The sequence below is a fragment of the Acinonyx jubatus genome, chromosome B4 (genome assembly GCF_027475565.1).
Source record: "Acinonyx jubatus isolate Ajub_Pintada_27869175 chromosome B4, VMU_Ajub_asm_v1.0, whole genome shotgun sequence".
Taxonomy (NCBI): domain Eukaryota; kingdom Metazoa; phylum Chordata; class Mammalia; order Carnivora; family Felidae; genus Acinonyx; species Acinonyx jubatus.
In genome coordinates, this window is record NC_069387.1 from 2,116,149 (window position 1) to 2,692,864 (window position 576,716).

General features: G+C 44.6%; 1 long non-coding RNA gene and 2 other non-coding genes across 3 annotated transcripts; 2 read left to right on the forward strand and 1 right to left on the reverse strand.

Annotated features, from left to right (window-relative positions):
- Positions 1-246,048: 246,048 nt before the first annotated feature.
- LOC128311032 (uncharacterized) lies at positions 246,049-248,219 on the reverse strand. The gene is made up of 2 exons (XR_008288950.1): positions 247,918-248,219; positions 246,049-246,130 (listed from the first exon to the last, which is right to left on the reverse strand). It is a non-coding gene; the product is annotated as an uncharacterized LOC128311032 (long non-coding RNA).
- A 43,326-nt stretch (positions 248,220-291,545) lies between these two features.
- TRNAR-UCG (transfer RNA arginine (anticodon UCG)) lies at positions 291,546-291,630 on the forward strand. The gene has a single exon. It is a non-coding gene; the product is annotated as a tRNA-Arg (tRNA).
- Positions 291,631-513,714: 222,084 nt separating this feature from the next.
- TRNAR-UCG (transfer RNA arginine (anticodon UCG)) lies at positions 513,715-513,799 on the forward strand. Its single transcript has one exon. It is a non-coding gene; the product is annotated as a tRNA-Arg (tRNA).
- The last annotated feature ends 62,917 nt before the right edge of the window (positions 513,800-576,716 follow it).

Genomic DNA, 576,716 nt, shown 5'->3' on the forward strand with positions numbered 1-576,716 from the left:
ATAGCCTCCAGATGTTTGTTTTATACTCTCTTGAAAAAAACAAAAACAAGAGTGTTTCTCGTAGAAGCCCTTCCAGGTCCCTTGAGCCTGCCCTGGCAATTTTCCAAAGTTCACTTGAAGCACTTGCTTTTTCCTAATTGCGATACACCTTCAAAACCTCCTTCCTGTGTAACCCTGCTCTCACCTTTCTGTTTTGTTGTTTCTTCTTTCTCGAGGGTCATTTTTAGGAGATGTGGGATACATTGACGTAAACTGACAAATTTCCATGCGGGAAATAGAGAAGAGAATGATTAGGGAGGAATGATTGTGGCAAAGGCCATTTAGAGGGATTGAGATGGCTTTCTTAGCACTCAGGACAACTGAATGAATTGTCTTCTGCGACAAAAATACAATATAAAGAAAGATTATGCACATTAAGGGGGGATATATGGATAAATTGTGCAAAATGATGAGCTGTGTTTTAAAACTCAATTTTGGTCTTTAGTTTTTAATTCCCAAATTTCTTCAGTAAAAGATGGCCAAGACATAAGTATAGGCAGTGTTTATTAGGTTTTAAATGTGTTTTCTCTTGTATTTTTGCAGAAGAAAGAAATCAGTATGCACAAGATGAAGGGACAATCACGTATAACTGTCAAATTCTCATTTTCCATATTCCTGAAAAGTAACTTTCTGTCACATGAGTTACATACACAAATACACTCCTGGCAGGAAGTCTGACCGGGAGGAGTTTTTGATGACAGGATTTACAAAAGAAATGATGACATATTGAGGGTGAATGATTATAATAATGAATAATTATGTAATTTTAAATTAAAATGATAGGGGGAAAAAACTGGCTGCCCCCTTCAGAATAATATATTTGTTTCCGTAAAGGTCTTACTTGGCATTTATTGTTTTGTTGATCATAAAACTAATTAATCTGCTTGTTTACTTAAGAAAAAAAATTGGACACAACACACCCTATATTAGAAGATTTCATTAAACAGATTGTAAATCTTTACTCCTGAGCTGCCAAACACTAGATTTTTTTTTTCAGGAACCAGAAGTGTATGTAGGGAGGGGTTTTTGCTTTGTCACTTAAATACCACCAAGAGAATACTTTTCTCTGGGCTTGGGGGAGAATGCAGACCACGGAGGCCACACGGAGGCCCCCCTCGGATGCACCACGGGAGTTGGTAGCGTGTCACAGACTGAGAACCCTGTGTTTTCGCGGTCACAGTCACGGTGAAGGGCACTAAACGTGCTGCCATGAGGTGGGTGGGGCAGGGAGAGACCCTCGACCTCCAGAAATGAGTCTTCTCCCAGCATCTGGTCCTATAACTTCATTCACAGGTCAGTTAACATCTGTTCAGGGTCACCGAGATCTCCCAGATGTTGACACATTGTCGCTAATACCCTTTATGCTCTTGTTGGAAAGACTTTAAATATTGAGAAGCTGACAAGCACTCAAATTTTAAAATTTCATCACTGGACACTAATAATTTTATTATTGGAGTGACAGATTCATTTTGCTCTTTTTTGGAAAAAAAAATGCAAAATAGCCAAGCCTGAGTAACTATAGCTCTGTAGGGGTTGAAGTCAAATGGAGCTCGGTGAAAAAAATCTCTGCCCGTCTGGCCCCAGATTCAAGTACACACTGCTTTTCTCAAGACCATCACACTCTGGCACGCAGCAAGTCTTTATGCAAACGTCCCATTTCATGCCACAGAATATTTGGAAAGACGTGTATTAGGGCTGGCATTTAACAAAATAAGTAATTTTACTGCTCTTACAAGAACAACCTTAACTGATACTGTCATTCTTTAAACGTGGGTGCACTGCACTGAGTGATGCTATCATAAAGCATCTGATCTGCTAAGGCACCAAGAGTTCACCTGCCAGTTTCTTTTTGGACTGGAGATACAAGAGTCAATAATTCTACGATGGGGCGGATGATATAATTGTCATGACAATAGTTTTGGTGTCTCAGAACCCCTCAGAGAGTTGTCAGGAAACCCCAGACCACACTTTGAGAAACCTGGTTCAAATATTTACATTCAAAAAGAAGAAAGATCTAATGAAACCCAATAAGATTACCTTCCACATAACGGTGCTATAAAATGAAGATTAAGCCCAAAGTTAGTAGGAGAGAGAACATAATAACAAAATTGGAAAACATTGAAACAGGAAACATAAAATCAAGGAAACGTAAACTCAAATGTTGAACAAACTTCATAAAATGAGAAACTTTCAGTTACATTGAAAAGATTAAGAAAACTCAAATTGCCATGATCACGAATGGAAGAGGAATCCTCAATAAAGACATTAAAGACTTGGAAAAAGACTGAGGGAATATTTAAGACAGTTTTCTTTCTATAAATTTGACAGTTGAGATACAGCAGGCTCTCTCGCATGATATAAATTAATAAAAGTGGATGATAAATACAAAACTTGATCAGCCCCAAGTCAATTACAAAAACTGAATTCATCATTAAAATTTTCCCACAAGTAAAATCTCAACATCGATTTCCTGCTAAATTGTATGTACATTAAAAAAAAAAAAAAAACCCTTTCAGAAAAAAAGCGGAAGGGATACTTCCTGATTCATTTTTTGAGCTTGGTGCTATCCTGACTCCATAGGACAAAGACAACACACGAAGAATAAACATCCCCTGTGAGTCCAAACAGCATTCCCCCTCACAAAACCTTCATTGATAGAATCCAGTCACACATGAATAGAAAGGTGTATTATAACCAAGTGGGAGAAATACTAGAAATGTAAAATTGCTTTGACATTTTAAAATCAATCAATATAATTCACTCTATTAAGAGAACAAATACAAATCATTTAATCATCTCAACAGAAGCAATTTTATAAGATTCAACAGTCATTCTTCTTTAAAAATGGGGAAAGGTAGAGAATGTCCTCAGCATGATAAAAGTCTTATATGAAAACCCCACAGTTTACAGAGTGAAAGATTACATGCTTTCCCATTAAGATCGGGACCCAGACAGTCCTATCTACTAGTTACGTCTGCTCGATATCGCTCTGGATGGGCCAGCCTATGACGTGCAGAGAAAGAGAAGTCCTATAGATTGGACATGAAAAATAAAGATTTCTTTATTTACAAGTTATATGATTATTGGCCACAGAAAATTAAAAGTAACAAAAAGTTGCCAAAATAACAAGTGAATTTACTGTGACACAATACCCAACATACGCAAACCAATTATTTATAAATATTATCAAAACCATTTGGAAAATATATTTTTATGTCTGCTTGCAATAGTATCTATGCACATAAAATACGTCACAATTAATTCAAAATATGTATAAGACCTATGTTCTGATAATTACAAAACCTTGCTGAATTTTTTTTAATTTAAAAATTGGAAAGACAGACCATGTTCATGGATTAACGGCCTCAGTACTGCCTAGGTATCAGTTCTTCCTAAACTGATCTATAAATCCAATGTAATATCAAAATATCTCAGAATCCTTTGATAGAAACTGAGAAGCCTATTATAAAATCCATATGAATCTGCAAAAAACCTAGAATAACCAATACAATTTTGAAAGATATGAACACAATTGAAAGAATTACAATTCCTAATTTCAAGAGGCACTACAAAACTCTATTAAGATTGTAAAGAACATAAATTTAGGTCTTCAGATGAATCGAGTAGAATAAAGTCCAGAAATAAACCCAAACATACAGAGTCAATTGATTTCTTACAAAGATATGGGAGTAACCTAGTGGGGAAAAATGTTTTGACAAATTGTGTAGAAACTGGATAGCGAAATGAAAAATAAAGTGAGCCCAACCTGTGGTTTGTATTATACAGATGCATGATTCATTTTTAAAATGTTATATATTGAGCATCAAAATAAAAACTGTTCTCTGAAGGATAATATCAACTAACTGAAAAGGCAAACCACGTATAGGGAGATCATGTCTGCAAAGATATGTATCTGATAAAGGATTTTTGTTCAGAATGCACACAACACATGGATGATTCGCAAAAATGATATACAGAAGCCCAATAAGCAGGAAAAGATACTCAACATCTTTAACCCTGTTAGCACAGATCAAAATGTCGGTGGGATGCCGCTGCATACGGTGGGGTTGACACACATTGCCAGAGGGAAGGTGAAAAGATCAGACACCTTGGAACACAGTGTGGTGGTTTCTTACGATATTCCATACGTATTTGACGTATGAACCAGCAATTGGACTTCTAGACACTTGCCCAATAAAAATGAAAACATTGGTCTACTTAGACACTCTTTATTAATGTTTATGGAAGCTTTATCATAATAGCCAAAAATGTAAACAACCCAAATATCCAGCAGTGTAGTAGGGGTTAAAAACAAATGAAATCTAGTCAGGTCACGGAAGACCATTTAGCAATAAAAAAGAATGAGTTACACATCACATAGTTACATGGAGTTCTAGAAGAAACTATTCTAATTTACAGTGACAAATCTCATCAGTAAATTGTCTGAGGCCTTGGGTAGGGATGATTGGCTGCACAAAATCACAAGGGAATGTTTGGGCTGGGCCCAAGGCAAATGGTCTGTACCTTGATTGTGGCCATGGTATCCTGAGTATATTTGTCAAAACTCATCATTTGTTAAAACAGGTGCCTTTTGTTGGAGGTAAGTTACGCATCAAAACATTTATTTATAGGAGATTGAAAATTTATAAGGTGCTGTGGCAACTGATTGCCAGGAAAAAAAAAATTTATGACATTCCAGTTGGATTAAAGGCAAAAGAAGTAGTTCAAGAATGTTCTTACAAGGACATGTAAGGGACAAGATGGACAATCTCAGGGTGCGGAACTTTCAGACCAAGACTGGAGACACAGAAGAAATACCAGAAAAGGTGGACATATTCATAGAAAAACTGTAACCTGTTGGGTTAGCAAAATGTATCCTCAACAAAGCAGAAACGTGATAGATTTGGGAGCAATCTTTATGAAATGAAGTCAAGCCTGTAGTTAACAATATGTCTTGTTTACCTAAAGCTTAGAAGAGTAGAATTTGTGTTGTGTTCTTACCACACACACACACCCTGAGAGGACAGGAGACACTTCTGGAAGTGATGGATATGTTTATTACCTTGATTGTGCTGATGGCTTCACAAATGTGTGCGTATGTACAAATGCATCAAACCGTACACGTTAAATATGTGTCGTTTGGCATATCAGTTATACCTTAGTTAACCAAATGTGAAATTTAAAAGTAAATTTGACACCTACAAAAAAATCACCAAGCAAGTCCAAATAAATGGCTGTCGAATGTGTGAAAACATGTTCAAGTTCATTGGTAGGGAATTAAATGCTCTTAAATTTTTAGTAATTTTTTTGTCCATCTGGCCCAAGTTAAAACAATTCCCATTGTTGGTTGGGGTCACTGAGATGTGCACTTCAGGCAACAAAGGTAGAAGTTGGAACAAGCGCATGTGGACGTTCTAACAGATCTATAGAAAATGCACACGCCTTTGACCTGACAGTCCCACTCTGCTGCAATCATGCCTGCATGACTCGTCAGTGACCATGTGTGATTAGCACACTCCATTCAGCTCTGAACCTAGTCATCAATGAGGATCAGCCATGAGGTCTCAGTGGTGGCAGCTGTCACCTCCAGCAAGGGGAGGTCCTTGTCACCAGCTTTGTGGAAAGTAGCAGACGTCGTCATCATAGAAGCAGCCCAGCTTTTTAGTCACGTTTACTTTGTTCCTAAATTCCACTTCCCCACTGCCCCGCACTCACTAACCTGCTAGAGCAAATTCCCATCAACAGCGGTGGGTTGAACACATTACGGAGCTTTCATAGGATAAAATAGTTTGCAGTCACTGAAAGGAATGGATTAGACCTATTAAAATTTCCTAGAATTCCTCCTTCAGGACAGCGTTAAGAAAGCAGATGCAGAGGGGCTCAGTCGGTTAAGCGTCCGACTTCAGTTCAGGTCACGATCTCAACGGTCCGTGAGTTTGAGCCCCGCGTCGGGCTCTGTGCTGACAGCTCAGAGCCTGGAGCCTGTTTCAGATTCTGTGTCTCCCTCTCTCTCTGACCCTCCCCCATTCGTGCTCTGTCTCAAAAATGTTTAAAAAAAAAAAAGATGCAGAAAAGTGTATAAAATAGGAAAGTTCATAAAACAAAAACCGCGGATGTATGCGTGTGTTTATCTGTATTGTTACAAGACTTTACATAATTGTATGAACATAAAGACAATATTGGGAAATACAAATGCTTGGTTATTAGCGTGAGTTATCTCAGGGTAATGTGTGGGCAAGAAGCAGAGGGGAAGCCCAACCAGAAAAGAAAAATGAAAAATACATAGTTGATATGACTTTGTTTATATAATTAGAAACGTGCATATGTGTCAATTTGTTTATAAAATAAAATATGGTAAAAGAATATTACAAACCTGAGGAATGAGGGAGGTGGGGGAGGCGATCACTTGTTCTGTGCCCATTCCTGCAGACGAACACGGCACCTGGGACCCGAGAGGTGCTCAGCCACCTACAGCAGTCTTTCCTCCTCATGTTCTCTCTAGCCTGTGCCTGGGGGATAGAGAATAATACACAGGTGAGAGGAAAATACAACCAGATTTGACAATAGACACATCCATCTGAGATTTAGATGGATTCATAGGCAGATCCTAAGAAAGAACTACAAATAATTTTTGTCAAACACTCAACCCAAAGATGACGTTTATTGGCCCTGTGCATCGGTTACATGGAAGTGAGCTTCTGGGACCCAAGGCGCAAGGACACTCTGATGAGGAAGCTGGTGGCGCCACTCCAGATACAACAGGTCCCGGTGGATCACCACCCACCCACGCTCACTGCTGCCTTTTCCATTTGCTTTAGTCATTGCCATTCTTGGGGCTCAGGGTGGGGAATGGGGAGAGAAGTCCAGGCTGGTGTTTCCTCCCAAGTGTGGTGGACATGGGGACCATCATTCTAGCTCATGGTCCGTGGTGGGAAACTCAACTCCATGGCTGTTGGGAGCCCCCGGTGAGGCTCCATAACGAGGGCTCGCTGCTTGGATGCCGAGAGGATGGGGGTTTTGGCAGCAGCTGGCAGCTTCCGCCACCCTCTCTCCTTCTATCTGTTCAAACTTCCAGCCAACCCCATGGAAGAAGTAGGTCTCGAACCCTAAAAGCAGCAGGATGCCACCCATACATACGAACCCACAGATGTAGTTGAAAATGTGCTGATCTGCTACGCCAGGTGAGGAAACGGGAATAAATCCTCACCATTGTGTACCAGGGTTGAGTGAATGGGGCAACATGAGAAGGTCATGGTTATGTCACAAACTCTAGTGAAAACCAGCCTGTAGAAATCACAAGGCGTCCTTGCAGCTGGGTGATGAAATGCAGGCAAGAGGACAAAGCCTGGAGAGCAATGAGGAAAATGCAGTAATTGTGGATTTGGTGCAGTGGCTAGGTTTTCGGCATTTGCTTAAAAGTTGTCCTGTCCTGGGGCGCCTGGGTGGCTCAGTCAGTTGAGCATCCGACTTCGGCTCAGATCATAATCTCATGGTTTGTGAGTTCGAGCCCCGCATCAGGCTCTGTGCTAACAGTTCGGAGCCTGGAGCTTCCTTCAGATTCTGTGTCTCCCTCTCTTTCTGCCCCTCCTCTGATGTCTCTCAACAATAAATAAACATTAAAAAAAATTAAAAAGTTGTCCTAGTCTTCCTTCCTCCCCCCTCCCTCCCTCCCTTCCTTGCACATGTGTGTAGGGGAGGGTCCCTCCCAGCAGGAGAAGGCATGCTAGCTTCCCCTAACTTCCGGAGTCTTCCCAATCTCAGACGCTAAATCAACTGAACTTTCCACAGTGCACATTTGAATTTGTAAAGAGGTTCCACCCACAAATTTCATGTTGTCACCAATGAAGTAAATATATATTTTCTCTGTACTGTAAGCTGAAGAAATTAGCTACTAAAATTCCCTACATTTAATTCAGCAGCGGTACGTGGTTTCTGAAACCCTCCACAGGAAAAAAGGAAGCAATTCAGAGCAAGTGCTATATGGACTTGGGTTCCAGGCTAACCATGGTGTCTGGTGACCTCATCGTTTGCTGTTTTCTCCCCACACCTTTGGATTATCAGGGAAATGGACTGGTTTGAGTTAAAAATAAGTAAAAAAAAAATGTGAAAGGCTTTACTCATGTGTCAGTTGTTTCTTCAAACTGCGTGCTGCCTTGTGGAAACAAGAGATCGTGTATGACATTTTTCTGTGTTGATTCTTCTGTAAAGCCCACCTGGGCTTATAACAGTATTGTGAGCGCCACTCCAGAGGGCAAGATCATTTGTAAGGACATGTGTCTGGGTTTTAATAAGTGATACGCCTTTTTCGTCAATAGATTAAAAATCTTCCAGTATGCACTTTTACTTTGTAAAATAGGGTGACAAAACTAACTGCATTATTTGGGTTAGTCTTTAAAATGTACTGGGAAGGTGTGCACACGTTGGATATATCTGAAATCCCAAAGCTCTTAAATATTTTTATTATACATTCAATACTATTTATTTTACTTTTCTGTGTGTGCCCTCCAACTGAATAGTTTCTACACTTACAGAGGGCGGGTTGCCTTTCTCAGCCTCTTTATCTTTGTAACATGGACGTGGAAATCGTTAGGGGCTCGGAGGCTCCTGAGGTTTACCAAACAGGTGAGGCCTTGAAGACTGGGCCTCAGTTATTCCGGAGAAGAGGTGTGTAGCAGCACAGCACCCCTGTGGTCATCCTGGCACTGAGGAGGAAACAATTTAAATTAGGAAATAATTTGGATGAGTAAAGTAACATCATGTTATGAGGTTCTTGAAGAGCAGAATGTGGAATTCAATTCTATTCTCAAATTCTTTTTTTAATTTTTTAATGTTTGAGAGAGCTCACACAAGCGGGGGGTGGGGGAAGGTGGGAAGAGAGGGAGAGCGCAAGAATCCCAAGTAGGCTCCATGCCGTCAGCATAGAGCCCAGCACGGGGCTCAAACACGCAAACTTTTAGATCATGAGTTGAGCCCACCTCAAGAGTCGTACGCTTAACTGCCTGACCACCTGGTCGCCCCTATTCTCAAATTCTTGATGTGCCCTTTGCACCTTCATAAGCAGTATTCAGAAAGTTTCCTCAAAGTGCACGTAACACTGAGCAGAAAGGATTGTAGAAGGTAAGTTGAGATTATTAGCTATATGAGTTAATGCAGCTCTGTAATGTGTAAGGCTGAACTTTCTCCATTGTTTAACAAAGTACAAAAACTGGGAAGAGAGTGGGTAAGTGGCCTGAACCTAAAAACTGCCCCATGAATCTTCACATCCTCTCAGTAACTAACTGCACGCCACACATGACTCGTTAGATGCACCAAACTGATAGGCTTGCGGGCAGTCTGTTTAAGATGTGTTTATTTTAAATGTGAAGTAATTGGCTTTTAGTGTTCAGTATTTTGCACTGTAGATATTTCCATTTGTGTGCCCAATTCCTTAGGGCACTTAGCTACTCTAAGTCACAAAATGTGTGTGTGTGTGTTTTAAAATAGCTTACATCCAATTTATAAACATCAACACAACCCATTAGAGATGATGTTATTTCAAGTTGATTTTCTCTCTTTGCAGTACTTTTCCATCTCTAATTATGCATCTGTTTTGGTTTCTCTAAAGAACTGTTTTGCTCTGAGCTAATTTTATTAGTCAAATTTTATCTGTAGGGGTCTACTTTTTGCACTCCCTCACCTCATCACTCCCTGGGACTTACTACTAGTGCCAGCATCTTGGAATAAACATCAGTTGTGGACCAGACCAGGCGGTAGCTTTGTCTCTCTCTCCCCTTCCCCCCTCCTTCCTGCATCCTCTCTTTCTCATTTATTTCATTTTTCTCATCTTATTTTTCCATGCCACTGACAACATCACCATAGTGACAAAAAAGACACATGTTCTCTGGAAACTCGTGCTGCCTGATTAGCATCCGGGACAGAGGCGAGATGCCATGTGATTCCAGGAGATTCTGAGACCTGGTTTATAGCACTTTCCAAAATGAGGCATATTTCAAGATAAAACAACAACATCGTTAATATGTTTTAATTCATGGATGAAAAGGAGGCTCATGAAGAAAAAGAAAATCTGAACAAACCAGTAATGAGTAAGGGGATTGAGTCAGTCATCCACAGTCTCCCAACAGAGAAAAGCCCAGGACCAGATGGTTTCCCTGGTGAATTCTAACAAACATATAAAGAAGAATTAATACCAACGCATCTCAAACTCTTTCAAAAGATAAAGGAGGGACAATCCCAAACCCATCATAGAAGGCTAGCATTACCCTGATACCAATGCCAGACGAGGACACAAGAAAACCAGCAGCCAATAGTCCTGCTGAACATAAATGCAAAAGTCCTAGCACAATACTAGCAAACTGAATCCCACAGCACAGTAGAAGGATCACACACCAAGATCAAGTGGGATTCATCCCTAGCAGGCAAGGATGATTCAATATCTGCATGTCAATAACTATGATACACTTCATTTACAGAACAGAGAAGAAAAATCATACCTATGATACAGAAAAAAAAAATACAAGAAAATTACTCCAAGCTGAAGGAGTCATCCATGAATGTGGAAATTGAGAACGCTGAACATTAGAAACATCTGCTTTTCCAGATTCATGGGGTAGTTTTTAGGTTCACGGATGGAGGTGGGGGAAACCTTATCCAGTGGGGTATTGTCATGGCCTCAAATCCTCACCCTTACCAGGGTCCGTGGTATTTTCCATTTGACTTTGCAGTTCCTCCCGCTAAAGGGGTTGAATGTATTTTCCTTCTTAATTTTCATCATGGCTATGTGAGTTGCTATGGCTGGTCAAGCCCTGGTGAGTGTGAGGCATGTCTTATGACTTGAAGAACACCTGTGCGATTGCACTTGCTACTGTGTGCCCCTCCAGGTGCATTAAGGCACCTGTCCGGCGGGGGTTTGGGGTTGGGTAGAGAGTCACCAGGAGGATAGAGCAGAGCCATGTAGCCAAGCAGAGGCTACAGGACCTTTCCCTCAACGTTCAAAACCATGAGGATAATGATTGCCCTTTTAATCACTGAAGTTCTGGATAGATTTGCTACAGAACGTTTTTGTAGTAATAGCAAACAAAAATCCCTGGGCTCCATCATTATGAGTTTAAAGAACACTAAGTTTGAAGTGCCCTAAAAGCATCTAGGGGTGGAAAATATCCTTACCAGTGAAAAGGGATAAGGTGTTCACAATAATAATAAATTCTGGACTAGGGAGGACTTTGACCCTCAAATGTACAAGAGCAAATAGTTTCTTCTAGAAGTTTCTCTCAAGCAAACCTATCAAGTTCAAAAGATGCACTCGTATTCAGTCATGTAAGGGCTCAGAATATGAGCTCACAAGCTGCCCTTCTGAAAAATAAAAAAAATAACAAAAAATTTGACTTGATCCTGCTAGGTGGAAAAAGAAAACCAATAAAAAAAAAGTGACCTAGAAAAAGTTGTAGAAATAACAAGAATCCAATGAAAGGCAACTTTGGTATGAGGGAGTGTGTGGGCCTGAAAGGCAATTGATCTAAATAAGAAAAAAAGTGTCAATGTTCTCTAAAAAGAATAAGTTCAAAAATAATAATGAAATACAGTCCAAGCAACAGTGATGATAAGTAAGAACTGCAAAGATAATGGGAATAAACATAAAAGGCATGTCATTAGGGGACCATACAGAGCTCCAGAAACAAACAAAGAACAGGTCATTATGTCTTATAAAACAAAAACAAAAGCAAGATGAATCAGGATTTTGAACAACTTGTGGGAACTTAAGTGGCATCGATTTCATGAAGGAAATCAGACCTCACCAAGCAGCTGCATATCAAACAGGATTCACCTGAAGAGTCAATGTAGTCACTATTGTCTACTGCTTCTTGGAGTTGATCTCGGGTCTTGACAACATGAAAAACATTTTCCTTCTAGATAAATCTCAGCTCCTTTCACTTGCGGTCACCTGCTCACCAGTGCCCACGTTCCTGTTCCTCCAAGCACACCGCAGCAGAGCCCGCGTGCTGTTCTGCCACCAAGCCTGGCTGTGATCTCCTGTGTCCACTCAGTGCTTGTCGTGTGAGCGTCAAACCCTTCCCATGACTTGGCTGGTTTGTTCCAGGCTCTCATTGTCACCTTCATCCCCACTGTCCCTGGCATCCAGCCATGCATCATCACATTCGTTACTCAAACACCTCATGCCTCCTACTACCTCAGGACATTTGGACATGTTCATTCCCCTGCTCCCACACCCTACTTTTCTAAACCCTTATTTTTCTCTTTTTAATGGTTTGTTGAGATCTGCTTGACCAAAAAAAAAAATGTATATATTTAAGGTATGCCATGTGATATTTTGCTATCTGTATACACTGGAAAATGATCACCATAATCAAGTTAGGTAACACATCCATCAGCTTCCATGGTTCTCCATGTGTGTAGGTGTGTGTGAGTATGTGTGGTGAGAACACTTAAGATCCACTATCTTAGCCCATTTCACGTGCACAGCACTGTGTTATTAACCCTGGTCTCCATTCTCTGCAGTACCTCCCCGGCACCTATCCATCCTCTACCTGAAACTTCGCACCCTTTGACCAGCATCTCCCCCCAGCGCCTGGCACCACCATACTGCTCTCTGGTTCTGTGACTTTGACATGTTTAGACTCCACATATAAGTGAGGCCATGCCATATCTCTCCTGTGTCTGAACACAATGCCCTCTACGTCCATTCATGTTATTGCAAATGGCAAGATTTTGCAACTGAACAGTATTCGTGTGTGTGTGTGAGAGAGAGACTTTTCCTTCTCTGCACATTTCCACGTGCCCATGGGCACTCAGGTTGTCCCATGTCTTGGCTACTGTGACTAGTTCTGTGATGAGCATGGGGGGGGGGGGCAGTGGGGGCAGTGTGTCTTTGAGATCCTGATTCCATTCCTTTGTGCAGACACCCAGAAGTGGGATTGCCGGCCCTATGACTGTGCTCCTTCTAATGTTGTGAGGACCCTCCACACTGTTCCTCACAGGTGTGGCACCACCAATTGCTTTTCCAGACAATTGCTTGTACATGTGTCCCTGTCCTGCTTTCTTTTGTGGAATTCTTAACCGTTTACAATCTGACACTTCCTATGTCATCGGGATGAAGGTCTGTCTTCCCCGCTAAACTTTTCTGACATAACAGTACATGCCACTTATCGAGGCTTATTATGTGCCAATTACTGCTGTTAGAGTAAGAGGGTATCTGCTGTGACAACGTAAAAACAGTTATAGCAGACAACTTTTGTTACATAGAGAATGTGGAAGGAAGGCCAAGGATAATAAAGTTCTTGTATTGCACAGTAGAGAGTCAATAGGTACAATCAAAATGTCATAAAAGAAGTGATAGATGCTCACAGTATCATACAAGAGATCAAATAGAAATGCTGACAAAATAATAAAATGATTGAAATTGGTGGGAAAGGGAATTTAATTGATTCCTTTTCTATCATAGGTGATGTACAATTGCTATGCCAAGGAGTATTGATATTATTTCCAGAAGGGAAGGTAACAACTTCAAAAATAATTTTAAAATGTGAAGTGATTGCTTTTGGGGTATACTGAAGAAACACATTTCCTTTGTGGTGAAAACTTTATTAATAATAGTTCTGAATACTGTAAAGATAATACTGTTCTCATGCTGTTAAGTTATAGCTCAATTTAAGAAATGTTTCTCAAACTTACATTCTTTATAAAAATGGTATTTTAATTGAAAGGTATGCTTATATTTTATTGGAATTAATGTGTGAACTGGGGAAGAATTTTTATTTTTAAATTTTGTGTCCTACCCTCAAGGAAGACATAACATTTTTCATTCATTTCTCTTCAGTAAGGTTGTACAACTGTCTTCATACAGGTATTTCCTATAAATCAGGAAGCATATTCCTTAGGTACTTTATCATCCTATTACTAGTGTGGTCATAGGGTTTTTTTGTTTATTTATTTTTTTATTTTAGAGAGCGTGCACTCACTCATGTGAGTAGAGGAGGAGCAGAGAGAGAATCCCAAGCAGGCTCCGCAAATGTCAGCACAGAGCCCCAACGTGGGGCTCAAACCCATGAACCGTGGGATCATGACCTGAGCTGAAATCAAGAGGCGGACACTTAACTGAGCCACCCAGGTGCCCCTGGGGTTATAGTTTTAATATATATTTTAACAAGACGTTTCTTATATTTTGTTTGCATGTGTAAAGAGTTATTTCTTAACTTTTTTAAACCTCAGTTTCTTATGAGGAAACAGCAGTTTGCATATGTTTACCTTCATTATGGACAGCTTGTTGAATTATATCATTACGGGTAACGTATTTCTGGTTGATTCCTTTGGATCTTTTAGAAAAGCGAAAGTAACTAAGATCAGGATGCTTTTGATGGAAGGACATGTAGCAAATTTCCATGTATTGATTGCCTAAGACATATCTGGGGAGCAGGTGTTCTGCGTCTGGCAAAGTTAGGGACGTGTGGATAAGACACAGGACCGGAGCCGAAGGGGCATGCGTGCTAACAGAACTTGAAATCCGTAATTCTGATGCAGCGTGACTGATGCCACAAAGCGGTTTGCAAAGGCTCGTGTGGCACCAATCGAGAATCGTGTCACCTCCTCTGAGAGCACAAGGAAGTGTCACTTAGGACGTGAATACCACGTTTGGAGGTAGTGGGTGGCAGGGCCTGGGGTGCAGGAGAAGCTTCCTTTTATAAACTAGGCATTAAAAATAAATTTAGGAGGATGCTAGCACTGTGGCACAGCTCACAGCCGCAGACACACATCCTTCCACAGAAATTTCGGAAAACAGGCAGAAACTGTCAGAAATAACTTTTTTTAGAACGCTGAAAAAAAGGCCCAGACTTACAGCAACCTGCTGAATCCAGAATCGAGCAACACAGGGCTTGAGGAGTAGAAACTTGGAAGCTGGGGAGCGCGGACTGCGGGCATGGGGCTCCCGCGTGTGTCCCCCCAGCCACAGGTGTGCCCTTGTGTGCGTCAGTGCAGGGAGAAGCTACCGCCCTCACGCACGACTGTCGCTGTCATTAGTGTCGCAATTACATCGCCGCCGTGATGTTCAACCCTTGTTCTGGTACCAGCTTCTGGTTACCCGTGCACGGTTCCATGCCAGCTGCTCTACGACACTATTTTACTTAATCTCTGTAATCCCGGGCTTTGGCATGAGATGCTCCTTTTACTTTTAAAAATCATGGCTTTGAAATGCTTTTCGTGAAACGACTGGTGTACTTTCCGGAAGCCCAAGGCAGATTTCTGGCCTGGAAATTACAATCCGTTCGGCAGGTGTCTCTGGCCCTTGGAGGTCTGGAGAGCATCGCTTGAATCCCTCTTTGGTTTCCTGGCCCCAGAGGCGGGGAATCTGCGCCTTAGGCGAGGATGGGGTCCTCACAGCAAATGGAGGCCGTCGGGGTCGGTTTTATCAGGCACTTACTTTCTAGCTGCACGTGGAGAAGATTGGAGAACCAAAAACTTGTGAGGTCAGCTACCTTCAGGTGGCAAAAATGCTTTCTGTGTAAGTGAGGAAATGATCCGACGTCTACATGGCTCAGCACGCGTATCTTTTTTGTCTCGAAGCTGCTGAGCTTTCTTTTCCCATGTTGTCAGAGAAAGACGGGTCTGTCGTCACCCTTGCAGAGACACAGACGAACACTCAGACACAGTGCTGTTGTCACAACTACGCGGTAAGGAATAATTCATGGAGGCTTAGGACCCGTTGTGAAGAAATAACAGAAAATAAATTATTTTCCAAATACTAATATTAGATCTACTTTCCTGCAAGCATTCTTCGGTCCTTCGGTTTTACATTAACTCGATTAAAATGTCACAGAAGTGACAGTCCAAAATCTTGAGAAAAAATTAATACGTGTTAAGTGCAGGAAGAGTGTTAAGTCATTTCTTGGCATTTCGGAAGCTTTAAATCATCAGGGATTCTTATTCTTGAAAAAGCTGTTTGTTTAAACTGTTTTCCAAATCGCCTGTATAGAAATCAGAAGAATGTGGGTATTTCATTTTCAAAGAAAACATGAAGGACTTAATCCTCATGGTGTGTGTGTGTGTCCATGCGTGTGCCTGTATGACCCTGTGCATACCCACGTGTGTGCGTGCGTGTGTGTGTTGCAACAAGAACATTTTTTGAACTTCTGAGTGTTTAGCTACCACATGAGCAAAGATCAGGGAAACTTTTTAACTTGTAAGAACTTTTAAATTAGTTAATAACCAGTACGATGTCATCAATAAGATCCTGTGAACCTGGCATTTTGTAGGTAACAAGCGTATGAGTGGATTAAGCCTTAAGTCTATCAGACTCTCTGAATGATTAATTGAAGATTAAACAGATTTGGGAAAATATTGCTTTTTAGGTTAAAACGTAACATAAGATTGACTTGGCAATATACTTTCATTAGAGCAGAGAATCTGTACATGCTTAATTGCATTTACACGAGATCAGTTTGCTTCTTTCTCATTTCAACTCTTCAAATGTCACAGAAACATGGCAAGAAACAGAAGTTGCATTTATAAAGCAAATTACAAGGTCAGTAGACCAGGCCAAGAAACAGCCAAGTCTTGGCACTGACAGTATGGAAGGGGGTAAGGGAATGTCATTAGCATCAAATATCTAAAGAGGGCGGTGCATGGGTGAGACCTGATTCTCCTTTCCATACAGCGCGAAGAATTCTTCTTTTGGAAAGTGGTTTTCAATTAAATGTAGTGAAATCAAATGTTTCCCCATAATAAACTGGCAGACTGGTAAAACAATAAAAGATTTTTGGTTGCTTTCATAAGACTAACTCAATTACAAAAATAATTTTTGCCCCTAATAACCTAAAAGGAAATTCCGGTTATTTAATGATCGATGAAAATTTAATATTGACCAGATTTAATAGCCCCATTATTGGATACCCAACTCTCACTTTAATTTTTTTTTTCAACGTTTATTTATTTTCGGGACAGAGAGAGACAGAGCATGAACGGGCGAGGGGCAGAGAGAGAGGGAGACACAGAATCGGAAACAGGCTCCAGGCTCTGAGCCATCAGCCCAGAGCCCGACGCGGGGCTCAAACTCACGGACCGCGAGATCGTGACCTGAGCTGAAGTCGGACGCTTAACCGACTGTGCCACCCAGGCGCCCCCCAACTCTCACTTTAAAACAAGAGGTATGAATAGGTTTGAATTGATATATAGGCATGATAAAGGAAAAAAAAGTATATATATGTATATTGGATATAAGCACATGGATATGACAGGCTCATGAGTATTTCCCATCAGCCACCTTGATACAATCATTTTATTATTAATCTTTATTTTATGTTGTTTTTTTCCTGTGCTTCTAATAAACATAGCAAGCAATCTAATTGTAATTTATAGTATTAATATCTATAAATATAAGCTGCTTCAGTCCCACAGTCCCTTATCTCTAATTCCCAAATCCAACATCTTTGAAAACTGGAAGTTTTGTCTTAATTCATTGGGAACACTCATGGACTGAGCTAAATGAGGCTGTTTATGAACGTCTTTCTGTACCCACTGAGTGCCAGTATCTGCGTATTTCCCTGCAGAGATATTAATGTGTTTGATTCCAAGCCTTACAAGATAGTTGTTTCAGCACCATATCGTCTTTCTAAAACACCCAAAATTCTGAGCTTCAGAAGTCATCTGGCCCCCAGGGTTTCACAGAAGGAATTGTGGGTATAAATCAGGTTCTCCATCAGTACAAATATCCCTGTTTAATAAGGAACAAAGCAAATGGTTATCCCCAAATTATTTTGAAAAAGAAACAATCATCATCAAATGGAAAGGAGAAATAGAGAAATCCACTATTTCACTCGAACACTTTAACACTCCTGTCTCAGGAATCCAAGTAATAGCAGATGAAAAATCAGCAAGGATTAAGAGAATCTGAACAAAAAAATTATTGGCTTGACCTAATTTACATGTATACAACACTCAGCCCCTCCCCACTAGAATGTACATTATTTTAATGGGCACACAGAACATTCACCAAAGTATCTTATCATGAGTCACAGAGAACAACCCAGAGTGACTATGAAATGTTTGAAATCATTCAAAGTATTTTCTCTGACAAGAAAAATGAAGAAATCAAAAGGTATCTGAGAAGCCCACAGATATTTGGAAATTTAGAAATATAATTCTAAAAAAATAAATAAAATATATAAATAAATAAATTCTAGATAGCCAATGGGTCAAAGAGAAAGAAAGAAAATTAAAAAAATATTTTGTGTTCGGTAAAAATGAAAACACACATCACAAACAAGTCTAAGATGTCTGTTTCATCACTCTTAGTGGTGTGCCTAAAGTTTTAAGTAGTGCAATAAGGCAAGAAAAAGGTAAGAAATTTAAATAGTCTGGAGAAGAGGTAAACTGTTTCTATTTTCAAACAACATAATTGACTACATAGTACTTACCAAAGAATCTGCAAACTCTCATAGAACTAGTAAGTTTATGAAGTTACTGGTTACAAGGTCAATATATGGAAACCAATATCTTTTCTATATACAAACAGTGAGAAATTAGAAAAAAATTAAAATGCAAATACAGTACCATTTACAATAGCACCAAAACCCCTGAAGCTTAGATAATAATCCCACAAAGTATGTACATCACTCCTATGTCGAGAGCTGACTGGGCACATGGATAGATGCCATGTTTATGGGTTGGAAGACTCAATATTGTTAAGATATTAATTCTCCCTAGATTGATTTATTGGTTCACAGCAATACCAGTCAGAATTCCAGCATGATTGACGAGTAGATGCTGAGAGTCTGGTTCTAAAATGTATATGGAAAAAAAGGTCAAAGACGTTGGAATAGTCATAAGAACTTTGAAAAACAGTAACAAATGTGTAGATCATTCATACCTTGTTTCAAGACTTACTATTAAGCCACGGTCATCAAGAGAATGTGATATTGATGAAGGCAGAGACACAAAGATGAATTTCAAATATGGCTACATGTGTGTTTACATATGTATTCAATTGATTTACAACAAAGACGCATACACAATTTAATCAAGAAAGGATATCCCTGTCAATAAATGGTGTGGGACAACGACAACAAAACAGCCATCTGCCAAACAAGTGAGCTTTAACACATACTTTCCACAGTATTAAATCCCAAAATACTAAAAACTCTTTAAAGCTTTGAAAAGAGAACCTAAGACAAAATTTTTATGACCTTGGATTTTGGCAAAAATTTCTATAACACAAAAAGCATGACCCATATCTGGAAAACTTTAATAAGTAAATGGTGGAAATCAATGGTAAGAGTTGATTTGAAATAGTGGGTTATTTATCCATTTAATAGATATTTGTTGAGTATTTCCTATGACACACGAGTTCATCAAAATTAAAGACTTTTGTTCTTCAAAGATACAGCGAACCATATGAAAACACACACTACGCCACTCGCCCAGCTACAAATTGGGAGTGTTTGCAGAATGCATATCTGAGGAAGGACCTGTGTGGACAGTACACAAAACTCTCTCAGTATACACCTGTAAGAAATGGATGACCCAGTAAAACAAAGGCAAACAATTCAGACACTGCATCAGAGAAGAGAATCACGTGGCAAATAAGCACTGGAAAAGCTGCTTATCTTTGTCAGCCTTTAGGGAAATGCAAATGAAGCCTCAATACAATACCACTGTATGCCTGGGCAGAGGACAAACAACACAGCACATGCCTGACAATTTTGAGTGCAAATGACCCAAGGATGTGCAACAGTTGGATCTCTCCCACGTTGCTTGTGGGGATGCTGAGGAGCAAGCGGAAGTGGAAAACGGTCAGAAGTTCTGTCCAAGTTACACAGACACTTCCACGACTCAGCAGCCCACTCCTCATAAACTTTACTGTTAGTCTGAAATAGTGCATCCTCAAAAGCAGCTTCTCTGACCACCCAACACCTGTTAGCTCTTAGTGTCCATTGCTCTTGATTTTGTTGTGTGTGTGTGTGTGTATGTGTGTGCCTGCGGGCGTGTAGTTGGTCACTGGGTTGGTTAGTTGGAATTTGTTTGCTCTCAGGGTCGAAGGCTGAGTCTTCACCGCCAACCCATCAAATGAGGCAGGAACTGGTGATCAAAGAAGAGGTTGGACAAATGCCCCCGCAAAAAACACGATCGTTCAGCTTTTCCGTAGTCAACAGAGTGCTTTCGGGTTTTTTGTAATATATTCCCACCAAATGCACAGAAAGAAGGGAGTGGCATACACAATGAGCAGTTGCTGATCGACTGTGCTTAAGATTTCTCCCCGTTTGCTGTGCTAATGTCTCCACCCATCCTGGCCTTGTAACTCAGCTTTCTTAGAAATGGCGGTGCCTATTCCTGGGTGAAGCCAGTTGTGTGCAAACACGGCTTTCTTGCTCTCAGGGAGGTCTTCCAGGCCTCAGTGACCATGTTAGACACTGGATTCAGAGATGATGGAAATATTTTGCCCTTGAAATGAATAAGGCAGGATTTTACTCGCTAAACTCGCGTTCTTTTTCAGATCCCACTCTGGCAAGGATGTAGGTTTTGAAGACCATTTGGTCTCCAGGGCTGTGCTGTGTTGGGAACCACATCAGTAGCTTGTATTGGCTCTGGAGGGTATCAGTGGTCCCACCCTTCCTGGGGAGTAGTGAATGTCCTGTGCTTTTGTGACTTGTTTCCCTTGGTTCAGGACGCAAATGTGCCGTTCAGCAAATTATTCCTGGTGCAGCCGCTGGATGGCAACAGACAGGAAAAATAATATGGTTTCCCAAGGTCCCTAATCAAAAATCCAAGAGGAGCCTTCTTATCAAGAATATTTGGCTAACTACTTTGAACACATTTGTTGACTTTAGAGTGCTTTATCACACAACTGAAATCCTATCATCACACCTCATCACAGATTCTATAAAAACCCTGCAAGTCTTTTCCTTACAATCTGTGAATAATTATTTGGCGATCTGAATCTCAACATATGTAGTCAATTGAGCAGTCATCTGGGAAGTCAGGCAGTGCTGGAAAAAAATATGCACAATTCTAACGTGAATATTCTATCCCAGTGCCTGAAAGAATTTCAGCTGTAAAAGCTCTTAACTCCTCCAATTGACCCCTCTTTTTTTGGTATCAGATGGATGATTCTATGTGCGAACATCAATACATTTAACAAAGACAAGAAAATCTAGCAATGGAGGGCTACATGCTGGATTGCAGTCGGCTGTAGCAGAGAGAAAGTGACGAGAGAGGGTTTACAGGGAGGGGACCCAGACCCTGAGCCCTGACCGCAGACTCTCAGGTAATAGCAGGGTGTCTGATAACCCACAGCAATCACAGTCCCTGAAGCCACAGGGCGCACTGATGACACTGCTCATTCTAGAAATTTAAAGAAGTTTTTTTTTAATGTTTTTTTTAACGTTTATTCATCTTTGAGAGACAGAGAGAGAGAGAGAGAGAGAGACAGCAGGAGCGGGGGAGGGGCAGAGAGAGGGAGACACAGAATCTGAAGCAGGCTCCAGGCTCTGAGCCATCAGCACGGAGCCCGACGCGGGGCTCGAACTCACAAACTGCGAGATCATGACCTGAGCTGAAGTCGGACACTCAACTGACTGAGCCACCCAGGCACCCCATAAATTTAAAGAAGTTTTATCTTCATAATCATGAATTGGTCAACTTAGATTTTCTAGAGTTGGGAAGGAATTGGAACACACCTTCAAGGAATCCGTGTGCAATCACCTGGAAGAAAGTGAGGTGGTGGAGAATAGTCAGCTGGGCTCAGGGAGGGACGGATGTGCCGAAGCAGTTTAATTTCCCTCCGTAGCAAAGGGGCAGGTCTGCACAGGAGAGACAGTACATGTAATCTGTCTGTGCCCAAGAGAGACTTTTCACTGTGCGTGTGGTAACCCGCCCGGAGAACAGGACACCGTGTCTGGTGGAGGGGGTTTAGGGGGGTGGGTAATTACCTAGGAGGTCAGGAGGCACCAGGGAGGGCACAGCCCACGGGTGACTCTCTGAGACCTCAGTCAGGTGCGTGAAACACTCTGTGAAGCTCCCAAGCACGCGAGCAGACTCAAGTGGGTTAAGTTGTTGACTTAACTTTAAGTTATGGAAAAAGTAGCCATAAAAAGATGAAAAAGAATTTCCTTTCCAGTTTATAAGAAGATACTGGATTATCAACGTAAGTGTAGAGTTCCAAGTTCTGATCAATATATGCAAAATAAATTAATAAAACATTAATAAAGGGGTATGCAATGTCATCGGTGTGGTTTTATGTCATTTTACTGGCATTTCTGGTCATTTGTCTCAGTGCACATTGAATTAGGATCATTTCTGCAAAAACATTGCCGTCCTAAATAATACCATGAGAGATTTACCTACAGACCTTCCAAATGCTTCAATCTGTGATCAGAGAAGGATGTAAAGACTTCAGTAAAGTCCCTGAACCACATTGTCATCTTCACTGTGTCGTGGAACTTATAACAGCTGCATCATCTCTGCCTCAAGCCATGCTTCTATCCAAGTACTCAGAAATCTGGTCAAATAAGTAACGAGGCCATTTGAAAGGGTACAGAAAATCCACACAAGGTGACACTGAAAACTGAATCGTCTATAATAATTGAAGAAATTAAGATAAAAGTCCACCGGTGGCAGGGGTTTGTATTTGCTAAATGATAATGCCTGAAGACAGCAAGGTGAAGGGGCCTGAATTGGCCATGGAGTATCCACACATCTCACTCCGTGCAATCCTTTATACAGCAATAGCTGATGTTATGGTAGCTATAGGGTAGTACATGATGGATGGATGCATTCATCCCTCCCCTGGGGACTTACCTTCTGGAAATGATGTCACAGAAGTTAAAGGATGTCTTTTTATACTTAGAAAGGCAGTAAACGAGGTGGGGTCTAACGTACGTTTGGAAGGGTAATGGTTGAGTCAATTCCATCACATCAGTGGAAAATTTCACAAGCACAAAATTAAATCTTATAAGACCAAACTAAAATGATAATAATAACTATAATAAGTGGGTGCACATCAGACCGTGGGGTGCTGTGGAATAATGGAAGCAACTCTAGACATTAGAAGGTGACGGGTTTGTCCGAAGACTGACAGAAAAGCAGAGTCGTTTTGCTAACTTACAAGGCAAAATGCGGTGGTCTTTCTGGGCAGGGAGTCCACCTGAATGCCCCATCCTTGGAGGAAATTGCTGCGGGAAGTCAAAATGCTGGACAATTTCTTCCTCGGATGGGATCAGGACACAGGGAGTTAACCGTGTGGTTTGAGGTTTCAACAGAAGAGATTGGGTTAGGCTGAGACGCTTCCCCACAGCAGTTAGAATGTGCCACATAAACCCATCATTTCAGAGCCAGAAGGAACCCAAGGATTGGAAGAATGGACACAGTTCATATCTCTTAATTCTTATTGACACATTCTTTCTGTTGATATGCTAATCCTCTTAATCAGATTATGCTCAGTTGGGTTCTGTGAGGGCTTGCTTTCTTCTTAAGGTGACTTTGTGTATGGCCCCCGGGCTAGTTCAGGATACTGTGGGATTTCTAAGCAGGATGTGAGTTTGTGTGTCTCTTGCTTCTCTGGCATGGTTTATAGTGTCGACATTTGGAGGCGAACACATGTGCTTGAATCTCGGCTTTACCACATACCGTGCTTCAGACATGCCTCGCTGATGAGACCATGCGTTTGTTTGCAAGAGCTCTGCAAACTGTAGAGGGCCGTAAGGAGTACGTTGTTGTAAGCCCTGAGTTTATGCCATCTGAGAAGGCATGGAGGTTCAATCCATGACCAGAAATGAAGTGTTCCTCGCCCCAGATGGTGGGCAGCAGGGCCCGAGGAAAGGGTGAAACAGGTCATCACCGTCCCCATTGAGCCGTGCCTTAAGTGAAGTCCCCGACACGGGAATCCGATTTCCCCTCCTCTGTGTTTTCCTCCGCCCGAGCCACAGCTTAATATTGCAAATGTGTCCCCTCACTCACTAAGTGTTATTGAACAGACATTGCCTTAGTTTTAAGAGTGAGTGTTTCATTTTATTCTGTCCTGTCTCCCTTGAAGAAGAAATCTGCAGGGTACCTCTGACGATGGATCGTGCTACACAGCAGATGCCTTCACGTCACCCGAAAAACTGGCCCAAGTAGCTACGGGCTGTGTGTCCAGAGGAGGAAGGCACTTCTTTTACAGATATTAGGAAAGATATCTTCAGTCAGCAATGAATTTAAAAGCACACGTTGCTATTTTTAGTGGTATGATTGGGAAATCCTATATGACCAGCTAAGATGCAGTGGGAGGGGGCGGGGGGCACCCCGGCTCTTCGCTGGTATGGTTGAATCATGAGCCCCAAAGACAGAAGGTCCTGTGAAGATGAAGGTCCTTACGTGGTGACGGGGACTCTGCAGACGTGACGACAGATCGCCACTTGGAGAGATTCGCTGGCACCCTGGGGGTCATCAAGGAGACTCTACCCAGAAAGAGAAGGTGGGATGATTCTGTGAGATGCTGCTTGCAGACTTGGAGACCGAGGAAGGGCCCTGGGGCCAGGGGATGTTCGGAAAAGGGGGCGCACAGATATTCCCTGGAGCCTCGGGAGGGAGCGTGCCCTGCCTGCCCAGAGACACTCACTTCAGACTCCTGGCCTCTGAGCTGAAGGAGGAAACGTCTGTGTGGTTTCAGCAGCCTGTTGTGGTAGAGTGTAACAGTGGCCCTAGGAAAGTGGCCCCCCCGTCCACACTGGCTGCTCACCCCATGGGGAGCACACTGGCTTCTTCCCGCTCAGGCTGTTTCTCCCAAAACAGGTGGCTGCCCGCCCGGGGGCCCTCCTTTCCCTCCTCGTGTTGTGGGGTGCTGCTCTGGCTTGTCATGGATTTCCCCCAAGCCCCAGCCCTGCTACCCACTGACCCTCCCTGGGCCCAGGCTTCTCTGTCTGTCCTGCCTCATGGCTTAGGTCAGAATTATTCAATAGATGAACAGAAGGGAAGAGGGAACATCTTTTAGAGTCAATTTCTAACTTCTTTTTTTGTAGTTCAGTAACATGTTCATTTGTATGACTGATCAAGAAAGGTCATCACAGGGGTGCCTGGGTGGCTCAGTCGGTTGGGTGTCTGATTCTTGATTCTGGCTCAGGTCATGATCTCATGCTTTGTGGGATCGAGCCCCACATCGGGCTCTGCACTGACAGCATGGATCCTGCTTGAGATTCTCTCTCTCTCTCTCTCTCTCTCTCTCTCTCAGCCCCTTCCCCTCCCCACATATGCTCACCTTCTCTCTCTCTGAAGAAATACAAATTTAAAATTTTTAAAAATCATAAATTTAACATCAAAACAGTAACTTTCTAAAATTATAAAGTATCTGTATATTTTTCTAATCTGAAAAGGACTTGCCGGGAGAATCATGAATTTCTGGTGGCCTTTACTTCCTTAGGTCCCTTTAGGACGTGCCATGGTCTCAATGTGTCCCCTCAAAATTTCTTTTTTTTTTTTAATTTATTTTAGAGAGAGACGGAGACACAGAATCGGAAGCAGGTTCCAGGAACCGTGAGATCGTGACCTGAGCCAAGCTGAACTCTGACACTTAACTGACTGAGCCACCCAGGTGCCCCTCCCCTCAAAATCTCCATGTTGAAAGGGAATCCCCAAGGTGATGGTATTAGGAGGCGAGACCCCCTGCCCACCCCAAGGGGTTAGTGTCCTCACATAAGAGAGCCCAGGGAGCCCCCCCCCCACCCCTCCCACCATGTGAGGACACAGCCAGAAAACTTAGCGAGCCAGGAAGCAGGTTCTGACTGGACACCAAATCTGCTGGACCCTGGACCCTGGGCCCCCAGCCTTCAGAGCTGGGAGAAACAAATGACTGTTGTGTGTAAGCCCCCAGATTCTGGCATTTGTCACAGAAGCCTAAATGGACTAGGATGAGGTATTTCCTGAGGCTGAGCACCAAACGTCAAAGATTTATTTATTCGACCAAATGTGGAGCCAAAATACCTACCTGGGCCTGTCGTAGGTGTGTGCACACAGGGCATCATGCATTTAGGTCAGGATTCTACAACATGCCTTAGAGCTTCCCTTGAAAGAGAAGGGGCAGTGGGAGGAGAAGGAAAAGAATGAGAAACAAGACGGGCCACGGAGAACTTCTGCTCGCCCCGGTGGTGACAAACCCATCTGTAACACGGAGGTTTCTTCCTTCCCAAGTGTGTCTAGAATTTAATATGCAACATGGCACAGAGCTGGTCCTGCGTCTCAGAGACAGATATTTAATTTGGAAATAATGAGCAAGTTCTCCCACATCCTGCCAATATTTCATTCCAGGGGAAGGGTTTTCTCCGGAGGTCCTCTTGGCCGCAAATGAGCGAGAAAATGAAACATGCAAGTCAGGCTTGCCCAGCAAATAAAGGAAGGCAATCACCTCTGTGGGCGGATGGAGCCGTGCCCGGGATGAAGACGGGTGCCCGGGATGGCCCAGGGGATGCTAAATTACCCATCAGCTTGTACAGCCCCATCGATAGACCCCAGAAAGCCTCACATGAAGACGGATGGATTAAACCAGCATTTGTACTAATTCCTTGCATTTGATCTCTTCTCGTGACTTACGTGACAAGCACATAATTGGGGATGTATTTTCCTGTCTCTGATATTAACACATGAAAATAATTTGAAATGCTGCCGCCGTAGCTTTCAAGTATTGACCATTGCCTTCAACCGCGAGCCGCTGTCTTTGGGAACGTCGTGTCACGAACGGCTGACGACAAACTAGAACAGCATTCCCAACACTGTGTATCAGCTTGCCTGGAATATTTAATGACCACAGGATCTTTTGCAGAAATGTATAATAAGATAATATAAATTTTCTGAATGTCCTGTAACATTGTTCTTCTGCAAAGTGTATCTGGCTGGGCCACGCCCATGTTCTGGTTTAATGGGGGGGGGGGGGGACTCACACATTTTGGAAAACAGTTTTTCAAATTAATTTGATGAAGTCTTAAAGAGGCACTCTGTCCTCCAGCTTCTCAAAACACCTCCCCCTTTATTTCTCTCAAATTGTATTTTGATTTTGGCATAGTGTTTTTCAACAAAATATCCCAGGAAGCTTCATGTAGAATGATACGCTTTTATCTGTATGTTCATTCGAGCATGAATTAGAAAGTCCCTAACACTATCTCATTTTTCAGGCCCAAAATACATTGGTAAGAGGTGGGTCAGACACTGCAGAGAATAAGCTTGCAGCAGAGGGTCGTGGGTAAAAACACTCCGTGGAGAGTAGGACTGATCCTTTAACTCTTTGGTTCGCAATGGCGCAGCTATGTGACCTTGGGAGGGTTACTTAACTTGTCTGTGCCTCACTTCTAGCATGAGACTAAGAGTCTCATTATTCATTTTCATCCCACTTTGTTTTATTCTTACTATTCATTAAGAGTAATGCAAAATCTATGTAGTATTGGATGTATTGACCTTGAAGATTTTGCAATGTAATTAAGCAATCAGAAATACTAAAAATTACTAAAAATTTCGAAAGAGTTGCCAAAAATAATGTTTGGTTGAGTCTGACAATGTTTGGTTGAGTGGACAGCAAACCCAGCACAGAGAGCTTATTGTAGAGAATACTCTGTTTTTATTTTTACCTATTTCTGTATTATTTTCTCAGTTCTCCATCCACCACATCGGCCACACGTGCCCCAGTATTTAAAGTCGCCACAGGCAGCGATTTGGAAGGAGCCTCGGAAGGCAGTCCTACCCCTTTGTGCTAAAGAAGGACAAGGCAGTGATGCCACAAGGACCACGGGCAGACTTCACGACGCATCACAGAGCTTCGTCAGGGCCACGTGGTGCCGACTTTGTACTCTCCGAGCAGTGACCACACTCCAGTCCAGATCAGAACCGGTCTGTCCCCTCCATGAGGGTAGATCACTGCAGAGACATGCCCGTGAAGGCAGGAGGAAATGTGAATCCTAAGTCACCCGGGGCTGGTGCCACGGTTCATCACTGCTTCCCCCAGAACCCTCAGCAAATGACTGTCTCCTGAGCCCCGCCGCACCTGACTGCACATGGGAGATAATCAGGCCTATCCTGCGGCTCTCGAGGGGGCTCCCACGGAGGGATTCGATGTGCTGGGCGTGTGGCTGCCGTGGGCCCACTGGGGAGCAGTCCCTCCAACCATGTGAAAGATGACTGTGCAGGAAAGTGCTCTTGATGACGAATAATAGTAATACACAGGCATCCGATACCACCATGAGATTAAAGGACCTCTCCTAATGCGTACAGACGTTGGGGGAGTGGGTCTGTAGAAGACCACACTGGGAGACGGTGTCCACCATAATTCACCCCACAGTGAACCCCAGAAACACTCTCACGGGGTTTCTAAATACTTGCAAAAATATTTCAACTTGTTTTATTTTATCTATTTGCAGGGCAGGGTGTGTGTGTGTGTGTGTATCAGTTTATGCTTCTCCAAAATCAATGCAACTTTTAAAATTAACGTCTGAGGGGCGCCTGGGTGACTCAGTGTGTTGAGCGTCAGACTTGGGCTCAGGTCACAGTTTGTGGGTTCGAGCCTGAGTCGGGCTCTGTGCTGACAGCTCAGAGCCTGGAGCCTGTTTCAGATTCTGTGTCTTCCCCTCTCTCTTTGCCCCTCCCCCACTGCTCGCTTTTTCTCTTTCTCTACAATCAATAAACATAAAAAACTTAAAATTAACATCTGAAACAAACAAAAGTACATGATAAAAAATTGTAAGATTTTGGTGAAGTATCCCTCCCGCTGAGGCACCAGGAAGGAGCATATTTACTCCATGACGTGTTGTTGATTAAACTGTGCCCATTTTGGAGCAGAGAACTATTTCACCAGGCCCTAAAATCCAGCCATGTCTTTATGTCCCCCCGGGGCGTACTTTCTATAATATTAACCCGCCGATCAGTACTTAGATTGAAATTTTTGATATGAGAGTTGGCCGTTTACCAGACTAGCACCAAATGAACTCGGACTGCAGGCTATAATGCCTTTTAAATGAAATTGCAGTGTAAGCCACAAAATTTGTAGCATTCATGGTGATGAGGAGAAAATAAATTGTTAGCTTGTGCAAAAACTGGCAATTTGACACAATGCAAATATTTTTTGAATGCCTTCAGCCCCTGCCTATAATATTTCTAACCTATTTCCTTATAGTGAGTGTAAACAGGAAACCTAATGAGGCTGATATAGGAGCCGTGGACTGATGGGCAATCACCAGCAAGACGCTCACACTTAATGCCAATTAAGGATAATGACCATTTATCCACAGTAGAAAGAGAAAAGCATCTTCTCGGAATGTCAAGAAATCTGACAAGCTCTTTCAAATTGAAAAATCAGGGGCACAAATCGCGCTGAAAGCTGCAGCTCTCAGGTCCTTGGTTCAGCTTTTGGACAATTATCCGGGGAGAGCTTGATGACAATTATTATTTACTCTTGGTTCAAAAGTCCTCCATGCGAGGGTGATGGTTCCAGGCCTGACACCTGATCTCCTGGGACAGTGAGCACCTTCCCCAGTCCCAGAAGGAGGGTAAATTGTAAAATTAAGAAAATACCATTTGGGTCCAACATTGATGATGCAGCCAAGACAGAAAAAAAGGGAAACAGGTTTATGTGGTGACTTAGCATCTATAATTAGGGAGATTAAGACATAAAAATGTAACCCTAAAAAATACCCCAATCCACAATGCTTTGCCTGGAACCAGATTCTTTGCACAAGGCTATGTCTGCTTCTTGGCCTTTGCATTTCAGATTCACAATAAACAAGTATTTCAATGACTTCACATTGTTAAGGATAATGGTCACTGAATTTGTGTGTGTTATGTTTTTAGATTTTTTAAATTCACTTTATTTTTTAGAGCAGTTTTAGGTTCACAACAAAATGGAATGGCAAGTACAGAGAGTTTCTAAATACCCCTTGTTCCCACACATGCCCAGCCTCCCTGTTATCAACACCCTGCACCAGAGTGGAATATATGTTACAACTGATGAACCTACATTAACACATCATTACCATCCCACATCCATACTTGACATTAGGGCAGCCTTCCAGTATGTTCGGACAAATGTATAATGGCACCACCATTATAGTGTCACACAGAGCCCTTCACAGCCCTGGAAATCCCATATGCTGTACTCATTCATCACTTTTCCCTCCAACTCCTGGCAATCACTGATAATTTCCTGTGTCCATAGTTTTGCCTTTTCCAGAATGTCGTAGAGTTGGAATCATATAGTGTGTAGACTTTTCAGACTGGCTTCTTTCGCTTACTAACATGCATTTAAGTTTTTTCTGTGTTTGGGGCTCCTGGGTGGCTCAATCGGTTAAGTGTCCGACATCGGCTCAGGTCATGATCTTGTGGTTCTTGAGTTCAGGCCCCATGTCAGGCTCTGTGCTGACAGCTCAGAGCCTGGAGCCTGCTTTGGATTCTGTGTGTGTGTCACTCTCTCTGCCCCTCCCCTGTCTCTCAAAACTAAGTAAACATTAAAAAAAAAAAAAAGTTAAGTTTCTGCTTGAGAGATCATTTCTTGTTAGCGCTGAGTAAATTTCTATTGTCTGGAATGACCACAGTTTATTCACCCACCAAAGGACACCCTGTTTACTTCCAAGTTTTGGAAATCATGAATGAAATTGCTGTAAACATCTGTGTGCAGGTTTTTGTGTGGACGTAGTTTCAACTTCTTTAAGTATATACCAAGGACATTATGGCTGGATTTTATGGTAAGAGTACGTTTAGTTGTAAGAAACCACAACCCATCTTGCGAAGTGCCTGTACCGGTGTGGATTCCCACCAGCAGTGAACGAGAGTCTCTGTTGTTTCATATCCTCGTGAACATTTGGCATTTTCGGCATACTGGATGTTGACCTTTCTAATAGCTGTGTAGTAGAATCTCACTGTGGTTTTAATTTGCTTTTCCTTGATGACATATGACATGGAACATTTTTTCCTATACTTTCAATACCTTCTTTGGTGAGGTGTCTGTTCAGATCAGTTGCCCATTTTTAAATCAGGTTTTCATTTTCTTATTGCTGGATTTTAAGAGTTCTTTGTCTATTTTACCAAATGTGTCTTTTCCAACAATTTTGTCCCAGTCTGTGGCTCGTCTCTTCATGTTCTTGGCAGTCTTTTGCAGAGCAGTAGATTTTAATTTTATCTATTCTCTCATGGATCGTGCCTTTCATTATATCAAAAAAGTCATGCCCAAACCCAAAGTCATCCAGCTGTTCTCCCACATCATCTCCTAGGACGTTGCATCTATGATCCATTTTGACTTCATTTTGTGGAGGGTGTGAGGTCTGCGTCTACATCAATTTTTTGCCCGTGGAAGTCCAGGTGTTTCAGCACCATTTGTGGAAAAGACTATCTTTGCTCCATGGCTTTTGCTCCTTTGTCAAAACTTAGTTTACTCTATTTGTGGATCTGCACTGTTCCATAGATCTATTTGTCTATTTTTTAACCATGACCACACTGTCTTGATGGCAGTTTTCTAGTAAGTCTTGACATTGAGACATGGCAGTCTCCAACTTAGCTCCTCCTCTTTGGTGTTGGCTCCTCTGGGCTATTTGCCTTTACCTGTAAACTTTAGAGTTAGTTTGTTGACATCCACATGATAACCCACTGAGATCTTGATTGGGGATTGTGTGAAATCTACAGTCAAGTGAGAAGAACTAACATCTTGACAAAATTGAGTCTTCCCATCCACAGACGTGGAATATCTCTCCATTTATTTAGTTGTTTGATTTCATTCATCAGAGTAGTTGTCCTCATATAAGTATTTTGTTAGATTTATACCTAAGTATTTTATTTCTGGAGTGCTAATGTAAGTGGTATTGTATTTTTTATTTTAAATTCCATTTCTTCATTGTTGTATATAAGAAAGTGATTGACATTTGTATGTGAACCTTGTGTTCTGCTTCCTTGCTACATCTCATTAGTTCCCGGAATTTTTTTAAATGTTAGTATTTATTTTTGAGAGAGAGAGAGAGAGAGGTTTCCTTGCTATAACATCTCATTAGTTCCAGGAATTATTTTTTAATGTTTATATTTATTTTTGAGAGAGAGAGAGCACACAAGAGCATGCACACAAGCAGGGAAAAGACAGAGGGAGACAGAGGATCTGAAGGGGATTCTGTGCTGACAGCACAGAGCCCAACACGGGGCTCAAACTCATGAACTGTGAGATCATGGCCTGAGTCAAAGTCGGATGCTTAACCGACTGAGCCACCCAGGTGCCCCAAGCATTTTTTTTTTTTTTTCACTTTGGTCAATTTCTTCAGATCTTCCTAACTTTCTGCAAATGTATTTCATCAGCCTATGATACTCTTTAGAATAACAATGATATTTGAATAAAAGGATTATGGACTTTTCACCAACAGATGAAATGCCTGTTCCAAGTAAGTTAATGTCACTCCATCAAGTGTATTAGAATAGGTGCTGTCCTGGCTCCTTCGATGCTGAAAGACACGGCGATGGACCTTTTTGTGTCTCTGCCAGCCGTTCTTTGTAAAGCAGAGTAATCATTCCCTCTGTGTGTTCGGGTGGTCATGCACTCAGTGTGTGGCACGCTAACATTGTGGCATCATGGCACACCTGGAGATCTCCCCCAGGGTGGGAATTAAGCCAACTGACACTATGACTTCTGTCTTCATGTTCCCATTGTGAAATAGTTCTCTCAAGGTGCCTTCTCATACCTTGCACTAAAAAAAAAAAAAAAAAAAAAAAAAAGGAAAATTAAGCTTAACCACAAAAAGCTTCACCACAAACTAGACTTTAACATCCATGACATGATCAGATTCATGGGTGTAGGATTCGTGATGTCACACGGGGCCCCTCATCCAGAACAGTCTGACCTTAGTCTATGTTCTGCTGGCACTGTCTAAAAATTGTTAATATGCTGTGAGCAAGGGCCCCTGCATTTCCCTCTTGCACTGGGGGTCAGAAATTATGTAACTGGTCCTGCATAAAATCAATTGTTGGTAAAGCACTTGGGTTTGCTGCAGAGATCCTTTAAAAACTTTTCAAAAAGTCTCAGATTTTTCATGAATTATTTTGCTTAACCTGGGGCTTTATTCTGGGTTATTCAAAATTCCTAGAGAAATGAAGCAAATATAACATACAAATTCCCTGAAATGCAAGTAGAAATCTTTTTTATTAAAGTAAGAATATAGACTCTGCTTTAAATGATCACTTGATAATTAACCAAAATTGTTTTACTTTTAAATTTTGTTACTGCATTTTCAAGAAAATTTAAAGGTTGTTTTTTTTTTTTAATGTTTACTGGTTCATTTTGAGAGAGAGAGAGAGAAAGAAAGTAGGAAAGGTGCAGGGTGAGAGAGAGAGAGAGAGAGAGAGAGAGAGAATCCCAAGCAGGCTCCAAGCTGTCAGTGCACAGCCCGATGCAGGGTTTGAACCCATAGACTGTGAGATCATGACCTGAGCTGAAACCTACAGTCAGATGCTTAACTGACTGAGCCACCCAGGTACCCCAAAAGTGTAAAGTGGTTTCAAAACATATACAGACATTGGGATGAAGGGAAATAGAATAAAGGAAGAAAGTGAGTTTGTGGAAATTCGCGCCATAAAATCCTATAGAATTACTACATCAGGCCTGTAAGAGGTCGGAGGACTTCCTCACAGCCACGGTGTGGAAAGAAATGCATCAGTTTTGTATTTCTTTTTTTTTTTTTTAATTTTTTTTTTTAACGTTTATTTTATTTTTGAGACAGAGAGAGACAGAGCATGAACAGGGGAGGGGCAGAGAGAGAGAGGGAGACACAGAATCGGAAGCAGGCTCCAGGCTCTGAGCCATCAGCCCAGAGCCTGACGCGGGGCTCGAACTCACAGACCGCGAGATCGTGACCTGAGCCGAAGTCGGACGCTTAACCGACTGAGCCTCCCAGGCGCCCCACGTTTTGTATTTCAAAATGGCTCGGGTCCATGTAAGTCCCTGGAAAGTAAAATACATGAAGCCACAAGAAGGATATTCTCTGAAGAAGAGAGCTTTCATCGTTTTGTCTAGGACGAGGCCCCCAGTCCTATGGCAGTTTCTGCTACCACCCGCATCTGATGAGGACACGTTGAAACAACGAGTGTCCATGAGACAAGAGGGACACATTTCTCGGAGGAGGAAAAAGGTCCCAGCTGTCCCTGGCACTCCACCGTGAGACACAATTCTCCTTTGTGGTCACGTCGTGGACACAACTTCATGAAACGAAATCCCAACAGTAAAATATAGTGGTTACACCGGTGTGGTCGTTGCACGAAGAGTTCTGCGTGTAAGGTTCATGATAGACTACAAGACCAAAATAGAATTCGGTGAAAGGGATTTTTATGAGCCCAAATGGCATCATCTATATTTTTCTAATCTTTGAGGACCTGGGAAAGGCATGAAGTGTCTCCCCAGAGAAGGGAGATTCAATACACCCAAAATTTATAGAGCGTTTCTGGGCACCATGGTTCTGGCTTAAAGCAGATACCTGAATCTGATTATTGTCTGGTAATGTGTGCTCCAAATGACTAGCCCCTGATCCAGACAAATAGATTCCTAGTGCTTTAAGAAATTCCCCATAAATGGCATTTCCTACAACCTAGATTCTAGTAAGTTCAGTACAGTGTGGAGATGAATATCACGTTTTTCTACCAAGATTGTCATGTGTGGATAACCCAGGCTTTTGATTAAGAAAACTGTCTGACATTGGGGCACCTGGGTGGCCCAGTCGGTTGAGCGTCTGACTTCGGCTCAGGTGATGGTCTCGCGGTCTGTGAGTTCGAGCCCCGCGTCGGGCTGTGTGCTGACAGCTCAGAGCCTGGATGGAGCCTGCTTCAGATTCTGTGTCCCCCTCTCTCTGTGCCCTCTGCCACTCATGCTCTGTCTCTCTCTGTCTCAGAAATAAACATTAAAAAATTTTTTTAAACTGACACTGACAATTTTATTTCACGTACTTTTCCTCAACAAAACTGTAAGTTCTAAATAGTAAAGTTCTTTGAAGTCAAGGTTTTTTTATATTCAATATATATGCACACCATCTATATAAATATATACACAAATATATATATAACGTGAATATACGTATTCATCAATGTAATGGCTCTGAATTTAGTAGTGATTGGAGTAAAAATAGTGGTATCTCTCTAATAAAAGAAGAAACATATCCTACCTTATGATAATGCTATAACCACTATTTTTCAGAACAGTTTGTGTGATTGGCTCAAATCCACAGATTGGAAGCCTGTCTCCCCAGTCCTGGTCCTAACTCTGTATGCAAGTGCTACGAGATTACCCTCAAACAGATGCTAAGACCTTCACAACAGGACTCATTCTAACTGCTGGTCAGCATGTCTTTTCCTTCCTACAGTTCAGTATTCTTCCTCATCCAAGGTATCATAAACGTAAATATGTAAATAAAATGTAAAAATGTAAGTACGAAATGTAAATATGTAAGATATTTGTAAATACGTAAAATGAGTGGGTTATTTTAACCGGCAGCCTTTGTTTTTTAAAATTAGTATTTTCTAACATGCTAATTTTCATGTCACGACTGAAAAGATAATGATTCTTTGTGGGAACTTCCAGTAAAGAATTATATTTTCTACTTTACGCCTGGTGTAAAAAGTTTAACATGGATTACATTTATAATGTCTTCAATTTCTGAAATGATATGAAGCCATTTTACCAGGTCAGAAAATTGATTTGGCCCTCCACTTTTCCTTAGCCTCAATCATGAAAAATAGGGATTCTGATATATTCAATTCTCATCCCTACCAGCGTTATTCTGCTTGACTGCGGTGAAAATATCTTATTCTAGCAGAATACTGTGGGTTTTGCCAGTGGGTTCCAATAAGTCAAGGCATTCATGGCAATGGGTAAGTCACTCTAAGTGTGGCAATGGGATTTAAGTCACTCTAAGTGTGACGAAATCCCACAGCCTGGTTCATGCTATCGTTGGGTAACTGTCATCTTTGTCCAGGAGGGAGGAGGAGGGATTCGTCCATGAGGTAGTAATAAATAAATGTTTGTTACGAATGGGACACATTCAGTAATGACTTGAGGGTTTCAGTTTGTTCTTAATACTCCACAGCGTCCAGATTACATTGATGACAGATACAAATCAACAAACTTGGAATTCAGATGTCAAAGTGGCGTTAGACTCCTGCTTTGTTCATTTCTGAGTTTGGATACAAATATATGTTACTTAAGAAAGCAATCTTTACATAAAAAGAACCCTGGATTTGGAGTCAGAATATCTATGTTCAAGACCCACCTCTGACACTGTCTTTTCATCGACAGCTGATTTAGACTCCTGACCTTCTTTCTTATTAGTAATGGAGATAATAATTTCAGCCTTAAAGAATGAGGGCCAACCCATTCTCTTTTTTTCTTGAAAATTTTTTAATGTTTTATTTATTGTAGAGAGAGAGAGAGAGACAGAGACAGAGTGCAAGTGGGGGAGGGACAGAGAGAGAAGGAGACACAGAATCCCAAGCAGGGTCCAGACTCTGGGCTGTCAGCACAGAGCCCGACGTGGGGCTCGAACCCATGAACATCATGAGATCATAACCTGAGCTGAAGTCGGACATTTAACGACTGAGCCACCCAGGTGCCTCACAAATGAGAGCATTGTTAACCACACAAAGGAAGGTTATTTTTATTATTAGCAGCAAGAATCCCAAAAGAGAGGGAACTATTTCTCACTTCACATCTCTATAGATAAAAGAAACAAGAGATCTTTCACTAAAGTTGCAAATGAAGGTCCAAGTTTGATCTGACTTATATCAGCTTATCAGATTGACTTATCAATTTTTGTTGTTGTTGTTCTCGGAGTACAGTCGATGTACAATGTTACATTAGTTCCAGGTGTAAAATGTAGTGATCTGACAATTCTATACATTATGCTATGCTCACCACAATAAATGTACTTACCATCTGCCACCATACTAAATTCCATCATATTTCTACAAATCACTATAGAAAATTAAGAAAGAGTATGTAATACCAAGTAAATCTGTAGATGCAAAATAGGCTCAGTCATAATTGCTGCATGTTTGTCGTGAACATTGACAAGCTTATTCTAAAATTTATGTGGAAATGGAACATGCTGTAATTTACTATGCTAACCTTAAAAAAGAACAAAGCTGGAAAATATAAACAAATGGGTGTTAAGATTTATTTTAAAGCTACAATAATCAAATCTGTATGATATTGTATAAGTTCTGACCATTTGACCAGTAGTCAGTGACAAAATGTAACTTTCAGAAGCAGACCTATAATCATGTGATTTATGACAAAGCTGTCATTATAAGAAAATGGATACAATACAGGCTTTTTAAAAACAAACAAACAAAAAAAGATACATGTGAGAAAAAAAATCCTGAGGATTTGTTCAATATCAATATCAATGTTCAATATCAAATGGCTTGTTTCTCTAAATGAGAATAGTAATCCAATGTTTTGGGAATAATAAAAAAGTACATTTCAATTCTTACATATAACCTCAAGTTAGACTTCTATGCAAGATTTCATCAGTTTTCAAATATAAACTTAGCGCCCATTGTCTCAAAAATTCAGAAATAGGAGTTATTTGCAATGGGCAGAAGGATGTCTAGGTTGTATCTCCCACTCCTACTCGGTTTTACTGGCCCTCTCCTTCCTAAGGAATTTTCATCTTGTGAATGTTATGCTTATCTTGAGAGCAAGCTGTATATTCTAGAGAATGGTGGCAGTTAGGAGTAACTTATCAGATTGTGTATCACAGATTCAGCTGTCTGTTACAGAAGACCCCAAGCACCACGATTATATTTCTCATGTAGAGAAGTCAGGAAGACCAGCCATGGATAAATGACAGTCCGGTGACATCCTGAACATCCTTCCCAGAGCTCCAGCTTTGTTATGCCCGGTGGTGGCCCACAGTCCTTGTGAGCCACGACAACTGAATAGATCTCCAGCGACTGCCTTCACTTCCAGGCAGCGGGACGTTAGAGGGGCAGAGAAGGCTGTGCCCTGCACCTCTTGCTTAAAGGACACTCTCTGGACATGTCAACACGCGCTACGGGCATGGGGGGCTCAGAAGGCAGGTGAAGAGGCAGCTGCCACGGAAGAATAGAAGGATCTGGTGGAGAGTGGCATCTAGGAAATCAGGGGACAGAATGACGGTAAAGACATGCTTGCACATCAAGATTAGACTCCGAGTTGGCACTGGACTTGGCTCATTAGTGACCCTGGGAAGAGCAGCTTTGTGGCCGTGGTGTGGGCAAAACCCAGGGTCAGCGGACTCAGTAGAGAATGGGAGCAGAGAGACTGGAGGTTAGCTGCGAGCGGAACTCTTTCAAAAGTTTTTCTGTAAGAGAAGAAGTGAAACTGAGCGGTAGCTGCAGGGGAAGTGGAGTCAAGGGTCTTCTTGTCTGTCTGTTTCCCCTGTGGGAGGAAGAGGAGTGTGCCTATGCACTGATGGGAGGGCCAGCGTCATGGGTGTGTGGGGGCCCCACTCAGGCTCATGCTCTGCTGACGCCATCTTGCGTTCTCAACAACCCATCTTTGAACTTGGTTTAGGAAGTGAAGTCCAGTACATGATGAGCATTCTTGGGGCGAAGCAGACAGGTGCTCTGCCCTTCCCTGGCCTTCCCATCCACATTCAGCGCCCAGAATGTCCCAGGGGCACCAACAGTGCCTGGGACTCTGCAAGACCATGGGGAGAACGGGCATGTGTGTTCCATGTAGGACGAAATAGGGTTGCTGTCATCCCCAAGGTCACGCTTTCCTTCAGGACAAAGATGCCTCTGGATCAGAAGGAAGGTGATGGCATTCTCAAACACCAACAACCCAGGAACCATTCCTTCCTTTCCTGCTCCTGTTAGCTTGCCCATCAGCCACCCACACAAGCTGCCAATGACGCCCATGACGGAGCTGGAGGAGGGGGCAGCTCCTCTGGCTGGTCTTTCCTTCCTCTCTTACTCGTCAGTGAGACCGACGTAGAGAAGGTGTTGGTACCAAGTGCATGCCAGAAAGTGAAATGAGAACAGTGAGGTTCCTCCATGCAATGTTCCCACCATACTGCTAAGAATGGAAATGTGATGCACACACACGCCATGAAACAGTTTTGTAACCACGTGGTGCATAATCTGAGAGAAGGTGTGACATGTGGGGCCCATCTGTAGGTGCCAAAATCAGTAGGAGATTGAAAATCATTCTCGATTTCCTGGCAGATAGCAGTGTAAATGAATTTGAGAGAGAACCCTGAGCACTGAACTACGTCCCTGACAACACTGTTGGACAACATAGCAGGTGCACGTTAATGAAATGATGATTCTGAAACACACGTGTTTTATGAACTGTTAAACCAGTGACCGTCTCCTCGAGCCTTTTTCATAAATGATGTCTCTTTTATCAGTGGTTACACGTAAGAGCTCCTAAGAGAACTTTGACAAAGGTCCCACAGGAGAAGCCACACAAGGAGGAGGGGCCTGGTGAATCTGTTTTTTTTTTTTCCTTTGGCAGAAGCAGTGCTTTTATCAGAACATGAACGAGATAGAACCAGAGCTATGAAAACAGTCAATACGTCCTGAGTGGTCAGTGCCTCTTGACCAACATGACCCTGGGCTTCGTTATGATTCCCAACCCGGGACAGAGATGTATACAGACAGCCATCACCCACGGCTGCACCCGTAAGGGTATCCAGCCCAGAACGTTCCACGTCCCAGAACCCCTTACCGCCATCCTACAGGAGGCTCTGTCCGAATTTTCTCACTGAGAACCTCTTGAATTCCTACAGGGCCCTTTCCTGGAGCTGCAGCTGGGTAAGGGACCATGACTCTGCTCAGACCACAGATGTGTTTTTGGCTGTGTCTCATTTGTAAACTTCGAAACTAATGCCTGGGGGTGCCTGGATGGCTCAGTCGGTGAGGCATCCGACTCTTGACCTGGGCTCAGGTCATGATCTCACGATTGGTGAGTTCAAGCCCCAGGTCAGGCTCTGCACTGACAGTGCTGAGCCTGCTTGGGATTTTCTTTCTCTCCCTCTCTCCCTGCCCCTCCCCTGCTCACAATCTCTTTCTCAAAATAGAAAAAATAAACTTAAAAGAAAAAAAAAAAACCTAATGCTTAAAATCTGAATCTGAAATGACATAAAATGGGTAAAAGCTCAACTCGAGCTCGTGTCATAAATAAAATGGAATTTTAATTTGATGCCTTCTTGCTTTCCTTTTCATTAGTAAATTGGATAAACAAAACAAAGTCCAATTTCACCTCTCTTAAAACTTACCAAAGTTGCATCGAGAGGAGGAAAAATAGAGATTTGAGTTTATTATTTTATTTATTTATTATTTATTTATTTTGGTATGCCTTGCAAGTTGGCTTGTGTATCAGGTAGAAATTTTCCAAGATTCATTGTTTGAAGTCAGTTTTTACTTGTGAACTCGTTGTTTCTTTAGTGCCTCACCTGTGTTAGTCCCAAGTACCTGCAAACTACTGGTGTTAATACCTGACCCTGAATCACTTTTATCTGAGTTTTGCCGACTGCAATTGCAGTATCCCTCCTGTGCATCATGTCCCCTTGTAGCAACGAGTGATTGTTCACACTGTTTGGAAAATACAATCGCAGCAAACCTTTCTCAGACCGTCTCTTGGAAGCGCTGGCTCGACATCGTCAATTTCACTGTCGCCTTCGAAACACGTTTGCCCCCAGGTGCTTCTCCTGGTCCTGATTCTTAATTGTTGTTATTTTGCGGTGTAAAATATTGATGACATCGGTCAAAAAGATTGACAGTGGCGTGAATTGTTATTAACCAGACTGTTAGTTGCAGCTTACATTTCAATACCACTAAGATGAAGCAGAAACCCTGGGGGAGTCTCTTTCTCATTCTCCTCCAAATAGACAGAAATTAACCCTTTTGTAACTTCCTTTGCAATTTTCCTTGAGTTTCCTTTTCCTTTGAGCAATTAAAGCACCACTTATTGATTTCTACCATGAAACATAAAAGAACTCATTATTTGTCAAGTTGGAGGTTGGAACGCGTCCAGCAAGCTGGAAATAACCAACAAGGATTCAACAGTCCTTCAAGGACCAAGGGCAGGAACAAAGTACCACCTGGAGAGAGTAAACCTCTAGGATTGTTAAGGTCGACCTTGAGAAGAAACAAAGGCAGAGGAGGAGAAAGAAGGATCCCATCAGAGCAAAGAGGGAAGTGACTCCCTCCCCACACACACAGACACACACTTCGGGCAGGAAAATTAATCATGTAGGCTAAACCTTTGGGGAATCCATTTATTTGTGTCTGTGCAGCCGATGAAATCTGACTACTAAAGCTTCTTCTGAATGATCTTGTCATCGATGGCTGATAAAAAAAGCGTATCCATATGGCACAGATTAGTATGGATTACTTTCACTTCTGTGCGATTATTATTGTCAACGCTGCTTATTATCAATACAATGGACCGAAGAGCAGTTATGGAGTGACAGAGCAATAACCTCACCACCTAACCCTTTCTGCTTCCTTCCCAGACCCAACCTCGGTCACAGAAAATACACGAGACACGACCTTCCTGAAGGAATGCATCTCCAGGCATGTCAATCCACATCAATATTCATGTCACGGCGGTTGTTAGAGCAGTGTGAGGGGCCCACTTCTCACCGACTGTGGAATTAGTGAATTTTGGTACAGTTATAGCTGTGGGTAGGAGACATGTGGCATGGCTACCATATGATCTATGAAAGCGAAACCACCCCAAAATGTGTTCAAAAGGCAGACTGCGGACAGAATCGCAGGGCTCCTGAGGAGGCACTGAGCAGGTGAGACCGGGGGGGATCTCTCATGTCCAACAAGTTCCTCAGATGACCATGATGGAGAAAGCCCATCCTGACTTTGAGACCTCCGCCCCATTTCTAGCCCTTTTCTAAACAATTAACTGGGTCTCATCTTCTAAATCTGTTCTGTAAGGAAAAACAGAATATCAAAGAATACAGAGGGTGCATACTGAAACCCACACTTCCGTCCCGTTTCCCCACTACTGACCTAGCTGCCGGAGCAGTCTCCTTTATTTTTCACGCATGGGTTACCATCTTACGAGGTCTTGGTGATTATTTAATTCAGTTCTACTTATAGATTTCTTTCTCTGGTTGATGACAAGGTAGTTTACCTACACCACTGTCTTGTCCCCTTTCTCTTCCATGCCTCATGACTTAACTACATAATTACCCTCAGTTCATATTGAATCTGCTCATAATTTATAATTTATTCCTACACCTCCACATCTTATCTCACAAACATCACACAATAGCTCTGATTCCTAACTTAGTAAGATGACAGTATTATCAACTTTTCCCTCCTTCTTGCTTTCAACTGTCTGCCATTTTTTTTTACTTTCACAGAATTACTTTCATTTGTATTATTTTTTATGACAAATAACAGATTGCATGTTTTGTCTGTAGATAAATATCAAATGAAAACATCAATGGACAGCCTTTATATCATTAGCACAGCCTAAGTTTTGGTTGATATTTGAGCTTCCAGCCCCGGGAGAGAGGCTTCAAGCACACTTTTCTCTCTTGAGCAGGACTGATGGCTCAAACCCACTGTTCAGTTTGCTCCATATTTGAACCATAACTCTTTAGAAAGATTATTGGATTAGGGGTCTGGTCCATGTCTTCTTACCTATGTCCCATTGAGTGAATAACCATATACCAATTACCTTCTTCACTTAATATGTTTCTAGTCAATGTGTAAAATAAATAAATGAATAAATAAATAAACAAAACAGTGATGCCGTATTCATTCTGTCACTATGATTCTAGTCTACATTTTCACCTGAATTCTGTTGGCTTTGTCTCCTACCTTGGATGACATATTTCATATATGGTTGGCCTGTGACCTTTACTAATGCACTATTTAAGCTTTTCTTGACTTTTACAAGTCACATTCTGTGTACTACCATAGCCTCATTTTTGCTTTTGAGACTTCAACTATACTAGACTTGGGGGAAGTTCCCTAATATAGTTTACATTTCCTTCTGGAAGCTTCTGCTTAGGTCACCAACTGTGTCATGGACCTCCCATGTGTGCAGCACCCACCTGGTCCCTCGTGTTTGCTGGTATTTGACTGAACATGAAGCTCAGGCTGCCTGCTGTGTCATTAGCAACAACATCCTTTGTCTCTGATCCAGGAGTTTCATGTCTGCTATGGTCTGTGTCCTCCAAGTTTATATGTTGAAACCTAACCCCCAAAAGTGTGTTAGAAGGTGAAGCCTCTTGGAGGTGCTTAGGCCATAGGGTAGGGCTCTCATTAGTGGAACTGGTGCCTTTATAAGAGATCCCAGACAGCCCCCTTGCCCCTCTACATATCCCATCACTGGCTGGAACTCTGAGGTCAGGGGGCCACTATAGTCGAGGTCCCGTGAGAGCACTGTTCCAGTTGCTGATGACCAGCCTCCAGCTGGATGAGAAGTAGACACCCATTGTTTACAAGTCACCCAGACTCTGGTATTTCGTTGTAGCCGCCCAGACAAATGAAGGTAATGCCGTGCTGTTGATATTTATGAAATTGGTGTGGGCCGATGTGCTAGACAGCACTCAGGGTACAATCGGTCTCTCATGTCGCTGACTTCACTTAAATGCCTTCCAAATGTCCCATCCAGCAGCACATCAAATCACAGAGAGTCAGGCTGGCAATGGAATTGTGTTTTTGTTGTTTTCATTTATCCTAATCAAAATTCAGGAGCCTCTCCTCTACAGAATTCCATATTGAAAATACTCCATAGAACTCAAGTGCATTTTCATACCGTCTCCTGGGCAGGCCATTGCTGCTGGGAGTGTAACACCAGACTTCTTTTCCTGACGTCCCCGTTGTCTGCTTGGTGATGGCTTTGATGTGTTCCTCATGGGTGCTTCTGGCATCTCCTCTTTTATACATGGCCTTACAGAAAGAATCATAGGATGATATGTCCTGGCGTGTTAGTCCATGAGCAGATCCGATCCTTAGAAAGGCCTCGGCCCTCTGACATACTCAAGGCCCTTGTGCTGGGAAGTCTGGGACCATGGAATATTTCCCTGAATAAGAAATAAGAAGTTAAGACCGCATGTTGTGATAGCCATAAGGTGGGCAGACGCCGGGGGGAAGGCAGGGACTGGTGCTGGGAAGTAACTGGTGTGTTTCCTGGGTGATTTGGGATAAACGAAAGGATCCAGATCTCTTGTGACTTGGCAGGACCCGGACCCTGTCCTCATAAGGAACTCTCAGAGAGGCACAGGTAGGCGGTCCCCCATACCTCATGTTTAATATCACTGTTCTTTACCTTGACTTATGGAGATGTATTCTTTTGCTAAGCAAAGCAAACACTGGGCATCACTTAGGTGCAGTCTGAATGTTTCCTTTCTGATGACCTCTCGGGCCGTGTGTGGGTCTTTTCCTAGTTGTCCTCCTGATGTTCCTGTGCCGCCTGGACCCACATCTTCTCATGGTGCTTCTGTTTTGTTTGTGAACATCAGTGCCGGTCTCCATTTTGAAATACAGTAAAACCCTGGATTGTGAGTAACTTGTTCTGCGAGTGTTCCGCAAGACGAGCAAACATATTTACTAAATTTTAGCTTGATAAACGAGCAGTGTCTTGCAATACGAGTACGTGATGCCGAATGTCACATGATCACAACTGAGCCAATAGTTTCTCTCTGTCTCTCTGTCTCTCTCTCTCTCTCTCTCTCTCTCTGCGGGATTGTGGGTGATCGTCTCCCATGCTCAGATGCTCCGTCTCAGGCCACAGTGTTTGGCAGAAATCAGTGATTTTTCAGAATGTTGGAAAGTTCCCACAACTGGCACTAGTGTATTTTTGTCACTTCCAAACACTTCTGGACCGTTCTTTGCTTTTCCATCCACGAGTGAGCTTAGGAACGCTTTGCTTCATTCTAGGTCAGGCTGCCTGCAGATGTAGACCCTTTCCTCTGCTGCCTTATTGCCAGTTACATTAAATACAGTCTATGACAAGAGTTTATTAATACTGTACTGTAGACAACATCCGTGTGAGCATATAAAATGGACCCCATGCAGAAAAAGGTTGAAAAGAAAGGTGGTGAGAAGGAGATGATTATGGTAGGAGTTAAGAAGGAAAGAAATCATGGACAAGTACGAACGAGGTATGCGAGTGGCCAAAATTGCAAGATTTTATAAGAACTCTACGTCTGCATCTCATCTGACAAGGAGGAGGAGAAAAAGAGGAATTCCTCACTTCAAATGAGATTAGGAAGATGTTTAAAATGTGGGAAACCATGCAAAATTTTGTAGAAAATCACTACCCGGATAAGGCTGTAGCAGTGCAAGTGACGAATCTGTTTCATGACAATGCAATGTCACTTTTCTGCTAAATCCTCAAAAGCAGGCAAAAGTAAGTGTCACTGGATAGGTTCCTTGTTAAAATTGCAGGAAAAGAAAAAGATTCCATGGAGCCAATAGATAGCAGTGATTCTGTTAGTGATAGCGAAAGTCATCCTACACAATAACCCTCCTCTCTCTTGTCTCTCGCACACCAGCCACGAAGGTTTTCGAAGGTAAGTGCAGGTTAATTTGTTTATTTTTCTTTATATTTTGTATTTTCTTTATTATTTTGCGTTCTATTACAGTATTGTCATCGTTTTTATATGAATATTTTTGGCTTGTGGAACAAATCACCTGCGTTTCCATTGTTTCTTATGGGGAAATACGCTTTGATATACAAGCGCTTTGAATTATAAGCAAGTTTCCAGAACGAATGTTGCTCACAAACCAAGGTTTCACTGCATGTGATTTTTATTGAATGTGCTTTAAGCATACAGCCGGGGACCATTCAGTCATCACAGAGTTTGTGAAGGGAACGAGGCAATTTCTGGAGCTGGGGTTCCCTGTGGCGCTGGAGTCCGTCAGAAGCACAACGCTTGGAGGGTGTCCTCTCACCGCTCCCACAGCTGTTGGGGTAAATATAAAGAATATAATCACATGCCAGGAAGAATCACCGAGTCATTTACTTAAACAGCAGTCACAATTGTGCTTTCCCCATTTCCTGTGTCTCTAGTAATTTCCCCTCCTGCACTACATTCATGACATTTAATCAATACATGCAAATCACTCCAGGGATCTCTTCTACCCTGAATTCATTAATCTACTTGGGCGAAAGACAAGCATACATGAAGGTCTCTTGGTTGAGGTCATGAGGGGGATGCGTAGTTTAAAGTGCCACCAACAAAAGTCCTTCAGACACTGTAATGCACCGAGCTAAGTGGCCCTTTTGACTTGCATTTTCCACTGAAGCACTTACCAGTTAGTTATATTTTGCGTAAACATGGTATTTTCTTTATCGTTTGGTAAGTATAATTATGGTTATCATTGTTATTATTTCTTTTGCTTAGATTCTACATAGCAGTTTCTGAGGCCAAGATGTTCTATTCCTCGTGGAATAAAGGGTGGAAAAATCATGCAGTAGAATTTCACCTGTACAGTTATCAACAGGAATTTGGTTTATGGTGGCCCAATAAGAAACCAATGAGTTCAGCTGTTCTGTTATGATATATCATAAAATATCCCTTAATTCTTAGACTTTTGTTAAGAGCTGATTTATCAGAGGTCTGAAATCGATACAAATTAAGTTTAATATAATGCAATGCAGGCCGATGAGACTACGATTGCGTGAAACTGACATAAATCAAATAACTTTTTATGAGATGAGCTTGCCGCAGTGCTTTGGAACTCTTGTTACTCATGGTAGAGAAGGAGACATTTTATGACTTTGCAGTTCTTTTTATTCCTTTGTTGCTTAGTCCATCTGTTGGACTATTTGTAAATTGTGTAAGCTCATCGGCATTCATAGGAGTTTCATCGATAAATGAGTTTAAAAGGAGGGTGTTCACAGGTGCAGCCGCGGCATGCACATCAGCCTCTTCATGGCACACATCCAGGGTGATCAGATGTTAGCACCTCACATACGTACAAGGTTACGCCACACACTGACTGATTCACGGATACCGGATCTCTAATAAAGGAGCATCGATGACGGCTTATCCAAAGAAATGGAGCTCTACCAACATGCACTAGCTAACGCCTCTCTAGTGAGGGCCTGCTAAGAGCTTACTGCATGGAAGAGTCGTATTTCACCCAAACATGCATTTGTCCGCAGCTGGAGGAAAAAGGATGATATGCGTGTGCCAACATACCTGTGAGGTAAGCGAAGTAAAGAGGGTGAACGGTGGATTCTCACATCATACACTGCTGTATATTGTGCAGATCTACACAAAGGGCACAGTCCAAACTCACACATATTTGTCTTCCTTTCTGTCTTAAAAATAACGAGGAGGATGGGGAAAGAGGAATCCGGGAGACTCATCAGTGCGTGTCTTTGACATCCAGTTTGTTGGCTTTGGGACCATTCAAATATTAGCGATCTCTTCAAACACAGCACACAAGTGAGCTCCATAGCAGATCCTGTTGGTGACCTGCTCTGACCCCTGTTAGCAGCCTGCGACCTTGAACCCTCGGCGGAGCGAGTGGAGCCCGCTCGTGGCTTGCAGCGGCACCCTCTTCCAGAAAGTCACCCTCACCCCGGCCTGAGCTGCCTCCCCAGAAGTGCCCGGGAGAGTCCAATCAGGGGCATCCCAGGGCCCGTAGTGAGCTGATATGAAGGTGTATCTGCCTCTGGGAGGACAGTGTTGGTCTGTCACCCTGGGGCTCCCTGTGGGCTCAGACAGAGAGAGGCTAGACTGCCGTCTAACCAGCATGGGATCATTTCCCTCCTCTACTCACTCCTGTTTCCCTCAGTCCACACGGCTGCCTCCCGAGAGAACCCCCTCGTGGAGGACGTACACAAGCATCTCCACTGCAAACTACCTCTCAGGGACCTGTCCTCAGCCTTCAGCCGAACTGTGTGGAGCTGAATCAGAGGCAGAGTGCGGTAAAACAGGCATAAAAGGATGCATGGGGACGGTGGGATGCCATCCCGGTTGCAAATTCACCCCTTGTGTGGATGATCACCTGGGAGAAGCTAAGTCAGGCGTGTGTGGGTCGAAGCGTGTCACCAGTACCTCCTTTCTGATGACGGATAAATGATGACTTTGAGTGAGTCTTTGTAAGGTCCATGTGTTTGTATTTACCTTTACTATGCTGCTCAGTTACATAAACAATAATTTCGTCCCGTGAAGGATCGTTATCCAGCCGGGAGAACTTTACTGAAAGATAAAAATGCTTTAGGATTAACTCAAATTAAGGAATTTCACCGAGGAGATGACACAGTCAACCGTCAACAATGATCATCCCAAGGGTATTCAAGGGAGTTCAAGGTCAACGGTTCCATTGCTTGTGGTTGTATCAGGGCCAGCGGGAGCCCATGCTGCGATTGTGAAACCCACAGAAGAGGCCTAAACCAGAAAGTATGGAAGGTACCGCCCTAGGATGTGGCCACAGGGCCAGAAAACAGCAGCCACTATGCACTCGGGAAGATCATCTCTGCAGGGAAAAGCCCAATCTTGCTGCTTAGTTTCAGGGCTGCTGACTCCTGTCCTTTGCACTCCTGTTTTTGAAAGAGACATACTATGGTTTCTGATTCTCTTCCGTCTCGGTAAATCTGACGCAAAGCTTCCTTGATGGATACGGTCATAAGCTCAGCCAGCAGAAGCCGCAGAGAAAGTAGTTGCCGGGTCTTGAACTCTTGTACCAGAGGGGAGAGGAGAGCGAGGGGCGCTGGCACGGTCCCGGACAAGCAGAGCCCACCCACAGGCAGAGCGCACCCCTCCGCAGGTGGACAAAGCACGCAGGGGCTCTGGGGACTAGAAATCACGGGGAGAATGGAGTACACGCGGCCACACCCACTTGGCATTTGAGTGCAGACGTGCGTGGAGTGTCCAACACACTGGTCTTCAGGTTTAGCGGTTTATTGATATGTGTTCTTGAGTCCAATTTGATTGCATTTAGAAGCATGGGATTGCCTGTTCTTCTGATGACACGGCGACAGCTTTTTAAAAACGTACTTAACGTTTTCCCTCTGCGCTGAGTGCTTCGCACATTCAAATCAAGCACCGGCCTGGACTGCCTGTTTCCCATGCAGAATGCTTATCGACTTAATCTTCTTTTGGTTCAGATGCTCATGCTGGGTGTCATTCTGAAGACAGAGCCCTCCATCCCCGACGCCCTGGAACTGCCCGCAGGGCGACGCCGCGGACACTTAGCGAGCACCTCACTGTACAGGCGACGTTTCAGGGCCGTCAGGAAGATTCATGTCTACAGATATCTCTAAACAGGTGGCACCGTGACGGAATCCTCTCGATGAGGGATGTGTTTGTCATGCTGTCTGTGGCTCGCAAGAATGAACAGAGGTTTTAAGAACGAAAGAAATATGCTTTTCTTCTGGTGGGAGAACCCAAATAAGCCACATGAATAAACATAAATAGAATGTGACAAAATAAATAGAACATGATAAAATAAATCACGATAGCTGAGGTAGGAATACGGTGCTCTGGACTAGGACAGGAGGTTAAGGAAAGCAAGGGGTTTACGAAGGAAACTTCGACGGCCGTATGGTGTAGGTAGTCTAAGGAGCTGGTGATGTGGAATCAAAAGACTTGACTTTGAATCCTGTGACCCTGGAGTAATAAACTAACCTCTTCAAATGTGAAATGGGATAGTGTCAATCTTGCCTAATACTTCCCTCCTTCCTCTGGGATTAAGTGAGTTCTCAGCCTCTTCTGCTCTGTGTGTTCATCCAGGGTGACTCTGCCATCAGCCACTTAACGACTGACTGGGCAGGCGCGTCACAGTATAAGTGTTGTCATTTGGAGACAACAGTATAAGTGTTGTCATTTGTTGTCCCTTTCTGCCGGACCTGGTCAAAACTCCAGCTTTAGTCCTTGTACCCCTCCTAGAGCCCCTGAGACTTTGCAACATTTATTACATTATAAGCCAGATTTTTAAAAAAATGTGTTAGTATCACAAGAACATAGACATTTCCGGGAAAAACATTTCCTGCATTTCTTTTATAGTCGTGAAAATCAGCAAGGCACTGTAATGGCCAGAACACTCCGCTTCCAAGAGACACAGTTTCCGTGAAAACCAAGGTGTCTCATACCATAATTTTGGTCCGGTCTGTGGGAGAAAAAGCTCGGTTTCGAACACGACAGCAATCTCTGTATGATAATTGCTGAATTAACTTCTCCCCAAATAGAATTCATAGAAATAAAGCTGCCCATGGGACAGATGCAGGATGAGATTAGAATATAAAATTCTCTGGATTGTTGGAGGATATGACAAAATGAGTGTATTTGTTTTACGAAGTAAAGATGTAGTAAGTCTTTGTGCCTTAATCAGATAGATCTATAGCTGTAATGCTGAAGAGACTTTGTTCACTTTAAACAAAGGAATTATGTAAAGTTAGCCACATTGTGACATAAAAGACACAGCCCTCCAGACTGCCCTGTCGGCCAGCGGTCTTGACCGCGACTGCAGACGTGCAGTTTCCCACAACTACCCTCAGGCCCAAAGATTTAAATCTTCACAAAACGTGTAAAAAATCCACCGCCCCCAAACGTATCAGTTTGTCTTGTCTACAATTCCTGTTAGGGAATCCCTGTTGTAATTTTAAACATGAGCTTCAATGATCCAGCATAAAGTATGAAATCAGGGATTTTCCAATCTCAAATTATCTCCTGGACTTTTTGTAATTTGCCTGGAGTTTCTACTGAAAAATGAATATCACATTAGTGTCATGATTGTAGATTTTGACTTTTTTTTTCCAAAAAGTGTAAGCCACAAAATTGAAGGATCTGATTGGTTGGTTTATAATTAATCCAGGTTTAAGTTTCTGTGTTGGTCCGTCCACTCAGAGAGGGGTGTCAAAAGCCTATAGCAATACACATCTTACCGATTTTGGAGAAAAGGTGTTTAGGGTCAACTCTGTGGCTACCGCATTTTAAATAGGTAATTAGTCTGACGTCGGGGCCAAAGCCAATCAGTGGCACGTTTTGTCAATACACTTCTACGTATTTCCCATATGTTAACAGCTGCTGGGTACGCATCTAAGACAGTTACAAGACTATTAGTAGGGTTATAAATTGCCGCATGGATCTCTAAATACTTTATCAGCACAGCTGGCAATGGGGAAGAATCACATTTCCTTTTGCTTAATCCATGGCAACATCCACTGTAGGCCTGTTTCCGTTAAAGGCTGTGTTTGGCTGTGAGAGGCAAAGAGTAAATTAAGCAAGTCTGGCTACAATTTTACATTATAACACCAAGAAATCTGCAAATACATTGGTGTTTATATCGTCCTATCAACTCATGCTCGTGACATCTTTTATCATCTCTTGCCATGCTCCGACAACGACGGCTAAGGCGCCGGCCCTCGCAGCTTAGCCAGAGGAGGGGAGACGCATGAAATGAAAGGCAAGGCAGCATCTGTGTCCAGAAAGCAACGTGTCCTCAGAAATTCTAGAAAATTCTACTCATGTCTCTTTGTCTGGAAGTGGGTTAAATGATCATCAGTAGCCTCAGAAGAATGTAGGAGACAAAATTTTAGCTAGCCACCTCGCCGCCACGGACAAAATCGGGATCCTCTTAAGTCAGGAGCAGAGGGTAGGTTGCCAGGGAGCAGCTGAGGGGTGGTCTGCGGTTCACACAGCACGGGACCGGAGCCCGGACTGCTGCTTGTATTTAGGCCTGGCTGTGAATCTCGGTCTGAAAGAAGAGGAAATGGGGCCTGGCCTCTGTTTCCTTCAGCGAGTCCTTGTCTTATTCCACACCCCCATCTTTGACTTTAAGAACACCTATTCATTTTTCAAGGCAAAGTTAATACACCATCACCTTCAATAAATTTCCCTTTAACCACCGTTGCAAAAATAATTTATTTTTATGTACCTCTGTACCAGTTTACGTTTTTATTAGGACAATTATTTGTATAATAAACTACTGAACACTTACTTTTCCCCAGACAATGTTGTGGACTCCGGAAAGCATACAAAGATGAATGAGATCTTTGAACAAATAATTAAGTGACTCTATCCTGGAAAATCAGGGATGCTCCGTTAGAGGAGTGTGTGTGTGTGTGTGTGTGTGTGTGTGTGTGTGTGTGTTAGGACTACCTCTGACATAGGTAGGGTGCTTGAAGTGGCTGAAGAATGGCCCTCGCAGAGGTGGTAGGATGTGAGGACGCTGTTACAGCAGATGGCGTGTTACCCTGAAGCAGGTACAGTCGGTGGAGGTTGACAGTCAGTAGGAAGGCAAGATGAGGTTTGTGTTCGAGGAGCATAATTCATGCAGCTGATTTGAAGGGGGCACTAATTCCAGCGAGATCAGCTCAGAGGCCCTAGCAATGTCCTCAGTAGGAATGAGTTCACTAACATCGTGATGGACATATTCAGGAGAAGACACATTCAAGACGGACACGGAATCGTATTCTGCCCTGCATTGGCGGTGTCTGTGTGCACATCTGTCTTCCTACTAGTTTATAATGGGCCAGCGGCAGAAAAAGTGTTTTATTTTCGCACTCTGCAACATACAGTAGACACAGACCATGCAACCATTTGGTCACATTTACTCTGAATTTATTCCTTTCTATTGAATTACATGAGCAACTTAAGTCAGAACCGCAGGTACACACACATACTCCATCGGTGCTTAAACTGTGACGTGCTTGAGGACTGCTAGTCAGTGACTTGAGGGTGGTCAGGGATTCAGATGCAGTTCACATCACATAAAAACTGTCTAAATTAAATGTAACAGCAGAACAGTCTGGCTTTACTCCAGTTCTCTCTCCAGATGGTTTGTCCCTGTGCAGGTACAGATACAAAAATGAAAAGTGATTATCCTGCTAGACTGGTGTCTGTCTGCCAAGTGGAATTATTTCCAAATTTCTTTGAGATTCATGAAGAACATGAGCATTCAGAGATGAAAACTTTGTTTAAAAGATTGCGCGTGAGACTTGGTTGAAAAGAACTCTCGGCCAAGATTAAAGGGAAAAAACCTTCACTTTCCTTTTGATTCTCTCCCTCAGTGGCCCTTGCAGGTCAACAGTCAAAATGGCTCTCAGCCATGAGATGTCCTTCCAAAAACTGTCATGTATACTTTTTGCTCAGAATAAAATAGTTTCTATTAAACTAAAAAAAAAAGAAAAAAAATTGAATGTTCACTTGTAGCCACTGGTGAAAGAAATAGAAAAAGAAGAAAGAAGGTTTTTGTCTTAGCCAAGGCCTGGATTCCCATTAATATTGACTATGTCATGGGGAAATGTTTGGTTCCATAGGCCGCTAACCAACTCATGCTACAAGGTTAATATGTTTGTTTAATTTAGTGTTTTCAGGCTCATTAGACAGTGTTTAGACATTACATATGATAATTATTAATCACATATCAATGGAGGAAAGAACCGTATTCTACCAAATGTCTCCAAATTAGTATTCATCTTAGTTCCTATTAATTTTGCAAATGGAAAAACGTACTATATGTGTATATGATGCTATTCATCGAAATCAGTATCTACCTAGGGTTTTAGGGTTTTTAAAAATAATTTTTCCAAACAGCTTGGAAAGAAAAGCACTTATATTTATTTAATTATCGAGTTGTAGCTAGAAATTACAAGTAAGAACTGGATACAGTGTGAAAGTATCGATTTTGTGCTTTCTTTTATCCGGAACGATAGACTATCATAAAAACTCAATGCAGCCTTGCTTTTCCAGCCTGCATTTAAAGATTCACAGACTTTAAAGGATATTCATCATCTGTCTTCTTGAGCACTTACGTTCCAATCTATAGCAGCATAATCTCCTTAGGAGTTCGGACTCACAATTTTCTCTTAGAACTTTTACTGAAACAGGCTTGCTTTATCGTCAAGCTTGAATCTTAAACAGTTTCTCTTTCAAATACTAACCATGGGTTATTAATTTAAACGTTCCCTTTGTGGTTCCATCAATGAGGGCTTGTAGGTATGATTTTTAATTACATCATTAGGTTGTTAATGCTTTTATTTGAGAAATACAATGAAGTAAAATAACCTAGGCTTCACCTCTTAGATTTAACGTAAGACGTCAGTAGGGAAGATAACATTTTCATTACTCAAATTTATTTTTCTTTTAAAACAAATCTGTAAAAGAAAAAAAGTAAGGATATTTAAGGCATAATATTTTAGTAAAATAAGAGTATATTCAAGGGTTAGACCAATAGATTTGTATCTCAGATTATGTACTCCTTAGGTAATCATTTTAATAAACCATTTTTTTCCTAAATTTTACTTTTCTCCTTCTTTATTTTGAAATAATACCAAAATGGGCATCTTTTGAATGGGGCAATTAAAAATACATGTACGCATTGTAGGTATTTTTATATATAAACCCAGTATTGTATAGGGTGCATAGATGTTAATAAAAATTAGCACTCTAGGGGCACCTGGGTGGCTCAGTCAGTTAAGTGTCCAACTTTGGCTCAGGTCATGATCTCGCAGTTTGTGAGTTCAAGCCCCACATCGGGCTCTGTGTTGACAGCTCGGAGCCTGAAGCCTGCTTCGGATTCTGTGTCTCCCTCTCTCTCTGCCCCTCCCCTACTCGTGCTCTGTCTCTCTCTGTCTCAAAAATAAATAAAAACATTTAAAAAATTAAAAAAAAAAAGAAACTAGAAAACGGGGGCACGTGGGTGGCTCAGTGGTTGAGGATCCGACTTTGGCTCAGGTTATGATCTTGCAGTTCATGAGTTCAAGCCCCACGTCGGGCTCTGTGCTGACAGCTTGGAGCCTGGAGCCTGCTTCGGATTCTGTGTCTGTCTCTCTCTCTCTCTCTTCCCCCTCTGCTCATGCTCTCTCTCTCTCACAAATAAGCAAATATTAAAATTTTTTTTTAATTAGCATTCTCATATATAGAGTCCAGAGAAGATAAACATAATGCATTTGCAATATAAATATAACTAGATTAATGTTGGTTATGTATTCAGCGGAAAGGAAGAAACTTATCAAACTTTTGTCTCATGATAGATGTAACACTCAACTTTTTTTTCTAAAGGAAATAGCACTTTCTATCTCAGGTCATGTTTTCTGCATTTTATCATATGCTATATGATCATCTTAAGTTAGAATTATATCTTCAATGTTCTACCATCAAAAAATGCATGAATGGGAGTCTACCAACTAAAATGAGGTAGCAGGGACCCTTTCCCCTGAAATTAGTACAAAACAAATAGACAAAATGTATGCGGCAACAGGATTCAAGTTATCGGCCATCAGGCATTGAGGGAGCAGTGGCCCGAGAGACGGGAAGGAAGGAGGCGAGTACGTGCTTCCCCAGTCTTGGCGCTTCGTGAGGGTTTACAGGCCACATGCAGGGAGGGGGGACAGGAGTTGGGGGGAGACCAAGGCTGATAGGGTCTACAGAGCGGGGCGCTGGAGAAAAGGAGGGTCACAGAGCAGGAGCCATGAATGCAGTCTCTCCTCTGCATCTTCACCCGGGGGTGGATCCGTATGTGGGCCAGGAGGCAGACCCCTGGGGAAAGAACTGCTTGAAAGGATTTCGAGGAACAACAGCCTGCAATCACATTCCACCGGCAAGACTGGAAAGTCTTCTGTCTCGAGGAGGACTGAGTACAGTTGCATAAGTAGTGGGGACAATCAGCCCTAGAGGTAACACTGCTCTGGTCCCACTTAGCAAAGCTTAACAACAGAACCCGATAGGGTCAAACAGTTTCTAATCACTTAACTGCATCCCAGAACAAAACTGTAGAATATTTGTGGGAACACCCCACAAGGTAAAAAAAATTCACAAAGTCCCGCAAGCAATTAAAATTTACCAGGCACGGGGGCACCGCGGGGCGGGGGGGGGGGGGGGGGTGGTCAATCATTTGAGCGTCCAACTTCAGCTCGAGTCATGATCTCACCATTTGTGAGTCCAAGCCCCACGTCGGGCTCTGCGCTGACAACTTTGGATCTTCTGTCCCATCTCTCTCTGCCCCTCTCCTGCTCGGGCTCTCTCTCTCTCAAATATATATGAATATTTTTAAAAAATTTACCAGGCATGAGCAAAGGCAGGGGAATATAACCCATACTGAAAAGAATAACCAATCACTGGAAACCAACCCAGAGATGGCACCAATCATAGAATTACTAACTAAAGACATTGGAAGTCATTTGTGTACCTGTATTTCATACCTGCAAGTACCCGGGAAAGGTTGAGCATGTGGAGACATGGGAAATAGACAATGACCCAGATGGAATATCTAGAGGTGAAAACTAACATCGGAGGTAAGAAATATCCTGGATGATTAGTACAGAAGAGAGGGTTGAGGGACTTAAAGACATGATGATAGGAACCCGGGGATTAGGTACTCCACTGTGTCCCCAAGGAAAGTCTCTATACCTGTTAGGACGTTCACCCACGACACTGCATAAGTGTTGGTTCCCACCCACTCTCCTGGATGGAGGCTGTGTCTGGTTTTGTCCACGGTTTTGTGGTGCCTAAAACAGTGCCTGGAAGATGAGGGGAAGAAGGAATAAATTAATGGGCAAACCAGCAATAACACCAATGAACAAATGCCCATTTTGAAGACACGCTAAATGTGTTCCATAGTAATGTTATAGACCCTCTTCTGTAATGTGTTCTGTCCCTCACTCTGCCTTTACCTGTCCCACTGCCTGAGGCTCATATCACTGCCTCTTGGCCCATTCTCCTTTGTGATGGTCCACATAGATCGTACCTCTGTTCCGGTTCAGGGCTTTCAATTCAGTTGCCAACCCTACACTAATGGGCAAGACAAATTCACACTCTAAAGCCCAATTCCATCAACTCTGAGGCAGGCTTGCCTAGAGTCTCGAGATCACATTTTACGTATACTCTTCTTGGAATCTAATTTTATTTTTGCCAGAATAAAAGCATATCTTTCTTTAAAAAAAAAATCCCTTTGTGGAAATGATTGTGGTTGATGACCACGTCTTTTCATAACCTTATGAGACTTCATTTCATATTCTTAATATATGTTTTCCCCAGAGTATATTTGAGTCCATTCATTATCGATGTGCTGTTATTTTTTAAGAGTAAGGTCACTGCTTATGTAAATTATTCGTACATCTAATGTTTCTAGAGGCCCTGGAGACATGAAACAACATTTGAAATATTATGATTAAATATATTTTAAAAGATGGCGTTCCAATAAGTCTTTGTCAGAGTGAACGCTGACATCATTTCTCCCAGCAGCGTGAGGGTATCTCCAGGGTCTTTTTCTCTGAAACCCTTCGGGTAGAACCCACCCCACCCAGCGCTCATGGTCTGAAGAATGCAGAGAGAGCCTCCCAATCACTTGTCTTCTCAGCCTCAACTTCCTACAAAACTTACTGCAATACTGAGAGTCATGAACCTTCCCCTCACACCAATAACACAATTCACTGCCAGTGTGACATTTAAAGATCATTTCTCTCTCAAATATCTAAAGGAATCAAGGTCATTAGGTGATGGCAATTCTTGTAATGTATTGTAAGTCTTATTGAAATTCATTACTGTTAATACCGAGAGATACTTCTCTTTGTCTATTTCCATTCTTATTTCTATCTCGATTACCGCATGCTGCCACAAAATCTATACTCCCAGAACGCTATGTCCCCAGCAGCATTCTCTGACCCAAGAAGAAAGAAGATCTTGCCCTGTTCTTACTGTATTTCCCCTAGAGATCTGGAAGTTGATACAGTACCAGCCCTGGGTTTCTAATGAGATAATATTGAAGACACAGCCTAGAACACAGTGATGACGGTTGAAGTTCACACACTGGACAGTCTCTCCTGAGAGATAGATGTGGAACTGACAGACCTTTATGGAATCCGTGTTCCAGAGCAAAAGGGGAGCAGTTCAATTCTGTCTCCAGCCCCTGAACAAAGGAAGGAAAAAGAATGTTTGTGGTTAGTAATAGCTTCCCGTGATTAAAAAATAAAGTCTCCACATTCTATCTCTGTTGAAATCTCCAAATGCAAAAAAACATATATGCAAACTAGATTATGAGTTAGTGAACTCTCTGAAGTGCCAACATACACATCACTTTTTTCTTTTTCTTTTTCTTTTTTTTTTTGTCTTCATCTTTTTTAAAGAGCAATTTTAGGTTCATAGTAAAATTGAGTGGAAAGTACAGAGATTTCTCATTCTCCCTTGACCCCTACACGTGTATCACCTCTCATTATCAATATCCTCCCATCCTCAGAGTGGCTCATTCAAAAAACTAATTTTGGCATAACACCTTTACTGTCCAAAGGGCAAGGAAATAACCCAGTGTGCAGAAAATGATTGACAAGATAAACCCATGGTAAAATTTTGAAGTTACGTGAGGAAACGAGCCACCAGGATTAAATCCACCATATGAAAAAAAGAAATTTAATAAAAGCTTAAATATCTGAAATAGGAAACTGACATAAGAGAGATAATTGATTTAAATTAATATAATGAATTAAAATAAGAAATAATGAGCTAACTTGGATATTATGAAAAAGGATTTATACAACAACCAAATCGAATGTTTAGTGAAAAAAACATAATCATTGACGCAGAGAAGTTAAATAGCAAATTCATCAGTTAAGGAGGAAATTAATTAATTAGAATTTAGTGCTGAGGAAATTTTCCACAATACAAAAGCAGAAAGAGAGAGAGAGTCCTTCAGTAGGTGGATGCATACGTAAAGCATTGTCCAAACGGTGGAATATTATCCAGTGCTGAAAAGAAATCATCTATCAAGCCCTGAAAAGACATTGAGGAACCTTAAATGCGTATCACAAAGTGAACAAAGCCAATCTGGAAAGGCTCCGTACGGTAAGGTGCCAACTGCATGGAGTTCTGGAGAAGGTACAGCTATGGACAGTCTAGGGACAACTTTTGCTGTAAACGACCAAGGGTTAGAAGTATGGCCAACTTGTCCTCGGAAACCATGGGAGCAAGTAGACAGTGGAGCAAGACGTTAAAAAAAAGAAAACCATCAACCGAGAATTCCCATATTTGACAAAATCATCCAGTAAAAGTGAAGGAGAAATAAACACTTTCCAAGACAAACTCAATATAAGGGCGTTATTGCCACAGATCTGTTCTTGTAAGAATTGTTAAAAACAGTTATTCAGGCAGAAGCAAAACCATACAGGTCAGAAATTCAGATCTACGTGAAAAAAGAAAGAGCATCAAAGAGAGAGTTAGTGAGAATAAAATTAAACACTGTGCTTTCCTATTTGTTATTGGTATAAAAGGCAATGGTATAAGTAAGCAAACCTGATTATAGCATATGGATAAGTGAAGTGAGTGAGACCCTGTCTCAGAGGGTGGGAGGAATGGACCGAGGATTCCGTGTCTTTCATTGGCATACTAATCCACCAACTCAGTGATCACCTTAAATGTGAATGGTTTAAATATACCAATGACGGAGACGATAGGAGTGGATAAAAAACGGCAATAACAACAACAAGGCTTATGTATCTACAGGAGAAGCATCAAAAATATGAAGTTTGTTTGTTTTGTTTCATTTTTAACGGTGCCTGCACAAGAGGGCATCCCTATGAAGAAAAAGGTGACCTTGGACCCAGATCTTACAATTTCAAAGAAATTAACTCAAAATGGAGCTTAGCTCTCAATGGATGAGGAACAACTATAAAACTGCTAGAAAAACACGCAGGGGGGAATTAGGTGGCATTGTGTTGGTTATGTGTTTTTATTTTTTACTTATTCTATTTATTTATTTATTCATTTATTTAATTTATTATTATTATTTAGATAGAGAAAGAGGACGAACAGGGGGTGAGGGGCAGAGGGACAGAGAGTATCACAAGCAGACTCCAAGCTCAGCGCAAAGCCCGATGTGGGGCTCGATCCCATGACCCTGAGATCACGACCTGTGCCAAAATCGAGACTCGGATGCTCGACCAACCGAACCCCCCAGGCACCCTTGGTTATGTGCTTTCGGATACGATATCAGAAGGGCGATTTTGTCAGTACAAACAGAGCAGACAGACTTGACTAAAATTAAAAACAATTGCTCATGAAAGACACTTTAAGAGAATAAAAAGATAAGCCAAGATTGGGAAACACATCTGCAAAACACATATATATCTGCTACAGTACTTGTTTACAAGTGTACCCAAACAAATTTTAAATCACTAATGAGAAACCAATTCAGTAAAAGAAAAAAAAAATGGACAAAAGATCTGATCAGACACTCACTAGAGACAACACGATAATGCAAATAAGCACACGAGAAGATGTCCGACCTCACTGGCCATGAGACAATAGCAAGTGACCATGAGATATTGCCACACACCTTCCAGAGGAAGCTGGGGTGCGGTGGAACAAGAGGAAGTCCATGCTTGGCAGCTGGGACGGCAGGGTGACACTGTTCCTCCCGCGACAGGCTCACCGGTTTCTTAAATCAATCTGCTGATTGAGTTCCTAGGCATTTACCCAACGGCCAAAGACTTTGTTCACACGTAAACTTATTTTCAGAAACTTCATTCAGTACCTCCACAAAGTGGAAGCAAATCGAGATGTTCTAAAATAGGTGAATGAGTAATGAAATTGTAATACATCCATACAGTGGGTGTTATTCAACAGCAAAAAGAAACAAGGTATCAAACCATAATGAGACACAAATGACTCCTCTATTACTAAGTGACAGAAGCCAGTCCGATAAGACAACAAACCCTATGATTTCAATTATGACATTTTGGAAAAGCAAAACTATGGATATTATAAGAATATTGAAAAAAAAGATTTAAAAAGGCAAAAAAGGCTTGCCAGGGTTTTGGGGAAAGGGGACAGTTGAACAGGTGAAGAGAGTGGACGTTTTAAGGCACAAAAGCAATTCTGTATGATACCGTAATGGTGGATACGTGACATTATGCGTGTTTCAAAATCCGTAGACCCTATCAGCACCCAGAATGAACCTTAATGTCCACTAAAGAGAGAAAAAAAAATTTAGGAGTTTGGGGGAATCCCAGAATGGAATCCAGAATGCGACAAAAACATTCAAACTGAATGACAATGAATATAAAAGACCCTCTCTTAAGAGGGACCAGGAACATTTGCTGCCCCAAGCAACTTTTGGGGTGCTGCCCCAAGCAACTTTTAATACCTAAAACAAAAAAAGGGCACCTGAACGCTGTACTCTAGTTGTTAAGGAGCCTTCACGTAAGGCTGTGTGTTAAGTGCTCTCACATCACTGTGCATGTACATTGGAAATGAAGAATTCTGTGCCTAGATGGTGGATGGTGGGAGCCACGTTCCTCATTGCTGGGGAGGCAGGTGACAGATGAGCAGGGAGGAGGGTAGAATGATCCAGGCGGTGACGGATTCCTGGTGGAGGCGTCACATGAACTCACATACAGCTTAATATAGACACAGAGGGTTACATACAGAGATATTCATAGGCATGTGCATAAACACAATTTAGCACACATAGATGTATTTCCTTGTTCTGTCAGCAGACAGAGCCCAAAACTACAACAGTCCAGTAACAATAAGCCCTCCCAGCACCCACCAAAGGCCAAACAAATAATAATAATGATCACAATAACACGGTACGTCAAAGGGACTCAGGAGTCAACTGAAGGAGTTGCCCATGGCCAACTGTATACATCCATGAGTCCACACGGTTATAAATTAATTGTTAACCGAATAAACACATGGGGTTAAATAGATATCCCATTCAGATTAATTTTGAATACTTTGTGTGGAAATTCCACCCTCGGGATGAATTATTACTGCCTACTCAGTAAGTGTAGGAAAGGGGAAAATAGAGTAACTTTACAGTGGAGACCCCTGGCAGGAAACCACCGCAGCCAGGGGATCAGTGTCACCAGCCACGACAGATGAGTGTGACCGTATATACTCTGATATGATTTGGTGAGAATGGCGCTTACTTGTGTGGCTTTGCGCCCAGGAACTCCTTACCCTGTTCTAATCACAAGAAAACATCCCGGAAACCACAAATGAGGAACATTCTACGAAATACCAGTCCTGTTTGAAACTGTCAAGGTCATCAAAAACAAGGAGAGTCTGAGAAATTGTCCCAGCCAAAAGGAGCTGAAGGAGATGTGGAGACTAAATGTAATGTGGTGTCCTACATGGGACCCCAGAGCAGAAAAAAGGATTCTAGGTAAAAGCTAAGGAAATCTGAATAGATCAGAGGCTTTAGATAATCACAGTATACCAACAGCGGTCCATTCTTTGTAACAAACATACTGTACTCACATAGGACGGTATTAACAGAAGAAATAAAGTGTTTCGTAGGTAAGAATGCTCTGTATTATGTTTGCATTTTTTCTGTAACATTAAAAATCTTCTAATTTAAAATGCTTATTTCAAAACGTTTTGTAATTAAAAAAAATCCTACAGAATAAAATATTCTTTCTAATATATTAGATTTCTTTCCTTTAAAAAAAATTTTTTTTAATGTTCATTTTTATTTTTGAGACAGAGAGAGACAGAGCATGAATGGGGGAGGGTCAGAGAGAGAGGGAGACACAGAATCTGAAGCAGGCTCCAGGCTCTGAGCTGTCAGCACAGAGCCCGATATGGGGCTCGAGCTCACAGACGTTGAGATCATGACCTGAGCCGAAGTCGGCCACTTAACCGACTGAGCCACCCAGGCGCCCCTAGATTTCTTTCCTAATAACTTAGAGTATAAAACACATGTTTTGATTCAGTGGTAAGATATTTCTTCTGCCTTATAAAATAATTTACACCATTTGCTACATTCCAAAAGTCCTTATTTAAGAATGTAAAGTAAATCTTGTAATATCTAAACATTGTAAGTGCCCCAAAGTTTGGAAACTATAACAGATCTATGAATAACTTGCTCCTTAATTGGCTGATTAGCATTTCTGTTGGCACTTAATATCTATTTTACATGTGATCATACAATAACTCTATCCTTAGAGAAATGAATCCCGCAAGTTGGTTGCCAGAATCCCGCAATCCGAGAAAGCTTTACAACCGGGAGCCGTCAGTTGATATTTTGGGTCTGCCCTTTCCAATGACATCATTCTTGGATAAAAATCTTAAAATGTTTCTATTTTCGTTTCCCTTTCTGTACACTGGAAATTGTCATGCTTGCACAAGTTGACTTGACATTTATTTGAAGCAATACACAACAGCTGTGTATTCGGATGTTCAATGTTACAACTACATTTGGGAGAGGCAGCCGATCCGGCCCTGCTCTGTGCTTGTATGCTCACCCTTTGAGCGTCCCTGGTTTTGGTCGTAATAGTGTGAAAAGTGCAGCGATGGAAAAGTCAGAAGGGCGGATCAGTTACACGTCAAAGCACAGACACTGCTAGCTGGAGAAAAGCATGTGTCCAGAAGGCGGGATGTGGGTAGAAACATGGGTAGAGCATGAAGGAACATCAACGGGAACCAGGAGCCATGGTGACAGAGGGAGACGGAAAAGCGTGGAAGGACCTGCCTTTCACGGACACGCGTGGACGAGGGGGGCAGGGTCCCGACGGTCTTTGCTGTTACAGGAAGAGCACCTCACAGACCTAAGGTCTTTCTTCTAGCAACACAGCTTATAGCACCTTCTGGAAGCGGCCATTTCTTTCTCCTTTTGTGCCACAGGAAATGCCAGGTAAGAGCAAGAACCATCTGAGAAACCGGTTGTGGAGTTCAGGGCGGGACGGGTCACCTCCAGAAGGGATGAGCCCCACAGATCCTTAGACTGCAGTGGCACACAGGAGCCTCATGCACAATTTCCAGGCGGCTGGCCCTGCTGAATGGCGTTACAAGCCGGGGATCATGTGACTGTCTGCCCAATTAGCCCCCATCACCTGCTCCGTGCACGAGACGGGAAGACCTCAGCTGTCCTGTCACTTTCAGTGAACGAATAGGAAGGAGGCACCAGGCACACCAGACAGGCGTCTCGACTGCAACGACACGGTTTCTCAGGGAGCTGTGCTCCTCACGGAGGCCCTGGCTGCTGTGCAAATGAGGGTCCTCAACGCAGGGGGCCCCTGCTGACTCAGCCACGTCCCTGCCTCATGCAGAGTGGGCACCTGCCAATTCACCGGCCTCGTTTAACACACGTCACAAAGTGCGTTGTCCAGAGAGCTTTGGTGGTCATTTTTCTACATGGAAAAAAGAAAAAAGAAAAAAAAGGAAAAAAAATGTTCCCCCCTCTAGCAGATTTGATCGAACGCCTCCAAAGGAAATAGTAACTAGCTTTTGGCGAGTGGGAAGACCAAAGCGTCCCTGTTTCTTTAGATGAAGTCAGCGTGTTCGTGCACACGGATGTGTTTACAGAGCTTGGCCTGGGTCGTTTCTGAACGTGCCCGAGCCCACATGAGCTGAGGAGTCGGTCCCGGGATTGTGAACCATTTCAGTTCTTGGTCATACAAATAGAGAGTGTCACTCACTATGTGAAGGCTTCCCGGCATGTTGTCTGTGTTCCTATCCTGATATTTGCCAGTTTCATTTTTTTTTTTTTTGCCTTATGATCGTGTCACATGTATGTAAGGATGTTGTTAATTAGAATGTATATAAGGTTAAAAAGACCTTAGTATCCTTGTTGCGTCTCGAATGTCGAACACAGTGCTTTCCAAACAGCCAACGGCCAATGAATATTCTTTTATAGGATGAGTAAAATAACTGTAGCCAAATATAGCCATTCCATGGGTTTTTGATGGATGTTTCTTGAACTTACCAGACAGTAAATACTCAAAGCTGTAACTTCTTCAGTCAACGTTAGTAAAGGATGAAGTCGGGAGAGTACATTCGTCTCAAAGCCCTTCCTCAGTGGCGCCTCGGTGAACACACCTGTACCGGACCCGTTACACACGTTTTTCTCCTGGCTGGTCTACAACCACACTTAAACGAATGTCGGAGCACTGGTTCAAGTTCACTCAATATGACTAGGCCAGGAAAAAGAACATGCTCTGACATTTGTTCTCCTTCTGACACTGAGCTCCTGTAGCCACACGCTATTTCATTACTTGCTTTCCAGTTGAAAAAAGCCAGACTCACAGACGCTGCAGGGTACGTCAGTGTAGAGGCTGAACTTGGGTGTCAGTGTTGATGCTGTTTCCTCACTTCAGGCCATCAGCATTGTTAAGACGCATTTTTGATAAGTGAAACCTGTCATATTTTTAATACCACATGGCGATACTGGGTTATCCAAGGGGTGATCTGGAGGGAGCTGCATGGAGTTTACGTTTTAGGCTATTATCCCAGGAGAGAAGTTAGAAAGCAGGAAATATGAAAAGGACACTCCAAAGAATCATAACTGATGTGACCCCAATCACTGATGCTTGATGGAGAGGGAGAAGGAGACACATTCCATTTTTTCTGTGACTCGTTCTGGGAGACAGCGACAGTGACTGGTAGGGATGGGTGTGTGGCAGGTAATGGATGGGGCAGGACTGGAGAGGAGGGGCTGCCCCAGCCGCCGCCCGGACTCTTTCCATCTGTCTGTCTCCTTGGGGATGGACTTTCCAGATGATAAACTCGCAACGGTGTGTTTCTCCTTCCTTTCTACTCAGTGTGTGTGTGTGTGTATGTGTGTGTGTGCACGTGCGCGTGTGCCTGGTAAACAGGGATGAATAAAAAGGGATAAACAGGGTCCTTAAAATTTTGGTTATTTAACCCAGAATATAGAGTTAATTTTCTTAGTCTAGATAATTTAAACAGGGACAACTCTAAAAGGAGGTATCTCTAAAAGCTGCTTAAATAGCACTTTGTTCAGGAGGAACCTGGGTGGCTCAGTTGGTTAAGAATCCAACTTCGGCTCAGGTCATGATCTCGCGGTTTGTGGGTTCAAGCCCCGCGTCGGGCTCTGTGCTGACAGCTCAGAGCCTGGAGCCTGCTAAGGATTCTGTGTCTCCCCATCTCTCGGCCCCTCCTCTGCTCATGCCCTGTCTCTCAAAAAAATAAACATTAAAAATTTTTTAAAAAGCACTTAGTTCAAATAAAATTTACTCCAAATCTCTCATGCACATTCTCTTAAAATTAATTTTACTGAAGTATGTTTTCCAAACAATGCATTACATGCATTTAAGAGTCTAACTTGATGTGTTTTAGTAAATACATACACTTGTTATGCATCTACTCTAATTCGTATTTTTACTTCATTAAAGTTGTGCACAGGCTGAATTGTGTCCCCCCAAAGTCACATGTGGAAGTCCTAATCCCAGGATTTCAGAAGTGACTGTATTTGGAGACAGGGTCTTTGAAGAGGCAGTTAAGGCAGAATTGAGGTCACTGGGTGGATCCTAATCCAATCTGACTGGTGTCCTCATGAGAATAGGAGATCAGGACTCACACACACACACACACACACACACACACACACACACAGGGCTGACCACGTGAGGACACGGGACAGGTCAGCATCTACAGGTCCAGGAGAGAGGCCCCAGCCCTGTCCAGCTGGGATCTCCACCTCCCCACCTCCAGGATATGAGACAGTGAATTCTTCTGTTTAAGGTGGGGTCTGTGGCTCTATTACTGCCGTCCCAGGGAGCAAGCAGCAGAGGCATTAAAGAGGCAAAGGGGGCGGTGGGGTTCCCGCGGGGCACCCAGCACATCTGAGCCTGTCTCCTCTCAGACAAGGACGCTTTATACTGAGTATTTGTTTCTGCAATGTATCCCCATCGACCATTTCATTTTTCCATTCTTCTCACAGAAAAGGTGGTTTACCTCATACTCCTCCCTCCCCGCTCACGTCTCCATCATTCGAATCCATGGAAACAGGGCGGCGGCTGAAATTCACACTCACTGCAACTGATGTGGTCCTTGTGACTGGTTTTCACCACTCACCTGGCAGTATGTTGCGATTACATCTCCTTCCTTTCCCTTTTAATTTGTTTTTAATGTTTATTTATATTTGAGAGAGAAACAGTGCATGAGCAGGGGAGGGGCAGAGAGAGAGGGAGACACAGAATCCGAAGCAAGCTCCAGGCTCCGAGCTGTCAGCACAGAGCCCGACATGGGGCTTGAACTCACCAACTGCGAGATCATGACCTGAACCAAAGCTGGAGGCTTAACCGACTGAGCCACCCAGGAGCCCCCATCTTGTTCCTTTTTCTGTGGTTACAAATCTTTTGTTTTTCCTGGAGTTCACAGAATTTCCTTCCCTTTTTCCCCTCTGCCTGTTTCCAGCATCCCTTCCCAGCTCTCCACTGAGAAGTCACTCCAAGCGTGGCCAAACACAAAAGCCTCTGTCTCTGGGGCTCCTTCCTGCTGCAATGCACCCTTCCGGGGGCTTCAGAGACCCTTCCAGCCCTAACTGGTCCATCTCCGGACTCGGATGTCCTCCGTGTGGAGCACTGTTTCCTGGACTTGTCTTTCTTCTTGTGACTCACCTCCACGTTTACCATAACGTGGTTCCTAGTCATAACAAGAGAAAGGATCCGTGGGAGATACATTTTCTGAGAACTCCCACGTCTTAAAATACCCTTCTTCTACCTGCACAACTGATTGATGTTTTGGCTGGGTAGAAACTCTGAATGGGAAAAGCACCCCCTTTTACATTTTGAAGGCATTACTCTGTTATCTCCCAGCTTCCAGGACCACTGTGGGAAGTCTGAGGCTGTTCTGGTTTGTGATATTTGAACAATCGTATTCTTCTCTGTTTGAAGGTTTTCAAGCATTCTCCTAATTTCAGATTAGGTCTTTATTCGTTCATCCTAATAGATTATGGGGTGTGCAACATCAGCTTGGGAAATGAAGTATTTTAGTGTTAAGAAATGTTCTCTGATGTCAATAATAATTGGAAACTTGCCTAGACTCTTTCTTGGATCTGTCTTTCTGGAATTCCTGTAAATTGGATACTGGGTCCCCTGGATTGATCTCTACATGTCTTAAATTTTCCTTCCTAGTAACTATCATTTCAACAGTTCTTAATACTACTGAGAAAAGTCCTCATTTACATTTTTCGATGTGCCCATAGATATTCAACAGTAGTTACAGCTGACTTTCTAAGAGCTCTGCATTGTCTTATTGGAGAGTTTCTTTTATAACATTTCTTTTTTGTTGTGGGATTCAATTCCTCCTCTTGCTTCTCTAGGGATTTTTGATGTGCTTTCTGAAAAGTTCTTTGTCATATTGGCTTTCTACATTTTATATATTTTGAAGCTATACCATTAGCTGCAAAGACAATCTGAATTGTTATGTCAACCTTTCATCATAACGTGTCTGGTAACACTTCCTGACTTCAATTCCAGTTTGTCTGATAATCTTATAGGCACATCAACTGGTCTCGTACTGGCGGGCGCCTGTCCCAACTTCTTCCTGTCCTCTTTCAGCCATCCGTATGCCTTGATGCATATGGCTTCCGTGTAGACCATGTAGGTATTTTTGACAACCCCACCCCCCACAATCATTATCTTGTCTGTTCAAAGCTGACATAAACCACACCTGCAGAAAAAGGTGTCCAGATGGCTCACCATTCCGGTGCCGTGGTCTTCAGAGTCACGACCCCCTGTGGCCCATGGTTCCCTCCCGGCCCCAGTCTGCTCTGGCCGGGCCTCCTTGCTGACATCCTGCGTAGAGACAAGGTCCCTCAAGATCACAGCCAGAGGCGAGGCATGTGGTGGGAGGAAGCGACAGACACCATCTCGCAGGGAACACGGTGCTTCTGCTGTGCCCCTTGTGTCCTTCAGGGCCACATTCACAGCTCAGAGGCCTGTGCTCACGCTGACCTCCACCCTGCAACTGGTCCCCTGGGGGCCAGTGTCCCATTTGCCAATTCAGTGCTTTCAGCTTCGTGACTCAATTTCATCAAAGACCTCACTGGTTCCAGCCCAGGGACGCCCTCCACATCAGACCCGTGGCCTCCAAGGCCCACCAAGGAGTCCCACCACCTGGAAGCAGGAGGGGCCCAGGAGCAGCCTCCCAGGCTTGATTCAAACAGAATCACCACCTTTTAACTGGAAGCTTCCATTTATTTAAATTTAGCAAATGTGCTCATGCGTTTGGATTTATAGCAACCATTTCACGTCCGTGTTCTATTTCTTCCATGTTTTCTATGTTCCCGTTACTCTTTTCTCCCCTTGTCCTGGATTATTTATTTATTTTTTTTACTATTCCATTTTCCCGCTCTGTTGTCCAGTTAGATGGACACCCTTGTGTGTTCATTCTTTTAAATAATGACCCCAGATGTCCCCACACGCATCCCTGACTTACAGAAGGATGATATGGATTAGAACCTTTGGCACATCCCGGCATTACGAGGCCCTATTAAAAGTCTCTGACCCTCATACATTTTTTGTCTGTGAAAATTTCGCAACACTATTGTATTAACAGTGCAAATCTAGAGAGTGAGGTAGAGAGAAGCCGATGGGCCAGAGTAGGTTCTGGACAAATGGTAAGTCTTCCCTCTTGCCCCCTCCCCCCCTTGCATAGTGCCACTTGTTCTGGGGCTCAAAAATTCAGGAAGTGTGATTGCCTTGATGATCGTTCCATTTCTTCCATGGCATTCTTCTACGTACAGTCTTGTGGTGGTGATTTCCATCAGGCTATGCCTTCTTCTGGATTTTTGCATTCATGTAAATACAGTCATTTAATGATATACTCAATATACAGCCATAGCACTAAAGAATATAGTAAAGCTACATTTTTGGAATAAACATCTTCTTTTCTGAATTGCTTTGCGTCTGGGAGAAATGACCTCACAGACCCATTACCCGTGAGAGCAGAGGTATTACATGGGAAGGCCTCCACTCTTTCCCTGTATTCAGGCACTTTCAGCTCCTTAAAGGTTTTCTTGCATTGGTGAACATATTAAAAAAAAAAACTTAAATTCAAAGGAACAGTTATTTAAGTTTTAATACTGAATAATATTTATTTAGATTTATCACCATAATCTTTTCTCGGAAGAAAGAGTTAGCAAAGCCAAAACCAAGGCACAACATATATTGTGTTGTTTCTGCAACTATTCTAATGTTGCATAATTAGCTTCTGCATTATTAAATATCATTCTTCAAAGTAGCCAGTTTTATTCACTTCTGATCTTAGGTAATAGAGATAGTTGGGCATTTGGCCCCAAACCCTCTCATTTTGCAGGTAAGGCATCTGAGTCCAGGGAGATGAAGTGACTTTCCAATGGTGTATAAATAGCTACTTTCATGGTTCAGAAGGGACTTCTTTTCTCCCGCTTTTGTTCGTAGTGAGCCCAAGTCAGAGAAATCACACAGACCACACGTGTCGCACTTCTTGCACGAATCAAAAAGCTGATCTCTGGGGTACACTGAGACGAGTTCATTTCGCTTGTATGCAGAAGACGGCATTCATGCCCACGGCAGATTCTACAGGTTTGCCATTGGGCACATTTTGTCGCAAAACTGCTAACCCAGGTTAACTTTCTTCCTGTCCCTCTGGCTGGACCTGCGTTTATCTCAAAAAATGCCAGCCATTGTTTATCTTTTTTTTTTTCAAGATAAGATGTATTAAACATAAAGTTTTAGACTCTAACACAGTATTCAATTCAAATTTCCTTTTGCTATATTATAACCTCAGCTGTCAGAAGTATTCAATCTCTGGTAGCTGAAAAGTTCACAGGATCCTAAGTGAATTGAGAGCAAGTTTGCTCCCTATGTATATTAAGACTTGCTTTCTAGCTCTAAGCATGTTTGGATTTCCTGAACTTTTATTCATTTTTCATAAAAACCTTTTGGGAATGGAGTAGACAAATGGGTGACCCTGGCTCCAATCAGATGAGGGTGTTGGGGAGTCCTGCCTTAAACAAGAAGATCTTGGGTACCCGGTCTGTCTGCCTCCACCTGCCCCTGACTGTGGCACCTTCTCCCTTAACCTCTGTTCATCCGTCCTTTATTTGACCTTGTTACTCGCAGTTACTCAGCCATTTGGGGGGAAAAGATATGTTTTCTTTCTTCTTTCTTGCCATTGCTCCTTTCTTTCTCTGATCAGCGAGATGTATATACATTTCCTAAATTTCATGGTCATCAGCTAGGCTATGCGGCAGGGAAGTCTCTGCAAAAACTATGTTTATTCACTAAAAACAGATTGCATTAATAAATAACAATGTGAACTTTCTAGGTATGTAAGGGGAAGAGGGAAGAAGAACAAAATTAACATCAGCCTGAAATTCTGACTTATGAAATTTCAAAATAAAAGACATCCATTTATTCCTCAAAATAATGTCTAATTAAGAATACTTGAAGTTTAAAATTGCTTATCTTGGTTTAACAAAATTTAACACAAGGATAATATATATCTACACAAATAAGAGCTACTTGGTAGATTGAGGTAAAAAAGACAAAGAACAGACCAAAAGAGAAAAAAGAAAAGAAAAATGAAAGAAAAGCTTTATTTCTTAAGCTTCTAGTAGTTCAGATTCTTAGGCCACTGATCTGCTGTTGAGTAGAAAGGACTTTATGGCCATGTTTCCTCTTAAATAAACATAAAATGCAAATCTTTATTTCTAATATTTTTTTGAAGAGAACTTATGAAATGCAAAACTTAATTGATCATAGTGCATTTGGTGGTAAAGACATTTCAACAATTAAAGGTTTAAAACCTGTGGTAATTATTTTATAAGCAGTGTCCTTCATAATTTTCCCAGGGATAAAGTGTATCATTTAGAAACAAGAGTTTACATAAGCCACACACCTAAATAAACAAGTTTTCATTACATTTTCTAAATATAATTTTGAGTGATTTAATTTGATGCATATTTCATCTTTTGGAGATTCATCGATTAAACCTTATTTGGTGATTTTTTTAAGGTTAATTGATCATGCCTGGAATTTATACTCCCAGGAATATCTGTATACAAAGTAAAACTGTAGTTCTAATTAAAATCAAAACAAATGTGTCACTTAGCCAAAAAGGTAGTCAACTGTAGGCAAAAAAAAAAAAAAAAAAAAAAAAGTTAAAATTGAATAAAAAAAGAGACAGTCACCCAATCCAAACCCTGAAAAACTGAAGTAGAAAGTCCTGAATATGGGCTTTACGTTACAAATGGGCATTTAAGACCATAGCAAAAGGAATACAATGATAACATATTTCCACTGTGATGGAACGAAAAATGTCTTAGCATTAAATTTACAAACTCTTTCAGAATTAAGTATGGGGACATTACTGAAATGCAATGGTTCAAAAAGGATCTGGTTTTCATCACATCATCCAATTTTTTTCTTTCATTACTAGTATTCTCTGCTAAACTTTAATATCAATCTAACCTTAATCCATATTCAAGAAATGACCATTTTTTCAAAGGCAGCAAAAAGTATCTCTTGAGGTTACCTCTCTTCAGCTATTTCTAGATTAGAAAAGAAACCACTTATATTAAGCATAGAAGTGCACCTGGCTGTTGGAGTCTTCTATTTGCATAGAAGAAGAAACAAAGTAATGGCAGCTTAAATAATGGGCTCTATGTCACAAGACTGGTAAGGGGCTGGGATTCGCACATGGGCAATATCTCTTCATCATTTTTGCGCCTGTCCGCCATATTATTGCTATTTCTCAAGTGAATGCATGTGGCTTTTCAGTAGTAATTTGGAATTTTTCATGGGATAAGCTGACATTATTCAACTTAATAGTGCCCACTTGTTTGCTTTAAGTTTCAGATGGAGGCTAGCTAGCTGTGTCTGGCTTTACTCCATCTTCCAATATCAATACTCATGAAAAGTCCAAGAGAAACAAAATTAGAGCACAAAAAGCCGCCCCTTAGAAATGGTGGGGAGTGTTTCTCGTGTCCCTGAATTCCACCATAATGGGTACACAAAGGTCTGATACCACCTGGCAGGGACAAGGAGGAAAGGAATGGCCCTTGCTTTATGGCGTATTTCCCATTTGGAGGCAGTTGGCTTTCATCACTCAGGAGTGTGCCAGCTGGCTCTCTATTTCACAGGGTTTTTGTTGCTGTTGTTGTTGTTGTTGTTGTTGTTTTTCCAGGGCAGTCTGTGTCTTTCATTTCCCACCCGTGCCTCATATTACATCAAACGATGCCGACTTTTGTGCCAAGTGACCGACGAGAACCGTGAGCCCCACTGGTGTTGGTTTCCACACTGGCCTCCGCACAGGGAAGGCAGGGAAAGACAGAAGAAAGAGGCAGCTGTTTCAGATTGGTGGGTGCTAAGAGTAATAAGCCAGTGAACTTGGGAGGCTGTCTTGGGTGGCTCCAAGACGAGCAGATCCCCATGCCCACCGCCAGAATCTTAAAAGTTTCTATGGAGGCTGTAACTGGGCTCAGGCAGGTATTCAGTCCAGATAGTCTCAGCAGCCCCTTACTTTCTCAAGGCTGTGAGTTTTGGGCAGAGCATACATTCCAAGGACGGGGAGGCGGTGAGGAGGCTACAATTACCCAGAGCCACCTCATGGGTCAACTGGCCTTCACGTCCCCTTGATGACCTCCTCCACCAACTGGGGAGTCTGGTCATTCTGCTTCTACAGATGTAAACCAATAATAACAGGGGCTTCTAAATGTACATCTGTGAGAACAGGATCCTTTGCATTAGGAGAATGATCTCTTGTGCCCTGTGTGAAACAGAGGAAGAAATACCGATGGCTTCAGCATAGGAAGGTGTTGTTTGCCCTCCCCTTAGAAAGGTGGCCAGACGCTTGGAAAGGGAGAAGGTCTTCCTACCACTGATCTTGAATGAATGGTGCCAGACTCGCTCGTGGCTGAAGACGTCCACCAGCCCTGTGGTGCATGGAGAGAGGATAGTTCTACCAGAAGCGAAGCAGCACAGAGAACCAGGCTGAATCAACATACACTGTTTATGAAGAAAAAGATAAGAAGACCGAAGGTACAAAAGCAGATTTAAAATTGATGTTAGAAGCAGTAACGTATGTCAGTGGTGCTGGAAATTGATAGTCTCGTGGTGGCATAGGTTTGCCGTGAAGATATTCAAGCTAAAACCCCAACAACCCTCCACGGCAAGGCCGGCCCCTGTGAGTTTGGAAGTCGTTGGGAATTAAAACCACAGTGGTAATCAAAGAGACGCAAATTAAGAAAACTGACAGTCCATTTCTTATTAATCAGATCTGCAAGAAAGAATACGAGACATAGAGTTAGCACAAAGGACCAGGGAAAAGGAGCTCTTTACCGTCACCGGCGGTAACGTGCCTCTGCGAAATTACTTTGGAGAGCATCGTGCAGCAATATTAAATTGGACGCTATAGGAAATCCGCTTGAATGTTTCTAGAAAATTCTAAGTTCCTGGAGAACATTTTACATGGGCATAATAGAATTGAGAAATGGCGCTTTAGATTTGTTTGTAATAGGAATGATCGGAAACGAGATCCATATCCTTCGGGAGAATAGAAGGAACTGTGTGATTTTTATGTCAACGGTAGTCATTTGAATTAACTAACTGAGTGTATTCATCCCTCTACACAGGGATACATTATACATTTCACATGTGAAATGTTGAGGAAAAGCATGACATTGCAGAAATACTGTACAGTAGGATTCCCTTTGTACAAGGAGTGTGTCTGCAACAGGCGTATCACATGTCCCTTACGGTTACAGACACAGGCAGCCCAGGCACAGAAGCATGTTCCGGACGCCTTATCCGGATCAGCATGAAGGTTATCTCCAAGGAGGGAGGAAATGGAGAATTACACAAAGGGCTGGGCTCCACCTGGAAGGGCTTTGTATCCTTCTTTACAATTAAAACAGATATGTAGAAGTAGACTCACAGTTCTTTCATTATCAGGACTGGCCATACAGACAGCTGTTCAGCAACTTTCCATTTCAAAGCTTTATAACACATTTAAACATATGGCGCTCCTGGTTTGCAGATGATATTTTCATTCATGACTTTCCCCTTACTTAAGTAGGTGGCATTCCAGGGCCATTCACTGGGAAACAAAGTAAGTGCAAAAATCAGGCTCCTTACAGCTCATTTGAAGCATCTATTGACTGATCTGGAGACACTTTTCAGTCTTCCTTTTTCAAGTTCTGAAATTTTTGAGTGAGTTCTATGATATTAGCCAGTACTGTAAGTTTTCCTTCAGAGATAGGCTGATACGGGTAATGCCTGCAGGCAAGGGCCCATCCAGTTTCAGCTTTATTGGCGGTTCCCCTTCTCCCCAAGAGAGCATGAGTGCCCCGTGTGGAGTGTTTGTGGAACCTGACTTCGTTCAATACTCTCCCAGTTGTGCTGCAAATTTGAAAACACGCTAGGGCTACTCATTCACTACATATTGATGATTGATTTATTCATCGTCAGACGACAAACTTTCTCATGTAGAATGACACATAGATTCCCAGAGAAACGTGGCCCTTAAAAGTGAAGTCCACTTACTCTGTGGCATTTTCATGATCTTCCCGCCTTGGCCGATTCGACTTAAATATGTGCCTTTTATATCAACCTAGAGACTTCTGTCACTAAAGATTTTTATTTAGGATTAAAGCCCAGAAGAGAGCTTCATCATCTAGCATGAACTATCTGCTTGCCATGGACTCAGGCTGGAACGCTTCCCATTCTGCTAATTATACAGGTCAGACGAATTACACTAAAACACTGCACAGTTTGAAATTAGTCTCTGCATATGTTCTGTTCTCCTGTTTCTAATATCAAGTGACAAAGTGGCCTGAAATAATTTGCACACATCTTTTTTCATTCTAAACACTGTCTAGTATAATATCTATTTCATAAGGTTAGCAGGCCATCTTTGGAAAGTTTGATGAAAGGAAGCAATCATCCCTCCTTCCCTCTGGATGTGATCGCCAACGAAATGAAGAGAGAAGCAATCCAGGAATGAACTGGGGCATTCCATGAATCCAAAGGAAAACCAGGGGATGTGGTTTCCTGGAGGCCGGGGAGGGAAGCATTCACAAAGGAAGTGAATCACCAACTATGCAAAGCATTACTGATGAGCAGGAAGGGTAAGAGTGGAGATTGGACCCTTAGTTCCCTAAAAGTGTAGGCCGTTGGATGCTTTAACAAAGCTCGAGTTTTTGAAGTGTGGGGCACCGATCTCACCAGAATGGCTTTGTAACAACTGGAGGGAAATACTCGGACTAGGAGTTTGGTGAGCACAGCGATGTGGCGGTGACCAAGAAGCAGTGGGGCTGAAAGAAGGTTGTATCATCATTGATGTTTTTGTCTTTCCTTTGCTTTCTCTCTCTCTCCCTCTCTTTCTGTTGGCTGAAAAATGTTTTAAACAAAAAATTGTGATTCTAGATTTGGGGAGGGGGGGAAGATATATCTATAACTCAGAAGTTTTCAAGCTTCAGAAATTTTGTGATCAGTGCAAAATTGAAAGTGAGGCACAAGATAGTAGAAAAATGCATGTAAAAGAGCTGTAACATAAATTTGTGATCATTCAGGATTCAACTCCAGGGAAATAGCTAATATTGTAGGTTTAAATGTATTTGAACTCTCTGTAATCAAATGATACACGTGTGCACAGAAGTTATTTCATTCTTCTTTCCAATGTAAGTATTATGATTTAAAATAAAATTGAAATAAATCACCTGAAATATAAGATTGCTTTTCACGGTCTTTAGAAAATGGCCCATTTTTAAAGCTTTTCTCTGCTAATGTGCATTAATTAAATCTCTCACAGAGATTGGAATGGAGCAGGCAGTGGGTGCTTAAACGGCTCTGTTTGAAAATATATAAATAAATCTGAATTGCGATTTTTTTAAATGTGTACCAAGCTTAGAGATGTAAGGGCCTCCAACATCAAACCAAATCAAACTGTGATCTGAGGACTCACTCAATGGCTAGTGTTGGAGATAACCCCTTACCCCCCAGGGAGGTTTACGTTGCAATAAACAGATATGGCATGAGTTCTGGGGCTCTGGGTGCAGCTCTGATTTGCAAGCGCCTGTTAGAAAGTACAGTGGGAACAACATTCCAGTCTGTCCACCACCATGAAACGCTACCAGGAAGCTGCCAAGAATGGAAACCAAACGCACCTGTGATCCCTCATCTGAATATTTGGAAAGAGGCAGCGAGGTGAAAATGAGAATTTGTTACACACCACCTGAAATTCCCATCAACTAACATCTCATCTCACAATTTTTTGAAGTAAAAAGCCAGTTTTGTTAATTCTGTTTAGTCGGTGCTCAATCCGTACTCCCTAAATTGAACTGTGTTGCATTTATTTATTTTTTAATTTCATTTTATTTATTTAAAGAGAGAGAGAAAGAAAGCGCAAGTAGGGGAGGCGCAGAGAGAAGAGAGAGAGAGAGAGAGAGAAAGAGAACCCCAAGCACACTCGGTGCTGTCAGTGCAGAGCCTGATGTGGGGCCTGATCCCATGAACTGTGAGATCACGACCTGAACCGAAATCAAGAATCAAACGCTCAACCAACTGAGCCACCCAGGTGCCCCTTGAACTCTGTTTTAAGAATTAAAATGAGTGATGCCATCCATATTTTATAAAATAATAGAAGCAAGGTGTACTATCAAGAAAGAAAAATTGGGACCGAGGCAAAAAATACCATGTGAGGGGAGTCAAAGTTTAGTCTTCATGATAATAACAAATATTTCTGTTAGATATAAATCCAGTTTGAATGAGAATTGATATTTCAGTCCACCTGATTCGTACAAATTTATCTGGGACTGAGATAATGTCATTCTTTGGGAAAAGTTAACGTTACTCTTTGGAAAGGGTTTATTCTAAAACAATTATGTGTGTCATAAACTTGCTTTGGGGTGTAGATCCACAATGTGTCTTAAACTCCCAGGCAAGTGGGGATTAACAGTTTAGGCGAAGGGACACATTGACCTTGTAGTCTGGTTTAGATAAATAAGAACACGCTTCTACTCATGTAGACACAGCTCTACATTCTTCTCAGCCTTGCCAGTCCATTGAAACCAAGGCCTCAAGATTTCTCCATCACTCAGATCTTCTTAATTTCTGTGCTTTATGAAGAAAGTGCTATTACTTGAGACAGGAAATGGGTCAGGAATCCATCACTACATTTAGGAACTGGACTAATTCCTCCAGCACATCATATACCTACAGATTGGAAAACAGACCCTAAGACAGGTTTGCACACAGAACAGTGTTACCTACTGAGTTCTGTGGGGGAAGATGAGGAGGAGAGGGAAGGCTGAGCTGTGAATCAGTCTTAAGAGCAGCCTCAGCCCATCCAACAGAGGATCTGGAGACGAGATAAACCCATAAACCCAGTTTTCCAAGTTGAAGGGAGAGACTAACGCTCTTTCTCATGACCGGTCTCAGACCACCATGACCGAAGGGGTCTGAACCATGCTGGGAAGGCAGTTCTGGGGCACAGGCTGTCCCTGGAAATGGGCAGCAGCTGAGGGAGGTCTTCTGGATGCATTCTAAGCAGTGGGGGTAATGACGCTCTGTTCCTTAAGGGGGCTCTTCAGGGCACATAGCCATCGTCCACCATGGGCACAAGCCACAGGCTCTGTGTGGATTCTTGGAGACGTTCCTGAGGGTTCGGGTGGGTCTCTTCTCCTGGGGAAGTATGGGAGAGGGAGGTCGATGGGAAGAACTGTGGCCCCTGAATGTCATGGCTCTGAGGGTTACAACTCTGCTCCTTCTCGACTCTCCATTCTGGATGCCCCTCGCCCTTGGTTACCCACCTCTGTGACCTCATGCTTTCAGATGCCTACGAGGTGCTGTGTGGGTTTCTGCAGAGGCCATCCTGGTGAAGTAAATGGAGATATCTTGGCATCCACCACACATGTAGCTTTTAAGTTTTTAGTGGTGGCAGTAATTTTCTACTCTCTCCCTCCAGGATATAATCCTGGTTTTTTTGTTTGTTTTTTGTTTTTTGTTTTGTTTTTTTTTTTTGATTGAAGTAAAGTTGACATGCAATGTTACATTGGTTTCAGGTGTATGACCTAGTGATTGGACAAGTCGCTAAATTCGTTACACTATGCTGACTGCGAGTATAACCACCGTCTCATAACACTATTTTTGATGCAATATTTTGACCGGGAGAAGAAAGTTCTAGAGGCTCCCACTTGGTCTTCCTACATTTACTATCCATCACCCCACAAGTCAAAGCACAGGTGTGGAAGTTGTTTCAAGCACATTTGGGAGCCAGGGAAATGACCACCAGGTGGATATGACCCAGTGGGGACCAATGCAAGCTGGACATGAGTCAGTGCTCCATTTGCTAAATGTCCTTGAGGTGCCCCCACTCTATAATGTTCTAAAGGTACCACGGGTGACAAGAATTTGCATAAAACAGTGCTCAAAATGTTTGGCTGTCCTGCTCCCCAGGGCGCCATCTCCCAGGCAAAGACACCGAAAGGATTTGATGACATTGTCACAGTGCTCATTTTGCAGTTGCAAAAGCTTAACCTCTCCTTCAGGCAGTGGGTTCTGTGCCTGAAAACTGGGGTTCACTTGGAAAATGGCAAAGGACTATGCCTTTTATTAAGGTGACTGCCCTCAGCATCCCGATCGCCCCTCCTTTAATTATATTGATTGTACAGACTGAGGAGGGTGCCACCAGGGACACTGTATGTTATTAGCAATCTTCTTAATGGGGCACCTGTGTGCCTCAGCCAGTTAACCGCCTGACTCTTAATTTTGGTTCAGGTCCTGATCTCACGATCCGTGAGTTTAAGCCCTATGTCTGTGTCGGGCTCCGTGCTGACAGCCCGCTTGGGATGCTCTCTCTCTCTCCCTCTCCATCTGCCATTTCCCCCACCAAAAGTAAGTAGGTAAATTAATAAATAAGTTTAAAAAAGACAAAAGAAACAATCTTCATAACCTTCTGTGGGTGGAAACTCCCTGGTTGCCATTCCAACCTTGCTGGTCATTGTAACTGCTCGATTTGGCTTGTGACGGTGAAGCACCACCGATCACGGGCCGTCCCTACTGCTCCGTGTAAGCCAGCAGTGTGACCGGATCACCCACCATGGGCCCTGGCCTGCGGGAGAGACCCTCCCGGGACGCTTTCATTGGTGGGTCCTCACTGCCCCGCTCCACGGTGCGACCTCCAGGCCTGCACTGTGTTTTCTGCCCGCGGCCTCTCCGCTCAGCCAGGCCCACTCTGCCCACCTCTGCGTGGGATGCAGCGGAGACACCCCGGCTCCAGGGTCTCTCGGGTCCCTGCCGGGACGCTCTGTCCTCTCTCTGGGTACGAGTGTCCCAGTACATAAACTCTGACGTGCTCCCCTCCGGGCTCAGTGCCGCGTGCGCTTTTCTGGAAGCTACCGGTGAAGTCAACCGGGGCTGGCCGCCCCTTCTCATCACGGTCCGAAGGACTCGGTGGAGCCCCGGCCAAGCCAGCTTCTGGGGAGGGGACGGCCCTGCACACACACCATCCTGGGCCGGAGGAAGGGGCCCCGACTTTGCTCCCGCCCACAAGAGGCTTGGTCTCGCCGACCCTCCTCGCCTGGGAGACGGCGGTGGAGCCTGGCACCGGATGGCCGTGTGCCCGCCTCACTCCCCGCTGCAGGTAATGAAGAGCCCATCGTTCCCCAAAACGAATCTGGGCCGCACTTCCCCGGGTCCACCCAAGTGCAGGCCGCGCCGCTAATTAACCACCTCGCCGCTCTTCGCTGATTTCCTAGGGGTCCCAGCCTTCCTTAATCTCTTCTCTTTATTAAATGATTCAAGAGCCCTTAATTGCCATCCGTCTTCATTAGGGCACGAAAATCCCTTCCTCAACACGGCTTCACAGCTTCCCTCCAAACAACAGCCACAGAGCTTCTTGAGAAAGCCCCATCCCCCCTGCTCTGGCCATTACCTTCTGAAACAAGCCAGAAACTCCTCTCCCCAAGGCCAGCAAACACACAGGAGCCAGTTCCAATGACCCTTAGACGTTTTCTGGACAAGGGGGCGGGGAGCACTTTCCCGGCCACCGGGATGACCTTCAGGGACGGCCCCACCCCCAGCCCACTCACAGGTGTGCCCGCTGGCCCCGGGCAGATGTGCGCAGGATGAAGCCGTGCACGGGGTGGTGAGCACTGGCGGGCAACCGTCTCAAAGAGACGTAAGGACCCGCTCGGGTAAAATACTCAGACACACACGGAGCCTCCTGGAACATAAGGAAGTCCCCTCGATGCGGTGTCGTGAATCAAGAGTGATGTGGCTTCCTTTTCTAATGAGCCTGCCGTGAGCTAGTTCAGAAGTAAGTTTCCCACTTGCCCCGGCCCCCCTTAGGACAGACGTCACTGTGTGTGGGTCCTTGTGAACAGGAACAGTTAACACTACAGGGGCTTCTGGCTGTACTCTGACTGCAGGATCATTAACCCTCTCCCCTTTACACAAAGAAATGGCGAATGTGCACCTGGGTGGCTCGGTTGGTTGAGTGTCCTACTTGGGCTCAGGTCATGATCTCGCGGTTTGTGGGTTCGAGCCCCACGTCGGGCTCTGTGCTGACAGCTCAGAGCCTGGAGCTGCTTCGGATTCTGTGTCTCCCTCTCTCTCTGCCTCTCCCCTGCTCGTGCTCTCTCTCTGTCTCAAAAATAAATAAAAACATTTAAAAAAAAAAAAGAAACTAGAAAACGGGGGCACCTGGGTGGCTCAGTCGGTAGGTTGAGCACCTGACTTCGGCTCAGGTCATGACCTCATGGTTCGTGAGTTCCAGCCCCGCGTCAGGCTCCGTGCTGACAGCTCAAAGCCTGGAGCCTGCTTCGGATTCTGTGTCTCCCCCTCACTCTTCCCCTCCTCTGCTCTCTCTCTCTCTCTCTCTCAAATAAATAAACATTAAAAAATTAAAAAAAAAAAATTACACGACGTCCCTTTCCCCTGTTTTCTAGCTGGAAATAGCAAGTGTTTGGTAGACAAACAACAAGTCTCAGCCTGGCCCCATTGGAAGTTACTGATGGTTGTTTGATTAGTGCCGTTCTCACCCATGAAAAGGGCTGTGTCAAGACACCTCCTCCTGGGGGGCTATTAGTCTCTGATCTCAGATACGCTGGGTCGGGGCTGGGGGAGACAAGAAAGTGGTAAGCACTGGCATTAGAGCCATTTATCACCTACTGCTGTGTGTAGAATAAAGGCTCCTCTTTCCAGATAGTCTATTATCTGCGGCCTGCTGGCTTCATGCTGTCATATGTTTTTTTCAGTAGTCAATAAATTGCTGAAGGCCACATTTGGAGAGTAAGTACTGTTGTACATCTAACTTTATGTATTGTTCTTTTATTTACAGCTGTGTTTGTTCATTTTCTAGAAGAATCTAGTATAGACCAGAAGGTATTTTTTTTACCTACCGGGTCATTTCATTGATGATAGTTGACCAAATTTATTTGTATAATAAATAAACCAGCAGCCCACCTATATTTCTACAATCTTGTCCCTGCCTCGAAGTATTTCAGCAAGTACACACACATTTTCATTTGGCAAAGGCTTGCTTACTTATTGCTTTCGCTTACTCTCATCTCTGGTTTAATCCAGGCGTTTCTTCCACCAATATGTGTGCCATATGGGACCCTATAAACCGTGCATTAATTGGTGTTAAAAGCACTGCTTTCTTTGAACACCAAACCTTTGCCTGAATAACTGGGAATTAGTTCCTAAGCTCTATTTGATAAAATCAGGTCGGGAAAACAGGGTTCAGAATCATTCAGGAGTGTTTATAGGTAAGGAATTTTCAACAACCTTTGTTCTGCCCACCCAGGCATTCACCCACTAATTTATTAGGGACAAGATCAATAGCCTGCACTAGATTGCTGTGCTTAACTTGAATCGAATTTATGCCATGTTTACAGCTGTTTTCTCTGATAGCATCCTTGGAGGGGATGAGCTGTTAATCTAATGTGTTTTTGCCACCATTTTGCATGTGTTGATTGCTTCAATGACTTCCTGGAGATTCTTTATATTAAGCCCAAACTCATGGCCAGAAATCAATCAGAACAGCGCTTTATTTCTCTCCAAGGAATATAGAAAACTTATCAGAAACAAAATAGTGCCTCTTAACTGTGGTTAGCCGTGGGCAATGAATGTCCACCAGGCTCAAGTGAGAAACTGTGGACAGTATTATTCCCTCTAGCACCACCACAGATATCGCATTAGTGTTCAGGGCTGTGTAACAGATTACCACAAATGTAGTTGCCCAGAACAACATGCATTTACTATCCTACGGTTTCTCTGGGTCAGGAGTCCTGACACAGCTCAACTGAGTCCTCCACGAGACCACGGTCAAGGTGTCAGTCACGACGGGGTTCTCATCTAAGCTCGACCAGGAAAGGGTCCCCTTCCAAGTTTACTCTGTCTTTTCGGCAGAATTTATGTCCTTGGGACTATAGGACTCATGGCTGCTTTCTTCTTCAAAGCCAGAAAGATAAGGCTTTTTAGATGGAGTCCCATCTAAAAACAGAGCGCCTGGGTGGCTCAGTCGGTTGAGCGTCTTCCTTCGGCTCAGATCGTGATCTTGTGGTTCATGAGTTCTAGCCCCGCATTGGGCTCCATGCTGACAGCTCAGAGCCTGGAGCCTGCTTCAGATTCTGGGTCTCCCTCTCCCTCTGCCCCTCCCCTGCTCACACTCTGTCTCTCTCTCTCTCTCAAAAATAAATAAAAATTAAAAATTAACAATCATAAAATAGTGTCATCACGGCCATGACATCCCATCACCTTTGTCATATTCTATTGGCTGAAAGCAAGTTTCACGTTGCTTCCGGACTCAAGGAGGCGAGATTCTATGAGGTTGTAAACACGAAGAGGTGGGCATCGTGGGTGCCATATTGAAGTCTGCCTGCCACAGCCCACTTTCCACCCGCAGTGATTCACGTCCTTCTCACATGCAAGTATGTTGGCCTCCTCAGCAGTTTATCCCATTACAGTATTCACTCAAAATTCAAAATCTCATCATCAAAACCAGGTCTCAGGGCAGATGAGGCTTCTGGCTGTAATCTGTCAAGTACAGCTCTTGGGGCACACAGTCTCTGTCCTTTGAATGTGACACTGGAGCTAAAGTTATCTTCCCATCCCACCCATTCCTCGGGGGGGGGGGGGCAGGTGTAAGATAGCAGCTCAGCTCAAAATGGGAGCCAAAGGAAAGTGGAAAGGAGTCCCCGGCCCATAGTAGCACTGAAATCCAGCCAGGCCCGTGTTGGGATGATGCCTCCATTAGATTCCAGGACGAGATTTCGGGAATGTGTCTCCATGGCTCCTCCCTCTGAGTCTGATATCTACACCTACATCTTCCTCCTGTTTACACTATCCTGCATCAGGACCACCAGAATGAGTCCATCAACAGACAAATATTTTTATTAAGTAACAGAATAACACCAGAATACACTATCTCTTAATATTCTACTTCTGAGGTTCTTTATTAGAACTGATATTAAAGAAGTTACGCTCTGCAAAACTGATGATAAATAGTATGAGGCAAATTATAAAGATCCCAGTTATTCTAGAAAATTTATGTACATTGAAATATTCCTCTGAATTATCATTTTCTAGGCAACTTTAGACAATTTCAAATCATGTTCTCCAGAACGTTAGGAGCCAAACACCGATAAACAATAAAATGGATGCTCCCTGAATAAACTATTTTAGATTTGCACCTTTGAAAAAAGATATTAGGCCTTTCTGTACCAAAAAGATGTTGAGAACAAAGGAATTATTTTTTCTTCAAAATAATGTGGAACATTGTTTTTTAAAGGAGAAGGGATTTTTCTTCCTAATAATGTGGCTGGAGGACAGACATTTCCTCAAAGAGAGAGTGGATGCTGCTCTCGAACGAAAGAAAACGAGAACCGGAGAGACGTGGGTACTTTGCGGCGTGGACATGACGAGGTCTGGGGGCTACCAGACCCTTACAGACACGTGTGGGAGATGTACCCTTGACACAGGCCGCAGGGCAGGGCTGCCCTCAGCGGAGAGCAGAAGCCAGATCCCAGCTCGCACGCAGCGGGGAGGGAAAAGGGTCTAGAGCCGGCCTCGATGAAGATGTTCCCAGGGCATTTTTACGGGAGTTTTCAGGGAGTTGGGTCAGGATTGGATTCATCTCCTTTGGAAAATCTTGCTACTCTTGATGTTAGGCTTTCTGTATAAACTTAAGGGACAACTTGTCACGTTCACACCAACACGTGTGCAGACCAGGACATAGGCACACACAAACTCGACTGAGCTGAATTCACAGTGGAATTGTAAGAAGTCTACATGTCAGTTTGGGGAAAAGACAACTTTAGGAAGTTATCGTTTTGTACCCAGCATGTAGTATATAAGTACCTATATTTAGGCTTCACTGTTTTTAGCCAGATTTCATAATTTTCGATGCACAGTCTGGCATGTTTTTCAAATTTATGCCTGGAAGTTTTATATTTTTGTATAGCTATTGCAAATAGTAGTTTACTTAAAATCATCGGGTGAATTGCATCGGGGGAATCATCGGGGGGTTCTGCTACTGCACACAGGTGTAAGGAACCAGCCTCTAACATGCCAGCAGGATGGGCCCACATAAAAACGAGTGTTCCGATTGCATTTGAAAGTTCGAAAGACCTTCCTATGGTGGCCACCATGTCCGCGTTAATACCGCCGTCATCCGCGTGGTGACAGCTTTCCCGTAACATAGAACATGACTCTCCACATTGTCAGAGGTCACAGCTCACCCTTTTAACTTGGTTTACTCCGGTCCGTCCCAGTGACCTCGCAGGCAGGCTGTAGTGAAACAGGTCAAAGGACTGAGGAAACCGGAAGCTCCCGGACACAGGGGGGACTCTGTAGATACCTTGCCACTCAAAAGTATTTACGAAAAGCATTTCCATGAAATCCATTTCACGCCGTGGAAGAGATGAGATGGGTAGAAAACCTAAGAGCAAGTTGTCCCTTACAGCCAAGAAAAAGGTGTTTTGTCTTGATTCTGCTTTGCTCTCAAAGATGCTCTGTGGCCACGAGGCTCGTTTTCTTTCAGCTGCCTCCTGCTATTAATCTCTTGGCATCTTCTCACACACTCCTGTCAGCTCCAGAGATGAAGTGTTCCCAAAGCATGGCAGTGAATTTCAAAAGTCCCAGTTCGGGAGAGAGCCTTTCTGGCCGGGCCAGCGGGGCGGGCGCCAGCTAATTAGGGCTGCTGCTTGTTCAGCAGGTGAGGGGGGCGGAAGCAGCCGCAGGAAGAGCCTTCGCAGTGATAGTCCCTAATCAAGAATCTTTACGGCCCAACAGAGGAATGGAAATCTACACTCTCCTATTCCTCCCGGTCCTGCTCCACTGTAAAATCTGAAAGTTTTTAACATTATTTATGGTTTTTGGAAACGCATAAAACAGGAAGCTCCGGGGGTGGGGTGGTCAGTACTTTCCTTGTTTGGGTGATACTGATTGGCACCGGGTTACTGTTTCCAGTGTGTAAGATACTTTCATCGTGGAGTGTTTCATGTGTGTGTGTTTATAGGATTTTCATTTAATATGTGTTCAACATGGTAGGTAGAGAGGTTACGTAACTTAGGCGAGGTGAGGTAGCCGGGAAGTGACAAAATTGGGATTCAGTCATGTTCCAAATTCCTTACTTTTTATACTAAGTGCAGTTTCTCAGATTTATTAGCAACCTACATTTTCACTGCAATCCCCTCAGTAATGGACACAGAAAACTAAACGTGGGTTTGTTTGCTAAGTACTCACTTGCCACTTTGAGAAGACAGTTGTGTCCTCCCAATGGTAAATATGATGATGTACGTATCTGTCTTCCTTACTCGTGCAGCGTAATGCAAATCCCTTACATAAAGACCGTCTCCAGCACCATTATTTATGCATTTAAAATTGCATTGTAGCCCAGAAACGTTGGGGCTTGCCAGCACGTTGATATGATCTGAAGGATTAATCTGATTTTCAAAGCAGTTTCTGTTGCATTTTCAGATTGCTGGAAATCCACACTGCCTTTCCAAAGTCTGCTTCTTTCCCATGTGTAGCGGAGACCAGGAACACGGGGTGCCAGGTAATTTAGGGGGTTAGCAAACCGTGAATTTTCAGCTTGAGCTACTGTAGGCAGTTGGCTCTACCCTTGTGAAGCTTCAGCCTACCTGACTAATACAAATCTTGTAGGTCATCAGATACAAGGGGAAAAAAACCTATTTTTAAAAATTTCCAACTGGCCCAAAGGGCAGTAAGTTTCACCTTTTGTGTTTATGCAGGAATTTGGAATATACTGTCTTCATGATGAGCTGTCCTGTCCCAGACAAAGGCACTCAAGGGAAGAGGCAGCACGGCGTAACCACAGTAGCAATCTGGAAGTGTTTCGGTTGAGAGAAAGAGAGAGAGGCACAGTCAAAGACCAGAAAAGGATGTCTGTGTGCCAGTGTCTGTGCCTTTGCCACAAAAAAGATTTCACAAAAGCAGAGTTCAAGGGTGCCATTGTATATTAGAAATAATAATAGTAGTAATAACAATAATAATTGTCTTCTCACCAAAGCCAACCTGTTTTACAGTTCATCAAACAGAATAAAATTATTGACTCTTTCTGTAAATAAAGAACCACGATCTCATTGTCTGCAAATTTAACAGAAAAATTTTTGAGGATTTGTTTTCATTGAAAAAATTAAGCTGTAGAACTTCCTTCTTTTTTTTTGCAAATGAAATGTTCAGAAACTCACAGGTGAACAGTATTCATATAAAAAAGGAAAAGGTGGTTACAGAGCGTGAAGAATCTCATCACGCTAGCTGTAATTAACTGAAGATCGCTGATTTCAGAATTCAAGACAACAGCACATCAGTGTCACGGTATATTTTTATATTATTATTTATTTTCAAATCACATCAGTCACAGGAAGCTCCAAGAATAATACCAAGAACTCCCAGACCCCTTTGCTTGGATCCCACAATTGTCACTATGTTCACCTACCCCGTCCGCTTGATCGTTGTTCTTCCTATACATCTGTATTATTTTTGTGAATCACGAAGAGTAAGTTGCAGACTTCTACAATGAGCTACATCAGGAAATTAACATTACTGTAACACTATTTTCTAATTACAGACCTTAATTACATTTTGCCAATTTCCTCAATAATTGTCTTCATAGAAAAAAAGCATCAGTGATCCGTCCCAGAGCACACATCGCATTCGGTGTCCATGACACTTTCATCCCCCTTAATCTATCTTCGCTGCACACTCTGCTGTCTTCTGTTGTAAGCGTGACATTTTACAAGAGCACAGGCTAGTTATTTGGGAGAACACCCTTCAATTTGTATTTGTTTCAAGCAGCCTCATGATTAGAACGAGGTCACGTATTTTGGACAAAAGTGATACTGTGTTATTCTCAGGGCATCAAAACATCAAACACGTCCGTTTGTAAGTAAAATGGATCTAAAATTATTTTGCCTGAAAGCAATTAATGGCGACTTACAAATCTGCCATTGACTTATTCGCTAATGGTAATAGTGGGAATCAGGGCTGTAATGATCACAAATTTAGCATTTACAATGTACCAGACCCTATACACTGTAGAACGCTGTTCTGCCATCTTACTCTTGGGTGAATAAAAAGCAAAAAACAAACAAAAAAAAAAAAGAAAGAAAGAAAGAAAAGAAAAATGGTTAAGGAATTAGGTGAGATTCACAGAAGAATGGTCCGCAGCCCTAACTTAGTGATGCCCAGCTAGCCACTTGTGAAAGTATCAAAAACAAAACAAAACAAAACCATCAGGTCACATCATATTCGACATTCAGAAAAGTGACGGAAATCAAACACAAAGACAGTGAAGCAACATCCAGCTTTAAAAAAGAAGGACGTTTTGCCAAAGAAGCCAGCATGGATGGCCCTCTGGAGCATTACGCAAAGTGAGATAACCCAGTACAGAAAGACAAGGGCTGCATGACTCCACCTGGACAAGGTGTGTAAAATAGTCGCATTCATGCAGTCAAAGGCTGGAATGGTGTTTGCAGAGTGGGGGAGTTGTTAACAGGTGTAAAGTTTAGGTTAAGTTACAATAAAGGAAGGGTGGGCACAAGACATGCACAGACACCTCGCGGTAGACGACACACAGATTGGCAAACACGCTTAGGAGAAGACGGCCCGTGTCGTGAGCCACTAGGCAACCGCACATTAAAACCACGAGAGAGTGCTGCCCACTTATTAGAATGACTTCAATTTGAACACTGACAACACCAAGCCTTGGTGACCGTGGGGAACGACAGGGACTCTCACTCGCTGCCCGTGGGAATGGGCGATGGTACAGCCACTCTGGAGGACATAGTCTCAGTGTACAATTCTTCAGCGCTCCTTACTGTTTACCAGACTGACCTGAAAATGTATGTCTCCACAAAAGCTGCTCTTGGGTATTTTCTGACACTTTCTTCATGACCACCAAAAACTGGAAATAATCAAGATGCCTTTCAATAGGTGACTGGATAAACAAATTGTGACATGTGTATACATCGAGATGTGATTCAGTGATAAAAATAAATGAGTTATGAAGCCACAGAAAGATGGAAGGGAAACTTAAATGCATATTGCTGCGTGCAAGAAGCCAGCCTGGAAAAGCTACGTGGTGCATGATACCAAGTACATGACGTTAGAGAATAGGTAAAAATACAAACACGGCAAAATGGCCAGTGATAGCAGTCATGTGGTGGAAAGGAAGGTGAAGGGGAGGCAGGAAAACAATTTTGTGTAACACTACAGTTGTGGGTGCATGGCGTTACACATTTATCAGACTCCTAGAACTTTATAGCACAGAAAGGGAATCTTAGCGTACACAGACTAAGAAAAATCTGGAGGTTGGGGAGCTCCAGGAGTGAATACGCACTATGACAAGAAAATATAATTGTCATGCAGATGCACACATCACCCTCCCTGAGGGGTGATGGCAGGCAGCACAGGGAAGGTCACCTGGAGATGAGCCTTTATGAGGAAAGCAAAAGGAAACACACAGAAAGATGACATTCTGCCTAAGGCAGCACGGATCCCGGGGGGACGGACAAAGGCCGTCCCATAAAAACAAAGAAAACCTGAGCAAACTCTGAGCCTTCGTTAATAATATCACTATTTAATATAGAAGATGAACCTGGAGGTTCTTGCAGTGGCTGAAAGTGAAAAAGTGAGAAAAGAAACAAACTGGAATTAAAAAAGCAGTGATCGTGAAATCTCTAATGACCGCGGACCAAGCTCCCAAAGGCTGATTGTGGAATAACGGGAAGCACCAAGTTCATAAAGTAGCATTGGATTCCTTTGCAGAACACAAAATAAATAGCCTCGTGCCCATACTGATGCCAGTAAATAATTGAATAAGTAAATGGCCGTGATGAAACAGACGTTCCATGCAGAAGAACCCTAAAGCTTTTATATAGATAATCCAAATCTCCTGGAGCTGGAACATAACTCCTGGCTCGCTGAGTGTGGTCTGACCTTGTTGCCTTCCCGCCCTACTGGCTGTCTGGAAGGGGGTGGGGGCGTAACTTTACAACAGAGGAAGCTTCCAGACGTGCGGCCTCAGCCAGGGGAGCAAGGACGATGTCAACAGTGATGGCCAGTGTTGACAGTGTAGACCTTGATGTGACATGATGAAAATGGCAGTTCGCCTCCATTCTTTTGTGCCCCAAGGCCCGTAACTTTAGTCTCATCAGGAGAAAATGTGAGATCCACCCCAACAGGTACACATTCTGTACGGAATCTTAGTACTTCTCAGTATTTGGCAGGTCACAGCCAAGAGAAGCCTCAGAAGACACGGAGGCTAAATGTATTGTGGCTCCTGGATGGGATCGTGGAGCCCAAATAGGACAGGAGGGAAATCAGGGAAATCAGAATAGAATATGGACTGGAGTTGGTAATAACATTCAATATTGTTTCATTAATCATGGCAAGCGTGCCCTGCCGATGCAAGACGTTACTAACGGGAAAATGGGTATGGCTTGTAGGGTGAATCTTTACTATCACTGCAATTTTTCTGTACATCTAAAGCAATTCCAGGAAGGGTATATTTAAAAATTTGGGGATCCTGGGTGCTCAGTCGGTTGGGGATCCTGGGTGCTCAGTCGGTTGAGCATCCGACTTCGGCTCAGGTCATGATCTCACGGTTCGTGGGTTGAGCCTGACGTCGGGCTCTGTGCTGGCAGATCAGAGCCTGGAGCCTGCTTCAGATTCTGTGTCTCCCTCTCTCTCTCTGCCCCTCCCCCGCTCATGCTCTGTCTCTCTCTCTCTCTCTCTCTCTCTCTCTCTCCTTCAAAAAATAAATAAAAAAACATTTAAAAAAATCAAAAAATGAAAAATAAAAATCTACGTTTTCCAAAAAAGAACGTAGGGCAGTGGGTGGTGAATAAAAAAAAAAATTTTAAGTGAGTAATTTAATAACTTTTCAAAGCACAGCCAAGTTCCACACAAAAGGCTGGGAAAAGGAGAGGCTGTGTACAAGCAGGTCAAAGTTACCATGCGATTAAGAGGATTAGCCCCTTCGCAGAGTCTCAGAGGCATAACTGGAGAAAGAAATACCCTGCTGCTGGTTCCCTGATGCCAACGGCTTGCTTCAGAAGAACAGAAACCCCGGCATGAGAAACTCATGTATCGCTGGTCAAGAGAGTAAATGGGATGGTGTTTCAGACATTTACCCATCTCTGAACTAATTCGGTAACTGATCGTAACGCAATCAGAAGTCAATGATTAAGACGGACAAGTCACATTCTTGCGGGGTTAGGGAAGACGTGGAAAGAAGCAGCAATGGTCGAAAGGTGCAATCGCCTCTTCTGTCGGTCGCAGGGAAGCCAGATTCCCATTTTCTCATCTCCTTCTCCTGCTCAGTGTCTCTTCCACCTATAAAGTGCACCTGCCCGTCTCCAGACCCGGCTTGTCCACACAAACCACCAGCCAGCCGTGGCTGCTTAGGCGCACCTGCTCCTATTAAAATGCATTTCCTGTGTGGTGGCTTGACTGCCCCCACCCCTTAAAGCATCTCTCACGCCGGTCTCTTGTCTAAAGAGCTTATCCAAATAATCCTTGTTGACCCAATCGGCCTCTACCTGGCAAGTGCTTACGGTGTCATCTACTTAACTGTTTTGGTGCTTTATTTAATCTTATTTTCTAATTACCCCAACTGTGTCTCCCATTTCATTGCAATTAATTAGAATTACAAGGTTCTTGGACAGTGCTGGGCACGTACACCAGACCCAATTTGCTCCATTGACATGAACTGACAAAAAGAAGGCAGGACATTTTCAGATTACATCTTTTCATCCCTGGGTATTCAAAATCTGGTCAAAATTCCAAAAATGCTAGATTCAGCTTTAAATTTACAAAAACTTGCCTTTCATGAGATCATCCTCAGCAAGTCTGGCGGAAACTTTGGTGGGCTGAGGTCACTGGTCGCAAGTAATTAAGTTCAGAAACTCTGTTACAGTTTCTGGGCATAGTAGCTGCATGTAATTTTCTAACAAAATGCCTCACGGCTGTTGACGAGAATGTCCCACTGGCGTCCAGGGCTGAGTGTGGCCGGTGTCCAGGCACCTGCCTTCGGCACACCACAGCATCTTGCCCCTTCCAACAGAGCCCCGGCCCCGTCCAGCCCTGGGCCACATCCTCCACGCGTCCCCACCCCACCGCTGCAGGATGTTCCATGCTGTAGGTGACAAATACTCGACATCATGCCCCCTTGTTAGACTAACTTCCTCCCTTAATGACTTTGCTTATTTATTTTTCTTCACATCCTGCTTGCTCATTACTCATTTTCAATTATGAGTCAGATTTCTTCTGGAGTTTAATTACTCTTCTGGTTGAAGATGATAAATTAATTTGCTTATTAACTCTGTAACACCTTTGAAGTTCAGTGAATCCGGTGCCACTTACTACTTTATTTTTCTGTGGTGGAGGGCTGGTGTTTTGCATGGATTACAGCCAGGAGTGAGACAGAGGAGTACTGTAAACAGAACACCACAGCAAGTGGTCTGGATGGCGTCGCTCTCCCCTGAGGCTTTTCTGGAGCGGTGCTTCGGAGGCTGTGCTAATTCCAGCGTGCCCGTCCGAAGCCACTGAAGTGTGACAATGCCGTGTCTTCTGATCATTTTTTCCAGGTTATTAGCTATTTCCTTGGGGAAAACGTGGTACAAGTTTGGCCACGTGATACAGCTCACGCGTCCTTCCTCATTGCTACTTCTGCCCACTCTCACTCTCCGTATCTACGTGACCTTAGAGAAGACAGAGCACGGATGCTGCCACCAGCATTTTGTGAAATTAAGGCTTTTTCCAAGAGCAGTTTTAGTTTCATAGAAGAAGTGGCTGCAGGTACAGACAATTGCCATATTACCCTTCCCCACAGACTCCCCCGTTACTGTCCTCTCTTATTGGTGTGGCTCATTTGTTCCAACTGCTGAGCCAATACTGGCCCATTATTAGTAAAATTAGATCATTGACCAAGAAGCAAAAACACCGCAATGGAGAAAAGACAGTCTTTTTGACAAATGGTGCTGGAACAAGTGTGCGTCACCATGTCAAAACAAACAAACAAACAAAAAAACCAAAACGGAATTCAGATGCAGGTGCAGACCTTACACCCTTTGCCTCAATTAACTCCAAATGGATCACAGACCTGAATGCGAAACACAAAAGCATAGCATCCTTTAGGGATAATATAGGAGGAAATCTAGAGAACCATGGGTATGATGATACAATCCATGAGAAAAAGAATTGCTAAACTGACCTTCATTCTCACACGAGACACCGTGAAGGGAAGCAGAAGACAAGCCACAGGCTTCTAGAAACAGTTTGCAAGGACATAACTGACAATAAAGAGTTCTTAAAACTGAACAGTAAGAAAACGAGTAACCCGGTTAAATTACGAGCAAAAGATCTCAACAGAAAACTTGCCAAGGAAGGTGTACAGTTGACAAGTATGGAAAGATGCTCCACATTCCAGGGCATCAGGGAAATGCCAACAATGAGACACCTCTACACAACTATTAGGATGCCCCAAATCCAGGGCACTGACAACTCCAAATGCTGATGAGGCCGTGGGGCAGCAGGGATGTCATCCATTGCTGATGGGAATGCAAGATGGCCGACCCACTGTGGAAGACAGTCGTCAGGTTACTCACAAAAGTCTTAAATGAACTCTTACAAAACTCTTTTGTCTTTTGCCTTTTATAAGACAAAAGTCTTATAAAACTCTTGCTGTATAAGGCAGCAATCATGCTCCTTAATATATACCCAAAGAAGTTGAAAACATGTCCACACAAAAAGCCACACATGGATGTCTACAGTAGCTTTATACATAATTGCCCAAACTTGGAAACCACCAAGATGTCCTTCCGTAGATGAATGGATAAACTGTGGTCCTTTCAGACAATGGAATATTATTCAGTGCTAAAGAGAAATGAGCTATCAAGCCATGAAAAAACATGGGGGAAACTTAAATGCATATCACTAAGTGAAAGAAATCAATCTGGAAATGATTTCAGTATGAGTTCCGATGAAAACAATTTAATTATAACAATTTAATTACAACACATCGTAGTATAGATGATATTACATGATGCTATTTACATGGAAGTATTTGAGAGTGTACATAATATGTAAATATTCTCTGTTTTATTATATAATCCCCTCCCATTTGTACGGACATTTAAAAACACTAGAAGAAATGATGAACTTTACTATGAAAGCTTTTGGAGGTTTTGCTCAGGTTGGTCTAAGAAGAAAATACTGATCAGTAAGCACTTAACAAATTCAAACGGAGTTTTGAAAATTGTGTTTTGGGGGACTACATAGTAAATGATAATTCAGTAATGGCTACGGATGGAAGCTAAAAAAACATACGCAGAAGACCTGAATACATCCACTGGTTTCAGATTCTCTCACTGCAGGGACCACTGGGGTTCAGCAATTACTGGTAAGACAAAATACTGTTCTGTGGTTCTGACTTCACCTAGTTAATGTTTATTTATCTGCTCCTTCCTCCTTTCCCCCACTTTCTTTCCTTTGTTTATTCTTTGAGTAAATTAATATTTATTTGATATCTTTGGGTTGAAACAGTGAGGAGTGTTCAGCTTGAATAAATAGCTTTCTAGGAACATAAATTTCACTTGGTAAGAGGCTGGATACAGTGATTGTCCAGTCTCCATATCCATAACATTATGCCAACATAGGAAATATCAGCGTATTTGTTAGTTGTTTTCTGCGTTTGTGGCTCTGTGCCAGGTGGTTAGGTTGGAGGGATGGGAGGATGAATACTCATTTGGGGTAACTTTATAATGCAAACAAAATGAAACGTGCCTGGTATGCATAACATGATTTTTCCAGGCGGAAGCTGTTTGGGGATGGCCCCAGCAAGTGTTCCAAAGGTATTGATCAAGTTTTTAGGAAATTAAGAAACGTTACCTGTGACATCTTCCATCATTCTAGAACACCTTACTCTTGAGTCCTTTAATAAGGATTTTAATGACCCATTTTATACGTCTCTCCCTTCTATATCCTTCTTTGGGGCAAAAACATAGCCTAGAAATCCATTATAATTGCAATTAGTGATTTCTTTTCCAATATGTTTATGTGCCCACTGGGAGTACTTGAAAATATTTATATTATTGAATTATTTTCCTGGAATATTATTTCTTTAAATTTTATTGACACATCCTGAAGTCTCAGAGTCTACTGAGAGTAGACTAACCCACACGGATCGTACTTAGGTAAAATTATAAAGCTCAAAGGTGTGATTTGAGGAATCTCTGAAATTCGCATTGAAACCACAGACTAGCACTGATGAATGCACTTTAGAAAAAACACTCACTTCCTCTACCTACATCTTGGGATTCCAGCAAATTACCGTCTGTAATGAACTGCAGGTACTTTTTGATGAGCGCAGGGATGAGCATTTGGCTGTTTATCATTTTTCCTCCACCAATGTGACATCTCTGCTGATTACTTATATTATGGCTAATTTGCAGCTTATCATCAGTCCTGGTTTCTTAATAAACGTCTCATTAAGTGACGGGAGCTGTCACTTTGCCTCCATGTTCTCACTTCCCAGTGTAACTTGCAAACATTTTGGAAACAAAAACAAAACTACTGCATGTCGCATGTGCCATTCGCAATCACGTCCTAAAGCTTCGGAGGGGGCATGTTAAGTAAATGCCCTTCACAAGTCATTACTGCCAAGTGGACAAGCATAATTAGTCACCATATTGTTGCTCTGTTTTCATGGTCTCAGCTTTGAGTACATGACGGAACTGGGCAAATTAAGGACGTGAGCAAACAAGTCTATAGTAAGAGAGACGGTCTTGTCTCGGAGGAATGGTTACGTTGAGCACGGTAAGGATGATGCCTTATTTGCTGCATTAACACATGAAGTTAAGCAAAAGATAGACAGAGGTCCGCAAAATATGTGACCACGGAGGTAAACTCTCAAACAGAGCTAGAAAGTGTGCAGGGCAAACCACCTCAGAATCTTGAAGAATAGTGAGCATAAAGAAAGAACCGCGTCCTCTCTGCTGGAGGAGAAGTGATGGTTGGTAAAGTTCCTTGTCATCAGCCTGCACGGGCGGTAAGGAACGAAGACCAGTTTGTAAGGATACAGGTGAGAGATCACTTGATCTCTTCCAAAACACCGACTTGAGGAAAGAGGGCATTAAGTTGCAGAACGGGCTTTTTGCTGGCGTGTGACTTTGCACCAAAACTGTGATGTTGTCACCAGTCTATGTGACAACTTCTAAGGTAGGCTTCCTGGAAATCAAGTTAAACAAGTAATAAAAAGAATCGCAATGCATTTTAACTTTTTCCCTCACAACTACAAAAGCTCAGTGGGTCAGGGCCACGTGTTGTCCTTATGTGGGAAAAGGGGGAGGGGCTTTTGTCCCTGTGTTATAGGAGACAGAGACACCCTTTGCCACGAGACATCGGGTTGGAAACAATCATTGGCTACACTGTTATTAGGTAGGAAATGTTCCTTGACTTTCGGATGGTATCTGACAAGTGGTTCAATTGTTTTGGATGTAGTTTATTTCACAGGGAACACGATCTCCTCTAAATAAGTCTTTTTATCTGAGTGTAAATTACATATGGGTAAATGTACAGATCGTAAGTAGGTAGCTTGATAAATACTTACAAATTGAATGCGCCTGCAGAAACATACCCCAGACAGAGGTACGGAGCAGGCCAGTGTTCTAGAAGAATCCCTTGTGTCTCCATTCAGTTACCAACTCTGTCAAGAATTGCCAGTCTCCTAATGTCTAACTTCATACATTATTATTTTTGCTTCAACCCTTTCACGGATGGAAACATACAGTATTCCTTTTTTTAGGTGTTTAACTGTTTTCAACACTTGTTAGATTCATACCAGATTTTCTGATTACATAATTTTTTGTTCTCAATACTAATATGACATCCCGGCATGAATACAGCCTGACTCATTTGTCCTTTCTGCTCATGGGTACTCAGGTAGTTTCCAGTTTGGAGCTCTTGGGTGTAATGATGTCAGAAGCACTCGTATAAACGTCTTTGGCCCGGATATCAGGCATGTAAGTGAAGTTCTATTAGACACTGTCCAACAGATTCCAGGCTGGTTAATCCAAATGACAATCCCTCCTGCAGTGAACGAGGGTTCCACCTGTCCCATACTCTGTCCTTAGCACTTCATTCTACTGTAGCCTTTCCAGTGTGTATATGGAAATATCTTATCATGGTTACAATTTACATTTCTCTGGGTGAGTGGTGTAACTGAGTACCTTTTCATATATTTATAGGCCATTTTAATATTCTTTTTATGAACTGTGTATTCAAGTCATTATCCATTTTTTCCGTTGGCTTGTCTTTATGTATTCGGCATATAAGGCATTTGTTAAATTATATAACCTTTTCATTATGACTCAAATATGCAGATACTTTGGCACTTACCTTGGGTTTCCATTGATGATTTCCACAGCCTGGTCATTTCAGGCACTTGAGACTCTGTCTTTCTAAATAGAGAACGTGAGACCAATTAATGGAGCTCAGAATTTTAAAACTTAGACATTTTCCTTGTCTTGGACAAAGAATTATACTAATGTTTCTCCTAAGCTACTAAGGATAGAATTCATATATATGGAATTTAAATATAAACCATTCTCTTTAAAGGATTTCAGGAAAGTGTATGATGTAAAGCTTTATGTCAGTATTTTGATATTACTAATCTATAGTTTCAAGATTTCAACCATATTATTTAAAATTCAAGTTTTCAATATGGTTATTGCATCTCACTGTTTTTTAAAAAATATAAAGACATCTTGCAAAACGCTCACTTAGCATTGCTTTGGAATTTACTAATACCCTGTAATTTGATTAGAGACACTGGAATTGGAAGTATTTTCTTTTCAATTGTTACCTTTCTTTAAAAATACGTGTTTTTGATGCCAACCATTGATATTAAATGGTATGAAAGTTAATACACTTTTTAAAAAAGAATTACCATTTTCAGCCTTGTCATAGTATAAATCTCCTGTCACAAAAATAAAATGACTTGTGTGATGGCTCACTGTATTGTACCTAAAACAAAAACATACCGATTTCCAGAGGCATAAAAGGAGGGATTAGAGAGCTGGATGAGAGCATCTAACATAGCTAGGTCATTCATTGACTTCTTACCGTGATTTTCACCATAACCGTCTTGGGTAGACTATTTTATTTATTGTGGATATTAGGAAACCCATAACCAGTGGTGTGAGAGAGCTGCTTCTCATAGGTAATTCTCTGGTCTCATCCTCCCCAAGTTCAAGGGTTGAAGGTCTAACTCCCATGAGGATTGTATTTAGAGACAGTGCTTTTCAGAAGGTAATAAAAGTTACACGAGGTGTGAAGGGTGGGGTCCTGATCTGGTAGGACTGGTGGCCTTACAGGAAAAAGAAGGGCACCTGGGCCCCCTCTCCACCATGTGAAGGCACAGAGAGAAGATGGCATCTGTGAACCAGGAGGAGGGTCCTCCCTGGAACCTGGCCATGCAGGCACCCTGGTCTCAGACCTCCAGCATCCTGAACTATGAGAAATAAATGTCTGTAAGTTCGTGCTCTATAGTATTTTGTTACGGCTGCAAAGCCAGGTAATACAGGTAAGAGTCTACTGTGTGCAGTCTAAAAGTCTCTCTGAAATAGATTTAATCCCTGTTTGAAATTGCACGGAATCTAGGGATCAATTTCAAAATATCTTACGAACATTAATTTTTTATTCTTTCTATCCATGAACATTGATCAACTTCTCCAATGAGTACTTTTTAACAACTTTTGATAAAGACGAGCATAGTTATCTACCAGTCTTTTTCCCATATTTGTATTTTTAAATTCCCTATATTTCTGCTGCTATAGTAAATGGTAAATTTTAAAGTGTTTTAATTTTTATTTATTGATGCTACAGAGAAACTCTATTAATTTTGAATATTCAACTTCTATACAAGAATGATACTATTATTTCTGGTAATGTGTCTATAAAGTCTTTGGGTTGTCAATACAATTGTATCCCCCTTTTCCAATCTTTGCGTGTCTTGTGTCTCACTTTAACTGAACTAGATAACCCTTTAATAAATAAAGAGTAAAATGGGTGATGGTAAGCCCTCTCATCCTACCCACGAGGTTCTGCCGTGCAGAGAACCATGGTACCGCCCCCAAAAGGGGAACCAAACCTCCCTTGATCTCTAATGCCGCTGGGGAGTTTCCAATCTTCTGTCACCAACTTGACTAACCGTCTTGGACAGCGTTTTGGGACAAACTATAAGAATGGTTAATTCCCTTAAATTCCCCTGGAGATGACCACATTTAATATACGTCTCAGCAAGTTTCCATTATCCTATCACGTGAACATTTATCGGTTTCTGATAGGGAATCTTTGCTTCAGTGAGGACGATAAGTCACTTTCACAAAACAGTAGCAGTTTAAGGGTGGAAGGACTCTTCAAAGGGATTAGCAGAAACATTGCAAAGATTTTCCCCATAGTTCTCCAAGTGCCCTAACCTTTGCTGGGTCAGTATCTGACCTTACTCAGGTAGGGGTTTTGTTTGTTTGTTTGTTTTTTCTATTATAACTTACCATTTCGTCTCTGCTGAAGTGTGTTACTTCAATACAATACAAGACAGTTTTAGAGTTTCAAAATCTATTATCTACAATTTTTAGGCCATAGATATTTTGCCATGCAGAACTGTCAGAATTTTAGAAAGATAATAGTATGTATTGACCTGATTTCAGGTAAAGCATAGAGTAGCATCATATGACCGAACACATACCGGGAATGAGATACATGAATATTACAGAAAGTAAGATTAAAGAAAAAAAAATGATTATAAATCATTTGAACCCCAACCTACAAAAAGTGAGAACTTCTGGCTTTTAGAAATAGTTAGACTTTGGAAATTCAGAAAAGTGGTCATTAACATGAGTGACATTTTAAAATTATAGATAAGAGAATGAAAGTTTCAGAAAGGCCCACTTCACCTTCTACATATCAGCCAAGGGCTTTCCAGTGCAGAATAACAGCTAGTTTGTCTATCTGTTACCCCAGCAGATCACTGAAGTCAATTCAAACAAACCTGAGATGTGGGATCTGTGACATGTGTTGGGAACGGTGTGTTCCAATCTGGAAAGTCCCATGCACCTCCCCTGGGAAAGTGTATATACAGCATTAATTGCACCGGAGATAGAGTTTGCAAAGCTAGTTACCCAGGGTCACACAGCCCAATAAAAGGCAGAAATGTAAAATGCCTAGCCTATTTGATGTTCGAGTACATACCTGTTTCCTACTCCTGAAAATTAATATCAGCATTGGGTACAACAGGGAATTAATCCTTCCCAGCATGTTAAGAAACACAACAACAACAACAACAAAAAGCCAAAGTACCTGTTGAATAGAGAATACATTCTGTGTTGTTTCCAGCTACGGGCAGATAAGAACTCTGAGAAACAGAAATATAAATCCCTGAAGTCAGACCCTTCCTGTCTCCACCCTGCACGTTCATGGCTGTGTGATACCAATTGGCATTTAAGTTTGTATTTGGGTGTTCACCTACATGTTCTGTGCAATTATCAGCTAGAATCAAAACTCCGTGAGGGCTCATAGGTACTTTATATTTTTTTACGCTAGTCCCAAGACACTCTAGCAGAGTTGTGTAAAAAGTCTAATATTTCTGCATAGATTTCACCACCGGATACCACTGGATTCTGATGACTAAGTGACCACTCTCGGGATTTAGAGAAATATCATTTCCGCTCTCACACTGCCTATTTTAAATCATTTCCAAACCTGTAAATTTAAATTCTCCCATCCTTTTCTCGACCAGATCCTTCTTGTTGAGTAATAGAGCCCTTTGACCCTGAAGACATGATTTTTCTCCTCGATGCTTCTCCTCTGTCCCATCGGAAAGGACTTGGAAGGTGTCGAGCGGAGTGGCTGTTCCTGGGAAGAGGCCAGCCCGCCTGGCACCGAGGGGTGGAGGGCGTCAGTGCCCAACAAAGCCTGCAGCCTGAGTGAGGAAGGGGCTGAGCACAGAGGCAGATTTGGCAAGAGAGCTGAGCACTGAAAACTAAATTACAGGTGAGCACGTCCCAGCTTTCCCGGGGTTCACCGTGTGCGTGCAAATCCACGTCCATGAGCTGTGTTTACACAGTGAATGCCAGAGCTGAAGTTAAGACCTCTTGAAATTACATAGTGAACCCCAGCGCTGTAGGGGATCCAGCAGGAAGAGATACCGTCGTGAGCTGAAATATGCCCCCCAAAACTAGCTATGTTGGAGTCCTCACCCTCAGTACTTTGGAACGTGACCTTGTGTGGAACTGGGATCTTTACAGAGATAGCAAGCTAAGACAAGATCGGGAAGGCGGATCCCAATCCACTGTGCCTGACGCCCTTATGAAGAAGGAAATGTGGACACAGAGACCGAAACAAAGGGGGGGGGGGATGTTGCATGAAGGTGGGTTACACGACAGCCAGCAAGACCAAGGACCGTAGCCACCGCCAGATGCCGGTGGAGGGACCTGGAACAGCCTTGGTTGAAGAAACCAACCCCGGTGATGCCTTGGTCTTAAACCTCCAGCTTCCAGAGCTGTGGGACCATACATTTCCATTGTTTCAATTCACCCACCTTGTGGTACTTGGTGGCAGGAGTCCCAGCCGACTAATACACACACATTTCCCACGGATGGTCACCAGGGTGCGTTCTCCACCGTGGTGCCTTGTCTTCTTCCCATCTCTCACTTCTCCATTCAAAGAGCAGTAGACCTCTACCCCAAGGGCCCGGGTTGTGGAATCCTTGCCATCAGAACACGGCTGTGTGACCAGGAGATGCCGGCAACTTCTGTGGGATTCAAAGGCGACCCAGGAATAACTTACACACAGAAGCACAAGGCCATGATCTGTTGATGTGAGGACTTCTGCCATCGTAAGAAATAGCGGTGTGAGAAGGTCAGTGGGATGAGCAAACTCCCAACAAGCACTGGTCATAAGGCTTCCAGCCCTCTCCCACAGGCCCGTGAGAAGGTGCTCAACTTCGCTCATCATCAGGGGGATGCGAGTCTAAACCACAGCGAGGTGTCGCCGACCACCCGTCAGAAAGGCTAGTATCGACAAGACAGGGGATGAAAGCATGGTGAGGCTGTGGAAGAAAGGGGACCTCGGGCACCGTCGGCAGCAAAGTGAAATGGTGCTGCCACGGCCGGAAACAGTATGGAGGTTCCTCAAAAAATGAGAATAGAGCTACCACGTGATCCATCAGTCCTGCCTCTGGGCATACACCCAAAAGCATCAAAATCAGGATCTCAAAGACGTACCTGCAGTTCCCTGTTCACTGTAACATTACTCACAACAGCCAAGATATGGAAATAGAAGCGTCCATCGAGAGCTGAATGAGTAAAGACGAAGCGGTAAGCAGATACTATGGAGTATGTAAGAAGTAAGAAATCCTGCCATTTGCAACAACATGGATGAACCACGAGAGATCAAGGCTAAGGGAGAGTCGGAAAAGTAAATGCTAAACGGTTTCACTTACATGTGGACTCGAAAAAACTGCAATTCTTGTGGGGCGCCTGGGTGGCTCAGTCGGTGAAGCGTCCGACTTCGGCTCAGGTCATGATCTCATGGTTCGTGGGTTTGACTCCCGCGTCGGGCTCTGTGCTGACAGCCTGGAACCTGCTTCAGATCCTGGGTCTTCCTCTCTCTCTGCCCCTCTCCCTCTCATGCTCTCTCGGTCTCTCTAGAATAAATAACATTAAAAGTTTTTTTAAAAAGTAAATAAAAAGCTGAATTCTTGGAAACAGAGTATAGTGGTTGCCAGGGAGTTGGGGGTAGGGAATGGGGAGATGCTTGTCAAAGGGTCCACGCTTCCAGTTATAAGATGACTGAGATCTGGGGACGTCATACACAGCATGGCGACAATAGTTAACGGTGCTGCGCTGTATTGTTGACATTTTCTGAGAAAGTAGGCCCTGAGCATTCTGGGCACACACACCAAAAATGGAAGTATGTGGGGCTTTGGATGTGCTAATTAGCTTGATTGTGGTGACCATTTCACGGCGTATATGCGTGTCAAACAGCACATGGCATACCTTAAATAAAGACAAATTCTATTTGGCAATTATACCTCGTATAACTGAGAAAAACAAAACGAAACAATTTGCCAATGACCACAAGGCAGGAAGGCCTCGCACGGCAGTCACAGGCCCATCCACACCCAGCACGTTGCCTGCTTCCAGTATATTCAACTCTTAACTGCTACAGATGTTCCTGGACATCCTGTCCCGTCCCTGAAGGTCTAGCCTGTGGAGAGGGACCAGCCCGGTCCCGCCCGCCCGCCTGGAACCTGCCATTCACATTCTGACCCTGCCCAAACAACGGGTGCGTCTGCCACAAAGTTCTGAAATCACAAAACTCTCTCTTCAGACAAAAATGGGCACCTGAACGTTGATTTCCAATCACCACAAATACTCAGACAATCTGGCAAGTTTCTTTTCTCCACTAGACAGCAGCAGTAGGACCTACGCCTTTCCGTCGGACCCTCTGCTGTGAATCTGACCTGCTAGCCGAACAGAGACGGGAAGCCCCCTGCAATCCCTGGATGACAAGCTCGCTCAGGACTGGACAGATGAGGCCGGGACGCTGGAAAAATCGCTCACCTGAAGGGGCTGCAGACACTTTGGAAGAAACAACCAAGAGGAGAGTCCACGCGGGGAACGCTCTCTGCGAACCAAACGGCAGATGCGCAGACCATCCGCTCATGCGTCCGACTTCATAATCCTCTGAAATAAACGCGAATTTATAACAATCCCCTACAATCTTTAAAACACTGGAATCTTTGTCCATAAGCCATGAGTTCCGTGGGATAACCAACTATGAAAAAAAAGAATGATTTCCAGCACCCGGTTGCTCTGTGCTAAGGGAGAAACGGCAAATCTCCCCTTGTGTTGAAATGTTTTACAAGTATATTTTTATGGATGGAATTTTTGTCATACAGTATCATCAAGATTCTGCCACATTTCAGTGTTGTTGATCTGAAACACAAGTGGATTTTGGTATCATTTATTCCGGGCTACACACTGTGTAATTATTCAAATGCTTCATTTTCATTTGGACTTTCCTATTTGTTTTAAACGTTATTACTTGCTCCAGTGCGTTTTCATTTTAGTGAACACCCTGATAAATATTTCTATCAATTGCAGATGTGGTTTTTGCATAAGTAACCAGGATGCTGGTACCGTGGCTTAATACAATAATACACCACAGGTCCCTCCGCAGCAATTAGAAAGTGGGCCGCTTTTCTGTGATCATAAAGGCCTCGTGGAACGGTGTAAGGTGTGCTTATAATCAGTAATTTTAATGCTTCACGTCTTTCTAAAAAGCCTTCGGCACAAAGCCACGGCGGATCCCGGGTAAAATGGTGAAATACGCCACGTTTGCTTTCCGTGTTTTCACCCTTGCATCTCCGCTTATGGCTGATTTTCCCAGCCTGGGCTGGGTCCCCTGATTGGGCCGATCTTGTAGACACGCCTCCTTTTTCACACCCTCCGTCCTTGCCACCTGCATTTGAACCAGAGCACACAACGTGTTCCTTTCCGTTGACGGTCGCGTGTTTGGCTTGCTTCTGTTACGGGTTGACAAAATACTTAAAAAAAAAAAAAATTAAGTTTATTCATTTTTAAGAGAGAAAGCATGCCAGTGAGGGAGACAGAGAGAGAGAATCCCAAGCAGGCTCCAAGCTGTCAGCGCAGAGCCCGACCTGGGGCTCGATCTCACAAACCCCTGAGATGGTGACCTGAGCCGAAATCATGAGCCGAAGTCGGATGCTTAACCGACTGCGCCCCCCAGGCGCCCCGGTTGACACAATACTGTTAAGAGGATGTGGTTCACGTTGCACACAAACGGGGTTGAAGGGTCAGCAGGCAGATCACAGTAAATCAATATGAGTTCCCAGCCTCTCAATAGCTTGCTTAACTGCCCCATTATCCTTGCAACTTCACTAGGAATACAGTTTGTTCGCCGCCCCGCCCGGCTGATTATTCATTGTGTTTTCACCAGTGGAAAAAAAAAAACAAAAAAGAGAAGTGTTCTTTCTCATGTTAAATAAAACCAAATTTATCCACGGAAAAGAGGGAGAATAATCTGCTAGATTCCTTGAACAGGATCAGAGTGACGCAAGGGAATGTCCTGCAAGTCACGGAGCCTAAGTGGCCGCCCTGGAGCCGGCGGGCTGGCGTGCTAAACACAAAACTTCCGGGGAGGTCGACAGGCTTCCCTCACCGCCCCTGTGTGCCGCTTTCGGAACACGATCTGTGACCACTGCCACACCCAGCAATAACCAAAAGCAGGAAGAACATCCCCTTGTTTTTGATTCTCATTTATGCTAGGGATTTGCGGCCCCAACCCGAACTTTCACATACACTTTGCTAATATTGCAAAAGATGAAGTAACAAGCTAGCATCAATTATATTTTATTGCCAATGTTCCAATAATCACCACATTTAGATAATGACTGCCGGCTAAAGTGCTTCCCATGGAAAGGTCACGGGAATTGACAACAATTAAATATGTTTAAGATTTAAATCTGGTAAGAATAAAATGCAAATTGAAATGCAGAAAAATCTACCGATGTTTAGGGCTTGCTCTGTGCCCGGCAGTACGCGATGGCCACACATTATCACATGCAATTCTCAACAAAAACCCTGACATTGGCTTTTTCTTTGCAGCTGGGGAAACTGAAGTGTGAAAATGTCAGTGACCTTGCCCGAGGTCACATAGTTAGTGCAAAGCAGTTCAGGATTTGAACCTGGAAATTCAGGCTCTAGAGATTGTGCTCTGGGCGTTATAGACACAGCCCCAGAGCTAAAATAATTGGATATTTTAACCCCAAGGAATCCTGGAAAAAATAATATATACTCGTTCCTCTTCAAGAAAAAAAATAAAATACCGCTTAACATAAACACAGGAAAGTTCCATAAATCAAGGCCCACAGCTAGATGAGCTATCACACAGTGTGAACGCCATGCAGGTCAATAAATCGTGTATCAGACACCCCAGTTTTCTCTCCCAATCATCACATCGACCTATTCCAAAATGCACTAATTTAGCCTGTTTTAAAATCACACCACGTACATTTTTTGCTGGTGGTTTCTTACACTCAGCATGAATATGTCGTTTCATTCTTCCACATTCATATAGCATGATCTGCTCCTTTTCAGTTCAACCAAATATTCCGTTTTTCCCCCTATGTTTATTCCGCTTGGGAAGGATTTTAGGTTGTTTAGGGCTGTTGCGAAGAAAGATCATGTTGCTATGCACATATGCATGCATTTTAGCGCTGGCGTGTGTCGACGCGCCTCCTCTAAGGATTCACGTAGATGTGGGAACGGAGCACCTAAGTTAGCCTTCGGCTTTCCGGGGCCTGTGATGGGGGCATTCCCAGCAGCGTTTCCCCCAGGCAGTAACTGGCCGTTTTTTTTCCCTCAGTGACATCTTTGACGCAGAGAAGGGCGTCACTTACATGTAATCGGTAGTTTTCATCTTTTCCCTTAAGGCTAAATGTTTGGCATTGTAGACAATAAACCTTTCTGTACTACTAGGTCTTGAATGCATTCTCTTTCCTATTCGCCTGCAGGCCACGTCTAGAGCCACGCCCATTCGTAAACACGTGTCAGGCCACATTCTCCCTCGGAACGTGTGGGCGGAGACCTTAGGGACTGTGAAGCCGTATTTATTCAGTATCGACATTTACAGGAAAAGCTTAATGCTTATCTTTCACATTTTCTTCACATGGAATTATTTTGGGAGTATGTTGTAAGGTGGTGGTGAAGATTTTTTTTTTTTCCTTCTTTTTCTCTGTGGGTACCTATCCAATTAGCCAAGCACAAATTACTGAAAAGAACCCAGGTTTCTGCTATTGTACTGGGTCTAGGCGTTGTCTTACATCAAATGTTAGGGTTTTATTTCTTTGTTTGTTTAGTTGGCTATTTAGTTATGTTTGGCATTACACATTCTGTCCCAATGGTCTAGCTGGTTACCCTCATGCTAACGAACGTGCCTTCAAAGTGTCCTGATACCTGGTAATTTAAATCCCCCAACATATTTTTTCTTAAATTTTTTCTTTGATATATTGGCCGTGTACATTTCCACATGTATGTTAAGTACATCTATCAATGACCATACTGGAAAAAAAAGGTCTTAGATATTGGTTGAGATTTCACTAAATATGTGCATAATTTTGTTAAATGCCACTTTCAAATCTTAAGTCTTTCAGAACATGTGCATTGAGGTATTATACTTTTATTCAAAGTATGTCTTCATCGGTCTTAACAGTTTTACTTTCTGTAGACTCTTGCACACTTTTTATTAGTTTTACTCATCAGCCCTTATAGCTCCGGATGCCGTTGAAAATGGTAGTTGGTTAAAATTTTACCTTCCAAAAATTTTTTTAAATTGTTTCATGCTGGCACTTATAAAATAAAATTCCTCATGTATATATATATATATATATATATATATATACACACACACACACACACACACACACATATATATGTATATACACACACACACACCTATATATATATATATATATATATATATATATATATATACAGTTTATATTCAGTATTACTACTAAATTTGTGTAACTCTAACTGCTTATTTTGAGACAAACTTGGATTTTCTCCAAAAACAAACATGACATCTGTGATTAATGTTGGTTTTCTTTAATCCTTTATAATCTATATTTGTTTGCTATCTTCTCCGTGCCTTGTTACACAGACTAGGGCCTCTAGAACAATGATTTTTTGAATTGGTGAATCAATTCAATCCATCTTTGTCCTGTTGCTAATCCTAGAGGGAATTTGCTCAACTTTCACTGTGAACTGTTATGGTAGCAGGTTGTTTTTTTTGTTTGTTTGTTTGTTTGTTTGTTTGTTTTAATAATCTATCACAGGAAGCTTTCCTTTTGTTATCTGATTTGCTAATAGATTTTATCACAAATTAGTGTTTTGCTTCCTCAATTTTTTTTTTCTTTTTGCACTATTTGGATGAAAGCTTGAGTTTGTTTCTTCCATAAATGGAGCAATTGCATTAGGTTTAATTAATTGTGCTTTTTATAGCTTCTCGAGGTCAGTGCTGACATGTCTGTTTACAAGCTCGTCTTTTTTTTTTTTTGAAAGGGGGCTTTCAAGATATACAGTGCTTGGGGTTTGGGTCAATATATTATGTTTCTTTTCTTTTCTTTTTATAATTTTTTTAAATGTTTTTATTTATTTTTGAGACAGAGAGAGACAGAGCATGAGTGGGGGAGGGGCAGAGAGAGAGGGAGACACAGAATCCGAAGCAGGCTCCAGGCTCCGAGCTGTCAGCACAGAGCCCAATGCGGGGCTCGAACTCATCAACCACGAGATCATGACCTGAGCTGAAGTCAGATGCTCAACTGACTGAGCCACCCAGGTGCCCCTACGTTTCTTTTATTTTCGAGAGGCAGAGAGAGACATAGCGTGAGTGGGGGAGAGACAGAGAGAGAGAGAGAGAGAGAGAGGGAGACACAGAATCTAAAGCAGGCTCTAGGCTCGGAGCTGTCAGCACAGAGCCCGATGTGGAGGTCGAATCCATGAACCATGAGATCATGACCTAAGCTGAAGTTGGACGCTCAACCGACTGAGCCCCCCAGGCGTCCCTACAGGCACATCTTTTTAATAAATGTACTTAAAGATTTCATTTTCTCTAAAGCTCAGGTTTAGCCGCATTGATGCCCTATATATATTTTTTAGGTTCCGCTTAGTTCAAAATAGATTTTGATGTTGTGATTTATACACACACTGGTATACAGTGACTTACACTTTGATCCCTAAGTTCTCTGGAAAATGTAATGTTTAATGTTTAAATACATGTGGGATTTAAAATGTTTTTATTATCACTACATAGTTTAATTCCACTGCCTCTAGAAACTATCGTCTGCATGAATTGAGTCATTTGATATTGGTTGAGACATAATATGTGCCCCAGCCTATGGTCAGTTTTGATACATATTTCTTATGTCTTTGGGAAAACTGTGTACTCGGGAGTTGTTAGGTGAGTGTTTTCTGTGTTCAGTGAGATCATGTTAGTACATCAAGCTGTTCAAATATTTTATACCCATTCTGAATTTTGTCTCTGTGCGCTATGAGCCCTTTATGTACCACTACACTTGGAGATTGGTCTATTGCAGACAAATTTTAATTGTGAGAGTAAAACTATTCTTAAAGAGGCAAAACTTTTACTCAGGAAATTAAAATTTTACCTTAGAATATTCTTCTCTATATCTCTCATACCTTGCCTTTCCTTAAGGAAGTCAATTGTCTCATTTTAGTATAGTTACCTGTTTTTATTTGTTTGGAGAGTGATGGCATGGCATAACCTTTCCCATTGTAATCATTTTCAACTTTTTGTTTCTGGAGATAATGCTGTGTCTCTCAAAAGCAGTTGTGTTTTGTGTTACACCCAACTTCCAGTCTCTGTATTAATTCTAACAGTTATTCTAGTTGGCTCTCCTCTTTGACTGTGATTTCACTTCATCTTTTTTAATTGAATTATCCTAATGTTTTCTACTTTTATTTTCTACTCCCTTAGCTTGTGATTTATCTGGTCTTCTAGAAACTTCACTAACTAAAAGCCAGTGTGAAGGCTAGCAAAAATAATCTGTGAAGTTTTGTATATATTTAGGTTTTCTATATAGTTTCAATCCCACAGGGCATTATTTTACTATTTTGTGCAATCAGTATTTGTTTAGGTTTTCCTATTTAATTACTCTTTCTATTGATAATTGTCACCTTCCTTCCATCCTGATCAGTTTCTTCCTACTGGAAGATTATCTTCAAATGTCGTTTTAATGTGTTTCTGTTCATAAACAGTTGTGTTACTTTTTGCTTGCCCCCAAACAGCTTTCTTTTGCCTCTGTTTTTAAAGAATGTATTTTCTTATGATAGAATTATATGTTGGCATAATTTTTGTCAACATGTTGAAAATGTCGTCCTATTGTTTTCTGGCTTTTATTGTTGCTGTTGAGATGTCAGATGTCTCTTGCATTATTGCTCTTTTGAAGTTAATGACTTTTTTTTTAGCCTGAATATTTGTAAGACTTTTTCTGTGTTTGCTTTACAGAAATTAAAAAAAATTTTTAATACTTATTTATTTTTTGAGAGACAGAGAGAGACAGAGCATGAGCAGGGGAGGTGCAGAGAAAGAGGGAGGCACAGAATCTGAAGCAGGCTTCCAGGCTCTGAGCTGTCAGCACAGAGCCCGACGCGGGGCTCGAACTCACAAACTGTGAAATCATTACCTGAGCCGAAGTCGGCCGCTTAACTGACTGAGGCACCCACGCACCCCTGCTATATGGAAGTTTTAGGAGGATAAACTTGGGTGGTCTCCTTTTTATTCCCTTGTTTAGAGTTAGTAGAGATTTTTGAATCCGTGGCTTGGCGTCTTGAATCAGTGTTATAGACTATTATGATCAAACAAGTTAGATTAAATGTCCTCTTTCATTTTCTTATTTTCTGGCTTCTCTCTGTGTGCTTCAGGTTTAAAAATGTTTGTCAGATCTATTTCCAGCTGTCTTTAATATCCTATTAAAATTCACCAATCGTTATAATTACTGTTACTCTGTTTTTTAGCTCTGGATTTTTTTTTAAATTTTTTTTTCAACGTTTATTTATTTTTTTTGGGACAGAGAGAGACAGAGTATGAACAGGGGAGGGGCAGAGAGAGAGGGAGACAGAATCGGAAACAGGCTCCAGGCTCTGAGCCATCAGCCCAGAGCCTGACGCGGGGCTCGAACTCCCGGACCGCGAGATCGTGACCTGGCTGAAGTCGGACACTTAACCGACAGCGCCACCCAGGCGCCCCAGCTCTGGATTTTTTTAGTGTGATTCTTCTTTGTCATTTTCAATTCTGGAGAAATTATCCATAAATAATTTTTTTATTTTAATTTATTTTTAATTGTGGTGTAATATACAAACCATGAAAGTTACAATTTCAATACCTTTGCAGTGGACGATTCAGCGGCATGAAGCTTGTTCACATTGCTTCTCAACCACCTCTGCCATCTACCTCCAGAGTCTGTCATCATCCCAAACTGGAACCCCCTAATGCTTTCAAAGCAACTCCCCTCCCCCCACCCCGGGCACCCAGCATCCACTTTCTATGTCTATGAATTTGACTGCTCTAAATACTGCCTGTAAGTAGAAGCACACAGTACTTGTTCTTTTGTGGCTGGCTTGTTTCACTTAGCAAACTCTTCAGGGTTCATCTCCATGGTAGCTTGTATCACAATTTCCCCCCTTTTCAGGATGAAATCATATTCCGTTGTGGGTATAAACTGCCTTCTGTTCACCCATTGGTGGCCACTAGGGTTTCTTCCACCTTCTGGCTCTTGAGAATAACGCCGCTAAGAGCGTGGGTGCGAGATCATCTCTTCTTGCCCCTGCTTTCGCGTGGAATTGCTGGCTTATAAGGTCATCCTGTTTTTAATATTTTGGGGAACGGCATACTACTTCCCATCGTGGCAGCACCAACTTCACATTCCCACCAGCCGTGGGTTCCAACTTCTCCACGTCCTCATCGACACTTATTTCTTTTTGTCTTTGTTTTCTGTGTTCGTTTGCTTGTTTGAAAGCAGCCATGGTCATGGGTGGGCGGTGGTCTCCCATCGCGGTTTTCATTTCCATTTCTCTAACGGTTAGTGGCGTCGAGCGTCTTTTCATGTGCTTATTGACCACTTCTGTATCTTCCTCAGAGAAATGTCTAGGGAAGTGGATTTTTTGTGGATTTTTAAATTGTGTCATTGGTTCTTTTGTCTTGAGTCTTAGTTTTGAGCATATTAATCTTAGTCATCCTAAAATTCACATCTGACAATCCTCTTAGGTTGATCTTCTATTGGTCCTACTCGATATGTGATTGCCTGAATGTTTTGTCCGCCCAGATCTGGTTTTGTGAAGCCCTGGTCTTAATGTGACTGTATTTGGACAGATGGCTGTTATTAATCTAGGCTAAATAAGGTCATAAGGGTGGGGCCCTGACCCAATAGGATTTGTGTCCTTTTAAGACCCCAAAGAGCTTACACACACTCTGTCTCTCTCTCTCTCCCTCTCTCCCTCCTGCTCTCTCCCTCTCCCCATGCTGTGAGGGCATAGTTAGAAGATGGCCTTCTACAAGCCAGGAAGATGGCTCTCACCAGAAACTGAATCATCTAGAACCTTACTCTTGGACATCCATCCTCCAGAACTGGGACAAATATATTTCTGTTGTTGAAGTCCCAGTCTGTGTGTATTTTGGGATGGCAGTGAGAGCTGACTGAGACACAACTATCCATGATTTATCTTCCTTCTCTCCCAAGTCTTACATAGAACGGTGCTGCGTATCTGTGTCTTCGTGATTGCATATCAGGTATTGTTTATGAATAAATATAGTTGTGGTTTGAGATGGTAGATGAGATTGTCTTCCCTCAGAGGTGATGTGTTTATTTTTCATTCCTAAAGGCAATTGTGCGGTGGCCTCTAAATGTCCCACAGGATCTTATTCCAAATAGATGTGGAGATGGTCCGATGCTGTATTTCAGTGTCTGTGGGATGATCCTGTTCTGTTCCACTCTACTCACATGGCGTGCCCTGCCAGACATTCAACCCAACTCCTAGAATATTCACCAGGAGCTGAAAGCTGTGCCTGGCTGTATTAACAAGTCTGATTTCATTTCTGAAATTTGACTGTTGGCCCTTCCAGCCCCTCCACTCCTGTTCTTCTGTGTTCTATATCTGTGCACGTTAATGCCCTGGTACCCCTCTTCTGACACTGGGCGAACGTTCAAACCACACGTGACCCAGACAATGAGCACAGGCACCTTCACTCCATCCCTCTCCCAACCCATGCTTCAATCTAACCAGCCCTCCTTCAAGCTGTATTCACATCTGCTGGGGGAGCCTTCCTCCAAAACCTCATTATGAGAGTAACAAACCTTCTTGGAGTGTGTGTGGCTCATAGGTCTCAACACGCAAGCAAGTTTTTGGTAGAAAGTCCATTCTGTAGGATGATGATGATGATGATGATGATGGTGATAATTTTAATATTTATATGTTTATTTACAGAGATTGAGAGAGAGAGAGAGAGAGAGACTATGAGCAGGGAGAAGTGGAGAGAGAGGGAGAGAGAATCCCCAGCAGGCTCCACACTCAACGTGGAACCTGATGCAGGGCTCTATCCCACAACCGTGAGATCATGACCTGAGCCAATATCAAGAGTCAAACACTCAACTGACTGAGCCACCCAGGTGCCCAGATTATCATTTTCTTAACATTCTTAAATTCAGGGGATAAAAATCAGTGCATTCCAATGGCGTCACGATCAAAAAGAATCATAAAGTTTGCAGATATGATCCATGTCTGAATCCAAGTAAGTATGGCAGATTGCGTTGTTCACAATTATTTACTTCATTTCCTTGTGAGGCTATTATACTCCCTGCCCCGTTGAGTCTCGAAGCAGCATGGCTTGTGCTCTGGGTAATGAAATGTTGGTAGAAGTAATGTGTGTCATTTTCAAGGAAAAGCTTTTTGAGCCAATTTGAGATTCACCATGTTTCTCTTTTTCTCTTTGCTGTAAGACTGGCAGTGTTACTTCTGGGGACTGTTCCCTCAGAGAGGGTCACAAAATGAGGTTGTTATGAGCGGAGTCATAACTGACTCACATGAACATTAGTGTGAGGAATAAAACACATGGTTTTGTGAGCCACTGAGATTCTGAAGTCACTTCTTACTCTGTGCCTTTCCTGAGTAATATAATAATGGCAGTAACACTTGAAAATAAAGAAACATTTCAGGACATGTTTAAACATCATAAAATGCTGACTTCCTGTGTGGGAACGTTCCCGGCAAGGTGAAGCCACCTTGGTGCCTCATCGATGCTGAGTTTGGATGTGAGGCGACAGCAGCTTCCCTCAACCGCTTGTGCAGGTTGGAGCTTGCTCTCTGGTGACCAGCCACGAGGAGAACACATCTCTGAGCCACAACCCGATCCGCCTGGGACCTTCCCAGAAAAGAAAGGACTGGAATCAAATGCACAGCTGGGAGCCACGGCCAGCAGACGTGGGGCCCACAGCCTCCAGCTGAACCCAGCGTAGAGCGGCCAAAAACGTCCGTCGACTCACAGATCTGTGAAAACAAGAAACAGGTCCTCGTGGTTGTAAGCCATGTAGCAGAGGCTGTTGGCTCCCTGCCCAGCGTGCAACAGTTCCCTGTGGAGCTTCTTCCCAGGTGGGATCTGGCCTTTGTGCCCACACATGGGGCGAATCAGCTCTGTCTCCCTGGGGCACCAAAAAGAGACCGATTTTTATATAATTTACATACACCCACACATTCACACATATGAACAGATCAGTCTTTCGGTGATAGTTAAAGCATTACATCAAATGAAATCACAACAGGTGGAAATATCACCCACAGAAGAAACAGCCAACACCCCTTTGGGCAGGGGTGTGATGAATGCACAGACTCAGTAGGGACATTAGCGATCAACCGCCAATCAGCGGAGTGTGGGGGCACAGACCCTGGGAAGACGGAGTTTGCGAGGAGTGGGCACAGCGATGCTTGACCAAGTACAAAGGTCTGTGATGTGAGGACTGAAGGTCATATATCGTAAAACAATGAGAACAATAGTCACGATACTTTCGGAGAAATGCGCTGCAACGGGTGAAAACAGAAGCCTGATACCCATGAATTTTGCCGCAAACACAGAGTAGAGACCACAGAAAAGGCTGACTGTTCCAAGAACCACCCCTAAGAGCCCAAACCACGTGGCAATGCATCTGAGTCTCCACCCATGACGGGCACCGTCGGATGAAGCATTATCCACAGAAATATCAAGGTAACTGCGTCGACAAATAACAAATTTTCCAGTAGCCACATCCAAAAATAAAAAGAAACAGGTGGAATTTTAACAATATATTTCATTTAGCCCACTATTTCAAAAATACATTACAGCATGTAATTGATGGAAAATAGTGGTTTTTTTTTTTGTTTGTTCTGTTTTTTATCCCATGTCTCAACTCCCTGGCGTGCATTTCCACCTCCATGCGCCTCGGTGCAGACTGGCCATCACACGCAGTGCACATGCACCCTGTAGCGGGCAGCACAGATACAGTGGGTTCCCGGTGCAGGTAAATGAGGACTCGATGAGAAACAAAGTCAGACTACTCATAAATTCTGCTACCACGGAGAGAAAAATCTTTATCAATTTGCTTCTGGGCTGACTGGCAGAATTAATCTAGAAAGCCTCTCAGGAGTGAGTTGACTGTTTGGATGGTAGATAATGGCTAATTGACTATCGTGTTTCAGGAAGGAGATACTGTAATTTATTACCTCTGGAAGAATGATGTCTGAGTTATCCAAGAAAACATAATATCAGTGGCACATTGTGCATTTTATTTCAGAATAGATGGAAATTGTCATTGATAGACACAGAGCCTTTAAAGGCACTGCATAAATGCCATGTTTTCCATATTTAATAAATGAGTGTCAGGTCCCTGTGCTCTGAATTATTCAGTGCAGCTCATGGGGGCTTACTTGCGCTCTAAATTGTTGTGACTATATTGTAAAATGAATTTTAAAAGCCCTGTAGATAAGGCTTTGAAACATATCCAAGCATTTCCAGAGTAAATCTATGACCATGCATTACATTGACTGATGACCCTCAAATTTAGGTGGCAGTGGCTTTAATGTTGCCCCAAATCCAAAAAATACTTTATAAGCAGAAAAATAAAGTGTTCTAAGTAAGAAACATAACATGGGGTGGATCTCGGAAACAACATTGGGTTGCTAATGGCACACACAGTGTGATGGAGCCCTCGGAACCAAACAAGCTATTTGAGGGTGGTCGGGGGGGATAACGCTCTCCTCTCTGGAAAACCCGTCACGTTGCTCTGTGCGTACCTTCAGGAAACCCTTCTGTGTAAATTTTCTTCTAGAGTTCCAAGCAATAAAAGCCTAGGTCATGCTCATCTAGGATTGTCGGATTTGTCAAATAAAAATGGATGGGCATGCATGGGATATACTTCTACTTTAAAAACCTATTCATTGTTTATCTGAAACGCGAAAGTAACCAGGTGTCTCATATTTTATCTGGCATAGTGTTTCTGCCCATCAGTGTCCCAACATCAAAGCGTTCCTCTGGTAGATCATGAGGTTTCACACTACTACAGCTCATCCAAATCTTCTACCTTTGCAACTGCAACCCGGGCCATATGTGTAAACTCAGGTCCTTCCCAGCTTCTGGGTCAAGGCCATGAGTGGAGTAAATGCTCTATGCTATGCCCGGCCTGCATCCACTGGCACCTGGAAGGCCATTACCTTGCAGAAAGGACAAGTCAGACCCTAGATTCTATTTCAAGATGGCTCAGCCTGATGCCACGTAATCTTGGAGCCTCAGCAGTCTGCTCCTCCCTGTCTTGGGGGACCTGCTCTGTGAACGAGAGCTTCACCTCTGCTGTTCCATTCTGTATGGTCACTCCTCCTATGACCTAGTCTCCCTCCCAGCCCTGCAACCGTGGCTCAGAACCCACACGCTTGCTTCGCTCTTACTACGCCCACCCTCCAGTAGCCGGTGAATCCACTTTTCTCCAGCACGCCTGCCATGAACTAATTTTTAACGAGACCACAGGACATTTTTAGAAGACTTCACTCTGTGTGAAAACTCACCACCTCAGGTGGAACGTAACGTGTTACATGGTCTTAGTAGTAAACTCTTCAGAGCAGAGACTTTGAAGGGCCGCCATGCTACTTACCGCTCTTTTCTGCCCCTGGGGGGTGTGCCCAGCAGTGGGGGACCACTTTTCCATGTTGTCGGGTAAGGTTTCCTCATTTCCTTTACATATTTTAATGCAATCAGTACAGTTCACATCTGCAGAGCAATCAAATTACCAAGTCAACATAACCCAATGAAATGCTGAAGAGCCAAATAATCAAATTCAGGTTATTATTAATTGCTATAGTTTCTGCACCTGGATTCAGAGAAGAAGAGGAGAGAGGGAGAAGGAGAAATAGAAGATACTAAGAGAAAATAGATACCCACTAGCGTCTAAATAGTTATGATCATGTTCTCTGAGGTTGTTCAAACTTTTTTCTTTTCATGCTTCCACTGAATTCTTTAATCTCGGGGAAAAAATGAGCATTTTGTTATTGTTTTGTACTGAGTCCATAATTATGGGCATAGCTTAGCATAAGCACAATGTATATAAAGTCCATAAGGAGTAAAGGAGCAGGTAACTGGCGAGAAGGAAGCAATTTCTTTTTAGTAAACTATTAGAACAGTGTTTCCTGTGTTTGTGATCTCTTATAGCATAGAATGATTTTTCAGCTTCCCATTTATTTAATTCCTATGATGTTACCAACAACAACAAAAAGTTCTGTGGCTAAATGAATGGATGCTATGTCAAGAATGACTTTACTATAAATATGCTATACTTCTGACAAAATATACCTTCTTTGTAAGTGAGGAAAGAATCCCATTGAGGTAGAGTAGGAAGAGTTAGAAATTCTTGATTCAACCCCATTGGTCTCTTCCACATTATGTAACTCTGTGTATCAATTTTGAATTGCATTTTCTTCATTCAAAAAATATGGGGTTCCTAATATTGATCCTGTTTTATTTACTATTATCAAATCTGATGATACATTTAAAGTGTTAGTAAACCGTAAGACAGTGAGCAAGTAGGTTGTCAATGTGGTGCAATTAATTTTAAAAAGTGACAGTAAGGGGTCGACTGGGTGGCTCAGTAGGCTGAGCATCCAACTCTTTTTTTTCTTTCTTTTTTTTTTTTAAATTTCTTTTTTCAACGTTCATTTATTTTTTGGGGGGGACAGAGAGAGACAGAGCATGAATGGGGGAGGGGCAGAGAGAGGGAGACACAGAATCAGAAACAGGCTCCAGGCTCTGAGCCATCAGCCCAGAGCCCGACGCGGGGCTCGAACTCAGGGACCGCGAGATCGCGACCTGGCTGAAGTCGGACGCTTAACCGACTGCGCCACCCAGGCGCCCCATGAGCATCCAACTCTTGATTTCAGCTCAGGTCGTGAGCTCACAATCGTGGATAAAGCCCTATGCTGGGCTTAACACTGAGCATGGAGCCTGCCTGAGATTCTCTCTCTCTCTTTCTCTCTCCCTCTCTCTCTTCCTCTGTCTCTCTCTCTCCCTCTCTCTCTCCCCCTCTGCCCCTCTCCCTGATCACTCTCTCTCTCTCTTTAAAATCAAATTGGGGCGTCTGAGTGGCTCAGTCAGTTAAGCGTCCAACTTCAGCTCAGGTCATGATCTCACAGTCTGTGATTTCAAGCCCCGCGTTGGGCTCTCTGCTGACAGCTCAGAGCCTGGAACCTGCTTAGGATTCTGTGTGTCCCTCTCTCTCTGCCCCTCCCTTGCTCATGCTCTGTCTCTCTCTGTCTCAAAAATAAATAAAAACATTAAAAAGAAAAAAGAAAAGAAAATTACAAAAAAGAAAGTCCTGGGCCTATTTGGGAAATCTGAATAAAATGCAGACTTTAGTAAGTAATAATGTATTAACATTGGCTCATGACTTGTGACAAATACACATACTAATTTAAGATGTTAGTAACGGGAAATTGGCTGTGGCCTATGGCACTTCTCTGCGATATCATCTCAACTTTCCTGTACATCTATACATATTCTAAAATTAAAGGGTTAATTAAAAAATTAAAAACAAAAAGTTAAGAAAACAGAAAAAAAAAAACAAAGAAACAAAGGAAATGAGGGCACAGAGTTCCACTGGGGGATGAACATGTATACACCACGCAGGGCACCATGCGTCCCATCCGCCATTTTTACAGAATGGGAGGGCTCTGCTTGTATCCGAGTACACACATGCCAGCCGCTCCAGCCCAAACCCAACAAGAGGAATAGCTTTGTCCTTTAGAGCAGTATGACCATGGCATCTGAAATCCCAAGAACTGACACCTCACTGAGCTCGTGCGAATTGTGCATGATGACCTTGGGAAATACGCTGGCTGTAGCACACCTGAGCAGCACTCTGTCTCACTGACACGCCTCTTACCAGACACAGGCCTCAAGCAACACTTGGGTTATATTGCTAGCGGACAGCTAAGCTAGAAATGAAAATGCCTTCTCTAAACAGTATTTTATACGGCCTGTTAAGTTATAGCTTCCTTTTGGAATCTTTCTTCTTTTGCAGGCAGATGGATGAATAAGGCAGCTTCCAAGTCCTGAATCAGACAACTTTTAGATTCAGGCCGTCATCATTTTGGTCTTGGAAAATTTTACCAATGAATTGTGAAATATGAGTCTCCGCCTTACATCCAAATCATGCCAAGGTACAGGCAGAACTCAGAACCTCCTGAATCGTGTTTTGCATTAATCATGCTCACCTTGGGGACAAAAACTCAGCACTTTCTCTTTTTTTAATTGAACTCAATGGATAATTAGAGTCATCTCTTTGAGCATATACGGACGTCCACATCATTAGAGAGACCATGCCTAGACTTGGAAAAACAGCTTTCCATCGTTTGGGAAAAGCAATACCAAATCATCTCTCCACCCATCCCTCTCTCCCTCCCTCCCTCACCCCTCTTCCTCCCTTCTTTCTGTAGATACTGCCCCACAAATCACCCACCTTGTCTCACCACTCCCTATATCACCTGCGAATCTCCTGGCCTTGCTTCTCCCTTTCTCCCCTCACAAGAGAGCTCCTAATTAGGTACAAAAGCCACAGATGTTTGAGGCCAGCCTTTTGAATGTTATGGAATCGACTTCTCATTTCCCATTACTTCCTAGAAGCCATGATTAGCCTTGTCACTAAAGTGAAGCCATAGCCAAGCTGTTAGAATATACCTGTTAGAATATACTGATGCACACGTTGGAGGCATTTACTACTCGTCGGGCTATGTCTACTCTGTTTCTTTACACTGTCCTCATCAAGTCAATAGCAGGGCCCCCGTTCAGAGCAGAGCGGGACTTCCGCTGTGTTCGTAACAACTCTAAAAGCAAACGATCAGACCTTATTTTATGCCATAAAGTCTTTCATTTTTAACTTTTTATTACTTCGAACATACCCAGAAACAGCAGGAAGAGTATAATGAACCCCCATGTGTGAATCATCCAGGGCCTACATTTCTCAACATTCCCCAATCTTGTCTCAGAGATTGGGCCTCATGCTTCCTTTTCATTGTCCCTCCCTCCCTCCCTCCCTTCCTTCCTCCCTTCCTTCCTCCCTTCCTTCCTCCCTTCCTTCCTTCTTTCCTTCTTGTCTGGTCTTTTTTCCCTGCTGCTGGAGTATTTAAAACACGATTTTGACAATATGTCATTTAGCCCCCAGATGGTTTATTCCATTTTTCTAATTGGAAAGGAGACATATATATGCCAGGAGGTAGGACAACCATATCATCATCACACCTAAGAGGATTTTAAAAAGGAATCCTCAAAGTCATATAATAACTTGTCCATATTTGCATGTTTTACTTGTCTTAAATAATTGTGGGTTGTTTTGCTGTTGTTGTTCTGTTTGTTTGTTTGTTTTGGCAAACACTTGGTTTCTATGAGTCAGGATCCACACAAGATCTGAAAATGGGGTTCCGCAATCCTAAACTGCATGGAGCGCTCTGTTTTCTCCTTATCGGTATGTGGGACTCAAACACAAGAAGCAAAAACACCATGAGAGGCTGTCTTTGCCTCTTCCTCCCTCAAGTTCGGGAAGACTGTGCTTGATGAGCAGTGAAGCAGTGTGATTTATGACGAGATATTTTCACTCTACAGTAACCTGTTGCTGAGACTGTGGTTTTCTGTTTTCCCAGTTCCAAAGCAATAGGTTCTGAGTATCCTTTACGTCATTAAGGTGAGTGAGGAGAAACCATGTGCTTGAAGACAGAAGAGTTAAGAAAGGAACCGACATCTATGGAAAATTCCGTGCCATTTTAGTTTTGGGGGAAAAAAGTCATAGATTTTGTGAGAAAGCTTTTTGTCATAGGAGAAAACCGAAAAGGATGTGAAGGCACTTCCCTGGGGTAGACAGTGCTTCATCTTAGTGAAAAACTTGGGAGAATGAAAGAAAAATAGTTTAAGCTCTCAGACCTGCCAGTCTGAAATGTTATTCACCTTCTTTGAACTTCACTAGCCATATGGAAGACAGAAGCAGTAAATGTCCTTGCCCTCCAGAGAATTCGTTACCTTCAAGTGACATAGCTCATACACACAGCTGGCCAGATCATAAAGCATCACCATCCTGAGGCCACAGTCGCTGTGGTCTATGCTGTCTACGACCATCAAGGTTAGTTTTCAAACTTAGAAACACCAGAAGAGTAAAGGTCAAGTCTTTGTGATGCAGGTCTCAAGTTTTCAGTCATGACCAGCACGTTTGGAGCTTCTTGGTGCTGGAGGGATCACGATGAACACATTTAGATCTCTTGCAGGGATAACTGGCTCAGAAACCACCTGCCTTGGTTCCTTCCTTTGGTTTCAGAGCATGATGAGAACGCTTAGAGCCAAGGTTCTGGACTTCTCCTTGGCAGGGCTCTGTATAAGCAATGTTTCAGGTAGGTGGGAGTAGCCTAGGCTCTGGAATGAGAGCTTTCAAGTCCTGTGGAGCAGAGTGAGGGTGGGATGGGCTTGGAAGAAGTGGAGGCTTGGCTGGGCCGGTTGCTGTGTGGAATGAGAACTCCATGCCTGGTGGATCATGGTTGACCATGGGTCCTAGAGGTCCCTGAACAGAAGCTTTTTCTTCTGTTCCTGAGAAGCCCCCCAAGGCTCCTTGTCTACTCTCCATCTGCTCAAAGACCAGACTCCAGAGTATGCCTCATGTCTAGACTGCCATCTGCACTCTACGGAGCCTGTAGTTGAGTGGATCAGTGGGCTGGCAGAAAGGGGCAGGAATCCCAACCTGGTCCATGGATTCAGTGCAACCCCAATCAAATCTTGGAAAGCTATTTTATAGATACAGACAAATTTAATAATAATGATAATGACATTATTAACAATCACAACAACTATTATTATGATCCAATCTTAGAAGGATTTCATCACATCCCACTTTTGGGTTTTGTGTTTACACATACAATTGACATCCATCTTGAAAACGTTTAAAGTATAAATGCATTTTTTGGGGGGAGTCATGTCAGACTTTTAAAAAAAAATGTATTTAGGTCATACTATCCATATTATACTTTGGAAACTAAATGTTCCAGGGCTCAGCTTCATGTAAGTGAGATTGTCATTGATGTCAATGTTCAATGTCCCTGAACTCCAGCTGTGTAATTCCAAGAACTCAGATTCCATTCAGAATATCATCAGTAATCCCTGGGGGGTTCTGTGGTGTCGTGATAACTCAGTTCTGCCCCACCTGCTCCAACCCTCTGTGAAAACCCGTGCCCAAGTCAGGGCCATTTTACTATAACCCTAAGACTGTCCTGCGCTCTCTGGGTCTCCCCATAGATGGTCCTCCTCCACTGCTGCTCCTTGGGGAAACATTCTGTCCTCCTTTAGAAAAGAAAGCCCCTCCTCCTGGGTGGCTCAGTTGGTTAAGCGTCCAACGTTAAGCTCAGGTCATGATCTCACAGTTCATGGGTTCAAGCCCCATGTCAGGCTCTGTGCTGACAGCTCAGAGCCTGGAGCTTGTCTCAGATTCTGTGTCTTCCTCTTTCTCTGCCCCTCCTCCACTCACGCTCTCTCTCTCTCTCTCTCTCTCTCTCTCAAAAAATAAACATTAAAATTTTTTTTAAAAAAGAAAAGAAAAGAAAGCCTCTGAGTATGAGCTTACAGAGGGACCACCAGCCTTTGGCTTAGCTAACAAACATCTAAATTTTGTATTCTTGTTTGAAATCAATCGGTAATACGATATAGGAAGACCGTAATAGACAGAAACATCTGTGTTTAATTATTACTAAGTCAATAAAAATAAATATTAATGTCTTTAGCTACAACATTTATGGCTCTCAAATAAATGTATTTCATGTATTATAATATTAAATGGGATGATACTTTTATCCTTTCAGTATCTGGAGATGGTTTATGTTCAGCTTTATGAGATTGCATTAGATAATCTATCACTGACACAAGCATGTCTGGGTATTAAGCACCTCAGATCTGCAAACGTCACATCCTTGCAATGATGGGAAAATATGGTGTAATGTGGTATACACATTCTTTGTTGCATTAAAACCTTTAAAACCTGCAGGTGAGTGTTTATATCATACCACTGACATGATTTAGAGAGCACTTTCATTCATAAACTCCATGGGAGGCGGCTTATTCTCTGTTTATGTCCCAATAGTAGATGATACCAGATTTGAAATGTTAAAAGACTAGGGGAGTGGATGCTTGATTACCGTCTTCTATGATAATATATGATCTACATGGTCAAACAGCCTGCAAATCTCAAGAATGGTATTTATGACCTAACGTCAGCCATTTTCAGAATTTCCCGAGTATGGTTCATCTTTTACTGTTTGTCCTGGCGTATTTTAATTGTCTCTCTGCTCTTTAATCCCAGCTAATTAGGGGACCTGACTCCCTTGTCCTAATGGACTTAAGCCAAACTTGTAACCACAGTGGGCACAGTATTCCCTTAACTACAGGTTACGGGCTAACCGGGAGCTCCTCCCACAGCATTTTTCCTGGAGAGGTTTCACAGTGCACTGGTTCACTTCCTTCCCAGGGTAGCAGATTTAACCACTTCTTTAGGTGCCCCTGCCTTGAAATTCGGGAGGACCAAGCCAGCCCCCTCCATGTGGAAGGTCCTCCCAAAGAAAAGAGGTAAGCGGGAGACATCTAAAGCATCTGGTCTCTCTTTGAAAGTCGGTTTCACACTAGTGCCTTTATCTCACACATCGTTCCACAGTGCACCTGGAACAATGGAATGATTTATTTTTTAGAGAACATTCTGGCACCTAGGTTATTTTGCCAAGAATCAGTTATCTTCATTCCAACATTTATTGACAGAGAGAAAGAGGGAGGGATCCACACCGGTTTGATATTCTTAAATTACAATCAACAAGGTTCTGGCTTTGATAAATGATTCCTTCCCTGAAAAAAGAAAATTCAATATACCTAATATTAATCTCATCTTTTTATCTCCCAACCAAGCTTTTCACCAAGTTTCCCTCGTCTCCATCACCATGCTCCTAGTCATCAGGTAATTCGTGACCTCGTGTTCTTGGATGCCCCAGGATCGTGGTGAACACTTTTCTAGCAATGCTTTCTCTGCAGTCTGAGGCACATCTACCTTTTCTTTCTACCTTCACTCCTCTCGAGGTAATCACCAACCTGTAACTGTGTTTTTGCCATAATTCCTTAACATGAATGTGGACCTATTTTGAATGTTTTGAAAAGAAACTTTTTGACAACCCTAAAGAATATTTACATTAAATATCTACTGACTATCTTCCAGAGAAATCTGTTGATTAGAACTGTAATGCCTAAGTAATTAAAAAATAAGTAATGAGCGATTGTTCAAAATAACAGTGACTCTCATGTGACACACAGCTACATTTGTGTGGCTGGCACAAACTCACTGTGATCCACGGATTTTCCAGCCACAAACATATGTAAAATTTCTAAAAATTAATCTGTGGGGGCGTCTGGGTGGCCCAGTCGGTTAAGCGTCTGACTTCAGCTCAGGTCATGATCTCACTATTGATGGGTCCGAGCCCCGCGTCGGGCTCTGTGCTGACAGCTTGGAGCTTGGAGCTGCTTCGGATTCTGTGTCTCCCTCTCTCTCTGCCCCTCCCCTGCTCGGGCTCTGTCTCCCCTTTCTCTCAAGACTGAATAAACATTAAAAAAAATTTAAAACATACCCTACGAATGCTGTTATATTGTCATTTATTCGTGTTCAGATCGTCTGTGTTATATAGGGTCCAGTTTACCTATAGAAATTATTGAAGTGTGACATCTAAAATGCTTTAACCACTTATTGGAGCGAGTAAGAAAAAAGTGGAAAAGGAATCTACAGTCAAGTTTAAGTTACTTTCTAAACGCAAGAAAACACAGCCAATGAAAACGTCCGAAAAGACCGTGTCACTTCCCTGTACATAGTAGGTGACAGATGGGCCACGTGAAATGTATAAGAGCTAGCATTCTCCAAGTGCTAACCCGCGCCATGGATAACAGCGTCAGAGAAAGAAAATACTATCAGCTCCCCACACTCTCTCTCCACACTCATTTGTAGAATCATTTTGGAACCGATGATTTTCGTTCTCAACCCTGGGCCCGCTCGGGGACCCATTCGAAGGCTCCACGTTCTCCGTCATCCCTCCCGGTCCCGCCAGCTGGCCCAGCCCAGCGCTCTTGGCCTTTCCTCCAAGTCCCCGCGGTGCTCAGAGTCCCCAGACGGGACGCTCCTTGGCACCTGTGACTGAGACACACCGGTCTCCAGGGCTCCTTCCTTCTGTTGTGCCCGAGACACAAAATCCCCGGAGTCAGAGGATCCACGCTCCTGTTAGTGTGCACACAACAATGACACCGTTGCCTTCGACACATGATTCCATGTCATTCAAAAGTAAGAGCGTAAGAGGCTGGTGGGTCCCCGCCCCACCGACTCCCAGGCAGCAGGACCCTCCTTCTGCCCCAAGACCAAAGTTCGAGGGCGTAGCTTTGCAGAAGCTGTTTTGCCAAAGTAACCCTCAGTGCTTCTCCTTACCGTGTGCTTGGGAACCACGGTCCCCACGTCCAGCTCGTCTGGGAGCCTGGCTTCCCGTCCCTAGGGCATTCATGCCTTCCCCATCCCAGATCTTCAACCCAGTACTACTTGTGTTCATCCCTGGAATATCATCTTAGACGTCCTATATCAGGGCAGTCCTTTCTGAACCTCCCAGAACGAACTGGGGTTCTGTTCATGTGCTCTCCTTTCGCCCTCTAACTGGAGTGAACTGCACCCAGGACAGTCTGCCACGGTGGCTGTGGGAGTCCTCTCACTAGTCCCTGCTTCCAGGGCCAAGGTCCGTGGCCTGTGGGCTCAGCACTTCCCGTCTTGTTTACTATTACACCCCTTGTGATTAGCACATGTTCAATACAGAGCTGCTGAATGAGCGGAGAATGAAGACTTGGCTGTGGGGAGCCATGGGGAGGAGAAAGACAGACAGTGGACATATCCGTGTTCCCGGTGCTGTTGGGGGGATGGGGCCTGGGTTCTGTGCCGGAAGATGCTCAGACGGAGTGCAGAGGACGACAGAGACCTGGTGGAGAACAAGGAATCGTGCTGGGAATGCAGGTGCCATTTCGACTGACACCACGCCTTCTGCCGTCCTGTGGGTGCCCCTTCGATGTCTTAAAGACAGTAAGAGGTGCTGACAGCGAAGGAGAGGAAAGGACTTCAGAAAAGTGCATCAAACCATGTGGGCAGGAAGGTCCACAGTACATCAACAGAGCGTGTGTTTAGTATTTAGTGCTTAGTGTTGAGTATTTAGTGCTTAGTATGGGCCAGATGAAAATTGACGGCTTCATTAAGGAGAGCACGAGATATTCATGCAATTATGTCCTTAGTAGGATGGTGGAATTTGGGGAATTTGGGATATGTTTTAAAGATAGAGGATTATATATTATATATTATATATTATATATTTACAGATAGAGAGGATGGTATATGAACAAAGGAAAAGCAGTGAATATCACTTCTAAATTTGGGGGCCTTAACAGTAAAAGGATGGACGCCATGTGCATTAAAACCATGAGAGCTGTTCCTCTGATGGGAACGTTATGCAGACACAATGAGTTCGCCCAAAGTGCCTGTCTGATACATGCTTCAAACTGAACGTTTGTGTGCGATGTTCCTGTATTGACGCCTCACGCCCAAGACGATGGTGTCAGGATAAGGGACCCTTGGACGTTGATGAGGTCCTAAGGGGGAGCCCTGTGGTGGGCTTAGTGCCCTTATAAAATAGGCCCCAGGGAGACCCCGCACCCCTCCCATCATGTGAGGACACAGCCAGAAGATGCCATCCAGGAACCAAGAACACGAAACCTGCTCGTGCCTTGATCTTGCACGTCCAGCCTCCAGAATTGTGAGAAACGAGTGCCGGTTGTTTATAATCCCCCCAGCCTGTGGTGTGTGTTCAGCAGCCCAGACGGACTAATGCTGTTCAAGTGGGAATGTCAAGAACATAGTTGGAAACACACATCTGGAGCTCACGTGAGACATTTCAGGAGTGGTGAGCACAGAGGCCATACGTGAAACCACTAGACGAGACTGAGGAATAAACGGTGAGACCAGCAGAGGTACAAAGACTGGGTGGGGCTCTCCAGGGTGTGGGGGAGAGAAGAGAAGGAACCAGGGATGAGCTTGGGAGACAGAAGGAGAGGCTGGTGTGTGTCATCCTTGACGCCCACACAAAAGCTGCTTCGAGAGGGGGTGGTGGGTGACATCCGATGCTAGGTGGGTCATCTGTGACATGGGACTAGCATTGCCATCAGGTTGAGCATCCAATGGCTACCCAATGGCCACGAAGGCTATCCAACCTTGCGGCATGGTGAGAAGACTACCGCTGAATTAGGCTGCACTGGAGCCAGCCAATATCCATGTGCAGACTTCAAGGAGGGTTATCATACATTCAGCAGAGAAAAAGAACTGGCCAGTGAACACAAATCTTTGTCAACGAAAGAAAGCAGATTTTGCTAACACTCTCAAGGGACTATTCGTCAATGGAGTGGAGGACAGGGAAGGCCTGCTGGAGCCCTACCGTGAGCGGATGAGAAGGGAAAGAGCCCATGACACGACACAGAGAAGGCCTGCCTTGGGGGACACACCCGCCTCGCTCACCGCAGGGAAGACATCACGTGGGCACAGAGGGAGTGAGGGGTCTGGAAACGGAGACAATTCTCTTCAGTTATTTTTAGAAAAGAGAATGAGAAAGCATCGCTGGAAGTTTCTGACAGAAGGAAAAGCCATGGACACCTCAGCGAGCACAGAGGTCAGCCCACACCTCCTGAAAAGAGCCAGACAGTAAACATGCTCGTTGTGTAGGCTTTTCAGGTGCAGGAAGGCAGCCAGCAGTATATGGATACAAGAGGAGGGCAGTGCCAGTGTGCGGGTTAACCCTGGGGCCATAGTTTGCGACCCGAAGTAGGGGAGGAAAACGGGGTGGGGGGGGCGGACTTGTGTGTGTTGGGAAGCTCGGGGCGCCAGTGTGAACCCGGCAGCGAGGTTGAGGGTATTTCTCCCGATGAGTGAGAATAGCATAGAAGAGGCAGAGTTGTGGCACGGAGTGGGTCCCTGGCTCGTTACTTTCCCCAGCCGCTCTGAACAATGGTGAACCCTGTCCTTGCTCCTGCAGAGAGTGTCCGTCCAACTGCACCCCTCACCCGCCACGCTGTCCCGCCCGCTAGTTTCAAGGCCAGGTAAAACCATGGCAACAGTCTACAAGATAACATACATTGGTCAAATGTTTTCTAGGAAATCTTCCAAGGGGATTTCAGGATAGGGGTATTCTGTACATGAGCGTAAAGCGTTGTCACGGGCACGACATGTTTCATTTAGAAACAGCCCTTTATAAACCATGTAGTTGGTCCAACCGGTAAAGCGATGTGCCAGTGTGAAAGTCGTGAGTAACTAGCCGGATGGACTCGAAGCCACCTACTGCGTGATGAGTTTCAACGAGTCTTTTCAATGTATTTCAAAAAATACATGCTTATCAATTGTGTACTTGGAGGCTTCATAGAGATGGGGTTTTGGAGTGAAGGGGGTTCGGAGCTGATGGCCAGGAAAGAATTCTTGAGACGTCTTTGGAGCAAAAAAGTGATTTTATTAAAGCACGGGCCGCAAGAGCTGCCCTGGGATTACAAGGAGTGACCGCTTGTACACTGTGGAGTTGGGGGGGTAAGGGTCAAAGGGAGGCCTCCGGAGGGACTGTGATGTGCCAAAGAGGGCTCCCGAGGTACCTGAGGCCTTGCTATTGTCAAGCTGATGGTTTTCCCTCTAGCAAGACATCAGCATCAGGACCCTAGGGGCTTCCTGGAGAGTGTTCTCTGGATTTGCCTCAAGTATCTGTCAATGGGCTGCAGGTCATAAGGACATGTAATGTCACCTGCCATTTCCTTCTGCATTTGTTCCCACATCACTATGGAGGGGAGGGTGATATTAGGGGCTCCAGGAAACGGAGTCCAAAGGTTTCTAGAGATCAGGCTATGGATAAATTTGCCTTTTTCTTAGAATTTACTAAGATATTTATAAACTGGTGGAGACTCCCGTCCTGCCTGACTGTGATCTCCATCAGTTAACCATTGTTTTCTTTCCTCTCCTTTGTCCTTGGGCAGCAGGAGAGCCTGAGGAATGTCACGCGTCCCACCTGGGGGGAGGGGGGTATTTGTGAGGTGTCAGCTTGCCTGTTCTCCCTTATCAATAAGGTGTCTGCATCCTTCTGTGTGGCGAATCCAGAGCTAAGTCAATCACACCGCTTCCTAAGTAAGGAAATGCCTTGGCTCTCCTTAAATTCTGCAGTCTAAACTACACTCAAATCCTGTGAATAAAAGCTCAGTGACAACTTTGCATCTTTGTTCCTCAGTGTGGGATGCAAGAGCGAAGGCTGGGCAAGTGATCTTGAATAGAAATGCAGACCCAAGGGTCCTTTGCTGTCCCCGGCCTCCCACCCCACCCGGATGGAGGTCAGGCTCTACAGGCACAAGCCCGACCTGGGGTCCACACCAGCCCCCAGAAGCACTGCTCTGCAGACCTCCTCTGGGTTTCTGAGGTGGAAAAGGACAATTACTATGAAAACGTTGTAATCATTTGGTTTCATTTCATAATTTTCGGGGAAGTCATTACAGTCCCTTGAATTGTTTGGTCATGCTGGCTAATAATTTCAGTTCTGGCCTCTAAATGTCATTCAGAAGATCTGCTAAGAAAATCAAAACGAAGAATATTAAATTATGGGGACTTGTTCCATTCGTTGATTCTCTCCCAACCCTGAGAGCTTTATTTTTAGATGAATAATTGCATCCTTTGTACTGAGAACAAATTAATAACCGCTTGCATTTAACAATTCCAATTTCACCATCGAAAAGGCTCATGTACCCAGTCAGAATGGAATATTGCAGTGACAATTAGTTAAAATTTAGCTTGCCTTGTGGAAAAAAAAAATCTGTATTCCAAGGGCAGCTGCTGTTAAATGGGGACATTTAGGTTACTAGGCAAATATTAAATTAGATGAGTTTGCAGCAGCCATAAACATGTTATTCCAGAGCCCCTACAAGAAGATAATAGAAGTAATAACAAATAGGCTTTGAAATCACATTTTAATTAGTCAGACAAACTGTTTTACACAGAAACCCTGACACAGCACAGCGATGGGGCCAGGAAGCTAGTTAAACATATAGATACGAGCCAGTCTATTTGGAAATAAAAATGTACCACTTAATAAGCAGTTTTACTCAAAATAATGACTTCTATAAATCATTATAAACTAGAGAATTATTGAATTGAGAACATGCCTTGCCTGACTTTATTGTTATCCAATGTTATCTTTGGATACCATGACAAAGTTTCAGTTATTAGATGCATGTTTTAAAGTAATATGGAATTTTATTAATATTACAAAATTATTAGAATATTTATTTCATAATATGTGTTAATTCATATCTGGAAGATAAAATCTTCCAGAGTGCTTCGTTCTATCCCCACCACCTTGTTTCTGCTGATTTTGTCACTTGGGGGATTCCAGGACCGGTCACAGGCCAACAAGTCAGGGGCCACCAGGTCACCTGAGAAAACAGGACGCACCAGTCACCAGTCTCAGGGGCCCGCCCAGTGACCTCAAAGCCCTGGTTTATAGGCTCTGCTTCTCCTGGCTTCGGAGATGACGTGCTCCAAGCTGGTGGAAGGAGGTGCGAGAGTGTGAGAAGAGTCCAGAAAAGCTAATGTTATGTCAACATAGTTCACAGAACTTCAAGAAGTTAGACCAATATGGACAGCAAGTTTCAACAGAGGCTGGCACGGTGTCCCAGAACGTGTCAGCTGCGAACAGTAAAGCTGTTTGTGTGGAAAAGACCCAGCCCAGACACAGGACAGTCTCACCATCACCCAAGTGCACGATGTGGTAGAAACTAGAGCTGAAGAAGTTTCTTTTGGGCAAAATTTAAACTTCGTCGATGGCTTCACTTAATGTGGGGATGATCTGTCCCCAAACACTATCCCATGATACAAGCTGAGTCTGCCATCACTGCATTTCAGGCCAATTGAATTACTCTGTCTACCTGAGCATCACATGTGACACAAACTGCCTTGGTTTTCAGATTTGAAAAGCCTTATGGAGAAAATATGCGCGTGCAAGAAATGAGCCTGAGAAATATTCCGGGGGAAGCTCCTATGGAGTACCAACAGTTACTGTTGCCTTCCATTCAAAGCCACGGTGCTTCTCTCCCAGAACAGGACGCGGCCAACCAGGTTTATTCCAGGAATACGTGCTCGATTCACCATCACAAAAGGTGTACTGCAATTTATTTCTTTCACTGATCAAATTACCAAAACACATTTTCATCTCAACATATGCAGCAACACAAGTTCAATTAAGCTCAGTACCCATTCCAAGTTAAAAAAATTTTTTTTGAATGCTTATTTATTTTTGACAGCGAGAGACAGAGTGTTGAGTGGGGGAGAGGCAGAGAGAGAGGGAGACACAGAAGCAAAAGCAGGCTCCAGGCTCTGAGCTGTCAGCACAGAGCCTGACATGGGGCTCGAACTCATGAGCCATGAAATCATGACCTGAGCCAAAGTTGGACGCTCAACTGACTGAGCTACCCAGGCAGCCCTCTGTTCCAAGTTTTAAAAGTCTATTTTGAAACAAGTAATAGAATGAATTCTTCTCAGTTTGATAAAAGATATGTCCCCAAAAAGAAAATCTCAGCAAAAATCATACTCAGAGGTGAAACCCTAAAACTGGGGTGTTTAAACACCAGAAATATGACGAGAACACCAGCCATCACCACTTTGTTCACATTATACTACAATTCCTTGTAATGCCCTAATTCTAAAAAAAAATAAATCATGGGTGAAATACTGAACACTGTAAAGATATTATCTCTAAAGTGTTCTACAATTCAACAAAATATCAACTGACTTGATTTTAGTTTTCCTGAGGGTATTGATAATTAGATTCATAAATTTATATGGAAAAGTAATCACTCAGATGTCATGAGGACACTCCTGAACTAGAATAGTAATTTAAATTTTAACAGACAATAGGAGCATCTGGGTGGCTCAGTTGGTTAAGTGTCCAACTTTGGCTCGGTTCATGATCTCACCATTCTTGAGGTCGAGCCCCATGTCGGGCTCTCCGCTCTCAATGCAGAGCCCTCTTTGGATCCTCATTCTCCCTCTCTCTCTGCCCTTACCCCACCTGTGCTCTCTTTCTCTCAAAAATAAATAAAAACATAAAAAAATAATAAAATAAAATAAAATTTAGCAGACAGGACATTGTAGATTGCTAGGGAATGAAGAACCATATGATGGAAGCAGGAACAATTGGTTTTCCATTTGGAAAGATCGGTCAAAAATTATGATTACAATATATTAAAAACCTAAATGTAAATGGTAGAATTTTGGAAACTGTTACAGAAAAAGATAGGCCTGCATCTTTGAGAATTTGGAGTCATGCCTTAGGTAGGATAAAAAGGTTACATGCTTTCACAAAAATCCCCAAATCTCAATGGCTCAACCCATCACTTGCTTACTCCTTCCTCACATGACACCTACCACTGGTCCAGGGAACTCTCCAAAGACAGATGTCCTCAGGCCACATAACCATGCAAACCTGATAGATCAAGTCCAATTTATGTATTTGGCAAAAGCAAGAACAACAAACTCTGTACAGAGAAACATTCCATATTTGCCATGTATATACCTTTGTCGTTAAATCCCATCTTGTGGAGATTTACCCTATTTTCTTCCAAGAGTTACGTAGTTTTCACTCTCACCTTGAGCTCTTTGATTTATGGCGAGCTACTTTTTGTCCACGCTGTGAGTAAAGGGTCTCGTGTCATTATCTCTCATGTGGGTGTCCACTTTCCCCACCACGATTGATTGAAAAGACTGCCTTTTTCGCCAGCGGGTGGTCCTCACACTGTTCAGAAATTATGTGACCGTACACACAAGGGTTTATTCTGGGCACCTTACAATGTTTTCACAACCCACAACTTTGGGGCCTTGGGGAGGTCCAAGTTAGAAAAAACAGAGGCACGTACCTTTCTTCAGTCCTTCTGGAGTCCAGCCAGGTTGGAACAGACATGATTTGGAAGTAAGGTCTGCTGGACTTTCCTAGAGACTGACCCGGGTCCCACCCGAGGACGCCGATAGCTATGTGCGGAACAGCCGCTGAGAGGGCAGGAGGCGGGAGGCACAAGAAGACCTGAATGCTCGCTACCATTTTTAATTTGACTCTCTCTCGACTCAGAATTTGTAAAACTTTGTTCTCTGGGATTCTGACAACCTTGGTTCCGACAGTTTCTGCTTGTTTTTTTTTTGCATGTTTCTTTAGGGGGCAGACACTCGGAGCTTATCTACTCGGATAGGTTGTGGCTGTCGCTTCTTTAGAATGCTTTATATATTTTATTTTTGCATTTTATTTTATTTTTTGCTTTATATATTTAAAAAAAAGTATTCTGAACCACACCTGGATGAATAAATGCCAGAGAAGAACAAACATATTAGCAGGAAACCGGGGCCTTTGCTACTCCCATAACATACATTAAACTGTTTAAGCAACCTTTAGGGACCAGTCTGCAAAGCTGAGTGGAAAATTAGCAAATAGCCAGGAGAGTTTGCAAGGTAGTGCATGACAGAGGTAACATCTCCAATTACTGTGGAAAGGGGCAGATTAGTCAACAACTGTGAGGTAATGGGCTAAGCAGCTGTAAAAAAAAAAACAGACTATGATTTATACACAAATTAAATTACTGCTGTCAGTTCTTATCATCTAATAAACGTGGTTATATAATATCAAGTTCTGTAGAAGAAATGTCTAAGGCACTCCCTAAAGAAAAACAACAAAAGAAACCACACAGTCAATTATTAGAATATCAAAAGGTAAGTGACAAACTGGAAAAACTATTTCTGGAATCTTTTAGAAAATTATTCAACATAGCCCTTGAACTTAATACTATAAGTAAATATATATTAAGAAAAAGTCTTAATATTTTACTAGAGTAATATTTACATAGAATCAATGACATAATATGTATGAAGGTCCATATTGAAATCATAATTAAAAAATTTTTAATGTTTATTTATTTTTGAGAGAGAGACAGAGCATGAGCAGGGGAGGGGCAGAGAGAGAGGGAGACACAGAATCTGAAACAGGCTCCAGGCAACGAGCTGTCAGCACAGAGCCCAATGTGGGACTCCAACTCGTGAACCGGGAGATCATGACCTGAGCCGAAGTCAGACGCTTAACCAACTGAGCCACCCAGCTGCCTGAAACCATTGTAAAATGTTTTTATTATACTAATTTTTCAATATGTGATAAACTCTTTAAAACATTTTAACTACTTTTGAAGCTAAACTTTCAAATGTGTTCTGAACATTCCATCTCAAGAATTCACACTATTTTAAAACAAAGAAGACCTTTTCCTTTTTATACATTTGGGGTATTTTTAATTCTCGTTGATTTTAAAAGCACCGTGATAGATATCTCACATATGCAACTTTGTACACATGTCTGACAATTCCTGTGGGAAAAATTTCCACGTTTTTAAGTCAATTGTCTCATCGAATTTTGAACTTCTCACTAAATTGATTTACAAGGCATTTGTATCTATTTGTACTCCCTTGAGTGCTTTATCAAAAATAATATATGCTTTTCTTCTTTTTGAGTTCTTCATTTAGATATTTAATCAACTCTGTTGGGTGTTCCTTTATTTATTTGTGTGGTTTACACATTAAGTTTACAACACATTGTAACATGTTACAAATATGTTCTGTACTTCTCTTTGGCGTTTTTTTTCATGATCCTATCTTCCTTTATTTTTCAAGTGTTCTACAGTTATCACCGTTATAAAGTCAGGAGAGAGTTAAAGAATCAATTGATAAAATGTATTATAAAGTAAGTATTTAGAAAACACAAACGAAGGAAAGCAAATGGTTGACACGTGGAGGGTGTGGGGACTTGGGGATTTGCAGCTCACGGCCCAACAGCAGTCTCCAAAGAAGCAGAGTCCTGGCCACCAAGAAGCGTGAGCTCAACCAGGCAAGTTTTTCCAGCCTGAGCAGATAAATGGAATCATTCACACACACACATCGGCGTCTTCGCTTCACTTCCACAGTTTTCTGCTGTTTGAGTCTCAGACGGAAAACTGATGGGGGCCACGTTTGCCTGGAGGAGGTTTTCGTGGGGACACGGCAGGTGGTGTAGGCAAATGGCTCCCCCAGACTGTACTGGACGTTGACGCCTGGTGCAGTTTTTAGGCAGAATCTGAGACAGAAACCTTCTCTCCAGTGTCTCTCCTGTGGAACAGAACACAGAGGCATTGGGGGGACAACACTCCTCCTGTCCTGTGTTTCTCCCACTGTCCCCTCTGCCTGGCCGATGTCCTCCAGCCTGTCCCACAACAAGCTCATCCTTCTACTAACTCTCACCTCCTTTACATCTCGATCCAACACCCATGACGTCGAGGGCGCGTCTCCCTATCCCAGACGATGCCAGGCCACCGCCAAATGCTGCCCTGTCCTGCACATCTCGGAAGCACCTGCACACTTCAAGCTCTTAATTAATTGTTGATCGTTTCTCTTCGCTGCTTGATTTAAAGCTTCCATGAGCTTGAGGACCTCACATCTTCGCCGCATCCTTTTAAGACCAGAAATTCTAACAGGCTTACACTTGCCATGCCGGCCAGCTTGCTTGTCCTCCAACATGCAGCCTGGCGCCTGCCTCGGACCTTTGTCCCAACGATTGTTGGTGAGGAGCCCTTCCTTCAGATACCTGCTTCACCCACGCCCACACTTCATCAAGTCTGTGTGCAAAAGTAATGTGTACAAGTGTCAATTCACCGTGCTGCACGCCTAAAATGACTCCCACCTTGTGTGTCAGCTGTAGCTCAGTGAACAAAGCAAGATCACAGATCCAGACCGCATCCAGAGAACAGAAGAGGCAGGGGTGGGCAGGGAGGAAACGAGCAAACTTTCTAGAAAATAAATTGAGTAAACCTTGGAAATAGATGGAAATTTGCGCTCTTTTTCTCTGCGGAAAGAGTCTTCATTGACTTAATACGCTTTATAACCTCATAATAATTTGAATTTCTGTTTGTGTTAACTGCCTTGCCTTGCAACCTTGTTAGAATTTTTATTTGGGTTTTATTTGTTTGGGTGAGGAGTCTGATTAACTTTTCTTGAATTGATAAAACTGTCGTTTATACATTTATTGTGTGGAGAATTATTTTTGGAATATTAACACACAATGTATTTTTAATAAAACTTTATCTTTTGGGTTACAACAAATCATTTCTTTATTTGGCCTGAGGATTTTCACCTGAAATCCTTACTCTTAGCAAATTAAACAAAAAATCATTAGGTTTGATAAAATGCAGGGTTGTGCTTCAACGTCTATGTGGATTTTATGAAAATCAGCCCTTGGATGAAGTGAGCCTTTGCCAGATGGGGCTGCATATTGAATTAGAAAAAAAGAAAGAGGGGCGCCTGGGTGGCTCAGTCGGTTAAGTGTCCGACTTCAGTTCAGGTCATGATCTCATGGTTCGAGAGTTCGAGCTCCGCATTGGACTCTGTGCTGACAGCTCAGAGCCTGGAGCCTGCTTGGGATTCTGTGTCTCCCTCCCTCTCTGCCACTTTGCCCCCCCCACTCAAGCGCTCCCCCCCATCTCTCACACAAATAAATAAATATTTAAAAAAATGGAAAAAAAAGAAAGAAAAATTTAGTTGCATGATATTCTTAAGGGTATGAATGCTCCACTGCTTCCTGCATACATTTTCATTGTTTCCATGAATTTCTACTTTCATTATTCTAAGCCATACATCCATCTTGTCAACTAGTAACGTTATCCGGAGACATCATCATCCAGCTGTCCTGGCGTCGAGTAAGGTCTCGGAGAACATCTAGTCCAATCCTCTTTGCAGATGAGGAGAGCAAGCTTTAGAGCATGACAGACTTCGCCAAGGTCATGCCACTCACACACACGGGGGTAGGATCAAGCCTCTGGGCCTTTTTACGTCCCACAGATGATGAACAATGCAAACACATTGTCCGGGGGCTTGTTGAATATAACAAAAAACAAAAAGTAAATACATCTCTTATAGACACAAATAAATATTGCTAGCTTATGAACTTAGCATGTAGAAATTTTTATCTGCACGAAATATACAGACGCTGATAAAATTCAGCAAATGGGACTGGGTGACCCTCAAATACCCACCTGTTCCCACACTGTAGGCATCGGTCTCACTTTGCTCTCTGATGGTTTTAAAGGAACAGGAGGGTGGCAAAATGGTCAAAGTATCACGTGATCAGTAGCTATGATGCTTTATCTCTTTAGTGTTTCATTATCTTACAAACTTCTATTTATTTATTTATTTATTTATTTATTTATTTATTTTTGTAAGTTGGATGTGAACCAAATGAAATGGTGCCCGGAATATGGACCGTGGACCACCTTTCCTGCTGTCCCTATACAACACTAAACCCTGGACCAAAAGCCAGGGAGCCGTTCCAATCAATACATTTTTTAATGCTGTCACTAATGAACGTAGCCTCATTAGTGATCTAAAATTTAGGCAATCTTGCTAAGATTTCTCTACCATAAGGGAGAATGAGAGATTGGGTGGAAGGCAGTACATTTGATAGGGATAAAAAGCTATGTTCCTTAGAATAAATAAGAACTCTATAAATATTCATTGATGCTCCTCTTAGTCGTGATAGGAATTCATAACAATTGCAAAGAATAAAATAAAAAGAGTAATTAAAGATGATTAGAATTCTCAAACTCATACACTCAGATGAAATGAAATATTTCTTCAGAAATCTTCAAATGACAATTTTCTGAATTAATTTTAAGTTTGCATAACCCAGAATGATCTGAACCTATCCTACTGATTACTCATGCTGAGAGAATATAATTATGATGATTCTAATATTGTTCAAAATAATTACTGCAGTTCAGCAAGTTCAACGTAAACTTGCACTAATATGAGACTATTTGGAGATAATGTAAAGATAATCATGAACAAAATCTGGAAGGAATATGCAAGTCTTAAACCTGATAACCAAGCTGAAATGTCAGATAATGCTTCTGTAATAAACTTGGCATTGTGTCTTGATTGTGTGATTTTATCATCTTTCCTTGAAATGGGTGCCTGATTTAACTTTGAATTACATATATATTTGTAAATTTTATTTATTTATTTGGAGAGAAAGAGAGAGAGAGCTGGGGAGGGACAGAGAGAGGGGAAGAGAGAGTCCCAAGCAGGCACTGCACTGTCAGCACAGAGTCTGATGTGGGGCTCAAATTCACAAACCGTGAGATCATGATCCAAGCCGAAATCAAAAGCCAGACACTTAACCACTAAGCCACCCAGGACCAGGATCCCCTAACTCAGGGACTTGACCCAGGACTAACTGGGTCAAGTTACCTTGACCCCTAACTCAACCCGGGTCTTGAGTTGACCCCTAACTCAACCCAGGACTTGAAAGCATGATATGTTTTGAAAGCAAAAGGAATCCATATTAGAGCTATCAGACTAACTCTAGCTTAAAATTTGAGAGTATCCACATGCAGTGAATTCTTCCTTAAGGTTGATTACTGTACATTCCAGGTTGAAAATAATGTTAAAAGTAGAGAAAAGCAAATCAACTGATAATTCAAAAATTATTTATTCATTCATTCATCTTTGTTGAGTGTATCACCTGTTGAGCTCCCATTATATTCCAGTTCCTGGTAGCCATGTTTCCCACATTTACCTGGTCATAACGTTCATCTGGAATAGTGGCAGCAATCTCCCAGTTTACAATTGTTTTCTCTCTGCCATCTTTACAATGTGGCTTTTGTCCTCATGCACATTGTCTCCAAATTTTAAGATGCCATTCCATCCACAATATATTTATATTGAAGACAGGAGAAAGGAAGGAAGGAAGGAAGGAAGAGGGAGGAAGAGAGGGAGGGAGGGAGGGAGGGAAGGAAGAAAGAAAGAGGGAGGGAGGGAGAGAGGGAGGGAGGGAGGGAAGGAAGAAAGAAAGAGGGAGGGAGGGAGAGAGGGAGGGAGGGAAGGAAGAAAGAAAGAAAGAAAGAAAGAAAGAAAGAAAGAAAGAAAAGAAAGAGGGAGGGAGAGAGGGAGGGAGGGAAGGAAGAAAGAAAGAGGGAGGGAGGGAGGGAAGGAAGAAAGAAAGAGGGAGGGAGGGAGGGAAGGAAGGAAGGAAGGCAGGAAGAAAGAAAGAAAGAAAGAAAGAAAGAAAGAAAGAAAGAAAGAAAGAAAGCTGATGTCTATGCCAGACTAGCAAAAGCTTCAGCCCAATCCATAGAGTTTTGGGATCACTGTGTCTGGTTGGCCAGCACTGTGGCCCAGGGCCACTTTCCGCCGTAAATGAATCAGGATAATGTGCATTTTGTCTAGACATACTGCTTCCTTAAACAAAATTAAGGTTGGTTATCCATGAAAAAGGAAAGAATGTACAGTGAGTAGGTGACCTACAGTGTCTGCTGAGTAATCGATGAGCGAGGCACAGTGTTGTAAGGAAATAATAGGCTCAAATGAAATCAGCTTGTAAGAACTATTTCTTCTTACCTGATAATGAGACCAAGTGTGAAACAGCCCTTTCTCCCTTCTGTATATTCTTCAGAATGTTTGCTGAAGTCTTTCTTCTTCAACAGTGCCTCTCATTCTTATTTCTAATTGAAATGTGTCTGTTCCTAAAAGCTATGTGACTGTCCGCAATCACATTTCTATAAAGGAATCTCAAAAACATAATTACAGTTATCCACAGTGTCTATTTGCAGGAATGGTGATGTAATCTCCATACCCAGCAGTGTGGGTTGGCTCCATAACTCAGGAACCACACGCAGCCATGAACATGTAGATCTATCTGAGAATAAACCGTGATGAATTAGAAAGCTACTCACAGCAGTGTTCGTTAACAATGGCAGGTCTTTAATAAGATGCTCAGGGCTGTGGGGTGCTTGAGTGGCTCAGCTGGCTAAGCATCCGACTCTTGGTTTCGGCTCAGGTCATGATCTCACAGTTCTTGAGTTCGAGCCCCACATTGGGATCTGTGCTGACAGTGCAGAGCCTGCTTGGGATTCCCTCTCTTTCTCTCTCTCTGTCCCTCCCCCACCAAAATAAATAAATAAACTTAAAAATATGTGGCAGTATAGACAAAGTAAGTATGTTTACTGATCTGTGTTCATGGTAATGTGTTTTTCGGCTGATGGTGTTAGAGACTAATTTTACCTCCTTGTTTGGCTGGTTCATTACTTTAATTAGATTAAATCTGGTAAGGATTATTTGGTAAAATTTGGGGAAGGAGATGAAATGAGGCTATTGGGAAATGCCACTGTGTGTCAAGGTTTCAGTGTATGAGGAGCATCAAAATGGAGAGGGGAGAGGGAGGTGCTCGGAGGGTGTAGGGATTTTCCTATATCCAGTCCTGTTCCACCTTCAGAAGAGTGATAGAGTAAATTTAAAGAAAGGTTTTTTAGCTCATCACCCTTGGTGGACAATATATTATTATTTGTTTTCAAAGAGCAAGTTCTTTCTATTTGGTATTTTTGGAATTAAAAAAAAAATCATCCCTAACTGTAGATATGGTGGATCCATATGTGGATATGCCACTTAGAAGCCCTGGGTTGCCTGGAATTTCTATTAATATTCAGCCCTGTTGCAATTCTAAAACACGAGGGTTTCTACCAACATTCCGCCTTGCACAGGTCATGGGCAACAGACCGTGCTCTGGCTGGTTTGGTGAGACGCGAATTGTGAAAAACTTCAGTTAGATAATGTGATCGTCTGAGAATTTGGGGGAAGATCACAAGTCAGCATTGGAGACGACCCAAGAACACAACAACTGACCACACTGTGAGCTCCTTGGACACCACACCACAGTCAGGGGGAAGCAAAGACACATGGGATGCCAACCAGAGGCTTGGGCACTGTCACCCCACACTGAGTAGCTCCACGTGCACTGCCAATCACTGGAAGATGGGGATTTCCGAGTGTGTCCAGTTCCTCAGAGTGCCTCAACTGATTCTGTGTCTCAGGGCACACAAGCTGGACCACACGCCTGTGTTCTAGCATCAGAGGCATGTCATTATTCAGGGGGAGCAGGACTCCATGCATCTCCCAAACACACAGAGGGGCTTCAAAAATGCTGGGCATGTTCCCAACACACATTCTCTAGCAAGGGGGTTTCAATATAATGCCCAGATCATTTTTATTCCATCTAAATAATGACATATGAGAAACTCATCGCTCGAGCTCTTGCTTACAATGATGGGAAAAGAGACAGCAACAATCCCAACCACATCGAGCCTGTTTCAGTTAAAACCAACCAAGCAGCCATCAACACGTGTGCAGGAGAAGCAGGAAGATACAAGCTTGGTTAAGTGACAGCTTTGTGGCTTCTTGATGACACGTCTAAAAAAAAAAGAAAAACTTGTCTTTTGGTAGTCTCCATTTCCCCTTTTTCTTATTCTTTTGCCTCTTTTTAACTGCTACGCGGTGTCTAGAAAAGTAGATTGTACTGAAGATAGTTAATGACAGACTTCTGGGACAATCCCGAGTGCACCCAGGTATTATACATAGAATATTGACTTTCTTTTCTTGTTTGCATTTTTCTGTGTCACATGCATGACATCCCAGTGTCTGTCCCTCCATCATGGGGCTGGAGGAAGTGGAGAGTAGCATGTCCAATAACATACTAAAAAAACATGAATAATAATTTCTGAAACTCCACACTGTATTTGTTCAGCAAGTAGTGTAGGCTTAAGGCCAGAATTGGTCACGGAAGGCAGGATTTTCTAAATTGGGTTAGTGTGTCAAAAGTCGAGATGGGAGAACGCAGGTAAGGCGGAAGGGATACGATTTCCATTTGTCACTGGGGTTTGGCCCTCAGTGTGGGAGGAGGCGGTTTAGACCTTGAAAAAGGCCACTATCTGCTCTTTTGGGTTGTGAGGGTGAAGGATGGAGAAGGGACAGAGGGAATGTGATTAGACCACAGCCAAGGGCCTCACTCCTGCCCCAGTCTCAAACTGGTGGGAGGTATCTTCAGAAGCATCCCCTCTGCAGGGGGCAAACGGAGACCTCAGGGCTGGTAGCACCTTCCAGCAGACTTCGGGGATGGCTCCCCAGAGTGCGGGGGATGGCAGGGGCTTCGTCCAGGTGACACACAAGGCCTTACTGAAGGGGTCAGCGAAGGCCAGCACAGCAGCGGAAAGACCCCAACGGCAGAGGGGAGGCAATGCCCACCCCCTTCACCGTCTCTTCTCAGCCTCCTGACTCCAACATTTTCTGTAAGGAGGACCAGACTACTGAGACATTTTGCCCAAAAGCACAGTTTAAAATATTAAATCAGATGAACATTGCCCTGTTGGACTCTTATGTGAGCCCACACCCAGGGCAGGACAGGAGAGGCTTCATAAGGACGAAAAGAGTACTTATTTCCATGGAGAAGTAAACGCAGTCACTTCGTCTGGGCGGTTGGCTGGGTGGCTTTGTCACAAACAGGGAAGAACGAGTCCAGAGTCATGAACGAGGGTTGAATGAGGTGGAGATTGTGCAGCCCTGTGTGTCCGAGCAGTTTTTCTAGAACAGTGCCAGTGGAGTTTGATTTAGCAAAAGTGTTTCAGAGAAAAACAATGCAGGTTAGACAATAAACCAGATTACAAAGAAGCAATATTTCCAAATAGTAATCAGTCAAAACAAATACCATTTGTACCATCAAGATTGCCTTAGCTACCACTCGTAAATAATGAAATCCCCATTTTTAAACAACAAAATGTCCTGACTAAAAGCTCAGGTGACAGTGACAGAAGATTTAAGTAAAGCTAATTATACGGATGTCATGAACGAGTGAGCACCGGCCGTGAGCCTTCTCCACGCTGGCTGAGTCCTGGACTGGCATCCACGAGGAGGCAGGGTGCCGTGTGATGCTGAGGACAGGGGCAATCAGTGAGGACACAGCCCTGAGCCCGTGTAACCCTTATGAGGGGGAGGAACTCCTGTGTGTGCAAAAATGATACGAAACACGAGAGTGCACGTGGTCACAGCCTCAACTGTAGCCCAGACGGTGTGATCAAAGTTGTTCCATAAAGAAAGTAAGTTTGCATGTGGGTGATGGAAAATACATAGAATTTGAGTTCTGGGATGAGAAGGGAAGCATATCTAGACTGTTCTCATAACCCTTATTAGCCATCCAACTCTTTAAGGAGGTTTCAAAACCACTCAGTATGAATGTAACCAATCTCCTCTATCTACATAAGCAGCTATAAGATGTGTGTGTGTGTGTGTGTGTGTGTGTGTGTGTGCGTGTGTGTATTACACACATGTGCGCTTACAACGGGAGATGAAATGGTGATGATGTTCAACACCAATTATTCCATTTACTACCTTTGCTTCCAATTAAAGGGTGGCAACTTGATGTTGGCTACCTGCCTATGTTTTTGTTTTAAGTGTTTAGTCATTTGTTCATCTCTAAGTGTAGGAATTGCTGATCTAAACAACCAAATGGCAGATACTTTCAGACAGATTTCCATCTCCAGATTAGAGGTCTTACCGCTTCCAATTACATACATAATTTCGTTCCCATAGATTCTAATCTCCTGTCTTGAAGGAAGATAAAAAGACAAATCCCGATCATTAATGCATTGCTGTTAGTTTGCTATTTGTGTCTTCCTGTGCACCTGGGAAGGATCCTTCCCTTAAATTTTTCCTAGATTAACACCAAGCAAGCAAATGCACCTTCACAGAAACCTAGTACCGCGTCTGATGCTTGGTGCTTTTAATAGCCTTACACGTTGAATGAAAGGGAGACATATTTTTCTAATTATACCATTTATATGTAAATTAAACACTAATATTATCATTATATAAAGAAGTTCCCAGAAATTTTAGTTAGCTGTGTATTGCTTGACACATTTGTATTATAATTCGACTCATTTCCATGGGAGGGCTGGTTGCAGACAAAGTGTCAGGGCAGGCATTTCATTCTTTCTGCTGCTTTTGTTAAGCAGAAATTGCTTTTGTGACACAGATTTGTTGCCTCAAAAATCCCCCAATTCATGTTCAGAGTTCATCAAAAGCTCCCTATGATTTCTGGCACAGAGACAGGAAACTGAGGAGGTGAGTATCGAAAATGATCTGGGAATGCAGTCAGCATTTTTATACAAGATGCCTTTTAAATGTTAGTGTTTTTCCTTCTGTAAATCCTTAAAGGCTGTCATGGAACTTTTCCTCCTACCTTCTCTCATTAATCTTAGAAGCAACTTATTTTTCAATATTGGAAGTCATTTCTATAAGTGGTATAAAATTTGATGTATAGTTTTATTTTCAGGCTTTTCTGTGCTCAGATATCTATATTTTCAAAAATAGTAAGAAATGCATCTACTTATGACATAAGATTTGACTCTGAAGCACTTAGTGCAGGTGGAAATTAAGCATTTTCTATTCTGTATTTAGAGAAAAATGGACGTGTTACTTCTCAGCTACAGTAGCTATTATCTGAATTTCCCTGTATTCCACTGAAATGAAAATGATCATTTTCTCACGGGAAAAAAAAAAAGAAAAGAAAAACAAGGTTCTGGATAAATCCTATAAGCAATTCTGGCATGTTCTCCTCTTTGCTTGTTTCTCTGGTCTTCTCCAAGATGCACTATCAAGGCACAGGTAAGGATCCACCCCAGGCAAAGGGCTATGTGGGCACACACACTGGCCGATCTTCCCTGTGGCCTTCCCATCACCGATTCCAGGTCTAGAAGGCCTGTCAAGGTAACAGCTACTTTAGTCCCCATTTCCTTAGTGTTTGAACTTAACAGGGAGAATTATATGGTGACAGTCTTCATACAGAGTTGGGAAACTGTAGTTCTACCTTGTAACATTCCTGACCGTGTGTTTATTTGAACCCTGGTTCCGACACGTGATCCCAGATGAGGACTCTAAGTTGTTTGTTTTGTTCATTTTTTTTAAGTTTATGTATTTATTTTGAGAGAGAGGGAGAGCATGAGCAGGGGAGGGCAGAGAGAGAGAGAGGGGAAGAGAGAATCCCAAGCAGGCTCCCCACTGTCAGCGCAGAGCCCAATGTGGGGCTCGATTCCACAAACCATGAGATCATGAGGAAACCAAGAGTCAGGCTCAAGGGACTGAGCCACCCAGGTGCCCTGGACCCCAAGGTTTTCTTAAACAAAGAAGATCACATGCAACATTAGCATCATAAAAACTCTGAGAGGCATTCTTACCACCAATGTTTGAACCTTTGATTCAAGCCTTTAAAAATGCGTTTGACCTCTGACCTCTTTTTTTTTTAATGGTTTTATTTATTTTTGAGACAGAGAGAGACAGAGCATGAGCGGGGGAGGGGCAGAGAGAGAGGGAGACGCAGAATCCAAAGCAGGCTCCAGGCTCTGAGCTGTCAGCACAGAGACGCGGGGCTGGAGCCCACAAACTGTGAGATCATGACCTGAGCTGAAGTCAGACGCTCAACTGACCGAGCCACCCAGGCGCCCCACTGAGCTCTTTTCTTGACAACATTGATGAATCCACCTCAGAAATCAAAGGCCTCCACAGAGCTGTTCTCTGGACATCCCTGCTGTGGATGTGGGGTCCTCAGGATCCCGCCCAGACTCTTCCAAAAGTTCCCGGGGGAGGGGGGATTCCGTGGAAACTCACTCTTTGCCTCTCAAAGTCAGGGTGTCCACAAAACTCCTTTCCCAACCCAGGACACGTTTCAGAGGAAGAGGGAATGTGTAGAAGTTCATGATGGCAGAACACAGGAAATCAGGCCCATGCAGCACAACCTCCAAGTGTGGCCGCCTCACTGAAGGCAGTTGAGAGCATATTTATTTTTAAGCCATAATATCTAAATATTCCTACCCACATCAGTCCCTAAATTAAAAAATATATATATATGCGTTCTCTGAGAATAAAATTGGAAATACCAAAACGCCCTAAAGCTATTTCGGCTGGCAGATCAGCCCCCATTTTCATTAGAAACATGAAAACTGTGTATGATACCATGAATAAGGAATAAGGCTTTGTTTGGCGGAGGTATAACATTGGGGGTTTAGTAATCTGTCCCTTATTGTGTGTCTAAATTGGATGCCTGGATAATAATTTAGCCTAAGCCACCCGGAAGAGATGGTGACTTATATAAATCATACACCACTGAGTATATAGCTCACTAAACAAATACCAACAGAAAGAATAATGTTTGCCTAATGGTGGTGAAATGTCAGACAAAACGTAGACTCAGCAAAGCAATCACCATCAGCCTACCCAGAATAACCCCATAAAACATCACATTCAAGGGCATGGGCGTCTCCACTGTCTTGCGTGTCCCAAGGGAGAGAAAGTGTTCTTCCTCCGTTAGAAGGGAAGCAGTTCTGTTGTTTTATGTCTAGATTAGGGTTTGGTGGGCAAGATGAACTCAGAAAAAGAGGACGAGGAAACGGAAGAAAGGAATAAAAGTAAAACAAGAGAAAAGAAAAGGACTAATCTTTGATTAATTGAAATCCATTTCCTTTGGAGGGAGGTCACCACTTCCCACTAGGATAAAATAAATCTCTTCCCATCCCGCTCACTACTCTTCACATAGTGTGTATTTGGATATCAAGGAAAGAAAGCCGAAGAGAAAGAAGATTCAAAGAAAATGACAATAAATTAAATGACATGTTGTGTCTCAAATACTCACCAGCAAAAATACCATAGTATCTTCTGAGTATATTTTCAGTTCAGTTCTTATTACCAGATGCAAAATTTACTATCTGTTCTCTTTTACTGTCAACTACACCCTGGGTTGGTTGATTTGAATAGCAGTGTTCTCCTTCAGTAATCACCATCTAAGTTGTGAATGGCGTGTCTCGTAACAATGCCACCATGTTAAAACTCAGTAGTTCATGTACACCAAGACTAGGAACACGTATTAATTAGAAATGCTTACAGCAATGGTTCTTAGACTGCCAGCCATACCTTTTTTTCTCATTTGGGTCACTTAACTTTTTTCTCCTATTTGTAGGTACAGTGGGACATATTTTCTGAGCCGTGACCTTGAGATTTAGGCAAGGGTGTGTGATATCTAATTATGACTAACATTGGTATCTGAGTTTGAATATCTTATGGGTGAATAACAAAAATGTTTTTCTAAAGTAAACTGAAGTATTTATTGAGTAAGACATTGTGTATGTTACTATTTAAGAATAAAATGAAACAAAGTGTATTTCCTTTCCTCAAGGATCTTACAGTCTAGATATGCCGGATGTGAAAAAGTGTTAAACAACTTACAACATTTTACTAAATGTGCAGCATGATTAAATGCTAAATGATAGCGGGGCATACATGTTCTGAGTCTGGAGCATGGAACTAGCAGGACACAATTAATCTAGAACTTATCTCTGGATACTATGGAAAACCTAGTATCTAGCAAAATATAACTGAGGCAAGAAAACATGTTTGGAGTTTACAAATGGACTTTTAAGTGTCCAAGTGTTCATAGTTTATGATTTGACAAAAGAACTACTTAAATTCGTGGGAGGTCCCATCCCTTAGTCATGGAAAATGGATTATTCTGCTCATTATAATTTGAGCATGAAGAGTGAGATAGAGAGGCAACGTGTTAGCAGTGATTATGGGGAAGACCAGAGGAGATCAATCCTACCGCTGGGAGCAGACAGCTTGGATGGCTCAACTGAATCATGTGACAGCCATGCAGTCCGGCAAGATGGCACCCTGAGCCTGTTGTAGACAGCATTCCATGCCTTCCGAGAGCTCTTTGGTGAAACAATCTAAACCTTCTTGAAAACCAGTGAAAGTAAAGAGAATGGAAGCAACGAGAACCACTGTTTCCCTGTCCCTCATAACTCAGTATCTTAGTTCCCAGGTTCCTGAAGAGGAGTAGATAAAGGAATAAATGTGTACAGATGAGCAACTCTCCTGGTGATAGATATACTTTTGGTGAATCTTTATTTAATAGTCTTTTTTTCACCAGTTGGAATGAAACAAACCAATAATTGCTCAAGTTTCTTTTAGTGTCTACCAAACCTGGAGGTCAAAGCACACTGAGTACGTTATGGCGCCCCAGAGCAGAATCTGTTCTGCTGATAATATATATTCCTGCAAGAGAAACAAACATTAAAAGAGAAGGAGCAGAGGCCGGCGGCCAGAGCAAACCAGACATCGGGGCCATCTAAATTCTTTCTCTTATTTTGCAGCAGGATAAGCACGTCCACTCACTCAGAAGCCCAACCTCTTCTAAAACCCAGAACCTCCAACTCTCAGTCCTATGGTGCCTCTGTAGTGATTCCTCGCTTAGCCCAAAATTAATAGCACAGAGTATTCGTGAATCTCATTATGGGTGATGAGTCCTGGAATACAGGGCAGGCAACTTGTACGGTCGAGGATCAGTATGGTTCCCAGGAAGATGTATGGGCAAGAAGGGGAGAGGTGTCTGGAATAGTGTCCCCAGCTGGGTGGCAATGCCTGCGTCCACTCCGATTAGGTGGACTGAGCACAGCCAATGCACCCGAGGCTCCATTCTCCTCCCCAGAACATCTTTGTCATGATGATGGCAAATCCAGCGTAAGTGGGTGCACTTGTGAGACCCTGCTGATCGTTGTGAAGTTTTGGGTTCCTGTGAGAATTATATTTTTTATTGAAAATGAATTTCTCATTCTGTCTTCTTACTCAGGAAACTCATAAAGAAATTCAGAGAATGGTACCACGAGTATCTCTGTTTACAAGGACATTTGCATTTCACATCATCAGTTAATAGTTTGGCTTCCTGGGCTCATACCTTGGTCTCGTGTGGTTGACGGATATGAGTCCGTAATGAAGAAGTAATATAATTTTTGATGTACTCGGGAAATGCATTCTGGGTTTGTCAAGCTAAAGGCTAGATCCTGATGATGGCAAATGAAAGAATATGTATATTTAGAATGCATTATGTGATTCTTGGGAGGCAATGTCTTAAGTGCATTAATGAAGCTTCCTAATTCCCGGGGTTATGCTGTAGACAACCACACCTGTCACCACGTACTTCCCAACTGTGTGTCACGCTCAGGCTTCCGGGAAAGTGAAACCTAGCACTGCTTCCTCATTACCTTATTAAAGAATTACTGAACTCCCCTAAAAGGACTTCATTCTTTCAGAATTTCCCACTTTTCTCTGAAAATGGAAAATCCGTTAACTGATGGGGATGGTACTCTTCGACGTCAGACACTTTTGAATAAGTAATAAGCTTGTGTCTGGGAGTAAAATCACAAGCCCACCCTTAGGCTCTTTTTTCTCATCCGTGCTGATCGGAGGGCCTCACTCTCAAAGACCCTGGCTAAAGAAAAGCGTATGCCTTTGGCTCATTTGTTCTGCTTCCCTCCGCAAATGTTTCCAAAGACAGACAGCCACACGCTCAAGCTGGAGACACAAGTACGGGAACGAGTTAATTACCCTTCTTTAAATTATGTGTGTATGTGGCACCGCTTTTGTGTATATTCTACATTTCATTAAAGTATTTTTTTTAAGAAGCAGCTGATTTGTTTTCCTTGAGCACAGCACTATTTTTCACAGCACTATTAACCATTGCCGCAGTCCTGGTGGGCAAGTGCTATTTGTAGAACCTGGGTGCCTGGGGCTCCAGAAACACTAGATTGATATATTTATTAGACACAGTAACAGACATCTTTTGATGGAAAATGAAAGAGGTTGGCTTGCGTCGTGATAAATGTGTAACTCTCAAATATTTGTAAACAAGAAAAGGTCAGGGCTCCTGCATGGCAGCAGAGGTAAAAGAACCCAAACTCTATTTGGGATAGGCATTGCAGGGGGGGATCCAATGACTGATCTAGCTGCAGGGTCACTAAATAAAAAGTCCTCACAGCGTGATTCACTGTGTGGGGGGCACACTCAGCAGCAGTGTGGTTAAGAATGGGATCTCTGGAGCTAGGCGACAGGCTATGGAACTGTGCCCCAGGATCCTGTACCCACTGTGAGTTTCCATTTACTCAACTGTGGAATGGAGACAATGAAATTCTGCTTCTGAAGTCATTAACCTAGCGCCTGGCACAGAGTAAGGACTCAATAAATGTTAATTATGCCGTTAGGAATTGTTTGTTGAAACACCACTGTGCTCTCCGTTATATATTATGGGGAACAGCTGAGTCATATTAAACACAAATGGTGATTTTAGAAAGAAACCCCCGTGCACAATGGCACGCCACTCGACAAGGTTAAAACGCACATGTCGTCAGGATGTCACCTTGACTAACGGATACGGCTTGGAGCGCCTAAGGGTATGGAAGTATAGAGAGGAGGCAGAGGGACATAAGCACTGAGAAACATTGGGCTGGACTCCCAAGAACCGGTGGGATTAGGATTAGCAAAAGAGAGGTTCTCAAGGAAAAAGCAGAAGGACTGATAAAAGGCACAGCTTTTCTGCCATCGGGTGTGTGGATCTGGATAAGTCCAAACTGGAAAACCCTGGTGCGAATCAAGCGTGGAGAAGTTCATTTTGGTCCAATAGGCAAGGAGCATGGTAGAACGCCCACATGACCCACGGGCTTCCTCTCTCAGAGCTTCCAAAGCTTGGAATATTTCATAGATGAGATGGCAGTTTTGTCAAGGGTGGGGCAACCCCTGCTGGCTTTCATACCCTCAAGATTTAGAGCCTAAATTCATAGTCCTCAGTTTAAACTTCCAGCATCACCTCGAAAGTCATTTGTGATAAGATCCTTAGAGTGCAGTGACATCACAAGAACTCAGCAAGCTCATTCCCAGAAGCATGCAACAGGAAGTCAGGCATGGAGACACAAGTAAGGAGACACAAGGAAACCATTGAATAAAACGACCTGGACACTAACTGGGACCCCAAATCTCTTCTTACAACAGCTATACTGGTTCAAATCACCAGACCTACAGCTTGTGGAAATCTAGTGGTCAGTGTGTGTGTGTTTGTGTGTGTGTGTGTGTGTGTGTGTGTGTCTGTGTGTGTGTGTGTTTCCTGAATTTCTACAGAGTAGTGCTCACATGGGCACAGACCAGAGAGAATGTTAGACTCATGTTGAAATTTCAGTTGCGGGGCGCCTGGGTGGCTCGGTTGGTTAAGCGTCTGACTTCGGCTCAGGTCATGATCTCACGGTCCGTGGGTTCGAGCCCCGCTTCGGGCTCTGTGCTGACCTCTCAGAGCCTGGAGCCTGTTTCAGATTCTGTGTCTCCCTTCCTCTCTGCCCCTCCCCTGTTCATGCTCTGTCTCTCTCTGTCTCAAACATAAATAAACGTTAAAATTAAAAAAGAAAGAAAGAAAGAAAGAAATTTCAGTTGCTTGCTTAATCTTTCAATTGAGCATCGTTTTTTAGTGTCTCCTGGGTGTGGGTCCTCACTGGGATAGGAGGCCGTGAAGCAGAAGGAAACAGCAAGTTGTAGAAACAGATTTTAGCACCAGAAGGTGTAGTGTAGAAGAACTCATAAACTCTAGTGCATCATAATAACTGATTATTCAAATGTCTTTAAAAATGAGAGTTGACTGTATATTCGTCATTTTCTAGGTGCTACAAGGGCGAAAAGTGTCATTTTTTTAAACTTTTTTTTTAAGGCTTATTTGTTTATTTTGAGAGAGAGAGAACAGGGGAAGGGCAAGAACAGGGAATAGAGAGAGAGAGGGAGAGAGAATCCCAAGCAGGCTCCGCGTTGCCCGTGCAGAGCCCAATGTGGGGCTTGAACCCACAAACCATGAGATCATGACCTGAGCTGAAACCAAGAGTCAGACACCCAACCGACCGAGCCACCCAGGTGCCCCGAAAAGAGTCACTTTTAACGTGTGTCTTGGTCTTTGTTTAGAACGCAGACTCCCACATAACCGACTTACATGAAATGCGTGCTTTCCGACTTTCCCTAAGCGATACTTTCCTTCTTTTATGACTGAAGACTTTGTCCTCGAATCACTCTGGAAGCAGTGTTGTTATATTTGTGCCTATTGCTTTTGTTACTGTCTTGGGTTTAACCGCAGAAAGAGATTTTGGGTACTTCTACTTTCCCACAGTTGACTGTGAGTAAGTTAATTAAGGAAAATCAAAACTGAATTTCACTTTTGCAGAGAAGTGGGGGTTAGTCAGCTGAGTCTCCCCTGTGACGTGCAGACGTTTTATGGGCAATCTAATTTAAGTTCCCTGCCGAACCCTGATCGCGGGCTGAGTTGTTAGTGAGCCATGGGGTTTCTGGGCCACATCCCACGCCTCGCTGTGGCAGGTTGGAGGGACTTGGGGTGCAATAGCAGTAAAACAGGTAATCACACAGGTCACACCGTCATCAAACCCAAGCGTTAGGTTACCTTGCAGTTCAGAAAAAAGGCAGCATTGTCGTAGTATTTATCGTATAGCTTTGAAAACAAACATTTAGGAATCCCTGCAGTGAAAATTACACAGCAATTTTCACTGCTTAAAATTTACTGCCATCTAAATAGAAGATGAAACATCTTCAAATCCGCTCACATTCCCCACCCCCCCCAAAAAAACATGGTTTGTTGTCGCTGTTTCTCCAACAGAATGTGCCCAACATTGTCAACCTTATCCAGACGAACATCTCATATAGTAGCTTTGTGTCTCTAGAGTAGTCAAGGCTTGGAATGCTAAGCAGGTAGGGTTCTCAGAATAGTCGTTAGGGACTATTAGGGGCCATCAGGTGGCTAAGAAACACTTACCTAGTTTCTCTCTCACTCCTACCTCGAATGACCAGCTTACACTTCTCTCCTGTGCACGTCTTGTCTCTGATGATTCTCCCTCAGGAAGTAAGTGACTGGCATGTGTGAGCCTCTGTGGCCTCACCTCCTTCCAGCTCCCTGCCTTGTTCCTTAACGTTCTTGCCCTGTGTGATTCCTCTCCAAGTTTCCATGTCCTTTCCTAGAACTGTGCCCGTGGGCCTACAATGAAAATTGTCCTGGTGCTTTCCAAATCTGCTGGTTTACAAAGCGTCCCTCAGGATCTAGCCAGACGACAACTCCACTGGGCAACTAGATCTGACATCTCTTGATAAGTGGTTGGCTCTTCTTCTAATTGCCTACAGTTTGGGGCCGTGTGGCTGTGAACGTGACCTGCATGCATCCATTTATTTACATGTCTGGCTTGCTCCCAAGGTGGTAATATACTTAACGTTAGAAACGATAGTGTATTGATTTATTTTTATCCTGAAGTTTAGGATTGCTCGGAAGATGGTGAGGACACAAATCCATTTATTTCTGTAAACTTCGTATGTCCCAGAAGACTGAAATAACTAGCCCAGAAAACTGTATGTGGGCGTATGGATCCAGTCTTTGCGGAATGAAATATGAAAATTAGGCTGCAGAGCACAGGGTTGAATCCAGGCTTCTATTCGTTCTCTAGGGAGTTGGAGGAGATTATGGGCCTCAAAACTATTGTTATCATCCAGTAGCTTCAAAATGAGTATTTCCTCAACCTTTGTTGGGCTATTCTCCCAGGCACTATGCGTTATACACAAATTATGTGAAGACCCTCGGCATTAAAAACAGACAACAGAAAAACTTTCTTACAGGAATTTTACTACTCCATAACTCTGACCTTTCAAATAAAGAGAGAAAATTGTCATATGTGGCCTTGATTATATGGAGGTATGTTCCTTCAGAAAGCTTTTCCTGTAAAATCAGGAATAATAAAGAGATGCTCACCCTCACTTTTTTTTTTTTTTTAATTCAACCTAGTACTGGAAATCCTAGCCAGAGAAATTTGGCGAGAGAAAAGAAAAAAAAAACAAAAAACACCTCACACTGGAAAGGAAGAAATAACATAATATGTGCTTGCAGATGACATGATCTTACATATAGAAAACTCTAAAGACTCTACCAAAGAACTGTTGGAAATAGTAAACAAATTCAGTTAAGTTGCAGGATACAAAATCAATACACAAAACATGTTGTGTTTCTATACACTATCAATGAACTGTCCAAAAAGAAAATTAAGAAAACAATTCCGGGGCGCCTGGGTGGCTAAGTCAGTTAAGCAACCGACTTCAGCTCAGGTCATGATCTTGCAGTCCGTGAGTTCGAGCCCTGCGATGGGCTCTGTGACGGTTAAAAAAAAAAAAAGAAAGAAAACAATTCCATTTACTACAGGATCAATAAGAATAACTTATTTAGGAATAAACTTAACAAAGAAGGTGAAAGATTTGTACACTGGAAACTGCAACAAATTGATGAAAGAAAGTAAAGAAGACACAGATTAATGGAAAAACATGGATGGGAAAACTTAATACTGCTGAAATGTCCATACTATTTAAATCAATCTACAGGTTCCATCAAAATTCCAATGGACTTTTTATAGAAATAGAAAAAAATAATCCTAAAATTTATATGGAAAAACAAAGTAAACAAGAGAGAGAACAAAATTGAAGGCATTATACTTCCTGATTTTAAAATGTATTACAAAGCACAGTAATTAAAATAGTATGGCCCTGGCATAAAGATCAATGAAACAGAATAGAGCTCCAAAAATAAACCCACATGTACAGGCAATTGATCTTTGACAGGGCAGCAAGAACATGCCATGGAAAGGACAGTCTCTTCCAAACACATGGTGTTGGCAAAACTGGACACCCAGAAGCAAGAGGATGACATTGAGCCTCTACCTTAGGTTGTTCGGGGAAATCAACTCAGAATGGATTAAAGATTTAAAGATAATACCTGAAACTCTAAGCTCCTAGAACAAAACATACTGGAGAAACTTTATGTCATTGATCCCAGTAATGATTTCATGGATCTAACACTAAAAGCACAAAAAAACAGAAGAAGAAAATAGACAAGTGGGACTATATTAAATTAAAAGCTTCTGTACAGCAAGGAAAACAATCAACTCAGTGAAAAGGCAATCTGTATAATGGAAGAACATATTTGCAAACCACGTATCTGTGAAGGAACTATCTTCCAAAGTATATAAGAAATTCTTACAACCCAATACCAAAAAGATAAATAACTCCATTCAAAATGTGCAGAGGATTTGAATGGACATTTTTTCAAAGAAGACATACGAATAGCCAACTGGTGTACAAAAAGAGCTCCATATGACTCATCATCGTAAAAATGCAAAACAAGGGGCGCCTGGGTGGCGCAGTCGGTTGAGCGTCCGACTTCAGCCAGGTCACGATCTCGCAGTCCGTGAGTTCGAGCCCCGCGTCAGGCTCTGGGCTGATGGCTTGGAGCCTGGAGCCTGTTTCCGATTCTGTGTCTCCCTCTCTCTCTGCCCCTCCCCCGTTCATGCTCTGTCTCTCTCTGTCCCAAAAATAAATAAAAACGTTGAAAAAAAATTAAAAAAAAAAATGCAAAACAAAACCACGATGAGCTATCATCTCACACCTGTCAGAATGGCTAATAAATACCAACAACACAAGAAACAACAGGCGTTGGTGAGAATATAGAGAAAAAGGAACCCTCTTGCACCGTTGGTGGGATCGCTCACTGGTGGAGCCACAGTGGAAAACAGTATGGAGTTTCCTCAAAATATTAAAAATAGAACTGCCATGTGATACATCAATCCCACTTCTGGGTAGAGACCTAAAATAATTTAAACGGGGATCTCAGAGAGATATCTTCTCTCCCATGTTCCTTGCAGCATTAGTCACATCAGCCGAAATATGGAATCAACCCACATGTCCATCAACACATGAATGGATAGAGTAAGGTGGCACATGCAGACAGTGGAACATAATCCAGCCTTAAAAAGGCAGAAACCCTACCATTTGCAAAGACACAAATGAGCCTGGACAACTTCATGCTAAGTGAAATTATGTGGTCATAGAGGGATAAACACTGCATGATTCCACTTCCACAAGGAATCTAATATAGTCCAACTCATAGAAATTGAGGGTAGAGTGGTGGTTACGAGGAGCTGAAGGAAGGGATGAGGGGAGTTGTTGTCCAGTGGAAATGAAATTATACTCACACAAGATGAATAAGTTCTAGAACTCTGCTGTAGAGCCTAGAGTTACTGGCACGGTGTTGTACGTTTAAAAACTTACTAAGGCGGCAGATCTCTGGCTGAGTTCAGAGCAAGGAGACTCAGGAAGTCTTCAGGTAGTGAAGGATATGTTTATTACCATGTTTGTGGTGATGGCATCATGGGTCTATGTCTACCCCCCAACTCATCACCACAGATACATGAAATATGTACAGCTTTAATGAGCGATGTAGAGAATTGTTGACTCACTATACGGCACGCCTAAAAGTAATAAAAATATATGCATAACTCTTTGTTTTTTCTTTTAAGTTTATTTATGTATTTATTTAGAGAGTGAGCAGGGGAGAGTCAGAAAGAGAGGGAGACATGCTGGGTCCCAAGCAGGGTCCATGCTGTCAGCATAGCACCCAATGCCCAATGCTGTGGGGCTCAATTTCACAAGCTGTGACCTCATGACCTGACCCGAGCTGAAATTGAGAGTCTGATACTTAAAACAATTGAGCCACCCAGGCGCCCCTGTGCAACTCTTTGTATGTGAAGTATATCTTTGTACAGGTGGGGGGGAAAGAGAGTGGGAAGAAAGAAAGAAAGAAAGAAAGAAAGAAAGAAAGAAAGAAAGAAAGAAGGTGGGAGGGAGGGAGGGAGGGAGGGAGGAAGGAAGGAAGGAAGGAAAGAAGGAAGGAAGGAAGGAAGGAAGGAAGGAAGGAAGGAAGGAAGGAAGGAGGGAAATGTAACAACTTCATGACTAAACCATGACACAAACACAAAAGGGGATTCTACTACAATAAAATGGGACGGCATGATGGAAGGGGTGGGGCAGGTATGGGCAGTATGGCTGTCATGTCTATACTTCCGGGAGCCCCGAGGCAGCCCGTGTGTCTACATCAGCAGTAGAGGCAACAAGGCTGCTGGAGATTCCCAAGAGGAGTCCAGGGCTGGGCAGTAGGTGACTGCTCCCGGACTGTGGCTTGGTGGAGGGAACTCAGAGGGATGCCACTGAGCCAACCAGAGCGTCCCCATGAACAGTATCAGGCGTGAGCACTTTCAGACGCAGTGCAAGTCCATGCTGAGTGGTGATTTCTGTGTACATCCTTGTCTCTGGCACTGAACAGAGCAGGAAGCTGTGTCTGGGGGCTGCCGCAGAGCACAATTTCTTGTCTACGGCAGGTTCAATGGTCAAGGCAGATTGTCGTTCTCGATCAATACTGGTGCGGTAGTCAGTTAATGGGAGTATCTAAAGGGTAGAGCAATGATATCCTCTTCCCGCAGAAAGACTTCAGGACTGTAAATACCAATAGCACCGATAGAGTTTGTAAATGGTCTTAAACGGATACCATTAGGTTTACGAAATTCACTTCTCGTCTGGCTCTGTTGTGGAGCACACGAGACGACCTTGATGATGGCATTCTCTCTCCAGGTCCCAGGTGCTCTGTTTTAAAAAGATGGAAACCGTCATAACGGTTTGCCCTTTTAAACTCCAGAATATTCCTACAGTCCCGTGCTTTAGAGGAAGTCTCATTTAAGCACCTGTTTCTCATTAGTGCCCGTTTCTTATTAGTAGAAATATTGATGAGGAAGGGAACATTTCTGGGTTCCAGCCCTATTTCATGCGGTGAGACAAGTGAACAGGGATGCTGAGGAGTATACTTGTGATTTATCTTGAGAGGAAAAGCTCCCCGCTCCAACTCATCACATGCCTCAGAGAGCCGTCTCTCGTGCTCCCTGTCTCTGCAAACCAGCTCACCACCACTCCCATTAGCGCCTGCCCAGTGGGCAGTGAAATGACAGCAGGGCTGAAAACCCAGCTCCAGAGACACTTGAAAACATGAAAAGGAAAAAAAAAAAAAGCCTAAGAAATTAAAGGAAAGCAGGAAATCGGTTTTGAGAATTTTTGTGGGACGGAGTCAATATTCAAGCAATTTCTTTCTTTCTTATCACCTTGTCCAATTACTAGAACAGATGGAAGGAGGGAAATTAATTGAATGGAAATCTAAAAGAATGAAATGTTTTCAGAGCCTCCACTGAGGGAGCAATGACGGCTACGTCGACTTCACTGAGGGGCTGTTGGACAAATAACCTGCAGTTTTTCTGCAATGACTCACTTTGGGCTGGGGGCGGGGCTAGTGGCGAGACAGATGACCTTTCACCTCCAGGGAGTGGTCTCTACGCCGGGAACCTCCTTGGGTCTACTGTCGGTAGCCTGGGCAAGCTTTATCTATCTATTTATCATCTATCTATGTATCTATCCATCTATCATCTATCCATCTGTGTATCATCTATTCTCTATCTATTATCTATCTATCTATCTATCTATCTATCTATCTATCTAATCTACCTCCCTGCCTCCCTGTCATCTCTCTCTACATGGATAAAGCTACGTAACTGTACATAAATGCATATCTACTTCTCTCTACATGGAGACAGTAACTGTGCAGCAACAGAGAGAAGGATCCAGATCCAGCTGTGGTTAGAATTCATCGGTGCACAGCATGCCGTCCTCAGAGGGGAGGCTGGAGCCATGCTGCCATGGTCCAGGGTGCAGATTCTGGAACCCATTTGGGTAGATTTGGTCCTCTTCCAACCACTTAACGCCTGAGTGATTTTGGATGACTCACTTAATCTCTATGCTGTCTCCTCCCCTCCAGAATGGGGATAATTACATTAATTCATAGAATTCTTGAGAGTTCAATGATTTCATGTACACAGAGTCCTTCCCGGATTTCCCAGCCAATCGTGCTGTGCTGGTGTGACCAGTCATGGAAGAACAGGGAGGGGCAGCAGGGCTGGGAAGGGCCCGGTCCACCGGGAAGGCCACCAGGCTTTGAAGGAGGGATTCAATGTGGTCGACTGGGAGAGAAGAGATGGACATTTTGGCAAAGGGGGATAATATAAGAATGTGCAGAGAAATAATTGCGCACCAGGTGGCGATGAACAGAGACAGCTCCACCTGACTAGCACCGAGTCGTGTTGTAGAGACTGCAGGAACTTGTGTAGAGCTTGGATTACATTTCTCCCCGAAACTGATTCCAAAAATTCTCTTCATTTTAGTTGGTAACCTATAAATCAATCTGTGGAAACAGACTCTTCCCAGGTAATTTGTATTTTAATTGTAGCTTTCTAGAAACACAAAGACTCTAGCCACTGCAGCGATTTTGGATGGCAGGTACTCACTCCTCATTGGGGGATTTCTAACCAGCCTGACACTCCCGTGTCTCCATAGATGGCTGTCATACTGGCGTGTGCCAACGGTTGGGGCGTACGTGGCTGAGTCGATAGACTGTCAACTCAGAAACCCATTACTTCCTTGGTTTAATTCGCCGGCATTCTCTTAAAACAGTGGGGACGAGGACACGGTGAAGGTTATCAATACCCTGGAAAACAAGAGGCCAGCCTGACTCAACCACTTTCCTTATCACTTCAGGAAAAGAGCAGAGAGCACTTCCTGTTTGACTCCACTCTAGCCAGGTGTGAGGTTGCTACTGAGAATTGTTCATTGACGGCACAAGACCTTTCCCCTGTGTCAACCTCACTCCAGCACGTGATTAGTGCCCTTCCGAGCACCCCCACCGGGACTGTCATGGAAGGGAGGTGCTGTGTGGTTCTCTCTTCCGGGAGCGAGGCCATCGGACTGCACCCAACGTGAAGCAGATCTCTGAATGCACAGAAGACATGTTTTTACAAATCAATGAGTTAGGGGTTTGCCCCTCTATACAATGAACAACTTAAATAATATGTGGGATTCTCATAAAAAGCCCCATGTGTTACCAAATGACTGAAGCTCCAGGTTCTAAATTTCTTAAGAAAATTCTTGTTTTAAATTCTTATTTTCTAGCCTGAAGACAGTACTGAACGTGTATGTTGGTGGTGAATAACATGATGCTATTTGTTATGTTGATTATTATGTAAAGTGGAATTCTATGGGTTTTCGTCTAAGTAATGACATGAGAAATATGCTCTCCAACATTAATTCAGGAAATGTTTACTAATTACCAATGGATTGGCTACGCAACGCATAGTGTCTTTAGTAGGTACCTAAGCCGGGGTTATTCTCCTAATTCCCTTCAGTGTCAAGAAGCAACAATTTACTTGATTGCTCACTGTTTAGCACATATGGGGGAGAGCAATCTCTCATGCCAGGATATGGAGTGAGCAAGCATCCATCCTGAAATTATGCTTTTTCTCTGCATGTAAATTTGTCTAGACAAAGGGAAGTAAATGCACTGAGGGCTGAGCGTAAATTTCCAGTTCGACTGTTGACTTTATGTCTTTGGGTAAGTTTAAAATCTCTGTCATTGTGCCCTGAGTTTTGTTATTATGAGTCGTCACTCTCTGTGCTTTACCACCCTGTGCTTCCCAACAGATCTCTGGGCTGCATCTGTCCCTGGGGCCATTTTCGTCTCCTTCTGTTTGCTCTTTGAGCTCCTGAAGCTTCTATCTTATTGGATAAAGAACAACATAGCCACTAAGACAGTTGACCTAGATCAGACCTGGCAAAAATTTGAATCACATCGGGCATGTCAAGCCTCAAGCCCCCGAGTCTTTCAGAATGCAAAACTGCAAAATTTCAATGGTGTCAGAGAGAGATTCAGCTGGACTAACGTGTATATATCATGTTTATCACCTTATGAAAAACTAAATTGGTTCAGCATACTTCCAGAAAATATGCAATATGCTGTACAATCTGTTGGGTGCTATACATTAAAAAGGTTACTAAAATCATCGCAACATATATTTTATGTAAATATTTGTGTATAAGTGCCTTTGCTTTTTTTTAAAGACTTATTTTTAAGCAATCTCTACACCCGACGTGGGGCTCGAGCTCACAACCGTGACATCAAATGTTGCCTGCTCTACTGACTGAGCCAGCTGGACGCCCCATATGTGCCTTTCTCAATATTCATTAAATTGTACCTTGTCCTCCAATACGTTCTGATAACACTACTTTCTTATTTCTTTCTCTATCACATCCATCCTAAGTGACATTGCTCTGTGACTACACGGTATTCCTACTCTCCTTCCAACTCACCCTGTCTCCCCGTGCTTTCCTTAACTATGGCTCAGTCAACTTACAGACACTAATAAAAACACTGGACACATTTTAGTGCTGCTGAGGATTACTGTAATGAAGACGACACAAATATTCCCTCTTTCTCTGTCTTTCACTCTCCACACAGGCACACACATTTCAGCCGAGAGACCACGTCTACCCACTATCACAGATATCTTACACAAAGGGATTTAGCATAAAAGGAGAAGAATGATTTCATCCCTGACGCTGCGTATTGGCAATGCTGGGTGGAGGAATCACACCCAGAGAGGAGGATAGTTTCCCACCGGATGGAAAAATGCATAATAGCTATTCATTCTTTTAGATATCCGTCCGAAACAGAGCATTTGGGTGTATGAAGTTAGGAAGTATGATTTAATTTGGTTTTGGTTTGGATACTCTATTTCTTTTCAGTAATAATAATAATACATAATAAAATAGTAATAATGATGATGATGATGATGGTCATACCTTTACCAGAATCACAGTATTTTAGGGCCAAAAGAAAAGTAGATCTAAAATCTACATACACCAATATAAGATAAGTTGGGTTGAGTGAGCAAATTAAGGAAATATCCTATGGCCATTCGGCTGTGAAAATGAAGAAGATGCTTTTACATTTTCTTCCTCAAATGTGTGTCACACGTTACTGTTTCCTCACAGCATGCCCCAGATTTGGTTGTTCCGTTCTAAGATGATCCTGGACTTTTGAGACATTATGCAGGGAGTAATATCGTTTGAAAGCACAACTAACTTTTCAGCAATACACTTTGAGAAATGCTAAAGAACGGAGTATTCTGGTTTTGGAATGCCACAAGATTATCGAATTAAAGACAAGGCAGAAGTGATCACAGCAAATGAGTCTTCCTACAAGGATTTCTATCTGCTTGCTCCGTCAAAGTCTAAACAGGATAGCACTGTCCATACTATTATACTTGACTATGGCTTCTGAGATTTTAATACAGTGATGAGAATTCATGACATAAACAAAAATGCTTTGGGTCCGAAACTCTAACCAACAGACTATTAAATAGTCTGTTAAAATTCAACTAGGTAATAGCTGAACAGACTATTCAAGCATAGATGCTATAGTTTAAATTCTCTCTTAATTTGATTAAATATTTTATATTTGATATGAAAAATGAGTTGAATAATGTGCCAGAGACCATGAGAAATACTGTCAGAAAATATGTTTGCTACCAAAAAATAAAGCACATGAGCTGAGGTAGAACAGAAAACTAAATGGTCACCTGAAGGAGAGAGAAAGGCCACATGGCCAGTGCATGCAGGATTGAACGTGAGCCGGGGAAACACCTTCAGTGCTGAAATCATGATAGGAACAGTACTTAACATGGCGTCCTAAGTGAAATCAGCTTAGGCTGATACAGTGACATCTCCAAGAAGAGAGGGGATTCTTATTTATTCGGATTAAACCATAACATTCACATGAAAAAAATTTAAAATACATGATAAGAGTTCACGTGAGTCCCTTCAACCTCATGGTGTCCCATTTATCCTGATATTCTGCCCCAGCATATGTTTGTGGATATTTGTCCTGAAGTGTAAATGTCTCTGACACAATTCTGAACTCTGTTTTTTATTTTTTAATGTTTATTTATTTTTGAGAGGGTGGGGGGAGAGAGAATGCATGCAGGGGAGGGGCAGAGAGAGAGGGAGACAGAATCTGAAGCAGGCTCCAGGCTCTGAGCTATCAGTACAGAGCCTGATGCATGGCCCAAACCTGTGAACTCCAAGATCATAACCTGGACCAAAGTCAGATGCTTAATGGACTGAGCCACCCAGGTGCCCCATCAACTTTATTTTTATCAGAACAGTGTACCACAGATCCATCCACATTTTCACATGAAGAATGCCTCACCCTTTAGACAGTTGTATAGTATTCCGTGTGTGCACACATCACGATGTATTTGAAAAATCTAGTGTTTTAGAGATACTTTTCTGTCATTTCCTTTTATAAATAAAGCTTTGCTGAATAATTTCTGAAATGTTTTCTATCACACTTATTAAATGTATCTGGAAAAGAAATTTTCTTAGTTGTTACAAAAATACCTTCAAAGAATTTAAAGGTTTTATGGCTGGGATTGGTGATCAAAAGCCTGCAACACAAATCTGGCATCTGGATATCTATTCATTTTTTTTTTGTATGACCCACAAGCTAAGAATGGTTTTTGCATTTTAAATGGTTGTCCAAAAATGTGTGTGTGTGTGTGTGTGTGTGTGTGTGTGTGTGTGTGTGTGAGTGATTAAGGCCACGTTAGTCTGAAAACCCAAATCACAACCATGGCTACATGATTTGCAGTGCCCAATACAAAATGAAAATCCATAGCACCATGTTCAAGAATTATTAGGTATTTCAAAGCAGCAACAGCAGGGCTTTAAACCAAGCACAGCGTCCCTCCAAGTGGAGGGCTCTGTGTGGCTGTTCAGGCTCCACACGTACAAAACCAGCACTGAAATATGTACCATCTGGCCCTTGGCCCACACCGACACATCACCAAACACCGTCTGTGACAAGGTGTGACAGCCTGTTTCCTCACATCTCATCAGCATGGCTGGCCAATCACAGTGACAAGGACATTTCAGTGTGCATCACCAGTGTGTACAAGAGGGAGGAGGTATTTCACAGCCTTAGGGTCCAGGTTATTTTTCTCTTTCCATGAGCTGTCTTCATATCATACCTTTGACCCCTGTAATGAGGCCCCTGTTAATCTTTTTCACATCACACATGTCAGTTTATAACCTTTAAAAAAATCTGTATTTTGCTCATGTGATGAACAACAAATACTTTCCAATTTTTCTATTTGTCTTTTGGATTTTATTTTATTTTATTTTTCCCAAGTGAATGTTTCTTACATGTTTCCTGTGGTCAAATTAATCAATACTTCTCATCAGGGTTTTCATTCATGCCTTGAAACTCCAAAATTAGAGTTGTATACATACACATAAATTCATTTGTTTCTTCAAGAACTTGATGGGCTCTTTTTCATTGATTAAGACTTTGAATATCTGGTCTTCCTGGAAATTTTGTTCTGATATTAGTTAAGAAGTATAGTGTTATGGGCTGAATAATGTTCCCCCAGATTTTATTGAGTCCCAGGACTGTATTTGGAGACAGCATCTTGAAAAAGGTGGTTAAGTTAAAATGAGGTCACTAGAGCCAAATGTCCATCAACTGACGAATGGATAAAGAAGATGTGGTTTATATACACAATGGAATACTACTTGGCAATGAGAAGGAATGAAATCCTGCCATTTGTAGCAATGTGGATGGAACTGGAGGGCATTATGCTAAGTGAAATAAGTCATACAGAGAAAGACAGATGCCATATGTTTTCACTCATAAGTGGATCTTGAGAAACTTAACAGAAGACCATGGGGGAGGGAAAGGGGAAAAAATAGTTTCAAACAGAGAGGGAGGGAGGCAAACCATAAGAGACTCTGAAATACAGAGAACAAACTGAGGGTTGATCAGAGGGCGAGGGAGAGGGGGAAATGGGTGATGGGCACTGAGGAGGACACTTGTTGGGATGAGCACTGGGTATTGTATGGAAGTGATGAATCATGGGAATTTATTCCTCAAACCAAGAGCAAACTGTATACACTGTATGTTAGCCAGCTTGACAATAAATTATATTTAATAAAATAAAATAAAATAAAATAAAATAAAATGAGGTCACTGTGGTGGGGCCTAATCCACTCTAATTAGCATTGTTATAGGAAGGGGAGGTTAGGACCCTGAAACACACAGAAGACGGACCACATGAGGACATGGAGAGAGGGTGGTCTACACACCCAGGAGAGAGACCTCGGGAGAAACCAGCCTGCCCACACTCGGATCTCCAACTCGCAGCCTCCAGCATGAGCAAACTAAAACATGAGATTTTATATTTGCTATTTAGGGGATACTTATTTAGCGAATCCAACAATATATACTGAAAAATCGGTATTCCCCTACTCATCGGAAACGGCACTTGACATAGTCAAATCGCAGTGTTACTTGACTTTATTACAGAGCATTCTAGTCCATTCCATTGCTCTGTCCATGTAGCCAAGAGGTAACATCTCGTAGTAACTCTTACAACTGCAGCCTATGTGTTACTCAGGGGCAGGCTTACCTTTTCCTAATTATTCCCTTTTAAAGTTATATTTATTTGTGTTTGTTTTGTGTACATATAAACTTTAGAATTATTTTGTCTAGCTTTAAGTAAATAGCCTAAATATTTTCAAAAGTATTTAGGAAGAAGCGATAACTTCAGGATTATGAGTTTTCCCCTTGGAGCATGTAGTTCCAACTCCACTTCTAAGTCTTCCTTTTGGCTCCCAAAAGCATTCTCAATTTTTTTTTAAGTTTATTTATTTATTTTGAGAGGTGGGGGGAGAGACAGAGACAGTGAGAGAGAAAGATAGCGTGAGCAGGGGAGGGGCAGAGAGAGAGGGAGAGAGAGAATCCCAAGCAGGTTGTAAGCTCTCAGCCGGGAGACCAACGCCGCTTAACTGACTGAGCCACTCAGGAGGCATCTAGAGACATTTCTTAAGTAATCTCTACAGCCATGGTGGGGCTTGAACTTACAACTCTGAGATCAAGATCACCCTTTACTGACAGAGCCAGCCAGGGGCCCCAGGACTGAGCTGTTTCTGATCTGCATAGGTTGGGAACATATTTAGGGATCGTGCTAGAACTTAAAACACCTTGGTGTTTCTTCTGTAGTAATAATTCTGTGGAGGTTTGCTAAGCCTTCTGGGATCTGTTTTGGCAAATAACATTTCCTTGGAAAAATACCCATCCCGTTCATATTTCTAAATCAATTGTAACCTTATTATCTCTAGTTTTTAAATTTGGTTCAATATGTGTCATTTTTTACCTTGATATACATTTTAGTTTATAAGTTTAATATTGTAATTGTAGTATTTCTCAAAACTTTTAAGTAGATTTTGAGGTCATATTGAATTTAAATACATAAATGTCTTATAAATGTCTGGCATATCATAAAAGATCACAAGGAAACTATTAGCAAGAAAATATGGCCCCAAAGATAAAACACCACAAATAAAAACAGACTCAAAATGAAAGAAATCATAAAGCTAGCAAGCAAGGATTTTAAAGTAAGCATCAAGAGGAAGCCATGAAAAAAAAAACACACAAGAAAACTTAAGTGTATATTAAGTATACACTTAATATTAAGTAACACTTATATTAATATTAAGTAACACTGAAGTATATACTTATATTAAGTAACTTCAGTGTATATTATTGAATGTAAGGTGTGGTGTCCAGATACTATGCAATAGAAAGAATTCAAATAAATTTAGTATACTAGACTTCTGGGTTATGTGAATTCTATAAAGTCAACTACAAAAAAGAATTATAGCTCATTTATATATATATTACATGATATAAATTGCATCATATATAAATCGTATGATCAGTTAATACATACAAACATCTGTGTTCAATAAACGTGCATATCGACCCTCATTAGTATTTGGACATTCTTGGTAAAAGTCTACTGATGTATTTGTATAATTCTTAGGTGACCCAGATTTCTTATGGTATTTCGGTAGAAAGAAGACATGTATTTTCATCTTAAGTGTAGATAATAGAATCCACACTTAGGAATAAGAATTCATAACGTCCTTCTAATACTTCTTTTGGATTTCTAGGCTCCAAATGCTGGTTCAGTCACGTAAAGATATTATTTCAGTTCTCTATTGCCTAAAATGAAGAGTGCCACTCTTATCTAACAGCGCTTCCAATTTCGATTCCCACCATCCAAGGACTTCATGGCAGTCAGCAATCTGAGCAGCAGAGAATGACCTTGAAATGCCGTATTCTTCCTAGGGATACTTTCTTTCTGATGACAGTATTTGAATAAACCTAATGAATCCTCCTCATCCCAAAGTAAATTTCTTTGGCAGCAACTAGAAATCCTTATGCAACGAGAAATCTTATCTGTATTTTTGTATCCTAAAGAATCATGATAAGTGTAAACCAGAACATGCAAAGTACTCACCAAACGAGGAGTGAAAATAAGAGTGGTTCCTTAAGATTCTGACTTCCATCAGACTAAACTCCTGATTTTTTCAACATGTGCAATAGATGCTCCCAAATATTTTTTTTGGTAATCTTATTATATATATATATATATATATATATATATACACATATATACATATATATGTATGTATATGTATATATGTATATGTATGTATATATTATATCTATGTATATATACATGTATACACACTCATGCACACATATACATATATGTATGTATATACACTGAATATAAAAAATTAAGGCACGATTTTTTTTTTTTTTTTTTAGTATGCCTCATGCCCAGTGTGGAGCCCAATGCAGGGCTTGAACTCATGACCCTGAGATCAAGGCCTGAGCTGAGATCAAGAATCAGATGCTTAACCAACTGAGCCACCCAGGCACCCCAAGACATGGATATTTTAAATTAGTATCTTAAGTTATAAAGCTACAAGGCTACTGTACTTTTTTTAATGATAAAATGTACCAGTATGCCAAAGAAATGGGTAATATCATGAGTAAATATTCAACAATAATTTATATATTTTAAAATAGAAGAATATGTGGAATTAAAAGTTTATGATGCTGAGGTGCTTGGGTGGCTCAGTCAATTAGGCATCTGGCTCTTGGATTTGGCTTGGGTCATGGTCTCACAGTCGTGGGATCAAGCCCCGCATTGGGCTCTGCACTGACAGTGTGGAGTCTACTTGGGATTCTCTCTCTCCCTCTCTTTTTGCCCTTCTCTCTCTCTCTCTCTCTCTCTCTCTCTCCCCCCCCCTTGCAAAATAAATACATAAATAGACATTAATAAAAATAAAAGTTTATAATGCTCTTTTCCATGAATTGTGAAATCAAATCTCTGATGTGGCCCATAGAAAGTGAGAAAGAAACCTTATCCATATTTTATGTTTCTTTGGTAAATATGTTTTGTTCATGCCTCTATGGTCCATCTAATTATTTGTTCACAACATCTTGCAGGTTGATATTGGAAAAACTACAATTTTGAAAATGACTCAGAAAAAAATTTTTGTTGTGGTCTAAGTTTATTTGCCAAATTAAGGTGAATAAAATCGCTTGGGGTATTTTTGACCCTTGATATAATTGATGATAGTATGGGACGATGCAAAATCAGTTGTTAAAAAAGAAAACTTCACAAGATAGAAGTTATTTCTCTGGGAATTGCAACCTCAGGTATGTGTCACTAACTTCAAGTGTCTGTGTGAGAGTATGATAACACACAGCTGGTCAGAGGTGATGGGCCGACCTGCAGATATGTGTGGGCACAAAGTGTGTGGGTGTGGGCACGTGTGTGAGTTCATTCATGATCAGCGTCTGATATCAGCACGGGGACATGCAGAGCAGAGATAGGTGTAAACCCATCTGAAAACATCACGTTCGCTCAAAGATATTAAGATTTATTAACATGTGCTCATTTATACTCCATGAGATATTTATTATTTATTTTTCTCAAAATGTGCTAGTTTTGTGTGTACATAACATTTATTGGAGAATATAGAAGGTATTTAATACATTGAACATCAATGGCCAGTAAGATTATTTAAGCAAAGATGTAAGTCAAAAAAAATAAGTAAATAAAGTTAGAAACTGTCAAACTATGTACAGGACCTTGTAAGTTACAGCTTCTCTGCTGGTAAAATGATATTACACATGACAATATGATTTTGCTTGCCGATGGCTATTTGAGATGGGCCATGCAGAGAGGGGAATAATCTGTAGAGCAGCAGGGAAGGTGGTCTGAACCCAGTGAGTCCCCCTGCTGAGGACCTCTGATCCCACACCGCCCTGCAGACCAAATCCCCCCGCCCCCATCCGAAGTCCTCCTTCACAGCGTCTGGAAATGACCCTGAATCAGGCAATGTGTGCACATGATATGTCACAGCCCAGAATAGAGAACGTCACTTGGGAGCAATTGGATGAAGGGACCGCTGATCAATCCAACCGAACAAAACAGAGGTCACATTTGTTTCCCCATTTGTTTCTGTGACGTTTTACTCATTCAGAAAATCAATCAGAGAGGAGGAAGGATTTATTATAATCAATAGATATTAGGAATCTTCTCTTGGAAATGAAGTTTGAGCGATTATGTCATTAGCAAATGTATATACATAAATACAAACATATCTAATAAATAGTACATATTATGTATATTATATATTTATATAAATATGTATTTATTTATTATATAAACATGTATTTATACACTTGTATATAATATGTATATTTTATCCCCCTCTTCAGGTACCCTTGAAACAGTCTTAGGCGGAGAGCAGACAGAGACCTAGCTCAGCCCTATCCGGGTTCTCCGGAACCATGGCCGTCTCACTATCACAGACCCATCTGAGGGCCAGTCGGGCTAAGAAGCCGGAGAGGTGACCCAGGCCTTAAAGGGGACATAACGCCCAGAGGATGTCTTCTATGGTAAAGAAGTTTCTGGGTCTTTTCCTCTCAGCCAAGTAAAGCATTTCCCACGTGAAGGCGTGTCCCATCTGCGGCAGTCACCTCCCCACCATCTGCCCCCCGCTCTCACAGTGTTTGTGCATCTATTTTCCTGGGCCAGTTCCCATCTCGGCCCAGAGAAAACGTGCTAAGGGAGCAAGTCTCTGCCAGTGCTGACTGCCGAACCACTTCGGGCTCTTTTTGATAAATGCCAATGTTCAGGAAACGTCCCGTGATGCTTCGCTTCATCGAGCTGGAGTGAGGTCCAGGCATCAGAACTTTCAAAACTGGGTAAGCGTTTCTAATAGGCAGCCACATCAGGAACCAGGGTTCTAAGGGGTCCCAGCCCACATTTGGGGTTCTCTTGTAGGGACGATCCTATCTTGAACTTCTCTGCCTTTGCTTCTTGATGAACCTTCAACCTCAGCAATGGTTATTCCATACTTTCCCCATCTCCGGGCCTCCGTTCTTATATTTGTAACCCCAAATACACCTGCACCTGTTCTAAGTCTGGATTCCTTTTCTGATTTTATCAGGGTGCTTGGAAATTTGGAATTCTGTTCGGGCCTGGGGCCATGCTGTCTGCTGGCCTACATCTTGGACATCCACGACTGTTCTGACTATATTGTTAAGCAAAGCATTACCCCTGATTCTGGGTGAATCTCACCTCCTCACCACCTTCCAATTAAGACGAGGACCCTTGAGGTCAGTTATTTGTAAGTTATCATTTTTGTCTGAAATCTTCGTGTCTTTTTTTTTTCTTCTAAACTTGATCTTTTCCACTTCATGCTTCAGTCCAGTAAGTAGGTCTGCTTCTGTCACATTCATGCTGATTTGGTCAGTTCAGGCACAACAATAAGGCCATGACCAGGGACGTCTGAGGTGTGACAGCAAGAAGCACGGGGAGCTCCAGGGGTTTACGGCAGCAATGCGATGTTGCAGAGCGGAGTGAATGTCTTCATGGGAACGAGGAGATCTGTGCAGTTGTTGGAGAAAAGGGGGCGTAGGGGCAGGATTTCTCAGGTGGGTAGGTAGCTGGCTAAGGGTCTGTCTGCTTTCCTGTATTTGCAAAGGTATTCTCACCAAGCAACACGTAGGGAAGGCATCAGTATGAGAGATGATTTGCAAAAAGTTCCTTCCTTTTCGTCTTTTTTTTCTTCTTTAAATCTTAGCCACAGCCATGAAATTGAAATGAGCTTAAATCTAATAGTTGAACAATTTGAAATCATTTAAAAATATTTAGGTCAAATGCTTATCTTTTCGGCGGATTGAAATCTCTATTAAAGGAGGCCATGTAAGGACCAGCAGCACGAGAACTCCGTTCTTGAGTCACGCCATGGGATTCCAAAGTTAATTCTGCCCGTTAACCCTCCCTGCGCCACATAGTAAAATTCAGGAGGTCCTCAACGGCAGGCAAATTGTTTTTCTGCCATGACACGAGAAAAGGGCTAAGGAAGCAGAAAGGCAGGAAAATTGGGTCGGCGTAATTTTCTATTTAATGTCACATTTCTAGGGACAGAAGAATTCATAGCATTTCGTCAGACTGAGATGTACTTCTAACGGAAAGAAGGGAGTAATCTGTGTGCAAGTAACAAGACGTTGCAAAGTAAGACACTGAGTTACGTTGCACGATTTAGAGCACCTGTGTTTTCTCTTCTGGGCAGGACGATAAAAGAGCTTTGATCTGCTCATCTCCTGGAGGGACCTCTTGTTGTGCCTGGCACGCCTTACCTTTACTAGAGATTCCTACGTGCTTCCACTCCCTGGCTTCCTTCGTCGGCAGCTCGCAAAGGGCTGGAGGTCAGCACCATCTCCACCCGAGGGGCACCGGACCGCAGAAACCCACAGGGACTCCAGAGTGTGTGCCGTGGCTCTACAGGCCATCTGCAAACTCTCTCTTGTTGCAAAGCCACGTACAAGTAAAACGTGAACAAATACATAAACATATAAGCTGTTGGAAAGAGAAGTAGCATGGACACAGAATGTGATCCAAACCTAACTGCTGAAAAGGGAGAAAGACCAATTTCAATTCCTATTTCTGTCTCATTTCCACATCACGTGCCAGGTACACTTGTGCGGGCGCCTCAAGGCATTTCTAAGGTCCCAAAGCCACACGCAGCGAGGCAGCCATCACAGGACACCGCGTAGTATATGGTAATATTTTCTGCAGAAATATCTTCTTAAACGTTTTCTGAAACACAACTGTCTGCATCTCACTAGACATTTGAACATGGTGTTAACTCAGACTTAACCGGAGTGATTACAGCTGCACGTGCCCCCACCACCCAAGTCTGCTGGAGGACAGTGCAATTTCCTAAGGGTGCTCTGGTTTTGCTAACTTCGTTTGAGTTTTAGAACTGATAACACTAGAAAAATAGGGCCGTTTAGAGCTGTTTAAAAATCTACTAGCTCTCTTACACTTATTTGGAAAACCGTTTGGAGGACTAAAATACATCTACGGTTGAGATAAATGAGGGAAGTGGGAAACACGTTAAGCACACCAAGGGGAAAAGGGTGGACACCAGGGAAAAGAGGCAGATTTTATGTTTTTTTTTAAGTGACTTTAGTCCAGAAATCTTAAACTGGAGAAAATTCTAGTAAGAGCCACTTCAACCTCAGGGACAGTGCAAAATGAAGCTGGTCTCTTCAGGAAGCTATACAAACCTGTCACTTCTCATGGCCACACACGGGTCACTGCACACGCTGGAAAGCTGCGGTTTGGCTGACGACGTCCGTGCTCAGACCAGGAGGGCTATCTCAAATGTGCACATGATTCTAAACGGGGGCACCTCCTCCCCGTCCTTCCAGTCTATTTGGAGTTCCATTAGTGATGACGGCAAAATGAGCCATGGCCAGGGCTCCGTGAGTCCCGCAAACTGATCCTTCATTTTGCCAACATTTTCTGTGTGCTTGTGGGTATCCAGTTCTCATGCCCTTCCTAAATATATTTCCCCTCACCAGAGTTGCTTTTGGTAATTGGATAGTTGTTTTTTCTTTTTTTTTCTTTTTTCTTTTTTTTTCCGAAGTTCATAATTTCTGCTGAAGCAAGAAGTTGTATGTAAAGGAGCTATTGATGCCGCTAACAAAACAGGGATAAAGTCACCTAACATCTAGAAGTGAGCCTGCTCCTCATGGCGCTCGGGCTCGTTTCTGTATTCTTATTTCCCATCCCAGGTTGGTCCCGTGACCCGAGGCTGTGTCTCAGCAGCAGGTTGAAGGTGAGCAAGCAGCTGGGTCACCCCCAGCCCCAGTCACACTGTGGTCTTCTGGGACGCACAGATACCGTGCGTCACATGAGACCTGGTGGAAACGAATTCCTGCCCAACAGTCTTCTCTCACCTGGTGTCTGTGTAAGGAAAGTTTAAATCAGCCTGAGCAGGACTATTTATGATGGTCATGGCCTCACTAATACCGCGATCCAGCTTATGGGCTCAGTTTGTTTTTGAAAACGGTCATTGGCCAGGTATTCCCTTCAGTGGTTCGATATAACTTTTGGAGGAAAGATCCTTATGATCACATAAAGATGTATATTATTCAACCCAATCTTTTTTTAATAACTAGCTTCAGTTCCATATTAATTGACATTCCAATAAGGCAGGAAATAAAGATTCAATTTTCTGTGCTAACATCATGCTGACTTTTAATATAAAAGATTTATGTAGAAACACTTGTTGTGTAGAATATATTTTGTAATTACATGCTAAAAAACACATTGATGACACCTTCGATGTAGAATTAATGATATTACAATGCTTATTATTGATTTATATAATGAGCAACATAATAAGAATTATTGATTTTCCCATCACATTCCAAATAAAAATGTTTCTCCAATAATGCAAAGTCCCGCTAACGAAGGATCGCTGAGAACTTCAGCGGAGTCCACTGTGTTTTCACCTGCTTCTGCTAGTTCTGGAGGGAGCAAACAACCCTGAAGGCAAGCAAAGCAATGGTTTAAAATCAAGCATGAAGAACTTACAGAGGGGGCGTTACCTGCTGAGGGAGGTTTTGAACATTTCTTTACTGAAACAAATCAAGTGAATGAAATAATGTCCATGTTCTAATACAGAGATCCTGTGAATGTGACCTTGTTTGAAAACAGGGTCTTTGCAAATGTAATTAAGTTAAGGCGCTTATGTTGAGAACGCTCTGGATTATCCAGGTGATCCTAAATTCAATGACAAATGTCCTCATCAGAGACAAAAGAGGAGAAGACACAAGCACACAAAGGGGCTGAGGATATGTGACCTCGGTGGCAGAGACTGGAGAGATACGCCTAAAAGCCAAGAATCCTGGACAGCACCGGCGGCCAGAAGAGACCAGGAAGAATCCCCCTTGAGCCTCTGGAGGGGGTGTGGCTTTAAAGACACCTGGAGCTCCTCCTCTTGGACTCCAGGACTGTGAGAGAATCAACCTCTGTTATTTCAGTCCACCCAGTTTGCGGCCATTTGTTCTGGCAGGCCCAGGAAACCAACCCGTGAAATGGCTCCCATGAGCTGGAAGACCAAGGCAGACAGAAGGATCCTCTGAAAAACTGGGGAGGGGCACCCACCGTGGCCGAGAGACCTGACATCCTGTTCCTACCGGAAGCCTACATGGGAAGAGAAACAACAACCAAGACATTGCTTGTTGAGCAAACGGCGCAAAGGACATGAGTTAGCAGATATTATTTGATGGCACCCAAGCCAAATAGCCCCAAACATTGATTTCGCTCTAGAGATTTATCACCAATAAGATTGGGATACTAAAAATCTATGTTTGGGGCTCCATTCTCCTGATGGCACTGGAAATACGTGTTTTGGGTGTTTTCTTCTCTTTCTTTCTCAATTCCCCTCAATGCAAACCACAAGACTCCCTTCTGGGGACTCATCCACTCTGTGATGCAAGGTTACCTTAATCAGATCCCCGACCAGTCTTCCTGGTCTGGGACACTACTCAGAGTCTTACAGTGACTTTACCCTCTTTCCGTTCCGACCTGCTAAGAGTTGGCTTCAGAGCCTGCCTTCCAGAGGACATCCTGCCCCTCTTCTCGCAGGCAGCTGGCCCTAAACCCTGCTTGCTCCACAGGCTCCATTTTGGACCCCCAGAGGTGCGAGTGCCTGTGGCATTACTCTTATCTTCACCCATCACTAGTCCAAATCCAAAGTCACCAAATTTTGAAGATAAAGTTAAGTTGGATGGAAAAGGTAGCTGACCTTCAGCTAAAGTCATTTTAAAGAATTTCGGTTAGATGTGACAAAATAAGAAAACACAAATGTAAGGCTGCTCCAGAGGGAGAGCTGATAAGTGGCCAGAAAAGAAACTTCTTTCTCTAAAATTATTCCGTCTTTGTTATCGAGAGAAACATAATCATGTATTAGGCCAAATATGCTCCTTGCACATTTGCTACTTTGAAAAAGGAATACGTTTTCCCAGGAAAAATAACAAAAAACAAAAAACAACGGCAGCTGGGATACAGTTCGTGCCATTCACAGGAGACACTGAAAGTCTTATTCACAAAAAGCCAAATATTAAATACGTGATAAAGACCGAAAATTAAGTTTTTGTTTTCAAAGAACTTCTTTGGCTGCCATATTTACTATGTTCTGGCTCTGTAATTATTCTGAATTTACCATATAAAAGACTTTCAATTACAGCTTTAGGATGAAGTGACTACTTAGCGTGCATACAAATTGAAAATCCTAACTTCCTCTCTTCTGGGGCCTTTGGCTGAGGAAATGCCATTCTCATTTTTAGATTTTAGAAGATGGAGGTTGTGGTCACAAGAATTGCTGAAGCCTATTTGCTGTTCCACTCAAATTCAATGATACCCTATTTATTCCTCAAGTAAATTGGTTTTCACAAGTATCTTAGACACAACCCCTTTGTGCCCGCACATACGGAATCTATTTTTGGTGGCATTCTCTATCAGTGGTTAGGCCCAGGGGCCCGGAAATACACTACATCATGAGAATGTGTTAATTCAGGGTCTCCTCAGAAAGTAGCCCTGTCTGGTGTCACTCCCTCCAGACGAGCAGCCCAGACAAAATGGCCCCGATGTCCTGAAAGTGCATTTCTTTCCCCAAAGCCTCACTGACACACATAGACACAGAAACACACAGACACAGACACGCACATTGAGGGCCCACGCTCTAGTCAAAACTCAAATAGTCCTTCTTAGGGTTACGGTATTTTTTAGCTTTTTGAGCTATTCAGATATAGATATTCATATTGGTGCTGATATGTTGATATTCAAAAACCTTCCCACGTTTGCGACTTGATGAGTCTGAGCATATGTGTGTGCTGCTGACCCGGTGACCACAGTCGAGCTACTCAACACACCCAACACCTCCAGCAGCGTGTTTGTGTTCTTTGTGGGATGTGTGTGTTTTGTGGGGAGACGACATAGCATGATCTCTCTCCTCTTTGCCTATGTTAAAGTGCACAACACAGAGTGTTAGCTGAAGGCACCGCGATACATGGCGGGTCTCAACAACTGGTTCGTTTACACAACAGAAACGTTTTACCCCGTGAACAGCGTTCCTCTTCCGTCACCCCAGCCCCTGGCGGCCAGCGCTCTACTCTCTACTCCTATGAGTTTGACTATTTTAGACACTTCATGTAGGTGAAATGATGCACTATTTGTCCTGTGGTTAGCTTGTTTCCCTCAGCATGATGCCTTCCGGGTTCATCCATACTGTAGCAAATAGCAGCATTTCCTCTTCTGACGACACCAAACTAAAAAGCTTCTTCATGGCAAAAGACGCAGTCCACAGGGTGAAGAGACAACCAATGGAGTAGAAGAAGAAACCTGCAAACCATCCATCAGATATGGGGTTAATTTCCAAAATACATAAGGAATTCCTGTAACTCAATAGTGCAAGCAACCCAAAAAACCTCATTTTTAAAAATGAGCTAAGGTCTTGGGTAAGCTTTTTCCAAGGAAGACGTACAGATGGCCAACAGGTACCTGAAAAGGTGCTCAGCATCCCTCATCATTGGGAAATACAGATCAGAACCACAATGAGATGTCATCACACCCCTGTCAGAACGGCTAGTATGAAAAGAGACAAGAGATAACCAATGCAGGTGAGGATGTGGAGAAAGGAACCCTCTCGCACAGTTGTGGGAATGCAGACTGGTGCAGTCACTCTGGAGAACAGTGTGGAGGCACCTCAAAAAATTAAAACTAGAATGACATCATCATCCAGCAATCCCACTTCTGAATATTTATCTAAAATAATTGAAATCAGGATCTCAAAAAGATATCTGCACTGCCATGTTTACGGCAATATTATTTACAATAGCCAAGACATGGGAGCAATCCACCTGTCTGTCATGGGTGGGTTAGGCATGCACCGTGGGCTCTCTTTCATCGGGGGGTGGGATTGGCTCTGCCCTGAAGCTTCCTGACTCCTTCTGGAGAGACACTGGGAGGCAGGCCTCCTGCACAACTGGCTCGCCCCGCCTCCTACCATGGAAAGTTTCTGGTCGAGAAGACTTCCCACATGTTAACATTTTTAATCTGTTATTTGCTAGTGCTTTTGCCTGAGGAACCAACTTAAAAATAAACAGTCAAACACACAAACAAAAACCTTAGCAATTTGAAAACCTGTAGGCTTTCTGGTTTAGATTTGAGATTTTCCCCCACATACCAAGAGCCTTGATCTGTGTGTGTGTGTGTGTGTGTGTGTGTGCGTGTGTGTGTCTGTGTGTTTCAATGTTTCTCCTTCTAGACATCATCAGAGCTAGTCTGGGTATGGCAGGCTTCCAGGGGACAATACAATTACGTCCCTACCTTTTTCTGCTTCTGCTAGGTGAGTCTAGCTTAGTTCTTTCAGATGACTTAACAATAAAGATCATTGACTTTATTTTTATCCCGATGCTCTATTTTAACTTAAGACTATGTTCTTTGCGGGTGAAGGTGAAGAAGAGACACATTATTTTGCTTTCCAGTTCCTCAACTCCTGGAATTTCTGGATGTCATTTTTCTTCGAATTATGCCCTGAAATTGGCCCATTCTTTATTGTGTTAATCTCTTTCCTGAGGTATTGTGATATCCTATCACATGCAGCTAGCAAGAGACAAAGAGAGTTTCAGCCACCTGCTTAGATAAGTTTCACCCCTCCTTGTGCAAATCCAAAGGACCCTTGTGTGTGTGTGTGTGTGTGTGTGTGTGTGTGTGCATATGTATACATGGTTTTCTAAGCTAACAGGTACAGCATTCTGTCAGAATCTTCTAGACCATCTAAGGAGGCCTAGCATTTTCTCAGCTCACTGTAACACTTTCCTCATGATTTTCCAATGTTCAATTCATTTCTTCATCTCTTTAAAAAATGTTTTAATGTTTTTATTTCTTTTTGAGACAGAGAGAGACAGAGCATGAGCAGAGGGGGGGCAGACAGGGAGGGAGACGCAGAATCCGAAGCAGGCTCCAGGCTCCGAGCCGTCAGCACAGAGCCTGACACGGGGCTTGAACTCACAGACCGCGAGATCATGACCTGAGCTGAAGTCGGACGCTCAACCAACTGAGCCACCCAGGCACGCCTATCTTCATCACTTTTAACTCCCAGCAGCCAACTTGTCCCAAAGAGAATGCCAGATGTTTTAAGCATTGATGTTGATGATGGCCCTTTGGTGTGGAAGTGTTACTGCTGTGTTATATGTCGAGCACCACAGTAGTGCTACATAAGAGACAGCCACAGACTTCAGGGACATAAAATGGTGAGTTCTCTTTTCTCTTCACACACGGTTCTATTCACGCAAGCGTGTGAGCTGCAGTCTACACTTGGGTTGGCGGCATGTACTGTGGTCCTCTCTGGCTTGTCTGCATGCCTGGGAGCAGACCACTGATTCTCCGATGGGCTCAGCGGGTTGGGAGAGACCACTCCTCCGCACTCGTTCCGTCCATCCTTTCCTGACACCTGCAGGCTATCCACGGCATGTCTGTCTCATGGCCACGACAGAGGGCAAGACCAGCATACGTGGACCCATGCAAACGCTCTGCAGGGCTCAGCTTGTACCACTCTGCTGACATCCCATCAGCCAGAACGAGTGCAGCACCAAGCTCTGAACCAGATGAGGAGGAACGCCTTGTGACGAAGGGTGAGGGTGCAGGTAAAGAGGAAAGATCAAGGCCCATTTTGTAATCGATCACATAAGTAGAGTCAGTTTCCAGTTTCTACAGACAGGGGGCATCCAGAGGATCGCAGTAACAAGGAGCCCATATGGAATGACAGACAGCACTACATACGTCAGAATACTCAAATCAGCGTCAGAAGGCAGCCAATAAGTCTTGAGACTTCAAGTGCACAAAAACCATCTACGTGAAGAACACGAAACTGAGGCCAGTAGGACACAGCACAGCTCCTAATAAATTCCAGAGGGTTTTTCTTTTCATTTTAAAGGGATAAGTCTCTACCAAGGGTGCCCCGCTGCCTAATTCGCAGGAGAGGCAAAAGGCAGCCGTACCAGTCCCAGAACACTAGCAGATGTTTTAGCACACCCCCAGGGAAAGGCGTAGCCCTCAGGGAGCCATGTGTGGATCACTCATGGTTAATAAGGAGTCCGAATTTTGCTTTCTTCCTGAATTCGTATATGCCACCTAGGAACCTGGGATTCGATGTTACCTTCAGTTTCCAGATATTCCCACGATCCTTCATCCACAGCACTTCTCACATGAGTGTGTGGCCCCGACCTGTAGAGTTGCCCCTTGAACAACACAGGTGTGAACCGTGCCGGTCTGCTTGTATATAGATACAGAGTTTTGATAAAATACAGCACAGTACTAGAAATGTATTTTTTCTTATGATTCTCTTTCTTCTTTTCAAGTTTGTTTATTTCGAGAGAGAGAGAGCATGAGTGAGAGCAGAGGAGAGGCAGAGAGGGAGGGAGAGAGAGAGGGAGAGAGAATCCCAAGCAGGTTCCACGCTGTCAGCGCAGAGCCCAATGTGGGGCTCGAACTCACAAACCGTGAGATCATGCCTTGAGCTGAAATCAATAGCTGGAGACATCTCTTACGGAGCCACCCAGGTGCCCTTTTGCTCATGACTTTCTTAGTAACATTTTCTTTGCTCCAGCTCACTTCATTGGAAAAATACGGTATATAATACATACAACATACAACATCAGTATTCATCAACAGTCTATGCGGTCGGTAAGGCTTCCAGTCAGTAGTAGGCTGTTGGTAGTTAAGTTTCAAGACAGTTGATAGTTAAGTGTGGATTTTTGGCTGCGTGAGGGGGTTGGCACCCCAAACTCCCAGGTTCTTCAAGGGTCAACTGTGGTCATGAGTGAACATAAGTTTCTTATTAATTAGGAGTTATTCTCATGTGTTCCTCAGACAGAGGACACTTTTGTGCCAAATTCGCGTCTTTCAAGTACAGCTACAGAGGCAGCAAAATTAAATGGAGCACCTCAAGCAGAAGCAATCAGCCCAAGTGGGATTTTTAAAAATCTCTTGTTTCATATCAATAATGCATGCCAAGTTCCACGTGCTCAGCTGTGCGAAGACACTGCACACGTTCTCCTGGGGCCTACATTTGAGATGTTTGTCCCAGGGAGCAGCCCTAACGTCCCTGTTCCCGTCCTTCTACTTGTGAGTACAAAGTGACCCAGGTAGAGAAGTTTGATCCAACGTAGGAACATCCAAAAACGTGTTTCAATGTATGGATCAAAGATTTTGCAGTTCTTATGACCATAAAGAAAACCCAAATAGAGAAAATTACATTTACTATAGTCCTAACACCAAATAAATACGTTCATTGAATAGTATTTCTAGGAATATGTACGTGTCTTCGAACAGGAGAGCTGAGGGCATTTTTCACGTACAAAACCTTTCAAAACTCGGTTCCGTTGACATGGCGGCAAAGGGTCCCAGGCCCCTTTACGACACTGGGGCGTTTCTTTTCAGCCCTGTTCCTCTGAGAACCCAACGATGTGGTCGCCTTGACCGGCAACTCCATTTATTTCATGTTCTGCTTTTGCGAATAGTTATTGCACGATCTGAAATGACTAATATTTAGACTCATTTTTCATGTTTTCTCTGATAGTCCTTCTCATTATTTTTTTAAACGTTTATTTACTTTTGAGACAGAGAGAGACAGAGCATGACCAGGGGAGGGTCAGAGAGAGAGGGAGACACAGGATCCAAAACAGGCTCCAGGCTCCGAGCCGTCAGCACAGAGCCCGGGGCAGGGCTCGAACTCGTGAACCACGAGATCATGCCCTGAGCCAAAGTCGGTCGCTCAACCGACTGAGCCACCCAGGTGCCCCAGCTTCTTCTTATTTTTTAACAAAAATACTCAAAAAATTATTTTTCCTGAGAGATAGTGATGGACAAAGTGCCCAGGGTGGGGATTTGGTGGGAAGCTGGGAGCAGAGAAGGGACAGAACATGGGCCGCAATAATCCGGTAACAATTCCAACAAATCGTCACCAAATAGCTTTTCCCCAACACCTTTACCACCAACTTGGGTTCAGGTGTCCCCGTGGGCTCCCAGTGCTGACGAAGCTCATTCCCTACGAGTGCCGACCCTACAGCAAGCGGGGCTCTCTGTCCCCAGCTCCTCCTCTGTCCTGGTCGGGCATCCCCGTCCCCAGAGCCTCAGCGGCCACACTCCTGCAGGACGAGAAGCCCAAAGGCCCTTGAGGGTCTGCACGGGGACCTGCAGGCTCACCGCTGGGTCCCCAAACCCGGCATCACCAGCACTGGCACAATGACGGGCACATCACTCTGTGCACAGACCACCGTCACCTGAACCATGCTCTGGGGCATGTGGGTTTCTGTGAGCGAGGTGCTCAGAGCAGAGACTGAAGTGTGTCCTGCACAGGGGTGCCATCTGTCACCTGTGTGGTCACCCAGGGGAAGGGACCCTGCGGTCTTGTGTGCTGGTGGCATCGGGGAGCCTCACTCACCCTTCCTTTCCTCTGCCCTGGCGGGGGCGCGCCCCCCCCTTCCGGGTGTGGTCTGAGGGCCACCGTGTCCCTGTCCCCGCACCTCTCCCCGTGTCCCCACCCTGGGCGCTGCATGGTCCCTCCATCCCCGCACTCCCCTCACCTTCACAGGCACTTGCTCTCACACACTTACGTACACTCACACACATCCAGGCACACACTCACACTCACAAACCCACATACTCACAATCTCTCCCACATGGTCACACACACCACATCACAACACTCATATGCTCATACACTCACTCAGTCTGCCATATACTCACACACTCACACGTACTCATACTCTTTCACATGCTCACGTATATTCACACTCACCCACACTCACACACTGTCTCACACACACACCATGTTTCAGAGAAGACCAGGCGGCTGGGCACAGCCGTGTTCCCACGCTGAGTTCCGCTTCCCGGCCTCCCTCCCCTGAAGTCTGTTCACACCACATGGGCACCTGCCAGCCCCCTCTCAGTATCACGCCTCGATGTGTGGCATGGCCCGGAGGATGGCTCGTTTTGGTTTTCCGGTTGCTCAGGGGGTGCTGCTATCTCGTCACAGAGCCTCAGCTTCAACCCGTGACCTCCAACGGACGCAATTATTGCAGAGGAAGCAGCGCACAGCACTGGGAGCCCGTTTACGACAAAAGGTCTTAGCAAAGTACACGAGAGACACCCCACATCCTGATAAACAGTCTCCGTGAGACTCCCACGGCCGCAGCGTACTGGAGGGCGGACGGCCGACTCTTTCTGCCTAAGGTCGGAAGCAAGGCGAGCATGTCTCTTCCGACTGTTCTTGCCCTGGAGGCTGAAGCCAATGGGACAGAGCGAGAAGATACATAAAGGGCATAGAACCGAAATAAGGAAGCAAAACTGCCCCCTTTAAGGATGCCACGACATGCGCGTAGAAATGCCAGCGTTTTAACATATTGTAGAACTAATAGGTGAGCTTAGCCGCACCATGGGATATATAAAACAACCAACTGTTTCTGCCTTCTAGCAAGAGCAATTAGAAATTGAAGTTTTAAAAGCTGCCAATTAGAATATCAATTAAAAAAGTCAACGAGAGACATCTAGAACTAGATAAAACATGGGTGAGATCAGAAAAGTACCACATACGACGAGGAAGTTAAGGAGGTAATACGTATACGTGTTTTTGAGTTGTAAGAGAGACAGGCATAGTTCAGGAACTGAAAGAGTCAGGGTAGTCAAAATGCAACTTCTACCCAAATTTATCTTTACATCCAACGCAATTCTAATCAACGTTTATTCAGATATAAATCCACAGGCCAATTTCAGAATTCATGTGGACATTCTAGAGAGCCTACAATACCCCCAACAATTGTGAAACAAGAGAACAGACATGGAGTGCCTCCTTTGGGGCTCACTACACAGCTATGGTGGCCACGTTGCACACTGTTGGCAAAGGAGACGCCCATAGATCAATGAAGACAGTGGAGCTAGAAGTTGACCAGCGGCTGCCGTTGTAAATTGGTTTTGACAAAGAGGCCCAGGGGATTCAATGGGGAAGCATGTATTTTCAACAAATGGTGCTGGAAATACACCACATGGAAAAATCACCCTCAATTCTCACCTCGCACCACACACGAAAACGAACTCAAAAGTGCTCCGCAGGGGCACCTGGTGGCTCAGTCGGTTAAGCATCTGACTTCAGCTCAGGTAATGATCTCACGGTCCGTGAGTTCGAGCCCCGCGTCGGGCTCTGTGCTGACAGCTCGGAGCCTGGAGCCCGTTTCAGATTCTGTGTCTCCCTCTCTCTCTGACCCTCCCCTGTTCATGCTCTGTCTCTGTCTCAAAAATAAATAAACGTTAAAAAAAAATTTTTAAAAAAGTGCCCAACAGTCTCAGTGTAAAAGTTTAAATTATCAAATGTCTATGACCGTGCTGTTCGACACGGTAGCTTCCACGCACTTGCGATTATCTGGCAATTGAAATGTGAGTAGTTCTACTTCAGACGTGCTGAAACTGTAAAACACACGCCAGATAATATTTGGCTCACAAAATGTAAAATATCTCATTAATAACATTTATATTGATTATATGCTAAGAAATTACTATTTTGCACATCTTAGATGAAGTGAAATACTTTATTGAAATTAATGTTTCTGTTTATTTTCATTTGTTTTATATATATGGCTACTAGGAAATTTTAATTTTCATATACTGCTCACATAATACTTCCATGGGAACACACTGAACACGAGGAAACTTGGGAAAAACTTGTATAACTATGGGTTAGGAAAGGACATCTTAAACAAGGCATAAAAGCATAAACTGGAGTTAATAAATTGGACTTTATCCAAACTAAAAATACCCACTCTTTAAAAGAAAGAAAACTTCAGGAGACACAAAGGCACATCACAGACCGGGAGAAAACACGTGAGATATATGTATCTAAAAAAAGATCTGTATCTGGAATACGTAAAGAACTCTTACATCTCAATAACATGAAGATATACAAACCAACTTATCAACAAGATATTTGAACAGACGCTTCAAAACAGAGGATACGTCAACAGCCAAAAAGCACATGGCAGGACATTCAGCATCAGCAGCGATCAGGGGATCTGTATTAAAACCACGACGTGCACACCCATCAACGCGGCCAACATTAAGACCGGTGATAACCGGTGTGCACATGGAGCAAGATGGCGGGGATTACACAACGATACAGCCCCTTCGAAAATTGCGACATTGTCTTGTAAAGTGACACAGCAGGTGATAGAGTGACTCAGAAATGCCGTTCCTATGCATTCACCCAAGAGAAGTAAATACAGCTTCACACAAACCCACGCTCAAGTGTTCGTCGAACCTTTGTTCAAAACAGGCAAAATCTGGAGACAGCAACTGCCCCTCAGGAAGGAAATGGGTCAACAAAGAAAAGTTGTCTATTCATACAATGGAAGAAGAGTCCTTAGTCAGAAGGAATGAGCTCTGGAAGCATATGACCACATGCCTGAATCTGAGAAATATTTTTCTGCACGAGTGAGTTCAGATACAAAACTCACACACACTAAGTGGTGCTGTTTATAGGAAACCATAGAGGAGACAAAGCAAGTCTGTGCTGATGGGAAGTGTGGTAGTGCTTGTCTCACGCTCTGCCCTGATGGTAGTTTGCAGGAAAAGTGCCCACGGGAACTTTGGAGGACAATGGAAACACTGTTTCCTGGTCAGATCATGGTTACATGGAAGCATAGCTGTACTAAAACTCATCAGAATGCACACTTACAATGTACATACTTCTAAACCCTTTGCAACTTTGAAGCTCCAAAAAAGTAAGTATGTATTTCATTATATGCTAATCATCCCTTTAAAAAAAAAAAAAACGCTAGGAAAATAAAAGAACACAGTAAAGCCGTTTCTCTTAAAAGAAAATAAAAACTTCCCATTGATACAGACTTTTAATGTTCAAATTACACCGTGAGGAATGTACTCTTAATGCAGCCAACATTACAGATAAGCTGACTGAGAAAAATCAATAAGCAGCCGGTAGTGGAAGGAAACACAGTATTCAACCTCTGTATCTGATCTCAAGTGCTTAATCCCTGTCACTCAGCCTTCATGCTGACCTTGAAAGTTGGGCACAATCCTGGAGGCTCTGGAACAGTCAGCATATTCTTATGTCCCTGGCCGGGGTGGCCACAGATATTGGTGGAAAACCCACGACATCCCAGCCTGGATGGGCGGAGTCGCACTCACTCCGTGGAATTTAGTAGCAAAGGACATGTTAGAAAATATAAGTCAGAAACGTTGTTTTGACAGGGGCTTCTTAGAATTGATTCATCAGGAACCTAGATTAAAAATGTAACGAGCATAATTGTTTACGTTGAAGAATAAAATTTCTAAAAGATGTGTGGAAACAAAAAATGAGAGAGTAAATCTCCAAACGCTCAAGTTGTAATTCATATAATTTCCCAAAGGAGCTTGGAAACATTGAGAAAATTATTTTGTTACCTGACAGTAGAGCGTTTAAGCAACCTCCTCCTCCATTTCTACAAATACCAAGTCACCAGTAAACAAAGGAAGAATCTGGGTCAACTTAAGCCTGGTAATCCCTCATTATGAAAACCGTGTCTTTCGCATCGATAGACCTCCACAGGCAGATACGCCTACGTCCGCGCATCGGGACTGACAGCAACGAAATACGGCCACTGCCTCCCCGTCCGAGTGGAAAGACGCGACATCAGACTGCCAGCAAATCTTCAAAACGCCCGAGACCCCGCCAGCTGACATGGAAGGCAGCCTCAAGCGAGCGGTGCGCTCTAATTTTTGAGAAGAGTGAAGTAATTGCATTTTGATCTTTTATGAACACAGAGGTTAAAGTAAGAATCCAAAGAGAGGTTACACCGATATAAAGTTCCAAAATACCCTTTGAGAGAAAATATATCTTAGAAAAAGTACTTTCTCTAAAAAGCAAAATCTTAAAAATTATATTCTAAATATAGACACCAGGAGTGGATTTTTTTTTAAAAGATAGCACTGAAGATGGTCTATTATGTTGCAATTTCTTCAGAAACAGAGGATTAAATATTGATGCCCAATCAATAGATAAAGCCCCGAAGGTGACAAGTTAAGTGATTTTAAATTGGACTTTAGGCAATAATACAAAGTCCTCCTAAAGTCCTTGTTCAGTTGGCTCTCACGACAGCATTTGTTAAAAATGGCTTTCGTTTTACAGTTTAGTAGAAGATCAAACATTTGATTCAGCTCTTACAATGTCTTTCTTGAAGGAGTCAGACTTCTCCACCATTAAAGATAAACCCGGGCCCCTGTTCTTCCTCACAGAGACGGCTTTATGGGAGTGGCATCCTGGGTGCAACAGGGGTGGAACGTATGGCCACCCATCGACGAGAGAGGCGCGAGCCTGTAATTAACAGTGGGGTCCTGCACTATTCTGGAAGCGACACAACACATTAAAAATTAAATGCGCCTCGTGGGTCTGGAGACAATCGCTTCATAAAAGCCTCCGAAGGAGAAAGGAAGTTCTCCATCATTTTATGGTTTCCAAACCCAGAGGGATTCTGAAAATGATTGGGGTGTGTGTGTGTGTGTGTGTGTGTGCAGCTCTTTATGAGCTGTGCCCCAGAGCCTCACCGTGGACTGCCATTAAAATATGCAGTCATCTGTGTAAAAACAAAAAAACTGTGGGCACGTCCTGGAGGTGGCCTCAAGTTGTCACTGCCAGATAAGTGAAAACGACTCTCGGCATCAGCCGGATTCAAAAGGAGCCAGAAATCAGCAGTAGCACCGAGGACAAAAACAATGCTTTGTGTCCGAAGGGAGCAAAGATTCAGTTCCCGTGCTCGTTTGTTAGGGGAGGGTCCTTGTGCCCACATAGCCACACCTTAACACTCCAGTAAATGCAATCGGGGCGGGGGGAATATACATACACACGCATATATGTACAGGGTATACAGTTTGTGTATGTATATATATATGCACACATGTCTATGTGTGCATGTGTGTATATGCATACACTACATTGTGTCTATGGTACATATGGTTGTGTATATAGTATGCACCTATGTGTCCACATTATGTATCCAATAAATGCGTATATGTACCTATACAATGTGTGTTTACATAAAGCAATGTATTTTATAACATATAATACATGCTACATTGTATATGTATGTACATCATGTATACACACACGCTGAATAAAAGTTTGAAACGAGTGGATGGTAGCAGACAATTGTCACATGTGCTGTGACTTGGAAATCACCTGCACTCTTCCCGCTGCTTTCCAGAACCTTCTCCAGATGTTCAAGTCTTGCCATGAGGCTCACTGATGAATGCGGTATGAGGACACTTCTTACCCAAGCGCACATGTGATGCTTTTGGGAGGAAACAGAGTACGTAGGCCAGTCGCCCAGAAGGTTCACGGCAGTGGCCTTCAGAGGGAGCGCTGTCCCTAAGCAGTGAGACACGGCAGGTGCCATCCCTGAAGGCTGGGGCGAGTGTGGTGAGCGAGAGCCGTGGGCCCTGGCAGAGTCCTGGGAGGCAGCGAAAATGGGAGAAATTGGGTGCCGTGAGAAGTAATCCCAAATACACTGTATGTTGTCCTAACTCCTTTATCGCAGGACTGTGAAATTAGGTCTGCAGGCTATATCAAGAATCATTTTTTTGTGTGAAACTTCAGTGGAGTCTAAATTTTAGAGTTTCGGTGGAAGCCAGAGTGTACGTAAATAATCTGTACCGTTTTGTCCCTTGCTAGAAGGTACGGGGAAAGGAGCACTCTAACTCAGAGCTGGCAGTCCGGGATCGTTCATTCCCCGGCCCAGTGACTTGAGGAAGGTCGCCACGATGCCTCGGTTATGTGGCCGTGTCGGGAAACAGGATACTGGCATCCACATCGCAGTCCTGTGTTAACGACCGAAAGGAACACTGTGTGTGGACACGTCGTGCCAACGGGGAAGCCGCCTGCGGATTACGGTCCCCTCAGCAGGAGCCAGTCTGCAGGAAGCTCCCCGGCCTGTTTCTTATTTCCAGCGGATGGGGTCCAGCAGGAGGGACCTGCAGACAGAAGGCCACGGCCACGGCACAGTGGAAGGGGGCAGAGTCTACTCTTAGAAATGTGCCGAGAAGGAGCTGGTCCTTCCGGCCCAAGTTCCCAGGCGGCTTCAGGGCCCTCGGTTCCCCGCAGCTCCTGGCTCTCTTGGACTCTCCCGGACCCGTCTCCGAAATCAGACGGGCCGTGGCCGGCCCTGCTCCCCTCCATCTGTTATGGGTGCGGGCTCGCTGCCCAGGTGAGTGGAGCTGGACACGCTTGGGCCCCACCCTGGACCCTGCATCTCATTCTGCATCTCATGTCACACAGTGTCACCCGAGGACCTAACTCTTCCTCTCACTTGGTGGAGGAGGAGATCGCTCCCCTGCAGGTGATGCCTCTGTTGATGTGAGAATGGCAAAGCACCTTGAATCTGGGATGAAAGCTAAGAATAGCTTTGCCCCCAGACGCACGAATTATGGGAATCTCACTTCGGATCTGGCGTCTCTGTTCTGCCGGCGAAAGTGACAGCCGGGCGCCAGGTCATTTTAGGAAAAGTCACGCGAGAGCAAGGACCTTGCAAATGGGATCAGGAAGAGAGAATCGGTGAAGGAGAGGAGACATCCGGGCGGAGAGACTGAGCTAGTTTTCTCTGGAGAGCGGAGACCTTGCCAGGGCGTGGTTGACACAGTAAAACGGCGATGGGGTGGGCTCGGGCTCCCCCGAGACTCAGGGGTCAGCGAGTGTCACGAAACAATCGCAGTGAGGATGCTGCTCCTGGACCTGATTCCGACCCCCCGGGTCCACCGTGCCTCACGCTCCATCCCTCCTTCATTCAGCTTTGGGACACCAGGGCCTGTCCTGTGTCGCCTTGCAAGGTTCTGGGACACAGATGAGGAGACACGAGCGGTGACCTAGAAATTGTGGGGAACCAGGGCTACCATTAGCCCCTGGAAGTCAGCTTGTGTGCACGTTTTGGAGGACAGGCTGGAGGGGACAGGCACCTGCCGGGGGAGTGTGGGCACTCTGGCAGTGAAGCTGGCCACTCCCGGGTGCCCGGCGCCTGGATCTCAGGCAGGACGGTCAGGAATTTCTCTGTAAAGGCTCCCTTTTGAGGGGGGAGGGGAGAAAAGGTTCCGGATCTCTGCCTGCTCTTGTCATCAATACAGTCTGCTGCTGAGACAATCATCAGTGTCCCCAGGGAGCCCCATCCGCTCGGTCACCTCCAGCGTCCAGCCAGCCATCAATCTGGCCCTGGGTGGATGTGGCTCCAGGGCACTGGATGCTGACTTGATCCCTCCTGATGCAGACCTGGGAGATGTGACCCTCCCCTCCTGTCCCACCTGCTTTCTATTGGTGTCGCTGTCACCACACCCACACTGCTCCTTCCACACAGGCTCTGTCCTCTCCAGTGCCACATTGTCACCCGCCCTGTCCTGCCGGTCAGTCCCTTGGGCCCATGTGCTGGCAGGACTCACCCCAGTGGCCACTGCTGGGTCCCCTAGGCCGCTCCTGTCCCCCAGTTCCGCCGGTCTCGTGTGCCTCCTGGCCCCTCCAGTCATTACTCTGTCTTTGGCCACAGCGAAGAGCGTTCGGTTCCCAAGCCGCTGGATCCTGTAAGTTCCGGCGAGTGGAGACTGCGCAGGGGTGGGGCCAGCAGGCTCCCTGCGCGTGGACCGACCTGTGCCAGGCCGGCCCGCCGGGAACTGCATCATCCTGCAGCTGTACTCCAGCTCTCGCAGGTGTCGTCCAGTGTAACCTTCAGCGGTGACTTACATCTCTCTGGTTACCAGTTACACCTGAGCCTGCAGAATGGTCACAAGATGAGGGGGTCAGCTGTCACGGGCGTTGAAAAGAAAACAGCACAAATATATAAAGAACCCCAGAAAGGCCTCCCTCGGAGAGCACAGTTGCATAAACTACTACTCAATGTACTTCTGGATAATTTCTATGAATATAAATAAAATACTAATCTTGCGATTCACGGCTGTCATTTTATATAGTTGCTCACCTTGTAGCGCACAACAAACTACATATTATCTTGTTTTGTTTAATAATTCGTCAATTTTCTAAGTGCCGTCAGCTCCCCCGTGTTCTCTAATGTCATCCCCTTATACTTGGATTACCTGAGTGGTTAACATACTTATAAGACCTAAAGTATTTTCGTGAACCACATCTGCCCCCTGAAATTTCGGGGGAGAAGCACTGGGGACTGAATGTCTGTGTGCCCCCAAAACCCATATGTTGAAATCTAACCTCTAGGGATGGTGCCAGGAGGTGGGACCCCTGATGAGATTATGAAGGTGGGGCTCCCATGATGGGATTAGTGCCCTTATAAAGGGGACCCCAGGGTGCCCCTCCCCCCTCCCTCCATGTGAGGACACAGGGAGAAGACACCGTCTGTGACCCAGGAAGCGGGGTCTCACCAGACAGATCGGCAGGTGCCTTGAGTCTGGACCTCCAGCCTCCAGAGCCGTGGGGAATAAATGCCATTTAAGCTGCTGTCTACGGTATTTTGCTAGCAGCCTGATCAGACTAAGACCACTGGCCTTGCCTTCCGTATGGATGAATTAGACCTTCTGGACCCTAATTGCACACGCACACACACACACACACACACGTAGCTATGTATATATATAGACACAGCATATATTTGCACACACATCTACATGGATATCTCCTCTAAGAGTTAACATTTACTATTTCATGACCGATTCATTGGGGTCCTCGTAAAGATACCAAGCGTTATGTTAACTAGGTCACATGAATTAAATTATCTGTAACTTAGGAGAAAGTAATCTTTTGGGAAAATCTGCCGTCGAATGTACACATTTTGTAAGTGGCGTTGGCTGGGAACGTGTGCTGCTAAGAAGGTGGAAGAGATCGCCAAAACCATCCCTGTTCTGTGCTCGGGGGTCAGAATCTCTTCTTATTACCCTGGTGGTTTCCTCCCCCCGAAGCTGCTTGCCCCACCACAATCCTCTTTGGTGACCTTCTTTTCTTTCTTAGAGCAGTCTTAGGGCCACAGCAAGACTGAAGGGCAGGTAGAGATTCCGCACACGCTTCCTCCCCCACATCAACATCCACAGCCGGAGACACAGGTGTAACTGAATGGGCCACTCTCCTGGCATTCAGGGCTGAGAGCCCAGGTGTTGGGTGACCTGTGTGAACTGTCCTGGGTCCCGTGTGAATGGCAAGCGAACCGCCAGGCATGGGTGGCCATGAAGACCAGAATCCTCCTCTGTTGTTCATAAACGCACGATGTATTTGTGCAGCTTTAATGAATTGTCCAGGAAGGTAATTTCAGTGCAACTTGAAGCAAGAAGGTGTCCTGAGCTTTATTTTGTTCAAAGCCTCCCACAGGACTTCCCCTTCTTCCAGGAATTGCCCTGCCAGTGGAATACTGAGCCCTAGAAAACAGCCACACCAGTCAGCTTGGTAACTGTGGACATAGACGTAGGCGCCTGCCTATTTCGTTATGATTTCTGGAGAATTTAGGAATTGAGGCATGTAATATTGAAATAAAAGGTTTTGCTATGGAAAACAAAGACAAAGATTACAACATCCCTCACCAGACTGGCACGTTTGTCGCAACTGACGGACCCACGTGGACATGGCATCAGCCGTCGAAGTCCAGAGTTTATCCCAGGGCCCGTTCATGGCGTCGTGCATTCCATGGCTTTGGACAAATTTATAACGACATGTAGGCCCTGGGGACGTCCTCTGGAAAGCGTTCCTGCCTCTCGCCTGCCCACAGCTGATGTTTCTTCGCGGACCTCTTTCTCCTTCCGGATGTCACAGGTGGTTCACTAAAGAGCACATCAAACTGTGTGATTGGCCTGCCCCCAATTTTCTTACCATAGTAAGAACCCGAAACATGAGCTCTATCACCCTGACAAATTTTTAGGCGAATGGACGCGTGTTGTTAACTACAGGCACAATGTTGCACGGCAGATCCCTAGAATTTAGTCGTCTCGCGTGACTGAAATGTCAGGCTCCCTGATCAGCCTCTCCCCATTTCCCCCACCCCCTGCAGCCCCCGACAACCACCCTCTACTGCCTGGGGCCACGAGTTTGACCATTTTATTTTTTTTTTAATTTTTTTTTACGTTTTATTTATTTTTGAGACAGAGAGAGACAGAGCGTGAACGGGGGAGGGGCAGAGAGAGAGGGAGACACAGAACTGGAAGCAGGCTCCAGGCTCTGAGTCATCAGCCCAGAGCCCGACGCGGGGCTCGAACCCACGGACCGCAAGATCGTGACCTGAGCTGAAGTTGGCCGCTTAACCGACTGAGCCACCCAGGCGCCCCCGAGTTTGACCATTTTAGATGCTACAGATGAGTGGAATCGTGCAGTGTTGGTCCTTCCGTGGCTGGCGTATCTCACTGAGCACAACGCCCCGGCCCGTCCCTGTTGCAGCACGTGTCAGGACGGCCTTCCTTTTACAGGCGGAACAACACTGCCCTGGGTGTGCATCCCACACTTTCTCTCCCTGTCCATCCGTCAGGGGACACTTCCATTGCCTCCACATCTTGGCTATTGTGAATCATGATGCGGTGCACACGGGCTGCGGATATCTCTCCAAGATCAGGTGAGTTTCTATGTCTGCCTCCCCCCCTAGATAGTCAAGGCCTTGAATTTATGGACGTCGCCTGGTGGGCTTCCGGTGGTCAGTGGGGAAGGAGACGAAGTCGATATCGGTGCAGCCTCGCTCCACCAGGCTTGCGCGATGCCCTTCAGCTCCAGCCCTGCCTTCACCCCTCAGCTTCCTTTCTGCAGGATGTGAAGGAGGGGTTCTCAGGTGACGAGATGCACGCGGTCCAGCGGGATGTGTGACACGTGGTATCTGGTATTCTGATTCTAAGGCTTTTCTCTGATTCACATGCCCCTGTAGAGGATACCTGTCTGCAGACTACACCGTTGGCCTGCCATTTGCTCTCCAGCATGCCAAAAATAGGTTGTGCCACACAATCCCCTTGCGTCTGAGAACTGTTGTTTATCCAGAACTGGTAAGCACTGCCCTCCAAATACATCAAAGAATAGAAGGGCTTCGGTCATTGAATACCAACAAACTTTAGAGGCCAAACTAATCAAGAAAGTTTATAAAATCCGAATCGGACTTTCCTCAAACTCAATCTTAGAGAATATTTAGAGAATAATTACAGGGTAATTATTTCTGGAAAACAATTAGGTCCACTTTATGTTTCTATCTAGACACAGCCCTGAATTTTACATTATATATATGTGCTATTCATGAAACATACCGCTACATTATTGGAAATTTCACTCATTATATGTTAAATGTCCTTTTAAAATAGGTCTATTTTTAGGATTTCTGTTCTCCATTGATATGTCCATTTTTGAATTAATACTTCTTTAAAACTTATTATAGCTTACTATGTATATATAATGTATAATATATAACATATAGAATATAATATATAGAATATAATATATAATTAATATAATATAATATAATATAATATAATATATAGAAGAGAGTCAGAAAGAGAAGGAAGAGGAGAAGGATGGGGAGAGTCAGAAAGGGGAGAGTCAGAAGGAGGAGGAAAGGAAGGGGCTCAGAGGGAGGAGGAAGGGGAGAAGGCAAGGAGAGTCAGAGGGAAGGGGGACGAACAGAGTGCAGGGACAGAGAGTCCCCAGGCAGCTTTCTGGTCCCTAGTTTCAGTGATTCCGGATCTCCAGCATGTATTTGTGTGTGTGTGTGTGTGTGTGTGTGTGTGTGTGTGTGTTTCCGTGTGTACGTGCGTACGTTCACGCTCACACACAGACACTCGTACTCAATGACAGAGTTTCGTGTGCTTATATCAAATTTGCTTTTTGGTCTAAACAAACTGGGGTCTGGTGTGTGTTCATTTCAACCCCAAAGCAGCACCACACACTTTGTTACCTTCTGTGTCTTCTCCACACTGCTCCCAAGTCAGCACTCAGAACCACAGTGCTCACAACCTGCCCCCACGCAGGTCACGGATCAACCCCAGAACACAAATGTCCGCTTTTGTTCCGTCCTGCCTTCCACTCAGCAGGTGGACATGGGCTGTGCCGGAGACGCTTCCTGTGGGTACAGAGGATAAATGAGGCAAGAAATGAGTCTGGTCCGCCGTCGGGAACACGGTAAGTGGAAAGTAGCAATCGTGATTATGATTATATTATTATAATTTTTTTATCATTGTCACCATTTAGAATATAGAGCCGGGCACAGTCATACCATAAGCATTTGATACATTGAGGTTATTAATATTATTATAAAAGTAAAAACATATTTTATTGGCGTAAAACTGAGTTCTCGTTTTGATTCGGTATCCAACAAAGATGAGAATAATAAAGACATTTTTATTAAAATCAGAAGTAGGGCAAAGTACACAGTATACATGTAATTATATTTCAGTCAAAATCCCAAATGGCTTTTATTTTGAAACTTGACAATATAATTACACATTTCTTCTGCAACAATAGGACACGATAATCAAGGAAATATAGAAGAAAGATAATGAGAGAGGAATTTCACAGCTAGATATTTTGTAAGCTATAATAAGTTTTAAAGAAGTATTAATTCAAAAACAGGCACATCAATGGAGAACAGAAGTCCTAAAAATAGACCTATTTTAAAAGGGTATTTAACATATAATGAGTGAAATTTCCAATAATGTAGCGGTGTGCTTCCATGAATAGCATTATGATAATTGGTTCATATATGGAAAAACTCAACTGTGTGAGTTTTTGGAGACAACATATGAACGTAAACTATAGATGGACTAAATATTTAAACATAAAAGAATGTGAAAATAATTGTATCTGTAAATACTCGTCATATCTTTGAATTAAGGAGAAAAACTTTAAAATATCAAATTTCTTAAAAGATAAGATACTGTTGATACATAAAAAACACTTCTGCATATGAAAGTCACCATAAAATATAAAGATCCTTTTTAAAATAGAAAACATGGTTAGAATTCTAATAAAAACTACTTTCTGCCCTCGTATACAAGGTCTTACAAAATACACGTTAGCAACCAAAGCCACACCACAGCAACAAGAAAACGGTGAAAAATGGAGTGCAAAATATTTTTTAAATAACCATTAATATATATGTGAGAAGACGTTTAGCTTCAGCAGCTGACGGCAGCTGAATGCTGTCCAAGGGAGAACTATCAAAATCTCCAAGTAGGGTTGCACCGCCACGGTGACTTTGTAATTCTGTCTGCTTTGCATCGTGCTCCGGAAGCCGAGTTTTTGCCTGTGTGCACAGCTAAGAACGTTACGTCTGCGCAGTGAGCGGACACGCTCGCAATTAAGAAGTACCCCAGGTGACCTGTGCTAATTTTCTTGTTTCACTACCTACTTTGTTTGAAATTAAGATGATACATCTAATTGCATTTAAAGTGTTTGCTACTGTCCTAAAGTCTCAGATACTCGCTTGGTTTGTTTCTTGCTTTTTGGCCTCGTGCACCAGTTTGGATAATTTCAATTGTCTAGTCTCTGATTGATTCACATATCGAACTGTAAATCCAAGCATTGCTAGGATGCTTTCCTTCCAGTCTGGAAGACTTGTTTGAGCCAGTGCCCCTGATGGGGGTGAATTCTGTGTATATGTGCACATGTGTGTGTGTGTGTGTGTGTGTGTGTGTGTTAAAATTCCTCTCTTCACTTCTATATTTAAAAATATTGGGGCGCCTGGGTGGCTCAGTTAGTTGAGCATCTGACTCTTGATTTCGGCTCAGGTCATGATCTCATGGTTTGTGGGATTGAGCCCCATTGACAGTGTGGACCCTGCTTGGGATTCTCTCCTCTCTCTCTCTCTCTCTCTCTCTCTCTCTCTCTCTCTTTCTCTCTCAAAATAGAGAAATAAGCATTAAAAAATCTATTAAAAATTCTGTTTCCAAATGTTTTCTTTCAACATTTTAAAGATGTTTTTCTCCTATATTAGACTGAGAGATATGAGCACAGATAGATGTTCATTTTAATATATATGACAGATAAATCCAAAAATAAACACAGAGACAAGCATATATATTGGGTTAGTGTACAAATGCCTTTCTGAACTCTGCCCCCTGGGGAGGCTAGAGGCCAGAAGCCATAGGAGAGTGAGCACACCCAGGACCTAAGTCTTTGTTCTCAGACACCATTTTTCATTAAAGGAAACAGACACATGAAAAGATGCTCAACATCACTCATCATCAGGGAAATACAAATCAAAGCCACATTGAGATACCACCTCACACCATTCAGAGTGGCTAAAATTAACAACTCAGGCAACAACAGATGTTGGCAAGGATGCGGAGAAATGGGACCCCTCTTGTACTGTTGGTGGGAATGCAAACTGGTGCAGCCACTCTGGAAAGCAGTGTGGAGGTTCCTCCAAAAGTTAAAAATAGAATTACCCTACAACCCATCAATAGCACTACTAGAAATTTACCCAAGGGATACAGGAGTGCAGATGCATAGAGGCACATGTACCCCAATGTTTATAGCAGTGCTTTCGACAATACAAATTATGGAGAGAGGCCAAATGTTCATCAACTGATGAGTGGATAAAGAAGATGTGGTTTATCTATACAATGGAATACTACTTGGCAATGAGAAAGAATGAAATCTTGCCATTTGCAGAAACGTGGTTGGAACTGGAGGGCATTATGCTAAGTGAACTGAGTCAGGCAGAGAAAGACAGATACCCTATGTTTTCACGCATATGTGGAACTTGAGAAACTTAACAGAAGACCATGGGGGAGGGGAAGGGGAAAAAATAGTTACAGAGAGGGAGGGAGACAAACCATAAGAGACTCTTAAATACAGAGAACAATCTAAGGGTTGATGGGGGGTGAGGGAGAGTGGAAAATGGGTGATGAGCATTGAGGAGGACACCTGTTGGGACAGACACTGGGTTGTATGTAAGCGATGAATCACGGGAATCTACTCCTGAAACCAAGAGCACACTGTATATGCTGTATGTTAGCTAACGTGACAATAAATTATGTTTTAAAAAATAAATAGATAAAGGAACCAATCCCACTAGTAGAAATCACAGATTCGATGGCCGGGGAAAAGAAAATGCATGCTGAGCCTGGAGACCCGTGAGCGGCAGAATGTGAAGATGTGCTCGAGTGTCAGGGGGGCGGGGGCATCGCAGGGCATGTGTGCCCCACCTCAAAGAGATCTGACGGCTGGAGCTGTGACACGCAAATAGTAACAGTTTTGGACTAAACATCTTTCTGCGTACACTGCTATAAATAAATAATCGGGCATATACATAATATATATGTAAATAGGAGAGAAGAAATCCTCTTTTCCAAAGAGTGTCAGGTAAAATAGTACACGTAGATTCCTCCTCCTCCATCAGGTGGTTTACTTTCCCTCCCCTTCCAAAGAACAGAGCATGGAGAGACCAAAGTCCTAACTTTATAGTGGCGAAATCTAGCAGACTCTACTTGAGCCAAGCGATTCATGAAAAATCACTGGTAGTAATTCATGCTGATGTTACGTACTCTGATATGCGGTATATTAGTTCTCTATCTATCTATCTATCTATCTAACATCTATCCATCCTTCCATTCTATCTATCTATCTATCTATCTATCTATCTATCTATCTATCTCTCTATCATCTATCTATATATCATCTACCTATATATCTATCATATCATCTCTATCTATCTATCGAACATCTATTCATCCATCCATCCATCCACCCATTCTGTCTGTCTATCTATCTATCTATCTATCTATCATCTATCATTTCTCTCTCTCTCCATCTACATGTTACATGAGATCCCAAATAAATGCATGTTCTTCTCTCTTGAGTCTATGGGCCAAAACTGCATCTTACAGAAGCAACGGTTGAAAATCAAATCCAAAATAAAAACAGCTTTTTAAAGTCTGATAAATTAAGAATTTGCAAGCTTGAGGGGCACCTGGGTGGCTCAGGCAGCTAAGTATCTGAATTTGGCTCAGGTCATGATCTCACAGCTTGTGAGTTCCAGCCTTGCATCGGGTTCTGAGCTGACAGTGTGGAGCCAACTTTGGTCCCTGTCTTCCTCTTTCTCTGCCCCTCCCTTGCTCGTGCTTTTTCTCTGTCTCAAAAATAAATACAAACATCAAAAAAATTTTTTAAAGCATTTGGAAACTTTTACTGCATCCTCTGAAGACTGTTAGAAGTCCAAGTATCCCACTTATTCACAAAAACATATGGTAAAGAACATATTTACCAAACTTGGAAAGTCAGTGGGATGGAAAACAAAGTCCGTGGAAGCAGATATGAGCTTGGGGTTGACAAGACCATAAAGGAAACAAGACTGATTTAACCTAAGATTTACCAACGGAGAGACGCAATGGGTTTTATCAGAGGCCCAGAATAACTAATTAGAATGGACTCGATTGCAATTATTCAGTGGTACAGGAAGAAAGAGGGGGATACTGCGGCCAGCATTTCAAAAAATATCATCAAACTTTCCAAACATTAGCATGCTAGTGTTGAATATGATATTTATCCAGTGGGCATTGGAGAGAAGATTAAATTGCCTTTTTATGTAAGAAATTGGATAAAGAACAGGAATCAAGTAAATCCAAAGTGTAATTTTCTTATGAACATGAATTGATGGGCCGTGCTGAGGTCAAAGATAATGTGTGCCATTATACAGCTGAGGCAGGAATCTGACATTTCTTTGGCCCTGGTATAAAATTTAAAGTGACACGCTTTTATTTTCCACTGGGACAGCTGTTACAATTCTCCCATGAGAGCTGGCCCCAGCTGGCACGTTCTAAATGGAAATACATGTGGATAATAACCATAGACTCTAGAGCGGTGCTGGCTCTAACCAGGAATCAAATTAGGGGTAAGCAAAAGCTTTGTTTATATTTCTTTTGCTTTTAAACCTTTCCAGAGAGAGTTGATTGTATATTATTAGCATGGGTATTTATGGATTAGGGGCCCCAGGAGCTAAAATAGCACATTTCACTTCAAGAGGTTTCCCGGTTGTGTGTGTGTGTGTGTGTGTGTGTGCACGCGCACGTGCACAGCATGAGCACATCTACGTGCACTCATATATCTTCCTTTATGTGCAATACTAGGAAGGATAGAACACTCAGACTTCAGACTTCATCAGTCTGCAGCAAACCTTACCTAAGACCTAAAGCAATGCCTTTTAAAAAATGTTTATTTATTAATTGAGAGAGAGAGAGAGAGAGAGAGAGCGCATGAGCAGGGGAGGGGCAGAGCCCAACACGGGGCTCCATGTCAGGAACCTTGAGATCATGACCTGATCTGAAATCGGACACTTAACCGACTGAGCTACCCAGGCATCCCAAGCGATGCCTTTTAAATCTACTTTTGAGCTACTTCTCCTCAGGAAGGAATATAGCGTTTTCAGGAAGGGTTACCTACCCAAAGCCAAAGTAGCAGACCCAAGACGCTAGGGGCTCTTATCAACAATTGTGGATATGGACATGGTTGATCTCTTTGAGAATTGCTAGGGAACACCACCTATCCTGTAGCATTCCCTGCACCAGGAACCCCTTGCTGTCTCTGGCTCCCCTGTGGCAAATCTAACTTCCCAGTATAAGGGGAGTTCAGGGTCCTCAGATACCAGGGAAATCGGTGGTGAATGGGGCGTGGGGAGAGGTAACAAATAAGACCCTTTGATTCCATGTTCGCTTTGTTCATGCTGTGTCACAATCCCTGTAGTGTACCAATGAGCTGTTCCCATTTTCCTGATGGGGAAGTGGGTAGAGAGAGTTTAGTTTGCCAGGAGCACATAGCAAGTCTGTCATTGGAACCCAGAACTGTCCCAGCACAAAGACTATGTTTTCGTACCACATCACTTTGGTTATGTATAGTCTAATCAAAGTAGATTTTTCAGTTTTCCCTGAGTATTAGAAGTGAATAGCACTTGAATATTTTAAGAAACATTTTTAGTTGTTTTGCAACAAACAAATGGAATTTTCCAACTGACAGAAATAACTAAGACTCGGGATTTTTCCCCCTGAGGTAGGACTTGCATCGGTGACTATTACGCTTGGTCGGGAAGTGCATTCACAGCACAATTATGCTCAAAGCGGAGTCATTTGCCTTGTCATACATGAGAAGGTGGAGCTCCAAGCACTGTGCCTTCCATTATCATCTGACAGATCTGAATGTCCGCATGTGGTCTGTTAAGCAAGGCACGGTTTCCAGGCGTGCACTGCTGGGCAGTTCTACGGGATGTTGGGAGTTTTATTTGTGTGCAGAAGCCTCCAAAGTTTTCTGACTTTGAACCTCTGAATGTCAAGGCAGTTTTGCAAATTGTGAATATAATAACTCTTGACTGCTTATAAATATCTCTAAACCATAAACCTCTCTCTCTTTTGACTTGGAAAAAACAGTGCGGAACACAGCCATTATCCAACATTAGAAGAGTCATGTCTTAGGATCCTAGACCTGGTAAACAAAAGTTAGAGGTCAATGAGTGTGCCCATATTTCCAGCACAGAAATGCTCCGGAGGAGGCTCTCCTCCAGACTGTTGGTCACTTTCCAAAGGCTTCTCATCATTAAGTTTCCCTTTGATGGGGTTCTTGTCTACATTGTTGTCCCGGTGAAACCCGTCTTGCCCTTTGTCTGCCACGCGCAACCATATCAGATGACAAATACCTTCTGGAAAACAGTATTATTCTTGTTCTCTACTTTGTTGTCCTTCAGATGAAATATTCTGAGTTTTTTGCAATTTCCCTACATGGACTTTTGTTCCAGACTCCTGACAATTCTCGTCTCTGGTCTTTGCATCATCTCTGCATCCACTTGTAAGTGTTTTTCTTATTCCAGAGCATCCACATTAAAACAGAGGTCCAAGTATGGTCCAAATGTCACCGAGGCTTCACCAACCTTGGCCTAGAAATAACCTTGATGTGAGCATAAAACAGTGATTGCAGCAAATTAAAAGGAACACCTTTTCACCTGTCACTTTTTCTGGAGCTTCCCATTGCCTTGTACTCATTTAGACTTCCTGGAATTCTTCATACGAATTCTTATGTTGAAAATAATGTTCTTATAAAATTAAGTTTTGAAATTAACTGCAGCGATTTTGAATGTGTGATATTGAATTTCACCTTTAAAACACAAATCACTGTTTCAAATAGTGAAAATAACTTAAAACTTAACGCTTCCTTTTCCAGTATGCATCTTCAGCTGGAAAAGAACGATGACAGAATCTGATGGCAGGCAACCAAACATCTTTTTTGAAAGTCTTGGTTATTTTACCCCCTAATAAATCCTTTTTTTTTTTTTATCTTTCAGCCAACTTTACTTCCTCTAAATCTGCAAAGCTATGAGATTAGGACCTCTAGATTAAGAAATTAAGACATGTAGACATAGCAATTTCCCAATTTCATCCCTATGAGCTTTTTTGTGTCACATACATTTCTATCTTTGTGCCTTTAAGCTGGCTCCCATGTCCCCCCACCCCATACTCTGTGTGTGAGCTGTCCCACAGACACACGTGCAGCTCATTTCTTGTTCCAGGAGCATCTCCTCATTTGGTTTTGGCTACAGGCTGTCAGCCGGGACTGGAAGCAGGTGGCCCTCCTGACCCGTCCTCAGAAGGCCTGTGGTAGCCCAACCCCCTCCCCCCACACACAATGTCTTCGTTGCTCTCCTCACCTCACCTCATCACGTGGGCATTGTGTCATGTCACGTCATCACAAGAAGAAGGCACATGAGTATAGGACAAGAAGATATTTTGAGAGAGACCACATTCACATCACTTTTATTACAGTTATTGTTAACCTTGCACTATTTTATTATTAGTTAGTGTTTCTCTTCTAGTGTATAAATTAAACCTTGTCACAGGTATGTGTGTATAGAAAAAAGCATGGTAGATGTAGGGTTCAGTATTATCTGTGATTTCAAGCATCCACTGGAGGTCTTGGGACATATTCCTCATGGATAAGGGAGATGGTTGTATTAACTTTTAAAGTCAGTCATTGAGTCTTGACAACAGAGTCATCTACCCACCCTTGATATTCATGTCCTTAGACTAGCACATGTCTCATTTCTGCCCTGGGGTCTTCCAATGGTGATAAAATAAGTTAATAGCCTTTCTTTGGGGTTTTAACTGATTTCTCTGTTAGGGAGGGATGGTGGTAGATGGGATCACCAGGAAAGTTGGCCTCATCGGGCCATGGGTTGGTGGCTAGAAAACCAGAGAATCGTCAAGGGTGTGGCTTGTCAGCCAGAATGTGATGTAGCTGAAGTTCATTTCTGCTGCCCCATTTGTCCTCTCACATCATTTTCAAAACATGTTTTACTGTTTCAGAGAACAAATGCCCAGGTTTCCATGCTGCAGTGCCCCTAAGTGGGCCCATCCTGTCATTGAAATGTTCTTACCCAGATGCCGATGACATGGCGGCCCACCCTCTGAGGAAAGGATAGTCAAATCTGGCAGGCATCACGTTCAATTTAGCAGTTGCCTTCCACACTTTGATGAATGTTAGTCATTGACGCTGAGCAAGAAGGAAAGTATATTAGACAGCAGCACTTTGTAAGTAGCATGTTTCAAAATTATTTTGACAGTTGCTAACTTTTTGCACATTATTGTCTTCCACATAACAGGTAATTTGAGGAAGGTAGAGGAAAATGGAAAATGAAAACATTGCATTTGATAAGACCCACCGTGCAAGCCTTAAGTGGAGCCTGTTACCAGTCTCGGCACCTCTGGATTGACAAGACCCCGGGGAGAAAGTGACTGGGGCATGTGGGTTGTATATTTAACTCCAGCACAAAACACAATAGATCCTTGGGACACACTTGTTTTGCCATCAAAATTTTATTTGTACTTGGGGAAACAAACACTGATTTAGGGAAACTGTGCAGTAAGCAATATTGAATAGCTCGTGCCCTTAAGAGATTATATTTTTAAAAAACCAAGCAGGTGTATCTAGACACATGGTAACCGTTCCATTATCTCACTATCAAAGTGCAATGCATTGAATTTTGTTACCCCAAAGTATGTGTTCAAGTGCTGACCCACAGCAGCTACAAATGTGATCTTATTTGGAACTGTGGTCTTTGTAGATGCAACCAAGTGAACACAAGGTCGCACTGGTATTGGCTGGGCCTTAATCCAATATAACTGACAAATAAAGGTGAGCTTCAGAGACAGACACAGGTGGAGGCGGACCAGGTGACAAGAAAGAGAGAGACTGTAGTAAAGCGGCTTCAAGCTGAGGAAAGCCAAGATTGGTGACACCACCAGAAACAGGAGAAGAGTCTGGGACAGTTCCCCTCTCAGAGCCTCCAGAAGGAAACAACCTTGCCGACACGTTGATCTCAGACTTCTAGCCTCCAGACCTGAGAACAATTTTCTGTTGTCTTAACCACCCTGTTTGTGGTACTTAGTTATGGGGGGAAACTAGTCATGTGATAGACCTTGAGCTACTGGAATGAAGACCTGGGTCTTCCTATTAAGGCACAGGGTTCAGATGTTCTCTGGTTACAATCACATGACACTCAAGTCAGAATTCTGTGCAAGGCCAGACACCTCTCCACACAAAGTGGAAAGAAAAATATGCAGGTGTCTTATACTATGTGTTAAGTTTAATTATCTAAAATTAAAGGCATTTTATACATCAAATTCAGCTGACAGCTTCAGACTTCTACCATAAGTTACATGTGGTGCTCCCAGAGTACACCACAAGGAATCTAAATATCACTGAATATTGTATACCTGCTGGTCCTCGTCCAGAACATTACTTCCCATATTACTAGTACTATTCTTGTTGGTAAGCTGAAACAGCGACATTCACTATACTGGAACTAATTCTTTTTTTTTGGGGGGGGGGGTCTCATTTTTTTTAAATGTTTCTCATTTAAAAACAAAACTAAGCTTCCCTTCCATTATCCTCAACACTTCCTCCCACTTTCCTTGGCCATCCCAATACCAAAATGTTGGGAAGAGAAGTACCTACGTGTTACCTGCATGCCTAGGAATAAGGAATTGGAGAATACGGAGGCTGAGGGAATGGTGGTCATGGAGATTTAAGGAAAAAGAGGTCACTCATGCAAGAGGGGCATTGGACATTGAGAAAATAATAAGCGGATCGAACTAAGGAGGAAATATATTAAGGATACTGTGCACCATTTTTCTCAAGGTCAGAGAATTATAAGCAAGCAAAGAAGGAAGGCTATAGAAAACCCTGAAGTGTTGGGCTGGAATTGCAGATACATGTATGAATTCAGTTTTTAAAATTGCATAACACAAGTAGGAAAAACATAGAGATGTGTTGGTATGCACATATGTGCTTGTGTGCACATGTATGTACCCCCTAGCTCCAATCCCATAATCAATAAACACACCTGATATCTACGCACTGGTTTCTCCTAGCCATCTTCCAATGAGAGGAACCAGGACTCCAGCAGATTCCAGGGCTAAGGGAGAGAAAGTGCAAGATGGACTTAGGATCTAGGTCCTATGCCCAGAAGGAAAGAGCAACTTCAAAGGATGGGAAGAATGGGTCAAAAGGACACAAGAGCCAACTTGAAGGGGCTTAGCATGGTCAAATGCAGGCCAATTTACGTATTTATATAAATGATAGTGCATTGCAAGTTGTTGAATAAAACAGAAATACATGAGTAAACAAATGAATATGTGAAGTAAATAAATAATACCCGAGGAAAGAAAGCCTTTCCTTAGGATAAAATGCCAACTAATAAATGCAGAAGGGATGATGGAATTAGGAAATGACCATGTGACAACCCACACAGCAGGAGACACCAATGGGTGCTAAAGCCATCAAATGAAATTTCTAGAAGAAACGGGGTATGAGCTCAAAAGTCTCCTCAGAGAATGTATATTAATTTCAAAGGTGGAAAGTGCTGACATTAGGCTTAAGAAGCGCAGTAGACAAGGTGACAAGGCTAACGCGCCCACCGGTGGCAGGAGGTGACATGATGTGCCTCTTCATGTGGCCCACTGGGAAGGGCACTCAGTCCCTACTACTACTGTGTGCGCTGAAGGGTGTGGAAAATCCCCAGATGGGCCCTGACCAGGGTCCCCTTAAATTTATCAAAGTCCTTGGGGGGGGGGGAATAAAAAGCTCTTTGAGGTCAAAGGAGGTTGAATCACAGAACAACTGAATGCACAGTAGGACTCTGGATCCCAAGCCTGGGAAACGCAAGGGGATGTTGCTGCGAATTTAGTGGAAGTGTGAACTGGTGTGAAGCACTGGGTCAGTATTGATCTCCTGATGTGGAGGCTTATATGTTGATAATATATGATTGTTTGTCTGTTAGTTTGTGAGATACAAAGTAGAATTTTGCAAAGGTTGCTAGGACAAGGGTTGAAAAGTGAATCCACAATATACTTTCTTTATCTTCATCTCTGCAGCTGCACATGATGCTGTGAGAGACCTGAGAGTGGTGAGCGTGTGTGTGTATTTGTGTAGATAGAGATTAAGATAGGATATGGAAGGCAGGGAGGTCTTAGAACAAACATGGTAAAATGCTAACAACAGAGGAACCGGGGAGCATGAGTCATGGGGATGTGGAAGTCCTTGGTACTAGTTTTACATTTATCTGTAAGCTTAAATTTGTTTCAAGGGAAAAAGGGGCATGAAGAATAAAATTAATTTCTTCTAAATGCAATGGCAAGTAAGGTGAAATTCTAGACCTAAGAAGTGTTTCAACTGACTAGAAATTTCCACTGATCCAGAATCACATGTTTCTTATGAGGCATGTTGTTTTTACGTCCTCAGGAAAGAGGAAATAAGGCAACCAAAGCAAGGGAAAAAATAAAGCCATTAAATAAGAATCAGCTTTGTCACACAGACCCCCTTATGAGCTGTCATCACATTATGTTCCGTGTAGATTCATATCTGCTAAGGAGATAATATTCCTCAGTAAGCCAATATTAAAACTGAATTTCTGAGAATTAGGTTATTGTCAAAGTAAAGTTAACAGATTTTTACAGGATGGGCTAATATCATCCAGGGTAAAAAGTGCCGATGACTACATTGCATCTTGAGGAAATTATATCCTAAAATGAATGCAACAATTTCAAATTTTCAAGACGTCATTAAGAGATGAAATGAATGTCCTCTACTTATTTGCTCAAGAACTCATTTGAATCTCTCATATCCTGTGGAGAAGAGCAAACCTCAACCTCTAAATCCATCCAACTGACACAAGATTATGGTTCCAACCACCATGAATCAGCCCCTTCCCTTCCAGGTCCTCCCTGTCGCAACAGCTACCGCCCAACCTACAATTGCACACAACACAATATACAAGCGCGGGAAGACACTACAAGGTGAAAAGAAGGCCCACTGCCCAGGGACCTCAGGACAAGGGAGATAACATGGCAGTGAGTTCTTCGCGGACCCTCCAGGTTTCTCTACTGCTTCTCATATTTCCCAGCCGGGCTGTTGTAGAGACATCCAACCCCAAGTCTCCCACAGACACACACAGACAAACAAACTCTGGGGAAAGCCCATTCTCTCTTCCCAAGGACTGGGAAAGGGTAGGCTAACAACAGGAGCCTTTTGGCCATCCCCCCCTCATCTAGCCAAGGACCGCCAGAAATACTGAACCATAACCCCCTCCCTCCAGGGTTGCAGCAGGCCCAGCAGGGAGCTATCTTGCACCCCCATCATCCACCAAAGCTGGTGACAGAAGTTCAATGCCCCAATGAGGTGGTATTGGTGGATCCAAGGGTCTGGGTCTGATCTCCTTTCCTGACCTGGTAGACCCAGCCAGTGCTCCGGCTCTCCTGCTGGACACTTATTAGAGGGAAGCTGGTCTCACTGGTGATGTGTCAGTGTTTCCTTGTGTCAGTGGAGTAGAATGGGGGGTGGGCAGAGGGAGCCATCATTCCCTTCTTCTCCCACCAGCGCCAGGGGCCCACTGGGGACTGAAGCTTGCACTCCCACTTTGCAACCACAAAGCAGTGTGAGTCAGTCTCTGCTTTCTCCCTCGCTTGTGATAGAGCAGCCCTCTCCCAGATTTGTGCCTACATGACCACCCAGATGTAACCAGGTGCTACAAGTTATCACCCCACTTTCTGCAAGATGGCATTGGTGGGCCAAGGAGGACCTAAAGTTCTACCCCATCTTCTGCAACAAGGCCTTATGAGCCAGCACCCACTTTTGCTAGGGGGACGCTGGCAGGGCCCAGAGAACAGGTGCACATAGACACCCACCCTCTCGCCGCACTTCAGTAGAGGGTCAGCCTGCAGAGAAAAGCAAACGGAAGAAGGAAGGACGGGGACTATCGGAGGGTGATGAGGAGATTAAATCATTTCATGATGGCCAAAATGTCCAAGACAAAGTAAAACATCACTTGTCATACCAAAGGCCAGAAATATCAAAACTTGGAAGAGAAAAAGACAATGAAGAGATACCAACGGCAGGATGGATCAGATGTTGGAATTCTCCAAAGAGGATTTTAAAGGAGCCTCGTGAAAACGCTTTCAGAGCAAATATAGTTCTGACAGAATAAGTGGAAAAATAGAAAATCTCAGCAAAGATATTATTTTTAAAAAAAGAGAATCAAATGGAAATCCTACAGGATGGAGTAGAAATCTTGGGGACTGGAGTGAATAGCAGAGTGGAGGTGACAAAAGACGGAATCAGTAAATTTGAGGACAGATTAATAGAATTTACCCGATTTGAACAACGAGGAAACTAGACGAAAACAGAAAGAGGAGTGTCTTAGGGATCAGGGGGCAATAACGTAAGAATTGACATTCATGTCACCAGAGTCCCAGGGGAGAGGAAAGGAGGACAGGCAAGACAGAAAAACTATTTTACTAATAATAGCTGGAAATCCCCAAATTTAAGGGGGAAAAAGCCCCATAAATCTACAGATTCAAGAAACTAAGTAAGATCCAAACAGAATAAACTCAAGGAAATCCGTGCCATGACACATCATAATTAAACTTCTAAGAATTAAAACAAAGACAAAGATTGGTACCAGCCAGAGAGCAATGGCCCATTACTGTCAATGGATTTGTCACGTGAAACCACAGAGGCCACCGTGTCCTTAAGATCCTGAGATGGGACTGGGAAATGTGAGTTCTCTATCTGGTGAAATACGCTTCATGAATACACAAGGGGGGGGGGGCAGTGTGGAATGAAGACACTTCAGACAAAGGAAATTTTGAGAAACAGCCTCTAAGATACCTACCTGAAGGGAATGATAAAGGAATTTCTCCATGGGAGAAGGAAACGAGGGAAGAAAACGAAGAATTTCAGAAAGGAAAGGAAAAAACCAAATGTTGGAATGGGTAAAAGATACCCATATAAATATAACAGAAGTTTAAATAACTGAGTAATATAATGGGTTATCTTTTCCATCCATATTTGATGGCTGAAGCACAGGTTATGACACGGTGCGATGTGGTACTCAACACGCGAGGATGTGGAGGGAATACTTAGGACGCGTATTTAGACCATGGGGAGATCAAAGGACCTAAATGAGAGTCAGGTTTCTACACGTCACACAAAGTGGCGGAAGGCTGACACCAGTAACCTCTGTTCGTCCGATGAGGTCTTGAAATATCAAGCACACTAAGAAAATCATTCAAAGTGATATACTCAAAACACCATAAATAAATCAAGATGGAATCTAAATCCTTCATTTTTCTGATCTCTTGGAGATTTGTCATCAAAATACGTTGTTGAGAAAAATGCGTATGTTTGACGCACAGCAAACTGGAAAAGCAGAGAAGCCTGGCGGGGGAGAAAGGGGCAGCAGAAGGAGAGGGAAGGATAGAGACAGAGACAGAGATAGAGAGACATAGAGAGACAGAGACAGTAAGGGAGAAGGCGGCAGGTTGATTTTGTATTTTCAATATAGAGCTGAGAGAAAGAAGTAGGATTGTAACAACATCATCAAAAGCATCAAAGAGCTAACGCGACTGTTTTTTGAAGCAGACAATGCCTAGGTTGCTGGGGCAAGTGTCAGAAATAAATCTATTTCAGAGCTTTATCTTCTTTAAATGAAAATGCTTTTCTAACTCAGAGTCTTTCCCCGTCACCTCTTTTCTTCACACTTACTTATTTACCAAATCCTGCTGCTTCTGCCTCAGCAAGATTTCTTGAGTGCATCCCTACTTAAGAAAGTAGAGACAAGCCCCACCCTGAAGTCTCCTGGGAAGTTCTCAGTAGAAGCAGGCTGTCCCTCCCCTCTGCGGTCCGGCCCCTTCCCGCCCCACCCTCCAGCTGCCATGGTCCCCACACTGGTGTACCTCCCAAACCGCGTGTTCCCAGAGGATTGTAGGAGGATCACTGATACCTTCCTGTGGGTTTAAACGCAGATCCGTTTGCCTCAAGAGACTTGTTTCCTCTTGTATGACTTTAGTCACCTGGAAAGAAATGGGAGTGATATTTCGGGTTCAGAAGAGACCTGATTTTATTCCCTAAAGGAACAACACCACGCCGAGGTCCCCCTCCCCACCCGAGGCTCCCGCTGTACAGGAAGTCAGTCTGCAAGGGGAGGCAGGACCCGAGACTGGACCCCTCCAGGCCCACCGCAAGCCGCCAACCCGCCCCTCGTCCCATCCTAGGAGGTGGCGACGGAAATGCCTGTGAGCCCAGCTGATGCCATCACACGTGAAGCGGACAGAAGCCACGGCATCCTCCTCCATAGACTTGGCGGCTACATAGACTTGGCTGCTAGGGAACCCAGGAGGGGAAGAAGATGAAGAAAACATTGGCCACTTCACGTGTGTGATGTTCTCTAGTTCCCCCAAGCCGCGTGTAATTTGACGTCGAGCAATTCTGCAAAATAGATCTTGATCCCCTTTGGGAAAAAATATGGTAGACCACACGTTTGGTTTGATTATATCTTCTTGTAGAAGAAACAACTCTATAGGCACATCCCAGGAGAAGCTGCGTAAAGCCAACTGTGTGATTAGAAGCATGACCCCGTCTGTGCCCTGGTCTGCCTGTTCCGTTTCTGCCTCCCAGGGACGGCCTTGGCTTCCAGACCTACGGGCTACAGGCCTCCTCAGTATTTGTGCTAATCAGACCATGGGGACTCTGTGAATTTTAAAGTTAGAAAATACACTCAAGGCAAACATATCACTTCCACAGTCGAAACTGTCAAGGAAACGTATGCCCAATTTGGAAATAAAGGAAGAGAAAAAAGGACCGTGTGTCCTTTGGATGTCACCCGAGGCTCGAACATCGTTCCAGAGACATGTCCAAAAGAAATCTGGCTTTTCTTGAGGGCAAAACTTTGTTCTATGTACTATTCATTGTTGGTTAAAGCCCTGACCATGTAAAGTTTTTTTTGTTGTTGTTAATTTTCAGAAAACTAAATTGATTTTTTTTCTGGTAATAAGCAAATAATTTCTTTCCAGGAGAGAATATAACCCTGAAGGTTGTGGTTTTGTTGCCCTGGAGAACATGGTCTGGTTTTCTAATTTAGCACCAGCTCATCATTGTTATTTTGTTATTTGCTAACTCTTTGCATGCCAGCTTCCTGTTTACAAATACACGTCTGGAATACAGACTCTTCCCTCAATTGCTATTATCAGTATAATGTCAATTATTTCTTGGGGCTCGAACGCACACCTAACTGATTTGATACTTACCGATTTTAATCATCACCCAGTAGAAAATTCTATCCGTTCCTTCTGGCAAGTATAAATGTAGAAAGTTATAAGCAGGACTTCTCGGCATCTGGGGCTGTGGGAATACAGTTAATCTGGGGGGCTGCCTCTGGCTAAACACAGCTTGCACTGACTCCCAGATCTCCCAGAAGCACCGTCAGGACCCAGTGTGGAGCATTCTGTACCGTTGATGGCATTACATACCGAATTCACGAATGATGATGGCTCTCTCTGTTTCCTGCTTGGCAGGCACGTTCTTCCACCGGGTTCTGAGCAGCGATAGAAAAAAGGAGAGATGACCTTTCTATCGCTCTCACTCCTCCTGATTGCAGTACTAAACACTAGGGCACGATGGCTCAATGAAACATCGAAACAATCGGAAAGGAAGCATATTCTGAAGAAGAACATTTTGAAGTCTTATGCTGGGTAGCGTGGGGAGCTACCTAGAAGAATACAGGGTGCAGGGCTAGGGAGCGGCACGCTGAGAGGACGCGTCCCACACTTTGAGAGTAGGGGGGATGATTTTGTTTTCTTTGTTTTACTTAATCACCAACATTTGCTACAGCAGCTCTGACACTTCAAGTGCATTTTCTTCGTGATTCATGATCAAAGAAAGACATGAAAGAAATGCTCAGAATCACCTTCCTTCCCTGTAACCCGACAATAAAAATAACATCTCCCATGTGAAGCCATGGAAAAGGATGTCACATTAACCATATGAGATGAGTTTCCTTTATTGTCGATCCAGTAAGCCATTCAAAGGAGTATTTGATGAGAAAATTGAATGAGCAAAAGGTTAAAAACAATTGAGACTTTGCAGAATTCTGAATTCCATTTTGTATACAACCATTGTTTCTGGATGTCTCAGCTTTGCTTCTATAGACCTCTACAAGAGGATCTTTTCAGATGCAATTATCGGGTGATGGTACGTATCCATATGTACGTATTATATTCACTTTGCGTATCAAGACAGTTTTTAAAGGCAGAGTTTTGTTTTCTGCTTATGTAGACTACAGCTCGTGCTCCAATCCACTGTCAGTCATTCGGTCCAGGCACCTGCTGTAATCCCCCCTCTAATGTGGGGGATATGTTCCAAACCTCCCGTGGATGCCTGAAACTGAAGACAGTACTGAGCCCTGCATGCACTATGTTTTTCTAAGTACACACACCTATGATAAAGTGTAATCCATAAATTAGGTACTGGAAGGGATTAACAACAATACGTAATAATAAAATAGAATAATCATGACTGTGTACTGTGATATAAAAGTTACACGAACGTGGCCTCTCTCTCTCTCTCTCCTTCAAAATATCTCCATACTCACTACTTCTTGTGATGATGCAAGATGATAAAATGCCTACATGATGACATGGGGTGAGCTGAGTGACAGAGGCTGTCACGGACCTTCTGATGACAAACCCCAAGAGACCCAACTGCCTCCAGGCTGTCCCCTGTATCTAGACCTACAGATCTACATCTACATCGACAGCTATTGACATGATCCCTGTCTATATAGATGCACCCTACTGGTTCTGCCTCTCTGGAGAACACTGACAAACACAGGACGTGCTTTACAATATGGGGAGGGGCCCTCGTTGGTAGTTTTTGTCTATTTTCACGGAATAAATACTGTCTCCATGGACCATTTAAGTTCCAACCTGACATCAGTTGGCTTGAAGTCCTGAGCATCTTACAGAGGCTGTAGCAACATGGCTTTGGCCAATTCCAACATGCCGCCCCCACCTATGGGTCTATGCCCAGAATCTGTACTCTGTCTCCTTCCTCTTCTTAGGCATTATTGAAATGATTTATTCTTCAGTTGACAGTGGAAACCAGGTACCTCTTCTGCATTTTCCAATGCAGGTGGAAAATAATACTGAGTTACATGAAAAGCAGGATCATGAGCTCAGATAAGAAGATATGTAATATGGTGGACCGGTGAAACCGATAAGACCCCTGACATTCCCAAAGCTCCTACCTGGCACAGTGCCCAGTGCCTCACAAGTACTGTTCCACTGAGTCCTCAGAGCTATCACACCAGAACCACTATCCTTAATCCAATTTAGTGGGCAAAAGAGAAAGAAAGTTACAGTTTAGTGAATTAGCTCGCCCAAGCTCTCACCGGGAGGAAGTGACAAGACCCGTTCAATTTCAAGGGGATGTTACAGATGAGAAGTTGCATGGCTCTCAGACGGATAAGATAATGGTGGTTAGAACAGACTGAGAATATATGGATAAGGTGGGTAAGATCTTAATATATAAATGGGTATATAATTACCAGAGAAGAGGAGAAAGTCTCATGTTATATCAGTGAATCGCTCGATTTCTGTGTATTCTCATTTCTTACTTTTTTACACTAACCATATCATCATGCCGATTATACAGACAGAAAAGCTGAGGCTTGTAGACATTGAATAATTCATCCGACATTAAATTTTTAGGAAACTATGAATTTGCAAGTTTAAGCTCCCACTGAACTTACTCGTCCTACAGCCCCCGCTGGGTAGCTTTCTTTGGGGACACAACGCAGACTTTTTTACCCGTGACACTAGTTCATTCGTTCCCAAATATTTTTCTATGGCCTGTTCAGAGATCAAGTATTGCTTTCATTCTTCCAAGCTCCCCATAGTTGTTGTTTGTTTTTTTTTTTTAATTTCACCTAAAACCAACAATCTCCTAGAAGAGAAGACAGAAATGCAGACAAGCAAAGAGTAAAACGAACTAAAGACATTCCAGAACAGGTGTCTGCAAACCCAGGGGCTTTCTCCTGCCCTATCAGCCTCAGCCTTGAGGACCGTGTGAGAGATTTGAACAGAAAGAAAATAAAAATAACTTATCTACACAAGACAGTCATCCAAAACACATTTCTCTTGAACACTGTTAGTCGTCGGGATATGTGGTGTGAGTTTGAAGATAGAAAATGGTGATCAAGATTTACTGATGATGGGACACTGTGCTGAGTGCTTGTGTGACGTCCCCTTCACAACATCCTATGACAGTGTACTATATCCACATTATTTTATTTTATTAAAGTTTGTTTATTTATTTTGAGAGAGAGAAAGGGAGGGAACAAGTGGGGGAGGGGCAGAGAGAGAGGGAGACAGAGGATCTGAAGCAGGCTCTCTGACAGCAGAAAGCCCGATGCGGGGCTCAAACTCAAGAACCACGAGATCACGACCTGAGAAGTCTGGTGCTTAACTGACTGAGCCACCCGGGCACCCCTATTATATCCATTTTAATTTTTTAAAATGTTTTTATTATTTATTTTTGAGAGAGAGAGAGACACACACACAGCACAAGCAGGGGACGGGCAGAGAGAGAGGGAGACACAGAATCCGAAGCAGGCTCCGGGCTCGGACTGTCAGCACAGAGCCCGACGCGGGGATCGAACTCACGAGCCACGAGATCATGACCTGAGCCAAAGTCAGACGCTTAAGCGACTGAGAGCCCAGGCGCCCCGTCCACTTAAAGATGCAGTCCAGAGCTTGCCCAGGTCTGTAAATCGTGGGGCATACACAGGAGCTCTGCCCCAGGCCACCAGCGTTCATTCTCCCCCGCACCGGGCTGGCCTGTGACCCCACTATGGCTCCATTCCACAAGGCCACACTAGCAGAACTTTGCCACAAAATAATGCTGGATACATTTCTACCCTTCCCGCCCGACATCTACTTCCCATTCCCAACCGTTCCCTCTGACCTTGCTTTAGCTCAGTCTCCAAACAAACAAAAGAACTACAGTGATGGTCTTTCTTCATGGAAACACCCGTGTGGAAGTAGGAAGAGAACAAGTGATGGGCAGGAGGTGTGGGGCCGGGCAGGGGAAGTTGAGAGGCCCGTACCTCCTCTCCTGTGTGAGCAGGTGGCAGAGCGGAGGGCTCTGTGTACCTCAGCACAGGGGGGACCCCCGGCCGCCCTACCACGGCACCTGCACCGGCAGGAAAATTGAAGTCACGAGTCACGAGCCCGCGGCTGCCGGGCAAAACTCAAAACCCTGGGGAAGCCTTTCAAAACGGGAAGCCAACTGCCAGACGAGCACGAGGTATGAAGGGAGGAACCGGTCACAGAAGGAAAAGAAAAATTCAACCTTCTACCTGAACGAACAGGTAGCTACACCTTTCGTCAGAGGTCAGCCGACCAGAGTCACACAGGGGACTGAGAAAGGGACAGAAGGTGTGTTAAAATGTCGTTTTCCTCAGCAGTGAAACGTTGGAAAGAGAGGTGAGCATGCAGGGTTGGACGTACCTCAATCCTCTTGAAGCATTACTTTTCTCATGATGATTTATTGCAGATCCTGTCTTTGATTTGTGCGTGTGCTTTCTAGACGCATCCCCATGCTTCACTGTACCACCGTGAGCAAACAATAAAATACGCTCTATCCTCTATCTGGAGTGAAATTTTTCATTTCAGTTGGCCAACACTAACGCTTGGATGAATTGGGCATTTTGGAAGAAGAGGGCAGCTGGCCTTGAATACCGGATCCAGCCATCTGACCAACGCCGGGACTGGGCTAATTGTTGCATATTTGGTGGTAAGGGGAACCACCCCTATGCTTTTGTGTTTTTGCGAGGCTTAGAGACTAGCAAGACAGACGCACTTTAAAAAGTAATTACAACAAACTGTGACGAGTGTCACAGCAGGGGCTCACATGGCATATTTGGAAGCAAAAGCGAGGGCCAGAGTAGAGAAGTCATGGAAGGAAAGCCCTTCCCAGAACAGGGTCTTTAGGCTGAAGCTAGATTAACCATTTGGAAGCAAGTGATCTCCAACATCTGGCTTCTCGAGGAGAGAACACAGAAAGCTGAGACATTTACGGGACATGCTTGTGAGCCTTGACAAGAGTTACAGGTTTTGTCCTAAGAGACAAAAGTAGGAAATTAGTTTAAGCAGAAAAAAGTGGCATCCAATTTCTATCCAAAGGTGATTTTGACAACGATGCAGAGAACGTGTCAGGGTAATTCCTGGGGAACCCCCTGGAAGGTTGTGGGATCGGTTCATATGAGGCGGGGATAGTGAATCAGGGGAGAACAAGCAGGAGGCTGAGAAGAAAGGGACATTTTTTAATGAGAATTGAATACAGTAATGCATCTAACGTGTCTTCATATCAACATGCAACATTCAATAAATGTTATCCCTCGTGATAAACGGTGACTCACGCATACTATCCACAATGGCTAACAAGTAATTGTGAGCAGCGTGCTAAGTATTGTGCTAAAATGTTTGCACGCCTTGGCTTAATCTTTGTTGTTTTCATCAGCGTAATTAGACTGTCTCTTGGTGTGAATCTGTTACACCTACCTGGATTTCATGGAGGTTCTTGGATTTCCACATGGGTATTTTTCACGGCATATTTTTCCTGTTGCTATGTATTTCTCTCCTCCTTCTGGGACGGACCTGGTGCGTATGGTGGGTCCGCCTGATGGAGTCCTACGGGCTTAGGAATCTCTGTGCCAACTCCCTGCTTTTTTGTCTTTTCTGCTCCTGAGACTGGAGTATCTCTGTTGACTTACCCTCCAGTTCTACAAGCTCACATATGTTCTCGGGCCCCTCTGATTAAGTTTTCATTTCAGTTACTTTACCTTTCAATTCCAGATTTTTTTGTTTGCTTCTATTTATAATTTATATGTCTCTGTTGATATTCTCTATATGGCGAGGCATGTTTTATTATATTTTATTATAATTGGTTAGACATCGTTTCCCTTACTTCCTTGAAAATATTTATAATAGTTAATTGAAAGCAATTGTCTACTGCATCCATCAGACACACATTCCGTTGGCTGCTTTCTCCCAGGGTTGGTATAACTTAGCGCTCTGCCAATGACAGGTTGGAAGATATTTCTCAAATGCTTGGCCTGTTTGTCTCACACCCCTGGCCAAGAGGGTCTATGTGGGAAGGCATGCCTCCAAACTTTGGAAAAATTCAAGATGGTCTTAGCCCTCCCTTTCTGCTTGGACAGGGCTTCAAGGTTAGCTCCTGAAGCAGCGGGGCCCTCCTCCCTGCACACATCTTCCGTCCTCCCCGGGCAGAGGCACAGACATCCCCTCATGCACGTAGCTTTCTAGATGTCTGAGAATATGTCACAGCCTTTCAAAACTCCGTGTGGTCATCTAATTCTCCAGAAATTCCTTTTAAATTCCCAGCCAGACTACTGTCGCCCCAACAGAGATCATAGCCCCAGGCAGCTGCAGAGGGGACAGACTGCTATTGTTTTGGTAATGTCCTTAGACAGGGCTCTTTTACCCACCGGACTTAGCTCTGAACCCACTCAAATAACAAGAAAGTACTAACAGATCCAAATCACGGCTAATTATGGCCACACAAGAAAGCAAAAACAAAATATATGGAGACATCTTTTACTCTAACTCTTATAGAGGATGAGACTAATTCACATCATAATCTCAGCTGCTCTCTGTTCACTATGATTTTATGGACTCTACATGCTTCCCATATGTTTGTTTCTTGCCCTCGTGCATGCAGCAGAACATAATTGAGTCTTTAACAAAAGGACAGCTTGTAATTATATCAAGAATGTCTACTGATCACACGAAGAAAAATGGGAAAGATTTGGAACTGAATTAAAATGATCACATATTATTCATTATTTAGACAGAGGTCCAGAGAGAGAAAGTTAAGGCTCCCATTTACTCTTGCATTTTTATTCATGGGCAACATTTTCATTTTATTGAAATGTGCATTGTTCTAGGCTTCATAGTGTATAACAAATTTCCTAATTTATGTGACTCTGACAAATTGCAAAGTAATTGATAGTAAACAGTCTTCTGATCCATGAAGTTGAGACTGCTGATGGAAAAAGAAAATATTCGAAAACTTTTTTTTCAGTATCGGTTACCTCTAAATGTCACTTATTTCTAATCAAACTCTTACTTAAAGGTACAGCAAAAGAGATGTAGACACATCTTTTTATTCTGATACAATTTCAAAGCAAGATCCATAGAGCCATTAGGTCAGGGGTTTACAAATTCAACACTGTCCTAAATTGGTAACCCCAAATAATAAAGCTTTCATGGTGATTCAATGGTGAAATGACCATTTCAAACACAGAAGCTGGCAAAAATGATTTCTCTCGTTTAGTAGGAACGTGTGGTAGTCCAGAAAAATCAGAAGACGAGACCAATGGCACAGATCTTAAAATGTTGCCCACGCTTAAGCACATGAGTTATCAGATTAAATAGCAGACCAGGGTTCCGATTCCAACGTGACCAGTGGCCTGACCCGGTGACCGATGCAAAACCACGGACGTGGGTTTTGAATCTCACAGCCGCCCTTTCTGCTGCTCTGTGCCTGTCAGTCTGGCTCCTTTTTTCCATTTCTCCAGCTTTCCTACTACCTTAAAACCTAGGTTGCTGTTTTCTAACGGTGTCATCACCTACAGAATTCTTTCAAGGTAATACTCTTAAACTCTGGGTCCTCCCCAAACACGCAGGATGCAAGAACACCTTTTCCCCTCCGGACCACGGTGCGGGACTCTCCTGGTTCGCAGGCCGTGCGGTTGCAGCCCTGAAAGGACCAGTTTGGCGGCCCCGGAGCTGAGCGGCGCGTCAGCCGACTTGTAAGTGACCCGGGTGTTAGGGCGCAGAGGCTGCCGGTGCTCCCGTGTCTCGAGGTGAAAGCCGGGACCACTTCAAGGCAAAGAGCACCCTTCAGAGTCCTTTGTTCTGTTGTTCCTATTCTAATTCAAAGCATACGCATGGCACTATAATGAGCGCCCTGATTCTAAAATTGCCCTCATTAATTTTCCATCTCTCCATTTCTCCGTGAATGACTCACTGCACCGCGGGAAGGCGTCTACTCAAGCTGCTTCTTAATTGCCTCCAGCCAGCTCCCAGCCCGCGCCTCCCCTGGGTGCACCTGCTACCTGCACACCTAGTGACCCTGGGCTCCAGAAGAGGTGTTGTCTTCTCGGAAGACCCTTTTCACTCCCCAGCCCCCTTCCCTCATTCTGCTTTTCCACTGGCCTCAAAAAGACCCTCTTTTCATGTACCAAAGGGAGAATATCCGTATCAGGGAGCAATTTCTCCAAAGTTCAGATCAAACCTCATCGGGCAGAGCCTGTGACGGTCACCATAGCATGTCCTCTCCTTCAGCCTCGTGCGCAGAAAACACGTCCTATGCCCACTTTCTAGGGCCATTTTCTTTCATTCCTCTTTTGGAGTCACCCCATCATCCGTGACTGGAAGAAATCCAAAGGCAAGGCCGGCATATTTTCCCACTTGGTACTTGCTGGTTTTAAACCGCTCATACCCGCTCATTGAAAGAGGGAATTAAATATTCTTTTCTTTCTGAAGAGTATTGTGATGCCCTATAGTTTTTTAAAGAAACTTTTAATTTTAGAACAGTTTTTCATTTACAGGAATATCATGAAGATGTTATAAAAAGCATCCACGTAACCCACCGCCGATGTCCTCTGTTACTAATACCTTAGTAGATTAATAGGGTGTATTTGTCACAATTAATGAACCAGTATTGATACATGATCATTAACTAAAGTCCATACATTATTCATACTTCCTTTGACTTTTACGTAATGTCCCCTTTCTGCTCCAGAATCCCGTGAGGGACACCACATCACGCTTAGTCATGGAGTCGGGCAGGCTCCTCTCAGCTCCAACAGTGACTTTTCCTTGCTCGGGATGGCCTTGAAACAGCTTTAGGAAGTAGTGACCAGTGTTTTATAGAATGTACTCACTTGGGATTTGTCGGATGCTTCTCTCGTGGATAGTCGGGGATGGTGTGTATTTTGGAGGAAAAGCACAAAGTTCTTATTCCCACCACACATGGGAGAGTCGTGCACTGTCCACATTGCTGTGGGTGCTAAGCTTGAACACCAGCAGAAATGCTGTGTGCCAGGTTTATGCGGTAAAGTCGTCCTTTTGCGCCCCCTTTCAACTCTGCGTTCCTGGGGAGGAAGTTGCTCTCTGGAGGGCACGCACGAGGAATGATGACTTATGCCTCGTGGCCAAGGGGGGGGGGTGTCAAAGAAATGTTAGGAATTCTTCTGCCTGGGGGATGCGTCTCTTGTTCTCCATGCGTTTATTTAATCTTCTCTTTATATCACTGTGGACGTACGGACACTTATTGTATACCTTGCGTAATAAGCCCATCCATACCACCATATCTATTTTCTTGTTCTTCCAGGTTTGGCTACTGGGGACTCCGTAGTTGGCTTCTGTGTCCCTTCGACAAAGCCCATCGTTGAGTGTGTGCATGCATGTGTGCGTGTGTGTGTAACACTTTCTTATTTTCTGGCACTTTCAGATATTCCAGGCTCGCCTTGTGTATTTCCTGCCCTGGTTCCAGAAGCAAGCTCATCTCTAAGGAGCCATGTTCTTGGGGAATATTGACAAACCCAGATGTGATGCTGTGCGTGTTGCTAGTGGGAAGCCATTGCTTCTAGACCTCTCAGCTGACATAAGGAGATGTGTGCGCACATTAAACCAGGTATGCACATGGGGATACAAATACGACTAGGCGCAATTCTCTGTATCTCTGTGAAGCTGCACATGAGTTCATAGCACGGTGCCTAGTTCTAATCCGCTATGACACCAAACGCTCCAGTCTGCTTCCTTGCTTTTCTTTGACCTCCCGCACCGCCAGTGAGAACACTGGCTCCTGCCATCGGCCGTCCACCCCCCGTTTCCATAACCGTCCGATTCCAGTCTACACGGCTAGTATTCCAGGCTTGTTCATCTGGACCCTCTTGGAAAACAACTTTATCAACTGGCATACGGCGATTGTTTACAGTTTCTTTTGCATTTGGTCTTAGACTTCATTCCAAGACCTCCAAATGACTGAGGTCAGCATTTCCCCCAGCCCCTCAGTGAGATCACTTGATTATTAGGTCACATGATTATTAGACTTTGATTATTTTGTCACATCCTGCAATCCATCCTGGGACGTCTTGACATATGTGTGTGTATGTGTATGATATTTGCACATGCTGAGGTCTTCTCTTCGTGCTGTGAGACTGTATGGATTTTGAGAAGTACACCATGACATCTCCCCACCACCGCAGTGCCCACAGGATAGCTTCACCCGTGTTTCACCTGTCCCCCGCATCCTACCACTGAACCCCTGGCAACCAGCGATCTCTTTCCATCTCTCAGCCATGCCTCTTTTGGAACCTCCTATCAAAGCGCTCATGTAGCACACGCCTTTTCAGTCTGGTGTTTGGCATTTAAGCTTTACTCATATCTTTGCATATCCTGATTCTCATTCCGTTTTATTGCCGGGTAGTGTTTCTTCTTATCACGGTTTGTTTATCCATTATCCTACGGAAGGGCATGCAGTTTGGTCCAGTTTCTGTGATTACTAATAATGATGCTGTAACATTTGTGTGCAGGATTTTGCTAGAACAGAAGTTTCCCAATCAGGTGGGCAATCCCCAAGAACTGGATTGATGTCCACACGGTGCACACGCGGTGCGACTCTACTTTGTGAGGTCCCACCCAAGCTCCCGGCGTGTCTGCACTAGCTTCCCCTCCCGTGCTTGTGAACATGGCCCCTTGATCATTGTTGTGTTGGTTCTGTTTTCCACCCTCCAAGTCCTGGTTTTTAAAAAGCATCACTCGTGTGTTATTAACTTGCTGTGATGGTGTGTTTACTGCAGCCTGGCTTCTTGTCTTCTTCCGATGGCTTGTTTGTTTTCTCCCTTTTCCCCTCCCGCTGCTATTTTATTTTCTGTAAACGCAAGTATATATGAGAATAGCCTTGGTGTTTTCATTTTTTGTTTGTTTTGTCTCCCAGCAGGAGCTAGGAGAGCTGTCCTAGCTGTTAGTCCCAACCTGCCATCCTTCCTACCCCAGACGGCTCCTCGGGTCAGGTGGGAGCTGAAGAAACTAATTCTCTCAGCACTTGACCAGACTCAGTTAAACTGTCGAGGGCGGTGTCAATTATGAACACGGCTGAAATGAACGGAATAAGTAAGCTGTAGGCCAGTCCACATCGTATACAGAGGCATCTGAGATGAAATGACCTTGCTATTATTTGAGCTGGTTCAATGCCCGGCCTGAGCCCCAGGAAAGGCACATAGATTTTATCCTTCGCTTGCCAAAATACGGTCAGTGTGTACCTACCGAAGTCACACGTGAGAGAGTCACGAAATGTTTTTATGAATGAGAACTGGATTAAAAGAACACGATTATGTACAGGAAGTATGGCGTTCCAATGGAATTACAATCCAGAGAGGGCTTCAGGAAGATGCTTATATTAATGGCTGTCATTCATAGTGGAATATATCTATGTACTAGGCAATGAATATGGGGAAATAGATTATGGATAGATAGATAGATTAGATAGATTATAGGTAGATAGATAGACAGATGATAGGTAGATGGTTGATGTATAATGGATTGATGATGATAGATAAGAAATAGATGATAGATAATAGGTAGAAGATAGATAGATAGATAGATAGATAGATTGTAGATAGATGATTGAATATGATAGAGACTAGATGATAGATAGATGATAGAGATGTATGGATGGAGATGTATAGATATACCCATAACAATATCCGTTTTGCCAAACTTCATATAGCATATTAGAGTACATAATATTGTTGTTCCCCAACAACATCGGTGGAGATGAGGTGAACAGCAGATCTGAGGTTGTGCCCTCACAGAGAGCAGAATCATATTTTAATCCAGTCTCCAGACTCCATCCTCCCTATCTACAGCCTTCCAGATGTTCTGAGACCAGACATGACCTGTCACGGATCAGCCTTGGGCACAGGCAGGGGGCCTCTGCACTGACCGGTCTCAGGCTGGAGCCTGCGGTGGTCACCGGTCCCCCCTGCAGCCTCCCACCCAGACTCACCGTGAAAAGGCAAGAAACTGGACGCCGAACAGTCCTTTGTCTCTCCAACATGAGTGTATTTGGCCCACAACCTTTTCTGTTTTCTTCAGAGCGATTAAGCTCATGTGTGCTAAATACGTACGTTGTGAGAGGGTCACTCGGTGCCTTTTGTCAAGAGACAGTTCTTTCTGGGAGTTGAGCCGAAAGGAAGCCCCAGGTAGTAAGGGACGTAAAATCCACATGACAAGGATCAGAGTGACTCTGGGGAAGAGTGTGTACTCCCTGTTACGGTCACCTCGAAATCTTGTTCAGAGGATAGTGTTCAGATTAGATATTTTTCCCGTGTGGTTGACATGACCAGAGGCTGAGCTGTGGACGCCCCCTGTTTGGAGGCCAATGCTCGATGCTGGGGGGCCTGTGAGTGTTTGCACCAGACAAATTCGGGAAGCAAGCTGGCACTGATAAAATAAACACTGTTTGGAATAGAGCCAGACAGACAATTAGGGTCACATCGAGCTCGACATTATGTGGAAAGCAATTTTTTTTCATGTTTCTATGTTTATCTTTCTCAGGAGCAAACCCACTGGTGTCCCTAAGCCACACCCTCCCCGAGAGGCCCGGCGCCTTCAATTCAGGGCCAGCTGAGATGTTGATAAGCTGTAGTATTTGATAACATCCCCTCACACAGATGGCAGGTTTGCATTTGAATGAGGAGCTTCCGGAAAGCCATTGCTTCACCAAATGCAGAAAAGGCGTCAGCACTGAGTGACCCCCTGCATAGTGGGGACGGGATGCTTGGGGACGGGATGCTGGGGACTGGATGCTGTGAGGCCCAGGCAGAGGGGTCCCTACCTGCAAGAAGCTTGCACGCCGTGGGAGCCCTAAGAGTTGACTGAGGAGACGATTTTGTAAGTAGGAAGATCCTCCAATCACACCTTGCACGTCTCACGCCTGGTGGACCTGGCCGCGGATTTCTTTAAGCGCATTTGTAACTGTCATCTAATAATGCAGGAGCGGGACAATTGGTACACTTTAAGACAATTAGGTGTCATTCACAGCAGAGTGGCTTCTGAGGACAGACACTCCCGGGTGGTATCTCTTTCTAATGCTGAACAGGCTCCTTGCAGACCCTCCCATAAAACCTCAGGATTAAAACATTCGTGCCACAGGAAGTCCTGCCCTAAAATTACCACAGAACCGAATTCTGCTCAATAAAACCCTCTCTCTGATTCTACCCGCATTTCTGGGAAGGCAGATGATTGCTGTCTTGTATCATTATGTTTCTCCCTCTCCTGCCAAGTCAAGTGATCGGAGACAATTCTCAAACTTTCCATCCTATTGTTCCTACAGGTCTGGGCACAGATTTAGAAATGCATCACGGGCGTTGAATTTCGCATTCTCAAAGCTCTCCTTTTCACGGAAAAAACAAAGTAGGCCCTCCTCCCTGTGTGAGGACAGTTTGGGGGTCGGACAAGGGAAAGGCTTGTGTGGCGGTCCCTACTCCCCGTTCATATCAAGGTAATCCTTAGGGATGCCGCAGAACGAGACTTGAGCCCCGCAGGCGGACCCGTGAGTGTGATGAGCAGAGGCGCAAAGTCACGGTCCCTAGACCCGCGATCGTGGCCGCTCTGTGTGATGGGCAGGTGGTGGGGTCCACTGGGGAGCAGGGACATCAAGGGACAGATCTCTGCAGACACCGGGCCAGGCTCTTCTGCATCACGACACCGGACTGATGGAAAGTAGAACAGGAGCCCAGATGAAATGGACTCACGGGGGGGACAGTTCATCTGTGACACTTAGTTTCTGGGCTGTGTGAGTTCTGTGGTTCCTGGACCGCAGACCCACAACGCCCCTCCTCTCTGTGCCTTTGGAGGCTCCTCCATTCATGGGGGCTCAGACCTCACTTCCGCCTTCCTCCTTCCCCACCTGTCCTGTGGTCCTTCCTCCATGCGGTCTCTCATCTTCCGTGCCTGCTGTCTGTCTTGTCCTCGCTGTCCCTGTCTGTTTCTGTCTCTGTCTGTCTGTCTCTCTCTCTGTCTCTCCTTGTCCCTCTGTCTCTCTATCTCGCTCTCTCTCTCCTTATCTCTCTGTCTCTGCCTCTCTGTCTCTTTCTGTCTTTTGTCTCTGTCTCTCCCTGTCTCTGTCTCTCCCTTTCCCCCATCTCTCTGTCTTTGTCTCCCTGTCTCTATGTCTCTGTATCTCCCTATCTTTTTGTCTCTCTCTCTTTCACTCTGTCTCTGTCTCTCCCTGTCTCTGCCTCTTCCTATTCCTCTATCTCTCTCTGTCTCTGTATCTCTCTCTGCCTCTTTCTGTCTCTCCTTGTGTCTCTGTTTCTGTCTCTGTATCTCCCTGTCTCTTTGTCTCTCTCTGTCTCTGTGTCTGCCTATCCCTCTCTCTCTCAATCTACCCTTTTCTATTGTCCCTTGTCTCTCCAGTCATGACCCACTCTCATTGACCATCAGTCACCATAGGCATATGGCTTCTATTTATCTAACCTAAAGCAATTTTTGCTTTGTGATTTTTAATATAAAAGAAACAAACAAACAAACAAACAAAAAACTTTAAGAAGGAAAACACATTCCAAGTCAGGAAATCGGCCAGGCAATTCTCAGGGAAATGTCTCGTTTTGGTGCGTGCTCTCTGAAAATCAGCCTTATTGATGGCTTGTAATATTTTCCATTGTCAGACAAAGACGCCACGGTTCTCAGGGCTGCACGCAGCCGGGCAGAAGCCAGGCCTTGGGGACCGCACACGGCCCGGGGCCGGGGGGACGGGACCCTGCCCCGGGCCCTGTGCCTCTCTGCAGTGTCCTCCTCCTCCGTGGAAAGTCGGGAAACAGAGGCTAACGTGTGAAATGTATAATTCACCATGAGGGCACAACTCAAGTTAGGGCTGGGGAATCAGGGAGTTTGGCCAAGGGGAATAGATTCCATCTGGCCTCACTCATGACACCAGCGAGGGCCCAGGCGGATCAGAAAAGAGGCCTGTCTTTTCTGCAGCCCCGACCGCTATCAACTGGGAAACGGTGACAGAGCTTAATTATATAGCCAGTTTCCATGCATTTTACCTCTTATTCATTCTGACGCTCATTTAAACCTACTGTTTCCTTAGCAACCTCTCTTTTCTCTTCCCCTCCATTGTGCCTTATCAGTTAACGTGCCGTTAAAAATGTTTTAAGAGAAAATTATAATTTATAACAATTTATCTTGTTTAACAATAACCTGACCATTATTGTCATTCTTTCCACAGTTAAAAGGGAGCCACGTAGCCGAGACGAATTGGAAAGCATGCTGACGAGACCCGCAGGAGGTCGGCCGGGGACAGTGTGCAAAACCACCCACCGGGAGGCTGAAAGCCTTGTTCTGGACCCTCGGTGGGTACCAAATCGGTTCCCAGGATGCGAGGTCATGGCCAGGGCTGGGTCCACCCTGGCTGGGAGACACAGGGAGGGAGTGGCCACAGGGACAGCCGCCTGGAAAACTGAGTGTCACGGGAGGACGCCCACTGAATATTACCTGGAAATACGTGACGGCCACGAAATTCCTTACCGGGTGTCTGTTACTCCCAGGTGGGGAGCCCCCCTCACAGGCTTGTCCGAGTCAGACCAGGGGATGGGTGGGGCGCCCCACGGGGTCTCCAGTCTACGAGAATGCTCACTCTAATACACAAAAGGCATAAATGCACGACCTTCCAGGAGGCTGACCGTTAGCTGCTCCTGTGTTGCATTGGAGGGGCCTGAAGCTGAGTATGTGGGCCCCACTTTGACGCATCAACTTCTAGCGCCAGATCTCCCTCAATAGCATGGTTTCCATCTTGGTGGGCTTGCCACACTGCACGTGTGTGACCGTGGTCACTCAGTGCCGAGAGGCCAGGCCATCTCAAATGGCGTTTGTCCCCGATTCACTGGTATGGGGAGAACACAGGAGGGCACGAAAGTGACGACACACACATAAAAGTTAAGCTGCGGAATGCATGCTTGACGAAGGTGAGACGCACAGAGAATCATCACGACCAAAGGAATATCCACAGGAGGAAGGATGTCTCCTCTTGGGGCTCATGGGTGGACACGAATGACCTCCCAAATCAAGTGTGTGATTACTGGCGTAGCATCGGGACCCTTCTAAATCAGTATTGCCGGAGCCTGCATCCACCTTCCTTTTGTCGTCCAAGGAATCTAGATGGCGGCCGTGCCGGCCCCTCTTCCAGAGGGAAAGAGACCGTCCTCAGCTTTTGATATGGCTCCTGAAGATCTCATGACTCACCCTTCTCAGCCCTTCCTTGTTTTTGGTGAGTACTTTTCCACTTGCTTGGCCAGCCGCTGCTGCTGTTGATGAAAAGAAATACAGGCTCAGGGTCTGAAACAGCAGTCAGAGTTGCTCATTTGCATAAGCCAGGGAGAGCCGTGCTGTGAACACCGCGGGGAGCTGATCTGATGGACCACGGATGTTCACAGTGTGGCCTCAGGGATTGGTGGACGGTTAGGATTGTTTAGAAACTGGCTGACCCTTTGGCAATGAAAGCATATTCTTTGGTTGCACCTGCCGGCTGACCAGCTTTAAGGAGAAAGGAGGAATCTGACTGACTGGCTTCAGGAGTGGTCATTGGAGCAGGTTTCACGGAATGAGAGTTGTTTTGTATACGTCTTTACAACATCATACATTCTAATACACATTATATTATGATTTTCCCTTTGTATTAAAAATTATTTGTATCTCACACAGTATAGTTGAGGCTTTCCTTCTTGACAGTAGTACACATTTTTCCCCAAAGTTTTTCTGTTGTGAACTCTGCTATAATAAACCCCATTGAGCAACTATATAATGATCTCCAGAAGCAAATTTCTTAAAATCGGAATTACTAAGCCAAGTAAAACGAACGGTTTGATGATATTCACACACGCATACATCTGCACATGCAGTTTACATGTACTTTTATTTAACGTTTTATTGGATTCACAGGAAGTTGCAAAACAATGTACAGGGAGGTCCCGTGTATCTTTCAGTCAATTTCCCCCAGGGGCCGGCGGTGGCCTGTTACATAACGGCTGTACGGCATCAAAGCCAGGAACTGGCCTTGCTGTGATCCACGCCGCTCACTGAGATTTGTTAGTTTATAAATTGTCGTCTGTCGTGCATGTTTAGGTTTGTGCAATTTAGTCACATGTGTAGACTTGTGTAATCACCCCACAATTATGATGCACCACGAGGATCCCCTGGTGGCCACATCCCCCTCCAACCCACCACTAACTCTTGGAAACCACTAATGTGCTTTCCATCTCTACAATTTGGTTATTTCAAGAATGTTATATAAACGGACTCCTGCAGCATGTAACATTTGGAGGCCGGCTTCCGCGGGTAATTCCCTTGAAATGCATCCAAGTTGTTTGTACCACAATTGGTTTAACCCTTCACCCACTGAAGGAAATTCGTGGGGTTTTTGTTCCCCAGTTTTTTCCCGTTATGGATAAAGCTTCCATGAACACCCACGTGCAGGCTTTTGTGTGAGCCTAAGATTTCAATTTTCTAGAATTAGTATGCAAGAGAACTGCCGGGTCCTGTTATAAGTGCGTGTCTCGTTTTGTAGGAAAACCATCAATAGTTTTCACAAGGCTGCCCCACTTTGCACTCCCACCAGCCACGTGTGAGCGAGCCCATCGATTGGTGTCTTGTCCGGCGCTTGGTGTGATCCCAGTTTTTTATTTTAGTTATTATAATAAGCGTGTAGTAACATCTAGTTTTGGTTTTTGTTTGTTTCCCTCGTGGCTACTGACATTTACCATGTTTCCTATACTTGTTGGTATCTGTGTGCTGTTTTTGGTGAAATGTCTGTCCACGTCTTGTGTCCATTTTCCAAATGTAGTTTCCTAATTGTTTTATTTTCACATTTTGAGAGCTCTTCATCGATTCCGGGTACAAGGCCTGGGTTTTTTACAAATATTTTCTCCCGGTCTAGAGCTTCACTGTTCATCCAGGGGAAGACAAGATCTTTGTCAGAGCAAAAGTTTTTTATCTTTGATGTAGTCCAATTTGTCAATCTTCTCTTCTAGGAATCATGCTTTGGTGTCAAGTCTAAAACCTTCACCCAGCCTTGGGCTCTGAATGTTCTCTCCCATGTTGGGTTTTTTCTGCAGATGTTACAGTTGTGTGTTATAGGTAAGGCCATGATCCGGTCTGAGTTGATTTTCGTACAAACAGTGAAGTGTATGTCCCACCGTTCCTGCACCATTGGCCAAAAAAGTTATCTTTTCTCCATTGACTTTCTTTTGCACCTCTGTCAACCAACAGTTGGGCATATTTGCTTGGGTCTTTTGGATGTGTGTTGACCCCATTTATTAATTTCTTCTATGGTTACTTTCCTGTCCAAGCCTATCATACCTTAAGTCAATGTTAATAATTAATACGTCCCTTGGAAATCACTCATTTCATTTCACGTTTTTTTTTTTGTTTTTTTGTTTTTAATTTTTTTTAACGTTTACTTATTTTTGAGACAGAGAGAGACAGAGCATGAACGGGGGAGGGTCAGAGAGAGGGAGACACAGAATCCGAAACAGGCTCCAGGCTCTGAGCTGTCAGCACAGAGCCCGACGTGGGGCTCGAACTCACGGATCGCGAGATCATGACCTGAGCTGAAGTCGGCCACTCAACCGACTGAGCCACCCAGGCGCCCCTCATTTCACGTTTTTAAAGATAACTTCAGAAAATTAAAATATAAGACAAGACAATCTTGGTAGCATATGTTTATAAGGGTCTTTACAATGTGTGAAATTTATGTAACCACCACTACAGTCTATAGATGGAGAGGTTCCATCATCCCAAGTAATTCGTCCTCATGCTGGTCCTTTGTAGGGAGACCCATCCCCAACACTTCACCTCTAGCCACCATTAGTGTGGTTGTATTTCTGCCTCTTGGAAATGCCACATAAATGGAGTCATACATCACTCAGCCTTTGAGCCTGGCTTCTTTCACTTAGTATAATGCATCTGGGGCTCATCCATGCTGCGGCACATATCAATAGCTCCTTCTTTGCTGTTGCCAAATAAAATCCCACTGTGTATAGGCAGCACAGTTTTGTATCCATTCATCACTTGGAGGACATCTGGGTTCTTTCCAGTTTTGGGCAATTATGAATAAAGCCGCTAAAAATTTTCGTAAACGGGGTTTTTATGTGAACATATTTCATCACTCTTCAGTAAATACACAGGAAGAGAATTACCGGGTCATATGGTAACAATATGTTTACATTTATAGTAGACTTCCAAGGGTTTTTCCAAAGGCACTTTGCGAGTGTGCGTCCCCACCAGTACGGAAGACAGTTCCAACTGGCACCTCCTCTTTGGCACTCTGTCTGTGCTCCGGTGTCTCAACACGACTGCTTCATGTGTTTTGTCTGATGTGGTGGAGGGTAGGTCTCCACAAGTCCATTGTGGGCAGAAGGCGAAATTTCATCTTCCAGATTTTAATCTTCACACTCAGAGGTCAACCTTGCTCCCTGTTTGCTTATAATTCTGAGAGGCAATCAGAAGATAAATACCTCGAATTCCCACCACTCGTTGCCCACCTGCATGGCTGCCTCTGTGCCTGGCTTCTCTCCTGCACTGCACACGACCTGCCCGTCTTTGGACAAGGCCACGCCTTCCACCTGGGCACTTGGCTTCTCTCACTTTTGCCTTCATTATGAAGCTCCAGGAGCTCACTCCTCTCTCCCAAAGCTTTGGATATCCCCCCTCCGATGGAGCCTTGGATCAACACACAAAGCATGTTATTTTGTATTTTATCGTAACACAACAAAACAAAAAGGAAAATAAAATTAACTCTGGGTTTAATTTTTTATACCAAACATTTCCTATATGCTCTTCCTTCCAGCAACAACCCTATTGATTCTCCCCAACTTTGTCCATTCTTCCTTGAACTAACACCCATCAGACCTTCACCCAAATGCCTCTGGGAGAGTCCCTGCGAAGCCGCCCAGGGGTCCACATCTGATGGTTCCTCCTTGGTCATCACATTACTTAGCCTAAGAGCAACATTTGACAATGTCGATCTGTTCTCTTCCATCCGGTGGCTCCCACTTATCATGTGCCCTTGGGTTTCCTGCTAATTGGTGGCACTTAGTCTCCACTGTGTTTTAAAGACCACCTATACAGTGGTGACCCCCAAATTTATATCCCCAAGTTAGAGCATACTCCAAACAGCATGTTATATCATTTACTTGAATAACAAATAGGCATCCCAAACCTGGTTATTTCCCAAACTGAGCTCCGGATTGGCCCAATCTCCCCGCTCCTGGTCATTTCCCCTAGTCAAACCCTCCTTAGGCTGTTTAGGCTCACAACTGGGATTCTCCCTGACCACCCTCTTCCCTTGCACCCTCAACAAACTTGTCATCAAATACTGATAAATGTTGACTTGGCCATCAAAATGTATCCAGGGTTGGACCACTTCCCATTATCCCCATTGTCTCTGTCTGCCTACACTCCCCATCCATCTCCCATTGGTACTATCAACATGGCTGTCTAATTGTGTCTCCACCCACCAGACACTCCAGCCATCAGCCGTGCTTCTTCCTACACCACCCTGATGCTCTCTTTCCGGAAAACCCTTCCCTTGGATGCCCCTTCCCCATCTCCTCCTCCTATGTGATCGGATGTCCCTCCTCACTGACGCCTTTCGTAACCAATGTGTTTAAATTCCAACTTAGCCTTTCTGCTCATCCCTATACCGTCTCCCCATTTCTTTATTTTCATGGCACATGACAGTCTCCAATATACTTACTTAGCTAATATAAACATATATATTATACTGCAATGAATTACATATAATATTGTATTATATGATATGTGGAATACATCTCATTTATGTGTGTATTTGTAAAGCCTATTCATATAATCTATGATACATAATTTATATCCAAATGAATGTATCCAAATTAAGTTATATGTTTATAAATACATATATTTATATGTAATCTGTTTATTATCCCTCTCAGAAAGTCAGAGGATTTGTTTTGTTTTGTTTTTCTTCCCATTGCCAAGTCTCTGCTGTCTAGAGCAGTGGCAGGGACAAGGTGAACAATCGGTAAGTAGTTTCCAATAAATAGATGCATAAAAATTTCCAATAAATAGACGCATAACGAGTGCATCTGACCCATTTGTTTTAATCATAAAACAGTTTTCTGTGTTTTACACCTGTCGGCCTAGTACTTTCTGTTCTGTCCCCTCTTCTAGGGATTCCTTATTGTTTCTCTATCTCCTTTGACGTGCTCGTGAGGCCCGGATGCGAAAACACATTGGAAACACAACCTCTGTGTGGAGTATCTCTACCTGGAAGTCAAAAACTGGGAACGAGGGTATCTTATTGTGCTCATTGGATATGGCCAAACGTCTCTCCACGTATCGTTTTAACCTCCTCGTCTATCACAGTGGCGAAAGGTATATTTTCTGGCCCCCTTACCCAAAATTGTCAGTGTCATTTACAATCTTCCCGGACCCAAGGAGGCACTCATTGGTAGGAATGGGTCCTCCTCGACTCTCTATTTTGTCTACTTATTACCAAATCGGGCACGAGAATTGTTACATTCTTTTCCCCAAGTTCAGTAGGACAGTAGCCCACTACTCAATTAAATTCTTCCGGCTAGTGCTCGGCTCATTTAAAATTTTTATTTTTCAACTGTGAGATGAATCTTCAAACAGATTGCTGTCTGATTCAATTTACTGGAGGAACCGTAGAAAAATAACACGTTTTGCCTCCGTGGTTTATCTCTTATTTCATAAGCTGTTTTCATGTGTCATTGTAAAATACTGGACCTGTTTCTCACATTAGCTAGTAACTATAAATAAACTATGGGAGAGGAGGAGATATTAACTGACAAGCCTAAAAGGAAAATCTTATCTTTGATGTGTTAGCCTTAAGAAGAATAAAGATATTTTAAAATGCTATTAAACACTACAGTTCACACTGAATATGCAGAGGAAACATGAATATAAAATTGCCAGGAATGAAAATGATACATACTGAAATTTGTATAAATTGAATTCATATGTGAATAACTCAGACACATTCAAACATCAGACTGTTCAGAATAAAAGGTTGAGAAGAAACGTGGATATTATAATAAAAATGATTTTGTAACTGTACTGGATTGAAGAGTGTCCCTCAAATATTCACTCAGATTCATTCTGTGAATGTGACCTTTCTGGCAATAAGGTCTTTGCAGATGTAATCAATTTAAGAAACATTCGTACTAGATTTGGGTGGACCCTAATCCCACGACCAGTTTCCTTACAAGAAGATGAGATCTGGCCAAAGGCAGACACACAGAGAGAAGGCCACATGAGGACCCGGCTACAAGCCAACGAACCCCGACGATGGCTGACAACCACCAGGAACTGGAAGCAGCAGGGCGGGGCTCTTCCCTGAACTTTCAGGGGGAGCATGGCCCCCCCTGGCACCTTGGATCTGGACCTCCAGCCTTCAGATCTATGAGAGAATAAATTTCCCTCTTTCAAAGGCATCCAGCTTGGGTGGTGCTGACTTTTACCAACCCCCACAAAACATTCAGCCGATACCTGTGTTTCCAAGTTCGTCTACGACTCATTGGGAAAACCTGGAGTATGAAGACACACATAGGTAAGTGGTTGCTGAAAGGCTTCTGGGATGTGGTGGGGGAAGTGTGTAAGGCGCTCCGCTTCCCGGGCTCAGCTCCACGTCTTGAGTTCATCAGGCTGTGTGCGGTTCATGCCGCTCTGTGGTTTCAAGCAGGACGGCATGGGGAAGGGGGTGCCATCTCCAGGGAAGAGTTGGGGAGCAGGTTGAGAACACTGGGAAGTGAGGCTTCCTCACACAGTTCTGTTTACCCGTCATGTCACCCTCCCACCCTGGACAAGCAGGACCGTCACAGACTTCCAGAATCTCAGGAGAACGTGGCCTTTAATCCACGCTCCCCATTTTGCTCAAAGGGACCCTTGTGCTGGCAACATCCATGTGCTTGGCCAAGAAGCACACTAACTGGAGGTCAAAAGTAGGGAATTTACACAATTTGCACATTACAGCACCCACGGGCAGTTTCCCTGGGTTCAAGGGGTGAGGCAACAACGGGAAGCGAACAAAGGAAAACCATGGAACCTCTCGAGTGAGAACAAACACAAATTCTAGAACCTGGGAATTGGAGCCAATTGTGGAGTTGACTACTGAGTCAGTCAGTGTACACAGAGGATAGAACACAGGAAGAGGCTATGTAGAGAGGTGGGCCAGGTTAAGGGCCCAGGGCCTTGCAGAGGTGATAGGTCAGGGGTGAGAGGTCAAACCACATCAGTGGCTCTGCAGTGGGGAGCTGTGGCTGTACTCCATCAAAGACTTGGAGCCCAACCAGGAAAGAAATGTGTCTGTCTTTCCAGTGTCCTTAATTTTCTGTTGGGGTCTCCCGTTGGCTCAACCATCATGATTCCATCTGCCCAGGAAGTCCAGACAACACGGTCTGCAAGGTTCAGCCTCCCTGGTTACAGAAGGAAGGGGAGTGGACCCAAAATAGCAGACACGGCCACCAGCTGTCCTGAATGCTTCCATTTACTCCAAGTGCATTGAAATTAAATGGCATTGGTCCACATTTACCCCCGACCTTCTCCAGGGTAGGATCCATTTACTCCAAGTGCATTGAAATTAAATGTCATTGGTCCACATTTGCCCCCGACCTTCTCCAGGGTAGGTGTTGAACCTTCGTTATATCTGTAGCCACAGTTCCCAACACAGCACCTGACAAGTAATAATAGCACAGATAATATTAATAGGATCCTTACCATGAACCAGATTTCCATGCAAAGAGTGTTATCTACTGCACATATCCTCTTTGATTCTAATAATACTCTGTAAGTAAGCACTACATTAAATTTTAATGGATGACACAAACTTAAATGTGTTGCTCATATAAAAGGTTGCTGTCTATCAGACATTTCTCCTAGTTTCCACGCACCAATAGCTACAAGCCACGTGTGGCTATTGAGCACTTAATTTTGGCCAACTCCAAACTGAGATATGCTGAAAGTGTATAACATGCCCTGGGTTTCGAAGACTATGAGAAAAACCATATAAAATGCCTCATTACATTTTTCTAGTGATTACATTCAGTACGTATTGTGTGAAATACATTGTTAAAACTCATTTTATTTATATTTACCCTCTTAAGGTGGCCGCTGCAAACCTTAAAATTAAATATGTAGTTTGCACTTGTGCTTCGCCTTGTGTTTCTGCTGGAAACAGCTGCTTTAAGTACTTTGTGTGGACGTTAAGTGTCAGAAACTGAATTAGTACCTAGATCTCTCACTCAGAGGTTCATGGTTTAACCATCATGCTAGGCAATGTCTAAATTCTTAATAAATGAGTGAAAAAGGCAGAACTTACCACCTTGAGACCCTCCTATGTATGTGGCACTGTACTAGGTATTTTGTGTATCCTGCCCCAAAAAACCCTGTCTGATAGGTGTTACTATACCCATCTGTTACATGAGAAAAAATAGCTAATTTCACATAACATACTCTTTTTTTATATATTTATTCATATTTGAAGGAGAGAGAGAGAGACAGAGCGTGAACAGGGAAGGGGCAGAGAGAGAGAGGGAGACACAGAATCCGAATCAGGCTCCAGGGTCCAAGCTGTCAGCACAGAGCCTGATGTGAGGCTCAAACTCTTGAGCCTTGAGATCATGACCTGAGCTGAAGTCGGACGCTTAACCGACTGAGCCACCCAGGCGGCCCTCAATGTAACATGCTCTTAACTGCAAAACCATTAAATAGGCAACCGAAATGCAAATCTCAGACAGATTCTGAAGACTGTGGCAGCCTACGGTCTTGACCACAGTTATAGGACCTTCGTGGTGTGACTGCTTTAAAAACCAAATTGCAAGTGTGTTGAAATGTGAGATGAGAACAGGTAATGTGTTTCTGAACATACTCAACATGGTAGATTGTGGAGACACTTAATAACTTAGTCTATAATGGAGCATGATTAGCACTATAGAGAACTTCTCATCCATGAACTGGTGGATTAAGAGATATTAATAAGGAAATCTACATGATGAATAGCAGGATATGGAAGCATCTAGCCGGTCATCAATCACGGAGCATTCCCAACATATGAGACACATCCATCATGCAGCAGCCAGGGCTTGCACACACACGCTCACAAACACAGAAAACCCTCATACACAGGGGGGTGGGGGGTGGTTACTTCTCTACCACAGGAGACACTTCCATGGTAACTGGGAAAGACCCACAGAAGAACTCACTGCACAATTTGCTCATTGATGATATACCCCGAATCTGCAAGGGGCTATGAGTTTTGTAGGAAGCATAAAAAATAATTAAGTCCTTTTCAATCATCTTTTATTTATAGGTATCAAAACCTGTACCCGGGAATATATATTCAAGAATCCCAAACTAGGATATTTCCCTGCGATACTGTGACACTAGAGGACCAGACGCTGGTTTCGTGGTATATTTCCTGGGTTTTCCCTCGTCGCGTGGTTGCTGGCTTATTTTCCATGTGAACTCTTTGTGTTTCCCCACAATCTTTGCCTACACAGAAATACCGCTCTGTTTTAATTCACAGGGAATATTTCTGTTAAGTTACTGTTCTGTTAAAACAAGCGTGTTAATCACTAGCTTCAGAACAAGGAAACCCATTGTGCATGGACAGATTTTTAGCATCTATGAGACACTTCACGAGTGATGCCTTCTCGGCGTGTGAGAAAGACGCACAGTGATATGGTTGCGAATTTACTTTTTGAAGGTGCGAGGGCATCGTGGTGGTAGAATATGAAGACGAGTAGAGGGGGGCATGACCAAACACTCAAGAGAGGAGAATCAAAATTCCTTACCTGCAACAGCAGACACAGATCATAAAAATATTTCTAGTATGTTTTAGAACCCTTTTTGAGCTCATCGCTCAAATGAAGCCAAAAGGTGACAAAACCAGGTGTTGAATAAAGCATCGTCTGTGGTCAGGGGGTAGAATCGCGCCTCGATTCCAAATGTGTGCGTTCCAGACTGGCTTGATCACTTGGAGCCATAAGAACTATGGCCATTCTGTTTGCCCTGGGTTTTGCAACGTCAGGACTTCTTGCGATTTACCTTCAACATTTCCCCAACAGGAAACCCAGTATCCGAAATCATTTCCGTTCTCCTCTTTCCTTCTGGAAAGCATATGGCCTAATCTATCCTGCGAAAACTCCAATTTATTTTAGCATTCGTGAACCTTCACGACTAATTTCCTGAGCCAAACTATAATTACTTTAATTCTACACTGCTGGAGAGAATTTGAAAACAGGACTTCGTTAGAAGAAAATTAACTTATATAATGAGTGAAGAGATAACTCATATTAGCTGTAATTAAAGTATATTAACATTTTGGTTGCATATGAATAAAAAGCAGACACAATGAAAGCAGGTTTCTCATAAAGAGTCAATTTATGGAGATTTATGAAGATTTTAGGAACTTGCAAAATTTCATTACTTAACATCTCTATTAAGATCTTTACAAGCATGCATAATGAAAAGCCTAATAAAAGATTTAATAAATGGACTTTTGCTTGAAGTCGCACTGATTCAGTACGAGCAAAGGGTTTAAACCCATAAAGGAGATTAGAATGATAATTGTCAATTTAAAAATACATATGCTATCTCTGTGGCCAGAAATGGAGGAGAAAGTAGCGAACGGCATCCCCACCTAAGTAATTCCGGCTCGCCCTGCAACCTCAGTGTGGCAGCTACCTCAGGCTTCACTTACCTACCAATATCTAAACAACTACAAGGTCGGGGAAAATTACCATGAATCTGTAACTACTGCGAAACTATCTTTTCAGTCCTTCTCATGGGCATCAATACAAGATCTTTCAGCTCTCTGTGTGTCTCAAATGATTGTTCAACCCAGACAGTAGACGTCTGGGTCACCTTATTTACGTTAAACCAGAGGATGAAAAGGATTGGGTTCTTCTGCAGAAATGTGCTGTCTCCAAACCTACACAAGAGCCCAGTGGCTTGACTTTCAGTATTGCTCCCGAATGGCTCAAACTAAGTCACAGAGAAGCTCTTTGCCTAAAATGTGCCCAGAGGACACCAGAGTCTGGGTGTCTAATGTGGAGATGAGATTTGCAACCAACATTTACCATGGTGTCCCCCAATTTCCAAGAAAGCACGTGCCCCCCATGGCATGGCATTAAGAACCCACTACCCCCATCGTCCACAGGAAATTTTCTTCTTAACTGCAATTTGCCCACAGCCACATTCGAGACTGAGTCTTGTCATTCATACGTTGCCACCCTTTACAACTACCATTTCCTAAAAACTGTCAAAGAACAGTTATGCTCAGTCTACAAAAAATATGCTCTTGTAGATTTTCTAACAAAAAGGATACATATTTTCATAGAGAAAATGCCAGACTAAAGTTTGTGGAAATGTATTCCAGCTTCAGAATTCACACCTTGGCAATATGATATTGGGGGGGAAATGTAGTTCAGTTATTCATTAAAAAAATTTTTTTAATGTTTATTTATTTTTGACAGAGAGAGAGAGAGAGACACAGAGCATGAGCAGGGGAGGGGCAGAGAGGGAGACACAGAATCCAAAGCAGGGTCCAGGCTCCGAGCTGTCAGCACAGAGCCTGACGCGGGGCTCAAACTCACAGACTTCGGGATCATGACCTGAGCCGAAGTCAGATGCTCAACCGACTGAGCCACCCAGACACCACAGTTATTCACTTGCAAAGCTAAAAGGAACAGTGCTTTTAGTAGACAAATTCTTGTTTCCACATGTGTTGTCTGTCAGACTCCTTGAAAATATTTGTTGAATGGTATTCTTAAATCTCTGGGCGTTCCTCGGTGGCTCAGTTGGTTGAGCATCTGAATTTTGATTTCGGCTCAGGTCACGATCCCAGGGTCATGGGATCAAGCCCCCCATAGGACTCCATGCTCAGCATGGAGCCTGCTTAAGATTCTCTCTCTCTCCTTTTGCCATTCCCCTGCTCTCTCTCTCTCTCTCTCTCTCTCTGTCTTAAAAACAAAACAAACAAACAAAAACCCTCTGAATTGTATTGCTATTGATACCAGGAAGTGCAGAAATCAGATAATAGAATTCTCAGAGAACTCACAGAATAAATGGCAATTTAAAAGCAGACAGAAAATTGTCAAAGAAAGATGAGAAAAACTTATTGAAGATCTTCTGATATATGGTCAGAAAAAAACATCCTGACCAATCCTAATGTGGCAGAACCACTATAATTCTGAATAGGATGTGTATTTCAAAAGATATGTTTTAAATGCTTAACTGAAAGGGTCAAAAATTAAGGAGCAAAGTGGTAGAAAACCAGAGAGATAAAAAAGTAACAAGGTAGGAGCTTCGCCCGGGGGATTCTTCGGTGCATGTGATGCTGTTACAAGATGCCCCAAGTTTTCTCCAGGTGTGACTTTGACGGCAGAGAGAGGAGCCCAGAGATCTCCGAGTCCTCACAATACAGAGCCTACTTGTTATAAAGAGATTCAGGTTACAGACTTCCTTGTAAGTGATCATTGAACTTATTTTTAAATAATCCTGTGTTTGCACTGGACAGTCGCAAAAGCAACTACTTGAGAGAAACATGCCTTCAACCCATGACCCAAGTGTTTCCAAAGATAAAGTACCACTGAATGTAAACACGATAAAACACACACATACGCACACACTCAGGAAAATAGACAGCACGAGTAAGAACTAGAAGAAGCCATAGCAGAAAAATCAGACACACAGAAAGATAGGGCGCTAAGCACAAATGAGTAAAGAGAAGATTGGCATGTGAACAGCATTCACATTCGAAAATTTTATTTATCAGAACCATACAGAAAGGGTCATGCATCTTGTTTAATAAATAGCACACTTCCCCTAAGATAACCAGTGTTCCTCTATATTATTTTCTGAAACATGTAAAGGCTTACCATTCATATTTAAGTCTCTACTTATCTGCAATTGATTTTTATATAAGGTTTGTGGACACCTAATTTCCTCTCTCTTTATATGTGTAAACAAGGTATCCTTTCTAAATGTGATCACTGGAAAAGAGTCCATAAAAATAAATTCATGGCAAATCTATTCTGGTTTACCTTATTTTCTGTGTATTTAGAAGACTTAGGATTCACATATTTGCAGCACCAAGGAAGCAAATGGAAAAGCCTCAGACAGATTTGAAAGATAATAGGGGAATCGTGCAAAGATTAGATTTTCGGTGAGAGCCAAGTAGACTTTTATGGGCAGAACGTTTTTCAAGGGAGACAAAGTAGACCCCGTGTTGGAATCAAGGTCAGATTTTCTCCGAGATCAGCGGGTTCCATGTGGTAGGAACTTTGCCGTACACAAATGCGTCACCAAGGCAGGTTGTACAGTGTTGGGATGGTACTGGTGACACATCCGTTGGAAGCTGAGTCGGTAAAGAGATGAGCTTCAAGTTCGACCATGTTGTTAAAGATACTGAAATGTCCTCCTTGGTCATGGTAATTGGCTCTGATGTAAGGCATTGGTGTCTAGATGGCTCCATTGGTATTTACAGGCAGGGGGCTCCCTGCTTCCCTCCTACAATTCCCACGGACCTCTGAGCACCAAGACATGAGGTCTGACTTGTGTGTCAGCGACCAATGTGAGGGAAGCCTCAGCGAGACTCAGGAGCTCCAAAGTCAGCCCATGGACTCACTCCACCCAAAAGTTGCTTTTACACATGGCTAATGTTAGCTCTCACTACTAACACTTCTTGCACAAAACTGTGTGGCAGAAAAAAGACGCAGCCCTGCAGGGCACACCCACTCCTAGTGCAACCATCTACCCCCATTCCGTGTGTCTGGAAAGGAGCTTGTTAATTGTCCACTTAGAGTGCTTATTCCATTACCTTATTGGACAAAACCTTGTCGCGTGCCCCCATGTGCCTCTGGAAAGCCTTCCCAGACCCCCAAGTCCAAAGGTGTAACCGGCAGCTTTTCTTAATCCTACTCTTTAGCTGAAGACTGGAGCAGTGAGCGGATCAGGACTCTGCTACTCGCAGTGACAAGATCGTCGACGGAAATAAAAACCTGTTTTTTGTTACTTTGTCCTTTTTCACAGGAGGCTGTTTTAATAACTGACGGCTGACTGAAAATGTTGCGTACATCAGAAATCCTTCCTGCCTCCCGTTTCCAGCCAGGCAAAGGCAGCCCGCTGAAACATTCCAGTAGACATTTGAGTTCTGTGCTGGATACGTCTCTTATGTCTTATTGCCCGCACATGCCGAAGAGTTCAAGAGGTGATTAAAAATGATTATAATTGGTTTTCTCAGGTCTCTATACCTTGATAATCTGGGCTCACATTTTAGTGCTTTCAAGAGGATGTCTGCAATTATGCCTGCTGCTCATTATTTTGGGGAAATATGTTCTATTTTTACATCCTATGGTAAGTAGCAGGACGTTCAAAGGTTACAATTAAGCGTGGAGGTAACCTAGCATTAGGTCCTGCAATGTCTGTTTTGACAAATCTAATTACAAGCTTGGCGATGCCCACTCAGGTTACACCTGGACAAGAAAATGCAAAGGTATCTTCTTTGTCAAAACACTCGTGTCCTTACTGAGAATGCCGGAGAACGACCCCGTGACACTTACAGCAAAAACGCGCCTATTTTCGGAGGGGCTTTGCAAAACGCGCTTTCCTTTGCTTTCACATAAGAAAGACCCTTCTGAAGTGGCACAGAGTCAAAGCGTTCACCAAGTGACTTCAAATGGTAGAATTACTACTTTCTCAGCAAAGTGCTGGATGAGGAACTTTAATTTTCTGAGTCTTTGGCAAACGTGACCACAGGAAATAAGTCATCGATCTTCTCACTGCCGACTCAGATCAGGGCTTCAGCAGGAATTGGTGACGGCCCTGCCCCCCACGGTCCCCCCAGGAGGGCAGATAGTCATTTACCTTCTGGCCACACCTTCTCCACTTACACCCCTCCTTCCTTAAATAAGTGTTTAACATCTTACTTTCGTGAACAACAACAAAAAAGAAAGCACACTAAGTTACTCCGATCGGCCACTCCCTTCCCCAAGGACGTGAGAATGTGGGATGGTGTTTCTACGCCTGAACTATTTTGACTGCTCTAGCAGACTTAACCCGTTAAGCCAGTCCAACTTGGCCAGGCTGAGGAAGGGTGTTGAGACAAGATGGTGGTGTGCACGCAGGAAGAGGTGCCTTTCACGACAGCGTGTTGGGGGTAGGAGCGTGAGGAGGGTTCTCTCCACCTAGACCTGCAGATTTGCAAAGGCCCCTCCACTGAGCATTTTAAGCAAAGGACATCTGGTTTCTTCAGATTTCCCAAACCGTAAAACCAAGCAACCCTCCTCATACTTAGCAGGTACGTGAAATGGAATTCATTTCGATGGTTGATGAATTGGATGTACCCAAGCAAATTGAGCCAAACCGAAATTGTCACCCACCATTCAGAGCCGGTCAGATCTCCAAACTGAAATTTGAAGGAAAACTTTACTTTGATTTCATTACACTGTAAAAGAAACCAATAATTTTCTCCTCTCAAAACAAAATGGACGGAGTGTAGACGAGGGCCCATGCCACCTCTAGATAGATAGAAACGGAGCAAGGACGATCGACATTTTTCTGGACCAAACCCGAACCAACACACTTGCCAATACTTTCTTTGATTCAGATCTACCTGGCTAATTCCAGCTGGGACAGGAGACACAGATGGTCATATTTGTTGCTGCCTCTGGTCTGATTTCCTGGAGCTTTTCCTTAAACGGGAAGGCTGACTGAGATGCCTCTGTTGTCTGTACGGCTGAGGAAAGGGGGTAGCAAGAAGTCAGGGGCCAAGAATGACCCACGTGGTAATTAGTGTATTAGAGTTAGAAACATCAACATAAACTCATGCTTCACTTGACGTAGACACAGATGGTCACATATGGAAATAGTTACAGACTTACAGGGTTAACGTATTCATGTGTGTCTTTATGCTTTGTCAGCCTGGACGAGAAGCAAGGATTCCCCAGTAGCAGTCAACACACAAGTGTCCACATTTTGTTTCTAATACCATTCTCCCATAAAAGGGACCAGGGCTCCTTGGAGAAATGGTGAGTTCTAGGATAAGTGAAGGAAATATTCCATAGGAACCTAGATAATGTTATAGTATCAGAAAGTAAGGAAGAAGATGTGATACACACACACACACACACATATACAAATATGGAATACTACTCAGCGACGAAAAATGAAATCTTGCCATTTGCAACAATGTGGATGGAATTAGAGGGTATTAGGCTAAGTGAAATAAGTCAGTCAGAGAAAGACAGATACCATATGATTTCACTCATATGTGAAATTTGAGAAACACAACAGATGGACATAGGGGAAGGGAAGGAAAAATAAGATAAAACAGAGAGGGAGGTAAACCACAAGAGACTCTTAAATACAGAGAACAGGGGAGCTGGGTGGCTCAGTCAAGCATCTGACTTCAGCTCAGGTCACGATCTTGCGGTTCGTGAGTTCGAGCCCCATGTCGGGCTCCGTTCTGACAGCTCAGAGCCTGGAGCCTGCTTCAGATTCTGTGTCTCCCTCTCTCTCTCTGCTCCTCCCCTGCTCATGCTCTGTCTCTCTCTCTCTCTCTCTCAAAAAAAAATAAAATAAATAAACATTAAAAAAGATTTTAAAAAATAAATACAGAAAACAAACTGAGGGTCACTGGAGGGGAGGTGAGTCAGGGATAGGCTAAATGGGTGAGGGGCACTAAGGAGGGCATTTATATGGGATGAGCACTGGGTGTTACATGTAAGAGAGGAATCGCTGGGTTCTACTCCTGAAACTGTTACTACATGGTATATTAATTAACTTGAATTTAAATAAATAAATTTAAAAAATAAAATAATAAAATAAATTACTTCATTCCCTCCCATTGGGAATCACCTAAAAAAAAAAAACAGAAAGAAAGAAGAGAAAAGAGAAAAAGGATAAAGAAAAAAGGAGGTAAGGAAGTTCTCGAAACAATGTAGAGGGCAAGTCAGAAACACAAGACCAGCTGAAGGAGTTCTCAATGTACTAATTTGGAAGAATACGGGCACCAGAACATAAAAAGTATTACTGGGTTACACTCAGAGGATAAAATAAATATGTGTCAGTCCACACTAACATCAATAAATGATGGAGTAACGGGCCGCCTGGGGGGCTCAGTCGGTTAAGCGTCCAACTTCGGCTCAGGTCACGATCTCACCGTCCATGAGTTCGAGCCCCGCGTCGGGCTCTGTGCTGACGGCTCGAGCCTGGAGTCCGCTTAAATAAACATTAAAAATAAAAAAAATAAATTATGGAACAAGTAAATGAATTGTGAGGAGAATATAAATCTGTCAGGCAGAGGACAAGGAGCTTCCATACCTCCCTAGTCCCTAATGTGGGCGGGGCAAAGCGACTTCCTTCCAAAGAGATCAGAAAAGAAAGGCCGGGGAAATTCTGGTAAGTTCTCTGTGCGGAAACCCAACAAACATGCCTCTTTCAGACGATCGAGATTGGCATCAGGAAGCTAAGACATGTTGATGGTACGTGTCCTTGGCGTGAGATAGTGAAAATGACACTCTGCACGGTGATTTTTCCCCCCCCAAGAATACCCAACCCTAGTGTAACAATGAGAAAAACAAAAGATGAATCCCAAGTGAGGGACATTCTATGAAACACCTGACCAGCCCTCAAGACTGTCACAGTCATCCAAACCAAGGGCAGTCTAGGAAAATGTCACAGCCAAGAGGGACCCGCGGAGACACGTAGACTCAAGTGTAACACAGAACAGAAAGGAGGGAATAGGTAAAAACTAGGGAAATCTGAGAACAGTAAGGGCTTTAGTTAGCAGCAAAGCAATAATAATGTACTGTTCTTTACAGGATGCAACACTAATCAGTAATTGTGACACATGTGCCCTACTGGTAAATTGCTTAAAATGGGGGTAATTGAATGTGAGGTCCATGTAAACTGTGCATTCTTTCCAAATTCGTGGTAAATCTAAAACTCTTCTACATTGAAAAGTGCATTCGAAAAGGCAACGCCTGGGTCGTGGGCTTAGAGACGGTCAGCAGAGCCACGGGGAAGGGCCAGCAGCCAGCGGGAGAGAGCCAGGCGAGAAAACACGTGCAGCTTTTTCAAAGCGAGAGTCGAGGTGGCTTCCTTTCCTGTGTCCACTCGGCCTCAAGCATTTGCATGGAAACAAGATTTTGAGAAGGCTGCTTTCTCCGTGCGCTTCCCCCCGTGTAACTGAGCAAAGAGGCTGTCGGGAGCATGGTCACATTTTTATCGAGATGTGCGGGAATGTGTCAGCGTTGTCTCCACGGGCTGAAGCCACACGCTCACCTACCTGTCCGGCAATAGGATGTGGGGACAGGACACTCGGGGCGCCCTCAGCCCAGGGAGGCGGGATCTGGCCACACTCCCATGGGCCTGAAGCTCACTGTACTCCCTGACACGTCTGCTCACCCCCGAGGAGCTGGCAGGGACTTTTCTCTTCTGTCCCCACGCGTGGATAACTGCCTCCTGACAGGCGCCGTTTGGACAAGTACAGGCTGACTGTGATATACAAAGGGCTCACGTTTGGATGAAGCAAGTCGGTTTCCCCTCCCATGTCCATGTGTGTCTTGGGGCACAGCCTCCGTGCTTCCTAAGACACCCCTCACAATTGCTAAATGAACCTGCACCAAAAACCTGGTCTGTTTCCATAGACACAAAATCTGGAGGGTCCCCGCCGGTCCACGGGCCCAGTGTTATCTGTCAACGATCTCTGATGCGGGGGTGATGAGCGTGTCCCTGCTGCTTTGCCTCTGCTTATCACCGCACACACTCTTGTGGAGTTATTCCGGACTCACAAGCATTTCGAAACGCAAGACACATTGATTTCCTCATTATGTCGGGAAATGGCAAGTGAAGCAAATTTCTAAACCCTTTCAAGCTCCGAGGTCTGTTCGGAAGTGATAAGGCAGGACACCACGGTGAGTCGTTGTGCTGAGATCGTCCTCGACGGAAGGACTTTTGTCCTGGAACGTCTTCCTCTGTCCACCAGGCACCGGGAGACGCGGGAAGGGGAGACGGGGCTCAAGGGCTAGTTCACCGAGCATGTGCCTCCAGACTTCACACGGCGACAGGCGGGGACAAGGCTCCTCGCTCAGCTGTTCCACACTGACCTGCTCCCTGCGCACTTTCCCTGACTTCCTGTAAAAGTTCACTTCAACACAGAGATTAATTATTCTCATTAAGCACAGATGCATGATGGCTGTAGCCAACGTGCCATTGGGACTTTTAAAATCCAGTGTTAAATGTGCGAATTGCCCGGTGACGTGAAAACGTGTCATTCCTTATCACCTAAGGAGGGGAGGTCATCAAAAACAGGACGATGGCGGTCCGACTCAAAATGTTTCTTCTACGGGCCACCACGAGACATTCATCTTACAGATGCACTTTGCAGAGCAGGAATGCCAGAGGCTGGTAAGGGAAAGAAAGAAGAAGGATAACAGTGGCTTGGAGAATTATAAATTAAAAGGACAGTAGTGGGTGATCTGAAAGGTCAAAGGAATAAAAAGGAGGTCTTCTGAGAAGAATCCATTTCAGAACCGTGAGTGAAATTCTCTACGGGAAGTGGGAGAAATTTCATTCATGGTTGGGGTCCTTCTGACATTTCCATTAACTGAAAAAATATATATAAAGAATCTAATCTGTACATATTTGCTTTATAAGTAAGAGAGGACAGCACGTTAAATGCCCTTGGACGGTATAATTAAACAGGATACAAAATACTGATTAGACCATAACCTGGTGCTTTTTTTGGTTTTTTTTCTGTTTAATTTCAGTAAGAATCTAAACAACCATGGACCATTGTGTGCGGCCCATTTCTGCTGAGTCAGAAGGGACTGAAAACACTGCAACAGACAGGCAATTGGTTCCTAAAATTTTTGAAAGTTTTCATTTGTTTTAAGTCAATGTCATTTAATAGCTGTTAATTAAAGATAGAGTCAGGGTGCCTGGGTGGCTCAGTCAGTTAAACGTCCGACTTCGGCTCAGGTCATGATCTTGCGGTCTGTGAGTTCGAGCCCCATGTCGGGCTCTGTGCTGACAGCTCAGAGCCTGGAACCTGCTTCACATTCTGTGTCTCCCTCTCTCTCTGCCCCTCCCCCATTTGTAGTCTGTCTCTCTCTCTCTCAAAAATACATAAATGTTAAAAAAAATTTTTTTAAAGATACAGGCAATACACCCCTATGTAAACACAGGGCTTGGAATAAATGAAGCTGAAGTGCTTGTTGCTATCTCCTAAGCCTGTGATATTATGTATATGACCATTCAACTCACATTCTTCCACATCCTAAATTCTACTCCTATTTTTTAGTGAAACAACCAGGAGTTTCAGGAAGGATAGACAGCCCCCCGGCTGGGCTACCATCCACTCCAGGTAAAGATCAGCGTGGAGTAGAGACAGGGGTCATCACTGGGTGTGCTGAGTTCAGGAAGCCCCTCTGCATGTCTCAGATTCTAAGACCTAACTGCTACACTCCCTTCCCACATGAATAACCCAAGGAGTAGAGCGTTAAACAACCAAGTTTATGAAGCTACTCATCTTAGAGCTGAGACTCAAGCCCAGGTTTCCTGGAGTTCACACCCTCAGGAGGACACGGTGGCCATGCACACCCCCACGTGATCCCCATTCGTCCTACGACATCACAAAGAGTCAAGGAAGGACTCTCTAAAATCATAAGCCCAGATTACCCTTGAGAGATAAAACTCACAATTTAATTAACTACATCATTGCATTTATTTATGCTAGATGGGGGCTTTGCTTTCAGTAATTGCCTTTCTTAATTTTTACTTTAAGACAGCCTGTTTTGAGTTGATGGGATTCTTTATTTTGTGGCATTGAATCCGGGCAGAAAAGAAATGTACACTCATAGTAAATGCCTCTGATGAGTACTGTGAATTTGTGGATCCTGACGTACACGTGTCATGTTGTGTTCCATTTGGATTCTGGTGATCATGGGTCTTTTCTCGGGATGTGTTAAAACAGAGATGCCAGGAAATTCAAATTTTTTCTGCAAAACGAGCCACACCAAAACAGGTCTAACATGACTGTTTTCAATATCCTTGCCTTCCCTAAAATAACGTATAAATAACAATACTTTGTCAGAACGCCTCTGCGATGTTACATATTATCTTGGCCTTCATGATGTCAAGTTTGTAAAAATTCTCGAAAGAGGAATGTGCTACACATATTACTTGCTCACTTGAGGCTTACGTGTTGAGCGCCCAGGGGGGGACCGGAGATGAGGGGGCGCACCGGCCTCGAAGAGGCTGCATTTCTTCTGAGCTCACTTCTTGCTGTTGGGGAATCTAACGGTAGCCAAGTCGTTCAACAACCAGGCAGACAACGACCAGAGGGGGCGCTATACATGGGTGAATCAAATAAATAAGGAGAGTAATGAATGTATGTTTCTTTTTCTTGTAACAGTATAAGCAAATGGGGTGCAGAGTCAGAGAATGGCCCCCCAAAACACCCTCATATACACACTGCACACACACACACGCACACCCATCCCCACACACAAATGGCTGCATCTACATTATTTGACCAAACATGTGAGACTCTAGGGCATGATCAGAATTCTGAGCTCCAAGTTCAGAGCTTTGGGGAGATTATGTTCATTTCAAGGAAATAAAATATCTACTTATTTCAAATCATGAAAATCACTGTCTTCGTCCGGAAATAGAGGAAATGCAATCAAGGTGCTAAGCCCCACTCGTCATGTAGCCCTGTGAAAGCGTCCCGATCATCAGAAATAATTCCGAGAAGTCCCTGAAGATGAAGAACAGGTCACAAATGGAGAACAATTTTCTTCCTTACAATCATATCCTTGCTAGTTTTCACAGCCAGAGATTTGTCCCTTCAAGTCAGATCTCCCTAAAAACTTTTAATGTTATTTTATCTATAATATTATATTTTTGTTTTTTATGTGACACGGGTTGGATTATATCACCTCCTACATAATAAGGTTCATTCACCAAAGCCCAGCTCCCTTCTCTTAATATGTTAGTTGTGCAGATGACCTCATCTTCTGTGAAGCAACGATCACCATGTTCATGTTACCTCTGTTAATTCCCAGGAGAGAGAATTCCCCACACGCAGACGGTCATCCATAAATGAAATGATAATGAAAGAAGAGGGACCCATGACCGAGCACCTTCTATGTGGTTGACAGCTTATTACATCGTTGTCAACTGGCCAATTATTCTGAGAGAGAGAAAATAGGGTATGTATTTTACAAACAAGAAGTCTAAGAATCAGAGGTCAGAAGCCACTTGCCCTGGTTGGACACGATCCAAGGGTCACCATGGAGTTTTAACGGGGTCTCTGCTGCACCACAGTGTGCATGTTGAATGGAAAACCATGACCCTGCCTCAGAACGGTCATTTAAAAAATACTTTAAGTGATTGCAACTTTGGCTTGCCATTAATGTCAAAAAAATAAATAAATAAGACAGTAAAGGGCATGTGGGATGAATTTCAGATGTGATCCTTACCCAGAGATCCCGCTGCAGTAGAGTAAACTGGACATTGAACACACACACACACACACACACACACACACACACACATCAAAACAAGCTAAGATATATATTTGCCCCAAATAGTTGTATAAACAATCTAAAAATAAATACATGTCAAGTTTTTCATGAATTCGTCAGGGATAAGAATGCATTGGGTTACTACATAGGGAAAAAAAAGTATCTCTAAGGAAAAAGGCAGATTATGAAATAAGAACAAAGCAATACTTTAGTTTTGGCAAAAGACATATTTCAGTTGAAGGCAATGTGACAAGGTTTGGAGAAGGACATTGTGATATTGGACACCAAAAAAATCCTTCTGGTGAAAGGCCGTTCAGGGGCTCACTGTTAAGGAATGTAGGAAAAAACATGAAATGTCGCCGCAGAGAAATAAAACAGGCTCTGGTTTGTCTTCAGAATAAAGATGACAAAATACAGGCACGACTCTCTGGAGACCTATTGACAGAACTTCTACCGGGGTCACAGGTTAAGACGCACACTGTCAGGGACACGGTCCTGTTACACTCGGCTTGGGGGGCCCACGGAAGAGCCATGCCAACGCGTCAAAGACTTGAACGCAGGAAGTCACAGTAGATGGTTTACCGGTATGTTCCATGAGCTGTGTGTTCCCTCAGCGGCTCCAAGTAAATCTCTCACTTTGGTTTCAAAGATGCCACATGCCAGGAAATGTCAGATTCTTAGCATCGTTCATTCCAGCAGGTCACGAAACTGGGGAGTTCGCGTTGGGGAGTAGAGAGGGGTCATTAGTATTTTGCTGCCTCTCTGGTGTCTGCTTCTCCGTTCACTACTGATCTTCGTGGAAAGAGCGTTAAGGGCCCAGCTGTCTGCACCTGTGAGAGAGGGCAAAGCGGACAAGAAATGGGGACGTGATCGCGTTTAGCAACGTGGCACAGTTGCTGTGTTGTTTCCCTTCAGTTGCTGCTGGAGCCATCGTTCTGCAGAGAGCAATACGCAGAAACCACATGAGTTGAATTCTGGTCTTTTTCGTCACAGAAGGGCAAAACCCGCTAAAGCTTAAAAACAGAAACAACCTGGCCAAACATGCCCTGATGAATTCATGAATTCTTCTGCTTCCTCCTCTTCCTCCTCCTTCTTCTTCTTCTTCTTCCTCTTCTTCTTCTCCCCCTTTTCTTAGCCAGTAATAGTTCCCTTCTGAAGAGTTACACTAAAAAGTTTTGCAATAAAATTCATATTAGTTATATAATTAAAGTTGATTATGTTAAAGGAGGAAGAGGACCTCATTTTTCAGCTTGTAATTCTAGGCTTTTCCAAATAATAATTGACACCATGTACAAACAAGCCCAATCATGGGAATGAGAGTAACTATCCTCACCTGACCCTGACACCAGCAGAAGTTGGCAAGAACAGTGTATCGGAGACCATAAACGCCTGTCCTCAACTGTAAGTTGAGGCACATCTATAGTCAAAATCGTACACCAAGGGCCACCTTTCTGTGACACATTTCCAGCCCAGCCTGAAAGCAGAAGTGAATTGTGGAGAACACTTTCACATAACGCTGTCCAATGTCACCCTCATCTTGCACATTCCTTGTGAGCTCCCTCCGCACCCATAGTCACGCTCTTCTCAGTTTCTCCATCTGTTTCCTTCTTAATTAAAAAAAAAAAAATTAATGTTTACCTACTTTTGAGAGAGAGAGAGAGAGAGAGAGCAGGGGAGGGGCAGAGAGAGAGGGAGACACAGAATCCGAAGCAGGCTCCAGGCTCCGAGCTGTCAGCACAGAGCCCGACGCGGGGCTCAAACCCACAAACCGTGAGATCATGACCTGAGCCGAAGCCAGACGCCTAACTGACTGAGCCACCCAGACGCCCCTCCACCTCTGTTTTTTATCACTATTATTATTTGTTTCATATTGCCATTTAAATATCTGCTGTGACTTCTGTTTTCAGAATTGAACCTGGTCTCCCCACCTTGTCACAGTGCAAACAGGACATCCTATTAGCCCTGCTCTGGCATTCAGCACTACCACACCTTGAAAGAAATAGGTCTACAATAATTTTGAGTTAGTTATATTTCAATGTGGATGCTATTTTCTGAATTTCTATATGTTTCCTGGCTTCTCCCCTCCCCCTGCCTGCAAACCCTTTGAGAGCGGAGATCACAGGGCGGGCGACTGAATGAATGGCCTGCCCAAGCCACCGGCCCCGGTTCATAGCTGTGTTCTCAACGCTGCTCTCGAAAGAAGAAGCTAACCAGAATCTTAGTTACCTGACACAGCCAGTGAGTCAAGAACCTAATATTTGAAGCTGCTTTTTTTTTTTAAATAGCCTGACAAAATCATGCAATCGGTGAAATGGGTAAGACTCATTTTTACTCCATTATTTAGTTTCTTCCCGTCTTTCTGCAAAAGAAAACTAGGTCAGCAAAAGTGTGAAAGTGTTGTATAATAATCACTACAAATCACTTAGAGTTCTGGTTCAAAGGGTTTTAACCTGGTAATAAATTATCCTTCTGAGATGAGACTCGGAGTTAATTATGTCCATTACTCTAATTTTATTTAATATCTGGAGGGGAAATAAGAAGAGATCCCAGATAACTCAGCCCTGAAAGCCCTCTGTATTTTCCCTCTAGTATATTGAAGGATATTCTGAGTGTCCTACAGTCCCCGGCGGTCGGGCCTTTCATTTTATGCTGAACAAAGAACCAAAAAATGAACTGGCGGGAAGGCAGAGAAGTAATTTTTCTATTTGTAGGCGTCCGTGGAAACTGCCTCTTTGTCATCATGGCTCCGCCCAGGTCGTTAGTAAAGGGATCTTTCCTTCCCAGCCAGGTGCTGAATATTCAGTCTGCCCGGGGTTCTCTCTGCCTCCGGACCCGGCTCTTGAAAGCCATAAAAGCCTAATTAACCAGAAACCACATAATCAATCAGAATTCTCCCTGGCAGAACAGGTGAGTCACAAAAATCATAAGGAAGCTGGATCAGGAATTCAGACAAAAAAAAAAAAAAATGCTAATATCCTGTGCTTGAGAACCCAATCAAACACCTACGCTTCCTCTATATAATGAAATGGAGTCTCTTCATAATTACCCTGACAGACCTCGAGAACTTCAGTCATTAAAAAGATTCAATTATGGTTATTAGTCTGTACTTAGTTGTGATGGAAATGTAACTCGACTATTTTAGAGTGATTTCTAACCACTCAGGCTTAAAAAGAATGGTTTCTCCGACAGACCGTCTCATTGCACAACAAGCACGTGTGACTACCGACGACATTGGCTCTACGGCTCTGGGGCAGTAAAAGTCTATCCTGTACACGCCGATCGCGACACAGACTTGAAATACATACAGCTGGAAATTTTCCTACAGTGCACTGGAAAGGATTTTTTTTTTTTTTTCCGAAAAGCTGTTAACATCTATGTCCTCCAAGCTTAATCTCTGGTTTTTTTCTTTCTTTTTTTTTTTTTTTTTTTTTTGCATTTCTTAATTTTTGGCGGATTAGGCCCGATCTTCTCTTTTATGCTGTTATCAACGGCAAGATAAACCTTTAATGCCTTCCTGTCAGAGCTGAAGGTGACGTGCAAATGAGAAGCTCGCAGGTAGTTTGTGCCCCACCTACACTGTGTTGCAAGAGCCCGGCTGGTTTTCAGCGGCACACGCCCGTGACTCTGCCCCGCGTCCTGTCTCCCCAGAGCCTGTCTAGAAAACCGAACATCTCAGTGGAAGGGGTTTGCTGAGTGGCTCTCACAGGGTCAGTGACACGGGAGACGGCGGAGCGCTCTCTGACGGCCGCCCCTGGGTGCTAAGGTAAGTCCACTCTTCTTCCTGGTGGCACGTCCCACACGGATACATGAAGCAGGTGGCAGTGCTGCCTCCCAGGAAGATTGTCCAGGAGACTCTGCATCAGCGGTGGCCTCGCCTGGACTGAGGTCCCCTCCCTTTCCATCGGGCTTGCTGGCGCCCTGCGCAGGGGTGAGGGGAGCCCACCGCACGCGGGCCTTGGCTTCTCCCCAGCACATCCCCACATTCACGGGCCAACACAATCGCTCCTCGGTGGCAGATTCACAGGCGGGGGACCAGCATCCTCACTGCAAGGTCAGCTCCCGTGGCACCGAGAGCGCTCACTGTGGAATCTCTCTGCTCAGAAACACCAGGATGCAGGGGGAGTTCACCCTGTGGTTGCATTGTTTGTAGGGATCGCAAGTCACAGTTTCTTCAAAACATTTAATAAAAAGGAGGGGTGCCTGGGGGCTCAGTCGGTTGAGCGTCCGACTTCGGCTCAGATCATGATCTCACGGTTCGTGGGTTCGAGCCCTGTGTCGGGCTCTGTGCTGACAGCTCGGAGCCTGGAACCTGCTTCAGATTCTGTGTCTCCCTCTCTCTGCCCCTCCCCTGCTCACACGGTCTCTCTCTCTCAAAAATAAATGAACACAAAAAAATTTTCTTTAATATTCAGAAAAGAGAGGATACCGTCAGCGAGGAAGGCCCCAGTGTGGCGGCTGGATTCGGTTCGGGACCTCAAGGGACAGTCACCATCCATCTTGTTCCTCTGCCATCAATTCCGGACGATCCCTTCCACCTGCGTTCTGTCCCTCTCCTCCTGGGGTAACGTAACTGCTTGGTCCATTACGGCCTGAGCTCCTGCCCCAAAGACCTCGCTCCAGAAACAAGGGGGCCTGTATTGTGATGCATCCGTTTGGGGTTTCCTCCATCCAATCTGGTGTGGGAGGGGCGCACAGTCAAGCTCTGGGGAGGCCCCTCCTTGGTGGCAGATGTCCTCTCTCCTCTGTGCACACACTTGGGAGGGAGGCCACAAGGTCTCTTCCTCTCTTAAAAGGACAACAGACCTGTAGGATTGGGTCTTGCCTTCATGACCTCATTGAAATTTAATCACCACCCCCATAGACCTTACCTGCACACAGCCCCCCTGGGGTTACTGCTTCAGCATAAGAATTTGGGGTTGGGGGACACAATTTGTCCATAATCAAAGGGATGTAATCAGATGGGAATGTTAGATTTTTCTGGAAAGAGAATACATGAGGACGGAACACTAGGTCTAGAAACGAGGGAGGTTGTGTGAGAAGCTCTGCACGGGTGCCACATGCGGTGGGCTGGAACCGGAGTCAGGGGCTGCCTTAGGGGACAGGACCTGTGAGCAGAGGCGGGGGTGGGGCAGCGGTCCGCAAGTCAAGCACCTGTTCTTCTGGAGAATGATGTTGGTTCCAGAAGGCGGAAGAGCCAGGCAGCCGCTTCTGACAGTGGAGCCGTCTGTGATGCCCCAAGATCTACCAGCTGCTGAAAATCGGCCGGGGGCTAAGGGCGCAGGCAGGGTCTGGGGCAGGGCGCCCTGCACGCCCAGCCTGGGTTCTCGGGCACTCGAGGGTAAGGCTCCCACTGGAGATACCGGGGTAAAACTGTACTTACCTGGGTCTTGGAGACGCCGGAGGCCTGGCAGAAGCAGTGCTATTCCACGGCCCCAAACAAGCTGGCACGCCAAAACAGATCAGCCCCAAATCCCCCATTTCCCTCTCCTAATGGGGCGAAGCACAGTCACAGCGTCGACCGTGAGGGATGAGGTGGAGAATCACGTGAACTCAAGCTTGTTTACACCTGCCAGCTTAATGTCCCAATCAGAGTGTCCTATAAGTAAACTTTGTAATGATGCAGAATTTTGTTGTTTTGTCAGCAGAGTGACTATTTCATATTGCCCAAGAAGGGCTACAAGAGGGAAGATGCTGCCCTGTAATATTCGATGAACTGAGTTAATCCATGAGGAGACTCCTGAAAGCTCATGCTGATGGTGATGCTCCAGTAATTCTGAGATCCAGTGGACAGCCAGTTTATCTATCTATCTATCTATCTATCTATCATCCATCCATCCACCTTATCTATCAATCTGTCAATCTTTCTATCATCTATCCACCCATCCAACTATCTATCTATAATCTATCATCCATCCATCCATCCATCCATCCACCTTATCTCTCTCTATCTACCTACCTACCTACCTACCTATCCATCATCTATCCATCCATCCACCTTATCTATGTATCTATCTATCTATCTATCTATCTATCTATCTATCATCTATCCATCCATCCATCCCTCTTATCTATCTATCTATCTACCTACCTATCTATCCATCTATCATCTATTCATCCATCCACTCTATCTATCTATCTATGTATCTATCCATCTATCTCTATCCATCCGTCTATCTAACTATCTATCTATCCACCATCTATACCTATAACATTAACAAATCTAACTTGGAGAAGCAGGTCTTGAGCCAGACTACAATGTTTGTTCTGAGATGCTTGTGTCATGGGGGTGCTGGATATGGGGATGCATTGAGGAAAAAGGAAGCAGAGGGAGACCCCAGGGAAACTCAACGTATAAAGCTGGGGAAGTATGCTCCAGAAATGAGAAGATTGATTTTCAATGATTTTATACAGTGAAAAGACATAATATTTTAAGAAAAAAACAAATATAAAGGAGAGATAGAACTTCAGGCAAAGGAGAGTTTGCTAAAGAAAAAAAAAGGCAGATTTTTTTTTTGTATTTCTATATTGTGGTATCAATATTTTTAGTACCTTATGTGTTAATATAAATCTTTTAGTATTGTCAGTGACCCATGAGTTTTGGGCATACATCATGAAGAGTGGACAACAGTTTGATATGAAAATCAAATCATTTTAAGACCATGGTCAATATTTTCAGGTCGATTTTTAGATATTATCAAAACAGCTACAATAACAAAACTGAAGATCTCTGAGGCGGTCTATAACATCTATCAACTATCTTCCATGTTCTTAAATCATTATTCAATAGCCTTTTAAGTCTATTGATCTGAAGTATTTTATCAGTAATGCCGCTAGCATCACCAGTAATAATGACCATTGATCAGGTACGTAATATTTGCTGGGGTAAGTGCTAAAATAATTTCTATTTATAACCTCTCTTCCATACAACTATCTTTAAGATGAAATTATCTTTCCTATTTTATTTATTTAAAAAGATTAAGTAAGTTGGTTGAGGGCACACAGTAAGCATTGGATTTGTAGTTTTGCACACAGGTTAGCCCTTTTTGAAGAAACTAATTTATTTATTTTTCCTATTCAGGAGCTCTTCTGCAAAGAGAGTTTGTTATCTGCCTTTTTGGAAAGGAAATATCTGTGAATGGTTTACTGTGTCTGCCCCTGAGATATGAATGGGTTTTAATCAGTGAGCGGTACCTGGTACTCCCGCTGGTGGAACAAAGACTTCCTTACGTGATGCAGGAAATTGTGTTCCTCCCTGAAGAAAGGCACACACTGGGTTTCATGTTGTGCTCTGGGGCTGTGTAACCTATGCCCACAAAAACCCTGTACTTAGCTGAACACTCTAATGCAACCATCTTGAAATTCTTAGCGATTTTATCTTCGAAACTCCTTGTAATTCACATCTGATGAGACAAGGGGCACGTGTGTGAGCAGAGAACGTGCCCAGCCTTCAGTGTCGCCCCTCGCTCACCCAGCATCTGTGACACTCCAGAGTACGCGCTCTGGTGGGCCCACGATGTGTGGGAATTCACAGGGACTCGAAGTGAGTCCAAGGTAAGTGTGGAACATCCGTAATGAGGCCAGTGGGGCCACTAGCCACCCTGACTGGCCACCTTCTCCATTCAGATGAGTACCGGGTAGAACCCGCACACGAGCCATTCACAGTCTCAGAAACACGACTACACAGGGGCTCTAGCACAACCTTCCTGTCCTGTGTCACTTCCCTGAATTAATCAAACATCTGTGCCAAAAATGCTGATGTGGGACGAAAGACAAGGATAGGGAAAACCATACCTGTTCTTCCTTGGAATTGCCCACTGTTCCCCAGTGAGTTGGAGATAGAGACGGCGTTCACACATCGAGCCCATGACAGGAGCGGAAATAAGAACAGCTCACTTTCGTCCGTGTGTCCTGTTCAGCTAAGGATGGAGTCCATCTGCACGTATGAGCCACGAAACAGAAGTTGTGGAATTTCCAGGACTCATCACACAAGTTAACGATTTCATGTGCATTTACAACTGGAATGGGAGGCTGCCGTGACTGGTGTGGTCATGGGTGGCATGTGGATAGAGTTACACATAGACATGCACGTGGGCATGTGTCGACGGGAGCTGCATGTGCACCTACAGTGCTTTGCTGTGTCAGCTGAGGGCACCTGGAAACCATGACCCTCCAGGAAAAAGGGACACCGCTGGCACGAGTTCTAAGCCCATTCTCAAATAAAAGGGGCCAAGTGCTCCTTGGGGAAGTGGGAGGTCCAAAGACAGGGTAGGAAACATACAGGATTATTTAGCACTGTAGTGTTAGAAAATCGAGGCCTCCTCAAAAAAAAAATAAATAAAGTAAGACCAAAACCATAGTAACAAATACAATGAAAGGGGAATGTCAAAGGGACACAAGAGCCGAAAGGAATACTTTTTGGCTTAGAAATTGGATTCCTATTAAAATATATGGGGTGCCTGGGTGGCTCATTTGAGCGTCTGACTTCGGCTCAGGTCATGATCTCACAGCTCATGAGTTCAAGCCCCATGCCGGGCTCTCTGCTGACAGCTCAGAGCCTGGACCCTGCTTCAGATTCTGTGTCTCCCTCTCTCTCTGCCCCTAACCCACCCGCATTCTGTCTCTGTCTCTCTCAAAAATAAATAAACATTAAAAAAAAAAGATATGAATTGTCCAAGTGGATAAAAAAAATGAAGTCCCAAATGTCTTTTTGGATCTAAAGTGACATCTAAAGTGACACTTCATCCAACAACAGCAGGACACACATTTTTCTCAAGGTCACGTGGAACATTTATCAGGATAAACCATATTCTGGGACATAAACTTCAACATAAAATAAAAGATAAGATAAACAAAAGTAGAAATACAAAGTATGCCGTAAGACCACAATGAAAAAAAGAAAATCCAGGAATCAGCAACAGAGACAGTTGGAAAAGTCTGAAGTACTTGGACATTTAAAAAAGAAAAAAACAAAGACTTTTCAATAACCTATAGGTCAACTCAGAAATCTCAAGAGAAATTAAAAAATATATACTTTTATCTAAATTATAACAAAAATAAAAGTTATTTAAATCTGTGGCATATAGTTAAAAACAATACTTGGAGGGAAATCTATAGCATTGAATGCATCTATTAGAAGAGAGTAGGGTGCCTGCGTGGCTCAGTCAGTTAACTGTCAGACCAGCTCAGGTCATGATCTCTCAGTTTGAGAGAGAGTGCGGAGTCCGCTTCAGACGCCCTGTCTCCCGTTCTCTGCCCCTCCCTCGCTCACTCTCCCTCTCCCTCTCCCTCTCAAAAACAAACATTAAAAAAAAAAAAGAGTAAAGATCTAAAATCAATACCCTAAGCTTCCTCCTTAGTAAAGTAGGAGAAGAAGAGAAGTTTAGACCCTAAGGCAATCAGAACAGAAAGTAATAAAAATCAGAGCGGCAATCAATACCATTGAAAATAAGAAAACCATAAGGGAAATCAATGGCAACAAAAGCTGGTGTTTGAAAGCATCGGTAAAGCCGAAAAAGCTATGCACAGACTCACCAAAAAATAAGGGAGAGAAGATACAAATTTCTAATATTGTAAAAGAAATGACTGATCCCATAAACATTACAAGAAGAAGAAGGGTGAATTATGGTTTCGATAACTTCAATAGACACAAACGTCCAACTTGCCCAAGAAGAAAATAGGCTCTTTCAAGAGGCTTCTATCTATTAACCAAAGTAAACTGAGAACTACTTTCCGAAAAAGAAATCACCAGGCCCAGATGGTTTCATTGGTGACTTCTATCAAACAGTTAAGGTAGAAATGATACCAACTCTCCACAATTTCTTCCAGAGATTAAAAGCAGAGACAACACTTCCTAACTCATTCTATGAGGCCAGAATGACCCTGATATCAAAACCAGATAAAGACATTGCAAGTAAAGAAAAACAAAAACCAGTATTACGCAGGAACCAAAATCCACAAAAATACATTAGCAATATAACCCAACAATATATAAAAATAATTACACACCTTAACAGGAGAGGATTTATCCCAGCCATGTGAGACAGGTTTAGAATTTAAAAATCAATCAGTACAATCCGCCATATCAGCCAGCTAAAGAAAAAAAAAATCGTGTTTCTCAGTCCCAGAAAGAGAGACGTATCTCAAAATCCTTCATGACTATTGAAGTCAGATTTCAGATTGATTCTGACTTTCCTACTTGCTGAAACAAAGAGGTATGTACATATCTGATTCGGTACGTGAAAATCTTATGACAAAACAGAGAAGTGATTTTTCTTATCGTTCTCAGGAATTTTCTTCAATTAGACAGGATTAAAAATGTAGATGCTCTAACATTAGTATCAGTTGAACTTGTGATTAATATTATTTTTTAGCTGACTCCATATTACACTTGATATGAGATGGAATTCTATAGAAGTGAAAGTTGCAGACACTTTCTTAGGAATAACTAAAATGACAACTTTTTTGAGAGAGAGAGAACATGAGTGGAGTAGAGGGAGAGAGAGAGAGAGAGAGAGAGAGAGAGAGAGAGGGAGAGAGAGAATCCCAAGCAGGCTCCACACTCAGCACAAAGCCCAATGCAGGATTCAGTCCCACAAACCATGAGATCATAACCCAAGCTGAAATCAAGAGTTGGACGCTTAACCAACTGAGCCACCCAGGTGCCCCAACAGAATCTCTCTCTAAAACAGGCCATTGACCATGACTATTGCTGAGCTCAATTAAGCAATGTCTTTCTGGCTTCTCTACCCTGTTTGCCCATCACCCACCATCCTGTCTATTTACTGTGTTGCATTGGAACATGTATTTTAAAAATATATTAAATACCAACATTCCTGTGCTTGAAACCATTCCATACTGTCTCATTGCACTTAGAATACAATCAGATTCCTGTAAGGTCCTCCCTGAGACTCCACCCCTGTCTGTCTCTCCACGTTTATTTCTCACATTTTTTTTTTTCAGGAAGATCTATCCATGTTGGATTTGTCCCAGCTTCTTCCTTCTTCCCCCTCCCGCTCCTCCCCCACCTTCCCTTCCTCATCCTCTTCTCTTTCTTCTCCTTCTCCTCCCTCTCCTCCAGCTCCCCCTCCTCCCCCTGCTCCTCCTCCCCCTTCTTCTTATTGCGATAAGAACACTTAGCATGAGATTTATCCTCTTAGCAGAATTTTAAGTGCACAATACAATATTGTTAACAACAGCCACTATGTTGTACAGTGGATCTCCACTTCTTCGTGATAATGAAAGAAAAATACTCAGAAGTGGGATTGCTGGATTATATAGTTATTCTATTTTTAAATTATTTGTTTTATTTTTTTTTAACCTCAATAATGTTTTCCATAATGGCTGTACCATTTTACTTTCCCAGCAACAATTACAAGGGTTCTAGTTTCTTTTTATCCTTGCCAAAACTTTTATATAGATATGGATAAGTAGATAGATAGATAGATAGACAAACTTCTTTTTTTTTTTTTTTTTTTTTTTTTTGACAACAGCCATCACTCCTGGAAGAAAATCTAGGGAGAAAGTTTCATCACATTCATCCTGATGATAAATTTTTGGGTATGACACCAAAAGCACAAACAACAACAACAACAAAATAGGCCATGGGACCACATCACATGAAAAAGCTTCTGCACCACAAAGGAAACAATCAATGGAATGAACAGGTAACCTAAGAAATGGGAGAAGATATTTGCAAGCCACATATCAGACAAAAGGTTAATATTCAGAACATATAAGGAAAAACTACAGCTCAACAGGAAAAAGAATTTGATGTACCAGGGGGAACATGACTTGAATAGACATTTCTACAAAGAAGATAAACAGATGGTCAAAACTACATGAAAAAATGCTCAATGTCCCTAATCACCAGGGACGTGAAATCAAAGCATCATGGGGCACTGCCTCCTTACTGGCTTCTTCAGCACGCCTCGAGGCTCCAAAGACTCCCCCGAGATGTTCCCTTCTCTCCTCTCTGCCCACGGCCAGCTCCTTCCCTTCCTTACAGATGCTTTTCCTCACCACTGCTCTTGGATTGTATTCTATTGTCTCATATTTATCTCCTTCATAACATTCATTTAAAACTACAGCTTTTTTTTTTTAAATTGATATGCCTTCTATCATGCTTATTGTCCAATGGGATATAGAACCTATGAGGACAGGGCTGTGTCTTGTTTGCAAGCATGACCCAATGTTTGATACAAAGTAGGTGCTAAATACACGGTTGTTAAGATCGTAATTCAGACCAGAGCTGTGTAGCCCGCCCTAGTGAAGAGAGAGTGGGATTTCTCCCTCAGTTCTTATTTAAAGTGTGGTTTTAGTGACTCTGATTTTGGCAAAGTATCACAGTAGCAAATGTGTAGTCCAGAAGAATGTCCTTCTGAATAGTGATTTTTCAGGGCCCCCTTGGGTTCTCTATTGCCTCCAGAAGTGCCACAGAACAGGGCAGAAGTGGGGGTGGGGAGGCGGGTGACCACAGGTCTTGGGGCCCCTCAGTCTGCCCCCGCATCACTGGCAGATGCTTAGTGGTGCGTGTGCAGCCTCCACATCAGATAAGGTGACAGAAAGAATGTATTGCTACCAAAAATATCCTTGAAAACACAGATCTAGACATATAGAAGTAGATTCCTAAAGTGGCTTCACATGCATTTTGATGAATGGAGACATCTCTCTAGATAATTCAGTTTTAACTGGAATACTGAATATATTTATAATTAGTGAGGTTTCGGGCATGAATTAGGCAAACTATTCTATGACCTGCTAGCTCAGCCTGGGCGGTGCAGAGCCGTGCTAAATGCCGTAGGGTGTAAGTTTGCTGACACTTACCGTGGCTCACTGCGGCTCACGTCCTTTGTTCCTCTTGGTCTTCTGGTTAGGACTCGTGTGGTGATGCTGTCTCCAGGATAGCAGCCCTGACCATCTGAGCCTCAGGACCAGCTCTATTGTCCTCTGTGCTTAGATGTACTTCAGACAGGTTTTTATCTATGCATTCACCATTTGGGAAGGCTGTGACCATTCTATCAGAGAAGAGAACACAAAAAGTCCTGAAAGATACCCAAAATGTTTGAAGAGGCTCCTGGTTCCAATTAGCCTCTGACATTAGAACCGCCCTCACCACCACCGTCACAGCCTCTTCCACAATACCACTGGAGTTAGAAGTGACTTGTAGCCACTCTCCCAGGCAATGCTGGCTGTTTTCATCAGATAGTAGCATCACCCTGAATCCCAACTTCACCCTGACTAAACCACTCGAATGGGCCTGAGGAAATTCACGTATTCAGGATTCAATTCTGCCCCAAATCTGAGAGCCGAAAGACTCAGAAAAGAAGGTGTAGGGCGGAAGATCGGGAAAGAGCCTGGCTGTCTAGGTTCCAAACTATAATTGCCTAAAGTTCCAAGGGCGTTCTTTAGAAACTCCAGCACCACTGGCAAAATCAATTCATGGATGGTCAATTGAGTAATTACATCTCAAGTAGCACAAAGTTAAAAAATCTGTACAGAAAACTTATTTTGAGGAAGATCAATAACAACTGCTTGTTGTAAATGTCACGAAGTTATCAGAAAAGCAGCGTTCTTTTCGATGGAGAACAAAACCGTAAATTAGGCCCCGGAAAGGCGAAAGAATGATGGTCTACAGAATGTAATGGCTCATATGACTAAGCCCACCGAGAGTTAGCCCATGAACGCACAGAGCACCAGGCACCATGTACAGCAGATGAGCCCTACAATCACGAATGTCGCATGATGAAAACGAACAAGGTAAGTACAAGAACCAAGACTGAGAGATTCAGCTGATTGGCTAAGACAACTAAGGGTGCATCAGTAGAGGCACTGGTGTGGTTAAAGCAGCAGAATGTACCGTAAAGGTAAGGGGAAAGAAATCTGCGACTCTGTCTGAAAAAACGCTAAATCATTCAGTCTCCATCGCCGTGACCTCACAGCGGCAGACGGCAAAGGAGCCAATTAAGCCAGAAAACATCAATATCTGCCTGAAAGATTGTTGGTGAATTTCAAGAAGCTGCTATAAAGATTTTGAGAATTTTCCCCAAGACTTAATGTCTGGAAAGAAATCATTAGTTATTTCACTATATTGGAGGGCAGAAGGAAAAAAAAAATTGCTTAAGTACAATAAGACTATGAGAGTAAAGAGCAGTTCCTCTGTTCATTATTAATATTTGATTAGGAAAAAAGATCCCTGGGCTGGAAATCAATGGTTCAGGATCAGCTACTAATTATCTGTTTGGCCTTGGGCGAAATACTTAATATTTCTTGGCATCAGCTTTCTCCATTATGAAATCAGGTGGGAGGGTGGACCAGGCAGCGCACAGAGGATTTTCAGGACTACAAAAGCACTCTGTGGTGTTACCACGATGGATACGCATCATCGTACATCTGTTCATTGCACCAAGAGTGAGTCCACGGGTAAACCGTGGACTCTGGGTGCAGATGACGTGCCCGTGTGGGTCACCAAGCGTGACAAACGTACTGCCTGCTAGGCACGTGGACAGTGGGGGCAGCCGTGCACGTGTAGAGACAGGGGCAGCTTATATTTTCTTAATTTTCCCGTCAACCTAAAATCTCTCTACAAATACGGCACCCAGTGATTTTCAGACCGAACTCTGCAGCCCTGCTGGAGCAGTGGGATCCCAGGGCCTCGGAGGTAGAAGAACCACGCGGGAGGAAGGAAAATGACACACATGCATCCGTGGTTATCAAGAAGCCCTTTCTAACCCAGAATTCTGCTTTTCTCTGGGGGAAGATTTCCTTTGAAGTAGTTCCACTGATGAAAATAGACTTGAAAAATGATGACCTCAGTGGTCTCTTATAAGCATTCTTCCATGGATTCAGTCCTATTTGCATGAAGAAAAAGTAAACTGTGCTCTGAATCAAATGACCACACCCCTAATCCTGATCTTCTATAATATAAACACGTACGGTTTCCCGACCTTGGATGTTCGACCTCCAGAAGTGTGAAAAATAGATCATTGGTTAAGCCCCCCGATCTGCGGTGTCCTGTGCTGGTGGCTGGAGCGGCGTGTGACGTCCACTTACCCCTGAAGCCTGGGCTGTCTCGTGATACAGGCTAGAGACCCACGGTGGGGCTCTCCAAGCCCAATTCTTAGCTATGTCTGTGAGGGTAACTTTGGTGACGTAGCAGAAATTCTGAGATAGCTGGAGGTCACCAAAACACCCACTAGAGATTTAAACCGAGGACAGTGCACTGGCTTATCAGAAGTGAAGATCTGATGTGTACTTCCTGCAGTATGTGACCAGGAAAGTGGGCACATGGGTGGAAAAATGAATTCCCTGCTGTTCAGCTTGAACCTTAACCCCAATTCAGGAGAAGGACCAAGACAAATCTTAAGGGCCATGGCATCCCCCTGTTCTACGAGGTTCTTTTAGGCAAAGGCACCAAAGCACCCTGCACTGCAGCCTTACCTTATAAGGACAACCCCCCCCCCCCCATCCCCGCCTCGGTGCTGAGGATGCTTCTGTCGGTTCAGAACTGCAATGCTCCGGGTTTCCAGTTTCATAATTTTCCCTCATAGCTTTTCCATCCCAGCCCCTAGCGTTTGACAATCTCATTTCTATAACTCATTAAATATTCAATGATTCATAATAACAATTTTCCATGTAATTTTATTGTTCACATTCTGGCATCAACTTCTCGTCCCAAATAAAATAAGTATAAATACCTGCCTGAAAAAAGGGCATTTCGGTCTTCATTTTCATGGCATTGATCTTGTCAAAGGAGCTCGTTGCAGAAGACTTCCAAATATTACCGACACTGCCTCACTGTTATAAGTCTGAGCAAATGGGGGATTATGAAGCAAAAAAGCCAGGAAGGCAGGGAAAATTCAACCAATCTCACACTAACTGGAGAGGAAGCTAAGAGAGTGTGAAATCAAAGAATAATCAATTTCCTGAAGGAATAAGGGGGCGCCGCACGCCATTACAGATTATCTCAAGGGCGTGAGAAAGGCAAAGAAAGCCGAAGAACTTTGAGCAGGAGGATCTTGGAAGAGCAAGTCTGGATTTTTCCACTGGAGAAGGCCAGTCCTGCCTTGCGCCTAACGTTTATCATGGATTTCTACATTTCGACAGGATTCTGTTCTCAGGCAACAAGTAAAAATAAAAATAAAAATTATAATAAAATGCCCAGTTTCTTCTCACCGTGCATGGGGACATGAGTTCCAAAGGAGTAAAATAGGGTTTCAAGAGGTGCACACATGAAATAGTTTATTAACATGGTTTACTCCTATATTCGAGTCCTGCTCAGAAGCTCAGATTTTCCTGCCTTCCTTCCTTCCTCACCCAGCTCAGCACTGGCCACCCACATTTCAGCAATACTCTCCCAGTTCCTCAAGCATCCTTGCCTGGCACGCCACCAGCAAGGAGCAGGGACCTTCTCCCTTCCCAACGTCACACGCTCAGCGCCCAACCGTGGGGCCAGTTGGATAGGGTGGATAGGCTCAGCTGTAAATCCAATTCTGGGGCCCCAGATGAAGCCCTGATATGCTGCCCCCATGCCGGAGAGATGCTATGCGCTCCCCGATGCTCTTAGAATATGTGTCAGAATCCTAAGTTAAATTCCAAGGAATGCATAACTTGTCTCCACCGCCACCCCCACTTTCACTGACCCTTGGTCTTCACCCTCCTCTACCCACATTCCCACGTGGACTCAATTCCCATGTGGGCGCCCCTCCACAGAATTACATCCTAATTGTGTGTGTCTTTGAGTTTGCTAAAAACACTTCTATCCTCTCACTCTTCTTGGCATTGTAGGGAAATCCACGAGCCTGCAAGCTGGTAAAAAAGGCCAGAGTCAACACAACTGTCTAAAATTCCGGTATGTCTGTTCCAGTTGGGAGACTGAGGAATTATGGATTTGTGGGGGGCTCGTTTCCCCGAGGTTAAATCTGCCCTGCTCTCTGCCTCTCTACCTTTCTCTGCATGCTCCCTCAATGCCTCAGGTCTCAGACATGACTTAGTTGAAATTGAACTCAGGCCTTCAGACATCCATCTCCTTAGTAGCAGATCCTGTAAGCAGATTGTCTTCCTACAGGCATTTCCCTTCTTTCTCAACCCCCCTTTTCATCATCTTAATAGAAATTGCACTGATGTCCCTATGAAGACTTAGGTAACACAGAATGTCCTACATCATTTGTCTTTAGATTGGCTATTAATTTGATTCCTATTAGATACACCCTTTCAAATCAGCTATACAGTTTATCCATGGTTCTGAAATAGTATTCAAATTACCGTAAATGCTCTGTGAATATTTTTTGTTATGATTTCCAGTGATTAGCATTCTAAGATGGTATGCTTTTGTCTTGCATTTTTCATAATTATAAATTCTATTCTTAATGTATAAAGTATTGCCAAATTTCAGATTCTCTTTGATAGTTTCACCTCATAATCCCTGCTTCTTTCCTTCTTAAAATTTTATTTTAGAGAGAAGGAGCAAGCATGAGCAGGGGAGAGGGGCAGAGAGAGAGAGGGGGAGAGGGAATCCCAAACAGACTCCACACTCAGCGTGGAGCCTGACTCGGGGCTTGATCCCACAACCCGGGGATCATGACCTGAGCCAAAATCAAGAGTCAGACACTCAACCAACTGAACCACCCCCTGCTTCTTTCAAACCAACCAATACATGGGTAAACTGTCAAATATCATTTTATAGTATTGCAAATATAAGATCCCAAAAATGTTGTCAGCATTAACATTATCACTAAGTAAAGTGATTCATGATGACAGGTGAGAACAACTGTTGGTTCACAAACTGGCCCCCATACCTGGAGGACAAGGACAGTTGTTCAATAAGTTAAATAAGTGGCACTTAGAGGCGGCACTTAAATAAGCAAGGGAACTTACATATAAGGTGGTCTTGCATGGTCACAAAATGAGTACATCTCCATTCCTGTCTACATCACACCAGAATCCTGAAAGTCCGGAGAGAGGCCTTACCCGGGCTCAGTCACATACTCAGTCTAGACGGTCTCAACACCACCTCACCCTGTCAAGGCTACCCCCTTGAGAACAGCTCCCACCATGGGAACGGTGGGCCGAGCTGTACCCCAAGGACAGGAGAAGGTGAGGAGCCTCCGACTGTCCAAGGCTGGCTCATGGAATAGCAGTCACATCCCCTCGATGACCGTCTCCCATGGGGAGACCAGGGGGACAGTGTAGGTGACTGTACACATTCTAAGTCCACATGAGTTAGAGTGGATGACATTTTGACTCTTCCATATCATATGTTTCTCTTAAAAGCCTGTTAATGGCAAACAAAGACAGACTAGTTAGCAGTCATGGCATAAAACCCTCTATACCTATTTCAAAGCATGTTCTTTCATTGAATTCAAAACAACTTTATGCCAATGTCCATGTATAATGACAGCCTGTAGTTAGAATCAAATGAAGGGAAATAAAAGAAAGGCATTAATTTCCGTTAAATGTTTCTGCATTGATTCAACTCAAATCCATGAACCTGAGAAGAGAGAATACTTTTACATCAAAAATACATTCTCACAATTTTGTTTGGAAATTTGGACCCTTTTTCACAATTCTACACATAGAGACAACTGTCATGTGTCTCCTCTTGATAAAGAATTTTTTGAGAGAGAGAGAGAGAGAGAGAGAGAGAGAGAGAGAGAACCCCAAACAGGCTCCACGCTGTCAGCTCAGAGGCCAATGCAGGGCTCTATCCCATGACCTGGGATCATGACCCGAGCCGAAATCAAGAGTTGGACACTCAACAGATTGAGCCACCCAGGGGACCCTATCCTTGTTATTTCTGATTATAGATACCCTAGTGAATGTGCAGTGGGATCTCACTGTGGTTTTAATTTGCATTTCCCTAATGTCTCATGATGTTGGACATCTTGTCAAGTGTTCACCAGCCATTTGTATATCTTTAGGGAAATGTCTATTCTTATCCTTTGCCCATTTTTGATTGGACTTTTTGTCTTTCTATTGCTGAGTTATAAGAACTCTCTATATATTTTAGATACCAGAGCCTTATCAGATACATGATTTCCAGATATTTTGTTCCATTCTGTATTCTGTATTGGTAGTGTACTTTTTTAATGTTATTTATTTATTTTTGAGAGAAAGAGGGAGTGGGCACATGAACAGGGGAGGAGTAGAGAGAGAGAAAGAGAGAGACAGAGTGTGTGAGGGAGGGGCAGAAAGAAAGAGAAAATCCCAAGCAGGCTCTACCATCGGCTGGGAGCCTGAGGTGGGGCTCCCTCTCATGATCCTGTGATCATGACCTGAGCCCAGATCAAGAGTCTGGTACTCAACCGACTGAGCCCCCCAGGCACCTCTCGAAAAATAATTCTATTGAGCAGATAGCTAAATCTTCAAAGCAGTATAATGAAAATATGCTTCAAGTTTTTATTTTTCTGTCAACTTCAATAAAAGCATTACCTTATTTGCTTTTGGCCACTTTTATACACATAAATATATCCCTGTTTAACATATCAGTGTTCAGCATTCTGCTGTTTGGCTCTGATTGAGGCAGTCTGGCACAGCCCCATGACCCCGACAGGACTCCTGTGGGCTCATCTGCCATTGTTACCTCGAGAGAAAAAGTCCTCTTTGTCCCCCATTTGATACCTGGTCTCTACTTTTCAAAAAAAAAAAAAAAATCTAACCAGGATCTTTTAGATTTGTTTACAAGACTTCTCATAAATCTTGGATTTCGGTAAAATCCGGGTAAAGGACAATCAGAGTCATAGTCCTTGAATTTCTGGTTCGCCAACAACCTAACACAATGCTCTTGACCTGTGCTAACCAGTGGTAATAAAAATAAACCAGATAGTCCTCGCTGTGTTTTTAAAGGGGCTTGTATAATAGGAAAGGTTTCAAACATGTGGATCAAGCAAAAACACAAATAATTTCTCTGCAGTAGTAAGAAACAAAAATGGAGCAGAAGGCAAGGTGTGCAGGGTCAAGGTGCCTTCAGTTCAGGTGGACGGGACTGCCTGGCTGTGGTATTCATGGTGTCAGGAGACGTAAGGACAGACGTGCAGGGCTGTGAGAGTGGGAACACGGAGGGCCCGAGTCACCCAAGGTCTGGGAATTTCCAAGGCTGGGGTTTTGTCTTCGGTGCAAGGACAGGACATGAAGGGTTTCAATCAGGGCAGTGACGTCCTCAGACACATGAAAGACGGTCTGATACAACAGACAGAGAAGCTACGCCTCATGGAGCACGGGAATTGATGACATTGGGAGAACAGCCTGTGGAAGAGAGTGAACTGATTACTACCTTGGACTACTCAGGAGTTTTAAGTCCCTCAAACACAATTAAACATTCAGGCCTTTAAACAATATATAATTGAATTCTATCAAAATGTCGATAACCGTGTCTCATTTTTAGTAACTGGCACCTGTGACATCTGCTCCATCAATAGGAACAGGAGCCTGATGCTCAGACACGTCACTGACAGGAAAAAGGCCATGTTCCCGCTGCGTCTTCCCAGGAAGACGGGTACCCGGACTCCCCGTGACCACGTTTGATTTTTCTCACCTACCGTTCACCATGTAAGTGTTCTTGCACTAAGACTCAACCTCACTGCTCCTCATCCGGGTTCACTTTGGTACCTGGTCGAAATGGTTCTTTGGTCGGTTTGCTACATTAGATTTCATACAGCTTAGCTGCATTGTCATATACTGTGTCCACAAGATACATGTGGCCATGTGAATCTAAATTAATTGAAATGAAATAAAATTAAAATTTGGGCCTTTGGTCACAGGAAGGACATTTTGACTGTTGAATTGTCCCATTTGAGCCATATTCAACATGGCTATGGTAGGAATTGGGTGACCTTATTAGATAGAGCAGGTGCGGGACTTTTCTAGTCTGGAAGGAAGTTCTGTTGGACAACGCGTTATCACCATGGTGTCTGTAGCACTGTGCATTTTAAGTCTTCGATATAGCAAAGAATTGGGCTTAATGCAGAGTGTGCCTATTGGCTGCAGGCAAAATTGGATAAAAAAACAATCACTTAGAACTCTGTGTCACGGACGCTGGAACTCCAAACTATGGTCCCACTGTTAACTCCGCGAGAGGAACGGCCAGCCTCCGCCCCTAACAGATACTCATTTAGCTTCAGGAAGAGAGCCAAACAATAATAGTAATTGTAATAGCAGTGATAATTATAGTTAATGTCATGCAAATTGCTGGGAAATGAGTGATATAAAAAGACTAGCTCCACAGCGAATATATTTCAGCTAAGGGCTTCTACACAATTGCAGACCAGTTTAATGCCTCCTCTGCATCTGCCCCTTTTGTCTATCCTCTCTATGGCAGTAGCCTCTTACCTTCCGTTTCTTTCTTCATTCATAGCACAAACATCTGCAGAATTTTGAGCCGACAAACAGCTAACATTCGCTGAGCACGTACTATGTGTGGGCACTGCAAAGAGTGCTTGTACACGTCGATTCACTTAATTCTCCAGCATCCAGGTGGAGGTGATGCCACTATTTACTCTGCAAATAAGAAAGAGCTGCTCAGAGAGAAACAGTAACTTGTTCACAGTCACACAAAACTGGACAGAAGCAGTGGAGATGGGAATTCTCTCAGGGTAGCCACGGCGCCCACCCTTCATCGCCTGTGTCCATTCTAAATACCGAACAGGCTCAATAGCGAAGCCTTTTAGATTCCAAAGAAAGCTATGCGACATCTTCCAGAAAAAAAATGCACGTACTCGAAAATAAAATTTAATTTCAGACTGCATCATGGACTTGAGCTTATGATCTATACCTTTCTACGTGCCACAGCTTGGCATCTAAAGCGTTAACTTACTGCTTAGGATCTGTCCTCCACCAACCCCAAAACCTTACTCTACTGGGACTCACCAAGCAAATCAACCAAGGAAACGTTCCGCAGTTTTGTCTGTACAATCCTTTCATTCAGAGAGCCTTCCCAAATGCCCGCTGGCAGAGGTGACTGCCCACCAGGATTGCTATGCCCTCTGCAGGAAGAAGCTGCTTCTGAGAAGAGACGACGCATGGAGGAACAATGCGTCTATGCCACCCATGGGCCTACGAGACTGTGGAGAGCACTTCTCACGAATGGAATGGAAATGGAAATGGTTTCTGCTGCCTCCAGGAAGCACTTTGCCTTTCCCCCCACTTCGCGGACTTGTCAATGAAGACTAACGTGACCGCCTTGGGAGCTACTTGTTGAAGACGGCAGACCGCACGATGGAAGGACATCCTGTCCCTTATGGTGTCCTTGGAGGAGAGTCTCCCCCAGCCAGGAATATTTAATTTCAAGGTCAGTTGAGGATGATTTAGATTTCTTTTACTATAAATGCCTGAGGTTTGAAAACTTACCTGTTAACATACCTAGCATCATTTTAGTTAACATGTAAAATTGCACCACGATGAGTGTTGTCGTAGGAAAAAAATAAACACACGGAAAAATCTACCACTAGGGCAACAGAGCACAAAACGTCTGGTATTGGAATCAGAAAAGTTATACACAGCGGTAAAATATCTGCTAAAACTACTGTCTGCGTATGCGGGAAAACACCACGTAGCGATGGAGTCCACAGTGTAAGCCAGCACTTGAGAATGGTCAGTTTTCTTGCATAGTGGCTATTACATGGTTTTGCCTGCAAAATATGACCAAAAAAAGTGACCTCAGGCAAGAACCGGCTGGTGTTCAAAAAGAGATCAAAAGAGGACCTTCCCAAGTGAGGTCTGCCATCTTTAATAAGTAGCTTGCAAGGCGGCCATATTAATCTTCATCAAGTCAGCAAAGGGCTGGTATGTAGGCAACAAGGTCTTGGAGCATTGGACATTCTGGATATTCCTTAACTCCAGATATTAAGAAATATGTTTGAAAAAGACTAAAACTATCAGACTTCCAGAAAGAGGTCTCAGAGGAACAAAAATAACTGAATCCTGAGTCAGGGATGGTCTCTCCTGCCAACAGTTTCCGTGACCCCCCAGGTGACTTCTCAGTTACAGGAGAAAAAGGAATAAGCAAGTTGTTAGAATCTCGTCTAAGAGAGCACGGAAGGCAAGCTGGCCCGTGGGAGGGCCCGGAAACAAATGTACCCGAATCTTCCTAAGCTCTGGAGAAGACTTAGACAAGCATTAGCCGCCAGCAGCAGGGTCAGAGAGCAGATTGCAAGGTAGGTCCGCATGGAACCCTCAACCTGTGGATTGAGAGGCACAGAGGACGCATAATGTTGTCCACTCAAAGAGGCGGCTGTAGATGAGATTTAGGGCTGCAGGGTGGCAGAAGGCGCCACCCCAAAACATGCCCCTTTGGCGTGAGGATTATTTAAAGCTACAGGCACTTGAAGACAGCAGGTGCAAGAAGGGGGGGGGGGGGTCTGACCCCGACCCCCTTTGCTTCCAGGAGATGAAACTCCCTTGTGAAAGCCATTCTCCCTATACCAGGAGGAAGGACACACGCTTGTCACTAGAGATTGGGGGAGGGAAAATCTGTTAAACCCTGTTAAACTAACCCTTACCTCCCCTTACTCCCCCACACATTCTAGTTACTTTTCTACGAGTGCATCTCTTCGTTCCACCCCCTAGATCAGCACTCAGGCCTGGCCTCATCCTGGGGTCTCCGTTCCTCAGTGGGGCTCCAGTGTCATGTCGAACTTACATTAAATAAATCCAGACGTTCGGAACTATTTCCTCCTGGTCGCCGGTCTTCTGTGAACGTGGTTCTCAGGCCTGCCAGGAGACCCTAAGAGGACAGAGGTGATGTGTCGCCTCCCCTACAGGCTGAATGACAAGAGAGCCATCGAATTAAGATTTCGTAAATCACCTGTGGGGTGTGTTCAACGCAAAGTACAGAAAAACACCCAGAGAACTTTAAACTGGCTCTGGGAATGGAGATCTCCATTTGTCCACATCACTCCAGGTGATTCTGACTCAAGTTTCACGTGCTAGGAGGCATTGTACAATAGTAGGCAAGGCAAAAGAAGGGGGTTCCTATCCAATATTAAAATCATATAATTAATTTTATAATTGAAATTAAAGTTAAGTGGAAGATGTTTCCTGATCGGAGGTATAGCTTTGGTCCTTCAGTGTTTTTAATGCCACTTTTTCATACCACTAACACCATGATAAGGATATATACACATACATATATTTACATATATACATATTACGTAGACATATACACATATACGCACTCAGGGCTCACAGCGTCTCAATGCTAACTAACACTAAGGTTTTTTAAAAGTGCTGTGCGACTTTCAGACAGGGATATATCCATCAAAAAGCTTTTCCAAGGGAAGAGAGGAACATGATGCTAACTTTAAAGATGAATTATATCACTTTGTAGATCCCAGTCAAATGAAGCATTGAAATAGCATAGACTGAACATAAAGCCGGATGAGGTATTATTTAGAAATGTCCTTCTGAATTATACTTATTCAGTGTGGAAAATGGTATCTATTTCCTAGAAGACAGTGCCGTACAGAAGATAACGTATATGTTGTTTGAAGTTTGTTAAGAAACACGTTTTTCCATAATAATGAACAAGTAATTTATGCCTGACAAAGTGACTTTGTAATCGCCGAACGAAGATAAAAGAGGAATTTGATTACCCTAATTAATGATGATACGGCGAACGGGGCGGGTGTGGGACTAATAAACACTATTTGGTTATTGGAAAAACGCTGCTGATTGGGAATTATTAGCAGAGATGTTGATGTCGCTGCATTATAGCCGACTTGCCATCTTGCGTGGCGGTGGCCGGTGGGGATGCTGCAGAGGGCCTCACGCGACAAGACCAAAGCGGTCCCTCTGTGTCCCGCACCAGGCGGCAGCGAGGAGCAGGGCCGGTGAGCTCTTGTGACGGACGCCGGTCAAGGTAAAACGGCTTGCCCCCTGACTCTAAAATGACGCCGTTTGTTAGGAGCTGTGGCCGGAAAGCCTTCCACAGAATTCATGCAAAACGAACGAACAAAGCACACCACGGATTTTAGAATCTCCCTGAGCCAAGACAGAATCAGAATCAGCTCTTAGCACCACCCTCTTGCAGCAAAGAGGAGGGGAGGGGCCAGATTGGACCCCTGTCCAGCGGGTGCACAGCCCGTCTGCACCCAGCTGCTACCACGTGATGCTGGGAATTCCATGTCCAGAGGTAGGGTCAACTAGGTGTGCAAACGGACGCTTCCACCAGAAACCAGTGGTGCTGGAGAAGATACATGTTAAAATCTGCTGTAGCACCAGTTATCCCTCAATACGGCGAGGATCCCCCAGTGGCCCTAATTCAGTTAAAACAGGAGTAGAGTTAAGCATTGATGCTGAGGCTTTGACCCCGAGGGCATTTTTCAAACCCAAGTGACTTTAGCCTTAGATTGTCCAGAGGTCTGGGGACGGCTGAGCGGGAGATGACGGCTGTGGTCCCCGAACTCGAAATTCCGATGGGACATCGGAATCACTGGGACTCCAAGGGACACAGCTAAGTGGGATGGCAGAGAGAAGCTGTCCATCACCAGGAGAGAAGGCCAAGTGTCTACCTTAAATTGCACCCCTGGGTTCAGGAAAAGATACCTCAGCCTCAGAACTCACCCACAGGGGGTTCCTCCCCTCCCGGGGAATGTCTCCCAGGGTGTTAGTACCTGGGTGGTCAGAGTAAAACCTCGCCCAGGAATGTAAGTCAGAAACCCCCGTAGGCAACAAACAGAGTAAACTTGCATTATCAAACGCAAATTTGCTCTACAAGACCCCACATTTAACCTCAGCCACCTCTCACAGGGAAACTTCCACACAATATGAGTTCACAGTTAATAATCACAATCAATACAGAAACAGGGCACCTGGGTGGCTCAGTCGGTTGGGTTTCCGACTTCGGCTCAGGTCACGATCTCACGGTGTGTGGGTTCGAGCCCCGCGTCAGGCTCTGTGCTGACAGCTTGGAGCCTGGAGTCTGTTTCGGATTATGTGTCTCCTTGTCTCTCTGCGCCTCCCCTGCTCACGCTCTGTCTCTCTCTCTCTCTCTCTCTCTCTCTCTCAAAAATAAATAAACATTAAAAAAAAAAACTTTAAAAAAAAGACAGAAACAGTATGCCATGCACAGAACAGTACAGCAAAAACTATAAAAAAGAATCAAAACTGAAAAACCTTTAAATATTAGAATAATCACAGCTGAATATAAAATAGTATGTTTAAAATATTTAAACTGAAAAAATGAGTGTTTAAATATGAGTACAGGCCAAATGCCCATTAAAAAAATCATCAAGTAGATTTGAAAAAAATGGGTATCAAACACAATATCTACAAATTGAAATACAATAATTAAAATTTAAAACTTACTGTATATATTTAATCACAGAGTAGACATATTTAAAGAGAGACTAGGAAAACAGGAAGACAATTACTATGCTTGATCGTAGTCAAAAGACCAAAAAGCAACTAGGAGAAACTTTTAAAGATAGGACCCAGGGGCCCCTGGGTGGCTCAGTCAGTTAAGTGTCTGACTTCGGCTCAGGTCATGATCTCGCGGTTCGTGGGTTTGAGCCCCACGTCCGGCTCTGTGCTGACAGCTCGGAGCCTGGAGCCTGCTTCAGATTCTGTGTCTCCCTCTCTCTCTGCCCCTCCCCTGATCTCTCTCTCTCTGTCTCTCTCTCTCTCAAAAACAAATAAACATTAAAAAAAAATTTTTTTTGAAAAAGAGAAAAAAAAAAGATAGCCCTCAAAATCCAGCACAAGAAGATAAAATTTGAGAAATATTCAAGAGAAGTTAATGACCAAGAATTCTATTCTATTCTATCTGGAACGGCACAAACATGTGTGGGATTGGAACCCTAAAAGAAAAAAAGAAACAAACGTGGAGGAAATAAAATATTTAAAAAAACAAGTACGCATGTGTGTATACTGGTAAAAGAAATTCTTCTTCAGTTTCCGGAATCACAAAGAACCCCAACTAGAACATATCCCCCTCAAACCCACCACATCGTAGAAAAACGCACGAACGTCAAACACAAACAAAATGTCCTAAAAGCAGTGAGGGACAGAGTGACAATCCTTTTGGACCAATGTTGACTTTTCAAAATCCAGCATCTTCCGTACATGGAGAGAACAGTAAATGCCAATCTAGAATTACCTGCCCCGAGAAAATGTGTTTCAAGAACGAGAGCACACAAAATCCCCCGGGAACCTCAACAAACAAATAAGCTGGTGTTGCCGTCGTGAGCTCCTCGATAACAGAATGTCTAAGATGTGTGTTTCCGGAAGTGGGGAGAAGAATTACAGAGGGAAGTACGAGGGGCCAGAAAGGGGGTGCTGTTTGGGGAAATTAAACGCTGCCCGACTGTTTCTGAAAGTCGGTAAGGTTTCTAGGATTCAAAACGTCCCCAAAGGGCACCTGGGGGGCTCAGTCTGTTAAGCGTCTGACTCTTGATTTCAGTTCAGGTCGTGATCTCACGGTTCATGAGTTTGAGCCCCGCGTGGGGATCTGTGCTGACAGCATGGGGCCTGCTTGGGATTCTCTCTCCCTCTCTCTCTGCTCCTTCCCTGTGCTCTAAATCAATCCATCAGTCACAACAAAACCCTCCCAGTCAGTAGTGGCTCCATGGGGCCGGCCCTGGCCCCCTCCCCTCCAGCGGCGGAAAGCCGGTGCTTGCCGGGCCGGTGCGCGGGCTGCCAGCTTCTCCTCTCCCGGTGCTGCTTTCTTCTCAAGCGGGCTCTGGGCCTGGGTCTCCGTCTTCTTTCCTCCCCAGGAAAGAACATATCCCAAGGGATATCCCTGCCATTCCCGAGCGGTAACACGTGGTCGGTCAACCGGATGGGGCGGAGGGACGCCCCCAGAAAGCTGGCCGACATTCAGAGTTATGTCCGTGGGGGTGTCTCTGGCAGGGGTTACTGAACAAGGAAGGTCACTGTCCCCAGTGTGGAGAGTGCCATTCAACCGCCCCAGGGCCCAAGTGGCCTTTCTTTCTGCCTGAGTTGGGGCGTCCGTCTCCTGCCCTGGCACGTCACTGCTCCTGGTCCTCTGGCCTTTGTGTTTGGCCTCAGACTCCCCGCAGGCCCTCCTGGGTGTCCAGCTTGCAGGTGGCGGACAGTGGGGCCCCTGAGCCTGCAAGCCACCTGAGCCTGCCCGTCATCATGAGTCATTTGTATCTCCACTCACAGCCAGCAGCTCTGTCTGTCTGGGGAACCCTGATTCACACACATGGAGACTCTGTCCAATTCCCCCCAACTCCCCTGACCCTTCCGGGGGTCCCGCTGCTGTCCATTCAGGGAGAACCTGCAGAAAAAGCGTGAAGTCCCCTCACCCGGGGCCCCGGGGCCCCGGGGGGCGGCACGTGGTCAACACCACCCACGATGGGCATCTGTGACTCACTGTGAGTCTGTGGATCGCACCCAACCGCTCAGCGTGGTGCCACCTGTCTGTGCTCCGTTCCCTCCCCTGCGGGACACGCACATCCTGAGTCCAGGCTGCTTACTGTCACTGAGGACCTGGCTTTGTGCTGGGTCACAGAAGGCCGTCTCGTGTCACCATTAGAGCAGGAGGCGTGTCCCAGCCACCCACCCCGTCCCCAGCCTCACTCCCCCGTCCCTCCTTCCGCCCTCCGTCCAGGGCAGCCTGCGTGTCCTGTGTGCACACCTGCCCGTCCCACCTCCCACAGGGTAGCCGTGACTGTCCCGTCCCCACACACGGGCGGGGAGCAGGTCAGGACTCAGGATCCTCCCTGTGCAGTGACCAGACTATTGGTCATGGTGGAAAATTTGAGGTCAGCAAAAAAAAAAAAAAAAAAGAAAAAAAAAAAACCATGAATAATAATCCTTGAAAAAGTTGGACAAGAAATCTTGTTTTCTGCCCCTTCTGTTAAGTTGATTACAGCAGTGGGAAGGGGGCCAAGGGAAGAAGTGGGGGGAGAGAGGGAGGGAGACAGAACGAGAGGAGTCCAACTTGTATGTCAAAGCTCTCAGTGGCCCCTGTCGCCCACAAACTAAAATGAATTTAAACATCATCTTTGAGAACAACACGCACAGTCCCTGTGAACCGGCTGTTGCGGGCGGGTGTTGCTGTCACATAGTCTTGTTTGTAATTCTGGTGACAGAACTACCTCCCTACACGGATATTTTGCTTTTGTTTTGCTTTGTGAGTGAATAATGGGGGGGGGGTTTGCTTATAATGCCCTTTTCTGACAACTCTTCAATAGAATATTTCAAAGCCCCGCCCCCCTCTTCATCCGAGCATCGTATGTTAAGTCTGTTTGATAGGGCACACCTGTTTTTCTCTCTTCAGAATTATGAGATCCGTTGTCCCACGCATTTTTCCCGGTGAAAGTTTTTACAAAACATCATTCTTAGCATCCTCCTCGTCAGGGTACGGCGTGGCAGTGACTTCAAAAGGAATTTTCAATAACGGTTAGAGAAACTTTCAAAACGATACACACATGAGGATTAGTGCGGAAACTAAATGACTCTGTGCATTAGAATTTTTAATGAGCTACAGGTTCATAGAAGTTATTTGAAATGCCCTGGAAACGACTGGATAATTAACTATGTCTGCCCAGTGCTGAGGGAGACTATTTAAGATAATCATTTCTTACAACTGGGTGATAAAACCGCTTGCATGATCTCGCCACGAGGGTAGCTCTCTGATTCTGCTGCGTATCCGGTTCCATAATTCCGTCAACCTACTGATCAAACGTTACAACCTAATAGTTATGCATTTTCTTCTTTTCATTTCTCCCTGCCACTCCCGGGGTCTCGCAAACTAGCCACAGTGCGCAAGCAGCCGGACGTGCCTGCGCCGAGGTCCCACCACGGCAAGGACGTTGTGCACTTCAGGACTTCAAGAGAGTACGGAAGCGATAGTAATCACACATTCCATTGGGAAGAATGACAAGGACCTGTTGGTGGCTCCAGCACCCACGTATTTACACTCTTGCGGCTGTGAGCGTCTGTGGTGTGCGTGCAGAGGACATATTTCCGATTATTATCCGCCATATTTCAGAAGCGGAAAATGCCAGGTAACATGCTATCTTGGCCCACTGCAGCTGCTGTAACAGAACACCACAGACGGGTGAGTTAAACCACAGGAATTTGCCCTACACGGCTCTGGAGGCTGGAAAGTCCAAGATCCAGGCACCAGCAGATTCGCTGTGTGGTGGGAACCCACTTCGTGTTCATAGACGACGTCTTCTTGCTGTGTCCCACGAGGGGGCTCCCTGGGGACTCTCCTATAGGACACTAATCCCTTCACGGGAGCTCCACTCTTATGACCTCATCACCTCCCAAAGGCCCCACTTCCTAGCACCATCTCTGGGGGTTGGGTACCAACATACCAATTTGGGGGAAACAAACATTCCATCCACAACACATGCTCAAGGCCAAGTAACAAGTCAATTCCAGAGCTGTGCTGCACGCCCAAGCAGCCTGTGAGAGTCCACATCCTTAAACACTGAGAGGAGATCTTATTTTACCTATAAATATTGTTTTATTTCATTATTATGTAAAATATCCTTACTGAATCCTAGAACGTGTATATCCGTGTGCATTTTACGTAGTTCAATAAGAAATGAGTGAATATTCACTTCATCGCCTTGTACGTAATTGTCATTTTAGTCGTCTGCTTGCCCTAAGATTCTAGAGAGACATCGATTCTTAAAAGACATCCCAACACTCATAATGACACTTGGCCCAAGGCAACAGCTTATCCTATTCTTCTCTGTTAACTTGAGCTTGGGCCAAGAAAATCATGGGTGCATTATCAGAAGACCTTGGAGAATACCAGTCTTTGGGACCTGGAAGACGGAGATACGTGAGATTCGAGCTTTGGTGGTATTCCTTGCTTTGTCCCTCTTATCACCTGGCAAAATCTGACACAATGTGACAAGGCATACCTTCCATCGAAGGCCTCCTGATCACCCACAGATCACAGCCACCCTTTGCCAGCACTGTATGTCAGTCATTTCCAACCAAAGGAAATTCACATTGTGCTATAAAATGGCCCACGTCGTAATATGCCTGGGGAGGTATTTTGCTGACTCCATGAGACTTCAGTGTCATGAGAGTTTAGAGAAGCCAGAGTGTACTAGAAGCCCGGCCCCACTCCATTTCCGGTCCCACAGTTGGTTTTCCGTGAACTCCTTGAAAGACAGTGTTCGACCAATCTTTGGAGACAAAATTGTGAACGAGAAAAAGTAAAAAGCGTATTTTAAAAGGGATAAAAGTAGGTATTGTGAGGAAATGTGAGTCAATGAGAAAAGTGAAGCCTCTGTCACGCATCAGCCTTTCAACCCCAGGATCCTGTGAAAGGAACTTCCTGCTTGTATGACTGGTCATATGACCCCGTCCATGACACTGAATTAATTATATCTATTGAACATAGATTTGGGGTGTACTAAAAATAGGGAGAAACCCATTACAAAAACAAGACATTTCTTCATACAGTATGTAACAGAATTTATTTATTTATTTTTTTCAACTTTTTTTATTTATTTTTGGGACAGAGAGAGACAGAGCATGAACGGGGGAGGGGCAGAGAGAGAGGGAGACACAGAATCGGAAACAGGCTCCAGGCTCTGAGCCATCAGCCCAGAGCCTGACGCGGGGCTCAAACTCACGGACCGCGAGATCGTGACCTGGCTGAAGTCGGACGCTTAACCGACTGCGCCACCCAGGCGCCCCCGTATGTAACAGAATTTAACCCTACCATCTGTATACCTGGCGATGTATTTTAGCCAACTTGATCCATCTATGATAAATGGATTTATATGAATAGATAAGTTTTAATTTTAGAACATGTATTGTTTGTACTGAGGTATATGTAGAAGCTATCGTAATATGTTCATTTGCTTTAAGAATGCATGTGTAAAATACAATGTATCAGTAATCTTTTTCTAAAAGGTGAATTACAATTATACCAATTCTATAAATATGAGAGTTAATATATATACTAAGAAAAATTCAACAAAGTTTTGTCATTAGGGCCAAGCCATCAAATACATATTTTAATAAATAAATAGCAAAACAGTTGAACACTTATTCAGACATAATCTTTATTTTCAGCTACAAACTCGTGTTACTTCTGTAAGCAATAAAAGAGGAAAGGTAATATTTTTAAACAAAATAAATGTATTTGCATTGTAACAAGATACCTACACAATTTCAGTATTCACTTAACAAATAAAGTCTATGAAATACAGTGGTTATACGGAAAAAAAATTGTATGCCTTTTATGCCAAGTCTTAAAACAATAAATGACTTTTGCCATCGAACGTCTACATTTTTTGTGTAAATATTTTAACGCTTGTAGGAGTAAAATTAATGAATTAGCATTCTAATTTAGGTCAGAATTTGAATCTGAAACTAACTGAAATCCATTTCATTGCAAATTCTCAAAAGGAGTTTGGAAGTACTCAGATTCAATCACACTCAAGGCCTGACAATGTTTTTGCATTAATATATCCACTCTCTTTCAAAATAGGTTTTAATGAATTCACAAGTTTGCAAATGATTGCTGATCTTAATGGAAAAATAATTTCAGAGAAAACCCTCAGCTGTTCAAATGTCACTCATAAATGTAGCAGAAAGAATTCCCACGGAGGAGATAAACAGAAAGTTGTGGTCATAAAGTTTATCTACAAACTTGATAAGAATGAATCCATTAGTCCAGGAGAGGATTGTGATTATGGGCTTGCCCTGCGTGTGCCAAGATGCTACAACCAATAATGCTTTTTTCTGGCACTTCCATCATTGACGGCCATATCTTTTCCTATCATGCCCAAACAGAGGCTACGTCTGGATGCTAACAAACAGGTTGTTGGAAATTGAAATAATTAGAAAAATTACTCTGACTGCACAACTTTTAAAAAAGGTTTGATACAGATTTTCACTAGCTTAATATTGAATCAGAATTTTGGTGTAAATGAATCATAAAATCTCTGCTTCAATCAGTAGAATAACATTTCCGGTGTGAGTGGAAATAAAACATTTTAATTCACAACCAACAGGTAGGGAGAAATCAAACAGCCAGCGATGCCTCAAATTTCTGTCAAAAACACCCCTCAATACACGGAAGGTAAGACTGATTCAAATTAGAAGTAATTTGGTCAACAAGTCCCCATGGAGTCTCAGACACAAGCGGATCCGCACAGAATTCATTCGTTCACATAAACCAACAAATACATCTCAGGAGCACAGCACTCCGTGGGATTTCCTCCTGTGTTTCTCGACTGATTCGGCATAGTCACTGAACGCCCACCCCAGGACACAGTGAGGAGACAAGGGGATTGTGGCTTGGCATTTTCCACCCAAAAGACACAAAAGGGAAGAAGAATTGATCCACTACATCCTGTCTCCCAGTGGTCAAGGTTGTGCTCGGGGCGGTTAAATCTTGTGCACTTCCAGACCAGGCGCGTATGAGACCAAACGTCGGTCCCAAGAAACCTCGAAGCAGAAGCCCTCCGGCCACGTAGCTGAGAAGAGGGGCTGCTACACAGGCAAAGAGCTGGTGGCTGTCAAGAGGACAGGATAGGGGTGAGGGCAGGAGGTAAGTCGGGGCCCTGAGAGGTGCCAATACAAGGACTAACGTGGTCTCAACTCACCAGCAGCCTTGGCTTCTACAGAAGGATTCACGAGTCTCTCCCGGGAAGGCCTTCTCCATCCGGAGCTTCTGCATTAACAGGGATTAAAAACAAGCAAATGGAGCTGAACATTAGGAACCACCATACATGCGAGGGACACAAGCCACCAGGAGTGAGGCTTACCCATTAAAAATAAGCCATAGGTGTAGGCCTTTCTCCCCATAGAGCTTCACGGCCTCAAACTTTCCATCCCAAACCCTGGAGTCACAAGAATGTCAACCTCAAGAGCACATACGCTTTAGACTGCTCTGCCCCATCTTTTTTTCTCCAGCACCCACCACGGCACCTGGAATAGAGCAAGCACGAATAAATGCTTGTTAATTAAAGGAATCAATGAAGGACTGACCTATTTTGTATTAATGAATAAGTACCATGAGGGAAATGCAAAGACAGGCCACAAGCCAAGAGGCAGCAGACAAAGGATTTCACTGACACATGAACGAAAGTGATAAACAACCTGTTTACAAGAGAAGAGTCAGGTCGGACCCTCTATTAACTTGCGGAAGAGGCCCGAACTACGCAGAAATCCGAAGTATGCAAATTGCGATTCCAAAGAAATTCCATTTCACACTCACCGAATTGGCAATACTTGAGAAATATGATAATATAAATTACTGGTGAGGAAATGGATCAATGGCGCTCTAGTGCTGGGGCGCTAAAAATTCAAACTGGGAAGACTTCGTTGGGAAACAACTTGACATTGAAGTTGTGAAGTGGTGGGATTATAGGTCCTACGGCGACGGCACCGCCTCGCGCAGGCGCATCTGGGGGAACGCTTTGCACAGGGGCCCCTGGAGAATTTCTCAGAACGGTCATAGCTGTGCTGCTTGTACACGACAAAACAGCGGGGAACAAAGTAGGTGCTCATCAACAGGGACTGTATATGAGTTGCGATAAATATTTCCACTAGTCCAATTTACACAGCGGACCCAAGGGCTGATCCACACAAACATGGCTGGCTCTCGGCAGACGATGGTCAGTAGCAAGTAAAATTTCTGAAGAGACACACAGTAAGAAAATGTTTTTTATATGCCTCATTGGCATAGTATAATCAAACAAGGTCTCGGTGCGGCACACCCGTGCAATAAATCTGTACGAGAGCTCTCTCACTGATGATAAAACTCAAAATCTGTTGTACTGCTCTTCAAAGGTCATTCAGGACTTTTCTACCCCATGGAACACAATGCAAGAATTTCCTGTGGCTACCAAAACCTCCACCAGGTGGTGCCCTCCTGCATCTCCAGCTGGGTTATCCCCCCTCTGTTCCACGTGGCCCATGCTACAGCGCTACCCACAGAAATGCAGGTGGTCACATGCTGTGGTAGTGGCAGAGGAAGGCCATGTGACGGTTGACAGCACACACCATGGAATCACGTTGCCTAGCCTCACATTCGGCCTGTGCTTCCGACTTGGCAAGTTACTGACCTCTTGGTGCCTTAGTTTCCTTGCCTGTTGAGTGCTATGTAATAGTCCCTGCCTCACGGGGTCGTTACAGGCACTAAATGAGTTAATATTTGTAACATGTTTAGGAAATTTCCTCCTGAATTGGGAATGCACGAGCTCTCCAGAAGTATTTGTTGCACAAAATAAGTGGTGTGCCTCTCGCTGTGTCTGCTCAGGAAGTCCTAGCTCAAGTTGAGGTCAAGCCTCACCTCTGCAAGGTTCTCCATGAATTCTCAGGCTCTCCCAAGCCCCCTGCAGGCCTTCCCCTCCCGACGCTGTTAGCTCCCTGGTTGATAATTGTCTGTCTCCTGTTCCGAGTTCATAATCCAAGTTTGAAAGAAGGAATCTTATTTTCTCCTTATATATTTTTTAAATGTCCTGGTGTCTTAGGCATACTTTGGAAAGGCGTAACAAACGCTAAACTGAGAAGTAAGGGGAACAGAAGCGGATTACAGGGCATGAGCTGGAGGAAAACACATAAAACGCCGTTCACATAGACCAGGTGAGCCATGGGTGGTCTGTCTTGCTATGAACCTGAACACAATGTCATACTGGAACAAGCTTGTTGCGCATGGCATGGGCTGATTGCTAGATTTGCAGGAATATTGTGAGCTCCTTGTCAAACACAGACATTATGAGAAAGCAAATTGCATGAACCTATTATTAAATAAATTACATTAAAAACCAAGGTTATCTATACTCAAACTGTGTTGTTCCTAATTATGTTACTGTTATCTACGTTCACAGGTGATTTTTACTTATTCTATCTCTATGGCAGGAATGCCACGGAACCATGTGCTACTGTGGGTTTCTTCCCAACCTGGCAATCAATCAGTGACTTCATGTTGGTAGCTCGAAAGCCATGAGGACGGGCCAACACTAGTGACCAGGTCTTGATTTAATGTTTGGTGGATGATATAGACTTAATAAAATGATGGAAAATGTTAATAATGCAGTTTAAATTCAAAAGTGTCTCATGTCTGCAGCTATTAATTTGTGAAGAGCAAAACTCTTGATGAGATTTCCTTCCACTCTTTGACAACTAGTATCCAAAACATCAGAGAACTCAGTGACACGCTTGGTGAAATAGTGAAGTCTCCACATATTTCTGTTTGACTTTAATAAACCAACATTCATGCCACAATCATGCTTGCTCATCGGGCACAATCAGCTTGCCTAGAGATACAAGAGTTTGGCGAAAATCAATGAGAGCCATCTGCGGGAGAATCAATTAGCTCTATGGAGTTTGTAATGACATTTATTGCACACGTGGCTCTTATGTATGAGTTGTGTGCTACACCTCCTTTATATGAGTACAATTTATAATAAATCTATGTACACAGGTCTAATGTACTTTTTTTTTTTTAAATCTGGGAGCCAACTGTTGAGCATTTAGCAGAAAACTGCTGAAATAATATATCACATATTTTCAGAGCTACTGACAATTATGTTGAAATTGTCAGTGACATCCAATTTGGGTTGTAAAGCAATGATCAAAGTGCTCTGAAAAATAAATAGCTAAATATGAGTGGCCTAAAGGTGAGAAGCAGGAGCTGACTTCAAATTCATAGTATGTGAGCCGGAGGGAATGGGCAGTTCTGTGCTAGCAAATTTGGGTAAAGAATGATCTTGTGTAGGGGCACCTGGGTGGCTCAGCGGTTGGGTGTCTAACTCCAGCTCAGGTCATGATCTCGCTATCTGTGAGTTCAAGCCCTGCATTGGGTTCTGTGCTGATGGTTCAGAGCCTGGAGCCTGTTTCAGATTCCGTGTCTCCCTCTCTCTCTCCCTCTGCTCCTCCTCTGCTCATGCTCTGTCTCTCTCTCTCTCTCTCTCTCTCTCCTTCCTCTCCTTCAAAAATAAATAAAAACATTTTTAAAAAATTAAAAAAAAAAGAATGATCTCATGTATCAGTCATGTATCTATAAAAAAGAAAGTTGTTAAGAAGAGAATAGCTCATGCAAGAATTAAGAATAGCTTTAGATCATAAAAGCCAATATTGACCATGTGTCGACCATTTTTAATGTTGCACCTTGCTAGCCCAAAACCACCCTAGGAGTTGATAAAACCTTTGTGTCTGACTTGTACAGGAGAAAACTGAGGTCTAGAAAAATTTGTAGCATGCCCAAATTCACACTGGAAGCGACAAAGATAGAATTCAACCCAGGCAGTAGTTACCCTAAGCTCACACTTCAAATCTATCATTAAAAATGTTCAAAAATGGGGCGCCTGGGTAGCTCAGTCAGTTGAGTGTCCAACTCTTGACTTCAGCACAGGTCATGATCTCACGTTTGTGAGATAGAGCCCTGTGTTGGGCTCTGCGCTGACAGTATGGAGCCTGCTTGAGATTCTCTTTGCCACCCTCTCTCTATCTCAAAAATAGATAAATAAATTTAAATTGTTTTTTTTTTAAAAAAGGAAAGAAACATTCAAAAAGATTCAACAAACTTGGGCAAGGAACAGGAGGGCAGAATCTTTGGAGGGGCCAGGCACAGTAGAGTTTCGTCCTTCACAAAAGCCTTCACGAATCTAAAGCAGGGGGAAATTAGCAATGTCGTTTAAATGAGTGAAACCAAAGGCTTGGCCACATGGGAACCACGTAGTCAACAATTCAAAGAACACTAGTTAATGAAAAGAGACCGTGCACTCACTGACTTCACATCCTCCCTTTCTCCTAGCTCTGGTGCCTTCCTCCAAAATCACAATGACAAAAATTCTTTCTTTCCAGGTCCCACTCACGTTTCATTGTTTTTTACTCCTAGACTCCATAACCATCAGAATTCTCACAATATTGGTCTATAACTCATGTTAAAACTTTGCATACTTACTTATCACGTAACATATCATATGGCTCATTTCTTTAAAAAAAATAATACTGTATGGCAGGATTTAACCTTCTTCACGGATATCAACATGCCTCCAAAGCTGTGGAAGGAGTCCGGCTTCCACTGTTTTTCCCAGCACACTGGCCGTTACTGTCAGTCTGGACTTGAATCGGTTTCTTTCCCAGCAGTCTCTGCCTAGCTCAGGTATCACTCCCACCCAATCTCCATGAGCTCCGCCTGTCACCCGTGAACCCCACCAGGGTCCCATGGTGCTCCCCACTCACTCTGCAGTTTCTGATGAAGGACAGAGGGCCAAATGCAAAAGGGCTGCAAGGAATAATTCTGCCTGGTGACCCATTCCTATGACTGATGATGGCATTTTGGGAGGCCATCAGTGGGTGTAGGCCAACTGCCCAATGAAGCCAAAATGTGCTAACTACCCCTAATGTGCAAGCTGCCAGTTAGGCTGACCACAATCATTTCAAAATGCATTCCCTGGTGGGCTTTCTTCACGTCCAAGCTATAACCACTCTCACCATCATTCTCCTGGACACTCACCATACAGAAATGCGCATCGGTCTAAACATGTACACCCATATATGTATATACACACACGTTTGTGTGTGTGTGTGACAACAGCATCAGGCAGTGGAACCAATAACAGACTGAGCTACACAGGTGATAGACCTTACTTTCCACAACTTTGTCATTTGACCTGGATTCTGTTATCTCCGTGGCCAAATAAAACTCTTTCCGTTGATCTGAAGAAAGGTAATGTGGCCAAGGAACAATTCATCCAGGGGCCCCATTTTGTTCCAGCCAAGGCAGCAGAAAGAAAGGAACATGGATTTTGAAGGGATGCAAATCTGGAGTCTTGCTTTGCCGTTTACTCGCCAGCTGGATTAACACCTGCACGTGAGACCAGCCGTCTGGAGTCCCTGCATTCTAGAGTCGTGGTCTCCACGATCAAAGCCACGTTCATCTCCAGTCCTTACTAGTGGAGTGGCTGGGCCCGTGCTGCACAGCCCAACCAACCTCTGGGTCCTGGTGGGGTGAGAGGAAGGAGCAGGGATCAGCTTAGTAGTACACCTGTAATTCTTTCCGCCAACATTCAAATTGGGGCAAACAGGAAGTGGGTAGGGGCATCAACGCAGGAATACAGGATCATCTCTGGTGTGTTCCTTCTGTTGGAGGTACGGCGTGGCATGGCAAGACAGGCAAGGTGATAAAGCTCCAGGGCTGTCCCAAAGAATTACACGAATTGACCGGCATAACGTGTACTTAAAATCCCACGGTGCCTCAGAGGCATAGGGCAGGTTCTTATCTGGATCCTTAAAATGGGTCCCTATCGATATTTCTCCAACTATTTGACTATAAAAAGAAGAGCCTTCAGATGAACCGCGCACCACAAAATTGTAGTTCCGTTTATCTCATCTGTTAACTTTCTTATCATAGTAACAAAGTAAACGGGGTGGCCTCGTTACATACCGAGGAATTGCCTTCCTTGATGAGGGACCATGCCCCAGTTGTGCTCCAGACCCAGCCCACAGGGACCTTGGAACCGGCCGGAGCAGGGAAGACAGTGGGTGAGTTGCCTACTGAATATTTCCTGGCATAAATAAATTCACTGATAGGAAAAGTCTTCTTTAGAAGTGGCAAACACGAGCTACTCAAGAAATCCTGATTGATGAAAATGGCAACACGCAGGGAGGGCAAAAGAGGTGTTTTTCTGCTCTGAACAGTCATGGACTCTCTGCATGGAAATGACCTTCAGTTGGCTTTTTTTGCTTTTATGCAACAACCATTAGCATTTTTCCTGCAATACAACAACGAATTAAGATAAATGAGAAGTGGATAAAATCTACCAGACCGTGTGCTATCTCAGCTTTTGGGTGAACCAGGCCTTGCCCTTCTGTCTCCACCATGCCGGCTGATTTTGAAAAATCTCTGGCCGGTGACCTTGATGCACCAAGGAGTAGCCACTGGGGAATGGAGTCAGAAAACAATTTACTTATTTTGAATGCTGTGGTGGTCCTGAGCTTAGAGAGAAATGAGGAGAGGAGAGTGGGACAGAGATGGAGTGAGTTACAAATGGAAATTGTATTTTGGATATCTCTGTGACAATAATGGATGGAGGCCAGCCTCCTGATAGAGGCCCTACTGGGGAGGGCCACGCTTTGAGTCGCTCACGGACACCATGTTGTCCTTGCTCACGTAATGATCTTGCTGGGTCTTCTTGTGAATCAGGACTTTTTAAACCTTACGTAAATCAAACAGAATTCACTTCCACCTTCAGAGATCAGCGACTAACATGACACATGTTCAAGTTTTCTGAGAGTCACGTCTGGTTAAATGGAGACTAACATTTCTCTAGTCTTCTTAAAAGTACCTCTTAGGATCTGCACACAAGTATTTACATCTGCACTTGCTACAGGAGCTAGCACTCCCTAATTAGTAGCGTCGTCATTAAAGGTGTGTTAATTAACACTACAAAGAAACCAACATTATTTGCACGGTAATGGAAGGATCAAGTTAGAGTGTATTTCCACTCTTGTTCGAAAAAAATGTAAAGGAATATTCAGACATGCTTGGCTAAACAAAATGATCTTTGCTACAGAAACTTTGCAACACAACAGAAAGGGTCCATAAAAAAAAAAAGAAGTACTTTGAATAAAGACGTAGGTGCAAAGGACATTTAAGAGTTACGATCAATTTAAAAAATTATTAAATGGCCCATACACGAGATCATATGTTTCTCATGACCTAAATACATTTTTCAGCCCAAGGGTAAAGCAAATTAACAGGGCTCAGCATTATCGCCCCTGCTAGCGAATGGCGAACTCTTTTTATATTACTGTGAATATGTTGCCACCGTAGTAATTTTGCTTCTGCAGCCGTTGGCTTATTTCATTAAACATTGCGCGAGCCATTTAATACACAAGAGACCAGAGCAGCGCCAAAAAAAGCCATAGAAATATGCTCGTGTTAAAGAAAAAAGTCGGTAAAGAAAATTCCATAAACATCTTTGGTGACTTACTGATCACGTTTCATTTTTACGTGGCTTTCTTCTGTATTAGAAGGCAGGCGCTGCCATTCTGCCAAATAATGTGGCATACTTTTAATTAGATCAAGGGACGAAACCTTGGATGACAGAGAAACAGCACTCATGGAAAAGATGACATACCCTAACTTTCTCTAAAGAAGAAAAAAAAAAGGAAAAGCTATTTCGTGGCCTTGAAGTATTAGGGTCATAAACTGATAAAATTATCCAGAAGAGCCTTAGAGACATCAGAATATTCCCCATTTAAAGCAGCAATATGTTGAGGAATAAATTTCCATTTTTAGTAGCTCAGTTCTGCTCTCTGTAACCCCTAAAGGGCACTGCTGCTCAATGTATCTTTGTAAAGACAAAATTGTGGCTGTTTACTGTGCGTATTTAACCAGCTAATGTTGATCGCCGGGCCGGCCTCCTCCACACACGAACACCGCGCTCCATGTAATGCCCCCCTTGACTCCTTCCTACAGGGAACTAGGAGAGCGGTCAAGGAGAACCATCTTCGCCAGACGTCCCGGGCTTTCTTCTTTCGCAAACGTGCATGCTGATAGATATTGCTCATTAAAACATCTGACATGAAATGGAGAACTTTCGAGGAGAATTTCATGATTCCATAGAACAACGGTGAGCTTCACGGCACAGAAAGTTACCCTCAAAGAAAGAAATCTTGTCGGTGTATTAATTTACCGAGATACAAGCGCCTTCTTGACCATCACGCTAGTTTCTTATCGATTTCATAAATAACATCGCAAACAAGCCTCCCTTTCGATCTCAGTGAAAAGTAAGAGCTTATTAGTGTCATACGTCAACATAGTAATTGTCTCAAAGAGCAAAGTTCCTGAATAATTGTTAATTCATTTTTAGAATCCTGGCTAAATGATATAGACATAATTTCTTACCTGTAATTTCTGTTAGTGCATTTAGAAAAACTAGGATCAAAGAGGATATGTTTTAGACTGAACAATAGTCTGTCATAGTTTTAATATGTATATATGATATTTTGTTTTAATATTACATATATTAATATGTATATATTATATTTCTTGAATTAGGAAAAAAGCAGTCATCTACATGAAAGGAAATATATCTTTATAAAATATATGTGGGTGGGAGTATGAGCAGGTGGAGCACAGGGTTTCTAGGGCAGTGGAACTACTCTGTGGGACAGTACGATGGTGGACGCATGTCCTTAAGCATCTGTTCAAAGCCCCAGAATGCACAACACCAGGAGTGCGCCCTATCATACACTGGGAACTTTGGGTGACAGTGACACATCAGTGTGGGTTTATCAATTGTAACAAATGTACCATCAGGTGGGGGACGTTGATAAGGGGGTAGGCTGTGTATGTGTGCAGGCACAGGGGGCATATGAGAAATCTCTATAGGGGTGCCTGGGTGGCTCAGTCGGTTGAGCGTCTGACTTCGGCTCAGGTCATGATCTCACGGTTAGTGGGTTCGAGCCCCACCTTGGGCTCTATGCTGACTGCGTGGAGCCTGGAACCTGCTTCAGATTCTGTGTCTCCCTCTCTCTCTCTGCCCCTCCCCCACTCATGCTCTCTCTCTGTCTCTCAAAAATAAATGAACGTTAAAAAAAAAAAAAGGAAATCTCTGTATATTCTTGCATACCTTTACTGTGAACCTAAAACTGACTTAAAAAACAAAGTCTGGGGGCGCCTGGGTGGCTCAGTCTGTTAAGCATCTGACTTTGGCTCAGGTCATGATCTCATGGTTTGTGGGTTCAAGTCCCGCCTCAGTCTCTGTGCTGACAGCTCAGAGCCTGGAGCCTGCTTCAGAGTCTGTGTTTGCCTCTCTCTCTGCCCCACCCCTGCTCATGTGCTGACTCTCGAAAATGAAAAAACGTTAAAACATTTTTTAAAAGTAAAGTCTAGGAAAACCTCAAAGTCATGTGGCTCCTGAAGTAAAAAACATGTGTGTGTGTATAAATATAAACATATACATATATGTATATACATACACATATACATATATGTATATACATATACATATGTATATGTATGTATGTATGTATATATGTATGTATATACATATACATATATGTGTGTATATATATGCATGTATGTATATATACATATATGTGTGTATATATATGTATATATGTGTGTGTGTGTGTATATATATATATATATATATACACACAAAAGCTTTCCTAACACATTGTTAAATTATTAAACCAAACACAAAATTTAAACAATTGCATGATGAACATCTTGTCACACAAATATATGCCAACTTGCCACAGCCCCATTCCATCGGTCATGATGGGGGCCGTGTACACGATACCATTTCATTTGGAGACCCTCCAGCCTCCTCGCCACTGTCTGATCCCTTGGACGTGCCCAACTGTGGCTGCAGTGGTGGTGTCTGTCCTCCAGACACAACCTTGGAAGCTAAGTGACCCCCCCGGGCCTGTCTTAGCACAGCAACGCATCCAGGCCCAATCCTAAAGTATAACATTCTACCTAACTAACCGGCCACCTGGAACCTGCTCTTGAGATGTGCTCATAATTCCTGTACTGCTAATTTATATATCTGTTGTAACGTGGTTTTGTGAATTCTGACTGGAATAGCAAGACTGAATAAGCTAGATGCAATGGTGTGAACCATTGCCACTTCCCACTTCATGTTGAGGACAGTGAGGCCATGAAATTTACATAACTTGAGATAATCCCTAAAATAGACAACCTCTTAGAAACCAGCACGTCTCATTCAAATAAACAGGTAGGATCAATTACTCCCTGTTCACACGATCACAATTCTAGTTTTTGATGCTGCTTCTAAAAATCCATGTAACAAATAATTCAGAGAAATTCACCTAGAATTATAATCTATGACCCATATTTATTTTATCACTTAAGAAAGCTAACCAGTGATGGAAAACATAATAATAAAGCACGCCAAGTATTTGGAGGGTCGAATTTTTTTTATTTTTATTATTTTTAAACGGTTATTTATTTTGAGAGAGAGAGAGAGAGAGCATGAGCTGGGGAGAAGGGCAGAGGGAGAGAAAGAGAAGACAGAACAGAGAGAAAGAGAGAGAGAGAATCCTGAGCAGGCTTTGCTTTGTCAGTGCAGAGCCCAAAGAGGGACTCAGGACCCTGGCATTGTGACCTGAGCCGAAATCAAGAGTCAGATGCTCAACTGACTGGGCCACTTAGGTGCCCCAAGGCAGGGTCTGAATTTGAAATGGTAAATGCTGTCATGGATGATGACCGACAGACCATTTCAGGGTATGGAACAGCTACCAGATTAGGAAGAAAAAGCCATCACCCAAATGAAAGAAGTGTCATGTCTTCAAATATCCCTCCCTGGGAAACTTGCTGTGCTGTCTCTCAGGCACATATTCTTGTGGCTGTTGAAGTTCTCTCAGTTTTGGGGAGTCCTCAGATAATTTTCTCAGAAATACCCACACTTTCAGCCTCTGTCTGATAATAAAGATGGCTTACTAAATATTTCAGAGTAAATTCGTACAGGTGCAAGACAAGGGTTTGGTGCCTGAAAGGTTGGGGATTTTTTTTTAATGTTTATTTATTTTTGAGAGAGAGAGAGAGACAGAGCATGTGCAGGGCAGGGGAAGAGAGAGAGAGACACAGAATCCGAAGCAGGCTCCAGGCTCTCAGCTGTCAGCACAGAGCCTGACGTGGGGCTCGAACCCACGAACTGTGAGATCATGACCAGAGCCAAAGTCTGACACTTAACCGACTAAGCCATCCAGGTGCCCCTGGAAGGTTGGAGATCCTGAATGCAGAGGAAGTAATGTATTCTTTTCTGGGTCTTCTATTATCTTCACACATTTATTGATTTACAAATCGATTATATTATTACTATGGAATACTATTTTAAAAGGAGGTATGGGTTGAAAAAGAGGTCTCTTCAGGAAAATTAATGAATACTCAGCTTGAATGATACTGAAAGGAAAAAACAAACAAAAAAAACCTCTTCCTGAAATCAGTATTTTGGGGAAAAAGGTAAATTTTATAACATGAGAAGAAAGGATACACTGAAGGTAGTCGCAGAAATAAAGGAAATAAGGACAAAAAAAACCCAGACATGAGTGAAACCTCTCCCCAGGAGAAACATCCACCAACCTGGTCAGAATGTGCAAAGAGACTCGTTCAAAGTCTCTGGAGACTGAGCCAAGGGGCTTACAATGAATGGAGGATCATCTTTTCAAAAACACCCACAAAGGCTATTATTTTCCACTGTGGCCATTCTAGTACGTGGATGGGGGAAGTGACTTGTCCTGCTTTACTTTGTGTTCTTTATGTATGATGGTGCTGAGTGTCTTCTTGCGCGCTGACTGGACTTCCACACATCTTGTTCAGTGGAATGTTCCTCCAAGTCCTGTGCCCGGGGGTGGGAACCCTACCCCAGCCCACGTGACAAACAAGATTAGCACTGCAAGCCAGCCCCTCTCCCCACAGCCTCAAGCCACTTCAGACCCACTTGGGAGCCACTGCGCTCTCCCAGGAAGACACGTTAGGTGAGTAACAAAACTTTTGACACCTCCCTGACATGTGTGCTACAGCTCAGCAGCCATGGGTGGGGACCATCCCATCCACTTGCTGGCTCCAGAACCAACCGGTGCTGTTTGCTTGGTTCTTTTCCAAGCCGCTTAAAATGGAAGATTGAATTTTTTAAGTGTATTTATTTATTTATTTTGAGACACGCAGACAGCACAAGTGGGGGAAGGGGCAGAGGGAGAGGAGAGAGAGAGACAATCTCAAGCAGGCTCCGTGCCACCAGCACAGAGCCTGACACAGGGCTCAAACCCAGGAAGCCGAGATCATGACTGAAGCCGAAACCAAGAGTCAGAGCTTAACCGACTGAGCCATCCAGGTGCCCCAAAGACTGCGTTTTTAATCTGACACCTTTCTACTTTTGCAGTGCAAGTATTTAATGGTATAGATTTGATGGTATAGATTTCCTCTAAATATTTTGTCTCAAAATGTTGACATGGTGTGCTTTCATTTTCATTCAGTTCAAAATCACTTTTAATTTCTCTGGAGACTGCTCCATGGAAACATGGGTTTGTTTGTTTGGTTGGTTGGTTGTTTGTTTTAAAGTAGTTTTGTTAATTTCCAAGTGTTGGGAGATTTTCCTACTTTTCTGTTATTGGCAGTTTGTTTAATCACAGTACGATCAGAAAATGTAAATCTGGAGGGTTTTACTTTTTTAAAATTCGCTAAATTTTGTTTGGTCAACCAGATCATGGCCTGTACTGGTGATTGCTGTATGTGCACTTGAAAGTGATCCTTTCCTCCCCCCTCTCTTTCTCTGTTTTAATTTTCCTTAAATGAAGTCAACCATAGTTAAAAAGAAAGTATCCCAACCTCACTGACTATTTGATATCAAGAAGTGGAATTTCTGTTTGAAAATAGAGTTTCTGTAAAGCTTTAATCCCAATGGTGGAAGATGGACCAGAAAGAGTGGTCACGCTGCTTAAGATGAACCTTCCCTGAACGAGATGTCTAACCACCTAGATCACACTGCAGAACTCACTTGAATGGGGGATTTAGTTTATCAGTCAATTGGAAGATGTGGGCTAAGAAGACATTTTGCTGATGAGTCACGTTGTTTTTCATTCAATTAGTCATTTTCCTGTTTTTCATTTGTCTTCTCTCTTCTTCTTGGGATGAACACAAAAACGCTGAAAACATTTGGAAAAATCGAGTAAGAGCCTTCATATTCCTCGCCTTCTTTTGTTCCCCAGCCTTGCCAAAACAGGCCTGAAGTGCCTTCCAAAACGGGAACTGGGTAGCGTTTCTCCCGAGAATCGGAGGCTCTAAAATATCAAAAGAGAATATAGCAATTTAACATGCTTCATGGGCTCCTATCCATGCACATCTTTGTGCTAAATCATGTGTTAAATCCTCTTAGCTAATCATACACATGAAGTCAGGTTCAACTCTGTGAATACTTAACACACTGTCTAGACTTGTCTGGGTTTTAAACTCTCCTGCATAAAACACTGCATATGCTCCTTACATCCTTGCGTGTTTCCGTTTGTGTGCTCATTAGCTCACAGAATTATTCTGTTAGTAGCACTGGTTGATATAAACATACTTACTCTTTATTCTGCTACTCTAGACATTTCTATTTGCCTCCATGATGCTGTATTACATCATCCAGGGTGCAGGGGGTTGAAACAAGGGTACTCATTTAGTGACTGATTGGAGGGCCCACGATCTAGCTCGGGCAAGGCCAGGAGCCCTTCCAGTCTGGCTATTCCCTCTCACACTGGGTCGACCCAGATGGACTCTGCTTACAAGGAATGGGCAGCCAAGGTCTGCTTCATCTGTATCTTCGTCTCCAGAAGGCCTGCCCAGGCCAGCTCTCGCGACAAGGCGGGAGGGGAGATCAGAAGGGAGGGCAGCCTCACGGGGTAGCTTGAGGTCCAGACCCAGAACTGGCGCATCTCACTGAGCTGGGTGCTGTGGGCCAAAGCAAGACACTGGACGAGGCCAAATCTCCTACTCTCCCTCGTTTGTGTTTGAGCACTTCGTTCAACCAAATCGCCCAATAAATTAGAGAAAGGGCAATATAGTGCTGGGTCAGGAACACTGCTTTGTTATAAGAAAACTCCACATAAGGAACAGAGTTGAAAATAAAGCATTAACTTGAAAATCAGGTTTAATATATATATGCAAAAGATCATATTCAATATATATTTTTATTATAATTCGTAATTATAGCCAATGTATATATAACATTTACAACCAACATTGTCCCTGAGAGATTTACATGTATTAACCCATTTCATCATCATAAAAAGCCTATTATTACCATCTCCACCTTCCAGATGAAGGAACGGACCCAGAGGCAACTTGCCCGATGTTGTACGGCCAGCAAACACTTGAGTCAGTCAGATCTGAGCTCAATATCTGTGCTGTGCTACCTCTCAGAATGAACAAAAACATAAATAATATAACCAAATAAAAATCAATCAAGAATCCTACTACTGTAGAATATTAGAATTAAAATAGTCCTTAAAAATGACACACTAGGACAGCCTTCATTATTCACTTGAGAAAAAAAAACGCCATGAGAGGTAAAAGGAACGTCCCTGTTCTAAGGCCAGCAGGTGGCCAAGCCAGGTCCCTGCCCGACCCCTCACAGTTCCTACAAGACAGGCAGCAGGAAATCAATGGTAATCGAAAGCTAAAAATCCGTGGAGGGAAGGAAAACATATAAGGGGGCTTTAGAATAATAAATAAAAATTTTGAGGTGCCTGGGTGGCTCAGTCAGTTAAGAGTCTGAGTCTTGATTTTGGCTCAGGTCATGATCTCTTGGTTAGTAAGTTTGAGCCCCGTGTCGGGCTTTGGGCTGACAGCACAGAGCCTGCTTAGGATTCTCTCTCTCCCTCTCTCTCTGCCCCTCTGCTGCTCATGTGTTCTTTCTCTCTCTCTCTCTCTCAAAATAAATAAATAAGCTATAAATAAATAAATAAATAAATAAATAAATAAATAAATAATTTAAGAGGCCAATAAGCCAAGTTATAGACAAGCTATAAAAAAAACAAAACTAGGAACTTTTCAATCTGAAACACTAGTATTTCACTGGATGTGAAGTTCCCCTAATAAAGTTTATTATGTGTGTTTACAACCAACCTTAACACAAAAGTTTATGCAGTCAACATCACACAAATGATTTTCAAATTGCAAAATTCAGGTATTTATTCCATAAATAGGCATAGTGGATAAGGGACATAGCTTTAAATATATAGAATATATAATTATGTAACATGTAAGGCTATATACATATAAGCTTACACATACATATATATATCATACATGTTTGTATTTACAAAAAATATATGATATATAATATTTCCATATTTATATATAATTATATTTTTTGGTGGTTTTTACAATTATACATTCATTGGCATCTTTACTGGGGTATACTTGTAAGGGTCCAATTAAATGATTTTTTAGTAACTTCGTAGAGTTATACAACTATCACTAAAATCAAGTTTTAAAACATAATTATAGGGGTGCCTGGGTGGCTCAGTCTGTTGGGCGTCTGACTTTGGCTCAGGTCATGATCTCACAGCTTGTGAGTTCGAGCCCCACGTCGGGCTCTGTGCTGACAGCTCAGAGCCTGGAGCCTGCTTCGAATTCTGTGTTTCCCTCTCTCTGTCTACCCCTCCTCCACTCATGCTCTGTCTCTCTCTGTCACAAAAATAAATAAACATTAAAAAACATTAAAAAAATAAGACATAATTATATATCATACCTTTATATATATCATAAAATATTTATATATAATTTGTATGTTTTATACTCATATAGTATGCATTACATATATAAATATGGGCAGTATACATGCATGGTTACATCAACACCATTAATATAGATATAAATTATGGTACATCCATGAAGTATGCATAATGTATACACTTAATATATATGTACACTTATCTACGCCGTGTACCATGTACATTACTTGGAAGATGTGTTCCCTGCACTGGCCCCCACCCTGAACATCCCCAGCCACCTTCCCGCCTATAAAAGCAAGCAGTGTTCTAAATGGAAAATGAAAGGTTATTTCAAAACTCATCATGGCTGACTTCCTCTCACCCAGAGTGTGTCCCCTGCATGGGTTTTCCTATCCAAAGAAATCACTTCATTTATATTCTCTACAAACTACGTTAATAATCAGAGGGCTTATTTTTCCCAATTATGACACCACTAGATAAATGGAAATTAAAAAGTAAATTATGTCTCAGCTGTGAAGATTAAAATGAACCGCAGAGTGGGCTATAAGAAACACAACGGCATCTCATTTCTCAGTGTACCTTTGGCAGATGTGCGGAACATCCTCAGCCTCTTCTCCAGCTAGGGGAAGAGACAATGACTCGGACGGCATCACAGCAGGCAGAGTGCTTGACCATCATTATCAGGGCCAGTGTGATAATTGTCGCACGGATGGCATTGCATGTAGCCTTCTCAAAACTGGGAAGATAATATTGGCAACAAAGCCGAAAAGTCGGTATCGTGTTCCGTTGCTTGCCTTCTGTATGATTGTGTTAACCTCTTAAGCTACTTCTCAAAAAAGTTTCTACCTACTTAAAATTCTGTGAAATACAGGGGTGGCTGGGTGGCTCAGTCGGTTAAGCGTCCGACTTCAGCTCAGGTCATGATCTCATGGTCCGTGAGTTCGATCCCCGCGTCGGGCTGTGTGCTGACAGCTCCGAGCCTGGAGTCTGTTTCGGATTCTGTGTCTCCCTCTCTCTCTCTGACTCTCCCCTACTCATGTTCTGTCTCTCTTTGTCTCAAAAATAAATAAAAAACATTAAAACAAATTTTTTAAAAATTTTTGATTCTTGTTCCGGTTTCGTAAAGGAGACACTGTTCATTTTCATGAGTCAGTTATGCAATTGGCCCCACAAGCTGCATTCCTGGATTATATGATTATGATCCCCACCAGTCTACTGTGCATGTGGTAGCCTAGCTGATTATACCAGGTGGTTTTAACTTCCCACAAAATTCCATGATTTGATTTCCTGAGAGAATTTTCAACGGGAGCATATACATACACTCAGGCTTATTATAGTACCCGACTCATTACATTGCACACTCATATATCCTAAGGAGCGTCCGGAAGAACTTAGGCAAATAATTTCTCTCTTTTTGTTAGAATCATGTCAACATACAATGTAAGTTAAAGCTCTTACTCGTGCGCAGAAAAAAGGTTACAGTATCTTTTGTTTATCCTCATAACTACCATATTTAAGATATTCAGAAACTTTAAAAAATCTTCCAAATGTTCTACAATGTATATGTATAGTTTCATTAATCAGAAAGATGGGTTAAGTATATAAAAGTATATATTGAAACTGTAAAATCTGGGAAGTGGGTAGGAGTTAACTCATAAATTTATTTTCATTTATATTTTTCTTTTATGCACAAAGGAAAAGGTAACGATCTTTGTTCAGGTCATGCATGTCAGGTCAGGACATGCTACATGTCAGCAGGCAAGCAGGTTGATTTTCCGAATCAGAGAGGCCGAGGGTAGTAGGTTGGCGGTCTTGGAGGCCCCGTTCTTGCCCCGACCAGCAGCCACAGTGGCAAGTAACTGCTCAACTCCTCTGAAGATGGGGATTTTACTCCCGCACTCCTGGAACTCGGCTTGCCTCTCTGTCTTCGGCTCATAGGCACGATGCACGTGACGGAGAGCAGGGCCAGGACGAGGCTTCAGGTCCTCTGGGTTCTGCCTGGTCCTTCTTGCATCTGGCATCACCATGGGAACACGCCAATAGGCAGCCAACACCCGGGCAGGGAGGGCACCCGCCAGCCACAAGTTCTCTGACTTGCACCCCAGAAACAGACCCGTGCACACTCCTCATTGTCAGCCACTGACCCTTGTGGCTGCTTGTTTTGTAGCAGTATTCATACGTCAGGTTAACGCTGAGTCTGGATTTTGATACACAGAATGAGCAAGTCTTTGCACAAATGGAAGCTTTATATCACCCCCAAAGCTAAAGCTCAAAGTTTGTTGGAGAACATTATGCTCAGTGAAATAGCCCAGACATAGGAGGACAAATACAGCAGGGTTCCAAGCGTATGAGGTATCGACACAGCCACACTCGTGGCGGCAGAGAGTAGAAAGGTCATTTCCAGGAGCTGTACAAGGGGGACTGGGGACAGAAAGGTTCAGTTATGCCCGATGGTTGATTCTAAGCATCCGCTGTGCATCATGGAGCCTACGTTTAACATGCTGTGTTGTGCACTGAGAACATCTGCTAAGAGGGTAGAGCCCACGTAAAGTGCTCCTATCACAGGCACAAACCACAGAAGGGGTCCCAGGAAGCTTGCCGGTGACAGATACGTTTGGAATACTGATTGTGGTGATGGCTTCCCGAGTATACGCATAAACCCAAGCCCATCAAATTGTATATGTTACAATGATCAGTTTTTTGTATCAATTATACTTCAATAAAGCTGGGGGGGAATCTAAGTGGCAAAATTCAAAGCTTAATCAGGATTCACTGTTGTGGGGCGCCTGGGAGGCTCAGTCAGTCAAGCTTCTGACTTCAGCTCAGGTCATAATCTTGCAGTTCATGAGTTCGAGCCCTGGGCCAGGCTCTGTGCTGACAGCCTGGAGCCCGGAGCCTGCTTCGGATTCTGTGTCTCCTTGTCTCTCTGCCCCTCCCCTGCTCACTCTGTCTATCTCTCTTTCTCAAAAATAAACATTAAAAAAAACTCGGGGTGCCTGGGTGGCTAAGTTAGTTGAGCGACTGACTTTGGCTCAGGTCATGATCTCGCAGTTTGTGAGTTCGAGCCCCGCGTCGGGCTCTGTGCTGACAGCTCAGAGCCTGGAGCCTGCTTCGGATTCTGTGTCTCCCTCTCTCTCCGCGCCTCCCCTGTTTGTGCTCTGTCCCTCTCTGTCTCACAATAATAAGTAAATGTTAAAAGAAAAAAAATTTTTTTAAAAACTTAAAAGACTCGTGTTCCACCCTTCCCTGGCAGGGAGATACCATTTTCTGAAGTCCAACTGGGTCAATACCATTTCTAGTTTTACACTTAGTATCATATCATTGAAAATAGCCAAACATCTCTATACAGTGTGTGTGTGTGTGTGTGTGTGTGTGTGTGTATAGACATATAGACATTTGGAAAAAAAATCTTTTTTTTGGTAACGAGGCCAAAATATCTCCCCTGGCAGGGGAGATACCATGTTCATGAAGAATGGACTTCCATATATATATATATTTTTTTTTTTTTTTCTCCTCTCAACAGGGCCATTTGAGGAGTGCATCAATACATAAACGATCACAGGGGCTCCTGGGGGGCTCAGTCGGTTAAGCTTCCAACTTCGGCTCAGGTCATGATGTCACAGTTCCTGAGTTCGAGCCCCACGTCGGGCTCTGTGCTGACAGCTCAGAGCCTGGAGCCTGCTTCCGATTCTGTGTCTCCCTCTGTCTCTGCCCCTCCCCTGCTCGTGCTCTGTCTCTCAAAAATGAATACACATTAAAAAGTTTTTAAAAAATACATGAATGATCATATTCTGCGTGTGGCCTTTTATGTTGGTGTCATAAAAAAGAAATGCTTACCACTCGGGCAGTTCATCACCCAGTTCGCGTCTCCCCTGAAAGGAGAATCATTTAATAATGCCCGAGGTATATGGAGACATACGCTGTAGTGGACACAGCTGGACAGGGAATTCGAGAGAACCTCACTGGGACTGCACCTGAGACTCTCACCTTACCTGCCTCACCTGTGGAAGAAAAGTGATAAAATCCCGTAAGAGGAAACGAAATGAAATGCCATGTATCGTATTTTTACGAGCTGACGTATATTTACCTACGTTTACCTTTTCCATAGGTTTCGTGCACTGGAAAGCACTACAGTAACACGGAATATGATAAGCGTACGTCATTCACAACCATATTTCAAGCATTCTCTGCTTTCTGCCTCTCCCACGGATTTTTCCCCCATTGTGGTTTGAGCTGTATTTATCTGGCTTCCGCGTTTTGATTATGAGCTAGATGTCAACAGCTTCGTTTCAGCCCCTCCAATCGGGGACCACCATCCAGGGACAACGTGTTCTGTTGACAGAGGCACTTTCCGGTCGGGAGGAAGAAGAGGCGTCATGCTGGCAGCGACCCCGAGACCAGCAGGGGGGCGGGGGTCCAATCCTGGCAAGTCTCTTGGAGGACGGCCAGACAGGGGTCACCCGCCTGCAGATGTCTGACCTTGTCCTCATGTAAACGCTGACTACTGTTTACCTCGTGCTTTTATTTAGAGCCTATAAAGCAGCTTCGGTCAGTCATCTGCGGCCACGCAGCCGTCCTCAGTCACCCGCGCAGGTGTCCTGTGCGGCGGGACCACAGGGGATGGCACAGCACACGCCGAAGGCACAGGAGACGCGCGTTCAGACTTCGTTCTCGTGTGCCATCGGCCTTTCCACTGTTTCGTATCAATAGACTGACCTCACATTTACTGTCAACGGAAGTAAGGTCATTCTATAAGCACCTCCATTCCAATTTCCTGCGTGTCCTTTCTGATTAGAAAACCCTATAAACTATGTAGCTTTAAATTTAGAGAATCATTATTCCTGAAGGTTTTGCTGTCCTTCACGCTCAGAGACGACATCGTGACCCGGGGAGGGTGGGGCACGTGCTCTGAGCTGCGCAGGGCATCGATCCACCCTGCACTGCCCGCGTCTGGCCGCGGCAGCCCCCTCGTCCCAGGGCTGAGGGCCGGTCGATACCTCCCGGGTTACCGGTGAGCGCAGCAGAGCTGTGCCCGCTTCTTGATCAAGGCCCGGAGCAGGAAGCCCATTCTGCTCGACGGCTCAGAGAATTTGCACACGCGCGCCTTGCACACACACGTGCAGGCACAGGCACACACACCCCAAACAAGCTTCCGAAACAGCATTTTGTTTTGTTAAGTCCGCTCGTCTCTATTTTAGTTTTTCCCCTCCTCTTCTTTCACGTGGACACAAAGCGTTGACATGCGTTACGTGGGTCTAACTGGTTTTCGTCCACACCTGGAGAAAACAGTCACTGGGGCAGGAATCAAAACTGCAGAGCCACCTATGGCTCGGCCGTCCCCACGATGTTCCACACGATGCGCGACTCGAGACACGGGCCGTGCGTGGAGCGGCCTTTGCTTGTGCTGCGGGTGGGTGTGGGCTGCTGGCCTCACGCACACCTCTGCGGGCCGGGGGACAATCAGGAGCGGCCTCGGCCAGGAGGAGCTGTGTGGCACACCCGTCACCTTCCCGCACGCTCGCCGGGTAAGTCTCAAGGCCACGCGGGAGGCCAAGAATGCCAAGCAGAAGTCCGGTGGCCTTTTCTTTCCTCCGCTGCCATCACGTCTGCTCCCGGCTCTTGGGGGAAAATGTCACACGTGTGGATCTGAGCCTCGGGGTGGGGGGCAGTGTGGTGTGAGTGAAAACTTGGGGCCGTCACCCTCAGACGCCTGAGACCTGTCAGCGCCTTCACCTCCCTAAGCGGATGGGCGGAAAGCAGACGTTAGGTGGCGTCCTCAGGTTGCAGGACACGGGCTGCGCATTCCAAAGGCCACTGGCAGATGAAGCCGTTGGTGCCCGCCCCCCTTCTACGTTAGGCGAGGCCGTGGGTGAACGCGAGAGTCGGATGGGGTTCTAGATGCGCGCCCTACCGAAGAGAACAGCGTGCTCATTAACCATGCCGAGGTTTGAGAGTAAAGAAATTATTTTAATGGACACAGTGAATATGTGGAGATACTTTTGAAGCACAAATAGCCAAGTTTAGCGGAAGCAGTGGATGGAGAAACCAATTTCACACCACGAGTTAAAGATAATTTTCCTCCCCAGCAACCAAAAGTGAGTGCAAATCTCTCTCTCTCTAGTATTTTCTCTTGAAAGAAAAATAGCCACAAACAAACCAGAGCAGCCCTGACCATGGCAGGATTTTTTTTGTTTCTGATGCAAAGTTAGCAGTCAAGAAAACATCAATTTTTGCCAACATCCACTTAAGAAAAAAAAAAAAAACAACGTTCCGCCAATCATTCACAAATGGTGATTATCGTGGCAAAACTCCATTCAAATCACTTTTGGGGAAATATCTCTGTTATCTAAAATTCAAAAGATGTGGCCTTACGTTTGTATTCCCTTCGCGCTAGGGGGTTTTTCCATTGCTTGCAATTTCCGTAGGATGAGATTATTTTCTTATGTATGGTAAGTAAAAGGCGAGAACAAAATGCAAACCCGCGTGGCGCTCTGTGAACGCAAACAGCGTATTCATCACATGAGTTGCTTTAAGAAATAAAGCAGAGCTGTGGGCCCAGGTGTGGGTCACGGAGCAGCAGGGCACACGCACGCGTTCAGACACCAGAGGTGTGTGTTTTCAAGGAAATATCACCACAGGGAGTGGGAATGCCGAAGATAGGGACTGATTAATCTTTTTACGTCACCTGAGATGATCATTAGAGCAATGGCGGGAGGTGACCTTGGCTCCAAGGAGACTCCATGCGTGGACTTAGAGTTGGGGATCCCCAAGGTAACACACCTGACTCGCTGTTTGGATGGAGTGACCTCTGGGCGACGACAGCATGGCTCACCAGAAAGCAGCTCTAAAATGAGGCAGATTGGGGCCCAATTCCCAACACCAGTACAGAGTCACTACATAAACTTCGAGGAGTCTACATAAATCCTGAGGCCCTGATTCCTAATGGGTAACTGATGATAACGCGTATGCAGAGGACTGGGGTGTCATTTACGTGAATTGCATCCTACGAAGAAGATATTTAACAGATAGTGACTTTCAGATGGCTTCTTTGGAATTAAATGCAGTCTGGGCATGACTGGTTTATTCGGTCCGATGGTCTCACGTCATCTGATTTTACTCCAGGACACGTATTCGACTGGGCATCACTCCTTATAAATTAACTGACAAAGATAACCCCAGACACTTGCACCTCTACTAATCATTTTTGTCTGAGAAACAAATCAAAACAAAGGGGTGAGCTCATAAAAATCACGGCCTGGATGCCCCATGATTGCCAGCAAAACACACTCTCCTCTGATGTTGGGCGGGCGGGCGGGTGGCTCGGGCCTGCAGCTAATGATGGAATCGGTGCACAGCTTTGCTTTTGGGAATTAAAAGCAATTGGCCTTCATAAAAGAACAGTGAGACCTCTGGGCACCTGGGCGACTCAGTCGGTTAAGCGTCCGACTCTTGGTTTCAGCTCAGGTCATGATCTCACAATTTGTGCATTCCAGCACCATGTCAGGCTCAGCCCTGACAATCTGGAGCCTGCTTGGAATTCTCTCTCTCTCTTTCTCTCTCTCTGCTCCTCCCCCCAATCATGTGTGCACATGCTCGTTCTTTCAAAATAAATAAAAAAACATTTAAAAAAAAAGAGTGAGATGTTGCTGTTTGCAATGACCTGGATGGAGCTAGAGAGTATAATGCTGAGTGAAATAAGCCAGAGAAAGACAAATGCCGTCTGAGTTCACTCATATGTGGAATTTAAGAAACAGAACAAGTGAGCAAATAAATAAATGTACAAAAAAACAGACTCTTAAATTTGGAGACATAGATTGGTTACCAGAGGGGAGATGGGTGGAAACAGTGATTGACCGTCTTCACAGTGAAGGCATAATCCCAATTTTGCTGTTCTGTAGACAACTTGGAGAAGGTGTAAGGTGAGGCATACTGTCTATGGGAAAACCAACGAGGCTTTGCAAGCAGACCGAGCTGGCTTGCACCCAGTTCCCGAAATAAATAACGGTGTGAAATGCTCATTCTCTTTGATCTTCGGTTTCTGCATCTGCAAAACAAGGGCAATACCTGAGTTTCCTCTTTAAATAAGATGTTATGCAAACTGACCAGAGCATACGAGGTGCTTAGTCAATGTGTTTCCTTTCTTTAATTTTTCTCTTTTCTTGCCATCTTCATTGAGATACAGTTGACAAATAGAGATTATATATATTTAATATGTACAAATGGAGGTTTTTGATAAATGCATATTTGTGAAATAATCACTGTAATCAAGTTACTTTACCAATCCATCACTTTGCAGTCACTATTTTCTTTTCTTCTTCTTCCCTCTGTCCCTCCTTCCCTCCATCCCTTCCTTCCTTCCTTCCCTCCTTCCCTCCCTCCTCCCTCCCTTTCTTCCTTCCTTCCTTCCCTCCTTCCCGCCCTCCTTCCCTCCTTCCTCCCTCCCTTTCTTCCTTCCTTCCTTCCCTCCTTCCCGCCCTCCTTCCCTCCTTCCTTCCTTCCTTTCTTCCTTCCTTCCCTCCTTTCTTCCCTCCTTCCCTCCCTCCTCCCTTCCTTCCTTCCTCCCTTCCTTCCTTCCTTCCTTCCTTCGTAGAGAACACTTTAAATCTGCCCTCTTAAGCAAATTTCCAAAATATATAAGGAACTCAACTCAATAACAAAAATTAAAAATGAATGAAGGGCACAAACATTTTTCTAAAGAAGACATCCAGATGGTCAACAGACTCATGAAAAGATGCTCAACATCACTCATCATCAGGGAAATACAAATCCAAACCACAATGAGATTCTACCTCACAACTGTCAGAATGGGTGAAATCAACAACACAGGAAACACCAGGTGTAGTCCTGGGGACTAGCTGGGAGGCTGGGGAAGGGCTCAGGTGGCTGGTGTCCATGAACTGACAAAATGCAATGAAATCTGCAGGGGGTCCATGATGGTCCTGCTGGTCCTTGGTTTCTTCAGCACAGAAAGCTGCTGGGTTGTCTGCAGACTGGCCTCTGGGAAGCACGGTCACTCTCGTGCATGGCCATCTCCATAGTCCACGCGTGGGGGAACCCCACGTGTGCAGGGCCCAGAAAGACTGGGTAAGCTGGTGCTCACCTTTTCTGACAAGGAGAACCCTCTGGCTGGGCGTCCCCTCCTGGCATTAAGCAGTGACAGCATGGGGATGGGATGATGCAGGCAGATTGAAGCTGGTCCTTCTTGGTTTTTGTGGGTTACAAAAGTTTTTGAGACAAAAGTCTCAAGTTTTTTGTTCCACGTGTTGCTGGAGTTTCTTAAAGAGGATGCCAGAAGTCTCCTTGAGCTGTGTCTATCCATGGATACCTAACTGTTGATGTTTAGGAGGGGAGAATGACAGGGGTCTGATGCTCCGCCCCTTGGTGACATCAATCTTTAGTATCTGAAGCCCTCAATGTCCGTAGGGTTGAGATTTGAAGGATTTGGTTTGCCAAGATGACAGTAAAATCGTATGTGCATCTTTTTACAAGTTATTATCACATACAATTATATGGTCAGTTGATTAAACAAGGATAAAAATTCACAGTATGGGACACCTGGCCAGTCCAGTCAGTAGAGCACACGACTCTTGATCTCGAGGTTTTAAGTTCGAGCCCCACGTTGGGTATAGAGATCACTTAAAAATAAACTCTTAAAAAAAAACAAAGGTGACAGTAAAATCAATGTAATTTCCTTTATTTAAAAATGTATGTCGAGTTCCCTTTATGTCAAATGTTAATTTTCCCAGAATAGAAGTTTGGGATAGTCCATATTTCGTTTAGGAAAAATTCTATAGCTGCAAGTGTGCAATTTGCTTCAGTAACTCCCCATCTACCGCTTGTTGTTTGTGAGCCGTGCTCCCACGTTTGTGTTTTACATAGCTTTTGCCTTGGCTCTTCCTGGTTTCAATCTTCTAAACCTGTCAAGAATAACTTAACCTGTTTTATTGTTCCTATAAATTCATATGTAACTGGTAGCTAACTCCAATTTGTGTCAATCTGACTTTCCTTGCAGCCTGTTCTCAATCTCCCAGCCTGTTTTACAAAAGTAGAATCCTATTAACAGCAAGTTACCAGCTCTGTATTTTACTCAGCAGCTATTACAGTCCTTCCAATGCCACGGCGCATAAGGATCGTTGGCGTCACCGCTGAAAGAGTACAGCAAGCATTCTCAAGCTCACTGTTCTGCGTGGGTCCGTGTGGATACGTTCCGAGCTCACTTTTCTGCGTGGGTCCGTGTGGATTCGTGTGCTAGTTTTTGGATGCCAGCAAGTCCCAGTTTTGCCTTTGTTTTAAATTTATGTCACGCCCAGCATGAGGGTCAGTGACGTGACGGAGAGCTTCCGGATATTAAGTGCAAGAGGCTTTGCATTCTAAAAATAAATAATTCGATATTTTACAATTTCATCCTAAGGGTGAGTGACAAAATAAGAAGATTGAAAAACCCTTTTAATTGCCGCGTATGACTTAACTGATTTGACATACTGTATAGTGACCTCCAGGGAAACCCACATTTGAAGGATAGTACAGACGGTAACATTTCCTTGCGGCCATCAGCTCTTTTATAATATTAAAGGAATGTCAAGTGCACGCCCCACTTCTCTGGGCTCTGCTTTGCATAGTCTCTAACCTGCTTGCCAGTTTATATTCAACAGGAAATTTCTATGTTGGATTACTCAACACCCTTGCCTATAGAATGCTATCCCTTAGAAACATCTTTTCTCACCGTGGCTTAAACTCACACCACCCTGCTCCTGTCCTGTCTACGTCAACAACTGCAACTCTTTCCCGCGGTGGAATCACAGATCTCTTTACATTCTGGATATTACCAGCTGAATTATTTCAACTTCAATGGAGTCAAAAATGAACCTAGCATTTTCAGCATTTTCTTTCTAAATATTTATTTTTGAGAGAGAGAGAGAGAGTGAGCACGCGCGCAAGTGGGTGAGGGGCAGAAAGGCAGAGAGGGAGACACAGAATCTGAAGCAGGCTCCAGGCTCTGAGTTGTTAGCACAGAGCCCGATGTGGGGCTTGAACCCCCAAACCATGAGATCATGACCTGAGCCAAAGTCGGACACTTAGCCGACTGAGCCATTCAGGCGCCCCAGCATTTTCTTTCTAAAACACATTTTCACTTCTGTGTACCCTATTTAAAATAGTCCAAAACTAAAACCGTATTTCCTCTTACGCACGGTTTTTGCTTAAGTAAGAAATAACACCGCACTGCGCTATGTTTTTATTTATGTCCCTTTATTGTTATTTTATCTGTCTTACACCAACATTTTATTACCTTCTATACTAGTGGATTTTAATATTAAAAGATTTTTCATTTTTTCCCTAAATGAAGTTTTATTTTTCAAATTAAATCTCATATAGAACGTCAATATGATGGTGAATAGAGAACTGTATTTATTTGGAAATTTAGAGCATTTTTTTCCCTTTATTTAAAACATTTTAAACACCTGTTGAAATTCAGGGCATTTCCTTATTGCAGCACCAATCAATAAGATAATTATGATTTTTTAACATTCTCAAAATTTAATGATTAATTATACTCAAGATAGTCTGGAGTCAGTTTTATTTCTACCTGTGTCTGTATTTGGGGGCCTATCCTTGCAAGTTTTACTGGTTTTCTTGCAATCTCAGAATGCTTCTCAAATAAAAATTTTAGATTCCTAAAAAACTAGTGATAATATATTTTTGTTTTAAATTACCTACTACAGGGCCGCCTGGGTGGCTCAGTCGGTGAAGCGTCCAACTTCGGCTCAGGTCATGATCTCATGGTCCGTGAGTTCGAGCCCCGTGTCGGGCTCTGTGCTGACAGCTCAGAGCCTGGAGCCTGTTTCAGATTCTGTGTCTCCCTCTCTCTCTGCCCCTCTCCCACTTATGGTCTGTCTCTCTCTGTCTCAAAAATAAATAAACGTTAAAAAAATTTACAAATTACCTACCACAATGTACATACTTCATTGGCATGCAAGTGTCCTATAGAGAGAGAAAAAAAACAAAGATAAGAATTATGGTGAACTTCTCATCAGAAATCACACAAACAAGGAGACAGTGAAGGGAAATATTACAGTAAATGTCAGAAAGGGGTGCTTGGGTGGCTCAGTCAGTTAAGTGTCCAACTTCTGCTCAGAGCCAGAACCCCTGTCTCATGGGTTCGAGCCCTGCGTCAGGCCCTGTGCTGACAGCTCGGAGCCTGGAGTCTGTTTCAGATTCTGTGTCTCCCTCTCTCTCTGCTCCTCCCCCGCTCATGCTCTGTCTGTGTCTCTCAAAATTAAATAAACAATAAAAACAATTAAAAAAATTAAGTGTTAGGAGAGAACAGCCACCAAACTAAGTTTTGTATCTGGTGAAATGGTCCTTCAAACTGAAGGATCTCTTTTTCCTCAGGGAAACAAAAGCCAAAGGAATTCGCTGCCCACTGGCGATGCATAAATGAAGTTCCTCTAATTGCCACCTGTGGAACGCTCCATGCAACAACAGCAAAATATGCATTGGTCGCCAGCCCACCAGAAACGTCATAGACCAAAACAGACCACATATCGGGTCTGCAGTGCACCTTAGCAAAGTTAAGAGAGTATAAATCTTACGGAGCGTATTCTCAAACCACAGTGAAATTTTTAAGTAACACTTGGGTAAAAAAAGAGAGAACAACAAGAGAGATTCAAAAACAATTGGACTAAGCTGAAATGAAAAGGCAATGCATCAAATTGAGTGGGATACAGCGAAAGTGGTGCTTAGAGGAAATCTTACAGAATTAAACTCATATATGAGAAAAGAAGAAAGATCTGAAATCGAACAACTTTAAGTGTCTACAGTAGAGAACACTAGAGAGAAGAGAGATTTAATTCCAAATCAAGCAGAAGGAAAGAAATAATAAGTATCAGAGCACGAATAAGATCGAAAACCAAAATGTCATGTAAAAAATCAAGGAAAGCAAAACTGACTTTTTGAAAAGATTAATACAATCGATAAACCTCCAGCCAGGTTACAGATAAACAGAGAGAGACGCTAGACAGGAATCCCCAATATTGGTCGTGAAGGAGAGCTCCTCACAACTGATCCCATGGGCATTAAGAAGATAATAGGGAATAACATGAACAAATTTATGACCACAAATTTGACACAAACTTACACTAAATGCTCCAGTTCTTTGACATTATTGAAGGCAATAAATCAGTAATCGATACGCTTATGAAAAAGAAGATACCCAGCCCTGATGGATTCACTGGTGAATTCTTCCGAACATTTAAGGAAAAAGTTACACCAATTCTCTATAATCTCTTTGAGACAACAGTGGCAAAGGGCATGCGTCCCAGCTCGTCCCCTGATGCCAGAATTACCCCCGACCAACACAAGACAAAGACATTACAAGGAGAGGAAACTACTGGCCAATATCTCTCATGAACATAGACGCAAAAATTGCCATCTAAATATTAGCAAGTCAAATCTAAAATTGTATAAAAAGAATTATACACATGACTAAGTTGCACATAGTCCGGCCTGCAAGACTGGTTCTGTGCTCAGCGATCAATCACATGAGCCCGACACTGACAGACTAAAGAGAAAAATTATATGATCTTATCCATAGATGCAGAAAGCATTTAACAACTGCAATACCCATGCATGATAAAAAAAAAAAAAAAAAAAACTCTTAGCAAGGTAGAAATTGAGGGGAAACTTTCTCAGCTAGAATGTTTAAAAAAAACCTTTATAACTAAATTCAAACATAATTGTGAACCCTGAACACTTTCTTGCTGATATCAGGAACAAGGAAAAATGTCTTCTCGTACCACTCTCTTCAGCAACTCACTGGATGCTCTAGCTAGTAATAAGATAAAAAAAAAAACAAAACAAAACCAAAAGCAGGTATGTGTATTGTAAAGGAAGAAATAAAACTGTCTTTATTCATGGGTAACATGATTTCTTATATAGAAAATCCTTCAGGGGCGCCTGGGTGGCTCAGTCGGTTGAGCGTCCGACTTCAGCTCAGGTCATGATCTCGAGGTCCGCGAGTTCGAGCCCCACGTCGGGCTCTGGGCTGATGGCTCAGAGCCTGGAGCCTGCTTCCGATTCTGTGTCTCCCTCTCTCTCTGCCCCTCCCCCGTTCATGCTGTGTCTCTCTCTGTCTCAAAAATAAATAAACGTTAAAATGACCATTTAAAAAAAAAAAAAAAGAAAGAAAATCCTTCAGATCAACCAGAAACTCCCAGAAGTATGAAAAGCTTGCAAGGTGCATGGCTAATGTGTAATGTGTAAAATTTAATTGCCTTTCTACATACTAGCAATGGGCAATTAGAATCTGAAAATTTAAAAAATCCATTTACAATAACATCCCCCCCAAAATGCTTGAGTATAAATCTAACAAAATATGCACAGAGTTTATATCAGGAAAACTAGGACAGTTTGTTTAAAGAAATCAAAACTTATCTAAGCGGAATAATATTCTGTTTCCATGGCTTGAAAGACTCAACACTATTAAGCTGTCAGTCCTTCCCAACTTGATCTATAGAATCGGCACCCTCGAAATCAAAATCCAGGCAAACTTATCAGTAGACGCTGACAAACTGGTTCTCCAGTTTATAAGAAAAGTCAAACACCAGAAGTAGCCAACACAACACCAAAGAAGGCAGCTGGGGAGCTCACTACCCCACGTCAGGACTCACTCTCATGCTACATAATGAGGACAGCAAGGTGTTGGTGGTAGAACCAATGAACCAATGGTGAGAGGGCCCCCTAGATGCACTCAGCTCATCTTGAACCTGAACGATGTAAAATCTGGACTTGGATGGCGGCCACGGAGGGTGAAAGCAGTTTTGCATCGCAGGGACTACCCCTGATTAATCTGTGCCCAGGGCCAGGTGTAACCTCCCCCTTTTCCCTGCGAGGCATCTAAGTCAGTACACTTCCTTTTTCCTTAATCTAGTTTGGAGCATGCTTTCTATAACTTTCTGTGGGAAGAAGCCTGATTGCTGGATCAAACATTCAATTTTCAAGATGCGTGCTTGTCTTGTAGCTTCGCCCACCTTAACGCGAAGGTATCACTCATCTAAAAAGATCTAAAGACACTAGATGTCCTTTTAACTACTGAGGGCTAGTTCTTTAAAGGTGATGCGTACCTCTTTATTTCTAAGTCTTCATTCATCAATTTAATAAACTTTTATTAAATACCTATGATGTGTGAGAAAATAGGGACAGAGACTAACCAAAACAAAGTCCTTGTCTCCAAAACTTGTGACATCTCAGCTACTTAAAATCTGGGCTGGGGGCACCTGGGTGGCTCAGTTGGTTAAGCATTTGACTTTGGCTCTGGTCATGATCTCACAGTTCATGAGTTGGAGCCTCGTATGGGGCTCTGGGCTGTCAGCATGAAGCCCTGTTAGGATCTTCTGTCTCCCCCTCTCTGCCCCTCTCCACCCCCTCTCTCTCTTTCAAAAATAAATATTTTTCAAGCATTTTTTAAACATCTGGACTATTGTGAACGTGGGCATTTTCCCATGCCTAACTGCCCTGTGTTTGTAACAAATGGTGCGTGTGCTCAAGGTTTGGAAGGGAACCCTTATCAAGGTAGCCGTGGTTCCCTTGCCCTCTTAAATAATGTGTAACGATTACACTTAACTTTTTCTTGGTTTGCCAGCTTGGGGTGGGGGAGGTGGGCATATCTTACCCAGCCTTGAACCCGTGTGCCTCTCCTCTTTCCATGCTCCATGGCATCTCTGATGCCAGGCACTGCCAGACTCCTGCAAGTGTTTCTTGTCCTGTGCGGATTCCTTCTCCACAGGCACACTAACCAGGAGACGCTCCAGTGGGGCGTGCGGAACCATGTGGGCTCACAAACCATGAGTTATCTCTGCAATGAGGTAAAAGCAATGACAGTGACCGTTGAGAACTTTTTATAGCGACTTGAGCGAGTAATTTTATGTCTGTGGGATGTAAGAATAAAAATGTTGGTCCTGACGTTTTATGCCTTTTTATTTTCTAGTATTTCCTTTTTATTATATTGTACAAAAGTATTGATCTGCAACAGATTGGAAGTAAAAAATAATAATGACAGTGTAACTGGTCCCTCCTGTGAGTGTTTGGAGATAGGTTGCTCTGAACTGTGTTCCCTTCCTCTTCACTTGAACAGAGACTGATTTATGTCTTAGGTGTACTTTGGAAACTTGCCTTCCATGTCTTAGGTTAGGTTTACGTTTAAATACGCTAGTTCGGGGGCGCCGGGGTGGCTCAGTCGGTTGAGTGGCCAACTTCGGCTCAGGTCATGATCTCGCGGTCCGTGAGTTCGAGCCCCACGTCGGGCTCTGTGCTGACAGCTCAGAGCCTGGAGCCTGTTTCAGATTCTGTGTCTCCCTCTCTCTGCCCCTCCCCTGTTCATGCTCTGTCTCTCTCTGTCTCAAAAATAAATAAACGTTAAAAAAATTTTAAAACAAATACGCTAGTTCAATTTGCCATTTTTAACCAGAAACTTTGTGTGTATGCTGCGGGGATAGGAGGGTGATCAGGATTCTCGAAAACATTTCTTTTTGCTCTCACTGTCTGATAACAATATTTGTATTATTTAATTATTAGAAAGCACTTGGATTCCAGGTAACAGGGACCTCGAATTATGTGGAAAGTAGCAGAAAATAGGTTCGCGGTGGTGAGACGAGAACCTTTTCCATATCGGAGATACGAGTCTGAATATTTGCACTCTGGCACAGTGTTAACGTTTGACGCCCAATTGTGACACAGTGGCTGACGTGTCTTTAATAACGCGAACTTCTAGTGTGTTCCCTTCCATCAGTCTCTGGTCAATGTAAGCGTATCAGAGCTCCCGCTGAATGGCTGAAATCTTCAGGAATCATCCTTGTCTCCAAAGATCCCAGCACCTGCAGGTTTATATCAATAGTTATTTTACATAAGTGCATTACAGCTAGACTGTAAGCATTTGAGGAGAGAGCTGCCTGTGTGTGTGTGTGTGTGTGTGTGTGTGTGTGTGTTTCTTGTGTCATTCATGGTGTGAATGTCTTCACTTATTCATCCTCTGAGCGAGTGCAGCAAGACTGAACACTGGCCCAGGAGTCCAAGGGTCCTGCTCTTGCCAACTCCGTCACTATAAATCAGTGAATTACTTAACATCACAAAACTTTCTCACCCACCAAAGGGAGGTATGTAAAATATTAATGGCGTTATTAAGATTGAAGCTCTCTTTCACCACAAGTAAGAACACCTTAATCGTGTACTTTTGTTGTGGGAGGGACGGAGGAGGGGGTCATGGTTGTTATGCGACCAATAATACGTGTCACTTGGTCCACGAGTAAGCGCCAACTGTCCAAGCGCCAACCAGGCCGCTTTCTGAAGTGCGACCTTGGACAAACTTTATCTTTGCTGGCGCAGCAGAACTGTGGCCATGGTCAGTCTTTTTAAAGAATGACAGCAGGAAGCGGAGGCACTTGGAACCTTGGCGGTCCCATTTCCATATCAATACTCGGGCTCTTTCAATGATAAGGAACTTCAAATTAATGCTGGGGTCAGGGATCTGGAATCCTGTAGAAATGTCTGCACAAGTCTTATTTAACTCAATCAATATTATGTAATATCAAAGTTTAAAAAGTTAGTTAATGGCTTTCTGAAAGGTTCCCAACTGAATTTGGGGAGATAAGAGGGTGAAAGGGGGCAGGAAGCATAGAGTTGGAGTTAGCAAGAACCAGAAAGAAGGGCACCTCAAGGAGAATGTGTTTGTGATTCAAAATACGCCTTTGATAGTATAATCCATGCCCGGGGAAAGAAAGCTTCCCTATACTTTTTTCTCAGTATATTAGTAAGATTCTGCATGTTAATTTATGTATGGCAATCTCCTATGAATTCAGACTCATTAAAGAAGAGAATAGAGAGAATTAGTGAAAAGTTTAAGTTAGATAATTTCCCAACGACCTGTATATTATTACATATAAAAAAAACCAGGATTTGGATAAAATAAATATTCCTCTACTTCCTAATTCCTTTACATAGGCTCCACTAAAGAGCTAAGAATGATTAGTAATTAGCATAACACTATTTTTATGTAAATGGATCCTTCTAAATGCTTCTAAAAACAATTGTGTTCTCAATGTAGTTAAATTTATTCCTATACTCTTTATGGGATTAATTCTCAGCGTAAACCCTTTATTCACATATAAAAGAATATATCAACAGCAACTACTTTCCCGGGTCTGGATTAACCCCATATCTGAAATATGAAATCAATACTATTTTGTTATATTACTGTTGGAAATTACATCATGGATGCCCTTTTTCTCCATTACAAAATACGTTTATGGGAATACGGTAAAAAGAAATAATGATTTCCAGATCCTAAAAATAACCAGAAACCTTCCCATACTGCATAGGTTTTAAACGCCTAAAAATAAAACATGTTTAATGTAGAGATAAGCTCAAAAGGCAGGAAAAGAAATCCATACCATTTCAGGAATAAAGGCAAGATTTGAACCAGGGACACAAGCACTTGAGCTGGTGTTGTAGGTGCTCTGATGGCCAAGGACGCCTGAGGGGACCAGCAAAGACTTTGAGAAGCAGAGCCTAGGGACGGAGCAAAGGTGAGGGCACAGGGCTAGCCGTTCAACAAGTGATTCTGAATATGTGGCCTGGACAAGACTCTACATTAATTCAGGACTGGGGGAGGCTACGTTTTTAGCAAAACAATGAGAGAAACCCCCCCCCCCCCACACACACACACACTAACACAGGAAGTAAACAAGTCCCAGGTTGAGAAAATTAAAATAAACATTAGTCGTGGTGGGTGTGCCCGGCACACACAAATGGGAAACTTTTGTGAGTGAGCATTCCCACGGGATGTACGTGGAGAGAACTCCTAAATCCTCTAAAGGGGAATCTTGTAGCAACAATGACAAAGCACACAGGGATCCTTCCTGCACCGCAATCAGCCTTTAGAACAGACCCTGGGGGAAGGCTCAAGGCTTTCACAGAGCAGGACAATGACCAGAACATGGGGTCCCAGACGGACTCCTCCAGGATCCCCAGAATTGTAGGTCAGATGCAAAATACAGATTAAAGAGTCATCCTGGGAAAGCTCCTTTTTTTTAATTTTAAAAAATTTATTTATTTATTTACTTTTAATATGAAATTTATTGTCATATTGGTTTCCAGACAACACCCAGTGCTCATCCCAAAGGGTGCCCTCCTCCATACCCACCACCCACCCTCCCCTCCCTCTCACCCCCCTCAACGCTCAGTTTGTTCTCAGTTTTTAAGAGTCTCTTACGTTTTGGCTCCCTCCCTCTTTAACCTTTTTTTTTTCTTCCCCTCCCCTATGGCCTCTTAACCTGCTGAAAGCTTTTACTAACTGCGGGCCTGCGGGCTGAACAGCACTCCCACACCCAAGCCGGAAGCCTATGGAAGCAGCACACAGGGGTGCAGGATGTCACTGGGCCTGCAGGCACTTGGCCCCCTGCAGAGGCTGTCTGATTCCTCCTGCTCTGCAGGGATTAGAAGGTGCTTTGCTCCAGCCCTCTTCCCCAGACCATTGAGTGAATTCTAGGAAAGTCAGTGTCTTTGCAACACGAGGAACTTAGAATCTCATTGTATCTTCAGCATCTGCTCATCTCATCATTTTGTTGACCCGCCACGTGTGTCCATGGAGGCCCACGGACAGGAGACCTGGAGCAAGGTCAAGAGTGAAGGTCACGCGTGAGGCCTCCATGGAGGAATCCGCCCTGTTACCCTATAACGAAGCACGGGTCCTAGGACTTAAACCGCGTTGCAAAACTGGAACATTAAAATGGGAGGCTCTCGTGAGTGCGCCTCCGATAACAGAGGTGGGGGCCGGTTACCAGGGAGAAACCAGAAGACCCTGAGCCTATAGCAGATCTACTTGCTGGCGACTGGGAGATGAGAAGCCCCCAGGGCCCCCCAGAACCCACCCGTGACACCATAAGGGGCCTGTGTGTGGACACGCATCATGTGGGGAGTCCTGCAGCAGCTGGTAAGTAAGGGACACCTGTCACTCCCCGTTTCCTCCCACTGTACCTCACTCCCCCAGGCAGGATGTAGGAGCCAAGGAGTGTGCGGCTCATTCACTGAAAAAAACTGCGCTAGGCCGTAGTATTACAAAGTAAAGTAAAAATAATTAAATACATTATTTTTTTTTTAATTCCCCCAAAGAATAGAACTTGTTGAAAAGGAGAAGGGTGCCTCTGAAGAGAACAATATCGCTAAAAAAGAAACAACCATCACTGAGCTTAAAAACTCCTGGAGCATCAGGGTTCAGGGCACAAAATAGACACCTCGGTCTCTGGTGGAAAGGACGCGATGGTAGAGCCTTGAGGTCACGTCCCCCCTAGCCCCAATCCTTGGTTACACAACCCCTACCTCCACAAAACCTTCTCTCCCGCAGGAGGTCGGTGATGGGACAAGAGAACTTCAGCAGAGCCAAGAAATGCCAAGAACGCTTGCACTTCTCAGGAGTCCCCCCAGCCTCAACAGGAGAGGCCAGCCTCTACATCACTCCTGGTTGCTTTTTCCTTCTCACTTCGCAGCCGGGAATTCCTTCTCATTTCCAGCTCTGGTGGCAGGAGAATGAGGGCGAGACGGCGTTTCGCTTTTCGCTACTTTGGTGGGGAAAATGCGCGTTTGATTTCTGTTCTATTGACTCGACCCAAAACATAAGAATATATAATATATAATATATAATATATAATAATATAAACGTAACCTTGGGACTTACCCTACATCCATTTTTGCTCAGTATATTTCAAGTTTGTCCCCCTTCTCTCTGTAATTCTTCTCTCTCTCTCTTTTTAATGCAATAGAAGGATCAAGATTTGGAGAATGGCCCCAAGTGGACCTCCATCTCCTATGAAAAATGGGTGTTTTTATTCTTCAGCTCTACTGCTACAACATATAAAAGGCAATATGATTGGAGAAGATTACAGGCTTCAGAATGAGTTCTTACTTTAAAATCAGAAATCATCCTAATGAAGAAGATAAGAAGAAATCTCAAGCCGCCAGCAGGAGCGAAATAGGGTGCCGCTGTAGAGCTCAGATGTTACAGTCAGTTAGGAAAGTTGGAGAAGGTTACATCATCAAGGGCAGTTTCAGAGTGGTGTCACCCTGTAAGGTATGTCAGGAAGACAAATGAATTATATCAAATGAAAACCCAGAAAGAGCTGATGCTGGCAGAAAGCATTGATAATGGCAAAGGCGTGATTAAAAAAAAGAAACTAAAGCTTTTTCAGCTCCATGGAAAGGAAAAAGGAAAAGAAAAAAAGAAAAAAAAGTGATTCCATTCCTTGGGGCAGATGTGATGTCAACGGATCCAATAACTTTGCTCGACCTAGAAGACTATGAAGCAAGGTTGAGTCACTCTTTTCTACCACCAATAATTATTGAATCACCCAACAATACTTTGAAAGCATGACGTAACCTGGAGTTGAGCCCTTGCTGTGCTCTTCTAAGTTTACATTATACACATCGACTCGGTTAACTTCTGAACCTCATGTTTTTATCCCATAGTTTTTTTTTGCTGTTGTGAAATAAGACTATTATGAGGTTGTTATGGGGAAGAAAAACCATGTCTAAAAGCTCCTGGTGGAAATGAACAATGTGAGATTGTCAATACCGTCTATCTGCTTTCCTCCTTGTCAAGAAGACCGTTCTTTAAATTCTGCACACTGGGACCTATATTATCAAACAGTAACTCAATCTCAGATGAGGAGCTACCAGGAGAAGGATTCATGTAATGTTACATATTTATGTAGATTTTATGTATTTATGAAATTTCTCCTGGAACACTAAAAATCATAGACGTTATTGCAACATACATTACAATAACCATTACAGGTTACAATAATCATACAAGTTACAATAATCATTTTTGATTATGTAGAGAAGGACAAGCAAGCATTGTTCATTTTCATTTTCAAAGGGCAGAATTTAAGAATCTACAACATCCAAGCAGATTAACTGGAAAATGATCGCAGAATACTTTTGGTGCTTTTTCTCAAGGGGCATAAGAAAGAAAGCAGTAACTGAGCATTACCGTGTCGTCGGAACAGGGTCCACTGATCTAAAGTCCTATTTCTTTTTTGTAGGGTCCTAAACAACGAGAAAATGCTGTGGACATTGAATATCTCACTTTTTTTTCTCATTAAAGACTGATTTCAACGTCATTTGCCAATATTTAAGCAAACTATTAGCTTGTAGAACAAAATTATCCAAAGGGTTTTGATGAAGACAACATTTTAAAATTGAGTGTCACTTTCCCAAGCAACGAGACAAGATCTTATATTTATTCTGTCTCCTCTGCATTCACATCAACAATCTTGATAAAATGATGGAAGTCTGACTTTATCAAATATGGAAGTTATAAAAAAAACCTGTGGTAGATAATATTCTGGAGACCGTTATTACTTTAATACTTTAAACTAGTTTAAATATTAAAAAGGTAATAGTTAATGAGGGGGGATTTGTAATTATTCTTCTAAACCTGAAAATATTATCATTTAAATTGAGGACAAAATTTAAAAGCTATTTTAAGGATCCAGCCCTTTTCTGAGAAAATTAAGGGATGAGATCCAACAAGAAGGAACATGTGCAATGAAAAATAATACAGACAGAAAATCTGGCTTATTATTACAATATGTAAGTAATTATGTATTATTTGGAAAGCCATCCCAGGTAAATATATATTTTTGTTAATATTGCCTCATGAAGACTTAGAACTTTTAACAGAGCAAATATACTGGGCAGTTTTTAATTGTTGGATATCAAACATATATTCCTGATTTCCAAAAAGATCTAGATTTAAGGGGGGGGGGGAATCTGAATAAATGGAGACTTACAAAACCTTTACTTGAAGATTTGAGTTTGTAAAATAGAAAATAGAAGAATAGAAGAAAATATCAATTTTGTTCACATTTTTATGCAAACCTTCCCCCATTAACTCTTAATCAAGACTTAAAAAAAGGTATCTGACAGGCTGCTCCTAAAATGTATACAGAGGAATAAATATGTGTAGACAAATAATACGACATACAAACATAACAGCAAATAGCCAGGGCTGGCCCTAGGAATTACCATCACACCTTATAAGAAAAAAAGATAAAATGGTTTAAGGAGTGTAGTATAGCTTTGGAGCAGGTAAGCCGGTTGGTGGATCTATTTAAGACACAGAATTGTGTGTTCTAAGAAACTGGCATATTGTAGAAATGGCAGCTTGAGTCAATGAAAACAATCCTAATTTTGAAAAATTGGTGTTGAGTCGATTGGTTATGCATTGAGAAATGTTGATTCCCAGCCTCTTGCAAAACATTCATGTACACGTACACACACACACACACACACACACACACACACACACACACCTTACTCTGGACATAAATACCAAAGATAAAACTTAAAGTTTTAAATTTTCAGGAAATATAGAATAATATTTATGACTTTTTATGGGGAAGTTATTAAATGACAGGAAATAAAAACATATATGTAAAGAAAACTTTGATATACTTCACAGTTTAAAAGTTAAAAAAGGTATCATAACCAAATTTCAAATCAAACATCAACAAAATGATGAAGAATTTGTGTGCAAGATAAAGAATTGTTGCAAATGTCATCTTTCCAACAAATAGTATCTTCCAACAACAGAATGGGGAAAAAAGCATACAACGTTAAAATATCAAGTTTAGACTGTCATATGGAGAAGTGGGTATTTCTGCAGATTGCTGAGCGGTTGTAAATTGGTGCGGCATTGGGAGATAATATGTCGGGTCTGGTCTGCCAGGTGTCGTAGGAGAATGTTATGAAGGAGAAAACGAAATTCCAATGCTTAGGATTAGTTCCAAATCCACTAAAAAATCAGTGGATTGAAAAAATACTTTTATTAGATCGATTTCAAATTTGAAACGTTTATATACTATCACCCAATATCCATTTCACAAGAACTTTTTTCACCTTTATCCCAAGAAACATTTGCTAATGGTCTCGAAAGACATTCACACACATGTTGTGCTTTTTAGGTCATCACAAAACACTGAAAAGATGTGTAAAACTTCATCGCAAAGAAGGTGAGGAAAGACAATGCAGTTGGTACAGGAGTGTCATGGAAGGCTGCTCAGGAAGGTGCAGGTGTAGGTGCATTGACTCGTGCATGGCGATAAATTAAACACTGTTGAGGGATGGAGAGCCAAGTTCAGGACTGCCGCCTTCCTGTCCGGCAGGTAGGGAGCCTGGAAGTCTTTACTCCCACCCTCAAGAGAGAATCACCGAACAGATAATCGGCCGATCTTCTCAGGTCCAACAGAACACGAAGGCCACGGGGGAAAACATTGGCCCCCAAATGGGAGGGCCAGGAGAATGCAGGGCATTCCAGATCTCCTGCCTCATGGTTTGCTTGTCTGGTTGTGAAACGTTCCCATCCCACTAAGCATGATTGCGTGCTGCCCCCCTCCCCACCATGCCCTGTGCACAGCCTTCCCTGCATGTATCTGCACTGGGCACGTGTGTCCACATAGAGAAATGCTTACGGAGACGTATCCGTTGTCACATAGTAAGTGGAACGGCGTCGGGGGGCAGCTGCGGCCATCTGGTCAAGAAATACCTTGCTTTGGGGGCATCTGGCTGGCTCAGTCAGTTAAGCATCCAACTCTTGATTTCAGCTCAGGTCATGACCTCACGGTTTGTAAGATCGAGCCCCGCGTCGGGCTCTGCGCTGACAGCATCCTGCTTGGGATTCTCTCTTCCTCCCTCTCTCTGTCCCTCCCTTGCTTGAGCTCCCTCTCTCTCTCTGTCTCTCTCTCTCTCCCTCTCTCAAAATAAATGAATAAACATTTAAGAAGAAGAAATACTTTGCTTTCTCTCACTGTGGCGGTGTAGGTTCTCAATATCTCCATTTCCGTCCTGCGTCCAGAATCCATGCAGGCAGTTGCTTGTATTGGAAACATGACAGGAGTGTGGGCTTTATGGTCGGATGCACCACATTAGAACTGAGTAGCCACAAGACCAGGCAACTGACTTAAGCACTCTGAGGGCTCCCAGCTCCTGCTGCCCTAAAGGTGGACTGAAAATGGAGTTGGGTGATCATCCCCAGTGGATGCTCGTAGCACTTAGCTCATGATATGTGCTCTATAAATATCAGCCTTTATAAGTTATTAGCGGTACCGTTCACATTTGTATTCCAAACTACGGGTTTTGAAACCCGCTCATAGATACCCAGTAAAATTCTTTGTTAACTTTCAACCTAGGGACGCCTGGGTGGTTCAGTTGGTCAAGTGTCTGACTCTTGACTTCGGCTCAGGTCGTGATCTCACGGTTCATGAAATCAGGCCTGTATTGGTCTCTGTGCTGACAGCAGGGACCCTGCTTGGGATTCTGTCTCCCCCTCTGTCTCTATCCCCCACACCCCTCTCAAAAATAAATAAGTAAACTTAAAAAAAAAGAAGACAAAATGAATTACAACCCAGAGTCCTCCCACTGGAAGAAAAGGCATTCTTACTCTTCAATACTTTTATTCTAATGACCTTATCATCACTCGTCTTGGTGCCACTCTGCTCTGAGATGCCACGTCACACAAGTTGATAAGCAACGAGGAAGTCCTAGGTCTGAATTATCCTTCAGTTTCGCCTCGGATTGATTTCACATTATTATTTATGTACTTTCATCTATCTGTCTACACAAGACTAAAAGCAATGCATTCCTTAAAGTCTGAGAAGCGCCCCGATACAGGACGGCCGTGGTAACATTACCCCGAGTGTCATTTCACTTTTGTTTGTGTCCGGGTCGGGAATCGAGCTCGGAGAGTAGTTAGAGATTTCACTGGGCACAGAATTACTTCATTATCCTTACAGATGCTTGATGCTATTTGTCAAGTTGCCTCAGTCGCCCTGGGAAACACACACGAAATCCAGAGCCGATTGTAAAAATCAGTGAAAATCTGTCCTTATCCTACAAAGATTGGTATGGAAGAAGGAAAAAAAAAAACAAAACTCAAGACAGACAGTCACAAATGCGCGGCTCAGGAAAATACGGCAATTTCCTCACGAAACGAGTTCACCTCAACTTGCCCAAATTTTTCTAGACAAATGCCATTAAAATTGGCCAGGACAAAATGATTTTTTAAATCACAAAATAGCATGGTAATATGATTTTAAATGAAAACTCTCATTCCTTGCAAGTTCCAAAAAAAAAAAAAAGTGAAAAGTGTCTTCCTTGACATTTATTTAAACAAAAAAAAAAGAAAAAGATCACTTACTTAAGTGGCATCATGTTCTACGAAACTCTAGAGGGGGTCAGGGAAGAAAAATGCACGTTGGAGATGCTGTTGGGGTCAGCAAACACTGTATCTTACTTTCTATATTTTCTTTCTATCTATATTTTCTTAACACCATAATTAAGCTTTATTTTTTCAATAAATAAATAAATAAGCTTTAATTGAAAACTAACACCAATCTCAAAATAGACTCCAAAATTGCTGCCTAGGTTAAAATTTTTTTTTTTTCCAGAAATGTAGCTCTACTCCTTGAACTCTTTTACCCTTGTCTTGAGACTCTTTTTTGTTTAGGTTGCCTTTTTCGGTATATTCCCTTGGTGTTGTTTCCCTGGGCTCCAATCCACAAATGTTTTTCCTTCTTATTAGATGCACGATGGTTTAAACATCTGGATTCTGTGCATGTATTGTACATATTTCACCTCTAAAAACAAACAATAGACGTTTGTCATTTGCTTTGAAAACATTGCAGAAAAATGGCTCTTTTTAAATAAAAGATGACATAATTTGTAATCTCCTTCATGCCTTAATTCTAGTGGAAAATTCCTACCTCCATACAGGTTTCGCCTAGAACCTTGTTGGTGACTTATGATTTTTGAAGTGATGCTCGTTTTACTTACTTCTTTGGTTTTCGCTTACGTGATTAATGTGTAATTTTTTCCCTTCAGGGGAGAATTAAGCATGTCAATATTTTCCTGTTTGTTTGCATTCTAAAGCCTAATTTGATATGAAATGTCTTTAAAGATATATTTTCTTTGAAGATTTTGACTGAATTCAAAACCTTGCCCCTGAATCCACACAGTTCATTTGGAATACTACTGTTTTTAGATCCTTGCCTGCGTTGAATACGTTATATGTTCTGCCTTCTCGGATATTCGCTTCCTATTAAAACTTCTAGTCTTGGGGTATTCATATTCCACATAGAAGTAAGAAGATAATGTTCATGATTTGTGGTCTATGAAGCAATGACTAGTTTTCTCCCTTGATTAAATGCTGAAGGAAAGGCACTTAACAAGCTGCGAGCACCATTTCTTTCTTTTCACGCTGCCAGTGTGGACAGTGTTAACAATGTTTTAATACACAAAAAGATAAAAGACCACAAAATAATTTCAAATGTGGGTTCCATTCTACACCAGGGTAGGGGAGTGTATATTTGGGAGGAGAGAAGGAAGGAAAGGGCAAGATAGAAAAGATTTGCTCTTAGAAGTAATTTTTCTTTCGAGTAATGTCTCTGAAAATTTCTTTCTCCCGCAGGCAATTTCTGGAAGAAATTTGCATAACTGCAAGAAGCTAATTCCAAGGGCTGAGTCCCTACATTTATGGTCCTATTGAGTGAATTCCATGCTGCTGTTGGTAATTTTTAAGGGATAAACCTGGTCTGTGCAACTTGCTCATTATAACAGTCAGTGGCTGGTAGACGCCAAGGCCATGTGACCCTCTAATGGCTAAAACTGCTAAAAATAAAAACAATGTCTCACGGAGTCATAACTGAGAATTGGCTGGTTTTCTTAGGAGTAGTGTAGACATTCCTCAATTAACTGGGGACAACTGACCTGTAATCCTCTCGGGTCCCTTCCAACAATAATTCTGGAATTTTAAATTATTCCCCAAAACTAGTCTTGGGATAGGTTACTATTTGTGAATGGAGTCATTCTGTTGAACTGTTAGCTCATTTAATTCAAGACGAAACTGGAGTTTGATCATCACAACAGCCAGCAAACTTTGTATCCGTAGACAGTATTGACAAAGATGCATAAACATGACCCAGAAAAGCGTGTCAGTGGCCACAATGGAAATCATGGGTAAGCATGCGAAGTGAGCCAGAGCAAAGTTTTTCACAAACCTAAAAACAATTCTAAGTGCAGTGACATGACCAGAATAGTAAGCAAGAACGAATATCACTAGTAAAATGGCCACACCGAGCTGGTTTCATTTCTATTCTCCCCCTAAATTTCAGAAGTAGCTTTGATTTACACAATTAAAAATTTAAGGGGAATACATTTAACCCGAAGCTATCTTGCTTTATGTAAAAATACATGAAAGATATACACTGGTAATGAATTAGAATTTCGAAGACTCTTCAGGTTGAAGCAAACAATTTAAAGCTGTGAAAACATTATATAATGCGTGTGCGTGTGTGTGTGTGTGTGTGTATGTTCTGTTTCTCTAGAGAACCATGACTACTTTGGACACAGAGTTTTTCATTAATAAAACCTTGGACACAAGAGGTATCAAGACCAGTGCAAAAAACATCATTGGATGTGTTAAGATTATTATAGGGCGCCTGGGTGGCTCGGTCGGTTAAGCGTCCGACTTCAGCTCAGGTCACGATCTCGCGGTCCGTGAGTTCGAGCCCCGCGTCGGGCTCTGGGCTGACGGCTCAGAGCCTGGAGCCTGTTTCGGATCCTGTGTCTCCCTCTCTCTCTGCCCCTCCCCCATTCATGCTCTGTCTCTCTCTGTCTCAAAAATAAATAAACGTTAAAAAAAAATTTAAAAAAAAAGATTATTATAATGGTTTCCTTGACATGTAGCTAAAATCCGTGTCATTCAGCTTTCTAATAGAAAGGATCCCAAACTAAGAAAACGTACCCATGTGAATACATAGACCAGAAGAACAGCCTCATAAATTGGGTTTACCTTGAGAATGTCAAGGTCCTGGCCTTCGTCAAGAATATCAGGATATGGTGTAACTGCCCCCCAGAGCAGGCGCCCCTTCTCTGTCACGATGTCACCTTCTGCTTCTCTGTTTTCAGTGGTAGAAAGCTCCCTCTGTGAGGTGGGGGGCATCTCTTCTCTATGCTGGTGCCGCTGCCCCAGCTGCAGGCCCTCAGCCCCGGCTGTGGGATACAAAGTGGCGCCAGGAGACACAGTGCTTCTTCCCATCATCGGAGGGCCCGCCATCACAAAGAGCCAACTTGCCTTCTCGAATTGCCAATACGTGCCGGCCGCCTTGCCAACAATGAATTCTGGGATGGAGAAAGCAAGGATGACCAAGGCCCGGTACTTGCTCCCAGGGCAGCTGCAGGGAGACCCCAGAATGCCATCTCTGGATGTGGAGTACCACCAACCAAGTAGCTGCCCGGGTGAGAGAGTGGAGACTCTTCTGTTCCAGGGCCCCAAGCCCACAGTCTGGAGGCATCACGATGTCCTCATCCACGTCCCAATGCCTGTGCCTGCTGTCGGCGGGCTCTTGCAGGCTCCCACCTTCTCACCTGGAATGCCGCCACTGTCCTCCGGGCTCCGGCGTTGACCATCCCCGACTCATCCTCCTCGTTACAGGCTTTGCTCTTCCCACCATCCCTCTGCCGGAACTTTCTCCCTGGCTCTTCCCTGCCCCCAGGAGCAAGCCCACATTCCTCTCCCACACGGTAAAGGCTTTCGCCGTCAGGCGAAGCTGACTTCCTCAGCCACCTTACACCCTAGAACCCAGGGCCACGTGTTTCCTTCTTCTTGGAAGCCCTTCTGCCTCCAGGGGCCCCTTCCTTATCCATCAAACTCCTATTCACCCTCAATATTCAGTTTCAAGTCACTTTCTGTGGGAAGCTCTACCTCACAAGCTACTTCCACTCAGGAATCGGTTGAGGCGCGGGACAGAGGTGAGGGTGTTGCAATCCCGTCAGCAGATATCGGAGGGAAGGGCGCCGCCGGGATCACAGTGCAAGCTTTGCTTTTAAAGCTTGTTTCATCACTATTGCTCTGGCCTGGGCATCCTGACTCGCCGTGAACACCCCCCCCCATCCCTTCTGCTTCCGCCTTCCGTGATGTCCGCTAAACATGGGTCTTCCTAGTACTTTGACTCCTTTCTTTGGGAAACACAGTTTTCAGGCATCTCTTCCATCCCTTCCCTATAATCCCCCAGCCCACGAGGAGCTTCCACCACCAAAGGGCACAGAAGCAAATCCAACCACTGGGAAAGCTCCGATATTGGTAAGAAAACACAACGAAGAGCCTGCCATCACGGATGCACTTTCAGCCCAATATTCCCACAGAAATTCCTTATCTCACAATTACAGTCTGCATTTCCTTAACATGGTGGGAGATCACACAAAATAATCGGTCCCGCTATGTTATCAAAATACCATGCAAAAGATAAACCCCCAATCAAAAAGGTAATTAAGACCTAAATCTAAGTATATTCAATTACCTCTCAACACTGCTGTTGTAATTCTGGGAATTCCGTCCTGAGAATGAGCGAGAGTTCAGCTCAGATTTTCTCTAAGACGTTAATATGGGAGAGGGGACGGTTGGCTGTGAATATGTGCGTTCTCCCCTTGCCCAAGCCCTGCAGCCGCACGTGGTCCTGGGCAGATGTGCACGGCTCCTGCTGGTGACACTGGTGCCCGTGTGCGCACAGGCAGATCCGTACAGGGAACCGCATCTCCCAACGTCTGCTCAGCTGCTGATCGTGTTCAGTGGAAAACAATTACAGTGCCTCCGTCTCTAATGCGGGAAACTAATGACAAGGAAAGACCGCAGGCATCGGGGATTATGTTTGTAGGAAGGGACGGCCAGATTGTTCTGTGGTTCTTAAATCATAACAGAATTGATGAGGGGTGAACCTCCTAAGAGTTGGCACAATGGAGCTAAAAGTTAGGGAATCCAAATCTCATTTGTACTTGTGGCTCTGTTGTTTGTGTTTTCAAATCTACAGCCGTCGAAGAGAATAACCACTGTTGCTTAAAGAAGGACTGTGGAAAACAAGAATTGAAGATTGCTCCACACACTTCTTTAATCGTTAGGTTTAGAAGAAAGGCTGTAGGAATTCCCTTCAAGAATGCAGACATTTCTGGGGCACCTGGGTGGCTCCGTCGATTAAGCATTCAACTCTTGATTTCATTCAGGTCATGATCTTGTGGTTCAAGGGTTCGAGCCCTGCAGGAGGCTCTGTGCTGACAGTGCAGAGGCTGCTTGAGATTCTGTCTCTCCCTCTTCCTCTCTCTGCCTCTCCCCTGTTTGTGCACTCTCTAAACAAACAAACAAACAAATTTTAAAAATGCATAGGGCACCTGGCTGGCTGGGTCATTTGAGCATCCGACTTCAGCTCAGGTCATGATCTCAGGGTTCATGAGTTCGAGCCCTACTTCAGGCTCACTTCTGTCAACACAGAACCCACTTCAGATCCTCTGACCCCCTCTCTCTGCCCCTTCCCCACTTGTGCTCTCTCAAAAATAATAAATAAGACATTAAAAAAAAAGAATGCAAACATTTTCCTGAGAGAGAGGCATGAGATAAATGATTTCTTGTCATAAATAAATGATGAAAACTTATATGAGATTAGCTCATTTTAATGCTCATAACAGAAGGACCCAAAGATTATAAGTAAAACTTGCTTTCTTAACTTTTTTTTCTGACTATAAAGATAATCCCTATTCACTGTATGAAATCTGTAAAGTACAGAAATTGCAAACAGAAACATTGCTATTTTGAGCTTTCTGTTAGTCTTTTATGCTATGTATTATGTCTATATGTTTGTTCACAAAATTTCATTCGGATTCCACCTCCAGTTTTGATCTGGGTATTACTACTAACACTGATATCAGGCATTTTTCTGGGTAATCGTTTATATTTTAACACAAGAGACACACTGACAGCCTCCAACTTCCTGTAAAAGATGGAGAGTGCACCAAGAAAAGTCTGGAAAATCTTGGAGCTCAGTCACTACAATGCAAAAATGTGTTTTGAGATTTTTAGATGAGTATGTTTTTTGTCATTGCCTCCTTTGCGAAGACTAATGCAGACCTGCGTCCCCAGACACCACCCCTGCTCCACTCCTACATCTTGTGGCTGAGAACAGGTGCATGCACGACGATGGACATGGAACCGTAGTTTGTATTTTGGTTTTGATTTTGTCCTGCATTTGCTGGCAGACTGATTTCTCTGCCGTGGCCCTCTTCACAACCCTCGCCGGTGCCCTGTGTGTTCTAGCTTTCCAGAGATGTTCCACATTTATCCAAAAAAGCTCACTAGGAAAGGGAACCCAGTGTACTGTTGGTGGGAATGCAAGCTGGTGCAGCCACTCTGAAGAACAGTGTGGAGGTTCCTCAAAAAAGGTAAAAATAGAACTACCCCTATGACCCAGGAACTGTACTACTATTTACACATTCAAAGGGGCACACGCACCCCAATGTTTATGGGAATGTCATTGACAATAGCCAAATTATGGAAAGAGCCCAAATGTCTACCGACTGATGAATGGATAAAGAAGTTGTGGTATACACACACACACACACACACACACACACACACACACTAGAATATTACTCGGTGATCAAAAAGAATGAAATCTTGTCATTTGCAATCACGTGGATGGAGCTAGAAGGTATTACGCTAAGCGAAATAAGTCGATCGGAGAAAGAGAAATACTATATGATTTTACTCATATGTGGAATTTAAGAAACAAAATAGATGAACACGTGTAGGGGGAGAAAAGAGAAGAGAGAGAAACAAACCACAAGAGACTGTTAACAACAGAGAACAAAACTGAGGGTTGACAGAAGGAGGTGGTGGGGATGGGCTAGATGGGTGATGCACTTTGTGGAGGGCACTTGTTGTGATGAGCATTGGGTGTTCCATGTAAGTAATGAATCACTAAATTCTACTCCTAAAGCCAATATTGCACTGTATATTAACTAAAATTAAAATAAAAATTAAAAGAAAAAAAAGCTCACCAGGCATTTTTCACGGAAACCTGGCTCCCTTAATAGAACAGCCAGACTCAAAGCTTCCAAGTGGGGGGAGCAGCATTACAGGGAAAATCCCCATCAGGGAAAGAACATGGACTTCAAAACTGGTCATTCTCTGGTCCTGTTTAAAATCCCCTTTTGAGGATTTCACACCATCAACTCCCACCCTCCTGGCTGGTCTCAGACACAGCCACCGCCCTTCACCATTGTGGCCCAAGCAGGACACGAACCCTGATGCCTCCATGAAGGAGGCTTTCTTGGCAGATTTGGACTAGAGAAGAGAAGTACGGTCAGAGAATCTGACAGATGGCCAACAGCCACCACTGCACTCCAGACCCTTGTAGCCCAGGCTGCCCTCAGCTACAAGGAACATGTGACCATGATGTGGCCAGGAGCAGGGATGCAGAGAAGGCTCTGCCCTTGGGACCCAGAGCAGAGGGTGAACCCCAGGCTGAGGTTGTGTTGGACAACAGGCAGATTCTGCTCCCAGCACAAGCCCTCACACAACATCAGGCATCGACATTAGCTGCCCAGCATGCGGTGGGTGGAGACTGACCCCGACGGCAGGCAGCGCAGTGGCCGCTGGGAGTCAAAGGCAAGCAAGGACACTGGGAAGGAGCCACTGGCTCCCAGACTTGACAATATACACAAGGAGGAGTGACCCCACAGGGGATGACTGTCTGTGAGGACGCAATGCAGCGGCAAAACCCAGCCTGCTGAGCACACAGACTGGACTGGCCCACCCTGCCTCCCACAGGTGCCTAACACGCTCACTGGTAGACACAGACGGTACTTTCTAATTGCTACTCTTCTTCCATACATGATGTCTAGAAGTCAGTTAAATATTAAAGGAACCTCCCAAAAACAAACCAAGGGATTTACAAAGAAAAAAAAGCTAATTGTTAAGAGAAAAATCAGTCAATAGAACCAGATACAGAAATGACCCAGCTGTTAGAACTATTAGGTGAGGACTCTGACAGCTATGGTTTATGTGTTAATAGAGCCAGTGAAAAGATAAATGCACAAACAGAAGGCAATTGTCAATGGAGAGAAGGAAATCATTTTAAAAAAAGACATGAAAATCAATTCCTGGAATAAAAAAACCCATATCATTCTGAAATGATACATTTCCCTGACAAGTTAAAATCAGGACTGATTTTATTTTCTTTATTATTATTATTATTATTTTTCACATTTATTTATTTTTGAGAGACAGAGTGTGAGCATGGGAGGGGCAGAGAGAGAGGGAGACACAGAATCAGAAGCAGGCTCAGGCTCTGAGCTGTCAGCACAGAGCCCGACGTGGGGCTCGAACTCACGAGCCATGAGATCATGACCTGAGCCAAAGTCAGATGCTTAACCCACTGAGCCACCCAGGCACCTTAAGGACAGATTTTAAAACCATATATATAGGATCAGTAAATTCTCAGCAACAGGACAAGCCAGTTCAGTGGAACGGAGATAGACTTTTCAACAAATGTTGTAGAAAAATTGGACATTCCTATGCCAAAAGGGTAACCCTCAACTCTTGCCTTACATCTGTGAAACACCAACAGCCAACATCATGTGTAATAGTGAAAGACTGCTTTCCGTAGTCTGAGAAAAGGCCAGGATGCTTGCTGCCAACACTTCTATTCAATATTGTACTGGAGGCTTTAGTCAGATAATGAGGCAAAAAATTAATAATTATCATGTAGATTTAAAATAATAAAATTGTTCTTCCTTACGGACACCACGATTATCTAGGTAAGAAATCCCAAAGATTTAGTAAAATAAGTTACTGGAGCTAAATATGACCCTATTAAGGTCACTGGATATAAGGACAATATAAAAGCTGTATTTCTACAGACTAGCAAGGAATAATTAGAAATTAAAATTTGAAGAATACCATTTATAATAACTTAAAACATGAGATATTTAGAAGCATGCCTAAGAAAATAGTTCTGCACTCGTGTACCGAAAACTACAAATATTAATGAAAACAATTAATGCTTCCTAAACTAATGGACAGGTAAGCCATGGTCGTTGACTGATATCATACTGTTAAAAAGTCAGTTTTCCTCCAATTTTTTTCACTTAGCACAATTTTTTTCGTTAAATACTGTTTTTATTGTTTCTATTTTTTATCATTTTATTTTTTTCATCATAAGTGTACTCTTTAATCCCCATCTCCTATTTCCCCCATCCCCCACCCACCTCCTCTCTGGGAACTCTCAGTTTGCTCTCTATAGTTAAGAACCTGTTTCTTGATCTCTCTCTCTTGTTCCTTTGCTCATTTGTTTTGTTTCTTAAATTCCACATATGAGTAAAATCATATGGTATTTGTCTTTCTCTGACTTACTTCACTCAGCATTATACTCTCTAGCTCCATCCATGTCATTGTAAATGGCAAGATTTCATTCTTTTTATGGCTGAGTAATATACCATTGGAAGAGTCATTTCCCATTGATTTCCATTTTGATGACTTTGTAATTCCGGACTAGCTGTCTAAAAGACATGATTTTGGATTTGATTACAATTTCTGATTTCCCGTTGCTGACCTGGTCACCGTGGTTTTATCTTAAAATGCATGTCGTGACCAGTGACCAGCTTTTATATTCTGTAACCCCCCAGTGCCCATTGAATAAATCACCCCCTTTGCAGCTCTCTGTGCATTGATCTGAACCTACACAGGCCTTCTATTGGTGACTGAGGTCTATTCATCTCCATTCCAGTGAAAATGCGCCACATGAGTTCTCCATCCAGATTCGAACACATCTTTTGTCTTTCTCATGCATTTCCTTCTATTTTGAATACTTGATTGACACCCTCACTTATCCCAAGCCTACCCATCCTTCAAAGCTTAGTTCAAGGTTAAGTTCTTTCAAAAAGCTCTGTTCCTAATACTTCTGTAGCGTTTCTGACTGCACACCCACAGTCCTGTACCTTCACAAGTATCTGCTGAAGTGAGTGGCACAGCATCCTTGGGTGAACTTGTTCAGGAAAAGGCTGAACAGAGTACAAAGAAAAACAAAAAGTTTCCCTTCATGTGAACGGCTAGGTTCCAAGCCCATAAGAACAGACAAAAGAGACAAACAAAAAGCTGATTATTCACATTCTCATTAACTAAAATTCTTTCATTCAGAACGTATTCTCCCAACTCAAACGGCAATAAAAGAATTTCCTCTCACTGAATTACTTGAAAAAATATGGCAAAGCTGTTTTTGACTTTAAGAGCTATTTTTAAAAGTTGACAAGAGACATCATATCAAGTAGTGAGTTTCAACTTTCAATTGGAGAAGGTTGCCAATCAGAAAAAAAATTCTCAGTGTCATAAAATAACTTCTTGGTAAAGATTCTATCTGTGTGGTAGAGGGAGCATTTCAATAAAAACACATTCTTGTATTGAAATGGTTAGTATTACCAATATAAATCTGTTTTTCCCATCAAAGGTAGGAGAGAATTGTCATTATTTAATGGAAAAAGAGTATCTAAAAGCTATTTCTACATTATCTACATTTAAGGCTGAGATTTTGCATCAATTGCCTTCTTCAATCTTCAAAAATAAGTTGTTTGTATAATTTAGTCCCTACGTGTGTTTTTAACTTTCAAGTTCTCCCAATATTGTCACTCATTCTTCAAGAACAGCAGTTTAAAAGGAATTCGGAGTAATTACGAGAGGAACTATTCTTTCCAACCTGACTCGATGAGCTACAGCTTAGATTACCCTAAGTTATACTAACAGTAACTACATTTTTTGACTCTGTGTTGATCTCTCTGTGTGACTTCCAGCTGGAAGGTCATATCACAGCCTCAGGGGTGACTTCTGGGAGACGTGGTCTCTGCAGTGAGAATCTGGACCTCCCTAGAAACCACTGTTGTCCAGGGGAGAAGGGCTTCCCTGAAGAGTGTATACAACACATATCATCGTATTTGCACTAACCCTCCTCCTTCATGGTACCCCAGAGAACAGACATAAGTTAAACAGTTTAGAGTTATTTCGTGTTCTAGAATTGCCTTTTAAGTTTTGGATTGCTGCCTCGTGGAATGCACACTGAAAATAAGGACATATGGTTTACACGGAGTATGATGTTAGGATTTAAAATGGTAACATTGATAAAATGATGAAAAACTGAGAGCTTTTCGAGAGGAGCCGAGGTGCAGGTAGGGTCATGGGTGAACCTTCTTTCAGCCGTATCCAAAACCAACGAGACAACACGTGTCTCCCATGGGACATTAACTCTGGTTTCATTGTGACTTCACTGATGGGAAGCCTGAAGGAAAAATCCTTACTTACTTACTTACTTTACTTACTTATTTATTGCTAAGTACTACGTACACTTTATATTTATGGGATTATGTCAAAGATTGAAAATAACGTGTGAACTACCATGGATTATTTTTAGGAGTTTACAATTGTCTACTTAAAGAGAATAAAATACTAAAATTCCAGGCAGTACTAGATGAATTAGGATTATGGTTCAGAATATATGTTCACTACTGTGCTTGCTACATCCAGTGTGGTCCCTTCAGAAGATCCTTGATAAATCTTTATTGAATAAATGTAAAACATGGTAAAGGTTCAGATCCATCACAGATCATGTTGTCTCACCCAAAAGCCAATAGAATGTATCATTTATTTCTCTTGAACTCTTCAAGGAGAACAGAATAATAAAATCGAGTGGCTAAATGTTTTTAAAATAGAATTACAAAATGAGGGAAATTTTAGAATATTTAACTTAGGTGAGAAACAATTCTGGAAACATTTTCAAACAGTCATCAAGCATATAAAGATTTTTATCACCTTTGAATACTGTCTGTAATGTAGAGAGTATCAAGTTACCTTTTAAAATGCGGACTATCGGCGTATTGTATGTTCAAGGATCCTTTGGGATGATGTCAGTCACTCCAGTGTGTCTCCGCAGAAATAGTGCCCTTACCAGTCTAAAAACATTACAATTACACATAGTGCTAGTCTCAAATTGCAAGTAAGCAGCTCTGGTCTTGAAAATCTCTACACTGACAGAAATTTAACAAATTAATTTCTATGGATTTTGCCACTTTAGCCCAACACTTTAAAAAAAAAAAAAGTTCTACAACATAAATACCTTTTTGTAATGTGGATGGTTGGGGTGATTATATACAGTCAAATGTTCTGCTACATTTCTGTTATGTCCAGTTCTTTCCACACGGGATGGCGTTACAGGACAACGAGTGCTCACAGCATTCTTTCAATGGCCCTGGTCACAAACCCTTAAACCAATACCTGATTTCTGCCATTGCCCTTGGGAATTCACAAAGCTCTAGCCTGCTCAGCCCAAGCTCAATCCAGCCAAGAGCACAGGAAGCTCACAGCCCTGGGGAGCCGGAGGCCCACAGGCCAAGGTGAGTCTCTTGCCTTTGATGGGCCCCCGGGGGCACCCTGTACACTTCTCAGAAGTCGGACAGAGCCGGGCCTCTCTGCTCACGTCAGTGACATCCCTATTTTGGTCTTCTTGATTGCCTGTCTCATCTTCTGCCTCCATGTCTCCTGGTTTCTAGAACCTCATCTCACACCAACTACCTGCGTGGAAGCCATGGTCTCAGTCTTGGCTTTCATGGAAACCCAGCGGAATGAGCACAAGGAGGGGCCCTGGAGAGGAGAACACTGCAAATGACATTGGGGTCCACCTCTCCACTGCCGTCAGGTGGCTGGCTTCACTCAAGGTCAGTGCGGTCCCTCCACATGTCTTGGCAAATGCTCTGGTCAAAATCCCCAGAGGTTAGGGCATCGGAGCACCGCCCTCCTCATGCAGACTGCACACGACTGTCTTCCCTCAGGGTTCTTTGTCCTCTGTCCTATGTCCCAATCTTATCCCTCTACTATAGGCCACCTCGATTTTCCACAGAACGTCACCCTGGGCCACCACTCGGGTGATGTCCTGCTAAGCGGCCCAGGATAACAGAGAACATGAAGGGCCCCGAGTGGCCTCTACGAATGTGTTTGCCGGACAGTGGGGGGAAAACAGTACTGTAAACACTCACACACCCATCCCCAAAACGTTTCAGTGAAGTTTTCAGTCGAAGGGCCTGCAGCAGCCTGACACACGTCGCCTGACGTGAAAGTGATGTGTTCAGGCTGGAACTTCCCAGCACTGAAGCAGGGGAGGGCTCTTCATGGAGATCAGATTCAGCACCCTTGAGGACATCAGTCCGGCATTCACTGGATGACTGAGAGTCCGTCAGGTTTGAGGTGGGCACAGCCAGAGATGGTGCAGGTGTCCTGCCGAGATGTCACTCCCATTCCAGCCTGTGGCCTCATGGGGCGGTCCTGCAGCTGGTGGAAGAGAAACACATTCAGCGTGACCGTGCTGGAGCCAGCTGAGAGTGGACACCACCACACCTCCGTTCTGCAGCAGAGGGGCCGGGGTCCCGCAGGACAGGGGCCAGGGCCCCGCGGGACAGGGGCCGGGATCCCCCAGCAGAGGGGCCGGGGTCCCGCAGGACACGGGCTGGGTCCCACAGAGGAAGGGCCGGGATCCTGCAGCAGAGGGCCCAGGGTCCCACAGCAGAGGGGCTGGGGTCCCACAGGACAGGGGCTGGGGAGCCTGAGAGTAAGCACTGTGCACTCGCATTTCGGTGGCTCAGGCAGTATGCTTTCTAGGGACAAGCCAGTGAGGGTGGGTCGGGTGGACGTGGACTCTTGGGAGTGGGAAATGTTTTGGTTGGTTGGTCCGAGGTGTGGAAGGAGCACTGACGCCTCGTGGCCACCCCACAGCTGGCTACGGGGGAGGGAGGCGCGGTGGGAACCATGGAAGCCAAGTGGGGCCCCTGTCACCACCACGTCGAGCTCCTCTGCTGAGGGTCCACCACCTCTGTGTCCCCAGAAGGGCGTCTTCCCCGCAGGAGGCCTGGCTGGGTCCCGGGGCGTGATCATTACATCCCAGAACGGGGTCAGAGTTCCTCTGTGGGGACTGAATGCAATTCCAGACGTGGGTCTTGCCCTGCCCCCCTACCCAAGGACGCCTGGTTAGCAACAGCGCCCCAGGCAAAGGGGGTGCAACACTGTGCCTCTGGCCTGATGCCCGCTTTGGCTTCTCATATGCATCACACCCATCATAAACCGCTTGCGACCCTTTCAAGCAGGATGCACATGAACAGTGAATGGACGGTTGATGTCCAGCCTCCCGCTCCCAAGCTAGAGAATAGCGGATCTCGGAACTGAGGACGGCAGCGGGGCGGCCTCTCTCCCGGTCGCTTTCAATGACAGACACACTCACAGCTCCCACCCCAGGTCTTCTCACGTTCCGCCATAACCTCCTCCAGAGCCGCGAGGGGCCGGGCTCAGTCCACACGCAGCTCGGCTTGTAGGTACAGGGGTTGCACCCCCTGGGGGCGGCTTGTGTGCAGGTGCACATGCTCGAGGTTCGCGTCGTACCCTGCAGGGCGTTCGGGGTGCATCTAAGAGTTCACGTGGAATAGACACACTTTTGCCATCGTCTTTAAATGCACCCTCTCGTTGACTTTTCCAGGGAGCCTAATTTCACCACCACTCACCAATGTACCCCCCCCCCCCCCACTGTCCACTCTGAGCCCAAGTCCTCGACCAGGCTTTGTTTCAGGAGAGCCCAAATGATGTGTCTCCTGGCTTGGAAAGAAGTGAAAAATGATAGTGCTGCATTTTTGCCTATACTGATGATCGATATACTATAAATCCCAATATTTCACATTTTAACCAGACAGGTTTCATTGTCATTTCCGTTTCTTACCAGCATCCCAGTGGATAGCTTTCCTGGGAATATTGTCAAATGGTTCATATTATGCTATTGAGGCGACACGTTTATTATTGGGTAGGAAGAAGACAGGAGATGCTATGCTCTTTAATCATCCAGTGTGGGGGTGATAGATGTCTGAAAGTGAGGGGTGGGTATATAGACACAAAGTCAGTTAGAACACTATTGAAACATGGACACAGTGCTGATGTCTCTGCAAAAGTATTTTCCATCAAATTGGAAAATAAAACCAACAAATGCCATAAACAGTGTGTATAATTCAGTTGATAAATCAACTGCACTGAGACAACATGGAAGAATCTGTCCTCAGCCGGCAGCCTCTCCCGCTAACCCGCTCGGGTGACAGGACCTGTGTTAGGACTCCCGGGGACTGGTGGATTTACAGCCTGAAGCAGGAGTCCCCATCACCCCCTCCAAGGAGAGGAACGCTTTTAAATGTGAGGGTGGTTCCAGTTGAGTACATTAGGCTTTAATTGGCATGAAATTATACTGGTGCTTAAATATCCCTGCTCAGCCAAAGAAAAGTCACCTGAATTTGGATTTGAGGTGGGGAAAAGATGAACCTACGAAAGCAGGGGAACTAAAAGGTATATGTGTTGGGGGGCGGGGGGACAAGGGGGTAAAATTATGCAGAGCATCCACTCCTAAAAGGCCGCGATTAAGCATTCATCATGGAAGGATCAGGCTCTCCTCACTTCCCACGTGTCTCAGACCCAAGATCAGGGTGAAAAGGAGATTGCCTTCTCCTTTCAGACGCTTCTCTTCTAGAAGGTGGTACCTTTGGTGAAGCCACCTGCTTCCTGCAACCTGAGCTTCCCGCTGTGTCTTTGGAAGATGGGCTTTGCGCAGTAAGGAAACTCACCTGGTTACTTACAGACTGATCAGCATCTAGATAAACCCTGTAGGAATGTGAGATTAGATGGAATCAGACCCCAGGTAAGAACTCAAGAGAAACCAACAAGGAAAGACAGACAACACCAGAACGCCAAAGAAAACGCGAACACGCAGTATAGTGTGCATCACGTTAAACGTGGCATATTAACAATTTGAGTCATGAAGCCAATATTGCCCATCTTATACAGGAATTCAAACATAGCTCCAAATGCGTTGTGCCTCATGCTAGGAAGCATACCTATCGTCTATGTGTAAAATGGTATTAATTGTGTATAGCTTAAAACACAGTCACAGTAACCATGATACTACCCAAAGCATTTCTTTATGTCTGAAAACAGAGGGTCCTTTTGGTATGAAAAAGTATGAAAGGCAGCTGGTGTTATTTATTGGTTAAAAAACAGTGACTGCATCCGATTGTTTTCTACGGCATAACAATGAAACTGATGACAACATGGTCCTTCTCTTCACCCTCCAAACTTTCAGAGCAAGCGTGCGATATAATTTTCCCACCTTCTCATTAACCTGCTATTACCAAGGCTCAGCATCGCTGTACAGAGATGAATTACAGTGTCCGTAGCTGAGTAGGTCAAGTGAATATGACCCTCACAGATGGAGTTAGAAATCTAAATTTTAAGGGGAAAAAATATCGCAGCGGACAAATACAACACAGGAGCCATTTTAAATGACAATCATCAAGCTTGGCGCCCGTCGCGGGTTTTGTGGTTACTACTGAACATGTCTTCAAAAAATGTTGCACCAATTTTTCTGGCAATAGAATCACTTATAGAAAAAAAAATTCCGCATCTAAACTTAGTTTCCTTGGTGAATGTTAATTTCTGGAAATTTTTCTATTTATTATTTTCAAGAAGAAAATAACCACTACGTTAAAAATGTAGTATTTATTTAACAAACAGGCCACGTGCGAAATGAAATTTTGTAATGACTTTTGACTGTGAGGTTTGAGTGTGTAGTGGAAATGTCAATGAACAGCCCTTAGGCTTTACTGAACTTGCGATCTCATTAGCGAAGAAAACCAGATTCAGTTATTTCCAATTACACGGAGATGCCTCACGCACTCCAGGATTTGTCTCTGCCCTTCTCCCTTCTGTATGGACCTTCCCAGGGAAAGCGCAAATCTCATTCAATCCCTCTGATTATTTTCTTTATTTTATGTTCTTCCTCTCTTTGTTTCCTGATTCATCATGGGTCGCGGTACAAGGTGGGCAGTGCTGGGTCTGCATGGACGTGGGACAGACGAAAGCTTAGGGGTGTGACCCAACATGGCCTCATTTCTGAACGGTGACCATGACAAGCACCGGTGGGTTCATTTGACACGTTCCAGATGTGCCAGTCTTGGTGCTAGGTGGTTTTTTTTTTTAATTACTATTTTTTAAATTTTAATTCCAGTTAGTTAACATACAGTGTAATATTGATTTCAGATGACTTCCCTCCATCACCCAGTGCTCATCATGACAAGTGCATCCTTGATCCCATCACCTAGTTCACCCATTCCCCCCCATCCCCACCTCCCCTCTGGTGACCACCAGCTTGTTCTGTATGGTTAAGAGTCTGTTTTCTTTGTTTCTCTCTCTCTATTTTCTCCCCCTTGTTTGTTTTTTTTGTTTCCTAAATTCCACATACGTTGTCTTTCTCTGACTTATTTCACTCAGCATTACACTCTCTAGCTCCAGTTATTTTGTATTTAAATAAGAAAGACCAAACTAAGGAAAGTGAAGTGATGTCCCCAGCTCTTAACTGGATTGAAGGCAGAATCAGGATAGGTGCTAGTCCCAGGGCTGAAGGGTCCCCGACACCCAGGTACCTGGAGCTTCTCTATCATGATACACTTGTCACTGGCTCGCCGCATCCCCCAAAGGGTAGAGCTAAAATAAAACTATTCCCTTATTGGTATTTCTGAATAATCAAGATAATTAAGAGAACAGATTATACTGATAGCTTTTCACTTTCCCTTTATTTTTGTTACGATGCTGAAAAATAAAACAATATAGAAGAAATGATATGAGAGCAACACCCCCTTTGCTGCCTCCTCAAGGCAGACAAGTCTAATTGTTTCTGAATTAGTTCTTCCAGGGGTTTCCCCAACAGTCAATAATGAATATTTCCCACGATTTGAGATCTATCACATTATTATAATAATATTTATAGATATCCTGTCAGGAAACACAAGGATAACAAGTCAGTTGTGCCCTAGCCCTAGCCTTTTTCTCTCAATCCAAGTTGGTGATTCTTTTGGTTCTTGTTGGATACTTCCTATTTTCTGACGGTTGTGACTTTCCTTCATATTGCTAAATATTTATATTTATTTTCATATCAGCTTTTATAGCTTTTGTATTTTATATATTGTTTAATTCTAAAAGAAAAACTTATAAATTTGTTACATTATTGTAATTACGTAAATATTTTTCAGGGCAGTGTCAAGTTCTGTTCCATGGCCCTCATTTCTCTCCCCATGAACCTCTGCCGGGAACCCTGTAAACCCAGGGAACATGTCCCTAGCATCTTAAAATACATCATTCGTTCAAAACCATGCCTTCTTTAGTTTGTGACTCATGTGGACTAGGTTTTCCTTACGGTTTTCTTTCTCCTTTAGATTGTAGCCACGAGGTGTCTACACCGTTTGTTGTACCTGGAAGAGAAACGATGTTTAGTTCAGGATACCATAGGTGTTATTCCACTTCTATTTAATGTCATTGGATGGCTTGGAGACCTTCTTCTTTGACCCAATGCCTGAATCGCCCAGCTCACTGTATTTCAGTGCACACAATCATCCAGGACTCTCTTTTCACTGGTCCTGGTAATTTCGAATAATTTTCTTACCCTTTTTTCTGCTGAGAGAACACGAAATAATTTCCTCAGAAGTGGTGCCTGAGAAGGAGAGTGTCTTATCCCATGGATACCTTCGACTACCTCACTGACCAGTGATTTGGCCTGGTGTCAACTTCTAGGCTCACGTTTTCCCTCACAACTTGGAATGGAAAGTGTAGGTGACAACCCACACTAATGTCCAGTACATCCGTCCCTGGAGTTCCAAGATTGAAATCACTGGAAATTTTCCAACCCCCCCCCCCCCGCCACCAATCTCTGGGTTTATGCAGGTGTGTCATCTATGTGCCCACAGGCAACTCTCTGGCCCACAAGTGGCATCCTGCGTTGGCTCTCCTTCCCTTGGGCCCGCCATGTGCTATCTATCAGAAACCACGTGGGCTCACCTGCTCTTGTGGGCTCATCTTCCCAATAAACGTCAGAGAATCCGGTCCTTCTGCCTGATGCTGGGCCATACGGAGGGGGTGTCAGGGCACCTCCGTTCTTCTCTCACGGGTTTTAGCACATTCCGAGATGCCCATCATCTCCGAAGCTCCATTGTCTTGAAACCAAAGTGAGCCACCATCTCTCTTGCCTTTTGAAGCACTTCTTGCCTATAAGAATCTTCAATTCTTCATGCAGACACATTCCTCAAGACATACCCGCATCAGTTACAGGGACCCCACTGCAAAGAGCTATTATATTTGCAGGTCCAGGAAAAGGCGGCTAATGTAGGTAGGGGTGACGCTTTATTTGAAGGAATGAACAGTGAATATTGGCATTAATTATTTCCTTTAAGATAAAGTCATGGAGGGGCGCCTGGGTGGCTCAGTCGGTTAAGTGGCTGACTTCAGCTCAGGTCATGATCTCGCGGTCGGTGAGTTCGAGGCCCACGTCGGGCTCTGTGCTGACAGCTCGGAGCCTGGAGCCTGTTTCAGATCTGTGTCTCCCTCTCTCTGACCCTCCCCCATTCATGCTCTGTCTCTCTCTGTCTCAAAAATATAAACGTTGAAAAAAAAATTTAAAAAAAAAAAGATAAAGTCATGGAACTTGAGTCATTATTAAATTTGGAATATTGCATATTGGGAAAAAGGTATTTAGGGAATTTAATGTTTTTAGGTGAACATTATATTACTTAATAAAACACACATTGGGGTGCCTGGGTGGCTCAGTCGGTTAAGTGGCCGACTTCAGCTCAGGTCACGATCTCGCAGTCCGTGAGTTCGAGCCCCGCGTCGGGCTCCGTGCTGACCACTCAGAGCCTGGAGCCTGTTTCCGATTCTGTGTCTCCCTCTCTCTCTGACCCTCCCCCATTCATGCTCTGTCTCTCTCTGTCTCAAAAATAAATAAACGTTAAAAAAAAAATTTTAAAACACACTGCTAAAGGACAAGAAATGTATCCTGAGAAGCAAATACTATTTCCAGACTTCAAAATCCAGAGAAGACAGGATAATCAGTATGTGCTTTATTTTTATGATTTACCAACACAAATTCCCATATAAGTCTAAAAAGAAAAACAACTTAGTTACTAGAATAGCCTAACCAACTGGAAATCAACAAAGGACAACGGTAATTAAAGCAACAAGAACAATAAAACACGTATCAGCCCTTCTCTGCTGACTCTAGAGTCTGTCCCCTCCCACCCTCCCATGGTCCAGCCCACCTCCTGGTACATGGGGCGACACCATACCCCTCAGAGGCATCTTTCTCCTCACGGGTATGTGACGTATGTGCTGGCATCTGCAACCTGAGGTGGGGGGGGGGACGGAAAACAGGGATGCATGTATACAAGTATATGGATGTATCATGTGATGAAGGTTCACCACAAAGCCTTAAGAAAAGTTTGGTTTATTCAGGTTGAAAAGGACCACACACAAAAGACTGAACCCTAGCTTATGTGAAGATAAAGTCTGTATCAATTAATGGTGTATATATTTGATTGCAAATATACAATTATGGAAGGAAACTATACTCCAATAATTATGTAACCTTGGTTGGAAAAGAACGGCCTAAGAATTAAACAAAACACAGAAGCCAAAAAAATCCAGAACAGTGAGTTTCTTTATATAAAACTCTTATGCAATATCATGTGAATTTGAAATAATATGGCCAAGGAATAAATGGCAAAAATATTTGTAGAGTATGGCATAGCAGAAGTGTCCTTAATATGTGTAGAGTTCAGAAGACATGATAAGGAAATAGCACATTCACAATAAAAATATAACAATTTAACAATCTTATTATAAAGTCAACCTTTATAAGTCATCTAATAAACACCCTCGATAAACAAAGTGATAAACAAACTGATGCTTAACCCCAGATTTTCTGATAGGAAAATTAAAACATAATACCAAATTCATAAGAATATGTAAACTTTAACATTTCTAGAAGGCAGTAGCTGTAAATACACAAACGACTGATGTCATGTGTGGCTGCTGAATTAGCCATCTCTGAAATCCACCTCTTTGGGCTTTTACTGGATAAAATAAGAAACTTCTTACCTTTGAAGCCATTTTGAAATGGATATTTCCTTTCATGAAGCCAAACGTTCTCTCAGAAGTACTTCTCATCACGAATAGTAGAGAGAAAAGTAGGATCTTTGCAGAATTAAGATTTTCCCTCTAGAGCTTCTGAAGGGCTTGGCATATATATATATATATATATATATATATATATATATACATACACACACATACACACACACACACACATATGTGCATCTTGACACCATGTCAACATGTTGAGATGAAATTAAACACCAGTCACCTCCTGGCTGGGTCTGTGCACTGTTCTCGACGTGAACACGTCATTCACACATTGGCAGCAGAGAAACGGGGAGTGTTTGGAGGTTTATTGGTTCTGGCTGCGAGATAAAGGGAGTTCAGGAAAGTATTGAAAGAAAAGTCAAGTTTTAGTAGAATAGAGTAATAGGTTTCCATGCTCTTTTGGAAAAAGTTGAGTGAAGTCAACTCAAGGCAAGGAGGTAGAAGGGCTCTAACAAAGAGATATCGCTCAACCCTGCGGAGAACATTCTCCACTACGACAGTCAGAGTCTGTCTTCATCTCCAAAACGTAAGCCCCCTGAGGGCAGGGATGTTTGTTTCGTAGAGGAAAAGGAAACATGGGAAATAGCAATCATCAATAGTAAAAGAATGCTATAAATCAAAAGGTAAATAAATGCTATAAATTAAAAGAATACATATAATCAATTATTGTTTTAAACATTTTTCATCATTTTACAGGTCCCCACTGCTTACAAAAAACAAAATAAAACAAGATATGCATGTAGAGGCCAACTGTTGTCTCCCTTCCCTATTTTCCTTTTTTGATCTTAGAAATGTTAAAAGTGAATGGAAACATTCTTAACAAAATTCAAGAGTTTCTCTTAAGTCCATGTAGATGTAATTTTTGCAAACAGCCATCAGATATCTGAAAGTATTTCCATTCTCTGTCTAAAACTATGACCCACGAGCCACGCTTGGCTCTTTTCCCTATAAAATCCTGAGTGTAGCCTTTGTTAATTTTCTACGGAGGGCAAACATGGTTCCATGCGAGGAGTGTGTTTCACTGAAGGGCAGCAAATGAGTTAGAAGAAAGCAATCCTTTGGAAATATATAGAATATTCGGGGTATTAAGAAACAGTTACTTGGTAAGAGAGAACAATCCAGACATTTTACTAGTTAAACCCAACTAGCGAATTCTATTTTCACCGGTGATTTAAAAGCTAAAACTATCACTCAGAAATGTTGCAAAGAGAGAAGGAAGGAAGGAGGGGAAGAGGGGAGGGAATCTCTGGAGTAGAACCACATGAGAATGTCTCTGGAAGACCTGAAACCACAGAGGATGAGGTATATGAATTGAGATAAATGAATTCAGATAAAACTTTGGAAGCCGAGTCTTCACACCACAATGAAAATCGGGTTTCCATTATTGTTGGAAGCCCACTGCTCCGTGCCCCCATCACACCCGGCCTCCGGCCTCCAGCGCAGAATCTCACGATCCTGGTGAAGCTGGAGACCCTTCCCCGTCATGTCCATCCTTCTTCGACTAAAGGAAGCCTGAATAGATTACGCCACCAAGTTAACAGTGCTCATTGATGGTCAACTCTAAAACCATGAGTCTCTACAAGCAAGTAGAAATCCTTACTTTAACCATCCCTCCCCTCTTTGGGAATAACCCCTTGCTCCACAGTAGGAGCAGGTGCACTCCTAAATCGGGGAAGGGGGTAACAGAAGGTGAACTTTGTCTTGTCACCAGACTACACAGCCCAGGTCCAGCAGAGTCCCCTGAGATGGACCTCTCCCCACGTCTCAGTGGTAAATGCAGTGTCGACCTCGAGATATTGTGGTGACTTACAACTGGTTGAGGGAATCAGTGTTGGAAAGTGGGAAGAGTTAGGATGAAAGGCTGGGAATAAGGATTTGTCACTAAGTATCTTGGTTTGGGTCCTCACCCATCCTCTCTAAACAGGATGATCTTGAAGGAGCCTCGACGTGATTCCTGTACCTTCCTCAGAGCCCCGAGGCCGTCCTTGACTGGATCCTGCCACTGACTCCTTGCTCCTCCCAGAGAGAGGTCAGCTTAGCCCCTCTGGCCTCCAGTCGAGCTATCTTATTGACTGCAGAAAGAAAAACCAACCTGATGCAAATTAATGAAACCATCTGAATGCTGGCAGCTGTCTCCTGAGTACCCAGAGCTGTGCCAGTACCTGTCACATGGAAGGGGTCCTCTCTGCCGTTGTCCTCAGCCACTTTAGGTAGACAATAAGCCACAGATGTGGAACAAGGCAGGCAAGAAGGCTGCCACTTCCGTGCCATTAGGCTGTCACTGCCGGCAAAGAAAAAGGTCTCAAGCGGGGCGCTAATCATTTGTTTGTGGCACTTCTTCTCCGGGGTACGTCGTGTCACGGGTAGCACTGATATATTAAGGTAGGCGCTTTATGGCGGTGGCCAACCACAAAGCATTGATGTGGCTTTATCCTCACCAAGGTAGGATCCCCAACCACTCGGCCCCCAGATCAAAGGATATGGTGTCCCAGCAGGAGGGGCAGGCCAGCAGCATTTCACGTCTCCTCAAATTCAAGCCTCAGAGACTATATGCTCTGCAATTGTGGCTGAGAGTTTGGGGGTTCCCTTACTCCACCCCAACCCACACATGGAGTAGAAGGCCTACGCCAATCAGAGCAGGCCAGGAATACAGGGGCCCTGACACCCCCGTCCCAAACACACCCGCAAGACGGAGGTTTTGTGCCAGGACAGACAAGCCAGCAGAGCAAGGCTCCATCACCTCCACGCAGTCCCCAACAATGTGGCCTGCAGGAGCAGAGGGGGACAATAAGGTCAAAAAACCCTAAGGCTCTCCCTATAGGAACTGACAGTTTTTGCAGTGGAGTGTGGGGGATTTCAGGCCTGAGGGTTCTCTTGAAAACCACAGAGGACTTGGTGGTGAGAGTTAAGGAGAGATCTGGAGGTCAAGGACAGCAAAAACATAAACCGTTTGCAGGCTGGTTTGCCAGAGAGACCGGGCAAAAGCGAGAACGAGTAACATGACTGACTTCAAGGGGCGCCTGGGGGGTCCACTCAGTTAAACGTCCAACTCTTGTTATCAGCTCAGGTCTTGATCTCGCGGTTCATGAGTTCTAGCCCCACGTCGGGCTCTGCGCTGAAGGCACAGAGCCTGCTTGGGACTCTCTCTCTCCCTCCCTCTCTCTCTGCCCTGCCCCCACTCTCTCTCCCTGTCAAAATAAATAAATAAACATTTAAAGAAAAGACTGACTTCCAAAAGTACCCTTCCATGAAAGTGACATCAGTAACAAGGCACATTAGGAAACCTTAAGCTCTTGTCATCCCCACAGAAACAAGAAAATGACGGCCAGAGACTGGCTACTATATACCAATGAAATGATGTAAACATGTCAAGCATGCTATGCAAAAATAGACTAAATAAATGTATACTTTGAAAATTTGGAGTGTAAGTTAGTGTACTGTATGTTTTTCACACCCACCTTGACATTTGCAGCAAGGAGGGAAACTAACAGTGAGACCAGCATTCAGGGTCCTGACGTCCAAGAGCAGCTGCATTCATGTTGCGCCTGCCAATCACTGTGAGAGCACACTGTGTCAAAACAATCCACTTCTCAAGTTTGAAGTACCTCAAAATAATGTCGTTGATTATAGTTGATTAAAACTGACATTTACTTTCAATTTATCTTTAGATCTAAAAATTATCAGGGATTCATAAAATAACATTGAAGTAAAAGTATTTCCTTTTTTAGATTTTTTAATGTTTATTATTTACTTTTTGAGAGAGAGAGAGAGAGACAGATCACAAGTGGGAGAGGGGCAGAGAGAGAGAAGGAGACACAGAATCCGAAGAAGGCTGCAGGCTCCGAGCTGTCAGCACAGAGCCCGACGCGGGGCTCAAACCCACGAACCACGAGATCATGACCTGAGCCGAAGTCGGACGCTTAACCGACTGAGCCACCCAGGCGCCCCGAAAGAGTATTTCTTGTGAAAAGAATATGTTTCTTTTGAAATTTTAAGGATCAGACTGACCAAAATTTGGTGAGTTTTTAATACTTGAGTAATGACTTATAATCACTCATACTTTGGCAAAACATCATTTTCTTGGGTATTAATATTTCTATTTCAAAGTGTTTGAAACATTACTTTTACAAGCAGTCATAAAAAACATCTTGGAACTTGAAATGTTTCATACAATAAAGAAATTATGACGGCATACGTTTTAGGAATATAAGAAAGGATCAGAATGTGTATTAAATAATAGGAAAATCAATGCACAGAATACAAAGATTACTTTTTAAAATATAGTAAAGCTACATCTACACTAGACTAGGAAATGCTGAAAGTCTTAAGTTAATCAGAGACACTGGTAATAAGGAATTGCTTTGGGGAAAAAAAAAGGCTACATTTTATAATTCCCTGCCCCCTTTTTAATCAGCAAATAATTTCTGATTTTCTTCTTGGTAGCACCACTGAGACAGGTTCCTCTAAAAGCCTGGCTCAAACACAACGTGTTTGTCTTCAAGTTGTGGAGAGTCAGGGAAAGTCACGCAGTATGAGGCAAGGCTCATAGCACCGTGATACAAACACGACTTACCAGCTACAAGGACAGTGCAAGAGAGGCCTTGTCAGGTTTGAAAAATATGGAACAGATTCGCATAACGTGCATTTGAGACAGGCTTCTAAGCATGTATCCGTTCAACAAGCATCTATGAACGTTTGCTATGTCCCAGACTTTGTTCCAGGCCAGAGAGAGTATCTGCATGTGTACCCGGTGGAATGAAAGGTAGGCCACAATTAGGCAGGAGTCGGTGCCTGAAAGAAACACTCATACGTAAACAAGCAGGCAATCTGGAGTTATGGGATTTTCAGAGCAAACACCCACATTTGTCAGAGCTCAGGAAGGTATATATCCGATGGATTGTGCCTGGGAGAGACTGGGGACTAGGATGCACACAAGATAATTCCAGCTATGCCAAAGAGGTCGTACCAGGACAGCAGGTGAGTAATAGGTGAAAATATCCATTCATCCATCTAGAATGGCAGGGGAGAAACAAAATCCTGACACCAAGGAGAAGAAGCTGACGCTCAGAACATTGATTCCAGCAGCAAGGTTCAGAAAGATGATCTCAGGTGAAAAGCCTAGAACATGTGTTTGCTGCTAACTCCCCAGAGAGGCTGCCATAAATGCTGTTGACCAAGCAAGACCAAAAATTTCAACTTACTGCTATAAGGGGAAGGAGCATCTTGACAGTTTTCGGGGTATCCCAGAAGGGGAAAATAATAGGAAGATATGCTATAAGTATGTAGGGTCTCGGCTGAGTGATTTAAAAGCTGATAACCAAGGTGGAAAATTGGTTGAGGTTTCAGAGAGTTTGTAATAACAACTTTGGGTTGGTGGACACAGCAAGGTGGGGGGCTTGAAATGAGTATTGATAAGTAAGAGATGAGTCTTGATAAGCGAGCTACCTAAAACTTCCTTCACACTCTTATCTTCCAGGAATAGTATCTCCTGGAACAGGCAGCTGTGTGACATTTGCTTGGTCACACAAGTGTTCAGCACAAAGTCAGGAAGTAGCCCTCATCCCAGATTGTCCCAGATCACAGGAGCGTGAATGTACAGTTAGCCCAAAATTGCCTGCTTAGCATAGAGACAGTGAATTACATGATGGAAATTCTCAGAGTTAGGCCCACTGTCAGAGACAGATATTGGCAGATACTCTTGATCCATCCTGTATTCCAGAAAGGCCACAGCAGTAAATCAAGGGTAGGAGACAGATACAGAGAGAGAGAGATGGAAAGAAAGATGAAGACAGAGGTATGGCCCTTGACAGTGTCACAATGCCAGCTGGTGTTGGTAAGAATTCATGAAATGAACAGACGTCCAACCATTGAGCATGGAAAGCTGCCGACTCACATCAATAATACGTCTTCAGTCAATGGGTAGGGAACTGCAGGTGACTGCCCTTCCAGAGCTGGTGCAGATCTCCCTCCCTCGTCACCAGTGGGGATCAAGAAGGGAGCTTCTTTGGGGCAGTAGGTCCTCAGCAAGATGCTTCTTCTAACACCAACCAGATGTTGGCCAGAGGAGTATGACCTCAACCTTGGAAGAACATGATGATCAGCCAAACTCTCAATGATTTGTGTGGAAGGAAGCAGTTCTGAAAGTCTAGACATCATACAGACGAGAGCCCCACAGTGAAGGATAAATGTGATCATGCAGAGTATTGCCAAACAGATCAGAACATCCTGGAGTTACATTTTACGTCAAAAAAAAAAAAAATAGAACAATGACTCAGCTTACGGGCAACCTGTGTTCTATACTCTCTCCCATGAACAAAGTTTAGCCTTGAAAACTGGTGTCCTAAATTTTTTGCACAGACTGCTAATAACAAGAGAATAGTAACCCAAATTAACAATTAATGGCATTCCTTGGTCTACAATACAAGCACAAAGAAACAGAGACAAATTTAAGAGAAAACTCTCATGACTATCAAAATTATCATGAACACAGGAATGACTGGGTAGTTTATGAAGGCAGAGAAAGGGTTGCTATGTGAAAAGAATTGAATTAAGTATGAACATGGCAAAGCAAAGTAAAAATATTCCCGGTAATTTTGCTGCAAATTTATATAAGCAACTTTGATGATTGTCCTAGTTCTTCACCAGGATAATGAGAACGTTGAATTCAATGGTCACTGTGTTTGCTTGAAAACCGAAAATATTAAGATCCAAATAGATACCCAAGACTTCTAGCCAGAACAAAAAAGAACAGTGGTACCAATGGTGGAGATAAGCAATCCAAAGTAAATCATTGGGGGGAGGGATAAAACAGATAAAAGCCGTAAAATGGCAGTAGAAATTCTACTGTCAACAAGATATTTCTAAAAAATTTAGTCATGCCTTGAAAAAATATTTAGGGCTCTGAGAATACATAAATGTTGTGAAGAAAGAGTATAGATTGGTGGTTCATTAAATAATCCTGGCCATTTTGCTGACTTCAGTGTATCACCTAGCAGGTATGGGTATGCCCTTCAGAGTTGAAAATAGGTATTTTGACAATGTTACCTAAATAATTTTAATGTTTTCTCCCTCTCTCATTTCATTGCAAATCGTTAGTATGTGGACAAAAAAAAAAAAAAAAGGAAAGAAAGAAATACTGCATCTTGGTAAGGTCTACAAATGGTCTGAGGTTTTATTTTCCTCTTGAAGTCACTAATGACTCAGTCACAATTTCAAAGATGCCATCGGAAGACATGTGACTCCTGGGTCGGAGACCAAGGACTTTATAAACGGCACAGCAAGAGCATCAGCACATTGTGTCTCTTCTCCTTGACTGTGAGAATGGCATGGATCTCCCTATGGACACCTGCACATAGTACGTTTCATTGGAGAAGAACTCAGAGCTTAGGGAACCCGAATGTTTTAGAGTGGGCAGTAAGCATGCCTACCCTTGGCCCCACAGGAAGCACCACCTCTATCTTCCAAGACCTCTCAGCATGGAGACATCCTTGAACAGGTGGCTCGGAACAAAAGGTAGGTAGAGCTTGCTTGCAAGCTATGTGGAAACACGAGAGGCCCGTGAGAACTGTCATCCATTGTATCTTTTCCACAGTGGATCAACAGCACTGTAAAAAGGCTTTAGTTATCTGATTAAGTTTTTCATACATTCACATTTGAAAAGTGTCAATATTTTCGGTTATGACCAAGTCCATGGATACCAGTGCCTGGCAGAAGGTGAAGGAAACATGCTGAGAAAATGTTCATAGAAGAAAAGAAAGAAAAATGTGTAAATCTGATACAGAACTTTTGAATTTGCCAATAACAAACTCGAATGTGATGCAAAAGAAGGATTCAGCTCATGTCAACTGGAAGGAGGGCAGATTTCACGCTTAGTGAATGTAGCAAGTTGAACGGGGTTCCCCAAAATATATGTTCACCTGGACCCTCAGAATTATTCAGAATGTGGAATAATGACCCCTCAGGATGTGGAACAAGAGTCTTTGCAGGTGTTGTTAAGGTAAGGATCCCAAAAAGACATTGACCTGGACGAGGCTGGACCATAAACCCTATGACAAGTGCCCTCATGACAGACAGAGGAAGACAGAGAGAGGAAGTTGATGTGCAAACAGAGGCAGAGATTGAGGTCATGGAGTCAAGAAATGCCAGACTGCTGGGAGCCACCAGGAACCAGGCAAGAAGCATGGAACAGACACCCTTTGGAGCCTGCAAAACTAGCATGCCCTGGGACACCTGGATTTTGGACTTCTGGTCTCCAGAACCGTGGGAGAATAGTTCTACAGCTCCAAGCTTGTGACGATTTGTCACTGGTGTCTTGTGGGAGGGGCTGGACAGTAATTGCAGTAGACGAGTTGAACTATAATGAGGACATGGCAACAGGGACGAGGAGGCACAATCACACACCATTGTTGTCACTAATGAACAAAATGGCGGGGTGCTTCACCTGCTCCTTCCTTACAATAACCGTTTGGTGTCACTCGGCATGAGAGTAACACCGTGTACAACAGCTATTCATTCTAAGAGCTGAGTGGTGCCAAAAGTAATTAGCAATGCATTTGTCAAAAATAGCGTCTCGATTCAGGTGCCAGAATTTGGCAGGGGCCCTAGGATCACCGTGTTTTGTAACAACGTGGGGTTGTGTGTCAGAAAACACACTTACCATGTCTCGGTTTAAATTGCCTTCATTTTAGAGAGAAAAAAATATTGTATGTCTTTTTAAGTACTGTAATGATAGAGCATCTAACGGTTGCAATATTTTTAGTTTTCACGGAAGCCTGCGAAAATAAGCGGGAATTATAACCCGGAATGGTATTTACTTAATGTGTTCCAGTATAATGCCTTGTAATCAAACTGGGAGCAAACATTTGGTATAAATCTTTGATTGTTAACCGTCTTCATGGGGCACACTAAAGACTATTTTCTGCTGATTTTAGTTTTGACTGGGATGTCCCCGTCAATCCGCACAACACGGTGTAGTCTTCGCTGGAATGGTAGGCGCAGAGCCCGTGAAAGTACCCTCGGAGGAGGGAGAGGAGGAGACCCCCAGTCAATCAACTACAACTCAGGGCTCTGTATCTGTCGGTCCGGCTCTGGGCTCCACTATAGCTCGGCACTGCAGAGTCACAACAGGGTGGCCATGGCCAAAGCAGACCCTCGACCGTTATTTACGAGAACAATTTCAACCATGTTCCATCTTCCCCCAAATTGGATACACCCAGAGGAGCAGGAAGTGTCACTGTTTGGAGATTAATTTGCAAATATCTTTCAAAGTTAAAAATAACGGGGGTGTTTTTTGACACCACAATTCCATTGCTAAGAATTTAACACTATTGACAGTTTTAAGAAAAATTTCTTAAATCTCACTCGAGTGTCTCTGACACTATCCCACAGCAATTTTTTTTCTCCGTTTAGAGCACAGGTTAATAAACTCTTACTGTGTTCTCCTGGTGTTAAGCCACATGACAGTCCGAGAGGCGTTCGCAGGACTGGAAACTCTCTGTGAAACATCGCTGTCTCATGGTAAAACTCAGAATGATTCTCCATCCCCCTTGCAGACATCTTTCTAACACTCTGTTCTGAAATGGAAAGCGATGATTGGATGTATTCTTAGGCACCCAACTTCCACGCTGAGGAAACCCGAGGTGAGGGAGGCATTGCCCAGTAGGACACCCCTCCCTATAGATGGGGGTGTGTGCCAGGACGTCCCTTGTCTGCTCCCAGGAGGAAAGCCGTGCACCCTTGGGGTCAAGACACTTAGGGTGAATCAAGGGGTAGGTAACACAGAGACATCTAGGAATTAATTCGGAGTGCATTTAATCCAGAATAAAGCTCATGTAAGCCCTTTGATTAGGCTTGCTTCTTGGCATTCTGAAATCTTAATTTATTAATATCTAAAAACAAAATCATAGTTTGGCTGAGTTCCAAGAAGAAAGGGAGTCCCAAGTTCCACAGACGGCAGAAAATACGTGTTAAGAGGTGCACACGCTCACACAATACGCCATGGATTTTGTAACAGGAAAACGCCCCCTGATACCTACATGAACAGGAAATTAATAGGAAGCAGATTAAAGTAGTGGATGGGATAGCAGTTCAATAAAACACAACCAGCCTTCACGCACGGGGAGATGATTGCACACGCGCTAACAAGAAAGCCTCCCACACGCACTGCTAAAGATAAGATAACATACAGTTTTTATTTCTTTCTGTGTTAATAAGGAAAGGTATCTTGTGGACCTATATACAGAAAACTTCCAGAAGGACCACTTTGGAATCGTATCGATCGCTACCTTCGGGGAGAGAGGAGTTGAGGTGATGGATGTGTGCCAAGGGAAATGTGACTTCCCATGTGCGCGTGCGACTGTTTAGTTTGTGCTGGGACTGGCTTAAAGTAACGAAATGTACATGTTTTTACATATAGGGAAAGACATCCTCCTGCATCACAAACCCCAGCTGAAGTCACCCCTCTGTGAAGCCTGCTCTGTATCCTCTTATGTTTACTTTCTTTTCTAAGCCGGGTGGTAACCGTTATCACTGAACAATTACTCAGCTCTTTTAAAGCTGACAATGGTCAGGGTGGGGGGCGTGGGGGGGGGGTCACTCGGTGCTGTCATCACCAACATGACCACACAATTCACCTCTCTCTACCCCCTCAGGGATCTTTGCAGAATGTTTAGTACCTGTTGGGTGGGTATCGACACGTTTATTGTTCAACTTAGGGTGCGATTGGAATTACCTTTTCGACGAAAAGGACCAGAGGCTTTAAATCGCATGCTGGTCATGTTACGTTGAATCGCAAACGTCCCCGAGAGTCACCCTAGGTGTGAAGGACAGGTGTGCTCCCTGGGAACCACGGATGTTTACCTCCGTGTAAATAAACGTGTTTGGTTGTGTTTTGATTAGTTTGATTCACTCAGGCTGATTAATTACCTCGTTCGTCTCTTCCACACCGTTTCTCAGTGCCTCCTGTGCACCAGGCACGCTGGGTGGCCAAGCCCCCAAACGCCATCTCGGCGGGGGGCTCCTGGGAGCATCCTGCTTCCCCTGGTTAGCTCACGCCCTCTGGAAGCAGGTGCCAAGACGCGGCCCACACACGAGAGGGGCATGGGGGGAAATACCTGTGAGGGACACACGAGTTTGCAGGGAACACCTAGACCGGGAGCACCGCGTCTGACTCTGTGGAAGGTGGCAGAAAGGGGAGCGGCCGGAGAAAGGATGCTCACTGACCAACGTGGGCCTGGCCGGTGGGGACTCCCAGAGCTGCCATCACCTTTGGGAGTCCTGACATTCAGAGCAGCGTGCTGGCCCTGTGCCCCCGCGAGGGGCAGCCAGAGGGAGCCATAGGCTCCGTATGAACATGGTGACACGTTCACAGGGCAGCCACGGTCCCCACACCTGGGCTGTCCGGGGACTGCCCCCCACCCCGATTTTCAGGGCGGTCTGGGCGCTGCATCTTCACGATCACAACACTAGGAGAGTCATTGCCCTCGTCGTCTTTACCGAGAGGAAAGAAGAAAACACGTGAAGTGATTCGACTTCACACGTCGAGTTCCAAAAAACCACAAACACGAGCAAAGACAAATAAAACAAGACCAGGGGTTGGCAGGGGGACGCTGCCTTTTGAGGGGGGCCGGAGCGAGGGTGACTCGGAGAGGCGTGCCAGGCGGAGAAGAGCCGGAGGGTTTGGGATCTGGAGGGGCGAGCCAACGGTGACCGAATTCAGCTGCGGAGGACGGTACAGGGCGCGACAGGACGGGGAGGGAGGGGACGCCTCCTGTGATTCTGGCTTGAGCCACGGGGCAGTGGACGCCCCCCTTGGGACGTGGGCCTGCTGGGCGGCTGCTGCTCGGTGCTGGGTGCAGACTCAGCAGGGGACGCGCCCCCTGTGAGAATCCGGCGAGCACGGCTTCCACCTGGTGACCCGCCAGCACTGACGACTCAGAGGAAAGAGGAAGCATCCGTCTGACCGCCAGTCACGCCTGCTTTTGTCTGCCCTGCCCGACGGGCTCCCCGGACACTCTGGACGGAGCCCCGTGTCCACACGAGAGGGGCCAGGGCCGGCACGTTGCCCAGGTCGAGGGCGCGTGCCCCCCCGCCGCACCCCATCCATCCACGGCCTCCCCTGTCTCCTCGGGATGCTGGGAGGCCCTCCCCACGTCCCTTTTCCTTTACTTTCTGGTTTTGCTATCTTCCCTGGAAACTTCGCCTCGGTTGCAATTCTTTTGGGGGCGGGGGAGATGGCTCTGGCTCTTCATAAGAACCCCAAATTTCTCTCAAGCTGGTTCTTTTATAATAACGTTAATCTTCTGTAAGCCTGGCACAGACACCGTGTTTGGAAACGCAGGGCAGCTCCCAGGCATTCTGGTAACGGCTCGTTTTACAAAACCAGGTGGCTGAGGCCCTGAAACTTTGCCTGGAGAAGACCTGCCTCTGACGGGGGGGTCCCTGTGGGCTCCAACCTGACAGCCACCGCTGCCCGAGCCGTCAGTCCGCAGGCTTCCTTCCCTGTCCTCGAATCAAAAACATGTTCAATCATTTTTGCTAGCAAAAGTCTCCAAATAAATGAAAATGAGATAATTTGTAGCAGTGCATTCTAGGCAGAGAGCAGAGAATCTGAGCACTTTCCCTGGCTGCCTTTCCTTGCCTCACCTGTATCTTTATTATAGGTACAAATGATGCTAATTTCACGGATGCGATGCAGCCCATGAAAACGCCGTCTTCCGGAGCAAGAACAATTTAACCGTTGACCTTAAGCCCTGAATTCGATGCACAAGTTTCATTTTGTTAAGCAGAAGGCGGCGTGAGAGGCGAGGGTTTTTTCCGCTAATGACAGAGCCGAGATCAATTGCCCAGGAAGAGGAACTAGGTATGCGTGGAGGTGAATGGCGGTTCCTTGGGAAACCAGATGAGGAATAACATTTACTTGTCTCCGGAAGTGTGAGGCGTGCGGGTCGGGTGCCTCATCTGAGACCCCGAATGCGTAACCGCCCCAGGCTTCAGGAAGGCTCTTCTATATACCGCTGTGACGACCGCCTGCCTAATGGATGGATATGTGACTCAGTCTCCACTTTTTAAAACAAGGAATGATGATACCGTGGGGGGACAGGTAGAGACGGAGCAGTGCGGTGACCAGAACCAATCGCGTTGTTTCAGGGACACAAAGGAAGCAGGGTGGGGGGGTGGAACGGGTTCAGACACATCTCCACGTGACGTGAACCCTCTGACAAGACTTTCCAACTACTCCTTCCCCGTGATTGACAGGCAGGCTGGAGGAGGGACGAGCAGGTAATTGCCATTCTATGCTATCTTTGCATAAATACCAACGCCCTAAATAGTCCTGCCAGCGTGGAGAGACGGGCCTCCGCCGAGAGCTGCTACCCGGGGACCCCCCTGCAGCTTCCCGGGAGCTTTATTGTTTCCCCCAGGCGCCGAGATGAGGCCAGACCCCAAACGCTGCAAAGTGCATAGATGTCTCCCCGGCCCCTGGATATCAGCGGAATGCATATTACATTGGGGGGCAGAAGGCCAGAGACAACCCCAGACACGTCATTTATTTGTGTATGATCCACGGTGGGCAATTTTGATTCTGCATTGCAGTCCTTTCCTCAGTTAAAATAAGATTAAAATACTGACCCTTCCTAATACACACAGCCTGATTTTTTTTTTTTTTTTTTTTTTTGAGAACCAAGTAAAATCATGACAAGGGACAGGCTTGCATTATTATCGTTAGGGCTGCACTCCAAATTCTGTTCAAACCCTTAAACACCTCCTGTTAAAACCAGTATGTGTCGGGGCGCCTGGGTGGCTCAGTCGGTTGAGCGTCCGACTTCAGCTCAGGTCACAATCTCACGGTCTGTGAGTTCTAGCCCCACATCAAGCTCTGGGTTGATGGCTTGGAGCCTGGAGCCTGCTTCTGATTCTGTGTCTCCCTCTCTCTCTGCCCCTCCCCCATTCATGCTCTGTCTCTCTCTGTCTCAAAAATAAATAAACATTAAAAAAAATTAAAAAAAAAAACAGTATGTGTCAGGGAGATGGGTGGCTCAGTCAGTTGAGCGTCTGACTTCAGCTCAGGTCATGATCTCACGGTTCGTGAGTTCGAGCCCCACGTCGGGCTCTGTGCTGATGGCTCAGAGCCCGGGCCCTGCTTCGGATTCTGTCTCCCTTTCTCTCTGCCCCTCCCCTGCTCCTGCTCTCTCTCTCTCTCTCTCTCTCCCTCTCTCTCTCTCTCCCTCTCTCTCTCAAAACTAACAAACATTAAAAAATTAAATAATAAAATAAAAATAAAACCTGTATGTTTATTTGACAGGCTGGTTTGCTGTGATTTTCTCATGGAGAAACACAGCCAGATCACTCTCATGTCTAATGGAAACAGAACAGTCCTGGTAAAAGCAGGGGTTTAGCAAATGAGAGTAAATGAATAAATCCAACCCCAATCTTGTTTTAAATGCACTTTTGAAATCTCCTGAAACCTGAGAAAACTTCTAAAACCACAGAAAAAGCCATATCATCCCTGCTTCCCTTTCTATCCGTTCACAAAATGGCCAGAAAGGACAAGTGGGTAGCTCGTGGGTTGAACTCTTTTTTAAACAGTGTAACAATTTGGGGCGCCTGGGTGGCTCAGTCGGTTGAGCGTCCGGCTTCGGCTCAGGTCCCAATCTCACAGTTTGTGGGTTGGAGCCCCACATCACGCTCTGTGCTGACAGCTCAGAGCCTGGAGCTGCTTCGGATTCTGTGTCTCCCTCTCTTTCTGCTCCTCCCCCACGCATGCTCTGTCTCTCTCTCTCTCCTTCAAAAATAAATAAATAAATAAATAGCATTTAAAAAATAAATAAAAACCAGTATAACAATTTATCTCCACTATGAGCATGGGGATGGGACAGCAGGTAAAAACTACAATCCAAGTCGACACCAAGATTCTAATCCGTGTAAAGCACATGCTCCCGGAAAGTGCAACGGGGACACTCGCCAGCCTATCGATGCACGTTCCCGTGCCCTCCGCGGTCTCCTCTGGGATGTGCGGCTGAAGAGATTGGTGTTAGGGGAGTGAGCTACTCTGTGTCTCCACTCCTCAACATTTCCATGTGAGGAAAGGTCACTCAAATGAACCACCAGATCAGCTTGGAAGAGGAAAAGAATGAGAAGGTTCTGCATTCTGCTGTGGACCACCTGAAATATGAACAGTTGGGAGATGGTTTCGGGTAAAGGGACCCATACTTGACCCTCCATCCAATGGCACTGCCTTCCAGCACCTGTGGTGCGTCTCCTGTGGCACCGAGAAGGGTTTGCCACGGAGACGACTCCGTCACTCTACACTCCTGTGCCTCCGCATCCCCGGAACCATGAGGAGTCCTGAGTTCCGACCCGTGGAGACGCGGCCAGTCCAAGAAAGGCAGGTAGTGTGTGAGCCATGGCTTCAGTCTTCTCCCCTGGCGAAGCAGGATTGGGCAGCTTAAATTTACTCTTCCGGCCAAAGCCACAGGTGGACTGTCAGCTTCTCATCAGAGCAGCACACATCCTGAAATAGTCAGGGACACCACCTTTTTCTGGTAAAATAACCAGCACTTTCATTTTTCAGGTTAACAAGTACAAAAGTAGTTCATAACCCTCATGAAAGGGCATCTGTTGGCGAGCACTGCCCTCGTGGATCCCAGAGTCTTGCGAACAGGTGCAATTTTCAGAAATATTGAAAAAGCGTGTATATGACAATCCAAAAACACAACCAATAAATAATGGAATGTTACTTCCGTTTACACCCATTCGCCGTCATACTTCTGTAAATAGTTCACTCCGTTATGATAAAAGTATGATGTTTCTCCTGTGGATTAAATACACCTTTGCAGATGTTAAAAGCCCGCATATGTAGTTCTATCCAGGAGGATCATGTCGTGGCGGGGCACCCCGGGACAGGCCAGCTGCTGGCGTCTGTGCTTTCCAGGTCATTCCGGGCGGCCGTGGAGAGGTTGGAAAGCCCACCAGACACTCCTCTGTAACCATCCACAACCTGCCCCCTTTTCTTAAAAATAATTTATAAAATTCCATGTAACTGTTTAAATTGGTGGCTACCAGACATTATTATTGACTAATAAATCCTACATCTCCACGGGGAAAGGAGGATGTGACCCCGTGACGCACAGCGTACTGTGGGTCCCGAATGCTTCCGTAGCAAGTGCAAACCATAGCTGTCCCTCCAGATGAGCTTTTCCAGAGTCAAATAAGCATACGAACTTTTCCATCCTGATAAAGGAAAATCACCTGGGAAAGCCTTTTTCTTTGTAAACCATGAGAAGGTCCATGAGCTAGACGTCCTGTGTAATTAGCACACCTTGGGGTCTACACAGCTCGGTGATGAGTCAGTTGGAGAGCAGGACAAAGACGTGTTTCGCAGACAGCACTTTTGGCCTTATCGTCCATGCAGTATAAAATTGCTAATGTGAAAATGGCAAATATCAATTCAGAAATCTTGTGTGAATGAATGAACACGCGAAGCTTTGTCTTAAAACGCCTTTACTATCAAGAAAAAAAAATCATAGCCTTCACTGCTTTTCGCGAACACTGATTTGGTATCCCACGGATTTATCAATCTGGCAGCATTTTGTAAAAGACCTTCTTGTTTTAGAATCCCATCACATCCCTCCAAATCTCCTTTGATATTGTTGTTGTTGTTGTTTTTTTTTTTTTTGCAGAAGTCACCTCTCACTACTGTCTGCAACCCCATCGACAGGGTCGGACAATCCATGAACACTGAATGAGACTCAGCCACAGAATGAAAAGTGCCTTTTGTAATTTCAGTGCCTGGTTAGATCACACCCAATTATACTACTTACCACTTGTAAAGGAAATCTATCAAACCCGTTGAAACATTTATAATGACATTTTAACTCCCTTCCATTGAAAACGCATCGAAAAGTATTCTGTAAGTGCCCGTATTTAGCAGGAAGCTATTATTTGGAAGAGGAACCAAATGTCGGAACCTGCTGTTTTAAAATTGCTTTCCAAATTCAAGGAAACATTTTACAAAGGAGGCTCATAATGGAGCCTGAGCCGGGCCCGGGGGACGCACATGCCTTGTCCGTTGACCCTCTGGAACTTGATAAAACGGGAGGCAGATTACACTTGCCCTGTCTGTGCCACAGCATCAAGCTGACCCACAGCATTCATGAGAACCAGAAATCATTTATTGTCAGTGCTGTCCCGAATATATCCTGACAGTTCAGTGGGGGTTTCACTGCCATTTATTTTCAAATCAATACTCAATTACGAAGAGGAAGATTCACTCCCTTGCCCATTTCAAGATGAAATTATGGACTGAAGCAATAACACTTAGTCAAGGCAAACCACCGTCCATTAACTCATGATGTTACCGAAAACCAGCCAGATACTTTATTAAAGTTCACTCCCTCTCGCTCTCTCTTTTGGGCTTTTAATTAATCATTGTGAAAAAGGCCTTTCACATTGTGACTGATGACCAGAGAAAACAATTTTCTCCTAACTGCCTTTTAATTTCAACTCCGGGAGAGCACATTGACCGGATCTCACACCAACCCATCAATGCTCGTTTTTAATGTGTTTTCTCCTTTGTTATTGAGAAGAACGGAGCTCTGAGCGGCTCTCCATAACTCACGTAATTGATTCGGTACACGCTTCACGTTGGCTACAGGATAGAGAGTGCTGTCAATGAAGATACTAGGTACTGTATAAATTACTCCATTAACAAGAAATAAAGCTATTTATGGTTTTAGAGTAAAATGCAGCTGGTGCTAAAAAGAGCAGAGAATAGTGGGATTACATTTGCTTCGCCTTTGTGTATGCCGTTCCCTGTCTCTGCTCTTGGATTCATGTGGGTAATAATTAGAGTCACAAAATAATGGAGATGGAAGGATGACAATAAAAATTAGTCTTAACTGTGGTAAATCTGAAGGCCCAGATGGCAAATGTGTGGGTCAACTTTTTAGGCTCTGCGACCCACACAGTTTTCACTTTGTTTCGGGTTAGTGCGTGAATACATTCCCAGAGAAGCATTTCAAACGTACGTCTTTAGCAAAAACCTTTGAACATACGCACTACCGTGCACTTCAGAAAAACAAAACACAAACAAAATTAAGAAATTAAAAATGCTCTGCTGCTTTAAAGAACAGTGTTCTTCTAGGAGTCAAAATTCAGTACCACAAATGACAAGATTTTTTCATTAAGATTTATTTGAAAATAAAAAGGATTCACATATTTGATAACATTTGGTTGAAATTTTTTAACACGGCAAAATCTGCATTTAAGAAGTCTACCTTTTCATGTAGAATATACAGTCTTTTTAGACTGAATATTCAGTCTTTTTAGAAAAGACTACCTTTTCGTGTTGAATATACAGCCACAGCCTGTCTCAATCACAGTTATTTCCACAAGGCTACGATGGGGGATACATGGAGATCATCTTCCTGGCTTGGTGATATTGTTACTTGGATCAGATAGGAATTGTTCAAAATCACTGATTTTCTTACAGTAAAATCATTAAGTATTTACTTCCCTGGAATACAGACCCTCCCTGCTCTCAAAAAGTATCCATACCTTACAGTACAATGTCATATACAGAGAAATGAGTTAGAATTAAAATTTAAGAAACATCAGAAATCACAAGGAAACCAAAAAGTAAGGTTCACCTGGAAGGTATACTAAAATTGTTTCTGCAGAGTATTAAATTGACATCAGCTTCCTAGCAATCAGGATGAAAGGGGAAATGTAATCTGTTACACAGTTTTCGTTAAAAAGAAACTACAAGTTTTTCCGAAGGAACTTCTTTCTCAGTAATCTGTTAGGCTGGCCTTTCTTTCCCCAGTGAGAAGAGAGACGCTGACCACGCGCAGACTCATGGAGGGATGAGGGCTAAGTACACGAGTGCAGCTGAAGTCAACAAACACAACGGAGGAAGGAAGGAACAGTGAATCCAGTGAGGCCTTCGCCGGAAGACGCCCTCCAGGAGCTGGACATTACACTCGCAATTTGCTTCGTGGGTGTGCGTCTACATTAGAAGTTCTAGAAGTGTGGCTCCCTCAGACCTCTTCCTGTGGGAACATCTCCGAGGGCCCAGAGGAAGGAAGGGCCACTGTGGCCTTCGAGTTTCTTGAACAGTTTTATCGACTGCATGTCTGCCCAGACCATCTTGGTACCTGCCAAGTGCATACAGCCGTGTACCTCCCACCTTCACTCGCCAACCCGAGATTACGAGCTGCTTCTCTTTCTGAGCTCCGTGCTGCTTACCACCGGATAATCCGTGTTTCGGGATCATACTTTCCTAGAGGTACAAATGAAGTCACACAGGTAGTAATATGCCTCTGGTTTGCATCCCTAACCACCACTCTGGACACCCCATTCCAAACCAAATCTTTTTCCCTTGGTTTGGGATTATGGATGAGATCTCACACATGCACATTCCAGAAAGTCTCCAGAGTGTCTCAGTGCATGGACTTTGACGGCCAGGTTCCCACTACTCTCAAGACCTCGTGAAGGCGGACAACATAACGTTGCCATCAGCTCACTGCCTATAAAGCTCTCAGTGGCCAGGAAAGCCACTGGCCGACAAGATGCCAGGACACTGTAACGGAAGACAGGCTGACGCTGCTCAACCCCAACACCTACCTCCCTCCTGCAGGATGAAACACACCAACACCACAAAACACCAGTCCAGATGGAATGCTGAGTTATGATCCCAAGTTATGATCCCAGCTTTTGGGAGTAGCTGCTCTTTAGCCCCTAGCGATGACTCAAGGGGCCAGTATGCAGAGTAATTTTAGCAGCAGGTAATGTACTCTAACCATAGACCTTGGCCCTGATTATGGAGACATTGTTAATAGGCCACATATACTTGCTGACTTGCTTCTCTTAGAACACGGTAGACACTGAGAGCCCCCCAGCCTCTGGCCATGTCTGAGCTCTGAAGTGAGTGCCACTCACACTCGAGCAGAGACGCTTGGATCTGGAATATTGATATCACCTCAATGGCGAACAGGATAGTTCAAAATGGTGGTCCCATCATCTGCACTGAAGGGTAGACTTCAAAACCACAAAAGGAAGATGAAATGATCTTCACAAGATCACATAAATAGTCAAGGACGGGTCTTCATTTCTGGTCTCTCTGGCCTAGGTTGACACCCCTTACCTTTTAAATGATGCTTTTAGGTGAATATACAAATAGTATAACTTGTTCTTCAGAATGCCCAGGGTCTAGAAAATGTGCAGACCCATGAAAGAAAAATTGTGCAGATCAACTAATTTATATTTTAAACTTTTTAAAAAGCGTTTTATTTATCTTTGAGAGCATGCAAGTTGGGGAAGGGCAGGGAGCGAGGCGGACAGAGGATCCAAAGCAGGCTCCACACTGACAGCAGTGAGCCCGATGTGGGGCTTGAACTCCTGAACCGTGACATCATGACCTGAGCCAAAGTCAGACACTCAGCCAACTGAGCCACCCAGGTGTCCCTAATTTATATTTTAAACAAAAAATAGCGTCATCGTATTTTAAAGCAACCACTGTCCCCTTAAGTCCACACTGAATAAAGGCTGGTCATAGTGGATTGAACATTCTGCACAATCTGTCCAGCCCTGTTACCTGGGAGAGATGGTGAATACAAAGGAAAATTTCAACTCAGGGATGTCTTGGGTGACAGAGGTGATCCTGGCCATGCACACATAGGCAGTGATCTTGCTAATGAACTACGTATTATTACACAAGTCATTTATCCTTTCCATCCAGAAATCCACTCAGAGCTCCTGAGTGGTGTTTGGCTAAGGGGGCATTTGTTTGCAAAAATCCCCTCCTCATAAGGCCAAATCGAGGGAAAGAGAAGTCGAGGTAAAGGTTTATTTCCCCCAATCCAAGGACAGTGGAAAGCAGCACCAAGCCCCCTGGGGTAGGAACCAGCTGTTTTGAACAAATTCCTCTCATTATGTCTTCGCTCATCATACAAGTTTTAATTTTTTAAAAGACTTTCGATCAGAGAGGAATTGCTATGAAATCCATGGTCACTTGTTGGACTTGAACTGTGACATTTTCTACACAGACATTGGGAACAAGAAGGTGGGCCCTGCTGTGGCCAAGACTTGGGCGGAGGGACATAGTAACGGACAAGGTGAGGAACAGAGTGAACCTGAAGTCAACCTGTCTCCTCCTGGCTCCAAACCCTGCTGCACCTCCTCCAGCTGCTGCAAACGCTCCCCCTGGGCTTCCAGGACCCCCACTGCCTGCCTCCTGCAGGCCTTCATGTCCAGTGGCCCTTCTGAGACCCCCCTCCATTCCAACACCCCCTTGAACCGCTCCAGCCCAGGGGTTCCCATGCTCTTCTCTCCACAAAGGATGGTCGTCCCCAGCAGTCTGCCCAGCTCCCTTCCTCACCTCCTGCAAGTCTACTCTGTGGCCACCTTCTACTGAGGTCTTTGCAGAGGGCCCTGTTCAAACCATCCCACCCCTGCACCCCCCATGTCCTCCCCTGCATTACGTTCCCAACAAACAGACATCTTTCTCAGCCATTGGGTAATTTTCTCTTTTGATAGCCATCTCTCCCCCATTACAGAAGTGAGTTTTGGGGGAGGAGGATTTTTTTCTCCCTACTGTTATTTCCCTACCATCAAGAATAGGTCCTGGCACATAACACTCAATCGATATTCGTGGAATGAATAAATATATTTTAGAAACCTATACAGAATCACCAAGATAGATTTTTCTAAAGGCTCCTATGATTCACTGATTTATTTTTTTAAGTTTTATTTGAGAGAGACAGAGACAGTGTGAGTATAGGAGAGGCAGAGAGAGAGAGAGAGAGAGAGAGAGAGAAATCCCAAGCAGGCTCCGCATTGTGAGCACAGAGCCCCATGCGGGGCTCGAACTCACAAACCGTGAGATCATGACCTGAGCCAAAACCAAGAGTCAGACACTTAGCTAACTGAGCCACCCAAGAGCCCCTCACTGATTTATTTGATTGACATTTTGAATGTCGGTTGTGCAAGATGCTATATTAGGTCCTAGGGACTGGCAGGTGGGCAAACATAGAGGAGGTCTCTGCCCTCAGGTGGCTTAACCACTTAGCGTCTGAGTAGAGCACATGCTGTATTATTATGCAAAGCCAAGTAGGATTTCATTATTAATGAGTTGGAGAAAGGCGCAGTGCCTTGGGAACACAGGGGTGGCTGACGGAGGGCAGCCTCCTAGGATGGTCACAGAGGCTCACTCGGTGACCTGTAGGGTCTCGAGGATGAGGACCTTGATCCAAACAAATACATTCTGGCTGGCCAAAGGAGGTTGTGAGTGGCAGACCTGGTGAAAGTCCAGCATGGCTGGAAGTGACTGAGAAGGAACCCACTTAACAGAACTGGGGGGAGCAGTCACACAACGCAAGGCTTTCAGACCTTGCTGAGAATGTTGCCTCCACCCTGAGCTGTGTTAGAATGAGAATAGGCAGAGGGCTTACTTGGATTTGCATTTCAAGGCCCCCTTCCAGGCTTCCTGTGGAGAATGGAGGAGGTGTGGATGGACCAGCTGGAAAATCCACAGTAGCTGGGACAACAAAGATGGGAGCTTGAATGAGGGTAAAGCTAGTAACAGGAAGTCAAGCCATCTGCAAGAACCCTCTGGCAGGACTGGGTGGTCCACTGGATTGGGGCCAAGAAAAGGAAGAGAAACCAAAGGTGATTTGTACTGTTATGCCCAGAATTTGTGATCCCCAAAGACCACCAGGGAGCCGAGTCCGATGCAAAAGCAAAGAGCCTTTATTCGAGCTAGCTCGAGCTCAATCCCCTACCTGCACCGACGCAGCGGTGAGATACCAGGGAAAGAGAGCGAGTTTCAAAAGGACAATGGTTTTATTGGGGCCTGGGGGCAGTTGGTGAGGTAATGGCTATGGCCTCAGCCGATTGGCTGGGGAAGGGTCCTGGGGAAGGGTCGAGTCCTGTTAGGCAGGTGAGGGGGGGGGTTACTCAAGGGGAGGAGGTGTGGTCAAGGTGAAGGACACAGAACAAGATGGAGTCTGCTGGCGTAGGCCCGCCCTTCCATTCCCCCCTTGTCATGTAGCTTAGGGACCCAATCATGGGACCGGCTGCATTTATGGTGACAAGGGGAACAGAGTTTGGAGGTTTACGCAAAGTTCTGGGAACCAAGTGTCCCTGGGGTGGCTCTGGGACGTCTGATTAAGTATTGTCCCCGAGCTGGTGTCTATGATCTGCCAGGTGATGTTTTGGGGGGTGTGGGGACTCCCGGCAGCATGAGCAATGACAAGCAGAGTTAACAGAGTTACCAATATTAGGTAGGTCAAATGCGCTGTAGCTTGAGCTTGAGCGGGTTGTGTTGGTCCCGACTGATGGCCCATCGCGTGACAACGTCCTTCCGGATCGAGGAGGGGTCCGCTGGCTGAGCGTGGGTGTGATGGACCCAGGTCGCGATGCCGTCTACCTTGAGAGCGGTGGGGGTTGTCAACACCACGATGTAGGGTCCCTTCCAGCACGGCTCGAGAGTCTCTCGGTGGTGCCTCTTGATGTAGACCCAGTCTCCTGGCCTGTACTGATGAGGTGTCGGGATCGGGCCAGCCTCATAGATGGCACGGAGGCGCGGCCAAATGTCCTCGTGCGCCCTCTGGAGCCCGCTCAAGGAAAGAAAAAGTTCTTGATCTTTAAACTCAGCAATAAGTTCAGCTCGAACGCTGGGAATAACAGGGGGTGGCCTGCCAAACATGATCTCGTAGGGAGTAAAACCCAGAGTGTAAGGAGTGTTTCTAACCCGGTAAAGGGCGTACGGTAGGAGAGTCACCCAGTCCCCGCCAGTCTCCATGGTTAATTTGGTAAGGGTCTCTTTTAGGGTTCTATTCATTCTTTCTACCTGTCCTGAGCTCTGGGGCCTATAAGCACAATGTAACTTCCAGTTTGCCCCCACCGCCTTGGCTACTGCCTGTGTTACCTGCGAGATAAAAGCTGGTCCCTTGTCTGATCCTACCATGGCAGGAAAACCATACCTGAGTAAGATGTCTTCTAGTAGCTTCTTAGCCACCATCTGAGCCGTTTCATGCTTGGTTGGGTAGGCCTCCACCCAGCCAGAGAAGGTGTCTGTAAATACCAGGTCCTCGTGTAGAGCCTCGTCGAAGATGGTGGGTGAATTTTTGAATCCCTGAGGTAGCCGTGTCCAGGTGAGTTGCCCACTGGAGCCCTCCTCCAGATCATGCCACTCAAAGGCGAACAAGGGTTGGCTCTGGGGTGCCAGCGGCAGACTGAAGAAGGCGTCCTTTAAATCTAGTACAGTATACCAGACCCTGGAGGGCGCCAAGGAGCTCAAGAGAGTATATGGGTTGGGAACAGTTGGGTGTATGTCCACGACCCTCTTATTTACTTCCCGGAGGTCTTGTACCGGTCGGTAGTCATTTGTGTGAGGCTTTTTGACCGGCAGTAAGGGCGTGTTCCAGGCAGACTGGCAAGGAACTAGTACCCCTAGGCTTCGTAGTCTCCGGATGTGTGGCTGGATCCCCTTCCCGGCCTCCTGAGACATGGGGTATTGTTTGATCCTTACCGGACTCTCTCCTGGCTTGAGCTCTACCAGGACTGGGGTCCTGTGAGCGGCTAGTCCCATCCCCCCTGTCTCTGCCCAAACCGAGGGGAATTCTCGTAGCCATCTGTCTATATTATCCTCTCTCGGGAGCGCCTCCTGGTGGAGGAGGTATTCATCCTCCAGTTTCATGGTCAGGACCTGGATGGGGTGGCCCTTGCCATCGGTGACCTGAGGCCCCCCTTGTCTGAACGTTATCTGAGCTCCAATCTTGGTCAGTAAGTCCCGTCCTAACAGCGGGTAGGGGCATTCTGGTATTACCATAAAGGAGTGGGATACCCGGCCCGTTCCCAAATCGACTGTTCTTCGGGTAGTCCATGAATACTGGCTCATACCAGTTGCCCCTTGTACCCAGGACTTCTTGCTGGCTAGTTTTCCTTGTGGGGTGCGGAGGACCGAATGTTGTGCTCCGGTGTCGACAAGGAAGTCAATAGGGGTCCCCTCCACTTTAAGAGTTACCCTGGGTTCGGGGAGAGGGTCCGAACCCTGACTCCCCTAATCACTTAGTTCATCCAGCTCTAGGACTTTTACTTGATCAGTCTTGCTTCCCTTCCCGCCAGCTCTTTTTGGACAATCTCGGGCCCAATGCCCTATCTCCTTGCAGTATGCACACTGATCCTTCTGCAGCCTCTGCTTCCCCCCCTTGGTGCTTTTACCTTTTCTTGTGTCGTCTGCCAGCTGCCGGAGACGGCGGTCTCGTTCCTCGGGGAAGTCAGCAGTGGTAGCTAGTAGTATTCTGGCCAGGTCTCGAGTCTGCTTACTGCTGGCAGCCGCCATGGCGCGAGCCTGCTTGTCCTCAGGAGGCTCCCGGTTATTATACACCTTTTCGGCTACCACCAGTAAGTCCTGCAGACTTTTTTCTCCTAGTCTATCTATTTTCTGTAATTTTTTCCTAATGTCTATGGCCGATTGGTTTACAAAGGCCATGAGAACAGCTGCCTTGCTTTCCGGAGCCTCTGGATCCATGGGGGTGTAGGTACGGAATGCCTCCATGATCCGTTCTAAAAAGGCAGCCGGAGATTCATCTTTTCCCTGTTGTACATTTCCTACCTTGGCCAAATTGGTTGGCTTTCTAGCAGCCATTCGGAGACCCCCCATTAGAGTCTGGCGGTAGACCCGGAGCCTCTCCTTACCTTCTGCCGTGTTGAAATCCCACTGGGGCCGAGTTAAGGGGAAGGAGGCATCTATCTGAGCCTGGTTGGTGGTGGGATTCCCGTCTGCGCCTGGAACTAGTTTTCGGGCCCCACTGAGGATTCTTTCTCTTTCTTCAGTTGTGAACAGGACCTGCAAAAGCTGCTGGCAATCATCCCACGTGGGCTGATGGGTAAAAAGAACAGAGTCTAATAAATCAATAAGCCCTGCCGGTTTCTCGGAAAACTTAGGATTCTGAGCTTTCCAATTGTAGAGGTCACTAGTGGCGAAAGGCCAATAGTGATGGGGCTGATTCCCCTCCGCGTCTGGGGGTCCGGTGGCTCGCAGGGGCAGAATAGTGGAGTCAGCGGCGGAGGCGGATTGCCCCCTCTGAGCCCTTTGTCTGGTAAAGGGCGGGCTTCCCCCTGGAGCGTTTCTGCCTCCCGCTCTCGGAACAGCGTCTGCCTCCCCCCGAGGGGGAGGATGGTGTTCTTCCGGCATCCTAGAGGGGTTATACGGGGGAGGAAAAATTAATTCTTCTTCAGTACCCCCCTGTAGGACAGGGTAGAGGGGTGCTGAAGGCTGGGTAAGACTTTTCCTCTTCTCTGTCTCCTGCAAAGCAAGAATGGGTTTTGGCTCCGGAGGGAGCAGGGTTAGGAAGGGCTTAAGCCAAGAGGGTGGGTCTTCTACAAGGTCCTGCTAAGTGATAATGTAAGGGAGCTGATCAAGATGGCCCGCCTTAGGCTGAGAGACGATACTCCTGACTCGGTGGATGGTAGGGAGGGCGAAGGTCCCCTCTGGTGGCCATCCGACATTGAAAGTTGGCCACTCGCTAGAACAAAAAAACTGCAACCGACCCTTTCGGACGTCCACACTGAGGTTGTTAGCTCTTCCCCTCACATCCTTAAAGAGATCAATCATAATACTTAGAGGAGTAGTCTGAGTCTGTCCCATAACGTCCGTCCAGCAAGTCCACAGAACAAAACAGAGAAACACAAAAACAGACAAACAGAGGGCCCCTAGAAAGTCTTCCAACTCCATGGAAGCAAAACTGCAAGCTAGCTTAGACCTTTGAGGGGATTCCATGTCCCTCCAAAACCGATGAGGGGATTCCACGTCCCTCCAAAACCGATGAGGGGATTCCACGTCCCTCCAAAGACGACGGCCTCACGCCGACCAGCGGGAGCGACCCGCCTCGTCTCAGACCTTTGAGGGGATTCCACGTCCCTCCAGAAGGGAGAATCAGAACGTCTTCCGAAACTCCCGGCCCGTGGTCCTCCAGTGCGTCCACTTAGACCGCGTCGGGCACTACCAGAATTCCAGAAATGAGCTCACACAGAAAAGACAGAACAAACAGACACTAACCGTGGCCAGTCAGGCTCTCCGGGTCGGGGTCCCTCGGGGTTCTTGGGGATCCCGGGCCGAGCCCCCAAATGTTATGCCCAGAATTCGTGATCCCCAAAGACCACTAGGGAGCCGAGTCCGATGCAAAAGCAAAGAGCCTTTATTCGAGCTAGCTCGAGCTCAATCCCCTACCTGCACCGACGCAGCGGTGAGATACCAGGGAAAGAGAGCGAGTTTCAAAAGGACAATGGTTTTATTGGGGCCTGGGGGCAGTTGGTGAGGTAATGGCTATGGCCTCAGCCGATTGGCTGGGGAAGGGTCCTGGGGAAGGGTCGAGTCCTGTTAGGCAGGTGAGGGGGGGGGTTACTCAAGGGGAGGAGGTGTGGTCAAGGTGAAGGACACAGAACAAGATGGAGTCGGCTGGCGTAGGCCCGCCCTTTCAGTACATGGTTCACTGAGAGACAGAATCTGGGTGAAGGTCTGCTCCGAGGGAGACCCAGAGATCAGTTGTGGAAGGGTGATGTTTCAGGCAACTTACAAATATCTAAAAGAATAAAGCAAATGGAAGCTATGAGGTTTTGGAGCTCAGAGAAGAAGTTTGGGGCGGGAGGTGGATAAAAAATTGTGGCTACTCTATATGCATACATTTTGTGGGAACTGAATTCTAAAACATGCACATGACATCTTACGAACCCAGCTGTGAAAATAGGAAAAGGCCAGGGGCCACATGACAGGCCAAAATAGCACCGCAAAGATGTCTATGTTCCAATCCCTGAAATCTAAGGAAGGGTAATCAGGTTCAAGTGGATTTAACGTGGCTCGTGAGATGACCTTGAGATGGATGGGTGTCCTGGGCTATCTGGGCAGCCTGAACGGACTACGACAGTAGTGACCACCTTTTCTCCTATAATATTATACTAAACTTACAGGGAAGCAAACAATAGGTTGGGCAGTAACCAGAGTCCCATTACGTAGCCCTCTCTAGCGACTTCTGGATGAAGAGAACGTGTGATGAGTTTCCTCAGACCACAGGATCCACTCAGAAGGTGAGTGTATTTAAACTACAGACTTTCATTCTATTATCACCATCATTGCCTTGGTGATCTTTAGGGGACGTTGGAAATAGCTTGTCTTGTGTTTGGTCAAGTGTTTGTAAGAGGCGCATGCTTCACCTACCAATGTAGAATTAATGAGCCAAACATACACAAACTATAGTTTGAAAGAACTGGAGTATCTGGCCTGCTTTCCACACACACAAACTTCCCCAGCTGCTGTTGAAAGGGCGGGCCTACGCCGGCCGACTCCATCTTGTTCTGTGTCCTTCACCTAGACCACGCCTCCACCCCTTGAGTAACCTCCCCCTCACCCGTTCAAACTTCCTGGTCAAAACACGCCCAGCGACCTGCATAACAGGACTCCGGCAGTTCCCCAGCCAATTGGCTGAGGCCACGACCCTTCCCCAGCCAATCGGCTGAGGCCACAGCCATTACCTCACCAACTGCCCCAAGGCCCCAATAAAACCTTTGTCCTTTTGAAACTTGCTCTCTCTCCCTGGTATCTCACCGCTGCGTCGGTGCAGGTAAGGGATTGAGCTCGAGCCAGCTCGAATAAAGGCTCTTTTGCTTTTGCATCGGACTCGGCTCCCTGGTGGTCTTTGGGGATCACGAATTCTGGGCATAACACTGTTTCTTCTTCAAGTCTCATAACTGCATTGCTTACTCTGGAAGAGAACTTACCACCTGATGCTATTACTCCAAAATCGAATCCACTTGACCAAACAAGATGAAATAGATACTACAATACATGATATTCTTTGTACTTATTTTTTTTATCATTAGCACTTATTTTTTTAATCATTAGCTGCCAGGCTCTTGGTTATAATTTTCTAACTATAAAAACGCCTTTCAAGCTTCAGGACGTGCCTTCACGTTCTCCACCCTATCACCACCAACTTTGGTCAAAGTTCTTCCTTTTGACCGATACCCGTATATCTTATACTTCATTTAAAACCAACACATACTTTGGGGCGCCTGGGTGGCTCAGTCGGTTAAGCATCTGACTTCAGCTCAGGTCATGGTCTCACAGTTCCTGAGTTTGAGCCCTGCGTTGGGCTCCAAGCTGACAGGTTGGAGCCTGGAACCTGCTTTCAATTCTGTGTCTCCTTTTCTCTCTGCCCTTCCCCTGCTCTCACTCTGTCTCTGTCTCTCTCAAAAAAAAAAAAAAAAAAAAAAAAAAACCCACGTACATTAAAATATGCCCCTGCCATCCATTTTTCACATCTACTACTCAGTTATACAGGTTGATGATGCTGATGGAATTGAGATTAGAGTCTGAATGAATCTCTGGCTTCTATGTTTGGACAGCCAATACCAATTCAATGTTCCATACTCCAATTGTTGTTTCTTTGGGTTTTTGTTTGTTTTTTTGTTTTTGAGAGGGAGAGAGAGAGACAGAGAGCGAGCAAGCAGGGGAGGGGTGGAGAGAGAGGGAGACACAGAATCCAAAGCAGACTCCAGGCTCTGAGCTGTCAGCGCAGAGCCCGACGTGGGGCTCGAACTCACGAACCGAACTGAAATCAAGAGTTGGATGCTTAACTGACTGAACCACCCAGGCACCCTTAATTTTTTTTATTCTATTATTCTGTCAACATATAGGAAACATGAGAGGGGACAGAAAATCTCATTAGACAATTAGGTAACAATCAAGTGCTAGTATTGAGTTGGGGAATTTGGTTTTGAGATGTAACCAGTTGCGCATACTATTGTGTTGTATGAATATTGCACAGAACATTTGACAATTCTCCTGTTTGTGAACACATGCAATATATTAGTTAGGGCTTTCTAGAAAAGCAGATCCAATAGGCAATATGGATGATCTCTTTCTTTCTATATATATATAGTGTCTCTCTCCCTTCCTCGCTCTGTCCCTGCCCCCTCCCCCCACTCATTATCACATCTAAAATAGGGATGCATCATATAATTGCTGTGATCCATAGTCATGCATGGTCACCTCTAACTACATGTTCATCAAAGCATGCAGACTAGATGCCAATGGTTTGTAAGAAAATTCTAGGACAATAACAGAGCACAGAGAAGATGCTGTGTCATCAATGTTGTTAATGGCACAAAGAATAATGCCAAAACAGTAGAAGTACATAGACTTAATTAACACCTAAACAATAAAGTATTTAGAAAAGCTGGAGTGCAACAGAAGTCTTAAGAATACCAATTTAGTTCACTTATACTCTGTCTTATATAGGAAAACGAGAGATGTATGATAACAATACTTTTCTGAATAAATATTAAAGGGTTTTCTGGTAAATAGAAATTCTAGGTGATTATTTAATTAGCAACATTTTCTCTTTCTCAATGCAATAGACAATGGGGGTGTACCTTTCAATCAATGGCACCTTTGATTTGATGGAATGTAGACATTTGAAAACCATTGCCCAGTCCAAATTTCCTAGGAACACATTATTCTGCAGTATATCAAGATCCCACCTGAACCAAGGCTACAGCAGAAATTCAGAGAACATAAATTAAAATCTTGTCTCAAATGATTATTTCTGAGATTTTATTCATGCTTGGAAAAATAGGTCAACCCACTCATGTCAAAATTCCCTCTTACATGATAAAAAGAGAAACTTTCCCCAAAATATAACTATAAAATACCATGCATTCATAAAATGTTTTAAAGGACCAAAGAAAAAGAAAACTCTTAAAATATTTGCCAATAATGGAAGAAGATACTGGGTTTTGAAATAGCTATTGTATAATTTTCTACCCTATTATTTCCATTGCATTGTATCTCAGGATGTTAAAAAAAAAAATCAAGTAAGAAATGATGCAACACTCTAACTCACCAAATCTAAATTGTGGGTGTTGGCATCCAAAGAAATCTCTTTATTCAGTCCTATCACAGGAAGGAAAAGTGACCTTCAGCTCCAAAACACGATGTGAGACATGTTGGTTAATGCTTTGCACTTAATAAGACACTCTCCAGAAATTATGTAGTTTGAATGTGTTCAAAAAGAATATTCCATCAAATATTTATGACTAAATGCAATGCTGGTAAATTAATTTTTCCTCATTCACTGAGAGATTGTGTGGTAATCAAGCACTTTTGTTTTCTAATAACTACTAGATTGCCTCAGTAATCTCTAACTGTGAACTGGAGCGTGTTCAAGTGAATTGTAAACCACCCTCCTTCCTACTCCCTTACTCTTCTCTTTATTCCTAATACTTAAACTCCTACTACGCCGCAATAGAAAGTTCTGGAAAGAGTGTTTTCATTTTAAAGCATATTAATGCAGCTTTACTCACTTGGTGACTGCAAGTGAAGTGTTAATTCCCAGCTAAAGAAGGCTGAGTATTAAAACATGGGCATATTGGATGATGTAAAGGCAGATTAACCAGGAAAAAAACAAAAAGAGACACAATCACACCCTGTATGTACGTCACCCCCCCGCCCCCCCCACCTCCTTCTTCACAGCTGAGGCTTGATTCCATACCAAGACAGAAAACCACGCCTCGTTACAAAAGAGCTTAATGACCAAAGCCAATGGGATGATAAGGAAATGCTCTGGGAGTATTTCACTTTAGGGAAAAAAATCTAACTTTTTACAACCATCACTATGGTCCCCCCCCCCCCCCCCACGTGCTGTCGAGGCCTTGCGCTTGGGTGGCAGAAGAGGTGGAGACATCACGGTTGTCTCTGTGCCCCTGAGCTCTGCTCCTCTGCCTGGTGTTGGCTTTGTCTCCATGTCTCCTGCTAGTTGCTGGGACGGCGTCCACGGGATGCCTGTTCAAACACTCGGTACTTTTAACAGAGAAATGCAAGAAGCCTCAAACTGCTCAACCAGAAAGAACAAAGCATCTATTTGGTAGTTAGGAAAGCAAAGGATGGGCTCATGGCTTTTATCGCTCAGCCTTGCCCTGTGGCACTGCTATGGTGCCTCGTGGCACTGCCACCACCCCCCTCCCCCAGCCAGGCTCCTTCTGCTTCCTAAATTACGGTGTTGTAAAGCCGAATGGACGTTGCCTCACTGTGTCGTCAGTCCCGTGTGTAGCACATGTAGGCATAAAACCAAAGACGGCATCAGAATACGAACTTTCGAGACGAATGATTTTCCACCGCAATTTTTCATTCTATGAAACTGGGCTGTGCCCAATTATAAAGAAAGAGTCAGGAACGAGTAAAACCGCTTATTTAAAAATTGGAGAGAGATTCATTAATGGTTTCTAATCCCTTTTTGTAACGTAAGTTGCACATACTAAAAAATAAAAAAGGGAAAGCGTGAAAAACTATTCATAGCAAAGTATCCTTCTCTAAACACTAGAATCCTTTCTTTCTTGGCTGGAAGGAAACAAGATGTGATCAAGGGGTCAGGAGTTTCTCTCTCCCTGCCTCTATCTGTTTTCCTCTCTGTCTTTATCTCTCTGTCTCTCTGTCTGTCTGTCTGTCTCTCTCTGTCTTCAGTTTCAATGAGCCACAGGCAACATCCACGTTCTTTCCGATGCTTTACTCCTGTTTATTTGCGTATCTCACAGATGATATGCACAGATTTCCGTTTGTCTAAACCTGAAAGGAAAATACGATTTTCCCCATCCTTCCAGGTGAGCAAACTGAGGCAAAGAGTCCTAAGCAGCCTGCACTCTGTCACACAGCTGTGAGGTGTCAGGGTGACCTATAAGCCCAGCAGGTGCACCTCAGGTGGGTACACTATCCCACTTTGTGCTCATTGCCAGCCGTCAGCACTGTGACCCAAGAACTGGGTGCAAAACCCCTATTTGAGAGGGACTGTTTGATGTCATTTAGATGGGAAGGTCTGAGCAAAGTGTCTCAGGAAGATGGCCTTAGGAAAGGTGAAGGTCCAGAGGGGGACAGTTTTGAAACTACAGGCAATGAAAGATTTTGTGACTGACCTTGGAAATGATTTTGGAAATAAGCTGTTGGAACTGAAATATATATTTCTGTTTCATTTAAGAAGGACATTTTTAAATTTTTTTTTTTAGTTTATTTATTCATTTTTGAGAGGGACAGAGACAGCAGGAGGGGGAAGGAGCAGAAAGAGAGAGAGACACACAGAATCCAAAGCAGGCTCCAGGCTCTGAGCTGTCAGCACAGAGCCCAACACGGGGCTCGAATCCACCAGTTGTGAGATCATGACCTGAGCCAAAGTTGGACGCTTAACTGACTGAGCCACCCAGGCGCCCTAGGAAGGGAATATTGAGTCTTATTAATTTTCAGACAGTTTAATGAAAATGAGGGAAGACTGTCCTATAGAATTTGAAACCAGTCTTTGTATGTTTTCCTTTAAGAAGAAGCCTGGCAGTGTCTATACCACTTGCCCGTCCTCACCAGCATTCAGAGCAAGCCCAACTTGGGGGAAAAACTCAAAACTCAGCAACAGGATGCTGGCGAATGCTCTCGTGGATGGCATCCTGGGAAAACTTATCCGCCTTCAGATTTCTGATAGTAAATAGCTACTCGTAAAGCTGTTTCTTTGTAAAAATAGAAGCATGGAGGGAAAACAAAAACCTCTGAAGTTTATAAAATTGCTTTAAAAATCTGAAGCAACAAATGAAATCTTATGATTAGAGTTAGTATTGTCAGTCTGGATTCAATATATAAGTATGTGTGTATAGATGTATTCATCATATTCATCATCTGTCCACCCATCCGTCCATACATCCGTCCACCACCTGGCAATCTAACTAGCTAGCTAGCTATCATCTATCTAAATGATCAATCTCCCATCATCTCTCTACATCTATCTATTCACCCTACCATCCATCTGTCCATTTTTCAAATTCTCTATCGATGATGTTAAGCTTCAAGACCCTCTCACTTGCATTCTTTCTTTGGCCTCAGAGATTAGTCGATCTCCTCAAACTACATTGGGATGTATGGGTTTCTGGGGGACTGGACCCCGTTACATCTTTCCAGGAACCGTGGGTACCCATTCTTCACTTCTCAGCCACCATGATAGAATCCAGTTTTTCTAAAAGAACTGCTATCCTCAGGACTACACATAAAAAATGAGGCACCAGGCTTCCCTGTGTGCTGACCTTGAAACTGTCAGGCATTTCTGTCACCCCACATAGCTTCACCTCCATGAGTTGAGAGGACCCCTTCTCAGACTCTTCTCAGGCAACGTCTAAGTTCATACCACACCCTTAGTGTCTCCCTTCTGCCTGGTGATTGAATTCATCTCATTTAGGAGTGGGGAGAAACAAGTCTTCCTTCTTCTTGGGTTCTCCTCACCTCGGTGAAGTATGCTTTATATTCTATGCTCCAAATTCTCTGGTTTTGCTATTGGTATTCTTAGCTAAGCTATTTTTCATACGAAGATAAAAAAATTCCTTCCCAACAGAGCCCAGCTCTTAGAAATCAAAAGTGCTTTGACTTTCAATTGTTCAGCGTTCATTCTTAAAATGTCTAATTAGGAGCTCAAAAATCCAAGAGGTTAACATTTGTTAGGTTCCTTTGTATTCTCCTTCCCGAGGCCACGAAGCTCAGCTTCATGATGTAGATATTAATAGAGGAGAGGACGCAGGATTTAAAATACATGTAGAGGTAAACATGTTTTGGGTGCTTTCCCATAATACTGTCCCACAGAAATGCATCAGGCAGAGCACTCCCCATTGTCCCCGATATTTCTACAGACACTGCCTCATTCATGCACCCCAAAGGGGAGGAAACACGCCTTCTAAGAAAGGCTGGGTGATCCTGTCACCTTTCCTCCGTCTGTCAGGACTTTGTGTCCAGGGCCTCCTTTTCCCTATGTCATCTTTCCCTGTTTAGTCCTTTCTAGTAGCATATACTCGCTTTAAAATATCCCTTTCTAAACACACAAATCCCTGTTCTCTCTCCTGGAATACCAGAGTCATTACGTAACTGCCTCCTTGATATTTCATCTAGTTTCTTAGTAACTGCTCGCTCTGAACATGTCTAAACCTGAGCTTCTGATCTCCCACCAGCCAAACCAGGGCCCCTGCAAGGCCCCCACTCAGATCACGGCAGCCGTGTTTTCCTGGGTGGGTAGGCTGAGAGCCTCCACTTTGCCTTTTCCCCCCAGTCTTCCCCACATTCAGTCTCTTGGGAGGTCGTGTAGGGTCACTTCTCACCCTTTCTCGTTCCACCTTGGTTTTTGTGCTTTATCTCACTGGTCTAGTAGCTGGAATCCCCATTTCTGCCTCCCTGCTATCTGCGGGCGACTCAGTGGTCAGAACCATCTGTAAAACTGAAGACTCTATACACCTGCCCAAACGCCTCCTGGGCTCCCAACCCTCTCCAAGTAAGACCCAACCTTTCTACATCTGGAAAACCCCACATCAGGGCCCCTTTCTCCTCTCTGAACTCATCTGTGACTCCTCTTGTCCCAATTACCTCCACTCAGCCACCCGCCTCCCTCCATGTTTCGACTGGGCCATCCATACACCGGATCAGGATCTCTGCACTTTCTGTGAAGACTTTCCTCCTGTTACCACACAGCCAACCCCTTCAACTACCTCCGCTCTGAGCTCAAATGTCGCCTAATCTGCACACCACTCTCACCCCCGACATTCGCTTCACCCTCTCTGCCTTATTCTTCACCCTTACCGTTTACTGCTCTCTCACTTTGAACTTCTTTATATTTCTTGCTGTCTCTGCCTCCAAACAAAATGCAGGCTTCATGTGTACAGAGAAAATACATTGGAATTATCCCAACTTAGGAGCACTTTGTTTAACAATTTAGAAGAGGGTCCCATATTCACTGAATATTCTTGTGTTACTGATATAACTATACTAAAGACATAAGGGCTTACTTAAATGTACCAATAATCTTCACTGTGGATCTATAAGGTCAAAGATAGTGCTAATCTTCCTATACCACGGGCATCATCTTCAATTGGTTGTAACTGGAAAACACAAGTTTTTGATGTCTGTGTTTTAGATATACATGCCCTTTATTTCATGCTATTATATTTATTAATAGTTAGCTTCTTCTTAAACCCACAGTTGCTACAAACGAACTCTTGAGATTGCATGGTTCGGTGTATCTGCAATTTTGTGCAGATAGTTTTTATATCAAGACACAAAAAACCAACTCCTGAACAACGTCATTTTAAGGTCACGTACGCTGCTCAGGACAACATATTCAAGTTTCTAACAATCGGAAGGGATTTATCCCCATGGCTGACAATGCCGCTTCAAGAGAACCCTTCAAGGAGCAAGACAGCAGCTGTGAAATCTTCGAGTTTCTCTCCTCTCCTCTATGACACCTTGATAAGGCAATTATAGCATAATTACCTTAACAAGTGGCATTACAGGAAATTATTGTCATTCTCCTGTTAAAATAACACATAATCATCGGCAAGTGAATTCTAGAATCCCCAATCAGCATCTCATTACCTGCAGTTGCCTCTGAAGCAAGCACGATTGGTGGGCAATAACTGACAAGATACTTGAACGGGGAAAATATGAAAAAGGACAGTGTGGAAAATCAACAGGGAGACAACCGACTTAACCCCCAATGATCAAATTTGCAGTTAAACAGCAACATTTATCGGTCGTTAGAAAACCGGGCAAACCCGGCATCTTCTTTGTTTTCTCTAACTATGGTTTTGCTTCCCTGTCCTGCCATCTTGATGTTGTCCAAGGCAGTTAACATTCTCCTGGGAAGCAGCAGATTGTGACGACATGTTCTTTAAGTTCGAACCATTCGCTTCCCGATATTGTGATTTGCTTCCAAACGTTCTATCTTCACAACCATAGCCACCCCTTAAAAAGAAGTCCTTATAAACCGTCCGATGTCCTTTACAGCCTAAATTTTTATTAAGGACCGTAAAGAAAAGCAACGGGATTGACAAAAACGTACGATGACGTACCATTGGAAGATTTAAAGTTTCATTAAGGTCAAAAGGGACTGGAACTTACAGAGAATCCCACAGAAGGCAGGAGATACTCTGTCTCTTCTTTGTGTCCTCATCAACGACCGTTTAAGTTCTTATTATCCTGGATGCAGTCTTGGTGGTAAAGGGTGATAAGAACTAAAACATTTATTCTGGAGCAACCTAATAGGATATGAACTCCAACAAATACAACAGAAGGCAACGCTGCAAAGTGAGTTTTGAAAATGGTGGTTAACAATAATTTATATTTTTACTTCCTGGGCCAAGCGTGTTGTTTACATGTACTTTCCTTTCTTACATTTTATAGGAAATGTAAGGGAAGAATCAAGAGATGTTCTTGATGCAACTTGGAGAACCACTGGCTTTGGGTGGAAGTCTAGGCTTCAGAAACAGGTGTTTCTTACAGCTTTCTGTAAGAAAGCATGGGAAAATCCAAGGACAGGAGCAATTCTTTTAGAGAAGATCACTTCATGCTGGGAACTGTTTAGTATACAGGGACCTGTGGGGTCCCCAGGAAAGAGGCTGGTGTGCAGCTCTATGGAGAACTTGGGGCTGAAGATACTAATCTAGAAATGAGATTCACGTAAATAGCGAATGAAGTCATTGGCTTGCAAAGGTTCTCTGGGAAAGCAAGGAGAAATGGGAAGAGAAAGGCAGTAGAACTGTGCATTCACGGAACACTAGTGACCGAGGAGGAAACAGAAGAGGATTCAGAAAATGCCGCAGACAGGTCTGCGTGGACCAGCGTGGCCAAGTGCATGTTGGACTTGGCCATCAAAGGGCATATGTGACCTTGAAAAAACAAGTGTGGGTGGGTGAGGGCAGAGTGGGGGGGGGGCATCCTGGGGGCAGGGAGAGGAGGTAAATGAATGAAATGTTAGACTTTTCTTGAAACATCCTTCCAAAGCACTTTGGCCCTGGTTGAGATGACACGGTCAGCACAGAAAAGAGGAAAACGAAAATGAACATGACCGTGTTTCTTAGCATATCATGGAAACTCAGTATTTGGGGAATCAGTTTGTATTCTGTTTCACACAAGGGAAGCATCATATACCAACTTTTTTGGAGTCTTCCTTATTAATTTAGCAACAACATGTAACGTTTTCCGTATTGTTAAACATTCAGTTGTGTATTAATTTTGCTTCTTTTCTGGCCTCAGGCACTGGTGGGGTGTGACAGGGCAGGGGGGGAAACTCTCAATTATCTACGTTACATACTGGATTCTGAACTGGAATAGCTGAAGGAAAAGTTTTGCAGCTACAAGAAAAGTTTAGAACTATCATTCCACAGGTATATTAACAGCTAATATTATATCCTCTTAGTCGGTACATTCACTTTTTCAAAATTTTATGGTTTTTCCGAGTTACACATTCTTATCTCACCCATAACACCTCCCAGAGCATTCTGGCAACTGCAACCTTGATCGTGTCAGATTTGCTTAGCTGCTATTCTGTTTAGTGATTTCCCACCTCTCTATGTAATTAAAGTTGCTCTGTGTTTCTCTTTTTAATTTCTTCAGAGATTCTGACGTGAGGATTACACTCGTTCTGTAAAACAAGTTGAAAGTCTTCCCCAGTTTTTCAGCGATCTGGTGTAGTTTGTATCGTGTGGAAATTGTAATTTCTCAGAAAGATTAAAGGAACCAACCTGGCATGTCAGCCGGACAAGGAATTCAAGCACAGGACTATTCTTACACAACAACTTTGACATTTTCTTCAATGTTTTCTTTTATTTTTTATTTTTTTTTCAATTTTTTTTAATGTTTATTTATTTTTGAGACAGAGAGAGACAGAGCATGAACGGGGGAGGGGCAGAGAGAGAGGGAGACACAGAATCTGAAATGGGCTCCAGGCTCTGAGCTGTCAGCACAGAGCCCAACGCGGGGCTCGAACTCACAGACCGCGAGATCATGACCTGAGCCGAAGTCGGACGCTTAACCGACTGAGCCACCCAGGCGCCCCAATGTTTTCCTTTAAAAATGTATTTATTTATTTCAAGAGAGAGTGAAGGTGAGTGGGGGAGGGGCAGAGAGAAAGAGAGAGAGAGAGAGAGAAAGAGAGAGAGAGAGAGAGAGAGAGAGAATCTCAAGCAGGCTGAGCACAGAGTGAGGCACGGGGCTTGATCTAACCACCCTGAGATCATGACCTGAGCAGAAATTTTGAAAAATTTTGAAAAAGCTGGAGGCTTCACTGACTGAGCTCCCCAGGCGCCCCTCAATATTTTCTTGTTGGTTTCTTTTCCCCAGAGTTTCTACTGTTCTGAAATAATTTCACTATTCACATACTTTCTAGGAAAAAAAACATACATTTTACAGAAACTGTGTTCGTAAGCACAGAGTTGGACCATGCATTCTTATAAATACCCTCCTTAGATGCTGTTTTCTGTCCCAGTTTAGGAATAAATGTGTGGGCTGCATGAGGAAATCGAACCCATTTCTCTAGTGCTGTCTTCGTGTTTCCACAGACAGGAAGGATGTCCTGATGCTTCAAACGACGATTCAAAAACCAGCTCTGCTGGGTCCGGTGCACCTTGCATCTCTAGGTCAGGTGCCTTAAACTCCCTGTGTCTCAGGGTCCTCGTCTACAAAACCAGGATGGGCGTGGCAGCTTGGGTCACAGGATCGTAGGAGGGCTGATGGGCACGCATATCACTGGAAACAGTGCGCCACGCATGACCAAACTGCTGGTAAGCGTAGGCGGTTAAGCACCCGACTTCGGCTCAGGTCATGATCTCGCGGTTTGTAAGTTCGGCCCCGCCGTCAGGCTCTGTGCCGACAGCTCAGAGCCCGGAGCCTGCTTCCGATTCTGTGTCTCCCTCTCTCTCTGCCCCTTCTCTGCTCGTGCTTCCTCTCTGTCTGTCTGTCTGTCTGTCTCTCTCTCTCTCAGAAATAAGTAAACATTTAAAAAATTTTAAAAAAGAGAGAAGGGAAATATATTGACAAACATCTAAGTTCATGGGAAGTGGGGAAGAGACAGGGAAAAGGCTGCCTAGCAAAACAAAATAACAACAAACAGACAAACAGAATCTTGTCTTGGGTCTCTATACATCATGATCTACTCCTGACATTAAAAGGATCGTGGTTAACTAAAAACCGATTAAATTTAGTTTCCTGAAAAGGCCCACAAAGTCCCCTCCATGGCTTCATAGTGAGTAAGTGCCGAGTTAGTTCTAGTTCATGATCAAACCCCACCCGGCAGCACCTGCCAGATGCAGCTGATATAAAACCAGGTAGAGGAAAGACACACCCTCCAATCAAACTCTGAGGCTGAGAGAACAAGGCGTTTGCTTTGTGATTTGGAAAATGCTTCATTTCATTTGGGTCGGCTTGAATTAGAGGGTTATTTTCGTTCTTACACACACAGCCCAGCACCGTCCCATCCCTATGTGGCCACGCAGAAGTGGGGTGCCCCTGAGGCCGGACGTCCGGACAGAATGACGCCCGCAGATTCTCTCCCTGGGCCCTTGGCCAGCCAGCCAGGGTGGGACTGGTCTGCCCCGTGACGTGCTGTGGGGAGGAGGAAGTGGGCACACGCAGCCAGCCGGGTCCCTCCCTTCTCTTCAGAGTCATGTGCTCTGCTCCACGGTGTCCCCAGGGGCACAGATTTCCAGCTCTGCCTGCGACCCGGTGAACCACATCTGCCTTCTTCTCGGGCTCAAGAGCAAACACACAGAGCACAGGCTGCAGTCGCTTGGTCTACACCCGCATTAATCCACCACATGAGTGACCTCTTGCTGTCCACCTGCGTCCCGGCAGCCTCTTCTAGTTGTTTCTACACTGACCCAAGGAGGGAGGTGCTACTTTTTGGAGCCTCTCAAACCGTCACGGCATGCGTGAGGAATGTGAGTTCCAAATGGCGATTTCAACTTCGATCTCAGCCTTCAAGAGGTTTTGTTGCAGAGGAACTGACTCCTTTGTTAAAGTAAAACCACCGTCTCACGTGGGGACTGAGGCAGCGAAATCTGTTAGATCTTTCTGGTGATTTTTTATCTTTCTTCTGAGGTGTTCACGTTTTGAATCCAGCTTCGCTAAATATATTCAAAATCCCCTTTCTTCTGTTTTCTTTGTTTTGTATGAAACAAGCTCTCGATTTAGAAACAACGCAAAATGAACAAATAGAAATTCATACAGAGCAAACACATCTAAAGGGCGACGCTTACGTTTGACACATCTAAAGGGCGATGCTACAAGAGCTCTGCTTCGGTTTCCCCAGAGTGGTACCGGTTTCTGGGCACACGGCCCGGTTTCTTCTCCCCCCTCCCCCATCCCATTACCTGAGCCCACAAGCAAGGCCATCCCGCCACTCACGGTCGGAAACAGTCTCCAGGGTACGTGAGACCCTCCTCCCTGTGGGAAAAAAACATGCTCTGATACACTGTGATTTCTCCTTCCTGTTTAAGAGGTACTCTTTAATAGGCACATGCAAAAAAAATTACAATGAACACTCAGCATCAACCCTGTGAATAAACTTGCGCAAACAGTCGCTGAAAACTATGTACAGTTCAGGTCTTCTGCCCTGAAGAGGAAAATTCTGGAAGGAGATGTTCGTACAGGTGGAGAAACACTGCCCCCAACACCACCATCCGGACAGACGTTCACGTACTGACTCTGCAGCTCCCGGCAGGTGGGCGTCGGGTCTGCTGGGGGCAATGCCTGGGAGTTTCCTTCAGACACGATGTCATGAATGGACACTTACCGGAATCAACAACGTCCTTCCCCGTCATTCCTTTTTTGTGGCTTTCGCAGAAGAGAAAACTCATGAAATCCTCTTTTGAAGATTGATGGTTAACCAACTGGGGCATATTTTAAAAATCATAAAATTCCCTAAGATTTGGAGGGAAAACATCTTGGTGACTTTACTTAATAACTTATTTTTTTAGTGTTTATTTAATCTTCTTGAGAGAGAGGGAGTCAGGGGAGGAGGGACAGAGAGGGAATCCCAAGCAGGCTCCACGCGGTCAGCACAGAGCCCGATGTGGGCCTGGAACTCACGAATGGTGAGATCAGGACCTGAGCAGATCTCAAGAGTTGGACGCTTAACCAGCTGAGCCCCCCAGGTGCCCCTTTCTTCAATAACTGATTGTCTGGAAGAGAACAAGATGTCGTAAATGTAGCCAAGATCTGAGATAGGAGGGAGGTGGTTATCTCTGTCAAGCTCCAGTCAAGATCCTCATAGTTATATCCTTTCTAAGCCAACACCCTGGCCCAGATCTTTCCTGCTGCCAAGACAGATCCCTGGGGCCAAGGACCAAGCAGGACTCTGCCAAGTCTGGACCTGCTGAGGCACACAGGTTGCCGGGGGCTGCCCGGACTTGGGGCCGGTACGCTGTGGACACACAGGGTGCTTCACACCCTGTGGAGACGTGAGGGAGAGGGGCTCAAAGATAAATCGTTGTCCCATCTTTCCCGCAGATGGACTGTCTCGAGATTGTTCACAGGACCAATAGGAAGATGTCTCTGAGACTGAGTGGTCAGAGGCTCTAATGCAGAGGGTGGCCAGCCTGGAAAGGTGTATCTGATCTCCCCGCCTGCTTGCCTCCCACCTCCTGGCCTCACTCTCGCTGCCCTGGGTTTGCACTCACCTCTGGCTACAGCGTGAGTGCGTAAGACTTTGCCTCAGCCTATTTTCTAGAGAACCCGGTATAAGAAAGTAATAGTTTTTTAAAGTTTTGTTGTTCAAAGAAAAGCCGGTCTTTTGAAAACTGATGTGAAATTGCCCAAAACTTACTTATTTGTCAAGTGGAATATCGAAGCACGTATTTCAGAATTTCTGAAGTTTTTCCCAGAATATGTGCACTTTGGAAAGACATGTGAACCATTCAAGCACTTTATTAGTCTCTTGTTATCCGTGATGAGCCAATATTTACCATATAATTATTTACAGCTTTGCTATTAATATGGGAACTAATAAAAGTCTTTGTGTAGGCAGGGTAATTACATCGGGTCATCTTGAAGATTATTAGTTGGCCCCAGCAGGTGTTCATTTCATTTGATTTATATCATTTTTACTTACGTCTGTTACATTCTATCAAAGCATAGTAATTATGTAAATAGCAAAGTAAATTCTGCAGAATATCATAAAGTGATAATCATAGGCTTGGTGCACATATGAATAAGGCACTGGTCCTCTATTTTCATGGTGTAATAAATAAAGATCTGAGAACTATTCCCTATAAGTTATAGAACAAAGACATTGGTAAATGTTACATACACAATACACATAAGTAGAAAATAAATTAGCAACTCACTTGAAAAATAAATTATCCCATTTATCAATGTAAAATCATTAGGTTTAACCACTTACTTATCGAGGATGTGTGAAAGAAATATTTTTCTCACGCTTGATTTTAAATTATCAGCTATGATTTTGTGTACCTTTCTTGTTTTCATTGTTCAATGCCAAGCGTAATGTATTTCTGGGGCGCCAACAACTGATATACGGTCTCAGAAAAATAAGGCTTGCCACAGAGGAGGCACGTTGTATTACATTTCAGATTTAAGTTTTTCACTGTATTGTCAGCAATATATTCTGATGTCGATACAGAAGATTTTCCTTTCGTATACAAAATCGGGTTTTCATTGGATTCTGTTGGATTCTTAAGGTGAGCTGTTTCTGAACGCATCAAGTGTGGGTTGTAGAGTGAAACTGGGAGATAAGATCGCCACATAGAACGTCACCCAAATTCCTAAGCATCATTTTCATCCAGAAAATGAACAATTCCATGACAAATAGGATTGGATTACGTTGTCCCACAGAAACCAGGCTATAAATCATCGTTATTAAGTTAGTCAACACACAGATCTGTTTCCATTATCAACAGATCACTTATGAGACAAGACCAAAATGAAATATCTCCTCCTTCAGTCTGCCTTCCTCTTTCCTCCCGCCTCCCACTCACTACTTTATAAAATAACAGTAACTATCACTAAATATTCTAAGAATATCTCATGTTCTTCTTGATATTTTTTTTGCTAATGGATATTAAGTCAGGTCGCTCGCTGAACCCCAACGAGCCATTAAGAATTCCAAATAGGGGCACCTGGGTGGCTCAGTCAGTTAAGCGTCCATCTCTCGGTTTCGGCTCAGGTCATGATCTCATGGTCTCGTGAGTTCAAGCCCCATGTCGGGCTCCGTGCTGACAGTGCAGAACCTGCTTGGTATTCTCCATCTCCCTCTCTCTCTGTCCCTCCCCGACGTGTGCTGTCTCTGTCTCTCTCAAATAAATAAACTTTAAAAAAAAAAAAAAAGAATTCCAAATAAACTTCATCCACTTTGCTAATGCTTGGATATGTCGCATAGCGGGTGTTCATGTCCCCATCCAGACCTGCCTTCCTCGACATCAGGGGAAGTGAGGAAGGACTTGGGTGGAAAAAAGTCTTCCGTTTTTATAGATCCCCAAAAACTATTTTCAGTTCCTCCTCTCCTGTAGAATGTCGTCCAGTTTCAGACTCATTTTCAACGGACTCGCCCTCACCTGCTGTGGAGACGCCACTTCTGTTCTCTCCTTCCACACAGAATTAAGCTACCTTTTCTGCTCACGCACTAGAAGTCACTTTATGTCTGAGTTGACATTTACAATATTTAATGTGAGTTGGTGCTCAGGTAACCAGCAATCAGAACAGACATCCTACCCAGCCAGAACAGGAATAAGCTGTGAAAAGATCGCACATAAAGATCTCTACCTGGATGCTTTCGATACCTCTTTCTTGGAGCTCTTTTATGGGCTATTTGTGTCCCTCTCACATCCAACCGTTGAATCCTAACCCCCAAGGTGATGTGTCAAGAGGTGGAGACTTTGGGGGATGATGAGGTGGGGGGGGGGGGTGCAACCCCCATGATGGGATTAGTGTCCTCATAAAACAGACCCTGGGGGCACCTGGGTGGCTCAATTGGTTGAGCGTCTGACTTTGGCTCAGGTCATGATCTCACAGTTTGTGAGTTTGAGCCCCGCGTCGGGCTCTGTGCTGACACTTGGAGCCTGGAGCCTGCTTCAGATTCGGTGTTTCCCTCTCTCTCTGCCCCTCCCCTGCTTGCTCTCTCTCTCTCTCTCTCTCTCTCTCTCTCTCAAAAATAAATAAACATTAAAAAACAATTTTTTTAAAGATACCTTGGAGAGTTCCCTCACCCCTTCCCCCACATGAGGACACAGCGAGAAAATGTGATCTGTGAACCAGGAAATGGGGTCTCATCCTTCACAGGATCTGCAGGTGCCTTGATCATGGACCTCCAGCCTCCAGAGCCATGGGGATTACATATCTGCTGGTAAAATAACCCAATCTATGGTATTTTTGTTATAGCTGCCTGAACTAAGATAAGCTGCTATTATTTTTATGTTGTGTTATAATTATACTTTCTTGTACCTTATTTCCACAGATGAATTGTAAACTCCTTGAAGAAAGATTCAACACATGCTTATCTTTGTAATATCTAATATGCCTGGAATATGAGAGACAGAGAGACAGAAAAAAAAGAAAAAGAAAAAAGAACATTTTACATAAATATTTGCTAAATGAATAGACTGAGCTTCCTCTACAAAATATGATTGAGATTTTGGTGGCAATTTCCGTTTTAGGAGGGCCAGAGTTGGATCTGGTGAAAGAGTCCAGTGGTGGTTTGATGATATCCATTCGGAGGAAAAGTTATTTAAGACATTTACTTTTGGGGGGAGGCGGTGTGGGGACGCCTGGGTGGCTCAGTCGGTTAAGTGTCTGACTGCTGATTTCGGCTCAGGTCATGATCCCAGCGTTGTGGGATCGAGAACCGTGTTAGGTTCTGTGCTGACAGTGCAGATCCTGCTTGAGACCCTCTCTTTCTCTCCCTCTGCCTCTCTGCCCTCTCTCTCTCTCTCTCTAAAATAATAATTTAAAAAAAGGATTCTTTAAAACATTGATTTGGTATCTTGAGAACACAAGCTGGAAACATTTTGTTCTCCGATCTGAAAGACACTCAACGTGTAGGGACATTGCAAGTTGAAATCCTGGTAAATTTACGTGAGCACTTCGGTGACCTAACTCAGCACCCACGTGCCTCCTCTCTGCCAGGGTGATTTTGCTTATTAATAAGTTTGGGTTTTGAGTCTTCTCATTAAACTCCCAGCATTCAGTGTGTTCCACCTCGCTGCACAGGAATTCCCACGAAACCCAGACAATATCCAAGGAGGAGAAACAGCGTGACCATTTTCTTCCTTCCCATCCAGGACGGTAGGCATGTCCCAATTCCAAATGAGGGAGCGCACATCCGTTTCTACCTTTTGGCGTAATAATCATTTGTTAGGTTTGGCATTTTGGAAGAGCACGAGGAAACAGGACGGGGGAGATGTGATGATGTCTTACCATGTGCACGACCCCAGCGTAACCAAAAGCAAGGGGGACAGCACATTCAGCACTCCGTTCCTGCGCCGGGACCCGAGAAGGCACCTGGCGGTGATAACTTTGCGGGTTTGTTTTGAGGGGGTGAGATACGGTAGACCTCGATGTGTGTGGTTGCATAATGCTAGAAGGTACTGAAGGCCACAAACACTTGTAAACAATTATAATCTGGGGAACTGTAGATCACACAGGGTGAGTACAAGGAGAGGAGCTCCCTCGTGCGCACACCGGGGAGAGGAGACGGTCTGCGAGCCAGGAGCGTGCGCTCGCCGGGCACACACTCAGCCGCACCTTGACCCCCGACCCCAGGCCCCAGAACCGTGAGCAGCGTGCTTCTGCCGTGTAGGCCTCCTGTCCGTGGTACTTTTGTGTGGTAGCTGGAACCCACTAACATCCCAGGGAAGTGCAAACGTAAGACCTCGGTGAGACGTGCTTTCCACCATGCCTCCCACCCAGTACGACTGGAAACCCTGGGTACTAAGGATAACAGAGCAAAAGAAGATTCTGAGGGGAAGAAAAGGCGGTGAGTTAGCAGGGCCGAAAGGAGAAACAGCCACACAGCAGTGACTCCCTGGGCTTTCCTTGTGCCTCCCACACTCCAGACGGTTGCTGAGGAAGCCGGTGACCCAGAAACACCACTGGCTGCAAACAGAAGCCTGGAAATGAGCCGCTTACCAAGACGGACGTCTCTGACACAGTAATGGCTCCACGCTGGGCAAGCACCGCGGAAGAGCGCAAAGGACGAGGTCAGCAGGAGAACGCAGATTAAAACCCCAACGGACTACCACTGTGCACCTCGAGGACCAGTGCAAACGCGAAACAGCGACAGCAGGCGCCTGGGGGGCTCTGTGGGTGAAGCGTCCGACTTCGGCTCAGGTCATGATCCGGCGGTTCGTGGGTTCGAGCCCCGAGTCGGGCTCCGTGCTGACAGCTCAGAGCCTGGAGCCTGGCACGGATTCTGTCTCCCTCTCTCTCTCTGTCCCTTCCCCACTCACACTCTGTCTCTCTCTAAAATAAAATAAAATAGGAAGTGGAAAAAACAGGCGCACCTGTGTCAGGAGTTCAGGGCACCTGGTGTTGGCGGGTGCCGGGTGAGCCCTCAGCTCTCCATTGGGACTCCAGGCGCCCCTGCTTCTCCCGGGGCTCTGGCTCAGTCGCGAGTGTTGGGAAGGGAGCTCGGGAAGAAGGCAGAAGAGGGCGGCCAGCAGCTGCCCTTAAGGAAGTGGATGAGACGGGAACAGCTGATGACAAACCCACACCATGGCCATTGTCCCTTCAGACAGACGTGCACCTCAGAAGACAAGACTGAGCTTGGCTGCGAGTGTGAACGTGAAACCCAAGTGTGACAGAGAAAGCCCCAAAGGTGGTCGACACGCGAGAACTGGAAACCCGGCCTTGAGGCCACTCTGTCTGAACAGCTCGAGCCTTTCACACTCTGGGAGCCACAACACTACGACCCAGCGAGTGCTCGAGAGGCAGTACCGGTCACCGTCTTTGATTTTACCTTTCATTTGCAAACTTTGATGCTGTCTCACACAGGATGCTTTCCGAAGGCCCCCCACGCTGGAGAAACTTCTAGAAGCTTCTCTCTGTGTGCGCGAGGAAGCTCCCCATACCTTCGTTGTTCCAGAAACCAGCCTTCTCCTAGTCCCCTGAGGTCACAAGCTCGCTGGAAGGAGGCGCCTGTCTGTCTCATGCCCTGCACATCCTACCATTTCCGGCAGCACCCAGCGCCTGGTGTGCCTATGTTTTCGACGGGCAGTGTACATGCAATTCCCTGAGGGGCAGGGGTTGGCACCATCTGGAGCCTCTTAATCATATCCACCTGTGTTATCTGAAGCTTTTTCTCCCAAGCTCACTCCACCCCAGGAATGGACTGGCCGGGAGCCCTCAGTCAGATGCACACACAGAAGGTGAGTCGGTCGAGGTCTGCTGTACAGGGCGGTGTCTGTGGCACTTTGTCTGTGGTACTTAAACCCAGCTAGGTCTTAAACCCAGCTCCACATTCTGCCAGAGACCGGATGGGACCACACATATCCGTGTCTCCGATCTTCCACTCAAGGACGCGCTAAGCTGTTGGAAAGAGTCTTAGCATGAACCCAAGCTACAGGAAAATGCAAAACACCTCTCTTGGCGTTATAGAGAGAGAATGAGATGAAATTTTATTTATCCTCTGGAATCGACCTCACTATGCGTGATAGGAAAACACCTGTGAGACTCAGGTTTCATGTGCAGGGAAGTCAATGAGTCCTGCATTGTGTTTACATGTTCTTGTCGCCATAGTTCGGCCAGTCCACAGAGAACATGAATCTGAAATATAAATTGAGAAAAGCAGAATTTGTCGTGTTATACTCGTCCAATGCCACCACCTTTCCTTCACCGTCAAGGATGAGAAATTCCTTTCTTGTATCCGCTAACGAGAAAATAGAGAAAATAGGGGCACTCGGTTGGTTGAGCGTCCGACTCTTGATTTCAGCTCAGGTCTCGGTCTCACGGTTTGTGAGTTCGAGCCCCACATCAGGCTGTGCACTGGGCACGGAGGCTGCTTGGAATTTTCACTCTCTCCATGTCTCTCTGCCCCTCCCCTGCTCATTCTCTATCAAAAATAATTAATTTTTTAAAATCCTTAATTTCTTTAAGAAGAAAAAAAGAAAAGTGAAAATAACAGTTGCATCAAACAATCAGGAAGAAATGTTCCTTGGGAAAAAAAAAACAGGAGGAAGACAGTTAATATCTTGTTGCCTATGTTCTAGAATTTCCATTTCACCTTGAGTTACTTCCCTATGAAAGTGTGGTGGCTGCAGCGGATACACCATCGTCCACGGTCGGTTAGCTCTTCTTCTTGCGGGGGGAGGGTGTCGCGGTGGGGCGTCCGTGGTTGCTGGTCCAGGACTTACGATGACGGCACAGCCATCGGCCATCTCAGTCTGCACTGAGAGCCGAGCCTTCCTGCCATTGGCAAAGTGCAGACAGGGTTCTCAGACTGTGGGCACCAGGGGGCTTCTCCGGGGGGAGAAAATTCAGCTCTTCTGATGAGCAAGAAAAAAGTCTTCTTAAAATATTTCCAATTTTGATCTACTTACATTTTAACGCATTCCGTGTTTCAAGACCTCCAATGACGCTTACACTGCCTGTTTCTTTTGCTTCTGATAACCATGTAATCAGAGCCACAAGTGAAGGGGGGAGGTCCGAACAAAATGCATGCATGCAGAGCCCTTTGCGAGGCTCAAAATGAGGGCTTTTCACAGTTTAAAAGCAAAGAAGGGATCGAGCAAACACACCAGCATAGTGGGTACGCACACACATGTAACTGAGGCCACTCCCCCCTACACACACACACAGGGCGGTGGGGGGATGCGGGAGACTGGAAGGGTGGCATGGTGGGTCGAGTCATTAACTTTGTCTTTGCAATTTTTCACACCCGGGCAGGAGAAAGTGTGAAAAGCGTTAGTTTGCCCCCTTCGCATGGAGGGTAAGTTCTTGTTCTTGATGGTTAAGCATCGTAATTGCAGACTTCCCCCACATCTGCTCCAGTATTCGGGGACTCGGGGCCTCACCTCATTCTCTCTCTTTTCAGTTTGCTAGACAAGAGTACTGGACACGTCCTATTCCCCCAACTTGACACCTTAAAAATGAAGCCAGATAAAATTTCATGTGACGTTCAAGGGCTCTTGGTGTGCATTCTGCTTCTGCAGGGAAGCTCCACGTCTTTACCTGGGGACCGTCGCCCTGAGAATAGGGACTCTTCCGGCAGGAAGTCACAGCTGCTCCAGCGTGCTCCTCCCGCCGGTGTCACACCTTTGGGTGCCGGGTCAAACCCTACCTCGGCAGCAGAGACCAAGGGGCCGTCACACGGGGGAGACAGGTGGGGGGCTCCCCCACGTCCAGTATTAAGGTCACTTACTGCCACTAGCCAGTCCGGGGCATCCCAGTGCGTCTGGTCGCACGGGTGCCCGCGACAGGCACCTGCACACACTTCACGCCTGGGTCCACGCGCTGCACCGAGACCCGAGACCCGGCCCCCCACCCCCGTGCCGGGAGGGCCCTGCCTTTCCTGCCTGTCTCCGTCCACACTGAAGAGTCACAGAGACAGCGAGGACACAGAAGTTCAGTGACGCTCTTCCTCCCGCCTGCCCGTGCGGGACCCCGAGCTGCTTACCCTCAACAACCACACACGTCTCTCGGCCTCCCCAAACCTGCCCATCTTGTCCCCGGGCCCAAGGAAACCACCTCCTTCTTAGACTCAAGCCCAGCTAACCTCCTGCCTCTGAGACGGTCACTAAGAATACACACTGCCTTGACTCCGCGGTTTGGAGGTGCCCCAAACACTAGCTTACCTCTCTCTGCTCTCTGCTACAGGAGTGCCCACGGTTTGCCCACAGCCATGCCATCAGCCCCCCGTGCTGGACGCCCAGTCTCTTCGGGAGACCCCAGGTTATGCCATCCAACAGGGGCTACGTCCACACCACACCTCACCAGTGTCCTACAGCATCCGGCCGGGCTCGGGGTCTTTGAGTCGACCTGGATCTGTACAACCAGTCTTCTCCCTCACTCTGAACAATTTGCAGAGACCAAGATGTCACTTGCACCATTGATCCAGGCCAGGTTTGGGTTAGCAGCTTGATGGGAGAGCCACAGGACCCGGCCGAACTCCAGGTTAGCAAGTAGTGATGTGTTGCTGGTTCACACAACCTTATGTTATTTGTTATTTTTACTATCGAAAAATTAGTTAAAAACAATTTAGCTCTTTTTAACTAATTTCCTAGACTTCTCTTTGCCTCTCTTCCAGCGTTGTATAGAGGGTATGGGGGTTGTGATTTGGCATATCGTTTAATCGGTGAGTTTCATAATACATATTTTTCCTTAAAAAGATCTTGACGGAACTGGAGGAAAAACGGATACCACTTGGAGAGATGCGATGCTCTGTGTGTCTGCTTGGGAAATCTTGGGCCGCTCTCCTGCACAGGGGGAAACCGTGTCTTCCTTCAATGGGATGAGAGAAAATGGCTTTAGATTTCGTGCCAGTGATTGTCTTGAAGTCTAGGTTTAGAAAGAAGGGTGCGTGGGTATTGAAATTTTATCATTTTGGCTATTGATCCCCTCCTTCCCTTTGAGGAGTCCCCTTCCCGTAGAGGGGAAGCAAGGACCGGCCCACCACGGCCGCCCGGGGTGGGGGGCATGCTGCTTCTCGCCAGTCCTGGCCAGTATAGCGTGGGGGCAACGCACATTTGTCCTGTAATTTGGATCTGAGGGTTTCAGTTACAGTAAAGGCAGAGTGACACCTACCTGCCATGACTTCCGTAGAGTGGAGATCCGCGGTGGTAAGTGGCCAGAAGCAACACAGGGACACAGGAGCCACAGCATAACAGCCCCAACGAGCCCTGCTGGTAGATTCCTTCTTTGCTCAAAACAATCAGAGCCGGGTTTCGTAGTCTGCAACCAAAGACATGAGCAATCAATTCTACCTGCACTTCTGAGATGGGGCACAAATCAGGAAAGGGTTCACATAGGGGCGCCTGGGGGCCTCAGTCCGTCAAGCATCCGACTTAGGCTCAGGTCATGATCTCACGGTCCGTGAGTTCGAGCCCCGCGTTGGATCTGTGCGGACAGCTCAGAGCCTGGAGCCTGCTTCGGATTCTGTGTCTCGCTCTCTCTCTGCCCCTCCCTGCTCACTCTCTGTCTCTCTATCTCTCAAAAATAAATAAACATTAAAAAAATTTAAAAAAAAAAAAGAAAGGGTTCACATACAAAGTGAACACGGAGGGAATCAGCTAATGCACATATCAGAGCAAATTATGTTCTCAGATGCCATTACGAAGTTTTGAGATCAGGAACAGGGCTGGAAGGCTTTTGCATTAAATATCCCAATTCTCTCATTAACTTGTGCTTTATTTGTCCTCATTCTACAGTTGTATGAAGGGAAGAAAATATGTCAATAAACCTTGCTTTGGTAATATTTATCAGAGTAATCTTATTTGCTATGAAAAACTACATTGCTAACATTTATATGTTTTGTTTTGATGTTGCCTTTTACTATACTTAAATCAGGTAAATATTTTGAAGATACAACACGTTCACGTTATTTTCAGTAGTGACGGTAAAAATACCGGAAGTCAATTATATTTTCTTCTTACATGAAAATGAGAGACTATAACTGAAAACCTTGTTAAAAGTGTAACTTATTTTTCCATAGAATTACTGAATAGCATCTTAAAACCCTGTAGGAATTCTCAGAAAACAACCTTGTTAGAAAAAGCCCATTTATGTTTTACTACTTCTCGATTTTAAATTATTCATTCTTGCAAAGCATACTTTTACTGCAGTTCATTAATTTTGGGAATCTATAGGTTTGTAGAACTCGATTTCTTTAATCATGCATGTAAAATTAATTATTAGAATGTTTTTATTTTGCTGATTTCAGCAAGTGCGTGGAGCCACACAAGATAGCCTTCAGCAAAATATGTAGCATCTAGCAGAAAAAGGAAAAACGATTCTTGTTTTTTCCTTAAAATGAATTTTCTGTTTCAATAACTTGTATTCAAATCATTAGGGCAAACATATCACTTTATTTTCTTGTGTTCTTCTTCTCAGCGGAAAGTTGGAAATAACAATTCTAAAATATTCAACCGCACCATGAATAATGTAAGTAAGCTTCCTAATCACATGGGCCTGTTTCACAGGTGAAGGCGTATTAATTAAAGGGAATTGTAAGTAAGTTGAGCCCTCGTATCAGTGACATTTTCACCATTAAACACAGAGTTTTAAAAAATCTGAAGCGGAAACGATCGCAAGGAAGCACTGCAATCCGGAGAAATCAAATTTTACTTGGATTCAAGTGTAGTGATAACGTCTCCGCCTTAAGTGCTAATGACATAAAATCCTAGGAAGCATGATTTGAAAATGTTGGTTCCATGTAGTACTATTTTGTTTAATGTTTATTTTATTATTTTTGAAACAGAGAGAGAGCATGAACGGGGGAGGGGCAGAGAGAGAGGGAGACACAGAATCGGAAGCAGGCTCCAGGCTCTGAGCCATCAGCCCAGAGCCCGACACGGGGCCCGAACTCACGGACCGCGAGATCGTGACCTGAGCCGAAGTTGGACGCTTAACCGACTGAGCCACCCAGGTGCCCCCCATGTAGTACTATTTTTAAGGAACAGACAACTCTTGCTTCAGAAGGCAAATGTTTAGAGGGAATGTGGAAGGCGATACAGCCCCAGAGAGCTTCCTAGCAAACTCCTGTAGGACGCAGCATAAGCTGGAGTGCGTGCAGGCTGGTGAATGGATCAAGGGGGGACTCCATTCAGAGACTCAGTTACGATGTAGAAGCTCCAGTCTCCAACCCGGGCTGCCTCCCACGGCGACGCGGATGTGTGCACGCGACCAGCCCTGGGTCTCCCGACCAAACGCTCGCCATGCCCTGTGCCGTCCCCTTCCTCTTCAAGGAGGATGATACACAAATACACTAAAGGCATGTGTTGGTTTCTGTAACCAGATCTCTGTGTGTATCCTTATCCTTTCTTTTCTTGTCCTAGGACTTTTATAAAAATACCTTAGAGAGAGCGTTCTTATTATATGATCCTCCCCCCCTTTTTACTACAAGAATAAGAACATTGATCACAGCTGGGGAAACATAAATTCAAGAAGGAAGGAGGAAATTCCAGGGCCCCCTTCACGGACTTACGCTGGTTTGTAAAGCCACCTGGGACTCCCGCCTTCCCCACAACCACCTGCAGAGGGCAGGTGTGGTTCCCAGGCCAGTCTGCTACTGTTTTCTCTGCTTACCTGCAGCAGGGACCCAGCTGAGCACATCAGGACCTGATGTTCTGAAAATGAGGAGGCAGGGGAACTCTCACACTTTTTCTCGATTTCCTTTTGAGGGGTGCAGGGTGGGGTCTGGACGGGCAGCTTTCAGATAAAAGCACAGAAATTTTAAAAACTTATTTGAAGCTGGGCTAGGGGAATTTTTGTTGGAATCCCATTGGTTCTGAATCTAACATAAAGAAGCAGGAAATGGATGGGCCTGAGCATTAAGCAGGAACACATCCTAAATTATCTGTGAAGCTTAAATGACCCTGAATCTTACACAGAGCCGCACAATGTAACCAAAACACCTTGAAATAATACAAACCGTATTTTTGGTCCAACTGGACTCTGAATGACAGACAGAATTGCTCAACCAGCTGGCCTCCAAGCCTGTATATTTATCAGGAGATTAGATTCTTTCTTAAATATGCTAATCACATACTGAAATTCTCCAGTTCCCTTTTTATTTCCCTGTCCAATGACAAATAGTTGAATATTCCTTCTATTATGTTCTTTGCTTTCTTTCCACTTGTAGACATTTGCTTTTGTCTCTGGTATGGCAAGTGTTTTTAAAATTAAATTCCAGACGCTGCACAAAAAAAAAAAAAAAAAAAATCACATCTAATCTGACACATTGAATTAAGTTTTCTCCCTCCTGGTAGGATTTTGCTTTACTTCTGGCAAGGCACATGCAGCCTTAGACGAGGCACTGATTCAAACAGGAGTTTTAATTTCATTAAGCCCGGTCTCTGTCCTGTGAGGTGGCATGCTTGTGCATACCCGGGTGTTGGCAAGAACTCTTCTCTTCCCTGAGGGTTTTCGCTTCCTAGCCCCAGAGGGCTACCCCAATTCTGCTCGCCCTCTCAGTCACCAGGCTTCTCTCCTGATGAGTTTCTCTACTGCTCCTCCTTTCAAATTGGGGGACCCTCAGGGCAAAAATGTAGGCTCAAATGTCAGCCTGACGGCACGTCCCTTCTTTCTGGGACCTTGACTCATTCTCGTGTTCAGTAGCTCTGATGCCTTCTGTGATGGGCTGAATTGTCGTCCTGAAATTCAAATGTTGAGCCCTAACCTCCTTCCCCTACCCCCTGTGTGACCATGTCTGAAGATGGGGTGTCTTTAGGAAGCAATTAAGATTAAATGGGATCATAAGAGGGGGGCCCTGACCTAATAGGACTGCGATGTTCTGAAGGGAAGAAGAGAGAGGTACCTCTCGCTCTCTCTGCCAGGTGGGGACAGCAAAAGGGCAGCCGTCTACAATCCCGAAGACCATCCACAGAGCCTCGCCACGCCGCCACCCTGGTTCCAGGCCTCCAGGACTGTGAGAAAAGCTGTATCTGCTGTTTGTCAGGGCAGCCCAGCCGGCTGAGACACCTTCAGATCAGCATCTGGGCCCTTGTTCCTGCTTCCCAGCCTTCCTTGTTGTGGGCGGGAGGGCTGGCCGGTGACGAACTGGTCCGCCAGATGAAGTAGGGTTCTACGGCTGAAATGATAACACCGTGGGAGCCCCCGTCCCAAGTCTTTACAAAGGACAGAGTTGAGGATCTCAGGGCAGGTGTTTAATAGCACTTGAGAAGCGAGGAAGAAGTCATCATCATAAAGGGATCAAATCCAGAACGTCTGAACCGGGTACACACAAAAATACGTCTAACGTTTAGCATAATTCCCAGCAGGAAATGGAATTGACAGTGCCTTTTTCAACTGGGGCTGACAGGAACTGCAAAGGGCCTGAGGTATTACTCTGATCTGCAAGGTGACACATTAGTCTGCTGTGGTGTCACAGATGCTGGAGAAGATGAGTCAGAGAAACAAGATGATTTATCATTCAGAGAAGGAGCAGGTGACAAGAGTGTCAGCACTTGTGTTAACGCCATTTTCCTAAGCTCCAGCTCCCTCAGACACGCGGAAAGGACCGGTCTGGTACACACAGTAGGCTACGTTACAGCAGAGGGGCCCTGAGCCCAGGGACCCCGCCAGCCTTCTACGATGAGCATGGCCACCCTTGTCCCAGATGGAGACGTTATCTGGCCAGACGCGACACAAGCTTTCCCCTCCAGAGGGGGACACCTCCACTGTCTTTTCAAGGCTGTTGGCTATATAACCATGCTAGAAAAGATACCCTGGGCGAAAGGGAAGTCAGTGTCTTTCCTTAGACGTCCAGAAGCGCAGGAGACCCGTGGAGAACAGCCTTTTCAATGTGAAGGAGCGAATTCCTTAACAATGACCAGCCCACTCAATACAAATTTGCTGAGTTATGCCTCCAGCTGACTCTCAAGCATGGAGGTGCGAGTGAGGTGGGTATAGTCCAATGTCAGGAAGCCTGGGGGCCACAGAAGGTGACTTAAAGTCCATTGAACTGTGCCCATTATGACTCATTCACTATGTTTCCAATGCTCTATTTTGTGATATGCTTTGTTGGTGTTCAGAGGTAAAGAAAAATCTATTTCCAAAAAACATTATGAGTTAACTAATACCTTCTGTTGCTCAACCCTATTTGTCAACCGATGTGTGCAATTCCTCAAAAGACACTTCTTCTGCCACACATATCCCAGGAGCACAATCTTCCAGATCTTGAAGGGAGTGTACTATCGGAATTTATCTCATACTGGTCTGTGGCCAAAGAGATCTAATGTATAATTCAGAGAAATGAAAGCTGTGTCTATATTATTATTACATCAAATATTTTGGCATTTACCTAAATGCTTGATTACATAATCCCACTGAAGTAAGTCAAATAGATTTTTTTTTAATGACCTAACATTTGCAGAACAGTTTTTATTTAATCTTTGTAACAAAGCTTAGAGGGATGAATTATTTTCATTTCCATCTTATAGGTACCCACATGGGAAGTACAAAGTGATTATACAACCAACTCTGGATCATAAAGGTTAATAAGCGATTAATAAAAAATGACTTTCTCTTCATGTTTTTGTAATGCCGTCACACCATTGCAGCAATAATATTTTATTTTCTAAATTAGATGCAGTTTTCTTAACAACCAAGATGTATAAAAATACTAGCGAGAGACTTCCATACACGTTGTATATAACAACTCTGGAGGTCAATATGAGGTTAGCCAAGAAGGAGTTTTGAGATGTAAAAGACGTAAACCCAGTTTTAAACCTTCTCTTCTCGGCGTGGCTGTCTCAGAGCAACCTGAGGGCCCGCTGGTGGAGGAATGGAGAAGGCAGATGTGGTGCACACACACGCGCACACACATGAAGATTAGGCAGCCGTAAAACAAGACGACATCTTGCCACTTTGGACAACGTGGATGGACCCAGAGAGTAGTGTGCGAAGAGAAGTAAGTCAGACTGACAAAGATAAACACCCTATGATTGTACTGATATGTGGAATCTACAAAACAAGGCAAACGAATGAACAAACACAAAGCAGAATCAGACCTATAAACACAGAAAACAAACCGATGGTATCCAGAGGGAACGCGGGGTGAGGGGATGGGCCAAATGGGTCAAGGGAGATGGGAGATACCGGCTTCCGTTTTTCCAATGAATAAGTCACAGGAATAAAAGGCACGGCATTTGGAATATAGTCAATTACATCATCATACTGTTGTATGGTGACAGATGGTAACTACACTTACGGCGAGCAGAACAGAGCCTATAAAGAAGTTGCATCACTGTGCTGCACACCTGAAACCAACATAACGTGGTGTGTCAACTGTATTCCGATGTGAAGTTCCTTTTAAAAAATAAAAATAAATGAAAACCAATGTTTTCTTCGATGGGGAGTGCCATAACCAAGTGCGTGGCTACCAGGTGATTGTTAATTTCGGAGCCCCAGGGGATGCTCACGCGGTCTCCTTATCTCTCCACGCTACTCTGAGTTTACAAATTGATTTTTCGTATATGCAGCTCATGGAGTCTTGGCAGGAAATGATGGCACATTCAAGGTGAATAAAGAAGGATGGTTGATAAAGTGACTATTTGCAAATATTGGTTGAGTTTGGGAAAGTATACTCAGGGCTGGTGCAGTCAACCAGGGCTGGTCACAGTGGGAGGCCCTTATGGCCCCTAACCTGTCAAAGTAGCAAAGAGAGTGCTTACACAGAATCTGGGGGTGGGAGGGGTAGTTCCCTAGGTTATTCCTCTTCTTTGATTTATGTTATTTCCAGTATCTTAACATAAAAACCAGCATTTGGGGAACATTCCTCTGAATGGGTTGTTTTTCACACTTCTGAATGTTTTCCTTAGGAACATTCTTAGACGTTAGATGTGTAACTACATGTTCAGACCTCCCTGGCACCTGAACAAAAGCCTCCTCGTGGCAGCTTGGGGCATTCCTACCATTACCGTGAAGAACACAGTCCTTGGGGCCACGTGTGACACTGTTCTCTCCCAGACCCGCCAAGACTCCGACCACTGAGATCCTTCAGATGCCCCGTCCCAAGGACACGTTGCGAGGACAGTACTAAGCCAATGTGCTGTGAAGTCACTCAGATTTCAAGTTAATTTATCCCCATAGCATTATCCAGCCTATATTTATATAGACAGCATGTGAACATACACGTAAAAATGTATTGTTAATGACGGCAAAATTGCAAATTAAAAATTTTTTGTTTTCTATTTCTTATGTATTTGATATTTTAAAAATTAACATACCTGGTATTATATGGATATATGATTTATGTATGTTTGCACATTAACATTTTTTTAATGTTTCTTTTTGAGAGACAGAGACAGAGAGACAGAGAGCTAGAAAGCGAGGGGCAAAGAAAGAGGGAGACACAGAATCCGAAGCAGGCTCCAGGCTCCGAGCTGTCAGCACAGAGCCGGATGCTGGGCTCAAACCCACAAACTGAAAAATCATGATCTGAGCTGAAGTCGGTCGCTTAACTGACTGAGCCACCCAGGCGCCCCGTATGCCCATTGTAGAATGAACTTTATTGATGAATTTGTGCCGAAAAGGCCCTTGGGAATGCCCATGTAGGAAGATCCCAACAAATATGTGAAAAGTACCGAAATATCTGATGAAATGATTAATAATGTGGTTTATAAAGAGGAAAAATCTTGATACAGCTAAATCAAAAACAACGATTTTCTTCATAACATGCTGTTTTACTTTGAGAAGAAGTTTCTGGGAACCCCCAAAACGATTCAGCTTCCAGAATTCCAGCCTACCTGTAACTAATTTGGGGCTTTCAGATGTTGATTGGTGCTTCAAAGATTGATGACTTCAATTTTTAATTTCCTTACCAAATGCAGGGTGAGATCCAGCATACGTACTTACCATGAACCACAGCACGGAGCCCAGTTTGGGGCTTGAACCCACGAACCCTAGGACATTGACCTGAGCCGAAAGCAAGAGTCAGGTGTTCAACTACCAGGTGCCCCTGAGACTGAGACTTTTATTTGAACATACAAAGAGGCATCCACAGATGCCTATTGAGTGAGTAAGCAATAAATGCATGGATTCTGCAGCCTGTCTGCCCTGTGGTGGGACTTCGGAACCATGTGATTCAGGAGTCGAACCATCCCGTCAGTTTGGCTGAAGAGGCAGCCATGGAGAAAGACAGGGATGGAGCGTGGCCCGCTTACGTGAGCCCTGAGTTCCTACACCTCTGCATCTGGGAGCTTCCAAACCATGTGGCCCATGGCCTCGAGCCTGGCAGGTGAATGTTCTCTGGGGCATCACCACTTACAGAATAAAGAGACATACGCCGAGCAATCGCTTTGTAGATCCGAGATTTCAGCCAAAGACTGTAGTAAGGCAGAATAAATAATCATAATTATAATAATACAAAGATTTGGTGATTTTTCCCCAAGGGAACTATTGACACAAATCCCACATTTCTTAATCCCTGAGCCCCGGAACCAGCATGCCCAGTGGAGAATGGAAAGAATTGCCGTGTGGAGTCGGGGTGAGGAAAGAACTGGAATGTAGGTCAGCCATCTGCTCGGGTCTCAAGGACTTGGTTCCAAAGAGGAGCCAAACTCCTAGAAACTAAGGGTTTTACAGGTCGATGATCCCTTTTCTTTCCCTCCCTTGGAAATTCTCTTACCCTATGTGTGATTGTGTCATAATTTCTGACGCTCTAAACCCACCCCACCATCCTACTCCCCAATATATTCTATTGTAGTTTCTCCATGATGATTCAAATTTCAAAATATCCCCTAAATCAGACCATTCTTTAAGGAAAAATATTGAAAATCTATACCACCACCCCATCTCTGAGAATACCAGCACATTTTTTATCATTTATTTTTTTTAATGTTTATTTACTTTTGAGAGAGAGACCGAGTGCCAGTGGGGGAGGGGCAGAGAGAGAGGGAGACACAGAATCCGAAGCAGGCTCCAGGCTCCGAGCTGTCAGCACAGAGCCCGACGTGGGGCTCGATCTCATGAATTGCGAGATCACGACCTGATCCGAAGTCGGACACTTAACCAATTGAGCTACCCAGGTGCCCCCCCACCCCTCAGCACATGTTTTAAATCGGTGCTTGGTAAACGAAAGCCATGGTCCAAGCCCACCTGTGTGACCGTCCAGATGACCTTTGTTGGGTCATGTGCATGCCCTTCCGTTTAGGTTTGTGGCTGCTTTCACACTGCAGGGGAGGCCTGCTGGTGAGGATAGAGACCATAGCGCCCACCAAGCCTGAGATTCTTACCAACTGGGCGTCTACCAAAACCACTTGCCGGCCCTTGTTTTAAATAATCATAGCTTATGTCTTATTTTATTTGTCTTTGACTAATACCATGAGTTAAATCTGTTTCAATTGCTAGAGAACAAACTGCATTCTGAAGGCCAGGGTGGGGAGTTCAGGGATCACCGCGGGAGACTGGAAGGCCAGCCACAGCCGTGGGACTCTAGCTGCCTGAGTGCATGATGCCACCTGTCTGTGTCAGTTACCCAGTCTGGAAGGTGGGCTTCCGGGTCATACCCACCTCCTAGGAAGCTCTTGAGAATTTTACACAATAGAGTATAAAAATATGTAGCACAGTGTTTGGCACATATGAAGGGTTTAAAATTATTTTTTTTTAATGTCTCATTATAGACACACACACACACACACGTGCAGACACACGTGCAGACACCACCCACTGAAATGGAAAGTGAACGACTTCCCAAACATAATTATGACGTTACCAGCACAAGTTTACGCTCGTAATTGGTGAGAGTTACGGGAATAAGTCTGTCCTGGCTTCTCGTCGAGATTTCGCCCTGCATCAGATAAGTTTCTGAGTACGAGAAATGAAGAAGACAGAAAGAAATGCCGTGTTGGCATTCTGCGAATTCCGCCAAAGGACTGGGAAAAATTGTGGAAGACTGGACAGAAACTACCGCCGTGTACTATTATGTGCACTAGCTTCTAAGAGCCATAGTTAAGATTTTAAAAATAGCCAATTCTGTAGAAAGTCTCATTATGTTATGGTAACCGGGCATTCTCTACCTCATGGGCAAACATTAATCTTCCCAGCAAATGATACGGTAAGTGAATTGGAAAGGAGTGGGACAATAGGAGAGAGAGAAAAAAAAAAAGACAAAGAATATTTTAAAAAACACTTTCGGTAATGTTTAAAATGTACCTCGTTTGGGGATTCATTGATTTTTATTCTTTAAAACAAGGCCTTTTTTATTTTCAAATATGACGTGTGCGTTATTCAGCCAACTAAACAGCAGTACGAGTTGTTGCCAACTATATCATCAATTCTGTTTTAATCTTCCCTGGGTAGTGGAGTGAAACATGCTGAGCTGTAGATTTCCTGTGCTGTGGCAGGAGGAATTTACTAAGCAATATCGCCCCTTTTCCTGGAGGTGTTCAGACCCGCCTTGCCTCTGGAGCTCATCCTTGGGCACCTGGGGGACGCGGCCAGGTGCCTGGGAACCACGGCATGTCACAGCGTGTGCTCCATTGATTAACCGTGAAAACGGTAATGGAACCGCCATTGATCCCTGAAATGGCTCCTCCGAAATCCTTTAGGACGTCCACAGGGTCACTACTCATGTTCCGTGGTGAGGATAAGCTTCAAGCTATCTGACTGCTTGCTAACCGCCACCTGCAATAAACTGCTTACCTTTCCATTACCAGCTTAACAATTGCCTGCCGGAGTGGGAGCGTATGAAAAATAGATAAAAAAGCTCCCAAAATTCACAAACTGCAGAAGGAGTCACCTGCACGACCGAGTTTGAGACTTTTCAGTCTGGAAAATAACTCTCATGCTCACCGGGAAGCAAAATGTGACTCAGTCTCTCGTTTTGAATTTCCAGAATTTAACGGTAAAAAAGTGACTACATTGGGACGCCGCATTTAACTTTTCAAAGCTCTTTCGTATCGCCTCCACTTGCCTGTTTCTCAGGGTTTTTATACAGGGACAACTTCTAAAAATAAGGAAAACCATGTCTAAGAAATATTAAGAGGCTATGTGAGAACCACTAAAGGCAGAACGCTAAGTCAGATCTCCCATCCTCCCAGCCAGACGGCCAGCCACCTGCTAACCATCCATCCACCCGCCAACCCAGCCAGCCCGCCACCTATACACCCATTCATCCACCCATCCATTCACCCATCTACCATCTACTCACCGCTCCACACACCCACCCATCCACCTACCCTCCACTCACCCATCCATCCACCCACCCACCCACCCACCCATTTTCACTGAGTCACTGACAAGTACAGTGATGCGTAAAAATTTTCTTTTCCTATTATTTCAACCAAATCCATGATAGGTTAGCAATAACAACAAAACCTATACATGCTCCAGGGAAATTCAGAAAAAGTGCCTCATCTATGCAGAGAATGTACATACATCACCATGTCTCTCTACCACCAGCCTAAACTATTCTGTGTGAACGAGAAGAATGTTTAGAAGCACTTAAATTATAAGCATCAACTATGGCTACAAAACACGCACAGGGAACAACTTACTGAGTCTTCGGTGAATGGTTCCATTCCAGCACGAGCTTTTTTCATTATTGTTTAGAAAACGTAACGTAAGATCACTCTCTTAACAAATTTTTAAGTGTTCAATAGTTAGTTAGCAATACTATATTTAACCATTACATGTATATATTGTTATACCTAACAATATAGTATTGTTAACTGTAGCACAAGGTTGTACAGCAGATCTCTAGGACTTATTCATCTTGTTTAATTGAAACTTTATGCCCACTGAACCACATCTCCCCTTTTCTCCCCACCGCTGCCTTTGGAAACCACCACCCTACTCTCTGCTTCCATTACCTTGACAATTTTTCTTTTTGTGACCAGCATATTTCATTCAGCATAATGAGTGCCAGGTTCCTCCACGTCTCCGTGTATGGTAGGCTTTCCTTTGTTTATAAAGTTGGATAATGTCACATTGTGTGTGTGTGTGTGTGTGTGTGTGTGTGTACATCCTCATGTTTTCTTCATCCACTCATCCACGAATGGACATTTAGGTTGTTTCCACATCTCAACTCTTGGGAATGGTGCTGCAGTGAACATGGGAGTGCAGACATCTCTTCAAGGCCCTGATTTCAATTATTTTTGATGTATACCCAAGAGTGAAATTGCTGCATCACTTGATAGGTTTTTAAATTTTTTTTGATTGAAGTCTCCATATTGTTTTCCATAGCAGCAGGACCATTTTACATTCCCATCAACAATGAACAAGGGTTCTAATTCTTTACATCTTTGACAATGCTTATCTTTTTTTTCCAAATAATAGCCATCCTAGCAGGTTCAAGGTGATCTGTCATTGTGGCTTTGATTAGCACCCCCCTGATGACTAGTGATGTTGAGCACATTTCCATGTACCTGGTGGCCATTTGTATGTCTTCTTTGGAGAAATTTCTATTCAAATACTGGCATAAAGACACACATAGAGATTAAGAACAGGATAGAGAGCCCATTAATACACCCACACATACGTGGTCAGTTGATCTCTCATAAGAACACACAATACAAAGAGCCAAGACACACAATGGGGAAAGGATAGTCGCGTCAACAAATGGCAGTTGGGAACATAGCCATATGCAAAAGAATGAGATTGGACCCCCAATTTAAACCATACACACACACACACACAAAACCAACTCAATATGGATGAAAGACTAAAACCTAAGTCCTGAAACTGTAAACTCTTTAAAGAAAGCATATGAGAAAAAGCTTCTTGACTTTGGTCTTGGCAATGATCTCATGGACGAGAGCAAAACACACATATTTTGAAAATGCAACTGAGACACGTTACATGCAGAGGGAAAACTGCCTGGGGACACGTGGGCAGCAGGGAGACCACTAGGAGGTTAGCGTGGCCAGCTGGGAAAGCCTTGGGGCTGGCTTGTCTTGGATCAGCAACAGGAAGATGGAAAGAACCTAGCAAATCGATCTTTACTTTGGAGGCAAACAAACCTCGGAAAACTCCACCAGAGTCAGGATCCCTACTGCCCCTGTGACTAACACAACACAATAGACTTCCTGAAGTCTGTCACTGGATTTCCATAAGCTTCAGGGTCATTACCTGCAAAAAGAAAACAGATCGTATCTGCTTTTTCAGACAGATGTAAAGATTGGAAACGACACATGTATAGCGTGTCTTAGGATTGTGGCTGCACATAGTAGGGGTTTCTCAAGTCACGTGTCCATTCCTCCATCCATTCCCTAGGGACGATAGTTAAAGTGCAGTAATTTTTCATCTTTCCTGTGGGCACTGAGTTTGGTTCCTGCCCCTGACCCAGAAGACTTTCACGAGTAGGTGCTAGACAGCATTTCGGTTTGGGACAATGGGAGAGAGGGAAAACGAGCGCTTGAAGGGAGCTTCCTGGGAAGGACAGAATATGCTGTGGTGTTGGGGACTTCGATGAGACCGTGGGCCGTGGGGGCTGCCATGTGTGGGACAGGAGATAAAGCTGGGTGGGAGCCGGGGTCAGGCTGTCAGCCATGCCATATGGGTGGGAGAACCCAGAGAAACCTTGCACGTGGGTCTCCAGAGGGTGTGCCTGGAGCCAACTACTAGCCTCCTGGTGAACTCAGCCCAGAGCAGCTCCATCGGGCCACGTTCACGTCTCCCTTGCATACCCAAAAGGTTCCAAAACTCATTTCTAACAGGTGGAATTCTATTAGGTTCTGTTACTTCTTACTACTTGTGTTTGAAGTTTGGGTGTCAGAGCTGTCGTGGCTAGGTTAGGGTGCTTGCTTAAAAATTAATTCCTTGCAGGATCCTTCACACGGGCAGAGCAGACCCTCAGTCTCGACGACACCTCCCTGCCATGGTTCAGGGCCCACCTCCGTCATCTGACACCTGGAGACCCCACGGGTGCAGTCTTGACCATCTACTCCTCAACAACGTTAGCAGAGGCTGAGCCGTTTTTCACAGCGCGATATCGACCCTTCTGTTTGTCAAATAGAAAGATCACCAGACTGGGATTGGGGGTGTAGGCTTATCTGAGTCACAGTTTTGTGGATGATCAATTATACTTTTAAAAAGGCTATTCAATTACGACCCTTTCCGATAAAATTATTAACATGACCTTTTTCTGGGAAAAAAGATCATGTCGCAGTGACTCATATTTTAATGTTTAAAAATAGAAAAATCATCACATGGGGGAGAAAGGAATACCCAGCAGCTAGGTGATCCAGTGACAGGTGCTGAATAAATTAATATTTAATAAACATGGATCCACTGGATTAAGTGACCCCCCATAGTCCACTTAACAATTATGATTACAATTAAGACACGGTTGTACATGAAATCTTATGTTTTAGACCCCCACTTTGTTTTGTAAGGAGATAATCTACCTGAATTTTTAAAGATATGTTTAAAAGTTTACAAAATAATATTAAACCCAAATGTTAACTTTATTTTTTTTGTTTATTTCCAAATGTTAACTATGAAATGATTACGTGCTCTTTGGGAGGCGTCTAATATGCGGCCACTTGAGGTAGAATCAGCAGGGAACTTGCCAGTCATACCTCGTCCCCAAGCCACCCATCTCCCAGTTTACGTAGACCAGGCAAGCACAGCCAGGCCGCATTTTCTTTCTTTCTGAAAATGTCAGATGCATTTTGATCGTCTAATTTAACTCAATAATAATTATAACACGTGTTTTGGGTAGAAATGATCATAGGTGAAAACATGTTTGGAATGAGACGACGAGACGTGGGCTTTTGCCACTTCCTACCAGGAGACGCTCCGTCCCTGAAATCAGCATATTTCCTCATTAATGGTGTTAGGAAGACATACTCTAACCAGGAAGGGACTCGGGATGGGAATATACCTGAATGCATCGATTGGGTGGACATACATATTCACACAAATACACACGCACACACGTCATTTTCACACACATATCCGCTAGTGGGGGAATGCACCATAGACACACATATGTATGCATACACACACACACACACACACATATACACACGTGTGCTAGTGAGGAATACACTCATGTATACTTGCATGGGGTGTGTACCAAGCATTTCCCAAATAAGTCTTCCCTGGACCCTAAACCAAACCAGGAAAGTGGTGACCACGCATGAGCAGAGCAAGACAATTTGTCTCAGGTTTGCCTGTTCCTAAACTGTCTCTAAGACAAAGGATCTGAGAGACTTCCCTTCCCTGCCGCTTTTCTGGAGAGGCTGAGCCATAAATCTACAACGGGAGACCTTCCCCTCCAGTTAGGCCTCTACCTTGATTCAGACACCAAATAAGCCTGAGATCATTGTCCGTGTCCCCTGACTACGGCCCAGACCCCGCACCTGAGCAGGGTGCCTGATGACCAGAACCGAGCCAAGAGCCTCGTCCTCGCCGGGGGCCCGGCAGCATCAGTGGCCCTGGCCAGGATGGGACACCTGCTGGGCATCACTGAGGTCCCCAGGAAAGAGGGCCCACATAACGGACAGGTCTTTGCTCTAAAGACACAGGTAAGCGAGGGGGGAAAATTGCCCAAGAGAGCGACAGCAAGAAACCACAGAGCAGAGTAGAGTGTCCACAGACCAAACCTGGAAACACGAATGCTGAAGGATACCAGGGAAAAGCAAGCAAAATCAAGCCGGGTTAACAGAAAGAGCGTCCTCAGGGAGCATGGGATTCTTTCCTAGCAAATAATGTTTACTGCTCAGCTGTGTCTATCAGCAATGAGAGAGACAGAAAAATAAAAACAATTTTTTTCCAAAATTCCTTCCATAACCATAGGCTTAAAAGAATTTCTCCCTGATAATACTTGACACATACATTTGCGAAACAAAAACGATAGAGATTAAATTTGCTACGTGTGTTTTTACGGTAAGGATTATTTATGTGAAGTGGTAATTTCTAGAGAAAGAACCCAAGTCAATAATAGATTGATAAATAAAAGCTTAAAGATGTTATTTTCCAAATATTATTTAGAATATAATTTTAATTTTTATTGAACTTTGAAGACATTTAGTACCCTCACTATTAAAGTGCTTTTTCTAATGACATCAGTTTTAAACACTTTGTGGTAATGATTTATATAACTCGAAGTGGTTATATTCCATACTTCATTACTTTCCCCCAAATGATCATTGATTTGATAATTACTTGATATTTTAAAGCCTGAAGACATAATGTCCTTGAAAATGTTTTAAATGTCTTGTTCTAAGCAAAAATAAATTACATGAACTTAGACATGATTTATTTTTTCAACCAAGATAAAGATCACTTTATTTTATCTTAATTAAGACTGTTTAGCAACATCTCTTATCAAAGAAATCAACATACGGCTTGTTAACAGACCATAAAGTGAGGCATCTCTCCACAGAGTATGGGAGCATCTATGTGCTTTATTAGAAAGACGCAGGATTAACTGTAGAAATATGTGACTGGCTGGCTCCCCTTCCAGCTCCTGTCCCCGGCGCTCTGATGTGTGACTTTTGTCTCTACAAAGTGAGCTGACATTTAAATGTGAAAAGTTTGATTAATTTTGATCATTCAATTAGTCTGGGGTTCTGTCACCTGTTTATATTCAAGACTTGTCCTTTAACACCAGCAGGCTTAACATTTCATCAAGCGGGAGTATGTCACATGCAGTCCACACTTGTACCTACACTGAAGTGTCTACGACATAGGAGATGCTTTGGGCAGTACGTGGGAACACCTGAAAGTTGAGACGGGGTAGGTGGGGGAAATAAGTTTTGTGCAGAGAATTGTGTACAGCCAGAGTTGGCATTCACATAAATCGAGAGGCTACTGGGACCTCGTGGTTTCGGGGTTAGCGGGAACACTTGACCCTTCCCCCTGTGGAACCATCCCCCATCCCCCATCCGTGTAAAACCGCCTGCTGTCTTCAGTCCGGTAGGCACCTGTCGTGGACCTGTACGTTGGAATACGCACCTCAAAACCACAATCTTAACTTTTTCCTCCTTTCTGTCTTTCTTCTTGTGCTTGCGGACTGTGCTTATCCTCTCTATGTGTACGTCCGCAACTCATGTTTAGGAGTCCGTTTTGAAAAGAAAAAAAAGAAAAACACCATATATATGAAGCTCCATTTACAGTTATTATCTGAGTATTTGCCAAAAAAGCAGAGGAAGGAAGCTTGGATCTCTAGTAGTTTACCTGCCGTCTACACACGCAAAATAACTCATCAATAATTTTAACAGGCACAGGACCACAAGTAAGGCTTTCCTTCTGGAGCCCTAAAATTGCTAGTTAGAAACCATCAAGTTCTGTTCCAAAAGGATCAAAACAGCTATAGCTCTGTTGTTGGCATATACCCATTAGCTTAAAAAAATCAGATCGTGTGTAGTTTACAGATAAATTTATTAATACAAAGTCGAGAAAGTAGGTTCTACTCAAATGTATTGTTTGTGTCTTTAAAGAACCTTTTACTCCAGATATTTGGCTATGTTCCCCCAGCCTAAAACAGCCTAATACAAATGTCTAAGCAACGAATAAGTACAAAGCATTTTGTAAAGTCAAGAGAGTATAGCTCCAACACTTGCGATGGGATATGTAAACCTCCGGGCTCATTTCTTGTCAGTCACAGAAATGGAAATAGGGAGCAAACGCCAGCCCCTGGGATGGGTGAGGGGCACGACCCCAAGAGGGGACACCCCAGGTCAGGGAATGAGCTGGGAGCATTGCTGGGGTGGGGGGAGACTAGATGGCGGAGACACTTCTTTCCCAGGCAGTTCGTGTCTGCCCCAAAGTTCCCAGCAAGATTGCAGGGCCCTCACTGGGCGCTGGGAAAGATGAGTGAACCGGCCCATCCTGCCAATAACATCCTCTCCCCCCGACAGTGATCTGTTTCCAGCCCATGCCTTTAACCATGTCAGTGTGCTGGGACACTTCTAATCAGAATTGGGTTTGGCCTTCAGTAAGAGTAACCTGAGAAACGGGAGCCTAAGTTTCTCACTTAAACATATTTCAGAGACTGCACCCAAGATGTCGTCAGTGCAGGATTTTCCACTGAGCCCAGTGCCCACCTCTGTACGCGGGAGCAGAGCTGGGTTCCCAAGAGGTTGAATCTTTATTGAAGATTTCGTTCACAGAGCCTTGGGGATCGGACACAACGGGTCTAGATCCTTCTCCCACCTCCTGAATCCCGTGACACTGCGCATGTTACTTGAATCTCTGTGGATCACCTTCTTTTTCTATAAAATGTTCTCTTGGGGGGATGAAATGAAATCAGGTGTGCCAGGTGGCTGGGAACGTGGCTAGTCTTCTGACTTCTGGTGTCTTCACATCCTCAGGTTGAAATTCACCCTTTCTCTGTTTTCAGCCCCGGACTCCTGAGACCAAGTGTTGGCTGGTTACATTTCAAAATGCAGCATCACTGTATTCCAGTAAATACACATGGCCTCTAGACCCTGGAACTAAAAGGAGGCTGCGAAGAGAGAACGGGGTGAGAACCACCCTGAACCTCCAGGCTGAATTATCGACACCTGGTCAGTTAAGGGCAAGGGCTGCCCTCACCATCTGCCACGTTATGATGTCCCGACATCATACCGACACCATCATGCATGATTCACCAAGACCTACGATGGAAACTAATCGGGATTGTATTCAGTTTTAGAAGATATTTATATTAATTCTCAATTTTCTCTCCCATCCCTTAATGAATATTTTCTTTGAGGATACATCCTGTTCAGATGGAATAAATATTCCACTTACACTTGAATAAAGATTATGCCACACGATAAATGAAAATGAGGACATAATTGCTCTAAGCGCCAACACTAACAAGTTTCTTACCGTTCTGAAGGATGGATTGATAAATCTGTTCAAAGTTGTGCATATTTTTGTTTTTTCAGTGCAATAGAAAGTGCTTCTCTGCCATGTTTTTAAAAGTAAATCCATAATTTTTTAGAGATCTTTCCAAGAAGGTAATTTAAAAGTTCACTGCAATAAGAAAAAACAGGATTTGGAGGTGGAAGAAAATCTTATGAAATATGAGAGTTATCATGTGATTTTAATAAAGCATTTGACTCTTGGTGCTTTCAACTGGAATTAACGATAATATATGCATCAATTATTATTTTTTGTGCTTCCCACTCTACAACATCTTTTCTCATCATTCCTCAAGATGATGCAACATTATACCATTAGTCACGCATGCACGTGCCCACATACACACACAAAGAGACACACACAATTCACGTAAAAACCGCGTGACTGCACATACCTATGTTCTGCCGTATCTTTATTCCTTTCTCACTTATTGGATGTTTTATACATTTTTCACTTAATATATAATGCTGCGTAGGATGAATTGATGTTCCATGTGTTTATCACATCCAATGGTTTTAACCTGTATCATGTTTTATATTGCTTTGTGTCTCTGTCTGAATAAATTATAATGTCTCCCACATCGTATGGGCTTAATACATGTTTGTTGGCTGACTGATGCAGAATATTTCCAAATGCATGGTTTCTTTTTGAGATCCAGTTTGTTCACGACTCTCATATGCAGTGACTGAAAATGGGAAAAACGCACAAGCACCAGGAACCCAGAACCAAGGGCAAGCATGCTGTCAGAGGTCTCAGAACCAGGGTAGCTGACGAAGGTTAGGAATGGCGCCTCCCAGACCCATAGAGAGGGTGGGTGACCGCCCAGGACGCTCTGACTGTTTCAGAGAAGTATGTTCTCTGCTGGCCGCTGTTGATAGCTCTACCTTTAGAGTTTAATCCTTGCCGCATAAACTAAACTAAATAATAAACTACTGCAACCAGGAAGAAGTTAGTTTTCACAGAAGAAACCGATGGTTGGAGAAATCTGAGACATCACTTCACGGCACGAAATAAAACCCCGTGTGCACATTTCCACTCACCTTTGTGTTCATGTTTCTCATTAAACTTTCCTAGTGTGGTTCTGTGAATGTTTTACACGATGGTTGCGATGAGGAGATGTCTGTTGTGATTAAAGAAAGTGAGGGAGCCTGAGAGCTAGGGCCGGCTCTCACATCTTCGTTGTGGAAAGCGAGGAAGAACACTTGGTCTCTTTGGATGTCAAAGATTTCTCAGCAGTGAGGTAAAGGGAATGAATTAGATTTGGGCTCTCAATCTGGTATCCATAGACTCAGGGAACTATAGGCAAAGCGTTGCATACAGGTGCGCATGCATATGTTTCTGGAAAGAGGGTCATACCCCACGTGAGATTTTCACAAGGGTTTTGACCTACACAAAGTGAGAACTGGATTTGAATGGCCTCAAGGTATGTTTTGTACACATTAGGAGAAAAGTGTGTCATTGTGTATTTTGTACACGTCAGGAGAAAATTGTGTAGCTGTAGAAACTTGGTATTTATACATGGTAGATGGCATAAAACTTGTAAATTTACGTCTATCGAAACCAGCTTGAAAGACACCGTGGAGCACCTCGCTACTAACTACATAAACAATTTTCACCAATCAAAACACAAACACAAGCTAGACAGAGAGTAATCAGCAAATCACATGAAGAGACAGTAACGGAGAAGACACTAAACACGGGAAACAGCTAAACTTAGGAGGTCTATTTATGAAATAAACTAACGTGAATAAGTTTCTCGTGTGAACAAAATTGGCAACCTGGTATCCGTAGACTCAGGGAACTGTGGGCACTACCTGATGGGGCGGTAGTGAATATTAAGTGGGAACTGTATTGAGATCTCAGGAAGGCGGGCAGGCTGGACAAGGAGGATCTCGCTGGATTACAGGTGTGCGGGGGGTGGGGGCAGGGTGCTGACCTCAGCCACCCTGGGAATGACTGGTGGCTGCGACATCAAAGGCGAGTGGATCAGCGGTGTTGGGAGCATGGCTCTCCTCTGCGTGACGCAGTCATTTCCGTAGGGTCTGGGTAGCGATTCTGAGAACCCTCCATTTGCCCCAGAACTGAGCAGGTGAGGAAAAGCAGCGGTGGGTGATGAGAGCCGGGTGAGCGTGGCTGACAGGTCAGCAGTGGAAACAGACCAGAATGATCCATGTGGTAACAGATTAGAATGAGGGGCATCGGTGAGAACTCACGTTTGGTTTAGAATGGATAAGATCGTTCCCTACAGAAATATTACAGATGTGTGCGTGTGCGCGGGTTGGTATCCACACATCTATCTCTTTTGCTCTGTCGGCTGAGAACACGTAAGATAAACGACAGCTCAGTAGCAGCAAGGCCACCTCGCACCCAGATCTTGCTTTCCATAAAATAAAAGGAAGCAGGGCTCCGTGGAGAAATGACCGGTTCCAGGACAGAGATGGAAAATACGCAAGATGCACCAGGAGCATCAACGTGGAAATGTTGAAGGGGTAAACGGAGACAGCTCTCGGTGGCCAAAGCAGGGACACTTTGAGCAAAAAAAAAAAATGAATAAATAAGTCCTATTTAGTTGTAGCCCAGAATACAAAGCAAATGGCCGTGACTGCGTACTGATATAAATAAAGGACGGTGAAAACAAAAACAAAGAAGTCTGGGGAAGTGACATGGCCACTGAGGGATCTGTGGAGCCGTAATGACTGAATGTAACGCAGCGTCCTGGGTAGCATCCTAGCCCAGAAATGGACGTGAGGTGAAAACCCAGGAGCTCTGAACAAACAGTAGACTTCAGTTAGTAAGACGCCAGCACCTTGTAATGGTAAGGACCTGATGACAGTAGGCAAGATGTCCTGAATAAGGGAAGGGGGGAGGGCCTGTGGGCTTCTGTAGCCATCTTCAGTTTTTTCTTTGAACCATAAACGGCTCCAAATATACAATTTAGTTTTCAAAAAGGCAAAAAAAAAAAAAAAAAAGACAGATTCACATAAAAGGTGTACGTAAACCCCTAGACTATCGCCTGGCTCAGACTGAGAACTCGTAAGGTCCGGCGGCTGCTTCCCTGCTCCCGACACCATTCATCCATCTTGTTTACTGTAAGACCAGGATGACAGTGGGTTTCAGAAGCACTAAAGACAGGTGTTTGCCCAGGATTCCCACCTCGGGAGGCTCCCCAAGGCAACAACCAGAGAAGGCCCCGGAGATGCACGTGTTCGCCCACACAACACCCGGACAAGTGTGGTGAGAACCCTTCATTCAACCACAGGGACTTTAAGTAAATACACTGAGCAACTCCCGTCACCCAGGGGCAAGGGAAAGTGACAGTTCTTTGTGCCTTGACCCCGACTCTGACTTCCAGCACGTAGTCCAAATAACAGAAACTCAAGGGCGGTGACTTGGCCACGTTCCGAGAGGTGGGCACGGATGAGCTGACTCAGGGGGCGCCATGCTTCCTACAGGATCCTCCTTCTTGGAACTGGTGCCTACAGGTTAGGTGCCGACTCTTCCTGAGCAGGAAGTGAGAAGGGATCTGGGGACGCCTTCGCGCTCCAAGAAGAGTCCTCCAGGCTTCTCTTGAAATGCGGCGAACCTCCCTTGCCAGAGGTTGCCGTGGGTGTAAGTGGGGAGGTGTGCTCCTGTGTGCGCAGGTACCTGTGTGTGAGTGCATGCGGATGTGTGCCTGTGTGTGTAGGTGTCTGCATGCACATGTGCGTATGGCAAGTGCTTTGGTGTGTCGTGTATATGGGTACATCGTGCCTGCACGTGAGTGTGTGTCATGAGCACAGGTGTGCATCCACATATGTATTGTGCATGTGTGTGCAGGTGTGTGTGTGTGTGTCTGCCGTTCTGTGTGTGTGCATTGGTGTAAGTGTGTGTGCATTTTTTCACTCATGCACATGTGGGTGTACATATCTTCAGGGGGGGTCAGGTATCTTGTGTGTGCAGAATATGTGTGCATGGATATGTGTGTGCATACATGTACACGCGTGTGCACATCACATCACGTGTGTGCATTTTGTGTGTTTACTGCACATGCACGTGCGTGTGTGTATTATGTCCTGTGTGTGCACGCACGTGTGTGTTGAATACATGTGTACATTTGGGGGGGAGGTGTGTATGTGTGTCTGTGGGTGCGTGTACTTCAGCGGCCCAGGAGAGGAAGAACGTGGGGGCGGGGCGGTGCCCCATGTGTGTGCACTTGGAGTTCTGGCTTGCCTCACTCTGCCTCCTTCTCCCCTCATGAGGTAGGACCAGCAATTTCAGTCATGACTTTGTGGGAAAGAAACTGAGAGGCAGGGAACAAATCCAAATTGTTGGATGTTTTCCTCAGAGCAACAGACTTAAGAGTAATCTTAATTTTCTCTGTTTTTCAAAATAACCCTCCATGAGCACGAATGAGTTTTATAATCAAAACGAAACAAGACACATGACCAAGTAAAGCCAATGGCAGTTTTAAGACAAGTCAGTAAGCATCGAAGATCCCGCCCAGCGACCACATGTGCGTGTGCTGCAGCTTTCGTGGGGCAGCTCCGGATTTCAAGTCAACTGCCTGCCACCTTTTTGACCAAGTTTGAAGGACTATTAAGATCAAGGAAAACATTGGAACGCAACTTATTCTTTTTTTATTCAAAATGATCTATTCTTTTCTCTGTTTTAAACGATCAGCTCCTTCATTTAAATGACTTGCTGGAAACATGTCTCCTAATGAAAACCCCATTATGCTTTTTTATAACTTCTGACTTGAGTGAGTTCAGCACTGGGCACAGAACGATATTAATTTAAAAAGGAAAAAAAGATAGGATGTAATGAGCTGTGAAAAGACAGTACGTCTGGAAAGAATAACACTGAAAGACACTTAATATAAGGCCAATTATTTGACTGGCACTTAGATCTTGCCGTTTGTAATAACTTCAACAGAAGGAAATTTCAACATGGAGATTTTCTCTACAATATGTGCAGAAGCTATGAGGATACCGGATAATGATCTTCGAACTGGGACATCTCCAAACACGCATACGGTCTGGAGCATCTTTAGGCAAGTTACCACTTCTCCAAGTGTCATTTTCTTCATCTGGAAAGTGGTGTGTGTGTGTGTGTTTGTGTGCGTGGGCGTGCGTGTAGTGGGGATTGATGGCATTTATGGATCAGGGTCTTACAAACACTAAATGAGCTAATATATGTAAAATGCTTAAAGACGTACCTTCCCAAATAAATATTATAACTATTATCATTAATGGCATTAGTACTATTGTTATGGCATTGGATACCAGGAAAATATCGTCAATATATTCCAATATGGCACATAAATCAGGAAACGCATTATGATGTGACCTATAATACCTTTATAACATCTATAAAATAATTTTATATAAATGGATCTATGAAAAGCTTCATTTGGAGAAGTCTAACTACACACGTCAAGGAGAGTGCCCCTTCTTAAAGGCGATCCTGAGGAAGTAACAAAGGTCATAGCAAGAGGTGGCCAGCAACATTCAAAGGCGCTGTGATGATGAAACTGAACTTTGTCTCCTGAAAGAACCTGAAAAAGAAAGGGTCACATCCCGTGTTTCAATGAAACTGAGACGCCTTGTCATTGACGAAAAAACACTGCCAACACACCATGAAACAGCCAGGTGGCCAGGTGGGGTGCCTGGTGCTCAGAGTTGTGCAGCTGGGTACTTGGATGTGGCATGCCCATGGTCCACGTGGATGGGCTGCCAACAAAGGACCCCTCCATTTGTACCAACAAAAGAAGTCAAGGACAGTGAGCGGGAGATCAAAAGCGGTCCTCCAATACAGTTCCCCTTCCTCACCCAGTTTCCTGGCCGGAGCCAGTTTTGAAAGCCGGAACCCACCGGAACCCACCAGAACCCACCTCTCTGGAACTCTCACGATTGGCGGAGAGGGCAGATACTGCCGTAAACTCCGACAACTGGTAAACCTCACTGCTACCCTTCAACCAGATGCAATATCTCCCCCAGAGCCGATCTCCCTGGCACCTGTGCCACGGCGTGTGGCTGTCGATTTGGCCATCACGCTACTCTTCATACCTAGCCACTGTGAGGACCAGAAACAATGATCGCAGGCCTATTCTGTGGCAGGGGAAACAGTGTGTGCATGGCTTTTTGTCTGGAGGCGATGAGGCATCCTGGTCCTCTTTCACAGCGTCATCCAAAGAAACTGGGCCACCTGAACGCCCTCCGCACATCACAGCAAAAGCCACTATGGGTGACATCGTGCAAATGGGGGAAGACGGCCAAGAAGCAGCCACCACCTCAGAGCCCTGAGTGGAGTGATGGGCTTCAGAGGCGGTGAGTACCGCTGGGGCTGCCACAGCTGTGAGGGGTGTGTGCTTCCGGTGGTCATGGGCGTGTGGGGACGCCCAGTGTAAACAAAGGGTGTATCATTGTGTAGTAAGCAAGGGAGCACGGTTCCTGCAAGGAGGTCTGGAAGCAGCATGTCTCACACTGGGACACACTACTCAAATCCAGACCCTGGGTGACTCAAAAGGCCATTGTCACCTTTGAGTAAGGCTTAGAGCAGGAAAGGACACTGAGGCAGATCCCACCCGTTGGTCCACAGGACCCAGAGACTCCGTGGTGCCAACATGGTGGGCAGATAGAAACGCTATCTTGTGGATGTTACAGCAGAGCCCCCCGGGAGGTCTTAAAGCAAATCCCTAGGTTTCAGGAGCAAAGCTGTGCCACGTGGAGCAGAGAGTCACGCACATTTGGCGGAACTCACAGGATGCTGCTGGGCCGTGTAGAGATGCAGCACACGGCCAGGACATCTCAGCACCAGCGGGCTCTGTGAACCCGCCAGTCCACAAGCATGGGCACAGGCCCGGGTCAGACACGGGTGGTTCATCTGGACTTCGCGAGCTGCACATTCAAGTCGTCCAGACCCCATGCCACTCACCAGTGTCTTCCTGGGGCATTTCCCCCTCAGCTCACACCCACACCTGCACACCTGCATGGGAGGAACCCCAGACAGCAGGTGGAGGGTGGAAAAGTCTTGAATGTGGCTCATCGATAGTTGACTCCCCCTTCCATTTCTCTGCAATTGAACCTCGGAACATCCCAATTTATACTCAGTATTGCATTCTTTGGGAACCCGCATCTACCCCATTTCACAAAGGTGTTCAAGAGCCCCACGTGAGTGATAAGCGTGCAATAAGGCAGTAAACTAAGAGCATGCAGAAAATAGAAGGAATCGTGTCTTGCTGTTCACAGAGCAAATCTATCTCTAAACTCTCCAAGGAAGTGCTAAGAGAAATATCACCAATACCTAAAAACTTCCTAGGAAAGATGGTAATCAGTACTGACCCCTGTCAAGATGACAGGGGCCAAGGGAAAGCTGTGTGTTAAACAACTCTTAATTTAGACACCACCACCCTCTTTTTAAAACGATCTTCAGTTGACCTCAAACACAATAGTAGCTAAAAAAAAAAAAAAAAAAAATCAAAAATGAAAGGCAAATTCAGAGTAACCTAGGGGATATTTTAAACATGAAAAAATCCCAGCTGTCTTGACAGCTTTGCTTTTTGAAATGTCAGCAGCAAACATCACCGTTCGGAACACCAATTTCTGGTTGGCTTGCTGGATGGAGAAAAGGATGATCGCAAATTGAGGACAAAGGAGGAAAGAGAGATCCTCAAATTCTCTGTGCATCAGCATGAGTCGGGGAAAAAAAGTCTCTCCACATTGTCAAAAGAGGACCTGGAGACAAAATGTCTGTGAACTGTAGCCAAGGCGAGCGCACATTTTTCAGACGTTTTCCAGCAACTTCCACGGAGAGATAAAAGGTGTGGTAACTCTTCATAGAGAAGTACGGATGATTTATCTACTCAATTACGCTTCACGTCAAGAGGCACCAAAGCAGAAGATGGGTCTCAAAGAATGACCACGTCGGGCACCGCTGCTCAGAGCTGAGCTCTGCCTGGGCCAGCACAGCTCTGAGCAAGACACTGGCCCTCTGCACTACGATCAGTGCTTCAGACGTTCCCAAAACAAGTCCAGTGGCGAAATTAGTAGCTACCATTTACAGTATTAGCAAACGTTCAGAGTCACGGAGAGGAGGCTGCTGAGGCGTCTTTCCAGGGAGGAGGTAGTCACTCACTCTGGCCCCAGAGCCCTGTTCCGACTGCTCCCCATCCTTTCCTCTCACCCCCATGAGATCTGGTGGCCGAACCAAATGTGTGAACAGGTAACAGGCCGGGCGACTTCAAGACAAGCTCTCCGGCATGGACCTGAGACCTCAACCCTGCCTCCACAAAAAAGAAAATTATAGCTCCTGATTTTATAAAAACCTTGTTCTAAAGACTAGTCCTAGGAGATGGTTTGATTTATCCAGATGATAATCTCGTGGACCCTCAGAGAAGGGGAAGAAATCCCACAGTTGCTACAAGAATATCTTTCCCCAGTTTCCATCTGGCTTCAGGGATGTGGTCCCCATCCGCCTCTGCCATGCTGATATTTGAAATGCTACCATTTCAGATCTTTTTCTTTCTTTTTTAATGTTTATTATTTATTTTTGAGAGAGAGAGAGAGCACTGAGGATGGGCAGAGGGAGAAGGAGACACAGAATCTGAAGAAGGCTCCAGGCTCTGAGCTGTCAGTACAGAGCCCAATTCGGGTCTTGAACTCATGAGCCGTAAGATCATGACCTGAGCTGAAGTCAGACACTCAATGGACTGAGCCACCCAGGCACCTCATATCTTTCTATTCCCTGTTAACTAAAGGGGTCATGATTTCAAGAATGGTTGGAGACTTCACCTGGCTCTATATCAATTGATCCAATTATTTCTGACCGCAGATCAAAACGAGAGGGCCCAAGACCATACATAAATGGAGACCTGTTGGGAAGCGCAAAGAAGGAGAGGATGTTGGGAGTGGAGATTCGGGGTACTGTGCATGCTCCACATTTTCTTTTTTTTTTTTAAACTGGCTCTATAAGGGAACTTGGTACTACTTGGGACTAAACTATTTTTAAATGAGAAGAGTCAAAACAAAAAAAAAATTTAAAGAAATCGCTCAATTTCTGGGAGTAAACAGGGTTGACTTGGATATTTTAAGTCAGCAGGAGACTCAAAAATTGTGACTTTCATCACGAGTTAATCCAAATTTCACCTTTAAGTAGAGTAGCCAATAGGCATCATACACTCTCATGTACATTTTCCCCATGCCTTCTTTCTGCCTTTTGAGAAGCGGCCTGTGATCTTTCTTCTCCAAGTTATTTTATTCCACATGGGCCACCCGAAGTGCTTTCAGACCACTTAAAGGCATACGTGGTTGTGTTCGCTTTTTAAAAAAGAAAAAGCTGCCTGGAGGAAGAATCGGCGTGTTTCCGGGATGGTTACAACATCTTGAGTCTTTTGTGGCCTTCCTGATGAGAAAGTCTGTTCCTGTCAGAAAGAAGTGGGATTCCTGTCAAAAATGCAAATAGGAGCCTGGACAAGGAATAACTCGACAAAAGAAAAAGCCCTAAACCATTAAAGTCGTGCTTAAATGAAAAAAAAAATAGATATATAATGTAATGAAACTGGGGTGTTACGTACACAATCAACACACTCAAAATTCAGCATTCCCCCTGTTCATTGAACAGTCTGGGACCCTCTGCAGACTCCCCTGCTTCTGGTTGGTGGGGGAAGGCTGGGGGAATCTGCCGTCCGAACAACCCACTGTTAGCCAGCCCTAACATCACAGGTACAACACAAAGTTCCAACTGCACAAACTCAGTTTCAACCACACAAAGATGTCATTGCCAACCTCACACGGTATAATTAATCCCTTCACCTCTCCCTGTCTACACAGTACAATATAACTACGGGTTGCCCATCACCTCCTGACTTCCCCAGGTGAGTCATTATTCTGATAAGTAACAGTTAGAGAGATTACCAGAACAGAACTATACCGGCGTCATTTGGCTCGTGTGTTAGCTTCATGTGCACACGTGTGTGTCTGTGCCTGTGTGCCATGGGACACACATATGTATGCCACATATCAGAAAACCCGATTTTGGTTGCTTTCTTTCAAATCTGGGCTCCTGAGGGTCTTATGAATTCAGCCGGGGTGCATCTGTTTCAATCTCTTTCAGATAAACAAATATTTAAATGGAAGCAATATTGGAGAGACTGCTTTAGGCGCTGAAGCCGAGTGTGGCATTTAGAAGGAAACAAAGCCGGGCTGACGCCTGTGTGGCTGACTGCAGAGTGCCGGGGCAGCGGGCTCACTGGGCGTGGGGCACACATCCTCAGGTTTGCATAGACGGGCTCATTCTCTTGCAGAAGGCACTTGCAAAATAACGCAGGGAAGGTGATTTCACAAGTACACAGCAGAGCACAGTTCCCGATGATGCCACAGTGGAATGTTCTACCTCGTCTGCGGATGGCCCCATTGTCTCTCCCGGGAACACCTTCCTCCCCAATCGGTTTTCTTGGTTACGTGGGCTTATTTTCTATTTAAAGGAGATGTTGTCAGACTACGCTTTTTTTTCCCACATTCATAGCTCCGATGTCATTTATTTTCAGACTCAATGACACAGAGATGAGATAGGTAGTTGGTAAATAGGATGACAGAATTCTTATTTTTGAAGTTTTCAACAAAAACTTAAGGTAGGCACTTGGAAAAAAATCTTGTGTTTTCCTTCAGAAAATCAGTATCTCATGTGACAGTAGGGTTGAAATGCTTCATGTAAAGGAGTCTTATGGGTTTTAGGTGATGTCAGCGGCGATATGAGCTGGAGAAAAAAAAAAAGAATTGAAATGTACAGAGCACCTGCTATAGCCTGGCTTACTGATGCACACCACATTATAGAGAAGTTATTCCTTCCTTAAGTCCCTGACTCTCTGGCATCCCAGGTTCTGTTTGGGCAAATGGCCCTAATGTCCTTCCTGTCTCCAGGACAGTAGACAACCTCTGATCCATATACCCCGTGCAAAGGGAAGAGCAGGTCTCTGTCTCTTTCTCTGTCTGTCTGTCCTCCTCTCCCCATCCCTGAACGCTGTAGCCACAACCTGAGCCATCCTAGGCTAGCCGTGCAAGTGACATCAGCCCACAGACAGCCCATCCTACACACACCTGGGACAGTGGGGCATGTCTGACCCGACAGTACACTGCAGGTTCCTGAGCAGGACCACCTACAAAATTATCAGAGCCTAGTGCAAAATAAAAACCTGAAGCCCCCTGTTAAGCGTGATAAAGTACTTTCAAGATGGTGACAACAGAGAGACAGAGGTGTTGTAGACAGACTCTCTGAACACGCTCAGGACGCATCCCATGAAGCCAGGCCTCTGCATGAGTGAGCCCAGGGCAAGTCAGGAGGCCTGGCTCACATGAGAACAGCCCGACTGTGTGGTAGGTCTCACTCATGAGCAACAATAAGTGGCAGTTTTTCCTACCCAAAGGTCACTTGCTTTTATTTATTTATTTGTTTGTTTACTTACTTACTTACTTAAGTAAGTGGTGGACGTGAAGAGATTCCTCATTGTCCTGATACTATCATAAATGAAATTCTTTTCCCAATTTCCTTTGGATATTGTTCATTGCTCTTGTACAGAGATGCAACTGATGCCGGTGTGTTGATTCTGTGTCCTGCAACTGTACTGAATTCATTTATTAGTTCTAACAGCTTTTTTTAATCTTTAGTGTTTTCTACTTATAAGATAATATCATGTGTGAAAAGAAATCATTATACTTCTTCTTTTCCAAATTGGGTGGCTCTTATTTCTTTTTCCTGCCTAATTGCTCTGGCTAGTGATGCTAGTTCCATGCTGAACGGAAGAGGTGAAAGCAGGCATCCTTCTCTTGTGTCTGATCTTAGAGGAAAAGCTTGCTGTCTTTCCCCATTGAGTATGCTGTTGGCTTTGGCCTTCCATAGATGGTCTTTATTATGTTGAGATAGTTTCCCTCTATGCCTGGTTTATTGAGGTTTTTTTTTTTTTTTTATCATGAAAACAGTGTTGAATTTTGTCAAATCTTTTTCTGCAAAGCAAAGTAACATTGTGTGTGTATGTGTGTGGGTTCCTCATTCTGCTAATGCACTATGCTACACTGATTTGTTTTGATAGTTTGCATCATCCTTGTATTCCAGGAATGAATCCCACTTACTCATGGTGGATAATCTCTTAATACACTGTCGAAATCAGTTTGCTAGTATTTTTTGAGAATTAAATCTATATTAATACAGATTTATAATTATTTTTATGCGTCTGTTTTTTTAAATTCTTCAGAAAATTTAAAACTGATGCTGTAAACCAACTCACAGTAATATTTCTTTTTTCAAAACATTTTCCCATGTACTTACCTTTACTTGAGAATGTTATATTTTCATGTGGCTTTGAGTGTCTGTCTACTATCCTGTCATTTCAAGTTAAAGATTCTCTTACATTTTTGTTTTTATGTCAGGCTTAGCGGTGGTGAACTTTGTTTATCTGACGATGTCTCTGTCCCTTTTTGAAGGACAGTTTTGCCAAATATAGGGTACTTGATTATGTTTCTTTTTCAGTGTTTTAAATATACCATCCCACTACCTTCTGGCCTCCAGGGTTTCTCCTAAAACATCTGCAATAAGTTGCTTTTCTCTTGCTTTTTTTAAGGTTTCCCCTTAGCCTTTGTCTTTTGACAATGTGACTACACGCCTCACTGGGTTCCTTTCAGTTTATCTCACTCGGAGTTTGTAGATCTTCTTGGATTTGTGTATCTTCCTCAAATTTGGGAAGTTCTCAGCTATCATTTTTTTAAAATAACCTGTCTGCACCTTTCTCTGTCTTTTCTCCTGTGAGTCCCATAATTCACATATTTGTTCACCTGATGATGTTCCTCAAGTCTATCCCTAAGACTTTTTTCACTCTTCATTCTTGTTTTCTTTTTGTTCCTCAGACTTGAACATTTCATATAACCTGCCCTTAAGTTAACTGGTTCATTCTTCTACCTGTTCAAGTCTACAGGTGAACCCCTTTCATGAACTTTCAATTCAGTTATTGCATTTTAGAGCTACCCAATGTCTATTTTTTGAAATTTTGTTAATATTCTCATTCAGTCTATATATAATCTTTCTGATTTCCTTTAGTTTTTGTCTGTGTTCTCATTTAGCTCTTTAAGGATACTTAAGTCCACCATTTTGAAACCTTTGTATAGTAAGTTCAGGGGTTTTGTTTCTTTAGGGCTGTCTTTCCTTTCACGTTCACCGGTTAGGTATTCTTGGCCTAAAAGGAACAAATAGGAAGAGGGTACAGTAAAGCTTATGGTTTAAGCTACAGGATGTGGAACAAACTATCAGGAGTAGGGGAGAAGCATCCCCCAACATTCCCTTGGTTTGTTCACTTAACCAGTAAGTGAGTCCATGAAAGAATGTGGAAAGAAGAAACCATTTTGATTTTAACTATCTGGGACAAAGTTGGTCTGAAGTCTGTGAGATGCAATATTAAAATACATTTAAAATGTCCTATGAAGAGGTGAATTATGGTGCTAGGTTAACTATATCTGGTGGAGAAAGCCGCACATACATTAATAGTAGACTCTGTCGAATGACATAGTGTCCTCATTATAAGCAAGTGCTTTCAGTGTTGTGCTCCTATGGTCTCTGCTGGGACCAACACTGGGATTGTCAGGCCTACAAAAACTCATACCTAGGCCTCTCCTACCTCTGTAATTCACTAATCTGGTTTTAACTGGGGGCCACATGATGGGGAACGACTCGTGAGCACCTGAACTTAACTCTAAACTTTCTACATGTCCTTCTTCAGGTCTGAACTCAGAATAGACTGTGAGGGAGGTAGTGAGACCTGGCTTTAACCAGTGAAAGCCAGACTTACTAACACTGAAAGTGATTCAGAAATCACAATTATCTTGCAATTTAAAACAAATACTTTTTCACCTTTGAAATCTAAAAGCCCTATTGTGGAAAAGACTTTCCTTCCCGGTGGTCAAATCTTTGCCTCCATAACTCTGAGTAGGAAAAGATGAGCCTGTGTAACACGAAATCAATATTCCAACCCCTTCCTTCCCCGTTTTGACCTAAGGCTACCAAGAATCATTCATATATGGTGAAAGTTGCCATAAACTATATTATTGTCCAAGGCAAGAAATTCTTATTGACCAACATCTGTGGCTCAACACCACTACTGTGAACCAGCTACTATGTCCAATGTTGGTCACTGTAAACCATAAGGTCAAAATGCCTTGTTCCCAACAATGCCATAATCTTCAGAATTTAATTTGCTTCCTAACTTCTACTTCTCCATGTTTCCCAATGTTTTCGGCCAATTCCTAAGGAAGAAAATATCAGAAATGGGGAGGAAGGAAGAGTCCCTTCCTACACCCAGGGCATCACTTACCCTAGAAAGCACCCAGGAGCAGGGGAGAGAGAACACAGCACACCCAGTGATGGGGAAGAAAACCAGTACAGCATTCAGAGTTCCTCAGCAAACTGGACAGGGGGTGTATCTTCCAGACAAAGATCTACCTGGGGGGACAGACAAATCCCTCTCTAGCGTGCGGAGTTCCTGCTATATTTGTGGCATTCGACGATCACCATCCTGGCCATAACTAGTTTGGCAATGCAATCCTGAAATAATCAGCTCCTGGGATGCTATTGAGGTTTCAAGAGCAATAGGGATGTAAATTGAGTGGTATTTCTGAGTTGACAAAGGAAAAATTTAATTGAAACTATAAGTGACCTTCAAACGTCAGAAGTAAATCAAACGATAGCAACAGTATTTCCGACAGCTGTCACCATCTAATGGGAATGCCATAAAAACTCATGATCAGGGAGCATTGGCATATCCAATATGTACTAGACTCATCACCATAAATTGTGTCAGGTAAGTGCTCAACCTGATAATAATCTTACATCAGCGCACGAAATTAGCTTCAGCTACACTGAGAGAAAGACAGGTAAGGCACAGGATCATCTCCATAACAATGACAGCCTCCCATGCTGACAAATAGCGGGGAGATTGGAGATTATTTGCATAAAAGGAAAAGTAAAAATTGTCAAGAGAGATGATGACAGTGCCTCCCATCGCTATATTCTATGACCTTCCTTCTTCTTTAATTTGGGGTGTTTGTTCCTGATGGGCTTGTGTGATTTCACACCACACACACCTACACACACACACACACACACGTATATGGACAAAGGAAAAACACAATTCTTCTTTTTCTCCCTCTTTTTTTTTATGAACATAATTTATTGTCAAGTTGGCTTACATACAACACCCAGTGCTCCCCCTGACAGGTGCCCTCCTCGATGCCCATCACCCGGCTTCTCCCTCTAAAGGAGAGAAGATATATTTGTCTCAGTACCACACAAGCTTAGCTCTTTTGACCTGGAGACGCAGAATTTTTAACCTTCAAGCTGATTCATCTGGTCAGTGACTGGCTTTGCTGAGGTGTCACAGAGAGATTCAACTGAGTCGAGGGCTGTTAATTGATTTTGCTGCTTTGTCGAATACAGCAAACCCTTCTTGCCCATAGGTTTTCGGTTTCAAATATTCTCTGTGCGTAACACCAAAGCAATACAAGATACTAATAAAAACCTAATGATAACACAGACACATAGCCCATAGTTGAACCTGTCTCACAAATATTTCATAAGAATGAATGAAATGCTGGGGGAAGGCATTTAAAACACATTTTCTGTTTGGAGGGAAAAACTAATAGTTCCTAAATAGTCTCCCAAACCATTGCTATTAAATAGAGCACACTACTTTAAATTATTATTGGTATTTTAAAACTGATACATATGAGCTTTGTATCAGTACAGATAATGTGCATTATAATAATCTCTAGAGGCAATATTTAGGCTTAGGCCAAGGACAAAATCCAGCCCGCTGCCTGTTTTTGTAAAGCATGTAAGCTAAAAACTATTTTTTACAAGTTTAAATGGTTCTATATGTTCCTACATATTACCACATCTTTTGCCTCTTGACCCATAAAGCAAAGTATTTACCATGCAGCTCTTTACTGAATAATATTGCTGACAGCTTCCCGCTTAGGAAAAAAAATTACGTATGGACACAGAAACAAATCCTATATGCAAGTGCCCTTAAATGTCTAAAAATATGTTTCTAGTATGTGGGTCTAGTATGTGGGTTGATGGTTCCACGTGTATACGTCTCTTAGAAAATGGTCCTGCACAAGAGATGTGAAGGGTCTCTCACATATGCAGAGGTGTCCGTTTTTGATGGCAAGCGTATTAACAGCAGAAAATGAATTTAACCTGCAAATACAGGAGGCGTTCGGAGATACTCACGTTGGCAAAGAAGGCAGATTACGCCTGTCGGCCCAGAGGTAACCGCGGCTGAGATTTGCCTTGGGACTCAAAGACCTTCCTTCTTCCCACCTTCTGTCTTGAACGGAGCCCCTCCCTTTTACGCTGTCCCGGAACAAAAAGGACCGTGACATTGTTTCACAGAGGCATATGCAATTTCCTTCATGTGCTTTTCGCATTTTTCTTATGATTTAGACCAATACAGAATGATTTTCCAGGATGTGAGGGTAGACTGCATGGTCTCCCCACCTGCCAAGAGATCTCTGTCCCTGCACTACCCCTGTCGACCTGTAATCGTATCCATGTGCTCCAGAGTCCAAGTGATTCTCGGAAGGGGCCATGTCTTACAATAACCCTTCACTCTGGTGCCTGTGTCCTGACACCACTCAGTCAGTATTAGCTGCGACTGCAATGGTCACTATGACTGTCATCGTTGTGTTGTTTTCCACCACGGCACAATACGTGCTCTAATCACGATCAGTCGTTTGCAACACCTTTGGCATTTCCAGGACAGAACGTTACCTACAAGCAAACGCTCATTTTTTGCTTGCCTTAAAACCAAAGGAAACGGCTGTTTTCTTCTGTGCATGTCTGTCTCCCAGGCAAAAAACATTGAAGCTCAAAAGTTTACTAAGAAGTGGCTGCAGACAGAAGGCCTTGCTAGGAGTCCGGTTTGATCAGGGCTGACATTTGCCAGAGGCGAAAACTGAGGTGTGACTGGAGAGTAATCCACATTTGGCCCGGTGCTTCTGTAAGCGATATCCAGTCAGAAGTCAGGCCCTGGGAAAAGCATTCAAGAACGGTTGCCTAAAAATTCTTCCAGATGTCACTTTCAGGCTCTAAGGAGGCAAAAGGGCAAGAGCTAAACAAAACAAAACAGAGCAAAACATAGAATGTTCATTTTTATCGCCCAAAACAAAGCAGCGTCTGCAGATTCCACTGATTCTAAGGCAGTGGACGTGACTGAATTCGTTTTGCTATTTGGCTGGGGGGAACGTACAGTAAAATAAGTGATAACCCCAGATTTCTGCTAAATTTAGAAAGAGTGGACAGCAATCTTTGATCAGAATTATTGAATCTAAGCCCAATAAATGTTCTAAAATTAAAAATGTAAATATGATCAAGGTCCCCCCTCCAGGGGCTGGGTTTACCCGGAAGAAGATACTGAGTGAGTGTAAAAATGGAAGCAAAGGAGGGAGTTGAGAATTAGCTGATGTCTTATATCTTCCTTGTAAAAACAAGTGCTTTGCTCTGACTCAAGGGACTGGGTGACTCAGACAATCGGTTTATCAGCATCAACAAGATGCAGGGGTCTGGGCAAATGTTCCCTCTGGGTACCCCCCGCATCACACGTTCTTGGGGTGTGGGGGCCTTCACCGCATCGGACGTTAGACCATGGATGACTGTGCTGCTTAATGTCTAGCCTGATAGACCCCCATGCGCTCCTTGGACCCCTGATTTGTCCTGGTCCAGGACAAATCTAACCTGATTTGTCCTGGTCCAGGCTGATGTAAAGCATCCGTGTGCCCATGCCAGCCACAAAAGCTGGCACGTGAGAGGCAGAGGACAGAGAAAGGAATGTGTCATGAAAGCAGGACAGATGTGCCAGGTGGCTCTTAGAATCACCTCCCCAATGCCCATCCTTTGTGTGAGGGTTTGTAAGGTGCGCCATATGCATACAAGGGGCCTCCTTGAAGCACTGAGCATGAGCCCTCTGCTACTATAGGACCCTGTGGGGGTGACTGCCACACCCTCCGCGATGGACGGACGTCTATGCCCCCCAAATGCATGTGTTGAAACTTAACCCCCAGGTGGTGGCCTTAGGGGGCAGGGCCTGTGGGAGGGGATGAGGTCAGGAGGGTGGCTACCCCATGATCGGATTAATGTCCTTATAAAAGAGACCCCAAGGGGCCCCCCACGCTCCCTCCCTTGTGAGGACACAGAGAGAAGTCAACATCTGTTGACCAGGAAGAAGATTCTCACCAGACACAGAATCTGTGGTCACCTGGATATTGGACTTCCCGCCTCTAGAACCGTAAGAAATAAATGTCAACTGTTTCTAAGCCCCCAGACCATGGTATTCTGTCACAGCAATGTGAGCAGACTAAGGCTCGCCCGGTTACACGAGGAAAACGGCGCAGAGGGCTGCGCGCTGACCTTCTGTCTACGGAAAGCGGCCAAGGCCACAGCTCACCCACACTCTGGGTCCTCAGGTAGTTGGTGTGTTACCCTTCGTGTTGGGTGCACCTGCCAAGGGACACAGGACGCTCCGAGTTTGGGGATGATGATCTCTTTCTGCTCTTGGGGCTGGTGATACATGCATGTTCGCCTTGTGAATGGGCGTGAAGTTAACAACTCAACTCGGTGCATTCTCACAGTTACTCTCCTGCTATTCCCTCTGATAATTTTATCACTGCAGCCATCTGATAGAGCCATCTGCCCCCATCCCTGGTCCTGGGGCTTCCCTGGCGTCTGTGGGGGACGACACTGCCCTGCACTCAATCACACGGCCACGTGGCCACTGGGACAGGAGTGGGAGCCGCGTGTGCTCTGCCACGTGAGAGGTGTCGGTGCGATCGCGCGGCCCTGCCTGGCCCCTCACCTGAATCTGAGAATGAGGACACTCACCAGGATCCGGGGACAGACACACAGTTTGGTCCAAACCACAACTTATTTTTTTAAGTCTTTGTTTATTTTGAGAGACAGACTGAGAGAGAATCCCAAGCAGGCTCTGTGCTGTCAGAGCCTGACACAGGGCTCGAACCCACAAATTGTAAGATCATGACTTGACCTGAAATCATGAGTCGGACACCCAACCGACTGAGCCCCCAGGCACCCCCCCACCCAAACCACAACTTAGCAGGACCTCAGCCCCAGCAGAGCCACAGGAGACCCAGAGGCCTCATGTAAATTGGGAAAGACATACACACTGGTGGATGCCACAGGGTCAGATGTTGCCAGATACCAAGGTGAGCTAGCTAACTTAAAAGTAGGAACTGGAAAAAAAATTTAAAAAAAAAAAGGGGGGGAGCACCTGGGTGGCTCAGTTGGTTGGGCAACTGACTTCAGCTCAGGTCATGATCTCGTGGTCCGTGAGTTCGAGCCCCTCGTCGGGCTCTGTGCTGACAGCTCAGCGCCTGGAGCCTGCTTCGGATTCTGTGTCTCCCTCTCTCTCTGCCCCTCCCCTGCTCACTCTCTGTGTCTCTCCATCTCTCAATAATAAATAAACTTTAAAAAAAAATTTTTTTAAGTAAGAACTGGAAATAGGATAACACAAATGTTTAACAGGTGCTGAGAGTGGCTCAGAGCCAGGCACCGGGTGGCAAAGACATCGCTGTCGGAACCTGCAGAACTGGCCACCTGAGGGGTGGTGAAAAATCCTGAAGCTCTGTCTCAGGTGAGAACCAGAAAGGTACATGGTACACACGCTCCGAGCGGCTTTGGTTGGAGACTTTGAAACACAATGGTAGTAGCACGATTCGTTGATATTTGCCACGACGGTTAAGGCACAAAGCAAAATGAGCTTGGAAAAGAGTAAGCCCGTTTACAAGAACAGATAAAAGGGAAAGAGACGAGATTGGGTAGAAATCGTGGGAATTTGAAACTATTCCTCATTTCTGAATAGAAACATAAAATGAAATGAGATGAAGTGAAATGAAACAAAACAAAACAAAGCAAAATAGTGTTTGAGCAGAAAGTCTGCTTAAGATTCAACCCTCCGTCAGACAAGAAGAACCACGTTGCTAAGCCCAGGGAACTAAACAAATGGCTTTTGTTTTGAGGATTTGGGGCAGAAAAATCTAACCTAGGCACCATTTGATGTAGCTGCCTCACTGTTTCAGGATGGAACGTGGGAAGGCACGTGAGCCTGTACTCACTCTCTGTTTTCCTGGGGCAAGAAGTCAGGCGTGTCCTACACTGGAGCCCTTTCATGAGCCTGAGTCCAGAATGAGAACAAATAAGGACCCAGACCTGAGTTCAGCCCAGTTCACCCGCGTCTCCACGCCATGTACCATATGGTCGTGAGCTTTTGGAATTTGGGGTGTTTGTTGCATCAGCAAAGTTGACCGATAGCTAATTTTTATGTAAGCAATGTTACCCATTTTATAAGATTAAGAAATAGAGGCTCAGAGACGTTAAGTAACCAGCCTCAGATCACACGGCTACCGAGCGAGAGAGTGCGAATCCACATCTAGTCCCTTCTGGCGGTAGGGCAAGTGGTTCTGCTCCCCACACCCAAGCGGGTGGCTTCACAAAAACGACACTGAAATGTGTTGCGGGGATACGTATATGGATAATTTTTTTTAAACGTCTTCTCCTAGTGTATGCCTGAGTCTCAGTTTTGAACTGAAGTTGAAGCATGGGCCGATTTTCTGAAACACTATGAAACCACTTGTAGGTCTTAGGAGAAGTGAGGTTATAGAGGACTTTTGTGTGGGACGATCTTCTTTTCCCACCTCGTAGCTCAATTTATATAGGTATTATCAGTAGGCACCTGCCATGTCCCCACCCCCTGTTCTTCAGAGTGCGTCTTTGAATGAGGGAGAACCACCTTCTCTAACCGTATTGCTGCTGGGCGTCACCAACGCTGGCACATCTAAGAAAGATGAAAAGGTGAAATTAGGACACCATCCAGTTATTTAGAACAGCTCGCTGCATCGGGTCTGAATTTCCTTGCTGCTCAAATGCTCTCTTAACACTTGTCTGTAAGGTGGGATGCTTATCATATTTTATTATGTTATTTTATTTTGTTTTACGAGCACTCAGGGGAAGTGCCCAAGGAATAAATGCTTTGTTGGCTGAAACATGGGAAATAGTAAATGGAGAGCAGCTTGATTTGATTCAACACATGTCTGTTGAGCAGCTGAGCTCTTACCGCGTGGTACGAGTTGCAGATACTGTTAATAATACATTTTCCCTGCTCTCAAAAGCGCTTAAGGGGAAGTAGAGTTAGGACGTTGACCGACACTTTCGCTCTACTGCCACAAGCGCTGTGTTGTACGATTGCACACACCACTGTTTACGGTCAGCAGAGTTACACCTGCCTCAAGTGGCAGATGGGGACCTTAGGTGAGAGATGGGTCAGGTGAAAAGTGAAGTAAGGCGAGCATGGGGTACAGCAGATTAAAGTGTTAGACGTTTTTTCCACGTACTGGTCCTGGGGATTGCAATCTGTGCTGGTGTTCTGTTACTCTCAGGGTTACCATAGTATTACCATAGCCATGGCCGGTAACAAATTCCAGCAATAACGTCCCTAAAAAATCGCAAAGTAGTTGTTAACAAATTAGCTCACTGGCCCCATAAAATGGGCCTAAGAAATAGGAAAAGGCATTATTATGATTATTATCCTTTCAGCAGAGATCATCAATTGCGCGATTCACCCACCACACAGCTGAGCCGGAACCCAACACCAGGTTTTCGGAGCCCGGATCCCCTAATTACTCAGCCCAGGAGGAGAGAGACCCGACTAAGAGTGTATGGACCTAGTAAAATCTCCGGAAACTGCTTTTCTGACCACCTACTTCATTCAACGGCAATTGTTTATTAGGGTTCTGCTCTATGACAGTAACGGATGTTGGCCCTGAAGACGATGCAATGACAAAAGGTTCTCCTTCCCAGAGCCTGCAGTCTATGGGAAACGAAAGTCCAGTAAGACAAATAAGTGATACACCTGCCCCGTTAGGTAGGACTCTTGCATGAGACAACATACAGAAACAGCAAACAGTGTGCACGTGGAGCTCCTCCCCCACTTACAGCTTTCCCTTGACCGTGCGGCACGTGCTCATGAGTGTGTCACACAGATGAACGTATTCACCTATTTACAAATTTCAGATATAACCTAACCATGGCTTTGACTCAGTTAAGATATGCCCATCATCAGGGGGGCCTGGGTGGCTCAGTCGGTTGAGCGTCCGACTTCAGCTCGGGTCATGATCTCACAGTCTGTGAGCTCGAGCCCCACGTCAGGCTCTGTGTTGACAGCTCAGGGCCCGGAGCCTTCTTCCGATCCTGTGCCTCCCTCTCTCTCTGCCTCCCGCCACTCTCACTTTGTCTCACTCTGTCTCTCAAAAATAAATAAATATAAAAAAATAAAAAGAAAAGATACGCCCATCATCAAAATATTCATCGGCATGAAGTGCTTATTTCCTATAACACCCTCTGTAATCAGGCCAACCACTTAATTGACATGTTTCTATTTCCACTTGAATAGGCTAAAAAGGGAATCCTACAGGATGCAGGCAAAGTTAGGTGATTAAAACTCTTATGAAAAGTTTAATTATCCAGAAGCAACCAAGCATCCCCACAGTAAAACATAGCAGAAAAGTCATCCGTAAAACACAGCAAATGATGAGCACGGCCTCAGAAAGCAAAAGACACAAGCGGAAATCCCGCTGTGGGTATAGAGACCTTCAGTTAGGAGTTAGGTCAACCTCACCTCTCTGTTCCTTTTCTTCTCCTCTCAGGTGTTTGTGGAGTTCAATTTGTATAGAATACTGAGGGCTTGCAAGAGACAAAGCCGTGCGTTTACTTTGCATAGAATATCAATCCTGAACCTTGACTATAGAGGAGAGAAATTGGGGCAGTTATTAAAGGTGCCAGGCATTGTTTACAGCAGCGCTTTCAACAATAGCCAAATCGTGGAAAGAGCCTAAATGTCCATCCACTGAGGAACGGATAAAGAAGATGTGGTTTATACGTAGAATGGAATACTACTTGGCAATAAGAAAGAATGAAATCCTGCCATTTGCAGCAACATGGATGGAACCAGAGGGTATTATGCTGAGTAAAATCAGTCAGAGAAGGACAGATATATGTTTTCACTCATCCCTAGAACTTGAGAAACTTAACAGAAGACCATGGGGGAGGGGGAGGGGAAAAATAGATACAAACAGAGTGGGAGGGAGGCAAACCAAAAAAGACTCTTAGCTACAGAGAACAAACTGAGGGAGGCTGGGGGGTGGGGGAGAGGGGAAAGTGGGTGATGCGCGTGGAGGAGGGCATCTGTTGGGATGAGCACTGGCTGTTGTATGTGAGCAAAGAACCATGGGAATCTACCCAAAACCAAGAGCACACTGTATACACGGAACGTTCGTCAACTTGACAATAAATTATATTAAAAAAGCGCCCCGTAGACTGATTGAGGACCCGCACGGCCTGCAGTCTTACAGGTGCACCCAGGGAGTCTCATTCTCATCCAGGGCAGGGAAACACAGAGTTGGGCTAGGAGAAGGAATTCCTGGGGTCAGTGGCATGGAAAGTGGCAGTGGCCACAAAGCAGGTGAGCAATTCTGATTTCTGGGCTGTGCTCTCGCTTTCCAGAGGCCAGCACTGTGAGGCTGGGTGTCCACGGAGTGGCCAGTCATCTCTGTCAGCCCGGGGTCGGAGTGAGGCACGGTCTGCACTCGCAAGAGGTGGGCACGTACCTAGTGTTCGTATACAGTACATGCTATGCTCTGCGTGCCTTATCTTCTAAAACACATTATTTGACTTCAACTATTAGGCTCCATTAGCCCCACCCACTTTTCTGCATTTACCATGTGCCTTCTTGATTGTTTAAGGGCACCAAATAAACACAAAACCAGAGGCTGTGACTCAAGTTTGCACTCGGAAAGTATGGTCAGCGGTCCTGGACACCTCTGGGAGTGAGGAGCAAAGGGCAGAGAGGAAATTTAGGGCGGTGCTGAGGGTACCACCTGAGGCAGACTGAAACTCCTCAGTGACACGAAAGCTCTCCTCCTTCTGTGTCACCATCCGGGGAGGCGATGATGAACATCCACCCGCTGAAAACACGCAAAACGAGGCCAGCCTGGCCTCTAGAAGCAACGGTAGTTGTTTGTAATTTGAGGTAGAGAAATCTGATGGGAAAACTCGCTCTGAAAAACCAAGAGCCTCCTGTCGGGAGAAAGCGGGCGCCTGGCACAGAAACCTCTACAGCGATGGGCCAGGCGGGCTTGCTCTGATCCTGAAGTCCAGCTTGTAGTTTGGGTGCTGAAAAGGAGAGGGACAATGGTCGGAGCCCCCAAAAGTGATTTTTAAAAACTTTATAAGTGTTTCTCCACTTCTGTCTTTTCTTCTCCCGCTTAGCGCCCTATTTCGCTGCTAGAGCCCATGGTGAGAGCAGCTCCTAGCCGCCTTCAGGCGTACAGACAAGAGAGTGCAGCCCCACCACGCAGCGGCCAAAGCCACGGGCGGCATGGGTTAATTACAGACACGATGTTCTGGGACAGTGTTTGATAAATGGGAATACAATTCCCTGCAGTGGGCCAGCGGGCAGGACAGAAACACTCTGTGAAAGACAGCTGGGACATCTGGAAAGCATCTTAAATGCAGGACTGTTTGGAGGTGCCTGGGGAGCTCAGTTAGTTAAGCGTCCGACTTTGGTTCAGGTCATGATCTCGTGGTTCACAGGTTCGAGCCCCGCGTCGGGCTCTGTGTTGATATCTCAGGGCCTGGAGCCTGCTTGGGATTCTGTGTCTCTCTCTCTCTCTGCCCCTCCCCCTGCTCGCACTGTGTCTCTCTCTCTCTCTCTCTCAAAAATAAAATAAACATTAAAAATTAAAAAAAAAATAAATGTAGGACCGTTTGTCCAGAGATCTGGAGATGTTTAATCTGGAGAAGAGTTCAGAGGCAAGACAGCTGCCTTCCAATATTTGCAGGTGCGTCGTGCGGAAGAACCGTATACACTCTAAGCAGTGCCACAATCATAGTCAGACCCATAAAAACACAAGGCATTTTGACAACACCCTTTGAAACGACGTTTATGGAGATCCCGGGGAACTCGGCGTCAGCAAGAGCCTCGGTGGTGCCCCTGCGGGGGAGAGGACAGGTAGGACGGGTCCTTCCCACTGCAAGGGCGCAATGGGACGTTGTCATCAACATCGGCAGGACCTTGTGGACGGTGCACCCAATCCTCTGAGCAACTTAAGTCTTTCCGTAGGTTTACAGCACGACTTTCCTGAACCGAGGAAGTTCCCGTCCCCAACGCTGCTTCACTGAGCAGCACCGGCCGACTCTGGATGCCCAGTGGGACTTCTTCCTCCTTGTGTGTTAATCACATGACAAATGAGGCTGGATTTGCATTTGCGCGGTGTCCTGCGATGTCAGCCTCCCGATCCACGGCAGGCCGCACTGCTATGAATTGCATTATCTCTAATGGCTCATCAGGTCTGAAGTTTAGTATTTGATCTTGTTTTATTATCTTTTCCAGCTACATTCTATACCTAATTTTTTCCCGAAATGAACATTATCGATTTACTTATTAAATACCGTCTGCCGACTGTGAATTTTTCACATGAGCAGTGTGATGAATCCTTTTTAGAAAATAACGACCGTCTGCAGCACGATGCCGGAAACGCTGGTCTCACGAGGAGACCGGGCCGGACTTGAACTACATCCCGAGCGTAAACACCGTCCTGGCCTCTCCCGGATTAAAGCTGACACGCTGATTCTATCTCCTCGAGAAGTAATCAATAAGTGATTATATTCCTCGAGTAAATTGCATTCCGGGTTTTGTTCTGTCCAGGGCAGTTAAGCAGTGCTGGGCATTGCAGGTTAAATCTAAGGGCAGGCAAGGGACTGGCCGAGTTGAGGCATCAGAACACCGCACAGCGAATGGAAGAATTACGTGTCTTTATGAAGCAGATGCTCCTTCCTAAAACACGCTTCTAGCTAGATCTCACCCTCCAAGGAATGCCAGGCCAAGACCTCCCAGCACTCTTCCTTCCTGCGTGGGACGGTCTCTCCCGATCTGGACGGTCCCAGGGTCCCAGGATGTCCCCCAGACCTGCAGGGTCTCGTCTGAACGACCCTCGCCGGGTCGCACCAACCTCCTCTCTCCTCCTCAGCCGCTAGCAGCCACTGCACCACGGACCTCCTTCAACACAATGGCTGCAACCATCACCACCTGCTTTTGTGAGTCGCAAGACCTCGATGTCACGTGCTGCCTTGACCTCTGACCTCTTCCAGAAGTTAGAAAAGCCAGGTTTCCTGCTTCATTTTAGAAAGGTGATAGAGCCCGATATTAATGCCCGGCAGAAGGGCATAAAGAACAAAACCACACACGTATTATTTCTGGTCTCACAGGCAGCTGCCCGCCCCCGAGGGGACTCTGAGAACCCAGGGGCTGTGCCAGACAGGCGACCTGTGCTTCCAGCCCTGGTGGCTAGTTCACTCCCGGTGGGATTTGTATCTGCAGGATACAAATGTGTGTGTGTGTGTGTGTGTGTGTGTGTGTGTGTTTGTCTCCTCCAGTTAGAAACCCAGCTGAGATGCTACAATTCCCTCAGAAAGAACAGCAAATAGTCCAGAGGCTGACAACACAGACCGGGAAGGATTATTTGCAGCAAATCCGTACAGAAAGCACTAATAACGGAATATTTAAGGAGCTCCCATAAAACACAAGGAAAAGGGACAAAAAAAAAAAAGAAAAGTAGTCGAAGGCTATCAAGAGGCAATTAGAAGAAATACAAATGGACAATAAGCGTGTGAAAGATGGTCGATGTCGCTAATACACAAGGGAATGTACACGAAAACAAGGTCAGGGCCTTTGACGTATCATACTGTCAGAAACTCTAAAGGCCAATATATTACGGGAGAAAATAGCTAACATGTTTTTGTGAAAGACAAGTTGACTATCCGCCAACATTTCGTAATTACATATCTTTACCAAGCAATTCTGTGTCGGTTGAATCTATCTGGTGGAAATGTGCTTCTATTCAAAAATGCATTTACTGCAGCATTTTTAAAATAATCCAAAAAATTAGAAACCACGCAAGGTCGACCAGAGCTGGATAAAATGGCCCAAACCTCTGGTCTCAGTGCATTTATGGACTCGTATGTGAGTATCATCTACCAACAAAAATGAATAAACCCGAGGCAGCCCCAAGAATGGGGGGGGGGCATGGAAATCAGATGAGGTAAACCAGCATGGAGGAGACTGTATCTCGCCCTTGAGGAGGCAACAGGAAAGGGATTCCTACATGAGCAGTGGGTTGCCCTGGGTAGACAGGAGCTGGGCGGCTCTTCCAGATTCAGAAGGAGATCGAGAATCGGGGCTGAGATGCAGGAACATGGGCAGGTCTGGGGCCAGGAACCCCAGGAATTTCTCTTCCGACTGTCGTCTGTCTGTTTTCCCAGTGAGGTAGGTGGGAAGGTTACCAGCTGGGAGTGGGGCTCCAGCTGAGGGCTGGGGGTCTGGAAGCAGGGAAGCGAATGGGGTCGGGAAATGGAGTGGGGAGGGGGCCACAGTCACCTGAGGCTGACACACATGATTTTAAGGAAGGATGTGAGCATGGGGCGTGTCCCCCAGGGTCTTTAGCTGCAGGCTAGTCTGAGCCGAGTCCCGTCCAGATACGCAGGCAATGGAGGTGAGGACACACACAAAGGTGCAAGTCTGGTGTCAGCCAGATAATGAAGGGAGTGAGATGTAGGGGTGGGGAAAGGCGTCAGGAGCCAGCATCTGAGAAAGAGTGGGCAAGGAGGCAGAGGAGCAGAGGTCAGAGAGGAGTGCTTGCCACTGGGTTTCAGAGGCCTTCCCATTAATGGCCAGGGCAACTGAGGACCAAACACAGAGGCTCAGGAGTGGGCAGGCCGGGTACTGGAGAAGTCTGCCCAGGAACTGAGCCAGGATCAGTGCTGAGGACAGGGACGGGAGCTGGGAGGGCAGGGGAGCACAGACTGAGGTCACAGGAGTGAAGCAGAGGCTTCTGGGGAGGGACGTGGCATACGAGTGGTCAGGGTCCAGTGGTGAGAGGGGTGGGGGAGAGAAAGTCTCATGACGGGAGAAGAGGAGAGATGTGTGCAGGGAACCCAGGGCTCAAACTGCCCCCCTACAGCTGCTGCTGGCACCGGGGGCACAGTTTGTACAGTGCAGGTAGCATGACCTACCCCCTCTGTGATGTTCCAGCAGCACCATGAAAACATCTGACCAGCAAATCTTCACCAAATACTCCTGATGCCTCTGACGCTGCAGCAAGAAGGGAACAGCAGTGTTGGGGAAGTGACGGAGGACAGGAGCAAGGCTGCAATGTTGCTGGAGGCGGTTTGAACCCAAGGGGAGCTGCGGGGGGTAAGCGGGAGTGTGGTGCTGGGCCGCCATAACAGTGCCGGTGCCCTGACAGACGGCACACTACTCCTGGTAGCATCCGTGGGGGCCTTTCTGGGACAGATAGGCCTCTGAACCCATGGACTGAGCAGAGGAGATGGCCTTCCCCAGTGTGGGCTCCCCCACTCTGCTGAGGTCCCAAGTAGGACAAAAGGGGGAAGGAAAGGAGGATTCAGCCTCTCTCTGAGTGGGACATCCTTCTTCTCCTGACCCGAAGCCACAACCCGTAGTTCTCAGACCTTTGGGCTCAGAATGGATTACACCCTGACTTTCCTGGGTCTCCAGTGTGTAGAGGGTAGACCAGGGACTTGTCCTCCTGCAGAACCATATGTACCAGTTTCTATCTACCTAACCATCCATCCATCTACCCATCCATCCATCCATGCAACCATCTATCTATCTACCTGTCTATCCATATATTTATACATCCATCCATCCATCCTTCCATCCATCCATCCATTTATCCATCCATCCACCCATGTAACTATCCATCTATCCATCTATCTATCTATCTGTCTATCTATCCATATATTTATACATCCATCCATCCATCCATCCATCCATCCATCCATCCATCTATCCATGTAACCATCCATATACCCATCTATCTATCCATCAATACATCCACCCAACTATCTATCTATCTATCTATCTATCTATCTATCTACCTATCCATATATTTATCCATTCATCCATCCACCCATCCATCCATCTATCCACACATCCACCCAACCATCCATGTAACCATCCATCTATCCATATATCTATCCATCTATCCATCCAACTATTTATCTGTCTATCTACCTATCTACCTATCTATCCATATATTTATCCATCCATCCATCCATCCATCCGTCTAGCCAGCCAGCCATTTATCCATCCATCCACCCATGTAACCATCCATCTATCTATCTATCCATATAATTATCCATCCATCCATCCATCCATCCACCCATCCATCCATGTAACCATCCATCTATCCATCCATCCAACTATCTATCTATCTATCTATCTATCTATCCTGTTGTTCCTGTTTCTCTAGAGAACTCTGACTAACACAGGGGCAGCTAGGAGTCCTGAGCTCACTGTGAGACAGAAGACATGATGTAATTGGCCTCGATGTCATCAGGGTGAGTGCTGGATGTTACTGAGTCAATCCAGATTAGCCCAAGTACAGAAAAATCTCCACAGAGGAAGGTGGTCCAGGCTGGGGGTGTGGACACAGTGGGGAGGGCGTGTGTGCAGGTTTCAAGCAGACCCTTGGTGCCGCCCCCTGGTGACCCAGCCTCTCTGCCAAGTTTGTCTCTCCAGGGTGATCTGCTGTTATTCTCTTACTCATACCACCCGAGGCACCCAGCTCTTCCTCTGCCTGTAAAGCTTTTCTTCCCCAAGGCCACTCCTCACTGTCCTTGGAAATATCACACAGGTGGTGCAGCCCCTCCTTCCCTCATTCTTGGGACTGAGAAAACTTCACACACATCCCTACTAGCATTCTGAAGAGTGATTTTGTAGTTATGTGTTTTCTTTTTGTATTGACAGACTTTGAAGATGGGAGATGTGTTTAGGCACCTGCATAGCTTGTGCGCAGCACATGACAGACATTCAACAGATGATAGGTGGGTGATGAGAAGGAAGAAAAGGAGCCAATATCCCTGGCCCCTAGATGAGAGAGAGAGAGCGAGAGAGAGAGGCAAAGAGACAGGGAGAGAGAGAGAGAGGGAGAAAGATTGAGAGAGAGAGAGGGACAAAGACACAGGGAGAAAGAGAGAGAGAGAGACAGGGAGAGAGAGAGAGAGAGAGAGACAGGGAGAAAGAGAGAGAGACAAAGAGACAGGGAGAAAGAGAGAGAGAGAGAAAGAAGGAAAAGAAGCAAGAGAGGGAGAAGGAAGGAAGGAAGGAAGGAAGGAAGGAAGGAAGGAAAGGAAGGAGGAGGGAAGGAAAGAAAGAAGGAGGGAAAAGGGGAGGAGAAGAGAGGAGAGGAGGAGAGAGGAGACTAGATGAGATGAGGGGAGGGGGAGGAAAAGGGAGAGGAGGGGAGACGAGGGGAGAGAACAGGGAAGAGAGAGAGGGAAGGAAAAGAGAATAGGATCCATTGGGCCATTCCTAGACGGTGTCGTGAATAATACAGGCATCGTATCTGCCTCCTTGGGATATTTTTGCAGCAGTGCCCTGCCCCCATGTCCCTATTATGGTTCAGGAGAGGCAAGGTTATGCTCCAGGGACAAATTAAGCGTGGGATTTGCGGGATTGGCATGAAAGGTTACTCCTGTTCGCAGTCTCCAACGGGGGTCGTGGGGAAGGCTCTGTTCTGCACAGTCCCTCAGGGCCCCAGGCTGACGGGGCTGCACTCACTGATGGGCTTTCAGTTTGGGGAAAGAGCCGAGGGTCCCGGGGAAGCTTCCATGCCCTGTGCCCACTGGCCAGAGCTAGTGGCAAGTTCCCGTCGAACTGCAGGACAACTGGGAGGAAGTGCGCCCTCAGGGGGCACTAATGTGTCTCCCCCCATCCCCGAGCTCCGCTGGCTCTCAGCTGGCTGGTCAACCGTCCACTGCTGGGAACAAGGCAGTTACAGAAGGAAGCATTAGCGGGGACGCAAGCCCTCTCAGGAATTACTGTGATGTTAAGAGTGGACTTTGGATGCAGAAAAAGTATAAGACCCTGAGGTTCCAAAAAGCAAGACGCCTTAATGCAGGGACATGACCGGACGTGGGGTTGTAAACCCAGCCACGCAGACGGCGCCGTGTGCCACGGGGACATCCGGCCACCTGTGTGCGCACGAGACCATCCGCTGGCAGAAACGGGGGTGCGGGGAGCTGGCGAGAAGCACTAATCAAGGGGAGGTGCAAATGCGAGGAGAAATCCCATTTCCTGCTGCCCTACATGTGAGCACCACATCCTCTGGTGGACATTAACCAATTCATTTACCCGGCACGTCCATAAGATGTTGGTTATTAAGAGCTGAGCAATTAGTGAGCGGGAGAACCCAGGCATGCGGCCAAAGCCCAGGCAGCATGAAATTAGGGACCTCGCAGCAGCAGAGTGCGGGTCCTAATCCTTTCTGGAGGGTTCTGAGGAACAGCATCCGAGTTATCAGAGACTCAGAGGTGTCCCAGCCATTGGGCTGCAGGAAAGCCCACAGAAGCTTAGGGGTCATAAGAGAGGGAGGCCACGTGTTAGGGACAGGCTGGGGCGACCGCGTGCTGGGGACAGGCTGGGGCGACCGCGTGCTGGGGCAGGCTGGGGCGTATCAGGTGCACCTTCCTCCCAAGCTTGAACACCTGCACTGCCCCTCGCTCACACCCCACCTGGGAGGATGGTGACGCCCTGAGGTGGGTGGCCCGGGGAAGCCACAATCGAGGGAAACATCACACTCCCCACCTGGCCCCCCCTTTTAAACCTTCTTCCTCCTCCTGCCGTCTGTCCTGTCCTGCTGTGTGGTGGCCTGAGGTTTCCTGAGCCTCCCCAGTGACTGTCCATGCTCCACACCGTCCCCTCAGTGAGGACTGTGAACTTCAGGACAGACAGACACACACACGTGCACACACACACTCACCAGGGTGTCACTCGTGCCCACGATGAGGACTGACTAGCAGAGAAGGAAAGGGAGCCATGGAAGGTGTCAGGTCGGGAAGTAGAAGGTCAGGTTTACATTCCCAGGGTCACAGTCTGAAGGCAGGGGTGCAGGATGGAGGAGGGACCTGCTGTCCCCCAGGAGGGCACATGGAGAGTGGCTGCAGAAACAGGTGCAGCTGAGGGAGAAGGCTGGGGCCACCCCCGCAGGTGTGTGTGCACACGTACGTGTGTGACCTGCGTGTGTGTGCATGCATGTGAGTGTGTGCATGTGTGAGTGTGCGTGCATGCATGTGTGTGTGCGTGTGTCCTCTGGGTGTGTGCATGCATGTGTGTTCATGAGTGAGTGTGTGTGCACGCATGTGTGTGTGTATGTGTGTGTGTGTGTGCATGTCCTGCGTGTCTGTGTGTGTGTCGTGCATGTGGGTGTGAGCATTTGCGAGTGTGTCCTATGTGTGTGCGTGTCCACATGTGTGTGTGTTCATGTGAGTGTGTGTCCTTGTGCGTGTGTGTCCTTGTGTGCATCCTGTGTGTGCGTGTGTGTGCATGTGTGTGTCCTGTGTGTGTCTTTGTGTGTGCATGGGTGTGTGCATGTGTATGTCCTGCGTGTGTGCACGAGTGTGCATGTGTACGTACACGCGCACATGTGTGTCCTGCGTGTGTCCTTGTGTGTGCGTGCGTGTGCATGTGTGTGTGTGCTGCGTGTGTGCATGTGTGTGTCCTGCATGTGTGCGTGTACATGTGTATGAGTGCATGTGCATGTGTGCACGTGCACATGAGTGTCCTGTATGTGTGTGCGTGCGTGTGTGTCCTACGTGTGTGTCCTTGTATGTGCATGTGTGTGCATGTGTGTGTGCATGTGCGTGTCCTGCGTGTGTGTCCTTGTGTGTGCGTGCGTGTGCATGTGCATGTCCTGCGTGTGTGTGTGTGTGTCCTGCGCGCGTGTGTGTGAATGTGCGTGTGTGCGTGTCCTGTGTGCACCCACGGGCCCAGGAGAGAAAACCCCCAGGGTATTTCCCGGGATTTATAAGAGAAAGCCAGCTAGGGTCATTCCCAGGGCCCCTCCCTAACCTTCACCCGAGAGACCGAATTACCTCTCGCTCTACCTCTGTGAGCCCCGTCACCCCCTCCCCCTGGGGCGGTGTCGTTCCCAGGACACTGTGGTTCGGTCCAGCGTGTGCCCCGGCAGCTCCCGGGACACCAAGGACCAAGCACAGCCCTCAGATGGCACTCCACAAGACGTGGGCAAAGGGAATGCGTGTGACGGGCTGGACTCCTCACGGCCACGGGGAGTCCTGGGTGGAAGCCAGTTCCAGAAAGTGACCGCCGTGGCCACAAACACCCACGTGCAACAGTTAGGTATGGGGAAAGGTCCAGAAACGACCCCCGTACCCATCCCGCACACTAGCTTACGTAACGTCTGCTGCACAGGTCGTTTGTAAGCATGAGTGACTCCTTGCTCTGGGGCGCACTTCGGGTTCCTGGGCCACGCAGAGGGGAGGACAGGTGGTGAGTGACGTTTCGGTTCAGAGTTTCCACGGATAAGACCATAATTTTCCAATTAGGGTAGAAGGTTGCAGACAGACCCACGTTCCTCACATGGCTCACTTTGCGCAGAAACCACGTGTGCAATCGCACTGTGTGTTTACAGTAAGAATGGAAAAGCCACGCGTATTCTGGAAATCCCAAATACCAAGACCCCGCCTCCTGGTTTTATGTGTACGTGCAATCTAAATACTTTCCTCAAATTTTCTTGAATGTCTCCAAGGCATTTTTTTTCCTCCAGGGACAGATCACAAACAACATCATTATTACTATGGGCCGTTGTCAAAATAGTCATTTAATGAAAGTCTTAAGCAAGACCTTCTGGCTCGCAGCCCTTCCCCCCTCCACACACCACAAAAATAAATCCATTAAGTGATAGGATGTGTGATGGGGGCTACATTATACAATCAAAGAGCAGCGAAGGGTGTGTGGACGCTGTGAATAAAACGGAAGCCGTTATCACCTTGACCTCAGCGCTGGCAGGATCCTGTGTCCCGCAGAAAGGGAGCAGCCCGCCCTACCCATCTGCACACAATGAGGAAGACACAAGGACGTTTTTCCTCCTCGGTGGAACAGTGGAACGTAGTCCATGGGGCTGACCCGAGTCACAGTGAGTAATTTTAAAAAGGCTTATCATTATCCTGACAAAATGCTCCGGACGTGTGCGTGATCCATTTTTTAATGCTGTCGTCAGGGAAGGGGGAGAGGGGCTGGGTGGGCGGGGGACGCTGTGTCCCTGTGATATTAATTACCGCAGACACGTGCGTGACACACGGCTAGGGGCCCCTGGTGGCCGGGGTCCTCTCTGCTGCACACGCCCTCCCGTCCCTCATTGTTCGGCCGTTGACGGACCGGAGCTGAGGCTGCCTTGGCCTCTGTTCTAAATGCACAACTGAACTCATTTGCCCTTGTTTTTCCCCCCCCTTTTATTTTTTCTTTCTTTGTTGTTCTTTTTCCTGTGCTAGTTCACAAATGCCCTCCGAGGAGCCGCTGGACAGGTTTCATCTCAGGAGGGCTCCTTCTTTAAGAGTTGTTCCCTTCCTGAAAGATAATCTCAAAGCCTTCCATATGCCCCCGTCTCTGACTACCGGGAACACTGAAAATTGCTGTTTTAAAAGATCTTTGGGGCTCCAGTCCGCTCTCCCTAAGGACAATGGCATGTCCCTGGTAATGTGGTCTGAACAAGTAATGTGCATGAAACACCCAGCCTAGTTCCTTAGTACAGCAAATGCTCTGTGCACAGGAGTTATTGTTAGCAATTATCACCTAAAGGCATCTGATCGTGTGAACACGCGTTCGTTCAAATGCTGCATTTGTAAAACCATGCAGTCACCTCCAGTGTGTAAGATAACCAACTTACCTAGATGATCTGTTTAGAAACCCAGCGTTTACGTTGCAAAACAAAAGGTTGTGGGGTAAGAATTGGTTGTGGAAGAAAAAAAAAAAGAAAGAAAGAATTGGTTGTGGAAGCATGCAATAAACGGAATGAAACACCGATGTGCCTCTAGTATTTTCAATAAGATCGGTGATACACCAGACGGCTGGGCCTGGGTTCGAATCCTTTGCTTTGCTTGGGGAAACAAGCATTCTGTGCTCAAGTTCTCATGGAGAGAACGAAGATCATAGCAGCGGCCACCCTTAGTGTGATTTTTTGGAGGATTAAATGGCTCAATATGATGAACATGTGTCGGGCGCACAGTGTAGAGCCTGGCACTCCGAATGCACATGTGGCTTTTCCATTTTATTTCTGCCCCAAGTGGGGGTGCCTGGGTGGCTCAGTCGGTTAAGCTTCTGACTCTTGATTTTGGCACGGTTCATCGGGCTCTGTGCTGACAGTGAGAAGCCTGCTTGGGATTCTCTCTCTCTCTTTCCGATAAATAAATGCACACGAAAAAAAGAAGCCCCAAGCCACAGTGGCCCCCTAACTGTGATGTGCTGGGATTCTGTATACAGCTCACAACCCCTCTCTATTTTCTCAATTTCTCCCATTTCACGTGGGAATCAAGCAAAAAATGGCAGTGTGCTTACTTCACTCTGACCCTAGTTCTCATATCTTCTTTTCCAGAATAATATAGCAACCAAAGCAGGCAATTAGATGAGAGGAAATTCGAAGATTTGGTGCTGGTCTAACGTTCACAAATTGATCCGAGACCCTACCTCACTGGTTGCATTGTTGCTCAAGAGAATCCAGGAAGTTCTTCACCTACAGGTTCACTCATGTACAGTTGTCCAGGTCGTGGCCTGTCCGAAAATGCTCGACCAAGAGAGGGCACGGCTGCAAAATTCCTCACTGCAGGTTATTAGTGCAGGTGCTTGTGTGCAGACGTGCACACAGGTCTGGGAGAGGAGGTACCTCCGGGAGGGGAAGGAGGGAGGCGGGGATGGGGACAGCCCTCACATGAGCCAGCAAAGCCAGTGAGACCATAACCAATGTACTCAGTTGTATAGGTAAATTGCTGAGTGGCATTCAGAATTTGCAACAAGTGTAATAATTTTGTATGGCAAATTCTAGGCTTGCAATAACGGTTTTATCAGGGGCGAGGCTGTGGCCTCACCGTTCAGTCATGCCTAAAACACTCAAGTGAGTGAACGGCCTGATGAAATCCTGTGAGAGGATGCTTAGAATTGCTGTCGTGCTACCTACGAAGACGACGAGACGGAGTATCAGAGACATAAAACAAATCGCCTAGAATTGCACACGTGACTCCGTCTTCTTTCTGGTGGAACAGAACAGAACCCCGGCGGGGACTGTTGTGGATGGGGCCTGAGGCGGCCACGCCCTCTCCCCCACGACCGAACCCCCCCCCACCCGTGTGCCCGGCACACCAGCACCTTCCGAGAAATCCGCGTGTCCCAGACGCTAGCATGTTAAGTCAGTGTCCGTCGCTAACATCTTAGCGTGACCACACTTGGTGGGACGCTTCCTCCTGTACAGTTTTCCTTCAGTGAAAAGGCCAGTTAAGGGACAGATGGGGGGTCAGGAGGGACGGAACAGGAAGGCTTCGGCTGAAGGTCATCGGAGATGTGCAGACTGATCTCCGGAGCGCAGAATGGACAACGCTTTCCTATTTTGCTCAGACCTGTTTCTTTCCTACTCATCTTCCAGGCAACCCCCCGTCCCCAGCCAGACGCGTCTCCGCGCCGTTAGGAAAACGGCTTCAAGCTTCCCCCCCTACCTAGCCTCTCCTTCCCAGAGCTCCACCTCTGAGGTGGGATAGCCCTCCGGTCACCGCCTGGCAACCCGCGCTGTGCTGTCTTTGGGATGTCACCGGACGTCTCTGAACAATCCCCCCCCACACCCCCCCGCGGAACCTGTGCCGTGAGGTGACGGTCATAGAAACCAGCCCGACCGTCAGGGTGAGAGCAGACGATCCTATGAGGGGCTGGCCCTGGGTCCTGGTGCACCTGCGTGAAGACAAATCTTAGCAGGTGAGCGTTGCTGTTTGGAGGCCTGGGGCTTCACTATCCCGCCTCCGTAGCTCCCCGCTACGCTCTGCACCCTGCCCACACCGGCTTCTTCAACGGGCACACCTCCACCCCACACCGCGCCCTGCTGTATACACGGCTTCTTTCACGGGCTGCTGAACCGCTTCCCACTGGGGACCACAAGGACTGCATGGATGTGCATGTGCGTGTATACGTGTGTGCATGGGTGTGCGAGTGCGCAGGTGTGTGCATGTACATGTGTGCGGGTTTGCACGTGTGCGTGCATGCAGGTGTGTGCATGTATACGTGTGCACACGGGTGTGGGTGTACGTGTATGTGGGCTTGCACGTGTGCATGTGTGTGCATGTGTACGTGTGTGCGTGGCTGTGCGAGTGTGCAGGTGTGTGCATGCACATATGTGCGGGTTTGCACGTGTGTGTGCGGGAGTGTGCATGTATATGTGTGTGCGCGGGTGAGCAGGTGTGCCGGTGTGTGTATATACATGTGTGCATGTCTGTGTGGGTGTGCGAGTGTGTGCATGTATACGTCTGTGTGCAGGTGAGCAGGTGTGTGTACATGTATGCAGGTTTACACGCGTGTGTGTGCATGTATACATGTGTGTGCATGTGAGTGGGTGTGTGTACTTGTGTGAAGGTTCACGTGTGTGTGTGCGTGCATGTATATCTGTGCATGTGTGCAGGTGCGTGTATGCATGAGTGTGTGCTGTACGTGTGTGTGTACATGTGTGAGTGCATGTGTGTGCGTGCACGTGTGTGTACATGTGTCTGTGCATGTGTGTGTATGCGTGTGCAGACAGATCACAAATTCCCCAAAGGCATGCATCCTGTTTCACACTGCGGTTGGTTGCACCCCTCCCCTCACGCTCACACTTACAGCCTGTCACCCTCACACTTACGCCCGTCACCCTTGCACGTAGGCTTGTACTCATTAAATCCCTGCGAAGGAGCCCATCATTCCCTGGTATTTCTGATACATTGTTAACTTTCCTTCACGGGGATCACACTTCCCGGTAAACATGGAGCCTACGTCTTTACAGGACATTTCAGATGAAATGTTTTCCAAATATGATAAATTTTCACTATACTTGTACTTCAAAAGTAAAATACTGTTTTTCTCATCGGGGCTTTCATACAGATGTGTTGTTACACCAGAAACCAGAGGCCAGGCTTCAAGTAGAGACAGGCTTTGTTCAGCCAGACCAAACGTTTTACGAAAAATAGCCAGCAATTTCCATTTTTATGGGAAAAACCTAAATGTCAGGGCTTCCCTTTAAAAGTCAGATCTGACCACAGGGAGCCCCTATTCCCTCAGTGCTGAAGTCCAAGGGCTTGATTCGTTGCTCGGGTGGGGTGTGCCCACCCTGGTTCACCTGCCCCCCACCCTGCTCCGCCTCACGCAATATATCTGCACAAACACTTGCTTCTGGCCAGATTTCTCCTCGCGTGTCCTTCAGGGCTGTTGAAGGCCCCCGGGGTGGGGATCTCTGCGGAACACAGAATGGTCCTCAGCAGAGTTAAATATGAGTATGCCAAGCCCACGTCCCGGAAAACACTCCTAGACAGGCCCTTGACATATACCATAGCTCTTACAAACAGGTCCATTAAATAATTTCAAAACATTTTAGACTTTTCATCTTGTAAATGTGAATAGTTAGCCTAAAAGTTCGCCATCAGTCTGCCATACATTTCAGCGGCTGCTTAGTATGATGGCGCGTGGTCCTCAGAGATCAGGCGGGGATCTGACGGTAATTTGGCAAGCACCCCCAGACTCCTGTGATTTCAGGGGTATTTGCAAAGTAGGCTCACGCCGTGAAAAGCACCGCATGGAAATGCAATTTGCAGTTTAAGACTTTGGGCAAAATAAGACTTCTGCCCAGAAGATCCGTGTTCCGTCTTCAGAATAGTATTCTCTCAACTTCCAGAAGGAACGCACAAGTCATAGAAGCTTCTGACTTATAATGATCATGTTAATTCGATTTTTCCTTACAGGTCTATGCTTTTTTTCTTAAACCCAAGAAATGCAAAATACATGACTGCCTGTGTTCTCTGACAAGAAAGTCCCATTATTCCGAGAGCGTATGTTCCCATTTATCTTACAAGAGGAAGAAAGAGAATATTTGGTAGCTTATTTCAAGGAAAGAAACAACTTCAAGTAGCAATTAGTATTTGGCAGTTTATGTTCCGTTGGGGAAATAGATCACAAGTTACGAAATCATGACAATAATTGATGATCTTATTTCTGAACTCACGGGTCTCCCAGGATGCTGTGGGACTAACAAAGGAACGCTTGTGACGCATAATCATTATCCCTGCGCCCAATCATTACAGAGAAATATTTCTGAGAAATGGATGGAAAGGGGGCTTAGCACACTGCCTCTGGCAACAGTATTTATTAAGGGCTATAGGTAGGAGAAAAAACGTATTATAATGTACCAAAACCTTTCAGCATACAAAAGAGTGACAGGAATTTTTTCTTAGTTATTGATCTAAATACATCTTAATTTTTAAAAATGAGTCTTATAAATATCATTCTGTTATTTCTACAAATGATATTCCTTTAAACTGGCTAAAACTCAAGCATCGGCTACTATGTATAAATAAGGAATAATTGTTAGAGAATAGTATAAATTGGGGTCGTGTATGGATGATCACCAAATGATCTAACACATTCTTTATTAATGGTCATTGCTAACTGTCAGCAAAAGAGGAAGTATTCTTGAATGGCACAAAATATACTGATTCACAGCTAATACCACTTTCTTGGCTGAAGCCCATTTTTTGAAACCTTTTCAAAGTACGTGTTTTGTTTTGTTTTGTTTTGTTTTGTTTTGTTTTGTTTTGTTTTCCAGGGAAGAGTAACAAAGAAAGTGCCCCTGCAACTTGATTATCTACCAAAGAATTGAATTTCCTTCTGTCCATAGCAATCGCTGTTTTACTTTGTCCCTAAGGAGGGTCACTGCTCTCAGTTGTAAAGGACATTACCAAATGAAAGGCAATGTCTTTAAAAATTGCTGTGACCAAAAAACTGAGGTGATTTCTGTAAAATCATGTCCTGAAGCAACACTTCATAAAACATGAACAAAGAGAATAATATGGGGAAGAAATGTTTCTTCTAGAAGCTAGAATCATGCATTTGACTTCCTGGCAACCTGATTCCAGATGGTAAGTTTACTTAGGATGAATCTGGAGAATCCAGAGACATGAGCGCTGGCCGTGTACCCCCGATACTGCCCTGGGCGACTCAAAGTCTCTATTGGGGTTCTGAGAGGAGAGGACCGGCAAATGGGCAAATCAAAGCTGCTGGACAAAGTGTTTCTGTTGAGAAGTTAGTCTTAATCACCAAGGATGAGCCAGACTCACATATCCACCCAGACGACGGGAGGAGCCGCCTTTGTGGCTTAGGGGACCTCCCCTAAATGCCTCCAGAACTTTCCATGACAAAACAGCTCTGGGTGGATCCCGGTGCTTGAATAAATATTAGGTCAAAGCATGGAGTGCCCAATGATGGTCATGGCAGTGATGAGCTTCACCAGACAAGAGAAAACGCTTTTTTGTTAAATATGTGGTTGTTTGTAAAACAAATGCGTGCTCAGTTTGCGAAACCGGAAATGAATGTGTGTATGCGTATGTTGTGTGTATGTGTGCGTATGAAAATAGATTTGTCCTCTATGCCCACAGCCCAGAAATCACTTGTGTTATCTTTCTGGAGAATTTCCCTCCTATTAAAAATATGATGAATAAGGCTATTGTTCGTGAAGTATTGTATCTTTTCCTAATAACATTACATTATAATCATTACCCCATGCAATTTGAACTTCTTCCAAATAGCCACTGAAATTACATAATGCACAGCCGTAGATTTGCATAGATTTGCACACTGCTGGTCCCCATCTTTTGCTGGACAGTGTTTCCGTGTCTTACTGAAATGAACGATTTCACAATGAACACCGTGGTACACAACTCCTGTTCTACATTTGGAAATATGTCCGTTTATTGAATATTGTAAAATTCTTGAGTCAAATTGTACGGAAAATACTGAGGCACAAACGAAAGGGTTTCCATTGCCCCCGGAGTGTGGAACAAGGGTCTGCTGATCCATCGACACTGAGAATTCCCCCTGAAAGAGAGATGGTTGTCCTCTTACCAGGACAAACGTCACCACGGGGTGGTCGCTTTGTAAAATGTGGTCTTTGTGGAATTTCGGTGTCGGTGAAACTTCATATGCGTAGAGCCATGGGGGTGAACAAACTGAACCGCATCCCCCGATGGACCGGGGGCTAAGCCTGCCAAGTGGAGCCTCCTGTCATGGCCCATGGGGCAGGAGAAGCCCTGTCCCTACAATCACCACCCCCCTTGGCACTGAGATGCCGGGGTGATACCGTCCCACTGACAGGCTCGGGAACTCCTCGGGCCATCCCTCAAGACAGAAAAGCAAGACCCTTTTTTCAGCATAAGAAGGATGCTGCTTCTTAAGGTTGTTTCTTAATTTCCAGGGATAAGACAATAACTCTGTCATCGCAAGTGCCACGTGGACAGGGAAGGCGATTGAGGGGCCACCAGGTAGGACATCTCATGGACAGGAGACGGGGGAGGGTCTGGCCAGGGCCTGAGAAGCTGCTGTTGTGGGTCGTCACCGCTCACTGGCACCTCCCTCTGCTTCCCTGCATGCGCCCGGCCTGGTCCTGTGCTGCAAGGGCCAGATGCCAGTGGGAGATCGCGATGCACTGGGACCTTTTGTTCCAAGCATCTCGACACGTGCTTGAAAGTCCCAGTTCTCAAAAGAGAATGAGCAGTTCAGCCAGCATATTCAGCTGTCAGCGTCACCGGGAGGGGTCAGGACAGAGGGCATCTGCACACGTGGCCAGACCTTCCCGAAGAGGCCTGGGTGGGGACTGTAGACGGCAATGTGTTTATGGAAAGGGGATCTATCCTCCATGCACGTGGCCCGAAAGCAGGTGTCTAGGGGCACCTGGGGGGTTCAGTCGGTTGAGCGTCCAACTTCGGCTCAAGTCATGATCTCACGGTTTGTGGGTTCGAGCCCCATGTCAAGCTCTATGCTGACAGCTCGGAGCCTGGAGCCTGCTTCGGATTCTGTGTCTGCCTCTCTCTGCCCCTCCCCTCCTCACGCTCTGTCTTTCTTTCTCTCAAAGAATAAATACTGAAAAAAAAAAAAAAAGAAAGAAAGCAGGTGTCTGGGTTTCATGTGAGCATTAAGTATAAAGTGGAGCACAGCTTTGTCCCCTAATCTGGGTGTGGAACCTGCTTTTCCAGGAATGTACACAGTTACCCTCAGAATCTTAAAGTGATATCGTAGCAAAGGTTCTAAAAGAACATTAAAAACTGTGAGGTATTTAAACTGAATGTTAATCAAAATTCTGGGAGTTTTGCATATCTAGTAGCCTGGCTTATAAACCCCTCCTCTCTAAAATAACAAAAACTGAAAATTTGACCGACAAATCCTGTGACTAATTTTAAATTATTCTCGGCCATAGTCTCAAATTAAGAAGTATGATATGCTGGTAATAAATAACAGAAGAGATTTTCCTAAATCTTTCCTGCTTTGGAGGATATTTGTCACAAAGGATTGTCATCATGAAGAATTAAGCTGGCCTAAAATTTGAGGGAAACATTGGCATGTTATCTACAATTCTGGAGAAGATCAGAGGAGCATAATGGGAACTTACGTTTTCCTTGGGAAGATGTCTCTGAGGATTCTGAGAAAACGCTGTCATGTGGGGGGATCCCGCTTTCAGATTGGGAATTGAATAGTTTCCCATCAAAAGGCATTTTCTGAGGTGGCTCCAGTCATGTGGTTTAATCATGAGCTAAAATGAGGTTGGTGGGTTCAGGGACGGTCCTGAGGCCTTGGACCAGCTTTCAAAGCCTGGCAAACTGAAGAGACAAATCCCCTCACCATGAAGTTCCTGTAAATCCTCTCGTCTAAACTTTGTCCAACGTCACCAAATTTTCAAAGCATTATAGTTCATCATGGATGGTAAGAGAAGGGCTTCCCACTCAGACCTCTATTTAAAAAGTGCTATATAGAGTATTTTACAGAGTCAGATTTCCCAATAGGACATGAAGGGTTGTCTGTGCCAGAAACAACTGGTTGAACCTAATTAACGATTTTGTCCAAAGGCCGTCCGCGCTGACTCACAACGGCTCACACACAAGCTGTGCTCACTATGTATTTGCTATATACACGCTTGTCACGCGATCAGGCTTGGAAACACTCCCCGTAGCCTTATCAGTTAGGTTGGGTGGAGTTATTGAAATGCATAACTTATTAAAACTCTTCTGTTCCGTATCTTGTTTGTAATTATTTCTTGGTGAGGAAGTAAGTGTCTGACACACAGCAGGTGGTCAGATAGTGTGGTTGACCCCAAGAATGAGCACAGGTGTCTTTGTGAATGCTGTTGGTTTTCAAGGCCACAGAAAGGCTCTAACAGCATTTTCGCCCCCCAAATCAGACGCATCTGGAGACAAGGCCGTCCGCCAAAGACAGACACAGAACAACCATGAGACAGCGAGGGAGGCAGCCCTGTTTGTGCACCTGACTCTGGACCGAGACACTAATTTCCACTTATCACATGTGTATAAAAAATACCCAGGATGGCCTGTTTTCAACCATTCTTACTAGGAAACCAGATTTCTTGTTCCCTTCCTAGGAAACACCGAGAACAAACCACAAAGAGGTCGTGGATTACTGGGGGTGTATGTGTTTATATTAACTACAGACTTTGTCTCACGAGCTCCTCAAAAAATAACATAGTCTGGGGTGCCTGGTGGCTCAGTTGGTTGAGCATCCAACTTCCGCTCAGGTCATGATCTCACAGTTCGTGGGTTCGAGCCCCAGGAAGGGCCATCTGCTGTCAGCACAGACCCTCTCTCTCTCCCTCCCTCTCTCTCTCTGCCCCTCCCCTGCTTGTGCTCTCTCTCTCAAAAATAAATAAAAACATTTTTTAAAAATTAACATGGTCTGAAATGTTCTGCTTTTAATTTTTTTAAAAGGTCTCAATCGGGGAAATCCAAACCGGAGCATCCATTTATAAGTTGTCCATATGCTCTGTGATCCGTTGTGTCGGGGAGAAGTAGAGACTCATGACTCGGCTCGTTTTTCTGACAACGACCACAAAATCTTTGACACGCTCGCAATGTCACTTAGAATACTTTTTCTGTAAGAGTGACAGCTTGTTCCTAACGTGCCAGCATGCATGCGTTGACGTTCGTTCCCTTTGACCAGAAGCTACCATAGCATAGCACCTGCCTGGTGATTTTCCATTGACGGTTATTTGAAATGGTTAAGATGTTACAAGCTCATCACGGATTTAATAAACTTCCTAAGGCCGAGGACTGAACTCTGTAGACCGTCTTTATTCCTGACATGAAAAATGTCGCCTTCGATCAAGGGCAGCCTGTCTCCTCTCTGTACCTTGTATTCATTTCCCTCCTACCACCCTTGGAAGACTTCTCCCAGAGTTACTTCATTATGATGAAGAGGTCAGATCTAACGATCAAACACCACTAATGCCCACAAAATGCCAGAAGACAACACAAACTTACTGGGTTTCGGGTGGTTTTACTTTTAAGACAGAATATTAATTTATGTAACGTTACTTGCCCTTTATTATACTTACCTGTGGTGGTGATATTGCTGCCAGTAATGACCAAGGCTCATGCAACGTGTGCTAAGCCAAGCATCATTCCCAGGGCTCCCTACAAACCGACCCGTTGGCCCCCAGGCTTACCTGCCAAGGTGGGTAACGGAGGCTCCCCCATGTTACAGTTGAAGGGACCAAGGGTGTTTGATCTCCCCAGTTTTTTGTTTCATACCCAGGCCCAGGACTTGTGAACATCAACTGGGGAGAATCAGGTTGGGTTTTGGGGAGACAGGTCAACTTTGCACTTCCAGGGGTCAAGTGGAGGGACTATGCTCTCCTTGCAGACTGTGGGTCCAGAGCGGGACACAGAGATGCTCACAGGCCCCATGGAAACTTCTGGGTTGTGTTCTTGGTTGGTTGAGGAGACAGGTGTGGACATTATCATGTGCAATTATTCTCAGTTTAGATTATTTAGAATAATGTGCATTATTCTCAGTTTAGATGATGGAGCTTACTAGGATACTGGCGATCTCTCTCTCTCTCTCTCTCTCTCTCTCTCTAATTTCCTCTCAATTTAATTGTATTGTCCGCTTTTAATTCTTCTTTCATACAGTTTACTATTTACTTCCTACTGCCTTTAAAACTCCATGATCCAGACTGATCTCTAAAAAGCAGACCCGGGCTGGGTGTATAAGTGCCCTCACACTTCTCCACCCCCACCGCATGCCTTTCTCCATGAGCACCTACTCTAACGCAGGGCCCCCAACTGACTGGGACCAGCAGTTTCTCTGGGAGGACCCCTGCTCTCTCGTACCTCCATGTCTTTGAACATACTTTTTCCTGTACTTGGGATGCCCACTCGCCCTTCCTGTCTAGATCCCGTCTTGATTTGTCAGCATTCGGGGACACTGTCACCTCCTCTGCAGCCTTTCCTGAACTCCCCCCCCAACCCCCAAGTGAGGTGGCCGAATTCTGTGACGATAGCAAGATATGTTGTTTATGTCTACTGTAATGGTTTCTCCCACTGAACAGATGTTTCTGTGAGAGCAAGGGCTCCCATTCACTCCATTATCCCCAGCACAGAAGCAGAAAAACTCAGCACCTCAATAAGTAGAAAAGCTCTGTTGGAATGAATGAAACACACAACTCCAAGAGAAGAAAGCCTCTTAATACTCAGAAGTCTCTTAAATGAGTGGGTAAAATGCCATGTTTCCATGGCCAAAGGAACCCAAGAATTGTGGACAGAATTAACAGTCCCTGATCTAAAATCATAGCCTGACATAAGGCTGAATTGTCATAACTAAAATCAGCAATAAACACATACCCTCAAGGGGAGCTCAAGAAAGATCCAGAAATAAGATCATTTCCTCATGCCTCTTGTTTAATAGGAAGACACTGAAGAATGAAAGCCATATTGTACAATGTGCGTGTGTTTGAACTTTAGTAAACCCTTCCAATCTAAGACTTAAGAACAAAATAGATAAAGAAACACCCATACAAATTTCCAATTGCAACTCCATCACAACGTGATATGACATTATTTTTATGTTTGTGTACATGTTGCATATTGTTATATATTCCCATAAGGCTTCTTGAGGAGGAAATACAATATGAAAACTCTATGCTCTGCCCTGTTTCTGAAATAAGTCCTCTACATCCATACGTAGGTCTCCATCAGGATACCGTTCTTAGAATTCTATTATACAATACTCCTCAGCTGATTTCACTTATCAGGGAACCCGTGGAAAATTTGACAAGAATCAATTTTATTTCCAAAATTGTCATAAGTGGCCATATCCAAATCCCACTTTCTAAGGGGCTAAATCACTAAATATTTTAATAGATAAGCACCCTTTCTGTCATGTACCACAGTAGGGAAGCAAATGCAAAGTCTCTATTGTTAAGTCTTTCCTCATTCAGCAACATTTTATGTTATTTTAATTTTGTAAATGTTTCTTTATTTGTTGGGGGCAGGGTGGCAGAGGGAGAGAGAGAATCCCAAGCTGAGCATGGAGCCTGAGGCGGGGCTTGAACAAACGACTGTGAGATCATGACCTGAGCCGAAATCAAGAGTGAGATGCTTAGCCAACGGGACCACCCAGGTGCCCCTCAGCCACATTTCATTTTAAAAGATGCGCTCGTGGGACACTTGGGTGGTTCAGCTGGTTGAGCGTCTGGCTCTCGATTTCGGCTCAAGTCATGATCCCAGTGTTGTGGAATCAAGCCCTAGGTTGGGCTTCATACTGAGCGTGGAACCTGGTTGGGATTCTCTCTCTCTCTCTGCCCCTGTCTCACTCATGCTGTTTCTCTAAAAATAAACAGATAAATAAGAAATAAAAGATGTGCTGTTAAAATTCAAAGCCTTCTGTTCAGAATTGTTTTGGGGTTGGAGGAAGGGCCAAGAATCTCAGAGCAGATCTGTAAGACACCCGTCCTCTGGAGAATAGTGTCGGAGACACTCAATTTGAGTATAAACAGATAAATAGGATTTGGCCATAGAAACTTCACCTGATCTCAAAGTTTTTAAGCTATTAATTTCCAGTTGACGTCAGAGAGCAGTCGAATCAGGGCTTAGTGTTCCTGAAAAAAATGGGTGACGTTATGGGATGAGGGGTCTTTTGGACCTCAAGAACATTTTCCACATTAGATCACAGTTTCAGAAATAGCAGTCTATTTCTCATGATAAACCTTTCTCTATTCAATTGTTGGGAAAATAATTTCGCCTTTTCTTTACAGCCATAGTTTTCAGAGACCTTAATATGTTACTACACACAAACCTACAAATTGAGACAATAATGCATTTTTTTCCAGTTGTTACTGACCACAGGACACTTGTTGCAAGGCGTGTCTATCCAGTAATGAAAAGAGCAACACGCTTAAGCAAAGTTTGGGGGTTCGATGAGGAAGAGACCTGATTTTTCGACAACATAAGAAGAAACCAACTGTAGGACATTTCATAATGACAGATGAGGAGATAATACAAAATTTAAAAAAGATTCTTCATGTTGGGTTTTTGTAACTCTCCGGGTGTGACATTTTTGTAAGCCAAATCAATTTCTTTCCAGGTGGGTAGGGACGCTCTTGCAGCCCCAAATTGAAAACTGTCCTTATAAAATGTAGATGTGCAGAAGTCAGAGAGAACCTGTATTTCATCCTTTGCTTCATCTGTAGAAAGATATAAATCAAAGTACAAAAAAGAGAAGAAGCCAGCCATCTACAGTCACACATTCTGCACAGAAATCCCTGACCTAAAAGCATATTTGGCAGATTGGTTAAGTGACATGACCTTACAGCTCTAATCTGCAATATCGCTGTGTCTGTTGTCACCTTGTTTTCTTGTCAGAATGAATTAGGAAATAATGTAGAGAAATTGTTAAATCTTTAAGGGATTCTTTTTGCAACCACTCACTACTAAGGGAAAATGAGGAACACAGTATAAATATTCACAGCTGTTTCTATGAGCAACTATCGGTGAGAACTAAAGAACAATGTTCCCCCAACTATAGATTCTTCCACAGTAAGTCACTTTTATTGTACCAGTTCGAGACATTACAGATACACACTGATATTCTTTAATTCAGTCTGCTAGGACTGCTGTGAAGTTGTTAATCTTCACTTAACCTATTGGTGAAATGAGCAAAGTGTAAATTCAATTCAATTCAATTCAATTAATATTTATGGAGAACCCATAGGGTGCACAGCAATGCACAAAGAACTGTAAGGTCAGGCAATGAATCAGACATGGGCTTTTTGACAAGCTTTATATCTTTCATCTCTAGGGAACATTTACTCTGGCTTAGAACAATACGAACAATCAAAATTAGGGCCATGTCAGAAAAGAACTCCACGGCTTAAAATCAGGATAGGTTGACCTGGGCCATTTACGTGGAGTGGGAACCAGGGTAGGGGAGCTGTCTCTGTCCTACAATGCTGGCTACAGGGAGGTGCACGATCAGTGAAGGGTGAGGACAGGACTAGGAAGGATGTTCAGTGAGCTTCCCAACTGTTGGTCTCGTGACATGAAATCAGATAATTCCTTTGAAACTGGAAGGTCTTTGGTCTTCCAAGTCACCTGCTAAGTACACATGGTCAGAGGAGTCTGGGGAAAAAGTAGCAACATATCCCCATTTCTCCCATAAAGTGAGAGAACTGAAATACTCAACCTTATACCCAGGGACAACATCCACAACAAAACCAAGTGTCAACTCTTCCACTCAAACCTCTACATGTACGCAGATGGGGAACGCATTGACAGAAGACCTGGATGGTCCAGTGGCTGTGTAGGAAACAATGAAGCATCAGATGGATCTAGTGGCCCCCGAGATTTCCAACTCTGGAAGCCATGGGGGGCCAATCTGAGAACCAGAGCTGGAAAGGGGGACAGTTTTCAAACTCCAGTAAAAGCTGTGTCTGTAGTATACAAGTAAGGGCTGAAGAGGCTAGACCAGTTTGGGTCTCAGAGTCCTAAAAGTTGGATATCCTAGTTTGGGCTCCAGTTTAGTAAGAGCATAGAAGTTATTGTGATGGTGCTTACAAATTAAAAGTCAAGGACTTTTTACGTACCCATCAGAGAACTGAGATCTCAGAGGAAACTATCACCTAGAAATCTAGATAGACAGGCACATTAAGAAGGACACAGTCATTGTTAAGGCTGAATAATATTCCACTGTGTGTGTGCATGAGTGCGTATACACCACTTTTACTTTGTCCATTCATCTGTTGACAGACATTTGGGTTGTTTCTACAACTTGGTTACTATGAATAATGCTGCAAGAAACATGGCTGTGCAGATGTCTCTTCAAGATCCTGATTTCACTTCAAGATCCTGATTTCATTTGTTTTGGGAATGTACCCAGAAGCATAACTGGAGTGTATTATGCTAATTGAAGGAAGGCAGACACAGAAAGACAAATACTGCACGATATAACTTATAGGTGGCTTCTAAAAAAGCCAAACTCATGGAAGTTGAGAGTAGGGTAGTGTTTTCAGGGACTGAGGTGGGAGCCAAGTGTAGAGAAGTTGGTCAAAAGGTACAAACTTTCAGCTGTAAGATGAACAAGTTCTGGGGATCTAACCTACAACATGGGGACCATAGGTAATATTACTGAATTTTAGGGGTGCCTGGGGAGCTTAGTTGGTTAAGTATCCAACTCTTGATTTTGGCTCAGGTCATGATCTTATGGTCATAAGATTGACTTCTACAGCAGGCTCCATGCTGGGTGAGGAGTCTGCTTAAGATTCTGTCTCTTCCTCTGCTCCTGCCCCATTTCTGTTCTCTTTCAAAATAATACAACTGAATTTTATACTGTAAATTTGCTAGGAGACATCTTCAAACAATTTTTGTAATGTTTATTTTCAAAAGAGAGAAAGAGAAAGAAAGACAGAGAGACAGACAGACAGAGTATGAGTCGGGGAAGAAGGACAGAGAGAAAACCAGACACAAAATCCAAAGCAGGCTCCAGGCTCCAACCTGTCAGCACAGAGCCTGATGTGGGGCTTGAACCCACAAAACGTGAGATCATGACCTGAGCTGAAGTTAGATGCTTAGCCGACTGAGCCCCCCAGGTGCCCCACAAAGAGACATCTTAAGAGTTCTCACACTAACGGTGACCAAGTGAGGTGATGGGTGTGTTAATTAGCTTGATTGTGGTGATCATTTCACGGTGCAAATGCATATCAAAACATCAATTTGTATGCCTTAAGTATATATAATTTTTATTTGCCAATTAGCATTCAGATACAACAAAGAGGTTGAAATTGCCCAACAGGGAATTGCTAAAGGAACAGAAGCAGAGCTATGAAAGATCCTCAGGAAGAATCACAAGAAAATGCTACGAATGAATTTTTAAAATTAACCCATCAAACTCCCCTCCAGGACAAAGCCCCACACTAAGAAGAAAATGTTGGGGAAAGAACTCACATTGAGCAGTGCATAAACAGAGACACAAGTCCAAAAACATCCGAATCAAAATTAGGACATGGAAACAGAGCCCAGAGAGGGTACAAAGCAGGCCACCATATTTTCTGAAACTGCATGAATACACAGAAAAGAAACTCTAGAGCCATGAAATTAGAAAAGATATGCTGACTCTTGAATCCTTCTAAATTTCAGGAAACAACCTTTCACATAAAATAAACCACAGAAACAACAGAGCACTTATCTCATGCAACACTCTTAAAGGAAGAAAGTGAAAGTCTAATAAATGTCCTACCATCAACAAAAGCACAGCAGGAAGTCATGCCCACAAAACAACATTTGCAAAAACATTAAGAGAAGAGTACAGGATAGCAAAAAAAGAGCAGCATAACTCAGAATCAGAAATAATTCAGGAATAAGATTTTTAAGATCAAGAAAGAATTAGAAATATAAGAAGAAAGTATTTCAGAAATATTGACTGAAATGAAAGAAGCAAAAGGGCGAATAAATACAACAGATGAAGACTTAAGATAATCTGGAGGTTAGGGGCACCTGGAGGCTCAGTAGGTTAAGTGTCTGCATCTTGATTTCAGCTCAGGTCATGATCTCACAGTTCATGAGGTTGAGCCCCACACCAAACTCCATGCTTACAGTGTGGAGCCTGCCTGGGATTCTCTCTCCCCCTCTCTCTGTCCTTCCCCCACTCTTGCTCTCTCGAAATAAATAAATAAACTTAAAAAATAAAAATAAAAAAAGATAATCTGGAGGTTAAAAACAAAGAAGAAAAAAATTAAAATAGAAAGGAATCAGGGGCACCTGGGTGGCTCATCAGTTGAGCATCCGACTTCGGCTCAGGTCATGATCTCGTGGTCTGTGAGTTCGAGCCCCGCGTCAGGCTCTGTGCTGACAGCTCGGAGCCTGGAGCCTGCTTCGGATTCCGTGTCTCCCTCTCTCTCTCTGCCCCCCCCCCAGCTTGCACTCTGTCTCTCCCTCTCTCAAAAATAAATAAACATTAAAAAAGTTTTAAAAAAAAGAAAGAAAGGAATCAAACAGAAATAAAAGAAAGAAGTTCAGGAGCATTTAACACATAGGCAAAGAAGATTTAGTATATCTGTGAAAGGAATCCCCAAAAGCAGAAAGAAAAGAAAAATAAAGGAATAGAATGCAAAAACCTATAATCCAATCAATGTTTCCTAAAATAATGATAAAAAATGAAGCTATGTGTTGAGGAAACAAACTCAGCTCAAAATCACCAACACCAAAGGTACTCAAGAAGAATGACTCGAACTTAGAAAAACAAAACGAAACAAAACACAATCCTTTGGAAATGTATGCAAAAAGAACAACTGACTCAAAATGAAGAGAAAATTTGATCGTTGCTAGACTTGTGATAGCATCATTTGAAACTAGAGAAAACTTAAGTATCCTTTTTTAAATATTCAGGAAAGAAAATGTAAACCAAGGAGTTTTATATCCAGCCAAACTATCCACAGAATAAAGCTCACAAAACAACAGTCAGCAATACATGGGAACTCGGAGAATATTATTCCCTTGAATTATAGTTCTGAAGAATACAACAAAAGTAGGCTTCAAATAACCGTTAATGACTACAGTGGCAGTAGCCTCAGGACTAGACGTCAGTCGCAAGGCAGACTGGCAAACCCACAGCTCCCCGAGGGCTGTAAGAGGGTATGAGGTCTCTTGTGCCATCATGACCTGGTACCATAACATGGTACCATATGCTTAAACTGGAGAAACTGAACTTGAGGAGGGCATATGCAACAGACACTTAATTACTTTAAGGAATATTTTTTTTAATTTTTTAAATGTTCATTTTATTTTTTTGAGAGAGAGAGAGCAAGCAGGGGAAGGACAGAGAGAAGGGGAGACAGAGGATCTAAAGTGGGGCTCAAACTCATGAGCACGACCTGAACTGATGTTGGACACTTAACCGACTGAACCACCCAGACACCCCATTTTAAGGAACATACTGGTGATGGAAAACAGCAAAGGGTCAGAAGGTGTTTGCGGAATCCACAAATGAAGGCAGTTACATTGGCTATTCCATAGGTGACTTCTCTAGCGTCCCACAAGGAGGTAATTCTGTCCCTTACTGTTTCCCCATCCTCCTCTTGATCATCTTCTTAATCATACCCCACCAGGCTTCTCTGCTCCTCAAAACTCATCGGGGCCCCTTGCTGCCAAAAAGAATCAAGCCCATCACCCCAGCAGTGCTTTCAAGAACCTACGTACTTGGCTGTCACCTGCTTTTCTAAACGTATCTCTAGGAGCTGCACCTTTATTTTCTTGTTTTGTCTCCTTTAGCAACTCCTTCCTTCTTCCCTCCTGGCTTCTGCCTGTGACGTCCTTGTGCCTAACGGCACCTTATCTGAATCCTATTCATGGCTCAGGACCCAGTTCAGCCCTGCCTTCCTAATAGGCTCGCTTCCTTCCCCACCCACCAACTGGATGCTTTTTCTCTTATCCTTCTTCCTTGATTACAACTTTCCTGACTGTGATCACTATGCAGTCCGTCACTAGGTCTCGGGTATCTTGATCAATGCCTTGCACAGAGCACTCTTTCAGGAGTGCTCTAGTATATTATTTGCTCTAGTACAATAATTCCCCCAAAATGGCAGAATCAAAATTGTGCTGGATCTTAATTTTTCTCTGGCCATAAACCCATATCAATTTTATTCCAGTTGTAACCCTTATCCTCAGGAAAAGTAAAATACACACATGCACACACACAGTAATTTCCATATAGTTACAAGATGGCCACACATGTCCTTAAATCTATGAGGGGTTGCCTTTTGGGTAGGTCCAGTTTCCCAGTGAGGTTCTTCAAGAAGCAGGCTTGGTGCCACCATCCATCCCAAGCAGACCTATTCTGCCCCCATGGAAGACAGCATCTCCCCGGGCAGCACCAAGAGTACGAGCTCTCTCCTACTTTGAAGAACTTCCTGCTGACACCCTACATGCAATGTTTTAGCACTGGTTGAGGAGAAAAGCTTTTGCGCTAATTTCTCATCTCTATCCCTCTCTCTCACATCATCAATCACCCAATCACAGGTACCGAACAGAGGACGGAAGGGATAACAGCTGAAATATGAGAGTGCATCGGATTTCTCCAGAGAGGTGGCATTTTTTCAACTTCCATTATTTTCCCATTTGCTCTCTTTTTTCAAAATCAATATTTTGATTTTAGCAGCCCAGACAATCCTCGTGTGTGTTGCCTAAACACAGGAGCACTGTGGCGGAACTCCCAGACATGGCGGCAGGAAGGGTCTACTTCAGTCCTTGCTGCTCTTTTCTGCACCAGTGGGGTGAACGGAGCTGTTTGTGGAGGCTTCTGAGATGCAGCTTTTCATCTGTGACAATCAGTGGTCTATTCTATGTCAAAACTTTGGAGAATGAAATGAAACGGTACAAAGGAATTTTTTTTAATGATTATTTTTGAGTGACAGAGACAGAGCGCGAGTAGGGAAGGGGGCAGAAAGAGAGGGAGACACAGAATCTGAAGCACACTCCAGGCTCTGAGCTGTCTGCACAGAGCCTGATACAGGGCTCAAACTCATGAACCGCGAGATCATGACCTGAGCTGAAGTCGGACGCTCAACCGAGGAGCCACCCAGGCGCCCGTCAAGGGAATGTTTTAAGTGACGAATTACACAACACGTAAATGCTGAAATGAGATCCCTTCACACAGAAAGTAAACTGGGTACACCCGCTTGCCGACCAGCAGGTCTGTAAGCAGTCACATGGACAGGCTGTGGCAGCTCAGGAAATACGGGCACATGGTGCCTGATTGGTGCAAGGGCGCCATTCGTCCAGGGAGGTTACTTGAGTACCCATTATGTGCCCGGGGTTACTGTTGGCTCCGGCTGCTCTGCAGGGAATGATCATGAGGTCCTGCCTTCACGGTGCTTCTGTTCTCCCGTGAGTGGACATGAAACAGAAGAATGTCGAGAGAGTTCTCTACATCATTTAGACACTGCAGGTGCTGTAAAGAAAATAGAGAGTGGTGTGTCTGCCCCAGGTCACAGGAATGTTGTTCCTTCTGGTGGGACACCAGAAAAAGCTCCTCTGGATGACACTGGAGGTTTGGAGACACCAGGCGGGAGAGGAGTTTCCAGAAAAAGCTCAGACAGAGTGACCGCCAAACATCTTGGTGCTAGAGTGAGGTTGGCAACAAACCCAGTGTCTGGGGCTCCAGCAGAATGAGCCAAAGCTGATGATTCAGGAAGGGTGGGCAGGCCCCACTTCCGTAGCCCCTTGTAAGGACAATGATGGGAAAGATGGAGAACGTAAATCCCATAGAATGTTCTATTCCACAGACAACGGGAAAAGAATCCCGGAGAATGGGATTTTCCTGCCTGGTTATTGTTCCGTGACCTAGTTAATAACCTTGAGGTCATCTGAAGGAAAAGCCTGCACTGAAGTCATTCTTAAATTAAAAATTAAGTACATGCCTCTTTGATTATTAATTAAATATATACCCTATTTGATTCTTAAATATATATGACCTTATATACATAATTATGTATAATTTTAATTAAAAATGCCTTTGCTTATTAATGGACACATGTATTGCAAGTTACCAAAAGGTCTAGAAATCATATTCGTAATGTCACTCATACCGAGAGAGAAATTTGAATGGCTGTTTTTTAAAGGTTAACTAGTTAACCAGTGGTTAGTTGAACGGCTATGTTACCAGTGAATGGCTGTACCCAATGGAAAATGTGTTCACTTTTGCCTCTCTACTTCTCTCTCTTTTCTCTTCCATCTCATGCACCTGACAGATTACCTGAACCATAAAAACGTGTGTGCGTGTGTGTGTGTGTGTGTGTGTGTGTGTGTATCTTCTTACAAGGACACCAGTCATAAGTGATTAGGGCCCCTCTTCCAGCCTAATTCTGAGGAAATGATCTCTCTAAAGACGTCATCACTGCACAATTACAGTCTGAGGCACTGGGTATGGGACTCAACACTTGAATTTTGAGAGATTCAGTTCAACCCATGCACACATACAGATATGCACATATGCTTCTGTTTGTAACAAATGTCACAGAATCTTTAAAGGGTATGTCGATTCAAGGAACATCAAGTACTCCGAATAGCCATTTTTATTTGAAGCCCGGCAGTGCTCGTGCGATGACCACCCCATCACGGATACAATGTCAGAATGTCATTAAATGCTCAGGTTCCTTTCTGTCACGGTAGTGCCCTGGTTACTAATAAATAGAATCACATTCCGTCGGCAAGTGTCAAGTTTGTGAAAGGTAATTAAAATATTTCCTGGCGTTGGCGTTCCGAAACAATCCATTTTGATGGAAGGAGGAACATGGAAGGGAGAGAGGAGGGAAACACAAGGCAAGATGACAGGCTTCCTGCGAAGTAAGTGACTGCTGCTTCACCGGCACACACCTGCTGTGTCTACACGCCTCATGCCAGTCACACGGGATCTCACAAGAATTTGCAACAAATCTCTGTTTTTCATGAGATGGAGGAAAGAAAACCTGGTTGTTTTCCAACCTGTAGAAGAAAACACCATGGAAATATAATTACTTTTCAGTTTTTAACTTTTCCTCCCATTATAGGTATGTAAATTTTTGGAAGCTACTAATAGTTAAAAGTGAAAATTTAATTGTAATATGTAATAGGTACAAAACATCATTGGCCAGTCGGTACGACTAATCCTTCACTCTGAACATAAGTAGTTTACGTTACTGTTTTTATTCTACCAAGGAACGTCATGATTTTAACAATTCTATCACTTGTTTTTGGAGTTCAGTGGCACACTCATGTAGTACAGGCATCTCCACAGAACAATGTTCTTCCTTATGCAAAACTGTTCTGTAACGTCTGCATAGCATGGTTCACAGCTCAGCTATTTTTTTAAGAACTGGAAAAATAGACTTTTTTTTTTAATTTTTAAGACTTTATGTTTTAAAAGGAGCTTGGGTTTCATCACAAAATTGAGAGGAAGGTGCAGAGACACCCCGTACCCCACCCACTGCCCTGTACAGCCTCCCTCATCATCAGCACCCCCACTAGATGTCACATTTGCTACTGTCATCAACCTACACTGACTCCCAGTCCATGACTTACATTAAGGGTCACTCTTGGTGGTGTACATTCTATGGCTTTGGACGAATGCCCAGGACACGTGTCCACCAGTATAGTATCCCTCAGTGTATTTTCACTGCCATAGAAATCCTCTGTGCTCACCATCTGTCCTTCCCTCCCCGAACCCTTTGGAACCCTGTATCTTTTTCGTCTACATGGTTTTCCCTTTTCTAGAATGTCATCAGGTTGGAATCATATAGTATGCAGCCTTTTCAGATCGGTTTCTTTTACATAGCAATATGCATTTCAGGTTTTTCCATGTCTTTTCATGGCCTGAGAGCTCATTTTGTTTCATCACTGAGTAATATTCCACTGTCTAGACGGACCACAGTTTGTTTATCCCTCTACGTACTAGAGAACATCATGGTTGCTTCCAAGTTTTGGCAATTATGAATAAAGCTGCTGGAAACATCCACGTGTAGGGCTTCGTATGGACATAAGTTTTCAACTTCTTTGGATAAATACCAAGGAGTTTGGCTGCTGGACAGTAGAGTAAATGGTGCCTTGCTTCATCAGAATTAGAGAGGGCAAGTCAGAGTGTGTGGGTGTGACACAAGTCAATCTCAGATGTCACATCCAGTCACTCTGGCCATTATCCACTCTTTAAAACCAAATCAATTGGTTCACCCCACCCTCGAGGGGATGACATAGGGAGCAAATTCCAGAAAGCAGGATCGTTGGAGACATTTTAGAAGCAGCCTATAACAATAAACAAAGCGAAAACAAAGAAATTGTGAAAAACAATCAATCTTTGAAACTCTATGATTGAATCACTTATTATTTCTTATGATTTTCTTTTTGGTGTGTATTACATTGGTTTTTTTTTCCAGGATTAAATTTTAAATTTCAATAGATATAAGGCATTCAAGCACTTGGACCTCTTTTGTTGACAGCAAGTAAGGATGCAATTGTTTTTATAGATGAGATATAAATGGATTTTTTAATATTTTTTTTGTATATCCAGGTAATTCTTATTTCAGAAGCAAAAGTAACTACAAGTAATGCTACTTTCCTTCCTTCAATCAAGAAAAGTATATCCTATTTATGTCTGCCCTTATTTTTGAATTGCCAATTTCTCAAGCTTTTAATGTCATTTTAACGCATATTAGAGGTGTTTATAAAAACGATTAACTGGGTAAGATACTTTTTTCTCTCTTTGTTCAACCCAGAAAGAATAACACAAGATCTTCCTGATGCCTTAATTCACTGCAATTCTTGTGAGTCCACATCTTAATTAAGTTTATTTTTAAAAATCTAAACTTACTTCCTTACTTGAGGTTCATAATAATGGTGGCTCTTCAAATGCAATGAACACACGATACTAAAACAGACAAATCATAATACTTCAGTGACTTCTGCGGGTATATCAAGCTATGAAGTTACCATGTAAGAGCTTCTAAGTAAGTGCTCCAAAATAAGCTGCTGGGGCATGAAAATGATGGCAGTTTTTATCCAAGTACTGATTTTTAATTTGTTGCATCTGAATTAATTGTGGACTATAAGCAAACTTACCTCTTATTTGCCCATTTGAAGCAGGATGTGGGTAAAATGCACCCATTACCAAACTTGAAGAACTCTGCTTGAGAAATAATCATATTCCTATCTATTCAAGTTACACACTAGCTTTAATTCTTCAAGAGGAACTCTGGTAAAGAAACGGATAATTTAGCAACCGTGCATACCCTGCTTCTCTCTCTAAATGTAATCTAGATAGCCAAGAGAAATATTTCACGAAACTGTCAAACCAAACCAAAAATGGACAAGGCAGCAGAACAAAAGACAAAGACGAAAATCCAGAGTGGAAAGCAGCAAACAGAAGATGCGGCTGTTGAAGAAGAAAGAATGGAAAAGGAAGGAGAAGAGAGAGAAAAAGACACGGGGGGAGAAAGGCAAAGGAAACAGAAGAAATAAGAGGAAAAGACAGGAAAAGAAATTAGAAGAAAGGAAAGAAAACCAAGGAAGATGACTAGACAGAAAATACGTTAAATTTTAAAGGTGAAGAATGGAATTTAACGTCTGAAAAAATAGCTCCTTGGTAGAGACGGAGTCGCCCACGTTGCTTTACAAGATGAGCATGGGAAGAATGTTCTCTTTGGGACTGGATTGAAACGTATCTGGAATCCCCCAGATGTTCGAGTCTTTTCTTTCAGGGGTGATTCCATTGTTCTGAGGCCCTTCAGAGAGACAACCTCCAAAGGGATTCTTCTCCAGCAACAGCAGCATTGCTCACTGCTCCTGCGGAAGGACCGCGACCTTCCATCCCCGGGCCTGAAAATAAGCCGGGAGCCAGGTCTTGGGTGTTTCCAGTCCTGCAGAGCGGGAGGACCGAGCCTCCCACGGAGCAGGGATTTCACGGTGACAGGGCAGTGGGCAGAATTATGACAGGCTCATATCTCAGTGAAAGACCTGCCTGCTGGGTGTGATGCCTTCTCCCCGCCATCGTCATGGACAAACACACTTATTTAATGCCTTGGGACTACTTGCACACCTCACGGTGGTGAGGTTATCACAACCAAGAAATGGAGTCAGAGAGAGAACAAGCAGTCTGAATTAGGATTATTATTATTAAAACTATTATTCCTGGAGCACCTGGTGGCTCAGTCGGCTAAGTCTCCGACTTCGGCTCAGGTCATGATCTCACGGTCCGTGAGTTCGAGCCCCGCATTGGGCTCTGTGCTGACAGCTCAGAGCCTGGAGCCTGCTTCGGATTCTGTGTCTCCCTCTCTCTCTGCCCGTCCCCTGCTCACGCTCTGACTCTCTCTCTCTCTCTCTCTCAAAAATAAATAAACATTAAAACATTAAAAAAAGAAAGAAGTCCTAAAATACAAAATATAAATCACCTGTTAGTGGGTCACAAAAGGATAACTTAATTTTGGCATTTCACTGTCAAAGTCCCTCGTCTTTATTTTTTTTATTAAGAGGGGTGGACTATTTTACAATTAAAATTGTGTGATTTTTATAAATGTAATTCCCTCATCTAACATATCCTGAACATAGTAACTCATCATGTTAAGTCTCTTCAAAGAATTGTATAATTTCCTGGGATTTTATCACTGTTGAGAAATTTGGATTATATCTGTCGTTTTGCAGTTTCAACGGCACAACCCAGAAGGGTTTCCGGAACCACAAGCTGGTGAGATTACGGCCCTAATCATCCCGATTCACAGATGCGTCTCTAGCTGCTATTTCTGCAACACAGGAAGAGAGAGAAATGTGGTTACAACAGATTAAACAAAGGTTATATTTATTAACCCTTATTAACCATCACAGCCAAGCAAACAACTTTAATCAAAAAAAAAAAAAAAGGAGCTTAATACGCTCAGTATTTAAAATACGCTCAGTATTTAAACTGTGCATAAAAATATGGCGTCTAATCTAATCGAGATGGCCAACAGTGAGCATGCCACATTTCGTGTTTGATCTTCAAATCTGGAATTCATTCCTTCTGTCGCTCTAATTCCTGAACCCAATTTGGAAATGGTTTGCATTATATGCTATCTCAGTGCTTTTTATGTTTGCTCACCAAACAGAATGTGTTTGAAGACTTTGTCTTCCTGAATGTGACATTGTTAAACATCAAAGGAGTTGAACAGTGGGACAGTGGCAGCTCATGCTGGAATAAGTGGGGGGGGGGGGTGCGTTTCTTAAATGTGACGTAAAACTACACACGCGTGGAGATAGGTAGGCCTGATTCCTCCTGTACTGCTTCAGGCTTTTAATAATTGAGGTAAAAAAAAGAAAGAAAAAGAAAAATTGCTCATACGTCTTTCTACTAGGCTAGGGGGTACATCTCCATGATTATACTGATGAGGGTTATTTTGTCCATAAGTCCTCCCACCCCAAGCACGTGTTTCCAGGTACAGGAAATGTGCGGGGGGCAGAAAGAATAGAGATGGAAATAGCACAGCCCCACAGCAATTTTCTGGGCAAATAGAGCAAAAAGGATGGTGTGGCCCTTAGGACTTTTCTCTTTAGTTTTCCCGTCACATGGTTAGTAATATTTGAGTAAATCCCAGAAAACAAGAATCGCCTGGAGCATGTCTGACCCCAGCTAAGGGTGGAGCCTGGCAAGTTAAGGGCAGGACTGGTGTGGACACTCCCGGGGGAAGGAGGAAGTCCGGCCACCAGCCCTGTAGTGTTTCCTGGAGCACAAGGTGCACTTTCTAGTGTATCCCCGTCCCCTGAAGGAACAGACAGTGAGCTCCGGATTGGAGCCTGGTGCTGTTCGAGGCTCCGGAATGTGGCACTTAGGAAAACAGAAACCCAGAGACATCCTCAGGGAGGTTTAATCTTAGTGGCAAAGACCAAAAGAGAAAACGCAAATAGTACCTAAGGGGGTGAGAATTGCTATGAGAAAAATACTGCACAGGAAGGAGGCTCAGAACCTCGGGGCCACCAGGGAAAGCGAGCCAAGTCCAGAGGACCAGAGAGAATCCGGGAAGAACCTTCCAGCAGAGGCCGTGTGAGCTCCAGCGTGGGAGCACCGGCTGGGGTGCAGTCAGGGCAGTCCCAGGCTGGCCCAGAGCCCAGGAGGCCGCTGTTGCCGGTGATGCAGGGACCCTGGAGGATTTGACAGAGGCATCCTGTGGCTGCCGCATGGACAGAGCCGCAATTCAGGGGAGAGGCGAGGGTGGTTCCAGCAAGAGCAAGAACGTGCCCTCGATGAGGCGAGAAGAGGCCGGGCTCTGGGATCTCTTCAAGGTACAGCCAGGAAGATGTCTTGGCAAGTTCCAGAGGAGTGAAAAACGGTGCTGCAGATTTCCGCCAAAGAGATAGGAAAATGGTTCTTCTCAAAATAGAGGAAAGGGATCTCTAAGCCAGGTAGGGACGTCGGAAAGTCTGCATAGGAAACTCTGGGTTTGAGATGTCTACTCCTCATCCAAGTGCGGCTTCAGGCAGACAAGGGATTCTAGAGCTTGCGAGACGATAGGCCAGAAAGAACTGAGGCAGAGCTGGGCATGTCTACACTCGGCGACTAGACCCTGGAGCCTGGGGGAAATGCCTGCATGGGACAGCATCCTTGAGCAAAGCTCAGGGCTGGAACCTAAAAGTCCAGCATTCAGAGAGGGGAGGCACAGAGACCTGGGAGAGAGAGATCGCAAGAGCCCGGACCCCCAGAGCCAGGGAAGGACGGAGGGAGCAGCCACCAGCTCAGCCGCAGCCGGCGCCCATCACGCAGGGCCTGAGGGTGGGCTCAGGGGTGAGGTGTGCAGATCTCAGGTGCACCGGGCCCTGCAGAGTTAGCGGAAGGAAGGGGTAAGCGGAGCAGGTCTGAACGAGAACGGGGGTAAAACTACAACAACAATGATAGTACTTTTTAAAATATTATTTTTGGGGCACCTGGGTGGCTCAGTGGGGTAAGTGTCCGACTTCGGCTCAGGTCATGATCTCACGGTTCGTGGGTTCGAGCCCCGCGTCGGGCTCTGTGCTGACAGCTCAGAGCCTGGAGCCTGCTTCGGATCCTGTGTGTCTCTCTCTCTCTCTCTCTCTCTCTCTCTCTCAAAAAAATAAATAAAACGCTTAAAAAATTGTTTTAATAAAAATTATTTTTATTGATAATTATGATTTAAAAACTAACATTAAATTTATCATCATAACCATGTTTAAGCATGTGTTCAGTAGTGTTAAGTATATTCACACTGTTGTGTAACAAATCTCCAGAAATTCCTCATCTTGTGAAACTGAAGCTCTGTCCCTCTGTCCCCAGGAAGCAACGACTCCCTGTTTCTCCCTCCCTGACTCCCTGTAACCAATGTTCTGCTTTCTTTTTTTATTTTTTTATTTTAGAGAAAGTGAGGGCGTGGGCGAGAGTGGGGGAGGGGCAGAGAGAAGGAGAGAGAGAATCCCACGCAGACTCCATACTCAGCAGGGATCCCCACGTGGGGCTCGATCCCACAAAGCCGGGATCATGACCTGACCCAAAAACAAGAGTCAGACGCTCAACTGACTGAGACGCCTGGCACCCCTGCACTGTTCTGCTTTCTGTTTCCGTGAAAGATGGACACGTCCTTAACCTGCTTCTACTCCGAGCAGTGGGTCCCAATGTTTGCATCTAAAGTGTTCGCAGGTAATGCTGCCACTGCCATTGGACGGCCGCCAACCTGTGGCATTGGCTCTCAATCTCCGCTGAACATCGTGATTTCTTGAGGACCTTTGCAAATGTTCTGAAGCCTAGAACCCACATCCAGAGGGTCTCGTTTAGTGGTCTTAGGGCATGGCTTGAACACTGGTCACTTTTAAAGCTCCCGGGTATTTCTAGTTTGCAGCCAAGTTGACAAACAGAGATGAAATGGAGGTCCTGGGTGCAGAGGGGCAAAGGGGGTGGCTTACAGAAATTCTCCCGATTCCTTCAATGATAATCCAAGCAGAAAGGGAAGCTAGATGAGCTGAGTGAGGGAGAAGATGAGCTTCTGGAAGAGCTCAGAAGAGTTGGAAAAGTCTTTGAGGTCATGAGAGTATGAATAGATGGAGAAACATCCAGAACACCCAGCGGCCGGCTTTGTGGTTGTGACTCCAAAGTCATCTGCAGCCCGTGCGTGTTTCTCTCATCCCGCATGTCACCGTGCACGTGCAGCCCTGGAGCAGGCAGAGTCATGTAGCATCAGCTGTGGTTCAGAGATGTAACTTTTAAGTAAGTAAAGCAAAGGCCATCCCCATACTCCCTCACCAGGCTCCACTCACTGGCCTCTGCTACCTGCTATAGGCAGTCCTTGATGCAAGGGAGGCCATCAAGTTGATTACGTGGCCTCCGAGGGGTAGAAAAGCAAAGGAAGGAGGGCTGGGAACAGGTGTGGTGTGAGCCAACCAAGGTGTCTGTCACAACCCCAACCTAAGGAGCTGAGTCCCAGAGAGTCACTGAGCAGGCGGTGTGGCAGTTGAACAGCGTGAGTGCGGTTGTGTTTCAGAAACACGTGGCTAGCAAACAGGTGTAGAGGACGTTGATGCCATGGAGGCTGGGAGGCTGGGAGGTCAGCTGGGCTTCTCCCGTGGACCACGCGAGAAATGGCGGGCTTTGGGGTAAGGGCTAGAAAGGGAAGCAGTAAAAGTATTTGGCTTCAGGATGGAAAAGCCCTTCATCAACCAGATGTTTGCAACGAGCAATGAGAAATGAAGATCCACGCCAGCAGAGGTCCAACATCTGCTTTTCCCGTGCAATGCCAAAAACATTGTGAAATCTTCATTAAAAATACTGTACACGGAATAAGTTTTGAACATTTGTTGAGTGTTTAGGCACTGCAATCAGCACTTTACAGCCAATTACCTCCTTGACCAAAAAATGTCATTATTTATTTTCATTTCGAAAACAAAAAGACAAAGCTTAGGGAGACAGAATCACTGTCCACTGGTCCAGGGAGCCAGGAAATGGTGCTTCCAGGCAGGGAAGGAATCCAGGTGTCTGGGACAGAGGCCGAGGGCCAGGCCAGTGCTTCAGACCACCTCTCACACGACGCTCCCTCCTGGACCCGCTCGGCTTCTCTCCTCGCCCCTGCTGGCCGTTTCAGCGGTGAGGGAGAATGGTGATAATTGCACGGTAAATCCTATACGAACACTTGGAAGCTGTGTCTTCCTGGAAATTACATGGTAAATAATGACATTTGTAGGGAACGAATAATTCAACTATTGGTTACCATGTCAAATGCAATTTTAAGATCTGATGAGGCAAATCTTGTTTAGGAGATGAAAACAGAAGAGGTAAACCGGATAATTGCCAAGTGATTAAACGCAAGGTGCCATGCATGTATGATTAATGCAAATGTGCAGATCCACCCAGAGGAGGGAGGAATGGGGACTGAGCGTGGCGTCCCTGGGAGGTGCACATGCCTGGTGGCCCCCGGGGCAGGTCCCCACTCGCAGACAGCACAGCCTAGCGCTGGAGGTGACTCTGTGTCCCAGCCGCTCTTTCTTTTCTCCCAAAGAATCCACCATTTTACCATTTCACTCCTTCTGCTTCTGAAAATCCCTGTGAATCCACTTTTTCACAATTCTGTGCGGCTACTACCCCTTCTCTGGCTCCTTCTGGGGGTCCCGCTTCTTAGTAGTCAGACCCTGTCCTGTAATCATAAAACGAGAACACTTTCCCACCGTTGTCCTGTCATGAACGCCCTTTGGGACCAGCCCTCCGATCATCTTTTGTGACTTGTCTCACTGGAGAATGGGGCTGAAGCCTGCGGGAGGCACAGAATGACAGCACATACTCGATCCCTTACAAGCGGGAGGCGGGGGAAGGAGACATGTTCGCATGGCAGAGGAGGACTGGGCTCTCGAGGAAGGCATCCTGGTGGGCCCAGACTCAGACACAGGGGTGACGGGGAGGGAGAGGGGAGCCCTCCGAGGGCTTGTGAAACACAAGCCGTTGTAGCCCATTACGTGTGCTGTTTCAGTCCACCCTAACAGCGACTTTGAGAGAGAAGAAAGACCCGCTCGCTGAGGCTTGGGGACACGGGGTGGCCAGCCAAAGCAGGGCAACAGTCCCTGTGGCCCTCGGCATGGTGCAACTTGACTGGTCTGTGGGGTGGATGCATGTGTGGTCAGTCTTCGGGGTGTGTCCACAAGGGCCCTTGTGGGTGGAATTAACATTTGCATGGGAATTAACATTTGTGGGTGGAATTAACATTTGCATGAGATATCTATCTAGAGATAGATAGATAGATAGATAGATAAACAGATGATAGATAGATGATAGAGATAGTAGATGATAGGTAGGTAGATAGATATAGACACAGATAAATCATAGATAAATAGAGATAGAAAGATAGATAGATAGATAGATACATAGAAGATGATAGGGATAATAGATGATAGGTAGATAGATAGATATAGATACATAGATAAATAATAGATAGAAAGGAAGGAAGAAAGAGAGAGCGAGAGAGAAGGAGGGAGAGAGGGAGGGAGGGAGGAAAGAAGGAAGGAAGAAAGAAGGAAAGAAAGAAAATGAAAATAGATAGATAGATGCATAATTGTGACAAGTCCCCTAGTCTTTATTTGCCTCAGCAGTGCCTCAGTCTAGAATGTGTTACTGTGATGTTGTATTACATGATATTGCGCATTGCCTCAGTATGAAATAAGGGTTATATTACATTACCTACCTGAGGCTGGAGCTTAGAGAAAGAGGGCCACAATATGCTCGGGTCTGTGGTTCTCTGAAACACAGAGCAACCTCACTTTTCCGCGGTGTCCAGCTCCAGTTTGGACCGAGGCTCAGGTCTAGACACAACGCGGGCTGGCAACGGGGCGTCGGGTCACGGAGTCCCTTCTGGACAGCATTGCGGCTGGACCCACTGTGAGGACACTGAGAAACGTGGCCATCTGAGGACCGGATGAGTGACGGGCTGCCTCTCGGCGTGTGAGGGAGATGGCTTCTGAGAGCCACTAAGTGCTTTCTAAGCCACCGGAGCATGGCCTCCGAGCTGGCAAGGAGGCGTCCCTGATGGGTCGTTAGCAACACCCTGACTCTCTCCTGGACAATAATATTGACTTCCCATTAGATAAACATGAATCTTCTAAACAAGGGTGAGCACGCAGGGGCCGGCCCCGCCCGCCCCGTGCAGGTAAAAGGCAATGGGACACAGTCCATAGATTTGATTTCCTCTGTAAGCACCTCTCCTGGTAAAGCGAGCTCAAGTCACAGGCAAAGCTGCCCTTCCACACGGAGCTCGGAGAGCAGAGGGCAGAAGGTCACCCCTGCACAGGCCCGGTGTCTGTGTTGAACGAAACCCATTATTAGCAAATCAGAGTCATTAGAGGGGTCTCTTTATGCCTTTTCTTTATTGAAAAAAAAATGAAAACGGGAGAGAGGTGGGTCAGTAGAGAGAAATGAAAGCGGATCGCAGTAACGAGCTGAACTGGTGTGGAGTCAGGGGTGAGGGTACCTGGGAAGACAGCAGAGACCTCGCCCTGGGAAGCCTCTGGCCACCGCTGTGAGGGACAGAAGTAAATCAGGCCACGGCCAAGGCCGGTTCTACTCTTCCCTGTTGACACCTAGCCATCTTGTCAAAGCCGCCTTTTAAAGGTAATTTGCTAAAACAAATCAGAAGAAACTAACCGCTTGGTCCGGCCTTTCCCACATGTGCGTATATAAACCACACGAATCACTAACACGCGCTAAAGTTAGTGTTTTATGATAATTCTTTTTAGAGAAGCATTTAGTTCAAATAGCAGGGTTTCGGTGAGTATTTAAAATGGGTCAGTTGAGGGGCGCCTGGGTGGCTCAGTCAGTTAAACCTCCGACTTCGGCTCAGGTCATGATCTCACCGTCCGTGAGTTTGAGCCCCGCGTCGGGCTCTGTGCTGACAGCTCAGAGCCGGGAGCCGGCTTCGGATACTGTGTCTCCTTCTCTCTCTGCCCCTCCCCTGCTCAATCTCTCTCTCTCTCTCTGTCTTTCTCTCTCTGTCCCTTCCCTGCTCACACTCAGTCTCTGTCTCTCTCTCTCACTCAAAAATAAATAAACATTTAAAATGTTTTTAAATGAGTCAGTTGATAGGAACTTGGCTTACATGCAATTTATCAAGGTCTCCAAGTGTAAAATAGTTTTTTCTTATAATAAGCAATCTTTTTTTAATATTTATTTATTTTGAGAGTGGGAGAGAGAGAGAGAGAGCATGAGCAGGGGAAGGGCAGAGAGAGAAGGAGACACAGAATCCAAAGCAGGCTCCAGGCTCTGAGCTGTCAGCACAGAGCCCGATGCGGGGCTCAAACCCATGAACCGTGAGATCATGACCTGAGCCAAAGTCGGACACTTAACCGACTGAGCCCCCCAGGCACCCCTTATAATAAGCAATCTTCAAAGTAACAGCGTATCCCCAACATGGTAATAATCATAATGAACATCTATATAGGAGCCAATGACTGGACGTTAGCCGAAAGTTAGGATACTTTCTTAAGGCAAAATTCCTAATGAAGTCACTAATAATCAAATCTACCCACCTTGCTCTCCCTTGTCGGTAGGTAAAATCGTACAGACGAGGGGACAAAGCACCCAAGTGAACGTCCACTCTGGCACATGAGGCTTCAGAAGTCGCCCCGGAGGACACGCGGTTGCTATGCAACACGTGGAGGTTAATAGAGGTGACCGGCCGTGCAGAGGGGTCAGCTCTCCCAACAGAAAAGAAAATGCGTGGGTCAGAGGGATTTTCTTTTCTGAGAGTGCATTCTTCTGAATTCCCTTCTGAAGGGTCTTGAAATACAATCATTTAAAGCCGTCCTTTGCCATATTAATTTAATCACAATTAAATGAAAAATTAATTTAAAATTAGTCGTAACTTGTCTGAGCATGTTCCTGAAAAGACTTTGAAAATTTATGAGGGTGCTCCATGTATGTGCGTGTGTGCCTGTGTCTCTTATGTGTACCCGCATGTGTATGGAATACCCCTACTCGCACACTTGCACGTCCAAGTGTTGTCCCTGAGTATACGGTAAACCCCAGAGGGCCTGAATAGGACAAAAGGGCAGGTCCACTCTCCACCTGAGCTGGGGTGGTCATCTTCCGCTGCCCTCTGGCAGAGACACGCTTGGTCCTCAGGACTTAACACAGGAACTCGGGTCTCCACCGTGGACCCCCAATCCTCAGGCCTTTGGGTTTGGACTGGAGCCACACTATGGGCTTCCCAGAGCCTCCCACTCACAGCTGGCAAATGGTGGGTCTTCTCAGGCTCCGTGATGGCATGAGCCACCTCTCATGACAATCTCTTTGTACACATCTCTCTGTATATCCTACTGGTTCTTTCTCTGGAGAACCCCAGCGAGGACAGATTTTGTTACATACACACTCGGATACGTGAGGGACGCAGACGATAATGCTGAATTTCTCTTCAAAAGGAAAAGGAGCAATACCGCGTTCGCTCTTAGATCTGTTTTACTGAGATGCCCTGAAGGAAGGAAGGAAATGTGAGGTAATGACTAGCAGACAATTGGACGTAGGCAGAAAGTTCCACATGGCAAAGAGCATCATGAGAGGCGTCCCGCCGGGCGGGGTTAGCGGGGCACCGTGGGAACGCTGACTGCAGCCCGTGTGCCGTGGCAACAGCGGGTCCACACCCGTGGGGGACGCCGGGGGAGCACCCCCTGAGCTCAGGGGCAGGGGCTGGCCTGGGGTGTGAATGCAGAGAACAGCATCGGGAAAACAACAGCCATTTAGGGAACGGGCTAGGTTATAACAACTTAAATAGCATCTGTTGCTATGGTAAACAGAACAGTGACGTCTCAAAGATGTCCACATCCCCAGCAAGACCTGCGTTGGGCTTCTGACCCGCAGAACCGTAAGATAATGAATTCCTGTGTTTTAAGCCAGTTAGTTTGTGGTCATTTGTTACAAGCAGCAAAAGAAACCGGATACAGTTCACTGAGCAACGGAGCCTCCAGAAACGCATTCCCATCAGGTAGAAGAAAATCGGCATGCAGACGGGAAAGGTAAGCGAGCTGGGGACCTTTCCTGCCAGGAAACAAAAGTCCCAGATGAAATATTCAGGACTTCAGAAGTTTATCAAGTGGACCTCCAGGTTCCAGAAAGAGCAAAGAGCTCAGTAGGACGAAATTCCTGCAGGTAGTAAATATATGCAGTCAATCTTTTTTTTTTTAGTTTACTTAAGGACATGGGAAATCAGAAGCAGGCAGAAACCTGAGGGAGGTCTATCCCAGAAAGGCAGAGATCGTAACTGGTGAAATGTGTGCTCTCTCAGTGCACCCTCAACCCACCTGCTGGCCAGCGCAACCGGTGTCTGGCTGGCTGAGGGGTCGAAGCACAAAGCTCACTATGGGTGGAGGAGCCAGAAAGTTGGGGGGATTCTAGAAGCAAGCATCCACAGAGAGTTGCACCCCAGAATCACCATGTAAAACCTGTTCAAATTCCCCAGCCCACAACTAGACCTTTCCGCAGGGGCCGTCACAGGGACTGAGTGGGGATTTTATGTATGTTTCCATGAATGTAAATTTTACCCAACCCCCCCCCAATAAATAAATATGTAAAACAGCCATATGGGCAAAAAGCCATCAGAGGTAGGAGGTGGAGTTTGCAGAAAAGACTTAAGGATGACAGGGCATCACCATCATTAAATCAGCGTGCTAAGTACACAAGAAAGCAACCTAACATTCTACTTAGTTTTATTTAATGTTTTCCACAATAAGATGCTTTTGAACATTCGTTCCTGTTTTGCAGGCCCCAGGTTTGAGCAGGGGACAAGGGGACACTCACACAGCAGCAGGCCGATCTTGGAAGACGTCTAGCCACGTAACTACCGGCTGGCCCCAGGGCTGGCCCCAAATCCACACACACCACAGAAGTCCCCAAACCCTGCCCGCCACCCAGCACATCGTGTTTCCTCTCTGTCTTCCTGCCCGGACACACTACAAGGTCACCTTTGATGACCTTGAAAACGTAGGAAGTTACTTCTTATAACCTTTCCAAGCTGTCCTCGGGGGCCACTCCTAACGTCATGGTGAACTGATGTCACTGTGGCGTTAACGCCACCAAAGCATGGAAAGTCAGGGACACTGACAGTATCGTTCCTCAACACAGAGGCACTGAATGGGTTTTCGGCCAAAGTAGAGCAAAGTTCTGCCCCAACCAAATGTCAGCCTTGTCTCTCTCCACCCAGTGCCCCTACTTGCCTGCACCTTGGTCCTGTGGGGCAGCTCCCAGCAGTGGGTCACCGATCTGTCCCCATCACAGCTTCTGAGTAACACACGGCTGGTCTGGGTTTTCACACAGTGAAAACCCTTCAATCCCCTCTTCTCATTTCCTGTCTCCACCCTCTTCCTCCCTTTCTTTCCTCTCTGTCCTCCCCTAGAGCGAGATTTTCAGAATAGTTTGTGAAACACCTTGACGGCTGCAGCCAGTTTTCACGTGCCGAGCATTTGTGCTTTTCACGATTCAGCATCCACCTGCCAGCATCTTAGCAAGAAAGCCGCACTTGACCAGTATTGCTCAAAGTGAAGGCACTTAAAAATATTACATCAAGACCCGTCTTTGCTCTCTTAAACCCATGGTGGCTGAAACATCCTGATGAGCAGAGGAAAGCAAGAAAGAGCACTGGCAGTAACGCAGCTGAACAAGCCGTCCACGCAGCCCGACACTTAGAACCAACAGGGGCTCCCCAGTCCTGCACAGCTTCCCGCGGGGACTGTTTGCAGGAGCAGGTGAGCAAGGACCGAGGGGCAGAATCCCCCCCTGGACTGCCGCTGTCCATATGCCTGCTCATGGACCACACATCTTTGTCCCCAAATAATTCTTTTGGCATCTCTCATTGGCAAGAGAGCGGTACCGTGTGGGGGGCCAGGCTGCAGAGGAGCTGGAGAGAAAACACGCAGGGGAAAGAAGGGGGCACACATTCCCTGCCCCAAAGGAGCTTATGAGGCCGATCTGCAGATTGTAAGTCACACGAGAAAGTGAGCAAAGGTAAAGAGATTTAAATACCTGCACAAGACAAGAACAAGACTGATGCTCTACTCTGCCCCCCAAATGCCAGTTTAACTTTGCAGGTGAGATGTTCCGCCTGCGTGCAGTCATATCTCCCAGGATGTCAGAGGAGGTTTAGAGGGGGATGTGATTCACCCTCTTTCATGAAGCGAGAGTGGTGATTTCGGGGTGCTCGTCCCCGCAGATTGGAGGTCGCCCAGTGTGACAGGGCGCAGTGGCTCTGTCCCGATGGAGCTGTGGCCGTGCCATCTTTGGATGAACCATGAGTAGGCATGACCATGACCTTCACTAGTATCTTGGAACAATGATAGTGAAAGAAAAGGGTCTACTCATTTATTTTGTTTTTCTGGCTCACTTCTTACCATGTACGACATGGGATCGTGGAGTGTTTTTTTTTTTCTGTCTGCCAAGCAGGGATCAGCATTGACGAACTGGGTTCAGGCCATGCCCCATGTGCCCCGGACGTGGAACAGTGACACGGAGGGAAGAGCTGGGGGTGTCACAACTGTTTCTTGCTATCTACTGCAGGGTCTTAATTTCCTTTACTCACCTCTCGTGGATCTATCACCCATGAACTTGTTTTAATTAGGGCATATTTCATTGCTGTTTGAATCAAAACGGCACCTTCATGTTGCTGAAACTTCGATGGTATTGAAAGACCTATGCCTGAGACTAGCAATGCCACCATGTCAGTCTTCCTTTCCTTCTTGGGCAAACAAAAATTAAACAACTGGTGGCCCTGGGGTTGACCGGGGTCGTGCCACAATTTCTGGTCAATGAACTGACGTGTTTTTTCTGGTCTAAGGAGGTAAGCAGCCCCCACGTGCCTCTCCAGCCCTTCCTTCCTCCATCAAGGTGGCATGGCGCACCTTGGAAACGCCATACTACAGTGGTGGAGACGATGATGCCATCACTCTGAGCTTCCCCTGGGAACTGCCATCCAGCAGAGGGCTCTGGATGAGAAATAAACCCAATGTGCTGAATTTCTGAGCACTGAGACTGGTAATCCTTGTTGACTATCACAAAGCAGATCAGGGCAAACATCAGCCCCTACCCCTGGGCCCCCGCTGCTGCAGAGACCATCACAGGCAAAGACTACCTCTGCCTTGATTTACTCTCGTATTTACCTCATTCAAGTGAGATCCTCTGTTTCCTCCTCAGGCCTCCCCTGCTTCTGCTCTCATCCTGGAAATGGCTCGTGCTGCCATCTTGAGTGAGAGCCACTGTTCCATGCTTTTCTGTTTTCAGATTAATAACTATTACTTCTGAAAGAAACGCTGTAGTGGCTTCCTAAGAAACAGTGAACGGAAAGAAAATCGATTGGTGTTTGCAACATTAAAACACCTGTCTCCATTTCTCTTGCTCAGGTGACAGTTATGTGGGTAGACGAGTCTTAGTGGTGAGCCACTCATCTTTACCATCCAGAATTAATTTTGAGCTGCCTGATTCCATGCCCTCTTTCTGGGTGGGACCCGCTCTCCTACACCTCGATCTCCCCAAGAGGATATTCAGTCCATCGCTGGAGTTCTAAAGTTTTACAACTACATGCCTTCGTTGGCTTTCTTCTTCTTTCCACATGCTGAGCCCCTGGTGAGCCCTTTCTGGCTGGAAACTTGGGTTCTGGATTCTCAGATCTTACACTAGACTTTGTAATCCCTTCTCTATCCCTTTTTGTGATTCACTTCTGCCAGAATCACCATCAGGAAGGACCTCAGCATTGTCCCTCTCAATTCCACAGATTTTCTCCTCTCTCCGCCATCCCTGTGTCATGTGAGAGATATGCCGATCTTTATCTTCCAACTTCTACATTGATTCCTTTTTATTTTCTCTATCACAATTTAAATTTCCAAGATGTGTTTCTCATGTTCTGATCTTTCCTGTATTTTATAGCACTTGTTTATCTCCTTCCTCCAAACATAAAAGCCAGGGGTCTCTTCCCCCTTTATTGTCTCTGTTTCCTGCAGCGTTTCCGTCTTGGTTTCATTTCATCTCTGTCTTTCGTGGTTGCAAACTCTCTTTTCATGGCTGGCTGTCAGCTCCTCACTGGGGGTTCAATCCTAAATGTTGACTGGAGGTTCTGAGTATGTGGAAGCCACTTTGTAATTTTGGGAGCTTCATGGGGAGGGAGGTGGACGCGCATGAGCAGACGCGGGTCGACCTCAAAAAGAGCTCCTGGAGTTCGCCCTGACACCCCAGTTTCTCCAGACTCCAGGCCAGAGGCGAATCTCTGCGATCTCCTGCTGGAGGAACATTTGCTTGGGTGCTGAGCTTGCAGGGGAAGGGGACCTTCAATTCACATCTTTCACACTCATTAAGGTGACCCTAAGATTAGCAACCCAGATTTGGTGAGCTAATCTTATAAATTCAGACCACATTATTGTTTATTTTCCTAGAAATATAGCAAGAAGCTAGAAAGGGTCTTAAATACCATCTGATTTGCCCTATTTGTTTCATGAGAGAAAAGACGAGACTCAGAGACACTAAATGCCAACTTTAATCCAACAGCTGTTTATTGGCAGCCTCGAGCCTTGAAGGCACCACTCCTCCACTGAGAATCCGGTGTGCTGTCCCTCACATCTTTAATTACTGTGAGCTTCAATCGTATGTTTCCAGGACATCACTTAAAAACAAAACAAAACAGGGGCGCCTGGGTGGCACAGTCGGTTAAGCGTCTGACTTCAGCCAGGTCATGATCTCGTGGTCCGTGAGTTCAAGCCCCGCGTCGGGCTCTGGGCTGATGGCTCGGAGCCTGGAGCCTGTTTCCGATTCTGTGTCTCCCTCTCTCTCTGCCCCTCCCCCGTTCATGCTCTGTCTCTCTCTGTCCCAAAAATAAATAAAGGTTGAAAAAAAAATTAAAAAACAAAACAAAACAAAACAAAAACGACTAAGCCTATGACCAAAGTGGCAATAATTAGAACAAGGGAGATATTGCTCAGTTTTCAAATAAAAGTGACAGTGATGTCATAAGACTGGCTCCAACCTATTTAGCTTGCCTGAAAGACCAGTATTTCGAAGTATGGTTCCTGGTTGCATGAAACCCATTAGCCTCCTTGAAGGCATGAGAAGTAAATAGAAGGTAAAGCACGAAGAGTCCACGCAGCACTTCTGAAATTGAAAATTAAACACTGGTTTGGGCATTTTAGCCAATTCCTGGATGAACCCACGTAGATGGCTTCTCAGCAAGCATATTCTCCACTGTGTTTGTTTTTTCGGTCAACCAGCTACTCTGACAGCATCAGCACATGGCGGACGAAAAACACTGAGGCATGATGAGAAAGTCCATTTTCACAACCTAAATAGCAGGAAAATGGCCAGCCCGATTTGCAGCGCCATTATAGACTTCAAGGAAGCTGTTTCAAGATGGAAGATTGGCTTCTAAGTGAAGATGGGGAATTAAGTGTAATGTGTGGGCCGCGCGGGGTGGGGAAAGGGTCTCACCAGCGCAGCACAGGGACCCCGGGTTCCCATGGCAACCGGACCCTCAGGGATGGCCCCAGATCCCCATCTAGTCTGTGCCCAATGGCAAACTGCAACCTATCTCCTCTGTGGGCTTCTCTCGGGGTTCACTCTCCCTGAAATGTTGTTGCCACACAGGATTCAATCACCAACCCTGTTATGTTTCACACCCGACCTCTGTTTCCCCATTGGCTCCCACTGTTACAAGTACCACCCACAAAGTGAGGACACTATGGTGTACAGCTTCTGTGTGAGTCCGTAGTGCTTTGCCTCAGGTAGCCAGATGGGGACGGCCAAGGGGTCTCTGTATAGATGCTGGGAAAAAGAAAAACCAAACAAAATAAATAAAATGGAGAACTAGAACATAACGAGCAAAAGGTAAGCTTTGAGTCCCCAAGGAGGAACAGACAAATTAAATGAGGCAGGTCCCTACTGTCACATGTGTTAGAGAGAGGTCGTAATCGTGGTGGGGAGCCTGGCTGAAAGAAGTAACAATACCTGAATAATCCATATCAACCTAGGACTCAGGATGTGCTAGGCATACTGGGAGGTGGAGGGCCACTGGGAAAACGGGACAACGGGAGGAAGGGTTCAGAGCCTGCAAAGACTGCCACATTCATGACTGAGGGGTGACATCACCATTCCAGAAACACGGTCACACTGATTCACTTTAAGAAATCCGGATGGACTCATATACCCCGGAAGAATCCGGGACCAAGTCCCCTCGGCCGTAAAATGAGAGGGTTGAGAACACATTACAAAAAAACCCGCTTTACTGATTACAAACAGTAATCAGGGTATGGCCTTCCCTTTGAGAAAACAGAGGGTAAGAAAGAGAAAGCAGAAAGAGGGACAGAGATGAAAAGCTCCGTGCCTCTGTCAGCTAACTATGAAATTAATTTGGAGATCGTGCCACAGAAGGAGGTCACCTTGCCCCGCACGGGAAAGAGGGAAGAACCATATCACTTACTACCTCCTCTTAGCGTGCTGCGAGAAGACACTTACGGCAGGTGGGAAAACCCAATTACCAACGGCTGTTGTTCAGCCCAACGGCCCCTTGCACCTGTCTGTCAAGAGCTGAAGAGCCCAAGTAGTGAGTGAAAGTCAACTCAACTGTCAAAAATGACCAATTTTCAGGCCTGAACTTACTTCAGAGCAATGTTCACCCTCTATTTCTACATATCAAATATACACGAAGTAGGACGTTATGAGAAATGTTCACCCTCTCCTTACTTGTCATAGACACCACGTAGGCTTGCATCTGAAGTCAAGGAGGCAGTCTTGGATAGTGTGATAAGAAAGTGCAGAATCGGACGCATCCGGCGAGCAGGGCCCCCGGGGCCACAGCCACAGCCCAGCCTGTGGCATCTGCGTGGGGCAGCAGAGACCCGAGACACGTGATCTGGCCGTCCAGGGCCTGGCACCCCTTCCCTCCCTGAGCCTCCATGACTCCCCGAGTCGCAGAAAGGACCCGCCAGCACTGAGCCCTTGTGGCTTGCCACAAAATGTCCAAAGTGCTTCACAAAAGACATAATAAAGAGAAAAACACTAAAGAATTCATTCAAAAGATCCACCAGTAGGGGGAGGGAGGGAAGAGGGAGGGAAGAGGGAGGGAGAGTAGATTTGCCTGCACGCGTCTTGTTTTATCATTTCAAGGACGGAAACACGTAAAAATGCTGCATAAGTTTTAAAATCAAATGAAATCAAATAGTGGAAAAACATACCTAAGCACATATGTTAAAAAATGAAACACAAATTGAAACCAATTAGCCAGTGTGTCCCAAGCTGGGGGCTTTGCCACAGACGGAAGCTTAGCTTCTACTGACGTGAAAACACCGCGTGTGGACCGCACATCCCCAGTGTGAGTAAAGCACAAAAGAACCACAGAGAAATGTTACAGTGGCTTCAGGACTCACCGGCATTATTCTGAGGCGGGCTCCGAATGCCATTTGAAAGCTATTAGGATAAGCAAGTGAATAATTGTGTTCACGCCTTCAGGAAGAAAGATTTCGTGTTAAGAGGGAAAAAACTTGCAACGGGAGGAAGGAAGTCACACAAAACAGGTAAGGGCCTTTTCATCTTTGCTTTGGACTGGCTACATCTCTGTGAGCTCGTGACTTACTTTATCTTTCTAAAAAGCTCGAACTCCCCACTGTCACAACTCGGAGTGGCTGCTTGGCAGGGAGAGTCCCGTGGTGTCCCGATGGCCTTGGACAGGCGAACGCTGTCCTCCACCATGAGGGGACCGGAGCGCAGGGGAGGAACCAGTGATTGCGGGTTGAGACAAGCCCAGCCCAGGGCATTCTGTCGTGCTAGAAGCTAGAAGCAAACACTGTGTGGCCTCGCTTACGTGTGGAATCTGAAAGGTCGGACACCAATGTGGAGAGCAGATGGTGGGGTGGTGGGGAGGGAGGGCGGGAAGGATGGAGGAGCAGGGTCGGAGCCACAACCTCCGGGTTTAAGGTTAGTAAGCCCTGGGATGTCACCCACAGCATGGTGAGTGTAGTTAACCATGTTGCGTTGGGTATTTGAAAGTTGCTGAGACAGCGGATCGTACAAGTTCTCATCCCAAGAAACAAAAACAACGTGTAACTATGTGACGTGGTGGCCGTTAACTAGACTCAGCAGATGCCCACTCCTCCGTGGGGACACCTGTCCGTCCCTACGTCATACACCTTAAACTAATATAACGTCATGATGTCAATTGTCACAGGGGAAGCAAGAACTTTACCAATCACTGAGGCCACGTCAAAAGAACAGAAATCCACTTGAAGGGGCCCCACTGGGCAGAGGTGAAACGGCTTGCACACCACAAGGTCAGGGACCGCAGTGACCCAAATACCCCCGACGGATTCAACGCCACGAGCTCATAAACGCACGAAACAAAAAAACAAAGCAAAAAAAAAAAAATCAGAGGCCACTTTTGGAGGTTGCTCTGCTCAGGCACCAAATACTGCTCTAACGACGGGAAAAGAAAGGCAAGGGCAGAGCGGTGGCCTGCCTCCCCTCTGTGAATGGCATTCCAGGGGCAGCTCCTCGCACAAGAAGGCACTGGCTGTGAACGCAGGGACTGCACCCCCAGGTTCAGGGACAGTGGAGATCCTGGGCCCCAGGGGCTGCTCTCTGACATCATTCACTGCGTCCCAGGACTTCCAGCACCAGCCCTTTGCTGGGAGACGTGGTCCGCGACCATCTCCAGTCCCAGGCACTCAGGGTCCGTGTCCCTGGCGTTTCTCAGCACCTCCTAAGCGCTGTTCTTCAAGCCATGGCTCTCCCTGACTGCCTGTCCCCATTTTCATTCATAGGCATGTCCCCCAGTTAATCTCTTGCATCCAATTCAACCTGGGATCCTGCTCAGAGGAGGAGGATAAGGCAACACAAAGGATCAGAGCTAATAGTGCAGAAGGAAGAATCAGATTAGAAAATTTGTTTTTCAGGGTGCCCAGGGGGCTCGGTCAGTTAAGTGTCTCACTCTTGATTTCAGTTCAGGTCATGACGTTGCTTTCATGAGACTGAGCCCCATGTCAGTTTCTGCACTGGGCATGGAGCCTGCTTGGTATTCTCTCTTTCCATCGCTCTCTCCCCCTCCCCTGCTCACACTCTCTTGCTCTCTTTCTAAAAAAAGGGCATTTTTCAAACCCTTAATAAAATAATAGCCATGGCAATGCTTATCAATGGAGACTAATAACAGGTCAAAGTTCCACGTGGAGCATGACACCTGGTGGTCCCTCATCGATATTAATATTCCTAGATGTACATAACAAGCAGACATCGAGAGTCAGCAAACGATGTGAAAGCAGTATGGAGCATGGCTTGAGAGACGGTCTCACCACGTTTGAACGGAAATGCAATCCACACTCTGGACCTCAGGACAAGTCACAGTGAATGTGGACCCCAGGGGTCAGCATCAAGAATTTGCAAGCAGTGAGTTCCCACTGTCATCCCACATAGATTAGAGCCCGTGAGAAGAGGAGATTTTGCTGTGATGGAGACACAAATTGACTCACCACACAGTTGGACCTTCAGGGGAGCTCGACATGGCACCACGCCTGGGGAAGGGTTGCCAAGGGCACATAGCTTCCTCTTGGCCAAAGCGCTGGGTGGTGTCTCCAGTGAGCAGAAGACCAGCCACAACACGTAGGCAAGAACAATAAATATGGTGCCGAAGACAAAGGAACAGCAGGACTATGAAAACAGGAACCAGAGAAGAAACTCTTCAGCTTTGTGGATGCATATTGAAAATAGTGCCCATGTGCACGCGAGTGTGTGTGTGTGTGTGTATGTGTGTGTGTGCATGCATGAGTGCATGAAAAATCCCCGACAGTCACTTAGAGACAATCAAGGTTTGTTTCCTTGTTTTGCTTTTTTAGGAAAGGAGTAAAATCAGGCCAACGTACACTCCCTTTGCAAGAGTGAATACGCAAAAGCAATGAGGCAGTGTAAACGCACATCAGAGAGACGACTTTGAGACCTGGGCATAATCCAATCAATGTGTGTTTTCAGCTGAGGGAAACAGCACCTTGCTCGTAAACATGGACAGACTTTTCTTACCGAAGATTGGGTAAGAATTTGCAGGTGGGGACTCCAGGGTGGTGCCGATGGGCCACAGCGGTGACGTGTGCGTCCGTGCGGGTTCATCCTCGGTAGCCAACGTGCCGTCAGGTGGATACTGACAGTGGGGGTCAGGGGTGCAGGGGGATCTCTGTTCCTTCCCCTCAATTTTATTATGGATGTAAAACCACCCTGAAGAAACAGTCATAGGAAAGAAGTTCGGGGTCACACCACAAGAACCCTGCTCTGTGCTCAGGCAGCCTCTGGACAGCTGTGGGGGCCTCCAACGTCAGGTGGGTGCACTCCGGAGACTACATGTCCTGCTGTGCGGGGCGTGGCCTTGGGGGTGGCCAGCTGGGGTGGGGGGGTGTCCCATGAGTGTCCCGAGAGAAGCAGCTGTGACCTCCACCCTCTGAAGGGCATGTTGGGAACACAGAGCGAACTTCTCTGCAAAGTGTCTATGCACAACCAGCACCTTGTTTCTCTTAGGATTAAAACTAACCAGCTTTTCTGTAGTGAAAGAACTCTTTTATATTAGGATAAGATGAAACTTTCCTCTTCCCATCAAGACAGCCTTCCATCTGCCACATAAAATGCAGAAGGAGAACATTTTTAAATTTGAGAATCTTAGACCTGCTCTCTCCCCGTCACAGATAAAAATCCATTATTTCCCGATAACACATTGGCTGGAGCGAAGTAAAACAAGATGTGATTGGAACCGAAAGCCATCCAGTTTTATTTTTCCCCGCTTCTCTGATTTAAAGTGAAGCCTGGCTGTGCACAGATGAGCTATGAGCAAAGGCTGGCTTCAGGTGGAGCTGGGAACAGCTTTCGGGGGGCGGCGGGGGGATGTCACCTTTCAGCGGATGCAAGCCGTTCCCCCAAAACAGACAAGGCAGAGCGAGATCGATGCCACAGAAGTAGTTGTCACATCATGATTGGGGAGCGATCATTCATGACAGTCTCCTTGGGCAGACCCCATAGAAGAGAGCTTCGTGATGTGAACATAGCCCGGTGCTAATTACGGCTGGGCTGCATTTGCAAACTAATTTGTATTTTCACAGTATGTGACATCTGAAAGCTTGAGGTGATTTTCGGTATCTTATTAGGTGTTTGAAATTCAGTCTGTAACATTTGCCTCAAACGTCAGCCTTTTCACTTAGCACCTATTTAGCCACATGGGCTGGGGAAGCATCTCCAGAAAGCCTCAAGAGAGAGTGTTCATCAGCTTCCATTAAAAAAGCAAGATGTGGGGCGCCTGGGGGCTCAGTCGGTTGAGCGACCGACTTCGGCTCGGGTCGTGGTCTCGTGGCTTGTGGGTTCGAGCCCTGCATCGGGCTCTGTGCTGACGGCTGGGAGCCTGGAGCTGCTTCGGATTCTGGGTCTCCTCCTGTCCCTGCCCCTCCCCCTCTCATGTGCGTGCACGCACGTGCTCTCTGTCTCTCTCTCTCTCTCTCAAAAATGAATAAACGTTAAAAAAATTGAAAGACCAACATGTGAGTGGGATGTGCTCTGTAAACTCTAAGTTGGTTTCATGACTGAGTCCCCCTAAAGTGACACATCCCCCCTGCCACGCAAGAGCCTAGTTCGTGTACACGGTGACAGGTGTGGAGAGCTTGACCAGCGCGTGCAGTTCCCTGTGACATGATGAGAGCGTTTTCCACAGAAGAAATCAGGCTAAATCCACACCTCAGGGGAGGAAGGAAAACTTGAGGACCGTTGGAAAGGTGCGGTGAAGTAAGGGAGGGGCACTGTCACGCGCGTCAGAATCCACCCTTACACCCCACGGACACCTGCGGGCAGGAAAGGCTGGTGAAGCTGGTTCTTAAGAAAAATGGACAGCTGTGGAGTCTGGATTCTGTGGCAGTACACGTGCACGCACACACAGGCATGTACCCACACATACACACAGGTATGTGCACACACAGGCATGTACACACACATAGACGTGTTCACACACAGGCATATACACACACAGGCATATACACACACAGACAGGTGCACACCCAGGCATTTGCATGCACACACACAGGCATGTGCACACACACATCACATCCATCCTCCTCCAGGACTGCAGGTGCTGCGTGCCCTTCTACCCTTCGCTCCTAGAGCAAGAACAGAGAAGAGATGTCTCCATCCCCTTGTGTTCTGCTCACTAGTATCTCATGTGACCAACGAATCAAGGCTTGCATTCCGAGTAAGTCGAGTCTTTCCTCTTGAGTAATGTTTGCATTGTGGTCTCTATCCATGCTACACTTTGTGGGGACCCCCTGTGGGGACACTAAAGACACTGGAGGCAGTCCAGTTGGAAAGGCATCTGAGACTGGAAAGGCATAAATGAAAATATAGGAGCCTCGTTTATCAATGACACAAATAATTCCCAATTGGAACAGGATCTAAGTCTACCCCGAAAGGCGTAGGCTCCCAGGAAATGATGTTTCATTTCTAATGCAACCCAAGAACTTTAGTTGTAAGTTCTTAGCAACATCCCACCCCATCTGACAATCAAGAACTGATTCCAGTGATTAAAAAAGGAAAGAAGGGTGGAATTTTAAGGAGTTTTTGTGGTGGTGGTGGTGGCTGTGGTTGTTCTGCATGTGGATGACGTTGGAACAAGAAATACTTCCGTGAGGCCACCACACCCCTTACGGAGCTTGAGCGGTGCTGTTCAATTACACAGAAGGAAGGAAGCAATCCAGTCTGTAGCACCACTCACTCCTTGGAAATTGTGATCCAAGTAGAATACATCTGGTCAGGAGGGGAACACACCAGGCAGAGTTGATGGTTTGGCCACAACCACGTGTGTGGGCATCTGCACGATCCGTCCAAAAAGCTGAGCAGAATTCATCCCCACACCAGACTGGAAGCAATCGTATCGCTGCTTCTTTCTCGGAGAATATGACTCATTCGTATATTTACATGGTTTGGGTAGACACCGTCAGGTCAAACTATTTGATACAAATAAATTCTCTTGGTTCCTTCTAGTGGAAAAACCGTAGTTTTTCCGAAGATGAGATGTTTTGTCTTAAAGAATATGCTACCTGAAAATCTCCGTGGATTTTTATCCTATGCCCTCGTGTTTTCTGTACTTGTACCTTGCGGTCTGTGTTTTATTCCCTCCCTGGGTGTGACAGTTAAGCTCGTTTGTCACTCTCTCTCCATCACTTGGTCTAACTCAAGTTGGTTGAAGGTCGTCTGAAAAGTTGAGATGTATTTGGCAAGACAGATCAGGCTGAGTCTAGAAGCATTTTAGGGCAAACGCTGAAAACATGGCATCCCCCCAAAGAGAATCAAGTGTGCTGGCACACAGAAATCGTGAGAACAGCAGACGGCCAGACTAACTGGAGAATTGACAAATCTCTACTGCATTTTCACTGTGACATAGGGATCTAATCTCTTGTGCTATCTTCATGATCAATGCCATTTGCTACAGCAGAATCAATCCAGACACAACCCTCATTAATCGTTAAGGCATCTGAAACGACCTGATCAATTGAACGACTGGATGTGGCCATTGCCTTTCTCTTTTAATATTTGTGTGTCACTTGAACCTATTTCAGACTTGCTGTACACATCCCATAATTTCCAGAAACACGCCGTCATACCAAATGCTGGAGTATGAAGGAAGGAAGGAAGGAAGGAGAGGGAGGGGAGGAGGGAAGAAAAGAGGGAAGGGAGGAGGGAGGGAAGAAAGGAGGGAGGGAAGGAGGGAGGAAAGGAGGGAGGGAGGAAAGGAGAGGGAGGGAAGGAAGGAAGGAGGGAGGGAGGAAAGGAGGGACGGAGGAAGGAAGGAAGGAGGGAGGGAGGGAGGAAAAGAGGGAGGGAGAGAGGAAGGAAGGAGGAGAGAGAAGGAAAGAAGGAAGAGGAAGCTATTTGGTTCTGGCCAAATTCATGCGAGTTTATTTCAAAAATGACTACGGCTCTTGACGCTCGGGCAGGTGCTAACACCACCAAGAAGAAAGCCTCAGCCCTGCGTCTTTCCCTGAGGGCCAGGCAGATAAGGGACAAGGGGAAGGCTTGTCCACCAGCCCCCACCTCAGCAGGACCTGAGCCCAGAGCAGCCTGGCAGGCCGAAGCCGCCGGGGGGCGGGGGGGGGGGGCGGTTAGCCTGCAACTGATCCAAACTGATCCCAAGCAGGTGTTTCTATGGTGATGGGAACAAGGTAGGGATTTCGGGATCGTGGGAACTGAGTCTGGACAGCCAGGAGAAGGAGGCGAGGGAAGGAAGGGTACCAGGCGTTCTAGTCTCTGCGACTGAAAAATATTGGCTTCTAGATCATATTAATCTGCACGTTTTCTGAGAAGGGACTTAAGGCAAACTGAGCTATTCCTGTGAACCTTTTAATTTACCATTCTAATCAAGAGGGTGAACAGTGGCTCTTAATGTTAAACAGACAGTGGTTTGCAAATCACAAACTGCCAGCTTTATTGATTCTTATGAAAGCAGTCTGTGGGGCCTTGCTTGCTGAGAAACTATTGCCATGTTTGGGCAGACAGTCATTTTTATTCCCCCCCCCCTTTTTTTTTTTTGCTTCTAGCACTAAAAAATAGCCTTTGCTAGTAAGATTTTACTTGCTTCTTTTCGACTTTGCCTCTGGGATTGATGTGATAGGCAGGACAGAAAATTCAGGCAACACATTGATTCAACTTTTCATTCAAACAGGGATTCAGGACAAATAGTCTGAATTTATAAGTGTCCTTGCAACAATTATATTGGAGCTCAAAACACAGTTGGACAACATATTTGGAGAGCTACTTAACTGCTGTTAGTCCTAGAAAAATAATTTAAAACTATCCCTACAACATGCCATCTCTGGGGAAAGGGAAGCATACTAATATGTTTTAAATTATTTTTACAACATCCAGGCAGCCATGAAAATTTCGAAAAGACCAAAACACGCTTGTAAATCATTTTCAGTTTATGCGTGATCTGGCTTCCTTCCATTCTGTGGATTCCTCAAAGCACATCTTTATTCTTTCCAATTTCCACTGTGGCCTAGGATCTGCAAGGGATGGGAAGGAGATGCCTTCTTAATTGTAGGAAAATTGACTCTATAATTTTTCTTTTGAATCTGTCATATGCACGTGTAGCAGAGGAAATGTCACACATTACCAAAAAGGGCAGGAGGGGTTTTCTCAGGGCTATTTCCTTGGGTCCCTGTCCTGAACCCCCTGTGGTACTCCCGCCCCCATCTTCCCCGGGGGGCCCCTGGGACCTTGACCCAGCACATTGGTGGGACGCACACTGCACTCCCCCACCAGCACCAGGGACCAGCGGGAGAGATGCTCGAGCTGTGGTTCAGGCTTCAGGCTGCCCACGGACCAGGGGGGCGAGGCAACCTCTTCATGAGAGCCCGTATCTACCCGCGGGCTCTCATGGGTAGCGTCTCAGGACGCGTCTCACCAGTTGGCAGCAATTACCCACTTAAGCCATGCAGCATTTAGGTGAAAATATTCACCTGTCCCTACCCCAGGTGTATATTCCGTACTGTTCTCTCCCCTTCCCCCGTGACAGTGACTGACCCTAAATGGGAAAGTGGCACAAAGATTTGCTGAAGGAGAGAGGCTATGCTGCAGTCACGTCTGTGTCCCCCCAACATTCAGCAGTTGAATCCTAATCCCCCCTACGACGGTCTTAGGAGGTGGAGTCTGGGGGCGGAGCCCCCACAAGGGACTAGTGTCCTTACGAAGGAGACCCCAGACAGCCCCTTCTCCCAGGCGAGGACACAGCAAGGCGATACTGCCTGTGAGCCAGGAAGTGTGGTCTCGCCAGACCCCAGACCTGCAGGTGCCTCGATCCTGGACCTCCAGCCTCCAGAGCTGTGAATAATAAAAGCCTGTGGTTTATAAGCCACAAACTAGAAATTCCACTTCTAGATATCTTTCTTCAAGAAACAGCAAGAGATCTGTAAGAAGTGAATCATGAGATTTCGGTTATAAAAATGAAAACAACCTTATAAAATTACTTCTAAAAATTGTTCGACAATAGGAAAATTGGTTGCATGGATGACAGTCTATCTGTGCGCTGAAATATACATAGTATTCAAAAGGGGATTTTATAATCCTGATTAATGATGTGAAAAACTCTCATTAAATATCTTAAGTCGAAAGAGCAATTGACAAACCAGAGACAACAACTTCAAGTTTTTCTTGGGACTTTCTCCATATACATTGTATGTACATTTTAAAGACATTTTTCAGGTCCTACCTCATCTGTGGATGGTGTGGATAGGAATTCATATTATTATTTTTATAGTTGTATTTTTGGTAAGAAGAACCACTTGAAAATCCAGAATAACCCTTCCATGCTGCGGGTCAGGACACTCGGGGTACGTGTCGAACCTGAGTCTCCCTTCTGTGAAGGGATGGGACGGGGACACAGGGAGGATTGCCCTTCTGCTCTCATCTGCCTTTAGATTTTAACCTTCCAGGTTTGCCTTCTTGTCAGTTTCCTCCCTCTACGCACCATCCCGTGGAGATGGTCTGTTCTCTGCGTAGACGAGTGTCCGGTGACCGCACGCCAAAAACCCGACTCCTTCCAATGGCCCATAAGACCTTCTACGATCTGCTAACTGCACGTCTTCCGTGTCACCACCGCACACACACACACACACACACACATACACAGGGGCACACGCGGACCCCCCCCCCACACGCCCCGAATGCTCCAGCAGCACAGATCAACCCCCAGTTCTCCTGATGAGACAATGTCATTCTGCATTCCCGGATATAAATCCTATGAGACACACACAAAAATGCTCATAAGCAGCATTGTTCAAAGCAGACCAAAATCCTGGAGGAAACAATACATATCCATTAATGGCAGATTGAGAAAATAAATTACAGTAAAACCATGCAACGGAATAGAACAGAGTCATGAAAATACATGAACCACAACCTCATAAGTGAAAACGATGCCTCTCAAATATAGAATGTTGCATCAAAAAGGCAAGTCACAGAATACATATAGTATATCCTGTTTCCATCAAGTTCAAAACCAGGCAATCTGTGGCTTGGGGAGGGGGGTGTGCGTGCACACACACACGCGTCGAAAACGTGAAGAACTCAAGGGGAGGATGAACACTAATGTCAGGAGAGTTGTCACCTAAAGGACACAGGGTGGGGAGCCTCAGGCCAGCACAGCGGGACCTGTCGGCAACTGGCTCACTGTCAGCTCTCAGACTGATGGATGATGCTGTGAGTGTTTACTTAGTGGCTCTTTTAGACAGTCTTCCATAGGTACAAGGCATTGAACGGTTTTGTGAATGCTCCCCCCGCCAAAATAAAAATAAAAGCCAGAGGAAGCAGAAACGTCTTCCAGAGAAAGGAAGTAGCAGGGGGAGTGTACGGGCAGAGGAGACCTCTTGTCACAGACCGAGAGCCGCAGGGTGCCGGCGGGCGGCCGTGAGCTGGAGAAACGTTCTGAACTTGGACACATAGATTTATTTTTTTATGAGCGTGGTAAGTAAGACGGATATTTCAAAACCAGGTGCCCACATTTGTGGCATGAGAGACGGCGTGGAGAAGGAAACCACGTAAAACGAAACTGATTGGAAGACCAGGTAGAGAGCTAAAGGGGGACCCGCAGTGAGTTTTTGGACAAGTTCGTGTTAATATGCCCACAGCCCAGCCCAGGCAGGCACCAGGCACGTGGGTTTAGATTGGAAAAATCATTTAGGCTGACATATAAATCAGTTTGGAAGAGGTGGTGAGCAGATATTTTCAATGGTACAGGAATTTACTAAATTACCAAAGGTAAACGTGCAAAGGCCAACTACAAGAGGGCTTAGAAGTGAGCCTGGAGAATCCCCAACACTCATAGGTTGGATGGAGAAGAACAATTCTGGATGAAAAGGAGGCCAGTGGGCTAGGTACTATTGTACATTAATTAATGAAAAAAAAAAAAAGATTATTTCAGTAGACAGAAAAAGCATTCGACAAAACCCACTACTCTTTCATAATGAACATACTCGAGAAACTGGGAATAGAAGGAAACTCTCTCAACCTGAAAAAGACCAGCCACAAAAATTCCACAGCCCACATCATGCTTAATAGTGAGAGGTTGAACAAAGACAAAATTATGTGTTAAGAAGCCCTGATTGGAAAGTATATCTGCATAACCCACTTTTCATTAATTTAGACTGCAAATTTTTTTCTCTATGTATTTTTTTATTGTTATTACATGTAATGACCTAGCCTATTGGAATTACTTAAAACTCTAGCAAACCAAATCGTCCACAACTTTTGTATCTATTTTTTATTCCCTTAGAAATGTGTTCCTGGCGGGGTGCCTGTGTGGCTCAGTTAGTTGAGCGACAGACTCTGGATTTTGGCTCGGGTCATGATCCCAGGGTCGTGTGGGGGTCCTGCGTTGGGATCCTCATTGAGTGCAGAGCCTGCTTGAGTTTCTCTCTCCCTCTCTCTGTCCCTCCCCTGCTTGCACTCGCTCTCTCTCTCGAACAAAAGAAAAAAGAAAAAGTAATTTGTTGCTGGGGAGACATCGGCACCACACTGGTGTTCAATGTCTCCTTCCTGCTACAGAGCGTTCGTTTTCCTCAAGCTCAGGATTCCTCTCCTGTGACTTAACCCACCGCACGTGTGGGCATCCATTCAGCACATTTGCTTCACCCCTAAGGACATGGGGGCAGGCAGAAGCAATAGTGTTCTTATTCCTTGCTGTGTTGTGAATAATAACCTTTCCTTCATCTCTGACCCAGGATCTCATGTCTCCTGTCAACATCCGTGAAATGATGGCAGGTAAATTGTCGACTTGCAAGGAGGAAAAAATCTCAAATCCTTCAGTTCTTGATGGCTACAGGTGTCAGCATCCTTAGATACGGAGTTTGAGGTGCTTGTATGGCACTCAGAAGTGAACAGTCTTAGTATTTAAAAGTTTCACTTTGTCACAACAGTGTCTCTGCTCTCTTTGCAAAGATTTCCTTTTTGTAAAGTATTATTTGTTTACTTTGAGACAGAGGGAGTGTGTGTGAGCACAAGTGGGGGAGGGGCAGAAAGAGGGAGACAGGGATTCCCAAGCAGGCGCCTGGGCTTGGTGAGCTGCCCAATGTGGGGCTTGATCCCATGACCATGGGATCATGACTTGAGCCGAAGTCAGGAGTCAGTTAGCCAATTGGCTGAGCCACCCAGGTGCCCCTCTTTGCAAAGATTCTCAAATCCACTGAATCTATGTTGTTTTATATTATTTCCTTTTTTAAATCATTTTTTAAAGATTTTATTTTTAAGTAATCTCTCCACCCAACATGGGGCTCAAACCCACAACCCCGACATCAAAAGTCACATGCTCTACCAACTGAGCCACCAAGACAGCCCTACACTACTTGCATTTTTAATTCCAATCACCCATGATCCTCTCCTTGGTTCTTTGTAAAAAGTTGTGTGTGTGGGTACATGTATACATACAAACCAATTTTGATTTTTTGTTTTTTGCAAATCCTAGGGATTTCTTTTATTTTCTCCTCAATACTAATAAAACAGTTCTTAATGTTAGTAGTTGCACATTAGCCTAAACAAGATTTTAAAAACTCCCAATGCCTCCTTAGAAGAGTGTGACAAAATCTCTTATTAAATCTCCTAATGCAATTAAAAAAATACTGAGAGGTTGAATGTTTTTAAGATCAGGAACAAGACAAGAATGTCCACTGACATCACTTCTATTCAACATGATACTGGGGGGTTAGGCGGGATGGAAACAAAATAAAAATCATCAAGATTGGAAAGGAAGTAAAACTATCTCTATTGGCAGATGACACGATTTTTCTCCTCAGACATCCTATGGAATCCACACACGAAAACACATTAAAGCTAATAAGTGAGTTCCATAAGGTTGCAGGATTCTAGTTTGACATAAAAATCAGTTGTATGTGTATACACTAACAAAGGACAATATGAAAGTGAAATTAAAGAAACATCACATTATTTACAATACCATTGAAAAGAATAAAATATTTCAGAATAAATTAACCAGAGAATTACATGATTTACACACTGAAAGCTACATAAATGTTTTCTACAAAGCATTGTTGAAAGAAATTAAAGAAGATGCAAATAAATGGAAAAACACCGTATGTTCATTAATTGGAAGACTTGTTAAGATAATAATACATCTTAAATTGGTCTACAGACTCAAGGCAATACCTATCAAAATTCTAGCTGCCTGTTTTTGCGGAAGTTGACAAGCTGATTCTAAAATGATTATGTTAGGGGCGCCTGGGTGGCTCCGTCGGTTAAGCGTCCGACTTCGGCTTGGGTCATGATCTCGCGGTTCATGGGTTCCAGCCCTGCGTCGGGTTCTGTGCTGACAACTCAGAGCCTGGAACCTGCTTCAGATTCTGTGTCTCCCTCTCTGTCTAACCCTCCCCTGCTCACACTCTGTCTCTCTCAAAAATAAATAAAATGTTAAAAAAATTTTTTTAAATAAATAAAATAAAATGAGTATGTTATTTCAAGGGATGTAGAATAGCCAAAGCAACTTGCTACAAAGCTACAGTGATTGAGACAGTGTGGTACCAGCATAAGATGGGTGTAGAAGACCAATGGGAGACAATTAGGAGTCCAGAAATATATCCTTACATCTATGGTGAATTCATTTACAAAAAGGGTGCCCAGATCATTCACTGAGGAAAGAATAGTCTTCTTGTGGAATGCATGCCTGGACATCCACATGTGAAAGAATTAATTTGTCTCCCTGCCTTTCACCATACCCAAAAGCAAACTCAAAATGGATAATAGACCTAAATGCTAGTGCTCAACTATGAAACTCCTTGAAGATAGCATCTCTGTGATCTTGAATGAAACAGTGCTTTTAGATGGAACCCCAAAGACACAACAAAAGAAAATATACAGAAATCAGACTTTATCAATATTAAATGCATGTGCTTCAAAAGAAACTGTCAACAAAGTGAAAATACAACCCACAAGATAGGAGAAAATGTTGAAATCATATATCTGATACAAGACACACCCAGAATATGTAAAGAGTGCTTACAATTCAACAATGAAAAGACAAGCCAGTAAAAAGTGGACAAAGTATTTCAAAGCACATTTCCCCAAAGCAGATGTGCAAATGTCCAGTACACAGAAGAAGATGCTCACTGTCATTAGTCACTAGGAGAATGCAGACAGAACCTGCAGTGTATTCCCTGTTTACACCCACGGGAACGGCTATAATCAAAAAGACAATCATTGAGGCGGGCACTTATTGGCATGAGCACTGGGTGTTGTATGTAAACTGTGAGCCATGGGAATCTACCCCCAAAACCTAGAGCGCACTGTACATAATGTTTGTCAGTCAATCTGACAATAAATTATATTTTAAAAAAAGAGAGAGAGACAATAACAGTGTTGGCTAACTTTGGCCAGTTTGGCATTTCCTCACAGCTTCTTATGACCCAGCCATCGCAGACCCGACGGTGTATCCGTAAGAACCGGAAAGATACGTCCACACGAAAACTCTAAGTGACCTCTCATAGCAGCATCAGTTTTCTCTTGACACTTATTGATTCATTTTGAGAGAGAGGCAGAGTGCGAGAACAGGGGAGGGGCAGAGAGAGGGAGAGCGAGAGAGAATCCCAAGCAGACTCCAAGCTGTCAGCATGGGGCCCGGTGTGGCGCTCCGTCGCACGACCCCGGGATCGTGACTTGAGCCCAAATGGAGAGCCAGACGCTTGACTGAGGGAGACAGCCAGGCTCCCCACAGCGTTATCGACAGTCGCCAGTGAGGGTGAACTACCCAGATGCCCCTCAACTGATAAACGGACACACAGCCCACGGCGAGGATGTGTCGCGACTGTTATTCAGCCACAGGAAGGAACAAAGCAGTGGTACGTGTGGAAGCATGGACGAGCCCGGAGAACGTTAAGCGGAGCGAAAGAAACCAAAGCCACGTGCTCCGTAAACTGCACCCACATGCGGTCCCTGGGCAGGCAAACCCATGGAGACAGAGAGTAGAGGAGGGGTTGCCAGAGGCTAAGGGACAGAGGAGGGACGGCTGACGAGCACAGGTGTCTTCTCCCCGTGAACACACTGCAAGCCACAGACCTGAGCACCGTTAAGTTTTACGGTCAGAGTATTAAATCTTCATGTGAAAATCGCAAATGTGAAGGAAGATGACTGCTGCCCACTCTGGAGTGTGGTCCAGAGAGCTCGTTGTGAGTCGCCCAAACCATCTCCTGCCCTATCGTAGCTGAACTGTCCAACCACATCCCCTCGACCCAACGCACAAACTCCCTGCTAACCTTTGCTTCTAGCGTGATTTCTCAAACCCTCATCACAGTTTCTCTATTCTAACCACATCGAGACCCCACTCACTGTTCTTAGTGAGGCTGCACAGGGAAAGCAGGGCAGGTGGTCACTGTGGGACCACGGGAGTGCTTGCCTGACCCACTGGGACCCCATGAGGACCACGGGCCCCTACCCGGGGGACCTTCCCCTGCGGCCACGTCAGACCCCAGGCTGACTTTCTGGTTGGCAAGACGACGAGGAAGCCTGGACTCAGACGCTTCCCCATTCGCACCCTCACTCAATAAACCCAGTTTGGTTTTACAGGTGACTCTGGGCGTGCTGGTTCCCTCACTTACGACAGGTGCATGTTCCAATGTGATGATTAGACATTCGAACAACGTACGTACAATTTGCAAGCTCGACCAAACATAGGATGGAGAAAAAGTACACACACACAAAAGACATCTGGGACAGACTCTAAGGGCTGTCGCTCCCGGTGTAAACAACGGTAAGACAGCCTGAAGTGTGCACAGAGCTCGGTGAGCCCGCTGTGCAGACGAGACAGAGGTTGAAGGTCAGGGCTGCTGAGGCAAGTGGACTGGGTGGGGTTTGGTACCGGGAAGACGGGGTCTGCAGAGAGCTGGATCTCTAGAGGGCTTCCTAGGGGCCCCTTAAACCTTCGAGAGGACACTCGGCTGCACGCATGTGTATAGATCTTGCCCCCGTTCGAAAGTAGAGCCTTCCTATGAAAATTATTGCGATGGCACAAAGAAGCAACCCCCATTAATTTGTGCTAATTAAATTAACAAGTTTTGAGCAGTCCAGACCCCCAAAATCACCTCTCCTAGGCTCTGAGGCTCTGGGCACATCTTGGCTAAGGGAGGCTGCCTTAATAACACTGATAACCGGAGATCAAGGGCAGAGGCGGGCGGACACAGCTCAGGGCCCTGGCGGCTGGGGCCCAGACGAGGTGCAGTTCCCGGGGGAGGCGCTAGGTGGCGCGAGTCTCGCTGCCCCCGCCAGCTGGCTGCAAAACCCCGCTGAAAACTCTGTGCTTTTCACCCTTTCTCTTAAAAGCCACCCAGCGGGGGCACGCAGACATCCCGACTCCAGGGCGTGGGGCTGGCCCAGAGAAGGGCCGGGCCGCAGCTACAGGGCTGTGCCAGCTCGGGTGTAAGGGCTGCTCCAGACACACCTCACAAAGGCCAGCAAAGCAGAGGCTAGAAACCAGCCCCTAACGAATCACGGACCGTTCGTGGCTGAATCGTCGTCAAAACAAAACTCTCTCAACAGACGCTCAGAAATCCAGTGTCCCTACAGTGCAGCTCCCCAGGGCCCATTGCAAATATAAGCAGAATATAGGACGCACACTTCACAAAGGAGGTATTTCAACAGTGGATGTGTGTATGCAAATGCCTGTGTTAATGGTCGTCAGGGAGGTGAAAATTAAAACCGTCCTGAGATACCACCGCACAGCACAGAAGGGCTAAAATTTAAGAGTTCAACAACCTCAGGGCGCCTGGGTGGCTCAGTCGGTTAAGCATCCAACTTCAGCTCGGGTCGTGATCTTGAGGTTCGTGGGTTCAAGCCCCACGTCAGGCTCTGGGCTGACATCTCAGAGCCTGGAGCCTGCTTCAGATTCTCTCTCTCTCTGCCCCTTCCCTGCTCATGCCCACTCTCTCTCTCTCTCTCAAAATAAATAAACTTAAAAAAAAAAAAAGAATATTGAATAAGAAAGTGCAGTGTGTTCATACTAGGAATGCGACCCCACACTGTTTTTAAAGGAACAAGGTGCATCACTCAGTAACCCGGGGGACCTCAAAACGTGCTAAACAACAGTCGTGAGCTCCAGAACAGGTCCAATCAATCAGCTTGTAGGGTGTCCAGGTGGAGGGCAGACTGTGGGCCCGTGGAAAGGTTCGGCGTGCTGCAAATATCCCATCTTTCAATAAAGGGTTTATGTGTTGGGACTCGCTCCAGCTCATTGAACTGTGACCCTTCAGGTTATGTGTCTCTCTGTATGCAAATTATATACTAAGCAACGACAGTGGACATTTTTTAAAAAGCATTCACTCAATCCAAAAGAAGGCAGAAAAGGACAAAAAAGAAAGGAAGCAGAGGAAAATCAGGACAATACAAACTTAAGACACAGCAAGGGTGTCCCCAAGAACGCAAACTGCGTTCTCTAACCACAGTGCAATTAATTCAGGTGAATCACAAAGTATCTAAAAAATAAATCAAAACATTTCAAAAATTTTAAATATTCTACACATATTTTGCTTGTCAAAGGGGAAATCATAATGTCAATGAGAAATTCTGGGGGCTGGACTATAATTTTGAAAATGTCAAAAATTGTCGTATGCTGCTGAGGCGGTACTTAGGGGCAATTCAGCCTTAAATGCTCACATCGGAAAGAAGAAAGGCAGGAAATTGATGAGTTAAGCATTCAACTTCAGAGTATGCCCAAAGAACAGGAGAATAAGCCCAAAGAAAAGAGAGAATAGGAAATAACAAAGAAAGGGGCAGAAATCAATAAATAGATAGTAATACGAGGACACAATAGGAAGCTTACAAATGGATAGAAAATTGTTCGAAAGTGTATATTCCAAACGATCAACCAAAGTTACCGCTCTTGGGAGGTCGGGGTAAATTTGAGGCCAGAGTGCAGACGTGGAATATAAAAAGGAGAATATTTAGTTTATATCATATATCTAATTGGATGTAATTTACATCAAAAGATCATATAAATATAACTTGCTTTTCTGAGTAGAAACATATTATTTATTTTATTTGAATGCTAACAAATACTAGAAGAATAATATATTATTCTTTTGCCCCCCCTCCCCCCCCCCCCCGCACACTTCCCTTTAGGGAAGATGGAAAGGGAGAAGAGGGAGGGAAAGATGTTAAGGACACATAGTTATCCCTGCACATGGCTTTGATGAAGGAACCCTTACTCTCTGGCAAAAAGCAAATCTGAACGAGTCAAGTCAAAAGAAGATGAGAAAGATGAGAAAACGCCACAAAAAAAAAAATAGACAAAAAGCAGTAAAGGGGATACAATCATGACAGATCATGCTATGATCTCTGAATGGTGTGGGAGCTTGATGGAGGGCAGGAGATACCTTCCTTGGGACAGAAAGTTTCAGATGACATTTCCGAGATAAAAAGGCAGAAGCCCTCATAAGAATGGAGACATTTAAGAAACAAAACAGAGGCACCTGGACGGCTCAGTCAGTTAAGTATCCAACTTGGGTTCAGGTCAGGATCTCATGGTTCTTGAGTTCGAGCCCCATATCGGGCTCTGTGCTCACAGCTTGGAACCTGCTTGGGATTCTCTCTCTCTCCCTCTCTCTCTTCTCCACCCCTTCTCACTCTCTCTCTCTCTCTCAAAATAAATAAATAAACTTAAAAAAAAACAAGAAAGATGGGGCGCCTGGGTGGCGCAGTCGCAGTCGGTTAAGCGTCCGACTTCAGCCAGGTCACGATCTCGCGGTCCGTGAGTTCGAGCCCCGCGTCGGGCTCTGGGCTGATGGCTCAGAGCCTGGAGCCTGTTTCCGATTCTGTGTCTCCCTCTCTCTCTGCCCCTCGCCCGTTCATGCTCTGTCTCTCTCTGTCCCAAAAATAAATAAATGTTGAAAAAAAATTAAAAAAAAAAAAAAACAAGAAAGAAAACAGAGACAAGGAGAAACGAAACAACAGACTTAAATGCAGAGAACAAAGTTTCAGGAGCGAAGGCAGAAGGGTTAAGGAGGTAGGTGGGGGGTTAAGGGTGCACTTAGGTGATGATCACTGAGTGATGTATGCAGCCAGGGGTCACCAGGTTGTACACATGAAACTCCTAGAACACCGTATGTTCACTATACTTCAATGAAATAAAAAAAAAAAAAAAGAAAGAGAAATGTTAAACACAAAACAAAAGAAAGAAAGGGCACAAAGGTCTTGGGGCAGGAGAAATCTTAGCACATCTGAGGGGAAAGAACAGAATGATATGGCCACCGCGTGACTCGCTGGGAGACGGGTGGGAGATCAATCAGGGACTCGGGCCAAGGGACAGCACAAGGGCCCTCCGGCTATGAGATGCTGTTTGGGTTTTATTTCAGGGAGAGGACTCTCCCGGAGTTTCCCAATTCCCCTGTGTGATAAATCCTACCCACTTCATATGTCACTGTCTCCCTAGCTCTGTGGCCATTTTGTAGCTCTAGGTCGTGTTTTCCTTCTAAATTGTTAGTTGCCCCCTTCCCAGACGAGGGGCGAGCCTGGGACTTCTCTGACGCCCATTCCGCCAGGCTGGAGGCAGAGCTGCTGTTTAATCCGTTGGGGCAAATGGGCAGATTTCTGCTCCCGCCTCAGAAAGCCTCGCAGGCTGCTGTTCTCTGCGCCCGTGATTGCTGCTTGATAAGGCTCTAGATGTGTTCATAAAAGCAGCCCTCGAGTCTGGGCATCCCCCGCTGGTTTATTGCTCTTGACATGGCATGTCCATTACAGTTAACAGCCCTGTACCGGCTGCCACATTTCATCCTTAGCTCACCTGGTTGGACCACACGGAGGGAGCCCACAGGCTATGCAAGATTACTCCCAATTTAGAGACCTCCGTCACTCAGAAGAAAGATCGAGGAGTCAGACATTCTTCAGCGTTGGGGTGAGTCCTTCCTGCCAACCTAACCATGTACTTCCCACTGAATATGTAAAGCAGCATGATGGGCAGGCGCCCCCCCCCCCGCCCCCGTCTGGGCAATCAGCACAGCCAGGGTTCAATCCAGACGGCGCTGTCCTCACTGCACGCGGGCACTTGTAATCAGTCTCTCCCTCCAGCCCACGGGACCCACATCGACTGACAGGCAGAGTATAGACATCCCTTTGCCTTTTTATCACAAATAGCACATCTAGTAGGAAAATTGCATAGTTGATTGCATCTGCCTTTTGTTTAAGATTTTTCCTCCCAGCTTACCATGTAGCCCATCAACGTATGGAGAAAGAAGACAGCTAGTTTCGCCAAAGAAAAGCAGACCTGCTAATGACTTCAACCAGCCAAACCAAATTAACTCAGTTAGGGAAAAATTGCCCGTACCCTGCATCTCTCAAAGATCTTTAGACCCAGATCATCCTGATTTTGTTCACTTCAGGCAAAGCAGAATGTTAAGCTAATTTGCAAATCAGACTCAAGGCAACTCCAACCCTCCTGAACACAGCCATCAGCTTGAAAGTAAATGAGGGGCTTCTCGAAAGACGCGCCCCCAACACTGTGCCCTTCTGGGGAGGAACTTCATACCCGTTTGGGTCCTTGTCAGTTAGAATTGCCCACCCAGGAAGCGGAAAGTTAGCCACCGAGGCCGCTAGGGCGGTGACAGGAAGTAACGTCTGGTGAGGAGCAGGTTATAGAGGAACACAACCCAGAGGAGAGACTGGGATGGCAAAACGCTCTGCTTGTGATGAAAGTTCTCAGTTTCGCAGGGGTGAGACTTTCCAGTCAACCACGGGCGAGAATGGTGTTGTCTATGACAACCCTCTCCCATCACAGAAAAGCTCATGCGTGTGCTCTCTCTCTGTCAGTAAAATAAAATAAGATAAAATAAAATAAAATAAAATAAAATAAAATAAAATTCCACACACACACACACACACACACACACAAAACCACATAAAAGCCAGTCAAAATAACAAAAAGCTAAGCAGATGGTCTTTCAAACTCAAGGCAAGTCACATAACTGTTACATTTTGAGTTGACCAGCCGTCCCAGGTTGGCAGGGACAGAGTTAGGGACTGACTTGGCTCCTGGGACTCAGGAACTTTCAGTTTTAAAGCTGGGATAGATCGAGGCAAAGCAAAGTGAGTGATCACCCTACTTACCTCCCTACTTACCTACTTATTCTTCTCTGATCCAGGCACACGGACGTGGTCCCTGAGGTGATGCAGCGTTCTGCTTCCAGAACGTGGTTGCAGTGTGAGAACGTGATACATAGAGGAGTACTTTTCTGTCCTCACAGATGCCTCCGGGCAGGTGAAGGTGGGCGGGAAGAAGTGTCCCCAAGGGAGCTGGGACTCTCAGGTGAGAAAGTGACAGTGGGACCCTCCCTCACCAGGGAAAAGCCAAGTTCCCATGTTTTCCACTCCTCCCAGGAATGTCTTGAAATCCCTACTCATCCCCTTATTTTAATCGATGATAAATCATGGTGGGCTTAAGGAGGACCCTTTATCAGGCACTTTGAGAAACAGGTAAGTGAAGAATCTGACCAACCTCCTGCAGGCTGACCCTCCATCAGGAGTTGTCTGCCCAGTGACTATCTGGTCTCCCAGATTCTTTGCAATGAGAAAACTATAATCACAGCTTCTAGGGAAGACACAACTTTATTTGTGGAGGCTGTCTTTCACCGTGACTCTGCTTACTGGTCTCTGTAAGTATTCTCCTATGGTCTCCAGAGAAATACACCATGTGAGGACCATATTGGATCCTTTCTTTCCTAAAAGTCCCCCAACAGCATCACCAAAAAGAGCAAAGCTCCCACCAATCCCTAAAGCCCACTGCGTCATGTTGCTGAATAATATATACACCAACATTTATTTACATGTTGCTTTTAAATGTTTTCTAGATATTTAGCATGATGGAAATCATCATGCATGGGCTTAGGAGCTGGAGTCCTGTCTTCCATTCCATCCCAGTCCTTCAGAAAAGCCTAAAAAAAGAGAAACTAAGTGAACAAAGCATGTATTCAAGGGACAGGACTCCTGGGCATTGCCTTTGCCTTTGGATCAGTCCATTTGGACAAAAATGTAGCACCTTCTACTTCTTTTTTTTTTTTTTTTTAATATCGTGCAGATATGAAGAGTGCCCGGGTGGCTCAGCTGGTTGAGCGTCTGACTTCGGCTCAGGTCGTGATCTCACGGTCCGTGGGTTCGAGCCCCACTTCGGGCTCTTTGCTGACAGCTCGGAGCCTGGAGCCTGTTTCGGATTCTGTGTCTCCCTCTTTCTCTGACCCTCCCCCATTCATGCTGTGTCTCTCTGTCTCAAAAATAAATAAAGGTTAAAAAAAATTAAAAAAAAAATATAAACATTAAAAAAAACTTTTTCATATCATGCAGATATGAGAAGTTGCAAAAATGTGAGGACCTTAGTTTATCTGCTTTAATCTTCCTTCTCGAGATAAAACAGCTGCAAACATCTTATTAAATGGATGATGCCAGAGGCAGAAATAATGGAAGAGTCAGTATTGCCGTGTTCAGAAAATGCTCAGAGGTCTGTTAAGTTAAAGTCTATAGCGAACTCATTAGGGAAACATGGAAAGATTGACCTTTTCTGACACCAAACAAACTGGAATCCAACCTTGAACTTTAGGAACATTCCGCTAATAATTGAAATGCTATTTTAACGGTACTTACAAATTAGCACATGTTCAAAGCTCTGTGATCCGAACATTTCCCAAACTGGCTTTGGTTACAGAAATGTTTAGGGAAACAAAAAACGAGCTCGATTTCCTGGGTAAAGATATCGCATCCCATGACGTGTCCTGGGATACCACGACACATCGCGTGGACCAGAGGGTGACCGCACGGCCGAGTCTGGCCTGGGAAGGGGGTGGGGGGATAGGAGACAGGGCTCCTAAGAACACCTTCCGTTGACCAGGAATTGTCAGCACAGCTCCACAGGACAGGAAAGCAGCCACCGACTCCTCAAACAGGCCTTCATTCTGGCCCTCTGGCACGTGTGCTCTCGGTTCTCGATTACAAACGAGCAGCCGTGACCACCCTCCCCCTTGCTGGGCGCCCCCCCAAGCAGCCCCTCTCCTGAGCGGCGCCCCTGAGGTCACTGAAGCACATTATCTCCCCATGTGACTCGCTCCCCCCTCCCCACAACTATTTCCTACACGGACGCAGCGTTTATAGAAAAGGCTTTCCTCAGCTTTCATCCGATCTAGGCTGCGGGCCTATTTGGCAACATTAATTCTCTCCCTCACCAACGGCCACATCAATTCAGTGCTTTATAAACTATTTCAGGGATCCGATTTATCAGGCCTGACAGTGTGCACGCCGAAATACACAGCCCTGCCTCAGCCTAGCGCTCTCCGTGGCTCCTATTACGATTATTTAATTCAAGGGCCTAAAATTCTCTGACATTATTAATAGTAAGATGAATCACTGGAAAACTACAGACTCTGTGACCAACGAGGCTGAAATAATCCATTTTGGTGGAAATGTCTATGCGGGATTGCATCCCCGGATGGCGGGCCTCTCTCATTAGCAGCCGCGCGTACATCCGTGCTGGAGTGCCAAAGCATGAAGTCCCTCAAGACGGAGATAATTTGATGGCAATTCTAATCCAGGCAGTTCACACCAGAGCTCAGAGGGAGGAGGGCGGGGGCCGGCGTCAGCCACGGGATTCTTCTACTTTGCCTGTCACTCGACTTGCCGTGTACCAATTTAAGCCATTTTGTACTCGATTAACTTTAACTTGTGTGGCTTTGAACCGGGAAGGCGCTGGACCTGGAACTCGGCTGGTTAATTATGAGAGCTGTGTGACTTAGACGCTCCGCCAGCACTGCGGGGCAGACTTCTGCCCTCAGCCTTCATTCCTGTCCTACTCCTCCCTTCTGGTTGGCAGGAGACACGCTTGCACGCCTACGTGGACATCTTCGGTCTGGAAAGAAACAATTCAGAAACAACTACGAATACACTGGTTTGCCCTTTATTCTAGAATCCAGGGGACACCGCGAATAGCACAAGTGAATCATCTCGGGGACAAGGTTAATGGTCTTGAGCGAAGCTATGGAGTGAATATAACGGTAGAAGGATCCCTCCAATAAGGATGTGTTTCTTCTTTAAGCCTAGCAGGATAATCTTCCTAAAAGAAAAGTCTTTTGAAGTGATTTTTTAAATATTATAATTTTATAGTTGACCCAAGCACTATCAAGTAGGATTAAAATTAAATCTTCCCATCTTAAATATTTGACGGGAAAGACAGTGCTTGACTTTTCCCAGCAAATGCTCCCAGAAATACCACAAGGGTTATTTCCTGTAAATAACTTCACTAACTGTACAAATGTAAGCCCGTGCCCTTCATTTCTATTCTCCGGAGCAAAGAAAGAAAATCTGGGCAGTGTGCTGTACTTGCCAGACTCCATTCATTTTCCCCCCGGCAAACCCTCTGCGTCCCAGGCTGTGTACAAGGCAGTGAGAATAGGTCAGACTAGTCACCGTCACTCCCAACGTTTATTGGCAACAGGTGCTTTTTGCCATGAGCTGGGCACGCTGCCTTTGCGGAGTATATCATTCGATAATAGAGTCAAGAGAACCAGTCTGATCTCCCCCAGATGGGATACTCCCAACACTCCCACTGCTGTCTCCAAGATCTTATTCCTCAAGTCTTGAAGTGTTCCAGGTGTCCGTCTCTGTTTCTTCGATGTTCCTCTTAGGGTTTATGGGGTGAAGCCAAGAAAAAATAGCATGGAATTGTTCAAAAATAAACTTCTGTTTACCTATAAACACCCGACTTCTTGTCCTCTAATATGAACCAAATTCCATACTACCAATAGAAGGTTTATTTGGGAAGCGCATCAGGGCAATGGAGACAGGGAGAAAACGAATCGGTTCGTGTGTTTATATGTATAGTCTCTGTTCCATCTCCCTGCCAAAATGTGTCCTTACTAGCTGTCTCATTTGATGGCAAATACCCTTCATCCTGCTGACTGAGGAGGAACCATGGATTGCTTCAGAAAGGATTGACCACACTGACTTCCAGCTCCTGGTCCAGCGTGCAAGAAGTTTAGAAGTCCTCCCTGCCTCCAGCAACAAGATAAAAAAGAAATAAGATGCTGAACAAACCGAAAATCACAAGTCTTCGTAGTCTCACCAAAGAACTGAGGTCCCAGAGCAAACCACTGCCCCCAGCACTGGAGAGACAGACAGGGGGCTACAGAGAATCACAACTTACCAGAGTGCAAATTCACAGGCAGAAACCGCAAGAGCCAGTACTCGGTTCCTTGTACCCAGTGCCTCATGTGTGGCTTGCAGCGGGAAGTCACAGGATACACCAAAAGACAAAGCACACAAGCAAACGTCAGAACCACACTCGGCTCTGGCAGGGATGTTGGGATCATCAGAGGGCGGAATCTAAAACAACTGTGACTAATATGCCGAGGGCTATCATAAAACAGGCAGACACCATGGAAGAACAGACGGGGAAGGTAAGCAGAGAGATGGAAATGCTAAGAAGGAATCAAAAGGAAACGCTAAAAAAATAAAAGAATAAAAAAATAAAAACAAGAGGACAGAAGTGGAGAACGTCTATGGGCTTATCAAGAGACTAGACATAGCGAAGAAAAGAACTGATCACACCAAATCCCGTGGACACGTGTTCCTCGGCTTTGTTCAGTGGGTCTGGGTTAATCCTAGCGACTTCCCCCTCTGGACTGCGCCGTCATGCACCGAAGATGAGCTCATCACCAGCACTCTCCATGTTACCATGTAGACCGAGCTCTCAAGCTGAGGGGGAGGCTCCCGGAAGTGGACTGTTGTCATGGATCTCTCCCGTGTGTCGCCAGGAGACAGCAGGGATGCCTGCCTTCCTGAGCTTGATAATTAAGCTCAGAAATGCCTTAACTCTTTCTGGAGATCCAGGAGCGCTTTGTGTTTCTGCTCTTTCTTTTCTTTTCTTTTCTTTTCTTTCTCTCTTTCTCTTTCTTTCCTTACTCTTTCTTTCTTTCTTTCCTTCTTTCTTTTCTTTCTCTCTCTCTTTTTCTTTCTTTCTGTCTTTCTTTCCTTTCTCTTTTTCTTTCCTTCTTTCTTTCTTTTCTTTCTTTCTTTTCTTTCTTTTCTCCCTTTCTTTCTCTCTTTCTCTCTTTCTTTTTTCTTTCTTTCTTCCTTTCTTCTGTCTTGTCGCTCAATTCAATGCACACGCACATCAGTATCAGGAATATTTCAATCAATCTAGTAAAATTTTTAAGTTCTATTTCAATTGTCACTGATTCAAAGGCATACTTGTGTAAATAGCAATGATGAATCGGTTAAGAACAAAGCGCTTCCCCCTAAACAAGTTTCCACTTTTTATCTAATGGGGGAAAAAATGATTGACTTGTTGAGGACAATATGCCTTGAAGGATTTCATCACTGAATTGTACAGAATGTACCCAAATGTTAATCACTGACATGAAACATCGGCTATTGTCTCAAAAGCTGTTTGTTAGAAAATCTGTAGTGACGATCTCCAATAAAGTGAAGCATTCTTAGATTGAGATGATTTGCTCTCAGTGTCAGGGAACTGCCACCCAATGCGAGAAGAGATATGTATATATACAGTTTCGCTTCTACACTCCCCCATCCCATGCAAAACTCACAGTTTTTCCAAAAGCAAATTCATATATCTAAATAAGAGGTTTACAGGGCACCTGGGTGGCCCAGGGAGTTGAGCCTCCAACTCTTGATTTTGGCTCAGGTCATGATCCTAGGGTCACGGGATTGAGCCTTGCATTGGGCTCTGTGCTGAGTGTGGAGCCTTCTTGGGAGTCTCTCTCTCTCTCGCTCTCTCTCTCAAATAAAATTTTTAAAAAAAGAAAGAAACTTACGACCTGTGTTAATAGACTATGGTTAGCAGCACCAGGGCTCCATGCATACTTTATCTTGATTTCCCTGCAGCATTTTATTTTATTTTTTTTTAATCTTTTTTTTCAACGTTTATTTTTTATTTTTGGGACAAAGAGAAACAGAGCATGAACGGGGGAGGGGCAGAGAGAGAGGGAGACACAGAATCGGAAACAGGCTCCAGGCTCCGAGCCATCAGCCCAGAGCCTGACGTGGGGCTCGAACTCACGGACCGCAAGATCGTGACCTGGCTGAAGTCGGACGCCTAACCGACTGCGCCACCCAGGCGCCCCTCCCTGCAGCATTTTAGCTGGTGTTGTCCACCCCACAGTTGGGCAGATGACACAAACCCTTGGCCCTGAGAATAACCAGGTCGAGCGTGAATTAAAATATGCAGTTTGGTTAGATCTTCATCAGTCAATGTTCTCCAGAGAAAACAGAACCCATAGGGTATATATAGAGATCTCTAGAAAGAGGTTTATTTTAAGGGTTAGGCTTATGTGATTATGGAAGCTGAGAAGTCCCATGATCTCGTATCTGCAAGTTGGACACCTAGGGAAGCTGGCAGTGACATCCCGGTCCCAAGCCAAAGCCCAAGAACGTGGAGCTCTGGCGTTGGAGGGGAGGAGACGGATGTCCCAGCTCAAGCAGAGAAAGGAAAGTGCCCTTCCTCTACCTTGCTGTTCTATTCAGGCGCTGGGTGGATGGGACAAAGTCAGCAGCATCGATGAGGCACATCTTCCGTACTCTGGCTACTGGTTCAGATGCTGACCTCTTCCAGAGACACCCCCGCAGACACACCCAGAAGCCACCTTTTACCAGCCCTCTGGGCATCATTAGCCCAGCCAAGTTGACACATAAATGTAGCCCTGACAGATCCTGGAAGGAGGGAGTACCACCAGGGTCTGCAAGAAAGCACTGGGTGGAGTCAAAAGAACCATCAGACGGGTCCCAGTAGTCACAGCCACACACTGCCTCTTACGGCCCACCCAGTGGGCGATCTAAACCAGCATGCTTCCTTTCCTCCACCTGCATTGGCCCCTCACTCCATTTTATGTGTCTCGTCTTTCAGGGCCAGGCTGCCAAATCTCCCCACGTCTTCACCCTTTCAGGGGCCTTGCCCTTTGCCGTGTGAGTCTGTGGCACCTCCCCCTCATCGGGTCAGGGCATCATATACGTCTGTTGATGTGCCCTGGGACTGCCTGTATGTTGTGAATAATAACAACTTATGATACCACACTTTCTATTTCATGGAGGAAAGCTTTATTAATTATAAAGGGAAGGGAATATATGGAATTAAACAATTAGAGTAAACATAAAGACGAAGAGAGGTACAGAGAAGGACAAAGAAGGGTTCACACATCAAATCGGGCGCTCACAACATCCAGCCTCCTGGCTGGGGAAGCCCCACGGTGAACAGCCTGGCTGGAGTCCCCATTGAGGGTCCTGGGCAGAGTGTCCCCCCCTTGTGTGAGGCTTCCAACCAGCTATTCCCCCCAGGGCAATATATACACCACCCGTGGTGATCTACAGGCAGTCATTAAGTTTGCCTAAGTGCGGTCCTTAGCGAGCTGAGTTTTCTTCTCTGTTTCTCTAATCGTATCTCACAGTCTTAGGAATCTGGGCACCTGCCCATATCTCCTCCCGCCCTGATCCAGCCTGGTCTGACTCAAGGAGGTGAGGCAAGTTAATCCCTCCTGGTGTCAGGAACAGAAGGGCCAATTCTGATCCCGAGACCAGACACGGAGCACAAGCCAACGAAGCCCCCATGAGTGTGTATGTGCGGCTCTGGACAGAAATGCATGACAACTCACACAAACACATTCTATACAGAGCGGTGTAGTAGGATGTTTGTCGATGTGATGCAAACAGAGACCCAATAAAGACCTGTCTATTTCCACTTCTGCTCTCACATTGCCGTCTGAACAAGCCCGGGCCAGCCTGCTGGACAATGAGGCCTGAGTGGTCTCCACTGCCCTTTTAATATTCAACCTACTGTCACAAGGGTGAGGGGGCCCCACTGAGACCAAAAGAATCTCACAGAATCTCACAAACGCATGAGCTGAATCAAGTCCTCTCCTTTTAAAACACTAAGTTTGGCTTGTCATGTAACATTGCTGTGGCAATGAGGACCTGAGATTCTTGGTTTGGCTCTCTGACTCTATCTTTGTTCAGACTTTGCCCAGTATGATATTCTCTCTGGTGCCTTTGCTGTGCGTATCTGTCATATATACGCACTTTGTAACAAACAGCCCCCAAATCTCAGTGGCTCAAAATAACAAACACTGGTTTCCTCCCCACATAATTGAGGTCTGCCCGTTCCCCGGGCCTCTGTCCCAGGCTACCGATCTATTGCAGTGTGGCTTACCCCATGCCTTCCCATTCTAGGACCCCTAGTGAGGGAGTAGCCCCTCTCCAGGAGATGACGTCCTCTTGAGAGAGGACAGGAGCAAAAGAGGCCGAGCTGGACCTCAAAATAACATTTAAGGTTCCTGCTCATCTAGGCACATCTGCTCACATTCTGCTGATCCACGCAAGTCACATAACCAAGCCCACAATGGCGGCGGGTAAGGAAGGATACTCCTTCTAAAGGGAGTCATGGCAAGGATAGAGAAGGATAATCCTATTAAGAGGAGGGAATAAGAAATTGTGAATAATACTAAAGTCTATCAGAATGTGATTTAATGGAGTCTGACAATTCACATCCCGCGGGCAGGAAGAAGGGTCTGGTAAGCTTCCTCTGAGAAGCTGAAGGCAGTGGTGTGATTGTCCAACTGATGTTGAAAATAGCCAGTAAATCATGAATCATTACAGAGATAATGGGGGAAATTTAATCAATGCACCTGTCAGCCTCTCCATCACCCAAGACCCATGGAAAACACCTGCCCAGGAAGCAGGCAGTTCACAGACAAGTGGAAACCCACCCTCTTCTCATAGAATGTGAACAGCCATGACTAACATGTATCTGACGACCGTATGTAATTCTCTTAGAAAAGGAGCATGACTTAGAAACTTATACTCGAGAGAGCATAGAAACTCTTTTTCCTTTTCTGCTTTTAAACAAAAGGGAAAAAAAGGTGAGGTAGAATTACCCAGCAGTTGCAACCCCAAATCTGGTTGTCTATAGACCTTTCCTCTTAGTTCATTGTGCCCAAGCCTCCTCCACACCCCCTCTCTTCCAGATCCCTGCTGCAGGCAGGAACCATGGGTGTGGGCTCACAGAGACTTCCCGTCACAACCCACATCTGGGGACGAGAATCTCTATCCACCTCTGGCTTGGCTACCCGCTAGTCAAAGTGTTTCATTCTCCAAAGTCTTAGAAACACAGCTCTTTTTGCCTATAAGTCAAGGAAACTGGGGGATGCTGGCTCTGACAAGCTTGTACGTGACCAACAGTGACCACCCAAGGGCCAACGTCCCCCTCCCACCCCTGGGTCCCAGTGACTTCAGCACTGTCATGGGGAGATCAGACGCTTACCACAAGACCATTTCCAAGAGGACCACTCATACTGAGAACTTTTCCTCTCTTCTGAGGAAACAGGGGGAATTGAACCACACGGCGACGAACTATATTCTCCCATAATCTTCCGTTCCTCAGAATTTATCATGATGTCTGTGACAATTTGGCTTTTTTATATGTCAAAGTTTGAAATAATACTGAATTATGTTCAAAATCAAAGCAGTCACTTTATATATCACTGATAGTCATACTGCTATCTTCAAATTATAAATTTAAAAAATACCTATTTAGAAAATACAAATATGTGTGGGGGGGGGATGGGTATATGGACCAAAATTCCTTTATTTATATACTCATGTAACAACCAGATTCTAGTTACTACTCCTTCATGGATTTAGGATTAAATCTTAACTAATGATATGAATTGTTGAAGAGTCATCAGAAAATTAGAGGTATGGGGCGCCTGGGTGGCTCAGTCGGTTAAGCATCTGACTTCAGCTCAGGTCATGATCTCACAGTTCGTGGGTTCAAGCCCCGCGTTGGGCTCTGTGCTGACAGCTTGGAGCCCGGAGCCTGCTTCGGATTCTGTGTCTCCCTCTCTCTCTCTGCCGCTCCCCCACTCTCACTCTGCTTGTCTCTCTCAAAACTAAATAATAAACATTAAAAAATAAATAAATTAGAGGTATGCTTAAAACAATATATTTAAGATTCCCAACATCATAAAAATTTACAAATAATTTGTATATAATGTCTTTTTAACAATTGCAGTAATAGCTATGCATTCAAAGCTAGAAAAAATAAAATGCATCCCAAAACAGGAAGTCACTTTCAATCCTCTCTAAACTCTTCTGTGATCTCAAGTAGTTAAAATGGTTGCCATATCTCAAATTATTATTGTATTATACACACACACAACTCTATATACTTAGCAAACATGCGGATGTATGGTGAGCGATTAACATTAGCACCATCTTATTTAAAAGGCATGAGACAGAAAGCATTTCCAAATTGCTTTTTAAGTTGTTTCTAAATTGCTCAGGAATAGATTTTCACTCAAACACAAACCTGGAACAATCACTGAAAAATGCAAAAACATATATTATGCCTTTTAAATTTGTAGTATTAGATCTTAACTTCCAAGTAAACATTTATCACATACACTTCTTTACATTTGAAACTTTTTATTTGAAAATACCCACATATTGGAGTGCCTGGGTGGCTCAGTCAGTTAAGTGTCCAACTTCAGCTCAGGTCATGATCTCACAGTTCATGGGGTCGAGCCCCGCGTTGAGCTGTGTGCTGACAGCTCAGAGCCTGGAGCCTGCTTCGGATTCTGTGTCTCCCTCTCTCTCTCTGCCCCTCCCCTTCTCACGCTCTGTCTTTCTGTCTGAAAACTAAATAAACATTTAAAAAATTTAAGAAAATACACACATATTATTAATAAAATAAACTTAATACTTAAAACAATATATTCTGTCTTTTTTTTTTTTATGTGTATGTGTATACTCCAATTTCCTCTTCTATTTTATGATCAACGTTTTGTCATCCAGATCCCGGTTTTACACGTGCTGCTCTGCAGATTCCCTCCTACTCTGGTGCCATCTTGGTCATTTTGCTTCTTATCAGCAGCATCCCCAGGGTAGAGCCAGGAAGTCCAATTCAAATCAAGCAATTTGCTGCCCATTAGCTGCTCTAGTGAAGGATCTGTTAGAAAGGGAGGTTATAACTAGGGTGTAGATGAGATGTAAATCCTGTCCATAAACCCACGCCTTGTCTGAACCTCCGAGCACGAGAAAGCAAGCGTTGTCTCTAATAAATGTACACCTTGTACTTCATTACTTTGGAATTTGTGGTAAGTCAACACTGCTCCACTAAAACTTAGTTTCACATGATTAACAAAAGAGGTTTGCCACACAAAAGAAGAATATAAACAATTACAAGAGGTCTTTTACAAACTAATTAATTTTTAAAGTTACAGGGGATGCCTGGGTGGCTCAGTCGGTTAAGCGTCCGACATCGGCTCAGGTCATGATCTCGCAGTTCGTGGGGTCGAGCCCTGGGTCAGGTTCTGTGCTGATGGCCAGGAGCCTGGAGCCTGCTCCAGATTCTGTCTCCCTCTCTCTCTCTGCCCCTCCCCAACTCATGCTCTGTCTCTCTTTTTCTCAAGAATAAATAAATACTAACAATAAATAAATAAATAAATAAATAAATAAATAAAAGTTCAAGAAATGGTGTATTATAGATAGATGTACCCACAACACGCTAAGCCAATTAACACACTTTTCCATTACATGGAGCATACAGGGATTTATACCAGTTAAGTATAAATCCACCAACCCCTCCCTTGAAATTCCGACATCCAGAGTTTGAAAGCCAATGTTTTTTCTTAACTCATTTGGTGGCTGCATCTGGCTTAACCTAAACTAAATTAATCATAAAACCTGACCTGACATGAGACTAATTAAAGTCTTTAACTCTTCAATTGTGTGAATATCCATAGTTTTCGTGGAGCACATCTCGAGGTACACCTGATTTTGGTTATTTGTGGTAGTTATGCTCTAAGAAATCAGTGAATGAGGGAACACTGAACCAGGGACCCTGGGCAAACACAAGGTCAGGGTCCTGAGAGCCTCTGGTCACATTTCTGTCAACCAATCAATACATGACCTGTTGTCTGTGTGTTTCTATCTAAGGGCACCATACAGAATATACATTATCAAGTCAGTAACGTTGAACCCACAGCCAGCAGAGCTGTAAGCCATGCCTGAGAGATGCTTATCCAGCGTGTTTTCTCTGTGAGGCACATCACAGCCTTCCTGTCCCTAGGAACACCAACAGCACCTCCCCACTATGTCTTGGGCGCCATTTTAAATAACAAAGTTGCCAGCAGAAAACACAGGAATGCGAAAACACGGCACGAAAATACCGTGGAAAAGACCCTTGCTTGCAGGGGGAGGCTGGATTAGGAGGCAGAGGATGACCTTGGCTGTCTCATCCGGGAGCCTGACGTTAATCGGCCCAAGTGTCCTGCTATTCTGCCCACATCCGACGGAGAAAGCACTGCAAGTATTAATTTTAGGGTTACAAATAAATGTTAGCAAGCAGGCAAACTTGCAAATATGGAACCCGCAAATGATGAGGATGTTGTGAACTGGACGTCCGTCTCCTCCTTCAAATTCCTATCCTGCAAACTTACCCCCACTATGATGGTGCTTGGAGGTGGGTCTTTGGGATTAAGATTAGCTGAGGTCATGAGGGTAGGGCTCCGTGATGGGATTAGCACCCTGTGAGACTCACGGCAGCACCAGCTTCCCCCTGCTGCTGTCTGCCTCATGAGGACACGAGAAGACAACAGTCTGCGACCTGGAAGAAGGTCTTCTCGGGAGCTCAAGCCCACGGCCACCCTTGTCTCAGACTTGAGCCTCCAGAACTGTGACACCAAACATCTGTTGTTTAAGCCGCCCGGCCTGCGGTACTTGTTACAGCCGCCAAACTAAGGCACAGGATCAACCGCATTGACCCCGTAGGCGCTGCCCCAGAAACTCGCGTCGTCACCCCCACAACCAGGCAGCACTTTGCCTTGCCAACGTCTGAACACTTCCTAATTCTGCAGCGTACTCAGCTGCAAGGATCTCCAACAAGGGGTCGTGGCCCTTTCTCCCCATCACGGATGGTGCTGTCGGAGCTGACGGACGGCACAAATGCCGTGCCTTTTGTAACCTCACTGAGAACCCCCACCACTTGCCTAAATCGACAGGATCGCACTGTGCTGCATCTCGGTTGATTTTTACAGAACAGACAGAACTCCAGTAAAGCACGCTACTCAGCACCAGAGACGATCCGGGGGTGAAAGATGTCTGGGTGAGGATCAGGAGACGCGGATCAGAGTCTGGCTCCGCTGACGACAACCCTGGGCATTTTTAGGCGACTTGCTTTTTCTATCTGAACTCACTGTCACTCCCTAGAAAAGTAAGGAGTACGTAAGAATATATACATATATATGGACTCATATTCTTAGCTCTTTAACTCTGTGGCAAAAGAGGCCACTAACTGAAAAGTAGCAGTTGGTACGTTGAGTTTCTGGATTCTGGAATTTAGATGGGTACAGGGAGGACGAGATGCCACGCAGATGGAACTGGAAGCCACAAGAAAGCACTGTCCGTTCTGCAAATAAACCCCTGGGGTCACTTCTGGAAGTCAGAGAATTGGAACTCTCTAGATTAGTAGCGTTGGCTAGCATACGTCAAAGGGCTCATGAGTAACTTTCTTTTAGTGTGTTAGTACTAAATACACACACACACACACACACACACATTACAGAGAGCGAGGCTCCCTAGCACTGATGCCAAGAAGTTTGAAGCTTTTTTAGAATTCCTCGTGTCTTTAGAAATACAACAGAGGCTTGAAAACACAGGTTCCTCGAGTCAATATTAATTCACGTACATCTTCAGCTGCTATCTGCCATTCCAGATGAACTTGCGAGTGAAACACAGTTAATGAGAGATTCGTGTTAAATTATGCTATTGTTTCCTCCCCCACTTGCCGGGCAGCTGTCTCCTGCTATCGTCAACAAGGCACGCCATGGTACCAACAGAGGCACCTCTTATGCAACACGGGATAAATGATCCGCCCCTGCCAATGGGGTTGCGTTGTGAGCAAGCATAGTGTAAGACTCTAGAACGTTTCAGAAACCCGTGTCCCCAACTGCCTTAGGAGGGCACACCCTGACTTAATCCCAGCCGCAAGCACAGCACCAGGAAAACATCAGGAGGCATGAAATGACTCTGGAAAGCAGAGACTGTGGGTTTTCCAGGGAGACCTGAGGCGCCATCCTGAGGGTGGGCAGTGGGAGCATCCGCCCGGTGTGGGCAGAGAGCAGGTGAATCATCTATGGAGATCTCCAAGTCAACAATAAAACGGAACACAAATTGGAACATTGCATGTTGCCGCCCCGACTTGGCAACACTGGACAATGTCAGTAATTAAATTCTCCTTCGCGGGAACAAAAACCTGTCGGTGGCTGAGGTTCTAAACAACAACCGTGCTTGCTGTTGAGTTTTGGTAACACACAGGTAAGCTTCAACTGGACACATTTTATCACCAATCCTTGGGTGGGCGCTGCGTCTCTACGGCAGTGAATTCAGCCCCGTGTGGACTCATTTTCGACGCTGAATCCCGGGGTAAGTCCCTGGGGCTCAGAACGTTCCAGCTCCCTCTGAGCACAGATCCTGTCTCCCACCCACAGTCCCACACATTCTTGAGTGGAGAGAGGAGATTCGGATAAAGGCTGATAGCACAAGGATTGCAAAGAGGAAGGAGAGAAAGAGGGTTAACTTAGGTCAGGCGTTCTGTGAGAACACTTTCATTTCAACTGAAAACAATGCAAATTTCATTTCAGGTGTGGAATATTTCCCTAAGGAAGAAAAATGTTTAAAATGGAAATTAATGAGTTATTTCCATTTTAAAACAATTAATTCAATTACTACTTCATTTAAATTATTAACTACTTCATTTAGAACAAAAAGGGCCAGGAATATCAAATCTCAATTCAGTGGTATGGTTTAGTTACCTCGATTTTGCCTTTAGCAATGCTTTGCTTGTATTAAAAAGAACTTATAGGCTCCTGGATAATAATATTTATTTAAAATATTGTTATATCAGGAGGCCATCAAAACATTAAAAGTTATTGGTGGCTCAGTAAGTTGAGCGTCTGGCTTTTGATTTCGGCTCAGGTCACGATCTCATAGTTTGTGAGATCGAGCCCTTGTGTCGGGCTCTGGGATGACAGTGCGGAGCCTGCTTGGGATTCCCTCTCCCGCTCTCTCTGCCCACCCCCCCTCTCCAAATAAATGTAGAAACATTGTAAATAAATAAATAAATAAATGGATGGAGGCCTCATAAGTGTCTTCCAATCCTCTAAAAAATAAAAAAGTTATTGTTAGATTTTTTAAAAAATTTTTTGTGCTGTGGTATTTTTCTTCTTTATTTTTATTAACATTACTTTATATATATAATATATATAATTTTATATAACAAAATATTTTTATATAATATGCAATATATTAAATAATATATAATATATATTAATATATATAATATATATTTAAAATATACATATATATTGTATATGGCTCCATAAAAGAAAATGTTCCCTCTCTGTGACCTTTTCTGTTCACTACTATTATTTTATATTTCACCTCCTGATGGTTACAGAAAATAAGTTTATCGTGTGGGGAGTGAGATGCCTTGGTCAACAGGTATCAGTCTGCTGGAGAAAATGGTCAAGTGACTTCCAGGAATGCCTCTTAGTTTGAGCTCGAATCTTACTGTGTTGGTGGGGATTATTAAAACACGAGGAACACCAACGCCGCTGTATCTCCAATCTTCGAACATCCCAAACTACCACAGCAGAAACGGCAGACACGCCCTCTCGTGTGCCCGGGGCCACCGTGTACAGCTCCCTCCAGACCTCACCAAAGTGCTCCCTTTAAACGCACGGCTGGGTCCGCTCGGAAGTCTTCAAGGGGCATGCTTCTTTCGTGGGCTGAGAGTGGAGAGTGTGTGAGGTCGTTGATTTTAGGAATCAGAGGTCCAGGATGCAGCAAGACAAAACCTCTTCCCCACTGCAGAAAACGCCCTTCGTTTTTTGTCTTTACCATGTTGTGATTTTTGTCTTTACCATGAACGCTGGAACTTTCACAGGGAGCAAATCCAGCCTCTGAAACAACGGCACAACCTCACCCACGAGCTGTGTTTATGTCAAATGCTGGAGACGCTTGCCAAGGAAAGGACCCTGGAGCCCAGCCAACCTGAATGAATCCAGTGGCCCTGGGTGTGACAAGTTGTGCTGAAGTCAGCCGCTACGTAGACAAATCAGTTGGACACACACAAGCACACAGCACAGGCACGTTCACATACACACAGCACACACGTGCGTGCGCACACACTCACACAGTCCTGGGCAGCCTCAGGGACACAAGTGAATCAAAGTAAACCAAACCCTCACCTGACCGCATCCATGAAGAGAAGGTGTGAGCCCCGTGGGCCAGTGGGTTTAGAACCTCTGACAGTTTCATCGGATGCTGGAAACCCTGCCTCCAGAGCACAAGCCTATTTAGTTTGTTTCCTTCATTAAAGAAATTTCAAAAACATAAAAGCTACAGAGGAGAAGTAACTAGAATCACATACGTTTCCATCAAAAGGATACTCTTTAATATTCCTCTCAAGTCTTAACCCAAAGCGTGAATTTGAGGAGGGGAGTTTTTCCATGGTCATGCTCATGAGCGTCCTGCGTAGGTAATTTTGTTCCATTTTTTACATAATATTACAGCAGAAGCAGTTTTCATGTTCCATGAAATACTTCATGTTTGGCAATTACAGGCACTTGGTATATAGCCGGGGTGTAAATTAATTTAATAGCTTTTTATATGTCATCAAGTTACTATGCATAATTTACTCTAATAAGATCTGATACCTGGTTGGTTGAAAGACGTGCTTTCTTTTTCTTTGACTGCTCCGTGCGTATTTACGCTGATTTCTCTTAAAGCCTAGTTCTGGAATGGAATCACTAAATCGAAGAGAATTACATAGATACAGATGAGCCGTTCTATATCTATTTCTCTGTCTCCTTCTTGACACACTTGACGAGAAGCGAACACAGATTGTAAAGTTTAAGGAGTAAGAAACAGACATAAACCTCGAGTGTGGAGCTCACATAAGAAAATCCTACGATACTTGGAGGTGGCTGAGACAGCAGATATTAAATGTTCTCACCACACGCGCACGCACACACACACAAAAGAAAGAAAGAAAGGAAATAAAAGAAATCATAAGTCTCTCTCAAAATAAATCCCCCTCTCTCTCAAAAATAAAGAACGAAACTTAAAAAAAACTGGCAACTATATGACAAAATCAAGATTATAGCCAATACCCTGGTGGCAATCATGTTGCATTTTATAAATGTATCAGACCAACACGTCTTACACTTGAAACTTACACAATGTCGTGTGTCAATTCTATATCAATAAAGCTGGGGGGGAAAGACACAAAAGCTCAGCCTCCATCAGATACCTCCTGACACTGCCTGGATTTTTTTTTTTCTTATGTTCATTTATTTTTGAGAAGAGAGAGAGAACTCAGTGAGGGGAGGGGCAGAGAGAGGGAGACACAGACTCGGAAGCAGGCTCCAGGCTCCGAGCTGTCAGCACAGAGCCCGACGTGGCTCACGAACCGAGAGATCATGACCTGAGCTGAAGCTAGATGCTTAGCTACTGAGCCACCCAGGTGCCCCTGGGCTTTTTCAATCTCTCCATCCCGGCCAGAATCTGTTCCATTTCTCGCCAACACCAGTGCCCTGTCTCTAGTTATCCTTCCGCACGACACCCTCTGTGGCTGAGACACGGGGCTGAGCCCACACTCCCCTCGGCGGCCAGAGGCCGCCTGGTTTGCTTCTCCTCTCAACGTCCCGATGAGCCATCGGCTCCGTGCTACAGACGGGCTGAGCTTCCAACGAAGCCAGGACTAAGCTCGGGGCACTTGGTGGGCACACAACATAATCAGAGTCATGGGATTTGCTCCCACCTGGAAGAAAAGCTCAGGAAATGACTTGGCCAACAGAAATCGACCTGGGGCGCGTGTGCACCCAGCGCTTGGCAAACGGAAGGCGGTCCATGAGGCACAGCCCTCCTCAGTCCAGTCCAGTCCTTGCCAAGAGTCTGGACCCGCTGCTCTCACTCCAGCTCACACGCCCACACGCACGTGCACGCGCACAGAATCCCTTCGTCCTGCGCTTCCCACTCCAAGAACCTCCCATCCTTCTCGGCGCACTTGGAAGAGCCCTGTTGGCGCCAGACGGCTTTCCCGCGTGGTACTCTGCGCTCTCCCTTCCTCTGGCTTTGCAAGCCTCCGCCATCTGTCTCTTTCACTGGCGAAGTTGATAATATGTTGTGATTTGTTACCTAAACGGTGCCGTTGGTTGGGGCACCGCAGCGAGATCGTAATCTCCAGGCAGCAGAGTCGCTGCCTTGCATTTCTTTTGTATCTTCCCAGCCCTGAGCCTTCAGCCCAGGGTCGTGAACAATGAGTCATGTCCCCAAAAGACAAATGAGCATGGGCGTGCATTTATTCTGCTGTCAAAGACGCAGTTTTGGTGGGAGGGATCTATCTCTTTCTCCCTCTTCCCACAGGAAGACAGCGCAAAAGAATAACCGTCTGGGTCCCCTACACTTCTTCCTGCCCGGATTATCCGACCGGCAGACTGGGAAGCAGCCCGGGAAACTCACGTTGGCTCCTCTTCTCTGCCCGTGGACGCCTGCGGCCAGCAGGAAGCACGCATCCGGTCTGCGCCCGCGGGCCCTGATTCTCAGACGCAGAGGCCACCGGGCACTTGGTCGATGCCAACGTTTTTTATGACTTTGGGGGTAAGTCTTCTTAATTGGGGGGTGAAATACAAACTTTTCCACGTGGTGAACAAGCCGCACACTCCTGCAGCTTTATCTACATAAACATGATACTGTAGGGGCGCCCGGGGGCTTAGCCAGCTAAGCATCCGACTCTTGATTTCGGCCCAGGGTTCGTGAGATGAGCTCCGAGTCGAGCTCCGTGCTGACAGTGCAGAGCCTGCCTGGGCTTCTCTCTCTCTCCCTGCCTCTCTCTGCCCCTCTCCTGCTCATGCTCCCTCTCTCTCTCATGAATAAGTAAAAAATGATATAATGATATTTTTTCCTGTGTCTTCCTGACCTCTTTGTCTGCGTCCTGGTTGATTTTAAATTTGGGTGGAGGAAAGAGGCCGCTGGACCCCTGCGGCCTTCCTGAGGGGCCCGCACGCCTCTTGCCTGCTCCACCTTGCAGTCTTGACCCCAGGGCACCCGCGCTCCAAAGGCTTTGCAGCCAGCCCACAGCCACACGGACCGCTAGCCCGGCATCCGCACTCCTGCCCCCAAGGAATGGAGTGTGTCTGGGGCTGCTGGAGGCAAGAACGGTGCACACGCTTGGAACATCCTTGGGTGTTTCTTGGAATGCGCAGATCGGGAAGATTCCTCCCCAGCCTGGGGTCCCCCAGCCACCGTGGTTCCCCCCACTCCTGAGAGGAGCACCATCGGGCTAGCTGCCCCCAGCTCTCGGGCCTGCAGCCCCAGTATAATGTCGGGAAGGCCAATCAACGCTCAAGGCGGTAAATGCCCGTATACTGCACAGGGTAATGCGAAGACCAGACCCCTGGCCACGCTCCTGCCTTCCCAGCCTCCCAGCGGGACATTTCGGCCGCAGGGACAACATACAAAGCAGGGCAAGTAAACCGCTGTCTGCAAGAGGGGAAGTCAGTCTATCCTTACACATACCCCCCCGAAATCAGTAACTGCTTTCTTACCCTTACTCTAGACAAGAAATCCTGGAAACATCTCCAAGAGTAGGGCTGATGATTTGAAAGAAAGTCGTGCAGGAAATTTAAAACAACGATTACATTTAACATCGGAAATTGGCAGCCGTGGTGTGCATTTAGAGCTCCTTGCATAAGAATGCTCCCTGCATATTTTGTCGAAATAAAGTGCACCCTGGTACGATCAGCCGTTCCAGCGAGGGTGGGCACTGATAGTCTCTCATTTGAAGAAAAAGCTTGCTTTTTCTTTTAGAAACAGGTTTCTAAATGCATAATCTTCTGGCTGGTAAATAATCTACATTTTTTTTTGTATGTCCCTAAAATGATTTACATAATCCACCTTTTAAAAATATTGTAAATATGCATTAACATGATAAAGTATGATTAGACTATAATGTCAACTCATGTATTTCCATGAAGAATGTTTTCTTCTTTAAGAAAAAAAAGCACAAGAAAAACAAAGGAAATTTACATAGTTTTTACTTCCCATTTGTGCATTTTAACTTAACACGTTTATTCTGAGACATAATCAGCTGATTGACATACTCAAAAACCAATCATTTATGGATATATATAAATATTCTTTAGTATTTTAATTCTTTTTTTTAATGTTTATTTATTTTTGAGAGAGAGAGACAGACAGACCATAAGTGGGAGAGGGGAGAGAGAGAGAAAGACACAGAATCTGAAGCAGGCTCCAGGCTCTGAGCCGTCAGTACAGAGCCTGACACGGGGCTCGAACTCATGAACTGTGAGATCATGGCCTGAGCTGAAGTCAGAGGTTTAACTGACTGAGCCACCCAGGCGCCCCTAGTATTTTAATTCTTAAGTAATGTCCTCAGTTTGGTACCACTGAGCCTCTTATATGAGGGAAACACTCAGGCTTTTGTTAAAGAAGTTCATTCCAAAAGTTTTATGTCATTGGATTTTTTTTTTTAAATAACCTTTTTTTTTTTTTTTAATTTTTTTTTCAACGTTTATTTATTTTGGGACAGAGAGAGACAGAGCGTGAACGGGGGAGGGGCAGAGAGAGAGGGAGACACAGAATCGGAAACAGGCTCCAGGCTCCAGGCTCCGAGCCATCAGCCCAGAGCCTGACGCGGGGCTCGAACTCACGGACCGCGAGATCGTGACCTGGCTGAAGTCGGACACTTAACCGACTGTGCCACCCAGGCGCCCCTAAATAACCTTTTTAAGTTAGAACCACTTAAGATTTACAGAAATCATACACATGGAGTCCTCGTGTGCCTCGTATAGTCCTCCCCTCAATTAACATCTCTCACTAGTGTCACAGCTTTGTCACAACGAACAAACCAAACTCCATGAGTCATTGTAAAGAAATGTCCATGGTTTACCCAGGTTCTCTTGGTCTGTTCCAGGACTTCCCACAGGACGCCTTGTCGCACATAATCATCCATGTGTCTGTCAGCTCCTCTCGGCTGTGACAGTTTCCACATTTTCTTCCTCCTGACAACCTCGACAGTTTTGAGGAGTCCTGGTCAGGTGCTTTGTACGATGTCTCTCATTTGGGAGTCGTATGATGTTTTCATCAAGAAGAGACGGGGTGATGGATTTTGAGGGGGAGATAACAGAAGTAATCATCGGGTTTTTTATATCATGATTATTGACATCCATATCACTACTCCTGATCTCATTATGAAGCAAGTGATTAATGACATCAAGCATTCCCAAGACACCCAGTAAAATGAGGATAGACGGGCGAGTGGGCAGCTTGGTCATCTGGAGGCTGTTGGTCGCCCCACCGAGGACGGGCTGTCCGAGTTGTGAGTTGTGAGCCACGTGAAATGGGGTGAGAGCACCCTGAAACCGGGATTGCAAATCTTTCAGGACGTTTGAGGAGGGAGAGAGTCGAGAAGCAGTGGAGGAGTAAGCAGGGGTTAGTGTTTCACGGCTGTTGCTTAAGGAGCAACACTAAGCATGTTTGGAGATGGACGTAAAGGAGCCCAAAGAAGAGGAGAGAGAGAGAGACAGAAAGAGACGGAGAAGCAAGGGGTCCCGGAGGAAAAAACAGAGTGGGTCAAGGTTAAAGCCCGGAAGTATTTACCTTGAGCAATAGAAGCCCTCATTCTCCGTCAGTGAAGGTAAGAAGGCAATGTTGACTGTGCCTGTGGACACGCCCACAAATATCCTCCCAACTGACTCCCTGTCCCCAAATGACCCTGCTTTCAACCAGAGAACCTCTGCCAAGTGTAGTCTCAGCTCTTCCCGAGACCCTCCCTTGTTGGAAATTACTGCCTTGACCCAGATCGATTCCCTTGTGTCCTTTGTCTGCCCTGTCCTGTCCTGCTCTGAGATCAGGGTGACCACACATGCCAGGGTACCTGCGGTCGTCCCCGCAGACACCTGCCAGCCCAGCTTGTGGAGCATCCCAGGTGTGGTGGAGCCCACTGCCTCCTCTCAGCAACCCGCCCTCCCCGGCTCAGCTCCCGTGCCAGCTGAGGGCGACGAGTCCCCCTCTGTGCTGCGTGTTCCGGTCTTCTAGCCGCTGGACACACACAGATGCGTAAGACGCACGTGTCCTGCACCGTCAGGGAGCTCACGTGCCAGCGGTGCTGTGGAGAGAAGACTCGGGTGCCGTGTGATGACGCCCCGGAGCTGTGCTTGGTTGCCATGTGGACACCCAGAGAACAGGCTAACGCGGGAGGCTCGCGCCTTAGAGGAGGAGGCTCCCAGAGGGGTCCGGCCACTCGACCCATCCTGTGTCAGCGGCTGGGAGCTACCGCTGGACTCTGTGATGCCGAGGATGTCCCTCATCTTTCAGGTCCTCCCTGCACCGTGACCTAGGTCCCCCCCATCTCTTTAGGTCCGGGTCACACAGAGGATGGCAAGACAGACGTGCTTCTAAGATGCTGCTTGTATCAAAGGAGCCCTAGCAAGGGGGTCTGTGCGCCCTGCTTACTGCCCGGACGGCCGTGTCGCTCACTGCAGGGTAAGATCCACCCCACCCCCCCAAATGACATAATTGCCAAGCAACTTACATGAATTGGGAGACAGAAGCCTCAGCTTCATTTGCTTCAAAACTATGAAAAGCCCACATGTTTTACCAAAAGGGAAATGTAAACAAAACGTTGCAAAGTGACGAACAGCCCCACGGAAAGAAGATTTGCTCTCACATGGGTTATGAGTCCCCTACCGTCACCCCATGCTCCCCACATGCTCTGCTTACGTTTAGAAGGTGAGCCAAGAACTATCTTCTGCTTCAAAAAAGATGGCCGTGTGTGCCCTAAATGACATTAAAAATGAGGCATTTACTCCATTCCCGCTCCTTGCTTTTTAATCTAATATCCCATCATTGGTTTGATTATTTTTGCAGGAATAATAGCTACTATTTATTGATCACATACACTGTTGCAGACAAAATATATACATTATCATCAGTCTTAAAATGGTGTTATTATCAACATTTTACGGGAAGGCTCACAGAGATTAAATGGGCTGTCCGAGGTTACAGGGACGGTAAGTGATAAAGCTGGGTTTACAGCAGGGGTGCGTCTCCAGAGTAATCGCTTCCCCACAAAATGCAGGTGAACACAGACCTAGTGAAACAGAAAGTGCTGAACTTAGAGATTATAGTTCTTGCTGACAATTATGGGCCAAACAGATCCGAGGACGAGTCACTTCTTCAAATGCCGGTTGTTTCCAGAAGTAATGAGGATTTTCCAAGGGTGTCGTCTGAATTTACAACTCACAACTCACCTGCACTCATGACACAAGTGGAAATACATCACCGTCTGTGGGCTATCGACAAAAAAAAGAAAAAAAGAAAAAAAACTTGGCATGATATTTATGTGCTAATTTTTAAAAATAAATGATCAGAAATGCTGGGCTTGGGGCATAGAGACAAAATATTGCTGTAAGACAATCAATCTCTTGATTTATCAAGTAAATTGGATTGCATTCCAGCCATTTAGATATTTAAGGTCAACAAGATGGGTCTCATATTGTGTCCTGATCGTTAATAAATTCCAGCTTGTCCTGATAATATGATACTGCTTTGGACTTAATTAGATCCAGGCACCTCCCCCTGTGGTAAAGAATAGAAAGACGAGAATTCTCATGTACCCAAATGATATGGTTTTATTATTCCAAACTATCAATACCCTGAACAGCCTACTGATTATTTTGCCAAACTTATTATTAGGGGGAAAAAAAGGGGTTCTAAATAAAAATTCTCAAACCAAAAGATTTAGTTAGCCTTTATAAATTGTCCAGTTTTTAAAAGGATATATTTTTAAATTTTTTAATGCTTATTTTTGAGAGAGAGAGACACAGCACAAGCAGGGGAGGGGCAAAGGGAGAGGGAGACACAGAATCCGAAGCAGGCTCCAGGCTCCGAGCTGTCAGCACAGAGCCTGATGCGGGGCTCGAACTCACAAACCGCAAGATCATGACCCGAGCTGAAGTCGATACTTAACCAACTGAGCCACCAAGGCGCCCCTTAAAAGGATATTAGTAGTTGCATGAAAGTGACATATACTCATTGTAAAAATCTGAGTAATATCAAAATTACCAAGAAGGAAACAGAAATCGTCAGAAACACCACCGCCCCTCTACCCTCCCCGCCTTCATAGATAATGACGAACATGATTTTTGCTGGGTGTTCTTTCTAATTAACTCTTCGGGCATATATCCACATGTTAGGGACATGGGCAATACCATGCTTGTGTCTTATAAAGCGCTCCATTTCACACGCGATGTGCTGTGGACGCCCGTCTCTGCCCTGAGGAAAAGGCAGAAAGCTCTCCGGAGAATCCTGCCTTGGGCGGAGGCATTTGCTGTGCTGGACTCAGAATCTCCTTCTGCTCTTGCTTCCCAAGGTCCAGGCCTGCCCTCCAGCCGGGACCCGATCAGACACGGGTACCCTCTGCAGCCTGGCCGAACGCCAGGGTTTACCACCTGTGCGCAGAAAGCAGCTCAGGGGGCCACCCTCCCGGTGCCTGATGGAGAAAACAAGCTTCGGCGTCCTGTGGCTTCATATTTATCAGAACTTGGCTGAGGAAAACAAGATCCTGGGGGACTCCTTGCGGGATAGAAAGTCCGCCAACCCTTAAAGTCATTGGGGAGTTTGGCCCCAGAGAACATGGTGACGCCCGCCCTGTCGTGGCAGCCGGTGGCTTCGGCTTGGGCGGGAGGAATGTCTGTCTAGTTGGGTCTGCTCAGGGAGATCGGTATAACTAGAGTGTAGCTCTTGTCTCCTGGACGTTATAAAGGATCCAACCAAATGTGCCATGACTACCGTTGACCAGTGAGTCTTCCTCTCACTATGGGTAAAGAGAAGCCCAGCTCAGATCAGCACCCCCTGGGAGGGGTGCCTCCAGGAGGCCGCGACACAGCGGCTGCAGGTGTCGGCAGGGGCCTCCCTCTCCCCGTCCTCAGGACAGCATCAAAATGGCTACTGCGGTTCTGGAAGTCACCTGCAGACGACACAAAATCCAGGGAAAATGGCTTCTGTCCCTTCCAGAATGTCCGCCTTAGAGCCAAGGGATGTTTTCCCAGAAGCCCGCAGCTGGTCTTCGATCCCCTCAGTCAGGTCTCCTTGTCTAGCGGCTGCTAGGAGCCTGGTGTCACCATTCTTGGCTTACAACAGCAGGAGGCAAGGTCTGTCATCCCTGAGTTACAAGCAAAAGGCACGCACTCTGCACAGGAAGAGGGACATGGTGATGGGCAGGTAATTCCCACACTGTGCCACTGATGGGACCCGGCAGGTGTGACCTCATGAAGACAGGCTTCTGGCCCTCTCCTCACTGCAGCAGAACTCTGCCCGCTTCTGTTCCTGACATCCATGCCTTGAGCAACCATCTTGCTTCGTGCATTCTGTCAAGTCTCTGCCTCCTTTCTGGTTACTAAATATCACTCCCATGATTATGTGTCATGTACAGGTGCCTATGTGAATGGCCCCAGCGTTCAGTTATATGACGGCTCCACATACACAACCTCGTCTGATCCGAACAACAACCCTGTGAGGTGAATGGGCTGTGTACCACTTTCTAAAGTCCGGTGTGCAGAATAAACTCCCAGAGGGAGTAGATGACGTGACCCACACACCAGCTGGTTTGCTGCCAGCTGTGGGTTTGAACCAAGATCTCTGACCACGATTCCAGTGTTTTCCTACGGCCCCTCCTCACGCACATGAGTACACGTCTTTGGGAAACCCTCCCTGCTCGAGGGAGACAGAAATTCCAAAGATATGGAAGTCAGAAATACCAGGAATGTTCCTTAACATAAGAAACAAATTGTATCTTGGCCAGGATGCACTGAAAGCACACAGTATAAGAAAATTTTTTGAAGGTTTCCATACATGCTTTGCTATGGAGCGAATGCTTGGGTCCCCGCCTAAACTGTTATGTTGAAGCGTTAACACACGGACGTGATAGTGTTAGGAAGTGGAGCCTTTGGGAGGTGAGGCGGTCATGAGGGTGTAGCTCACATAATGGGATTAGTGCCCTAATAAGAGACATTAGGGAGAGAACTTTCCTTCTTTTTTCCTCTCTCCCTCCACCATGGGAGGCTATAACAAGATGGCGGCCATCTGTGGACCAGGAAGAGGGCTCTCATCAGAACCTGACCGTGTTGGCTTCCTCATCCCAGACTTCAGCCTCTAGAATCATGAGAAATACATTCATGCTCTTTATAAACCACCCAGTCTGTGCTGCTCTGTTATGGCAGCTCAAGCTGACTAAGACATACTTGTAGCAGCTTAAAAATATTAATGTTGGCTGTAACAGGCAAAGTCCTGATGAAGGACATTCTGTCTTCCTGTACCCCCCTTCCTCACTCCCCCTTTATATAGCTTATTGGAAAACTGGCTTCCAACTGGGTGCCAATCCTCAACTCAGAATATTAAATGAGGACAACTCCACGGTTTCAAGCATTTCACGATCTCGGAAATCACATTTAACTATCTAACGTATTCTCCTCACACGTACCAGAAAATCAGTAATATCTGAGCAAAGTTTCTCTGAACTCAAAACCATGGGGAAAAATTATAACTTTGGGTAGCTATAACTTTGTTGAATCTTTTATCAGAAAAAAGTGAAATGATGTATGTGACTATTTCAATATATTTTCCTATTGATTCCATTCACAAAGGAAGAGAAAAGGTAGCATTTTTTTCAAGAAAAAGGATCCCGGGTGTAGATGAAGTCTATCATATAATGAATTCTGGTCTCCTCGTGTCTTTTCCTCTCCTCGGCAGTATTAGTTAAGGCTCTTCCCTGTTACTGGAGACCAGCACTGAGAGGCAGCATTAATGCAATCAACATCATTTTATCAGTTCCATTATTCCTACTTTCAGTGCCTGCTGAAAAGCACTGAAAGCACTTTGAAAGATCGAGAAGTTCTTTGAAAACCTTTTCCAGTTGCAAATAAGAAAAGAAGATTTTCATTCAGAATGCCTCCCCTTGCCTTATAAATATGTGTTGCCAAGCCAGCGACATCTTCTCCCATGACACCCCGTATGGGTTTTCTCTTTCTTTTGGTACGGGGCAGGAACACGGGTGTAGCTATGATCGAGTCCACTGACCTAAGAAAGATGACCGCTCCCCATGTTAGTGAAGATAGGTCAGGAAACATAGCATGGCATCTAAACTCTGGATTCTGTAGCCCCGTGTGTTCTAGTCCGCCCCCAGCGCTGACAGGCATGGGACCGTGGTCCGCTGCTTAACCATTCTGGGCCCAGTTCATCTGATGCACAGCAATGATAAGAAACTATGAAGATGAACGAATTAATAATTTAAAGACCTGAGGCTTATGCTGGGCATATACTGTCACATATGTGTACTTAATAAGACATATGAATAAGCCATCTGATTATGGACTTAATCACTTCTTCTGATGTCAGGAATGCAGCTGTTCCTGTCAGTTCCGTCACCCGCCATCTTCCCATGTGAGGTGATCTCTGTCACCTTCACGGGTCAACCACCCCCAACCATCTCAACTCAATGTCCTCCAGAAAAGTAAAGCTCCCACTAGACCATGATACAATGAATCACATGGAGGAAAAAGTCCATGAAAAGAATTTTGAAGAGGAGCGATATGGATGTTTCAATTTTAATGAAATCACAAACCTGAAATAAATTCCAACTATTCTCTGCTGCATTCTTTTTATTCTAGTAGTCTGGTAAAAGAAAAGTAAGCAGAAAGCAGGAAGGAACAAAAGAAGAAAGAAAGAAAGAAAGAAAGAAAGAAAGAAAGAAAGAAAGAAAGGAAGAGAAAGAATTAAGAGATAAATAGTTTTACTAATTGTAAAAGACTCAAAGTTCAAAGAAAATGATTTCAGGAAGAAAGAATGGAATATTTGCTCAGTTTGTTAATGTTACTGGTTAACCTGTGGAACCACTTGGTTTTCGCGTGAGAGTGTTTCAGGCAGGGACTTCCATCCGGCTCAAGAGAATTTTGAAATTATTCGAAAGTGACAGCTTCATATCGGGGAAATAAGAAATAAGTGATGTTCAATTGACACACCTCCGGCATGACTAAGGTGTTTAACAAAACGTACCTGATAAATACTGAAAAATTCTAACTCTGGGTTCAACGAGCGATCGCCACGATACGGCATAATGCGTGTTCGTACAACTTCACAAAAACCAATAAAGACATAGAGAAGCTAACCTATCTTTAAAGATTTTCTGGAAAGAAGATGCCACGACATCACATAAAATATTTTGTTCTAGCACACAATTGCTTCTTGTTGTTGTTGTTGTTGCTGCTGTTTTTTAAATCTGAGAAGGCAAACAAACAGCCACATATACAGAGGCTTTATCTGGTATTGTTGTGTTGGCAGAAAAGCATCATATATCTGCTACGAAGGAAAACTAATACCCCAGGAGATCTCCAGCCAACTGTCAGAAAAGAGTTACGGATGTCTGCAGAATTATGAAATACTCTATTAATTTGCCATAGTTTGTGATTAATATGCACGGATCGTTGATACGTACTTCTGGAGAGTTATGTTAAGGAATACCGATGTTAAAAAAGGAATGGAATGACACAATAGGAACAGCTTCGTTATTCACACCTATGAAACATCCCAAGGCTTTCTCAGACATTTTGGGCCAACCTAAAGCATTTCGCTTTCTTATACTCGAGCGCCAGAATAGATAGTCCCTGCACCTTTTCTCAAGGCCAAAAAGGATCTTACTAAGTCCTGCCCAGCTGGCTGATAACCTCAGCAGAGGTCCCAGATAAGGGAATCGCACCGAAAAGGGAAAATAAAACACTGGGTTGGCAAACGTCTGGAGAACTCACTGTGAATGCTCTATATCTACGGGAAGATACCATCAGCATTAGGATTTTAGGAAACAGGGCTTCATCTTAAATACGGTCATTCCAGACTGAGAGAGACAGAAATGCTAGAATAACCTTGGCAATGAACAAGGGGTTAAAGCTGATATTTGGGTTCATTTGTTTTCTTTTCCAGGCAATTAGCACGTTTCATTTAGTTCTGAACAAACTCATCGAATAGGAATGACCACAAAAAAAAAAAAAACAAAACAAAACAGGTAAATTTAAGCTTCCAAAAGAATCTCCTTCAGGCACAAAGAGGGAAATACACTGTGTGAGATCGTCATTGGTACAGGATAATCAACCTGTAAGAGTGAAATCAGGGCCAATCTATTCCTCACGCTCACGGAAAAGGCGCGCACGTCACAATAAAAACTTTCCAGACCAGGTGCACGGGGTTCCACAGCGGGACAGACATGCCTTCCCCTCCCAGCAGCTGGGATGCAGGCCCGCCACCAAGAAATGCCTGCTCCTGATGAGGACGAGCTCCCCCAGCCATCTGGGGGGTCGGCCGCGGGGTGTGGAGGACGCTGGTTCTTGCTTCCCCACAGTGGCGAGGAGATATCCTGCTGATGGCAACAAGTTCCACAGTAGATAACTCCTTCTACACGCCTACTTCTCTGCTAGTTTTGGAAGCAACGTCTGTTTAACAAATGTCACGTGGCTGCCTCCAGGAACCTCACACACGAAACGTGCAGGTGTTCTGGTTCCATCTATATGACAGCCTTGTGCAAGCACACCTGCCCGGGCCTGGGGGAGCAGGACAGTGATGTCCTCTCCAGGGCTGGTCATCAAGGGAAGGGAAAGGGCGGGGGGCGGGGGGGGGGGGGCTCTGGGGTCCGGGACTGTCCTAGTTTTTGATCTGTTTATACAAGTGTATTTACTTTGTGAGAATTTAGTAAGTTGTATACATACAATTTGGGTGCTGTTATGTATGTGAATTGTATTTTAACATTTTACATTTTTTACATGTCAAAGTATATTTTAGCATCCTCTAAAACTTTTATGAGCTGAAAGGATTAGTAGGAAATGAGTTGAAACGAAACGGTCACGAGGAATCACTGTATGACTTAGTCCCGTGCCGCCTTGCATCTTTGCACCAACTAAACTAAACCGTGCTGCCTGCATTTTGAGGGGTCCCAGAGGGCCTTGAGGGGCAATCGGGGTCCATTTCTTTTGAGTGCTCTTTTTCTAGATGCTTAGGGATTCAGCACAACCACTGACGAAGCCTCAGTGGCACTGGGCATCCGTGTGATTCCCTGAGAAACCTCCCATACACACGGAATCTATCTCAGCTTCAGAAGTTTTGAACATTCGTGTTCCAAAATGTTCCATGGAATGTCTTCATTTGGTTCAGGTGTTTTTTCAAGATTCTCAGATCTTCTGGGAAAATGAAGGAGCTTCTGTTGGGACTGCCGGTTGCCTTGGTTCTCAGTCAAACTCTCCACTTAGGAAACCGCGGGTTGATAGCACCTGGGGTCACATGCTTCCCGCAATGGATGTGTCCCCTGTTTCATATGCATAATCCATATGATATGTATAATAACTGTGCTCTATGGTACAACTATATAATATTGTATAATGAATATATATATGCAAAATAAATGCATACACACACACACTTTGGAGTTCTACCATGGGTCTTGAGTTGCCTCACAATCTTATTGGTAGTTTCTAGATCCGAGTTAATTAGCCGTCTTGTATTTATTGAAAATCCAGACCTTTCTCAACCATACTGTAGATGTTGATGTTAACCAACACTTACCTGGTGATCATGGGCACAGGAGGTGCAGAGAACTCTGCTGCAAACAGGGGTGTTGGCAGGTGATGAGGAAGAACAGGGACAGGAAAGGAAAGATAAACACAATCCCTGCCACCAAAATCATCTGCCTGCCCTCCTGTGAATGAGCCGACACTGAAGGGAAGGCGGGGGAGAGAGCAAGCCGGTGTAGTCTGAGTAAAAGGAACCGCAGGGAAAGACCCACCCCGCAGTGACGCTGTCTTAGCCTCTTGCGGGCTGTGACCCATCAGGACACCCGCAGAAAAACAGGCGGTCTTCCTGCATCTGTGGACCAGAACTTTGGCACCCGGGGGGACATCTATTTGGGAATGGCTCAGTGTCCCCAAGAACAGTAGATCCTTAGCCGGTGCCCAGATTCTGCCTTCTGTTCTCACGCATCTCTCATCAACATTAGGGTTTCAGGAAACGCGGCTTCATCTGAAGTGTAGTCACTCCAGACCGAGAGAGGTGGGAGCACTAGAATAACCTTGATCGTGGAGCTGAACAACACACGCGTGGGGTTAGCAAACACCAAGCAGTTAAGGTGGACCTTGAAGAGAGAGCTGTTCAGGAGATTACTGCTGAATCGGGTCAAATTAGATCACATCACTTGGCACTTATGCCGTGAGGCCCCGGAAACCTGTTGGTGACTTTACCATCGCTCTCGTAATGATGTTGTTGGCTTAGGCAGAAAAATCTTTCCTAGAGGTTAGGAAAAGATTCCTTTTCCCAGGCCCGCCATAAAACCAAGAGCTCCTTTCCCGCCTTTGTTGACTCATCTTGCGTCAAGATTATGGGGCGCTCATAAACATGGATACTTCTCTCAGTGGCTTCTCTTTCCCTTTAAGCTTTGAAGTCCACGTTTTTAAGATTGTTTTCCTTTTACCAGCGGTTACTAGTACTTTTGTCTGACTAGTATTAAATTTGGCATGCTCTAAAAGTGGTGCATGTACACAGCAATACACGCATACGTTCGTATTTGCATCTCCGAGCAGGACAAATGGCAAGGAAACCACAGCCCATTGAGCAGGCCGTCCGAGTCGTAAAGGGAAGCACTGAAGGGCTCTTGCTTGTGCTCTGCAGCAGTTGGTATAATTTGCTTCGGATGCGTTTACAAAACTGCAGATTTGGCAAAGTTCGCTCATTATGTTCCTTGTGAAATTGTCAAAAAGAAAAAAAAAAAGTTGTTCAAGCCTCGAAAAGTGATTACGAGAGAGATATCTAAATGAAATAAAATATTTATATCCCATTGTAACACGATTTTTAAATACCCAGTTTTAATCTATTATGACTTTCAGCTTAATAGGTAAAGTCCATTAAATGTCTGTTTATAAACTGCTTTTTTCCCTACATGATAATTCCTTTATTTATGAAATAAAAATACAAGTGAGTAAATTAATAACAGAATGGACAAAGAATATTCTCAAAGGGCAAACCTGTCATATCTTCATATGGTTTTTTGGTACAGTTATTTCTGCATTGGAGGAATTAATCAAATCTAGCCACCCGCTAGTGTCACTCCAAGATAATCCAAGTACTCATGGCCTTAAAAGATCACATTTCTCAGCAAGGTCTGAGTGGAGTCAGGAATTCAGATAAATCATTTTTTAAAATGTTTCATTAAGGAAATAATTCCATATGCTTTAAAGTATGCTATTTATAGCAATGGTTGTTTTCATTGCAAGACTCTGGGTTATAATAATGGGAGAAAAACACCACAGTTACTAATAGATTGCTGACTATTTCTTTTCAAATTAAGATATGCATTCTATTCACAGATTAATTCCATCAAAATTAGTTTGAGGACATAGAAAAAGGCAAAGAAGATACTAGAATGTTTGAGGCAGATCTTCACATTGCTTTTCAACTCAAGTTAGTTCTCTATTGGAAGAAAATAAGCTGTAATTGATAAAATTCACACATTTCCTAATGATACTCTAGTTTGAGTATGAAATATTAAGTTTAATTAACCTGCTGAAGAATAACCTTAAGTCCATAAATTCAAAACTTTACACATTACAGTTATATCTTCAAATGATTAATTAAAAATGTATTATTAGTGCTACTACAGATGCTGGCCATTCTGCAACTTTGGATCCAACTGACTGGAATCAGCAACTCTGCTCGATCACTGAACTAAGTGGTTAAGTTTCTAATGGGAAAAGCAGCCACCATTTACCCCCCTGGGAACAGGTAAAGCAAATGGTTTCTGTAGCCTAATTCAAAGTTAAAAGTCTGAAAAACAAAGAACAAAAAAATAAGAAAGAAGAAGAAAAACCTAAAGCAAGTACAAAGAAGGGGGAAAAGAAACAGAAATCACTGAAACTGAGATAGAAAAACAATAAAGCCAATGGCACCAAAGTCTGGTTCTTTGAAAATAAATAAATAAAATTGAGAAAACTTTATCAAGACAGACAATAATCTCAAGAGGGAAGACACAAATTATTAACATCAGGAATAAAACACAGGACATCACAACAGATCCTGTAGCCATTGAAAGGATAAGAAAATATTACAAAAAACTTTACACTCAGACATTTGACAACTAATAAGAAAGGACCAATTCCTCAATAATCACAGACTACTGAACCTCAAACACAGTCAAATAGACAATCAGCGTAGCCCCATAACAGTTAAAAAAATCAATTTGTAATTATAATACTCTCACCAAACCCCAAGCCCAAGTGGCCTCACTGTAGACATCTACCAAACACTTAAATAAGAATTTACAGCAAACTTACTCAATCTTTCCCAGTAAACAAATAGGAGGAAAGTCTTAACAGCCCACTTGTATAAAACAAGTTTGGTAGAACTTGATACCAAAACCAGACAAAGACAGTACAAAAAAAGAAATCAACTGACCAGTATCTCTCCTGAAATAAGAGACAAAAACCTATTAGAAAATCAAATCCAACAATGTTCAAAAATAATATGCACCATGACCAAGTGGGGTTTTTCCAGGTATGGGAAGCTCATTCAACATTTAGAAATCCATCAATATAATTCACCATATCATTAGATTATAAAGAAAAATCACATCATACCAATTGACATACACAAAATATTTGATAAAATCTAATATCCATTCATAATTTAAAAAAAAACTCTCATTAAGTTAGGAATTGAGAAGTATTGCAGTTTGGTAAAAAGCAACTAAATCTACCTACAGCTAACATTTTACTTAACGAAATACTGCATATTAGTTCCTAATATCAGGTACAAGACCCACTCTCACCATTCTTGATTCAACACAGTATTGAACATTTTGACCACCACTAGAGCAAGAAAAAATAAAATAAAATGGATACATACAGGAAAAGAAGAAATAAAATAACTTCAATGTGCACATGATATAATTGATAATTAATGAACCCAGAAATAGCCCTACATAGACATAGCATATTGATAGGTATATTTTGCATGGAGGTGCAAACCAATACAATGAAGGAAAGATAGCTTTTCAACAGATGGTGCGAGAACAATTGGATGTCCAAGAGCAAAAAACAAAACAAAACGAAAGGTCAACTTTATACAATTAACTCAAAGTGGGTCACAGACTTAAATGTAGATGTAAAATAATAAAAAAAAGCATTAGGGAAAAAGTAGGAAAAAAAATCTATGGGACTTGGAGTAGGCCCTGAGTTCTCAGACTTAGCACCAAAACACAAGCATGTCCATAAAAGGAAAAATTGATGAATTAATTTCAACAAAATCAGAGACTTTTGCTCTGCAAAAGATCTTATTAAGAGGATAAAAGAATAAGCTATAGACTGGGAGATGATATTTTCAGACCACATATCTAAAAAGGACAAGTACCTAGAATATATAAAGAACTCTCAGAAACAAACGATCCAATTAGGAAATAAGAAAAGATACCAATAGTCGTTTTACTAAAGAGGATAAGCAGATGGCAATTGACTACAGAAAAGGATTCATTATCTATTAGGAAAACGCATATTAAAACCACAATGAGATATCACTGCACGGCACACCTATCAGAAGGGTTTACAAAAACAGTGACAACATCGAACACTGGCATGGATCCCTCACACATTCTGGTAGGAATGGAACATGGTAGTCACTCTGGAAAACGGTTTGGCAGTTTCTCAATAAAACTACGCAGGTAACTAGGGTAAGATTCCACAGTTACACTTTAGGGGCATTGGTCCCAGGAAAATAAAACTATGTTTAAAAAAGCATACACAAATGTTTATATCAGCTTTGTTCATAATATCCCCAAACTGGAAACAACCCAAATGTCCTTCAGTGAGTAAAACAGTTAAACAAAACTCAGGTACGCATATCATGGAACAGTCTTCAGCAATAAAAAGAAACGAACCGTCGATACACACAACAACTTGAATGACTCTCCAGAAAATTATGCTGAGTGAAAAAAAAGCCAATTCCAAAGGTTACACACTGCCTGACGCCACTTGTACATAATGTACTCGAAATGAAACACAGATTAGCAGTTTCCAGGGGCTAAATATGGGAGAGGGCTGGGGGAGAGACCACTTCTCCCCTGTAAAGTGTCTCCTCTGTCTGTAAAATTACAGCACAAGTTGCCCTAGTCGGTGGTCTAGATCTTGACTGTGCTGGTGGATACACAGACCTACACATGCGACAAAATGTCATGGAACTAAACACACACGTACCGAAAGAGGACAGGTAAAAATGGGGAAAATCTGAACAAGGTCAGTGGTTCATGTTAATGTCAGCTCACTGCTCGTGATATTGTATTATGGTTTTGTCAATGTTTTGGCTGAAGGAATCTATGTAAAGGGTATATGAAATCTCTGTATTATTGATCACATGTGCATGTCAAGCTACGATTATCTCAAAATAAAAAGCTTAATTGAAAAGCAGTTTTCAGGGGGATCTGGATGGCTCGGTTGGTTGACCATCTGACTCTTGATTTTCTGCTCAGGTCGTGATCTCCCAGTTTGTGGGATTGAGCTCTACATCAGGTTCTGCACTGACATGGAACCTGCTTAAGATTCTCTCTCTCCCTCTCTCTCACTGCCCCTCCCCTGCTTTCTCTCTCTCTCTCTCTCTCTCTCTCTCAAAATAAACTTAAAAAAATAAAAAAAGTTTTTAAAATATTTTTAGAGATGGGGCTCCTAGGTGGCTTAGTCAGTTAAGCGTCTGACTTCGGCTCAGGTCATGATCTCACAGTTAGTGAGTTAGAGCCCCGCATCGGGCTCTGTGCTGACAGCTCGGAGCCTGGAGCCTGCTGCAGATTCTGGGTCTCCCGCTCTCTCTCTGTCCCTCCCCCACTTGTGCGCTCTCTCTCTCCCTCTGTCTCTCAAAAAATGAATAAATGTAAAAATATATATATTTTTAGAGATAGATTCAAAAATCCCAAATAGAAGCAAACAACAATCATGAATGAACACATTACATTTCTGACAGCTATGTGAATCTGACCACTGCTGTGCTGCTGTCTCCACCCCGGGTAATTTGCATTTGGCCACATGACAACTTGGGTTGAGGATATGCTCGTGGTTTGCACAAATGACTGTATTATGTCTCATTAAAGATCATAAATACCAATCAACCTAATCACAAAAGTGTTGTTTCAGTGTTCATATGGCTATTTAATCTGGAGGATGGTGACAAGATGAATAACTTTATTATGTTAATCATCACATTTGCTACTATGGAGAAGAGGCATACATCCTTTATGTTGTTTTGAGTGAGTCACATGGGAAATTTCGTTTCTGAGATTTCTTTTAAAAGCGGGGGGTGATGGGGGAGGGAGGAAGGAAGGAAGGAAGGGAGGAAGGAAGGAAGGAGGGAAGGAAGGGAGGGAGGAAAGAAGGAAGGAAGAGAGGAGGGAGGAAGGAAGAAAGGAAGGAAGAAGGGAGGAAGGAAGGAGGGAAGGAAGGGAGGAAAGAAGGAAGGAAGGGAGAAAGGAAGGGAGGAGGGAAGGTAGGAATAAGGGAAGGAAGGAGGGAAGGGAGGAGGGAAGGTAGGAATGAGGGAAGGAAGGAGGGAAAGGAGGAGGGAAGGGAGGAAGGGAGGAGGGAGGGAAGGAGAGAAGGAAGGAAGGGAGAAAGGAAGAGAGAAAGGAAGGGAGGAAGTGAGGGAGGGAGGGAGGAAGGAAGGAAGAAAGAGAGGGAGGGAGGGAGGGAGGAAGGAAGGAAGGGAGAAAGGAAGGGAAGAAGGAAGGAAGGAAGGAAGGAAGGAAGGAAGGAGGGAAGGGAGGAAGAAAGGGAGGAGGGAAGGGAGGAAGGGAGGGGGAAGGGAAGGAAGGAAGGGAGAAAGGAAGAGAGGAAGGAAGGGAGGAAGGAAGGAAGGAAGGGAGAAAGGAAGGGAGGAAGGAGGGAAGGGAGGAGGGAAGGAATGAGGAAGGAAGGAAGGAGGGAGGAAGGGAGGAAGGAAAAAGACCTTACACAATCTAACATCACACCTCAAGGGACTGGCAAAGGAAGAACAGCCTGAGGCCAACGCTGGCAGAAGGAAGGACGTAGCGAAGATCAGAGCCGAAATATATGAAATAGAGGAACGAAAAATGGAAACGATCAACAAAACAAAGAATCGGTCCCTCGAAAAGACAAATAAAATGGACAAAACTTTAGCTGTATTGACCAAGAACAGGAAGGAGGGAGGACTTGTGTAAATTGAACTATAAATGAAAAAGGAGACATGACGACTGATGCCACCAATGCAAAGGACCCTAAAAGACGACTCTGAACAGTTACATGCCAAGGCAATGGACAACCTAGAAGAAATGGATACATTCCTAGAAACACACAGCCTACCAAGGCTGAACCATGAAGAAACAGAAAATCTGAGGAGACCAATAAAAAGGAAGGAGATTGAGTCAGTCATCAAAAACTTCGCAACAAACAAAAGTCCAGGATCGGACGGCTTCACAGTGAATCCTACCCAACATTCAAAGAAGAATTCACACCAGTTCTTCTGAAACTCTTTCCAAAAACATTGAAAAGGAGGGAATACTTCCATACTAGTTTACAAGCCTACTATTACCCTTAGAGATAAGGAGACTATTGGGGTGGCAGGGGCGGGTGGTGGAACAACCACAGGCCAACGTCAGTAGGTGCAAAAATATTTAACAGAATACGAGCAAACCAAATTCAACAGCACAGTTAAAGGATCTCACACCATGATCGAGTGGGATTCATCCCTGGGTTGTGAGGATGGTTCAATGTCTGTGTATCAATAAATGTGATCAACACATCAAGAGAATGAAAGACATAAGAATATGGGTATGCCAATCCATGCAGAAAAAGCATTTAACAAAACTCAACATCCTTTCCTGATTTAAAAAAAAAAAAAACATCCGGGGCGCCTGGGTGGCTCAGTCGGTTAAGCGGCCGACTTCGGCTCAGGTCATGATCTCGCGGTCCGTGAGTTCGAGCCCCGCGTCGGGCTCTGGGCTGATGGCTCGGAACCTGGAGCCTGTTTCCGATTCTGTGTCTCCCTCTCTCTCTGCCCCTCCCCCGTTCATGCTCTGTCTCTCTCTGTCTCAAAATAAATAAACGTTTAAAAAAATTTTTTTTAAAAAAAGAAGTCCTCAACAAATTAGGTGTAGAAAAAAATCAGACCTCAACACGGCGAGAGTATGCATGCAGGGGGCATGGGCCATCAGGAGTGGTCATTATAATGATCTACCAGCCAGTGTTGAAAAACTGGTACAATAATATTACCTAATATTTACTGAATGATGTGTTGGGACTCTGCTAAGCTCTACATTCAGTCTCATCTAAATATCAGAACAGCCTCCTGGGGAGTTCATTTGAAAGATAAGAAAGTGAGTTTAGAGATGCCTGGTACTAGAACCAAGGTCGGTGTGACACAGTCTGTGTTTGTAAATACGATGTTACGCTGCCTCCTTCCGTATCGTGCCTCTAAATGAGGTCATCAAAGCTATTCTTGGGTTCTGAGTCATTTTATTTAAAGGATATTTATTTTCCATCATCCAGATATGAGAAAAAAGTATTTTTCCGTACTATACTTCTGTAGGAAATATCGACAAAACCACTATTTTCATGACTAGCTTCACCTGATCAGTACACATTCATCAGAACCAAATTTTAGAGTCATCAAATGAATGGTCAAGGTCGAGTAAGAAAGCTGAGTTTGGACCCCAGTTCTGTCACGAAGCAGGTGTGTGAATCCTGGGGTATGGCTCATTTCTTCTCTGTGTCCCAACAGTTTTTCACTTGTAAAATAGAGACAGTAACCTTGTCACGGTATTATCGTGAGGATTGAATGTGGCTCTGGAAACACACACACACACACACAAACACACACACACTTTGTTAATCATAAAATGCTGTAAAAATACAATACATTAAATTGATAGAAAAGAATCTGGACTATATTTGTGCATAACTACGCCTCTTTTGTTAAAATCTCTTTCAGGCTGTTGCAATGACCCAATAGAATTATAGATTAATTTGGCTGGAATGAGTTTTCTACCTCCTAGCTAGAATAATCATAATAAATATTTAATGTGGCATCTTTATAACAATTTTTTTAATTCACCTTTATTCCCCTTGGTTCTTTACACATTTTTCTCCTCGCAGCTCCTGGAGAGTTCACCATTTCTTTCCTTGGTCAGACCTGGCGTGTGAGGGAGCTCTATCTCCCTACTCCCTTGCTCAGACCATCACTCTCAACCAGATCCATTCGTATTTTGATCTGCATTCACATTTCCAATAGATTTCAGCTTGTGTCTGAGGCAGGTTTCCACCTCGGTTCCCTCACATCTCTTTCTATTTACCATTAAAACGCTATAGAGCAACATCAGATCCTGTCTTGGATACAGTGATTTTCACACATCACTGTCAGCGCGCTTCTGATGATAGAGCGTTTCTCTTCACTGCTGCCGACGGCTTGAAGAGCTCTTGAAGAATTGCCTGACTCTTTGTGACAGCATCTCTCCTCCCGACAAAGAGCCTGTGCTGTTTTACGGAGCCTGGTCTTTCAGTAAATGCTCGGTAACCATCCAGTTGGCTTGATAAACCTTCATGGAGCACTTACCATCAACGCACCACCGCGTCCAAGGAAAGAGTCAGAAGTCTTGCCTTCAAAGGACGCAGAATCCAATGGAAGCCTAAAAGCTCCGTACGGAGAGCTCGAACAGAAGCAGAGTGGTCACCTCCCAGGGAGATGCCCCGCTGAACCGACTTCTTGCGAATGTATTTTCCGGATCTTTGACAAACATTAGGCAAGCTATCTTTTTGAGCGTAAATCATAAACCAGCATTATGACGGATCATTCGGATTTTGGATAGATCCTTCTTGGATTTTGTTTTATTTCCCTTTGCAACTATTTCTATCTGTCAAGACACTTAAATTACTTCTTCAGAATTCTGCTAAAATGTGAGTCAGTGGGAGATCGTTAATATATGTAGCTCTTCGTTTTGCTTTTCGTGGTAGAAACCCAGCCCAAATACTTCCTGGCGATGGACCCATCTCACTTTATTCTAGGTTTCTTAATTTTCATCGTATTCCTAACACGCAGTTAACTTCTACTTATGTGAAAATGATCTCAGCTTATTTTAACTGACTGGCTGCCAGCTGACTCATCATCTGATGCCTTGATGGCTTTTGTCGACTCAAATGCCTTTTCTTGGTGTACCCGGACGCTAAAAAGGCTTTTTCATATTGTATCTGAACTTCCTGCTCTCCTTTGTGGCTCCTCTTCTTCTTCATGAGAACACCTTTCCCACTGCAATGCCAAAGGACCGCAAGTCAGCACGCACACTGCTACCCCACAGAACCGTTGTTAAGACCTACGTTTTCCATTACACTCGTTGTCGCTGGTTATTTTTCACACTTGGCTGGTGGTGTGCATGCTAGCACCCCTCGACCGCGGCTAAAGTGCTACTTCTGGTGGGAAACTTCCCTAATTCTCCAGGCAGGTGTTAAAACTTCCTCTGGGCGTCCACCTCACTTCAGACAGGCCTTAATTGAAGAATAGTTTATAGCGCAAAGTGCTTAATGGTTTGCATGTCTGTGGCATCACTAGACTATCACGTGTGGCCACTCGTCAGCAGCTTGGCGGTTCCCTTCACCGCCCCCCCACCCCAGGAGGCACCCTCCGCCCTTCCCACCCTGCCCTGTGTTCCCCGGGGCTGACCTCCAGCTGGGCCTGGAGAAGTGGGGCACCGGGGGAGGTGGAAGAAGGAAAGGAGGGAGGTTGGAGCAGTGGCCTCGTGTGTCCAGGCTGCTCTAACAAAGCACCACAGACCTGGGCTTATAAACAGCAGGCATCTGTTCTGGAGGCTGGAGGTCCAAGATCAAGACAGCAGGAGATCCCATGATTCTCGCCGTGTCCTCACATGGGGGGACAGGCAAGGGGGCTCTCTGGGGCCTCTGTTACAAGAGCGCCAATCCCCTCATGGGACCCCACCCTCACTACCTCATCACCTCCCAAAGGCCCCGCCTCCTGACACCATCACCCCGGGCTTTGGTTTCAGCATAGGCGTTTGGGGGAACACAGCATCCATCCCACAGCTAGACTTCACTCTCTCTGTGCCTCTTGGTGGGACTTCCACAGGCCAGCTGGCGTCCTGCATGATCACAGCCTCCCCTTCTGGCTGGACTGACCCCAAGCTGCCATAACCTCCTCACCTCCAGAGCCAGGGGTCACCAGCCCTGCTGTCCCGAGCCCCTGCCTATCGTTCTGCTTGTTTCCCTACAACCTGCCCACATTTATATAAAAGCTCCTCTATTAAACTCTCTCAGATGCTCCAATCGAGTGTGCCCACTGTTTCTTTGCGAGGCTGTCCCTCCTTTTCCAACCGTTCCAGCCAGTGACTAGCCCAGTGCCTAGCGCATAGAATGGGCTCATTTATTGAAGGAAACAAATAGACTCGCGATCTGACAATATCTTCCGGGGGGGGGGGGGTTGGACATTAAGGAAAGGAGAATTAACTTTCGAATTACCTACCTAGGATGCGTGAGGGAGGAAGTGACAGGCGAGAACCAGAACATTTCTGCACAAAGTTACTTTTGAAATTCAGGTCACCGCGTTCTTAGAAGCAGAACCCCAACGTAAGAATTGCACAACGGCTCATGGGTCTGACCTCGATTCTTGGCTTTTTAAAATAAATCTGACCTGTAAGACATATAGTTTAAAAACTGACCTAGTTTATGACCTGGGTAGAGTTCCTCAATGGACACATCAAAGACTCAGGTCAGGTGTGGAGCCTATTCTTGAGAGAAAAGGAGAGCAAAGCGGTTTAAAGCACATGAGAAAGTATAGCTTCTTCAAGGGGCAAATATGGGGCCTGTTGTGTTACTAATTTTAATCAGTATATAGGTCACCGGCCGATAAGATGGTCAGTTTTGCTTTCCTGAGGCGACCTCAGCTCCAGACATAACGATTTCAACAGAAGCCTCGTCCACAGGCAGCAAGCAAGACGAGTCCACAAATGAGGCTGCGAGACGGTGACAGTTCTGGGGGTGGGTGGTGGAGGGGAGAGTCAGGGCCAGAAACACCTGACGGCAGCCTGGATCCGCCTCTGCTGTGTTAACACGGGGAAGGTACTCACCACTCTGAACATCAGTTTCTTTACTTGCAATGTAGGGATAACATGGCAACCTTGTATGAGGAAGAGAAACAAGGTAAATCCTACAAATCTCTAGAATCGTGCCTAAAAGCACGTAGAGAGTACCTAACAGCTGTGAGTATGTTGCACATTGGGTTGACAATTAGAAAGTAAAATACTTCTTGGTCATTGTAGGGAAAACTAGCTTTGTCCGTGATTCGCTGTAAAATCGAGGAATCACCCATCTACTCGAGGCTTCTGAGAACTTGAAACTTACAAGAACTGAGTGTCCTTTGAGGGCAGGTGCATTACCTGAATCCCAGGACCTGTGTTTCTCCTCCGACCTGGGTTCCCCGAGATGCAGGGTTTGGACTGAGTCCACACTCACACCATCCAAAGGAGAGCCTTCCTATGGAACCTTTCCTACTGGCCCAGAGCGAAGAAGCAATCCCCATTAATTTACGCTAATTAATTTAACAAGTTTTGAGCAGTCCAGACCCCCAAAATCACCTCTCCTAGGCTCTGAGGCTCTGGGCACATCTTGGCTAAGGGAGGCTGCCTTAATAATATTGATAACCGGAGATCAAGGGCAGAGGCGGGCGGACACAGCTCAGGGCCCTGGCGGCTGGGGCACAGACGGTGTGCAGTTCCCGGGGAAGGCGCTAGGTGGCGCGAGTCTCCTTGCCCCCGCGAGCTGGCTGCAAAACCAGGCTGACCGCCCTGTGCTTTTAATCTTTCTCCTAAAAGCAGAAAAAGGGGGCCCCTGGGTGGCTCAGTCGATTAAGCATCCAACTCTCAGTTTCGACTCAGGTCATGATCTTGTGGTTTCACGAGTCCCGCATTGCACTCTGCACTGACAGTGTGGAGCTTGCTTGGGGTTCTCTCTCGCGTTCTCTCACTCTCTCTCTCTCTCTGTCCCTCACCTACCCACAGTCTCTGTATCTCTTAAAATAAATAAATAAACTTAAAAATAAATTTAGGAAATCTTCTTCAGATTTCTTTTGGCTAAGAAAGCAGGTACTAATGTAAGTCTTTTCTTTTTTTTTTTTTTTTTTTTTTGTTAAGTTTATTTGTTTATTTTGACAAGAGTCAGAATCACTCAATGGACTGAGCCACCCAGGCGCCCCTAATGTAGGTCCTTCATAAAAGCAAAGTGGTATGACCAATGTCCAGGAAGCAGGGCATGCCTGTATGACGATTTGGACGAGCAGGACGGTGGGCACACAGTGGGCACGCAATGGGGGGGGGGGGGGGACACGGCAGACATTGGGATGAGCCGGTCACCACAATAAGCCCCCGTAGCTCGAGCCTGCTGAGAAGAGCTGAGGAAGCCGGGCCATATAGAGCCCACGAGCACCAGTGTTTGGATCAGTGTTGCTCCTTGGAAGGGAGTTGGTGTGCAGGCCGAGGGCACTCCAGACCCACGGCAGCCGTCCCCAGAGGGCCATGGTGCTGGCCACCGGGGAGCCACCTGGCCCTCCTGGAAATGGCAGGAGGAGCCACGCTTGGGCAGAGCACTGGCACACATGTGTCCTGCTCCCAGTGACCACTCACGTCCATCCATCTTCCTTGCCACGTTCACCCTGCCTTGTCTTTTCCCACAGATGGTGGGTGACCACAGCCCTGAGAAGAGAAGGAGGAGGGGAGGAGCCGGGGAGGGGAGAGAAGAAGAAAGGAGAGAAAGCTTTGCCCAAGTTCTAGTGAGACGTTCCCCAGCACCTCATGGCTGTAGTCGGACAGTGGCTCATGTTAACCATCTCTCCCTTGCTCCCAGTCTTGATACCCCTTCACACTCGGTCAGCATCTGCTGGTTTAGCTCACATGCGGGGGGAGAGATCCACACCTCAGAGCCTGAAGGGGGTCAGCCCCCCGGCTGTGGCGCCCTAGTCAGCCCACGATTGACGTAACTTCCTGTTTACGGTTTTCTTGACCTTGGACATGTCGCAAGGCACCCCAGTGATTCTCCCAAGCTCTACACATTGTGGGCAGTTGACCCTACCATCTCCTGAGAGTCGGGTCGATCACCACCCCTCCTAGTGCAGTGATCCCTGCAACCACGAGGAATTCAAAATGTGGGATCCTAGGGCCATAACCTCAGATCCAATGCAAACTGGTTCAAGTGTCCCTCTCCTTGGATCCAAGACCTCCAGGTTGTCAGAGCCATCATTTCAAGGATGGGAATAACAGCCACCAGGAATACATGGTCGCAGGGAGAAGCCCAGCCCTCTCTCTCCCTCTTGCTCCCCAAAGTGGTGTTTCCCCCATTAAAGATGGAGTCTCGGGTGCTCACAGAACCCTAAGGCAAGCGTCCCAGTACTGCGGGGGCATGCCCACATTGGAGCCTGGGGCCTCCCTAGGAGTCCAAACTGATATCTGAGAGCCTGATATTCCTGAAAGTTGCTTTGTGTGGTATTTCCCACACATCCCGTGACATGTGCCTGCTCGCGCCTACCCCATCTTCTCCATGACGGGGGGAATGAAAGGCAGAGGACACCCCAAAATGTCCTGGGAGAGTCAGTCATCCACTTTGAACCTCACTTTCTTCAGTTCTAAAACTGCCCAGGACCCACAGAGATGTCACAGTGTGGACGAGAGGGGATTAACATTGCAGATGAAGTATTTAATAAACTGACTTTAGAAATAGGTTCTCCTGGATTATCCGGATGGGCAACAACGTAATCGCGAGAGTCTTTACGAGTGGAAGAAGGAGGCAGGAGAGTCGGCACGGGTGGAGTGGGAGACGGACCCCACTGGTGACCACTGTGGGGGGATCACTGGAGGTGGAAGGGGCCGGAGCCAGGGGGCACGGGCAGCCTCTGGAGGCCGGGACAGTCCCCAGCTCGCGGCTGTGTGACCCCGCAACCCCGCCTTCATCCGCTGGGGCTGCCATCACAAAACACCATCGACTGGGGGCTCATAAACAGGCACTGACTTCTCCCAGCTCCGGAGGCAGGACGTCCAAGATCAAGTTGCCGGCAGATTCAGCATCTGGTGAGGCCCCTTTTCCCGGTTCATAGATGGCGTCTTCTGGCTGCGTGCCTAATGGGGGAAGAGGCGAGGGGGCTCCCTGGGGTCTCGATTATAAGGGCACAAGCCCCATCATGGGTCCGCCCTCAGGACCTCGTCGCCTCCCAAAGACCCCACCTCCTGACACCACCACCTTGGGGATTAGTTTTCCACATAAGCATTTTGGGGAAACATGAACCTTCAGACCATAGAAAACACTAAATATGTTTTTTAATGGGATGAATTACATCTTAAAGATAGACTACTGTATTTCTGTCCTTTAGAGCCACTGAAAATATGTAAAACCGAAGGGTGTGACTTCCCAACGTTTATGTAGCTGGAGAGGCAACGTACAAACACAGGGAACACTTTAAGAAAAAAAGAAATCTATTCAATCCAATAACACTGGAGCTGAGGCGGGAGGCAAGGGATTAATTACCATGTGAATGAGGCAGCAGAAAAGCTCTCCCGGCTCAGAGGGTGCCGAGGTCTGCCTTACCCATAGTAATATTTGCTAAAATGCACGATCAATCACCCCGATGCCAGCTCCTCATCACAGGTGTATTATACTCAAATTTAGGACCACGTGACGACATTGTGCTGGGGAAAGAGCTCAATCACGAGTTAGGCATTTCTAACACCCATTTTGGGCTTGTTAACCCTAATAATAGACTCAGAGAAGTGAAAAAAATTACTTATACTACCAGTTTCTATGTGAATGGGGGAATCTATATATAAGACGTTTTTGTTCAACCTGGTGACTGGAATGAAGCAAAAAAAGAGAAAGAAACCAGAGTCATTTTATCCTGTCGTCCATTTTTAGCAGAATTTGTAGAAGATGAGTTTCAGAGCCTCTTAGCAGTGAAAGAGGGTGGTGGGAGACACTGTCACCATGGAGACGAGGTTGTTAGCTCCTTCAGACCCCTCTCGACATCTTTGATCATCCCGTTATCGTTGGCTTTGGCACCTGCCTCTATGCGCCTTAAACGTAAGATTTCTTGGGGCGCCTGGGTGGCGCAGTCGGTTGAACGTCCGACTTCAGCCAGGTCACGATCTCGCGCTCCGTGAGGTCGAGCCCCGCGTCGGGCTCTGGGCTGACGGCTCGGAGCCTGGAGCCTGTTTCCGATTCTGTGTCTCCCTCTCTCTCTGCCCCTCCCCCGTTCATGCTCTGTCTCTCTCTGTCCCAAAAAATAAATAAATGTTGAAAAAAAAATTTAAAAAAAAAACCGTAAGATTTCTTTATCTTGCCACCACTTCAGAGTCAGAAGATCCGCCATGAGGAGCTTTGGAGTATTCTGGCCACAGCCCTCCATCAGCCCAAGGACTGCCCGCCTCCCTCATGTCGCCAACCTGCCACACCCCCCACCCAGACGCTGGACACCCTCCCTTCCACGTGTTCCAGCTGCAGTGACATCAGGAAAGGCCCGGCTGACATCAACTGAGGACGACTGTGCCATTGTCTATCCTGTCTAAGCCGAGCTATGGTCGGCTTAGATTTCCAGAATTTTTAGATTCCAGAAATTCGATCTCCAGAATTTTTTTCTTAGTATTTTCTCCAGTGTCCATCACCTTCACAAGTTGGTCGGTTGGCCCCTGGCTCTTTGGGCTACAATGACAAGTGTCCACAAGCCAATGGGGACAAAGCACATTGCATGAATGATAGAGAAGAACCCAAGGTAAGATGTGAGTACATGTTCAGTGATCAGGACCCACCATGGGCTCCAGCGGGGTCTCGAGGAAACAGACAATGTTACAGGTCCTTGTGCTGTGGGTTTTACAGAAATTGACCCCAAAGTGAGCACATGCTGTGTGTGGGCAGGCTTATAGGAAAGGGGGAATATTGAGGTGCTGTGCAATGCCTGCACAGATCTTGTCTCAAAGTCTTTTCCTGAATGCTTTCTTTGGAGATGATGGGACTCCCTTGAGAATTGTTTTTTAATTTTTTAATGTTCATTTATTTGCTTTGAGAGAGAGAGATAGAGAGAGCAAGCAGGGGAGGGACAGAGAAGGAGACAGAGAATCCCAAGTAGGCTCCACATTGTCGGCACAGAGCCTGACGGAAGGGCTCGAACTCACAAACTGTGAGATCATGACCTGAGCCGACATCAACAGTCCAGGGCTTAACTGACTGAACCACCCAGATGCCCCAAGAATTATTTTCAAAAGAGCTTCCCAGAGCCCAACTGCAAGAGATTTTCTAGGAAAACCACACCCTCAGAGGTTCCAATGCAGCCCGTGTAAGACGCACATTTCTGGAGCTCATATACACAAAGCCTGCATTGAATTGGTTTTTGCGAGGAGAGCTTTAAGTTAGTGTTATTGCCTTTATGCTCACTACGAAAATAAGTAAGTAAATAAATAAATCCGGGGAAATGTAAACGCTGCCCATGTTCCCACCACCAAGGGAAAAACCACTGGGAATATCCCTACCTTACAGACAGTTTTCTACAGGAATCATGATGGATATGAAATACACTTCTGCACACAGACACATGGTACTGCCCTCCACATAACATGCCACACCCTTTTCCACTTAACAGCTGTGGCCTCAGTGGACCACAGATGGGTCTCCTTTCACAAATACAGTCTTCTTCATTGACTCATTAAACAAATAGATATTGAACACCTCCCGTGTGTAAGGCACGCTCCTGGGTGCTTGGGCTTCAGCAGCGAATCAAAGGTCTTGGCCATGTGGAGCTTACATTCTGGCAGGAGAAAAACGAAAGATAAAATATGAGCAGAATACACAGTCGATCATATGGTACGTTTAAAGAAAAGAAAAAGTAGAGCCAGGTAAAAGAATGAGGGGTGAAGGGCAGAGAGAGTTGAGGATTAAATAGGGTCATCGGGGCCCTCACTGAGGTCAGGACTAGAAGACGTGCACTGTGGGGTAGTGTGGAAAGGCCTCCCCAGGCAAGGGGGCAGCGTCGCAAAGCCCCAAGGCAAGTGAGTACCTCACACGGCTCAAGAGAAAAGCGAAGGAGGCAAGGGACGTGAGACCAAAAGGGTCTGGGGTGCGGGGGGCAGACCACACGATGCTTTCAAGCCATCGCGAGGACCTGGTTTGTACTCCGAGTGAAGTAGGAAGCCACTGGAAGGTTTTTAGCAGAGCGGGGATCTTGGGCTTTCCGAGAATGACCCGTCTCTGCCCAGGGTCCAAGACAGAATGAAGCCCTAATGCTCTAAGACACCTGTCTAATCAACCAGTCTTCTTTGCATCAGAAATGACACCAGTTACGTATCATGTCTGAGATCGTTGAGAAAATACTCATCAAATGACTGGTTGCATCTGTAGTTCAGATGAAGGATGCCAGGCCAGGCACTTGTCCCCTGCAGAGGGACAAGGGTACACACAGTAAGTACAGAAAAGGTCAAGGACACAATGACAGTGACTGATCATGGAATTAAGCTAAGAGGGGAGAAAAGACACGGAGGCACCATGAGGGACACTTGGTGAGGGACACTTGGTGAAGGACACCAAGAGGGGAGGAGAGCTTTAAGTTAGTGGATTCAACAGCTGGAGGTGCTGGACACAGAAGGATCACAGCTGAGGGTTCTGGATGGGGGAGCGGGGGCCTCAGAAGCTCTGTGTCCCAGACACAGGCGTTGGAATTTGATGGTGGCGGCAGAGAGCTGGTGGCCGACGCACAGCAGAGGACAAGACCTCCGGGGAGCTCCAGGAACCAAACATCTCCCTCATGTACATTGGAAGAGCGATGGTCTTGGAAAGGGATGCAGTGAGCCCAGAACTGTCGAGAAGCGAGAGGATGACAAAACCCAAAACCCTGCAGGGGAGATGCCATCCAATGACTGATGTCCGGAGCTGGGAGTTTTAGGAAGGAGAGAGGGAGAGAGGTCTACAAGTCGCAAGTGAGGAACAAGAAGACAATGCCCTTTCCTCCAGGCCCCTGGTGCGTCAACCACCTGCACTGGGGGAGAATCTGGAAAAAAATGTCATCTTCAGTCAAGAGCCAAGGGTCCACCAGGACAAGATGAAAGCACATCCAGGGACAGCAGTGATCAACTGCCGAGGGACTGAACCTCTGTCCCGGGCTGACCTGCCCCTTCTCTTCCACACCGGGTGGGTTGGGTTCCTCCCTCCTAGGTTTTCCAGAAGCAGAACCTACAGTCACTGTCACATAAACAGTTGACATTTTCGAGTTTCAGTCAGGAGCAATCCTGTGGAGAAACAAAGCAAAATCCCAAGATGCGCAGCCCTTCCTGAAAACTTAGTAACTTGGGGACCTACCCTCCCGAGAGCTCAGGGAAGGACGTCAGAGGGGCTCTGGGGCAGCGGCACGTGTATACGACCCCTGAAGCCGCAAGCCCACCCAGAGCCTGGACGGTATCATGCGAAGTGGGGACAGGACAGTTCTTTGCTGGACAAGCGGATGAACTAGAAGTCACTCTTCTTCCCCATTCCAGAGTTTCACTCACAGGGAGGACAGGGGGCCGGGGCAGAACACCCCACACTCACTGCGACATTTGTACGAATCTCCTCCCATCTTGTGTCTTTGCTGGGAAGTCATTTTCACATCCTCTCTGCCCAGAGGGGTAATCGTGAGAAAAGTCAAGATTCCAGAATCATTATCCTGCTGCCCTCGACCCTGACATGGCTTCTACGTCACATCCACACATGTATGTTTTTCACTGTTTCCCAAAATTTATCTATTGGGATCCTCTTTTGATTCTGATGATTTCTGACTTCTTATAAATTTAATTTCTGAGACTATATTTGCTTATTCATTTCTCCTAGCATTATATGTTTGCTTCTTATAGAAAAAAAAAACTTAATTTATCCTTACATATTCTTGGAATTCTTGTATATTCCTTTTACTTTAACAATGAAAGGATTTCTAAATACGAACTTTCTTTGGAACTCAATTTTTGCTGAATTTCATGTGTTTGAAACATAATATTGTTATACTTAGTTCCTACCTTGTATATAATTACAATTGTTATTTTCTCTCTGAATCAAGACATAGATTTTTTTTTCAAAAGTATCCAAATCAATTCTTTTTTTTTTTTTTTTTGTTAATTGCCACTTTTGTTGTGGTTAAGGAATATTTTCCGAACACAGCCCCCACTTTCGGGTATTTATTCCTGTTTTCTTTGAGTCCAACTTTTGTTTATGTTCCAAAAGCACTTGGAAGGAAAGTGCATTCTCTTTACAGCGTATAAATTTTTGAATAGAACCTAATAATTCTACTCCCTCATCTTAACTCTCAATTTGTATGGTTTATTCTTGAGCTCTGTCAGAAAAAGAGAAATTTCACTGTGATGACAGTTCAAAAAATTTTAACAGTTCTTGTTGACACTATGGTATTTATTAAACAAATGTTCATAAATTCTGCACCTTCATTGGAGATGATCGGGGTTTTGCCTTGAACCCTACTTTCTTCCAGCTTCCTCTAACAATGCATTTTATGTGCCTATGCTTTGTCTACATTTGCTAGTCCTTCAAGTTTGATCTTTTCTGTGTCCTGCCTTCTTAGACCTCTTCATAAATAATACATCATGCTTCTGACTCAAAAAGGGAGATTTTTATCTTTTAATATCATGAAAATGAATATAGCAGGCCTTTCATTATAGCCACCATAAAGACTATTTTGATTTTCCTGTTTAATGCCTTCTTGCTGTTAATTCTCACACTCTTCCTATGGTCTAATGTTATATGGAATTTCACGAAACTTATTTTTATCCTACCAATAGGAAAAACATGTTTAAAACCCCATTCTCAACCCCATCGAGAGTGTCGTCTGCTCTCAGGTTAACTGTTCTGGGTATAAAATTTGGCCATGTCATTACCCACCTGCCAAACACACTTGGAACTTCCATGGGAACAATCAGAGTTGTTGACCCAGATGGTTATCATCAGTATGTCTTGGTAACCTCTCTCTTTTTCTTTTAGTAATGTTTATATTTGCACTAAAACGTGAGTCTTTCCTGCCTGGCTTGTGGTGACGAGCTCCCATAGTATATGTTGAAGGACAGAGCTGTGGCCATCAGCCAGAAAACCAGAGAGGTACAAGAAGGCTGGGCATGAAACTCAGACCCTCCGCGATAGGATCTTCCAGACTTTCCCCATCCATGTGAATGGGCACCAAGTTCTCTGAGTTTCTCTGTCTCTCTGTAAAACCCTCCACACAGCCCACTGCACTGCATGGCCAATACTGCTTAGCTGTGTTCTGCTGCTGGCCACGGATGCCACGCAGCCTCCACTGGCCCTGGGTTCTGCATCTTCCTCCAGCTTTGCCCTCATCCCTGCAGCTCTGAGGCTGGGGGTGGAAGGTTCTAGACTTCCTGTGGAAAACTATCCATGAAACAACCCAGTGGACCCTTTCCCTGGCTTCTCTCATGATCTCTTGTCTCAGAGTTTCCAGACACATTTAAACCATATGGTTAAACCCCAGGGGACGCCTGGGTAGCTCAGTCAGTTGAGCATCTGACTTCAGCTCAGGTCACGATCTCACAGTAAGTGAGTTCGATTCCCGTGTCGGGCTCTCCGCTGTCAGCACACAGAGCCTGCTTGGGATTCTCTACCGCCCTCTCTCTTTGCCCCTCCTGCCCCTCTCAACAGTAAATAAACCTTAGAGGGAAAAAAAAAAAGCACATCGTTGTTTTGATAACATTCTTCTCTACTTTCCAATGACTGGATTATTTTCCATACTTCTATATTTTGGATTCATTTTTTGAGAAAGAGAGAAAAAGCAGAGCACTGAGGCTGAGGTTGTCATCCTGAAACCAAGACTCTAGTGGGGCTGGCATTTACCCCCCTCTCTCTGAGGGTCCCAGGGAGTTAGGGACATGGAAACGTCCCTCTTCTCGCTGGAGCACAAATGTTAGTCTCACTGCATTGCTACCAGGTGCCGGCCCGGTATTGATTTTGCCTTAACTACACTGAAGAATACCTTTAAAAAATACTAATGAGCAGCCCATAGGGCTTTCTGAATTTAATGAAATTCTTGCTGGTGAATGCAGACACCATGTGTGTGATTACCTCTCATTTGAACAATTTCTCCTTTGTATGTAGGTCTCAGGAACTAAATTGCCATCCCTACCCCACTCTCTCCCGCCTCCGTCCCTCCTCTGGCCAGATGCCGACCTGCGTCTAGGCCTGGGGAACAGCAGAGGGGACCGGTTGTTCAGTGAAAGGGTTGAGTTTCGAGACAGAAGCAGAGCCCCTGCCATGGAAGCCCTGAGAAAATCGGGTAACGGGGGGGGAGTGGGGGGGGCAGACCATGGAGAGCTGGAGACAGACATCCGGGTGGGAAAGGGGTGTGGCCGCGTGCCCATCGGTGGGGAAGACAGACCCAGCCCCAGCTGCGTCTAACAGCCAGGAGACTGGTCAGGAAGGGACGAACCCGACAAGGGCCAGAGCGCAAGACCCAAGGTGCACAGACAACCTGAGGGCCAACTTCTGAGGCCAGGCCACTGCCCCCCCACCAATGCCCCTTCCTCACAGGGACCTCGTCACCCACTCTGGTGCCTGTTCACGCAGCAGCCTGCACTCCCAGACTCACCCATGCCACTGTGTGTGCAAGATGGCAGGAAAGCATCCATCTGAGGACTAAATCTTTTATGTCCCGTTAAATGCCCGTTTGCATGTTTTCGCAATCCCTCTTTGTAATTCAATGTATTGATCAAAAAAGTGGTTTCTGTCCGTGGAGAGAAATAGAGCTACATGGCTGGCTTTTGTTTGTTTCTGTTCCTTAATGTTTTGTACCTTTGCATTATCCATGTACCCAGAGGCGCCACATGACGGCCACATTTTTATAAATCCCCCAAATAAATAAGTAATAGCCTATTTAGAAAACTACTTTGGTTTACCTAGGACTTTGACTGCTGCTGTCTGATAAGTCACATCCAGCAACGCAAGCCAAAGGCCAGGCCAGGGCAGAGTCATCTGGCCTGCTTCAGACATTAGACGGGAAAATCACAGCCACCCCGTCAGTGTGTGAATTTGACGTGACCATGGCCAGGTTGGCTCCCCTGGGAGGGCCTCCTCCCTTGCTTTACTCAGGAACCTCGCTCACTCATAAATTCCAGACAGCACACAGGTAATTGAATGACAAATGACTTTATGAGAGCCTTTCATTAAGAGAAAATAAAGACATTTTTTTGTTCAAAAGCGCTTTTTTTCCCACGGTTTGCCTACGACCCATGAGGCTCAGTTACTCCGAGGAGATTCATCAAGGGCTGACTCACTTTGTGGAACTGGGATGAAAAGGAAGGTTATTTTCCTTATTATGCTTGTCCCGAGTTCCCATGACTGACGAGGGGAGAGGAGGAAGATGAGCCTTTTTCACGGACAGAAGCCGCCTGCGTCTCCACACTGCGGGGGGGACCGCTGTGGTCTCCTCCCGCTGGGACCCACCTGAGGGCGTCCAGCTGACCTGCCCTACGGGGTCGCCCTCCCGGGCAGCAGATCCCCCAAAGCACACGGAATGTGGCTCCCGTGCTGTTACATCGTGGGACTTGCGATACAATAGAACATTTAAAATGACTCACACAACATGAGGCTACTTCCCTTCTCCTTGATCCCCCCCACCCCCACCCCCCGCCATGTCTTCCAATTGCAAGGGCAAGTCTCCATGACAACATGTTCGGCGGCAGCCAGGCCGCGGCTGACTCCGCCTGGTCTCCTTACCTTGATGCTCTCGGGAGGACCTCAGGCTTCTGGATTGTTCTGTGGCTCTCCTCCCAGATGCTTCTCTTCCTGACGCACATTTAAGCACCCTTCCCTGGCCCTCTTCTTTGTGCGGATGCACATTAAACTTTCCCTTAGTTTCACTTTGGCTTAAGATCAATATTTCGACTAAATTCATATCTTTGATATATAGCATTTCACTAGGAGAGTATAAGAAGCCATATATTATTTTGCTCTTAAGAAAAATGGGAATCTGATCTGGAGATTACCTGCTAAGCGGCTGTGAAGATTTATTTGAATTCCTCTAAGAACCTGTTAGTGTATAATTTGTTGCACAGGATTTATGACCCTCCCAGGAGATTTCACTCACCGCATAAGAGCATCTCCTGACATGTCAGAGACGTGCCACTGTGAGGGGACTTTTGTGTATTCACGATTGGATCGCTGGGTGCTTCTCACAAAGATGTGGCTACTCAGCCTGGATGTGCCTTGGAGATGTTTCAACATGACAACAGTCTAGCACGTTCCTTCTATCTCATAGTCAAGTTCATCACATTTTTTTATGTTTATCTTGGAGAGAAAGAGAGAGAGAGAGAGAGAGAGAAAGCAGGGCAGGGGCAGAGAGACAGGGTAAGAGAGAATCCCAAGCAGGCTCCATGCTGACGGCAGAGAGCCGGACCCAGGGCTCGAACCCACGGACTGTGAGATCATGACCTGAGCTGAAGTCGGAGGCTCAACACACAGAGCCATCCAGGCGCCCCCATCACAGTTTGAAGTACAGCCCAACGTGGCCTCTATTTGCTCTCTCAAATCTCTAAAATGGGTATTCATTGCAACAAAACGTCTCTGGGTTTTACTGATCTTATCAGTGGTGCAGGTGATGGGAACACACCAATATGACCACGGCCAAAGAAAACCTCTCAGGCTTAAAGTGAGCTCTTCCTACACTGAAGAGTGACAGGTTCAGGAAAGGAGGGCGGGGCTGGGCGGGACAATGTTTTGCTGCTCTTACTCTGTTTCTCAACCAGCTCTTCGGGATTGAACAATAATCTCATAGTGTGCTAAATTCGGCTTGGGCGACCCGGCTCAGGGGACTATGATTTCTCATGCAAACTGCATATTCGGTCATAAGAACGGATGCTGTCAATAATTAGGGTGACAGGAACATCAGTCAAGACCGTCCCAAGCCACCTGGAAAGTTGGTTCCAGGACTGGGTAAGCAATGCCAAATGAACTGCTGAATCCCAATCCCTTCAACTACATGGAGGGGTTCTGTGCCAAGAGGGGACCTGGGGGCTGAGCTCTGGGAGTTCTGGAGCCCCTCATGAGTGCCCAAGCCTCACATGGTCTTTGCATCTGTTCCCAACACCCATTCTGACTATGCTTTTAGATACCTGCTTGCTGCTCACCTCACAGAAGGTGCTGGATTTTATCAGCCAACACATACAGCGTGGTGGGCCTCATCATCCTGGGACAATGCCATCAACTTCAGGTGGTAAAGAAAAAAGTTAATGAAGACACTTGCCATCCAGGAGTGAAGACACCAAACAGGCTTGTACCTGGAGCCTCGCTTCTAGGTCTTAGGTTTGCCCAGGAGGGTAAGGAGCGCCTGGATTGGTTTATAAACATCCTTTGACCTGCCATTGGAAAAGGAGCCAGAGGAAGTGGGGGGAGAGAGAGAGGAGGGGCTGAGCTGCATAAGGCTTGTTAGCTGCAGGAGCATTTCATCCACACCACTCTGTGGAGACAGCCATCCTGAAATGCGGATTAGGATGCTAGAGGGAAAATGGAAAATAAGATTCTAATATGTCCGATGCCCAAGAAAGACAAGACCTCAACTGTGAGCTACAGAACAAATCTCAAATGTTCTTCCCTGAAAGAAGAGCAAATGTGCGTGGTTGATCTTCCCACCAAATATGTGGTTAATGGTCCATTTTCTCCCCATTGAACTGAGATTTCTAGAATTCTCGGGGCCACTGGCCTTGTAGGATGGTCATGGGGCTGAAAGCAAGAGCTCTCTCTGACTTCCCTTCCTCCTTCAGGCATCAAATGGCCTCGGGCAGCACAACATGGGCCTGGATTGTGTTAAATTCTGGCTTCTGAGGTTTGATGGCTACTCCAGAGCTAGGGATGTAATCTTTTTTCCCAAATTAAGTGGCTCTCAGGTCAACAATGCGATGATCCCATGTTTTTTGTTCAGTCACTAAACAAGAATCTCTGGGGCCCTAAAGAAACTGAGTCTCGTGGTAGACAGCTTGGCTGAAGACTGCCTCCACCCAGATTTTGGAAGGAGATCCATCTGACTGAGTCTAAGAAATAAGAAAATCTTTGCATATTGATGCACAAGGTTAAGAAAATTTTATTCTATTTTGACTTTAAGTTTAAAAAAATGAAACTTAATACTTTTTCCTCAAAAGATTTCTAACCAAAGAAGTTTCTCTGGTATATCAGGATTTTTGACTGCAAAGAACAAAAATATCCCACATCCACCTAAACAAAAAGGAAAATCCATTCATAAGAGCCTCACACACCTTACATGTCAGGTGAGGACATCCCTGGCCTCTCAGAAAGGGCCAAGCATCCTTGGCTTCCATTTGCTTCCTTAGTGCTTCCTAGACTTCAAGATGGAAGTCTTCAAAAGCACCTCCTGTGGCCACCTCATGTGGGGTTCTGCACCAGCCCTTAGGTTCTGGGCCATCCCACCAGTGCCAACACAACTTCTTGTTCTGTCCTTGTCCTTGTTCTTGTTCTGTTCTGTTCTGTTCTGGTTCTGGTTCTGTCCTTGTTCTTGTTCTGTTCTAGGCCTGGTTCTTGTTATGATTCTGGTTCTGTTCTGGTTCTGGTTCTGTTCTAGTTCTGGTTCTTGTTATGGTTCTGTTATGGTTCTGGTTCTGGTTCTGGTTCTGTTCTTGTTCTTGTTCTGTTCTAGTTCTGGTTCTGGTTCTGGTTCTGGTTCTGGTTATGTTCTGGTTCTGTTTCTGGTTCTGGTTCTGTTCTTGTTCTTGTTCTGTTCTTGTTCTGTTCTAGTTCTGGTTCTTGTTATGGTTCTGGTTCTGTTCTGGTTCTGGTTCTTATTCTTGTTCTTGCTCTGTTCTTGTTCTTGTTCTTGTTCTGTTCTAGTTCTGGTTCTTGTTCTGGTTCTGGTTATGTTCTGGTTCTGTTTCTGGTTCTTGTTCTTATTCTTGTTCTTGTTCTGTTCTTGTTCCATTCTTGTTCTTGTTCCTGTTCTGTTCTAGTCCTTGTTCTGGTTCTGGTTCTGTTCTGGTTCTGGTTCTGGTTCTTATTCTTGTTCTTGTTCTGTTCTTGTTCTGGTTCTGGGTCTGGTTCTGTTCTGGTTCTGGTTATTGTTCTGGTTCTGTTCTGGTTCTGGTTCTGTTCTGGTTCATGTTCTGGTTCTTTTTCTTGTTCTGTTCTTGTTCTTGTTCTTGCTCTTGTTCTTGTTCTGTTCTGTTCTGGTTCTGAATCTGTTCTTGTTCTTCTCTGGTTCTGTTCTTGTTCTTATTCTTGTTCTTTTCTGGTTCTGGTTCTTGTTCTGGTTCATGTTCTGGTTCTTGTTCTTGTTCTGTTTTGTTCTTGTTCTCGTTCTCGTTCTCATTCTGTTCTGGTTCTGTTCTTCTTCTTCTTCTTCTTCTTCTTCTTCTTCTTCTTTTCTGGTTCTGGTTCTGGTTCTGTTCTGGTTCTTGTTCTTGTTCTTCTCTGGTTCCGTTCTTGTTCTTATTCTTATTCTTTTCTGGTTCTTGTTCTGGTTTTGGTTCTGGCTCTTGTTCTCTTCTGGTTCTGTTCTGGTTCTGGTTCTGTTCTGGTTCTTATTCTGGTCCTGGTTCTTGTTCTTGTTCTGTTCTTGTTCTGTTCTAGTTCTGGTTCTGATTCTGGTTCTGTTCTGGTTCTTGTTCTGGTTCTGGTTCTTATTCTTGTTCTTGTTCTGTTCTTGTTCTTGTTCTGTTCTTGTTCTGTTGCTTCTTCACACTCAAAGATAAGGCTTTCACTGTGCATTAGGGCAAGCTTTCGTTCCTGGCCACCACTGTGGACATTTGGGACCAGATGCATCTCTGTGGTGGGGACATCCTGACCACTGGAGGGTAAGGAGCAGCATCCTTGGCCTCTACCCACCGAAAGTCAGGGGCACCCCCTCTTGCTGAATTATTGCAACTAAAATGCCCTCAGACATTGTCACATGTCCCCTGAGGGGCTGAACCACCCTCCAGGAACCATCCTTCAGAGAGAAAGATACCTGCATTTGTGCTCTGACTCCTAATTTCCATGCGACTGCAGGTGAATGCGTTCATCTCTTTGCATCTCAGTGTCTCCATCCACAAAGTGAACCTAATTAAAATTATAAAAATAATAATAACAGGGATAATATTATGACTTTCATGAGATAATGTAGAAAAAACATTTAATGCAGTAGCATGCCCTGAAATACTCAAAATTATAGTTATTATTTACAAATAAATCCAAATAACCAGCTAATATTTCTTATTTTAGAAGAAAAATTTTAGGTATCAATTTAGTGCCCACTGGTAGCAAATTATTCTTTAAATAATATATTCCCTTTAGTCAAAAGCTGTGTGACAGAGTGTATCTGACCTAGATGAGTCTTGTTTTCCTTTGCTAATGAAGATCTCAAACTAGTTCTTATATATTTATATATATTTATATATATATATACATATATTACTTATATATTTATATATAGTTCTTATATATTTATTTATTCTCTCAAATGCTTATTTCCAAAGATGCTTAAAATTTATATTAACAGTCTTGAATTTATCCTCACCCCATTATTACCTTTTTCAAAATTTTAAAAATGGAAGAGGTGAAAGAATGAAAACAGAAGGATAGAAGAGGGAGAGAGAAACAACTTTAAATCTGATTTTGAATGAAAACATAATAATGAAAGTCTCAGGTGAGAAATTCCTGGAAGTGGAGAGACGTGGTGCGCAATGATATTTAACTCAAAGCTCTTTGGACTTCAGCAGTGAGGTATGAGGGTGCCTGTCCACGAAGCATGGTGGCCGCGAGGCTGGGGTCTCCTATTTCAAAGACTCTCACTCTCTTGAAAATACAAACTAGATTTCTAGAAACTCAAGGAATTCTCTTAAGATGTAACATGGGGCTTAGCACGATTTCGTGTGCGTATTCCCAGCTTGAGCCGCCACCTGTCAGGCTCACGAGCGCCAAGGATGCTGTTAGTCAATTGTTAGAATTGCCACCTGCAGTGTTGATTCCAGGCCCCAAAGAAAGGTGACACAGCTCTACAAACTGTGTTGTCAAAATGCATCACCCAATTTCTAGCAGATACTGGAGCAGTCCCATGCACACACCTCTCAGCCCAGCTGCCAGCCTCAAGCCCCTGGCACCCACAGAAGGGAGAAGGGGGTGCAGGACCCTGGAGATAAAGAATGGATCTGCACCCTGGGATCACTACGTGTCCCGAGCCAGTGGGGGAGAGGGGGCGGAGAGCAGGGCAGAGGGTTTTTAGGGCAGTGAATCTACTCTGCTTAATACTATAATGGTGGATACGTGCCATTACACATTTGTCCGAACCCATAGACTGTGCAACACAGAGAGTGACCCTAATGAAATTACGGACGTCCATGAAGGTTCATCAGTTGTAACAAGACCCACGCTCCATGGGTGTGGAGAGTGGGGAGGTTGTGAGAGGACAGGGGGTACATGGGAAATCTCTGTATCTTCCCCTCAATGTCGTCGTCAACCGAAAACTGCTCTAAAATATAGTCTACTAAGAAAATGGGAAAGAAGGACGAGAGCTTTTATTTTTTTTAATATGAAATTTATTGTTAAATTGGTTTCCATACAACACCCAGTGCTCATCCCAACAGGTGCCCTCCTCCATGCCCATCACCCACCCTCCCCTCCCTCCCACCCCCCCGCAACCCTCCGTTTAGGACAATAGCTTTTAAACAAATCACAGATATTATAATAACAGATGATAAGAGAGAAAAAAATTCCATTTTGTTTCCTAAATTCACCGCATCACTTTCCGTACATAAAGTAACAGTAAACCAATCTAGTTTAGTTATTTGCTTAACCAAAGCCCGAACGTGTAGGGGGCCACCGTTCCAAGCTCTTGGCATAAATGCTTCACACAGATTACCTCCTTCCGTCTCCAAACAGAAGTGAGCTACGTATTATTCTATCCCTATGTTCAGATGAGGAGACGGAGACCGTGAGAGATCGAGGAAACGGTCTCCAGTTGGGCGGTGGGGACAGAGTGGCAGCGAGACCCACACCAGGAGTCACACCAGGCTGGACTGTGCAGAGGTCAGTGTGATGAAGACATGGCCCGGCTTCCGCGAGCCCGCAGCCAGCCTGCACGGGAAAAGTGTGTATCATACCGCCTTACAGATGGAAGGTTCCAGCCGGAGGAGCGAGCCCAGAAACCCCCGGCAGGGGACCCCAGAGGCATGTCGGGACGTGGCGGTGCTGAACGCGAGGCTGCCGATTTTACTTGTTTGGAAAACAGCAGCCTTGATCGATTTGGAGAAGTGTTTTCAGAAAAACTAAATCGAATCAGCACAAGTCACTTTGAGCGGTATGTGCAGAAATTCAGGGCACATTTAAAGATGGGAGCCACAGGAAGCAGGGCGCAGAGGCCCAAGCAGACGTGGGGAGCGGGTCTCGAAGGAGGGGGACCCCGGGGCAAGAGGGGTGCTGTGCACCGACTCGCAGAGAACAGTCCAGAACTTGAAAAAAGGCTGAGAATGCAGGAGAGGGCTCGCCGTTACCCCGTGTAAAAGCCACAGGGAGACGCTGAGAGTTCGACCGGCTCCCGCCCCTGCGCCCGCACCTGCGTCCTGTCCCCCGCACTCTGCCCCCCGCACATGCAGGTTGTCCCCAGGGCATCTCCGCAGCACTGCCCGTGTCATGATCCTGCCTGCGGCCTCCGCGGACAGGACCTGTGTGCCCCGGGCAGGCCAGGCCAGAGCTCCCCGAGCCCAGTGTGCACCTGCCCGGGCCTCCTCCCGCAGGCTGGTCACCCCGGCCTTGCCCTCCCCTGACCCGAGACCCCCACCACCAGGCCCTTTGGGGCTCAGAGGCCTGTCTGCTCCCCTTACCGGGAGCTGGTCCCTCACAGCCTCTCTTCTCCCTCGTTTAATACCCCAAACCTGCTGAAGGGCGTTCCAGGCTTCCAAAGCAGAAATCTTCCTGGACCCGTGTTCCCCCGAGGCCACATGGCTGCGCCCTCCCCCTCTCAGCCCCACTTCTTGAGGTGCACATGTTCTCAGCCACATCCCAGCCTGGCCTCTCCTCACGCTCCACGCAGAAAGGACGGGAAGAGAAGGGCCAGTCCCACGCGTGAGCCCAGCGCACACGACCTGCCCCACCTGAGGCTCGGCGGCAACGACAGCGTGTGTGTTGGGTGTGGTTCAGCCCCAGCCGAAGCTCCTTGTCTACGCTCTACGTTCACTCGGTGTGGCCGTGTGCGCTCGCTCGGGTGATGGGTCGTGTCGGTTCTCAGGCAGGACAAGCCCAGCTCCTGAGTCAGACACCTCCTCCCACGTACGGGAAAGGGGCAGCTGGTGGTCATGCCCCAGCCACTCACACAGGAGGCAGGATCTCCTGAGGGGCTCCTTAGGAAGAGTCTGCTTCCCCGAGAGCAAGGAAGACATAGGGGAGAGCTCGCTGATGCCGTCCCTTTCCCCTCACCCTGCCTTGACATGGACGTGATGCCTGGAGCTGCAGCAGCTAGTTTGTAACCATGAGGTGGAAACATACAAGCAAGGGCCAGCAGTGGGAGTGGGGGGCGGGTGACCTGCGCCACCGTTCTAGTTATTAAGCAAACAATAAATATCCCCTCTGCCTTATAGCCGGAGGCATTGCGAACTAACACGGTGCCTGGCCCCAAATCTATTCCTTCCAGAAGCTCTAGCTGGCTCTCCACACGGAAAGCTTTGCTTCTTCCTCTACCTGGCCCGAGATATCTGTCTTCCAAGATGAACGTGCTACCTGTCCTATAAAACCTTTAGGCTCTCCTCCAACCCAGGGGAAATCTGTGTCCTTTGTATGCCCGCATTATAAATAATTGTGTTGTGTTCGGTGTAGTATTTTATGACGCGCGTTTGTCTCCACGTCCCTGTTAGTCCCGTGAGGACAGGGACCACATCGCCTTCGTACCTGCAGAGACTAACACGGATCTCGGCAAATAGCGCACACTCAGTAATCACTGTGCTACGTGATCACTTTTGGGCACACCCGGCCGTCTGTCGTACCAGAGTGCGAGCTCCTTGGGGCTGAGATTCACGCGGCTCGTCGTTGAGCTCCCAACATCTGACACGCTGCTCAGTAAACAGGGAATATTCAATAAAGGGTTGCGCTGGACAAAATGGTTGGAGGTCACTCCCGCATCGTGGGGACAAGCAAGCCCGTGTTGTGGTCATTGTCTGTAGCTCAGACCCAGATTTGTACCGAAAGGAATGTGAGGCTCGGCGGCCGAGGACACGAGCTGAATCGAGATTACCCCTTCTCCAGTTTCCTCCTGTCAAACAGTTCCGGGTGACCTTGGCCAGGACGATTAGTCTCATCCGTGCTGTAGGTCCGAAAGGGCCTCACGCGGGCCGTGGAGGGGTTCAGTGGGGTGGCAGGCTTTGACTGCTGAGTACAGACTGAGCATCAGCGTAACGAGCACCCCAGCCTGGGGCTCACACAGCAGACAGTTACTGTGTCCCATCCTGGAGGCGGGGAGTCCAGGATCCGGGTGGGGGCAGGCTGGATCGTCCCAAGGCCTCTCTGCTGGATGTGCAGATGCCACCCTCTCCCCGTGTCCTCACGTGGGCGTCCCTCGGTGCCTGTCTGTGTCCTGACCTCCTCTTCTTATAGGGACACCAGTCAGATTGGATCAGGGCCACCCAGTGACCTCCTCCTACCTTAACCCCCTTTCTAAGACCCCGTCTCCGAATACAGTCACATTCTGAAGTCCTGGGAGGTTAGGAGTCTATCACATGAATTTGAGGGAACGCAATCCTGCCCATAACACCCTGGTATATGGAATGCCATTGGCACTTAACAGTACTGTTAATAAATACTATTTGTTTATTCTTATATTTATCACTTTACTTATAGATTAAAAATACATGTCTCAAGGGGCTCCTGGGAGGCTTAGTCAGTTGAGCGTCCGACTTCGGCTCAGGTCATGATCTCGTGGCCTGTGGGTTCAAGCCCCCCGTGGGGCTCTGTGCTGACAGCTTGGAGCCTGGAGCCTGCTTCGGATTCTGTGTCTCCCTCTCTCTCTGCCCCTCCCCCAGCCAGGGGGACCTTTCCTAATCTTGCTAATATTACCCAGAAGTACAAACTGCCATGTGCCTGAGCAAACCCCAAACCATTTGTCTCCACCTCCAGCTTGCCAGTTACCCCCCTCACCATAACCCGGCTCTGAAGTCTGAGGCGGGAGGGGCGGGGAGCTCTGAGGGCACAGGAAGCTGCAGGCTGTATGCACAGAAAGGCCGCACGGAGGAACCCAGGGCGGGGAGGAAATAATCGTCTTTAGAACAAGAATGAACAGGGCGCCTGGGTGGCTCAGTCGGTTGAGTGAGTTCGAGCCCCACTTCGGGCTCTGTGAGGACAGTGTGGAGGCTGCTTGGGATTCTCTCTCTCCCTCTCTCTCTCTGCCCCTCCCCTGCTCTCTCTCTCTCTGTCTCTCTCTCTCAAAATAAATAACCTTAAGGAAAAAAAAAAAGACCAAGAATGAACAAGGTCAGTGCTCAAACTTGACCTTGGGGCTGCCATGCATGGTAGCACATGGGACTGACATGTGCTGAGTGTTTACCCGGGTTCAGACACTCTCGCCTGCTTTTCCAGCTGTCCCTTTCAGTGGTATTTTCAAGAATCCTTTTGGGGGTGATGATGGCTGTCTGGAACAGGCCGACCAAACCACCCACTGTACTGAAGGAAACCGGAACGTGCCATTCGGGCGTAAGGGTTGTTTTGGAAAACATCAGGCCCCAGAAGGATGCTCTGACCTCCCCTTCCTCCTCCTGGAAGCAGGAGAAAAGATCCCACACGGGCGACGTCCCCATCACCAGGGACGGGCAGTTGAAGCCGAGAGAACTCTGTACAAACAGCCCTTGGTGATATGATCCCGTCTCCCTTTAGCATCCTTGAATGTTTAGTCACTTTTCCAAAACTTCCTCCCTT